This window comes from Saccopteryx bilineata, chromosome 1 (assembly GCF_036850765.1).
Source record: "Saccopteryx bilineata isolate mSacBil1 chromosome 1, mSacBil1_pri_phased_curated, whole genome shotgun sequence".
NCBI lineage: Eukaryota > Metazoa > Chordata > Mammalia > Chiroptera > Emballonuridae > Saccopteryx > Saccopteryx bilineata.
Window position 1 is genome coordinate 16,526,488 of NC_089490.1, and position 412,401 is coordinate 16,938,888.

Here is a 412,401-nt window from a genome sequence, read left to right on the forward strand (position 1 = left end):
ACTGACTTTTGCATATTAATATTACAACTAGCCATCTAAGAAAATTGTATTCTTAATAGATTTTTAAATTTAAAAAAGTTTATAATTAAATGATTAGTTTTCAATGAACTTAGTTCAAGAAAGAATTTCACATGAATTGGGTGCTGTGAGTACATTTAATAGGCAACTGGATCTTGTCAGGGGAGTTAGTGCAGCTTCACCCAAGATGGAAAGATAAATTGGAATGAGGTAGGCAAAGGCTGGGGGTGGGCTCGGAGACTGGTCGGCGTGAGGCCCTGTGTGAGGGGCTGGGGGTGGGCTCGGAGACTGGCCAGCGTGAGGCCCTGCGTGAGGCCTGGCTCAGAGAGGCAGATGTGTGGAGCTCAGGGAGAGGAACCAGAGGTGGCCACTATTTAAGAACGTCAACACTGACAGCTTTTTGCAAACAGAAAACAATTTATCCCACACTCACATCAAAAACCTCTTTTAATAAAGCGAAGCAAGAAGCAAAGGTGCGAGATGCAGGGTCATTTATCACATTTGATCAGCTATGTGGCCGTATGCTGAATTCTTGTCTTTTGTTTGCAGAATGCGGCCGAACCATTGCTGGAGTAACCAAAGGGTCCAAAATGATGAGACTGTACATAGACAGTGCAGCCCCCGAGAGCGTGAAAGGGCTGTGTCTCATTTTTGTTCGCTGTCACAGTGATGTTGCCATAAATATTAAAAACGTTCATGAGGTACGGTTACATTTTGTTTTGAAACAGACAGTTAAGCATTTCCTCAGCTTTCTTGGGATATAACAGACATACGAGATTGTATAAACTTATTGTGTATGAGTTGATTTAATGCACTTATACACTGAGAAATAATTACCACGGTCACATTAGCAGCACCTTCGTCACCTCACATAATTACCCATCTTGGTGATCATATTTAAGATCTACCTTAACAGCTTTAAAGTATATAACGCGCCCTGTTAACTATCAGCCTGCACTGTACGGTGGAGCCCCCCAAACTTACTCAGAACGAGGTCTGTACCGTTGGACCAGTGTTGTTTCCATGCAGAACTGTGGGCAGAGGGACAGTTTCATCGCCCTTTCCCTGGGCTGACGGTCTGTCTGGCCCCCTCTTCAGAGGCTGGGCAGCTGTGGACTGAGGACTTCCTTCAGGCAGGAGGCTCAGCTTTGTTTCCCTGGCAGGTGTATGGGCTGCAGGCCGCATCTGCTTCCCTCCGCGGAAAGCAAAGCGCCAGGGAAAGTGTGGACTCGAGGGACGAGCATGTACATGGTTAAAATGAGGGCAGCGTGTACATCTGTTGATTTTAGAGCCCTGACATTCACAGCCACTTCAGTTTTCCAAACAGCTTATGAAATGTATTGTCTATGCTTATTGTGTTGTAAAATCGGCGACAGTTTTCAGCCCTCCGGGGGGATCAGCGTGGAGAATGACATCTGAACGCTGCCCTTTCAGGAAGTGCTGTTCACCGTTCTGGATGCCTCGCAAGGACTCCTGATTGGGATTAGGAATATGCTGGCGCAGATATTCCTACCGGCTATTCTTGCAACAGATAATTGGGGTGCTTTAAACCAATCCAAGCAAGGAGAATCTGAAATACACATTTTCACTGAAATCATCAACAGATACCTTTCATTTTTAGATGGTAAGAATAACATTTTATGTTCAAGAAGTTTACCAAAAATGAGAAATTGACTATAAGATATGTTATTAAAAACAAGCATTTGAGCCTGACCAGGTGGTGGGACAGTGGATAGAGCGTTGGACTGGAATGCAGAGGACCCAGGTTCGAGACCCCGAGGTCGCTGGCTTGAGTACGGGACACCAGCTTGAGCGCAGAATTGCTGGCTTGAGCATGGGATCATAGACACGAGCCCATGGTCTCTGGCTTGAGCCCAAGGTCACTGGCTTGGGCAAGGGGTCACTTGCTCTGCTGGAACCCCCCCACCCCCGCTCAAGGCACATATGAGAAAGCAATCAGTGAATAACTAAGGTACTGCAACGAAGAATTGATGTTTCTCATCTCTCTCCTTTCCTGTCTGTTTTTATCTCTCTCTCTCTCTCTCTGTCACTGTTACAAGAAAAAAAATGCATTAGAGAAAAAAATTTTCATTTTAAAGAAGATGTTAAATTAATAATCTGACCAGGAGCTAAGTTATCAAATCATTAATGCCCCTCTTTTCAGGGAATCTTTGCAGGAGTAAGATAAGTTTGTGTTTTCCATTATAGATTGAGAGTTTTCTTTCTATATTATTTGTGAAAGTTTTCACCATATTTACAAATATATACCTTATTATAAACTCTCCTTGAAGCATATAATTATTTCATATTGTTTTTTTGGGTTTTTTTTGTGTGTGTGACAGAGAGAGTGAGAGACAGAGAGAAGGACAGACAAGAAGGGGGAGAGATGAGAAGCATCAGTTGTTTGTTGCGGCACCTTAGTTGTTCATTGATTACTTTCTCATATGTGCCTTGACCTGGGGGCTACAACAGAGTGAGTGACCCCTTATACAAGCCAGCGACCTTGGGCTCAAGCTAGTGAGCCTTGCTCAAGCCAGATGAGCCCACGCTCAAGCTGGCGACTTTGGGGTTTTGAACCTGGGTCCTCTGCGTCCCAGTCTGACGCTCTATCCATTGCACCATTGCCTGGTCTGGCTATTTCATATTGTTAAAGCACAATTTTATTAACAAACCATTAAGTCACAATCTAGAGATCAATTAGAATTACATTTCTATAAAGTGTTAGGTCTTTGACATGTTAGTGCTTACAGCTTATGAAACCACACAGGGACGTTTAACACATTAACACTAAACACTCTTCTGAATTCCTTTTAGGTGCTAGAATCAGTATTGAGGGAACAGTTAAGTTAAAGAAGATAGACAATGTTGATTTTTCCAAACTGCACACCTTTGAAGAGGTAACCGCCGCAGCTAGCAATTCGGAAATGGTTCGTCAGCTAGAGGACACGCTGATGATATGGTATAAACAGATTGAACAGGTGAGCTCACTCAGGTTCACGTCATCAGATGTGAGTCACGGCCGCCTCTGTGTTCTAGTCACTGCGGGTTATCCCTAAAAGGAAAGGGTAGAGGAGTCTTCCGGATTCTGTTATGGAACTCAGCCTGTTCTCGACTCCAGTGCAGAATTCATTGTTCTCTATGGACCACTTACAATCAATTTTAGGATATTTCTCACATTAAGGGAGAAACTGTAACCATATGGGTTGAGAGTGAAACAAGCAAGAACCAGGAGTGGCCAACATTTATCTCTAATTCTTTATATATTGTGTATATGCTTCAGAAGATAGAGAGAGGAAAAGAACACACGAAAAAAAACAAACAAACTAGTGTTGCAGAGCTAGGCTCTAAGTAAATACCACTTGGCTGATCCAAGGAACTGTCTGTGCTGACAAAGAGGTCCAGGCCAGGCTCATTTACATCAGTGGTACTCCAGACAGACAAACTCTCTGGCAGTAACACAAGCAGTGTTGGGAGTGGGGTGTTTGTCAGCGTTCTGAGAAGGGCCAGCTTATTTTCTAACACTACCGGAAATCATGTACCTGCCCGACACTGAAGGGGGACTGTCGGAGCCAGCTCTCAGATCTCTAGTTTGTGAGCACAGGCAGCGCACCTGGAGAAGAAGGTCTTCAGCTAAGTGAGGCCTCGGGGAGAAAAAGCTCGACCAGGCAAGACTTAGAAAAAAGCATCTCTGACACCACATCTCATAGAACTATCGGAAGGAGGAAGGTGAGATTGGAGTGGAAAATGGAGGACTTAGTGAACTGCACCAAGGCCTGGAGTGCCGGCCAGAGAATTTGCTTCCACGTGTCACTAGGTAATTGAAGTGCCCAGCTGCCCAGCAGAGAACTCCTGCAGCCACCGTTGTGCAACTGGAGGGGAGGAGGAAGGGGGAGGGGGGAGAGGGGAGGGGGGAAGGGGAGGGGGAGGGTGTCACCTCCTGTGAAAATCCAGCCCTGTGCTATGCAATGGCCAGGGAGAGCCTCTCCAGTTGTTATGTGCAATCAATACAGAGTTTCTCTCACAAAAATGAGCCAGCAAAAGAAAATGGTTTGATGTAGGAGAATTTGGTGACTTGAAATGAGGAAATGAAGTTAGGCAATTGCAGCAACTGACTTCCAAATTAAGCAGAATCGATGCAGGAAATGGGAGAGCACTCTTTAAAAAAACTACATTGAAAATCAATGTTGACCTCTTGTCATACACAAAAATTAATTCAAGATGGATTACAGACAGAAATATGAATACTAAAACTAAAAAAGGAGAACTTGAACCAACACGAACCTAAAAAACATGTTGTGTGAGAGAGGCCTGTCTAATGTGGGCCTGCACAGGCGGTGGCAGTGGATAAAGTGTCAGACTGGGATGCGGAGGACCCAGGTTCGAAACCCCCAGGTTGCCAGCTTGAGCGCAGGCTCATCAGCTTGAGCATGGGGTCACTGGCTTGAGCAAGGGGTCACTAGCTCTGCTGTAGCCCCCCAGTCAAGGTACATATGAGAAAGCATCAATGAACAACTAAGGAGCTGCAACGAAGAATTGATGCTTCTCATCTCTCTCCCTTCCTGTCTGTCTGTCCCTATCTGTCGCTCTCTCTGTTTGTATCTGTCACAAAAAAAAAGTAATGTGGAAAACAAAACAAAACCTGTCAATGAAGCAGAGCATAACATGCACTCTAGTAATCTTCTCTTACGCTAGATGCAAAACCCAGAAGCCATGAAAGAAAGAAAAAAAAAGATAGATTTGGCTACATAAAAATTTTAAAAAATTTCATAACTTCCATATGGCAGAAATTACCATAAACAAAGTTAAAAGATAAATGACCTTCTGGGAAAAAATAGCAGCATAATATGTAAAGCACTTCTATAAGTCATTAAGAAAGGGACAATTTAGAGAAAAATAGGCCAAGGATTTGAACACCATCATTCAAGGAAAGTACATGGAGATTCTTGACCTGGGAGAAGAGGGAGCTTAGGGGTGCCATGGTATTTCCCACTATTTGAAGGGATTTAACGTGAAGTCGAACTCGTTCTGTATGACCCTCGAAGGCAGAGGTCAGACGGGACAGAGTGATGGTTGTAAGGAGAGATGGGAATGGAACGGGCTGACTCCCCGGAAGTATTCCGTCGGAGGCTGGATTACCATCTGTGAATAATGTAACAGGAGTTCCACATCAAAAAGCCTGTTTGAGTTAAAATTTAAAAGGTAAGATGATTTTAAGGCCCCCCCTTTTTATTCTTTAATTCGGTTATTCAAATTATACAGACTTTCAACCATTTAAAAAAGTTTAAATTACGCCTAGTATCCTCCATTTAAGGAGCTGGGCAAATCTTGTAATAAGGTTAGGAAAGAGTTACATAAACCGTGGTTAGAATTAAAAGCATTTTGTGGATAAAAGACAGAACCTTTGTAGGTTTGAAAATTACCTATGTATTTTACTTCATTTGTATCCTTAAAAATTCCATCACAATTCAAGTTATGAAAAACCAAAAACATTTAAAAAGTACCGAGAATCCTATAACGAACACCTCAGTAACAGATTAAACAGATGTCGTTTGGCATATTTGCTTCAATTCAGATTTTTCAAATTGTCACTGAAGGCTCTACCCCTTCCTTCTCCCTCCCTCTGATTCACCACTGTCCTGATGCTACTGACTCCACTCGTTCTCTGAAAAGTTTTACACTTTTATTGCGTTTACAAATGTATTAGTTTTATACTACAGATGTAAATACATTATATACATATACACATACTATGTTTTTTTTTTTTTTTTGTATTTTTCTGAAGCTGGAAACAGGGAGAGACAGTCAGACAGACTCCCGCATGTGCCCGACCGGGATCCACCCGGCATGCCCATCAGGGGGCGATGCTCTGCCCCTCCGGGGCATCGCTCTGTTGCAACCAGAGCCACCCTAGCGCCTGGGGCAGAGGCCAAGGAGCCATCCCCAGCACCCGGGCCAACTTTGCTCCAATGGAGCCTTGGCTGTGGGAGGGGAAGAGAGAGACAGAGAGGAAGGAGAGGGAGAGGGGTGGAGAAGCAGATGGGCGCTTCTCCTGTGTGCCCTGGCCGGGAATCGAACCCGGGACTTTTGCACGCCAGGCCGACGCTCTACCACTGAGCCAACCGGCCAGGGCCACACATACTATGTTTTTGTGTTTAAAATCTTCACACCTAAAGGGTATAATACTATTAAAGATCCTTTTACAGTTGTTTTTTGTTGTTGTTGTTGTTTCTCATTGAACATCCTCTTTCATTCATGTTGGTACAAATAAATTTAATTCAGTCACTGTCTGGTATTCCTCTATGAAGAAATCAGTTTATTATATAGATGTTCAAATATCTGGGAGACATTTAAATTATGTCTAGTATCCTCTGTTTAAAGAGGTACAGAAGTATATATTCACATGTTTTCTCAGAAAGATAGCTGTTTCTACCCTTTTTTTTTTTTTGCTATTGCAAATAATAATAAAAATGCACATTTAATGATATCTCTGTTTAGGTCTCCTTTGTACACATTTGAGAATTTCCCAAAGGAACTGCTGGGAGTAGTACTGTATAGATATTTTCTTGGGTATTGCAAAGCCTTCAAAATTAGTGGTTATATTAACTGTAACATATAAAATATCCATTATAATGTTTTTTACAGAAGCATATGACAGTTCCCATGACTTCAGATCTCCCATCATACTTGCGATTTGCAGATTTTTAGTCGTTGCCGGTATACTGGGTGTGAAATGGGGTCTCGGTTTATTTTGCATTTCACTGAAGACAGCGAGATTGAGCATGGTTAATGGCTATTTAGGTTTCCTCGTCGAGCTGTCTCTTCATATCCTTGAACTACTTATATTTCAGAGTGCTTGGTGGTATCCTACTGAATTGTTGGACTTTAAGTAGTATTTTCTGGATGTTAATCTTCCTTGGTCCACATTGGGTCCTGCATTTTCGTTAGGTGCCATGCCTTTAGTCAGATGAGAGTTGCACATTTTTTTTTTTCTTTTTCTGAAGCTGGAAATGGGGAGAGACAGTCAGACAGACTCCTGCATGCGCCCTACCGGGATCCACCCGGCATGCCCACCAGGGGCGAAGCTCTGCCCACCAGGGGGCGATGCTCTGCCCCTCCGGGGCGTTGCTCTGCCATGACCAGAGCCACTCTAGTACCTGGGGTAGAGGCCAAGGAGCCATCCCCAGCGCCCGGGCCATCTTTGCTCCAATGGAGCCTTGGCTACAGGAGGGGAAGAGAGAGACAGAGAGGAAGGAGAGGGTGGGGGTGGAGAAACAAATAGGCGCCTCTCCTATGTGCCCTGGCCGGGAATCGAACCCAGGTCCCCCGCATGCCAGGCCGATGCTCTACCGCTGAGCCAACCGGCCAGGGCTGAGAGTTGCACATTTTAATGTAAATATATTTAGTACAAATGGTAGTCCAGCCTCAACTTAGCTACCTCCAGTGTCTAGGAACTTGGTGCTCTCTGTATTTTATTCAGGAAACTCATTTCTACTCCAGTGTTATGAAGATATTCTCTGACATTATTTATTTAAATGGTGAAATATACAGGAATAAATACAATACAATCAACCAATGATTGCGAAATTAACACTGGTATAAACTTTGCACAAGTTAAGAAATGGAACCTTGCCAGCATCTTACAATCCCCTTGCATTTCTCTTCCCAATTTAAATTCCGTTTTCTCCCCGCGGTGGTACTGATATTCTTGACAATTATGGCATTTGGTTCCATGCTTTTATTTTATATTTATTTTTTTTAGATTTTACTTATTGATTTTAGCCAGAGAGTAAAGGAGAAAGAGAGAGAGAGAGAGAGAGAGAGAGAGAGAGAGAGAGAGAGAGAGAGGAACATCAATCTTTTCCTGTATGTTCTCAGGCCAGAGATTAAAATGGCAACCTCTGCACTTCAGGCCAATACTCCAACCAACGGAGCTATCCGACCAGGGCAATTCCATGCTTTTACCCTCATATTCTATATTTTCTTTAAAAGTTTTAGCATTTTGTTTTTAACATTTTGGTTTTTACTCCATCTGAAATTATTTTTGTGTGCAGGTATAATGTGAGGCAAGAATCTGGTTTTATCTTTTCCATATGGTCAGCCGGTTTTGTCCCAGCACTGTTTGTTCTTTCCTAAATAATTTGTAATATAACCTCTGTAGCATGTCAGAGTTTCTGGAACCCCTTTTCTCTCACTGGTGTACTTATTTTTTTGGTACTCATATGATGCTGCTTTTGTTTCTGGAGCTTTTTAATGAATGAGCATTTGGTATGGCAAATCCCTTAGTGCAGTGGTAGTCAACCTGGTCCCTACCACTCACTAGTGGGCGTTCCAGCTTTCATGGTGGGTGGTAGCAGAGCAACCAAAGTATAAATAAAAAGATAGATTTAACTATAGTAAGTTGTTTTATAAAGATTTATTCTGCCAAATAGCAAAAATTGACATAAAGTACTTGGTAAGTAATTATTATTATATGCTTTAACTTGCTGTAACTCTGCTTTATAAATTTTATAAAGTAAAGTGACTTCCCTACTTTATAAATCACCGTTACTGTGGAACTGGTGGGTGGTTAGAAAATTTTACTACTAACAGAGATACAAAAGTGGGCGGTAGGTATAAAAAGGTTGACTACCTCTGCCTTAGTGTATTTTTCTCTAAAATTGCATTGATTATTCCTGGTTAATTGTTCTTCCAAATTAATTTTAAGACTAGTTTGGCAAGTATCATCAAAAGCTCTTTTGAGATTTTGATTGAAACTTTATTGAATGTATACATTGATTTAGAGAAAAGTGCTGTCTTTATATTATTGAATTTTTCCATCCATGAACATGGTATATCTCTCCATTTGATTAGGTCTTATTTTGTGTGCTGGAAGTAAGTTTTCTAATTTTCTTCGAAAAGATCTTGCACATCTTTTGTTAATCTCTTTCTGTCTTACCACTGTTATTTATTACAGCAAATGCTGTATTTTTATATTTACATTTTTAAGTTGTTAAATAGTTTGTAAATAAATGCTACTGATATTTATGTATACATCCAGCAACCTCACTTTTTTTGTGTGTGTGACAGAGATAGAGAGAGACAGAGAGAGAGACATATAGGGACAGACAGGAAAGAAGAGAAAATGAGAAGCATTGATTCTTTGTTGCAGCACCTTAGTTGTTCATTAATTGCTTTCTGATATGTGCCTTGACCAAGGGGCAGAGTGAGTGACCCCTTGCTCAAGCCAGTGACCTTGGACTTCAAGCTGGTTAGCTGTGCCCAAACCAGATGAACCCGTGCTCAAGCCAGCGACTTTGGGGTTTCAAACCTGGGTCCTCTGCATCTCGACATTGTCCACTGTGCCACTGCCTGGTCAGGCACAATCTCACTTTTATTAAATGTAAAAATTTGTTCTTGAATATTCTGGAAGTTTTAAAATGTGGTCAACCATATCAGCTGTGATTATTCTTTTTTTTTCATTTTCAATTTGCTGTATCTGTAATTCTTGCATCCAAATCACACCAATTCTAAGAAAAAAAGTGTAAGAATTCTATAATACATTCAAATACACAAGTGTGTTAAAGTTTAATTAACAAATTCAAGCTGTCTTCCCTCATCATATGTGAATATTAGAATCTTTTGGAATTCTTTTGTCTACTTATCTTGATTTGGGATCTTTATTACCAGGTTGAATGGAAGTGGGTGGTGATAGTGACAAAAGTTGTCTTGTCCTTGGTTTTAGTGATATTCTCTAAAATTTCACTTTTAAGTATGTTGCTGTAGATTTTTGGTAGCTGTATACTATTTATCACGTTAAAGAAGTTCTCATCTATTCTTAGTTTGCTAACAGTTGTTAGCATTATTCAGTGTTGAATGTCATTTATACTTTTAGCTTCCTTTGAGAAGATGAAAGTAATGAGATTCAAGAATGTAACATTTCAGTATCCAGTGAATTTTTCTGATTGCAGGTACTTATTGAGAGTGAGCAGATGCGAAAGGAAGCTGATGACTCGGGTCCACTCACTGAACTGGAGCACTGGAAACGCATGTCGGCTAAATTCAATTACATCATCGAACAGATTAAGGGGCCGAGTTGTAAAGCTGTCATAAATGTGCTTAATGTTGCACATTCCAAACTCTTAAAGGTACAGGGCCTTGTATTTTAAAGTCTGGTATGCCTCAGAACAACCAACTGGACAATTACCCTTTTTGAACTGCTACTTTGCATCATATATGGAAATCATTTATTTAGAAGTATTGAACTTCTAAATAAATATGAGTAAGGCTTTCTCATATGCTCCACTTCATTCCGGAAGAGGAAAGGGAAGTGCAGAAATGAAGATTTAGTCTTCAGTATTTCAGACACCAATTTGACAGTACTACTATGGGATGATTGCCATTCATTTTTAAATTGTTGTTGAAATTGTAAACCAACAGAGGCTCACTAAGGTAAAGAATTACATAGAAAGTCAAAACCAAAAATACTCTCTCATCATATGTCTCATTCCTACTATTTTATTTTATTATTTTTCCCTAGATGTCATCTTTGTTAATAATTTGGCTTGATTCCTTCCAGGTCCTTACCTTTTTCTTTACTCTTCCTTAAATATATATATGTTCTGTCTTCCTAACTTGACCCATACTTGAATACATAGAATAAAGTAAATAGCTGACCTGGAAAAGCCACTCCAAGTAGAAGCAGATCCAGTTTAAACCTACAGACAGGATGCTAATTGCAAATGGAATTAATCTTTAGTTTTAGGGTGTTTAAGGTATTTATAACTTTGTCTTAAATAATAAAATAAAAATATATCAATATCCATTAAGTATCTCCTATTTAGTACACACACACACACACACACACACATATCATGAGGGAAGACAGTTTGAATTTGTTGATTAAACTTTAACACACTTGTGTATTTGAATGTGTCAGAATTCTTACTTTTTTTCTTAGAATTGGCGTGATTTGGATGCAAGAATTACAGATACAGCAAATGAATCAAAAGATAATGTCAGATATTTGTACACTCTAGAAAAAGTATGTCAGCCTCTCTATAACTATGATCTAGTAAGTATGCTTTTAAAAGTGTAATTTGAAAAATTACTGCATTTAAAAATAATTTGTGCATGGGAAAATTTATACTGCAAGAAAGTTATTTGTTGTTTATTTTTTTTCTGTCTGTTGAATTTATTGGGGTGACACTAGTTAACAAATCATGCAGGTTTCAGGTACACATTTCTTCCAAGGTATTCTCTTAGTTAAAATGCTCTCAAAATAATTTATATTAGTTTCTGATACACATGTTCAGCATTATCCAGTCTACTTTTTTTAATTTAATTTTTTAATTTTTTATTTTTTATTTCATTTTTTTAGAGAGGAGAGGGAGAGACAGAGAGAGAGGGAGAGAGGAGAGACAGAGAGAGAGAGAGAAGGCGGGGGAGGAGCTGGAAGCATCAACTCCCATATGTGCCTTGACCAGGCAAGCCCAGGGTTTTGAACTGGCAACCTCAGCATTTCCAGGTCAACGCTTTATCCACTGCGCCACCACAGGTCAGGCTATCCAGTCTACTTTTTGAAGAGATAGTCAAATCCTCTGCATACATGGCACCACTGGCCACATGACATGGTTGACTAATCTTTTTTGGGAATAGGGTGAATGCTGGTTCCATCCTAGAACAGGGAAAGGGGAAGAGTCTATGTCCCATATCACTTAGATTTGGAGGAGAGGGATGGGTGTTCATGCCCATCCCAAGAGGTTACTGATAGCCAAGCAGTTTAATGTGAGTGGGAGGGAAGGATGGTCAAGAGTCCTGGGTAGGTGCAATTTTTAGTGCTGTGTGGAACCCCAGTGTCCATTAGGAAGCACCAGGAAAGATGATAGGAAGGCTTCTCAGAAGCAGTCTTTTAAGAGAAGAGTCACAAAGAGATGATGAACTTTATTTACCACGTGTTTTTGTTTTACAAAAACTTCCTTAAAATTCACTCTGTGTGCTTCTACCCCTAGTACCAGCACCTGGACTTCTGTTGGGAACCTTTTAAAAGCTGTTTCACATTAGGTGTATCTGTGTATATTAGCATGAATGAAACAAACAAACAAACAAACAAAAACCCCAAATTACATGGTGCTGGAGAAATATGGCTGTTGCTTGGCTCACTCTAGCTCAATGACTCAATCTTTCAGCTTTATAACATGTGCGGTTGAAATTTGCATCTTAAGAAAATTTAGAATTATAACATGTCACAAGCATTTGGGTTACTCACAAGAGTTGAAGAAGCAGATATTAAATATACATATACCTGATACCTACTTTAGAAGGACTAGCTACAAGTGGCTCTTGATGTAAAATACAATAGATGAAGTGAATATAGCAAAACGTTAACATTAGTCAAGTCTGGAGATGGGGAATCATTAGAAATTATTCTCTTCACTTTTCTATATAAAAAGTAAACTTTTCACTATAAAAAGTAAACTTGGGAAAAAAGATGCAATGCTTTTTATTGTTATCAGGACCTCTGAATTTTAAGGTATACTAATTTCAACCCCTAGGTTCAACAGACTTGCTTAAATTCCCATAATTTCCAAATCTTTTAGTTCTGGTGTTCTTTTCATCCTATGTAATTTATGAAGCTTTGTTCAATTGTTCTATAGCCATGGCTGTATATTATTATTCTTATTATTACTATTATTTTATTGTGATTGAACTTTATGCATTCTCTGATACAAGAATATTTCAAACATTTTGCTTCGAAATGATAGAAGTACAAATAGTATTGAGTCATATAATTGCTTCCCCCTCTATACTCATTAATTTTGCAGTTTTACAAATTCTTTTTTTCCCATTTTTAAAATTCTTATTAAAAGCAACCATCAATTTCTGTTTAGCTTGTCACTGTCATTTGAGCAGGAAAAATGTGGAGGACTCATATTCCATTTCTCAATAAATTTTATGAATTTTATGTAGACTGTTTTATTTATCATCCTGGTAATGCACTTTAGGTATATCTATTATTACATATTTTACATATAAAATGTCTGAGTACTGTGTATAAATAGGTGAGAACTGTGTACTCAAAGAGTTACTATGGTAAATAATGATGTTTAAAATTTAGGTGAGGCCCTGGCTGGCTGGATCAGTAGATGGAGCATCAGCCCAGCATATGGACGTCCCAGGTTTGATTTCCAGTCAGGGCACATAAGAAAAGCGATCATCTGCTTCTCTCCCTTTCCCTCTCTTGCAGCCAGTGGCTCAACTGGTTTGAGCGTCGCCTATAGTGCTGAGGATGGCTCAGTTGGTTTGAGCGTCAGCCTCAGGCACTAAAAATAGCTTGGTTGATTTGAGCATCAGCCCCAGATGAGGGTTGCCAGGTGAATCCTGGTTGAGGTGCATGTGGTAGAGTCTGTCTTTATATCTCAAGTAAAAAAAAATTCAGAAAGGCAGTTTTCCTGGTGGACCCATTTGATGCTCCCCCTGAGCCTCCTTCATTGGAGTTAGGGGTACTTCATAGGCTTGCCTTATTGAGGGTGCAAGGACTCCTTCTGGACACATTTTGTATTAGAATCTTTTTTTGAATCATAGATAACACATATACTTTGAATTCTGACATACAAGGTTAATTGTGAAATAATGTAAATTTTCATAAGCCACATGCAATTGATTTAATTGTGTCACACCCCATACCCAGGACATACAGTACATGAATTAATAGTTGATCTGCCTGGCTTTATTTATTTCATCACCACTGCTAAAATCGTTTATATATTTTATATTCTCCTAGCAATTAAAAGGCATGCTCCTTGAGGGCGGGGATGCCATTGAACTTATCTGTCTTTCCATCATGATTTGCACCAGGGTGAAAAGCAGGCCTCAAAAACCGCAGGCACACACTGTGGTTATGTTACAGCTTTGGGACCTTGAACTAGGTACTCAGCTTCCCTAACTCCCTATTTTCTCATGTGCAAAATGGAAACAATAATATTTTATTTATAGATTCTAAAACGCATTGTTGTTTTTTTCATGTTAACATCTGTACTCAGAGCACAGTCCATTGAGTTGTATGAATCCTGTGGATGCGACGCCATCTTACATTATTCATTCCCTCCACGAGGGCTGTTTGTTCTTTTGCTTTTGTACCAGTGAATTCAGACTGCAGTGAATGAAAGCCAGCTTGTGGTACAGGTTCTCAGGGGAATTTCTTTTCCCTCCCTCCACAAGGAGCGGGGTTGGGACATGTAAGTTTTGTGCCTGTCTTTTTCTCCAAGGCTCCTTTGTTTCATGTTTACTTTTACAGAGGGGTGTAACCTTTTGATGGCTTAGTTTTATGTGGGAGTGAGTTGCTCCATCTTGGGCTTTTTTTTTTTTCCTTTCTCAGCATCACCTGGAGTATGCTACAGGCTTGCAGCCAGTGATATCTCAGTGGTGATGAAATCAAGCCTACCTTAAGTGGTCATTGTCAGCATAAATTAAGAGGCTGAGCGAAGCTCTTTGCCTAGTACCCGGCACACAGTGAACATTCAGTGAACATTAGCGATTGTTTTATGTATGTTTGCACTTGTTCTGCCAGTTCAGCTTGTTCATGTACACCTCTTCCACTCTGCCATGGCCTCCTCCAGGATAGGTTCCTTATGATTGGATTTCACCCAATAGTCTCAGAACCCAGTGGCAACAAGCACGTTTGCTGAAAGGTGAATTGAGTGGAATGCGTGGAAATGAGTTGTAGTCTAATCTGACCTAAGTAAGTCACTCTACCCCTCAAGATATCAGTTTCTTCATCGTTAAAAGGGACAGCTTGAACTATTAATCCTTAAAATCCCTGTCACCTTTAAAGTTTTATTTAGTTTAATTTCATTTTTTTATTCACTGAGAGAAGGGGAGGCAGAGAGACAGACTCCCACATGCACCCTGACTGGGATCCACATGGCAGGCCCACTAGGGGGCAATGCTCTGCTCATCTGGGGCATTGGTCCATCGCTCGTCAACTGAGCTCTTCTTAGTGCCTGAGGTGGAGGCCATGGAGCCATCCTCAGCATCTGGGGCCAACTTGCTTCAATTGAGCCATGGATACAGGAGGAAGAGAAAGAGAGAGAAGCAAAAGCTAGAGGGGTAGAGAAGCAGATGAGCACCTCTCTTGTGTGTCCTGACTGGGAATCGAACCCAGGATGTCCACATGTCAGGCTGATGCTCTACCACTCAGCCAGCCGGCTAGGACTAAATTTTTATTTTTAAATAAACTTCTAAGCAACAATAATACCAAATTATCTTCACCCAGTTTCTCCTGTTAACGTTTGAATTTTCTTGGCAAATTTGTTAAAGCTGATGTCCCTTTTCTGTTCCAGGACCCAGTCTAGGATACCACATTGCATTTAGTAAAATTTGACTTTAAGGCTAAATTGTTATTTATGTATGTTCAGAGTTTTGAATACTATCGGATATTGGTTATTAAACCTATAACTGTATAATGGCATTCACTAAATATATTTTAATTTTAGGTTTCTATGGCACATGGAATACAAAATTTGATTAATGCCATCAGAATGATTCACAGTGTGTCAAGGTATTATAATACTTCAGAGAGAATGACATCATTGTTTATCAAGGTAAGTTTTCAGGGGCAGAAGTCACACATGTAACTCTGTGGAAAAGTTAACAATCGGCCCTGGCAGGTTGGCTCAATGGGAGAGCATCACCCAGCATGTTGACCGCCCAGGTTTGATCCCCGGTCAGGGCACACAGGAGTTGTTGAGTTTACTGCCTCTGTTGTCACGTTTGTTTTCTTCGATTGCTTGGTGATTCTTGGTTGTCCTGCCATCTTTGTATTTTAGACTCCTAAACTGCCTCCCTGTTCTGTTTCCGGTGAGGGAGGTGTTGGACTTATGTTGGGAGGGGAATATGAGTAGCATTTTCTCTGATAGGTGCTCCTGGCTTGCAGCAGGCTGCTGGGGACAGCCACGCCTCTCTGGGTCTGTGGTTCACGCTCACGCTTTGACCTTTCAGCCCATGTCACTTTAAATTCAGTGTGCCAAGTCCCCTCACATCCTCTCCCATCCTGAAAGTTCTCACAATTGCTCCACACTAACATTAACCTTCTCTGGAACTGGGTTCTGGTTTTCTCTAGTCTTTTTTCCCCTATGGATTTGATCCCACATGCTTTCCATATTTTAGGAATTCTCCAAAATGTCTGTGTCAACCTGCCATCTTGATCTAACTTCCAGACCATTTAAATAAATAGCTCTCTTGGCCTTTTTCACTATTTGGGGAGCGGGGAGTGAGAAGGGGTTAACTTGATATTTGGTTTGCATGTTGAAGGGTGGTGAAGAATCATACTTAGGCTGGGTCAAGAGCTAAGTAGAGGAGAAATTGACAAGTGGAAAATAGAGTTGATTTTGAAAGTTACGGCCCCAATTACCCGTAGTAGTTAAATGTGACTTTGTTTTTTTGTTTGTTTTGACTGGAATGTATATTTCTTTGTGTTTTATGTACTGTGATTAATTCATTTAATAATTTTACTGTTTACCATTTTTATGCTTGTGATTAAAATTTTTTTTTTAAAAAGTCTTTATTATTTTGGACTACTGTTTATTTTAGGTAACAAATCAAATGGTGACAGCATCTAAAGCCTATATCACTGATGGAGGACTCAACCATGTGTGGGACCAGGAAACACCAGTCGTGCTAAAGAAGATCCAGGTTTGTACGAGTACTTCTGTTTTCCTGAAGCAAAGCTTTCACCATCTGGTCCAATTCTGTTTACTTTGTGCATGCACAAAGCATGATAGTTTTTGATAAAACATTGAACAGAGTAGCATGAGAATATAAAAGAACTTCATTAAAATTACCTACTTCCATTTATACTTTGTGCTCCTTTTAGGGTGTAATTTAATGCCCATCTTCCCCATGGCTGCCTTTATCAGACACCCTTGTGTGCTACTTCTTATCCTCTGGCCCCCACCTCTCATTCCCACCCCTGTTCACTTCATTGTCTGGCCCCTCATTGGCTAGGACTGCCTGCATCCTTGGTGTATAGACATAGTGACCAATGGCATCTGATTTTGATGCTTCTTTTGAGACAGACTATTTCTAACAATTATCCATTTAGTCTGATGCTTTCGTAAGTTTTTAATACGTGGTCTATTAGATGAAGGCAATCTTATTTTGAGTTTTAGTACTAGGAGATATTTTTTAAAGTTGTGAAAAAAATTTTTTCTGCCCGTATATTTTGAGATGCTTATAAGATTTTTCTTCTCAACCTGTTAGTGTGATGGATGGAATTTCTTAGGGTTTTCTAATATGAAGCAATCTAATGTCCAAAGGATAAACTCAACTTGGTCGTGGTATAGTAATCTCTTTTTGAACACTCAAATTCAGTTCGCTACCATTCTTTTTAGGATTTTTCACAACAATATTCGTGAGGGAGCTGGCCTGTAGTTTTTCTTTCTCAGACTGTCCTTGCCCGTGTTTCAGCACTAAGGAGTCAGAATGAGTGCGGGTGGAGAGGGAAGGAAGGATTGCCCCCTTTTCTGTTCTATGGAAAGGTTTGGAGAAAATTAGAATGATCTGATTTTTAAAAGTCTGAAAGAAATGACCACACCGGTAAGGCCCCATCTGGAAATGGTTGTCGGCCGTCTCCATGTACCGGTTCCTGAGCTTGGTGGAGCCGAGGCACGAGGCTGGAGGCGGAGCCAGCAAGGGCGCCCACTGTCCTCGACCGAGGACGTGAGCCACTGTGCTCGGAGCCCTGGAACTCTGGAGGGTAAGAAGGAGTTGTCAGAGGAAGCAAAAGATGAAGAGTTGCAGTTAGGACGGATTCTATTGCTGAAAACAACTGATTCCAAACCCTGGAAGAAGAGCTAGGATCATTATGGGCTTCTTGGAGTTGGCCACACACGACACGAAGTTACACAGAGACAGACCAAAGCAGCTCGTGAAGCAGTGGTTTGAACACATCACTAAAAGTAGCTGGCGAACCCATAAAAGGAGGAGATGATGACTACCACACTCGCTGTCCCGGCCGAGCAGCCCCCTTGGTTAGAGCCTCATGCTGATACCCCCGGGGGTGTGTTCAGTCCAGGTCAGGGCACGTACAGGAATCAACCATCGAGGCATAAATTAGTGAAACGACAAAATTGCTCTCTCTCTCTCTCTCTCTCTCTCTTTCTCACTCTCTAAAATCAATAAATAGCTTAAAAACATGACTACCACACTTGCATTACTAAAGCTTATGAAATGTGCGTGCTGATCTAGTGAAAACAGAGAATTTAACAATGTAGATCTTGCTTTTGATAACTCAGTTCCTTCTAAAAGTGAGGCAAGGAACAGTTTCTTTGAAGCATTTCCCCAAGTGTTTTAATTTAAATTTTTTTATTTATTCATTTTAGAGAGGAGAGGGAGAGACAGAGAGAGAGAGAGAGAGGACAGACAGAGAGAGAGAAGGGGGGAGGAGCAGGAAGCATCAACTCCCATATGTGCCTTGACCAGGCAAGCCCAGGGTTTCAAACCAGTGACCTCAGCATTTCCAGGTCGATGCTTTATCCACTGCACCACCACAGGTCAGGCTCCCCAAGTGTTTGAAAGGAATTCCAGATAGTAAAATAAACAAACAAAGAAACAAACAAAATAAATAAATAAAAAAGAAAGTTTCTAAACTTGGTGATATGAATTTACCATTTGAAGATGTAGAGACATTTTATTTCTTCTATGTTATAATTTTTATGCTTGGAGAGAATTGTTTTATTTAAACAGAGAAGAAAAAAGCAGAACATCCTGATGAGAAGGGAGAGGTTGAAAATCTGAACAGAAAGACAAGGGCACAGAGGGAAAAAAAAAGAAGAAATTAACTGGACTGTGGTTGATCATGCACACAGCTGTGAGGCAAGGGCAGAAGGGGTCAAAGAAAAAGCCAAGGCCAGAAGAAGCAGAGGAGGAAGCAAAAGCAGAAGGAAAGGAGAGGAAACAAGAAGCTAAAGAAGAAGACAAGCAGAATTAGAAGCTGCTTGGACAGCAGCTAAGGAGAAAGGAGAGAAAGTCGAACAAGCATAATTGGCAAAGAAGGAAAAAGACATTCAGAAAAAGTAGCCATTAAAAAGGGAAGGCAGTATTAAATCCTTGGGTTGTACACGTGAAATTAACATAACGTTATATGTCAATTATATCCCGATTTAAAAAAATGGAAAGGCAGCAAGAACTTTGCAATTCATGGAAAAGCTGGTAATGAGAGGGAGCAGGTTATAATGATGACGATGTGAACAAGCTTTGTGATGACCTCAAACTAGCTGGCTTTCCAGTGCTTCCGTGAAACATGTTGCTACCCACAGAAGCAGGAGGGATGGCTGCCCTGATAAATAAATGGAGGCAGAGCAAGCAAATTAGACAAGAGAAAGAGGAAGCAAGGCTTGCAAGTGATAAGCATCTAAGAAGGCAGAGAAGGTGGACATGGCAGTAAAAACTGGTCAGGAGAGGCTCAATCTACAATTACTAATTAAAGCTGTTGAACCTCTTCCTTGCTGGAACAAATTCAAGATGGAAAATTATTACCAATTATATGAATTACATATTCTTCTTCTGGAGTCAAGAGACTTGACATAGAATAGAGTCTCCATGCCTGACCAGGTGGTGGTGCGATGGATAGAGCATTGGCCTCGGATGCTGAGGAACCAGATTTGAAACCCCAAGGTTACCGGCTTGAGCATGGGCTCATCTGGTTTGTGTGTGGGCTCATCCAGCTTGAGTGCCGGGTCGCCAGTTTGAGCATGGGATCATAGACATGACCCCATCATCGCTGGCTTGAAGCTCAAGGTTGCTGGCTTGAGCCCAAGGTCACTGGCTTGAGCAAGGGGTCACTGACTCTGCTGTAGCCCTCTGGTCAAGGCACATATGAGAAAGCCATTAGTGAACAACTAAGGTGTTGCAATGAAGAATTGATGCTTCTCATTCCTCTCCCTTCCTGTCTGTCTGTCCCTCTGTTTCTTTTGGTAAAAAGAAGAAAAAAAGAAAGAAAGAAAGAAAGAAAGAAAGAAAGAAAGAAAGAAAAGAAAGAAAGAAAAAGAAAAAGGGAGGGAGGGAGGGAGGGAGGGAGGAAGGAAGGAAGGAAGGAAGGAAGGAAGGAAGGAAGGAAGGAAGAAAAGAGTCCTTCATCCTCATCAAAAGGATGACACACTACATCAGGGGTCCCCAAACTTTTTACACAAGGGCCAGTTCACTGTCCCTCACACCGTTGGAGGGCCGGACTATAAAAAAAAACTATGAACAAATCCCTATGCACACTGCACATATCTTATTTTAAAGTAAAAAAACAAAACGGGAACAAATACAATATTTAAAATAAAGAACAAGTAAATTTAAATCAACAAACTGACCAGTATTTCAATGGGAATTATGCTCCTCTCACTGACCACCAATGAAAGAGATGCCCCTTCTAGAAGTGTGGCGAGGGCCAGATAAATGGCCTCAGGGGGCCACATGCGGCCCACGGGCTGTAGTTTGGGGACCCCTGCCCTACATAGAGTAATGTCTGCACTGACAATATCACACCTTCAGAACAGTTTGAAAGTCCATGCATAGATTTTACTCCTTGGACACAGAAAAACAGAAGCTTTTGGAACAAGCTTTGAAAACATATCTAATAAATACAGCTGAAAGATGAGGGGAAGAAATAGCAGAGGCAGTGCTTGACAGGACATAAAACACCACTACCTGAAGCGACAGTAGCAACAGTAAGCAGTAAGTTGAGGTGGGAAAAGCAAAGAGAGATGCTCAGCAGAGGGTACTTAGCCCCTGGCCAGAGAGATAGTTGGTCAGAGCATCATCTGGACGTGCAGAGGTTGCCAGCTTGATCCCTGGGTCAGGGCACCTGCAGAAACAGATTGGTTTTTCTGTCTTTCTTTCTCCCTCTCTCTCTAAAATCAATAAAATAAAGTCTAAAAACAAGAGAAAGGATTTAATGCAAACAGAGCTGCAGAATAACTTCATGATAATTGTTGTGTATGCATTTAAAAAATAAAACTGAAGAATAAAATACCTCGGAATAAATTTAATTAAAGAGGTGAAAGATCTCTATACTATGAAAACTAGAAACCATAATTGAAAGAAATTGAAGAAGACAGAAAGAAATGGAAAGTTATTTTGTACTAATGGATGGAAAGAATTAACATTGTTAAAATGTCCATATTACTTAAAGCAATCTACAAATTCAATGCAATCCCTTTTTTCACAGAAATAGAACAAAAAATTCTAAAAAGTATGGAACCACAAAAGACCCCAAATAGCCAAAGTAATTCTGAGAAAAAAATTAAAAAGCCAGTGATATCACATTCCCTGATTTCAAACTATCCTACAAAGCTTTAGTGATCAAAATGGTATGGTATTGGTAGAGAAACAGACACACAGACCAATGGGACAGAATTGAGACCCCCTAAAGAAAACCCCGTACAAATATGACAACTAACTTATGACAAAGGAGCCAAGAACCATGCTGAAGCACCACACAACCATCTTCGTGAGTGACCCACTAAAGGGGTGGTCTCAGCAGGTACCAGAGCCCTGCAGAAGCAAGTCTTGCTGATGTACCAATAGCAATCAGGGCTAACTGCAACAGGAGGGTGCACCCAGCCCACCCTGGGGTGCACCTGGAGCACCCAGCTTAGGTGACCAGGGACGCTATGCCAATGGGCCCTACTGGACACCTATGACATAAGGCCACTGTACCAGGACTGGGGGACATAGCAGCTCTACCTAACACAGAAACCAACACAGAGAGAAGCCAAAATGAGGAGACAAAGAAACATGTCCCAAATGAAAGAACAGAATAAGACAAAGAATTAGATAAAATGGTGGCAAGCGATCAACCAGATGCAGAGTTCAAAACACTGGTTATAAAGATGCCCAATGAACTTAGGGGAAAAGTAGAGGAATTCAGTGAGAATTTCAACAAAGAGTTAGGAAACATGGAAATGGAGCCAGAAAACATTAAAAAAAAAAGAACCAGACAGAAATGAAGAATATATTACAGGAAGTCAACAGTAGAGTAGACGATGCAGAGGATCAGATCACTGATATGGAAGATAAGGAAACAGAAAACACCCAGTCAGAACAGCAAGAAGAAAACAAAATCCTAAAATATGAGATTTAGTGTAAGGAGTCTTTGGGACAACTTTAAGTGTACCAACATTCTTATCATGGGGTGCCAGAAGGAGAAAAGAGAGAAAGGAATTGAAAACCTATGTGAACAAAATCATGATGGAAAACATTCCTAATCTGGTGAAGGAAATAAATGCACAAGTCCAGAAAGCACAGAGAATTCCAAACAAAATGAACCCAAAAAGGCCCACACCAAGACACATCATAATTAAAGTGCCAAAGGTTAACGACAAAAAGTGACTCTTGAAAGCAACAGAGAAAAGCAGTTAGCTACCTACAAGAGAGCTCCCATAAGACTGGCAGCTGATTTCTCAACAAAAACATTTCAGGCCAGAAGGGATTGGCATGAAATATTCAAAGTGATGAAAAGTGAGGACCTACAGCCAAGACTACTCTACCCAGCAAAGCTATCATTTAGAATCAAAGGACAGATAAAGAGCTTCCCAGACAAGAAAAAGCTAAAGGAGTTCATCACCACCAAACTAGTATTATAAGAAATATTAAAAGGCCTTCTTTAAGAAGAAGAAGAAGAAGAAAAGGCCCTAGCTGGTTGGCTCAGTGGTAGAGCATCAGCCTGGCATGTAGAAGTCCCGAGTTTAATCCCTGGCCAGGGCACACAGGAGAAGCACCCATCTGCTTCTCTACCTTACCCCTCTCCTTTCTCTCTTTCTCTTCTCCTCCAGCAGCCAAGGCTCCATGGGAGCAAAGATGGCCCTGGGTGCTGAGGATGGCTCCAGGACCTCTGCCTCAGGTGCTAGAGTGGCTCTGGTCGCAACAGAGCAACGCCCCAGATGGGCAGAGCATTGCCCCCTGGTGGGCATGCCAGGTGGATCCCAGTTGGGCCCATGCGGGAGTCTGTCTACCTGCCCCCCAACCCCCACTTCTTACTTTGGAAAAATACAAAAAAATAAAAAGAAACATTTAAGAATGTGAATAATAAAATGGCAATAAGTACATATCTATCAACAATTAGTTTAAATGCAAATAAATTGAGTGCTTCAATCAAAAGACTTACAGTGGCTGAATGGATAACAAAACAAGATCCTTACATATGCTATCTACAAGAGACTCACTTCAGATGAAGGACACACACAGACTGAAGATACAGGGATGGAAACAGGTATTTCATAAACATGGAAACAGCGAAACAAACAAACAAAAAATGCTGGGGTAGCAATACTTATACCAGACAAAATAGACCTTAAAATAAAGGCTATAACAAGAGACAAAGAAGAACCCAGCAATTCCACTTCTGGGTATTTATCCTAAGAAACCCACAGCAGTATATCAAAAAGACACATAGATCCCTATGTTCATTTCAGCATTATTTACAATAGCCATGATATGGAAGCAGCCCAAGTGTCCGTGAAAAGATGAATGGATAAAGAAAATGTGGTGTAGGTGTACAATGGAATCTGACTCAGCCATAAAAAGAACAAATTCTTGCCATCTGCGGCAACATGGGTGACCCTAGAGGGCATTGTGCTGAGTGAAATAAGTCCGGCAGAGAAAGATGAATGCTACATGATTTCACTTCCATGTGGAATCTAAAACACAAAATAAATGAACAAGCCAAACAAAAAGAAACTCATAAAGGGAATAAACTGATGGTTGCCAGATGGGGGTTGGGTGGAGGAAGTGGGTGAGAAAGGTGAAGTACGGATTGGCAGTTACGAAATAGTCATGAGGATGTCAAGTACAGCGCAGGGAATATGGTCAATAATACTGTAATACCATGTGTGTATTAGATGGGTACTAGATTTGTTGGCGTTATCACTTCATAAGTCTGATTATGGGTTTGTATACCTGGAACTAATATAATATTGTATGTCAACTGTAATTGAAAAAAAATATTTAAAAAGAAAAAAAGAATTTGATGATTTATATTATAATTTAAAATTAATATCCTCAAGGTTACTAGCCATTTACTGACTGAATTAGAAACGAGAGCTTGGTTTTTTAGATTCTAATTTAATGTCAGTTTTGTTAGATCTTATTTTCTTTCAGAAAAATTTTATGATGTAGTTTTTAGGAATTATTTTTAGGTGATTTGGAGGAAACGAGAAGAATTGTTATTCAAGGCCTTATTGTCCAACATGAAGGAATTGGTTGGTGAAGAGGAAGTTCTACTTAGTAAATCTGATTAGACGGCGTAGTCCACGAGGGTAGGGACCTTATGTGTAATCCTAGTGTCTCAAGGAGTTCCTGACACGTGGCAGGCGTTGAGAAACTTTTGCTGAATGAGTGAAAGGTGATTGGGGACCTTGCAGAGAGTAGCAGTGTCATTCTGAGGATGGAGGTAGAAGAGGGATGGGATGTCTCATCATTGGAAACAGGTATGAGACCAGCAATTTACAAATCTGAGTGTTTGTAGGAATTATCTGGAGAATTTATTGAAAGTATAGACTTCTGAGTCCCACTCAGGAATTCTGATGTAGCAGTGGTCATGATAGGCAGAAATAATGCCCCCCCCCACAAAGGTCCACCTGGCAGTCCCCGGAACTGTGCATGTATTATGTGAAATAACAAGAGGAAGTCAAGGTTGCAGATGAAATTAAGGTGCTAATCATCTGAGCTTGAGATGGGGAGATTATCCTGGATTGTCTAAATAAGCCCAATCACTTAGTATAATGCTTTCAAGGTTCATCTATGTTGTGATCATAAGGATTCTGTATATGAAGAAGAGTCTGAACTGGAAAGATGTCATTATGAATGATTTAATTGTCCACTGGTGGTTTTGAAAATGTTTGACATTTTTTTGAATTTATTATTATTATTATTTTAGGAAATGTTAGCTTGACATAACAGAGAATACCTGCTGGACCCAGTAAACATGTCCTATTTTTTTCATTTTTTTATTTCTAATAGGTCCATTAGCCTGGTTCAGCTGGTCAATAGTATGACTATAGTCAAGTATTAGGATTTCAGCAATGTGCTCATCAAAGACACATGATGCATTTATGATCTCCTTGTGCAGAAATGATGTTTGGATAAATTAGTATTGCAGAGTATTAATATTTATATACTTGTATATAAGGAATACTTATTAAAAGTCAGATGCCAACTAAATAGGTGGCTAATTAATTAATAATAGATAGAATCTAACCTCCTGGAGTTCTAATTAGCCATGAAAGTATATAATAGTGTATGTTATATTTGATAAAGAGAATAGTTAAAGGGAAATGGTGAGAATAAAGAAGTTGAAAATATGATGTAAATTTAAAAATATTATTTTTATAGGCCTTTCAATATGTAAGCAGAGAAGTTGAGTCTTTGATGTTAACAGCGATAGCCCCTACTGAGGGGCTAATGTGATCCGCTCTGTGGGAGGGTAGAAGTTTTGACTCCTGAACAAACAACACATCACTCTTTCCCTCCCTTCTTTAAAAATTTTTCCCCCCTACAGGATTGCATTTTTCTATTTAAGGAATATCAGGCATCTTTTCACAAAACAAGGAAACAGATTTTAGAATCCTCAGGGGAAAAATCTTTCGAGGTTTCAGAAATGTATATATTTGGAAAATTTGAAGCTTTCTGCAAAAGGCTGGAGAAGGTAAGCATTGTGCTGGCAGTGTCCGCCGCAGCCGTGCCTTCCTGGTTGGTTAGTGCCTTCCTGGTTGGTTAGTGCCTTCCTGGTTGGTTAGTGCCTGCCGCAGCACCGCGGAGGAAGACTGTTTCAGATCCCTCGTCTCACTGCTGATACGGCTCATTCGATAATACTGCAATTTATTATAGCTTATAGTTTATTCCTGATTACTATCTTCCGCCAGACACACAGAAACTATTTATTGCCTTTCTCCTTCAAATCTACCTCCACCTGTGGAGCTTGGACTCAAGAGCCTCTGCTCTTACCACTGCCTCAGGCTGAGAAGGAGTGGGAGGTGGAATTATTCCGCGACACCTGGCAGAACCCACGGTCGCGTCACAGCTAGGTGGAGGGCACCTGCTCTTTCTAGGCCAGGGCATAGGGGGCATGCACAGACACTGTGTGGCCGATGTCTTTGCCGGGCAGACATGGCTTGGAAACTTCTGCACCATTGATTTCACTTGCTAAGACTGGCTGGGGAGGATTGATACTTTTTTTCTGGGTATATAGGGCAGCCCATTCTGGAGGCGTCTTTGAGTCAGCCTTTGAAAAGCCTACAAAGATACAGTGTGGGTCACCCCTCCGCTCCTCTACCACCTTGCCAACTCCTTAGGTCCTGGTAGTATTTAGGATTCTGTTCATCATGTGTGGGAAGTTGCTGAGGGCGTTACATCGTGCAAGGGCGTTTCCCAGGCGTGTCCAGAAGCCTGACTTTCATTTGTAACCTGACCCCCTGACACAGCCAGGCTGGGCAAGTCTGGGTGATGGAGAGACCCACCTGGCTGCGTGGATCTTTCGTACATACTTCCGTGGGGCTGTTTTCTGTTGGTATCTTTAACAACTTTATCGAGCTATAATGTCACACACCATACAGTTCACCCATTTCAAGTGTACAAGTCAGCATTTTCTAATACACTCACAGGGTTATGCAGCCATTACTACTGCCTAATTTTAGGACATTGTCATTCCCACTGAAAGACATCCTCTAGCCATTAGCAGTCATACCCCATTCCCCCCCCCATCCAGTCCTAAGCAACCATTAATATTTCTGTTTCTATAGATTTATCTGTTCTGGACATTTCATATAAATGGAATCTTATGTGCTCTTTTGTGACTTGCATCATGTTTTCAAGGTCCATCGATGTTGTAGCATTCCTTTTTATTGCTGAATAATATTCCCTGTATGGCTAGACCACATTTTATGTATCGGTTTGTTAGTTGATGGACATTTTTAATTATTTTACTTTTAAGTGACAGGAGGTGAGATACTGAGATAGACTCCCGCATGTGCCCTGACTGGAGTCCACCTGGCAAACCCCATCTGGGGCCAATGCTTGAAATGAAGGAGCTATTTTTAGTGCCTGAGGCTGATGCTTGGACCAACTGTGTTATTAGCACCCAGGGCCGATGCCTGAACCAATTGAGCCACTGGCTGTGAGAGGGGAAGAGAGAGAGAGAGTGAGGAGATGGAGGGGAAGAAAAACAGATGATCACTTCTCTTGTGTGCCCTGACTTGGGATAGAACATGATGCGTCCACACAGAGGGCCAATGCTCTATCCACTGAGCCAATGGGCCAGGGCTCATATCTTTAGTCTTAAAGGGCTCATCATGCCCCAAGGGCTCAGCAACCTAGAACTAATGCAGCACCCCCTAGAGGCCTTACTTGTAGTGCATCCTAACAGTGTTATTGGAACTCTCCTGCACTAAGAATCCCTTAGCTAACTGGTATCCCTCCCAGGTGTAATTGGTGGATGTTGGTTTCCAGATTCTTCAAGAATGGGCTATAAGACTTATCCTTGAAGTATGGCCATGATTTTGTGTAAGCTCCTAGAAAAGGTGACTGAGTTGCCTGAGGAGTGGGGCTTCCCCTGAGGCGTGGGGCACAGCAACACCACTGCTGGGGTGCCCCCATGAACTCCTACAGAGCGGAAGAGGAGAGTCAGAAGGGCAAGCTAGGCCAGAGCCTGTGAGGGAAAGAAAAGATTAGGTGTCAGCCTGACCAAGAGACACCGTCAAAGGGCAGACAGGACTGAGAGCGGGGCTGGAGCACCAAGGCCTCGGAGCTGGGGAGGGATGTGGGAGATCTATCATGAGTACATGAAGAAGGTTCTAGTGTGTCAGCTGAGGGTGCCCAAAATGTACCCTTCCTTCTGGTGGGTGGTGACTCGAGGTGCACCGAGGGCTGGTCTGTCCCCGAGAGCCGGAATTAAACGTGCCCACAGTTCTGTGCTGCTTCCCCCTCTTCCTGCCGTCTCAGTTCCCGTGAAGGACGGCGTCGCCCGGAGCTCAGTGTTGTTTTGTGCTCACCCGGACATCACCCGGACACTGGTGGGAGAGAAGGGGAGGGGCGGGAAGCTGGGACTGCGGGGGCAAGGGGAGGTAAGGAACTGGAGCTCATAGGAGGGGCAGGGCCTTTACCCTGGAGACACTGAGCTGAGGGCATCACAGCAAGTTGAGAGCTAGACAGGATGCCAGGGCCGGTGAGCAGAGAAGGGACTGTAAATTGCTTGTCAGTACCGAGGGGTCCGAAGATGATAAAGAGAGAGCTGGTAGGAAAGCCAAGGCCAGGACAAACCGCAGGAGCATGGCCTCGTTTGATCCCGTGACTGGCTTTTAGATTTCTGTTATGTGTACAGGGTGGGTGGGGTGTACTGGCAGAGTTTGGGATCAACTGCCCTCTCCGTCTCTTGATCACCCATTATCCACCAGAGGACAGAGTACAGGATGTGCCCAGGACAGGAATTTTGTCCCCGTCTCTGGCCTTAGGGGCCCAGTGGCAAAGTGAAGAATAAGGCAGTCTTCGGGCGGAATAACAGGCTAAGCGGGTAGTTTGGTTCTTCAGTTTGTTTTTTAAAGTTTGTCCTTTTTTTTTTTTTTTAAGGTGGGTGGACAGTACGTATTACTAGGAGGCCCAGCTATTTCTCTTATTTATATAGAACATTACAGGATGCTATAAATCCCAGGTGGTCCATGCGTCCTCCAGGCTTGGACTGGCTTCTAGGGTGACAGCAACTTTGGAAGTGTATGCAAGTAGTGACACGAGTGACAGTTGTTCAGAAAAGGGTCACTTTGAATTGACATGTGACTTCTGGCTCTGTGGGAAGATCAGCGATGTCGTCTTCACGGTGCGTGGCACCTGGGGCACTCCCGAAGCTTTGCTCAGTGGCCACACAGAAGACAGGCCCGGAGAGCCTGGAGCATTGTTCTCTAAAGCAGGAGTCACAACGGGCCGGCACGGACAAGATGGAGGAACCGAGTTGCCCGTGAACGTGAGGGTGTTTTTGGTGAAGGACGTGGAGCTGGTCCCTTGAGATGGAGCCAGCCATTTCTGCAGTAAAGTCTATTTTGAGGGTTTCCTGGGTCTCCTCAGGGGTCAGAGTGGCTGCAGACAGTCTTCAGTCGTCTCAGCCTTCCCTTCACCTGCACGCAGAGGAAAGAGGATCTATGCTAGTGTTACAAGTCAGAACTGCAGGGGGGAGTGGGCCAAGGAGAGTGGGAACCTCCCAGTTACCCCTGGGAGGGGTGCCGGGCAGCTGAGGGATTCTGACTACAGGAGAGTCACACTAACACACAGTTAGAGTGCACTTCTAGTAAGGCCGCCAGGGGGTGCTGCTGTAGCTCTGGTTGCTGAGCCCCTGGGGTGTGAGGTTGTTAAGACTAAAGGTAGGGCTTCTCCAGAGGCGGGTCAGGGGAAGTAGCTAATGCAGCTGGCAGTTACTGCCCACTCTTTCTAGCATCAAAATGCTTGGGCTGCTGCAAATGGATACCCAGCCTGCCCAGCATTAGACCAGCCGCTAGAGGTCTCTACTGCTAATGGGCTTTATCCAGCGATCCAGTGCAAAGATTTTCAGAAAGTTCTCAAGAATAAAAGGATAAAACTATTCAGACATCTGCAAGGGCTTTTACTAAAAAAATAAAAAATATTTCCCCTCCTCTTGAAAGACAAAATGTTCAAATTCTGAGAAAGGTTGTAAACTCTCTGGATATGTTAGAACATCGTCTATCTTTAGTTGAAGATTAGTACTGATTAGTGACAGAGGTTTACCATCTATTTTCTCTCTTCTGGTCAGTTTTAGCTAAATGAATCTAGGGCCTGTTTCTTGGTCTGTTTTATAATCACTGATTTGTTAAAAGCTTATTCCAGGGAAGGGTGCTAATATCTCATTTTTAAAAACAAAATAACACTTCTCTTTTTAAGATTACAGAAATGATAACTATTGTGCAAACATATTCAGCCTTGAATAATTCCACCATCGAGGGAATAGATATATTGGCAATAAAATTCAAAAATATATATCAAGGGGTTAAGAAAAAACAATATGACATTCTGGATCCAAGAAAGACAGAATTTGACACAGATTTCTTAGAGTTTATGTCAAAAATCAATGCCTTAGAGGTAAGTAACTATACATACTTTTACTGGAGTAAAGCTGAAATGTAATCAATAATATTGGAATTCACATATTTACTATTTATTTTGTTACTCTTGAAAATGGATCAAAATATTTGTGAGTGTGAATAATTTTTAACTAGTCCACAAACTATTCTCCACCTTTTTAAAATGAAAAAATGGGCATATTCAGGAAAAGATGTCATTGAATAAACAGAACCCCGGAGGACTCTTATATAATAGTTAAGGTTCACTTGTAGTTTACATTAAAATTGGTACTTGATTTTTGTGTGACAAAAAGGAAACAACATCATTTTTCCAGTATAAGGGCAAATTTGTAATTTTTTTTTAAGTGAAAGGAGGGGAGATAGTGAGACAGACTCCCACATGTGCCTCGACTGGGGCTGATGCTTGAATTACCAAGCTATTTTTAGCACCGGAGACTGAGACGCTTGGACCACCCAAGCCATCCCAGGGCCAATGCTCAAACCAATAAAGCCACTAACTGTGGGAGAGAAAAAGAGAGGGTAGGGGGAGAAGGAGGGAGAGAGAACCAGATGATTGCTTCTCTTGTGTGCCCTGACCGGGAATCAAACCCAGGACATTCATATGCTGGGCCCATGCTCTATCCACTGAGCCAATTGGCCAGGGCCAAATTTGTCATTTGTCTCATTCTTTTTTTTTTTTTTTTTTTTGCTTTTTTTTGTTTTGTTTTTTTTTGGTATTTTTTCTGAAGCTGGAAACGGGGAGAGACAGTCAGACAAACTCCCGCATGCACCCGACCGGGATCCACCCGGCACACCCACCAGGGGCGATGCTCTGCCCACCAGGGGGCGATGCTCTGCCCCTCCGGGGTGTCGCTCTGCTGCGACCAGAGCCACTCTAGCGCCTGGGGCAAAGGCCAAGGAGCCATCCCCAGTGCCCGGGCCATCTTTGTTCCAATGGAGCCTCGGCTGCAGGAGGGGAAGAGAGAGACAGAGAGGAAGGGGGGGGTGGAGAAGCAAATGGGCGCTTCTCCTGTGTGCCCTGGCCGGGAATCGAACCCGGGTCCCCCGCACGCCAGGCCGACGCTCTACTGCTGAGCCAACCGGCCAGGGCCTCATTCTTTGTTTTAAGTGTGAAAAGATTTGAGGACAGATCTTTTCTCTCCTCTTGGCTCTGCAATTTGCAGCAACATTCTTCCTGCAGCACAGCAGACAACTCTGCAGAGACTCTCGTCCGCTCTGTCATAGCTTCAGGGGCACCAGAGGGAGGAGGAGTCATTAAAAAGTATGTCTGGTGAAGCCCTGGCCAGTTGGTTCAGCAGTAGAGCGTCGGCCTGGCGTGTGGGGGACCCAGGTTTAAAGATTCTTTAAAAAACAACAACTATATTACATGTACCTGGGTAAAATAAGAAGAAAGATCCTAAAATTCTAACAACACTTTTCCTTTTTGGCATAGATCTCCTTTCAGTTTTTGAAAATGAGACTCTGATATTAAGATATTTTATTTTATTTTTGAAATTTATTTATATTTTTGTGACAGAGACAGATAGGAACAGACAGACAAGAAGGCAGAGCGATGAGAAGCATCAATTCTTCATTGCAGCTCCTTAGTCTCCTTAGTTCACTGATCGCTTTCTCATATGTGCCTTAATGGGGGGCTGCAGCAGACCGAGTGACCCCTTGATCAAGCCAGCAACCTTGGGCTCAAGCTGATGAGCCCACACTCAATCCAGCAATCTTGGGGTTTTATTTATTTATTTATTTTTATTTATTTATTTTGTATTTTTCCGAAGTTGGAAACGGGGAGGCAATCAGACAGACTCCCGCATGCGCCCGACCAGGATCCACCCGGCACGCCCACCAGGGGGTGATGCTCTGCCCATCTTGGGGCATCGCTCTGCCACAATCAGAGCCATTCTAGCACCTGAGGCAGAGGCCACAGAGCCATCCTCAGCGCCCAGGCAAACCTCTCTCCATGGCTGCGGGCGGGGAAGAGAGAGACAGAGAGGAAGGAGAGGGGGAAGGGTGGAGAAGCAGATGGGTGCCTCTCCTGTGTGCCCTGACTGGGAATCGAACCCGGGACTCCTGCACGCCAGGCTGATGCTCCACCACTGAGCCAACTGGCTAGGGCCAATCTCGGGGTTTTAAACCTGGGTCCTCTGCATCCCAGTATGACATTCTGTCCACTGCGCCACTGCCTGGTCAGGCTTAAGAGATATTTTAGTTATTACTTTTAGTGTTTGGCTAGTTGGGCAGTGTGAAGTCTGCTTCTAAAATGCTATGCAAATTATGTCTTTATGGTGATGAGAACTTGTGGATTAAAAAAATTTACTGATGAAATTACTTTTATGATTGCTTCATAAAGATTATATGTTGTAAAGGCTTTACTGTGGTTTTAGATACAGAGTTTAGCTTTCAGGATATTTAGAGGCCGTATTAACTTTTAAATATTTTTTTTAAAAAGTGTCAGTGTTTCAACTTTCCTTCCTTTCCTAATGTGTGAGTAGCAGATGTGGTATAGTTTAGTAGATCATATATAGATTGTAGATTTAAGATTATAGATTATAGATTTAATTATAGATTATAATCTATAAGCAAACATAGTTTGCAAGGAATGCTTCAGTTCCATTGGTTGGGTACCAGGAGTTTGGAATTCAGTGCTTGGGAGGGTGGGATATTTTCTTCTTGTTTCTCCTTAGCGTGGTGAGGAGGTTTCTGAGAGCAGCTGTGTTGGGAAGTGACATCTGTAGACCCTGGGTGTCTGTAGTGTCATTACATTGCTCTACTAATATGCTTAGAAATTCTGAGTATCCCAAAGACATGTGCTTCGTAAGGGACACTCAACTCCTTTCATAAATTCTCTAGGTTAGTCATTTCCAATAAATAATGAGCAAATGCAAACTACTTATGTAATTACAATTTTTCTGGTAGCCATAAGAATAATAGTTAAAAGAAGCAAGTAAAATTAATTTTTAACAAAACTTTTATTGAACTTATTGAATGACATTGGTTCACAAGATGATACAGGATTCAGGTGCACAGTTCTACCCCACGTCATCTGTGTATTGCATCATGTGTTCCACCCCCAAGACAAGTCTCCCTCCATCACCGTCTGTCCCCCCCCTGCCCTTCTCCATCCTTCCTCCACTTCCGAAATTAATTTTTTTTTGTATTTTTCTGAAGGTGGAAACGGGGAGAGACAGTCAGACAGACTCCCGCATGCGCCCAACCGGGATCCACCCGGCACACCCACCAGGGGCGACGCTCTGCCCACCAGGGGCGACGCTCTGCCCACCAGGGGGCGATGCTCTGCCCCTCCGGGGCATCGCTCTGCCGCAACCAGAGCCACTCTAGCACCTGAGGCAGAGGCCACAGAGCTATCCCCAGCGCCCGGGCCATCTTTGCTCCAATGGAGTCTTAGCTGTGGGAGGGGAAGAGAGAGACAGAGAGGAAGGAGAGGGGGAGGGGTGGAGAAGCAGATGGGCGCTTCTCCTGTGTGCCCTGGCCGGGAATCGAACCCGGGACTTCTGCACGCCAGGCCGACGCTCTACCACTGAGCCAACCGGCCAGGGCCCCGAAATTAATTTTAATAAAGTATCTTATTCAACTCAACATATTCCAAATATCACCATTTTGAACATGTCACCAGTATAAGAATTATGAAGATATTTTGCTTTTTTGTGTGTGCTGAGTCTTTGAACTCTAGTGTGTGTTGCGACGACAGAAGCTACTCGGAGACCAGATGAAATGCACCAGGGGGCGCAGGGGAAGCAACATCCTGGTCAGCAGACTGAAGGACTGAAGGACTGAAGCCCCGTCCCCAGCCGTACTCAGACATTTGTTAGCAAGTACAAATAACTCAAGGAAGCAGAAAGGAGGAGTTTTCAAGGGGTGAGGTAGAGGACAAGAAACATGCTGACTCCTAATCTCTGTACTGAAAGCCTAAACATCTTTTGTTGCTACATCTCATCCTACTATTTTGCTGTTTCCAGCATGGGGTCACGGAGGCCCCTGGACTCCTGTCCGCTCAGGGCTTTCGCCTGGGGTGCCTCCCTGTCTCTAATTGTTATCCTGACTCTGCATGTTTTCACAGCATGTTCCCACAGTGTGCATTTTATACTCACAGCGCACCTCCCTTCCACGCAGCGCCACTTCCAGCTCACAGCCACCATGCTGGACAGTGCAGTTTTAGGTGCTCAGATGGTAGGTGGGTTGAAGGCTGTTTTGATTCTGTAGGGAAATCATTAGTGGTTATTAAAACTATTCTCTTTTTTAACGCCCCAAATAAATAAATATCAATATTTTATTTTAGATCCAAATACAGGCATTTATGAACAGCACTTTTGGAAAAATCTTATCTTCTCAGCTAGCTCTTCAGCTGCTTCAAAGGTATTTGTAATTCATTAGGCAGTATGATTTCTAGTTGGGATAACTTTGTATCTGAAATTACAATTTTAAATAAGATGTTCTTGAAAATCTCTTCTAGGTAAACTTTACACTCATAAATGTTACTCTGTCCATTACCATTAAATAGAATGGCAAAAATTTGAAATATGACATTTTTCCTTGCATTTTTTTTTGTAGCAGAAAGTCTTCAATAAGAAAATGAAATCTTTTACATGCTTTTCCCCCCAGCTATATAATATAGTTGAGGTTAATATCATAGGTGTTATTGGGAAGGAAACAAACGATGTTTGATTCTGCATACTGAAAGGATTTCTGAAAGTGAAGTTGAGAGCAGGAGACGCCCAAACTCCCATTTCCCCTCCCGAGTGCCCCTGCCCCTCCCCCTCTGTTCCTGACCACAGAGCCCTGGGTTCGAGGAGGAGCTGGGCAGTGTGGGGGGGTGTTCTCTTCCCCCCTCAGAGTGGGCTCATGACCATTGTTAGGGACCCTTTGGGATCCCTCTCCGGAGATCTGTAGATCTGGCCGTGGGTCCAGCCTTGCTATAGTTCCATGTCTCTTCAATGACGGGTAATACCAGGGAGACCTTCCCCTGTGGGACTGTCCTAAGAGTCTAAGCAGGTAGAGGACTGTGACGAGTGACCATACTCTGCAGGCAGAGGGCAGGTTCCGTTCTCTTGGTGATTTCTCTCTCTGTCTCTCTCTGTCTCCTTCTCACCTATAGTATGCTTGTGTTAGTTCTCTTTATTATCTGAATGCTCTGGTTCTGCCTCTTTCCTGGGCACCCCTTGGTCTGTAAGTGAAAGTGGTATTTGGCTGAAAGGATGCTGATGATGACGATGACGACTGTTTGGAATCGTGTGGGCATCAATGTTGGCAGAGGGAGAGTCAGTGCGCTCCTCTCATCTTTGTTTAGCCAGCTCCCCACTCATCTTTCCCATCTCACTTTAATGTCACTTTCTCAGGGAAGTCCTTCTTGACTCCCCAGACCTGGCTGGGTTCCCCGTCAATATGCATTTCTGGCACCCTTGTAATTTAAACCATGATTTGTGTAACTCCTGACGGATGCCTCCCTTTTTCACACGAGGACACAGGGTCCCCGAGGGCTGGCACCACACCTGTCCTGCTCAGCACTGTGTCCTCTAGGGCAGTGTTTCTCAACCAGTGTGCTGTGAGACATGGTCAGGTGTGAGTATAAATACAGTTAGAAACTATATTATTAACTATATGTATAATATGTACTGTGTTAGAGTGTCATTTTGGTAGGTGGTGTGCCCCAGGATTTTGTAAATGTAAAAAATGTGCCGCGGCTCAAAAAAGGTTGAAAATCACTGCTCTAGGGGATGTGGGAGGGCTGCTAGGAGTATCTGTCAAACGAGTAAATGAATGGGTTTTGAGGACTGCAGCAGTTCTTAGGTATGTTTCCCATTTGATGTTTAATATTCACCTTTGATGACTTTTAGATTCCAGAAGCTGAACATTCCCTGTCTTGAGTTAGAAATAAATCACACCATTGAGCGCATTCTTCAGTGTTACGTGGCTGAACTCGAAGCTATTAAGAAGGCAAGTATTGTGTTTATGAACAGAATGGTACTTGAGTACAAGGACAAAAGCATCCTGAAAGTCCCTGCCACCAGGGGGCGGTGCTGCGCTCTCGGGGAGCAGTCCCCTCCCAGCCAGGGACCCCATGCTCCCCTCCGTGTGGGAGGTGCTGCGATGTGTGTCACTGGACAGCCAGGGTCACCCCCCCCCCCCCCCCCCGCTCTGAAGACCTTTCCTGTGTGACAGCATTCACCTGAGCGTAGGAAAGCCCATTCAAGCTCACATTTTTGTTTATAGAAATATGGGCTCTGGAGACGACCATGGCAGATAATGAGCTAGCAGGGTGCTCCCTCTTTTGAACACCTCCTTATAAATTGGGATCAAAGGCAGGAAAAAATATATACATGTAATGGGAAAGAAGAGTTAAGAGAGAATCACCATATATGGTAATCATCCTCGTGAACCTCCCATTATCATCTCTGATGTGAATTTATATATTTATCGGCTACCTCTGCTGTATAAAACATGGGAATCATGGTAAAACATCATTACAAATACAGCTTTACTGTATTTTTGGTTTCTTTTGTCCTTTTCGTCGTATTGGATTTCAAACACTGATACCAGATCTTTAATTGCAGCTTTATCATTCTCAAAAGGATGACCCCCCTCTGGCTCGAAACATGCCCCCAATTGCAGGAAAAATCCTCTGGGTGAGGCAGCTCTATCGTCGGATAAGTGAGCCCATCAACTATTTCTTTGTAAGCCAGCGGTTACCTCTACACTATGGGGGTTGTGGTGGTTTTTAACGCGAGACGTACATTCTCTAAAATTTATGTCCAAGAGAGTAGTCAGAGCTAATGATTTAACTGGTGAAGAAGATTTCGTTTATAAATATGGTGGAGCGAGATACTGAGCCGATTCTTTCCTCTTTGGTCGATAAGCCTGTTCAATTACAGTTATCTCTAAGCGGGTGAATCTTAAACTTTATGACTTTTAATAATACAGGACACTTTATAAAGGCTTTTAAGAATTGTTTTCAGGAACAATAAAGCCAAGTGCTGAAGCTTACCTCTGTGTGTGCACAGGTGGGTCACTAATATGTGTTAGTGAAGGTGAAGATATGCTCAGTCAACTCCTGGATGATGAAATGAGACTTAGAGCAGGGGATAACACAGTACATTCATTCTCTGTGTTCTTAAGATTTAGATTTCTGAACCCTGGCTGGGTGGCTCAGTAGTAGAGAGCACTGGCCCAGTGTGTGAATGTCCTGGGTTTGATTATCAGTCAGGGCACACAGGAGAAGCAACCATCTGCTTCTACACCCCTCCCCATTTCTCTCTCTCTCTCTCTCTTACTCTCTCTCTCTCTCTCTTCTTCTCCTGAAGCCATGGCTTGATTGGAGTGAATTGGCCCTGGGTGCTAAGGATGGCCCCATGAGGTGCTAAAAAGAGCTCAATTGGGAGCATGGCCCCAGATGGGCAGAGCACCGCCCCGTAGTGGGCTTGCCATGTGGGCACATGTGGAAGTTCGTCTCTCTGCCTCCCCTCCTCCCACTGAATTAAAAAAAAAAAAGACTTAGATTTCTGAAAAACACGAGGATACTTTTAGGTCAGGTGGTGTTCTGAAATTGTCAGTTTGTCTTCTCTCTCTTTTTTCTTTTCTGTTGTTGTTTGTTTTTTAAAGAGATAGAGCAACAAAGTGGAGATGGTTGGCTTGGTTTTGTGTCTTATGCCTACCTTCAGAACAAAATACTACCAAAAAGTAGTCTTACAAGTGACATTATTATTTAAGCATTATTAAATATTAAGTTTTTTGTTGTGTGTGTTGGGCTACTATCGTTTGTTTTACTGTTCTCAATCTTGGCAAAAAACAACGACATTAAGACAGGAGCCAAGGATGGGTACTCGACTGCTAACTGACTCAGTGGTGGCAGAGCAGAGACCGCCCCGTTATTGACACCTGTGAATCAAAGCAGGGAACGTTCCGTCATTTGCACAAAGAACTTTGGGTGTTGTTCTTTGGCATAGGGTTACTGTTTTTGGTGCTGGAGTTTAGGAATTTGCCCTGATAACCACAGTTCAGGGGGAATCGGTTCATTGTATCTTGTCCAGAAAAGTGGGGAGGGAACAGCGAGCGGAGGCTCAGTGTCTGGGCCAGCTGCAGGGCTAGGGGCCCTTCTCTCTACATCCGGTGTTCCTTTCTCCGGTTTCCCTTCCTACAGACAATGTTTCCCTCCGTCCGTCTCCAGCCTGTGTAGCCACCTTCATCTCTGTTTCACTCTGAGGTGAAATCTGAGTGGGCAGCATAATCACTGGATGTCATTTTGAATACAAACAGCTTTGTGATTTGGGTGAAAACAAAGCAGCTGTCCTTTAAAATAAATCTTTCTTTTTCCCTTAAAAAACAGAAAAACTCCAAAATTTTGTCAAATGCAGAGGGTAAAGCTATCATTCGTCACTATAACAAAGTTTCCTACATGCTGGTGGAATTTGAGGTGGTCTACCACACGGCCTGGGTCAGAGAGATGGTGCAGCTTCAGTACGGTGGGTATGGGCCGTGGGGCGCCGCCCAGGGGTGGGAGGGGCGTGAGAGGGAGATGGTGCAGCTTCAGTACGGTGGGTGGGTATGGGCCGTGGGGCACCGCCCAGGGGTGGGAGGGGCGTGGAAGGAGCCCATGGTTCTGGGGGGGGGGGCTTACACCCTTCCTACACCATCTTAGGATGGTTAAATTTAGGTTGGGGGGTGATACAACTATTTTTTATAGTTATTAATAATATTCTGATTTTATGAGCAAAAGTTGTCATATCTTCAAGTTGATATAGATTACGACTGACTTCTCTCCGAAAAACAATATTTCAGGGTAAATATCAAGAATCTATAGATATTTCTCCATAAATTTAGGAAAATTTTCATGTTTAGTTTTGCCATGCTATAGATTCAAATCTCAGTGTCAATAGGGGAAAAGGTGTTACAACTTGCTGTCTCACTCCTTCCTTCTCTCCCTCTCTCCCTCTTTCTCACCCTTCCCTTCTCCCTCCTCCCTCCTCTCTTGTTCCCTTCCTTCCTTTCTTCCATTTTCTATAACTTAATTTAGCTTCCAATTCAAGCCCCAGCAAATTAGGAGTACTAAGGCTGTGTGTCTAAGTACCTCTGAGGGGTGCTGAGGCCTCGGGCAGAGTTAAGTGTGCGGCGGGATGGGTGATTCTAAGCAGCCAGCCATGCTGGCCCGGTCCATGTGGTGCTGCTGTGTGGGCTCTATTGTCACCCCTGCCCTGTCCCATCTGGGCTGTAAGCCGTTGTCTGCAGCCGTGGTGGCCACCTGACTGTGTCCCCTGGCAGGAATGTGTCTCCCTCCCGCCCCGGGATCTCCACTTCAGCAGAGCCCAGCTGCAGGCCCAGGAAGCAGAGATTCTGTGGGTGGGTCACCAGGAGTGACAGTGAGAGAGGCCACTCCTACTTCCGCCTCTTGGTTCCAGACCCCTATATTTTCCCTGCTGGGGACACAGCTTAGACAGAGGCCATCGATTCCCTGCACACCTACATCCTGAAGGGCAGGGCCCTGGCCCCGCAGGGTGTCTTCCCCAGCTGGCACCTCACTGAAACCCTTTTAGGCCACTGCCAGCGGGCCGGCTGTTCCTGGGATATGTGGGTGACGGGACCCTACGGATCTATGGAGCCACTCTCTCAAGGGAGGTCAGGGAAGCTTAAAGGTCACATTAGGGAAAAGGGCAAAAGAGAATTTTTAATTGAAACATGGAACATGTACCATTTAGCTTCCGAAATACCATGCACTTGCCTACTGTATGTGTGTGTGTGTGTGTGTGTGTGTCCTATTGGCTTTCTCTTTTATCTGCACATGTTCTAAAACAAGGTCAGCGGTCAACTGTTCCACAGAGCCCTTTCTTAGGTTTTGTGGCAGAAGGTAATGTCCTCCTCCCCTAGAGTCCTCCACACATTAGTTCTTTCTCAGGACACTTATTGCTTTATAGAGCTGTCTTTTGTCCCCTACACATTCCAGCAAAACTCTGTTTTATCTTTGCATCCTTTAAATAACAGTCATAGCCAACATTTATATAGCGTTGACCATATGCCAGGCTTTGTCTAAGTACTCGACATACACAACTGCCTTTACTCCTCAGGGCAACCCTGTGAGGAACCATTGTTACCCTCATCTTACGGATGAGGAAACTGAGGCACTGAGAAGCCAGTTAGGTGGCTTGCCCAAGCTTACGCCACTTGAAAGTGGCAGGGCGGGGATTTGAACCTGCCTTTCACAGAAACACCGGCTAAGGGGCGGGTGTTGCTCGGGAAGGCTTCTTGTTGTGACGGCGATGTGACAGTATCTAACTATAAAGGAACTCCGTAATAATTGGAGTTGGTTGCTCTGGGACGTTTCTCTGCTGGTGACTCACGTGGAATGAAGGTTTGTGCATTCCTGGAGGAGGACTCCCGGCTGTTATAACGATTGTTTGCGGTCTTGCTCACCATGTTGTCCTTTCAAGAAAGCTTAGTACAGCCTTAAAAAAAGAGACAGATTTTATTAAGAGAACGTTCAAAGGTTAACCTGGGCTTTACTCGCGAGGATAAATGATTTCTAGCCCCATTTAAAAGAGATTTTAAATCGATTGGGTCAAAGTTTTAGTTGAAATCCTCATGACACTAGCTAGCATCATTGAGAACCAATCATATCAAGAAAAGTTTTATGAGTAAAAAAAGCCCACCAACTTTAAAGGGATACACAGACTTTTATTTAACTAGAGGTTTGAGGCAGCCACATTCTGTGCAGTGACGTGAGGTTTGGAAGAGACGTGGGGAATTCTTGTTAGTGGTGTTTGTGAATATAAGCTGTAACTCGGGCTAGCACGTGCTTGTCATAGGGGTGTCCCTAGAATTTGTTACCACATTGCGATGCATGCTACTCAGCGCCAGCCACAGGGATGCGTAATAAAAGGCACCTCTGACAATGCCTATTTATATAAATGACGCTCATGTAGCAGTAGTTCAGAGGTAGTGTGAACAAGTCTTCCTCTACATTCTAGGAATTCACAGTGCAGTGCTGTTCAACAATATTTCTTACTGATATTGAGCCTTGTGATCAGAGGTTCGGGATGGAGATTTCATTCAGAGAAACCTCTCTAAAGCAGCCGGTTTGGGGTCAGGCACGGAACAGGGTTTGAAACCTCATGAGGCGCGTCCCGTTTTTGTGGTTGTGCACACTTTCCAGTTCCCTCCTAGGGGCTGGATCACCCACCGTCTGTGAAACGGACGGACAGACGCTGTGTTACAGCTCACTCCGCCCGCTCACAACAGCACGGCAGCTCTCAGCCCATTTCTCGCTCTCTCGAGATGGCCTTACAGACACTCGCGCTTGCTTATCTAAATTTGTCGAAGTTTTGAGCGCCGACTGTGTGCCGGCTGCCCCGCCTTAGAACCTGGGAGGATCTCCACAGCTAGTGTTCCGCTCCCACGGAGTCGGTGGCCAGCGGGGCAGAGAGGCAGCGTGGGAAACGGGGCAGAAAGCAGGAAGGCAGGCCAGCAGCCCTAACGGCGGGAACGGTTTTGTTCGTAGCTTTACAAGCCACACTCCTGGTGCGACATCCAGAGTCCGGGAAGTTGATGGTTAACTTTGACCCCAAGATCCTGGAGATTGTCCGCGAGACGAAGTGCATGATGAAGATGCAGCTGGAAGTGCCGGAGCAGGCCAGGAAACTGCTCCAGCTGGAGGGCCGGCTGAAGGCGGACAAGCTGCATTTGCAGGTAAGGGATTTTTTTTTAACATATTCTGTTACCGTGCCGATTCTTTTTATATAGTTTTTTCAGCTTTATCGAGGTATGATCTACAAAATTGTAAGATACGTATTTAAGGTGGACTGATGGTTTGATATACAGATACACTGTGAAAAGTTTTCTCCCTTTAGTTAATCAAAGCATTCATCACGGTACACACAATATGTATTGTTTTACAAATTTTTTCAGTGAGACCATTTAGGTTCTACGCTCTAAACAAATGTCACTTACACAATAGAGTGGTATCGACGACAGTCACCACATTCTACAGCAGAGCTCAGACTTTATTCTGTCTCAGCTGAGAGTTTATGCCATTCACCAGCCTCCCCCTGTCCCCTTCTCCCCCCAGTCCCTGGCAACGACTTCTCTACTCTCCGTTTTTATGAGTTTGGCTTTTTTATATTCCACGTATACTGTATTTGTATATTATACAAATACTGTCTAAGTCAGGGGTCTCAAACTCGCGGCCCGCCAAACAATTTTGTGCGGCCTGCAGACTAATCCACGAAGTTCAAAATATTTTGGATAAAATTAAGTAAGCCTAGGGGCCTACTTGTATTTTTCATTTCTCTAGCATCCTAGCTAGATATTAGCTTAGTTAACAGCAGTTGTGATGCGAACTACAGTTTCTGGACGTTTTGTGACACTGAGTAAACTGCATGTATAATTGTGCTTGTACTGATTTTTTTTTGTTTTCAACTGCAGTGAGAAAAGTGTTGCATAACAGTTGCCTTTTGTAGACCTAGTGCGGCCCGCCGAAAGGCTGTGATCTTGCTCTGCGGCCCACATGCTGAGTTGAGTTTGAGACCCCTGGTCTAAGTGATATCATACAGTATTTGTCCTTCTCTGTCTGATTTATTTCATTTAGTGTAAGGTCTCAGGGTCCATCCCTGTTGTCGCAAATGGCAGGCTGTCCTTCTTTCTCATGGTGGAATAGTATTCCATCATATGACTGTATATCCCATCTCCTTTATCCATTCATCTGCTGACAGACACTTGGGTCATTTCCATGTCTTGGCTACTGTAAATAATGCTGTGGCGAACATGGGGGTGCAGCTATGTCTTCGAGATCATTTCTACTGGATATATACCCAGAAGTGGGATTCCTGGATCATATGGTCATTCTATTTTTTAATTTTTCAGGAATCTCCGTACTCTTTTTCCACAGTGGCTGCACCGATTTATATTCCCAGCTACAGTGCGAAAGTGTTCCCTTTTCTCCACGTCCTCACCAACACTTGTTATTTATCTTTTTTTCTTTTTCGATTGCAGTTTGCATTCAGTATTATTCTGTAGTAGTTTCCATGTGTTTGGCAAATGGTTAGATCATGTCCTTTACAGAGTGGTCCCTCCGCTGCTTCAAGCAGTCGCCTGGCCCTGTGTATGTTTGTCTCCGTGTCAGTGACTGTGTTCTTTACGCTGTAATCTGTTTCTCGCTGTGATTTTGATTTGCCTTGCCCTGATTATCAGCAACGCTGAGCGCCTTTACAGGCACCTATTGGCTTTTTGTATGTCATCTTTGGAAAACTATTCCTCTGCCCCTGTTTGAATCAGATTCGTTATTCTTTTTCTTTTCTTTTCTTTTCTTTTTTTTTAACAGAGACAGAGAGAGGGATAGATAGGGACAGACAGACAGGAATGGAGAGAGATGAGAAGCATCAATCATTAGTTTTTTGTTGTGACAGCTTAGTTGTTCATTGATTGCTTTCTCATATGTGCCTTGACCGTGGGCCTTCAGCCAACTGAGTAACCCCTTGCTCGAGCCAGCAACCTTGGCTCCAAGCTGGTGAGCTTTTGCTCAAACCAGATGAGCCCGTGCTCAAGCTGGTGACCTCAGAGTTTCGAACCTGGGTCCTCCGCATCCCAGTCCGACGCTCCATCCACTGCACCACCGCCTGGTCAGGCCAGATTTGTTATTCTTATGTTTTGCCGTGGAGTGGTGTGAGTTCTTTGTATATTTTGGATATCAACCCCTTTTCAACTACGTGATTTGCAAGTATGTTTTTCATCCCATAGGTTGCCCTTCCACTTTGCTGAGGTTTCCTTTGCTACAGAGGCCTTTTCAGTGTGATGCAGTCCCACTGACTTATTATTGCCTTTGTTGCTTATGATTTTTGGTGTTAAATAAATTTTAAAAATATCATTGCTAAGGCTGATGTCAAGGAACTTACTCCCCATGTTTTCTCCTAAAAGTTTTACAGATTTAGGTCTTAAATTTAAATCTTTGCTCCATTTTGAGTTGATTTTTATGTATGGTACAAAATAGGTGTCCAGTTTCATTCTTTTGCATGTGGCTATCCAGTTCTCCCAACACTTTCTCCATTGTACCTTTCTTGACTCCTTTGTATATCCTCGCTTGTTTGTAAATTAATTGACCAACTACGTGTGGTTTTCTTTCTGGGCTCTCTACCCTGTTCCACCGGTGAGTCTTGATAGAACTAAGTACTGACGTGCAAACGCGGCAAAGACTGAGTTGGAAAGCAGGAAGTGAGAAGATGATCAGAAACCAGAGTTAGACTTCAGGGTAGTGACAGTGATGAATAACAAGTTTTAAAACATATTCTTAATATTATAATTTTATAGATTAAGTACATTATATTTTATGATATGTTTGATCCTGAGGATGCTAATAAGACACACCTTCCCTTGGCGTTCACGAAATTCACTTTTTGTCTATACAGATTTGCCTTGTTTGGACATTTGATATTGGCTTCTTTAACCCAGCGTGACGTTTTCAGAGTTCATTCATGTTTTTCCATGGATCAATACTTTTATTTCTTTTATGATCAAATAACATTCTGTTGTACAGTTTTTCATTCCCCCATTGATGGGATGTTATTTTCCCTTTTTGGCTATTATTAATAATGTTGTTATGAACATTTGTATACAAGGTTTTTAAGAAATATACTTTTTTTTTTTTTGCCTGACCCGTGGTGGCGCAGTGGATAAAGCGTTGACCTGGAAATGCTGAGGTCGCCGGTTTGAAACCCTGGGCTTGCCTGGTCAAGGGAGTTGATGCTTCCAGCTCCTCCCCCCCCTTCTCTCTCTCTGTCTCTCCTCTCTCTCTCCCTCTCCTCTCTAAAAAAAAAAAAAAAAAAAAAGAAATATACTTTTTTTGCCTGACCAGGAGGTGGCGCAGTGGATAGAGCGTTGGACTGGGATGCAGAGGTCCCAGGTTCGAGACCTCGAGGTCGCCAGCTTGAGCGTGGGCTCATCTGGTTTGAGCAAAGCTCACCAGCTTGGACCCAAGGTTGCTGGCTTGAGCAAGGGGTTACTCGGTCTGCTGTAGCCCCCCCCCCCCCCACGGTCAGGGCACATATAAGAAAGCAATCAATGAACAACTAAGGTGTCACAACAAAAAACTGATGATTGATGCTTCTAAAAGGAAAAAATATATATACGTTTTTATTCTCTAGGGCAGTGATTTTCAACCTTTTTCATCTTGTGGCACACATAAACTAATGACTAAAATTCTGTGTCACGCCAAAAATATATTTTTTGCCGATTAAAAAAAAAAGAAGTATAATTTTAATTGATTCACACTGGAAGGCTATTGTTATGCTGACTGTTGTCATTTTTTCTTTCTTTCTTTTAATTTTTGACAATCTCAGGGAAAAGGGGTCAGGTATTGCATGTTTCAACAATGCTTGCAGCACACGGATTGAAACAGCTGCTCTCAGGGGGATACCTGGGAATGAAATTGCTGGGCTTCAGTAACTAGGTAGCTCTATGTTTAGTAACTGAAAGGCTTTTTCAAAGAGGCTGTGTTATTTTGTATTCTCGCAGCAGAGTTTGAGGGTTTCAGTTTCTCCACCTGCTTGCCAACACTTGTTGCTTTTTCATTTGAACATCATTTGGATGTAAAATAGCATGTCAGCGTGGTTTTGATTTGCATTTCCCTTAGGGACAGTGATGTTGAGCGCCTTTTCATGCCTGCATTGTTCATCTGCAGATCTTTGCAGGAATGGCTATTCAAATCCTTTGCCCATATTTTAATTGAGTTATTTGCTTTTTTTTTTTTTATTACTGAGTTGTAAGTACTCTTCATATATTTTGGATACCTTATCAGATAAATGATTTAGAAATATTTTCTCCCATCCTGTAGGTTGTCTTTTCATTTTCTAGATAGTGTCCTTTGAATCATATTTTTAATTTTGGTGAAATTCAGTTTATTACTTTTCCTTTTGTCTGTTGTGTTTTTAGTGTTATAGCTAAGAAAGCTTTACCTAATCCAAGTCATAAAGATTTTTATGCATATGCTTTCTTCTAAGAGTTTAGTAAGTTTAGCATCTACCAAAATAGTATTTAATTGGTATATTTAAAAACAAACAAACAAGCAAGCAAGCAAACAAACTTCAGAAGAACATTGGCATTGTTTAAACTTTAGCTTCAGAATCAAAAGGCTTGGCTTTGGAGAACTGAGGGTCAAAGTACTCTTATAATTTGAGGTTAATATTACTTGCATTGTGTCCTTCAGGATTTGGTTACTAGTGAATGATACTGTGAAAGTAGCAGGCCTTTGGCAAGTGCAACTACAAGTAAAAAAAAAGCAGGAGAGAAATTAATAACTTTGAAACGACTAAGTAAACATTGAAACAATTTAATATATTACTTTGGGAGAGGATTAACTTGAATCCAATCTCCTGTCACTCAGTGCAATAAATTACAAAATGGTCAAAAATTGATTATATGGTTCATCTTTGAAAAATATATAAAAGAAGATAGGAAAGCTTATTAATTCTGATAGTGCAGGCAATGATTTTGATTCAAGAAAGCAAGTATGACCCTGGCTGGTTGGCTCAGCAGTAGAGTGTCAGCCCGGCGTTTGGAAGTCCCGGGTTCGATTCCCGGGCAGGGCACACAAGAGAAGTACTCATCTGCTTCTCCACCCTTCCCCCTCTCCTTTCTCTCTATCACTCTCTTCCTCTCCTGCAGCCAAGGCTCCACTGGAGCAAAGTTGGCCCAGGCACTGAGTATGGCTCCATGGCCTCTGCCTTAGGTGCTAGAATGGCTCTGGTTGCAAAGGAGTGACGCCCCAGATGGGCAGAGCATCGCCCCCTGGTGGGCGTGCCTGGTGGATCCCAGTCAGGTGCATGTGGGAGTCTGTCTCTCTGCCTCCCCATTTCTTACTTCAGAAAAATAAAAAGAAAGAAAGAAAGTGTGGCATCAGTCATACGTGTGCTTTAACAGGTCAGAGGACAAAGAACAGAAAGGTGGGGAATGTGTAATGGCAGAGGTCTTAAAAAGACAACAATCAAGTCTATTAAAAGTAGCATAAACCTAGAAAGACAATTAAATAATTAATATGAAAAAGGCACATCTAGAAAGCTTCCTTGACTCACTGTTTAAAGGGGATGCTCAGTTAACTTACAGGTGAGGGAAAAATACAGTAAATTAGTGTAAATTTAAATGAGCACATTCCTTGTTGGTAGGATTTTGAGGGGACCGGTATTATGAAAACCTCTCTGGTCTAACTCAAAAGATGACTCTTACTTTAAAATAAGTTACAGTAAAACTTGCCATTTTGACTTTTGACAGGACCTTCTGCAGTATTATGATGACTTATGTCAAGAAGTGCCGTCTGTGTTTGTCAACCTGATGACTCCTAAAATGAAAAAGGTTGGTAATGCTGAAGGTTTATGCCGATTTTGTTGTTTAAAATTAGATTACAGTTCTATAGATTATGGATTTTAGAACATCTATTCTTGCCTGGACCCTCTGTCTTTTTAGTTCACCCTTATAGCTCTATTATTCCTACAGAATGGTTTCCCTGTCTGAGTCTTGTTGCCTTTTAAAAACAACTCAATCTAAATAATTAGCACTTCCTAGGAGTCCATGAGTGCTTCCTGGGCAGCCAAAGATGATGAATAAAAAACAAAGTCACCGTTGTTAGGTATAACGGAGGAGAAATATAATTAAGGAAATATCACCTATAATCTTTCCAAGTAATAAAAGAAAGCCTTTTTAATAAATGCAGATGCTTTGATGGAAACTTACATTTTTTCCCCTTTCCTAGGTGGAGTCTGTGTTGAGACAAGGGCTCACAATATTAACATGGTCATCTTTAACACTCGAAAGCTTCTTCCAAGAGGTTGACTCAGTTTTGGATATGTTCAATCAACTTTTAAAGAAGGTAAAATAGATAAATATAAAAAAACTATGTAGGCCTGACTGTGGTGGCGCAGTGGATAAAGCATTGACCTGGAAATGCTGAGGTCGCCAGTTTGAAACCCTGGGCTTGCCTGGTCAAGGCACATATGGGAGTTGATGCTTCCAGCTCCTCCCCCCTTCTCTCTCTGTGTCTCTCTCTCCTCTCTCTCCCTCTCTGTCTCTCTGTCTCTCTCTCTCCTCTCTAAAAATGAATAAATAAAATAAAAAAAAACAAAAAAAAAACTATGTACACAAATACTCAGACTATGAGTAATAGTTTGATTACCTATGAAAGCCATTTGAAAGGTATAACTTTTAACTAAAATGATATCCATTAAGTTAAACAAAATAATGCTTTATGTTTCTTTAACTACTTTGGGCCAGTTTCATTTAGGATTGCCTGTTCTTGTCTCTGAATTACCTTGTCTTTAATATGTTAAAACCAGTGGTGGGATTCAAATAATTTAACAACTAGTTTTCTGCCCTAATAACCATTTTAAGTATAAAAAAATGATATACTGGTAGGTAGTTTACTATTTCATGCATTTAATAGTTAGATAAGAACAATGAAAGAAGTACACAAAACTAGATTATGTTATAAGAAAGAGTTTTAAAATATTAATGAACTTAAAAAACAATGAAACTGTATTTAAGACATGTCCATATTGCTTCTTGATTGGCGTCCTCACTTGCAATGTTTTTCACCTGCGGACGGAATGAACATCACTACGGGTGCTTAGAATACGCTGTTGCACAGATGAACGTTAAAAAAGAGTCAGGAATGTAAATTTGTGATCTCCACGTTGAGTGGCTGCCCAGGCACCCACCTTAGAGAGAACCTTGATGACGAGTGCCATTTTAACAAATGGTTTGCCAAACTCAACCAAAAATTAGGTATCGGTTCTGCCCAACCGGTGCAAACCAGCTGAATCCCACCCCTAGTTAGAACCATGGCTCAACTCCACAGCGTAGTTTAGAAAATGGGATAATTGTAAACTGTGAAAAGTGGCCGAAAAGAGTGCATAGATATCCATGCATCTAATACTACTTAAACAAGCCCGTCATCTAGCTGGTGACTGTTGGTTTCTGACATGTCTGCTCTCTATATTGAATAGAACACGCACACCTTTCTAGACGTGCTAGTCTGTCAGTGGTGGCAGCACGGTGTCACTGTCCAGACTCAGAGGCTTGGGAGTCGGATACCCCCTAGGTGCGATTCTCTGCCTTTCACTGGCTGTGTGTTTCTGCCCAGGTTACTCTACGTCTCTGGGCATTGGTTTCTTTAGCTGTGAAACTGGGATAGTGATGGGTGATGGGCTGGCATGGGGATTTAAAAGAGGTCATGCACATAGTACCCATTGCTGCTCAATAAAAATTTAGTTCCATGTCAAGCTTTCTTTGCAGATATACTTCTAAAATTTCCACAAAGTATGCTTGGCTCTGGACGCAAGTTTCCGGAGACAGCCCTCCTAATTGGTTTATAACTCAAATACCTTTGGGTGAAAGCAGAGTTTTCTTCCATGTTCTTTCTTGTTGGCAGATCAATGACTTGTGTGAGATGCATATTGATAAAGTTCTGAAGGAGATAGCCAGGACAGTGTTAATCTCCCTGCCGGACAGGGAGGCCACCAGAGTGGAGGATATGCTGGTGCTCAATGAGGTAGGCTTTCATGCATTACACTTTAGTCATAGAAATACTCACTCATGAATCTCAAATGTGAATTCACCGTCCGAAAGCAGAAATCTGTGTCACTGGCACTGAGAGGTCAGCGTTTTGGGGACCACCTCATCTCCAAAGACTTACAAGGCTTCATTGGCTCAAAGCACTGGCCACACCCTAGACATCACTTGACAAACGTCCTCAACCTTGGGCTGGGGCTGTGGGGGTGTTCCCTGCTCCTGTCCCTCTGCGCAGGCCCCCGGGGCAGCAGCCTCCCCTCTTGGGGTCTCAGCTACCGCACCCTTCCCCCTGAAGTCGAGCAGACATCTGGGAGCCGTCAGGACTGCTTCCCTCGCTCCCCTTTCCCGAGTTCTGTCCGTCTTAAGTCTCAGTCAGACTGTGCTTCTTACTCAGATTTTGCCTGGCTCGCCTCTTCTCTTCCATAGCTGCTGCCCTTTCTTAGGTCTGGCCCTTAAGGCTCATTTTGAGCTTAGCAATTGATGTTGTGGTCTAACTAGTCTCTCTGCCTCCCTGTCTGACCCCATCATATCTGTCCTCCACATCGCCACCAAATTCGACTGCAAAACTCCCCAGTTTAAATCCTTCAATGTCCAGTTCCTACAGGATAAAACCTAACCCCCTCAACATCACATGATATCGAAGTTATTTGAATACTTATCCTCCATTGGCTGAAAAGCACAACGACAGGAGCCGTGTCCAATCAGTTTTGAGGCTTGGCACATTATCACAGTCTCTCAGAAGCACTCCCTTATGTCTTGAACTGAACCCTTTTTTCCTTTCTTGTCTGCCTTGGCCTTCAGCTACACCCACCCTGCTGGTTTGAGTCACCTTGCAGGTGTCCTCTTTAAGACAACCAAGGTTTGGCTCCATCTCAAGGGATCCAGTTACCTGTGAAAAACAGATACCTTTGCCATTCTTTCTATGGACATGCAGTTTCTTCCCAGGACACGTCTTCTTGCCTTTAGGGGTTAGGGTCCCCAGCCAGCCTCTTGCCTCAGGACCACTTAGGCATGGGTCAGCCTGTCCATCCCCAAATTCTGGAGGGCATGGACCAGGGTATCTGAGTAGTTCTTCTGAAAATTTCTACACTTATTTCTACCAAATTTCTACCAATGATCAAGCTTCCCTTCTATAACTTCAAGGTGGGCAATGGGCTGAGGGTTGCCTTCCCTGCTACCGTTTAAAGAACTGACTTTTTCATAATGTGTGGGATCTTAAAATCATTTGTTCTCAGCACTGGGGCCGTGGCTGGAATGGAGACAACATTAAATGCCCCATTTTAACATCTTGTTCTCAGAGCATGTAAGTTTGAAGTGATTATATCTTTCCAATTTTTGGCCATGACAGATAATGCTGCTGTGAACGTGAATGGACACGTTTCCGTGAGGAGATGCTTTGATTTTTCATGGGCATATGCCTAGGAGTGGAATTGCTAGATCACATGTTAACTGCTTGTTTAACCCAGGAGTAGTCCACCTTTTTATACCTACCTCCCACTTTTGTATCTCTGTTAGTAGTAAAATTTTCTAACCGCCCACCGGTTCCACAGTCATGGTGATTGATAAAGTAGGGAAGTCACTTTACTTTATAAAATTTATAAAGCAGAGTTACAGCAAGTTAAAGCATATAATAATAATTACTTACCAAGTACTTTATGTCAGATTTTTGCCAAGTTTGGCAGAATAAATCTTTATAAAACAACTTACTATAGTTAAATCTATCTCTTTATTTATACTTTGGTTGCTCCGCTACCGTCCACCATGAAAGCTGGAACGCCCACTAGGGGGCGGTAGGGACCAGGCTGACCACCACCGGTTTAACCTTTTGAAGAGCTGTCGGACTGTTTTCCAGAGCAGTTGTGTTATTTTACATATTCAGTAGCCTTGTATGAGCATTCCAATTTCTCTACATCCTTGTCAACACTTATTATTTGTCTTTTTATTGTGGCCATCTTGGTGGATGAAGGTGTCTGTGTGTGACTGAGTCAGACGGACGTCAAAAACCTTGCATTTTCCCTCTGTCTCCTCCTTTCTTTGGCGTGGGCCTTCGCAGCTGCGCCTTTAGCCACGGACAGTTTTGATCTGATACAGTGTGCTGCCGGCAACTACCTCTAGTTATTTTCAAGTGGTGCTAACTGTAGCTCTATTAGTAATTTTCACAGTGTTGTTAAGTTACCTGGAAATTAACAGTCGTTTCTTTATTTACTAGACGTACACAAAAGAATGGGCCGACATTCTGAACCACAAAAGTAGGCACGTGGAAGAAGCTGTCAGAGAACTTATATCAATATTTGAGACTATCTATGAAGTTAAGTACAGTGTGAAGAAAGCCAAACAGACCCCAGGTAACTTCACCGGCTATAACGCGTGAGTCGCAAGAGTTAGGAATACGTTTGCAAGTGGGCAGGCTTGCGCTCAGCAGAGGCCCAAGTTCCAGAGTTCGCAGGGGAAAGCCCAGCAGGAATTCAGCCTAAACCACGGGGTCTGCAGGAACTGCTCAGGCACAGTGAGCCCTTTCTGTCGGTCAGGGAATGGTGGGAGCCCTTCTGACACCCAGGTTCCCAGGTGCCACGCATGGACCAACCCTGCAAGTAGGCCTTTCAACGGACAGCCGTCTCAGATCTGCTACGTCAACACGCACACTCTCTCCCCCTCTCTCCATCTCAGTCCCTCTCTTTGCGCAGCATTCTAAAAGGCCTGGCGACATTTTTAGCTGTCACACAACAAGGGGAGGTGCTCCTGGCATCCAATGGGCAGAGCCCAGGACCGCTGCTGAACCTGCTGGATGCTCAGGGCTGCGCCCAGCGACCAGGGACGCCAGCGGTGCTGACGATGAGAAAGTCCGAGCTTGCACCCCTGTCCCTCGTGTGTCTGCTCGCTCTCAGAACTTTCCCGCCTAGCTCGTTTCCCTCGGAAGTGGCCGGACACAGGACTCTCAGTTCATTAAGTTAGAAGGCTCAAAAATAAATACATATTTTAGAAAGATACTATGTAAAGCACTCCTTAAATGTTTATTACTTCTAGCTACTAAGACAGAGTATATTAAAAGAGAATATTTCTCAGTCGCCTAACAATTCTGTTGAGATTGGTGATTTTAATTGAATTCAAGGATGATTCCTACAGAGGCAAATTTTGAAATTTCAGATTAAGAACTATTTTTTTAGGAAGTTTTTTTTTTAAAAGTCATTTTGGCATTATATTCTATAATAAGCGAAATGTTCAACATTCAATGTTGTGTTTTTGTTTTGTCTTTTATCTGTAGAACCGAAGAAGCGTGTTGTTTTCGGCAGTGACCCAGAGGAGAGTGAGAACCAAGATTATGAGGGTAATCTTGTGCCTGACGTCGCTGTCAACGATAAAGAAGATGAGTTTAAAAAGGTGTTTATTGGGAACCCACCTCATTGCATGTCACCGAGTCGCCACTCAGAATGACAGACAGCCCCAACGGTGCTTCGTCTGGCACGTTCTGCAACCAGCCTGTGTGGATTTTAGAACTAATTTGGATTTATTAACAAAGTCCAGAAAATATAATTTTTCTATACTACACTCTGGAATCTGGCAAGATAGAGCAATTCTTACAGTTCTCCCAACTTCAACTTTTCATGTGATCTGTCCACTACATTTCTATAGCTCTGTCCCCTACTGTGATTGTCCACGTTTTCTGATGTAGGACACAGCACTGCTGGGATTGTAGCCCGGTCCAGCTTAACTCAGGGTGGAGAGCTTTCTTCTCGGTGGCGATGCTGAGTAGCGGGGCCTGAATTGCAAGCTGCCCGTCAGTTCCGCTTTCAATCCGTGATCTTCTATTCATTCCTTCTCTATCTCACACCCTTTTACACTCTTTAACACGCACACTAGTGCGTGCAGTTTTGGAAACGGACGGCACACGTTTGTTCCCCTCTTGCACAAGGATGATATCCATGGTCGACGGGGAGCACTGCCCTGCTGAGTCTAGATCCCAGCTGCAGATTTCTGGTCAGAACCACGCCCCAGGCCGCCATTTGCAGTCTGCGGGGTCCGCGGGAGACAGGGAGGTGTTCCCAGGCCAGCAGCCCTCCTCGTCCAGTTGCATTCCCTTCAACACCGATGGGGTTCCTAGAGCAAGAAGACTGGGTGCCATCAGAGCGTCGCAACCGGAGGGATCACTTGGGACTGTGTCATAGAGTCCCCTCCTATCATACATAGCCTCTGCCTCTCAGCTCCAGCTGCCACATCGCTGTCAGAACGGTCTAACAAGAGTACCGGATTATGGCACACCTGTGCTTCCGCCTGACCATTCACGGACCCTGACCCACTCCTCTTTGTTCGCCCTGCCCCTGCTGAGCCTCCCTTCTGACCCAGCTCCACCCGACTGGCCCCCCCAGCCAGAGGGGCGGGGCGAGGCGAGGCAGGGTGGAGAGTGGAGAGGAACAGTAGGGGCCGAGACTGGCCGTGGATGTGGAAGCAAGTCGTGGTGCCCAGAGCCCTGTCCGGGCTCGGTACGTGTCCTGTGCTCTGACCGTGAACTTGCCACTTCTCTGCCGGGAGAGAGGGCGTGGGGAGAGGGCACACTACAGACCCGAGACAGTGCACGTGTCCTCCCTTTGCTGTGGCAGTGGGCGTTTTAAAATACGTTTCTCTACCAAGACGAGCGTTCTGAGGATGGAGACCAAATACCTTCTTATGGCCACACCCCTAGGCATTGAGAAGTGCACCCCACTTTGATAAGTGCTTCAGTTTTGTTGAGTGAATTCCGGAGTATTGAGAAAACTGTGATTATTTCAAAGAAGCCATTTGTGGAATTTGGCTTTTCAGTAAGTTCTTATGGTTTGCGAGGGCGTTCATGAAAGCACACTTTTCATGTTGTTTTTAAAAATGAGCAAGTGACTTAGGATTAAGCTTATCTCTACGATAGGATTGAAACTGTATCGGTCATTGCTTGTCCTCTTTCACTCGGCACTTCTAATCTTGTGCTCGTGCTTTGGGAGTGTCGGTGGTTTTTATTCTTTGCACCAGATGTAACACGCTTTCTTATTACAGGAATGTAAAGAGGTCTACGCTTTCTTCTCCCATCAATTACTGGACAGTCTCCAAAAAGCTACACGGTTATCTCTGGACACGATGAAGAAAAGAATATTTGTGGCGAGGCAAGTTGAAAATATGCTTACTATGTCTGGTGATACTGTCGTAACATAATGCTAATAAGAGCACCTCTTTTCTTAATTTAAAAATGATAAAAATTAAAATACAACATTGATGAAAAGACTGTATAAAAACCTAAGCAGCGATCAAATGAACAGCCAGGTTCCTAGCAGCCAGGCCAGACGAACGCTGAACACGACCGGCCCCCTTACTGGTCCTCTCTCTGGCCCCCCCCCCCCCCCCCCCCCCCAGCTAACTGCCATCCTGAACTTGATGTTGACCATTGTCTCGGTTTTCCTCGGAGCTTACCATGTATCTGTATTCCTGATCAGTGTGTCATTTAATTTTGCTTGGTTTGGACCATGTTCAGCATTACGTGTTTGGGATTCATCAATGCTGATGTACTTCATTTTCACTTCTGTCTCGTTGGAGCATACTCACTCTGTTCTTCTGTTCTACTGGTGACGGTCAGCTGGGCTGTTTCCGGTTTGGGCTATCATGGCTAAAACCTCTGGGAGCATTCTCGTACTTGTCTCCTGCTGCAGCTGCCGAGAGTGGGGCAGCCGGGCCCTGGGGCGTGCGCGTGTCTCACTTTACCAGGCAAGGCCTCGCGAGACGGCCCACGGCGCCTCCTCTTCGCTCGCAGCTGATAATGTTCAATTAAAAAAATCTTGCCATAGGTCATTTCAAAGAGAGCTTATGGGACCCAAACCAGGAGCTCTTAACGCTGTGACCTAAGATTGACGTTCTCCATAGGATGTAATAGACATTCAGTGGTGCTATGTTTCCCTGAGGAGAACACATTTAGAAAAAAAAAAAGAAAAAAGAAAAAATCTTGCCACCACAGGAGTGTAAAATGCCATCTCACTGGAATTTCACGATAATTTTCCCGGTCATTGATGAGGTTGAATGCATTTTTATGTTTATGAGCATTTGTGCTTTCTCTTCCTTAAAATGTGTTTCCTTTCCTGTCTTGTCCTTTCTTTCCCCTCCTTCCATTTCCCTGTCCCCTCCCCCTCTCCCCATCCCTTCTTCTCTCTCTCTCTCTGCTTGTTTTTCTATTGGATTGGATTTATTGATCAGTGCTCTCACTGTGTTAGTTGTTGATGATGATTTAGCAAATATCTTCTCTCAGCTGTGACCACCTTTTCATTCTCTTTATGGTATCCTTTGCTGAGTTTAAAAATACTCAAGTTTATCAATCTGTTCCTTAAAAATATTCAAATGTATGAGTCTTTTTCTTAGTAATTTGTGATTTTTATGTCTTTTGAAAGAAATCTTTCCCTACGTCACAATGTCTTCTAAAAGTTTTATAGTTTTATCTTTTACATTTAGTGATATAATCCACATGGAATTGATTTCTTTTTATTTAGTGTGAGGTAGGAAACCAGTATATTTTTTTCCATATGGTTAATTAACCAGGCAAAAATTGTTGAAAATTAATTTTTCTTTGGAGAGGGCTATCTAAATTATATTGAATGAATATATACATTTAGAGAGAATTAGCATTCTTACAATAGTGAGTCTTCTACCCAGAATCATGAATTCATTTGTCTTCTCTAATATTTTTGAATGAAGTTCTAGAATTTCCCATGTAGAAGCCTTGTATATATATTTTTGTGAGGTTTATTCCTTGGCTGTTCATTACTGAATTTTATTTTAGTTGCACTGTTAAAATCTCCCTATGTGACTGTAAACTTGCTACATTTTCCTTCAGTTTTTTTTTTTTTTTTTTGTATTTTTCTGAAGTGAGAAGCTGGGAAGCAGAGAGACAGACTCCCGCATGCATGCAACCAGGATCCACCCAGCAAGCCCACCAAGGGGCGATGCTCTGCCCATCTGGGGCATTGCTCCATTGCAACCAGAGCCATTCTAGTGCCTGAGGTGGAGGCCATGGAGCCGTCCTCAGTGCCCGGGCCAACTTTGCTCCAGTGGAGCCTTGGCTGTGGGAGGGGAAGAGGTAGATAGAGAGGATGGAGAGGGGGAAGGGTGGAGAAGCAGATGGGTGCTTCTCCTGTGTGCCCTGACGGGGAATCGAACCTGGGACTTCCACATGCTGGGCTGTTGGCCATTTTTAAAAAATAGAGTTTAATCTGTTTGCATTTACTGTGATTTTTTTTATATAGTTACACTTAATAATTTATGACATTTTAATTTGTGTTTTCTTCTTACTATTCTTTCTTTTTGGTTCATTTAAGTTTCTCTGTTATCTTTGGGTGGGAATTTTCCCCTTTTATTTTCTTTTTGATACTTCAGTTCTTTAGAGTACACATATCTAGCTCTTGCTTATAAAAGCACTGTCTAGGGTTTTTTAGTTTTCTGGTCTTGTTTCTAGCGACAGGGTTCTTGGGATGCTTTACTCACTGACCTGTACCTACCTTATCATTGTTGCTTGTTGCTTTAAATTCTACCTTTTCTTGAACACTCAAAAATAACTTTACTGGCATATTTTATTAAAATATTCAGGCTCTTGTGTACTTCTCCTCTCGCCGGTTCCATAGTGAGGATATGAGAGGGGTGAACTCCCTTACTCCTCATTTTAAGTCTAAAAATGCCCCCTTTTTTTTTGCTCTCCTCCTTTCACGAAAAGCTTGGCTGGATAAAAAACTTTTGTTTGTCCCTCAGCACTTTGAAAGTGCCTCTCCATTTCTTTTCGGACCTATTTGTTGCTGATGAGAAGTCAGCAGTGAGTCTGGTGGAAGACCGTTTTTCCCTGGACGTTCTGCAGCTCTCTCTCCCTGTGTGGGGTGGTCTGTTTAATCCTTCAGTGTTCCTTAATCCCAGGACAGCCCCAGCAGTTTCCTCTCCAGTTGTTGCCTCTGGGACCTTCTCTTCCTATGGAACTCCTAGCGGCTGAACATTGAATGGATCGACCACGTGATTTGCTGTTCCAACCAGGACACTCTTTTCAGATACAGCGTCAGGACGGGCCTAGCCCACCACTGCCCTGGGCACACTGGACTTGCGGTCATCTCAGATGTCCGGGCCTGCCTCCCTGCCTCCAGACTGCTCTGTCACATGTTGCCTTTCTGGGCTTCCTTACGGGCGAGTAGCTCTGCCTCTCGTATAAGGTGGTTTTACCTGTTGCATCTCAAATAGTTCAGGCACTACGTTCCTGGTCCTCCAGGCATCGCATCCTTTCTGCCTTTTCAGTCTATCCGCTCTTGACTGTTTTCTGAAGGAGAGCCTTCCTGTGCATCCCTGAACGTTCTCATTATAGTTACTGTAGAGCGTGGCGCACTTCTCTACCTTGAATTTTAACTGGAGTGAGTTTCCGGTTCAGTTACCGATTTCTTTAGTTCTCTTTCTTACTGTCAGACCGAGTCATGCTTATTGGGATTTTACTGGGTTCTCTCTGAACCAGAGTTTTTCGTTTGTTTGTTTGTTTGTTTTTGAGTGTTTGTCTCTCTTTCCCTCTCTCCCCATGTACGAGTTTCACTTTTGCCTCCAGATGACCGCGGGAACCTTGAATACGGAACCAGGTCCTATCGTTTCCGAGTTACCGCCCCCTGAAGAGGCGGTGGGAGGTGGCGGGTCAGCCCGGGGGTGCATGCAGGGGCCCGCGTGGTCGCTCCCCGGGGGGCCGAGGCGTTGCTGCTGTCACCCGGGCCCGCGTGGTCGCTCCCCGGGGGGGGGGGGGCTGAGGCGTTGCTGCTGTCACCCGGGCCCGCGTGGTTGCTCCCCGGGGGGGCCGAGGCGTTGCTGCTGTCACCCGGGCCCGCGTGGTTGCTCCCCGGGGGGGCCGAGGCGTTGCTGCTGTCACCCGGGCCCGCGTGGTCGCTCCCCGGGGGGGCTGAGGCATTGCTGCTGTCACCCGGGCCCGCGTGGTTGCTCCCCGGGGGGGCCGAGGCATTGCTGCTGTCACCCGGGCCCGCGTGGTCGCTCCCCGGGGGGCTGAGGCGTCGCTGCTGTCACCCGGGCCCGCGTCTCCTGGAAAACCCGAGTCTGCAGCGTATAGCCTGGGTCGTGTTTGTCACTGGAGGCGGAGGGTTTCAGTACTGACAGCGTCTCTTGCTGTGATGGTTGACATTTATTATATATAGTTTTGTCTGGGATGGGGACAGAGGTCAGGGCAGAGGGAGACAACCACACTCATCTGTAGCTCTGCTCTGTCCTTCATGACTCGCACCCAGGTGTCTGTATGTCTGTGCTTCTGTCTGAGTACAGGTGGTACTGGTTAAAAAGGAAGAGTTTGGAAAGCTTTGACCAAAAACCTCCTGTTTAATCTTGCAGAATAGCCTGCGTAAACAGGTATATGGAGGTATCCGCTTTTTGTTGATGATCTTGTCCCAAGAATGCTTTTAGTCAACATTATTAAATGGGTATCAATCACTAAGAGAGAACAAAGTTAAAATACTAGAAAATGTATATGAGACTTAATATTTTTACTTCTAAGAACTTAAATCACTGTGTTTTCTTAGTGCTCTGAAATTTTTGGTTTCATTGTAAGTAACATTCTCTTCATACAGCTCAGTATTTTGAAAATGGTCTTTATTTTTTACAACTAAGTGTTGTAGCATAGCAAGCTATTTATGAAATTATAGGTCAAGGTTTATCAGCTCAGTGTCCACCTTCTTACAGCCTATATGGACGAAAGCGGTCAGAAGATGTTATTTCCTTCATAAAAACGGAAGTCCACCTGGCGATTCCTAATGTGGTAAGTATCACCAAACAGTCAAATTAACACAATGACATTTTGGTAATGTATTTGAGAAGTGAACTTTCATTTATGGTAACCTCTTGGTACTATGAATTTTTTTTTTTTGTATTTTTCCGAAGTTAGAAGCGGGGAGGCAGTCAGACAGACTCCCACATGCACCCAACCGTGATCCACCCAGCATGCCCACCAGGGGGCGATGTGCTGCCCATCTGGGGCATTGCTCCATTGCAGCCAGAGCCATTCTAGTGCCTGAGGCAGAGGCCATGGAGCCATCCTCAGTGCCCAGGCCAACTTTGCTCCAGTGAAGCCTTGGCTGTGGGAGGGGAAGAGAGAGACAGAAAGAAAGGAGAGGGTGGAGGGTGGAGAAGCAGATGGGCACTTTTCCTGTGTGCCCTGGCTGGGAATTGAACCTGGAACTTTCACATGCCAGGCCGACACTCTACCACTGAGCCAACCAGTCAGGGCCAGTCCTGTGTAATTTTTTACTTCACTTCAGTCTTTAACAAAAATCAAAAGATTATCATTTGTATCTATTATAAAAAACTGCCCTGCATAGCCTATGGTGTACTGAAGGTTGGTGTGTCTGTTCAGCTCCCTATCCATTAGCAAATATTCTAAAAATCTTGCCTTTTCTTACTTCAGGCATTAAATTATCTAAGACCATCTCAGAAGTACAAATTCATACCCTGTACACATGAGTGTGAGGCAATTCACTAAGAATGGCAGAATAGGAAGGAAGGAAGGGAGGAAGGGAGGGAAGGAAAGAAGGAGGGAACCCCAGGCATGGAACCCTGGGGCTTGCTCGTGGATCCTATCTCTACCACCACCACAGCTGCACATTGGCATCTTGAACCCAAAGCTACAAAGATACCCGAAGCCACACAGGATGACTGAGGTGCATTCTGCGAGGGGCCATGGGATTAGGCCAGGCGGGACAACCTAGGGTTTGCCTAACACCACTTCTGCACGGCCGGGCCTCCGGGAAGACAGCTGCCTGGCTTATTTGGCACAGCTCAGAGAACTGCGGTCAGACTCTTGGCAGTGTGGAGTCTTCAGTTATTTTACTTCGTGGACATCCAGCACATGGTCCACACTTGGCTGCATCCAGCCACCCTCACAGGGAGAGGGTGACTGGTCCTGTGTTTGTCCTTCTTGCTTACAAGAATTGGTAGAATAGGAGAATTTCAAGCAGAGAAAGTGTGCATGCAGTCCGCACCCCCCTCCCACTGCTCTGCTGAAGGCAGCCTCTTCCTGGGCCTGCTGAGGCTTTCCCCACTCCGGGTGTGGAGAGTCGGAGGGATGGGGCGGGGTGTGTGTGTGTGTGTGTGTGTGTGTGTGTGTGTGGTGAGAGTCAGAGGGATGGGGCTGGGGGGTGTGTGTAGTGAGAGTCAGAGGGACAGGCAGGGGGTGGGGGTGGTGAGAGTCAGAGGGACAGGCAGGGTGGGGCTGGGGGTGGTGAGAGTCAGAGGGACCAGCTGTACGTACCAGCAGAACCAGAAACGCGTTTCTTTTTTCCACAGGTCATGGTTCCGAGTTTGGATGACATTCAGCAAGCCGTTAACCGTATGATCCAGTTAACCCTGGAGGTCAGCAGAGGAGTGGCTCACTGGGGACAGCAGAGCCGTCACATCAAGCCCCTCATTACCAGTTCCAGCCGCACCACTACTGACCAGGCCCATCCGAGCACAGCAAAATCGTTGAAGAAGGAAGAAAGTAAGAGTGTTAGACCAGATCTCAGATCAATCGAAGCTTAGATTAATTACGATTTATAAGTGCTCTCTCTGATCTTCCTGAGTATGACAGCATGTAGATATTTTTAAAGTCATTTTTATATATTTATTAGTTAAGTTTTGTATTTAAAAAAACTAGCATTCTCCATCTTCTATCTTAAACATAACATGCAGATATTTCTTTTCAGATTTTGTCATGGGTGAGTAAGGATTTTTATCGCAGTTCTGTCATGATTTTAGATTCAAAGTGAGAAATGAAAGCAAGAGCATTGTAGTTGGTCTCACAGACTTAGTTTGCTAGAGAGGGAGGTATGAGAGGGAGGAGTGGAAAAGTAGACGGGCACTTCTCCTGTGTGCCTTGACCGGGAATCGAACCTAGGCCATCCGCATGCTCAGCTGATGCTCTGCCACTGAGAAAACCAGCCAGGGTGGATATAAGATTTATATACAGAAATAAACTTTATTTCCAAATATTAGCAATGAACAATCTGAAAATGAAATTAAAAGAATTTTATACACAGTAATATCCTAAAGCAGTGGTCCCCAACCCCTGGGCAACGAACCGGTACCGGTCCGTGGGCCATTTGGTACCAGTTCGCAGAGAAAGAATAAATAACTTACATTATTTCCATTTTATTTATATTTAAGTCTGAACAATGTTTTATTTTTAAAAAGTGACCAGATTCCCTCTGTTACATCCGTCTAAAACTCACTCTTGACGCTTATCTCGGTCACATGATACATTTATCCGTCCCACCCTAAAGGCCGGTCCGTGAAAAATTTTCTGACATTAAACTGGTCCGTGGCCCAAAAAAGGTTGGGGACCACTGTCCTAAAGAGTAAAATAAATTTAACGGAAGAAGTGTAAGGTCTATACCAGGGGTCAGGAACCTTTTTGGCTGAGAGAGCCATGAACGCCACATATTTTAAAATGTAATGCCATGAGAACCTTACAACGACCCATGTATGTTACACATCATCCAATAAAAATTTGGTGTTGTCCCGGAGGACAGCTGTGATTGGCTCCAGACACCCACAACCATGAACATGAGCGGTAGGAAATGAATGGATTGTAATACATGAGAATGTTTTACATTTTTAACGTTATTATTTCTTTTATTAAAGATTTGTCTGTGAGCCAGATGCAGCCATCAAAAGAGCCACATCTGGCTCGTGAGCCGTAGGTTCCCAGCCCCTGGTCTATACCATGGAAATCACAAGACATTGCCGAAAGATACACCATGGAGAGATCCACCATGTTCATGGATTAGAAGACTCAGTATTGTTGAGATGGCATGTCTCCCCACATTGATCTATAGGTTTAATGAAATCTCTATCAAAATCCAAGAAGGCCATTTTGTATAAATTGGCAAGTTGATCGTAAAATTTGTATAGGGAAGAGGATGGTGGGCACACAGTGCCGTATACACATCATGCATCATAGAATTGTACATGTGAAACCTAAATGATCCTTTTAACTAATGTCACCCCAATAAATTTAATTAAAAAACAAAGAACATAGAATAGCCAAAACAATTTTGAAGAAAAAGAATTAAGCTGGAGGACTTGCACTGTGTGATTTTGAAACTTGCCATAAAGCTAGAGTAATCAAACCAATGGGGTCCTGACCTATGAATAGATAAAGAGGTCACTGGGACAGAATAGAGAATCCAAGAATAAGCTCTCAGTGTCACTTGACTCTGCAAAGATACCAAGTCAGATTAATGGGGTAATGGAGACTCTTTTCATCCAATGGTGCAGTTATACGTATGCAAAAAAAAAAGAAAAAGAAAAAGAAGTTGGACTCTTACCTCATCTCATACATGAAATTAATTGAAAGTGGATTATAGAAGAACTAAAACTACAAAATGTAGAACAGAATATCAGAGAAACTTTTCGTGATTTGGGGTTACACAAAGATTTTTTTATGGATCAGTAAAAACGTGATCCATAAAAGGAAAAAAAATTGGTAATTTGAACTTCAAATGAAAAGTCTTTGCTCTGCAGCTTGCCCAGGCAGTGGCGCAGTGGATAGAGTGTTGGCCTGGGATGCTGAGGACCCAGGTTCTAAACCCCAAGGTCACACTAGCTTGAGCACGGGCTCATCCGGCTTGAGCACAGGCACACTAGATTGAGCACAGGGTTGCAGGCTTGAACATGGGATCATAGACATGACCCCATGGTCGCTGGCTTGAGCTCAAGGTCAATGGCTTGAAGCCCAAGGTTGCTGGCTTGAGCCCAAGGTCTCTGGCATATGAAAAAAAGCAATCAATGAACAATTAAGGTTCCACAATGAAAAATTCATGTTTCTCATCTCTCTCCCTTCCTGTCTGTCTGTCCCTGTCTCTCTCTTTCTCATTTTCATTCTTTTCTCTCTCACTAAAAAAAAAACACAAAAAAAATCTTTACTCTTGAAAAGACACCATTAGGAAAATTAAAAAGACAAGCTACAGATGGGGAGAACATGTTTGCAAATCATACATCTGATAAAGTACTTGTATCAGAATATAAAAAGAACTCTTACAACTGAATAACAAAATACTTCCCCCCTCCCAAATGGACAAAATATTTGACAATTCAACAGAGAAGATATACGAATGGCTAATAAACACATGAAGAGATGCTCAGATTCCTTAGTTATTAGGAAATTGCGAATTTCATAAACTATGATGAGATACCACTACATACCAGTTAGAATGGCTAAACTAATTAAAAATAAAGATAAGTGACCGTACCATTGTTGTCAATGAACTTGGAACTGTGGTGGATGGCTGATGGGAATGTGAAAAGGCACAGCCAGTTTGGAACCGATCAGGCACTTACTTAAAAAGTTAAACACGATTCATACCCTTTGGCTCAGCAATTTCACACCTAGGAATTTAAGAGAAATGAAATCGTTATGCCCATGTAAATAAAGACTTGTCTGTGAATGTGCATAGCTAGCTGCATTATTTGTAACAGCCCCAAAATTCTAGCGACGTAGACTTCCAAAGATCGGGCGAAATGTGGTATATTGACCCCGCGGACTACTTCTCTGTAACAAAAGGGATGGAATTGCCCTGGCATGTGACATTAGTTAATCAACTTAAGCCAATTTCTTGTCATTTTCTTTTGCTTTAATTTTGATTAAATGTAAGACAAAAGAGAAAATGAGTGACTGGCCCAAGAGCGCTGACGGAGACCTCAGCCTCAGCTAATTGCTGCCGGGAAGCGTGTGCGCCCTGCGCTACCAGGTTACATCATTCGAGAGAGAAGGTGAAATCTGGAATTTTGCATGAAATCCCATGATTTTTTATTATTAGCCACAGTTTTGAAAAGTAAGGCACTGTTTGGGCTAAACAACAGTATCTGTGTAGTCTCCGATGGGGAACACTTGAGGGTTTCCATCCAGGCTGTGACATGATCAGATTTTGGCAAGAGGTGTTGACAGTGGAAGTCAACACCGATCGGTTGATCTCTGCATACCAGGTGCTGAGCTGAAGATGAGCACATGTTGTCTCATTTCATTCTCACAAGGATCCCCGTGAAGATTAATACCCTGAGGTAATGTGGGTAATAAATTCAGTACCTCCCCTTTAACCACCGTGCTGTTTTGGAAGGTAGCAACTTCAACTCTTTTGACCTTACCTTGGAGGACTTAAAAAAAAAAGTTTTTGGATTTTAATTAGTGTCTTTCAGTTCTCCCCTCTGAATAACATAGTTTTTTCCACATTAAAGAACTTTAGCCCTCAAAATAGTTTAATAAGACACAATAGTTTGCTAATAACAAGTGAAGATAGCAAGAGAACAGCTCTTAATTGCTTAGGTGGAGAGTCTTTTAAAAATACAGCTTGAGAAGTCTGGAAGGATTGAAATTGATATAATTTTTAAAGCTGACTGTAGACATTATCTATATTTAGAAACATCTGTTTTCAGGGTCTTTTGAAGAAATAATTCCCGCAAGGAAGCTGAAGAATTTTTACCCAGGGGTGGCGGAGCACAAGGACATCTCCAAGCTGGTGCTCCTCCTGTCCTCGTCTGTGAACTCCCTGAGGAAGGTGGCGCACGAGGCCCTGCAGGACTTTCAGAAGTACAAGACGCTCTGGACAGAGGACCGGGACGTGAAAGTGAAGGTGGTTTCCTCTGCGCGGGGTGCAGTCTGGGTTGGAGTTGTTCATAGCTGATGCGTGTGGGAGCTCCGCAGAGAGATCAGTGATCACGGCAGGGACTCGGGAGCAGAGGTGAAGAACTCAGCAATGCCCTGCACCTAACATGACGTGTCGCATGTAATTCTCGCATTGACCCTGAGGCAACAGATGGTGATGTGGCTCCGGCAGATTGCGTTCGGTTTGCTTAAACAATTGAGGACCAGTTATGTTCCAGCTGCTCCGGAGGCCAGGGTCCGGGGTGTGGCACACTTACATAGGCCCAGACGTGGTTAGGTTGGAGACTCAAGGAAACTTGAGGACTCTGAACAGCCATGCCTGTGCCTTTGTGGAATTCCCTCACGTGGCCCCTTTCCCAGTACTGACAGTTAGCTCAGCCTCTCCTCACCCAGCCACTGGCCTCATGGCACCTACAAGTGGAGAAGTGCAATGAGCAGATGCGATTATCTAATGTAACTGTGGTAGGTGTAAGAGTTATACTATCAAGCGCTGAAGAAAACATTGATCGTTTCCATATTGCAGGAGTTTTTGGCCAACAACCCCTCTCTGACTGAAATCAGATCGGAAATTCTGCACTATGCTACTTTTGAACAGGAGATTGACGAGTTGAAGCCTGTTATTGTTGTAGGACCCCTTGAGTTGCATACAGGTATTTTTAAAACTATCTATTTTCACATGAAATGTTAACTTTATTCAGAAAGCAGTCACTAAGCTACCTTGGCACAATAATATAAATATGATATTGTATTTCTGGACCGCCAGAAACAAGTGAAGATAGCAAGAGAACAGCTCTTTTTTATAATATTATATATAAAAATACGTAACAGTTATATAACATGTTATGTATTTTTATATATAATATTATACCAAGGTGGCTGAGTACACTTAGTATACTGTGCAGTTCTCCGATTGGTACTCGAACAACTGAAAGTCCAGATGAAACTCTTGTTCGGGTTACCGTGCGGAGGGGTTGTGTACCTGAGGTAGGACCAAACAGTTTGGGGTCTCCTAAGAAGTGAATCCATTTAGTATTCGAGTATTACAGGATGATGAGACACCACTTAACATCTGAAATAAAAAGCCCAAGCTAACTTTATTTATTTATTTATTTATTTTTAAGTTTATTGATTTGGAGAGAGAGACATCGATTTTTTTTGTTCTTGTTTTGTTCCATTCACCCATGCATTCACTGGTTGATTCTTGTATGTGTCCTGACTGGGGATCGAACCTGCAATCTTGGCTCACTGGAACAATGCTCTAACCAACGGAGCAGCCTGGCCAGGGCCCAGACTGACTTTATTGCTTACTGTAGAGAGGGAGAGTTATGCTGGTCAGGCACGGTGCTCCCAGCAGAGCAGACTGCAGGCCTCATATTATGGGCCTGAATAGGTTAACATCATCTGTAGAAGGATGCTTGCTCAGGTGAAACTGTTGTTGATTGGTTGACACTCAGAAGCGGGTTTATTGAGTACATTCCTCCTGATTGGTTGACATTCAGAAGAAAGGGGTTAACGCTGGCTTGCAAAAGTATGTGAACTAAGGAGAAATGGATTATGGTTTGGTTTTAAAACTGGTTGTCATGGCTACGTGTTGTCATGGTTGCAGAAGTACAATCAGTCTTATCTTAATTTTGTAAGATTTTTATTCTCAGAAGATATTTGAGTGACCTATTTTACATCAACTATCTACCTTATGTAGATTCTCAGGTCTGTGCTCAAGGAATCAGTATAATTGGCTCTGAAATTTGACTGCCAAGGTTACTATCCTTGTCTGCTGGTGCTAGACAGTGCCTAGCTCATGAACCCCTTTATATGACACTTAGCATAATAGTTAATGTTCCACAAATATTATATACTATTATATCCATCAAGAGGGATTTGATTTGGAGAAGAATCACAAATACTCGAGGGGATTATTTAGCTAGAAACAGAAACTATATGTCAGGGGCAGTAACTGCAAGAACTTTGGTAGTGTTTTGGAAACCGTACATTACCTGTTACTTTGATGTTCTGTTTGTTTCCTCACAGGGGTTAGCCCTGTGATTCTTAACACGAAAATTAATTGTTGCACAGTGTTCTGATTGGCCAGGTACTTGCTCTTAGGGAGAGAAAACTGAAAAATGGAGTTGGTGACAATAACTCTAAAGAAAGGGGAAGGTGGGCTGAATGGGTCCCTGGGGCCCAAGGAGACGGAGTGGAGGCCCAGGAGGGGTGGACCTCACAGCCTCGGACAGCACACTGGCTGTGTGTCTCCTCTCCGGCCCTGCCCTCCTCGCTCCCCAGCCCTCTCCGGGTAACTGCTGGAGGCTGAGAGGGGAGCAGTCATGGTCCGTGCTTGGCAGGGCTGGGGAGCTTAGGGGTACCAAGAGGAGACAGGAGGGACGGGTAAGGATCGATACGGCACAGTTGACTATTTTCTGTTTTCCAGGAACAGAACCCTATTTGAGTTATGTTGAGGGGAAAATAGGTATATCCCAGAAGTCCAAGATGCAACTGGCCTTTAGATAAGGACCAGAGCCGGGGACGCTATAAGAAGCTGACAAGTCCTTTCTCTCTGACTGACTCATTTCTTCTTCCTTCTGTGCGTGACTTTTTCCTGCTTCCCTGCTGAGAGGGCTCCCCCTTAAGTCTTATTCTAAAACTCTCAAGAATGGATTCTGATTAGTACACGGAAGGTCGAGATTGACGGGAACAGTCAGCCAGGGCCAGGGTCAGGGTCAGCTTATACATCTTCTCTAAGCACGTGGACGAGGTGGGAAGTGGAATAACAGAAAAAACGGGTAGATTTGGTAGACAAAAGATACATTATACTGTACTGTCTGGGGTTGCCTAGAAGAAAATGGGGCGGTGAGTGAGAGCTGCTAATGGGATGGCCAGAAAGGGAGTGAGGCTCACATTGGACAGTGGGAGTGATTTCTGAAAATCTTCTCCATCAACTTCCATGTCCGCATGCACAGCTTAACATACTCCATGGGGAGAAGAATTCAGTCTTCAAGCTCTAGTAACCTTACAGCACATTTAATTCAGACTAACTGCTTTTCATGTGTTCCATAGCCACATGTGGCTAGTGACTGCCCCACGGTTCAGGGCCGTTACAGATGCTCAGAGGCCACACAAAATGAATCATCTCAGAATGTCAGTTGTATTCTACTTTGATCTTTTCCTGTCTTCTCCAGGGCCAATGAAACTGGCCTTATCCATTGAGGCTAAGGCATGGAAGATGCTGCTCTGCCGATACCTGAATGAAGAATACAAAAGGAAAATGTCAGACATGATAGCGTTTATTAACGAGTACTTGAAAAAGCTGTCTAGACCTATCCGCGATTTAGATGACGTCAGGTTTGCAATGGAAGCCTTGTCTTGTATCCGTGACAATGAAATTCAGATGGACATGACTTTGGGACCAATTGAAGTAAGAAATGATAGCTCTTTCATTCTTGAAATGTTATTATTATTATTTAAAAAAAAACATTAAAAAAATTGATTCTGTTAACATATTTATTTTCTGGCCCAGTCTACCTATTTCTCCATTCTGATGTTGGTATCTTTGGAGTATTTAGGCAAATACCAACACTGAACGGTGTACAAAGGAATGTGGATATGTTAGTAATACTATACTTGTCTAGACAGTGTTCATTTTTTTTTTACCGGCACCAACATTTTACTGAAGGGCAGGGTTCCATTCTCGCATAGTCCTAACGTGATAGGCAAGTTCCCCAAATGTGTTGTCTTTTCTTAGAAACCAGTTACCGGTGTCATTTATGGCCAGTGGCACAGACACCCTGGGCAGCACGGTGGCAGTGGTCCACTTGGGCTTAATAGTAAACTGGTAAGAAACTGAAATCAGCAGATGGTTTCAGGGAGGACTACTATATTCACTTTCTGTTGCTGGTTTAACAAATTACCGTAAACTAAATGGCCTAAAACAACATGAGTTGACTGTCTCCCGTTCTCGCGATGGGCAGTGTGGAATGGCTCAGAGAGGCTACCGGCAGGAGGTCAGCAGGCCGTGCTTCTTCTGGAGGCTCCGGGAAGAAGCCGTTGCTGCTTGCTCCAGCCTCTGGCGGCTGGCTGCAGTCCTGGCGCATGCCCCGTCCAGCGGTGGCCTCTCTCCTGCCCTGCTTCTGTCCTCACGGCTTCTCTGACCCCTGCTCTCCTGCGTCCACTTGCCCTGGTGTGGACCTTTGTGACTGCATCGCGCCCGCCCAGTTCCCCGGGGGAGTCTCCCAGCAGGATTACTTTCTTTCACGTAATCGCACCTGTAGAGAAGAAGCCCGTCTGGCCGTGTCAGGTGACCGGTGTCAGTGAGACTCCAGAGGGCTCCTTCTCAGGTCTAATACTGGAGACAAGTCCCCTGAGATGGGCGGTTTGCTAAAGACATAGGGATGTTTTTCTACAGGCACCTAAGTCATCTGAGGGTGGCTTCCCTTGTGCTGTCTCTGAGCTGCACCCTCTCTCCACAGGAAGCCTACGCCATTTTAAACAGATTCGAGGTTGAAGTTACCAAAGAGGAATCAGAAGCAGTGGATACCTTGAGATATTCTTTCAACAAACTGCAGAGCAAGGCGGTAAGTGCAGACTTGACACTCATTTTGTATCTATAAATTCTTATTTAACTCTTTTTTTTTTGTGACAGAGACAGAGTCAGAGAGAGGGACAGATAGGGACAGACAGACAGGAAGGGAGACAGATGAGAAGCATCAGTTCCTCGTTGCGGCACCTTAGTTGTTCATTGATTGCTTTCTCATATGTGCCTGGACTGGGGGGCTACAGCAGACTGAGTGACCCATTGCTCAAGCCAGTGACCTTGGGCTCAAGCTGGTGATCTGTGCTCAAACCAGATGGGCCCATGCTCAAGCTGGCGACCTTGGGGTCTTTTTTTTTTCTTTTCTTTTCTGAAGCTGGAAACAGGAGAGATAGTCAGACAGACTCCCGCATGTGCCCGACCGGGATCCACCCGGCACGCCCACCAGGGGCGACGCTCTGCCCACCAGGAGGCAACGCTCCGCCCCTGCAGGGCGTCGCTCTGCTGCGACCAGAGCCACTCTAGCGCCTGGGGCAGAGGCCAAGGAGCCATCCCCAGCGCCCGGGCCATCTTTGCTCCAATGGAGCCTCGGCTGCGGGAGGGGAAGAGAGAGACAGAGAGGAAGGAGGGGGTGGGGGTGGAGAAGCAAATGGGCGCTTCTCCTATGTGCCCTGGCCAGGAATCGAACCCAGGTCCCCCGCACGCCAGGCCGACACTCCACCGCTGAGCCAACCGGCCAGGGCCGACCTTGGGGTCTTGAACCTGGGTCCTCCGTGTCCCAGTTCGACGCTCTATCCACTGTGCCACTGCCTGGTCAGGCTCTTATTTAACTCTTAAGTCAGTATTTCCAAAAAAAATACATTTCACACTTTTTAAAAGCTAAATATATGTTATTTTAATAGCTTTATGAGGCCCTGGCCAGTTTTCTCAGTGGTTAGAGTGTCAGCCAGGCATATGGATGTCCCAGGTTCGATCCCCGGTCAGGGCACACAACGGAAGCGACCATCTGCTTCTCCACCCCTCTCCTTTCTCTCTCTCTTCCCCTCTCACAGCCAGTGGCTCTATTGGTTCGAGCCTCATCCCAGGCGCTGAGGATAGCTGGTTTGATTAGTGTATCTGCCCCAGATGGGGGTTGCCGGGTGGATCCCCGTCAGGGCACATGCGGGAGTCTGTCTCTCTATGTCCTCTCCTCTCACTTCAAAAAAAAAAAAAAAGCTTTATTGAGATATAATCCACATACCATAAAATTTACCATTTCAAAGTATACAACTCAGTGATTTTTTACTGTATCCAGGGAGTGGTACAAACACCATCACTTGTATATGTTCGAACATTTATATCCTCAAAGGAATGAATCCCTAACGCCATTAGCTGTTACTCTTTATTTTCTCACGACAGCCTCTGGCAGCCACCACTCTGCTTCCGGTCTCCGTGGATTTGCCCTTTCTGGATGGATGGTCTGGAGAGCCATCCTTGTGACTGACTTCTTTCCCTTACCATGTAGTGCTTTCAAGGTTTATCTGTGTTGTCTGTGTGCCAGGACTTGGTTTTCCTAATGGCTGACGATGTTGAGCATCTTTTCATGTACTTACTGGTCATTTGGATATCTTCTTTGGAGAAATGTGTATTTAAACCACTTGCTTGTTTCTAAAATTTGGCTTATGTGTTTCTTTATTTTTGAGTTGTAAGAGTTCTTAAATATTTTGGATATAAGTCTTTATTTAAAAAGATTTTATTTATTGATTTTTAGAGAGGAGAGAGAGAGAGAAGGGGGGAGGAGCGGGACGTATCAACTCGTAGTTGCTTCTCGTACGTGCCTTGGCCAGGCAAGTCTGGGGTTTTGAACTGGTGACCTTAGCATTTCAGGTCAGCACTTAATCCACTGCGCTACCACGGGCCAGGCTGGGAATAAGTCCTTTATCAGAGAATTTGCAAATGCTTTCTCTCATTCTGTGAGTTGTCTTTTCACTTTCTTGATGGTGTCTCTTGAAGTAAAAGTTTTTAATTTTGATGAAGTCCAATTTGTCTAATTTTTATATATTTTTTGCTTGTGTTTTTGGTATCATATCTAGGAAACCATTGCCTGATCCAGGGTCACAAAGTTTTACTACTATGTTTTCTTAAGAGAATTTTATAATTTTAGTTCTTACATTCAGGTGTTTAATACATTGTGAGGGAACTTGTTGTATGTGTTGTGAGTTCTGAGTCCAGCTTCATGCAGAAGCCTGTAGATACCTGGTTGTCTCAGTGCCATTTATTGAAAAGACTGTCCTTTCACCAGCGAGTTGTCGTGGCACCGTGCTGACAGTCAGTCCACCACAAGTGGAAGGGTTTTATTTCTGGACTCTCAGCTCCATTCTGCTGATCTCGATGTCTACTCCTGTGCCAGTGCTAGATTGTCTTGATTATTACAGATTTGTACTAAGATTTTTTTTAAAAATTATGGTAAAATACACATTACTTAAAATTTACCGTTCCAACCACTTTTGAGTGTATATACTAGTTCAGTAGTGGTAAGTACTATGTTTTTCCCTCCAAAAGACATACCTTTTCCCCCTCAAAAGTGGAGGGGAAAATGGCCGTGCGTCTTATGGAGCAAAAAATACGGTATTTTATTAAATATTTTAACACACCATTTGGTTCAGAATATATATTTTTTTATTTTCCTTTTTAAAACACTAGGTGTGTCTTACAGTCAGGTGCGTTTTACGGAGTGAAAAATACGGTATATTCACATTGTTGTGCAGTCAAACTCCAGAACTTTTTTATCATGTAAAACTATAACTCTATACCTATTAACCAACAACTCCCCATTCTCCCTTCCCTCGGCCCCTATCATTCTGCTTTCTCTTTCTGTGCACTTGACTGCTTCAGGTGCCTTATAAAGTGGAATCATGCAATAGTTGTCTTTTTGTGACTGGCTTATTTCAGTTAGTATAAGGTCTTCAAGGTTCATCCATGTTGTAGCATGTGTCAGAATTTCATTCCTTGTCCAGTCTGAAGAATATTCCATATATATATATATCACATTTTATTTATTCATCTTCCATCAGGAGCACTTGGGGTCCTTCCACCTTTAGGCTGTTGTGAATAATATTGCTATGAACATGGATGTATGTATCTCTTTGAGACCCTGCTTTCAGTTCTTTGGATATCTACCCAGGAATAGAATTCAGGATCATATAGCAGTTCTATTTTTAATTTTTTAAGGACTGCCATACTGTTTTCCATAGCAGCCGCCCCATTTTACATCCCTGCCAACAGGGTACAGGGCTCCCGTTTCTCCCCATCCTTGCCACACCTGCCATCTTCTGTTTCCTTGGCAGTAAGCATCCTAGTGAGGGAGGTGGTCTCTAGTTGTGGTTTTGATTTGTATTTCTCTAATGATACACGATGTTGAGCATCTATTCATATACTTATTGACCATTTGTGTATCACCTTTGGGGGAGAAATGTCTATTAAAGTTCTTTGCCTATTTTTTAATTGGGTTGTTTGTTTCTTTGTCTTTGAGTGGTAGGAGTTTTTTATACAATAAATTCTGGATGTTAACTTCTTCTCAGCTGCATGATTTGCGATTATTTTCTCCCATTCTGTAGGTTGCCTGTTTACTCTGTTGATTATGTTTTTATAGTCCTTTTTATTTCTGTAAGGTAGGTGGTGATATCCCAACTCTCATTCCTAATTTTAGTAATTTGAGTCTTTTCTCCTTTAGTCTTGGTTAGTCTAGGTAAAGGTTTATCACTTTTGTTGATATTTTCAAAGACAAAACTTGAGATTTATTGATTTTCTCTACTGTGTTTCTATTCTCTATATCATTTATTTGTACTCTTTATTATTATTTTTTCCTTCTGCTTGTATGGTTTTAGCTTTTTCTTCTTTGCCTAGTTTGTTAAGGTGAATGGTTAGTTACTGATTTGACATCTTTTTTTTTTTTTTTTTAAATTATTTTATTTTATTTATTCATTTTAGAGAGGAGAGAGAGGGAGAGAGAGAGAGAGAGAGAGAGAGAGAGAGAGAGAGAGGAGAGAGGAGAGAGAGACAGGGGGGAGGAGCAGGAAGCATCAACTCCCATATGTGCCTTGACCGGGCGAGCCCAGGGTTTCGAACCGGCGACCTCAGCATTTCCAGGTCGACGCTTTATCCACTGCGTCACCACAGGTCAGGCTTGACATCTTTTTTTTAATGTATGCATTTGTAGGTATATATTTCTCTCTAAGCATTTTTGAAGTAAGTAAATATTTACACACTACAGATTAAAAATGAACTCCAAGGGAGGGTCCAGAGCCTTTAATTATACCAAAAATGTTTATTGACTATAAACTAAACTAACTGGCTTAAAATTTCTTGTTTACGGGAAGATCTGTCACTGAGATGGAAGCAAGGCGAGTGGCGCGGATGCAGAGCTGAAATTGGGGTCGTGACTTGTGACGCCATCTCTGCCTTCAGCCAGCTGGGGGATCAGGCGCAAGTTAATAACCTTTATTGTTCGATTTCTTCATGTGATCATGTAGGAGTATTTTAGGATTTTTTTATATATATGTTTATGAGGCTCTCTTGAGGCAATAATATATATAAAATATTTTTATATATGCATGTTTATTTCAGTTTATGTTAGATACTGACCAATTGCTTGTTTTGAAAAGATGCTGGTTAGTCAGGAGAGTGACTCTTAGGAAGGAAATGGGGCCTACTCCATGGAGAAGGTGAAGTCTGACTTTCTCCTGCTCAGTGGGAAACACTCACGTGAATTGTTCTTCTGTCTCAGGAACTGTTAGCGTTAAGCCCACTGACCCATCCTTTCGTAGAGACAGACCGTTCCACATGGCAATCCTGGTGAGCCTGAGGGAGTCCAGTATATGTTCCAGCCAAGACAGGTGCTGTTCTTGAGAGTGGGCGAGAGCAGGGGCCTTGGAGCCCCGTTGCCAGATTTCGAATCTTGATGTTGCGTTGTACTGGTGCTGGGGCCTTGGGGAAATTACTTAGCTCCTCTGTGCCTCAGTTTTCTCACCTGTAAGATGGGTATACTATTAGCATTTACCCACACAGGGTTGTTGTAAGGATTACCTGCGATAGCGTGTCAAGAGCCTGGCCAATAAGGCGTGTATTAAGTGGTATTGTGATGGAAGGTTTTAGCAGACACTTTAAAGACTATTGTAAAGGGCATTTGCTATATATATATATATATATATATATATATATATATATATATATATATATATATATATATTTAACACCCAGAGTAATATCACTTTCTTTTAGGGAACAGCTTCGACCGCTGCAACTATGTGAACGTACTAGGGATCGCTAATTCCAAATCTTGGCCTGGCCCGGTCAGCACGTGACCCAGACTGGGCCTCGCGGAGTAACTGTCTCTCTGGCCACAGTAATGGCCTGAGACAGACCACCCAGGAGACTTTCCTGACTGCTGTTAGAGAAGATGTCTGTGCTTCGTGGGTCATGAACTAGAATGATTTGAATCTCCTGTTGGTACATTTAGGTTGTTTATTCCTGTGGGTTTTTTTTTTCCTTTTTATAAAAACATTGCAGTGATGTCTTTGTTCATACAAGACATCCGTGGAATAACAAACGTACTGGAAAAGAATTGTAGTTTCTGGTTAATGTGTCACTTTAACTCTCACATTGAGTGCTCTTTTTATTCCAGGTTTCTGTACAAGATGAACTAGTTCAAGTGCAGCCAGACTTTAAAAGTAATCTACTTGAGGCTGTGGAAGTTTTTCGCGAGGATGTAACGAACTTTGCGGAGGCCTATGAGACGGTAATTTAAGCATTTGCATGCTCTGTTAACGTGTTCACGGGTACGTATCTATGAAGGGACATGGTGAACCCTGAGAACTACACAGTGATTTGTACGTTGTATGTAACAGGCTATATTTACATATTCACAGCTATCAAAGAGGGAACAGCTACTCCTTCAAGCATGTTTTACAGAATAAGAAAGAAAATTTTACACTAACTAAAAGGAGCAACAACCTCCATATGGAAGGAGCCAAGGATCTAGTTTTGCCCTTTCTCAGGGCCAGAATTCTCATAGTTGAAAATGTAATACAGTTGTTGAAGTACTGTAGACGCTCTAATTAATACCAGGGTATTTACACAATTGATTTTTTTTTCATGAACTTTTAGAGAGCCAAAAGTATCACTGAAAATAAATAATAAATGTCATACTGGGTCAGTCCCACAAACTCTTCAACCTGCTGTAATGACTGATAGCGGTCGACCTCCCTGATGGTAAACTCAGACGTTGGACATATTCCCCTAAAATATTCTACTTTCTTATAGTGATCATAGCGGATCTGGATTCACAGGAGAGTTAAGCGCTCAGTGCTACTTGTGTAAAAGCTTTCTTTCTTACACATACTACATTTATATCCCTTGGCCAGATTAGTCAACATTGGACTGCCCGCTTACTCTACTGTACTGAGAACCTGGTCTATTATTTTGCTCCTACATACCGTTCATGACCGTGCGGACTCTGTGGGGTCCCTTCTGCAGCTCGTTTTCTGGCTCAGGCTAACAGAGATGGCCTACTGCTCCTTCCAAGTATTCACTCACCCACGTGCATCTATTCCCACGTGGGGTTGAGGAGTCAGCGAAGAGAGTCTCAGGACTCTTGTCAGTCATTCTAACACACGACCTCACTGGCATTACTTACTATCATAAACGAAGCGACACCCAGCGGTGGCGGTACAAACTTCGGAGAGGATGCAACTGTCACATATTTTATTACCGATGTCCAAGTCCTAGAAAATGAATAGAAGTTTGAGTGATGCAAATGTTCTGAAGTTGATTATGGTCGTGGTCACACACAACACAACTGCATTACACAAAAACCACTGAATTGTACATTTGAAATGAAGGATTGTATGCTATGTGAATTATATCTCAGTAAAACAAAAATAAGTGAAAACTTCATGTACAGGGAAAATTTAGACCATTTAAATGAAAAATAATGTTTATTTGTTTGAAAGAAAATAATCAATCCAGCAAATTAGTAAGTACATATGATTAGGAATTAAAATAGAGATCATATGATTTATTATAGGAAGGACCCATGGTTCCAAATATACCACCCCAGGAAGCGAGCAACAGGCTACAGATATTTCAGGTAAAACTACATTTTTGTTATTACACATTTGAAAATGTATTATTTTTAAACGCTATTTTAAGGAAAAAATTATGTTTTCCCTTATGATAGAAATGTTAGTGTTTGAAGTACATACAGATGTTAACTGTATTTTAATTGCCAAGTAATGTCATTGCTGCCTCCTCTTGCGCCCCTCCATGACCACTCCCACAGAATAACTCTCTGTCTAGCTAGAGCATGAGACCCGGAGTTTGAACTTCAGTGTATGCTTTCTTCTAGTTCCCAGCATCTCATTTGTATGTCAAGTGATAACAATGATAATAAAATGTATCTGAGAAGATTTTCAATGTCAGTGGTTTCTCTGTCTTCCCCCTGTATTCGTTAATTTCCTCCTTCCTATTCATCACTTTCCACTTCCCTGCTCCTTGGTCCTGTCTTGGGCCGTAGGTGTAATGCTCATTGGATCAGGCCATTTATTCTCCCCCGTTCTCTGCACTCAGAGTGCTGAGCGCATGTAGGGAAAACCACACCCTCGTTAGGATGAATGTTGGCCGGTTCGTGGATTCTGCTGGAAGCCAGATCCTCAGAGCATCGGGCAGTCCTGGGATGTGTCCCCGTCCTCGCTCCTGTTCTCTGCAGTGGCCGTACCATGTGTTCATGTTCTCTCTTGGTCCCCTATCCTCTCGGCATTCTTAGTTATTAAAATAATACTTATCGGAGGTTTACTGTGCGACTTGGTAGCTAGAGAGACGATTAAGAAGTAGATCTTACCTCTAAGCTGCTGAAACCTGTTGGGCAGACAGAGAGCTGGAGCAATGATCGCAACACTGTGTGACAAGCCCTGGTGTCCAGTCGTGAGAACTTGTGGTGTGGAAACTGACGTAAGGAGATCCCGACCCCAGTCGGAGCTGGTGGGGGCAGACAAAGAGGGCTTCTCAGAAGAGGAAGAGGAGGCATCCTCGTGGCATCCTGGAGGACTAATTAGAGTTAGCCAGGAGAAGAAGGAGGGAAAACCGGTTAGGCAGAATTGCGGCCCCCAAATGAGGAGATGAGCAGAGAGTCTCAGGGAAGTGTAAGCAGCACAGTGTGGGGTGCAGTGGGCAAAGATGGTGACGAGGGGCAGGGAGACAAGGGGGCTGCGGTCACTAACGGAAAGGCCCTGCAGGCTCTTACGAGGAGCTCTTAGCTCATCCCGAGGGTGGAGGACTCTGAGCAGGGGCTGAGATGGTCAGATCGGGATTTTTACAACAGTTGTGCTTTTAAACGATCTCTGTAGCCCTAGAGCATAGAGTGGTTCTGCGGGAGCATGGTCTGGCTGATGGCAGTTGCGGTAATACAAACAAGGAATCGTAAAAACCGGGCCGGGAAGTGGCACTTGGAATAAGGACAGCTGGATGGAGCGTGCGTTTGGTAAAACCCAGCTCGCAGCCCGGGCCGCCGGGGAAGCTCTGGGCCCCCAGCCGTGGCGGGGAGCTGAAGGTGGAGCCAGCGACAGGACAAGCGTGCGAGGCGCAGTTTTTGGATTTTTTCTCTTTTTCGGACAGATGATCTTGTCTCCAAATTTACAGAAGACATATGGGGTCTGTGATGTGCATTTCAGAGGGTGTCGCCCACTTCCTGTCCCCGGGGGCTCTTCACTCTCTCCCTCGTCTTTTCTTAGGTCGACCCTTTTTCTTCTTTACTTTCAACCTTCCCCTCTACTAAATCTTCTCAATCAGCCTCTTAAAAAAACTGTTTTTTTTTTTTTTTTGTTTGTTTGTTTTTTTTTTAAGTACAGTGACAATAATAATAAACATCTCTCTGTCCTGCACCTTCCTTGGGACCTCCTTTTTCTCTTTTGTTTCCCTGGCCCCGGCTTCTGCCTGCACGTCCACCCACGTGGCCCCCATGGGCTCCCACGAGGGGCTACAAAGTGGCTTTCCCGAAATCAGTGTCTTCCTCTTTACCAGGAATGCCCACGTTTTGCAGCAAATCTAGCCACGTGCAGGTTTTCTGTAGCGTCTACCTTAGTTTTGCCACATTCTGGTGGGTATTTCTGGATATCCCTTTACCTGTGTCAGAAGTTCCTGCATATCACATGGTAATTGGGTGTTTCACCCCAAGCAAATAAGCGGAGGAGTGGGGTCAGTCATCGTGTTCTTACTGCTTTACACGTGTGTTTCCTGGGCGCTCTGGGCTGGTTCCATGCAGCCTTTTGCTCAAAAGGGTTGATCAAGCTGGAAGGAATCTCTCCAGTTGCAGGTCCTCCTGAGAGAGGGAAGAGTAAGTACTTCAGGCTTTTCCTGTCGTCCGCAGCCGGGATTTCTCATGCAGTGTCTGACTTCCCAGGGTCTCCCTTGGGGTGAGTGTTTTTTTTTTTTTTTTTTTTTTTTTTCATTTTTCTGAAGCTGGAAACAGGGAGAGACAGTCAGACAGACTCCCGCATGCGCCCGACCGGGATCCACCCGGCACGCCCACCAGGGGCAACGCTCTGCCCACCAGGGGGCGATGCTCTGCCCATCCTGGGCGTCGCCATGTTGCGACCAGAGCCACTCTAGCGCCTGGGGCAGAGGCCACAGAGCCATCCCCAGCGCTCGGGCCATCTTTGCTCCAATGGAGCCTTGGCTGCGGGAGGGGACGAGAGAGACAGAGAGGAAAGCGCGGCGGAGGGGTGGAGAAGCAAATGGGCGCTTCTCCTGTGTGCCCTGGCCGGGAATCGAACCCGGGTCCTCCGCACGCTAGGCCGACGCTCTACCGCTGAGCCATCCGGCCAGGGCCTGGGGTGAGTGTTTTAAAGTAGAGCGTCTGTGCGCCGATAAGGAGAGTGTCTCCTCGGGGTCATTGGAGATCCGGGCACTGCAGCTGGTCCCTAGTGGGGTAAACGTGTGCAGAGCAGATGCGATCATGGGTCAGAGCCCAGGGTTCCTGCCGCCTGGCTCCAGGGGGGTAGGCCAGCCCAGCCACGCTGTGGGTGCTCACACAGTAGGGGGCACGTGCGGGCAAGGGTTTGCATGAGTTGCAGCAGGCACAAGCCTTTCACTTACACGCGATGTCCTCAGACAAGTAGTCTAGGTCCTTGTTGTCACGCTTCTCTCCCCAGACCTATATGGTGGTCACTCTTGGACTAAACCAGCTCCTCCCAAGACCCTTGCCGGCTCTATCTCCTGGCCCCCGGGAGAGGCTCTGATCCTCTCTGCTAACTAGAGTCCTCCCGTTCGGACCCGAAGTCCCAGGGAAAGGCCGTGTCTCCGGGGGAGCCGGGACTAACACCGGCCGGCTCACCTGGTGGCTGACAGCTGGGCTGAGCGAAACCCCCCGGCAGTCGAAGCAGAATGAACAGTGAAGAGCGATGATGATGATGTTGGGTGGAGATGGCGCTGAGGGTGGGGGAGGCAGGGGAGGGCCGTGGAGTGCTGGGCCGTGCTGTGTGGGGCTGAGAGATAAAACAGGGTCCCCAGAGAAGGCTTCCTTGCACAGGTGATAGGTGCATAGAGACCTGGAGAAGTGAAGACAGGCCGGGCAGACAGCTGGAGGGGCAGACTTCCGGGCAGGGGGAGGGCGAGGGTCGCGGCCCTGAGCACGAGCGAGCGAGCGTGTGTGAGGAGGCAGGGTGTCAGTGCAACTGGGGCAAGGTGAGCAAGGGGACAGCCACAGCGACAGGGACAGACGTGCAAGGAGGGGCAGACCGGGAGCCTTGCCAGCCCCTGGAAGAGCGCCGGGTTTGGTTCTGAGCGAGAAGAGTGACGTGATGGCGTTTGTGTTTTCAGCAGATTGCCCTGGGTACCGTGTTGAGCGCAGATTATTGGCTGTCCTTCCAGGGAGAAGCAGGGAGACTAATGAGGAGGCTGTTGCAGTAAGCCGGGTGACAGGTGATCGTAACTTGGACCAGAGTGGTGACATTAGAGATGATAAGTGGTTGGAGCCTGGGTATATTTTGAAGATAGACCCACTTCCTTGTCTTTGAGTTACCAAGAGTTACCAATTTGCTGGTCAGCAGCGAGGACTTGAATGTGTCAGCCTTGTACCAGGGGTGTGGTCACTTTATTGAAAAGACAGCTCAGGGTCCATCTCTTGCTGTCTTGTGTCCTCTGTTCTGCTTACTAGGCTCGGGGCTGTGAACCCAGCAGGCTGTGTGCCATGCATCCGGAGGGGTGTGTGACCTGGGGTCGGATATGCAGACCCAACTGTCCTCCAAACAGGTGCTCCTTTCTGCCCTCCGGAGGAAGCTGTGCCAAGAGCTAGATCTGGAGACAAGGCAGGACCTCACGGGGGTCCTCAGGTCCCAGGGATGGTCTTTGATTCAGTTTTATTTACTCTGATGTTGGGCATTACCGGGCACTTGGCCGGCCTGTTGATAAAGCCGATGTTCTGGTCTGCATTTGTCTGGTACTGTGTGTGGGTCCTTTTATTGCATTTGTGTCCTGACAGGGACAAGGGGTGAGTGATTGGCACCCGCCAATTCACCATAGTAACAAGATCTTAGATGTCATTTTTTGTTGTTTATTCAGTGAGAGGAGGGCAGATAGAGAGATAGACTCCCCTCATGCACCCTGACCGGGATCCACCCCACAAGCCCACTAGGGGGTGATACTCTGCCCATCTGGGGCATTGCAACCAAGCTCTTCTTAGTGCCTGAGGCAGAGGCCAGGGAGCCATCCTCAGTGCCTGGGGCCAACTCACTCCAATTGAGCCATGGTTGTAGGAGGGGAAGAAAGAGAAAGAGAGAGAGAGAGAGAGAGAGAAGGGGGAGGGGAGGAGTAGCAGATGGGTGCTTTTCCTGGGTGCCCTGAGCGGGAATCAAACCTGGAATATCCACACGCCGGGCTGAAGTTCTACCACTGAGCTAACCAGCCAGGGCTTGACATCATCATTTTAATGCACGCTAACTTTGAAGTTTTCATCTCTCCTTTTCTAACGCTCACGTAGTCCCACTATACTAACCACCAGGGAACAGAAGAAATGCAAACATGGCCATGCCCTTTAGGAATGACGAATTTATCAGCGCCCCTCCGGTGTCTTCATGCCTTCCCATTTGGGCTCCTGTGGTATATGCTAATGTGTCCCACGGAACTAGGTCCCTCCCCTGCTGAGCACTGTGAGGGCCCATGCCAGGTGTCTGCAGGGCTGGGGTGTAGCATCCTCACTGAGGTGTTACTCCGTATAAGCAGAGCACACGTATCTTGTCACAGATGGATTATTTCTCTTGGTTTTTGTGCTTTAAACACTGTTTTGTCTTTTTTTTTTAATTGAAGGTATTGGGGTGACATTGGTTAATAAAATTATACAGGTTTCATTCTAGAATACATCATCTGTATATTGTATTGTGTGTTCAGCACCCCAAGTCCCGTCTCCTTCTGTCACCATTTATCCCCCTCCACCCCCTTCTACCTCCCCCACCCCCTTCCCTCTGGTAGTCACCACACTGCTGTCCGTCTAAACACTGTGAATACTTAGCATTCTAACTGTGGGAGATTCAAATTTCTGTTCAAAGGACGTGCATTAACCTTGCCAATTTAAATTGTTAGAATTATCTCAAATTGTGTTAAAATGGAATCCTTCATTCCACAGACTCCTTGCCGCTCACAGAGGGAACAGGCTTGAGTGGCTGATGCTAACGCTTCGCGCATTTAAACTCTGAGGGAAAGGTGGCCAGTCTAAATTAGTGAGAAGGCCTGAATTCTAGATTTTTTTTAAATACAGCTTTAAACACTACATTTTAGACATATTTATGGGAACTTGAAATATAGGTATTCTGGGGATCACTTACTTTATTTAAAAAATAATTTTATAGAAAATATGTCCTTTCAGAATGCTTGAACGTTGATTTTCTTAAGTGCTTAATTTTTCCTCTGATAGCTTGGTGTCAGCATAAATTTGCCTCAGAAATCCTTGTTTCATACATAGTATTAAATGTACCTCAGTGCAGCTTTTATTCCGGTTATAATACCTTCTAGTTTAATGGGATCTGAATTAATTATGTTTTCCCACAATTTAAAAACCCTTTTCCAGGCCAATTTTGATGATCTATGGAGAAAGTTTGTTACATACTCATCTGGCGAACAACTTTTTGGATTGCCCGTGACTGACTATGAGGTTTTACACAAAGTCAGGTAAGTTTAGACATTTTATATGTTACATGCAAATAATTAAATACTGTCCGTTAGAAGAACTGTGTCATCATTAACTGTTATTAGGCAGAGATGAGCCTCCCATGGAACACTCCTAAATACTACCCCCCCCATTCTTGACTACTCCGGACCCATTGTATATGTAGCCTCCACATTCAAAAGCAATGTTCTGGAATGGGGGGAAATACAATGCAAAAATTGTGGTTATACATGGCCAAGGTTAGCCTGCACTTTATTTATTCTTTCACTATTTTTTTTTCTTTTTTCTTTCTTTTTTTTTGTGTTTTTCTGAAGCTGGAAACGGGGAGGCAGTCAGACAGACTCCCGCATGCACCCAACCGGGATCCACCCAGCACGCCCACCAGGGGGCGATGCTCTGCCCATCCAGGGCGTCGCTCTGTCACGACCAGAGCCATTCTAGTGCCTGGGGCAGAGGCCAAGGAGCCATCTCCAGCGCCTGGGCCATCTTTTGCTCCAGTGGAGCCTTGGCTGCGGGAGGGGAAGAGAGAGACAGAGAGGAAGGAGAGGGGGAGGAGTGGAGAAGCAGATGGGCGCCTCTCTTATGTGCCCTGGCCGGGAATCGAACCCGGGACTCCCGCACGCCAGGCTGACGCTCTACCACTGAGCCAACCGGCCAGGGCCCTTTCACTATTTTTGAATAGTGTCAACGATGGTGCAGAAGTACTGCCATTTTGGATAACTTCTGTTTATTTAAAGGGAAAGCCACCCTCAGTTCTCAGTCTCTTCTTACTGCATGCATGTATGCTACGTGCCCTTCCTAATTGGGCAGGATTAAAATTCATGGAGCGTGAAGGCCAGAGAACTTGATTGATTTTAAGCAGTGGTTCTAGAATTTAAACAAGTATATTTTAATAGGATTTTAAATATAATTTTCCTCAAAGGCAAAATTAAAACAGTGGTATTAGCTCATTAGGATCTCAACTTTAGGGAAGATCTTTGTGTTGACCTCTTTCAAAGTCATGGCATGAAACTGTCATGGCAAAATAGACCTGGAATTGTCCTGAGGATAAATTAATGCTTCAGCCATTTAGGGTAGATAGATAGATGGTTTGTATTCTTTTTCTAAAGTAGTCATTCCCCATGCTTAACTCCGTGACCAGTTGTGTTAGAATCGCTGAAGTCTGGTCCTTGACCCTGACTAACTAAATCAGAAGCTCTGGGACTGAGTCCTAGAAAGCTATGTTTTGTATAAACTCTCTAGGTAATACTCCATCTGAGACTCAGTGTTTTATTTGAACCCATAGTATTCTAAAAACAAATAATCATCCTTATTTTTCCATTTGGACCAATAGACTCTTTTTATTTTCATATTTTAAGTAATTTGTAAATAATTTACAGAAGTAAGAATGAACAGATGGTGAAAGGCAATTTTATTAGAAAATTTAGTAAGAACTGCACAGTGAAAACCTAAACTTTCGCTAAATGTCCTGGTTTTAAGATAAATATACATGAAATGCAGCCCGACTTTTGCATGCAGCCAGCTGCTCGCCAGCTGTCTTTGTGAACCTGGGGCGCACCGTCCTGTGGACTCTGATTCCTGATGTCAGATCCATCTCCAGTACTTCTAGCTCACCATTCCTTCCGATTGTCTTACACTTGCGTTGTTCAAACTCAGACACCCATCATTTTGTTGTGGAGAAGATCATTTTCTTTGCACTATAAATTCAAAAATCGTTACTTTGAGGTTTGAATGATCAATTCAATGAATTTTTTTCATATCTGTGTCATTTATTTTCTTTGAATACACATCTACCTTCAACATTTGTCTTCTGAAGGAATGTATCAAATAAAATGTAAACATAATAAATAATGAAACAACATTGTCACATCATTTTGGCAGAATGATACGGTCTATATACTAGTTGCAAAAAATACTGCATGGTGAAGCCCTTGCCTCTACTGAAATATATTGTTTATTCATAAGTCACTGACTTTAATAAAATTCATCTAGATTATCGTCATGTAAGCTAGTGATTTTCAACCAGTGTGCTATCAGAGACATGCTGGTTTTAAAACATGCAATGCCTGACTGTTCAGTCAGGGGCACTGACCTCTTCTTCCTGGGACTGTCAGATAAAAAGGTGGCAGGAGCCAACACAACAAACAAAGCCTTCCGATGTAAATGAATCAAAATTATACCTATTTTTTTGTCAGATGGGCAAAAAATATACTTTTTTGGTGTGCCACAGAATTTTAATAATTAGTATTTGAATGACACGAGATGAAAAGGGTTGAAAATCGCTGACCTGAAGACTCAGTCTGAGATCACACTCACACAGTTCGTTTCACTGTCATTCGGGTTTGATGCTGCTTTCTGTCTCTTTTCTGTTTAATACTTAGGAAGCACCTTCCTCTGTCAACTTTCTTCTTTGCTCTTTTAGGTTGAAAATGAGAAATTCTGAGTTCTTAATTATTTTAAATGAAGACTAAATAAATAAAAAATCAAAGATTATGAAATTGGTATCTCCAGAGTTCTTTTTACTTTTGTGCAAGATGATGCAATACTTTGGGTAACAGAAACCTGATGTGATTTTTTTTTTCATTATTGCATAATCCTTGCAGGAGATTTCATTGTTCTTCTTTCTTACAATATTAGTCATTTTTAGCACAGTTGGGAATACTCAGTAAAGACTATATTCAATAATTATTTCAATAGTGAAATAATTCCTAGGATGATAAATTAGAAAGTGTGAAACAAACAAACAGACAAAAAGTGGAAAAACAAGGTAACTAGGATTCCAGAATGTGTTTTAGATGTATAAAAGGGTTCAGTGAACCCAAATGGTGATTGGAAAATGAGTTTTAGCCCATTAAAAACACAAGCAGGATGAAGACAAGATGGCGATGGAGTAGGTAGACGTACCAACTTCCACCTCCCAAAACCAAAGTGGATTACAAACTAATTTTAAGAACCATCATCTGGAAAAACCAACTTTGGACTAAACTAAGAGGACTCTTCAACCAAGGAACACTGAAGAAACCACACTGAGACTGGTAGGAAAAGCAGAAACGTGGAGAGGGCTGCCCAGCTTCCCAGAGCGAATGGCAGCTGGGAGAGACTCGCGTGGTGGGAAGTGAGTTTAGCAGAGAAGGGAGGGTCCTGAGTCCCAGGAACAAAGCCCCAGCCTGCAACCCCAGAGCCTAGAAGAGGCATATGGACAGTATTTAGCTGGAAACAAGACAGGATACTGTTTGTGAAAAAGAGACTGATTCTCAGACCCAGGATTCTTCTTAAAGGGACCGCACAGAAAACTTCTCTCACAACCACCCACCTGGGGCTCCGGAGGATGGGGAGGGAGGAGAGGACCAGAGTAGCAGGAAGAGAGTGTAATCTAGGAGGCACAAGGAGAAACACTTTGAGGGACAGCCACCCTAACCCCTGGCACGAGTCACTCCCCAAATCTGAAGTGAATATTTCCCCTAGAAACAGCAATACCAGCAAAGGAAAGCAGGACACCAGCCAAACAAGCTCTACCGTGGTGCTCAGAGCAGAGTCGCTAAGAAGGAGGAAGCTTTTGGGACTACAGTAGTGAGTCTTAGGGTCTGAGCTGCAGCGCCCCCACCCACACGGCTGAGGGTTCGCCCAAGGGCAGTCAGTGGCAGCATGTGGAAGTGTGGTTCTGTCAGCAAGGGCAGAAGCCAGCTGGCCACCACTGAGGCCCAGATGTGAGCTCAGTCATGCCCGGTTGAGGAGGAAGGGACGTGAAAAAGTGGTCAAGCCCAGCTGCAGGCCGCCTGCAATCCAGCCTGCAAGGAGGGGAAGGGCAGGAGCCCTGGAAAGGGTGGAGACCCACCCTTGAGCAAGGGCGCAGGAGCACAGCCTTGCCCCGCCCGTGGCACTGAGGCTTGTGGCCTGACTTGGGAGCCGGCTCATCCCGTGGGGGTGGAACCAAAAGCCCAGAACAGGCAGAGTCCTGCTACTGAGCATGGGCATGCAGTCCCACCCAGCCTGTGGAGCCAAGGCTTACAGCTGTCCCACGAGCTGGCTCCTCCTGCAAGGGCAGGGCCAAAGCCCAGAATCAGGTGGAGACCCGCAGCTGAGCAAAGGTGCTCACCCCTGCCCTCAGGGCCAAGCATAACGCCACCCACGGGGGTAGGGTGAAGGCCAAGACCACCAAAGCTTGTACACCCTAGCACATGATCACAGCCACTCCCATGAAGGGGAGGCGGAAACTACAGCAACAGCCCCAGTGGGCAGGCACTGGCAATGCCCATACCTGAACGCCCTAAGCAGCAACAGCAGAAGGGGTGGCGGGCCTGCAGACAGACCACACCTAGGGAACACAGAGGCCACACCCAGTGGACTCCAGTGGCCAAAACCTTCTTTTACACAGACAAAATGAGAAGGCAGAGAAATGCAACACAAATGAATCAAGAGAAATCCCCAGAAAAGGACCTGAATGAGTCAGATATAACCAATTACCAGATGCAGAGTTTAAAATAACGATTGTTAGGATTCTCAAAGATATTAGAACAATAATAGATGGTCATTACAAACACCTAAATAAAGTGATAGCAAATATAAATAAGGACATTGAAATAATAAAAAAGAATAAGTCAGAAATGACAAATACAATATCAGAAATGAAGAACACAATGGGAGGAATTAAAAGTAGGATAGATGAAGCTGAGAATTGAATCAGTGACTTAGAGAACAAGATAAATAAAGGCACAGAAGCAGAGCATAAAAAAGAAAATAGACTCAGAAAGTCTGAGGAAACTAAGAGAGCTCTGTGACAACATGAAGAGAAATAACATCTGCATCATAGGGGTTCCTGAAGAAGAAGAGAAAGAACAAGGGATAGAGACTTTGTTCAAACATATCATAGCTGAAAACTTCCCTCAATTAAGGCAGGAAAACATCTCACAAGTTCAAGAAGCACAGAGAACTCTGTTAAAGAGAAACCCAAAGAAATATACACCAAGACACATCATAATTAAAATACCAAAACTAAGTGATAAAGAGAAAATATTAAAAGCTGCCAGAGAAAAAAAGACTATCACCTACAAAGGAGCCCCCATAAGGATGACTTCTGACTTCTCAACAGAAACACTTGAGCCCAGAAGGGAATGGCAAGAAATATTCAAAGTAATGCAGAACAAGAGCCTACAACCAAGACTACTTTATCCAGCAAGGCTATTGTTTAAAATTGAAGGAGAAATAAAAAGCTTTCCAGACAAAAAAAAAAAAAAAAAAAAAAAAAAACAACTCAAGGAATTCACTACAACCAAGCCTGCAAGAAATGCTTAAGGGGCCTGTTGTAAACAGATCAAAGGAGAAAAAGAATATAGCAAAAGAGGGAAACAGTTTTAAAGAATAAAATGGCAATAAACAATTACATATCAATAATAACCTTAAATGTAAATGGATTAAGTGATCCAATCAAAAGACATAGAGTAACTACTTGGATAAGAAAACAGGACCCATATGTATGCTGTCCACAAGAAACACACCTAAATCAAAAGATGCACATAGACTGAAGATAAAAGGATAGAAAAAAAAATATTTCATGCAAATGGAAATAAATAAAAAGCTGGGGTAGCAATACTTATATCAGACAAAATGGACTTTAAAACAAAGAGTATAGTAAGAGATAAAGAAGGTCACTACATAATGATAAAGGGAGCAATCCAACAGGAAGATATAACCATTATAAATATCTACACACCTAATATAAGAGCATCTAGATATATAAAGCAGATTTTGATGGATTTAAAGGGTGAGATCAACAGCAATACTATAATAGTAGGGGATTTCAATACCCCACTAACATCACTAGATAGATCCTCAAGAAAGAAAATTAACAAAGAAACAGCAGATTTAAAGGACATACGAGATCAACTCGATTTAATAGATATCTTCAGAACCTTTCACCCTAAAACAGCAGATTATACATTCTTTTCAAGTGCTCATGGTACATTCTCTAGGATAGAACACATATTAGGGCACAAAAGCGGTCTCAACAAATTTAAGAAGATTGAAATCATATCAAGCACTTTCTCTGATCACAATGGTGTGAAACTAGAAATCAACCACAACAGAAAAACTGAAAAATACTCAAACACATGGAAACTAAATAGCATGCTATTAAATAACAAATGGGTTAACAATGAGATCAAAGAAGAAATTAAAAAATTCCTAGAAACAAACGATAATGAGCATACATCAACTCAAAATTTATGGGACACAGCAAAAGCAGTCCTGAGAGGGAAGTTCATAACATTACAGGCATATCTCAAGAAGCTAGAAAAAGCTCAAATAAACAACTTGACCCTGCATCTAAAAGAACTAGAAAAAGAACAGCAAGTAAAGCCCAGAGGTAGTAGAAGGAAGGAAATAATAAAGATAAGAGCAGAAATAAATGACATAGAGGCTAAAGAAACAATACAGAGGATCAATAAAACCAGAAGCTGGTTCTTTGAAAAGGTAAACAAAGAACCTTTAACCAGACTCACCAAGAAAAAAAGAGGGAGGACTCAAATAAATAAAATTAGAAATGAGAGTGGAGAAATAACAACTGACACAACAGAAATACAAAATATTGTAAGAAAATATTATGAAGAACTGTACCCAAAAAAACTAGACAACCTACATGAAATGGACAAATTTCTTGAAACATATAATCTTCCAAAAATTAATCTGGAAGAATCAGAAAACCTAAACAGACCAATTACAATAAATGAGATTGAAACAGCTATCAAAAAACTCCCAAAAAAGAAAAGTTCTGGGCCTGATGGCTTCACAAGTGAATTCTACCAAATATTTAAAGAAGAACTAACTACTATCCTTCTCAAGCTATTTCAAAAAATTCAAGAGGAAGGAAGACTTCCAAGCACCTTTTATGAGGCAAACATAATTCTGATTCCAAAACCAGGCAAAGACAACACAAAGAAAGAAAACTATAGGCCAATATCCCTGATGAATATAGATGCTAAAATCCTCAACAAAATATTAGCAAACCGGATCCAACAATATATGGAAAAAATCATACACCATGTGGGATTTATTCTGGGGAGGCAAGGCTGGTACAATATTTGCAATCAATCAATGTGATTCATCACATAAACAAAAGGAAGGAGAAAAACCACATGATAATTTCAATAGATGCAGAAAAAGCATTTGATAAAATCCAGCACCCATTCATGATCAAAACTCTCAGCAAAGTGGGAATACAGGGAACATATCTCAACATGATAAAGGCCATCTATGACAAACCCACAGCCAACATCATACTCAATGAGCCAAAAATTAAAAGCAATCCCCTTAAGATCTGGAACAAGGCAGGGGTGCCCCCTTTCACCACTCTTATTCAACATAGTTCTGAAAGTCCTAGCCACAGCAATCAGACAAGAAGAAGAAATAAAAAGCATCCAAATTGCAAAAGAAGAAGTAAAACTATCATTATTTGCAGATGATATGATATTGTATATAGAAAACCCTAAAGTCTCAGTCAAAAAACTACTAGACCTGATAAATGAATTCAGCAAGGTGGCAGGAACTAACATTAATACTCAGAAATCAGAGGCATTTTTATACACTAACAATGAACTGTCAGAAAGAGAAATTAAGAAAGCAATCCCCTTTACCATTGCAACCAAAAAAATAAAGTACCTAGGAATAAATTTAACCAGGGAGATTAAAGACTTGCACTCAGAAAATTATAAAACATTGAGAAAAGAAATCAGGGAAGATACAAACAAGTGGAAGCATATACCGTGCTCATGGTTAGGAAGAATAAACATCATTAAAATGTCTATATTACCCAAAGCAATTTATAAATTCAATGCAATACCGATTAAAATACTAATGACTTACCTCAAAGATATAGAACACATATTCCAAAAATTTATATGGAACCAAAAGAGAACACGAATAGCTTCAGCAATCTTGAAAAGGAAGAATAAAGTGGGAGGTATCACACTTCCGGATATCAAGTTATACTATAAGGCCATTGTACTCAAAACAGCCTGGTACTGGCATAAGAGCAGGCATACAGATCAATGGAACAGAATTGATAACCCAGAAATAAACCCACACTTTTATGTACAACTGATATTTGACAAGGAGGTAAGAGCATACATTGGAGTAAAGACAGCCTCTTCAACAAATGGTGTTGGGAAAATTGGACAGCTACCTGCAAAAAAATGAAACTAGACCACCAACTTACACCATTCATAAAAATAAACTCAAAATGGATAAAAGACTTAAATGTAAGCCGTAAAACCATAAGCATCTTAGAAGAAAACATAGGCAGTAAGCTCTCTGACATCTCTCACAGCAATATATGTATATTTGCCGATTTATCTCCACGGGCAAGTGAAATAAAAGACAGGATAAACAAATGGGACTATATCAAACTAAAAAGCTTCTGCACAGCTAAAGACAATAAGAACAGAATAAAAAGACAAACTACACAATGGGAGAATATATTTGACAATACCTCTGATAAAGGGTTAATAACCAAAATTTATAAAGAACTTGTAAAACTCAATGCCAGGAAGACAAACAATCCAATCAAAAATGGGCAAAAGAAATGAATAGACACTTCTCCAAAGAGGACATACAGATGGCCAATAGGCATATGAAAAGATGCTCAACATCACTAATCATCAGAGAAATGCATATTAAAACCACAATGAGATATCACCTCACACCAGTCAGAATGGTGCTCATCAACAAAACAACACAGAATAAGTGCTGGCGAGGATGTGGAGAAAAGCAAACCCTCCTGCACTGCTGGTGGGAATGCAGACTGGTGCAGCCACTGTGGAAAACAGTATGGAGATTCCTCAAAAAATTAAAAATCGAACTGCCTTTTGACCCAGCTATACCACTTTTAGGAATATACCCCAAGAACACCATAGCACTGTTTGAAAAGAAGAAATGCACCCCCATGTTTATGGCAGCATTGTTCACAATAGTGAAGATATGGAAACAGCCCAAGTGTCTGTCAGTGGATTAAAAAGCTATGGTACATATATACTATGGAATACTACTCAGCCATAATAAATGATGACATCGGGTCATTTACAACAACATGGATGGACCTTGATAACATTATACTGAGCGAAATAAGTAAATCAGAAAAAACTAAGAACTATATGATTCCATACATAGGTGGGACATAAAAATGAGACTCAGAGACATGGACAAGAGTGTGGGGGTTATGGGGTGTGGGGGAGGAGAGGGATGGGTTGGGGGAGGGGAGGGGCACAAAGAAAACCAGTTAGAAGGTGATGGAAGACAATTGGACTTTGGGTGATGGGAATGCAGCATAATCAAATGTCAAAATAATCTAGATATGTTTTCTCTGAACATATGTACCCTGATTTATCAATGTCACCCCATTAAAATTAATAAAAAAGAAAAAGAAAAAAAGCACAAGCAAAAGTTAGCTTTGGTGCATTATCTTCTATATAAATAAAAATGTAAATGTTTGTTCAAAATCTTAAATCTCTGAAAGTTCTTCACCAATTGCTTTGAAATTTTGACACAACGTTGCATTCGAATTCATGCATTTTATATACCTACAAATATGCACATGATTTTATATGCCTATTATTATATAGATGTCACACCTGTGACAGGTAAAAATATGGTTTTTTTGAAAAACAGCGCCATCTGTTGGATGTAAAAGCAACACATGCTATACTAAATATTTTACGATTATATGTTGCTTGTTCTAGAGTTGGCAAACCAGACAATCTCTATTTATCTCCACAGTCATGGAACAACAAAAAATGTTATATACCTACAAGCATTGTGAAATTAAACATATTAGAAACATGTGCTTTTTCTTTTCTTTCTTTTCCATTTAACCAGAGTGAGCCACAGCAACACTTGGCCTGGTATAGCTAGTCTATAATAAATAATATCAGTTGTGAACATTAATCCTTACAGATATGGTTACTCAAGAAATAAACTCAAAAACTAAAATTGGGTCCATTGGCTCCCCTCATTGTATGCTAATGGTTGAGGAATTTCTGACAGAATCCACAAACATGAGTGATTGGTCAATTTTTGGTGTTTGACACAATCAAGACTTTTTCTTTACATGGACCTGGGATCCCTTCTTTTATTCTTGCTTTGGATATAACTTCGTTTGGGCACGTGAGGGGAAAACTTTTGATAGGAAAGTGATATTTAATGTCAGACTTAAGGGCAGACATTCTTATAAAAATTCAGATTGCATCTGAAAGAAAAAAATCAAATAAAATCTTAGCCTTGGCTTTGACGTCATGATCAAGTTTTTTGATCACATTGTTTGCAATGACTGGTATGGCAATGATAATCAAACAATTTATTAATGTCAGGCCATAGTATGATTTGGAATATTTCAGAGCTGTGCACTTGACCTAATTTATGGAGCTTTTAATAAAGTCTTTGCAAACTGACAAGGTTGTTTGTATGCATGTTGGTATCTATAAGATTTCATACACATAGTGTATGAAGTATTTGGATGAATTCTGCTTATCGAATAATGAAATTTATCTTTAATATGTATGTTATGTAATGACTTAATTATTTGGTTTCCCAGAAAGGAACTCAACTTGCTGCAGAAGCTATACGGACTGTATGACACTGTAATGGGCAACATTAGTGGTTATTATGAAATACTTTGGGGAGACGTAGACATTGAAAAAATTAATGCAGAGCTGCAGGAATTTCAAAACAGGTGAGTTTCAGTTAAATTAGGCTTACATTTTTACAGCGCTCTGGTCTTAGAATTCTCTGGGTAGTTAATAAATGAATTAATCCTCTGTTACATTGCTGTAAATGTATAACACCTTCTTCAAAGAGATATGTAGATGAAATCATCTTTTCTTTTTTTCTGGAAGATGTCGTAAACTTCCAAAGGGACTTAAAGACTGGCAAGCTTTTTTGGATCTGAAAAAAAGAATTGACGATTTCAGTGAGTCCTGTCCTCTACTCGAAATGATGACCAATAAGGCCATGAAACAGAGACACTGGGACCGCATCTCTGAGTTGACCGGAACCCCATTTGATATAGAATCTGATTCTTTTTGTCTTAGAAATATTATGGAGGCACCACTCCTTAAAAATAAGGATGACATTGAGGTACGTAAAATTATAAGATAGTTTATTAAAGAAAATCTTACTTTTCTTTTATGGAAATTACACAAAATGATACAAACAGACATTTGTACTCAAGGTCATGCTAATTGCCTCATATGATGCACCCTCAAATTTTGGAATGATTCTGAATATCTCTCGGTTTTGCAAAATAATGCTATTTAACTCAAGGAGAAAATACGATTATTTGAAATATACTAGTTTTGGAGCACCTCAATATATCCTTCTTATACCTTAACTACACTTCCATTTTTAAAAAATATGTTTATTTCTATATTGTGTTCTTGGTGAATTCCTCAAAACATTTTCCAAATTTCTTTTTCTTTCTTTTTTTTTAGGTGAGAGGAGAGGAGATAGGGAGGCAGACTTCTGCATGCGCCCTGACTGGGATCTACTGGCAACCCTATCTGGGACTATTGCTTGAGTACTGAGCTATTTTTAGCACCTGAAGCCAATGTGCTCCAACTGAGCTATCCTTGGCACCCAGGGCTATGCTCGAACCAATAGAGCCACTGGCTGTGGGAGGGAAAGAAGGAGAGAAAGGGGAGAGGAAGGGGTTAAGAAGCAGATGGTCACTTTTCCTGGGTGCCCTCACCTGGAATTGAGCCCAGGCAGTCCATTCGCCGGGCTGGCTCTCTATTCACTGAGCCACCATCCAGGGCCTTGGTTTGATTTTTCTTTCTCTGTCTGACTTATTTCACTTAGCATAACACCCTCTAGGTCCATTCATGTTGTTGCAAATGGCAAGATTTCATTCTTTTTATTACTGTGTGATATTCCATTTAAAATACATAAAACTTATCTTTTTCATTCTTTCATCTATTGATGAACACCTAGGTTACTTCCATACCATGACTATGGCAAGTAATGCTACAGCGAACATGCTCATATCTTTTCAAATTAGTGTGCTTGTTAGTTTATTGGAGAAAAAATTGCAGAAGTGGAATTGCTGGGGCGTATGATAGATCTTTGGTTTGTTGAGGAGTCGTCGTACTGTTTCCCACAGTGGCTGCTGCGAACGCCGTTCTTCCAGCAGTGCACAGGGGCCGTGAGAGCCGTTCTACTGGGCTGAGGTGGTGTCTCATTGTCTTTGTTATTCTCTTGCTTTTCGATAGCATGCTTTGTATATACCTATTAAGTCTATCTGACCTAATGTGTTGTTTAGGGCCAATGTTTCCTTATGGATTTTCTGTCTGTGTGGTGTATCCGTTGAGGAAGTGGGGTATTAAAGCCCCATACTATTATGGTTTTGCTGTCTCTTTCTTCCTTTAGGTCTGCTAATATTTGCTTTATATATGGGTGCTCCCCTCTTGGGTGCATAAATATTTACAAATGCTCTGTCTTCTATTGGTGTGACCCCCTAGTGACCTTTTTGTCTCTTATTATAGTCTGTGTTGTCTGATATAAGTATAGTTACTCCAGTTTTGTGTTTTGTCTCCCTCGCCTTATTTTAGCAACATATATATGCCAAATTTTTGTTTTCAAAGAATTTTTATCTGTTTAATAAATGTCACTGAAACACTGTTGAAAGAAACAAAAGAAAAAACTTTGGTGATCATCGAATTCTTATTAGTAGGTTTTTACACTTAAGAATAGCGCCATCCATAGGCTGTGCTTTGAAAACTTTAGTTTATAATTCCAAGGAATTCTAGGACTTGGTTATTAACTACCGGTACCCCAGACCCTCTGTGCCGTCTTCACAAGATGCATCCTTTGCTCCGTCCCACAGGCCTTGCTATTAGCCAAGCCCAATTCCCACCGTTACTGGATCCACTTCCTCTAAAGGACGTCTTCACCTTGCCATGGACTGTCCCCTCCTCCCCCGGGACCCTCCGTTGGAATCCCACTCACTCAGCGGCTTCCTCCTCGGGGAAGCCTTTCCTCCCCTCCTCACTGCAGGCGGAAGTTGTTCCTCCCTCTTCAGAATTCATAACAGTTTATACGGCTCTTGTGACACTTATCACAAACTAAATTTTATTATAGCTACTTGCGGCCTTAGATTTTTTTCCATCACTGGGATCCTAAGTATGAAAATAAATTGAGGCACAGTGGGGAAAGTAGCTTACTTTTGTTTCTGCTTGTGAGACTTTCCTATCAAGGACTCTCAGGCCAAACCATAAGACCCATCAGATAAAAATGGAATTGACTTTTCAGCAAATGAGATGTTTGTATTAGGGCCAGAACAGACAGGAATTTAGATCGCAGTGTTTATAAGTTACTTCAAAGAGTTCAGAAGACTCTCCCATATGTTCTCATCTGTTTCTCATAGCAGGCTGCTGAGACAGAACAGCTGGGATTATCTCCACTTTGGCCAAAAAATAAAAATAAAAAATCCAATTAAAATGTCATCAAGAAAAATGATGACTGAAGTTCCATTATCCCTTGTATGCAGTACAGTTAGTCAAAGTCTCAGAAGCTCCTTGTTTGAACTTGCAACACCCTGATCCTGAGCCTAGGTTTTCTTGGCCGTAAAAATGACTAAATGGCTTCTAGGCCCAGGCTCAAAGATGATACGGTTTTACAGTGCGCTTAATTTGTAACGGAGAACGTCGTGACGTGTTCTTGTGATCTCCCTGCGCAGGACATCTGCATATCTGCCATCAAGGAGAAGGATATCGAAGCCAAGCTGGCTCTGGTGATTGATAACTGGACCAACCAGAACCTGAGTTTCGCGGCGTTTAAGGGGAAAGGCGAGCTCCTGCTGAAAGGGAGCGAGTCCGGGGAAATCATCACCTTGATGGAGGACAGCCTGATGATCCTCGGCTCCTTACTGAGCAACAGGTGATGTTGTCACTCGTGGGGGTGGTTCTATTTTGGTATTGGGGGTTGATCCTCGGCTCCTTACTGAGCAACAGGTGATGTTGTCACTCGTGGGGCAGGTTGTACTTTGGTATTGGGGGTTGATCCTCGGCTCCTTACTGAGCAACAGGTAGTGTTGTCACTCGCGGGGGAGGTTGTACTTTGGTATTGGGGGTTGATCCTCGGCTCCTTACTGAGCAACAGGTAGTGTTGTCACTCGCGGAGGAGGTTGTACTTTGGTATTGGGGGTTGATCCTCGACTCCTTACTGAGCAACAGGTAGTGTTGTCACTCGCGGGGGAGGTTCTATTTTGGTATTGGGGGTTGATCCTCGGCTCCTTACTGAGCAACAGGTGAAGTTGTCACTCGCGGGGGAGGTTCTATTTTGGTATTGGGGGTTATCAAACACTGGGCGAAGCCCAGCTTTGCAGTTGCAGTAGAACGTGAGGTTCTGACCTGAAGTGCTGACTCTCGTCTGTCCCTTTGCGAACTACCTTTCCCCCACTAATCATGGCCTCCCTCTCCCTTTCACGAGACTCATCTCCCCTTCCTGTTTTTTCTGGTGGTCCCCATAATTAGTCCCCCTCAGACTAGCAGCTTATCTCCTGAACACCTCGATTTCCCCCCTCCCCAAGATGACCTCTTCATTTTATTTTTTCTCTTCCATTGCTCTGATTTGTCACCATTGCCCTTCTTGGCTAAACCCGCTCAAGTATCCACCCAATGGCCCAGGAGAGGCATGCTGGCCACTCATGAAAGGAATGGACCATGAGGGGTTGGCACTTAAAATTTGCATTTTTTAATGGTGAAACACGCCCACATCTGTGCCGGGTCCTCTGTGGCCTGAATGAGGCCACCTGTCCTTCACTGGGCTCCTGCACCAGCTCCACGGTGCCTGTGATTTCATGCTGCTGTAGGAAGTCTCAGTGGACTCAGGTTAAGTTTACTGTCAGCTCTATTCCCCTGGCTGGCTGTGTAGTGGTTATCAACTGTTCTTCACCCGAACACACCTAGGAAATACGCTACAGCCCCATCATTAACAGAGGTCAGTGTACAGGGTGCACGGGGGTTCTAACTCCCCTTCTCCAGGTTGGGGTCACTAGTTAATGAAGGTCATGCTGCATGACCTCTGGCCCCAGAGGTAGTCTTGTGTTTGGATGATGTGCATTGATCCACACAGTTCCTAGTCCAGGGAGCCGTGGAGTTAAGATCTGAAAGTGCGGCCTCTGCTTTCAGGGTATCTGAATAACCCGAGCAAAGGTGACTGTATGATATTCGGTGGTTCTGAGACTTCATGGGCTACTACTTCCCCATAGTTCACTGCAGATTTTGCCATTCTGATTTTCTGGGTGATAATCTCTTGAAGAAGAATGGCAGCTTAACCTGAACAGTGTCTATGGCCAAGGAATTCAGGATTTGAGGGCATTTAAAAACATTTTTCTTATATACTTAACTTGCATGTAACCTGATTAATATAGAACCTATTTGTACTACTAGTAAACTCATTGTTGAGGGCCCTGCTAAAGAGTTTAAAGATATCTAAGAAGTCACCACGTTCTGGAAGAATCTCCTCTTAGAGAATTTTGCAACACTAGCAGATCTAGAAAGCCTTTTCCAGGGCTCATCACAGACGGCTCTTGTAGCAGGCAGGGACTTTTGTACCTCTCGGGCTCCCTAGATGACTCGAGAAGGAAACTGTGTATCTCCGTGGGCGAGACTTGACTTTAGATATTGCCTGGACTGTGTGGTAATATCTTTTCCTGTGGATCCCTGATTTCATGGGGCTCCATGGGTGTTCCTGTTAGTCCTACAGGTTCTTCCATGCACAGTGGTGCAATGTGGGTGCTTGGCCAAAGGGCAGAAACTGGTGAAACTGGTAATGCTGGATTTTATTTCTCCCTTCATGTTGGGAACTTATATATCATCAGAGATAACTCTTTTTCCCCTCTGGGTAGGACCATTTTTGGCCCCAACTATCTAGATGCATCAACTCCCTGAAACGCCCATTCATGTGATTTGAGTGTGCATTGCTTGATTTTGAAGGTGCTTTTGGTATGTTGCTGCCTTTTAGCTATATATAGGCCAGTGGCCAGATGGACAATTTATAAGGGGTGTTGAGGAAAATGCCTCTTATTGCCTGAACAGCTTACCCACCTGCTGGGATCAATTTTTGCACAACTCCTTTATCTGTCTATGGATAACAGGACGCCCAGGGAAGTTGTGCGTTGCACTGAGGCATCACACTCTTACAGAAGAACTCCATTTTGTAGGTGAGCACCTTCAAATCATTCTGTCCTGAATCAAGGAGAGTTTTAAGACCATGGGCAGCATGCACTACTCACTAAGACATGCCACTAGACCACATCAGAACTACTTGACATCGCCACAAGCAGAAGTCAGCTTCTTAGTCCAACTGTAGGTAACTGGGTCTTTATCAGGTCGCTGTCCATCACTTCCTCCGTGGCATCACCTTTTTTTTTTTTTTTTTTTTTTGTATTTTTCTGAAGCTGGATACGGGGAGACAGTCAGACAGACTCCCGCATGTGCCCGACCGGGATCCACCCGGCACGCCCACCAGGGGGCGATGCTCTGCCCATCCGGGGCATCGCTCTGTCGTGACCAGAGCCACTCTAGCACCTGGGGCAGAGGCCAAGGAGCCATCCCCAGCGCCTGGGCCATCTTTTGCTTCAATGGAGCCTCGGCTGCGGGAGGGGAAGAGAGAGACAGAGAGGAAGGAGAGGGGGAGGGGTGGAGAAGCAGATGGGCGCCTCTCCTGTGTGCCCTGGCCAGGAATCGAACCCGGGACTTCTGCACGCCAGGCCGACGCTCTACCACTGAGCCAATCGGCCAATGCTTGTGACATCACCTTTACCTGCGTCTTCCCCGTCTGTATTACCTCATAAACCCTCCCACTAGGCCTGATGGCCATCAACTAGGCACCGTGCTGGTTTGGGGTGTTTGTCTTGGATCTCCAGCACTGTACACTCTAGGCACAGTGCCTGGAGCAAATAGCAGTCTGCGGGCAGAAAGAGCACACTTGCAAGTGGACATCAGACCTCAAGCTTGGCCCTGGCTCTGTCATAATAGTTCCATATACCAGTAACAAGTAGTGTCCTAGGTGTTCTTCTCATAGGGGGTCCCTACTTAGACTTGGTTCACCAAGGGCTTGGAGAACAGTTTGGTTCCTTGTTTCCCCTTGATTCCCAGAGGGAACCAGCACAATTCTGTTTCCAGACGTCTGTGGCATAAAACTTGGCCCATTTTCCTATTGATTGACTGACACGTGGGAACAATAAGTAAAATCACTGTACGAGTCTTATTGACAAAAAAGCAAAGCTCTCATTAGCTATAAGAAATTTATTAGGGACTGCCTTTTAGGGGAAAAAAAAGTGCATTTCCAAAGGACTGTTTCTCCTGTAGTTTATTTTGTTAGGTCATACTATTTTCTGACTTGTCATTGAAATGTAATATTTTCTCATTCTTTTTAGATACAATGCTCCATTTAAAAAAAATATACAGAATTGGGTGTATAAATTGTCCACATCCTCTGACATAATTGAAGAGTGGCTAGTGGTCCAGAACCTGTGGGTTTATCTGGAAGCTGTCTTTGTAGGGGGAGACATTGCCAAACAGCTGCCTCAGGTAAGTGTTGTTTTACAACTACTCATAGAATCTGGTGGTTGTTGTCTAGATGTCTCTGTAAAAAGTCCTCAGAAAGACCTATGGTTAGGTGTTGGTGTTATTTACATCAGGGCTGGCAAACTGTGGCTCACTTGCCTGGTTTTATAAATAAAGTTTTATTGGAACACAGTCATGTCCATTCATTTATTTTCTGTTTAAAGGCTTTAGTGTAACAACAGCAGGGTTGAGTAGTTATAACAGAGACTATATATTGTCTGCAATGCCTAAAATATTTGATACATATTTACTCTTTGGCCCTTTACAAAAATACATTTTTTAATTTTCTTTTTAATTTTTTTTTTTTTTTAGTTCAGTGAGAGAAGGGGAGGTAGAGACAGCCTCCCACATGCGCCCTGACTGGGATCCACCTGGCAAGCCCTCTAGGGGGCAATGCTCTGCCTATCTGGGAGTTCTTAGTGCCTGAGACAGAGGCCATGGAGCCATCCTCAGTGCCCAGGGCCAACTCATTCTAATTGAGCCACAGCTGCAGGAGGGGAGATGAAAAGAAGGGGGGGGGGTAGAGAGGCAGATGGGCGCTACTCCTGTGAGTCCTGACTGGAAATTGAACCGGAAACATCCACACGCTGGGCTGATGCTCTACCACTGAGCTAACAGGACAGGGCCAAAAATTGTTATTTCCAAGTGGCTTTTGATTTACATTAGCAGAAAGAAGAAATTTACATATTTTCAAACAGTGAAAAATCTCCAGGTTGTTTGAGGATGTGAGGTGCATTCAAGTATGGTACTATTAAATTACAGTAGTTCATCTCTTTCAAAATTAACCTTGTAATGTCCCCCCGGAGAGTAGAATTAAAATTAATCTGTACAAGTGCAATTAACCACTGGTTAGTCGACTAATGGCAGTTCAGAAACATACCATGGAACAAGGAAATATCACCTTAGGAGCATGTAACAAAATCGTTAAAACAGCTCTATTGGAACCTTTTAAATAAATGCTAATGACTCACTAATAGCTTTACTCTGTGAAGGTAATATTATATAAAATTAAGTCTGATCTTTTAGAATTTCCACACCTACAAACAGGATCTGTAATGATTAAAACTCAAGAATAAAAGAGTTTTGAAAATGACAGATTTCACTTTATACTCCATTTTTAAAACACAAATTATTTTTTTAAATCAGAAAGTTGCACTTAAAAATGCACTTAAAAGTTTTAAAATATGCAAGGTTATGCCAATTTCTAGAATCACATTTGCAATTGACTGCAAAGCTTATTATTATCCGTAATAAACAGAAGATTTTCATTTACAAAAATGTAAATGAAGTTTTATTTATTTTACTGTTTTCTTATTTCTTTTTTTTCCTGGGGTATTATTGAGCTATAATTATTCCAAGGATCCTGCGATCAAATTACTTTCATGCTTTTTCAGTTTCTCATCAAACTGAAACACCAGGAGTGCTGAAAGACTATAGATTTGAGCTTAAAGTTGATAGCTTTGCAAATTAATCACACAGCACTTGGAAAAAAGTATTCAGTGTAAGGAAACAAGGGGTCAATGCTGTTGTAATAAAGCATTATTTCAGTAAGCGTTTTTATGACTTGTTCAGAATTAATTTTGTTGTTCAGAATTAATTCAGATTAAAAACAAAAAAGGAATTGCTCCCTCCCTTTTTGTGTATGTGACAGAGACAGAGAGAGGGACAAACAGGGACAGACAGACAGGAAGGGGGAGAGATGAGAAGCATCAACTTATTGTTGTGGCCCCTTAGTTGTTCATTGATTGCTTTCTCATATGTGCTTTGACCAGGGGGCTACAGTAGAGCAAGTGACCTTGAGTTTAAGCCAGTGACCTTTGGGCTCTAGCCAGCAACCGTGGGGTCATGTCTATGATCTCATGCTCAAGAGAGTGACCCCACGCTTTACCTGGTGAGCCCACGCTCAAACTGGCAACCTCGGGGTTTCAAACCTGGGTCCTCCGAGTCCCAGTCTGATGCTCCACCCACTGCAACACTACCTGGTCAGGCAAGGATTGCCCCCTTTAAACTGTGTATCCTGAAAACTAAGAGAGGCTGGTTTGAAGAGCCATAGGAAATACTAGAGTGAGAGCTGGCCATATGCTGATTTTTACTGACTGCAGGTTTGTGTTTAGGAAGCAAAGCGCTTCCAGAATATTGACAAGTCCTGGATGAAGATAATGCAGCGAGCTCACGAGAACCCCAACGTGATCAGCTGCTGCGTCGGCGACGAGACCATGGGGCAGCTCCTGCCTCATTTACACGAGCAGTTGGAAGTATGTCAGAAGTCACTTACAGGGTAAGTCTCATTTACAAAGGACCTACCATTTTACATGGGCCGGGGTTTTATTCCAAACAAGGCCATCTAGTTCTGGTTTGATAGTGGTGGTAGGGACATTTTACATAAACTTACTTTTTTCTGCCAAAAGGGGCACAGTCAACGTGGGGCTGGGTGCGGCGGGGCGTTGTGTTAGAGTCCTGTGGCCGCTGGAACAAACCGCCCCAAGCTGATGGCGTGAAACCACCAAGCTGGACTTTCTCACAGTGCTGGAGGCCAGAAGTCTGAGAGGAAGGTGCCGCGGGGTCTAAAGGCTCTGAGGGAGGACCTGCCCTTCTCCTTCCGGCGTCGGGTGGCTCTGGGGTCCCCTGGCCTGTGGCTCCACGGCTCCCGTCTCTGTCTCTGCGCTCACTTTGTCTCCCTTCCTGTGTTTCTCTGGTGTGGATACTGATTGGACTTAGGGTTTATCTCATTAATCCAGGATGATTTCTTCTTGAGATCCTTAACTTCAATATATCTGCAAACCCCTTTTTCCAAATAACATCACAGGTTCCAAGGGGGCCTTCCACTCAGCCCAGTGCAGGCACGGAACAGAAACGGGCACTAAGAGATCAATAAACCAGACAGATTCATGGGATATTATGTGTTTACACACACACACACATGCACACACACGCACACACACACTTATATTATATATAATTTTGAAATTAAGTGTAATGGGGTGACATTGATCAATAGGAGTTAAGCAGTTCCTGGCTGGTTGCCTCAGTGGATAGAGTTCCTAATGTGTGGATGTCCTGGGTTCGATCCTGGTCAGGGAACACAGGAGAAGCAACCATCTGCTTCTCTCCCCCTGCCTATCCTACTTCTCTTCCTTTTCCCCTCCCTCAGCCACTGGCTCAGTTGATTCGAGCATTGGCCCTGGGTGCTGAGGATAGCTCAGTTGGTCCAAGCATTGGCCTCAGACTGAGGATAGCTCCATGACTCAAAGGTGGGCCCCAGACAGGGGTTGGGGCGCATGCGGGAGTCTGTCTCTCCATCTCCCCTCCTCACACATATAAGAAAAAAGTAAAGCCATTCATTCTCAGTTTCTAATAGGGTGGACATATATTCTGGTTTGTCTAAGTTTATGCCTCTGTCTCAGCTTAATGGTTAGTTGTCCCCTCTTTTGCTCAAACTGTGCTGGTTTGCGGATAAATTATGTGCTCACCCTGGGTTTCAGCCAGACTAGGAGGTTCACAGTGCTCTTAGGTTACAGGGGAGCTCTTGATTATGAAGAAGATGCGGGATGGGGCAGGCTGGTCTTCACTCATTTCCCCAAGGGACATCCGTGGTGTAGCACCGACCTTGGTTCTAACCGAACAGTTCAGAGGCGAATGGGAAATGACTGTGTCTTACTGACAATGTTAGTGATCATGTCTTGCCTGAAAATAAATAATTCAGAAAGCTGTAGTTTGATAACATGACTTTATTTAAAGGTACTTGGAGAAGAAGCGATTGCTATTTCCAAGGTTCTTCTTTGTGTCCGACCCGGTTCTCCTGGAAATTCTCGGACAAGCCAGTGATTCTCACACCATACAGGTATGATTTGAGTGTCTGTTACATACACCTTTCACCCCCACAGCATTCATAACGGGTAATAAAAAACGAAGTTAACATTTTAAAAGTAGGGGCAGGAAAGAAGAGTATTAAAAAGTAGGTTGATTGTAGAATGTCTTTTTTTTCTGTGTATTTGGAGGCTGGGATCATTGATTATGCCACTCACCAGCCTGATGTCCTTGGCCAGCTTCTTAATTGTCCTGCACCTCAGTTTCCTCATCTATAAAACCGGAACATCAGCGGTTCCCATGTCACAGGGGTGCCTTGAGCATCGTGCGAGATAATGCGCTGAAAGGGACCCAGCACACTGCGCGCTCACTCAGTATGACTCGCGCTCACTCAGTGTGACTCGCTGTTGTCTTTTTTTTTTCTTTACAGGGACAGAGAGAGAGAATCAGAGAGAGGGATAGACAGGGACAGACAGGAACGGAGAGAGATGAGAAGCATCAATCATCAGTTTTTCGTTGTGACACCTTAATTGTTCATTGATTGCTTTCTCATATGTGCCTTGACCACGGGCCTTCAGCAGACCGAGTAACCCCTTGCTTGAGCCAGTGACCTTGGGTCTAAGCTGGTGAGCATTTGTTATTTTGCTCAAGCCAGATGAGCCCGCGCTCAAGCTGGCAACCTCGGGGTCTCGAACCTGGGTCCTCGGTATCCCAGTCCAGTGCTCTATCCACTGCGCCACCACCTGGTCAGGCTGTTGTGAGTCTTTTACTCTGAATATTCTTAGATCAATATGGCTGGTGGTTTGGATTTGTCTTTTTTTTTTTTTTTTTAAGTCCAGACTGCTTTCCACAGGCTTTCAGCCATTTCCCAGGGCAGTCCTTCCGGGAGGAAGAGAAAACTGGGAGCCGCCACCCATCCCAGGGCCAGTTTCTGGTTTGGGAATGTGGGGCTCTGCTAATATCTCCCCTGCTGGTTTCCAGGAGGTTGTGGGGATGAGAAAAGAGAGAAGTAAAGGCTGCATCAGGGAGAAGGCAGGACTGAGCTGGGACGGACTGTGTGGTTTGTCCCCGTCTGCGGGAAGGTGGCCGTCACTGGTCTCATCTCCCCAGTCTAAGAGGGAAACTGAGGACTGGGAGGGTGCGTCAGCGGGGCTGGACTTTAAAATGTGGGCCTCCGAAGCCCTGGCCGGTTGGCTCAGTGGTAGAGCGGCGGCCTGGCGTGCAAGGGGTCCCAGGTTCGATTCCCGGTCAGGGCACACAGGAGAAGCGCCCATCTGCTTCTCCACCCCTCCCCCTCTCCTTCCTCTCTGTCTCTCTCTTCCCCTCCCGCAGCGAGGCTCCATTGGAGCAAAGATGGCCCGGGCGCTGGAGATGGCTCCTTGGTCTCTGCCCCAGGTGCTAGAATGGCTCTGGTCGCAACAGAACGATGCCCCGGAGGGGCAGAGCATCGCCCCCTGGTGGGCAGAGCGTCGCCCTCTGGTGGGCGTGCCGGGTGGATCCCAGTCGGGCGCATGCGGGAGTCTGTCTCTGACTGTCTCTCCCTGTTTCCAGCTTCGGAAAAATACAAAAAATAAATAAATAAAATAAAAATAAATAAATAAAACGTGGGCCTCCGAGTCAGTCAAGGGGTGAGGGGAGGTTCTTTTATTTTTTTTTAATCAAGTCAGTTCTTTATCTTTTACGAAGATTGAAAATATTACGGCTTTTGAAAACGCATGATGGCTTTTGCGTTTCGGCTCCTGTGTGCTTCTGCCTTGACCTGTGCTTCTTACAGCCTCATCTCCCTGCGGTCTCGGACAACATCAACGAGGTCACGTTTCACGCCAAGGACTACGACCGCATCCTGGCCGTCATATCCCGAGAAGGAGAGAAAATCATTGTAATTTCACTTGGTTCCACGTTTGTTATGAGGCTTTCTTTAAAAACCGAGATCAAGGGGAATGTGGTTCTCTGAGGACCAAAGGGAGGCAGGGAGGACTCGAGTTCTAGTTCTGCAGCCCCATGTCACACACTAGTCTGGACGACTTATTTACCTTCCACAGACTCATTTCATCGCCTGTAAAGTGAAAGTGTTAGACTGAATGGTCTCTGTAGTTCCTTCCACCTATTGTATTAGTTGGTTTTTACTCATGTTTTAAATATGTTGTCTAAAACATGCGATGATTTACTTTGCATTGAGGAACTGGGACTTACCAGGTTAAGTGTGTGACATTTGTAGAAACACCAAATTCTGATCAAGTTGTAACATATTTGTAATATATTTTCTATATAGTTGGATAGTCCTATCATGGCCAAAGGTCCTGTAGAGATTTGGCTTCTGGACTTGTTAAAAATGCAGATGTCGTCATTACATAACATAATCCGATCTGCATTCTATCAAATCAGTGACTCGGGATTTCAACTCCTGCCTTTCCTCAGCCACTTTCCCGCACAGGTGAGGACACACAGTGTTTAAATCATGGTTGTAAGGCGTGGAAATAAGGGGGAAGGGTACTCAGGAGGCAGCTGTCCTGACGGCGTGGAGGCCGTGGTAGCCTTGAGCTAGTTAGGGGGGACTGCCCACCTGCAGCTCCCAGCCACCTGCCTGTCCGCCGCCACCATTCCCAGCCCACTGCCCAGCCCCCAAAGGGGACCTGCTGCCATTCTCTCATCATTAAGGATTTACACTGAGACTAAAACCACTTATGGAAAATTTGACCTTATGTGTAAAAGCGTAGGTAGATCTAGAGACAGATCTGAGTGTGGATATAGACAAAAGGAGTGAGCATATCATTTCCTGAAACTAAATTCATCTTGCCCCCCTCGAGTCCTGTGGCTCTCAGAAGTGCACTGTAATGTGCCAAGTATCTTTAAAACCAAATAGAGAAAATTCCAATAATCTCATCACATTTTCAGCCAGGGTAAATGAAAAATGATGACTTGAGTTCTGGGTCAGAGACGGCATGAAATAGAAAGCAAGAGATAGCCAAGGAAAATGCAGGCAGTTCTTGGCCAACCCGTATTTCTTCTGTGCCTGCTTCTGCCAACCCGCACGCCACGTTCTGAATTAATGCACACGTGGTGGCGACGGCCGAAGGGATAGGAAATTGTTTATTCAGATGGCACAAGTGCAGATATGGAAACCACTATTGGAGAGAATACTTGAATATGGTGATGTTTTAATGTTGCATAAAAATCACCGTGGCAAGCTTGAATAGCATTATTATCTTCGTGATAAATGCCTTAAAAATACTTTATTTCATAAGCTGAGAAAATAGCTGCTTAGACCAAATCACCATACTCTCCCTCTCCTGGGAAGGCGTGCTCCCCTGTGCATTCTGAAGGAGGGGTTCAGTCTCGTTGAGACAGAAGAGTCAGCATGAAATGTGGAGCAGTTGAAGAGCAAGTCCAAAGCCCTTGGAAGCACCTTGAAGAGGAGATAGCAGGAAAGTTGACTAGCTTTCAGGATTTTCTTTAGTGTGCGTACATCTATAATACATACAAATCAAGAGGTGAAAATTTAAATAACTTTGGATAAAAATCTTAACATTGTAGTGGACAAATATCAGTTCATTTGTTTTTACCCCTTTCCTGGGGCAGAAATTGTGGGTAAGGTGACATTCACTCACTGGTTTCCTTAGATGCCTTCCCCGAGAGACCAAGGACAAGCTTTTCCCCTTCTCACTTCCTGTCTCTCCTTTAAATAAATGCAGAGACAGAAGAGCAGATGTAGGTAAAGATATGGATAGTAGAGAGCACGGAAGGCGAGAAAGGAGACAGACAGTGCATCTTTTTAAATGTTATAAAGAGATGTCTGGAAAACTATTTTTGGTAGTGGGAAAATACATGTCCCTTTTTTGGGGTTTAAAATGAGTAAAAACCCTGTTTGCCTTCATGTGGATGAGTGATCACCAAATTTTGTTGTAGAATGGGTTTTAAATATTCGCCTGCCTTGTCTGCTGGATTTGTAGGTTGGGCTTCTGGGAATTCAGATGCTGTGGACACATGACTCAGAAGATGCTTTAAATAATGCAAAAGATGACAGGAAGATCATGCAAATAACCAACCAGAAATTTTTGGATATTCTAAATATTCTGATTAGTCAGACAACACACGACCTAAGCAAGTTTGAAAGAGTGAAATTTGAAACTCTGATTACTATCCATGTGCATCAGAGAGATATTTTTGATGATTTGGTAAAGTATCTTTTTTTCTTAATTTAAAGTGATTCAGTGTGTACTAGTTAATAATTTAGCGATCCTAATAATGAAAAATTAACTATGATACGTATTCCCTAACTTACATGAACCTGCCATCTCCCTGGTCCTTTTTCACAAATGTCTTCGTTATAGACCATGTCTACTACATTTGGTGGGTTAAACAACCATATCTGTATATGCACACTTGTCATTCTGAAGGTCTGGAGCCAACTGATGTGATGTGAACTCTTTGTTCCATTAAACTAAACAAGAGGGACATGAGACAACTTAGGTGAGGCTGGTCATGAGTTCTGATGGACTGGTTAGGAAAGAAGTCCAGATCAAATAGAATCAAGCTTCAGAGAACTCTCAGGGATATTTGTCCCAGGGATGGCATCCAGCCGGGCATCATGGGCTTGACTTGGGCAAGGCTTTGTAGGGTGGAAGTAAGAGGAGGAGGAGTGTGTGAATGACCTCTGGAAATAGAATTTTCTGTAACCAATGGCCTTGAGGCAAGACCAAGTTCTCCCAAAGCAGTCCTTATCTTACAGGGTAGGGGCCCCAGGTGGTTTTGATATACCAACATTAGACTATCTTTGTCTTTAACTACCATTGTTCTGGTCTATTCTTCTATTCTATTCTATTCTATTCTATTCTATTCTATTCTATTCTATTCTATTCTATTCTATTCTATTCTATTCTATTCTATTCTATTCATTTGTCTTAAAGGCACCTCTTTCTTTTATTAGAGGCACATAATTCATGCAACTCTGGACCTTTTTTTTTTTTTTTAAAGAGAATATGATCCCAGGCTATCTGTCTCAAACTTATATCAAAAGTTCTGATCAGATAAGTTATATTTGAAAGACATGCAGCCAATTTTACTCCCCTAAAATCCAGATCCTCACTTCTCAAAGTATTGTATGCCAACCAGTTGTGCTGGTATCTCTGGGGAGCTTGTTAGGAAAGCAGAGCCTCCAGCCTCCTCTTCCCCCTCCCCCCACCCCCATACTGAGTTAGAATCGGCATTTCAGCAGGATTCCCAGGAGATCCACAGTGTATGGCAGTCCCAGAAACACTGCTCTAGGATTTATCTCTGGACCTAGTTGTTCATGGAACCCACTTAAACCTTATTTCTTTGTCCTTCCTCAGATTTGCTTTCACTGAATTGCAGTTACCCTTATACTTTGACTTTCATTGAAGCCCAGCTTAAGAAACTCCTATAGAACCCATTACTGTATCTGCTAAAAGCATGCTGTTGAGGCTGATGTCTATATATCTCTCACTACTCTTAAAGTTGAAGTCCCATGGAAGAAATTTCTTTTAAATTTAACTGCTGAGCAAAGCATTACTTCCCATACAGAATGGATTTTTAAGAAATCTATACACAATTAAAACCATGAAACTGTTTTCTTTTTTGTCTTAATCACTGTTGAATCCATGATGAGTTTGTATCCTTACTTAAAGAGATTCCTTGGCCAGCATATTTGCATTTGATTCTTTCATGTATAATGCTTGAAACAGCCTGTTATAGAGTAAAATAAACATTAGCTCTTCTTTCTTCATCCCTTTTCATCTTCACAGATGGTTGAAAGGAGCTAGCTGACTGCATCCCCGTGGGGGTAGGTCCCATGTTAGAGAGCAGATCTCTGGGGGTGACACTGGTCATGTTGCCCAGAAGTAGCTCTTTTAGGGTGATGAATACAAACGGTGCTTTAGGACAGAAGCCAGGATTACCTGGAGGAGAGGCAAGGTCATAAACTATGGAACAATACAGCAACAAAAAGCAATGTTGTAAAGAGGATAGACACTTGATTAGATGGAGATCTGAACATTGTACAATTACCAGAGGTTTTTTTTTTTGTGTGTGTGTGTCAGCTGAATGACTGGAAGTGGGCCCTTGGGTTTAAAAACATGAAGGGGACCGTTTGCCATTTTCCTATGTTGATTCTTCTGAATGGGTAGAGCTGGAATTTCTCCAATTTGCCAGTGGAGTCTTCAAGCACCCCAGAATGTGGTTGAGGAGGGATGTTGTTCCAATGTGTTTCCCTGGTTTCTGTCTCTTGCATCCATTGCCGTGGGAGCCTGGTACTGCTTGCCCCGTAGGGGTGCTCTAGTGACTGGGCAGGTGGAGTGGTTTGGCCATAGTGCTGGTGTAGGAAGGTGTGTGCAAATTTGAGCATCTCCCTGCGTGTTCCGTTCAGTGACTTCCCACTGCCACGAGAACAGTGCCCAGCACCTTCCCCACACCCCAGCATGCCTCGGCTCTTCTCTTCTCTCCAGAGCCCTGGGTGCCTCTCCCCTGGCGACCTTCTGCAGTGTCTCGGACATGCCAGCCTGATGTTCTTAGCCTTTGCCTAAAACCTGCGCCCTCTGCAGCCCTGTCACCCAGCCTCTGCTTTATTTCCCTGGCTGATTCCAACTGGTTAGGTGTCAGTTTGGGTGTTTCTTTTCTTTTCTTTCCTCTTTTTTTTTTCTTTTCTTTTTTGAGTACCCCTTTCAGACACCCTACACTAGGTTAGGTCTTCTTGCTTCATATTTTCATAAACCCTGAATTTCTTTTCTTACTTTATCACAATTCCTTATTTATCTGTTTGTCTCTTGTCCTTTTCTGTGAGCCCCAGGGGGCAGGAACTGTGCCTGTGTCTGCTTACCCAGCACAGTCAGGCCCAGGGAGGGGCTCCAGAAATACGTTTCAAATGAGTGAGAGTGGGTTCACGAACGAGTGCATGCAAATTGCCCATACGCTTGTGTACTATGCTGTTGCAATTCAGTCTGTAATCTCTGTGTGTTTCATGCTTTTAAGGTAAAAATGCATATCAAATCAGTAACTGATTTTGAATGGCTAAAACAGAGTAGATTCTATTTTAAAGAAGATTTGGATCAGACTATAGTGTCTATTACAGATGTCGATTTTATTTACCAAAATGAATTTCTGGGCTGCACGGATCGACTTGTTATCACTCCATTAACAGATAGGTAGGAAACTTGGTTTCTGTTACTCCATTTTGTAATTAGGTAATGTGCTTAACATTGTTTTTAAAATGGCATTTGAAATATTAACAGAAGCTCACTGCTGTCGTGTTAGGTCTGTGCTAGCTCATCAAAGTCAGTCTAACAGCGACATAACCATATAGTAGTTGTTACTTGTACATTAAATTTTAATGATGTAGAGAAATGTAAAAGAATGGAAGCGAGCTTGAATGTTGACTGTGAGTAATTTAGTAGTAAAGTTTAGATTGCAAGACTGAAAAACATCTCTAGGGCCATAAAGGAAGTCTCCAGAATTGCAAAGGAGGAAGGCCCCTTGGAGATGGGCTCATTTAGTCTCCTGATGTATCAAATGTGGAAATGGATCCCTAAAGCGAAGTTTCTTGGCCAGGTCTGAAGAATCAGTTAATGGTAGATCCCCTCACAGTTTTTCCCGCTATATGACACTGGACAAGAATTGGGTCCTTTTTATCTTTATATGTATATCCCACAACAGTTCAAGGTTGTGCATAGAAGACACTCAATAAATGCTTGTAGAGGTGACTTAAATCGGACTGTAGGACAGTTAATTCTCCCGTTACTTTACATAGGGCTGCCTCCAGGTAAAATTATAACACATTTAAATTTGGTCTTCAGCCTCCTCAGGATTCATCCAGGTTCCCTTTATAAGCCCAGTGTCACTGACACATAAATTTATCAGTTTTCCCTTCCATTAATGTTTGCATATAAAGCTTCCTGTGTCATGTGTCACGTATCACTCGTTTTTTTTGTTTTTTTGGGGTGTTTTTTTTTTGTATTTTTCTGAAGTTGGAAACAGGAAGATAGGCAGACAGACTCCCGCATGTGCCCGACCAGGATCCACCACGTGTGCCCACCAGGGGGCGATGCTTTGCCCATCTGAGGCGTTGCTCTATTGCAACCAGGGCCATTGTAGCACCTGAGGCAGAGGCATGGAGTCATCCTCAGCGCCCGGGGCCAACTTTGCTCCAATGGAGCCTTGGATGTGGGAGGGGAAGAGAGAGACAGAGAGGAAGGACAGGGGGAGGGGTGGAGAAGCAGATGGGCACTTCTCCTGTGTGCCTGGCCGGGAATTGAACCCGGGACTCCTGCACACCAGGCCGACCCTCTACCACTGAGCCAACTGGCCAGGGCTCACTCGGTATTAGCTTAGTCTTTACACTCACCTAAATGAGGGAAACATTTCATAGCAAAAACAATTTGCACAATGGCGTGTTGGAGATGGCTCGTACCAGCTTGTTGTAGAGTGTAGAAGTTTGTCCTAAGAAATATTTGCAGTCTCTTAACTGTTGTTCTGCTACTAACGAGTGCCAGGTACGGCGTGCAGCCCTGTTTGGTTGCCTGGCTCATGTGAGAGCTGCTCAGATTCTAAAATAAACAGGCCCATTGCAATCACGCTGGATTTTGCTTGCGCTTCCCTGGAGTGCGTTATCCGGGACTCACGGTGCGTTATCTGATTGACACACTTGCAGGTGCTACATCACTCTAGCACAGGCCCTGGGCATGAACATGGGAGGTGCTCCCGCGGGGCCTGCGGGCACCGGCAAAACAGAAACGACCAAAGACATGGGAAGATGTTTGGGAAAATACGTGGTCGTGTTTAACTGCTCAGATCAAATGGATTTCAGAGGGCTGGGAAGGATTTTTAAAGGCAAGTGTCAGACACTTAAATTATTTCTGCTGTTTTTTTTTTGTTTTGTTTTTTATTGTGCTTTCATGTTGTTTTCTGATATAGATCTAAAGTGAAAATCTCCCACATAACCAAAATTAGTATGAGTTGATGCATATGATATGGCCATTTTTTCTTGGTCAAAAATGGCTTGGATGTCATCCATTTCATTGGTTCAATATTATTGCTGCCATTATAGTCCACGAGTTGAATGCGTACTGAATTATGATAGTGGAATCAACTTATTACTGCCCGAAACAACGATGGAGGAAGTAAGGTGAAGATAAACCAATGACACGTGACTTCGCTTCCAGCATTAAATCCCACAGAAACGACTGACTGTTTTTAAAAGCATAGCAATGCTGGAAAACAAGAAGGAGGGCCACCAGCAGATGGGTAATTCTGAGAAAATCCTGACAGATAGGTAGGAGGTGGTTTCAGCTGGACAGAGGAAAGCAGGTTAGAGAGCACTTCTGTCTCAGAACTCGGTGCCTGGTGGCTTTCTCTTTCCTGTCTCTGTGCGTTGTCCTGGTGGTCTCACGTGGGCCCCAACTTTAGAATACTGCCTGTGTGATCACTTTATCTCTCTAGCTTGGACTTCCTGAAATTTCAGATTCGTATGTGCGACTGACATCTGTGCTTACACATCTAATAGATCCAAACTTGTTATCTCCCCTCCCAACACGACTCCCTCCCCAGTCTTCCCCGTCACACTAAATAGCCGTTTCATTCTTCCAGGTGCTCAGACAAAAAAAAACCCCTTGACTTCTCCTTTACTCCTCTCTGTCTCTCACACCCACATCCGTACTGTCAGAAAACACTATTGCCTTCCAGATATATCCCAAGTCTGACCCATCACCTCGGATCCCCACTGCCCCGTGCTGGCTCCAGCCTGTCATCACCTCTCACTCACCTGGACTAGTTCCAGTAAGCCTCCTGACAGGCCTCCCTGTGTCTACCCTTCTCCCCTCCATTCTAGTCTCAGAACAGCACCGCAGCAGGTCCTGTCCCCTGCAAGTCAGATCACGACACTCTTCTGCCGGAAGCTGCCCAGTGGTTTCACCCTGAGCCAAAGCCGGAGTCCTTACCATGGTCCCATGCTGTCTTACGCGGTCACACCCGGCCCCTCCACACTGTGTTCTTCTGAGCTTCCGAACCCCCCTCCTAGTACTCTCTGCTCACCTCACTCTCTCTGCTCTGCTGTGGCCACACTGACCTTTCGATGTTTGGCAAATGTTCAGAGCACGTTTGCTCCTCAGGCCCCTTACTCCTGCTGTACCTTAGATTCCCCGACCCCCCCCCCCTCCCAGAGTCGTTCTCACGGCTCATGTGACTGAGGGTGTCCACCGCAGACACCGTACTGGAACACTTGAAAGCGTTCTCTTTGAGGTAAGGTGTACAGCTAGAATTCCTGTGACTGCTGTTTTGTAGTCATCCCTGTACTTCAGATCCGACCCAATGCAGTCAGAAACAACAACAGAAGCACAAGGAGTGGGAGGAAAGCAATACAAAATTTCATTATTTACAAATGATGTAGTACGCTTAAAAAAATGTAACAAAATCTATAAAAGAATAGAATTTAGCAAGCTCCCTGGAATATAAAATCAACACAAAATAAATTTTATTTTGATAAAATTTTATTCCAATAACAAACAAACAGTTAGAAAATAAAAACGTCAAGAGAGATGTCATTTGGAATGTAATTTAGCAAGCGCGGTACTGGTGCAGGGATTGCTGAGTGCACCAGGGTAATGTAACAGAGGACCCAAAAAGAGGCCAAGGGCACTCGCCAGATGGCACAGGTATTACTGCAAACCAGTGAGGAAGAGACAGACTTTACAATGAGTTGTTCCGGTACAACAGTTGATTGATAGGTAACAAAGGAAATGGGATCCCTACAAATATAAAAATTGGATGCTCAAACCATATGTAAAACTGAGTTGTGGGAATTAAATATCTAAATGTGGTAGGCAAAACTGTACGGATTTTTAGAAGGTAATAGAGGAAAACATCTTTGTTTTCAGAGTAGAAAGAAAATTTTAATCTGAAAGTCACGAACCATAAAGAAAAGGTTGCTACATTGCCTACCCTAAGTTGAAAACATCTGTTCATCAGTGGATACCAAAAAGAGAGAAATTTCATGCCAGAAACTTGGAAACAGCATTAGCAACAGATATTACCTACAAAGACTTAGTATCCCAAATATACGAGTAATGCGTATGAATCAGTGAGAAAGAGATAACCCAACAGAAAACTAAGGGAAAGCCTTAAACAGCCATTCATTGCACAAACGAAGGAAACCAAATGACCCACCATCGGGCAACTGCACATCATAACGAGATTCCATTCTGTACACACCGGATTAACAAAAGTTTAAGTGGAACGTTTTTGAGCACTGGCAAGGGCAACAGAAGCAGTCACCCACCACGGTGGGAGTGTAAAGCTTGTTTGACAAAAAAGCCTACATGTGTGAGCTCAGCTCTCCCACCTCCTGGCGTCTGCTCAGATAAATGGCTCACACTCACTGGGAGCCTGTGTGCCGCTGTTCATGGCAGCATTGCTTGTAACAGCAAACAACTGGCTACAACTCGAGTGTCCTCTGTGGTGGGCGAGGCACATAAATACATAAATGGTGCACATATAATTAATATAGCATATGTGAAGGAAAGAAGATATGTATGTGACTGCTATACAGTGGTAAAATCGGTAAAATTGAGTAGGTGTTGCGCAACACACTGATGTAGAACGGTCTCACACATACGGCTTAGAGGGAGAGAAGCACGTCTCATAAAAACATATAGCATGATTAAACTTATTTATTTATTTTATTATTATTTTTATTAAGTGAGAGGAGGGGAGGCTGAGAGACAGATTCTCGCATGTGCCCCTACCAGGATACCCCCAGTGAGCTCACTAGGGGGCAATGCTCTGCTGATCTGGGGCCACTGCTCTGTTGCTTGGCAACTGGGCTATTTTTTAGCACCTGAAGCAGAGGCCAGGGAGCCGTCCTCAGTGCCCAGGGCCAACTTGATAAAATCAAGCCATGGCTGTGGGAGGAAGGGGGGGAGAGAGAGAGAGAGAGAGAGAGAGAGGGAGAGAGAAAGGGTAGAGGGATGGAGAAGCAGATGGTCACTTCACCTGTGTGCCCTGACCAGGAATTGAACCTGGAACATCCAGATAGGAGGCCTATGCTCTACCACTGAGCCAATTGGCCAGGGCCTAAATTTATTTGAAATTCAAAAATAGGTAAAAACCCTAGTTTGTATTGTTTGTTATTTATATATATATATTGTAAAAAATGAAAAGGAGAGCCTGATAATGATTGTCACAGAGTTCAGACTAGCAATCTGTCCTCTGGGAGGGAGGAAGGGGGTGCCATTGGGAAGAAGGACACTGGGCTGTCCTGCATTAAATGTCGTGAGTCCATTCATCCAGCCCTTCCTTTAAGTGCAATATGAGGAATGAACCTATGACAGACATCATGAGATTGCACACCCAGCTCTTACCTTTAATTACCTGACTGTTGGAGATATATGTACACACACAGACACATAACTACATAGTCTTTATGTTTCTCCATTTAAGAAAGGGAATAAAACATGGGCTTCAGGCTAGGGGGAAATATTTTAACGTGTATATCTGACAAAAGATTAATACCCAGCATTAAAAAAGATTCTCCTCAAGCCTTTGAAAAACACAGAATAAAACAGTAATGAGATGCCAGTCTCACTCCTGCCAGACTGGCAGGAATGGAAAGGTCTGACAACCACTGTGGGAAAGGTGCCTCAGAGAAGTTTGGCAACAGGTGGTGAATGTGAAAGCTCCGTGCCCCGAGCATGTCCACCTCTCACACGCACTTCAGGAAGATGTGAGCAAGAGTGACATGCTGTTGTGACAAATTATTAGGAACAACCCAGATCTCCACTGAGCATAGAAGGGATTTTTAAACTATTATGTTTCTGCAATGGATACTACGCAGCACAGCATTCTAAAATAGCGAATTAGGTCTTCATATACCAGCATAGATAAGTCTCTGAAAAATAATATTGAGCTAATGATTCAAATTTCAGGAGGCTATGTACAGTATTTTATAGATAGCTAGAGAGAGATAGACATATAAATGCCGGTAGATACTCACATATAAATTTTGAACTGGCAGAATATATAGTGTTTATGAATACATGCAGAAGAGCAATAGTTTATAAGCACAGAATAGGAACCACTGACATAAAATTCAGGGTAGAGATTACTCTGGTCAAGGAGGAAGTGTGGACCCAGAGGGGTGTACGTGGACTTGCACTGAAGTTCTAACATTCATTGGAATGAAAGATGAAGCCAATTGCCAAGATCTGATAGCTGGGCGCATGGGTATTCATTCTCCAAACACTTTTGAACCCTGAGTGTCATATTCTAATCAAAGAGAAGGGTTCTCTGTGGATCACTCTCCGCTTGAGGGTTGCGGATGGTTGAGAGACACAGACTAGAGTGCAAGGTAAACCTCACTATCCCAAAATTTCAGCAGAAGGCAAAAAAAGAGGGTTTTTTCTCCATATAAAAGCCGCAGCACAGCTCTCTGAAGTGGAAAGCCCGACAAAGACCAACCTCAGAGAGGCCAGCAGTGCACCAGACCTTGAGAAGGGCTCTCCTGCATCTCCGATCCCTTCCCTCCAGTCACCAGAGGCAGACATGCATCCTGCCAACAGGACTTTGGATCCGGATGAGGCGATGCACACATAGGCAGGGATAACAAAGTGTCATAAAATATTTGAAGGAATCAGGGAGGCACCCCAAACAGCAGAGACCTCCTGACCACTAAACTGATTAAGAGAGAAGCAGAAGAAAATTCCAAAATAAATAAAAATTAATAGCTTACAGAGAGTCAAGAATTTATCATTTAAAACCCGCTTAAAAATACGCTGATATGAAAAAAATAACAACTGGAAAACTTTGATAGTAAAAATGTAAAGTAAAAGACCAGTGTCACCCTAACAAACTCAATTTAAAAGAAGAAAACTCTCTTGAATTGGAATATCTAGCCAAGAGAATACATTGCAGAAGGAAATGGAAAGTTGTACAGAAAACACTTAAGGTGATAGAGATAGCTACATAAGTTCCAACACCTGTATAATGGAAATTCCCAAAGGAGACAAGAAGACTAGAGGGGAGGAGGCAATAAGAAAAGAAAGAAGAGGATTTCTTGCAGCTGAAGATAATGAAAGTTTTCATCCTCAGAGGTTAGATAAGGGCGATGCTCACAATATCCTGGTCTGTCTTTGTGCTGGGTTTTGTAAGCAATAAACGGAAGTCCCTTTGGCCAGTCTCTGTCTTACCTGGCCTCCTGACATTTCTCCCATTTTAACAAGAAAGGAACAGAGTGATTCGACTCAGACAGGGCATTTCTTATTTTGTCAGTTTCCCCCAACATTTCGGCTCCCCACTGGAGGTAGCCCTTCAGATTCAATCAGGTTTTATCACCCGTTGCCACCCCTGAGTGTGTAATGACCAGTTTATGCTTTCGTTTTCATCATCTCGGTGATGATGTACAAATAATGAAACATCTTTTATGTCACTGGAATTAAACCTATCTTTCTAAATAGCCAGATACGAAACTTCATATAAATTGTATTTCAATATATAATCATTTGTGAGCACTTTGGAGAAATGATTGCTATTAAGAATTAAAAGCTTTCAAATTAATTGTTTTTCATACCAGGTCTTGCACAGTCCGGTTCTTGGGGCTGCTTTGATGAATTTAACAGAATTGAGTTGCCCGTCTTATCAGTGGCAGCCCAACAAATTTATATTGTTTTGACAGCAAGAAAAGAGAGAAAAAAACAGTTCATTTTTTCAGATGGTGATTGTGTTGATTTAAATCCAGAATTTGGAATCTTCTTAACAATGGTGAGAACATAGGTTTTAAATGCAGTTTGATCGGTTTAATTGTTGTAGACTTAAGTAGAAGAAAGCATCTATTATTAGTGGGTAAATGACTATCCAGGGGTCAAGAACTATTCTTTCTTATCATATTTTTTTGAATAGTAAAAATAGCCAAGACAGATGATAAAATAGTAATATCTTAATAATAATATCTACTGTTAATAAGGCAATGGGATAAATGTTTTATGTATTATGTCAGGCAGGATAAATGTTTTATGTATTATAGTTACAGTCCCCAAATCTCACTGGCTTAAAATGTCTAAGATTTGTTTCTCTCTGTTGATGGGATTGGGTGGAGAGGGCAGGGTTGACTTTGTGTCTCCTTACTCCGGTACCATCACAACCTCTGCTGCTTCCTGTAGCAAAGGAAAAAGAGAAAATGAAGAATTATGCTCTGGCTCTTAGACTTTCTGTCCAGAAGTGACACAAGTCACAACCATTATTTAAAGCAATTTACATGGCCACACCGAAGTTCAAAGGGGCAGGAATGTGTAGTCCTGGTAGATATTTTACAACTGAGGTATTTGAGGCACAGAGAGATTTAAAACCTTGCTCAAGGTGCACAGCCAGTTAGAGAAAGTGTTATTGCCTAACATCAACACAGGACTACTTAACTCTATGCTTGGTTTTCTCTGAAACAGTGAAAGATGATGGAAGTGATTTACAATTTCCAAAATAATTTAGCAAAGTCCCACACCAAAGAATTGTGGCAGAGTCATTTACCATGTGATGGAGGACAGGGCTTTGAGGTACAATGGTGTATAGATGGAAGACCAAAGTCATGAATAAATAGGGGTTCTGTGGATTGGAGAAGTGAAGTCAATGTTGACCCAGTTTTACTTAATGTGTTTATATGTTTTTACACTCAGTTGAATCTCAAAGTTGCAAGATACACAAAGTACTGAGGTGTAAGTGTCCCAGTGGATAAATGATAGTAAGCAAAATAAGGAGAGTTTTCAGTAAGTTTCATGGTAAGAAGGAAAACTATCCAGGAAAATTGTTGGGGTAAATAATAATCCTGAAGTGATCAGTTATAACTTAGAAAATGGGACGAAGACATTTACTCAGTGTGATTACTATGGCATAGAATCATTTAAAAGAAGTTTAACATTCTCTCTGGATTAAGAATAATATTGGAGATATCATTTAGATACTAGATTAAGCTGTGAATAATTGAGACATGAACATTAGTGGCTTTAACACATAAGGATTTATTCTCTTAAGATTCTTTTGTGTTTCTACTCCATCATGGTTTCCAAATTCAAGGTCACCTTATGACCTAAGATGCTACAAAAGTGCCTCTGTTTTCTTGCAGTTAATTGATTGAATCAACTCCCGTCAAACAACGAGGTTATTTTATACAGTGTGTTTCTCTGTGTCCCACGGTATAGCATTTAATCACACCAGCTGCCAAGCAGGCTGGGAAATGTAGTTTGTAATCAGGATAGTGATACTTCCACCTTGCAACTGGGGTTCTGTGACTATAAGGAAGGAGAAAAGGAGTGTTGATAGGCAATCAAAAATCTCTGTATGCCCGGCATTTAGCAAGGTGTTTAGCCTATTGACAGTACCCAACACATGGTCAGGACATGAAGGTTTACTTAGTTACTTTCCTAAAACAATGGACTTTCTTTGCCTGGCTTGTCACTGAACCCTAACCTTACCCTTGAGACTTTTTGCTCGAACCTGTCCTCAACCTATAGCTACTAACTAGGACTTAGCTTCCTTGCCACCTCTACATTTGTCCTTTCCAGCATTTTTCTCATCGTTCTTGTCTTTCTTTCTCTTCACTACCATGGGTTTTTAAAATGACATTTTGTCAGCCAAAGAACTCTATAGTTTTGACTGAAGAGATGAAATAAAAATTACCTAAGTAAATGTAATCAGTATAAAATCACGAATTCTCTTCTTTCAGAAACATATTTTCAAACATAATTTTTTTTCATTTTATTTTCTATTTTCTTAACCAGTAGATAAACAGATGCTTAGTGTTTGCTCTACAAAATGGTGTATCTTCATGAGTATCATGAAAATGGAAATGTGTGAAAGGGATATGATGTTAATAAATATCAATGGACTAGTACACATTTTTGAGACAAGAGGGAGGTTTTATGAATCTAATGTTTTTTAGATCAATGCCACCTTAGAATCTGAATTAGGGATTTGAAATGTATTTGTATTCATGAAATAAAATTTATATCAACAATTAAAAATTTAAATAATTTTAACTTTTAGAACCCTGGATATGCTGGGCGCCAGGAACTACCAGAAAACTTAAAAATTCAGTTTAGAACTGTTGCTATGATGGTCCCTGATAGACAGGTATGCATTGGGATTTTAAAACCTAATATAATTAATGTTCTTTCCTTGTTTTTCACACAAGTTGTTGAATATCCCACTGTTAATTTTTTCAGATCATTATGCGAGTTAAACTTGCCAGCTGTGGTTTTCTTGAAAATGTTATCTTGGCTCAGAAGTTCTATGTTCTTTACAAACTCTGTGAGGAGCAGCTCACTAAGCAGGTACCTTCGTGTATTCATCTCCCCCCGAGCTACAGAACCTGATTTTTCACTCTGCGACTTTGCCTTGTTAAATGCTAATCAGCAAGTGCAAGGAAAATCTCACTGACTCTTTCCTAAAATGTATTTATAGTTACTTTGCCCTGTTGGTTCTGTATTTTCCAAACCTGCTTATTTTTGAATAATTACACATTCCCCAGAAGTTGCAGAGAGAAGTACTGGGAGGGCCCAGGTACTCAGCACCCTACTTCCTCCGGAGTCGACATCTTGTAAGGACAGGACAATAACATTGATACAATCCGGAGTTTACTGAGGTTTCAGCGATTGTGCATGCTCTCAGTGTGTGTGTGTGCGTAGTTCTGTGCAGTTGTACTACATGTGTACCCACCAGCACAGTCAACACACAGAGCTGCTCTGTCGCTCCCAGAAGCCTCCGGCAACCCCTTTATGGCCACGGCCACTCCTGTCCCAGATCCCTGACCCTCTGCAGCCACTAATCTTTCCTCCATCTCTTATAATTTTATTTCAAGAATGTTGTATCAATGGAGTCATATAGTGTGTAACCTGTTGGTTGTGTATTTTAAATCTGTTTGCCCAGTGGTGGGATTCAGTAATTTAACAACCGGTTCTCTGCCATAATGACTGTTTTAAAGTATAAAAAACCCCAATATACTGAAAGGTAGTTTATTATTTCGTGTATTTAATACTTAACTAAGAACAATAAAAGAGGTACACAAAAGTAGATTATGTTATAAAATTTTTTTAAATGTAATGAAAAAATAGTAAATATTACCTGACAAAGAACAATAAAACTGTTATTTAAGACATTTCCATATTGCTTCTTGATTGGCGCCCTCACTTGCAACGTTTTTCACCTACGGACGGAATGAACTGTTGCGCAGATGAATGTTAAAAAGAGTGAGGAGTGTAAATTTGTGATTTCCATGTGGGGCGGCAGCCCAGGCACCCACCTTAGAGAGAACCCTGATGACAAGTGCCATTTTAACAACCGGTTCGCCGAACTCAACAGAACATCAGGAATCGGCTTTGCCGACCCTGTGCGAACCGGCTGAATCTCACTACTGTTTGCCTCTCAGACCGCATCAGACTGTCTTACTCTCAGTAGAGATTTAGAGGGTGAGCGCCGCGCGGTACAGCTCGATTTGCCTGAGAGAATGATCATTTTTCCGGCAAAGGAAAGGTGGGGGAAGTCAGCTATGGAAACGCCGCAGCTAGATGTCTCAGAATATCTACCTTATGGTGTGTGGCGGCTCTACATCGACAGCTTTTCAGTTAAATACTCCTTTCCCCTCTTAGGTTCATTATGACTTTGGGCTGAGAAATATCCTATCTGTACTGAGGACGCTCGGATCTCAGAAGAGAGCCAGACCGGAGGACAGCGAACTAAGCACTGTCATGAGAGGACTGAGAGATATGAACCTTTCGAAACTGGTATCTTTCCCCTCTGAATTCTCTCCTCTTTTGGGAGGCCACGGTTTCTTTCCACCTGGCTGACAAGTTGGGGGTCGGCTCACATTAGGCTGCAGGCGTCAGTAACTGCAGCCACAGTGGGTGTGTGAGTCCACCACCGTGCTTCCGGAAGGGAGGGTCCCCACGGCCGGGGTGACCGAGGTGGCGGGCAGTGCAGCCTCTGGTCAGTGGTGTGCCGTAACGCAGGCCTCACCGGCGGGCTTCGGCCCCGTGCAGCCCAGCACTCTACCGGTATCCATGATGTAACTAGCACATTCTAAACCTGAAGATCAGGACTCACAGGGAACCACAAGAACCTTTTGCCCTGTCTGTACGTGCTTAGCTTATCTCAGCGATGTCTCCCCGAAACATCAGCATTATTTCTGTTTTCCAAAACCGCATCAGAAGTTTGCTGTGAAGATTATGACCGTTATGACACACTGCTTTCATTCACATTGTGGCAGGCCCACCTGTTTGGAACTAGCGAGCGGGTGGGCAGGTTCATGTGGTATTTATTCAAAGGACTCTATGCCAGTCCTGCCCACCAGAAATTTTGTGCTGGTCTGCAAAAGAGTTCACCACCCTGATGTATAAAGAGTATAGACCCAGGGATCTCAGTCGAATTCGCTTATGCTCAGGGTGATTGCTGCCGTATGGTTCCCGAAATAATTCTATTTTTTTTTACCCAACCCCGAGTGAAAAAGTATGAAAACCACTGCTTTATGCTAGATGTGTCCATGCCTGGGGAGAGCGGGGGGTGAGGAAACGGTTCTCAGGAAGCTCCCATTGTAGTTACAGAGACTGACCACGGACTTTCACTGTGTGTGGTCCGTTGCGATTGCAGAGCCTTGTCAGGGGTGTTGTCTTGCTTGTGTCTCAGCCGCCCTGTGGGACGGGGTGGCGAGTGTGCTTATCGCCGTTTACTTATGAGGGAACCGAGACGCGAAGCGTTTGGAGAACCCACCCAGAGTCATGCTCAGCTGAGAAGCTGGAACAAAAATCCACACGACTTTCTGATGCCAAATTCTCTGCTCCTTCCAGTACACCTCACTGCTCCCCTTAGACAATGGTGTTCTCGCAACTCCTAGACAAGAACTCCAGAAAGCATCAGGGGAGCCCCGGAAAACAAGGGGAAATAGAAGTGGTCAGCAGGTGTGAGTGGGGTAGCTGAGCATTAAAGACACAGCTAAGGAGGACTGGGGTCAGTTCACTCAAACCAACTGCTTATCAGAAGTCAGAATGCTGCTTGGATGGTTTCCAGCCAATGCTGGGTGAGCCAGTGTCGCAGGGCCATGGGTATTTTCTTTCTTTAAAGAAATATTGGCTCTGGCTGGTTGGCTTAGGGGATAGAGTGTTGGCCTGGCATATGATTGTCCCGGGTTCGATCCCCAGTCAGGGCACATGGGAGAAGCGACCATCTGCTTCTCTCCTCCCCTCTCTCTCTTCTCTCATAGCCAATGTCTTGATTGGTTTAAATGTCAGTCCCGGGTGCTGAGGATAGCTCAGTTGATCCAAGTGTCAGCCTCAGGCTTTAAAAATAGCTCAATTGATTTGAGCATGAGGCCCCCAGACAGGGGTTGCCAGGTGATCTTGGTTGGGGCGCATGCAGGAGTCTGTCTCACTATCTCCCTTCCTCTCACTTGAAAAAAAAAATAAAGAAATATGACTATGCTGTTTTCATGGGGTTGGGATTATTAATTGCATGATTTAAGGTTACTTCTCACTTGTCTGTGAGAAGTGGAGCATTCTTATGATAAAGTAATGAGCTCAAACCTTGGAGCAGTAGACTGCCCAGGAACTCTGTGGGCGATGCTATAGGTAACATGGATTCAGTGGGGTGTCAGGAGCGAGGACTAGAGGGAGCATGTCTGGTGAGGAGAGTCTGTAGGCACCAAGTGGTAAGTGCTGTGTGCTTCCTAGCTGGCCGGTGGACATTTGCTGACGGACTGAGTACATTTATTCTGTGTTGCTTTAGGTTGATGAAGATGAACCCCTGTTCCTCAGCTTAATCAATGACCTGTTCCCAGGATTACAGCTGGATAGTAGTACGTACGTGGAATTGCAAACTGCAGTAGCCAACCAGGTTCAGTTAGAAGGTTTGATAAACCATCCACCCTGGAACCTCAAACTTGTGCAGGTAAAGCAATTTTAATCCATAATCAGTACAGTGATAAGCGTGTGTTTAAAGATCATCATTTTAAGAGATGAACTCATGATACTAGTCGCACTTGATGTAAATGTTGAAACTAAATTTAAAACACAACAATGCAAGAAGTGTCCTCAGGGGGATGTGTTGGTCCTAGAAGGGTGACTTGGATGTACCCTGTCTGACAGTAAACAAGTAACAATTTACTGAGGCACTTAGTCCTGGCAAGAAGGTTGGGCAGTAGCTAGAATCTCCAGAATGGTTGGGAGGGGATATTATTATAAAAACCCGGGGAGATGGGATGACCCAGCTGACTGCTTGCACCAATCAGGCAGTCACCCATGGCTGGGGCACGGAGCCCAAGGAATTGGTTGTGTTACTTTGCTCCTACTTCATGTGTGGACATGCCACACACCTACACTAAAATCTGAACCTTCGCATCTCTCTCTCTCTCTCTTTTTTAATTCAGTGAGAGGAGGGAAGGCAGAGACAGACTCTTGCATGTGCCCTCACTGGGATCCACCTGGAAAGCCCACTAGGGGGTGATGCTCTGTCCATCTGGGGTGTCGCCCACTGCTCAGCAACAGAACTCTTCTTAGAGCCTGAGCCAGAGGCCATGGAACCATGGAGCTGGCATGAGGCCAACTTGCTCCAATAGAGCCATGGCTGCAGAAGGGGAAAAGAGAGAGAGGGAGAAGCAAGAGGGGGAGGGGTGGAGAAGCAGATGGACGCTTTTCCTGTGTGCCCTGACCGGGAATTGAACCCAAGACATTCACATGCCAGGCCAGTGTTCTACCACTGAGCCAACTGGCCAGGGCCTTCACATCTCTTGATGTTTTTCTGTTCATCACATTTCACCTGCTGTGACAGCCACTATCACCAGAGTTAAGAAGCCGAACTAGAGGCAGGATTAAATCTCAGCAAGCTGATGCTTTGCGGGTATTTCCAAAGGATTTTGGAATATGGAGGAGCTGAAATTGGTAGAAAGTGTTAAAGACTGTATTTCAAAATTAAACTTTGTATTTTGACTTACTGTTTTTGCCAGATTGTAAGAAGAGCAAGTGTAAGAAACAGATCCAAATCTTACAAGGAAATATTTAAAGTTTAAAAGTTAAAGCTTTTTTTATCACCCATGTTTTGGAAACCATTTATAAACTTTTTAATTTCTGGGGAAACATCATTTTATAGAGGTTGTGCATACAGAATACTGAGTATAAAATCCTAGTCATCTCAGTGAGTGGAGGACTAGAACATTGTGTTCTCTTTTGACGTAACATTGCTCTTTAAAATAACGTCATGGCCAGCGCCTCTGCTGCTCTTACACTACCGGTTAAGTAGTGGTGTGTTTCTATCTGAAACGCTATGAGACCTCAAATTCTGCCTCTGATCAGCGGTGAGACCTTTGACTTTTCATTCTTACTAACAAAACAATAGAGAGGATGTTGTAACAGACATTGTCCGTGTTTCAGTATGTCTCCTCGAATTTCTTCAGCTTCTGCATTGTTCTAATACATTCACCCACACTCCCCACTCCTGTCTGGAGAACTGGACCCACTTTGCTGGCAGGCACAGAGAGCAGGCCGTGCTGGGCCTGGGAGTTTATCACACATTACTTGGCTTGTCCCCATTCCCGTCCTGCTTCCCCCGCTCCCTCAGTTCCTCCTCAGAGCACTCCCTGTGTGAATCACTTGCACAAGAGTCCTCACCTCCAGCGATATACTTCGAGGTAACCAGGCCAGGTGTGTTAACTTGATCCTAACCGCGATGGATTGTGTTGCTGCTTCCCACCACTAGGGGGCGATATCGGAACACTGCAAGCCCAGAAGGTTGAAATCCTGCTCAATGTGTATCAGCAAAACAAAATCGCAAGGAATAAAACCATAAAATAAATTCACAAGGTTTGAGAAGCAAGAACTTGATGCTGAATTAGTTCCAAAATGTAATTCAAGTTCCACATTGTCATTACTTTATCACAGATTTTATAACGTGGTGCTAATTTGTTATCCACACCTAGTAAAACAACAACAAAAAAATCTTTTTTTAATAGTGAACTAGTTACTTTAATAAAGCTTTATTAAAAGCTTTTTTTCAGCCCTAGCCTGGTTAGCTCAGTCGGTTAAAGGCATGGTTCTGAAACGACAAGGTTGCGGGTTTGAGCGGTGGTCAGGGCACACATGGGAAGTAAGCAAAGAATGCACGACTGAGTGGAACAACAAACGAATGCTTCCCTTCCTCCTCCCCTCTCTCCCTTTCTGACTCTAAAAATCAATATAAATTAAGCCCTGGCCAGATCAGTCGGTTGGAGCATCCTCCCGGAGTGCAGAGGTTGCCAGTTCAATTTCCCGGTCAGGGCACATTCAGGAGCTCGATGTTCCTGTCTCTCTCAAAAAGACAAAAAAAAAAAAAAAAAGGAAAGCCTTTTCAATTTAAGCACGCTACGCTATGAATGTCAGGAAGAGACTTACAGGTTAGATTTTTCTGATTGATTGTTTTGTTTCATTGCTTAGTTATACGAGACATCGCTGGTACGACATGGCTTGATGACTCTGGGGCCCAGTGGTTCCGGGAAGACAGCTGTTATAACCATCCTGATGAAGGCGCTGACCCAGTGCGGCAGGCCTCACCGGGAAATGCGTATGAATCCGAAGGCGATTACCGCGCCGCAGATGTTCGGCAGGCTGGACACTGCCACCAATGACTGGACAGACGGGATTTTTTCTACCCTGTGGAGAAAAACACTGAAAGCTAAGAAAGGTACACATACGCCCTCCTTTGTGACCAAGCTTTGTTCCTGCCAGTTTATTATGAACAGTTATTTTCTTAAATTCCTGTTGTTCATTATTTGCTGGTGAAAGTGAGTCTCTGTTGTTCATTATTTACTGATGAAAAGCAATGCTCTGTTTTAATTATTCGCAGGTGAAAACATTTTCCTCATTTTAGATGGCCCTGTGGACGCCATTTGGATTGAGAACTTAAACTCTGTGTTGGACGACAATAAAACGCTCACGTTAGCTAACGGAGATCGCATCCCCATGTCCCCTAACTGTAAGCTCCTGTTTGAGGTCCACAACATTGAGAACGCCTCTCCTGCCACGGTTTCTAGGATGGGCATGGTCTACATCAGCAGCTCCGCCCTCAACTGGAGGCCAATACTGCAGGTGGGGACGGGAGACCCGCGGGAGCGGGAGCGCGCTCGGTATGCCTCTGCGCGCATCGCCTCCCTAATACTCAGGGACCGTTTCTTCGCTGCAGGCGTGGCTGAAGAAGCGCACTGCCCAGGAAGCTTCTGTGTTCCAAAGTCTGTATGATAAAATATTTGATGATATCTATACCTACATGAAGCTGAGCCTCAACCCCAAAATGCAGCTCCTGGAGTGCAACTATATTGTGCAAGTAAGATTTCTTTTGTGTCTCCGCTACTTAGATTTGAGATGGTTTTCTACTCAGCTGCAGTGTAGAGCCATCTGAACTGGGAAACGCGTGCGGCGCACAGAAATCTTTCTACCACGCGGCTGGGAAGGCTCTGAGGGGCTGGATTCCTATTAAAGAGCTCGCCGACGGCTCGGACTGCCATCTCTGAGTTCTTTTCGCTTCCGAAGGGATGGTTGTCAGCGGAAGAGGAAGGAGCTATCTTTCTCGTAGTCCAGCTTAGCGACCTTCCCAGAAAGCGTGTCCAATAACGAGAGTAGACCAGATAAATAAACAAAGCCCGCCGATCTACAGAAAAGTACAAAAGGAACTGGTGGCGATCAGGGAAACTTGAATGGCGTTCTTGGCCTTTGCAAATTTAACATGCCGCAGACAGGGAAACTTTTACACAATTCTCTAAGAAGTTTTTAGTGTTCTTTTTTTCCATACTGTTTTCACTATTAGTCTTTAGGGGGGAAACAAATCTAGGCATAGATATCCAGGGCTGTCCTGAGTCCCTGGGTGAGCTCTCATTACCTAATCACCCTAGTGCTGTACTTCTTAGTCTGTGAGAGTGGGTAGGTTAGAAATAATACATAAAGCCAAAATAAATAGTGATTACTTTAAAATGTGTAACATAAGTGGGAATCCTATCTTGAAATACTTTTGTTTTGAAGCACAGTAGATGTCTTTCTGTAGGTACGTTTCTTTCTGATACCCAGTGGGGTCGGCACACTGCTCAAAGGGGCAGCTAGGCATCGGGCAACCCTCTGTCTCAACCACTCAGCAAGACTGTTGTATTGCAAAAGCAACCAGACACAATATGTCCATGAATGTGACTGTGTTTTAGTAACACTTTATTTGCCAAACAGGTGGCCGGCCTCTGGGGCCACAGTTTGCCTGAATCCTGCAAAATGTTTTAAAAAAATAAAAGTAAAATCTTGGTCTAGAAAGTTTGGGGTAATCAAACTTTTAGAATCGAAAACTACCTTAGAAAAAACATCTAGTCTAGGCTTTGGCTTTCAGATCAGGCAACTGACGTGTTAGTTCCATGAACTGGGAGTCGAAGCCACAAGCCACACCTCCCGATTCCTGTGAGCGTCTTCTGTAGACCATGCAGCCAGTCTGAAGCAGGCTGACCTTTCTTCTGAATGCTGCTGGTTGTTGGCCAGGGACCCAGCAATATCTGGAGATATCTTTGTTGTCTCTTTCCCTCCCTCTAAATGTATCCTTTAATACAGTGGTAGTCAACCTGGTCCCTACCGCCCACTAGTGGGCATTCCAGCTTTCATGGTGGGCGATAGCGGAGCAACCAAAGTATAAATAAAAAGATTTAACTATAGTAAGTTGTTTTATAAAGATTTATTCTGCCAAACTTAGCGAAAATCCAACATAAAGTACTCGGTAAGTAATTATCATTATACGCTTTAACTTGCTGTAATGCTGCTTTATAAATTTTATAAAGTAAAGTTACTTCCCTACTTTATAAATCACCATTACTGTGGAACCAGTGGGCGGTTAGAAAATGTTACTACTAACAGAGATACAAAAGTGGGCGGTAGGTATAAAAATGTGGACTACCCCTGCTTTAATATATTTTATTTTAAACACTTAAGTATAAACATTTATTTTATTATATTTTAAATATTTTCAGTCTCTCACTCTCCTGGAAGGTTTAATCCCCTCCAAAGAAGAAGGTGGTATTTCATGTGTTGAACATCTTCATAAATTATTTGTGTTTGGCCTAATGTGGAGTTTGGGAGCCCTTCTGGAATTGGAAAGCAGAAACAAGCTTGAAGTCTTTTTACGAAGTCACGGAAGCAAATTAGACTTACCAGAAATACCTAAAGACACAAATCAAACCATGTATGAGTTTTATGTTACTGATTATGGTAAGCACAGTGACTTATTCCTGAAGTGAAATGACATTTTTTTTTTTAAATGAGAAAACGTATAACTTCCATCACTCTTCTAAACCAATTATGAATAATATAACTGCTAATACATTTTTAAATGTCATAGGGTAGTCTAATTTTGCATATTGGCCATGCTGCGAACTGGCATCAGGACTCTTGACTCCCTTTTGGAATGGCCCAAGTGAAAACTGGTGTAGATAAGCCAGCAATTCCTCTCACATGACCACCTTTCTAATGCTTGACAAGGAAAGGCTGCAGTGTGGAGAACACACGTTCTTCATGCTACAGGAACGTATCAGTCCCGCAGCTTCCCTGTTGGAAATGTCAGAATAAGTGGAGAGTGAACCAAACATGCAGGTCCTCCTGACAAGTAGCAGACCCAGTCGCCAGTGTGTGGCAGGGCCCCGCTCACCTCTCTCTGAAAGGAGGATGCCCTTGAGCTTGATGCCATTTTCCAGAGTAGCTCCCAGTTCTTCTGAGTCTCAGAGAAGAAAACCTTGTGCTTCCTACAAACTGTATTTTTCTCTGATTCTTTCTAAAATGCCAAAACAGCAAATGTATTTTTTTAATGCACAAACTCAAAAGAACAGGAAAAAGGCCCTGGCCGTTTGGCTCAGTGGTACAGCATTGGCCTGGCGTGTGAATGTCCCAGGTTCGATTCCTGGTCCGGGCACACAGAAGAACCCATCTGCTTCTCTACTCCCTCCTTCTCTCTCTCTATCTCTTTCTTCCCCTCCCGCAGCCATGGCTCAGTTGGAGCAAGTTGGCCTCAGGCTCTGAGGATGGCTTCATGGCCTCCGCCTCAGGCACTAAAATAGATCAGTTGCCGAGCAATGGAGCAAGAGGTCCAGATGGGCAGAGCATCACCTCATAGAGGGCTTGCTGTGTGGATGCGGGAGTCTGTCTCTGCCTCCTCTCCTTTCACTGAATAGAAAAAAAAAAATTGTAACAATATGAATAGCTCTGACCAAGTTAGTCAGTGATTGTAAGGAATCATTCAAGAGATGTGTAAATAAATTTTTTTCTTAGAACTAATGGAGTGTGGTAGTAATTATTATTATTTAAACAATAATACCAATCAGGGTCCTGGCAGGTTGGCTCAGTGACAGAGCGTCGGCCTGGCAAGTGGAAGTCTGGGTTTGGTTCCTGGCCAGGGCACCCATCTGCTTCTCCACCCTTCCCCCTCTCCTTTATCTCTATCTCTCATTTTCCCTCCCGCAGCCAGGGCTCCACTGGAGCAAAGTTGACCCCCGACACTGAGGATGGCTCCATGGCCTCCGCTTCAGGCGCTAGAATGGCCCTGGCTGCAATGGAGCAATGCCTCAGAGGGGCAGCACATCGCCCCCTGGTGGGCATGCTGGGTGGATCCCTGTCGGGCACATAAGGGAGTCTGACTCTCTGCCTCCCTGCTTCTCAATTCAGAAAAATACAAAACAAACAAAAAAACAAAACACTAATACCGATCACTACACTAGTACTCTAAATCAGAGTATGAGGACTCTGTACTACACTAGTGTTAGGGCCAGATTTGTTTTTCCCGTTCTTCATGACAAACGTCCTTGGTCCAGCTGTCAGTTATCCCCGCTGGTCTTTCCCATCCTTGCTGTCGGTGCGGCTTTCCTAGCAGGTGCCGAGCACAGCACTGGTCTCACCTCTAGCCGAGGCGGATTGCGTTTCAGGCCAGACCTCTCTGGATGCATGACTTAGCAACTGGAAAACTGTGTACGGAAGCAAAGCATTTAATTACCAAGTGCCACATATATTGGCTAAGCAGATATTAGATGAGAAGTTAGATAAACATGTGTAAACATGTTTTAGGAAAACGTTTTAAATGTTTTTCTGATTCTGGTGATCGTGTGTATAGCACGTGCATCTGTGTGTTCTGATGACATTTGAAGAAGGCAGTTTTATGAAAATCAATCTTTGCTTATTGTACAGGTGATTGGGAGCACTGGAATAAGAAACTTCAGCCATATTTTTATCCAACTGACAGTATTCCAGAGTATTCATCAATTTTGGTTCCAAATGTTGACAATATTAGAACGAATTTTTTGATAGACACCATTGCAAAACAACATAAAGTAAGTTTGATGTTCTTGGATGATTGCAAACCCTGTGTGAGACACATCCCTTTTCATGCACTACAGATAGGAAGAATAAATCCCAGCACCGCCGTGGGCTGCAGGCAGGGAGAGGAAATTGTTTGGGGAATGGGGCCCTGGCCCCAGGATATACTTCACCTCCATATCTTCCCAACTGCTGACTCCCAGCTCGCTAAGGAAAGGGGGTGTCTGCCAGGAAAGGGGGTGTCCACCTACAGAGTCCCTCTGCACTCCTGTGGTCACGTGACTACTATCTACCCTTACTTCCTTCCAAGCACTTTTATAATATGCATCTTACCTTTACATCTTTAATTCAACTGGATATATTTTTGTGCTGGTGTTAATTCTAAAAGGTGAGTTGTATTAATTTGTAGAATGAAACACTGGCCACTAGAGCCACAGGACAGTGAAAAGTAAACCTGTATCATACTAACACCGTTCCACGTGGTTATCCTGTGATTGCAGGCTGTTTTGCTGACAGGAGAGCAGGGAACAGCAAAAACCGTAATGATTAAGGCCTACATGAAAAAATACGATCCTGAAGTACAGCTATCCAAAAGCCTAAACTTTTCATCTGCCACGGAGCCAATGATGTTTCAGGTAAAACTCACCATTTGTTGTAGTAGACAACATATTAAATACATAGTTTAAGTGATGGGTATGGAAAGATGCGTATGTGTAGAAAACATTGATATGTATGTAGTACATACACGCACACCTATATGTATCAAGAGACATGGTGTTGCAGGGGGCATTCAGTTATTTAACCCCTTTAAGGCTGAGATTAAAGCCAAATCCAAATAGCATACTTGGATTAGTAGTCTAATGTTTATTAATAGCCTGAAATTTGGATTAATAGCTACCATTCAGGCTGACCTCGAACTTTTGAGTGTATCTCTTTTAACCTTAAATTAATGATTAACATTCTAACAACACTTTTTAAATTCACAGTATGCATTTTCATGATGATGTTTATACACGTAAAGTAGATTGCGTTCTACTCTGGGCAGTGTGCTCGCCACTTTTAGAATGTGGCTTGAGCTCTGACCCGTGAAACAAACCCTTTTCTTTCCTCCAGAGGACGATCGAGAGCTACGTGGACAAGCGAATGGGGAGCACCTACGGGCCCCCGGGAGGCAGGAAAATGACTGTATTTATTGACGACATCAACATGCCCATCATTAATGAATGGGGAGATCAGGTATGACCAGAATAGCCCCTGCAGATGATATTTATTCGGTATTTTTAGTCATATGTAAAATTGTCAACCGCTTTCATCTTACTGAGCCTAGCAACAATTCTTAGTTTTCTTTGCACAGTTAGAGTGACATTCTCCCCTTCCTGAATTCCCCCTGTGGTCTCCCACCACACGCCCTCCTGTGGCTCTGGCTGATGGATTCCAGTGCCCTGACCCGCCCCTCCCTTCCCCTCCCCTCCCCTCCCCTGCCCTCCCCTCCTTTCCTCTCCCCAGGGTGTCCCCCTGTTCTCCTGCCTCTGCCTCTGCATGCTCTCCGAGAAGACTTAGAAAACACTTGGTTTTTATAACTCTGCCGCACACCACTGTCCTTGTCGTGAGCATCTGTCAATTCCAGAGTCGTTCCCTGTGAGGGAACCTCACTGGAGCTGCTGCAGTCCTGCCTGTTCCCTGTGAGGTCCCAGCCTCCCTCCCCGGCTCTGCGTGCCGCCTGGTCAGCACCCCACCCCCCCGCCAGGGCCCTCCCCATCCTGCCCTTTATCCCCGTTCATCAAGACACTGAGACACCGTTGGGCAGTCAGGACCCCAGTCCTTGTCACCCAGAGAATCCCCAGACAGCTGTGACCTCATCTCCTGCCTCTCCACTCCTCTCTGTGTGATCCTGGACGCCACGGTTCACCCACAAAAGTCAGTATAAATTCAGCCTCTGTGGACTTTCCCGTCACCTTGTGCTCTCATGGAAACTCAGGTCACCACGTCCCCTGCAGACGGCCTGTGCCTGGAGGGGCAGGGTGTCCTTGCTTCTCACTGCCCTTCTCCCTGACCTGTCCTCTGAGCTTCTGCCCCGTGCTGCTGTCGCCTCAGACCCTCCGTGTTCACCTCTCTTTCCCCAGAGATTTCAGCCCCTGATCACTGCTGCTCTCCCAGGACTGTCCCTGTCACCGGGGCCCAGCTTCGTGGGAGTGTGAACTGTGCCGTCCCTTGGGGACTCAGGCTTCGAGGGTCCTGCGTCTGGCTTAACGCTCTGTTGTCACCATCTTGAAATTCTTCATGATTTTTTTAGTCAGAAGGCTTGCATTTTCATTTTGCTTCAGGCCCTGCAAATTATGCAGCCTGCTCTCCTGCCCCTCGGTGATGCCAATACCTACCTGCCAGATCGTGGCCCCTTAGCTCCTTGACCAGCCTCCTCCGATGACCGTGCCTTCCACCCTGTCTGGGTGGCTCGTTCATGCAGCCAGACCCTACACGTGGTCGTCGTCAGTGTGACTCCTTTGCTATCTCAGTTTCTGGCATTTCGGTCTCCAATGACCGTGTCCACTCGCTGGAGCTCACTCCCTCTGCTGCCCCGGCTACAGGTCAAGCTACTCTCCATCTTTCCTGCCATCAAGAAACGACCCCCCACTTCCTGTCATTTCCACACTTCTTCTCCCAGCTAAAACCCCGGAACCGCCATTATGACCGCTGCAGCATGCGCCCTCCGCGCGTCCGCCTCACGCACTCACAGCCCTGTCCGCCCACCTGCACCTGGGCAGCCAAACGTGGTGGAGAAAACCGCACCTGGCTTCGCTTTGGAATCGTGGTCACGGGTCTCTGCTGAGCTCTTCGTGCTGCCCAACCATCCCACTGCGTGTCTCACGTTTCATATCTTCGTCCTGTCTGTTCCTGTGCTGGGTCCGCTTAGACTCCTGCTCTGGGAGACGACTATTTCATGCTATTTTCTTTTTCCAGGGCTCCCAACACCTCCATTTCCTCGCCCTCAGCTGAGCATAGCAGTGCTGCAGCTTCTTCCTGTTTCTCTGGGGAAACAGAGTTTTTCCCTTGTGTCTATATTATCTGTATACTGTACTTAATTTCTGTGTTCCAGTGATTACCTGAGACAGTGCCTCCTGCATACACAGGCAGTCAGAATAAAGATAACCAACCGTTAACTTTCATTTTGCATGTCCAGTGACCTTTGAACACTTAAATTTCTTTATCTTTCTCCTGACTTACCATTTTCTTGTTGATTTGTGTTTTAAGTCTATGTATGTCTTTTTAAAACAACCCCATGAGGCATTATTTTTACTGTTTTAAAAATATGGTCACTCTTCATTTGCATTGCCCACACATTTAACGCTTTCTTTGCTCTTGACTTATTCTTGCATCTTGGGCCTTCCTCTGGTAGTATGTTCCTTTTGCTTTTAGAATTTCCTTTAGAGAAGGTTTTTTTTTTAATTTATAAATAAAATTTTATTTTAATGGGGTGACATCAATAAATCAGGGTACATATATTCAAAGAAAACATGTCCAGGTTATCTTGTCATTCAGTTCTGTTGCATACCCATCACCCAAAGAGAGATTGTCCTCCGTCACCTTCTGCCTAGTTTTCTTTGTGCCCCTCCCGCTCCCCCTCCCCCTCTGCCTCCTTCCCTCCCCCTGCCCCCCAGAACCACCACACTCTTGTCCATGTCTCTTAGTCTCGTTTTTATGTCCCACCAATGTATGGAATCCTGCAGTTCTTGTTTTTTTCTGATTTACTTATTTCACTCCTTATAATGTTATCAAGATCCCACCATTTTGTTGTAAGTGATCCGATGTCACCATTTCTTATGGCTGAATAGTATACCATGGTGTATATGTGCCACATATTCTTTATCTAGTCTTCTATTTTTTTTATAGTGATTAAAGCCTTTAAGCAAACTCTTGGCCAATACAGCAAGAATCCATAAAAGAGTAGTGTCCTTAACATGTTCCCCAAGTCCAAGTTGGCCCCATCACCATGCCAAATCCCTGAAAAATGCAACCCAACCCCAGTTTAGCCTGTTAAAAGTCCACATCCAGGAAAAGTCCACATGGCACTGGAATTGTTGTCCCAATTCTATACTTTGCAGCTCACATCCAAGTCCCAATGACCGCTGCCTCTAGCTGGTAATGATTCAGGTAGACTGGAAAAGCCATCTGCAGCATGTGTGGAGATGGAGCTTCTGTTCTCCTCTGTCTGGAGAGTTGAGACCAGGTTGCTTTTCCCTGGAGCTCTGTGACTGTGGCTTGGTAAAGAGAACCTTGGGATACACTAAGCTGGGTGGCAAAGGTAGATTCATAATAGAAGTTGGCAAAAGGGGGAAAGAGAGCTCTAAATTAGGAGTAGGTACCAGCCTGAAATATGAGTGGGGCATTGAGGTAGGAGGAATAAAGGAAACACTATATATTAAACAAAGCAGCAGAAAATAGGACTATCAACACCCACAACAGAGATCTTTGAGGGAAGAATAAAAAACCTAACTATTCAGGCAAGACATAGTTAAGTGGCCCTTGTGCAAATGAGATCAGTTTACCTGCTTCTTGGAAGAAATACCCTAGGCTCGTCCACAGTGTCATAGATGGGGCTGATGACCCTGGGCACCTTCAGCCTTCAGTGGCAAACCCCAGCATTCTGGGCAAGGTTAGGTCATAGGTGGCTGGAGCAGGGCTGGAAGAGACTGAACCCTCCCTTAGAGGAGCGGGGGGGAAGCCTACCTTCCAGTGTCCCTGTTTCCTCACAGCAGAGGCATGTAAGTCTGGCAGGCTTTTTAGCTCAATGACCTTCCTTTCCACTATTGAAGCAGGACCCAGATGGCATCCTATGAGACCCCTTTGGGGTGTTGGAGCCTTTGAGGGTATATCCTAAAAGCTGGTAGTTCACCTGATCTCTATTGGGCTTTTTCTGCCTCTAGGTATCTTAAAAGCTATGCTCAGAAGATCTCGCAGAAGGGTTTGAGGATCCCCATCCGTCTATATAAATCTTTTCCATATATCTAGAGCTTTTTGGAAAAAGACAAAACAGTATTATTAGCTGGATCAAATAAAGAAGGTAGTAGTTTGCAGGCGAAAAAGATTTGGCGTCTCCTGTTCATCAGCATTTAAAAGAAATTTAATTTTTTTTTTTTTTGTATTTTTTCTGAAGCTGGAAACGGGGAGAGACAGTCAGACAGACTCCTGCATGCGCCCAACTGGGATCCACCCGGCACGCCCACCAGGGGCGACGCTCTGCTCACCAGGGGGCGATGCTCTGCTCCTCTGGGGCGTCGCTCTGTTGCGACCAGAGCCACTCTAGTGCCTGGGGCAGAGACAAGGAGCCATCCCCAGCGCCCGGGCCATCTTTGCTCCAATGGAGCCTCGCTGCGGGAAGGGAAGAGAGAGACAGAGAGGAAGGAGAGAGGGAGGGGTGGAGAAGCAAATGGGCGCTTCTCCTGTGTGCCCTGGCCGGAAATCGAACCCGGGACTTCTGCACGCCAGGCCGATGCTCTACCACTGAGCCAACCGGCCAGGGCCGAATTTTTTTTTTAAGTAAAAAGCATAATATGGTAGACCCATAGGAGTTCCAGGATATGACTCCCCCCTTTTAAATTTTTTTAAATTGACCTTAAAATATTTGCTGGGTACACTTTAATAATACCTTAACTTTAAAGATTGTAAGAATGACAAAATACAGTAAATGCTTTTGCTCCATATGCAGGAGCATTGTCAGTTTAACCAGTTTAGGAAGTCCAATAATAGAGCAATGCATACAATGAGTTATAACATGCTTAGTAGCCTCTCCTATTCTGACAGAGGTTACTATAAATCCAGAATATGTATACACTGTAAAGTGGACATAGGACTGTTTGCCAAATGAAGGTATATGAGTAACATCCATTTGCCAAAGTTGTCCTGGTAGGGGTCCTTGATGGTTAACTCCAAATGAAGGGGCAGATTGTGGTATAGGACCCCTTGGACAGGATTTCCCAATCTGCTGTGCTGCTTCCCGAGAAAGTTGACACTGTTTACACAGGGCTGCAGCATTCTGGTGATGAATAGTGTGAGACTGAATTGCTCGATCTGTCATGGTTGCTCCAAATAATTTTCTTTTGGGTAGCTTGATCAACAAGGGCATTCCTAGACCCTGGCCGGTTGGCTCAGTGGTAGAGCATTGGCCTTAGAGAAGGTTTTTTAATGACCAATTCTTAGTTTTTGTTTGTCTGCAAATATTTTTATTTCATCTTGTTTATGTGAAAGACACCGCTGCAGGATATAAAAATCTAGGTGAGCATTTTTTTTCCATCATGTTGAATATACTATTTCTGTTTTCCGTTTTCCTCAGTGCTGTTGAGAAGTCGACTACCACTTACGCAGTGCACCTCTGTGGTTAATCTGCCTCTTTCCACTTGCTATTAAGACTTTCTTTTTACCGTACTTTACTGTATTTCTTATTCTTTAAAATAATGTTTCTTGGTGTGGATTTACTTGTATTTATTTGCTTGGGATTCACTGAGACTCATGAGTCTGTGGTTTGGTGTCTTTCATCAGTTCCAGAAAATTCCTAGTCCTTATCTCTTCAAATACTGCTTCTGCCTCACTATCTTTCCTCTTTTCTCAGACTCCAGATGTAAAGACTTCCTTCTCTGCCCTCTGTGTCTCTGTAGTTCTCTTCCATGCATCCCATCCTTTTCTCTCTCTAGTGCTTATGTTCTAGATCAGTGGTTTTCAACCTTTTTACACTGGGGACCCGTGAAAATAGGAGAAGTATTTCAGGGACCACTAAAACAGAAATCACCATGAGCATAAGCAGATTTGACTAAGATCATTGGGTCTATAATCTTCATACAACATCAGGATGGCTAATTCTTTTTTTATTATTAAGTGAGAGGTGGAGAGGCAGAGACAAACTCTTGCATGTACCCTGACTGGGATCGACTCGGCAAGCCCCCTATTGGGTGATGCTCTGCCTATCTGGGGCTTCTGCTCTGTTGCTCAGCAACCAAGCTATTTTGGTGCCTGAGGAGAGGCCCTGGAGCCATCCTCAGCATCCGTGACCAACTTGCTCAAACCATTTGAGCCATGGCTACAGGAGAGCAAGAGAGAGCAAGAGAGAGAGAGAGAAGAGGGAGGGGGAGGGGTGGAGAATCAAATGATTGCTTCTCCTGTGTGTCCTGACCAGGAATTGAACCTGAGACTTCCACATGCCAGTCCGATGCTCTACTGCTGAGCCAAATGGCCAAGGATCAAGGTGGTTAATTCTTCTGCACACCAGCATGAAATTTCTGGCACAGCAGTCCACGGAAAAGCAGTTGGAAAGCATTCTTCTAAGATTATTTCCCCTGTCTTCCACTTCATTAATTTTCTTCTCTACTTTGTACAACTTACTCTCACATTTTTAAAAATTGAGTTTTAATTTTGGTTACTAGTTATTTCTCTTTTTTTTTTTCAAAAATGTTGTGATTTTTAAAATAATTTTCTATTCCTTGCATATATTTTCACATTTGTTGTCTACTTCTTTAAACATGTTCAACACGGTTGTTTTGATCTCTGTGTCTGTCAATGATGGCGTGTGAAGTCAATGCGGGCCCAGTTCTGCTCTTTATGATTTTAATAGCTCCTGTGCAGGTTCAAACCGGCCTGTCTCTGGATGTATCATTGGCTGCTTGGCAGGTTGTTGCCCTTGAAAAACTATCTGTGGCTGTTTCTTGAAACCGGGGATGGATATGCCCTCCCCCAGATGGGTGTTGAGTTTTCTTCTGCCAGATCCTTAGGGGCTTACTGGAGGATCAGAGCATAGCCCAGGCCTGGAAGTGCCTGGCCTGCCGGGCTGTGTGACCCAAGGTGCACGTCCATGCAGGTGGCGTTCTGGGGGTCCGCCAGGCTGTGTGACCCCAGGTGCACGTCCATGCAGGTGGCGTTCTGGGGGCCCGCCAGGCTGTGTGACCCAGGTGCACGTCCATGCAGGTGGCGTTCTGGGGGCCCGCCAGGCTGTGTGACCCAAGGTGCACGTCCATGCAGGTGGCGTTCTGGGGGTCTGCCAGGCTGTGTGACCCCAGGTGCACATCCATGCAGGTGGTGTTCTGGGCCAGAGCCCCCTAGGGAAGGCTGCTTCCCCTTCCCCTTCCCCTTTTCTCCCCCCATTCGGCAGGGTCCCAAGGCAGACAGCCCTCTCAGCAGTTCCTGCAAGGCGAGGAGAGGGGAAGCATATTTAGATATCATCTGTACATGGAAGAGCTCCTGAATTTCAGGCCCATGTATCCAACTAGGCATATTGAGTTGGATCTCATCAAACGTAACACGTCCAGAGCCAGATTCCTGTGGCCCCCGAAACCTGCCCCTGCAGCACTGATCTCCATCTCAGAAACAGCAAGGCTGCATTCGGTTTCTCAGAGAACCATCTTGGCTCTTCCTTCAAGCTACAGCCAAGATCTGACCACTTATCAACTCCACTGCTAACCCGTGCCAACCACCACCTCTCCCCTTGACCATCACAAATGTCTCCATGTTGCTTCCCTGTTTCCCTTGCTCCTCTCAATGTGTTCTCAAGGCAGCAACCAATTAAAACATGACACACGTATCATGACACGCTCCTCTGCTCAAAATCTTGCCCGAGACTTATGGACTGTAAATGCCACTCAGCACCTCTGCATCTCGTTTACTCTGCCTGGAGTGCCCTTCCCTTAGGTGTGTGAATGGTTGCCTTTCTCACGCCCTTCAAGTCTTTGCTTATAGACCATGTGAGGGGAGGCCTCCCCTACTCCCCATATTCCATTGTACCCCTCAGCACTGCCTACTTCCTCTCTCTGCTTAATTTTTCCCAAAAGACCTATAATATACCACTTTATTTACATGCATACGCATATACGCTTTCTCTCCCCCCACGAGCATGTATGTATGCTCCATGAAGACACGAGTATGTATGTATGCTCCATGAAGACACGGGCATGTATGCATGCTCCATGAAGACACGGGCATGTATGTATGCTCCATGAAGACACGGGCATGTATGTATGCTCCATGAAGACACGGGCATGTATGCATGCTCCATGAAGACACGGGCATGTATGTATGCTCCATGAAGACACGGGCATGTATGTATGCTCCATGAAGACACGGGCATGTATGCATGCTCCATGAAGACAGCGCCAGACACACGGGAGTCCCCAGTGAGGCGTTCATGCTGGAGGTGCTTGCCCGGCGTCCGCTAGGAGATGCTGCAGGGGTCTGGGTACATGTACCCATGTGGATCTGAAGCTGGGGTTCCAGAGTTGAGGTTCTTTAGGGTGTAGGCTTGAGAAAGAGTGCTTAGGGTGCTACCCAGAGTCACGAGATGAACCTGGAAAGAACTGAGCCTCTGAAACCAAGAGAGGGAACATTTTCAATAAGGGAGGGGGGAGTTTTAGCGACATTAGAATCTGCAGAAAAGATGAGGTGAGGACACAAAAAAACAACAAGCATTCAGTAATACAATATGAAAGCTCAGGAGTAAAGCCGCCCAACACTCTGACGGAAGTCCTTTGAAGTGGTTAATTTTGAGTGTGAAAGATATCTGTAGTATAACTGGTAACTGAGTACTGTTGTAATTGTACCAACTGTCCCATAAGTCACCTATCTAAATTACTCGGAAATTGGTTTTAGCAATGTGATGAAGATCACACTGGACTCGCTCCAGACCTGTTTAACTTATGGTTCTGAGTTTGTGGGTGATTGTTTACATCAAATAACCTTATAGGTGGTCATCAACATTTATAAACATTTCATTGATAAGAGCTGAATATATGTTCTTCTCATCTGTCGTGTCTCAGAGGAGTTATGGAGGAATATGCTAATGATATGTTACAAATATGTCACTGTGTGGCCTTTCAGATCACGAACGAGATTGTGCGGCAGATGATGGAGATGGAAGGGATGTACAGCCTGGACAAGCCCGGGGACTTCACCACTATCGTTGACGTGCAGTTCATCGCGGCCATGATCCACCCTGGGGGCGGCCGGAATGACATCCCACAGCGTTTAAAACGCCAGTTCACCGTGTTTAATTGCACATTGCCTTCAAATGCTTCGATAGACAAAATTTTTGGTATGACTCTTCTTGGTATTTAATTATAATTTTTTTTGTGTGTGTGACAGAGTCAGAGAGACAGAGAGGGGGACAGATAAGGACAGACAGATAGGAAGGGAAAGAGATGAGAAGCATCAACTCTTTGTTGCAGCACCTTAGTTGTTCATTGATTGCTTCCTCATATGTGCCTTGATGGAAGGAGGGGGGGTGACAGCAGAGCAAGTGACCCCTTACTCGAGTTGAGTGACCTTGGGCTCAAGTTGGTGAGCCTTGCTCAAACCAGATGAGTCTGCACTCGAGCTGGCGACCTCAGGGTTTCAAACTTGGGTCCTCTGCATCTCAGTCTGACACTCTATCCACTGTGCCACTACCTGGTCACGGTGGTGTTTAATTTTTAAATTGCATTACATAATGGACATAAACCATGCAGAATTTTATTTAAGAGATGCAGAAATGCTCTGATTGAAGTGGGGACTAAGTATCTGAAATAGAGAGCTGATACCAGAATAGAAGGAGTAAATACTAAAAAGAATGTTGATAGCCCATTTTAAGATTTGGGAATATTCAGAAATACAGCTAGTGCTCCACTTACGACCATGATTGGTTCCGACCGGTTGTAACATGATATAGTTGTAAGTTGAGTAGGCTGTATGTACAGTACTATGAAATGATGTTATAAAAATCTTTAAGTCATATTTTATCATAATTTTCTTTGTTCATTTGATGCCATTTGTATCATCTCTACACCATTTTGTTTTTTATTTTTACATTCATCAGGTTTAAGTAAAACACTGCATTACCAGTACAACTGGTTTAATATTTGCAAAACATACAAAATTACAAAATAAAGGTGCATACAAAAAATACAAAATACAGGTGTAAAAAATACCATAAGAAACATTTTCCCAATTGCAAAACATATCAAAATATATAAACATGTACGAAACATTTTATTGGCCACTGGTGCTTGGCTGCGGATCGTTGATGTCGTCATCTGAGGCAGCAGTTGGGGTTACCGGAATTGGTTTTTTCATAAACATGTGTGATCACATTCACTTTCTTTCCTCCTTCGTACTTGTTCATTGATTGCTTTTTCATATGTGCCTTGACCAGGGGGTTATAGCAGAGCGAGTGGCCCCTTGCTCAAGCCAGTGACCTTGGGCTCAAACCAGCGACCATGGGGTCATGTCTATGATCCCACGCTCAAGCCAGTGCCCCTGTACTCAAGCTGGTGAACCCATGCTCAAGTCGGATGAGCCTGCGCTCATTTTCGTGTCGAGATCAATGACAGATCAATGCTTTCCTTCTTGGCAGGCTGAGGCGTAGACAAAGACAATTTCCTCTTGGTAGACATCTTGGGAGGGGTTTGATGAAAAATATCCAAGACACAAAACACAAATTGCTGTACTGAGTCTGGGATAACAGTTGAAATGGTGCACATGGAGATGGCAGTGCTGCCGGAAGCTGGTCTGCACTGTCGTATGCCCAGCTGGGCAACGCTTGCGCTGCCAGAAGAGAAGCAGTCGTGGCTAGCGATTGTGGTCATAAGTTGCATAGGTCGTAAGTTGATCAATATCTGTAACTTTGTTGAAGGCTGGCTTTAGAGGCACACGAAACTTTGTGTTTTGGCTTTCTTGGAATGATTGAGAGAAATTTCGGGCTGTGAGATTGTACATCGATCATAGGTTAATAATATAATTATACCATGTCAAATGTAGCACTTTGATGTGTAAATAAAAATGAAAATTTTAATGCCAAATTTAGGCTCACATAAACCGTATCAAAAATTATGTTTGTGAGGACCTACAAGGGAAAGTGACTCATGCTTATGTGGACATTATTTGACATAGCAAGTACTGGCGAGCAGGAGGAAGGGCAGGCTTTCCATAGGTGGGACTGGGGTACTTAGTGATTCTTATGGGAAAATCACTGCGATTGGACCTCTACCTCACACCAACCAGAAAATCAATGCAGATGGATTAAAGATCTAAATACGGAAACCAAAGCTCATCAAATGTTTGGAGAAAATATCTGAATGACTTCTGTGTAGGAAAGAAGTTTTTTGTGTGTGACAGAGACAGAGAGAAGGACAGATAGGACAGACAGACAGGAAGGGAGAGAGATGAGAAACATCAATTCTTCGTGTGGCACCTTAGTTGTTCATTGACTGCTTTCTCATATGTACCTTGACCAGGGGGCTACCGCAGAGTGAAGGACCCCTTGCTTGAGCCAGTGACTTTGGGCTCAGGCCAGCGATCCTGTGCTCAAGCCAGATGAGCCTGTGCTCAAGCTGGTGACCTTGGGGTTTCGAACTTGCATTCTCTGCATCCCAATCCAATGCTCTATCCACTGCCAAACCGCCTGGTCAGGCAGAAAGAACTTTTTAAATGAGACTCAGAAAGTATAAGCCATAAGGAAAAAAATGGTACATTTGACTAGGTTAGGAACTTTTTTGTTCCTCTACGAAGTAACAATATAGTAAAAAGACAAGCCGCAAAGTGGAAGAAAAAAATTTCAACCTATATAACAAAACAAAAAAGTTAGTACTGTATTCCAAATATTTAAAGAAATTTTATGAATTATTCATAGAAAAGCAAACAACTTAATACAAAAATGGCCAAAAGAACCCAACAGGTACTTTAAGAAGAGGTAATCAGCCTGACCAGTGGTGGCGCAGTGTATAAAGTGTCAACCTGGGAGGCAGAGGTCCCAGGTTCAAATCCCAAGTTTGTCAGCTTGAGTGCGGGCTCACCTGACTTGAGCGCAGGCTCACCAGCTTGAGCATAGGGTCGCTGGCTTGAGCCCAAGGTCGCTGGCTTGGACAAGGGGGTCACTGGTTCGGCTGGAGCCCCTTAGTCAAGGCACAAAGGCACATATGAGAAAGCAATCAATGAACAACTAAGGAGCTGCAACTACAAGTTGATGCTTCTCATCTCTCTTCCTTTCTCTCTCTCTTGCAAAAAAATAAAAAGGAAAGAAAAGAAAAGTAATCAGATGGCAAGTAAAGAAATATAAAGGTGGTAAACATTAATATTCAGGAAAATGTGAATTTAAAATACCAAGGAAATGTCATATTATACCCACTAGCTTCGTAAAAATGAAAAATCCTGACAAAGTCAGGCATTGGTGAGACAGTGAAGCAACTGGGACTCCAGAGGTCGTGCAGATGGTCTCCTATATATTTTCCAAAGCATTGCATAGTTTTACCTTCCATATTTAAGTCCCTAATCCATCTGTCGTTGATTTTGCATCTGTACACCCAAAGACTCACACAAGAATGTTCATAGAACAACGTTCATGATAGCAAAACCCTTGGAATAACCCAAATATTCATCGCCAGTAAAATCGGATAAACAAAGGATAGGCACACTGTGTAGTGCCACGCGGCAGTGAATACCAACAAACACAGCCACGCGCTTCAACAGGACAAAGCCCACAGGGTCGGAGCCCAGAAATCACCTGCTGAGTGAAAGCAGCAAGTCTGTTAAATTAAGTTCCAAAAATTAAGGTTAAAAACAAAGTTAAAGTGCAGAAACGTTAAGTGGCAAAGCTATAAAGAAAAGCGCGGCCCTGGCCGGTTGGCTCAGCGGTAGAGCGTCGGCCTAGCGTGCGGAGGACCCGGGTTCGATTCCCGGCCAGGGCACACAGGAGAAGCGCCCATTTGCTTCTCCACCCCTCCGCCGCGCTTTCCTCTCTGTCTCTCTCTTCCCCTCCCGCAGCCAAGGCTCCATTGGAGCAAAGATGGCCCGGGCGCTGGGGATGGCTCTGTGGCCTCTGCCCCAGGCGCTAGAGTGGCTCTGGTCGCAACATGGTGACGCCCAGGATGGGCAGATTATCGCCCCTTGGTGGGCAGAGCGTCGCCCCTGGTGGGCGTGCCGGGTGGATCCCGGTCGGGCGCATGCGGGAGTCTGTCTGACTGTCTCTCCCCATTTCCAGCTTCAGAAAAAATGAAAAAAAAAAAAAAAAAAAAGCGAGTTGCCTGACTGGTGGTGGCACAGTGGATAAAGCATCGCCCTGGAACGCTGAGGTCACCAGTTCAAAACCCTGGGCTCGCCCGGTCAAGGCACATACGAGAAGCAACTATTATGAGTTGATGCTTCCCAGTCCTCCCTCCACCTTTCTCTCTCTCTGTCTTTTCTCTAAAAATCAATAAATAAAATCTTAATGAAAGGAAGGGAGGGAGGGAAGAAGGAAGGAAGGGAGGAAGAAAAGGAGGGAGGGAGGGAGGGAGGATGGGAGGAAGGGAAAAAGGAGTTGCCGATTCTCCGCGAATTCGATTGGTGGCCACCTCTGGAGGAAGAACGGAGGGGCTGGATAGGGATGGCCAAACGGCATCTGAGTACTGGGGCCACGTTGCGTTTCTCAGTCTAAAGGTCTGTATGTTTGCTTATTTGTTAAACTATTTTATATACTGTTTGATGAGATTAATGTTGAAAGTAATAAAGGGAAATAAAGTAGAAACTGAAGTTTCTCAGTGAAGAAAAGAACTCTATAAGGCTCAGTGAAGAAAAAGAACTGCCTGACCTGTGGTGGCGCAGTGGATAAAGCGTCGACCTGAAAATGCTGAGGTCGCCGGTTCGAAACCCTGGGCTTGCCTGGTCAAGGCACATATGGGAGTTGATGCTTCCAGCTTCTCCCCCCTGTCTCTCTCTCTTCTCTCTTTCTCTCTCTCTCTCTCTCTCCCTCTCTCTCTCCTCTCTAAAATGAATAAATAAAATAAAAAAAAAATAAAAAAATAAAAAAAAAATAAAAAAAAGAAAAAGAACTACCCAGCCAAGGCTGTTTAGCCAGGACACAGCAGAGGCGTGGAGCCAGTCCTGTTTGTTGCTTTCAGATCCGTGCTTCCCATAGAACACGTGTGTCCCATAGGAAGTTGGTGTCCTAGAATTGTAGGATTTCAGGAAGCAGAGGGCCTTGCAGGCGTCTAGCACAAGCAACCCTGACTTTGGGGGATGCCTTCACGTTCCCTCAAGGCCGCCTTTCTTCTGTCTGTGCCACCAAAGCCCAGTGTCTAGCGGCCCCACCCACCTTCGTGAACCCGCTCTGAGTCTCTGAACAGACCTCGTGTGCCCATTCTTCTGAAAGCAGCACGCTCAGACTGAACACATCACTCAACATCCCGTCTCACTGGGGCGGAGAGCCTAAAACCCAGACCACGTCAAACCTGTCACTCAGCCCTTCCCGAGGGTGCTTACCGGGACTGCCACTGTGCTGGGTGTTTCCAGGGCCCAGCAGGGAACCAGCCCAGGTCAGGGTGTTGACTGACTCCGCAGGTCTGGAGATGGGACTGCGAGTTCCAATTGTATCAACGGCCAATCCTGGTGACCTTGAGCAACTTGCGTTATCTCCTGGGCCTGGTCCCCTTTTCTTTTTTAATTTTTTTTTTTTTTTTTTTTTTTTTTACAAAGACAGAGAGAGAGTCAGAGAGAGGGATAGGGACAGACAGACAGGAACGAAGAGAGATGAGAAGCATCAATCATTAGTTTTTCATTGCGCGTTGCAACACCTTAGTTGTTCATTGATTGCTTTCTCATATGTGCCTTGACCGCGGGCCTTCAGCAGACCGAGTAACCCTTTGCTGGAGCCAGCGACCTTGGGTCCAAGCTGGTGGGCTTTTTGCTCAAACCAGATAAGCCTACACTCAAGCTGGCGACCTCGGGGTCTCGAACCTGGGTCCTCTGCATCCCAGCCCGACGCTCTATCCACTGTGCCACCGCCTGGCCAGGCTGGTCCCTTTTCTGTAAGAGGAGGGGGTGGTCTCTGAGTCCATCCCCAGCTCTCCTGCGCTTCAGGGTGGGTGCTGTTTCCCAGGCTCCAGAACCAGCCGACGCAGATTCAAGTCTCAGATTCGCCCTCACATGAGCTGTGTGACCTTGGGCGAGTTCCCAGACTCATTAAAATGGGAACACTAATAATTGTATCTGCCTCTTTCTCACAGGATATTGGGAGGTGATGCGTATATACTGCTCACAAACATTAGGGGATATTTCAAAATGAATATGAAGCAATAGATAAAAAGAAGCATTTGACTTTTTTTATTGAACAAGAACATCAGAAAAGCAAATGAGCCTGATCAGGCAGTGGCGCAGTGGATAGAGCATTGGACTGGGATGTGGAGGACCCAGGTTTGAGACCCCGAGGTTGCCAGCTTGAGCGCGGGCTCATCTGGCTTGAGCAAAAAGCTCACCAGCTTGGACCCAAGGTTGCTGGCTCCAGCAAGGGGTCACTCGGTCTGCTGAAGGCCCGCGGACAAGGCACATAGGAGAAAGCAATCAATGAACAACTAAGGTGTCGCAACAAAAAACTGATGATTGATGCTTCTCATCTCTCTCTGTTCCTGTCTGTCTGTCCCTATCTCTCTCTGACTCTCTGTCTCTATTAAAAAAAAAAAAAAAAAAGCAAACGACAAGTCAAAGAAAGTTGTCTGGTTATGCAAATGAGATGCAAAACCAACTTTTATTTCATTGGTAAAAATGCACCATACAGAAGGCTGAAAGTACTGGAGTATCTGACGGTCCCTGATCCCCTAATTTTTGTGAGCAGTGAATGCTTATCCCAGGATAATGAGCTTTGCAGCCCCCTGCTGACTTCCGGTCTCAGCTGAGAAATTCTTAACACCACATAGCCAGTCTTGTAATGACTTATTCACAGGGATAAGCACTCACCTTCTAATCTTTTAGCAAGCTGGTACCTTTAATCTTGCTTTGTTTTTTTTCCAGGCGTGATTGGCCGTGGATACTTTGATCCCTGTAGAAAGTTCAAACCTGAAATATGTGAGATGATTTCCAATTTAGTTACAGCGGGCCGAATGCTGTGGCAATGGACTAAGGTACCGTCATCTGTTATCAGTAATAAAAAAAAATGTCATCTATTATTCAGCCTAGCTCTCACCTCGTGGCTCAGGAAATTATCATCACATTCTATGTGGTAATGCTCTTTTGGAAAAGACAAATGAGGTGCTCAGATAGATTTATGACACCGTTTCCTTCCAGGCAGCAAATACCCCGAGTGAACGATGCTTCCCATATGCATGAGGTATCACCATAAACCAGGTCCGACGGCCAAGATGAAGTAGGATTTCGCTGAAATGAAAACACTGCGTTTCCACTTGTTACTCTGATTTGTAACCCTTTGTGTGTCTGCTGCCCCACTGCCCCCAACCAAACTGTGTCATGTACGAATGTTGACGGACTGAGCGAATACTTGGCTTTCCAGACGTCCTTAGCTAACCGAAACTTAAAAGTCTCACTTGTGCGTTTCTCAGGGGTGGAGCGTGAGTTTTAGAGAATGGATGGGAATGTACTAGGCTAGGTTTTCATGCGCAAGTCACTGCCCTAAGTAAAGCTCAGCGGACTGGAGTCGTCACCAGGTGGCTTTAAGGCAGACTCGTGAAAAAGCAATTAAAGTGTCAGTCTGAGATAAAAAGTTGATATATTTGCCAAAAAGTGGCAGTGAAAGGCATAAGGATTCGCTGTCATCGTTCACTCTGCATGCATCAGACCAATTACACACATCTGTGTGAGAGCTTGCACCCCGGGACACCTGGAGCACGCAAGCTTTCGGATCTCTGGGGGAGGGGCTAGAGGCAGAATTATCAGAAGAGGAAACAGGTGTGTCTTGTGAAATGCTCTTCCACGCGGCATCCCGCAGCAATTGGTTCCTTACCAGTGGTGGGATTCAAAGAATTTAACCACCGGTTCTCTGCCCCAGTGAGGTTTAAGTGATATACCGAAAGGTAGATATTATTTCACGTGTTTCGTACTTAAATAAGAACAATAAAAGAGGTACGCAAAACTAGATTATAAGAAAGCATTTAAAAATATTAATGAAGACATATTAAATAATACCTGACAAAAAATACAATGAAACTGTTATTTGAGATATTTCCATATTGCTTCTTGATTGGCGTCCTCACTTGTAATTTTTTTCACCAATGGACGGAATGAACATCACTATGGATGCTTAGAATATGCTGTTGTGCAGATGAACGTTAAAAAAGAATCAGGAATGGCCCTGGCCGGTTGGCTCAGTGGTAGAGCATCGGCCTGGCGTGCAGGAGTCCTGGGTTCGATTCCCGGCCAGGGCACACAGGAGAAGCGCCCATCTGCTTCTCTACCCCACCCCCTCTCCTTCCTCTCTGTCTCTCTCTTCCCCTCCCGCAGCCGAGGCTCCATTGGAGCAGAGTTGGCCCGGGCACTGAGGATGGCTCCATGGCCTCTGCCTCAGGCGCTAGAGTGGCTCTGGTTGCAACAGAGCAACGCCCCAGATGGGCAGAGCATCGCCCCCTTGTGGGCGTGCCGGGTGGATCCTGGTCGGTTGCATGCGGGAGTCTGTCGGACTGCCTCCCCGTTTCCAGCTTCAGAAAAAAAAAAAGAATCAGGGATGCTGTGTGGCCAGCAGTTGTTGCCATCATGGCCAGGCACACACAGGCTCTTGTTGGATTCGGGCAGATGGGTAAAGAAACAATGGAGCTGAACAACGGTGGGTCATTCCTTTATTCAAGTCTCTCCCTGGCTGGCGAGCAAACACACAGGGAAAAACACTTCCCTCTTCATTCAGTCAGAGCTTCCAAAGTCACTGACATATTCTCCAGTTCCACAAGCAGGAGAATCTTCTCTGGTTCCTCCTGGATTCAGAGGCCCCCACCAGTCTCAGCAGAGCTCGCAAAAGCCCCTCACCTCTGTCCCCCATCTCCTTCTTCAGACTTTCTGCACAAACTCTGCAAACACACTACGCTCTCTCTGCCTCTCCTCCAACAAACATTAGCAAGACAATGGCCCTTCCCAAGCAGGAAGGTAATTGGCAGTTTCGAAGATCACATACTTGGCACTGCCCAGCACCGTTTTTTAACACTAAAAGTGAGCAAACTCAAAAAAAATACAAATTTTACAAACTCATTTGCCCAACAAATGCCAGTTTGTGTCTTCCATACTGGGCAGCTGCCCAGGTGCCCACCTTAGAGAGAACCCTGATGACAACTGCTGTTTTAACAACTGGTTCGCTGAACTCAACAAAAAATTAGGCATCGGTTCTGCTGAACCCGTGCGGCTGAATCCCACCACGGCTCCTTACAAAGGACGGCTCCCTGTCCGCACGGGCTCCTTGCACCTGCTGCTCTGCCTCTCTTAAACTCCAGAACGGATGGCAAGGTCTGAGTGTCTGAGAATTTTCTGTCGTAAGACCCATCTGTTGTCCAGTGGGGCTGTTGTTCAATTGAATGTGCCTTTGGACATACTTTTCTGAGCAGCTTTGGTCTTCCTGGTGTCTCTTGTGACGGGGACGTTCACAGGATCCGCCTCCTCCCTTCTCTCTACCGCTTTAACCCACTGAGCGTGTGCTTTCGTCTCAGCGCTCGCCTTGCGCCGTTGTCACTCGGGACCTCGGTCTTGCCCAGGCCATCTAGTGGCCGATGTCCTCTCCCTCTTACTTGACTTTTAGCAGCACTGGACAGAAGCAATCCCTCTCCCACTTCCCTCTCTCGGCGTCAGAGGGGACCCGCCCTCTTGGTTACCTGGTCTGAGCCCGTCTTCTCCGCCCCCTCTAAGTATTGGGGTGCCCCCCCATCTGGAGGCCGGGACTAGTTTCTGCCTCCGCGTTTACGCAGGAAGTTCATGCAGCCGCAAGGCTGGAAGCAGCATCTCTGCACTGATGACTTGAAAAGCGTTTCCTGCAGCCCCAGGCTCTCTGCTTGGCTCCAGAAGTCAACTTAAGTAGACATCACCATGTTGGTATTTAATAACCATCTCAAAGTTAATATGTCCAAACAGAACTCTTAGTTGTCCTGAAATATGGCTCCTCCTCAGATTCATGCATTTTAGTTAACAGCAACAACCATTATCCGGCTTCTCGGGATGAAAAGCTGGGTGCCCTCCTTGACTTGACTTGATCTCTCTCGCCCCCTGTATCCTGTCCGTCAGCAAATCTCAGTGACGCGGGTTCTACAGTACAGCCCAGAGCTGAGAGCTCAGGGCCGCCCCCTGTGGGCCGGATAGGGGCTGCCGCGCAGCGACTTCCCAACCAGCCTCCTGGCGTTTTTGTTTTTGTTTTCCGCCCTCTTCGAGCCTGTTCTTTATACAGTCCTGAGCTTCCCAACCTGTAAGAATTCGTATGAGTTTATTTGAGCCAAACTGTCGACACTTGCTGGGAAGCAAAGTCTCAACAGATTGAGAAAATGCTCCGGAAAATGGCAGTTTTACCACTTATTTTATACATTAGAAAAAGGAAGCCGTAAGGGGTGGGGGTATGTGATATTGATAAGGGAAGTGGGAGAAAGCAAAGTGGGAAATCTCTGGGATGGGTAAAAAGTAAAAATGTGCCTATCGAAACGCCTTTACAGAGGCAGGAACAGACAGTTAATTAACATGGTAATAGCAGCGAGGGGGCTTGTGGGTTCCTGCTCGGTGGGACGCTTACCCTGAGGGGGCAGGAAAAGATGAACCTTACATTTCAAAGGCATGTTATCAGGTACATTGTTGTAGATGAACAAGGACAGCAGACAGGTTCCATTAAGGTCAGCACTGACCTTTGTTAGCGAAAAATACCTCCCTAGGAATATGACTCCCCACCACGGGCTGCTTTTAGTTAGGAAGTTTTAGTTTCAGACCATCCTCTGTGGTTACATTAGGTCTCTGAGTTTGTGAGACCACCCACCATGCTGGCCTTCCTGGAGTTTGTCAGGTTCAGCACGAGGCCCCTTCTTTGTCCACGAAATGCTTTTTAAAAAAGTAACGCAGAGATCATTCCTCCTCTTTAAAACTACTGGCAGACTACCAGTCGTATTTACAAGGAAACCCAGCCCCTTGCTCTGGGCTGTGCATGCCGGCCTGAGCTGCCCCTGCTCACCGCTGGGGGGGCGCTCGGACAGAGTCACTGAAAAATAAGCAACTCTTCCTCCCCCTCCTCAAAGATATAAACAGCCTCCTTTATATATTTTTTTCTTCCATTCACCTTGTATGTCTCTTCACCTTTGCATTAGTTTAGGAAGCTTGAAAGCAGAAGCAGGCGAGAAAGAAGTTAACAAAAATGAAAGGGAAATACTAGAGGAGAAGGAAAGAAGCAGGTTAGTAAGTGAGAAGGAGAGGGAAGGGACTTTACTTAATTCTCCTTCAAGATGGCTTCCATCGTATCTTCCACAGCAAAGAAGGCGGAGCGATATTCACGCAGCGTAGGCCCAGTAGTCACGGCCGTGGGGGCCAGGCAGCTGCAGGTTCTCATTGAATTCCGACAAACATAAACTGCGGAGCCCGAAACTGGTGGGCCATTCCTTTATGCTAGGCTCACACCCAGCCGGCGAGAAACACACAGAGGGAAAACACTTCCCTTCCCATTCAGGGCTCCCAAAGCCACTGACACATTCGGGTTTTCCTAGAATCAAAGGCCCCACCAGTCTTAGTCACCTCTGGTTCCCCATCCGCCAAAATGGCTTCTCACTCTTTGCACAAACTGGTTTCTCCTTCAGCACCCTGCCATCTTGGCTTCCTCTTCCTCTTCCTTTTCCTTCTTCCTCTTTATTAAAAACTACCTGGGCCCACAAAGACCCCTCCTCCAGCACTCATTAGCATAACAGTGGCCCTTCCCAACCAGGAAGGTGATTAGCAGTTTCACCCACAGCGCCATTTTTAACCAACGTGAGCAAACCCAAAGGACACAAATTTTACAAACTTACTTGCCCAACACGTAGCCTTATCCCTTTATGTTTACGTGTTTGCGTGTGATTTACACCTTGGAGAGCAGGATGAACATCACAGCCTGGCATGAAACTGAGCAAAGGGGACTCACATGTCTCTTCGTTCTCCCTGCCTTGAACCTGCTGTTGGAACTTCCCCTGTGAATTAGCCTGTCAGAATCACTCTCCAGACTCCACAGGGTACTATTTCAGTAAAGAGAGGACATAGTCCATGAATTGGTAACTAAAGAAAGCATTTGCTTTCCTGAATTAACCATGCAGAGAGTCTGCTGTGTATCTCTGAAATTATCGTTTCGGTTTCGAAAATGACGCTTAATGATAACAATTACATGGCCGGCAGTGCTTCCCGCACCCACAGCATCTCAAGTCTGTCCCTAACTGGCCACTATGACAGCTTCGCCTGTTTAGATTTTACACGTTGGCAGAAATAATAAGTAAATTAGTATTCAAAGAAACAAAACTGAAACACTGACTAATACTTCACAGCTGTGTGTCAGACTTGCCTGTCAACTTATTGTAGGTGTACAGATATATCATATAAAAGCATGTCGACTGAGCTTGGATCCCTCAGTGACATTTAGCTTTCAGTATACAAATGTGGTTGTGGAAAAACGAGCACAATAAGGGCCCTGGTCAGAGCCATCTATGGAGCATAGATATTGACTTCAGAAGTGAAGTGATGTCTGGCTCACATTCAGTTTTTTGGTGTGATCTATTTCTGTATAACACAAATAAGGTTAATAACAATTAGGAATGTTTATTTCTACAATTCACATAGTTTTAAAGAATGTGACTTATTTCTAAATAAGGTTAATAACAATGAGGAACATTTATTCCTACCATTCCCATAGTTTTTAAAAAGTCAGGGGAGGTGACTTGTTCAAAGCCAGCTAACGGCAGCGGAACCGGGGCTGGACTGTGCCTCGGGCACTGTGATGAAAATATATACACTTAGCTTTGATTTCATACCCAGCCTATTTCACCTAAGATAGGATTTGTGACATAAAATAGTTCTAACAGCAGTTCTATGTTCAGGTTATCTGAAATAGTATCACTTTTTTTCCCCCCTTCATCTCTAGGTGAAGATGCTACCAACTCCTTCTAAATTTCATTACATTTTCAATCTCCGAGATCTCTCCAGGATTTGGCAAGGAATGTTGACCATAAAAGCCGATGAGTGTGATTCCATTTCTGTACTCCTGTCACTTTTCAAACACGAGTGCAACAGGGTAATTGCCGACAGGTGAGTACAGTACAGCGCCTGAGAGGGGTAATGTGCTACATCAGAAGTTTATGCAGTGGGTTACTTCCTGCGTTAGCTGCTCGCATCAGCAGAGTGAGGAGTAGTGTCTTAATTCAGATTAAGTCCTGTGTTATCTACTCACACTGGTAGAGTAAGGAGTGGTGTTCATTCTCTCCGGGGCTTGCAAAGCATTGATGTCATTTCCCACCTGCTCGTCACCTTTAGAAAATTGCTCTGCCAAAGTCAACAGGACTTCTTTTTAAATCACCACATTACCAGAGAGTTGATGGCATTCAGAGGCAAATTTTAGGGATGTGTATTTTCTAAAAGGTTTGAGCCCTGTGTGGGTTTTGCCTGGTGAAGCCCGGTATACAAACTCAGTCATCATTCTGAGCCTGTTCCCTCCTCGGTGAAGTGTGGGTGGTAATGCCGGCCTCAGAGACTTGTAAAGGCCCGCCGCAATGTCTCACACACAGGGGGCGTTTGTCAAATGGTTGTCCCCACTTCCTCTGGTCTCCCTGACACTGTAAGTCTGGAAAGGTCCTTCGTGCACTGTGTGCCTGCAAACCCAGAAAGAGGGCGCGCACCCGAGACTGACCTTCACTTCTGCACGCTTACTGCAACTTTTAGGGACCTTTGACCTCACTCACTTGACTCAACTGTATTGTTACAAAAAACAAATGTTCACGATGCTTGTTAAAATGAAAAGACATGGCCCTGGTAAGTTGGCTCAGTGGATAGAGCCTTGGCCCGGGGTATGATTGTCCCGGGTTTGATTTCTGATCAGAGCATACAAGACAAGTGACTATATACTTCTCTCCCCCCTTCTCTCTCTCTTCCCCTCCTCCAGCCAGTGGCTTGATTGGTTCGAGCCCTGGTCACTGAGGATAGTTTGATTGATTTGAGCATGGGCCCCAGACAGGGATTACTGGATGGATCCTGGTTGGGGCACATGCGGGAGTCTGTCTCACTATCTCCCCTCCTCTCACCTGAAACATTTAAAAAGATAAGACACACAGTTTCTATTCAGGACTCTATGTCATGATAGTTATAGGGACCGCGGCAGCGGGGTTTTGCAGAAGGGGACAGAGATTGGGCTCAAGTTCCAACTCAATAAGGAAAGAAGCCTGGGAATTGATAGCCAAGGAACAGGATAGAGCAGGTTGGCGGATGGACAGTCAGCAGGAGGCAGCAGCGGGGACACAGGGGGACTCTGGCTAAACTGACGCTCCTAGGGCTCTTGTGGGCCAGGTGCCAGCTGTTACCCCAGGGGGGTGAAGGAGAATGGGGAATTTGGCCACATATGCAGGTTGATCAGATATTGGGGGTGGAGGAGTCTGGCTAAACGTACTTGACAAGATTTGTGCTAAAGTTGGGGAGTGCAAAGAAGGGCCTGGAAGTCCAAAGGTCGAGGGAAGAGGACTCGGAGGAGCCTGAGTTTGGTCAAGGAGAGACTCTTGGTCAGTGTTTTCTATAAGTAACACTGTCCATATGTCAGACGGGTTAGGTCCTTCCTGTCGGAAGTCCGGGCGTAGGGTTTTCCTGTTTGGATGTGACGCTGGTGCAGGACGGGGCCCAGAGCAGGTCGGGAGAGGTCGACACCATGCCCAGTCAGGCCCAGAGCAGGCGGGGAGAGGTCGACACCATGCTCAGTCAGGCCCAGAGCAGGCGGGGAGAGGTCGACACCATGCCCAGTCAGGCCGAGAGCAGGCGGGGAGAGGTCGACACCATGCCCAGTCAGGCCCAGAGCGGGCGGGGAGAGGTCGACACCATGCTCAGTCAGGCCCAGAGCAGGCGGGGAGAGGTCGACACCATGCCCAGTCAGGCCCAGAGCGGGCGGGGAGAGGTCGACACCATGCTCAGTCAGGCCCAGAGCAGGCGGGGAGAGGTCGACACCATGCTCAGTCAGGCCCAGAGCAGGCGGGGAGAGGTCGACACCATGCCCAGTCAGGCCCAGAGCGGGCGGGGAGAGGTCGACACCATGCTCAGTCAGGCCCAGAGCAGGCGGGGAGAGGTCGACACCATGCCCAGTCAGGCCCAGAGCAGGCGGGGAGAGGTCGACACCATGCTCAGTCAGGCCCAGAGCGGGCGGGGAGAGGTCGACACCATGCTCAGTCAGGAGAGATGCCTCCATAGTTACCTTTCTTTTTGTTTTCACACCTGGGTTTTTCTTCCAGGTTTATAACTCCTGAAGACGAGCATTGGTTCAATGTACATGTAGGTCACGCAGTGGAAGAGAGCGTCAGCCCGGATGTGCTGTCCTATATTCTTCCTGAGCCGTACTTTGTCGATTTTCTCCGTGAGTTGCCTGAACCCACGGGGGACGAACCGGAAGACTCTGTGTTTGAAGTACCCAAGGTCTACGAGCTGGTACTGATTTTACTTCTAATGAGGGTTTTTTTTGGAGAGGGGGAATCACTCCCCTCACTGGACAGTCCTTCCTGTAGCAGAGCCTCCGCACCGGGTTGCTGTCACTTCTCCATCAGTTGTGAGTGTGATTCGGGTCGTCCTCGTTTCATCATCAATTCATATTTTTCAGTGAAGTTTAGCAGCAATCCCAGCAAAGTCGGGTATGAGACAGATATGCCTGGCCCGGCCTGTGGTGGCGCAGTGGATAAAGCGTTGACCTGGAAATGCTGAGGTCGCCAGTTCAAAACCCTGGGCTTCCCCAGTTGAGGCACCTATGAGAGTTGATGCTTCCTGCTCCTTCCCCCTTCCCCCTTCTCTCTCTCTCCTGCTTCCTTTCTCTAAAATAAACAATTTTAAAGAAATGACAAATATGCCTAATATTATCCTTGTTGTTTAATATTGCTTTGAAAGTTTTAGGCACTGCAAAAAAAAAAAAAAAAAAAAATGACAAAAAGAAAACAGATGTAATTACCAGCTGTGAGAAGACAAAAATAACATTTTATTCGCAGATGAGATGATTACCTTTTCATAAATCCAAGAGAATTTAGAATCTCTTTTAAGTAGCAAGAGTTCAGTAAGATGACCAAGTATGATATAAATATAAAATTCAATAACTATCCCCTATACCAGAGGTTAGTGAAGTATATAGCCAGTGGGCCAGATACAGCCCAATGCCTATATTTTGTTAGATTTGTGAGCTAAAAATGGGTTTTTACATTTTTAAGTGGGTAGAAAAAAATCAAAACATAATAAAACTGTTGTAACTGAAAATTATTTGGAATTGAAATTGCCAACAATCACAAGATAGAAAGTGTAAAAGTGTTTTTATTCACCTGAAATATGTAAAATATGTAGGAGTAAAGATGATAATAACTTCACTTGATTGCATGGCAACACATCATTCTTCCTAAATGAATGCATAGGTTTAGTGAAGTTTGAAACAAGATTTCACCAGGACTTTTTAAACGGTGTTACATGACAGAGTAATTCTGAAGTAGATCAAGAAGTAAATGGGAAGAAGGAATTTGCAGAGGAAATACATGAATATTTATTTCAGAACCATTTGAGGCCCTGGCCAGCGGCTCCGTGGACAGAGCATTGGCCTGATTTATGGACGTCCTGGATTTGATTCTCAGTCAGGGCACACAGGAGAGGCAACCAACTGCTTCTCACCCTCTTCCTCTCCCCCTTCTTTTCCTCCTTCCTTCTCTCAGCCAGTGGCTTGATTGATTTGAGCAAAGCCCCAGGCACTGAGGATAGCTCTGTTGGAGTGCATCAGCCTCAGGCACTAAAAATAGTTTAGTACTCAAGCATCCAGCCCAGATAGGGTTGCCAGGTGGATCCTGGTCAGAGAACATGTGGGAGTCTGCCTCACTATCTCCCCTCCTTTCACCAAAAAAGCCACACACAAAATAACAAAAACAATTTGACTCTATAAACAATGTTAAACTTCTGTATAGTTTTTTAAAATTCATGAACAATATTGAAAAGCAAATAAAAACTGAGATAAATGCTTACTATATTCCAGATTTCATTAGTGGGGATAAGAGAAGGTACTGGAGTTCCTGAAGGGAAAAGTCAGGAGTAATTGCATCTTGGAAAGTTAGGTTTCAGGCCTCTGAAAATGGAAATAACTAAAAGTCAACGAATTGGTCATAAATGATTGGAAATGCATTAGGTTTTTTTTTTTTTTAATGTGGAATTACTTTTGAATGTCTCTACAATTGCTACTTTGATAAATTTTAGATCTCACATATTATTTTTCTCTTTCCCCACCATAGGTACCATCCTTTGACTTTCTGTGTGAAAAACTCCAGCTTTACCAGAGGCAGTTCAATGAAATCATTAGAGGAACGTCTCTTGATCTGGTGTTTTTTAAAGATGCAATGACTCATCTTATCAAGGTACTAAATGTTAACTATTTACTGGCATAAATCGATCATGTGAAAGCTTAGTAATTTTCACAGATAAACTTCTTGAGAGAAGTCGGGTTAGTTCACTGTCTCAGACAACAAAGGCTTACTCACAGACCTCTTGTTTGAATTCACCTACATGAGTGCAGATGCTTTTCTTTTTTTTTTTTTCTTTTTGGTATTTTTTCGAAGCTGGAAACGGGGAGAGATAGTCAGACAGACTCCCGCATGCACCCGACCGGGATCCACCCAGCACGCCCACCAGGGGCGATGCTCTGCCCACCAGGAGGCGATGCTCTGCCCCTCCGGGGCGTCGCTCTGCCGTGACCAGAGCCACTCTAGCTCCTGGGGCAGAGGCCAAGGAGCCATCCCCAGCGCCCGGGCCATCTTTGCTCCAATGGAGCCTTGGCTGTGGGAGGGGAAGAGAGAGACAGAGAGGAAGGAGGGGGTGGGGGTGGAGAAGCAAATGGACGCTTCTCCTGTGTGCCCTGGCTGGGAATCGAACCCGGGTCCCCCTGCACGCCAGGCCGACGCTCTACCGCTAAGCCAACCGGCCAGGGCCGCAAATGCTTTTCAAGGGCAAATTGAGATAGGTTTTGTGCTCAGAGAGTTTGGCACTCTGAGTTGGTTTTACCCTCCTGGAAAGTAAACTGGAGAGCCCTGGGAAGAAATATCCCCTCCTTAAATCATATTTTGATATCATAGGAAATTCTGTTACCCACGGAAGAAAGGTCAGTGCTTCTTAAAATATCAGTCTGATGATTGGCTTTCAGAGTAGAGGCAAACTGCTGGGGAAAAGGTAAAGCAGGTGGACAGGACTCCCGCTCCCGAGAAGTAGAATCCAGTCAGCGGCAGCGCCTGAAAAAAGTCTGCTTCGGTCCAGGCCTGGGAGGCTGCAAACAGGAGTTGTTCACTGGATACTTTGTAGACTGAAGCGGAGTTTCTGCAGGCGTCAGAGAGAGTGGAGAGGGGGGTTGGCTAGAGAGGAGGCATTGAACTCTGCGTTGCTGATACTGGGTGGGCCGACAGTGGCCGTGCAGGGGTGAGTTCACAAAACACAGAGTCGATTCTTGTGTTATTTTTATTAATTACTGCACTGTTTTCCATAACGAACAGTTGGACAGTTGTCTTCTGCAAAGCTGGTGAATTCTTAGCTGTCCTGTGGTTGCTTCACATTTAGCCATTCAGCAAATAATTATCAAAGACTCACTGTGGCTGGGTCAGGGGGCCTGGGACCATGTTCTAGGCACAAAACCTGATAAGAGATGAACATATTTAAAAGTATAATTTTATAATTCATGTATATCACGACGGCATCACTGATATGCCATCTATAAAACTTGCACTTGAAAAAATCTTCTTAGTGGTGATACTAGACTTGGTGATCCATCTAGACTTTCTTCCTCATTAGTGACATTAATGTTAAAGATGGCTTTTTAGCATGTCTTCAACTGGCCTGCATAAAATTTGAACCACAATTCGAGCCCAATGCACACCAAAGAGATCAACCAGAGAAAAGCCACCCAAGACTGTACAGGCTGTTCTCTAGTTATTTTTCCAAAAATGCCTTTCTGCCCCTGTTGCAGGTAGGACCTCAGTACTTTCCGAGAGTTTCGCTGGGGGAGATATGCTAGAGGTAGTTAGCACTCGTGGAAGAGCTGGGTGTCCACATAAGTCCGCGTGTCAGACTGAAGAATGACACGCCCACAGTTCTACACTTCTTCCCGCAGGCTGACAGGGGCAGCAGGCCGCAGGCCGCTGAATTGAAAAATCTCACACACACACACACACACACACACACACTAGTTTTGAAATAAGACAGGAAGGATAATTTGATCTGTTTTTTATTACAAAAATATAACTGGGCAGGGCAATCATTTGAATCAAATAAATCAACGTGAACTTTAATTTGTAAGATTCTGAGATGTGTCATTAAAGGAAAATGCTTAATGCAGTCTGAAAGCACATGGTCAAGTCTAGGACCCATTTCCTGCAAGAAAATATAAAAACAGTTGAATTCTATTTTCAAGTAAATATTTTATTCCAAAACAGATTTCACGAATAATCCGCACATCGTGTGGAAACGCACTGCTGGTGGGCGTCGGTGGTTCAGGAAAACAAAGTCTGTCCAGACTGGCCTCTTTCATAGCTGGGTATCAGATATTCCAGATAACGTTAACCAGGTAAGATAAAACAAAACACGACAATATGTTTTTCTGTAGTTAATTTACCTGGGGTGAAATGTTTACATTTAAAAAAAAATACAACAGTTTGGTTTATTTCTTTTTAAAATAAACTATTTAAGTGTAACCTATATTAGGAAACGTACACAAGTCATGGGTGTCACAAAGTAAGCACACCTATGTAGCTGCCCGCAGATGAAGAAATAAAACATTACTAGCACCCCAGAAGTGCCCCTCGGAGCCTGTCCTGCTCACTTTCATTCCAAGGGTAACCATAGTTTGACTTTTTTTTTTTTTTTTAGGTGAGAAGAGTTCAGATAGTGAGGCAGACTCCGCATGCACACCTGACTGGGATCCACCTGGCAACCCTATCAAGGACCGATGCTTGAGTACCAAGCTATTTTTAATACCTGAGGCTGGTGTGCTCCAGTGGAGCTATCTTCAGCACCAGGGGACAACGTTAGAACCATTGAGCCACTGGCTGATGGAGGAGAAGAGGGAGAGAAGAGGGAGAGGGGGAAGAAGCAGATGGTCGCTCCTCCTGTGTGCCCTGACCAGGAATCAAACCTGGCATGTGCATATGCTGGGCCGATGCTCTATCCACTGAGCCACTGGCTAAAAAGAGCTCGGTTATAAGCATGGGCCCAGATGGGCAGATCATCGGCCCCAGACGGGGGTCTCTGATGCCCACAGCACCCTTTACAAATAAGCATTAGCTTCACTTTGCAGATGAGGAAACAGAGCTGAGAAGTGTGAAGGAGCTTTGCTAAAGCTGCTTCTGGTCCAATGCCCACAGTCTCCCCTGCCCCGGTGGCCTACGGGAAGCTCCCTGTTACTTGCAGTCAACCTTCTTTCCAGCGAGGGTTTCTTTGTAGTCTTTGCCATCAACTTACTCGTCAAGATTTATACACAGCACTTGAGAAAATGTCCCATTAGCTCTGGTAGCACTCATATTTAATAGGATACAGGAAGTAGAAAAACAGAGACCAAGATCTTTTCAATATCTCTACCCACATAATTATGGCATTTCTATTATTTATACCACATTGCATAATGCATCTTTTCCTATAGGCTTTCTCTGTATCTAGCCACATCGTGACATGCACAGATTTACCACGGTATGTAATTTATCAGTAATTTTATTCATAAAATATCTTGACTTTTTTTTTTTTTATCAGTTCAAACTCATTCAAATCTCAGATTAGTTTTTGATGTTATACAGGTTTATACCCTGGGGCAAAATCTGTTGCTGAGGACTGTCAGATTGCTGGGCATAAAAGTTATTTCCCTGTTCCCAGTCATTCTTCCTGAGTCACTTCTGGTAAACCGAGTCCTCATTTCTCAAGTTAAACAAAATGCGTGTTTCAGACAGTAGCAGACAGCTGTTCCACTCTGGCCTCTGTGTTTCCAGCAGGCTTTATTATCTAGTATGTGTCAGAGCGGTTGTGGACTGTGCTCTCATCGTCATGGATTTTATTGTATGTTGAGATAAATTATGACTATATAAATATTAATTAAAAAAAATTTTTTTTTACCATTTCTATTTTTAGGTCTTATAATGTGAGTAATCTAATAGACGACTTAAAGTTTCTGTACAAAGTTGCCGGGGCTGAAGGGAAGGGAATCACCTTTATCTTTACCGACAATGAAATAAAAGATGAGGCGTTCCTAGAATATCTTAACAACCTGCTGTCTTCAGGGGAGGTAGGTCTCAGAAATAAAGCCAGGGAAAAGCACCTAGTTTTAAAATGTAAATTATATTTGAATGGAAAAAGCAGCAACCTTTTTTTAAAAATTTAATTTAATTTAATTTTATTATTATTATTATTTTTAAAGCAGCAACCTTTTAGCAAGTGAGGCCATTCATCGCATATGTTCTAGTTTAGAAATTATCAACATAACAAGGTTTGGTTAAGTTTTTGAAGTTCCTGAGAAATGAAGGCTGCCTTCCTCTAGGTTATTTGTCCACTCTGTTCCACTTTAAATACGATTGCTTATTTGTCTCTTCATTCTTCAGTTTGACCCTAAAATTTATTTTAGGAGGAGCAAAGTACCCTTTTATCTCTCTCTCTTTCTTTCTCTCTCTCTCTCTCCACCTCCCTGACAGATAGAAATATAGAAGGGTTGACAGAGCTCCGTTGGCTGTAAGTAGATGTCAGTGTCACCAGTAGACGTCACTTCTGACACCGCTTGTATCAGCACTGCCATGAGCACTGACACACATGGCACTACGTTAGAAAGACTCAGGGGCCCTGGCCAGATAGCTCGGGGGGTTAGAGCATCGTCCCGAAGCACAGAGGTTGCCGGTTCCATCACCAGTCAGGGCGCACACAGGAACACGTGCTCCTGTCTCTCTCCTGCTCTCTCCCTTCCTCTCTCTAAAATCAATAAAATAAACATGAAAAGAAAAGGATTTAGGGGACTCGGCATATACTTGTACTCACAGCTAACATTTATTAAAGCAACACAATAAAGAGTCACAGCCAGGTCGGCAAAGGAAAGGAGACATGTGGAGGAGTATTGAAGAACCCGTGTGCAGGCTTTCTGCATTCTCACCCGGGGACTGTCAGAGCGTGCCCCCTCCAGCAGTGAAGCATGGGACACACGCTCTGTGTTTCTGTTTGGGGTGGCAAGCTGTCTGAGGCTCAGAATCCAGCGTTTTAACTGGCCCTGGCCATGTGGTCACTCCCTTCCTCGCTACAACTGCCCAAATTCCAGACTCCCAAAACGAATGTGGATGTTCACCATCTACCCCGGGTTTGTATAACTAGTCTGGGCACGGCGACACAACTTTATCAATTAGCAATGGAGGAAACCTCCCGAAAGCCGCGTTCCCAGATGCCCGCCTGGCAGGCACACCTGCTTAGAATCGGCTGCTGGCTTAGCTCTGCCCTGCACCCTGGTCAGGGTGCTCAGCGGTGTATGCGCTGGTCAGCTGCCCGGGAGTCAGAATTGAGACTGACTCAGAGAGCGGAGGGCATGACTGGACATTTGAAAGAAATGACTGCAGTGGTGGAGAGAGTGCATCTCAGTGACAGCTCTGAGGGCCAAGGGGAACAACACAGTGTGCTCCTGCCTACACGGCTCCATCTGCTCCATAAATAGTTGCCCTCTTGGTCACCTGTGGCACACCTGCAGTTTATCTGTGCGGGTGCAGAAAGAAAACACGGACAGAGAGGACACGTAGTGGGGGAGAGAGGGCCGGACCCTGGCAGGGAACTGGCTGTGGGTGGGGACCCCATTAAAATACAGACCGGCGACTGTCCTGTCTGTTCCGCAAAGATCTCCAACCTGTTCGCGCGGGATGAGATCGACGAGATCACCCAGGGCCTGATCGCGGCGATGAAGAAGGAGCTGCCTCGCCACCCGCCCACCTTTGACAACCTGTACGAGTACTTCATCTCCCGGGCCCGGAGGAACCTGCACGTCGTCCTCTGCTTCTCCCCGGTGAGCTCGGCGCCCGCTGTCTCTGTCTGGGCGGCGTGACTTATTTTGATGTAGTCGGGTAGTTTGTTTACCTTCTCTGATGAGACGTCCGGCTCAGAAGGTAATAGTTGTTCCCATTGGAACGAAGTGAACACTTGCCCATCACCAGTCTCCCCGGTCCAAACTCACATATCAAAGTGTAATCATTGAGAATATAAATATATATATATATATTTTTTGTATTTTTCTGAAGCTGGAAACGGGGAGAGACAGTCAGACAGACTCCCGCATGCGCCTGACCGGGATCCACCCGGCACGCCCACCAGCGGGCGACGCTCTGCCCACCAGGGGGCGATGCTCTGCCCCTCCCGGGCATCGCTCTGTTGCGACCAGAGCCACTCTAGCGCCTGGGGCAGAGGCCAAGGAGCCATCCCCAGCGCCCGGGCCATCTTTGCTCCAATGGAGCCTCGGCTGCGGGAGGGGAAGAGAGAGACAGAGAGGAAGGAGAGGGGGAGGGGTGGAGAAGCAGATGGGCGCTTCTCCTGTGTGCCCTGGCTGGGAATCGAACCCGGGACTTCTGCACGCCAGGCCGACGCTCTACCACTGAGCTAACTGGCCAGGGCAGAGAATATAAATCTAGTTAGAAGTTATTGCATGGACTACAGCTTTCATCACCTGAAGACACAGATTATTGGAATTCTAAGGGATTTGGTGGGAATCGTGTCCAGCCCCACCTCTGATGTAGACCTGCCATCTGCAATGTCCCGGACGTAGGTCTGAGTATCTGTAGCTCACTGTACCGTTCATTCAGTAGCCAGTTGACATGTATGGCTACTTAAATTTTTATTAATTTAAGTAAAAATAAAAATCCAGCTTTTCATCCCACTGGCCCTGATTCAAGTGCCCAATAGCCGCATGTGTGGTGGCCACCACGCTGAAAAGCACATACAGAAAGTTCTGTTGGCCGGCGCTGCTCTGGGGGAGGGGGTCTCACTCACTCACAAGGCACCTGCCTAATGGGTAGATGATCTAGCAGCCAGATCGGTGGAATTCTGTCTCTGTCTTCTCCCCTGGGGCCCTGTGTCTGTCCTGTGGGATGAACCGGCCCCTCGCCCACACACAGCACATCATATGTGCCGAAGGTTTGTACAGATCCCCGAACTGGTCCCTTTTTATTTTTATTTTTTATTTATTTATTTATTTTTTTCATTTTTCTGAAGCTGGAAACAGGGAGAGACAGTCAGACAGACTCCCGCATGCGCCCGACCGGGATCCACCCAGCACGCCCACCAGGGGCGAAGCTCTGCCCACCAGGGGGCGATGCTCTGCCCATCCTGGGCGTCGCCATGTTGCGACCAGAGCTACTCTAGCGCCTGGGGCAGAGGCCACAGAGCCATCCCCAGCGCCCGGGCCATCTTTGCTCCAATGGAGCCTTGGCTGCGGGAGGGGAAGAGAGAGACAGAGAGGGAAAGCTCGGCGGAGGGGTGGAGAAGCAAATGGGCGCCCCTCCTGTGTGCCCTAGCCGGGAATTGAACCCGGGTCCTCCGCACGCCAGGCCGACGCTCTACCGCTGAGCCAACCGGCCAGGGCCACTGGTCCCTTTTTAGATCAGACACCTCCTGCTAGTCACACCTGTTCTAGTGTCCAGGTCTAGAAGAGTTCTAGTTCATCAGTTTCCTCTGAAGAGGTAGCTCCTAGAATGGACTCCAAGAATGCAGGTGTCCCTGTGGAGCAGAGAAGAATGTGGAAATGTTACCATGCTGTCAGCTGGACATTTTATTTATCAGCGCAGCCCCAAGATTTGTTTAAAAAATTGTGACGTCACACACTATATGGCTCAGCGTGCATAAGCCTCTCTCTAGCCGGTTTTTTATCATGTTTGTCTTTCGAATGCTTTCTGACTTTTCTGTCAACAGGTTGGTGAGAAGTTCCGTGCCCGGTCTTTGAAATTTCCCGGCTTGATATCAGGTTGCACCATGGACTGGTTCAGTCGCTGGCCCAGGGAGGCGCTGGTCGCGGTGGCCTCCTACTTCCTGTCCGGCTATAACATCGTCTGCTCGAGTGACACCAAAAGACAGGTTGTGGAGACCATGGGCCTCTTCCATGACATGGTCTCGGAGAGCTGTGAGAACTATTTCCAAAGGTAGGTGATGTTGCAGAAGCGCGAAGGCTACGGAACCACCAAGTTCGCTTCGAAGGGGGAGCGAGCGGGACGTGGGTGAAGGACGCGTCACACTGAGCACCGGGGCCCCACGGCACTTACACGTATTCTGGCTTTGATTTTCTAGTGGTCATGGCTTGAAAAGGTGGCAAAGAACGAAATTCAGAAACGAGCGCGCGTCCACGTTCACGCTCCTCTCTCCCTCCGGGCCTCAAAGTAACACACGCCTAACGGATCACGTTATTTTGTTTACTTAATTATTTTCCCTGAAAAATGACTTAACTCTTCGTTATAAACCATTTAAAATTAGTTTCTTATTCCAGTGCATCATTTAGTGTGATTAAAGCAGCACCCTGTTTTAAAGCTTCATTGCTGCCTTCTGTTAAGGGAACATTTGGGTTTTGTATCTGCATCACTTGATCTGATCAAATGAAAACAGGTTTCATCCTGTTTTACACCAAACAATTAAAAAACAAAATTTTAATTGGATCGTGGGAGAGTCTACTCACTAAAAGCAGCAATGATGTGTGTACAGGGACGCTGGTGTGAACAGTTTAAAAAATACACACTCGCCACCCAGACGTGATGGTCACTGTGTACGACTGACAGATGTGAGCGCAGTCGGGCCAGTGTGGGTTCCGGAACCGTGGGCTTCTCCCTGCGGGCTCATGGGCGGGCTGCAGGTGCTCACTGCACCTCCCCGAGGGACCGTGCCTCCGTCTCTGCACAGAGAAGCCGGGTGACGCTCTCACTGATCTGCCGGGGTCCCTGTCTCACAGAAGCTGGTGAAGGACCTCTGCCGACACCACCCCCCTTGAGTAGTTCGAGATGCTCTCCCGGATTCTGTCACTGAATGCGTGTGTATTAAGTTTTACCACTAGGAAGATTTTCTTCCTACCCTTTTTGAACTCTTCTTCCTGCCACCACTATTGGTAGAGGGAAATTCTTATCTTCATACAGCTACAAAAACCCGTGTCTATTTTGGAAAATTTGATATATTTTTTGAATTTTTCATATCCTCTCAGGTTGTATATAAGCCGCCAAATCCTTACAGTACTTTTAATGTTAAAATCTTCTGAATTCCAAAGATGCAAAATGAATATAAAAGGTAGAATGATTTTCTGGTATGTGTGGGACTCTTCTTTGACTTGAATTCCTCCCGTATAAAGTTATTTTTAAAAACTTATTTCTATTGTTATATACGATATGAAAGCCCACGGTGGGTTGGCAGTCGGATCCGGTGTGGCTGCTGTGGTTGCCAGGACTGCAGGAGTCGGGAGCGGCCCCACCGGCCGGTCCCTCGCGGTGGGGAGCCGTGCACGGTGGGTTGGCAGTCGGATCCGGTGTGGCTGCTGTGGTTGCCAGGACTGCAGGAGTCGGGAGCGGCCCCAGCGGCTGGTCCCTCGCGGTGGGGAGCCGTGCACGGTGGGTTGGCAGTCGGATCCGGTATGGCTGCTCTGGTTGCCAGGACTGCAGGAGTCGGGAGCGGCCCCACCGGCCGGTCCCTCGCGGTGGGGAGCCGTGCACGGTGGGTTGGAAGTTAGATCCGGTGTGGCTGCTGTGGTTGCCAGGACCCCAGGAGTCGGGAGCGGCCCCAGCGGCTGGTCCCTCGCGGTGGGGAGCCGTGCACGGTGGGTTGGCAGTTGGATCCGGTATGGCTGCTTTGGTTGCCAGGACCCCAGGAGTTGGGAGCTGCCCCACCGGCCGGTCCCTCGCGGTGGGGAGCCAGGCGGCAAGTGTCAGTGGAATGAAAGCCGGCGGCGGCACAAGCTCACTTCAACCAGTTATCCCTATTATTTGTGCAGAACTTTAAGTTTATAAAGTATATTTACATATGCTATTTATATATTTTTTATTTTTACAAAATTCTGGCAGGTTTAGAGCAGTGACTTTTTTTTTAAAATTCAGTGAGAGGAGGGAGGCAGAGAGTCAGACTCTCCCATGTGTCCGACCGGGATCCACCCAGCAAGCCCACCAGGGGGGCAGTGCTCTGCCCATTTGGGGCGTTGCTCTGTTGCTTAGCAACTGAGCTCTTCTTAGCACTTGAGACGGAGGCCATGGACCCATCCTCAGCACCTGGGGCCAACTCGCTCCAATCAAGCCATGGCTGCAGGAGGGGAAGAGAGAGAGTAGTGAGACGGGGAGGGGTGGAAAAGCAGATGGGCACTTCTCCTGTGTGCCCTGACCGGGATTAGAACCTAGGACATCCATGCGCCGGGCTGATGCTTCACCACTGAGCCAACCAGCCAGGGCTTCAGCAGTGATTCTTTTCTCAGTTTTTTAAACAAGGAAACAGAAGCCCAGAGTGGGGTAAGAGTGGAGTCAGGGACCAGAAAAAGGTCGAGATACCAGTTTAGTGTTCTCACTGCTTTACCTCAGAGTGCCTGCCCTCCTGCTAGAGACTCACTCTCGGGAACCCCAAGTGCACAGCAGGGACAGCGTCTGTTCTGACGTGTTATGGAGATATACCAGGACCGCGGACGTGAAGCTTGCTTTTGTGTTCCCCTTTCAGGTACCGCCGAAGAGCACACGTGACTCCCAAATCATATCTCTCCTTTATAAATGGTTATAAAAACATTTATACCGAAAAGCTGAAATATATTCATGAACAAGCAGAACGCATGAATATTGGTAAGCAGAATGGAATTTTTAAGAGCTTCTTTGACAGGGATCCCAATAGTTTGTTTGATGGGTATTGTTGTGTTTAAAAAATGAAGTACTGACTTTGTTGTTAGTAATGGATTATTTTGAGGGAATGTTCTTACGGGTCTTTTGACCTGTCAGGAAACTCTGGCCAGAAGAAAACTAATCAGAGGTGGCCTGTGTTCTTTCTAGAACCATTTCTTTCAGCTGTTCCAACTCAGGTCCCCTGGGCTGGGTAGCAAGTCACCAAAATCACTTATAGACAGGAAACAGCAGCTCTTGGGAACCGACCACAATTTCAATTATTGGTCTCATTACAATTTCCCTCAATTTGTATAAACTTGGTGGCATTCATGCTTCTCAAATTTCTAACAAAGGAAAAGGCAAATCAGAAACGAAAATAAAGAGAGGTTGCCTGAGTGATGGTTTTCTGAGTGTCCAGTATATACAAGTAGAAATTGGAAGAGATTATATATTCAGAAAGGGCTTGGCCCAAACATTCCAAAGTACCTTAGTGTTGCTATCTTTTCCCTTCTCCTGCACAACACTCGGTCCCAGCGCACAATCGAGCTCCAGGGCCAGTGAAGAGATCGTGACATTGGAAATGGGGACAGGAATGCCCCTGGTTCTCGGGCTCACTTCCTGCAGCCCAGGGTCAGCGGTGTGCTGGGGTCACTTGTACTGGCTCATGGCAGCTGGCTGTTAAGTTCAGGAATTTTATGAGCTGGTTGCTAAACACAGCCTTTATTTAAAAATTAAATTACATAAACTTACAGTTAAATAAATTATATTAAAAAATAAAGGCAATACTTATCCAAAACTTACCATTTCTTAATTATTTTTGCACTATTTTGCTACTATTAATGTTCTTGAGGTTATTTCCGCTCGACCTGTTCGGTAGAAATATTATATAACAGTGTGCTGCTGAGAATCTCTTGGTAGCTTGAAATCAGCCGCGGTGGGCGTATTTACACCATGGAAAGTGCAAACACAGACACGAGTGCCGCCTTCCCCTTCCCCCTCGAGAGCCGGGAGGCTAAGCATTCAGTTGGAGCGTGAGCAAGTCAGGAAGTTATTTTGCTCTCCGGTATTGGAAACCACCGAGCTGGTCGCACAGGTTTGAGCAGTTACTTTTGTTTTTATAGCGAAGAGACCAACACAAATGTTAATAAACTATCACATTTGCCATCTTAGCCGCAATATGATTGATTCAAAGGCCAAAAAATGACAGTTACAAAGTGTCTGCAAAGCTGAGGGGAACATATATTTTGTTAAGTTTCTTGACTGCTGTTTGTTGAGAAAGTTTGAAGGTTAATGTTACCGGGTGTGGCACCGGCCCTTTCCTCTAAATGTAGTAGCCAGATGATATGCCTCAGTGGAGCCGTTTTCTCTCCCATCCCTGCCAAAACTCAGAAATATAGTTAGTGTTTGTAAAGCTTGTGTCCACGATCAGTTGCCTTGTGCTTGCTGGAGTACATATATGGTGCCTGGTAAGGAGTAAATGGTAAATGTTGGGTAAAGGTCTGGTGAAGGGAGGCGCATAAGCTCAGCGAGAGTGTGTGCGCATGCGCTTGTCCAGGTCTCGATAAGCTCATGGAGGCGAGCGAGTCCGTCGCGAAGCTCTCCCAGGACCTCGCGGTGAAGGAGAAGGAGCTGGCGGTGGCTTCCGTAAAAGCGGACGAGGTGAGTTTGCATTTATTCTCTCTCGACTGGTGAGGAGCATTTCTCCGTATTAAAAAAAGAAAAATCATTTAGAAACGTACAGGGTATATAAACTTAGGAGTTTATTTCTGGTAAGATGATGTTCCCAAAGACCATTAGATATTTTTGTTTAGGTGATAGCAAGACATAACTAAACTATTATACCCTCTGTCGGACCCGAGCCTATGCTTTCTTCTCTGGCTCTGTCTCTCTTGTCCTCTCTCGTCTGTTTATGACATTTCTGCTTGTCTGTAAGTTTTCTTCACTAAGCTCCCCGCATGCTCTAGGTTTCTGGACGACCCATGTCTCATCTGAGGCTTGTGTCGGGCAGGGAATGATTTGGTGGAGTGACAACCACAAAACAAAGATACTCCTCCCGAGATGGTGGTGTATGTATGTGTGCTCTCCCTTGAGCCACGGCCCCACCAGACTCACGCTGCTTTTGGCTCCTGCTCCCTGAGGGTCAGTTAGAAATAAATATGTAAGTCTTGACCCTTAGCCAGTTGCTGAAACGAGAGTTAGGAGAGGCACTTTGCAAAGTTCGGGCATGGGGGAGGCACTTAACAAAATAGGAGCTATTTTTATTGCTATTTACGTGAGGCTTAATGCAGTTTCTGACCTTATTCCATTACACTTACTTGAATTGTTTTAATATTCTAGAAATTACATAGAGTAGAAATACCATGTTCTTGAAAGCTTAAAAATATTTCTTTGTGTATTCTAAGCCTGAGAAAAGCTTAGGAAATACCAGACTGCAAGGAACTGCACAAAGGAGTTAATCTAATGCTCCTTAAAATACAGATGACTTAGATGGGGAATATATAATATATAACTAGTATTATATAATAGATCATTACTGTATAATACATAATTGCTATATATCATTATGTAATATATACAATAACATAGAGATGACTTGGATGGGGAATAGATACATTATGTAATTATATACTACATATGTAATGTATACTATACATGTAATTATATACTATATATAATGTAATATAATATTACATAATATAGCATATTATTATGTTGAATGAATATACTCTCACTACTCAAATCTGTAAATTGTGCTCCAGGGTTTCTATTTGCTCTCATTAACCAGGTACTAGCAGAAGTCACAGTAAGTGCTCAGGCTTCGGCCAAAGTGAAAAATGAAGTGCAGGAGGTAAAAGACAAAGCCCAAAAAATTGTGGATGAAATTGATAGTGAGAAAGTGAAGGCCGAGTCCAAACTGGAGGCAGCCAGGCCCGCCCTGGAAGAGGCGGAAGCGGCCCTGAACGTGAGTGGCGCACCTGCCCCTCCCGACCCTGGTCCCGCGGGCGCCACGGTTCAGTACAGCTGAACAGCTGTGGGGGGTTTTGTGATCACAGAACTGAGCTGAATTCTTAATGTGACTTATAATCTTTTGATCTGGGAACAAATCATTTCATTGATTAAGCTTTCAAAGTTCTAATTTTTTTTAAGGCTTCACTTCCCAGAACTTGCTCTTTCCATTCTATCCGTCAGCTTGCCACAAGAACTGAGAGGAATACCAGTGCTTTATGGTGTGACCCGTAGCACAGAGGTCCAGATGACACAGAAAGCCTTCTCGGGGCCTCCAGCATCCTGTTAGGATGATGCCATGAGCCCTCGTGAGATCCCCACGCGGTTCCGGTTGCCCTTAGGATAAGTCCGGAGCTGGGCGTCCACAGCTCTGAGGGCACGGGTCTGGAGGCAGGGTCACTCTGCACCTGCCTCTCACGACCACCACTTCTTAAGTAAATTGACTTCACTTCCGAGGGTCTCCATGGAGACTGTAGTTCCCCATTGATGTCTGAAGGACCGATGGAAACTGGAAAAGTAACGAGTACAGTTTGCTGGGCCCGTGGAAAGTACTCAGTGGGTAGGAGTGCCGCTGCTGTGGCCACGGTGGCTTCCCCCACTCCCTCAGCTCCTGGCATTCTGTCCCCGCACACCGCGGATCCAGCCACACAGAAAACCCTCTAGGCTTCTGGAAGAACCGCATCTGTTTAAGGAGCCTCTCCCCTGTCAGGAAAGTTTTTCCTAGCCCTGACTGCCTGATCAGTCATTCTTGAAGACCAGGCTCAGGCCTCACACCTCCACAGAGTCTCTGCCTCTCCTTTCTTTTCCTGTCACCCGATGCCCCTCTCATGACAGATAACCCTAGTTTAGCGTGATTGTGCTTTCTCTCTCTTCCTTGGACATTACGAGGACAGGGCTGTTTTTGGTTTATATGCGAGAATGCCTGTAGTCATTATATGAATGAGTAGAATGATGATAATCATTTAATAAAATTGTGACAATGACCAGGACACACACATTCTTCATCCTCACTCCCTTAATGAGCCCATGATAACAAAGAAGAGAGAAGAGAGGTTACTGAATCAGACACGTTTTAGAAGATTGTTGCAACTTATGGGATGTCCCCGTCCTTCTTGGCTTGAATGTCTAGTAACGGCCCATTCCAAACCCAGCTCCCATATAGAAACTTCCAAAAGATATTCTTACAAGTCCCATGTGGTGATAACTTCTCTGGTCTCTTTGCATTCCTCCCCTTCCGTAGATAGGACAGCCCTCCAAATGAAGGCGGGGGAGGGGGGCTTCTGCTGCGCAGGGCCTGGCTCCTCTTGTATTACCGATGCACAATAGAGACTGTGCTTTGAAGACGCTGGTTAGCTACTGTTCCTCACCAATGAGGCTGCTGCTAACACAGGTCTGGGGTGGTGGGCAATGTATGGTGCTGATATTCTAAAGAATTAGTTGAGGGCAAGAGAGGGAAAAAAAAAGAATGAAAACAAACAAAAATCCTTGAATCACAATGAGCTATGAAGGAAAAATCTCGGAATGCAAACCTTTGAGGCGATAATGTCGGGGTTTGGGGGAGAAAACACATTTTAAAGTTTTCTACTTTAGTTATTTTCAAGTATTAGATTTCTGTAGGACTCTGAATGCTACTCAACAACAACAAAAATACTGATTCCTAACCCCCAATACAGACTATCAAACCGAATGATATCGCCACCGTCAGGAAACTTGCCAAGCCCCCGCATCTCATTATGAGAATCATGGACTGCGTTCTGCTGCTATTTCAGAAGAAAATCGACCCTGTTACGATGGATCCAGAAAAACCTTGCTGCAAGCCGTCCTGGGCAGAGTCATTAAAAGTAAGTAAACTCTCTTTTGCCGGCCCTGGGAAGTGTGTCAGCTGCCCTCAGCCTGGGACACTCAGTATAGACCGCACAAGCCGGTAGATAACCACGGACCGTTGTGTATTGCATAGTTTATCTTCATCTGCATCTCCCAAAATGTAAGCAGGGAAAAGATTCTTAGGCGGAATGCTTGCTTTTTATGAAATCCTTTAGAACCAGCGGCCAGTGTTGGCACAGTCCTGGTGTCCACCCAACCCAGTCTCCAAAATGGGGCCTGTGTGGCTGGTGGCCTGGAGCTGCACTCGGTTGACAGTGCTTGGTAGCTTTTATTTCTGCTCTCTCACCGTGGAGAGGAGAAGACAGCTTGCAGTTTAGAGGTTTACGCTGACTCCTGCCATCGCCTCGATTTGTCCGGTTAGAGCAAATCAACAGCTCCTCCTTCAAGGAGACTCCGTTGAGAAGCCCACGCGAACCCAGACAGGAGGTGTGCCTCCTCCGCGGCACTGACGGGCTGTGGGACTGTTTTGCAGCTGATGAGCGCGACGGGGTTCCTGTGGAGCCTTCAGCAGTTCCCCAAGGACACGATCAACGAGGAGACCATCGAGCTGCTGCAGCCCTACTTCAACATGGACGATTACACGTTTGAGAGTGCCAGGAAAGTCTGTGGGAACGTGGCTGGCCTGCTGTCCTGGACGCTGGCTATGGCCACATTTTATGGCGTCAACAAAGAAGTGCTGCCCCTGAAGGTAAAGCTGCCCCCTCCCCTCCGTGAGTCAGCGTTTGGTAAAATCAAACATTAGTGTCACTGCCTCCATGTCCCTGTTACCAAAATGTTTCTTTTTCTCTGTGCGCCCTCTCTCTCGGTTTCTAACTCTCTGTTCGTATCTGTCATGTGTTTTGGGCATCTCAGACAAGAATGACACCAGCTTGTTAACCTGACCAGGGAATGAATTTATTAGGAATAATCACCCGCGGTCATTAAAAAAGAAAAGAGAAGAAAAACAGCAAAACACTTGCCATTTCTTTCAAGTTTGGAGATGAGATTTGGAGACTGAACGTGGTGGTTATATTCCAAACAAAATTTATAGACGTCAGTCACCACACCTAGAACTGTTTCAAATTGCAAGTGCAGAAAAAGAAACTACGCATCTAAGAAACAATAACACAAAATTGGAAAGGCTGATTAAAAAAAGAGAATTCAGGATGTCACAGACTTCCCGCCATCCTAAATACTAGAAAACAGTGAAGAAACAGCTGCAGAGTATTGAGAGGGACGTCCCGGTGGTCCAAGAAGTCAGTATGTGGCCAGCCTGACCCTGGTGAATGAGGGAACAAAGAGACATTCTCAAGGATGCAAGCTAGGTATTGAGGAGTAAACACAACACAATACACACACACACACACACACACACACACACACCTGACCCTGGTGAATGAGGGAACAAAGAGACATTCTCAAGGATGTAAGCTAGGTATTGATGGGTAAACACAACACACACACACACACACACACACACACACACACACACCTGACCCTGGTGAATGAGGGAACAAAGAGACATTCTCAAGGATGTAAGCTAGGTATTGATGGGTAAACACAACACACACACACACACACACACACACACACACACACCTGACCCTGGTGAATGAGGGAACAAAGAGACATTCTCAAGGATGCAAGCTAGGTATTGAGGAGTAAACACAACACAACACATACACACACACACACACACACACACACACACACCTGACCCTGGTGAATGAGGGAACAAAGAGACATTCTCAAGGATGCAAGCTAGGTATTGAGGAGTAAACACAACACAACACATACACACACACACACACACACACACACACACACACCCCTGTACTGGGCCAGACTCTCCTCCCTGTCTGCTAGAACAGAGGGGCGTCCTCAGGAGTGCATAGGAGTCATAAAGTATACACCCAGGCAAACTCAAACCCCGCTGCCCACACCCAGCTCCATAAAAACTAAAAGGCAGGGCTTACTGGTTTTCATTATAAGCTTTAACATGATTGCCTCTTTCAGCTCTGTGCTTCGAGACAAACAGAAAATAAAAATACCTGATCTGTGGTGGCTGAGTGGATTAGGTGTTGGCCTGGAACACTGAGGTCACCGGTTCGAGGCCCCAGGCTTGCCTGGTCAAGGCACATATGAGAAGCAACTATGAGTTGATGCTTCTTGCTCCTCCCTTCTCTCTCTCTCTCAAATCAATAAATAAAATCTTAAGAAAGAAAAAAAGAAATAAAAGTTTTCTCAAAGAGAAATGGTGAGAATATATAGCAGATACACCCAAACAAAAAATACCAAGAGAGAAGCGTTACTATAAGTTCTACCGGAAAGTTCTGTCCGTTTCTATCACAACAAGTTTCGACACATAAGCACGTTTATTTGGCGCATATGTGCCTCTCTATTTTTATCACTTAATGTATACATACTGACGTAGCAAATTAACTAAAACAAAGTTGATTCACATTAGTCTTATGTGTGAAGCCATAGTGTACCCATGGCTACTGATAAAGTTCATTTACACCACTGTATTTTTACGAATTTCAACAAGGAGGAAATGCTACAGAAGCATGTAGAAATTTATTGAAAGTGTTTGGTGAAGGTACAGTTTCTGATAGGACATGCAGAAGATGGTTCAAAAAATTCAAAACAGGTGATTTTGACCTTTCTGATAAGCCACATTCTGGGTGACCATCTTTGATTGATGACGATGTTGTTAAGACCATGTTGGAGCAAGATCCTTTTCTGACAACATCGGAGATCGCAGAAAGGCTTAATTCGGCTCAGCAAACCATTTTGGACCATATTCAGAAGATAGGATTGGTGTGGAAACATATTATTTAATAAAGTTTATTGACGGTAAGAAAAATTTGTATTTTGTTTTATTCCAAAAACGGACAGAACTTTCCGGTAGGCCTTATTTAATGTTAGAATTCAAGAAAAAACAAAGGCCTTACTAAAAGAGCTGTTACTTTTTATTGATAAAAATTTTGATTACTCACAATGAAGCCTATGATGAGAATTAATTGTAATAATGTCTTACACAATAAATAAAATAGATTTAAGTTACATAAAGCAAACTGTATTAATAGTTTAAGTGGAGTTAATAAAAATGGTACTATAATGTGAGATTGTTGCAGACAGTATCAGTCTACCACAGATCTGGTGGGCATGGGCCTGGCTCTATGGGTGTGTGACCCGTGTACACAGGGTCCTGTGCTAAGGACCTTAATGCTCTACTCTCACCCTCGTAAGGTTCTTAATACTATTTGAGCAAGGGACCCGCATTTCCATTTTGCACTGGGTCCTGCAAATTACGTAGCCAGTCCTGAGTAGGCATAAATTAAAAAATCTATAGAGATTTTACACTTTGTTATTCTTTTTTTTTTTTTTTTGTATTTTTCTGAAGTGAGAATTGGGGAGACAAAGAGATTCCTGCATGCGACCAACCGGGATATACCAGGCATGCCCACTAGGGGGCAATGCTCTGCCTGTCTGGGTTGTTGCTCCAGTTGCAACTGGAGTCATTCTAGCACCTGAGGCAGAGGCCATGGAGCCATCCTCAGCGCCTGGGCCAACTTTGCTCCAATGGAGCCTTGGCTGCGGGAGGAGAAGAGAGAGACAGAGAGAAAGGAGAGGGGGAAGGATGGAGAAGCATTTGGGTGCGTCTCCTGTGTGCCCTGGCCGGGAATCAAACCTGGGACTTCCACACGCCAGGCCGATGCTCTGCCACTGAGTCAACCTGCCAGGGCCTACACTACATTATTCTTAAGTTTGAATCACTACACTGAGCTTTTTTTTTTTTTATAAATTTTTATTAATGTTAATGGGATGACATTAATAATTCAGGGTACATATATTCAAAGAAAACATGTCTAGGTTATCTTGTCATTAAATTATGTTGCATACCCCTCGCCCAGAGTCAGATTGTCCTCCGTCACCCTCTATCTAGTTTTCTCTGTGCCCCTCCCCCTCCCCCTAACTCTCTCTCTCCCTCCCTCCTGTGTCCTCCCTCCCCCCACCCCTGGTAACCACCACACTCTTGTCCATGTCTCTTAGTCTCGTTTTTATGTTCCACCAATGTATGGAATCATGTAGTTCTTGTTTTTTTCTGATTTACTTATTTCACTCCATATAATGTTATCAAGATCCCACCATTTTGCTGTAAATGATCTAATGTCATCATTTCTTATGGCTGAGTAGTATTCCATAGTGTATATGTGCCACATCTTCTTTATCCAATCTTCTTTTGAAGGGCTTTTTGGTTGTTTCCATGTCTTGGCCACTGTGAACAGTGCTGCTATGAACATGGGGCTACATGTGTCTTTACGTATCAATGATTCTGAGGTTTTGGGGTATATACCCAGTAGAGGGATTGCTGGGTCATAAGGTAGTTCTATTTGCAGTTTTTTGAGGAACCACCATACTTTCCTCCATACTGGTTGTACTACTTTACATTCCCACCAACAGTGTATGAGGGTTCCTTTTTCTCCACAGCCTCTCCAACATTTGTTATTACCCGTCTTGTTGATAATAGCTAATCTAACAGGGGTGAGGTGGTATCTCATTGTAGTTTTGATTTGCATTTCTCTAATAACTAATGAAGCTGAGCATCTTTTCATATATCTGTTGGCCATTTGTATTTCTTCCTGGGAGAAGTGTCTGTTCATGTCCTCTTCCCATTTTTTTATTGGATTGTTTGTTTGTTTGTTGTTGAGTTTTATGAGTTCTTTGTAAATTTTGGATATTAGGCCCTTATCTGAGCTGTTGTTTGAAAATATCAGTTCCCATTTAGTTGGCTGTCTGTTTATTTTGATATCGGTTTCTCTTGCTGAGCAAAAACTTTTTATTCTGATGTAGTCCCATTCATTTATCTTTGCCTTCACTTCTCTTGCCATTGGAGTCAAGTTCATAAAATGTTCTTTAAAACCCAGATCCATGAGTTTAGTACCTATGTCTTCTTCTATGTACTTTATTGTTTCAGATCTTATATTTAGGTCTTTGATCCATTTTGAATTAATTTTAGTACACGGGGACAGGCTGTAGTCGAGTTTCATTCTTTTGCATGTGGCTTTCCAGTTTTCCCAACACCATTTGTTGAAGAGGCTTTCTTTTCTCCATTTTGTGTTGTTGGCCCCTTTATCAAAGATTATTTGACCATATATATGTGGTTTTATTTCTGGGCTTTCTATTCTGTTCCATTGGTCTGAGTGTCTATTTTTCTGCCAATACCATGCAGTTTTGATTATTGTGGCTCTATAATACAGTTTAAAGTCAGGTATTGTAATGCCCCCAGCTTCATTCTTTTTCCTTAGGATTGCTTTGGCTATTTGGGGTTTTTTATAGTTCCATATAAATCTTATGATTTTTTGTTCCATTTCTTTAAAAAATGTCATAGGAATTTTGATGGGAATTGCATTAAATTTATATATTACTTTGGGTAATATGGCCATTTTAATTATATTTATTCTTCCTATCCAAGAACAAGGAATATTTTTCCATCTCATTGTGTCTTTTTCTATTTCTCTTAGCAATGCCTTGTAGTTTTCTTTATATAGGTCCTTTACATTCTTTGTTATGTTTATTCCTAGGTATTTTATTTTTTTTGTTGCAATCGAGAAGGGGATTATTTTTTTGAGTTCGTTTTCTAATATTTCATTGTTGGCATATAGAAAGGCTATGGACTTTTGTATGTTAACTTTGTATCCTGCGACCTTACTGTATTGGTTTATTGTTTCTAGTAATCTTTTTGTGGAGTCCTTCGGGTTTTCGATGTATAGGATCATATCATCAGCAAAAAGTGATATCTTTACTTCTTCTTTTCCGATATGGATGCCTTTTATTTCTTTGTCTTGTCTGATTGCTCTGGCCAGAACTTCTAGCACCACGTTAAATAAGAGTGGAGAGAGTGGACAACCCTGTCGTGTTCCTGATTTAAGGTGGAAAGTCCTCAGTTTTACGCCATTTAATATGATGTTGGCTGATGGTTTATCATATATGGCCTTTATCATGTTGAGATATTTTCCTTCTATACCCATTTTGTTGAGAGTCTTAAACATAAAATTGTGTTGTATTTTATCGAAAGCCTTTTCTGCATCTATTGATAAGATCATGTGGTTTTTGTTCTTTGTTTTGTTGATATGGTGTATTACGTTAACCGTTTTACGTATGTTGAACCATCCTTGAGATTCTGGGATGAATCCCACTTGATCATGATGTATTATTTTTTTAATATGTTGTTGTATTCGATTTGCCAGTATTTTGTTTAGTATTTTAGCATCTGTATTCATTAGAGATATTGGTCTGTAGTTTTCTTTTTTTGTGCCATCCTTGCCTGGTTTTGGTATGAGGGTTATGTTGGCCTCATAAAATGTGTTTGGAAGTATTGCTTCTTCTTCAATTTTTTGGAAGACTTTGAGTAGAATAGGAACCAAGTCTTCTTTGAATGTTTGATAGAATTCACTAGTATAATCATCTGGGCCTGGACTTTTATTTTTGGGGAGGTTTTTAATAGTTTTTTCTATTTCCTCCCTGCTGATTGGTCTGTTTAGGCTTTCTGCTTCTTCATGACTCAGTTTAGGCAGGTTGTATTGTTCTAGGAATTTATCCATTTCTTCTAGATTGTTGTATTTGGAGGCATATAGTTTTTCATAGTATTCTACAATAATTCTTTGTATATCTATGATGTCTGTGGTGATCTCTCCTCTTTCATTTTGGATTTTATTTATTTGAGTCCTGTGTCTTATTTCCTTGGTGAGTCTTGCCAAGGGTTTGTCGATTTTGTTGATCTTTTCAAAGAACCAGCTCCTTGTTTTATTGATTTTTTCTATAGTTTTTCTGTTCTCTATTTCGTTTATTTCTGCTCTGATTTTTATTATCTCCTTTCTTCGGCTGGTTTTGGGTTGTCTTTGTTCTTCTTTTTCTAGTTCCTTAAGGTGTGAAGTTAAGTGGTTTACTTTGGCTCTCTCTTGTTTGTACACTGAGCTTTTAAACATATGAACAAAAAATATAAAATCGTTTCTATTGCCCAAGAAACATTTACAAAAATTGATTGTGTTCAATGCTAAAGGAAGACCTCGATTTAATTCCCAGAAGCAAAAGTTGCTGAGGTCTCATTCTTTGAGGATAAGCAATAGAATTAGAAAGTTTACATTTAAAAAGTTAGTCACTTCTGTCTGACCAGGTGGTGGCGCAGTGGATAGAGCGCCAGACTGGGATGTGGAGGACCCAGGTTCGAGACCCTGAGGTTGTGAGCTTGAGTGCGGGTTCATCTGGTTTGAGCAAAGCTCACCAGCTTGGACCCAAGGTTGCTGGCTTGAGCAAGGGGTTACTTGGTCTGCTGTAGCCCCACGGTCAAGACACATATGAGAAAGCAATCAATGAACAACTAAGAAACCGCAACGAAGAGTTGATGCTTCTCATCTCTCTACCTTCCTGTCTGTCTGTCTCTATCTGTCCCTCTCTCTGATTCTCTCTGTCTCTGCCAAAAAAAGAAAAAAGAAAAAAGTCACTTCTATTTAGAAAATGATGACAAAAAAAACTAGTTACCAAAGCTTTTGTGGTGTGGTAAAATGGTACATTCTTTGCCCTAAAGTGAGTCAAAGAAACAAAACCCAGTACATACTCCCTTATAAACCCACATACATACAAACTTTGCAGAAAGCAGAATGGCACTAATAAAAATAACATTACAAGTTACAAAAGAGAATAGAATTAATGAGTAAGTCTGACAGCTGGTACTTTGCAAAAACAAAATATAAGAGACATGTCTTAGAAAATCTAATCAAAAGGAAAACGCAAAAGAACATATGAGAATAGAAAGATAAATCCTTATAATCACAGATGTGTAGATTTAAATAGTTAAAAGCAAATTTTACATAGTTATATGCCAATACATTAGAAAATCTAAATGAAATGAAAATTTCCTGGGGAAAATGGCTAAGTTCAAATAAATGAAATATTGAGAAAGAAAATGAGAAAGTTATCAAAAAAACTGCGCCAGAAGGCTTTGGGCCTATCTTACTTTGCTGATCCATTAGTTTATATTTACAAGAGAATATAATTACCATTATTAAAAACTTAGGAAAAGGTGAAAAACTACTGTTACAGTAATTTCACTCCAAAAAATCGGTACCGAGGAAACCATCCAATATGTTTACACACCCCACAGTACCCATCACGGCATTATATATAATAATTAAAGAGGAAAAAAAGAAATGTCTAAACCTGCAGAAAAGGTTAAGTAAATGATGATCCATCCAAATTGCAGGATATTATGCTGCCCCATAACTAATATTCCTAAGAAGGTTTTTAGGATGAAGGAAATGATTATACTACATTAAGTGGGAAAAAAACAACAAGATGCCAGTTACCGACTTCTTAACACAATCCTCGCAGACTGTTACTGGGTAAAATCATGGGAAGTTTTTGTTCTCCTTCCTATACATTGCTGCATTTTTTCATGTGAACATTAATACTTAAAAGAAAAGGAACTTGAAGGAAGTATCTTCACGACCCTCTGCTTCCCCAGCTGAACACACTTGGAGGTGAGTGACCTCCAAAACCGTCAGGGAAAAATGACGCGATACACTGTTGTTTACTAGGTCAAGTCCCAGATGTTCGCAGCACACGGATGCAGCGCGGCCCTAACCACCTCCTCTTCCGTCCTAGGCGAACCTGGCCAAACAAGAGGGCCGCTTGGCAGTGGCCAACACCGAGCTGGGGAAGGCCCAGGAGCTGCTGGATGAGAAGCAGGCCGAGTTGGATAAAGTGCAAGCAAAATTCGACGCCGCCATGAACGAGAAGATGGTGAGCTTAAATGCCCCAAACCACTGAAACAATGTGCCGGAACATTCTGTTGGTACCCCTTGTATTTAGAAGTGAAGTAACTGTTCACAACAAAAATGACTTGACCCGAATGCTCCTCCTCACTAGCAGTGTCTACTTACTTTGGATCTTTGACACTCAAATGTCTATTTTAAAATGATCATTTTCTGTAAGAGGAGGCTGTGATGTCACACCCAGAGAGGACTGACTTTGAAGTCAGACAACTGGGATCAGCTCGGGCACTTAATCAACTGCGCGGTTCAGGGCAGTTGGCCCGGTGTTATCCGTCAGTGGGGATATTAATACAGCCTCTGAGATGTGTTATAAGCAGCGGTGGTCTGGTTCATGCTCAACAGTTGGCTTGTGAGGGGCAGGGGCTGGGGAGGAAGAAAGCCTTGTTGGCAGGGTTTGCTGACTTCTGTGGTCTAGGGACTCCCGTCACTGCCAAGTCTAAGCAGCCAGCATGACGACACTGAGCCCAGATTTGGACAAATGTGCGGCAGCACGCTGTAATACACGATTTCCGCCATGCTGAAACAGTGGCCTTAGATAACCTCTCTCAGATTATGCTAAAACATAATAAATAGTTTGGAAGTAGTGGGGTTAGGTTACTCATTACCTCTTCTTTTCATATAATTTTTTAAAGTTATATTTTATTAAGTGAGGGGTTGGGGGAGGCAGAGAGACAGACTCTGTGCCAGGACAGGATCCACTTGGCAGGATCCACTAGGTGGGATGCTCTTCCCATCTGGGGCCGTCGCTCTGTTGCTTGGCAACCGAGCCATTCTAGCGCCTGAAGAGAGCTGTGGTGCCGTCCTCAGCGCCCAGGGCCAACTTGCTTGAATAAGCCATGGCTGCAGGAGGGTGTCAGAAAGAGAGAGAGAGAGAGAGAGAGAGAGAGAGAGAGAGAGAGAGAGAAGGGGGAGGGTGGAGAAGCAGATGGGCGCTTCTCCTGTGTGCCCTGACCAGAAATCGAACCCAGGACTTCCACACACCAGGCCAACGCTCTGCTGCTGAGCCAACTGGCCAGGGCCCTTTTAATATAATTTGTTTAATTACAAGTTTATATGACGTAATTTTTAATAATGTCTTTTAACACCAACACACACACACACATTACCTAAAAATTGAACAGCTGGCTCTTGTGAGCAGATACAAGCCGCCTGCAGCTCATGACAATTGTGTGGAATTTTTCTGGCAAAGAAATCTTGGTAGACTGCAAAGAACTCAGAATCACTATTAAATCTAAGACTTAAAATGGTGTGATTTATTGATTTCATTCTATTTTGATACATATTTAATAGAAATATATATATTTTTAATTTACGTGATTTGGATTCTATCTTACAAAATTGCTTTGCTTGAAATTTTGTCATGTAAAATAACTATATACTGAATACATTACCAGAATTTAATCTGTAAAGTTTCACTCACACTGTGTTTTAGATAATATTTATTTTGCACATTAAGAAAGTCCTCCATGTATTTTCATGTGTGAATCTACTGGATATTTAATTAAGCAATTTAAAAACATTCTCCCTCTATGAGTGTAGGATTTGCTTAATGATGCTGACACTTGCCGGAAAAAGATGCAGGCAGCTTCCACTCTCATCGATGGACTGAGTGGAGAAAAAATCCGGTGGACTCAGCAAAGTAAAGAGTTCAAAGCTCAGATTAAGAGGTATTCATTTTGGTCTTCGTTATACCCGCTGTCCCTGGGCGCCGTCGCAAACGCCACCTCAGTGTGGCATTAGAGAATGTAAGATTCACGTCCCTGTGAAGAGCTTTGGCCCCTCACTTCCACCCAGCCGCCTCGGAAACCCGCACCTAAGAAGCTGCTTATGGCTTTCAGTTACGTGCTCTGAGTAGATGGAGGGGGAAGAAAACTGGTGACACACTTTTAACCTCCGTTTTGGTTCAGCAAGGTGGAGCTTTGAGTACCAGCTCCTGATAGGGTTTGGATTTTCCGGAACAAGCTCTCTAGGCTTGCTCTGTTTGTCTACTCTTCCCCATTTGTGTGCTCAGAAAACTCAGAGAGGGGCCTGAGAAAGGAAACATTGTTTCACCAAGACTGATTTTGAACGGGACCAGCCATAGCGCGGGAAGAAGGCTCTTGTCCTGCGGGCTTCAGGAAGGAGCCCCTCTTGCTCCCTGACCTTCCTCAGATACGGCCACTGCTACTCCGTTTTGCATGGTCTCCCCATGTCTGGCTGCCAAGTGCAGGGAGCAAGAAAGGATTTCACCTAGTGACCAAACAAAGCAGCACTGTGGCCTTTCAGACTAACGGGAGAGCTGAACCCGGGCTGGCGACTCACTTTGTGGTGTTCCCTTAACAGGCTCGTCGGTGATATTCTGCTGTGCACCGGGTTCCTCTCCTACCTGGGCCCTTTCAATCAGATATTTAGGAACTATCTTCTCAAAGATCAGTGGGAGATGGAGCTGAGAGCTCGGAAAATTCCTTTCACGGAAAACCTGAATCTCATCTCGATGTTGGTGGATCCTCCAACAGTAAGCGTTCCTCTCCTTGCAGTAGCCTTTGAATTTCAGTCTCATTTTATTTCTTATTGAGAAATCAAGGCACACCAACTCTGTTTCTTTTTTCATGTAATTGAAAAGACGGTTTTGAAAATGCTCAAGAGTTCCAAAAAGGAATTTTCTTTATTGTATGAAAGTTGCTTTGCATTTTAAGAGATCCTGCTTTCAAATGAATACCACTGGCTCTGCCATGAACTAACAGATGGTTTGCAAGTTAGACTTGCCGAAAGGCGCCCTTCTGATATAACCCTTCAGTGTTTACACCGGTTTTATTAACACCACACGCTCAAACATTTCAGGCAAATGTAGACATCAGCTAGGCCGCAAGTGAAAGGCAGAAACCGCGGGGCCGAACAGAAAACACTAGGCTAGTGTATTCCAAAAGGGAAAATGTAAAATGCCTGGGTGCAGGAGGGCTGAGACCAGCAGGGCGTGTCAGCCCCAAGGGAGAGGTGGATAGGGGTTATATGGATTTGTCCAAGGACCTTGGACAAAGTCAGCTGCAAGATGACTTCTTCTGTTTGTGGTTGGGAGTGATGCCACAGTTCCTCAAAACTATCTGTACCCTGATCCAATCGTCCTTATCAGCATCCAGCTCCGGGGGAGGTCTGAGCGGGGGGGGGGGGGGGGGGGGGGGGTTACTGAGTAGGCAAGTCCTTCCTCCTCCTTCAGGCCCGCATTGTCCTTAAGAAAGATGGTGGTTGAGCGAAATAAGTAAATCAGAAAAAACTAAGAACTATATGATTCCATACATAGGTGGGACATAAAAATGAGACTCAGAGACATGGACAAGTGTGTGGTGGTTACGGGGTGAGGGGGAGGAGAGGGAGGGGGTTGGGGGAGGGGTTTTCTTAACAAAGAAAACCAGTTAGAAGGTGACAGAAGACAGTTGGACTTTGGGTGATGAGAATGCAGCATAAGCAAATGTCAAAATAACCTAGAGATGTTTTCTCTGAGCATATGTACTCTGATTTGTCAATGTCACCCCATTAAAATTAATTTTAAAAAAATTAAAAAAAAAAGAAAGATGGTGGCTGAGTAGCCATTTTATCTATCAGTAAGTTGTGTTATTAACCTTCTTTTGGTCATGAGCAATCCTTTATCAACATCCAAGAGTACCCGTTCTGTGTCATGGGTCAGAGAGGACATACCACAGGTACGTCCTCGCTGGGAACGGAGCCTCTGTCAGTTCTCAGTGTAGCCTGCGGAGTGGCCGTGGTACTAAACACTCCCCGGGCAGTTTGCAGTCGTGAGCTGTGTTTCCGGTCCATGGACGTGCTCCCCGGCTGCCTCCAGGATGCCATGCCGTTACTTTCTTGTTATCTCTATTTAAAAGCTAAAAATTAATCTTCTCCAATTCAGACAACATTGAACTGGTCCCGAGAGGGACTAGATAATGTGTTGAAGATAAAATGGGTCGCTGGTGAGGCTGAGTGGGCCAGGTCATCTTTAGCCATTCTGGCTTTTGAACGTGCTGTGATAATTTAACAGAGGTGGAGGCCAGTTGGTTCATCGGATCTCGGGTGATTTTACTGACCATGTGGAGGCAGGCTGGCACTTCCCTCTTCATTTGGAAAGCAAATATATATCTATTTTTTAATGTCATAATTAGCCCCTGCTAATATGACATCTCACCTCCTCCAACTCCTCTGCCTCCAGCTAAGCAACCCCCAAACTCCAGGAAAGCAGAATCATGAGGCGGGAAGGGGTTTTTTCAAAGGCTCGCCCCAGGCTCTTCTCTGACATCTCATCACCTGTATCATTACCCTGCTGACTCCAGTGAGTCTGGATCCCACTCACAAAGCAGTGTCCCGGTATCTTAAGCCCCTAGGACAGGGGTTGGGAACCTTTTTGGCTGAGAGAGCCACGAACACCACATATTTTAAAATGTAATCCCATGAGAGCCATACAATATGTTTAACACTAAATACAAGTAAATGTGTGCATTTTATGTAAGACCAACACTTTTAAAGTACAATAAGTCTCTGAATTCTGTTTAATAACGTTGTTATGCTGTTGCTAACCAATGATGAATAAGTACTTCTTACCATTAATGCGACTTCTGGTGCTGCATGGTTTTGCTGATGGCTTTGTAGTCTGGTTGATACGTGGTGAGCTTAAGCTTCATGCAGGCGTTGAGACTTCCATCCATAAAATGTGATTGTAGGTTGGTCTTAACGTTCTTTAGATGTGAGAAAGACTGCTCACATGCATACGTAGAGCCAAACATTGTCAGTACAGCAATACTCACACGCTGCAGTGTGTGATATGTGACGGGAAGCGTGTTCCAAGTCTTGACAATCAGCTGGTCTGAGGAAGTTTTTTCATTTCTCCCCACTTGTGTTTGCTCTCCAACTCTGCTTGCTGTTGTGCAAGTCTTTCCAGATCTTCATTCAGTGACTTGAACTTATTCACTCACATGTCTGAGGCCTTCAGGTCAGCAGCTTGTAGCTCAACATCTCTGACGGAGACACCAGGGATGTAGCTCAGGTTGGCGTTGTCCACTGCACACTCATGTGGATGGGTGATGAACTTAAAAAGATGAGTGCGCTCACGAAATTCTCCAAAGCGTGCTTTGAATGACTGCAGATTAGATGTGAAGCCCGCTAGCTGCTGGAGATCAAGATGTTGAGCAGGGTCATTTGCTGTGCATGCATCTTTAAATTCTCCCAGTTTTTCAAAGTATCGTAAACGACCTGTTTCGATGTCAGTGATGAAGAGTTCCAGCTTGTTTTCAAATGCAAACACTGCTTGTTGAAGGGATAAGACTGTATTTCCAATGCCTTGCATTTTCACATTGAGCTGGTTCAGATGTTCAGTCATGTCCACGAGACAGTAGAACTTCAGGAGCCACTCAGTGTTAGATGCTTGACGTTTTCATTTCAAGAAAAGTCTGGATTTCACTCGGACAAGCCACAAAACGACTGAGCGCCTTCCCTCTTGACAACCAACGCACATTGCTGTGCAGATGCTGACCAGGATAATTATTCCCAACTTCATCCAGCAGTGTTTTAAACTGGCGATCATTTAAAGCTCGGGCAACAATAAAGTTGACCACCCGAATGACCAGCGACATCACCTCACCAAGCTGCTCCGCACACATCTGAGCAAAAAGCGCCTCCTGATGTAGGATGCAGTGAAAACTTAGGATGGGTCTCTTTTCAAGTTCATGAAGAAGTGCTACGAATCCTCTGTTTTTCCCCACCATGCAGAGAGCACCATCAGTACACACTGAAATAAGTTTATCCATTGGTAGATTTTTTTTCTTTAGTGAACTCAGTGAAAGACTTGAATAAATCCTCCCCTCTTATTGTCTCTTTCATAGGCAAAACAGCAAGACTTTCCTCACATAGTATGTCACCAACAGCATACCTTGCAATCACGCCAAACTAGGATAAATGGCTTACGTCTGTTGACTCATCCAAAGCTAGAGAAAAGAATGGTGCTGCATTTATGTCCTTCACTTGTGTTGCCTCAATGTGATTTGCCATCATGATGGTACGATCGTGAACAGTTCTTGCTGACAGAGGCATGTCTTTTATTCGTTTGATTATCTTGTCTTTATCTGAAAAGTCGTCAAAAAGTCCATTGGCAACATCAAGCATGAATGTTTTGGCATACTCCCCATCTGTGAATGGCTTTCTGTTTCTCACAATTGCTAAAGCACCAGCAAAGCTAGCCGAATTCCAGTCACCTTGTTGGGTCCAAACACGGAGTTGCTGCTGACTAGCTTGCACTCTGCACAGTAGCTCTTGACATGCTTTCTTCCTGCTGTCCCCCGCTGGATATTTCTATGCAAATGTAGTATGGCGTGTGTTGAAGTGCCACTTTATATTTGACTGTTTCATCGATGCAATTTTATCATTGCATATTAGACACACTGCAAAACCCGCTCTCTCCACAAAGGCGAATTCCTCTGTCCATTCCTGCTGAAAAGTACGATACTCCTCATCTTTTTTTCTTTTAGCCATCTTCTTCGTCAAAAGGATTTTTGCAATTAGCTAGCTGACTACTTGATTAAAAGGAGGGAAGTTTACTTCCTGACCTCACAATGAGGTCCAATAAAAATTTGTTGTTGTCCCAGAGGACAGCTGTGATTGGCTTCAGCCACCCGCAACCATGAACATGAGCGGTAGGAAATGAATGGATTATAATACATGAGAATGTTTTATATTTTTGTTATTATTTTTTTATTAAAGATTTGTCTGCAAGCCAGATGCAGCCATCAAAAGAGCCACATCTGGCTCGTGAGCCATAGGTTCCCAACCCCTGCCCTTAGGATCTCTGAATGTTCAGCAGCCACGCTTCATGCAATCAGTTTAATAATATTTCCTCATGAGCGTGAAAATACAGTATGCAGTACTCAGCCTAGTCTTGTGTTATTAGACAAAGGATTAACTAGAATGATACATCTTTTTATTAAATTTAATATCACTTGGTTTATATTTATAAGTTTGGGCTTTTTTCTAACTACCTGTTGCATACCCTCAGTGGGAAAACATATGGGCAGATTAAAATTTTTTTTATATCATGGCTCTTTTAATTACTAACAAAAGCATCCTGTTCTCCTTTGCATGGCCACATCCATTTCCTGTTCCTCAGATTGGCGAATGGGGACTGCAGGGATTACCAGGCGACGACCTCTCAATTCAGAATGGCATTATTGTGACAAAGGCCACCAGATACCCACTCCTCATAGATCCACAAACTCAAGGCAAAACTTGGATTAAATCAAAGGAAAAAGAAAATGACCTGCAGGTATGTACCATTTGGTGCAGGGGAAAGTAAACTTAAAATCATAAAATTGTCTCCAAATCTCCATTGAATCTGCCAGGCATAAAGTTGTCATCTCTGTAATTGTTTGCTAACTTATACCCTTGAGGTTTGTAGCAGGGACTGGGCAGAGGCTCTGATATTTTCTTTCTTTTGTGGTCTCTCTTGATCTCACTCTCCCTGCACTTCCCTGGCTCTGTTGCTTTGACCCATGTTGGATGTGGCCTTTATTCCGGGCCCTGGGTCCGGGCTTACAGGAAAGCAGCAAAAGAAGAACCTGCAAGATGGAGGCCACTCATACCAGCCTAGCTCAGATGCTTGGTACTACATAGCCTACTAGAGCCCAGTCTAATAAACTGTAAATTCTATGGCAGGGGCGGAGAAAGGACACGACTCCCTGGGGATCTCGGTTCCCATTGCTATTTCAACTCAACCACCAATGTATGGACTCGTCATTGTTTCCCAGACACTGTGCTAAGCCTTCTGCATCCATATTTTGTCTTGTCCTATTTCTACTACTGAGAGTGTCTTTGTCCACCCAACTGCCCACTCCACCTACATCCCAGATAAGAATCTTAAATACTCTTCAAAGCCCACCATCCCTGCTACCACCATCCCCCTGGGATGCTCCTGCCTTGTTAATACTCCAGGGCAGGATGGATGCATCGGTGCATCGCATTGGTCTGTGTTTACTTAGACGACCGAAGGGAGGAGTCCTGGTTTGGGTCAGAGTGCAGGCAGTGGAGGGGAGGAGCTGGGGAAGTGGGGGGAACGGAACGTGGCTTCTGAGGTGCTGTGCTCACAGGAGTGCACCCCGCTCCTGGCACAGCCGACTGGATCCAGCCCAACTGTGACTTGTCCCTCCTCTGGTCCTCCCGCCTGCCCTGGATGTTACCTCCCTGCTCTTCTTCTTGCTTGCCCTGACCTAGCTCTGTGTCTCCATTTCAGCATTAAACTCATCGTCAGTCTTCAGGAGTGCCCCTCCTGCGGTATTTCAGACCTGGGAACCCTCCTGAGGAAGTCACAGACATATGCTAGAGACACTTCTTCTTTTTTCTTTTTAATGAGAGGGGGGAGGCAGAGACAGACTCCTGCATGCTCCCTGACTGGGATCCACCCAGCAAGCCCACTAGAGGGCAATGTTCTGCCCATCTGGGGCTCTTGCTCCATTGCAACTGAAGCCATTTTTTAGTGCCGAAGGCAGAGGCCATGGAGCCATCTTCAGCATCTGGGGCTAACTTGCTCCAATTGAGCCATGGCTGCAGCAGGAGGAGAGAGAGAGAGAGAGAGAGAGAGAGAGAGGGAGAGAGGGAGGGAAGTGAGAGGGGAGAGGTGGAGAAGCAGATGGGTGCTTCTCCTGTGTGCCTTGACCGGGAATCAAACCCGGGACTTCCACATGCCGAGCTGACACTCAACCATTGAGCCAACTGGCCAGGGCCGAGAGACACTTCTGTATTCTATAACCTGTCTGCCGCTGGAATATAGGCAGACTAAAGTAGGCTCTCCTTACCCAGAAGACGGGATTTTTATAAATAAATGGATCAGACACATAAATGCAAATAAAATGAGACAAAATTACGTAGTAGCTCTCGACTTGAGAAGGAAAACAAAATGAAAAATGAAGCACTTTATAAATGCTTTGTGTCCAGGGCTACACCCGACCTTGCCATCTTCAGTATCCTCTCCAGGACCTGCCACTTGGATGTCTGGTGTTCCCTGGGTTTCCCTATAAAGAATTCACTCATCACCTTGTAAAGACCCAGCACCTGGGTATCTGTGCAGATGACCCAGGCTCTGGCAGTGGCTGCTTCATAGTGTTTCTGCACAAGGAATGTCAAGTGAACTAAACCTGAACTTATGACTCTAAGATATGATTTCAAATTCATAAAAGATACTGAAGATGGTAAAAAAAAATCTTAGATAGTTTGAAAATTATTATTTCTTAACTTGGTATATTAGGGTTCCCCAGAAAAACAGAAATGTAGGATATCTATATATGGACATACAGAAAGAGCTTTAATGTGAGAGATTAGCTCCTAGGATTATGGAGGCTGAGAATCCCATAAACTGGAGGGAAAGCTGGTGGTGTAGTTGTCGTTGAAACCCCAAAGGCCTGAGAACCATGGGAGCTGATGGTGCAAGTCCCAGCCTGGGTTTAAAGGGCCCGAGAATCAGGAGTTGATGCTCAAGGTCAGAAGATGGATGTCCCAACTCAATCAGGAGAGTACATTTCCCCTTCCTCCACCTTGTCCTCAACGGATCAGATGATGCCCACCCAAACTGCTGAGGGGAAACTTCTTTACTCAGTCTACCGATCCACTCGGTCTATCATCCCTTCTGGGAAAGCCCTCCCGGACGCACCCTGAAATAATGTTTGCCAGCTAGCTGGGCACCCCTAGTCCAGTCGAGCGGACACACAGAATTAACCATCACACCTGGGAAGGAAGGCACAGAAGCAGAATTTACTCCTTGGGAAATAGAGCAGGACAATCCCATTTATTCTTATTGAGACCTTGTTTCATCTTGTTTAATAAGCCAGTTAAAGCTCCTTGTTTAGATTCATTTACCTTATCAACTCATAGTAAGGCCTTCACAGCATTTGTATATAAAAAAAAAATCTCTTCATCTGGGGGAAAAGATTCATCTGCAGGATTTGTTGTTTTTAGTTATTTCCTTTTTAATCAAAACAGGACAAAGGTAGACTTATTTAATTTTTCAGTTCCTCCTCTTTTTTTCACAGCAAGTGAGAGGTAACAGTCTTTAATTCCAGTCTCCTCATCACTTGCTGACCCAGTGGGACCTCCTGCGTGTCAGGATGAGGACTCACAGTGGCTCTAAGGCAGTGGTGAATGCTGAGGACAGACTGTAAGGAGAGGGAGAGCTGGGGGCTGGACCTTTGGGAATCCTCCCACTTAGGCTGGGGGAAAAAAATCACAGGGGAAGTAAAAGTTCAAAGACAACTGGCTCATGCAAAGATCAACCGGCCCAGTGTGACTATTCTAACTAATGACAAATGTTGATGTACAAGTGGGGGAGTCTGCCAGGCATTCACAATCCTCATCACAATTTTTTTTTCTTATGCTTTATGAGAATATTCTTTATATTTTAACAAGAATGTAAAAAGTGGCCCTGGCTGGTTGGCTCAGCAGTAGAGCATCGACCTGGTGTGTGGAAGTCTCGTGTTCAATTCCCAGTCAGGGCACACAGGAGAAGCGACCATCTGCTTTTTAATCCCTCCGCCTTCTCTCTCCTCTCTCTTCCCCTCCTGCAGCCATGGCTCAGTTTGAGCAAGTTGACCCCGAGTGCAGAGGATGACTCCATGGCCTCATCTCAGGCACTAAAATAGCTTGGTTGCCAAGCAACAGAGCTGTGGTCTTAAATGGGCAGAGCATCACCTGTAGGGGGCTTGCCGGGTGGACCCTGGTTGGGGCGCATGAGGGAGACTGTCTCTGCCTCCCCACGTCTCACTTAAAAAAAAAAATGTAAAAGTAAGTGCATAGTCTGTTGATTGGTTTTATGGCTAGTATCTATCACACTCCTCCACCGTGCCACTGTTAGAGACAGACTACATGGAGGGACCCTTGGCTTGACTCAATATATTATTTCGACAACCTTAAGCTTATTTTTTTAAATCGCCTATTTGTCTCACAGGAGTCCTGAGATGTCAAATAAATATCACAAATGTGCGAGTTACTCTGCTCTCTCTGGTTGACAGTACCTGTGGACGTGTAAAAGGGTTGTCCTTGATTACTGCTCTTCCGGCAGCAGGAGCTTGACTCTGCACCTGACGAATGCCCCTCTATTCCCCTCCGATCACAGAGCCCTTCACACATCCAGGGCTTTCCCAGGTCATGACTCAGCAAGTTTTGAAAATTAACATTTGTTACTTTTATTTTTATAAACAAGTCTTTCTATACGGCCCTCAAACTTTTTAGTCAGCTCTTGGTTTCCACTGAGGAAAAGGCACGTTCTTTGTGCCGTGTATGTAGTGTCCCAGCAGAGCCCAAGCTCTACATGGATCAGGCGTCCCTGATTCGACTTCCCCATGCAGTGGGACACTCCTGCTTATCAGCAGGGCTGGCGGCCTCTTTCAGACGACTCTTGAGGCTGCTGTGATGGTTCTACTTATCAGTGCCAACACTAACTGCCACCGGAGGAAAGACACGACCGACACACAAGTTAGTTGCAAGAATCACAAATTCTTTTGGCGTGCCTGGGTACAGCTTAAGGCAGGGGCCTCAAACTCGCGGCCCGCGGGCCGCATGCGGCCCACCGAACAATTTTGTGCGGCCCGCAGACTAATCCATGAAGTTCAAAATATTTTGGATAAAATTAAGTAAGCCTAGGGGCCTACTTGTATTTGCCAAATGGCTGTGATCTTGCTCTGTGGCCCACATGCTGAGTTGAGTTTGAGACCCCTGGCTTAAGGGGACCCCGTCGGCGTGCTCCTCTCGGCTGTCTTTGGTCAGATCTCAGAGCAGCGTGGAGACAGTCCATGTTCACATTGAAGTCTGGGTGACTACCTCAGCAGGGGGCCCCTCAGCTTTAGTATCTTTTCTGGCCAACACCTTCTAACAGGTGTCAATCTACAGGACTATCACCTCAAACCACTTTTTTGGGAGTTCCTCAGAAGGGAACCCTTTTTATGTTAATCTACTGAAATGTCACATCAAGCCACTTTTAAGATGTTCCTAGGGAAGCTTCTTGTTTATGTTAACTTACAGAATTAGACATCCAGCCATTTCTTATCTATATGTACCTTCTCACACACACTAACTGGGCCCTGCTTGAAAGTCAGAGTCTGTTTATCACATCTGCACACACTTTTAATTCCTACCCAGACTGGATAACTTTATTTAATTTCTTTAATTACTTCTAATATTATATCTTAATTACTTTTATATATCTTCCATATTTTCATATTTCTATATATTTAATTACTATAATGTTATATTACTACAACATGTAGTAACGAATTCTTTATTTTTAGGCGACGTCTCTGAACCATAAATATTTCCGCACACACTTGGAGGACAGCCTTTCCTTGGGCCGACCCCTCCTCATTGAGGACATTCGTGAAGAGCTGGATCCAGTCCTGGACAATGTACTAGAAAAGAATTTCATTAAATCCGGCACCGCTTTCAAGGTGAGCTTTGCAAAAACAACAACAACAAAGAAAGGAAGAAAAGAACAATGGTGACATCTATTTATCTCTTTGAGCATAGCAGTAAAGGCAATTTCTTTCAGGTTATTTGGTACAGTGGAAAAAATACTTTCCAAACTCATGTTCAGTGTTTCCTTTAAAAATATATAGTATACTGAAAAAAATACAGAGCGAGGGGGCAATTAGGAAGAGTGGCCATTTTGCTGAAACTAAATAATATATATATTAAGGAAAGACATTGTCTGGTCATAATAATAAGGTCTTACACACAAAATATATATTTTAGCAACTCCAAGAAAATTGGTTTTGCAAGGCTTTTATATCTATCTAGACAATAAAACCTGTATTTTCTCACTGGAGCAAATGACATTTTAATAAAGTCTATGAACATTGATTTGTTCATTTCACTCTTTATTAACTTTCAGTCTGAACTCACGGACTTTGCTAGAAGCGATGGAATTGTATTTCTCATCATCAGTTATAATTGTTTTCAGAATAAGCATTTCTTTTTTAATTGGTGTCATTCTGTACTCTTAGGCTCCTTTGATTTTGTTAGTTTTTGATGAATGACAGCATTTTTAATTGAGTTGTTTTGTTTTAGACAACTTAATTTTATGAATATCAGTGAATAAGAAAAGCATGCAATGTTTTTTTCATTAAACAAACAGATTTTAGAAAAAAATTTCTTCATAATGTGAACTCTTTTACAGGCTCTGTTTACCATGCCATAAATGGTTGTGGAATCACCACCCCTGAAAGTCTTTTAAAAAACCCCACATTCCTACCAGCAATGTGAAAGCACGCTGCTTGGGAATGTGGCAGTCCCTCTAGGATGTGGTTGTCAATCACATCCAGGATTAAGATTAATTAAAAATTTAAGCCCCCATTGACATCAATGGATAGATTTTCCAGACAAAAAAATCAACAAGAAAATGGCAGCTTTAAATGACACACTAGATTGGCTAGATTTAATTGCTATCTTCAGAGCATTTCAACCCAAAGTAGCAGAATACACATTCTTTTCAAATACACATGGGACATTTTCTAGGATAGACCACATTTTACGACACAAAACAAATCTCAAATAAATTTAAGAAGACTGAAATCATATCAAACATCTTCTCTGAAATTAGAAATCAATCACAAGAAGAAAAAAAAAAACTAAAAGCACACAAAGACATAGAGACAAAATAACATGTTACTAAACAATGAATGGGTGAACAATGAGGTCAAGGAAGAAATTAAAAGATAACTTGGACCAAATGAAGAGGACAACACAACAGTCTGAAACATTTGAGACAGTGGGAGAGCAGTCCTGTGTGGGAAATTCACAGCATCCTAAGCCTGCCTCAAGAAGCAAGAGAGACCACAAATAAAGAAGCTAACTTCACACTTAAAGGAAATCGAAAAAGAACAAGAAATAGCCCAAAGTGAGTAGAGGAAAGGATGCAATAAAGATCAGAGCAGAACTAAATGAAATAAAGTCTACAATATCAATACACAGGCTCAGTGAAACCAAGAAATGGTTCTTTGAAAAGATAAACAGGATTGACAGACCTTTATCCAGACTCATCAAGAAAAAGAAAGAGAGAATACTGAAATAAATAAAACCAAGAATGAAAGAGGAGAAGTAAAAACTGACAGCAAAGAAATACGAAGGATTTTAAGAAAATATTATGAACAACTATATACCCACAAATTGAACAATTTGGAAGGAATGGATAAATTCCTAGACACATAACAATCTTCCAAAACTGACTCAGGAAGAATTAGAGAATCTGAATAGACAGATTAGAGCTAGTAAAACTGAGGCAGTTATAAAAAAAAAAAACTCCCAGCAATCAAAAGTCCTGGACCAGGTGGCTTCACCAGTGAATTTTACCAAGCATTCAAAAAAAACCCAACACCTATTCTTCCTAGAAAACTCCAAAAAATGCGAGAAGAGAAGCCACCCAAGCTCATTTTACTAGGCCAGCATTATCCTTATCCCAAAACCAAATAAAGATACTACAAAGAAAGAAATTTAGGTTAATATTCCTGATGAACATAGGTGCTAAAATCCTCAACAAAATATTAGCAAGCTGGATCCAGCAATACATTAAAAAGTTCATACACCATGGCCAATGGCATTTCTGGGATGCAAGGTTGGTACAACATCCCCAAATCAATAAACATTGTACACTACATAAACAAAATGAAGAATAAAAACCACATGATCATATTACTAGATGCAAAAAAACAAACAAACAAAAAAAAACATTTGATAAAATCCAGCACCCATTTATGTTAAAAACTCTCAGCAAAGTGGGAATAGAGGGAACATACCTCAGTGTAATAAAGGCCAGTATGTGACAGATCCACAGCGAACGTCATACTCAATGAGCAAAACTAAAAATGTTTCCCTTAAGATTGGGAACAAGACAGGGATGTTCACTATCACCACTCTCATTCTTATTCAACATAGCACTGGAAGTCTTAACCACAGCAATCAGACAAGAAGAATAAATAAAAAGCATTCAAGTTGGAAAAGAAGAAATAAAACTGTCATTATTTGCAGATGACATGATACTATATAGAGAGAATCCTAAAGATTACACCAAAAAACTATTAGCACTGATCAATGAATTTAGTGAAGTAGCAGGATATAAAATAAATATCCAGAAATCAGTTTTATTTCTAATCACTAATAATAAAATTTCAGAAAGAGACACTAAGAAAACAATCTCATTCACAATTGCTTCAAAAAAATACCCAGGAATAAACTTTTAACCAAGGATGTAGAATAGCTGTACTTGGAAAATTACAAGACACTGAAGAAAGAAATTGAAAAAGACACAAATATGTGGAAGCATATACTCTGTTCATGGACAGGAAGAATTAACATCATTAAAGTACCCACATTACCCAGAGCAGTCTGTAGATTCAACACAATTCCTATCAAGATACCGATGATGTATTTCACATAACTAGAACAAATACTCCAAAAATTTATATGGAACCAAAAAAGACCCTAAATAGCCACAACAATCTTGAAAAAGAAAAATAAAGTTGGAGGAATCATGCTACCTGATATCAAACTATATTACAAAGCCATAGTAATCAAAACAGCATGGTACTGGCATAAAAACAGACGTATAGATTAATGGAACAGAATAGAGAGCCCAGAAGTAAACTAGCACTTTTATGGTCAATTAACATTTGACAAAGGAGGCAAGAAAATGCAATGGGGTGAACATAGTCTATTCAATAAATGGTGTTGGGAAAATTGGACAGATAAATGCAACAAAAACAAAAAAAATTGAATTAGACCACTTTCTTCCACCATACATAAGAATAAGCTCAAAATGGATTAAAGACTTAAATGTTAGACTCAAAACTATACAAATTCTAGAAGAAAACATAGTTGACAAAATCTCAAACATTTCTCATATCAGTATTTTTTTCTGATATATCACCTCAAACAGGAAAGGAAAAGAAAAAATAAACAAATGGGACTACATCAAACTAAAAAGTTTTTTGCACAGCAAAGGAAACTATCAACAAAATGAAAAGACAACCCACTGAATAGGAGAACATATTCACTGATGCATTGGATAAGGGCTTAATATGCAAAATTCACAAGGAACTTATAAAACTCAACATCAAAAGAATTAAACAATTCAATTAAGAAATGGGAAAAGGACCTGAATAGACACTTCTCCAAAGAAGACATACAGATGGTCAATAGACATGTGAAAAGATGTTCAATGTCACTAATCATCAAAGAAATCCAAACTAAAACCACAATGAGATAGCATCCCACACCTGTCAGAATGACAAGCATCAATAAATCCACAAACAAGTGTTGGCAAGGATGTGGAGAAAGGGGAACCCTCATGTCCTGTGGTGGGAATGCAGATTGGTGCAGCCACCATGGAAGGCAGTATGGAGTTACCTCAAAAAATTAAAAATGGAGCTGTCTTATGACCCAGCAATTCCTCTTCTGGGTATCTATCTGAAGAAACCCAAAACACCAGTTTGAAAGAATATATGCACCCTTGTGTTCATGGTCATTGCAGCGTTATTTACAATAGCCAGGATCTGGAAGCAGCCCTAGTACCCACTGGCAGACGAGTGGATATAAAAACCGTGGTACATTTACATAACGGGATACTATGCAGCTGTAAAAAGGAAGGCAGTCTTACTTTCTGCAACAGCATGGAAGAGTCTGGAGAGTATTATACTAAGTGAAATAAGCCAGGCAGAGAAATACCAGTGATTTTACATATATGTGGAATCGAACGAACAAAATAAACCAACAGACAACATAGAAACAGACTCAGATACAGAGAACAGACTGACAGCTGTCAGAAGGGATGGGGGCTAGGGACTGGGTGAAAGAAATGAAAGGATTAAGCAAAAAAAAAAAAAAGAAAGAAAGAAAGAAAAACTCATCAGCACAGACAAGGGCATGGTGATTACGGGAGGGGAAGGCGGATGAATGGTGATGGAAGGAGACTCGACTTGGGGCCGTGAGCGTGCAGTGCAGGGTACAGATGATAATATGAAACGGCACACCTAAAACATACACAATTTTATTCACCAGTGTTACCCCAATAAATTCAATAAAAAATGAATCAATATTGAAAAAAATATTTAAGTCATTTCAAAATATTACCATTTCCACCTGTTTTCTTTTTTTTCAAGAAGATAAATTTATTTGAGAAATTGGAAGTAGGAAGGTGACGAACATATTCTGGATATGTCAGTGAGATATATGTCTGGATGGGTTGTCAGCGAGACAAATAGACAGCAGTACAGGTGTGGGCAAAAGGAGGTCTACGGTTTGTATGGACACGCACACAGTAATCAGTAACTAATAATACAAGAATAATCTCTGTTTCGCATACTCACAACTATAAGCCGACTTTTGCCCCACCCTTTATGTAACTCACCCAAAATTTGGACTTTGCGGTGGTTCTAATCTTAGAAGCATTGTTAGATTATTTGGGGAGGTGAGTAGCTGGGTGTGTGCATAGCCACCACCTGATTTTTAGATCGCAAGAACCTGATGTTTTGCCGTAGACCGCAGATTGTAGTGTTTAAGGTAAACATCATCTTTACGGGAAAATATGTGGGCATTTTTTCCTTTGAAAGTTTCATTGACCCTTTTTGTTATCAGATGTGCTTCAGTTATGATTGCGGAATGGAAAAAGAAATGCTACTTTCTACATATAAACCTGACAGATCTCTATAGCAGGAAACAATGCTCTTCTAGTGGGGAAAACAGTCAAGTCCTGGACTGACTGTTCCCTTAGTCCAGGGTCCCCAAACTATGGCCCGCGGGCCGCATGCGGCCCCCTGAGGCCATTTATCCGGCCCCTGCTGCACTTCTGGAAGGGGCACCTCTTTCATTGGTGGTCAGTGACAGGAGCATAGTTCCCATTGAAATACTGGTCAGTTTGTTGATTTAAATTTACTTGTTCTTTATTTTAAATATTGTATTTGTTCCCGTTTTGTTTTTTTACTTTAAGATATGTGCAGTGTGCATAGGGATTTGTTCATAGTTTTTTTTATAGTACGGCCCTCCGACAGTCTGAGGGACAGTGAACTGGCCCCCTGTGTAAAAAGTTTGGGGACCCCTGCCTTAATCACCATTTGTTTGGATACGTTTTTCGTTTCATTTGCTTGGTGTCATGGCTAAAAACCTCTTCCCTCAGGACCATAGATCTAAATTATTCTAAAGGAATAGGTTTTATTCTTCAAGACCAGCAAGTAAAATTTTATCACGTTTCTTTGCAATTCCTTCAGGTTTTACAGCGGTGAGCCATTGGTAAATTATCTCCTAATTGAACCCATATTCTTTGTCCTGTCCATTAAGTTTTTTTAAACTTGACATTTGCATTGATGTAGGTGAAAGTTGGTGATAAAGAATGTGATATCATGGATACATTTAAACTTTATATTACGACCAAGTTACCAAACCCTGCCTTTACCCCTGAGATCAACGCTAAGACGTCAGTCATTGATTTCACCGTTACCATGAAAGGACTTGAGAATCAGTTACTAAGGAGAGTAATTCTAACAGAGAAACAGGTAATAAATCTTTCAAGGTAGAAAACTTTGACTTAAATGTTTCAAATTGTGTTGGGAACTTATTAAATATATGCATAAGAAAAAAGTAAGTGATATTTACTTTTGTTAACACACATACACACAGACACATATATTGATATTTCCACTTCCCGCATCTGTCTTTAAATCACTGGGTTTGATGGCTTTCATCTCTATAGTCCTATGGATGCATGGTCTTGGTGATACCCTCAAAATCAATAAAATAATGATCCTGGAGGAAAAATAATGCTCTTAATGAGTATTATTACCACTGTAGTAGTTGCAACTACTCCAACCTAATAATCTAATAATATATGGGGGCTCCAGCCAAGCCAGTGACCCCTTGTTCAAGCCAGCAACCTTGGGCTCAAGATAGCAACCTTGAGCTTCAAGCCGGTGACCTTTGGGTCATGTCTGTAATCACGCCGCACCCAAGCTGGTGACCTTAGGGTTTCAAAACTGAGTCCTGAGAGTCCCAGGTCGATGCCCTATCCACAGCGCCACCATCTGATCACGCAAGACTGGATGGTTCTAAGAGACTGATACAACATTAAACTAATTGTTAGGGTAAATCTCAGAGAATATTAAACGTTATGCATAAAATATAATTTCATATATTTGCACATACAGAAATATTTGCATAAAATCCAAGAAAGTTTAAATTTGCTTAAATATAATTAATTTTAGCATTAAGGATTCAGAGAAAAGGCAAGGTTAGAAATAGTAAGACCAGGCCCTGTCCTGTTGGCTCAGTGGATAGAGCATTGGCCTGATGTATAGAAGTCCTGGGTTTGATTCCTGATGAGGGCACACCAGAGAAGTGCCCATCTGCTTCTCTCCTCTTCTTTCTCCCCCTTCTCTCCTCCTCCCCCTTTCACAGCCAGTGGCTTGATTGATTTGAGCATTGCCCTGGGTGCTGCGGATAGCTCTGTTGGTTTGAGCGACAGCCTCAGGTGCTAAAAAGAGCTGGGATTCGAGCATGGGCCCCAGATGGGAGTTGCCAGGTGGATCCAGTCAGGGTGTATGCAGGAGTCTGTCTTTTTATATCCCCTTACCTCAGTTAAAAAAAAAACAACGTAAAAAAAAAAGAAAAGAAAAAGAAATAGTAAGACCAGAGATGTATGAAATGGGAGGGTGAGAAAAAGAATGTCAGAAGGCTGGACAAGGGAGGGAGGACAGGCAAGAGATCTGAGTACATACATGGTCATACATGGCCACAAACGCAGAGGAAAGGCATTTGAAATCGGACTGAGAAAGGACCCTGACACCACAAAGACACGAGACCCCAGAGCGCCCCACACCCGTTCTCTCAGCCTCAGCTTCCTCTTCGAGAGGTGTGCTAAGATGTTCACACCAGCCTTGCTGGAATCAGTGATGCACACTTCATCTGCAGGGGGCCACCCTGACTGTAATGTTTGACCCTCCCAATAATACTGCTCTTACACCCCCATTTTATACATGAACAAAAGGGGACCTGAGAGAACAGGGTGTTAACCTAGAAGAGCATGTGCACTTGCCACCCTGCCAAACCTCCTCGCCAGATGAACTGTGCAGGTCGTGCTGTAAAGCTCACAGGCGTCCACTGTACCATGATGCTTGTTTTCCCGTGTCATACAGAAAAGGAAGCTAACAGTTGTTCATTTCGTCCACGTGATCCTGTACTGCCACCCAGGGGTGACTTTTTTTTTATTTTTATTTTTATTTTTTTTGTATTTTTCTGAAGCTGGAAACGGGGAGAGACAGTCAGACAGACTCCCGCATGCGCCCGACCGGGATCCACCCGGCACGCCACCAGGGGCGACGCTCTGCCCACCAGGGGGGGATGCTCTGCTCCTCCGGGGGGTCGCTCTGCCGCGACCAGAGCCACTCTAGCGCCTGGGGCAGAGGCCAAGGAGCCATCCCCAGCGCCCGGGCCATCCTTGCTCCAATGGAGCCTTGGCTGCGGGAGGGGAAGAGAGAGACAGAGAGGAAGGAGGGGGTGGGGGTGGAGAAGCAAATGGGCGCTTCTCCTATGTGCCCTGGCCGGGAATCGAACCCGGGTCCCCCGTATGCCAGGCCGACGCTCTACTGCTGAGCCAGCCGGCCAGGGCCCAGGGGTGACTATTTTAATGAAAACAATTTGTTAGCTATTTGCTTGCAAACAGCTGTGGTCTTCATGGCCCCCTCATCAAATGCAGCGGACCTGGCAGTGCCGTGGTAATACATGCACTGGTCTTAGAGTTGGAGAACAGGGGTCTGAGGCCTGTCTCTGCTAGTACCTAGCTGTGCATATTATATCGTGATGTTCTTTGGATTTAATATTTCTGGGTTTCTCCTGATGTAGAATGAAGTTGATAAACTAAATTCAGTGCACTTCAATTTAACAAATTATTTATTTATTTATTTATTTATTTATTTATTTATTTATTTATTTATTGTATTTTTCTTAAGTGGGAAGAGGGGAGGCAGTCAGACAGACTCCTGCATGCACCCGACCTGGATCCACCCATCAAGCCCACTGGGGGGCGATGCTCTGCCCATCTGGGGTTGTTGCTCCGCTGCAACTGGAGCCATTTTAGTGCCTGAGGCGAGGCCATGGTGCCATCCTCAGCAGCCAGGGCGAACTTGCTTCAATGGAGCCTCGGCTGCGGGAGGAGAAGAGGGAGATAGAGAGGAAGGAGAGGGGGAGGGGTGGAGAAGCAGATGGTCGCTTCTCCTGTGTGCCCTGGCCGGAATCGAACCCAAAACATCCACACACTGGGCTGACGCTCTACCATTGAGCCAACTGGCCAGGGCAACAAATATTTATTGGGTTGAGTCCATTCTCTGCCAAGCCTTGAGGTAAGTGCTGTCAAGAATACAGGAATCAATAGGGCAAGTTACTGCCCTTTAGTTGTATGGAATCTATTGGAGGGACCCAGCTGCACACAGATTGTGATGTGAGTCATTGTAGGTCGACAGGTGGATACTGCGCTATGGCTTTGATTGACACATTGGTTCAGGAATACTTTCTGAAAGTGGTGGAGTTTATGAAGCAGTTACTCAAGAAACTTTCTCAACTAAGTAGTTTAAAAACACCTTTTAACACAATTTAAGTACAAGCTGTGATTCTATATAAGTTTAGAAAAAAGTGCTGTAAAGAATGCTATTGAAGCCTTGGCTGGTTAGCTTACTGGAACAGCATCTGCTTGGCATGTGGAAGTCCCAGGTTTGATTCCTGGTCAAGGCACACAGGAGAAGTGACCATCTGCTTCTCCACCCCTCCCTCTCCCCCTTTCTCTCTCGCTCTCTCTCTCTTCCTCTGCCACAGCCATGGCTCAAATGGTTCGAGGAAGTTGGCCCTAGGCACTCAGGATGGCTGCATGGCCTCACCTCAGGTGCTAAAATAGCTCAGTTGCCAAGCAACAGAGAAACGGTCCCAGATGGGATTGCCAGGTGGATCCCAGTTAGGGTGCGTGTGGGAGTCTGTCACTCTGCCTCCCTGCCTCTCACTTAATAAAAATAAACAAGAAATTAAAAATAAATTTAAAAAAGAATGCTATTGAGACTTTTTCAGTTTACTCTATAATTAGCAAAAGTATTATTTCCATGTTAAATTTCCGGAGTTTGAAAATTGCACTGTGGCTGTGTAAGAGAATGACTTGTTCTTAGGAGATATGCTGAAGTGTTTAAGCATAAAGGATCGTGACACCAGCAAATGGATCAGCAGTAACGATAAACATTAGAGGGAAAGAGTGACAAAGCAAAATGCTCTTTGGTGAATCTAGGTGACAGGTTTATGAGAGTTCATTGTATCAGTCTTGCAACTTTTCTGAAAGTTTGAAATTTTCAAAATAAAATTAAAAAAATACATCTATTTATGTAAGGTAAAAAATACCTCCCATGCCTCCAATTTAGCTCTACTGGTAGAAGGAGCTGCAAAATAATGGAAAGTGGATATGTATTGGCAACCGGCGGTGCCAAGCGAGGTGCCTGGAGCTCCTATGGGCAGGTCGCAAGAGAAGAGAGCTCACATTTGGCTCGGGTTGCCTAGTGGCTTCTTGATATTAATTAATGTCTCTTTGTTTCACTGCTTCTGACTGCGAATAAAGTTAGCATTTCTCCCAGAGGCAATGTGGGAACAGGGCTAACAGCATGGGACACCCTAATTTAAATAAACTGAGAGCCGGAAAGACAGCTGGGCATAATTGGGCAAAATTATTTTAGCAGGGTTATCTCATGCATGCCAGTGTAAGAGCTATGAAAACTTAATGTGACTGGGCATCATTTTTTAAAGCTGTCCAGAGGAACAAAAATACAGAAAGATCGGTTTGACTAATGATAGTAATTTCTTGTCATTCGAAAGGCACTTTGGGTTAAACTTTTAAAAATTGATAATAAACACCCGTCAATTGGATGTACTGTAATTAGCTGGTAACACTTCGGTGTTGTTTTGTGTGTCTTAATAACAGGAGCTAGAGTCTGAGAGGGTTAAACTTTTGGAGGATGTGACTTTTAACAAACGGAAGATGAAAGAACTCGAAGATAACCTCCTCTTCAAATTAAGTGCCACAAAAGGTATTGTGTTATTCAGAAGTAATCAAATAATGGATTCGGAATTAAGGATGGCCTCTTTTTCAATGGCCTCATGATTACATATGTTAGGAAATAGTTGAGTTATCACTGCAGAAGCAAGTGAGGCAATTTCCATGCAGCCATTAAAGAGAGGCAGCAGAGAATCTGATGTTTGAATTAGCAAACAAAGTCTGAACATTTGAGAATAACACGGTTTTCCTGATCTAACTGCACTCTCCTGAGAAAAATTAGGGCTCTCAATAGAGCTAGGTAACTCGTAATAGGCTAATTTGCTTGCCCAAAGGAAACTAATGTGCTCGATCTATTTTTTATTTTTTAGATTGACCGTTCCATTTGACGTTGAAATACAGTCACCGCAGTGGGTTATCAGGGGTGTCATCTGTGTTGGAGGCGCGGGAGCACCCAGAGCCCTGCTTCCTCTTGCTTTGACGGGACCTCCCACTTAGAAGCGGGGTCACAGTCTTCCTCTGGGCAGTCAGGTGGTCGAACCACACTCTGATCTGGACATAGACTGTCTCTGAATATGTAAACATATTTTATCCTAAGGAAATAAAATCAGCAAACACTACGGTGTTCTGTAGTAGGCAAATAATTGTACTGTAAATTCTACCATTAGTCTGATCATGAATACCACCCAGCATCACTCTAATCCTTGGATTCAAAAACAAGCACTTAACCTCCCAGAAGAACATTATGCATTACTCTCACTGCCTTTAAGGTGACCTCAAGGAAGAGTCCTTCCTTCCTGCCTTCAGTGCTCTGCTCGGGCCAGTGAGGCTGTTTCTTGGTCCGGCCAGTTCTCCCACCACTTGGACACCTCTGGGATTACCTGCAAAGAGAGCTGAGGGCTCCTCCCCTGATGCAGCCAGGAGTGTGCTGGATCAAGGTCTCTTTCCTGTGAGGCCGGTCGCAGTTCGGGCTTCTGGGGGAGACATGGCGGGTCTGTGGTCAGAGTGATGTCCCGCTTCCCCGAGTTCTTGGGAGGCCAGAACACCGCTTTGCAGACACCATGATAGCTCAGCGTGTCCCGAGTGTCTTTCCATATCTTAAAGTTGAATTTACTGTCATTGACATGTTATTTCTATTAAAAACAATAATGAAGGGTGAAACTAAAAATAAAACTGAGATTTTTCTCCTGGTGAGCTGCTTCCACCAGAGGAAGGCCTGTTGGTCCAGAGCAGGGGTCGGGAGTGTACTGTTTGCCTGTGAGCTGGTGTGGGACGTCCGGGGCAGCCCCACCGTGGCACGGGGAGGGGACCCGTCAGGGTGATGATGGAGATGGAAGCCACGTCACATAAGGAGCAGCCGGAACCCTTGGGGCTGGACGGAGACGTGGTGTTTGTCTCCAGACATATGGAGGTCAGGCGTGTGGGCTGCCCCGGGAATGCAGGGTCCTAGTCAGAGTGAGGGACGCCCCCTCGGCAGGAAACGTTAGAAGAATTTAGGCATCGGACGGCAGTTGGACTAGAAGTCTGCTGGTGTCTTAAGATCTGCCCTCCTACCCTGTGGGCTTTGAAGAAGCGGAGTTGAAAGTCAACGGGGTGATTTCTGAACCGAGGCGCCTTGCGTCCCAGCTCCGCCGTCCTGGGTCCTCCATGTCTGTCGCCTTCCTGTCTGGTTTTTAGGTTCCTTGGTAGACGATGAGTCTCTCATCGGTGTGCTCCGAACCACCAAGCTGACAGCGGCGGAAGTGAGTGAGAAGCTGCACGTGGCCGCGGAAACGGAGATCAAGATCAACCTGGCTCAGGAGGAGTTCCGGCCCGCGGCCACCCGCGGGAGCATCCTCTACTTCCTCATCACGGAGATGAGCATGGTCAACATCATGTACCAGACCTCCCTGGCCCAGTTCCTGAAGCTGTTTGACCAGTCCATGGCCAGGTGCGTCCGCTCCCTTTCCCCCAGGGCAGTCACTTAAAATTTCTGTTCGTATTCCTGCTCTCTTAGAAAAAAAAAAAAGCGCCTTTATATTTTTTTTGATTTTTAAAAATGCATTGCAGATCTGAGAAGTCTCCACTCCCTCAAAAGAGAATTACAAATATCATCGAGTATCTCACGTACGAAGTTTTTGCATACTCTGTCCGAGGCCTGTACGAAAACCACAAATTCCTCTTTGCGCTGCTCATGACCTTGAAGATTGATCTGCAGAGGGGAACTGTGAAGCACCGGGAGTTTCAGGCGCTCATTAAAGGTAAGTGAAGGGTTTGGACGACAGATGTGACGTTCAAACGACTTGCATTGCTTTTGGGGTGCTCTTTGGTACGTGGTAGGCTCGGTTTCATAGCAGAGTGGGGCAGTTATGTTCTAAGGATAGAGAAGCTATCTGTACACCCATCTCCTTTCTTCTTCTTCTTCTTCTTTTTTTTTTTTGTATTTTTCCGAAGTTAGAAGCAGGGAGACAGTCAGACTCCTGCTTGCACCCAACTGGGCTCCACCCGGCATGCCCACAAGGGGGTGATGCTCTGCCCATCTGGGGCATTGCTCCATTGCAACCGGAGCCATTCTAGTGCCTGAGGCAGAGGCCATGGAGCTGTCCTCAGTGCCCAGGCCAACTTTGCTCCAATGGAGTCTTGGCTGCAGGAGGGGAAGAGAGAGACAGAGAGGAAGGAGAGGGGGCGGGGTCGAGAAGCAGATGGGCGCTTCCCCTGTGTGCCCTGGCTGAGAATTGAACCCTGGACTTCCACATGCTGGGCCAACACTCTACCGCTGAGCCAACCAGCCAGGGCCTGCCTGTCTTATTTCTAATTTCCATTTGTGGTGCTTTGGTTACTCAAGATCACTTAACTCAGGTCTGTGTTAACATTAGGATTTTTTTTTTTAGTTATGTAATTAAATGAAGTTTGAGCATCATTCCCAGGACTAGGAGACCCGGATGGCAGAGGGAGGAACGGTGATGCTGGCCACTAGCTTTCTGTTGTGATGGAGCAGTCCCCTCAGCAAGGGCGGCGATGACTCTTAAGACTGTGAAAAAAGGCACACTTGTATTTCTTATTTGAAGTTACTCTCATTCATTGCTTATCTCCATGTGGAAAGTGTAATTAAGAGGAAAGTATTTTCATTCCGTTTAGTAAAACAAGTGTCTGCTGAACACATGCTGTACGAACCCGTCCTACTGGTGTTTGGGGGTACAGAGATGAACCAGGCATTGCTTTAAAAGGAATAACCGTCTCATATTGGATATAAAAATAATTTTAAAAATAACCACAAAAATGAGGCCGAGTAACCCAGGTGTCAGCAGAGAGCTAAGAACAGAATGTTAGGTCTAAAAAAGGAAGGAGAGCTTACATGTGGTTGGTGAGATCAGTAAACGCTCCTTAGAAAATAGACTTTTGCAGGTTTAGCCATGAATTTTCCAGATTGATTCATGGGGGAAAAATGTGCCAATCTTTTCTTTATAATTTTTTTTTGCCCTTTGTGTATTGTTTAATAAATCATTTTCTAGCTCCCCCACCAGTAAAGAAAGTGGCATTTGAAATGGACCCTGAAGGATAGGCAGGGACAGGGCACAAGGAAAGAAATGAGCAGAGTATGTAACCTGGTGAGCCTTGCTTCCTGGGGGGCGGGGGGGGGGCGGGGTCCTGATCTCGCGAGAACAAGGCGCTGTGTAAGGTGGTGACATGGCGCTTCGGGAGCCCTTTGCCGTCTGTGAGGACAGGACGGGTACCCCGGCAGACGTGGATAGGGTTAGGGAAGGAGGGCCGGGAGTGTGTTCACACCCTCCCCGCTGCAGGTGAGGCCTTCCCCGCCCGGAGTAAAGACAGTGGGAACGGACAGGAAGACGCGGAGGGGAGGGACCGTAGCTCTAAGATGGACCGGGCGTCAGAGACAAGAGAGGGGGTCAGAAATGCAGAGATTTCCTGTCTGGTGGGCTGACAGAGAAGCCGGTTTGGGGGTGTCGGAGCAGGGCTGAAGAATGTGATTTGGGCGCCTAGTTTCAGTCAGCACAGGCTGGGTTTTGCAGTCATAAAAACAGTCCCCAAATTAGAGTGGCTTAACACAGCAGAGGCATACTTCTCCGCTCTCGCTCTCACTCACTCTCTCTCTCTCTCCAACATGCTTGTCACGGTCACCTGGGAATCCAGACTGCTATGTGATTACTATGGCAGAGGGCTGGGGTGTGACAAATTGTGTGCTAGGGGTGTGACAAATTGTGTGCTGGCGCTTAAAAGTTACCCCCTAAGCGACACGTGCCGCTTACGCTCATATTTCATTAGCCAAAGCAAGACATGTGGCCACATGTAACTTGAAAGAGAGCAGGGAAATGTGACTCTCCCGTGTGCTCGGAAGAGGAGAAACTAGTTCCTGCACAGACGTGCTGAATTTGAGACACCCAGCAGGCAGCAGAGAGGGCAGGGCAGGCCGTGTGCAGAAAGGCCGACACTGGCAAAGACACAGAAGTAGGAACCGAGGTCCTGGGGTAGAGAGAGATCACCCAGGAAGAATTGTGGAGTGTTTCCCAGTTCATGCCACCAGGAGAAAGGCCACGAGGCACTTGTCCTTGTCATCCCTGTCACAACAAGCGGGCGGAAACCCATAACCAAGGGCTCTGTCGTTCTTCTTACTTTAGGTCGTTGCTCCCTCTGATCCCCGTGAGATTGCTGTTTAAGAAACAGTCATAAACAGTTTTGCATAATCATTGAAACTTCCTTGGCTTTTTTTTTGTTTTGTATTTTTCTGAAGCTGGAAACGGGGAGGCAGTCAGACAGACTCCCACATGCACCTGACCGGGATCCACCCGGCATGCCCACCAGGGGCGACGCTCTGCCCATCTGGGGTGTCGCTCTGTTGCGACCAGAGTCACTCTAGCGCCTGAGGCAGAGGCCATAGAGCCATCCTCAGTGCCCGGGCCATCTTTGCTCCAATAGAGCCTCGGCTGCGGGAGCGGAAGAGAGAGACAGAGAGGAAGGAGAGGGGGAGGGGTGGAGAAGCAGATGGGTGCTTCTCCTGTGTGCCCTGGCCGGGAATCGAACCCAGGACTCCTGCACGCCAGGCCGATGCTCTACCACTGAGCCAACTGGCCAGGGCCCAAACTTTTTTGACTTTTTATTTCTTGTCATTCAAAGGAAATTGGAACATGTCATCTGGTTCACATTATTTTTCTCAGATCTACTACACCGGGAGGGGTCAGTGTCGAGCTGTTTGTAGGAGTAAGACAGTGCAGTACAGTAAGGCGCGTCAGGACTAGGAACCAGCCACGAGCTGGGACACGAGCCGGGCTCTGGCGCTGACTGGCAGCGGTGTGGTCTCCCAGAGCGATCGCGGGTACCTCCGTGTGCAAGGGCTGCGGGGCCCTGGGGGAGATGCTGTGTACCCCCCGGGCGAGGCAGGGCAGGCTCTGCAGAGGAGGGTCCAGATGGACGGGTGCTCTCTGTGACATTTTAACAAGGTGAGTCTAAGTTTGCTATGTAGAAAGCTACTTGACTCACTTCAGTCACCTTGGAGCTCTCCCTTGGACTTGGGGCCACATCCTCAGTGTTGGGGGCACGGGCCATGGGGAATGGGGACATTGAACGTGAGAATCTAGGCGGCAGGGAGCAAAACGGGCCTCACAGCCTAGGAAAGCCTCCGCTCTGTGGGGTGTAAGTGGGACGGGAAGAGCACGTGTGGATCTTCCCTTACAGGGAAGCTGGCTTTGCTTCCTGGATTTCATCAGCTAGAGTGACCCTGGGAAGGAGACAGCTGTGATATAGGAAAGGGTGGGAAACCTGGCACCTGGTCCACAGAGGGCCGTGGCACGGACAGAGGAGACAGAGGAAGAGGGAGGTCAGATGCAGAGACCTTTGTCCCTTCCCTGTCTCCTGAGGCTCAGCCTCGGGTGGTAGGGGAAGGTGCTTGGGGAACACCGGGTGGGAGCTCCTCTGCCTTCTGCCCAGAGCGACATGCAGCTCAGAAGCTGCTTTGCTGCCTTGGTGGCGGGAGCAGCGGGACAGATGGACCCCAGGCCTGGTAGGCGTGTGGACAGGGCAGTGTTGCGGGGGCTGGCACATGCCAGGGGTCTGGGGTATAAACCAGGAAGCTGCAGAGCAGGGAACTTGAACCGGAGACGAAGGACCAGTCTCTGTGGATAACAGCCCAACGTGCCTGTCGGTCAGACCGGCTTCACTCAGACGATATGTACACTGAGTACTGGGTACAGGATCCCAGCCTGCGACCAAGGCACGTAGAGACTAGAGGGCGGCATGCCAATCTGAGGGGGCATCCTCCCTGTCGAGACACAACACTGTCCCCCTTCCCACCCAGCAAGCCCAGCCAAACTCGGGCTCTGACCTGAAAGAGACTGGGTTCTCTGGGACAAACTGTGTAAACCAGCGCAGACTGAGAAACAGCACAGTGGGGAGGAATCTGGGAAGAGACTTAGATTTGACTCAAAAAAAATAAAGAAGGCTGTACATCTGGGTTGTGGTGAGAACATATCTGCTGCGGCCCCATTTCATCTAACCGAGAGTCAGGGAGAGCCAGGTTGTACGGGGCTAGGAGAGCCAGTGAGAGGAGCTGGGATTTAATTCAGTGGCAATAGAGAGCCATCGAATGCCTGTGAGCAGGGAGGTAGCACGAACAGAGCAGTGCTTTAGGAAGATTAATTCAGGATTGTATGATAGGTTGATTGACAGAACTATACAGTCAGCTCAGCAGTAAAAGAGGTGGTTTTCTTTGTTTTTTATTATTATTATTTTTTAATAACCCAAAGCTGGTTTATCATACAGGTTGTGTTAGTTTTGAACTGGCTTCCATTTGATGAAATTATTTTTTTCAAAGATGATACAACTTTATTTTTAATGGTTTTTATCAAGTTAACCGATATGATCCATAGGTCATTTATACTTTTTGTCATTTGGACCTCAGTGCTTACAGAGGAAAGAAGAAAGACTCATTTATCACAGCAGAGATGTTTGATTTCCCAAGAGCAGCTGTCCCTTTGTTATCAATTCCTACTTGTTTTCTGCAAAATTTGGAAAGCGCCTTTGACTTTCTGTTTCAACTGAGAATGTCAGAATGCTTTGAAAAATGAAATAGATACCGGGGCACTCCTGCGTCATAGAGTAATTGATGGAACTGTTTTCCCTGTCTAGTTATTTTAGAAAGATATCATCAACCTGTATGGTTTTGTGAACCAATGTCACCCCGACAAATTTAATAAAAAGAAAAGAAAGAAAGAAAGATATCCTCTTTCTTTTGTCATGAACCACGGACAAAAGACACCATTGGGGGCGTGCTCTTATTTTCCATGTTGAATTGGACTTGAGTTCCAAAACAGAGAGAGAGTGTTAATGTCAAACCACAGCTAATGATTACACAGCTTTTATGGTGGACCAAGACTGTCCTAGGCTTTCTACATACAACAATTTATTTAGGCCCTGGCCAGTAGTTCATTTGGTTAGAGTGTTGTCCTGACACGCCAAGGTTGTGGGTTTGAGCCCCGGTCAGGTCACATACAAGAATCAGACAATGAATGCATAAATAAGTGGAACAAAAAAATTGATGTTTCTCTTTTTCTTTCTCCCTCTCTCTTGCTCTCTCTCCCTCTCTCCTTTCTTCTCTCTCTAAAATCTATCAATAAAAAATTAATCTGTTTAATTTTTATAGCAACCAATCCGGTAGATTTTATTATTACACTCATATGACAGAAGAAGAAACAGAGACATTGAGTTCTTTATCCAAGTTTACACAGCTAGTGAGTGTCAGAGAGAGCCAGGATATTTTGGGCAGGAGGGTGGGCTATGATTGTTCTGGGTTAGATTAGGGGCGCAGCATGTTTGGAAACACTGATGCAGCCTGAATGCCCTCTCCCTCCTGAGGTCTGTGAGGCTTGTGGCCACATGGAAACATGGTTTGGAAACACTCAAGAAGGGCAGGGAAGACTGTCTCTGTGTCAGAGAAGCGGAAACCCCGAAGCCTGCAGGAGACGCCAGGGGCTGTGTCTGCAGCAGACTCGGGTTGGCAGCAGCGCTGGGTGTGGTGCTGAGTGGCCCCCACCCCACCCCGGGGGCACAGGGCAGGTGGTGAGGACCGCTGACAGGGCTAAAGGTGTGTGGCACTCAGGAGCCCTGACCCCGCAGGTGCAACAAAGGGACCACGAGTACTTCAGCTCGTTCTCGGCCTCCGGAAGGTGCTGGAGTGGGGAGCAGAGCCCTGTAATCCCCTCCACCCCAATTTTCTGTCCAAGGGTTGGTATATGAAGTGGAGGGCTTGCATGAGCTCTTCAGGCGGATGATGGGATTTAAAAGTTCCGGAATCACTCTTTGCATAATCTGAACTAAACAACAGAGCTGAAATTATTATGATAAAACGTTACTAAAGACGTGCAATAGAAGAATTTTGAAGTTGTGAATGTCGTCACGTGTCTGGGTGGAAGATTGTCACATTGGGTGTGCTCCTTTGACTTGTGATTTGCTTCAAAATGCGATCCAATGCTATAATTCCCGTTCTGAGAGAACAGGAGCCTTGCTGGTTTTCTCTGCTTTATTCCCGCCCGGTGCCTGGATATGCCAGATACACAGAGAAAGCTCGCTAAACGTTTGTTGAATAAATGAATGAATAAGTGATTTGAACATTAGTTACCCCCTGAAAACCCAACAGCTGTCTTATATCAATCTATTTATTTACCCATCTTTTTGACCTGATAACAAATAGCACTGAATATCAAACTTCTGGAGGTGTGATGACTAAGAAGTGGTTTTTTTAAAAAAAATCACACATGAAAAGATCAGCCTATTCACTGATATCCAAATTGTCCATTTCAGATTGTTAAAGAGCAATAAAAAAGCAAACAGACACATCCACCCAAGAGCAATTCTTTGCAGAGAAAAATGACAAGGAATTACCATCAGTATTTTCTAAGATGCTATAAATCAGTAACTAACACAGTAAGACTTAAAGGAAATGTACCAGAAAAAAAGAACACATTTTCTGTAATGTGACCATTTTTCAATCCCCCCCCCCTAGTATGCTTATCTCGTTTTTATGGCTTGGACAATACATTTCTAAAAACGAGGCCCCGCTGACCCGATTCCCGCTGACGCCCTCCCCAGGGGGAGCCGCCCTGGACCTGAAAGCCTGCCCTCCCAAACCCTTCCGCTGGATCCTCGACATGACCTGGCTGAACCTCGTGGAGCTGAACAAACTTCCGCAGTTCGCAGAGATTATGAACCAAGTAAGGAAGGGCCGGGCGAGGGGGGGAGGGGGCGAGAGTGCAGGTCTGTACTCCCAGACACACTGGGGCCGTTTGACCGGGGGCCCCTGGTGACAGGTCTCTCGTTCAAAGGAGTCGACACCGGAGCGCAGCTTCCAGGCCCTGCGGCTCTGCGGCTCTCCGGGGGCTTTGGGACAGAGGGCCGCAAGGAACGTCGGCGTCGGTGCGGGCCGCTGCCTGCGACTCCTGCGCGGTCAGCCCGGGGCCTTTTATGAGCCTGCGGGAACTGCGGGTCGGGATCAGGACCCCTGGGCGGACTTTTTGATTGTAGGCTGTGAGTGTTCTTATGTTTTCTGTTTCTGAGTAAATAACTTTTGCAAATTCGAATTTGAGGCAAATTGAGCCCTTGAGGTTTCCTTTTTTTTTTTTTTCTTTTTTTTTCGTTTTTCTTTTCATTTTTCTGAAGCTGGAAACAGGGAGAGACAGACAGACTTCCGCATGAGCCCGACCGGGATCCACCCGGCACGCCCACCATGGGGCGACACTCTGCCCACCAGGGGGCGATGCTCTGCCCATCCTGGGCGTCGCCATGTTGCGACCAGAGCCACTCTAGCGCCTGAGGCAGAGGCCACAGAGCCATCCCCAGCGCCTGGGCCATCTTTGCTCCAATGGAGCCTTGGCCGCGGGAGGGGAAGAGAGAGACAGAGAGGAAAGCGTGGCGGAGGGGTGGAGAAGCAAATGGGCGCTTCTCCTGTGTGCCCTGGCCGGGAATCGAACCCGGGTCCTCCGCACACTTTGAGGTTTCCTTTTAAAAAGCAATCATGTGATGGTGAAAATCTGTAACGGTGAAGTATAATGTTGAAAATGATGGAACAAGTCCTGGTTTACTTATGGTGCTCCTTATTTAAAAGTGTAAGTTTGATACTCTGAATTAGTTGTTGAGTCAACCCTCAATGGAAAATTATCATGCAAGTCAGAAGAGAGATAGTTGTTTGTTACTGGGGTCTGTTGGTCACAACTGCTTGTCACTGATGCGGGGGGGGGGGGTGCTGCACTATCCCTGTGTCAGCGCTGACGGTCATCTTTCTTGTGGTTGCTGGTGGGGGACAGACGAGGTGGTGGGTAGACTACAGGTCGGCAGGTGCCTTCTGCTGCCATCATGTAACTCCTTCCCCTCCCCCTGCCCCCACCACCCTGCTCTTGTAAATGACGTGTGTTCATTTAGTGGTGTTTCTAGGACTCTATACAGATAGATACTTTACACATTCAGCCTCGGTTGGGCCACACTCCATTGGATTAAGTCCCTGGATTCCACCTGGGGTGGACTGTAGCTTTGTTTTCTACTACAGCCAGAGATGATGACCCTCACGTTCAAACAATTTCTTTGACCAAAAGAGTGGTCCTTGTCTACTAGGGGACAGGATAAGGGGGACCTTCAAGCACCACTGGAAAAGCCACTGGAAACTCAGGCCCTCTGCTGGTGACTTACATCGATACCGGACTGTGCGTTACCGCTCGCCACTGTCAGTTACATCTAAGTGTCCATGGTGTGGAATCTGGTCGCTGCTGCTGCAAACTGTTGTCTGGACTGGGTTCCAGGCAGCACAGTCACCCTGCAAGGGAGGTGATGGCAGTCCTGCTTTGTGTAAGAGAGAACCGAGATTCAAAGGGGGTGAGTGCTTGCCCGAGGCCACATGGACAGGGAAGTGTAGAGCAGTAATTTGGCCTCATGCTCTTTCTCTGACAACTTGAGTTATTTCTCTCCAGCTCCTTTCACACCAGACATGCTGGGAGGGATGGGGCCAGACATGCCGGGAGGCGCCATTCTCGGGAAAGGGGCAGAACTTCACTGGGAGCCCGCCATCAGGCAGCCCTGTCTGTGGGGAGGAAGGGAGGAAGTACAAGGTGGTCAGTCTCCCAGCTGAGCGGATGTCTGCAATTGAATCAAAACTAGCCTCCAACAGCAGCTACCCTGCCCTGGCATCCCAGGACGAATGGTTTAGCACTTGGAAGTGGTGTTTGCTAGCACAGAGGGCAGGAAAGGAGTGGGGAATAGAGGTGGGCAGCCAGGGGCTGGAAGTTATCCCACTGCCCATCACAGATGCAGCTCACCCTGGAGGCTGTCCTGTGGTAGAATCAAAATTAGCAGATGGGCCCTGGCCGGTTGGCTCAGTGGTAGAGCGTCGGCCTGGCGTGCAGGGGACCCGGGTCCGATTCCTGGCCAGGGCACATAGGAGAAGCACCCATTTGCTTCTCCACACCCCCCCTCCTTCCTCTCTGTCTCTCTCTTCCCCTCCTGCAGCCAAGGCTCCATTGGAGCAGAGATGGCCCGGGCGCTGGGGATGGCTCCTTGGCCTCTGCCCCAGGTGCTAGAGTGGCTCTGGTCACGGCAGAGGGGCAGAGCATCGCCCCCTGGTGGGCGTGCCGGGTGGATCCCGGTCGAGTGCATGCGAGAGTCTGTCTGTCTCTCCCCATTTCCAGCTTCAGAAAAATACAAAAAAACAAACAAAAAAACAAACAAAAAACAAAAACAAAAACAAAATTAGCAGATGAAAGGCCAGTAGGCTGGGAATCAACACCCACTTTCTTCCTGTGCCTCCTGCTCTCTGGCTGCTAGTGTGGAGGAGGCCTGCAGGGGGCGCCGTGGATAACAGCACGCAAGTACCACTGCACTACTGTGGGGCTACAGCAGCACCCAGGCCTGCCAAGCCCTGTGCCAGGAAGATTTCTTTGAACCAGGAGTGAGGTGACACTTGTGAAACAGTTCAGAAATCTTCTCCCATCTTTTAGTGTCCCGGGACAAAGTTGGAGTGACTGAGTTATTGTTGGTAATTTGCACTCTTTCTCTGTATCCTATATGATGACTTGTTTGTGGGATGTGGACTTTGAGCAGCTGTTGAACCTCTCTGTGCCTCAGTCAAGAGTGGGGATAACAGGAGGAAAAGGACAGTGCTTGGGTCTGGCTTGTCGTCTCTGCTTTATGGTCATGTGCTATTTGCTGTTGGCGCTTACCTTGGCTTTTCGCACACGCTTACAGACACGGTCTCAGTACCAGGCTGGTCGTTGCTGGGGAGCAGTGTCGGGCTCGCCGATCTGTAGCGTTGTGAGTGGCCTTTCCAGCTCCTGGGCTTCACAGAGCCCCTCACAGCGCCTCTGAGGACCTGCGCTCCTCCCCTGCCTCAGGAAGAACGGGTGTTTGAGACCAGCTCTTGGAAAGATGTCTTCCATTCTTGGGCTTAAGGCCTCAAGGCAGGGGACCACTAGGAAAATGAAAGTTTTGGTGCTGCCTTCCATCAGTATTTTAAGTAGAAGGTCAACGTTGAGAGGTTAGCTTATCAGAACGGTCTCTGTCAGTGATTCTCAATCCAGGGCGACTTTGTGCCACTCCCTCACCCCTGCTTTTATTGAGCATTTGACAATGAAGTTTTTTTGTTTGTTTGTTTGCTTGTTTTTCTTTTTCTTTTTCTGAAGCTGGAAACGGGGAGAGACAGTCAGACAGACTCCCGCATGCGCCCAACCGGGATCCACCCGGCACGCCCACCAGGGGGCGATGCTCTGCCCACCAGGGGGCAATGCTCTGCCCCTCCGGGGTGTCACTCTGCTGCGACCAGAGCCACTCTAGCGCCTGGGGCAGAGGCCAAGGAGCCATCCCCAGCGCCCGGGCCATCTTTGCTCCAATGGAGCCTTGGCTGCGGGAGGGTAAGAGAGAGACAGAGAGGAAGGAGGGGATGGGGGTGGAGAAGCAAATGGGTGCTTCTCCTATGTGCCCTGGCCAGGAATCGAACCCAGGTCCCCTGCACGCCAGGCTGGTGCTCTACCACTGAGCCAATTGGCCAGGGCCATGCTTAGTTTTTTTTGTTTTGTTTTGTTTTTTAATTTATTCATTTTTTAGAGAGGAGAGAGAGAAAGGGAGAGAGAGAGAGAGGAGAGAGAGAGACAGAGAGAGAAGGGGGGAGGAGCAGGAAGCATCAACTCCCATATGTGCCTTGACCAGGCAAGCCCAGGGTTTCGAACTGGCGACCTCGACAATGAAGTTTTTGATTGACACAAGTTGGGGGAAGGGTATTATTGGCATCTAGTGGGCAGAGGCCAGGGATGCTGCAAAATACCCCACAGTGCACAGAACAGCCCCCCAAAACAAAAAGTGATCTGGCCCAAATGCCAGGCATGCTGAGGTTGACAAACCTGGTCTACGGTTTTCTCCTGCCCAATCATTTAGGGTAATTGATACATGGTCCTAACTTCAGTGACTAATGTAGAAAAGCAAAGGGGGAAACTGGAAGGGAATAGTAATACTCATGTTATTGGAGTCACTGATGTCTTGAAAAAAAAAAAAGAATTGTGTGGTTGTATTTTAAAAAGTGACAGGCCCAGAAAGAATGACCCTCTAAGGTTCTGCAGCATCCTCTCCAGTATATTTCAGCTCGCTGATCGGCTCGTCTGTTTCAGATCTCTCGCAATGAGAAGGGCTGGAAAAGCTGGTTTGATAAAGACGCTCCAGAGGAAGAAATTATCCCCGACGGGTATAACGATTCTCTGGACACCTGCCACAAGCTTCTACTCATCAGGTGAGAACAGGGCCGCGTCGTGTTGTCACGTTACAGCACTCAGCTCAGTGGGTGTACTGCGCTGTGTCCCAGGGGTTATTGTAAGAAATGTGCCTGCTTCCTAGCTGCGGGTTTGGAGGGCAGGGCTTTGGTCCCTTGACAAACAGATAAGATGGGGACGGTGGAAATGGGGATGGTGTGTTTTGACAATGTATTAATGATTGTGCTTTTAGCAAAAAAAAACAAAACAAAACTAAGCAAAACATGAAAAATATGCTTGTATTATTCAATCTATTCTTTATTTATTGTTGAATTTACTTCTTGAAAAAATAGAACTTGGCTGTTACAGGGCAATTAGCTTATAAGCTGAAATTCATTTTCATCTGAGGGGAAAAAATTATAACTATTGCCCTAGTGAAATGTATAATGCAGGCCTGACTATTAACATAGGAGCAAAAGTTTGAAATTGATGTTAAGGACAAACACTCTTTTTTTCTTTTCTTTCTCATTTTTCACATTTTCTCACTATCAAGTAGCTCAAAGAAGGGTTCTATATTAGACAAGTGTGTGAGAGAGAGAGAAAGAGAAAGAGAGAGATCAGATTGGTGGGCAAGCAAGGAGGACGGAGTTAGGGGCAGACGAGACCACCAAAAGATTAACAGAAAGGTGTTGGATAATTTTGGAGTAGATTTTTGTCTTTCCCAGTGTTAGATGCCAACCTGAGCTTGCATTTCTTACAGGAAGTTGTTTTCTGGGTAGTCACTCATGGCGAGTGCTCACAGCAGTCAGCAGTGGCGACCTCATGGTCTACAGAGGCGGAAGGAGCTCCTTGTTTTTGTTGGAATAGATGTGTCGATGCTTTGCCCATTGTTTTAAACCCGAATCTTCATCAAATGAAGAGTATAATTCACAGAATTGGTCTGTGATTTAAAAGATCCAATATCAAATGAAATTATTTAATGCGTCGTTGTGTTTAGAACCCACTGCAATGTAGGAGATCCAGAAGGTATTAAACCCGTGCTGATCAATTTTTAACACCCCAGTTCTCCCCCTGAAGACTGCTGAGCTTCCTGGTGTGCAGTGGGCCGCCCCTACCGTGCACAGAGCGGACAGGGGACACCTTTCCTTGCTGCACTGCTGAGGGGCCTGATGTGCAGTAGGCACTTGATAAATACCTGTCAGTGAATAACCAATTAATGTTTCAGAGTAGTTGCTGTTTCTTCTGAAAATGAGACACTTGGGTCAGCTGACTTCTAAGTCTCCTTCCCAGCCGACAACAGACCGTGGTTTTTTTTGGTTTTTTTTTTTTCTGAAGCTGGAAACAGGGAGAGACAGTCAGACAGACTCCCGCATGTGCCTGACCGGGATCCACCCGGTACGCCCACCAGGGGCCACGCTCTGCCCACCAGGGGGCGATGCTCTGCACCTCCGGGGCGTCGCTCTGCCGCGACCAGAGCCACTCTAGCGCCTGGGGCAGAGGCCAAGGAGCCATCCCCAGCACCCGGGCCATCTTTGCTCCAATGGAGTCTCGGCTGCGGGAGGGGAAGAGAGAGACAGAGAGGAAGGAGGGGATGGGGGTGGAGAAGCAAATGGGTGCTTCTCCTGTGTGCCCTGGCCGGGAATCGAACCCGGGTCCCCCGCCCGCCAGGCCGATGCTCTACTGCTGAGCCAACCGGCCAGGGCCCAGACCGTGGTTTTAAGGGCTCTGCTCTGTCTGCTTGCTGACCAGCGCCTAGCACCAAGACCGCCTGATTAAATTTGCACTCATCCAGGGGTGGACCACCTTGCAGTCCCGCTTACTCAGATCTGCATAACAGAGACTGCTTTTTGTCCTTTGCTAATTAAATATGTTCTTTACATGCTTAGAATGAGATAGGATACAAAACGAACAGGCTAAATGTTTCCCTCTAACTCATATTCATTTTCAGGTCTTGGTGCCCAGACCGTACTGTTTTTCAAGCAAGAAAGTATATTGCAGATTCTCTGGAGGAGAAGTACACAGAACCAGTTATCTTAAACCTGGAGAAAACCTGGGAAGAAAGTGACACGCGAACCCCTCTGATATGTTTCCTCTCCATGGGGTCGGATCCCACAATTCAAATTGACGCATTGGCCAAGAAACTGAAGCTGGGTATGATCAGCAGTCTGTGAAATTTGGTGAAACTTTCACACTTTAGCCACAAGTTTTATCTTTCATACCTTTATCACTGATTAGAAATATATCCATAAAACTGAGTCAGAAAAAATATTAAACTCCTTCCTCTTTGCTCTCTTTTCAGAACTTCTAGGGTGAGGTTGAGAGAGAGAGAGCTTTGTGCAGAGGGGAACAAACTCACCTGCCATATATATATATACACACACACACACACACACACACACACACACACACATATATACACACCACGGCAAATATATATATATATATATATATATATATATATATATTTATTTATTTATTTATTTATATAAACTTGTAAGCAGGTGACCATACTACATGAATAGTAGACTAGCAAGAATGAACATACAAGAGCAAATTTTATTGCCATGTCTATATAAAATTACAACAAAGTACTTTGCCACAAATTTTAAGAAACTATAGCCATTGGGATACATAGTAATTGGGGATTCATTTAGTTCCAGCAGTGCGATAGACTCCGGGAGTACAGAGAGGAACGCCACACAGCTGCTGGGAAAGACAGACATGTAGATACTTAATTAAAGACCATGTGAGGACTGTTGTAACAGTTACGTAGACAGGTCTGATTACAAGATCCAGAGCTGCTCGGGCTGCACAGGGTACAGGGATCCCGTGGATGACACTTTGAGTAGGAGCTAAAAAAAGAGATAAAATTTTGTTAGGTGGGATGGTGAGAAATAGAGGGAGAGTTTTTCCAGGAGGAGGAGACAAGAAAAGGAGCTGTAAATACCTAAGTTGTGAGAGCAGAACTAAAGGCCAGGGACCTGCATAATGCAGAGCCGTCCTGACTGGACAGAGCCATCCTCTCACAGGAGGGCTGTCTGTCTGCTCTTGAGCCTCTGGAAATCTGAATGTGGTTGGAGTTACCATTTGGGATCTTCCGGGTTCAGATGTCTTTATAAAGATTATAAAAGTGATTGATTATGAATCACTAATCCTACCCTATGAAATAAAGTTCACATTGAATGTATTATATAGATACTATAAACATGATACATAATCAATTCAGTCATCCCCATCTGTCCCTCTGCACTAAGAAGTTACTGTAAACCGTTAGCTCAGGTAGCATGGGCTATGTTCATGCCCACCTTTCTCATCTTGACTTTGCTCTGTTCCTTGTCACCACACCTTGTCTATGTTTTATATGGATCCATGTTTAAATGGCTCTTTTGGCAGTTGCTCATGGTTAAGTCTCATTAGCCATCTTTGAAATGGGCTGTTTTGCTCTGGTATTTTCTGCAGCGTGCTAGTCATTTGTACTTGTCTAAGAGTGGTGCCTCTCTCACAGCCTTGTAGCTTGCAGATCTTTCTCAGATCTATTCCTCTGTGAATTTTTGTCCAGCTGCTCCTATGCTCTGCTTTTCTCTGCAAAGAGACTTCTTTATTTCTATCTTGCCACAACCAATCTCCATGTGACAAAACTCATGGCCTCTGGTGGCTCACAGGCTTCCATGTGTTGTAAGTTCAGCACTCCCAGGGAAACTCCCCTTACACTCTTTGTGCCAAGATAAAATAGCCAGGAAAGAAATTCATTGGCTTTGCTTTGGTCATGTGCTCCTTTCTGGGCCAATGAGCTGTTGCTGTGAAGATGGGCTCACAGCAGGAACCACATACATGGAGCTAGAGTAGGGGGTGTTTCTTGGGAGGGGATACTGTTTCTAGAAGAAGAGCATATTTCACTAGAGTTATCATTTCAAATATTAATAATGCTGCTGTCTAGGAGGAAGGTTTAAAAATAGAATTAATAAATTCAGAATCTTTGGGAGAAATTTTAGCTATGACAGTAAATATTTCAGGCCAGACTGGTGCTATCACCTTTTGTGTCATTACATGTTACCATGCTACTTTGCTCGGCAATTTGGTGATTTCCATTTCTTGCTACTACTTTGTTTTTCCAACAATTGTTCAAGATTCTTTTGGCTACTTGATTAGGAGACTAAACTGAAGTAGATTTGGTTTTGACACTGAAGGTCTGGGGACAAGGCCAGAGAGCCAGGTGGTGACAGATCTGATTCAGGACTCACGGGGAAACCCCACTTCAGTGGTCTCTCTTTTTCATTCTCTCTCACTGCCTTCATTGGATGAATTAACCAGTTACCTGACAGTGACTTGAGGGATGGGACCAAGTCAATTTTGAGGAAAAGAAGAGAAGGAACACTCATTATGGATACTGTTGGGTGTCTGTCAAGCTCTGCAGTGAGAGACTCGGAGCAGTGAAATTCTGCACCAAAGCACTGGGTGTCTGTGCAAGGGCAGACGAGGCACAGGCTTAGCATGGAGCTCTCCTGGGAGCCTGGGTGAGGGAGAGGGGGTCCCATGGGAAGGGCATATCTAAAAATAGAAAATTTGAAAATAGGAGGGGGGATAAATGGTGTGGAAGGAGACTTGCCTTGGGGTGGGGAATGCAGGGTGTCGTGTACAGATGATGTGTTATGGAATGGTACACCTGACACCTATGTAATTTTTTAAATGAGAGGAGAGGAGATAGAGAGACAGACTCCCTCATGCTCCCCAACCGGGGTCCCCACCCGGAAACCCCTCTCTGGGGCTGATGCTCAAATCAACAGAGCTATCCTCAGCATCTGAAGCCAATGCTCGGACCTATGGAGCCACCGGCTGCAAGATGAGAAGAAGGGTGGGGAGGAGGAGGGAGAGAGAAGCAGATGGTCACTTCTCCTGTGGGTTCTGACTGGGGATTGAACCTGGGACTTCCACATGCCGGGCTGATACTCTATCCACTGAACCAACTGGCCATGGCGGCAACCTATGTAATTTTATAAGTTGATGTCACCCCAATAAATTCCATTAAAAAAGTAAGTTGGAGACATCAAAAAAGAGAAAAATAGAACCCAAATACAAATAAAAGAGAACAAATGAAATACAGACTCACAAATATACAAAAGAATGAATGAGAAAATGAGTAAACAACATATACAAATAAAAAATTAAGAGGATGATATGTAATTATGGTAATAAACTTTTAATAACATTGACACGTTTGTAGAAAAATACAAATTTTCTCAGAAGAGGTCGAAAAGTCTAAATAGACTAATAATCAAGAAGAGAAGAGTTAGAAGTTTGCAATGGTCTCCTCAGCAAAGGCTCTGGCTTTGTACGATGTTTTTGCTAGTCATTTAAAATGCCCGTGTGCTGTATTTCATTCCAGCACACAGGAAAATAGGGTCCATTTCCTCCTCAAGGGAATAGCTTTATCCTGATACCAGAAACAGACCAAGATAATAACTGGGAAAGGAAAGAAAACCACAAATTGACCAATGTATCAATATAAATACAAGGATCTTAACTAATACGCGAGCAAGAGAAATTCGGTGTAACATTACAAAAAAAAAGAACATGCAAAAAATAAATAATGTGTCTTGACCAAGTGGGAATGAATAGTTGAAATAAGAAAGATATGATAATAATAATAAAAAAAATCTCACCACAACAGTAAGTGGAAGATTTTCCCTTAAGCAATTGTATTATTACCTTGATAGATGCTTAAAAACATTTTGTAAAAATTTAATATTTGTATTTGGCTGTTAAACTGTATAACCAGAAGATGAACATGAACTTCAAACATCAAACTGATTGATGAATGACTCGAGACACGCACATTCAAGTCAAGAAGAAGATAAAGATGTCAGCTGCCACCACTGTTATTTAGCATTGTTATGGAAGATATAGCTAATGTATTGTAAGGATAATAAAGAAAAGATATGACTACTGGAAAATAGGTACTCTCAGACAGTGTCATCGTCTAACTAAAAACAAGTGAATCAACTGGAAACTATTAGACTTAACAAGATACTTCAATAAGGTGGCTGGTCACAAAACAAATCCATTAAAAAAATCAATGGAGCATCTTGTAAAATAAAATGTAAAAATCCCATTCACTATTGCAATAAAAGTAAAACTGTGAAATAATTTTTAAAATACCCATTAGAAGAAAACTATAAAACTTTCTTAGAGGCATTAAAGTAGAATAAAATAATGGAAAGTTAAACCACATACCCATAGAAAGAGTCAATATTGTAAAGATGTCAATAGTCTCTAAATTAATCTATAAATTGAATGCAAGTCTAATTGAAATTCCAACAGTATTTTTTTTTCTCTAATGAGATAGGAGAGGGATCTTAGATCATTTAAAAACAATAAATAAACGAGAATAGCCAAGAAAGCTTGAAAAGGAAAAAGAATAATGGGGAATAAATACCATCAGATTTTTGAAACTCTATCAAATTGAGATAATTTAATCAGTGTAAAGAGGACTCTGAGTAGATAAACAGATCAACGGAGCAAAATTAAAGGCCCCAAATTAGACTCTAGAATAGGTAATGGCCTAGCCTATGATAAGATTCACATTTCAAATCAGTGGAGGAAAATGAATTAAATAAACAATGTTGGGGTAGCAGGTTACCTTTAGGTAAAAGTAACAATTTTTACCTCACATTAAACCCCAAAGTAAGTTCCACATTGATTAAGGTTTTAAATGGTTTAAGTTAAGCTATAAAAGAATAAAAATGCCCTGGCTGGTTTGCTCAGTGGTAGAGCATTGGCCAGACATGTGAATGTCCCAGGTTTGATTTCCTGGTCAGGGCACACAGGAGAAGTGCTCATTTTCTTCTCTACCTTTCCCCTACCACTTCTCTCTCACTCTCTTTCTCTCCCCCCTTCCAACTCCTGCAGCCATGGCTCGATTAGAGTGAGTTGGCCCCGGCACTGAGGATGGCTCCTTAGGCACTAAAAAAATGGCTCCAGTTGCAGCAGAGCAAGGGCCCCAGATGGGCAGAGCATTGCCCCCCTAGTGGGCATGCCGAGTGGGTCCCAGTCGGGGCACATGTGGGAGTCTGTCTCTGCCTCCTGTCCCCTCACTAAATAAAAATAAAATAAAAAGTAAAAAAAAAAAAAAGGATAAAAAGAATCTATGAGTAGCGATATAATACTGCGATGTGTAGGATTTCCTTGATCATAGTACCTGAGTTTAAAACTACAGGGACAAGGAAGATTATTTGGATAAAGTTTAAAACTTCTGTATATAGGAAGCTACGTCAGAAGCTCTGTCGGTTAAAGTATGTATATTAATACAAGCGAGGGCGAGTGCAGGTTAGGATCGCAGCATTCCCGTTTCAGCTGGGGACCCCGCAGTCCTCTTTACAGATGCCACCAATCCTCTTTGAAAGTGTACGCTTTGTCCCAAGCAGTCTACGCGTAAGAATGTCTCCTAAGAACACACCGAGAGATACACGTCAAGATTTATATGCAAGAATGTTTAATCCAGTGCTGTTTATAATACTGGAACATTGGAAATGTCTTAAATACACAAAAGGGTCGTGGCTGAGCTATCAGCATAATGGAACACCCTGTCGCCATTAAAACTTCTCTCTGATGATATTTAGTGACAGTAAAATGCTCACAACCTGCTGTCAGGTGTCTGACCTGTGGTGGCGCAGTGGATAAAGCATCAACCTGGAACACTGAGGTTGTCAGTTCGAAACCCTGGGCTTGCCTGGTCAAGGCACATATGGGAGTTGATGCTTCCTGCTCCTCCCCCCTTTTCTCTCTCTCTAAAAATGAATAAATAAAATATTTAAAAAATAAAAAAAAACCTGTTAGGAAGTGGAGTGCGTTATTTCATATGTATATATGTGATATGTAATGTGTATAAATATAATATACATATATATAATACATATATACAGTTTTCAATATGGATCAGTGTACAATTTCTTATTCAATGCTAGGAACAAGATATGTTTCAGAAATTAGAATTTTCAAGCTTTGAGACAGGTAGTATTCCATATATTATTATAATACACATTACAGATAAGAGTATTAGTATTCATAAAGATAGTGATGAATAAGACTATAAATAGCCTCATGTCCATTCAGGGCAGCTTATGCCACTAAAATAATTTTATAGCAGAACTTCCAGTGTTTAGAGCGTTTTGAATTTTGAAACGAGGGTGAGGGATTACGCATTGTGTATATTAAAAAAGATGAGAATGAAGGTCTCTAGGGAGGGATAGTGGTGATTTTATTTTTCTCTTTATGCTCGCCTATATTTTCCAAGGCTCTTATTATGAACATATATTGCTTAATTAGAAAAAAAAATTTTTTTTTTAAAAGAGGCAAAGTGAAAGATTCACAACCTATTTTAGGAAAGAAATGGAAAGGCAGTTTAAAACTTACTAAAGTCTCTCAAATACAAACAACCAGAAAACAAAGAATAAAACCAAACCCCAGACCACGAGGAGTGATTCTGCTACGTCACCTGCAGCAGCACTCCCAAGACCCTCTGCAGCCATCCTCGCCGGAGAGTCCCCCAGGAAGTCAAGTTTGTTGATGTTTTCAAAGAAGATCATTTTGGTCTGTTGATTCTCCGTTGCTTTTCTAGTGAGCGCCAGGGTAGGAGGAGGGGGTAGGTGGGAAGAGACTGTAATGGATACCGGGTTTTTCTGGCAGGGGGGGTGCTGATGAAAATGTTCTGAGGTTAGATAACAGTGATGGTTCTATGACTTTATAAATGTACTAAAAACACAATTCAAATTGTATACTTTACTATGATGCGTGAATGATATGTCCACTTGAAGAGTTTAAGAAAAGAGTTGTGGAGCATCTACTGAGTGCCGGACACTGTCGAAGTGCTGGGAAGGACACCGTGATCTAAGGCCCTTCTCTCGTGGAGCTGACGTTCTAGCGTGGGGCAGAGCAGACAACAACTGATAAGCAAGCGAGGCTGTAATACACTGGGGAAAGGATACCATCTGCTAAGAATGAAGCAGGATAAGGGGCAGAGAGATGGAGGGGCGGGGTGTTGCTTTAGACCGGATGGTCTAGGAGGCCTCGTAGAGAGGGTGAGAAAGGCTGAGAGGTAGGGAGGGGGGAGTCTGTGCCCCTGACCAGGAAGCACATTCCAGGCAGCGGGAACAGCCAGAGCGTCTGTGAGGGGGCCAGTACAGCAGGGGAAGAATGAGTGAATGAGGGGAGAGTGCCGAGGTAAGAAAAGGTGTGTGTGTCTGTGTGTGTGTAGAGTGTGGCCGCAGTGGGGACCGATTGTGTAGGGTCTTAGATGCTGTAGTCATGAACTCTGGATTGGTTTTGGATTTCATTGAGAATGAAATGGGAGCCATCAGGCGGTTCTGAGCAGAGAGGGTGGACAGAAGCTGATTGGGGCTTGACGGAATTCCTCTGTCTGCAGTGGGGAGATAAGCTAGCAGAGGATGAGAGTGGGAGTGGGGCGCCCAGTTAGGAGGCTGTGCAGAACTCCAGGCAGTCAGGGATGGTCACTTGGACCAGGGGATGAAGAGTGGAGATGTCGAGAAGTGGTCAGATGCTGCCTCTGAGTCTCCTCTCGACCCCTTACCTGGATTGTTATAAGAAACTCAGGCCACCTGAACAAACACCAGTTCTTTTTAGAAGGTGTATTTCAGAAGAGTTGGAAGGAGAGGAGACAGGCTGTGACTCACACTCACGTGCTAATACTCTGCCCATATCGGCCTTCCCCCACTGAGCCACTGAGCATCTGAGCATCTGTGTGTGTGTTCAGTATCGCTTCGTACCCTCCAGAGCCTCTTCCCACTCAAGTCCCGCCTCCCTTCTCCTTTTACAGGTCGTGTGGGTTCTTCTGGGGTGTCCCTGGCAGCAGAGACACCCTGGGGTCTTTGGGGCGGGGATTCAGCTTTGTTCAGTAACCCTTGGCCTATTACATTTCCTGATTCTCCAAGAGAGCTTGTCAATCCTTCCTCCTGCGCCCTGAGTCCACAGACAGTCCCTACATCAGGGGTCCCCAAACTACAGCCCGTGGGCCACATGCGGTCCCCTGAGGCCATTTATCCGGCCCCTGCCGCACTTCTGGAAGGGGCACCTCTTTCATTGGTGGTCAGTGAGAGGAGCATAGTTCCCATTTAAATACTGGTCAGTTTGTTGATTTAAATTTACTTGTTCTTTATTTTAAATATTGTATTTGTTCCCGTTTTGTTTTGTTTTTTTTACTTTAAAATAAGATATGTGCAGTGTGCATAGGGATTTGTTCATAGTTTTTTTTATAGTCTGACCCTCCAATGGTCTGAGGGACAGTGAACTGGCCCCCTGTGTAAAAAGTTTGGGGACCCCTGCCCTACATGGTACCCTGCAAACCCTATGGAATCTCTGGCTATAGACCACACGGTGCCATTTAAACGGTGGAAACTTCTTCTCGGGTTCCCTTCCCATCCCACGAATCCTCCAGCGCCTCGTAGCCTCTCCGGGCAGTCCCCAGACCAGCCTCGCTGTCGGCCCAAGCACAGCAGCCCATTCTCCTGAGGACCCGGACTCCTCCTGCAGAGCGGGCCAGAAGCACAGGCCACCTCCCGGGGTCTCTGCCGACCCCCTGTCCAAGTGCCCAGGTCATGCTCCTCAGACTCAAGAAAATCCGGGTCCACAAAGGCGTGCCTAAAAGTCAACTTCCAGTTTGAGTTTCACTCGCACGATTCATACACTTCTTCAGTTTCGTGAATCCAGATGGCAGGACATGACTGTGGCTCTCGGCCTGGGACAGGACGTTTCCCTGTGAGCCCCCGTAGTGTGTTCTCTCCAAACTCTAAGCACACTCCCGCCTCCCAGTGAACCCCCCTTTGTCTTCACGCTCACTTCCAAGGTGGCGATTTAATCCGAGGGGCAGTTCCCCCTGAATGCAGCCCTCACAGGGCGGAGCTACCTCAAGTTCCATCTCAGAAAGCAAACAGACGTGCAAACAATAAAAGAACAGAGAATTCTGCAGGCCTTCATCCTAGAAGAATGAAAAACCAATTAAATCTTTGCTGAGGCGGCTGCAAAACACCAAAGGAGGTTTTCTAATACAGCAACTTTAAAAGCCCTCTTTCCCTCCAAGTGTCTATGGTAATGTGTGCCTCTCGCACCATCGGCCCTTCTTCTCGTTTCTTCCCAAGACCCCCCACACACACTGAAAGTCCCCGCCTGTGCCTGTTGTCTCTCTCTCCTTTCCTGGCGGCTCCTCCAGTTTCTGCTCCACTCATTTCTCCCATCCACACGACCTGAGGCCACACCTGTCAGAGTAACAGCCGTTCTTCTTAGCGCGAGGGAGACAGGGACCATTCTGAAATTAATTTCTTGTCCCGATCCGGTTATAAAATCTGCATTTTAACACAGCGAACCTTCTTCGTTGCAGAGTGCAGAACGATCTCCATGGGGCAGGGCCAGGAAGTGCACGCTCGGAAGCTGATCCAGATGTCCATGCAGCAGGTGCGCGCGGGGGACAAGCACCTCTAGGGCCACCTTCTCCCCATTGTTCCCCGGGGCCACCGGGGCTGCCTAGGACCACTGGGAAGTGTTCTGCCTGTGGGGCTCAGTCATTCTTTCCCCTTTTGTTCATGTGTGTATCTCGTCAACCTTTGATTCCCTGTGAATTTTTTATTTTTATTTATTTATTCATTTTAAAGGAGAGAGAGAGAGAGAGAGAAAGGGGGGAGGAGCAGGAAGCATCAACTCCCATATGTGCCTTGACCAGGCAAACCCAGGGTTTTGAACTGGCGATCTCAGCATTCCAGGACAACCTGATTCCCTGTGAATTTTAAACCTCAAGCTAGTTTGCTTCTGACATCCCCACAAAAAGCTGGTTTCATTTTCTACGGAATACGCTCCATTTAGTTTCCACTATTTTGTGTCTGTGTGTGTGTGTGTGTGTGTGTGTATGACAATTTGGCATGTACACTTTCTCCATCCTAAGGATGTAGCTCTTTAGCAGTCTCAGAATTTCATGATCAATATTAACAGATCGTGTTCAGGAAGTGACAGATGGAGACTGTTATGTTTCAATTTTTGGTTAAAATTAGACTTTCATTGTTCATTAGTGGGTAGTTTCAGGCAAATAAGAAATATTTGAGGGTGTTATGTTTAAATATTGATAATGTTTTTTTATTGAAAATTACAAACTGGCTAGAATGTTGAGAAATGTTTTTCTGTCACAACCAACAATAAGCACACAGGACATTAATTTTTTAGAAGTGCTTGGCGGATAGCATTTCAGCTACAGTAAGACATTGCAGCATTCATGAAAATAAAATCAGATCTTGGTTTAATAGTTAAGCTTTTTTATCTCATACTGTTCGTAGCTACCTTGGTGCAGCTCTTCCCTGGGAATTAGGAACTGGACACTGTGGATGGGCTGGGACTCTGCATGGGTCATCAAATTTCCCCCCTACTCACTGCTTCTCAAATGCCCTAAGCTTTCATTTTCAATCACTTAATCAAGTTCAGGAATATATTGTATTTAATTTATATATATGTATATATATATATATGGTCTATCAGAAAGTTCTGTCCGTTTCTATCACAACAAGTTTCAACATGTAAGCACATGTTTATTTGGCGCATGTGTGCCTCTCTATTTTTATCACTTAATGTATACATACTGACATAGCAAATTAACTAAAACAAAGTTGATTCACGTTAGTCTTATATGTGAAGCGATAGTGTACCCATGGCTACTGATAAAGTTCATTTACGCCACTGTAATTTTTACGAATTTCAACAAGGAAGAAATGCTACAGAAGCATGTAGAAATTTATTGAAAGTGTTTGGTGAAGGTACAGTTTCTGATAGGACATACAGAAGATGGTTTGAAAAATTCGAAACAGGTGATTTTGACCTTTCTGATAAGCCACGTTCTGGGCGACCATCTTTGATCGATGACGATGTTGTTAAGACCATGTTGGAGCAAGATTCTTTTCTGACAACATCGGAGATCGCAGAAAGGCTTAATTCAGGCTCAGCAAACCATTTCGGACCATATTCGGAAGATAGGATTGGTATGGAAATATATTATTTAATAAAGTTTATTGATGGTAAGAAAAATTTGTATTTTGTTTTATTCCAAAAACGGACAGAACTTTCCGGTAGACCATATATATATCTCAAAGCAGTTGTAGATAATTATTTTTACTCAGATCAAATGATTCACTCTATCGAGTGACTTCACAGTTGAGCTTTGGGCCTTAAATAAGTTCTGTAGTTTCCACAGGGAGAAACCTTTTAGAGACCTCACTCACTAACATTAACCTCATTTGGAATACCAGCCTTTGTAACTTCTGTGTCCTCTTTCTCAAGGTGGGCTAAGTGCTGATAAGAATGGCATATTGGGAAAAAGTCATGACCAGGTGTGGCCACATTGCCACTTTGAGGGACACCGGGTTTAGGACAGAGCTGACCCTGCAGGGTGCAGAGCAGGGACCCAGAGGAACTGGGTCCATGACGACACACACTAACTGTGAAGTCCCCTCCCCCGACCCCAGGCTTCCAGACCCACACGGCCTCTCTGCTGCTTAATCCAGGCCTGCGCCGTGTTTTCTCTTCACATTAGCAAGCGCAGCACACGGACCTTACCGTATAGTTCTATCTATATTGTGCTGCGTGTTTTGTAGCTGTGTTTAAATCTGACCTTGTGATATAAGGACAGCGGAATGTTGTCTGGTTAATGAATTACCTTCTCACAAAGCAGTGACGGTTAGGTGGCTTCATTGTTAAAGATGGTTTTATCAAGTGTTTAGATAGTGCTTACTAAGTTTTGTGCTTTCAGGAACTATGGGAAGAGTGATGACAAAGAATGAGGTTTAGTATTTATGGTAGCAAACATTGTCTCCAGCTTTCCTGAGGGAATGCGTACCTCTCTTTGTAACTATGGTTCGGGTAAGTCAGTTCTGATTTACTGTAGCAAGTGGAACATTTAAGTTACAAATCTCAAAATCCCCAATTCCACCATTAGATGGCGCACACAGCCTGACTCTGGGTTTTCTTTTCTGTTCCCTTCTGAACCAGGGGTGGCAGAACAGCATCATTTTGAGCCCACTCGCTTCCGAGTAGACAACTTGATCAGTAGCAGAAGAAATGGTTGCGTTGACGTATAATAACTATTAATAATATAGGCTCAACACAGAGTCTTCACATGCCCTAAGCAAAGGTTCAAAAAGAATTTGTCTTGTCCGTACATTTCTGTTTTGATTAAGGTCATAGTAAAAAAAGAAAAAAAAGTTATAAGAATTTAACATGAGATCATTTTGGATTACAGGGTGGCTGGGTATTACTGCAAAACTGTCACCTTGGCCTAGAATTCATGGAAGAATTGCTGGAGACAATCACTACCACCGAAGCCAGCAACGATTCCTTCCGAGTGTGGATCACCACCGAGCCCCACGATCGATTTCCCATTACACTGCTTCAGGTGATCGTTTTTATAAGTGTCCTTTCCTTGAGAGTTACACCAATAAAGACAGCATCACTGGCATCATCAAAGGGTGGAATCACAGCGGGCCCGTTTGGTTTAGTCGAGTTGTCGATGCTGCAAAATCTTACCCTGTGACCACCCAGATGATACAGCGAGTGTTTCCACAGGAGAGTTCTAAGACTGGGTGCCACGGCCACATTGGAGGTGCCGTCAGCATATCATTGTGTGATGTGTATTATTGCAATTTCTGTCTGATCCTTTACAATCATTTACAGGAACAAAATGACTCTTTTGCTTCTTACGACAGACTTCTCTCAAATTCACGAACGAGCCGCCCCAGGGTGTACGCGCAGGTTTGAAAAGAACGTTTGCCGGAATTAACCAGGACCTCCTGGACATCAGTAATTTACCCATGTGGAAGCCGATGCTGTACACGGTGGCCTTTCTACACTCTACTGTGCAGGTAACTTCGGGGCGCAGTGTGCACATTTCGGGGGTGCTCGTGGCGTTATGTGGCCTTACCGGAGAGTCCGTCCCTGAGGGCGCTCTGCACTGTCTGTTCCCTACCCTTTTTTTTCCTTCCTGGCACTTTTTTCCGCCTGCCAAGTGTATATTTGTTTGTGTACCTACTGTCTCCTGCCAGCCTTCCCACACCCCCGGCCGTTGGACCGTAACCCTCGGTCCTTGTGTAGCTGCTGCAGCTCCCGTCACAGCAGCGGCTGGGGCATCACCAGAGCTCAGTGGATATTTGTGGGGTGGACGAATGGGTTATTTCGGTGGGGGCTCGCTTTCCAGAGTGCCTGCGGTGGCCGGAATGGCAGGTGCACCATCGCCTGTAATACCAACAACCACGTTTCAGGGCGGGACCACCACCATTTTAAACATGAGGGGATTGAGATTCAAAGGGGTTAAGGTCACTTTGTAGGCGGTGGATCTGGGCGTCCAGCCCCGCCTCGGCTGCCTCCGAAGCCGGTTCTGACCCTGCTCCATACAAGTGAGGGCGGGGCTGGGGCTGGGGGGAGGAGTCGCCATGGTTACCTGTCTTCTCTAGGTCCTTGGCTATTTGCATTTACCATATGCTTAAAAAGTCATTTAATAATTTTAGGGCTACCCAGCAACCTTTCTACCATGCCGTCATTACTTTGTTCTCCATTTGAATTTTGTGTTTGCTCTGCATTTGAAAGCTGTCTAATGTGAATATACTTGACTTCCTCCCTGATTTCTCAGAGAGGTGAAGAGGCTTCTTTGACACCTTGCTGTGTCCCCCCTTCCCCGAGGCTCGAACCCGGAGCCATGCCTCTGCCTGTGCACAGAGCACCCTTTCCACCACCCCGCCCAAACGAGGAGGGGATTGGGTGCCCACCCCAGAACGCTCTGGGCCCATTTACCCTCCGGTCCATTGTCTCTACCATTTCTCCATACTGCCCAACAGAGAGGGCTGGTGTTTATCTGTCACTCCCCGCCCCAGACCTGAGAGAGTTAAAATCAGGTAGACCTTTCTGTGGGTGACTATTTTCAGCAAGACCCATTGTGGCCTTTGGATTGTAAATCACACAGAAGCCTGTTTCCTGCATTCTTATCTGGAGATTGTCCGCCTGGCTAGACCTTATCACACTCTAATGCAACTATTGCTTTAACTCTGCATTCCATTTCCAATTCACAAATCGTACATTTTTATGATTTTGTTCCTTGTGGTGAGGATTCAACTCTCCCATCGTGCCTATCACAGAGAGATGACTGGGATATTTTCCATATGGTCAGTGTGGCAACCTGTGTTGTTAGTGGCCGTTGTCCAAGTGTAACCAGAAGAACAGGACTGGGGTCCCGTCACGGGCTGAAGTGTGCTCGCACTTAAACAGGACTTGTATTCGGGTTAAAACAGAAAAAAAAATCTCTATTGAATTGGAATCCATGGGAGTCCGAAAGACCAGAGTCACAGGCTTTATTGAAAGGAAGAAAGGAACCCTGCCGGGCACTCCTCCAGGAGAAGAGCGCCCATTACAGACTAGGGGCGAGTTATATAGTGTTTGGGAGAGCCTGAGGGGATACTGAGGCAAAAGTCCTGGTATGTCCAGAATGCTCCTCCTTGGGGGGCTTCGAGCATGTGGGTGTTGAGTTAATAGTCCTGGTATGTCCGGAATGCTCCTCCTTGGGGGGCTTCGAGCATGTGGGTGTTGAATCAAAAGTCCTGGTATGTCCGGAGCCCCTCCTTGGGGCGGCTTGTCAGCTTCTTGGAATTCCTCTGTCTCAGGGGCGATAGTCGAGTAAGGGTGAGGTCTGACAGATAAGCGGAACATCAAGAGGGCAGTTTGGAATTCACGTATCTATCACATTGCTAGGGCCATGAAGCTAACAGTGGCATGTCTATGTATTTTTAAAAAAAGTTGAATATCTCTTAAAATTTAATCAGGTGGCCTAGACTCTAGTACTTGCGGTAAAACCCATTAGCCTGTGTGAGTGAAGCCGGTCAAGGTGGCCCCACCGGAGCCCGTGTGAGTGAAGCCGGTCAAGGTGGCCCCACCGGAGCCTGTGTGAGTGAAGCCGGTCAAGGTGGCCCCCACCGGAGCCTGTGTGAGTGAAGCCGGTCAAGGTGGCCCCCACCGGAGCCTGTGTGAGTGAAGCCGGTCAAGGTGGCCCCACCGGAGCCCGTGTGAGTGAAGCCGGTCAAGGTGGCCCCACCGGAGCCCGTGTGAGTGAAGCCGGTCAAGGTGGCCCCACCGGAGCCCGTGTGAGTGAAGCCGGTCAAGGTGGGCCCCACCGGAGCCCGTGTGAGTGAAGCCGGTCAAGGTGGCCCCACCGGAGCCTGTGTGAGTGAAGCCGGTCAAGGTGGCCCCACCAGAGCCTGTGTGAGTGAAGCCGGTCAAGGTGGCCCCACCAGAGCCTGTGTGAGTGAAGCCGGTCAAGGTGGCCCCACCGGAGCCTGTGTGAGTGAAGCCGGTCACGGTGGCCCACCAGAGCCTGTGTGAGTGAAGCCGGTCACGGTGGCCCACCAGAGCCTGTGTGAGTGAAGCCGGTCAAGGTGGCCCCACCAGAGCCTGTGTGAGTGAAGCCGGTCACGGTGGCCCACCAGAGCCTGTGTGAGTGAAGCCGGTCAAGGTGGCCCCACCGGAGCCCGTGTGAGTGAAGCCGGTCAAGGTGGCCCACCAGAGCCTGTGTGAGTGAAGCCGGTCAAGGTGGCCCCACCGGAGCCCGTGTGAGTGAAGCCGGTCAAGGTGGCCCCACCGGAGCCCATGTGAGTGAAGCCGGTCAAGGTGGCCCCACCGGAGCCTGTGTGAGTGAAGCCGGTCAAGGTGGCCCCACCGGAGCCTGTGTGAGTGAAGCCGGTCAAGGTGGCCCCACCGGAGCCCGTGTGAGTGAAGCCGGTCAAGGTGGCCCCACCGGAGCCCGTGTGAGTGAAGCCGGTCAAGGTGGGCCCCACCGGAGCCTGTGTGAGTGAAGCCGGTCAAGGTGGCCCCACCGGAGCCTGTGTGAGTGAAGCCGGTCAAGGTGGGCCCCACCGGAGCCCGTGTGAGTGAAGCCGGTCAAGGTGGCCCCACCGGAGCCCGTGTGAGTGAAGCCGGTCAAGGTGGCCCCACCGGAGCCCGTGTGAGTGAAGCCGGTCAAGGTGGCCCCACCGGAGCCCGTGTGAGTGAAGCCGGTCAAGGTGGCCCCACCGGAGCCTGTGTGAGTGAAGCCGGTCAAGGTGGCCCCACCGGAGCCTGTGTGAGTGAAGCCGGTCAAGGTGGCCCCACCGGAGCCTGTGTGAGTGAAGCCGGTCAAGGTGGCCCCACCGGAGCCCGTGTGAGTGAAGCCGGTCAAGGTGGCCCCACTGGAGCCTGTGTGAGTGAAGCCCCCACCGGAGCCTGTGTGAGTGAAGCCGGTCAAGGTGGCCCCACTGGAGCCTGTGTGAGTGAAGCCGGTCAAGGTGGGCCCCACCAGAGCCTGTGTTTCCCCATCTGTGTCTTTTGCAGCAGAAAGGTGATCTTTCAAGCTTTTCCTCATTTGTAAAATTCTGTTATCTAGTCCTATGATATCTATCCAGGGAGTGTAGACAATTCAAGCATATTTTCCTCTGTTCTTTTTTTAATTTCAAAAACATTTCCTGTGCTATTACGTTGATACATTCATTTACTTGATTAGGATAGAGCTAGCTTGCTGGAAAAGTCCAGAGCTCCGTAGGGGTTTGGGGCCCTGGGAAGCAGCATGGCATCACCAGGAGCTCGTGAGCGATGCCCCCGGGCCCACCCCGACCTGCTGGACCAGAGTACCCCGTGGTGAGATGCCCAGGCGATTCCTGTGAACCGTGGAATCTGAGGTGCGGCTGATGTGGGGACGTCTGTTCTGGATCGGATAGATAGTGACTTACTTTTTTCTAATGTTGGACACAATAGCCACAACCTGATTTGTTAGTGATTGATTCCTTCAAATTAACCCAGATAGCCCTTGCTTTATGGAAACATGATGTATCCTTGTAGAGATTGAAAGAGGAACAGGAAATTGGCTTGCGTCACATAGTCTGAGGCTTCCGAGCCGGGGAGAGGTTCATGCGGAAAGCAGAAGGCAGAACCTCGGGGGAAGCCCATCTTGCCTGCAAAGTGATTTCTCTTACTGAGTCTTTTTTTTTTTTTTTTTTTGTACAGAGACGAGGTTGGGGGGGGAAGATAGACAGGGACAGACAGACAGGAACGGAGAGATGAGAAGCATCAATCATTAGTTTTTCGTTGCACATTGCGATACCTTAGTTGTTCATTGATTGCTTTCTCATATGTGCCTTGACCGTGGGCCTTCAGCAGACTGAGTAACCCCTTGCTCTAGCCAGCAACCTTGGGTCCAAGCTGGTGAGCTTTGCTCAAACCAGATGAGCCTGCGCTCAAGCTGGTGACCTCGAGATCTCAAATCTGGGTCCTCTGCATCCCAGTCTGACACTCTATCCACTGCGCCACCCCGGTCAGGCTCTCTTACTGAATCTTGGTTGGCATCGTGCCATCTCCGCAGGCCAGCTCTGGGGTGTCGTGTGTTAGGGGGACCCTGTTCCTGCTTCAGAGGCCACACTGAGCACCCTCCCCTCCCATAAGAAGGGGAGGTCGATTTGGCTGGCTGACTCTCTTGGGTAAGGAGTGATGGAGGGCACGGTTTGTTCTGTCGCTGAGGTGGGAGCAGACTTACCCGTAGGAGAGGGCCGCGGGTGCCTCCGCGGTGGCGCGCACACAGACGGAGTTCCTTCCACACTAAGCGCTGCTCCTCCGTACTCCCCGTTCCCTCCCTTCTCCTCCAGGAACCCACTACTGCCCACGCAGGCCAGGAAGTTACTGCAACAGCGGCGCTCACTGCCAGGGCAGGCGGCGCACAAGCAGCGCGGTCTCTGCCTTTGTGGCCAGGCCTGCTGCCCACCCACGGGAGCCTTTCCTTCCCCACGCCCCGCGCACATGTCCGCAGCTCATGTGGCCGCTACCCGCCCCCTCCCCCCGTGAGAACATTTCCACGCCCTCCTGAAGAGGACTCTGGAGCAAGCTTCCCTCTGGCCTCAGTATCACCGCTCTGTGGTGTCCCAGAAGCTCCCCCATAACTCCCACCACTTGCTGGGGTTCAGAGCAAGTCCACGTTTGCTTCAGGGTTTGAGGTTGACACAGATCGTCTTCCAAAGCCTCGGTCTTTGAAACTCAACAATCACATTTGTAGTCCCCTTGCAGCGCCTCCTGCAGGAGGTCCGAATAACGCTCTCTGGCTTTTCCCCATCACTAGGGTGACCCACTTTTTTACAGTGAAAAGGAGGACAAAAATAAATGAAAGAAAACAATATTGTATATAAAAGAAACATTTTATTCATTGCAACAATAATACCCTATAATAGGATAAATGCATAACAAAAACATTTGTAATATTTTATATTGTAATTATGCTTACATGCCTATTAATTTTTAATAATAGTTAAGAAAAAAGTACTCATTGAGATACAGATACATTACATTACATGCAACGGATCGACTCTGCATCGATCAAATACAGACATTCACAGATTAGCCTTCCAATATCAAAAAGGAGGACAGGTAGGAGGCCACTTTTGAGGGAGGACGGAATTTACAAAAGAAGGACTGTCCTCCCTAAAGGAGGACGATTGGTCACCTTAGCATCACACCACCTTCCTTGCACAAGCGCACTGGGCCTCGGGAGCGTCTCAAGCAGCGGTTCTCAGCCATTGCCTGGGCCCCAGAGACCCGGGGAGGCGGCGGGTGGGTGCGCAGTCCTTCCAAACGTTCCAGAGCGAGCCTAGTGTGCAGTGGGAACTGGGAGGGACTGCTCACGGCCACAGCCTGGGCCCCAGAGACCCGGGGAGGCGGCGGGTGGGTGCTCAGTCCTTCCAGACGTTCCAGAGTGAGCCTGGTGTGCAGCAGGAACTGGGAGGGACTGCTCACGGCCACAGCCTGGGCCCCAGAGACCCGGGGAGGCGGCGGGTGGGTGACAGTCCTTCCAGACGTTCCAGAGCGAGCCTGGTGTGCAGCGGGAACTGGGAGGGACTGCTCACGGCCACAGCCTGGGCCCCAGAGACCCGGGGAGGCGGCGGGTGGGTGACAGTCCTTCCAGATGTTCCAGAGCGAGCCTGGTGTGCAGCGGAAACTGGGAGGGACTGCTCACGGCCACAGCCTGGGCCCCAGAGACCCGGGGAGGCGGCGGGTGGGTGACAGTCCTTCCAGACGTCCCAGAGCGAGCCTAGTGTGCAGCGGGAACTGGGAGGGACTGCTCACGGCCACAGCCTGGGCCCCAGAGACCCGGGAGGCGGCGGGTGGGTGCTCAGTCCTTCCAAAGGTTCCAGAGTGAGCCTGGTGTGCAGCGGGAACTGGGAGGGACTGCTCACGGCCACAGCCTGGGCCCCAGAGGCCCGGGGAGGCGGCGGGTGGGTGACAGTCCTTCCAGACGTTCCAGAGCGAGCCTGGTGTGCAGCGGGAACTGGGAGGGACTGCTCACGGCCACAGCCTGGGCCCCAGAGACCCGGGGAGGCGGCGGGTGGGTGACAGTCCTTCCAGATGTTCCAGAGCGAGCCTGGTGTGCAGCGGAAACTGGGAGGGACTGCTCACGGCCACAGCCTGGGCCCCAGAGACCCGGGGAGGCGGCGGGTGGGTGACAGTCCTTCCAGACGTCCCAGAGCGAGCCTAGTGTGCAGCGGGAACTGGGAGGGACTGCTCACGGCCACAGCCTGGGCCCCAGAGACCCGGGAGGCGGCGGGTGGGTGCTCAGTCCTTCCAAAGGTTCCAGAGTGAGCCTGGTGTGCAGCGGGAACTGGGAGGGACTGCTCACGGCCACAGCCTGGGCCCCAGAGACCCGGGGAGGCGGCGGGTGGGTGCTCAGTCCTTCCAGACGTTCCAGAGTGAGCCTGGTGTGCAGCAGGAACTGGGAGGGACTGCTCACGGCCACTGCCCTCGGGGCAGGAGTCCAGTCACTCTGAGGTCCTTCCCCTGGTGTGGAGTTTTCCTCCCATCACCTTGACTTGCACACATTCAGGACCCTGGGGATTTTTTCTACTCGGGACTCTATCTGAGACCATTGGGGACTTTCTGATGGCTCACATACAACTCTCTGAGGGTTTTTGCCGAAGTCATTGATTAGGAGCTCTCAGGGCCTGAACTGGCAGTTGCAAACTTGGAAATTTTATCTATGATTTAACAATTCAGTAAAATGGCCGTAGCAGCAGGGCCCCGGGGTTCCGCTGTTAGCAGTTCCTCATGCGGACCAGTGTTTCCTCCGCCTGCAGTTTTTCCTTCTCAGGTTGGAGCCTTGACAAACACCCCCTTCAAGTTTAATAGTCTATGTACAGTTCTCACTTTGGGGAGCGTTATAAAGCTCTTAGTTTACATGTCCTCACCTCACTGCAATAACATGATACAGATTTTCATTATTTTATTATTATGATGATTATTATTTTTTGAGAGAGGCAGGGAGAGACAGGAACATGGAGCTGCTCCTATATGTGCCCTGACTGGAGAATCAAACCAGTAACCTCTGTGCTCCAGGACTACAGTTCAGTAGACCAACCAGGGCTTAATTATGTTTCTTTTTTTGTCAGAGGAGACAGGAAGAGAGAGAGAAGGGGTGGGGCATCCACTTGTTGCTCCACTCAGTTGTGCACTCATTGGCTGTTTCCTGTGTGTGCCCCGCTGGGGTTGGGGGAGGGTCCAACCCAGAGATGCTTGTTTGAAGGTGGAGGGAAGGCATTCTGCACTGGGAGGGGGGAAAACGGGTCGCGGTGGAGTCTAACATAAAATTGGAACTAATTTTGACATCATCAAAACAATGACTCTGGGGAGCAGCTGTTCTTTAGTGTTCTAAGGAGAGTTCCAAGTTTTCCATAATTCTCTGGTGAATCTGTGTGTTGCATAAAAAGAGGGGGCTGTGTTGGTTAAATTTAGTGAGTAGACAGTCTTCCTCCATTCGTCACTCTCCAGCTTGGTAATGGATAATAACTCCCCTCTGTTGCGTCAGGTTTGGGCTCATTACCCTGACCTGCAGGTCTGTCTGCATTCCAGTCCTGGGCCGCCACCTGGGCACATCGTTCCAGCCGCTCACCAGAGGTGGCCCTCTGCTGCCGGGCACGCGTACCGCGGCCTCCTAGATGAGTCCGCGAGCTGGGCGGCCAGCCCTCGCCCTCGCCCGGCCCACGGTGCTTCTGCCGCCTTCCAGGGAGACCAGCGTCTGTTTCCTTCTTCACTTCCGTTCTTCCCAGAACGTCTTCCTCGGGCTTATCGTCTGTTACATTTTGACAGTTAATTATACCCACTATCACATTGCCCTTTCTTCTTTTTTTCTAAGTCTTATTTTCTCAACGAGGTTAAAACTTCTTGAAAAGACATGGATTTTAATATTTTCCTATTGTGTCCCACAGGACTCATTCCACAGTTCAATAAAAACTAATTGAAGTAATCCAATATTCCAGATTCTAGCAAAGCCTCTTGCTTTTGAGTTTCCAGATGAGTGGTTGTGTCCCGCTGGTTTTGAGTCTATCCTGTTAGCATTCCAAGGTGATACTTCAGAGTTGTTTTTTTTTTACTGTCACTTGGAGAGATCAGTGAGTACAAAACAAAACAAAAAAAGCAAGAAAGTGAAATAAATTTATTTGTGAAAGAAAAGACATCCATCAAGATTCTTTTTTCTCCCTAAGATGAGTTAAACAGTCTACGATGTTAGTCAACCAACCGAAAAAGTAAATGCTTTAAATGAAAATTGATAGCAAGTGACAGAGTGAAGCAAATCTCAGCATTTGGGGCAATTTTTGAAGATCACGTTTTAAGGAGCAACTGATTGTAATTGGTCGGCGCTAATGAGGGTTTCCACAGAGCCAACTGATGCTGCCTCACTAATTGGAAGGAAAGAATTTTTCTTCATTCAGTCTTCTAATTGAACAGTATATTTAAAAAATGAAGTCAAACATAGGTGAAGCTATTTTAGATTTGATTCTCTTTTTTTTAATGAGAGAACATTTGCATTTCACCCATAAGTGGTTAGCATTCTTCTCTTTGAAGACCTCAAGATAAGAAGAAATTCCAGGAACTCAAGGGTTAGCTGAATGCATTTTCACATTAAGATTCCACAGACCCTCTGAACCCACCTTTGCTTCTAGAATAACCTGGAAGAAGCTCAGGTCAATGTTTCTGGGATCTACTCAAGAAATTCAAAACCCTATGTCAGCCTTGGAATTGATACCACCCTCTCCCCCAGACGGTGAGAGGAAAAGTACCTTTCATTCTGATAATGATCAGCTCGTGTTCAGTGGACAGCCATAATCCTTACCCCAAGATCAGGTACAAAAAGGAAGACAGAAGCGGGAGACATCGTTCGCCCTCAAGTCTCAAAATCTGGGCATAGGACCAGATATTCAGGATGAGACAGCTAGAAACAGTCATCAAGGCAACATGGCAGTGGAGACCATGAGGCAGAGAGCCATCAAGAGAAACAGACAGTGCCTGACCTGTGGTGGCACAGTGAATAAAGCGTCAACATGGAAATGCTGAGGTCGCCGGTTCGAAGCCCTGGGCTTGCCTGGTCAAGGCACATATGGGAGTTGATGCTTCTAGCTCCTCCCCCCTTCTCTCTCTCTGTCTCTCCTCTCTCTCTCTCTCTCTCTCTGTCTCTCCCTCTCCTCTCTAAAATGAATAAATAAATAAATAATTAAAATAAAAAAAAAGAGAGAGAGAAACAGACAGCATTAAGAGCCAGCGCTCCCCTTCCTGCACCTGGGACAGCAGCCCGTGTCTCTCCTCCCATCCAGGCCGCACCTCTGCTCCTCGCCCTCCGTGTGTTCACGGTGGAAGGTGACGCTACACAGTTCCTGAGCTGATACGTCTCCCGAGTTAAGTCCAGAGTAGGGTCGACACCAATAGCAGTTCTGAACCCCGAGTCCAAGTTCCTGGGAGAAGGAATCTGGTCGGCTCCCTTTGCACCGCCCTTCCACCTTTGATGGAATTAGCTAAGGGACAGGGGTGGTCATACCTTACAAACGTCTGATGCCTGACAACCCGACCTAAAGCAGAAATGGAAGAAATGGAAGTAGATGGTTTGAAAGTTGTGTGTTTGCCTTCGGTGTTATCTCTGAGAGCTGGCTATCTGCACCCAAATTAATTTTCATGGTTTGCTTAGCATTTTTAAAGCATATCCCGAAAATCAGTAATTAAAATCTTTGTGCTTTTTTAAAAATTTTATTTTATTGTATGTGACAGAGACAGAGAAAGTCAGAGAGAGGGGATAAGGACAGACAGACAGGAAGGGAGAGAGATGAGAAGCATCAATTCTTTGTTGCAGCACCTTAGTTGTTCATTGATTGTTTTCTCATATGTGCCTTGACCGGGAGGCTCCAGCAGACCGAGTGACCCCTTGCTCAAGCTAGAGACCTTGGGCTTAAGCTGGAGAGCCTTGATCAAACCAGATGAGCCCGCGCTCAAGCCGGCGACCTCGGAGTCTCAAATCTGGGTCCTCAACATCATAGTCCAACGTTCTATCCACTTTGCTACCGCCTGATCAGGCAGAACCTTTGTGCTTTCTGAATTTCTTCTCTGACCTGTCCATGAACTTGTCCAAACTATATAAAATTCAATTAGATTCTTATAAATGGTGGTGTTTTTTTCAGATTCAAAAGCATGAAGCAGCTGTAGAAAGGATTGGCCTAGTTTGTAAAAAGAACATGTTTGTGTGTGTATGTGCGCGTGCGTGTGTTGGGCTGAGGAAGGCAGAAGAGACAAAGAATAGAGTACATTTAGAAGTAGAGAAGTATAATTATATCTTCCCGGAGTTACATAAAGAGTCTACTCTCCACATGGGTCCGCTCCTCAGGTGGCCAGGGCAGAGGCCCAGGAGCTAATCAGTGGACGGTCCTTAGACAGACTGATTGTGTGCTGGGGCCAGGGAAGCTGATGGTAACATTCGAGCTCATCTGTGTGGCTGGCTAGGTGATTAGGGCCTGGAACTATCTGTTCTACCATAACGTACCTTCAAAACGGTCTCCCGAACATCAGGGCAATTGAATCACTTCGTCTGAGACCAGTTTGATTATTATGTGCAATTTGGCAATTGGAAACAGCCAGTGTTTCCCAGGGCAGGACAAACGCAGGCAAAGGGAAAATTTTAAGACAGAAAGACGTGTCATGTTTTACGATAAAAATATTTATAGTTTTCAATTGAAATTGCAAAATTACAAAGTGAAACCAGCAGGGTTCTAAATGCTCTCAAGTGCTAAAGTTATTTAATTTGAAAAACAAAAATTCAAAGCCTTACATTTAACATGTGAAACTTCCAAGAGTCCAATTTAGAATAAATGAATTAATTCAACAGACATTTAATGAGCACCTACTGCGTTTGTGTTTTGAGTCGGCAACGGAGACCAAGACTTCTCCCTAATCCCCAGAGCTCCAATTCAGCAAACAGTTGGAGACCTGTTCCTGTAAACCGTCTTGGCTACAGAGCCAAGGAATAGTGTATTGAATGGTTAATATATCCAAAATTATTCTATTACGTATGCTGTTCTGTGATGTCAATTTTGTTTGATATCATGCCTTAATTTTACTTACTTTATATTTTAATATAATAATAATAAGAAGAAGGAGTCACCTGCATACAATTGTAAAATCTCACTATTTTTCTTTGATGTTTTTAAGGAGCGCCGCAAATTTGGTCCCTTAGGGTGGAATATTCCCTATGAATTCAATTCTGCTGACTTCACGGCCAGTGTTCAGTTTATTCAGAACCACCTCGATGAATGCGATATTAAAAAAGTAAGTGAATTTGTTTCTTTTTTCTCTTTTTATTTTTATTTTTTATTTTTCCGAAGTGAGAAGGGAGGAAGGCAGATAGACTCCCGCATGCACTCGACCGAGATCCACCCGGCATGCCCACCAGGGGGTGATGCTCTGCCCATCTGGGGTGCTGCTCGGCTGCAACCAGAGCCATTCTAGCGCCTGAGGCAGAGGCCATGGATCCATCCTCAGTGCCCGGGCCAACTTTGCTCCAGTGGAGCCTTGGCTGCGGGAGGGGAAGAGAGAGACAGAGAGGAAGGAGAGGGGGAGGGGTGGAGAAGCAGATGGCGCTTCTCCTGTGTGCCCTGGCTGGGAATCGAACCTGGGACACCCACACACCGGCCGTTGCTCTACCTCTGAGCCAACCTGTGAGGGCCTCTTTTTATTGCTGTTCTTAATCAAGGTTCTAGAGCCATTTTCCATCTGATGTGCAGTGACCGTGCTGAGGTCCCCCTCCCTGAGAGGTGAGCGCTCACCCCATTGGCTGTTTGGCGGTCCAGACCTTCCCACTCAGCCCTCTGCCCGAGGAGTGCGTTCGGCCTCTGTGTCTCTCACTTGTCCCCCCATCTCCTCTCTCCCCCCTACACGCACACGTGCACTCCGCCTTCCTCATATCACACCCAGGTGCCAAAGTGCACTTCAGGAGAATGCACACTTGAAACTAACTCTTCTCCCTTCCACTCACTCACGCTGCCTCAGAAGTGCAGATGTCGCCTCCCAGCCCACGGGGAACCTCTTCTTCACCTAAAGTCACATCTTAACAGACGTTTAAGTGGACGCCTATAAACAGCAACAATTTCAGATAATGGTCACTGGTCGCTGTAGAGCACCTCGCAGTTCTCAGCACATCAGTGTGGCTCCCCCTTTACTGATGAGGTGATGGACAAAAGAGAATAAGGGCCTTCCTCAAGGCCACAGAACTAAGAGTGCGACCTGGTGGTCCTTTCACAGGTGTTATAATGGGCTGGGAGCTGCCTGACCAGGTGGTGGTACAGCGGATAGAGCATCAAACTGGGACGTGGAGGATCCAGGTACAAAACCCTGAGGTTGCCAGCTTGAACACGGGTTTATCTGGTTTGAGCAAAGCTCACCAGCTTAAGCCCAAGGTCACTGGCTCGAGCAAGGGGTCACTCGCTCTGCTGTAGCCCCACGGTCAAGACACATATGAGAAAGCAATCAATGAACAACTAAGGTGCCACAATGAAGAATTGATGTTTCTCATCTCTCTTCTTTCCTGTCTGTCTGTCCCTATCTATGCCTCTCTCTGACTCTCTGTCTCTGTCACAAAAAATAAAAAACAAAATACAAAATAAAGGGCCAGGGGCTGTTTCTTCTCTGACCTGGTGCAAGTGTCTGAGCCTCTCAGAGCCTGTTTCCTCGTCTGTGAAATGGCCTTGGCTTCTGTGAAGAAGAGACGGGCTAGGACTTGTGACAGCGCCGTGTGTGCGCACAGTGGGGCTCGCTAACACCAGTCTCCCGCTCTCTCCTCCCAGTAGATCTTGAAGCAAACTGTGGAGACTTGGTGTCAGTGGGGACGGCGAGCCAGGATGAGCTTTTGTCTGGGCAGGTGGGAAATCTAGGATCAAATCATCATATTTCTTGAACTTACAAAGGGATAATATATAAATTGACTATGACATTTTCGATGAAAATTTATATTACATGGGCTCCTATTTTGTGATTCTTTATCATCTTGATATATACGCATAACAGTTCTCTTGAAACAGTTGCTTTGAAATGCCACAACACTGAAAAAGAAAAGTTTTAACCAAGAGAAGATCAAGAAAAATCAACCCTCCTGACCTCTCCTCCTACCTCAATTGTATCAAAGTGATTTTTAAATAAAAACATAATGTCTGAAATGTATTGCTAGTATAAAATTGCTATGGAAGTTAATAAATACTTTAGTTGCAGCTCCCAGAATGAGACACAAAAGGATTTCATTGTAGAAAAACCTCGTGCATGAGTAACTTTCTAGCGGTTCTCATACTGATTCAGAAGATGCGTTGCTAAGAAGGCACGTTAGTGGGTGACTGCCCGGTTTTTCTTTTCTTCACTCAATGCCACATGCGTCCCCCCCCTACCGACGTGGCATTGCAGGTGATCACATCCACAGGTGAAAACTGGGATGTTTTCCTCTATTTTTAAATAATCAGTGAACAACACATTCACGGATGTTGAGTGTTGTTGGTTTTTCTTCAGTGAACAGGCCGCAGCCGCTCCAGTCAGGCAATTCAAAGGAGCCGTTAATGGAACATAATGAGAATTCCAGTGCGATTGAGCTGGTGCTTCCCCTTCCAGACCTCTCCTCTGAGAAAGCCCTGAAATGTTTAGCAGTATCTGCTTGGGTCGACCGAGAGTAATTCTTTTGTCTGTCTCACACCAGGGCGTGTCCTGGAGCACGGTTCGGTACATGATTGGCGAAGTACAGTACGGAGGCCGAGTGACAGACGACTTTGATAAACGTCTACTTAATTGCTTCGCTAGAGTAAGTCAGTTGTGGGGCGGGGCACGGGGAGAAGGTACGGAGACACATTTTACTGCCTTATCCTTTTAAATAAAAAAAATTTTTTTTTTGTAATAGGTAAGCTAAACTTAGAGGGAAAAGTAAGTATAGAGCCAAACTGTTGCAAAGAATCGGCCAACGAAACAAAATGAAAACCAAAACCCCAGACCACAGCCGCTGGCAACCCGCTGTGGTCCATGTATCTTCTCCTGCGTGGACGGCGGGCAGCTCAGCTCGCTGCTGCTCGCACCCGGGGCCGGCCCTCCCTCCTCCGGGAGACGGTGGACGTCATTTCTCTGCTTCCTTCCCTGAAATCACGCAAAGCGATGTCAAGCCCCAAAATAAGCGATTGGAAGATGAACCATAATTTGAGTTTTCTCATCTTTTTCCATTAGGAAAGACAATTGGAAATTGATGGAGTGTTTGTTGTTTTCTCTGTGCCCAGTAAAGCCCACATCTATCACACTGGTAAACGTTGCCCAGAGAGCATTACTCCTTAGCAATTATGGCTTTGGCACCAAGGCGGAGGGTTTAAATAACCCACCCGACTCAGACTCCTTTTAAAGTCTGCGCACGTTAAAGACGCAATCTACATTACCTAAGTGGGAGGAAATCAGAGGTGTATTTTATGGTTACTTGAATTCTATATATTAGAGTCTATATTGGTAATTCAGTGTTTCAATGATTTTTCCCCCCCTAAACAAAATCAAAAGCTCAACAAAATAAAAAAGCACAAGTTCTGGGGGTATTTTGGTAAACTGGGGTTGACCAGAAAACTGATTTTTTCTTCAAGCCTTGCTTTTACAAGTTTTCCTTAAGGCCGCATGTGGAGAAAGGGTCTGTGCAGTCAGGAGCCCGGCTCTGGGAGGTTAGACTGTGGAGAGAGGGTCTGTGCAGTCAGGAGCCCGGCTCTGGGAGGTTAGACTGTGGAGAAAGGGTCTGTGCAGTCAGGAGCCCGGCCCTGGGAGGTTAGACTGTGGAGAGAGGGTCTGTGCAGTCAGGAGTCCGGCCCTGGGAGGTTAGACTGTGGAGAAAGGGTCTGCGCAGTCAGGAGCCCGGCTCTGGGAGGTTAGACTGTGGAGAAAGGGTCTGCGCAGTCAGGAGCCCGGCCCTGGGCAGTTAGACTGTGGAGAGAGGGTCTGTGCAGTCAGGAGCCCGGCTCTGGGAGGTTAGACTGTGGAGAGAGGGTCTGTGCAGTCAGGAGCCCGGCTCTGGGAGGTTAGACTGTGGAGAGAGGGTCTGTGCAGTCAGGAGCCCGGCTCTGGGAGGTTAGACTGTGGAGAAAGGGTCTGTGCAGTCAGGAGCCCGGCTCTGGGAGGTTAGACTGTGGAGAGAGGGTCTGTGCAGTCAGGAGCCCGGCCCTGGGAGGTTAGACTGTGGAGAAAGGGTCTGTGCAGTCAGGAGCCCGGCTCTGGGAGGTTAGACTGTGGAGAGAGGGTCTGTGCAGTCAGGAGCCCGGCTCTGGGAGGTTAGACTGTGGAGAAAAGGTCTGTGCAGTCAGGAGCCCGGCTCTGGGAGGTTAGACTGTGGAGAGAGGGTCTGTGCAGTCAGGAGCCCGGCTCTGGGAGGTTAGACTGTGGAGAGAGGGTCTGTGCAGTCAGGAGCCCGGCCCTGGGCGGTTAGACTGTGGAGAGAGGGTCTGTGCAGTCAGGAGCCCGGCCCTGGGAGGTTAAACTGGCACAGACCTCCTGGAAGGCAGCTGGGCACACAATGTACTGAAATTATGTGTCCCGGGTAGGCATATCCCAGAGTTTTTCCAGAAAGAGTCCACAAATGGATGTGAATGCAGATGTTATGGTGGTATGTGTGGGGGAAGTTGCTGGCAACCTAGGAGCCCGTCATGGGGGAACGGATGAGTTCGATGTCGTGGGCGCCTGTTGTGGGATCCGGGGCAGCGCTCAGAAGAAATGGCCCGTGCAACCTCGTGCACAGATCTTTAGAAATTTACTGTTGAGTGCGGAGCTTAATGAAATCAAATGAGATCTATGCAGCAATACATGCTTATTTCACAAGGATAAACACATATTCAAGGACATATGTCAAGTTCATTCACACAGATGGTCTCAGAGGCAGGGAGACTGGGCGTGAATATCAGGGCTGGATGGGGGAAGTTTTAAGATAAAGGGGCCGAGACTTGTGAGAATAACAAGATAAAGAAATATGATAAACTCACCTTGTATCTGAGGTTCAAAGGAGAAATTTAAAAAAAAAGATATCTCAATCTCAGCCTCAGTCTTACCTTCTAACCAGCAGACCTAACCCCTTTGTTACCGCCTCACCCTGACCACATTATCTAGTATTGCCCGAGTGAGAATCAGTTTAATTGCATTTCAGTGCCTTCAAACTGGATCCTTCATTCCTATGACTTTCAACTTGGGGCTAACCTTTGAACCCCTGTTTGTCTTCCTTACTTTCAGCATATTATGGTGTGTCTCTCCTAAACTCAGTGATGGTAGAACCTTACTTCTTGCCTTTGGAGTATGACTGTTTATCTCTGTGAGGTACCTTCTAGAATTCCCAAAAGTTATTTCATGTAGACTTCATGCTCTGTATCTGACTGTACTTCCAAAATGTCCTCCAGTTTGGGTGAAAGCCAGCTATTTATGTGCCTATAAATAAAGTAATAGAGAACAGGAAGAAACTTCAATGTGCTTTTGTGGAGACATGTCACCTGACAACACAAAACTTACTGTGGCCATTTGTTGCGTACGTGCCAAAGACCCGTGGCCTTCACCTCCGGGTCATCCACATCACTAAAAACGTGACCTTTCTGATGAATGACCATGACCAAAGCACTGTTCTCTTTAATAACTTCCAGCTGTTCCCCGTTGCTTAAATTAACACCGGTCAGACCCTGACACCCATGGCCATCCGTAATATGGCCTCACTTTCCCCTTTCCTGTCCTCTCTCACCCCCGCACTATGTTTCCTAGAGACTTCTTCGCGTACTTGACCTACCTTCCATCTTGCATTAGTTATCCTGTGTCTTTGTCTGTGTGCTCTCCCCATCGCAAGTCCCACTGTCAAAATCCTGTCCTTCGAGGTTCACTGCCCAAATCGTCTCCTAGATAAAGCCTTGCCTGACACCGCTCTGGCTGTTCTTTCTTCCTGCTTTACGCCTCTTCAGTACTCTGCTTCTTTTAACTTCCTCTGCACTTTGTATAATGGTTCTTATGTAATAGGCTTGGCCCCGTACTGGGTCACAGCTCCTGGAAGGAAAGGACTGTGTGTGTCTCCTCTTTGCATTCTGTTCCCTTTCTGAGCTCAGAGCCTTGTGCACAGAAGTTGAATAGGATAGAAGTGCAGCGAGTAATGCAAAAAAGAGAACGTGTACAGAGGGTGTTTCATAAGCAGAGCAATCACTGGACCAAAAAGTGCTGGAAGAAGGATATGGTGGAAAGATACCGGCGAAGGTGTGGTTAGCCAGAATAAGACACGGTCCCCACCTCTTTCCACGTCCAGTCCCCCGAGTGATTCAGACGTCCTGCCTGCGTTTCTGCTTCTCCTGTCTTCTCATTATTTCCCTTCCGATGGGGAAAATTGCTCTGTTAGATAGCAAAGTCAGTGCCTCAAATCTGGCTCATAGACATTCAGCATGATTTTTTTTCCTCCTCAGAATAGGTCTATTCACACCAAGTATATATTTGTTCTCTCGCTGTTACATTACAGCTAATCAGTTCATATGGAATGAGAAAAGGATGTCCTTAGGGCTGACAATAAGACAGTTGGATACATTTGCTTCTTGTAGCCAAGGACAGAACTTAATTAACAGAGGGTGCTCTCTAGCCCAGGGTGGGAAGGGTGAGGTTTGGGAGAAGTTTCCCTGGCCCAGTGCCGGCTCAGTGCTGCTGTGAGCCACAGTGAGCACAGACCTAGCCCCCTGGCACGAGCCCCGCTTGGGGGAGCAGGGCAGCATTGAAGATGCCAGATACTGTTCTGTGCGTGTGTGGTTGTTGCCATTCCTCTTCAAAAGAAGGCCCGAGGGCTGTCCAGTTACTAGATCAGAGAGTGGACTTGCGAGGCTGCCTCTGCCATCTCCAGTGTTAGCAAATAACCTTCCAGGCTGTTGCAGGGAGGCTGGGGCTTCCTTGTTTTTGTGTGCGGCCTCTCTCTGTGCTCACTGTTCTATCAGTGGTTGAGATTAGGTGCTTCAACCTCAATATTAAAAGCTATTAAAAAGGCAATAAGGTAACCCTCTCTCTTTTACAGTAGCAGTTTTCATTTAGGTGCTTATCGATTTCATTTTTATTTTCTCTCCCATATAGGTGTGGTTCAGTGAGAAGATGTTTGAACCGTCGTTCTGTTTTTATACTGGATATAAAATCCCCGTGTGCAAAACCCTGGACCAGTACTTCGAGTACATCCAGTCGCTGCCCTCCCTGGACAACCCCGAGGTCTTTGGGCTTCACCCAAACGCCGATATCACGTACGTTCCTGGCATTTTCTAAACTTGGAGTCGTTTCTAACCCAGCCTGGCAAAGACTGTGCATTTCATTTTCTCTCTTAATCTCTCTCCTTTCCCACTTTTTACTTTATTGTGAAAAATAGTGTCACTTTCTGTCTCCCAATTACGGCTCTGCCACATCTTGGCTGCTCTCCCCTCACTAAATCCTGATGCGCTGGAGCTTATGACAACGTTAAGGCTTTAATTTACGCATTGATGACTCCTCTGTCGTGTCATAAAACCAGAAGGTGTTATTGGTGCTGATGCTCTCCGCTGATGGGACAGGAGTCTCCTAGCTCCTCGCCTCTTACCTTAAAAAAAAAGTCATTACATATAGTGGTGGTACGCGGAATCTAATCTGGCCCAGGGTAGAGGGGGGAGGATGCAGAAATGCGTTTCTGCTTGGGCTTCTGTGTCCTGTCCCTCTGCTTCCTGGCTCCCCTGCACCCTTCTGTGGCTCACTGCAGGTGAGTGGTGTGGCGCATTCAGGCATATGGGCGCAGGCCCAAGTGTGCAAGGCGGTGCGCACAGGAGCACGGTGGGGGCCCGGGTGGGCAGGGTGGTGCGCGCAGGAGCACAGTGCAGGCCCGGGTGGCCAGGGCGGTGTGCGCAGGCGCAGGAGCATGGTGCAGGCCCCGGTGGCCAGGGCGGTGCGCGCAGGAACACGGTGCAGGCTCAGGTGGGCAGGGTGGTGCGCGCAGGAGCACGGTGCAGGCCCGGGTGGCCAGGGCGGTGTGCGCAGGCGCAGGAGCATGGTGCAGGCCCGGGTGGCCAGGGCGGTGCGCGCAGGAGCACGGTGCGGGCCCGGGTGTGCAGGGCGGTGCGCGCAGGAACACGGTGCCGGCCAGGGTGGCCAGGGCGGTGCGCACAGGAGCATGGTGCAGGCCCGGGTGTGCAGGGCGGTGCGCGCAGGAGCACGGTGCAGGCGCGAGTGGCCAGGGCGGTGCATGCAGGAGCACGGTGCAGGCCCGAGTGGCCAGGGCGGTGCGCGCAGGAACACGGTGCAGGCGCGAAGCCTGGGAGAAGGTTGGTACCCAGCTCCACTTCAGGCCCTGCTGCACTCATGGGGCAGGAGCACGAGTAAAGGGACAGGACATGTATGCAGTTCCCAAGCCTCTTTTAGGACCCTGCGTTTGGATGAGGTCCCATCCCTCATCTCCCTGGAAGTTCTCACCTGACTAACAGGCCCACTGGCTCCACAGGAGGACCCCGGCTCAGAATCTCCTCTGGGTGGTCGTTGCCTCTGGCCCACGGATGAAGAACAAGATCTGTGTCTAGGAGAGTGGTTTCAGGAAACAGAAAGAAACCAAGACTCCTCCGGCAGATCAGCTGTAATGGCTGAGGCGTAGTGCGGTGCGCCTCCCTCCAGCCGCTGGCCTGCAGCCGTGGAGGATGCCTCGCCGCTCTGCCCTTGCCAGGCAGCCCCAGAGGCCCCGTGTGCTCCCACCCCTGAACATGCACCTCGTCCCTTCTCGAGGCTTGGCCTCCTGGCCTCTTTGTCGGCCACTCGTGTTGATTCTAACTTCCACGTTTCCTCTTGTCTCTCTCCGTGTTCTTTTCATCTTCAAAGATGCGAGTGGGACTCCAAAGACGCGGGAATGTGTAACACCCCTGCAGGCCCTGTGGGAGAACCCGAGGGCTCTTCGGTGGCCCCTCTAGCTGCTACATTTGAAGAGTTAAAGCTGTCAGGAAGTTAGCTGGAGACAAGGAAAAAGTGAAGAGATAAAAATTCCTCAGGGACTCGTTTGTGAATCAACTCAAACATTATCTGAAAGAAAACAGAGAAATAGTTTTGCTTTAGCCGAAACTTTAAAAATGTGAGACCACATCACTCCTCCACCTAGAAACCTCGGAAGGCTCCCGTTTTACTCCAAGTCAATGTGAAAGGCTAACGGTGACCTACAGGTGCCCTACAAGGCCCGATAATTCCATCACCCCACCCCTCGCCGGTGGCCGCCAGCTCCAGCCCCCGCTGGCTTCCTGTCACTCGGGCCAGGTGGCTCTCACCACAGGATACTTGCACTTCCTGGCAAGCCCTTCCGCCCAGATGTCAGCTGTGGCTCACCTTTTCACCTCTTCTGAGCTTTGCTTAAATGTTAAGGAAGCCTTCCCTGGCTGCCCTAGTTAAAAACCGCAAACCACTCCCCAGCCCCACCTCAGACTCCATCCTCCTTGTCTGCTTTTACTCTATAGCTTTTACCATCAACAGACATACTCTGTATTTACTGATTTGTTTGCTAGCGCCTGGCTGTCATCGTTTAATGTAAGCTCCATTATGTTGAAACTGTTGTCTGTTTTTACCTCTGCTCCTCCAGTGATAACCTGATGCTCAGTGGGAATATTTGTTGAATCCAAACGCCATACTGAATTCTTCCAGGTTGTGGAGAGTCTAATGAATGGGGTAGTCTATAGGGAGATCTCATGAGTTCATGCGAGTGGGCAGAAAATGGCCAATGGGTTTTAATGCACTTGTACACTAGCAGTGGACGTGGTACCCATATGAGGGCTCTGAACTTTGATTCCATCCTTGGCAAGAGCCCGAGGCATCACGAGAGCCGGTTCCTATAGATCTGATCCTGACCTGTGCCACGCGATCCTACCTAGGAGGGCATACAGCAAGGCTGACACGTCTCAGCCTGACTTACGGGGGTGGCGTGCCTACGCCTGCATTACCCTGGGCAGTTTCACCAGCTCTCAAGAGAGGTAAACCCAAGCTCGAAAGAGCCCAAAGCAAGGCGACTAAACTATAATTCACATGGGAAGCAATGGAGAGACAAAGTATTTTCCCCTAACTTTTATTTTGAGTTACTGCAAACCCTCGAAAAGTTGCAAGTACCCAGTAAACACTTATATATCCTTTACCAAGATTCACTGATTTTTAACATTTTGTTCCATTTGCCTTTTTCCCTCTATACTTAAACCTCTGTGTATTTATAGATCTACAGCTGGATCCATATATAAGCACATTTATTTCTGTGTGCGTGTGCGTGTGTACGCACATGCTTGCTTGTAGCCCCTGTCGGGGCAGACCTAGGAAATAAGTGATTTTCAAAACATCATAAACTAGTACTAATAATTCTTTTTATTTTATTTAAAAAAAATTTTTTTGTATTTTTCTTAATCTGGAAACGGGGAGAGACAGTCAGACAGACTCCTGCATGCGCCCGACCGGGATCCACCCGGCACGCCCACCAGGGGGTGACGCTCTGCCCCTCCGGGGCGTCGCTCTGTTGCGACCAGAGCCACTCTAGCGCCTGGGGCAGAGGCCAAGGAGCCATCCCCAGCGCCCGGGCCATCTTTGCTCCAGTGGAGCCTCGGCTGCGGGAGGGGAAGAGAGAGAGAGAGAGGAAGGAGAGGGGGAGGGGTGGAGAAGCAGATGGGCACTTCTCCTGTGTGCCCTGGCCGGGAATCGAACCCGGGGCTTCTGCACGCCAGGCTGACGCTCTACCACTGAGCAAACCGGCCAGGGCCAGTACTAATAATTCTAATTGCAGTGGTACACCACAGGGCTGTTCCTTATCTTCCCTTGTCCCATACTGACATCTCCTTTCTCCCATGGTGAGAATCCAATTCCCAGCAACTTCAACATATTTACTCGCTGGCTCTGAGTAAGCCCACCAGTGCCCCCACCACCACCACCAAATGTCCTACGTGCAGGTCAGGATTTCCTTGTTGTTCTCTTTGCCCTTAGAATAGATCCCACTGAGGGTGCACAGAGCACTATGTTCAAAAGTCACTCAGTTTTTAATTTTTGTGGGGGTTTTTTTTTGGGGGGTGGTTATGCTATCCATCGATATATAGCTACTTTCGTTTGTTTCTGTTTGTATCATATTTTAGTTTTTTCCCCCATCTTTTTTTATTTATTTATTATTATTTTTTTTTTGCATTTTTCTGAAGCTGGAAACAGGGAGAGACAGTCAGACAGACTCCCGCATGCGCCCGACCGGGATCCACCCGGCACGCCCACCAGGGGGCGACGCTCTGCCCACCAGGGGGCGATGCTCTGCCCATCCTGGGCGTCGCCATGTTGCGACCCTCCTGGGTGTCGCCATGTTGCGACCAGAGCCATTCTAGCGCCTGGGGCAGAGGCCACAGAGCCATCCCCAGCGCCCGGGCCATCTTTGCTCCAATGGAGCCTTGGCTGCGGGAGGGGAAGAGAGAGACAGAGAGGAAGGTGCGGCGGAGGGGTGGAGAAGCAAATGGGCGCTTCTCCTATGTGCCCTGGCCAGGAATCGAACCCGGGTCCTCCGCACGCTAGGCCGACGCTCTACCGCTGAGCCAACCGGCCAGGGCCCCCCCATCTTTTTGATCGTTTTAATTATGTGAAGCATGAACATGACTGAAAGTCACAACTAGTTACTAAGGTCTTCGAGACGTCTCATTCCCAACCCACTTCCTCCTCTCTTTGTGGGCAACCAGATGCATCAGTTTCTGTTTTATCTTCCTTGTGTTTCTTTTTTGCTTCGACATACATACAGATGTACACATATATTCTGTTTTTAATTAGTGTGACACAGGTTAACACATTTATACAGGTGGCAGGTGCCCAATTCTGCAATACATCTCTGTGCACCGTGCTATGTGTTCCCCACTCCCCAAGTCACGTTCTCGCCCGTCACCATTTACCCCCATACCCTCCTCCACCTGGTGCACGTCTCCTGATTACTCTTTCTGTCTTTCACAATGTTGCCGTACTATATATGTGTGTGTGTGTGTGTATATATATATATATACACACACACACACACACAGACACCATATAGATGTTATTTTGTGTCTTGCCTTTTCGCTTAACAGTGTATCTTAGAACCAGTCCGTACCAGCTTGTAGATGCCGTCCTCACTGCGTTCCCACGGCACGCTCCCCCACGGTTCACAATCACCATAGTTCCCGCATCCGTTCTCTGTGGGTGGCCATTTCCAGCTGTTTCCAGTACTCCGCTATCCCAAATGCAGTTCCTCAGTCAGTAACCTCATGCGTATGGTTTCTCAGTTGCAGCAGGCGTGTCCTCAGGGTCAGCTGGCGTGTGTTTTCAGATTGCTAGATGGAAGGTTAGTGAATGTTGCCAGTCCCTGTACACCGGCTGTGCTAGTGCTGTCACCGGCCCCGTGAGCCTGCCTCTTCCTTCCGTCTCGTCAGCAGAGTATTGGTGAAGTTTGGAATTTTCGTGAATATGCCCGGTGAGAAGTGGTTCCTCAGCACAGTTTTATGTTCTCTCATCTTGGCGAAATTGAGCACATTTTCCTGCGTTTAACGGCTGCTTAGGCTCACAGGCCACCCTGGAGACCCTGGGTGTGATGCTGCAGGCTGTCATTAGGAACGGGGACAGGGTGCAGAGCGAAGAGAGAAGCTGCAGGACGAGTCCCGAAAGGGGACTGAGGAGATGAAGTGAACACAGAGCAAGGGCTGGAGACCCTCTGCAGTTTCCCCTCACCGGCCGCTGCCACCTGCTGGGCGTGGCGGGCGGGGCAGCCCTTCCGTGTCTGTGGGCAGGTTTCTCTTCACTGCATCGGCCTCTTCTGTCTTTCTCCCAAACGAGACCGTGCAGACCTGGCAAGCTCTCATCACACGGAGTGAGGTCAAATAAAACGGCCCGGACCTCTGCCTCAAATGGCTTTTCTCCGACTTTCTGTCGGAGATGACGAGCTGGCCTGTGAGACCCGTGGCCCTCCCCTCTGATTTCTCCTCGTTCTCAGCATCCCACTCGGTCTGTCGCAGGGTCTTCTCCACCCGCCCTGCTCTCCTCTTCCCGGAGACCCCGGCCCCTTCCTGCTCCCTGCTAAGGCAGTCGGCTCTGCTCCACAGCTCTGTGTTCAGTTATTTCCTCGGCCTCTGGGAGAGTTTTGTCCTAGGTCTGATCCTTCTCTCTTCTGGGCTCTGAAATACCTGGTGACCAGAAGCCGGGCCTCACTCCTCCTGGGGAGTGCCTTCCTGCAGGGCTGTGCCCCAGCCCCTCGCTGTTCCCTCACCAGCCACCAGGAGGCAGTAAGCAATAACGGACGCAGCTTCCCGGCTGAAACCTAACCCTGTCTTCTTCTCCCGTATACACCACCTTCCCACTCCACCACGGGTAACTCTCCACATTCTGTGTGGACCAGAAAAAGTCACCAAAGCTTCCTCTGTCGTTTCTGGTCTGGGAGATGGGGTGAGGGCGGGGTTGGGAACAGGAGTGTGTTTGAGGAGCAGTTAGAGTCCTGTCTGGGGCGTACTGAGTTAGGACAGCCTGTGAGATGCACCTGGGTGCCCAGGGGTCAGGTTGGACTGCGTTTGTGCAGAAGCAACAGTTGAAGACAGGAGAGCGGATGGACTTTCTGAGACACTGGCTAAGCCTATGTGACTGTCACAGCTAGAGGGACCCTTATTAATTTGTCTGACTCCCCATGCCGTGCAGAAGCACTCCTGCTTCCTGATAGACTCAGGGGCTGTAACTGGACCCTGGTGGAGAGCCTGTCCTGCTTATCAGTCTGCACACTGACAAATTAGAGAGCAGAGGGAGGTTGGGGCAGGGGGTCCACACGTCTCTCCCCTCCGTCCTTGCTTAAGAATGCAAATCCTCGAAGTAGAGGAGGAAAATCAAGCTGAATCCATGCTGTAAAATAAGTACAATATCTGCCGAGAGCTTAGATACCTTGGTGACAGGAACCAGAAAAATGCATCGTGTAATCATTAGGCATAGTTTAAATGGTTTTATTATCAAGATTTATAAGGTACCAAGGACACTGCAGATTCAACTATCTCAGTGTCAAAAACAGTTATGTGTTTTCACTTGTTTTCTCATTAACAGTGATATCTATTTTTCTACCTTCTAAAATTCATCAAATGTCTTATTACAGCTTTTCTATTCATTTCTATGCATTTTGAATTTAATTGTATTTCTTTTTGCATTAGCTGACACTGCTGAGTTTCAGATGTAAAAAAAGTTGTGCTAATGCACATGATTCATGTACAAAGGTGTGTGTGTGTGTGTAAATCTAGGCTGATTTGGATATGATAACGCACTAATATCTTGTTAGATGGTTAATCACTTATTTTCGAGACAGTTCTCTTTTCCACTTGTTTTGCATTTATGTGATCTTTGACCATACAACAGAGGTGACCTAGATGACTCCCCAAAACCACACCGAGCTACAAGACCATTACACCATTATGAGCTTCCTCTCACGTGTACTTCAGGAGAAATTTCTTCTAGAAGTGACTCGGGAGCAAAGCGAATGGAGCACTGCTGTTCTCTCTCTTCACCGCAGAGCATGTATCTGTGGGGGCTGTTCTCCTGAAGGCCCCTGGGTTTTCGAGGCGTGTAGAGATATTTGCGGTCCTCCATTAGGGCTAGTTAAGTAGACCTCTGCCTTTTCTATCTTTGCACGAGTAGAGTCATACCGAGAAGAAGAACTGGGGTAGGAGTCATGCACCCCTGGCGTTCGGTGCCGGGTGTGTGCGGCGGGGGGCGGAGGGGGGTGACCTGGGCGGCTTGTCCAGCCTCATGCAAAGCGGGCCAGCTTTCCAGGGACCCTCCCCCACAGCTGCGCCTTGAGGACTGTTTCCAAATCACCTCAAAAAATTAATCAAATGACCCGCTGTGAAAGTGGTTTCTGAGGGGTGATCCAGTGGCAGCAGCCTCTTCACGGGCCCCTCCTGGGAGTGCTGGCGAACGTGGCCGTGCGGCGAGGGCGGGGCGGCTGTGTCCCCGTGTCCGCAGCGGCCGGCGTGTGCTGCTGGCTCCCAGCCCCGGGTGCAGAGCCTTCCCGACAGGAGTCAAGCTGGGGGTGAGCCGCCAGGGCGCCCGAGAATCCCAGGTTCGGGGTTGTCCCCCGTTTTTGTATGTGGTTGGAACAGGTAGGAAAAATAAACTATGATTTCCTTAGTGGGAATGGAAATTTACTGTGGTTTTCGTCTCTTTGACCTTTAAAGACCTGATATATATTTATATATAAATAATCTGTGTATGTGGAAGGGTGCCAGGAAACAGGGAAATAGTGGTGATAATATACTTTTACCACAAGAAGAAACAAATAATTAATTTTTCATGCCCTTTAAATATTGGAGAATTGCTCTCCTTTATAGTTGAGGTTTAATTAAATTCAAGCCAGTTGGCCTCAGTTCAGCAAACAAATATTTATTGAGAACTTACTCTTTAGCCAACTTGGGGATTAGTAAGACACAGCCCTTGCCCTTGGAGCTCATCAGTTTTTAGAGAAAATAAATGAATAGCAAATAGTTATGTAAGACAATACAGTTATCTCTTAAATCAGCGCGTGCGCGCGCGCGCGCGCACGCACACACACACACACGTTGTTAGGAGAACAAAGGCAGAGGGGCTATAAATTTCAACTTAGGGCTGAAAGTAAGCTGGTGAGTGAGAGAGGCCACATCTGAGCGGTACCTTCACAGAGAGCAGGGTTCTCAGGCCGGGGAAGGGCTGGGCTGGGCAAGGAGGACGGAGACAAGGAGAGGGGAGGGTGACGGGCAGGAAGGGTGTGCACGCAAGTCACATCTGCAAGCTGTGTGCCTGGAATACCTACCATTAAAAAATAAGACACACAGCCTGACCTGTGGTGGCGCAGTGGATCAAGCATCGACCTGGAATGCTGAGGTCACCGGTTCAAAACCCTGGGCTTGCCTGGTCAAGGCACATATGGGAGTTGATGTTTCCTGCTCCTCCCTCCCTTCTCTTTCTCTGTGTCTCACTTCTCTGAAATGAATAAATAAAAATAATTAAAAAAAATAAGACACACAGAGGCAGACTTAATGGCGGGGGCACCGGGCATGCGCCCTGGGCCCTGACTTTTGAAGCACCCTGCAAAACCCCAACTTCACACTTTTTTTTCTAATGACACTAAGTTTGGTTTCATACGTGCAATTTTATGTGAATTGTCAGTCCAGCCATGACAAATCTGTTACGGGGTCCTCGAACGGGAAAAGGTATGGAATTAAATAAATGATAGACAGAGAATTAAAGATATATACATAAAGATGGGCTCGGGAGGACCACACGGCGAGCAGTCTCTACTGCTCCTAAGCCGATGCAATGGAGGCCCCCAGAAGCGCATCTGTCTTTATTCAGGGAAAAAACATGGTCCATTAGCAATTCAGTTGTTTCCAAGACAACTCAAAGACAACCCTCACCATACCATTTAGATCTAACTTTACACCAATAAGAAACTAGCTTCCAGCCTCTTCCGGAGAACATGGGTGGGATAAGCAATAATCAGGTATAGCTCTTTGTTAACTGGGCAGGTGAGATGGGTAGTTAGGCCCAGCACCTGTCCCCTGGATATAAAAACACCCTGTTTATATTTCGATCCCCAACAATGAATAGTACATAATATTTTTTATTTATTTACAAACATGGTTGGGAGGCCTGAAGATGGCAGCAGAGTAGGCAGATGCACAGACTCCCAGCTCACACCACCGAACTGGATTATAAACTAATTTATGAACAATCAGCGTGAAAAACCAAATCTGGACTACAAGAACAGCTCTCAAAAACGAAGGAGCAAAGAAGAAGCCACAACAAACCTGGTAGGGAGCTCCTGAATCTCCCCTGCTTACAGGAATGGGGGGGGGTGAGGCTGAGAGCCCAGAAGGGATCTCACTCCAGGGAAAAGAGCAGAAAATACTGCTCACAGCCATTTGCCTGGTGACCAGGGAATGAGGGGTGTTGAAAGGGCCAGCTTGTTTTCTAAAAAGAAAGGGGGAGAGAGAGAGATGGATGGTGAGGGGCAGAGGAAAGCAGAGGATGACCTGAAAAGCTGACTCATTCAGTGCTGGAATTGGCCATTGCTGGGGGAAGGGCTGATCCTTCCACAAAAGAGAATACAAAGTGCTTCCAGGTCACAGAGATACAGACATCTCTCCAGTTCCAATCAGCACAACAAGGCACAGCTGAAAACAAGAAGTGGGGAGGAGGGGCAGTAACTCAGGTCTCCATGGAGATCTGAGATACACCTCCCCCTACTGAAGCTGAGAAAGCAACCCGCCCCCAGAGAGATTAACTGGCAGAGCTCAGGTTACACCCACTGCATTCCTGGATACAGTTTCAAATGAGCCCCCTGCTGAGATCAGCAAACAAGACAATCACCTGTTAAGAAAACAAACAAATCAAGACTTCAAAGCGGCCCAAATCTGAAAGTGGATTACAAATAATAGCTGATGCCAACCTAAGAAGACCTAGAAATAACACAATTGGAAACTGGAGGCAGATAACACCAGCCTAGACTCAACCAGCTCTACAAAGAAAACACCCAAATACATAGATATGAAAAGACAGAGAAGTGCAATCCAAATGAAACCACAAGAGAAACATCCAGGAAATGAACTGAGTGATATGGAAATAACCAAACTTCCAGATGCAGAGTTCAAAATAATGATTGTAAGGATGCTTAGGGATCTTAGAACAACAATGGATGGTCATTATGAACACCTAAATAAAGAAATAGCAAGTATAAAAATGGATATTGAAATATTAAAAAAGAATCAGTCAGAGATGACAAATACATTATCAGAAATGAAGACCACAATGGAAGGAATTAAAAACAGGATGGATAGAGCTGAGGATCGAATCAGCGAGTTGGAGGACAACTGGAATGAAGGCATGAAAGCAGAGAAGAAAAAAGAAAAGAGACTCAAAAAGTTTGAGGAAATTCTTAGAGAGCTTTGTGACAACATAAAGAGAAATAACGTCTGCATTATAGGGGTTCCTGAAGAAGAAGAGAAAGAACAAGGGATAGAGACTTTGTTCAATCATATCATAGCTGAAAACTTCCCTAAATTAATGCAGGAGAAACTCTCACAAGTTCAAGAAGCACAGAGAACTCCACTAAAAAGAAACCCAAAGAAACCTACACCAAGACACATCATAATTAAAATACCAAAGCTAAGTGATAAAGAGAAAATATTTTTAAAAAAATTTTTTTATTTATTCATTTTAGAGAGAGAGAGAGAGAGAGAGGAGAGACAGAGAGAGAGAAGGGGGGAGGAGCTGGAAGCATCAACTCCCATATGTGCCTTGACCAGGCAAGCCCAGGGTTTCGAACCGGCAACCTCAGCATTTCCAGGTCGACGCTTTATCCACTGCGCCACCACAGGTCAGGCCAAGAGAAAATATTAAAAGCTGTGAGAGAAAAAAAGGCTGTCACCTACAAAGGAGCCCTCATAAGGGTGACATCAGACTTCTCAACAGAAACACTTGAGGCCAAAAGGAATGGCAAGAAATATTGAAAGTAATGCAGAACAAGAACCTACAACCAAGACTACTTTATCCAGCAAGGCTATCATTTAAAATTGAAGGAGAAGTAAAAAGCTTCCCAGACAAAAAAAAAAAAAAACTCAAGGAATTCATTACAACCAAACATGCAGGAAATGTTAAGGGGCGTGGTGTAAACAGATCAAAGTGGGAAAAGAATATAGCAAAAGAGGAATACAGCTTTAAAATGGCAATAAACAACTACATATCAATAATAACCTTAAATGTAAATGGATTAAATGATCCAATCAAAAGACAGGGTAGCTGCATGGATAAGAAAACAGGACCCGTACATATGCTGTCTACAAGCGACACACCTTAAAACAAAAGATGCTCATAGACTGAAGGTGAAAGGATGGAAAAAAACATTTCATGCAAATGGAAATGAAAAAAAAGCTGAGGTAGCAATACTTATATCAGACAAAATGAACTTTAAAACAAAGACTATAGTAAGAGATAAAGAAGGTCACTACATGATGATAAAGGGAGTAATCCAACAGGAAGATATAACTATTATAAACATCTACGCACCTAATATAGGAGCACCTAAATATATAAAGCAGACTTTGATGGATATAAAGGGCAAGATCAACAGCAATACCATAATAGTAGGGGATTTTAATACCCCACTAACATCACTAGATAGATCCTCAAGAAAGAAAATTAACAAAGAAAAGCAGACTTAAAGGACACACTAGATTAACTCAATTTAATAGACATCTTCAGAACCTTTCACCCTAAAGCAGCAAAATATACATTCTTTTCAAGTGCTCATGGTACATTCTCTAGGATAGACCACATGTTAGGGCACAAAAGCGGTCTCAACAAATTTAAGAAGATTGAAATCGTATCAAGCACTTTCTCTGATCACAGTGGCATGAAACTAGACATCAACCACAACAGAAAAGCTCAAAAATTCTCAAACACATGGAAACTAAATAGCAGGTTGTTAAATAACGAATGGATTAAGAATGAGATCAAAGAAATTAAAAAATTCCTAGAAACGAATGATAATGAGCATACAACAACTCAAAATTTATGGGACACAGAGAAAGCAGTACTGAGAGGGAAATTCATAGCACTACAGGCACACTTTAAGAAACTAGGAAAAGCTCAAATAAACAACTTGACCCTGCATCTAAAAGAACTAGAAAAAGAACAGCAAGTAAAGCCCAGAGGTAGTAGAAGGAAGGAAATAATAAAGATCAGAGCAGAAATAAATGACATAGAGGCTAAAGAAACAATATAGAGGATCAATGAAACTAGGAGCTGGTTCTGTGAAAAGGTAAACAAGATTGATGAACCTTTAACTAGACTCAGCAAGAAAAAAAGAGGACTCAAATAAATAAAATTAGAAATGAGAGTGGAGAAATAACAACTAACACAACAGAAATACAAAATATTGTAAGAAAACACTATATGCCAAAAAACTAGCCAACCTAGATGAAATGGACAAATTCCTTGAAACATACAATCTTCCAAAAATTAATCTGAAAGAATCAGAAAACCTAAACAGACCGATTACAACAAATGAGATAGAAACAGTTATCAAAGAACTCCCAAAAAATAAAAGTCCTGGGCCAGATGGCTTCACAAATGAATTCTACTAAATATTCAAAGAAGAACTAACTCCTATCCTTCTCAAGCTATTTCAAAAAATTCAAGAGAAAGGAAGACTTCCAAGCTCCTTTTATGAGGCGAGCATAATTCTGTTTCCAAAACCAGGCAAAGACAACACAAAGAAAGAAAACTATAGGCCAATATCCCTGATGAATATAGATGCTAAAATCCTCAACAAAATATTAGCAAACTGGATCCAACAATATATGGAAAAAATCATACACCATGATCAAGTGGGATTTATTCTGGGGAGGCAAGGCTGGTACAATATTTGCAAATCAATCAATGTGATTCATCACATAAACAAAAGGAAGGAGAAAAACCACATGATAATTTCAATAGATGCAGAAAAAGCATTTGCTAAAATCCAGCACCCATTCATGATCAAAACTCTCAACAAAGTGGGAATACAGGGAACATACCTCAACATGATAAAAGCCATCTATGACAAACCCACAGCCAACATCATACTCAATGGGCAAAAATTAAAAGCAATCCCCTTAAGATCAGGAACAAGGCAGGGGTGCCTCTTTTCACCACTCTTATTCAACATAGTCCTGGAAGTCCTAGCCACAGCAATCAGACAAGAAAAAGAAATAAAAGGCATTCAAGTTGGGAAAGAAGTGAAGCTATCATTATTTGCAGATGATATGATATTGTATATAGAAAACCCTAAAGTCTCAGTCAAAAAACTACTGGACCTGATAAATGAATTCAGCAAAGTGGCAGGATATAAAATTAATACTCAGAAATCAGAGGCATTTTTATATACCAACAACGAACAATCAGAAAGAGAAATTAAGGAAACAATTCCCTTCACTATTACAACCAAAAAAATTAAGTACCGAAGAGTACATTTAACCAAGGAGACTAAAGACTTGTACTCAGAAAATTATAAAACATTGATAAAAGAAGTCAAGGAAGATACAAACGAGTGGAAGCATAAGCAGTGCTCATGGTTAGGAAGAATAAACATCATTAAAATGTCTATATTAGGCCCTGGCCGGTTGGCTCAGTGGTAGAGTGTCGGCCTGGCGTGCAGAAGTCCTGGGTTCAATTCCCGGCCAGGGCATACAGGAGAAGTGCCCATCTGCCTCTCCACCCCTCCCCCTCTCCTTCCTCTCTGTCTCTCTCTTCCCCTCCCGCAGCAAGGCTCCATTGGAGCAAAGATGGCCTGGGCGCTGGGGATGGCTCCTTGGCCTCTGCCCCAGGCGCTAGAGTGGCTCTGGTCGCAACAGAGCGACACCCCGGAGGGGCAGAGCATCGCCCCCTGGTGGGCAGAGCATTGCCCCCTGGTGGGCGTGCCGGGTGGATCCCGGTCGGGCATATGCAGGAGTCTGTCCGACTGTCTCTCCCCGTTTCCAGCTTCAGAAAAATACAAAAAAAATGTCTATATTACCCAAAGCAATTTATAAATTCAGTGCAATGCCAATTAAAATACCAATGATATACTTTAAAGATATAGATCACATATTCCAAAAATTTATATGGAACCAAAAGAGAACACAAATAGCCTCAGTAATCTTAAAAAAAGAAGAATAAAGAGGAAGGTATCACACTTCCTGATATCAAGCTATACTACAAGGCCATTGTACTCAAAACAGCCTGGTGCTGGCATAAGAACAGGCACATAGATCAATGGAACAGAACGGAGAACCCAGAAATAAACCCACAGCTCTATGGACAACTGATATTTGACAAAGGAGATAAGAGCATACAATGGAGTAAAGACAGCCTCTTCAACAAATGGTGTTGGGAAAATTGGACAGCTACCTGTAAAAAAATGAAACTAGACCACCAACTTACACCATTCACAAAAATAAACTCAAAATAGGTAAAAGACTTAAATGTAAGCCGTGAAACCATAAGTATCTTGGAAGAAAACATAAGCAGTAAGCTCTCTGACATCTCTCGCAGCAATATCAGCAATATAGTTGCTGATTTGTCTCCACAGGCAAGTGAAATAAAAGACAGGATAAATAAATGGGACTTTATCAAACTAAAAGCTTTTGCACAGCCAAAGACAATAACAGAATAAAAAGACAAACTACACAATGGGAGAACATATTTGACAGTACATCTGATAAGGGGTTAATAACCAAAATTTATAAAGAACTTGTAAATCTCAACACCAGAAAGACAAACAATCCAATCAAAAAATGGGCAAAAGAAATGAATAGACACTTCTCCAAAGAGGACATACAGATGGCCAATAGGCATATGAAAAAATGCTCAACATCCCTAATCATTAGAGAAATGCAAATTAAAACCACAATGATATATCACCTCACACCAGTCAGAATGGCGCTCATCAACAAAACAACACATGATAGGTGCTGGCGAGGATGTGGAGAAAAGGGAACCCTCCTGCACTGCTGGTGGGAATGCAGACTGGTGCAGCCTCTTTGGAAAACAGTATGGAGATTCCTCAAAAAATTGAAAATCAAACTGCCTTTTGACCCAGCTATCCCACTTTTAGGAATATACCCCAAGAACACCATAGAAGGGTTCCAGAAGGAGAAATGCACCCCCCATGTTTATAGCAGCATTGTCCACAATAGCGAAGATCTGGAAACAGCCCAAGTGTCCGTCAGAGGACGAGTGGATTAAAAAGCTTTGGTACATATATACTATGGAATACTACTCAGCCATAAGAAATGATGAGATTGGATCATTTACAATAACATGGATGGACCTTGATAACATACAGAGTGAAATAAGTAAACCAGAAAAAACTAAGAACTATATGAACCCATAAATAGATGGGACATAAAAATGAGACTTAGAGACATGGACAAGAATGTGATGGTAATGGGGGTGTGGGGGCTGGGGGGCGGGGAGGGGGTGAGGAAGGAGAGAGAGGGAGTGGGGGGAGGGGAGGGGCACAAAGAAAACCAGATAGAAGGTGAGGGAAGACAATTTGACTTTGGGTGAGGGGTATGCAGCATAATCAAATGTCAAAATAATCTGGAGATGTTTTCTCGGAACATATGTACCCTGATTTATCAATGTCACTGCATTAAAATTAATAAAAATAAGATATAAATAAATAATAAGACACTTGGCCTGACCTGTGGTGGTGCAGTGGATAAAAGCGTCGACTTGGAACTCTGAGGTCGCTGGTTCAAAACCCTGCACTTGTCTGGTCAAGGCACATATGGGAGTTGATGATTCCTGCTTCTCTCCTTTCCCCTTCTCTCTCTCTCTCTCTCAGTCTCTCACTTTCTAAAATGAATTTAAAAAATAAAAGAACTGTTTAAAAAAAGCACAAGACACTTGAGCACAGTGGTGGGGGGCAGACAAGGGCACATACAGGAAGGGCTTTCCAAGGAGGGGCGCGGAGACGTAGAAGTGTGTGGTGCGTTCGGGGAGCCGAGTCCAGTGTGCCCAGAGCTGGGTGAGGCGAGACTGCAGAGAACAGCAGCCTGCCGCTGATGCTGGTGCGCGTGCAGAGACTGGCTTTGAAGAGGTGGGGTGTCATGTGAGAGGCTGGGACTGTTCTACAGGCAGTAAGGAGGAGGAGGCTGACATTCCTCGATGGATGCTAGACATGATTAGGAAATAGGACAGGACACCAGGAGGTGCCGGGAGGGACATCAAGGAGGAGGCCGGCTCTGAGGTCCGTGGGTTGGGCCGCCCAGTGGAGACACTGGTGTCGTTCAAGGACCCGGGACCAGGAACGGTTCAGGTGGAGGAAAAGGAGGAAATAACACAAGCTAGGTCTGGGAGTCGTTGGATTTGACAAACAGAGCTCTAGAGGTCAGTGGATATTTGGATACACGGAGCTCATGATCAGGTCAGAGACTTGCCGTTATGCAGACTTGCCTGGTGTTTCATGGCTCTCCGTGAAGGTCAGCGGTGGTGTCACCTGCCCCTTCGCTGACATAGTGTTCACCCACATAATCGTCTTCACTGGATGCTAGAATGTAATGCCAGAGGGAGATCATGGAGTGGTGTGAATCACATACACATTGACATTTCTCAGCACATTTCTGTTGTGTAATCACGTGGATCCTTGACTGTTGATAACTTCATATTGTTGTCATGTCAGCTATTTTCTTTTAAGTGAGAGGAGGAGAGATAGTGAGACAGACTCCAGCATACATCCCGACCAGGATCTACCCTGCCCCTGTCTGGGGCCAATGCTGAATTCTGAGCTGTCCTCAGTGCCCGGGGCTGAAGCTGGAACCAGTCAAGCCACTGGCTGTGGAAGGGGGACGGAAGGGGGAGAGGGAGGGGGAGAGAAGCGGATGGTCATTTCTCATGTGTGCCCTGACTGGCCGACACCCTGTCCACTGAGCAAACTGGCCAGAACCACTACTTTTATAAGACACCAGCTATTATTATACACAGGGTGGGGAAAAGTAGATTTACAGTTGCTCATATGGAAAATAATATGATAATTAATAAATAATAATACAAGAAGAAACTGTGTTTCGTGTATTACAACTGTAAACCTCCTTTTGGCCCACCCTGTATTATATCAAAGGGGGAAGCTGTGGGTCTGCACAGGACAATGTGATTTGTATTTTTTCTTTACTTATATGATCTTTAAAAAGTGGAATAACACCATACTACAAAAATCAGTAATGAAGAAAACAGTAGTGGATTGCAAAGGCCTTTGCTATTTTACACGAAGGTTTTGTTCTCTATTCATATGTTCAATTGTGTTTCAACTTTTTAAATGTCTTTTGAGATATTTAAAAACCCCAACTTCTAAGTAAAAGTTGCTCACCAAAAAGTTATAAATAGCCCCGGCCAGTGTCTCAGTGGTTAGAGTGTCAGTCTGACATATGAACTTCCTGGGTTAGACTCCCAGTCAGGGCACACAAGAGAAGTGAGCATCTATTTCTCTCCCCTTCCTTCTTCCCCTCCTCTCCCTTTTCCCCTCCTGCAACCAGTGGCTTGATTGGTTTGAGTGTGACCCCAGGCCTTGAGGCTAGCTCAGTTGGAGCACTCAGCCTCAGGTGCTAAAAATAGCTCAGTACTAGAGCATTGGTCCAAGATGGGGTTGCCATGTGGATCCTGGTCAGGGTGCATGTGAGAGTCTGCCTCACTATCTCCCCTCTTCTCACCTAAATAAATAAATAAAATGTATAAAATTATACAAAACAGTTTTAACTTATTAAAAATCAGTTTTTAGGTTATTGATCTTTACTGTAAAATTTTTAACTTTAAAAGTAATTGGAGTTAATTCTCCAACTCGGGTTGAGGTTATGAACATTTACTGGGTCTGACGCAGGACCCCCGTAATCACTGTGCATTATTTGACTGCAATCCCAGCACGTCAAGCATGGTGGCAGTTGTGTTAGCTTAGCTGGGACTTTGGAAAAGATGCAGTTGTTAGGGAACACAGGTTTGGGTCCAGATGCGTATTCTACCCGATAATCAAGTAAAAATACCGAAGACAGAAGCATCCCCTCCACTCTTAATCTGGTTTCCTAAATAAATGAAAGGTCAGCTGAATAATTCAGAATTCCCCAGTTTGCACAAAACGCGGCTTTTTCATTAGCAAAGAAGCCTGGATGACGTTAACAGGAGCTCCTTAGTGTTCTGCCTGTTAGTAAGGCCATTCCCAGAAAAGGTTGTTTAATTCACACCTCGGGATAAAGAGAGAGAGGGTGTGACTGCTCATTCCATACACTGTGAGAAAGGACAGGAGGGGGCCCTTCTGGCAGGGCATAAAAATTAGCAGGGATTTGTAAGGTGCATTTCATGCCACCTAAAACATTGGCCACTAATTCCTCTCTGCGGATGTTCTAAAGAGCAGTTAAGGGTGAGGATGCTAGGCATTTGCTTCTCGGCGTTTTCTCTTTATTTTTCAAAATGCAAATGGTTTCAGTCCTCTTTATTAGAAAAATCATACTTCCTTATTGAGAAAAAGAACCAGTACAGAAAATAGAACACAATCACTGAAGTAGAAGCTCAGCGTACACAAAGCCCACTGTTAAAATGCTGTGGGTTTCCTCGGCGCCTGTTCCCACGGCATTCTCAACAACTGACCCTCCTGTAACTGGGTCTTTTTGTACCATGCGGCCTTAGTCGGTAATCTCAATTCAATAATCTTACCTTATCAATGAACATGGAGCCACATCACCGTTTTTACTGCTGTCTAGATTTCTGTAGTGCCTCACCAGGAGTTACTACCAATGCTGTGATAAACAGTCTTGGACATACATCTTTGTACATTTGTCTGATCGTTGTTGTTGTTTTTTTTTTTTTAAATAAAACCTATTGAATAAGTACAAGAGCATTTGTAACGTGTGTATGAAATAGAAAGAATAAATAAATAATGTTGCTTTTTGCCCCACTATTTCTGTTTTCTTTTTCCTCCATTTTGACTTTTCACTGAATAGGAGTTTTTTTTTCTTATTCTACTCTTCCCTCTCCTCTAGTTTATAAGATAGATGCTTTGTTTCTATTTTTTTCTTTTCTTTTATTTTTTTCTACTGGTTATGCCTAGACATTTTAACATGCATTTTAAATCAAGCCTAAAATCAATCTTTTCACCCTCCTTCCAATCGAAACCTCTTCGCTAACTTTAACTACAGTCATTTCTGTCTTGACATTTCAGTATTTTAGTTTTATCTTTTTTCTTTTTACTAACCCCAATTAAGCATACAATTATTCTTTTACCCCACAGTGTTTATTTAGATTTGCCCATGCGTTGACCTCTCCTTTTTTTAATGTTTGTTACTCTTTTCTCTCAGGGTTATTTTGTCTTGGTTTCGGGCGTACAGCTTAGTGGTCGGACAGCCACGTCCTTTACACAGTGTTCCAGCGTGAAATACACGCTCAGCATCTCCAGTGCCCCGCCTCGGACCACACGCAGTTCTCGCAGTAGTATTGACCACATTCCTTGTGCTTCACTTACCTCCCGTGACTGCCAATTTGCACTTCTCAGTCCCTCCACCTCTCCCACCCAGTCTGACCCGTTCTTTTCTACACCTCATGCCTCCGTCAGAGTTCTTCTCCTTTCTGAAGTAGAGTCTTCGAGTTTTCTTCAGTGAAGGCCTGTTAGCGGTAAACTCCTCTGTGCTTCTCTGAAAGCGTCTTCCTTTGCCCTCCTTTGACTGGAAAAACAGCTTCATGGAAGTATAATTTCCCCACCTTCAGTTCACTCATTTCAAATAGATAGTTCTTTGGCTTTTAGGGACTTGGCGGGGTTGTGCAACCATCACCACAATATAATTTTAGCACATTTCCATCACCCCAAAAGAATCCTTGTGCCCATTTGTAATCAGTTCCCACTCCCACCCCTAGCCTCAGGCTGCCAGGGGAATCTACTTTCTGTTTCTACAGATTTGCCTTTCCCTACAAATGGAATCACATACTGTGTACGGAGTCTTTCATTCAGCGTAATGTGTTTGAAGCTCATCCATGTTGTAGCATGGATCTGGACTTCATTGCTTTTTATTGCTAAATAGTATTCCAATATATGACTAGACCACGTTTTCTTTCTTTTTAACCATGTTTTATTTTTCAATTATGTAGTTGACATGCAAAATTGTATTAGTTTCAGGTGTACAACCCCGTGATTAGATATTATATAACTTACTAAGTGAGCATCCTATTAAGTCTCATACCCATCTGACACCACACATAGTTATTTAGTTATTAGAATATTATTGCCCTGGCCATTTGGCTCAATGATAGAGCATTGGCCTGGTGAGTGGATGTCCCGGGTTTGATTTCTGGTCAGGGCACACAGGAGAAAAGACCATCTGCTTCTCCACTCCCTCCCCTCTTTTCTCTCTCTCTCTCTCTCTCTCTCTCTCTCTCTCTTTCTTCTCCTCCTACAGCCATGGCTCACTTGGTTTGAGCAAGTTGGGCTTGGGTGCTGAGGACAGCTCCAGTGGCCTCCACCTCAGGCACTAAAAAAATGGCTTGGTTGCTGAGCAAAGGAGCAACCGCAGAGCATTGCCCCCTAGTGGGCTTGCAAGGGTGGAATCCACTGGGGCCACATGCAAGGTCTGTTTCTCTGCCTCCTCTCCTCTCACTAAAATATATTTTTTAAAAAAGAAAAGAATATTATTGACTATATTCCCTGCACTGTGCTTTGCATCCCATGTCTATTCTATATCAACCAATCTGTACTTTCTAATCCCATCACATTTCTCACCTGTTCTCCCACTCTGCTCCCATTTGGCAACTGTCAAAATGTTCTGTGAGTCTATGAGTCTGTTTCTATTCTGCTTATTTATTTATTTATTTGGTTTTTTAGATTTAATTGTTGATATGTATTTATTACCTCATTATTTTTTGTATAGTTTGTCTTTTTTTTCCCCCTTCTTCTTCTGAAAGAGAACACTTTAACATTCAATGTAATACTAGTTTGGTGATGATGAACTCGACCTTCTTCTTGTCTGGAAAACTGTCCTTTGATTCTGAATGATAGCTTTGCCGGGTACAGTAGTCTTGCTTGTAGGTCCTTGATTTGAATATTTCATGCCACTCCCTTCTGGCCTGCAAAGTTTTTGTTGAGAAATCAGCTGACAGTCTTATGGGAGCTTCCTTGTAGGTGATTGACTGCTTTTGTCTTACTGCTTTTAAGAAATCTCTTTGTCTTTAACCTTTGGCATTTTAATTATGATGTGTCTTGGTGTGCACCCTTTTGGGTACATTTTTGCTTACCTATACCTCCATCTTGACCAGAAGTAGACCACATTTTGTTTATTCATTCACCAATTGATGGGCATTTGAGTAGTTTTCCATTTTAGCTATGATAAATAATGCTGCTATAAGCATTCGTGTCCAAGTCTTTTTGTAGACATGTCTTTTTTATTACTCTTGATAGATAACTAGGAATATAACTATTGGGTCATATGATTAATCTGTTCTTAACATTTTAGGAACCTACCAAATTGTTTTCCAAAGTGTGCACACTGCTTCACAGTGCCCTCCAGCAATGTATAAGGGTTTGTTTCTCTGCATCTTTGTCAACACTTGTTATCGTCTGAGTTTTTTTTATTATAACCATTCTGTAGGTGTGGAGTAGTAGCTCATAGAAGTTTTAATTTGCATTTTACTAATAAATAATGAGGTTAAGTATCTTTTTATGTGATATTGGCCATCATTATAGCATCTTTGGTAAGTCTATTCAGATTTTTTTTTCCTTACCCTCATTCTTGAAAGATAGTTTTGATTGGAATACAACTCTACATTTGTAGTTATTTTATCCCAGTAGGTGGAATACATCGTTCTATTTTCTCCTGCTTCTTCTTGCTGCTACTGAGGAATTGGCTGTCATTTCTTTCTAGATAACCTGTTTTTCTTTCTGACTGCTTTTAAGATAGTTTCTTTATTCTTTGTGTTTACAGTTTTATTGTGATGTGTCTACATACGGGGTTCTGTTCATTTCTTTGTTTATTCTAGGATGCATTGAGTGTCCTCAGTTTGCAGACTCAAATCTTTCATCAATTCTCAGTGACCGTTTCATCACTATTTCTTTTCCATTCTCCTTCCTCTGTCTTTCCAGAACTTCTCTGGTGTGTATGTTAGAGCTTATCAGTTTAGCCTACATGCCTCTGAACCTCTCTTTCATACTTCCTATTTATTTTCCCCTCTGAAACATTCTAGATAATGTCTTCAGACCTGTTTTCCAATTTTATCATTCTTTCTTTGGCTCTATTTAATCTTCTGTTTAGTCCCTTGTTATCTGTTACGATGGCAGGCAGAATAATGGACCCCCAAAGGCATCCATATCCTAATCCCCAGGCCCTACAAACATATGACCTTATATGGTAAAAAGGGTTTTGTAGATGTTATTAGGCTTATGGATCCTGAAATGAGGATGTTACCCTAGATCCCCAGATGGGTCCAGTTTAATCACATGAGCTCTTAAAAGTGGAAGAGGGAGGCAGAAGGGTAGGTCAGAGAGAGGAAATGGAAGGAGGAGGAAAGACTCGAAGCAAGAGAGGCTCCTGGGCTGACTTTGCTGAAGCAGCCATGAGCCAAAGAATGCAGATGCCTCTGGAAGCTTGGAAAACCCCTCGCCCGACAGCCAACCAGGCATTGGGGACCTCAGACCTACACCTGTCAGAAAGTGAATTCTGCCAACAAGTCAAGAGAGCAAGGAAACAGGTCTTTCCCTAAAGCCCATAGGAACCCAGTCTTCTTGGTACCCTGGTTTTAGCCCAATGAGCCTGTGTCAGACGTATTAGCTATAGGATCGTAAAGTAGTCCATGTGTACTGGTTTAAGCCATCAATTTTGTGGTAATTTGTTGCAGCATCAATAAAGAACTAATACACATTTAAATTTTTATTTTACTTTTTAATGCCCAGAAGTTCTCTTTGGCTCTTTTTTCAAATACGCTGTCCATATTTACAGTTTTCCATTTCATACCTATATTTGCCATTGCCTTTAAAAATTTTTCAGTATAGTGAAAATGTTTCTAGACCATGCATCTGAAAATTTATTCTCTGAGATCTTTGCGGGCTTGGTCTTGCTTTTTATTGTTGCTGCGGACTCTCGCTCACGGCGCCCTGTTCCTTTGTGAGTTTTCTAACCTTTGCCTGTGAGCTCGTGTCTATCAGGAATTAACTGTTGAATTCCTTGAGGTTGGAGTGAAGGCATCGTGTCCCAGGGAAGATCTGTGTGCTTCTGCCGCGTACCACCTGGGTACTTCCTGCCACCTCCCTAAAAGAAACTTCTGGCTTGAGGTTTTTCAAATCACGCAGGTGATATGAATAAATGTTCATTAATGTCACAAACCCGGGGAATTAGAAGTTCTCAGGAAAGACTTTCTTCCCCACGCAATGCCAAGAAGGGGGATAGATCAGTCGACCTCCTGTCCCCTTCGGACCTGTGGGTTTTGTCTAGTTGCCCCACGCACTGAGTGCACAGCCCTGGGAGGTCCCAGGTCCGTGCAGGGGTTTCCTGTTAGACTCTCCCCCGGGGTACAGGGCTCCCCTCCTCCCCCAGCCTGCTGTCCAGCACTACAGGCACTCGCCGACACCACACACCTCCTTCCCGGGTGTATCTCCCTGTGTTCCAGCTTTCACTCTGGATTTTTGTTTGACCCTGAGGATGTCTTAGTTTCTTGCTCATTCAGTAATGTTTTTAAAGAGGTGTTTTTCATATCCAGCACTTCTAGTTATTTTTTCAGAAAGGGGAAGTCTGATTCTTTGGGGTGAATTCTTGGATGTAGAATTGCTAGACTGAGGCTTGCCCTTGAAAATCTGGATACATGTAGCCATATCACAAAGGCCTATCTTATGTCCAAGGAAATAAATCACTGTATGCACTATGTCGTACACCTGAAAATAATATAATCTTTTATGTCGGTGGCACTTGAAAGATAAAATTATTTAAACAAATAACTAATCTCAAGTCCTTTTAGACTTGCCTCTAACACCCATGAAAGAAGATGCGTGGTTTACATCTGGACAGGAGACAAAATTCACAAACAAGACAAAACAGTAATCCCAAACAATCTAATTATGCAGTGTTAACAGGTGGTAAATTAGGAGTTCAGAAAAGAGAAACATTTCAATCTGGTCATGCCACGCCCCTGCCTTGGGAAGTCTTCAGTGGTGGCCTGTTGCCTTTAGGGCGGTGACCAGATGCTTAGAGTAGCCCCGCGACCTGCGTGGGGGGCCCCTGCCTCCTCCCCGTCCTCCTCTGTCCTCCCAGTCCCTGCTCCGTCCTCCCTGCTCTGCTCTGCTGTTTCTCAAGTGCACTGACTTCCTTCTCTCCTCCGGCCTTACCTCCAACCTAAATATCCTTTCTTACCTCCCACCCTCCCCGGTGCTGGGATTCAAATAATTTAACAACCGGATCGCTGTCCTAATGACCATTTTAAGTAAAAAACAAAACAAAACAAAACAACAACACGATATACCAAAAGGTAGTTTATTATTTTGTGCATTTAATACTTAAGAACAATAAAAGAGGTATACAGAACTAGATTATAAGAAAGTTTTAAAATATTATTGAAAAAATATTAAATATTATCTGACAAAACACAGTAAAACTGTTTATTGAAGACATTTCCAAACTGCTTCTTGATTGGCGTCCTCACTTGCAGTTTTTTCACCTATGGACGGAATGAACATCAGAATATGTTGTTGCGCAGATGAACATTAAAAAAGGGTGAGGAATGTCAATTTGTGATTTCCACGTTGAGTGGCTGCCCAGGCGCCCACCTTAGAGAGAACCCTGATGACAAGTGCCATTTTAACAACCGGTTCACCAGACTCAACAAAAAATTAGGTGTTGGTTCTGCCGAACCGATACGAACCAGCTGAATCCCACCACTGACCTGGCCCACCCCCTCACCCTTCAGGTCTCGGCACGCACGTGACGTTTTGGGAGAGACCTTCCTCGATCTCCTAATGTAAAGCACACTCTCACGTCCACTCACATTCACACACACCACAGGTACCTCAGGACTGCTGGCTGACCCAGCAGCTCTGGGACAGAACTCAAGTTCCCGCATCTCAGAGCGCCTGGTCGACCCAAAGAGAGCCAGAGAGCGAGAGTGAGAGAGAAAGAGGCAGGCTGTGCTCTCCTAAAGCACCTGTTGTTTTTCTCCACAAAATCTCTTCCAGTGGTGTTGACTGATGTCCCCCTCCATCACCAGAGGAAGGGACCGCGCAGAGACCAGCCTGCCACCCGATTCCATCCAGCAGCTAGCTCGGTGCCTGGCGCATAGTGACTCTTCACTGCCTACCTGGATCAGAAAGCTGGTGGCTGCCGTTAGACAGGTGGGGTGGGTGGAGGCCAGCAGGTCACCTTGGCGATCGTAACGCCAGTGGGATGGTGAGGAGACAAAACAGAAAAGACCAAAGAAATTTCTAATCATTTGTAATTCATGGAGGCAATGTGAGTGGTGCTCTTGGATCTGACAAATTGTCATATGATAGTAGCTTCTTATGACCAGTTTATGAGCCAGAGAGGAGGAGAGAAGGGGAGTCCACGGTCCGGCACGAGGTACTTAGGTTTGCTGCAAGCACAACTGGGTGGCACTGCCCTGGGCGCTCGGACCCATCTGTGGTCTCTTTCCCTGGAGAGGGAGGGGTTCTCACCTCTGTGATGTCCTTGATGGCCCATTAGGAGACAGTAAAATGGACCTCTAGTTTGTTTTAGTTTTTTTCATTTCTATAGGTTGATGGTAAATTCCGCCACTCCCTTTTTTGGGGGGGAGGAGTCTGGATTTAAGTGATTCTTCATTTTATTTTAGCTTGGGTCATCAGCTCTGAAGGTCCATTTCCCTGCTGCATTCTGAACGGTTTCCTCTGGTTATCAGGTACCAGAGTAACACTGCTTCTGACGTTCTTGAAACAATTACCAACATTCAACCCAAAGAGAGTGGAGGAGGCGTGGGGGAGACCCGGGAAGCCATTGTTTACCGATTGTCTGAGGATATGCTGAACAAACTGCCTCCTGATTACATTCCTCATGAGGTAAGCCGCCGCCCCCCCCCCCGCCCCGGGCCCTCCATCCCGGTGGACACGGCTGTCTTTGGGGTCCACGGAGCTGAGCTCAGCCCTGGGACTGTCGTTTCCGCGTCCCCTCCCCTCTCTGCTCATTGCATCTTTGTTTTCGGCTCTTCCCTTCCTTACATTTCTCAAGCATCTTGCAGCTTATGACCTGCACTTTTTCTGACACCTTTGTCGATTTCCTTTCCACCCCACTTTCTCTTTGGATCACCTTCTCCCACCTGGATCCCACTGCCTCTGCACTCCGGGTGCCTCAGCCCTGGGGCTGGAAGCTCCCTCTGCCCCTCCTGCTCCGTCCAGCCTTTATATCTGCCCTGGGGTTTGTCCGCTGCCTCCATGCTTTCATCTCCCAGTCCGCTTAGCCAGCTCGTTAGCAAAACAGGCCACGCAGATGTTTGGATGGTTGGTAATAGTTTCCTTCCTGAACCTCCCAGGTGTTTGCTTGTTAATCTAATCCAGTTTTCCTTTTTTTTTTTTTTTTGTATTTTTCTGAAATGAGAAGCAGGGAGGCAGAGAGACAGACTCCTGCATGTGCCCAACAGGGATCCACCCGGCATGCCCACTAGGGGGCGATGCTCTGCCCATCTGGGGCGTTGCTCCGTTGCGGCCCCAGTCATTCTAGCACCTGAGGCGGAGGCCATGGAGCCATCCTCAGCGCCCGGGCCAACTTTGCTCCAGTGGAGCCTTGGCTGCAGGAGGGGAAAAGAGAGAAAGAGAGAAAGGAGAGGGGGGAGGGTAGAGAAATAGATGGGCGCCTCTTCTGTGTGCCCTGGCTGGGAATCGAACCTGGGACCTCCACACTCTGGGCTGGCGCTCTACCGCTGAGCTAGCCGGCCAGGGCTTCCTCCATTTATAATCTTAAAACCCCCTTTACAAAATGATTGAGGACCTCAAATAGCCTTTTTCAAATGTGGGTGAGTAGCTCTGTACTCAAGCATGGCCCCAGATGGAGTTACCGGGTGGATCTGGTCGGGGCGCATGCAGGACGCTGCCTCACTATCTCTCCTCCTCTCACCTAAAATGTGGTGATAACGTGAATTTTGTAAATTGAAATATAACTATACTTTTGACTTCCATAGTAAAAACGGAGCCGCATTACTACCTGGTCCCAGAAGCAGTGGAAGTCCTGTGTGAAACTACAGCAAATCTTTTATTATATTAATGAACAGATGATTTTAGGCTGGAGTAATAATCATACTCAAAATCAGTACTAAAATCAGATTTTCTAGCATCTTAAGTTTTTCCTAAGCGTGACTCTATTGCGGGTGAAGTTTAAAACCGAAGCAGGGCAAAACCAGCTCTTTGGGGCTCCTGGCCTCCTAGAAGTTACTCGAGCTACTGATACGACATTGTCGCCAATACCTGGGCCTCATTTCCCACATGTGTGGGCCACAAAAGCATTGCCCTAATTTCCCTTTTTCCTTAACTGTGAATCTCCACAGAATGGCTGTGATCTGAAAGGCTCCAGCGCCCAGGGCAGGAGCCTGCAGAAACCCACGTGCCAGAACCAGAAACTTAGGAGAATAGGAGAAGGCTGCTGTGGCGGTGGGTCAGGGGCCCCCGCCGGCACGCCGGGCCGGGGTGTCGGCATGCCGCGCCCAGCCTGCCCAGGTGGTGCTGTCCAGGCCGCCCGAGTTTACATCCCCGCTGCCCCGCGCGATGGCTGCCGGAGGGCAGAGGTGCCCGCTGCCGAGTGGGAGCTCCCGGGCTCTGCCCGAAGGCCTGTTCCACACAGTGAGGACATGGTCCGGGTGACTCCGAAGCTGCTCGTCCCTCTCTGCCGGTCCGTGACTCAGAGAGGGGCCCTGGCGTCTCCGGCCGAGAAGCCGCGGTTTGCCGGCTCCGGTGACTCTTGCGGATGGGAGCATCGCTCGGTTCTCTCCTACGCCGTGTGTTTATCTGACCCCTCCGCTCCAGCCAGCAGAAAGCTCACATCTCTCTATGAGTTCCTGCCAGTGTTTGCAGTCAATCTGTTCTTGGGCAGATGTCACTAATTAAAATGTGTGTGTATCTATTGACTCATTTTCCAATAATTGTTGTCCTTGATTGTCCCCATACCAGAGGCTTTTAGATTGATCTCTTCAACATGGTCGATAAATGGTAGACCAAAAAGAACAAATGACAGGTGCTTAATGACCCCCCCCTCAACGTCAAATATCATATTTTCGTTGGTTAAATGAGGAAAGCCTCCAAGCTTAGTCACCCTGGCCAAGGCGCCAACGACCACAGGCAACGGCAGCGAGTCACACTCATTCGTAACGGGCTCTGAGAAGATTTCGGCCATATCTACTTTCTCTGACATTTCTCATAATCATTCTGTAAAAATAAGAAAAAAAGCATTATGAAAAAGAAACGTATTCCAACTATACTTTTATAAAGATTAAATTGCAAAAGAGCATTTAACTGACACTTCAGTCCTTCATCATTTGAAAAGGGGAGAAAGGTACAATTCTATTTCAGCTTTTTAAAGTACATTTCCAATTACCAACTAAGTACAATCAGTAGAAAATACAAATCATTGCAGTCGAGCAGTAATTTTCCAAGTCCAGGAAATGGGGGATTTAATAACAGGTCTAGTTCTGCAGGAGATATGTCAGCATTCACGTGGGCTGGAGGGCTACGTCCAGGGGACGGAAGGGACAGAGAAAGGGGAGGTCACTGGGAGAGCAGGGACCCGTGACTCTGAAACCCCTCCCTCATTGCAGTGCCCACTTTGTTTCAGGTGAAAGCGCGTTTGATAAAGATGGGACACCTGAATTCGATGAACATATTCCTGAGACAGGAAATTGACAGGATGCAAAAGGTCATCTCAATTCTTCGCAGTAGCCTGAATGACCTCAAACTGGCCATCGAAGGAACGATCATTATGAGTGAGGTGAGCCGCTGTCATCTCCACAGTTGTTTCCTTGTCTTGTGGGCTTTTCTTCTCAGATTTGAATGCTGCCCTGGCCGGTTGGCTCAGTGGTAGAGTGTCAGCCCAGCATGTGGATGTCCCAGGTTCGATTCCCAGTCAGAGCACACAAGACAGGTGCCCATCTACTTCTCCACCCCTCCCCATCTCGCTTTTCTCTCTCTCTCTCTCTCTCTCCCTCTCTCCCTCTCTCTCTCTCTCTCTCTCCCTCCCTCTTCTGCAGCCATGGCTCCATTGGAGCAAGTTGGCCCTGGGTGCTGAGGATGGCTCCATGGCCTCCACCTCAGGCACTAAGAAGAACTTGGTTGCTGAGCAATGGCACAATGGGCAGAGCATCGCCTCCTAGTGGGCTTGCCGGGTGGATCCTGGTCAGGGAGCATATGAGACTCTGTCTCTGCCTCCCCTCCTCTAACTGAATTAAAAAAAAAAAGATCTGAATGCCACCTTTTTCAGAACCTGAGGGATGCCCTGGACAACATGTATGATGCTCGCATACCTCACATCTGGAAAAGAGCGTCCTGGGACTCGTCCACGCTGGGCTTCTGGTTCACCGAGCTTCTGGAAAGAAATGCGCAGTTTTCGACGTGGATATTTGAAGGGAGGCCCAACGTGTTCTGGATGACCGGTTTCTTTAATCCCCAAGGTATGTGCTCATGGGAGAGTGGGCCGGCCGCATCCCAGGCCAGTGCTCTATCCACTGCGCCACCGCCCGGTCAGGCTCTATCTGGCTTCAAGCTGAAGCTCGGTTCCTCCGCTCAGGGTGTCCTGTGTAGGAAAACCCGGGGCCTGTTGGCACTCCCTACCCTTTACACAGAAGCACGCACACGCACAGCTCAGCTACAACTGCTTTCTCCTGTGGCGTGGAGGAGTGGAGTCAACCTTCCCCGCATACCCACCACTTCTCCGCCTCCTCCTCCTTGTTTTGACATGGGGGACAGCTTATTTCCATTCTGTGTTGCTGGGCCGAGTCTGGAAATCAGGAAGACCCCGGCCTGTCCCTGCGCGCCCCCCGGCAGTGTGCACGCAGACAAAGCCCCTCGATTCGGAAGCCTTTCAGCCGCTATTTGACATCAGTCACTGATTTCTCAACTTGAATGTATCTCCTGGATTTATATTTTCTGAACCCGTCCCCTTTGATGAAATAATTTCTTTCTTCAGTTCAAAACATTGAAGTACAATTTTTTTAATTAAAAAAGCACACTGTGTTTGAGTCAAACACAGTACAGTTTGCAAAAAGGCCATAGTTGCACCACAACTATGTATGGTCAAATCACCTAGAGTCTAGGTCCTAGACTCTGAAACATTTGAAAACGTTCTGTTTGTAGGTGGCCATTTACCGGGCGTCCTCATAACGTAGTGCGCGCCTGACACCGGCTGCTGTGTGTCCCCCCCGGCCTCTGCTGATCGCCCCTCAGACCCGTGCCCTGAGGTCCACGCTGCTGCAAGGACAGGGGTCAGGCCTCGCCGACCCCGCTCCGTGGCCGAGCTCGTGCTGTTTGCAGTGCTGCTCGGTCACACGGCCTAGCACTTTGTGTCACGTTGGAAGAGGCTGACTCAGCCACCACGGAGCTAACCTGGTGTTTCCCTCCCCTTCACAATCACCGCTGCAGCAAGTGATGAGCTCGGCGTGTGTGTGGCGATTTGGTTTGGTTATTGAAATGGGCAAGCTCTCTGCACCCGGGACCCTATACTGTTTGTTCAATGGCGCAGTTCTGGGCACCGCATGGGTTTGGCTCCCAAGGGATTACTCAGGCCCAGGAGACGTGGGAACTCCCCGGGGTTTCCCAGCGCACACCAGCACACGTATTCACACACTGGTTAAGGTTGTGCTTCGGCTCTGGCCGGTCGGCTCAGCGGAAGAGCGTTTGCCCGGCGTGTGGAAGTCCTGGGTTCGATTCCTGGCCAGGGCACACAGGAGAAGTGCCCATCTGCTTCTCCACCCTTCCCCTTCTCTTTTCTATCTCTCTCTTCCCCTCCTGCAGTCAAGGTTCCATTGGAACGAAGTTGGCCTGGGCGCTGAGGGTGGCTCCATGGCCTCTGCCTCAGGTGCTAGAATGGCTCTGGTTGCAACAGAACGACGCCCCAGATGGGCAGAGCATCGCCCTCTGGTGGGCATGCCTGGTGGATGTCGGTCGGGCGTATGTGGGAGTCTGTCTGCCTCCCCGCTTCTCACTTCAGAAAAATACAAAAAAATAAAATAAAAAAGGAAAAATTGTGCTTCTTGGGGTTTTCAGAGGCTGTCTTTGGTCTCTTTCCCACAGGTGTGGACTTTCAGAGCGTTATGTACTGGTGTGTGCGTGCATGCGTGCGTCTGTGTCGTATGTGGGGTTGTGTTTAAACTCAAAGACTGTGAGTTGTAAAGCGTGTGACCTCAGCCAGGGTCTTGACCGCCTCTCGGAACCTCGTAATGAGGGCCACGCTGCCCCCTCTGGTGGTGTGAGCCGCAGGCGCTCCTGGTGAGCAGAGGCCAGCACCCAGCACGCTCCAGCTCTCCCACCTCTGCCTCCAGCTGACCACGCGGAGTCATTATTTTCAAATGTCTGCCCAGCCCGGAACCTGGCGCCCTGGGAGGCTAGCCGCACCAGTTCCTCTGGTCTTCCCCTCGGTGTCTCGGCAGGCCACTCTGTCCGCTGTGGCAGATCGCAGGCACGGCATATTCTTCACTATCAGTGCGTCGTGATTTTCAGTGAGACGATTTCGCTGAAGCAGGTAGACGGGTCATTTCTGCCTGTTTTCCCATTGCTGTCTCCAGCCTCTTGCCCGTGTGTGTGTTTCTGGGGAGGCGCCATCAGCGAGCGGCAGGTTCTGAGTGCCTGTTCTGAGGATGGTTAGAACAGCCTGGGGTTGGTCGGTGGGAAAGGGCACCAGAGGTGGACAGAGCTTTAGAATCGAAGGGACCAGGGCATTTATTCTAACCCAGCGATAGTCTCAGGATGCCCCATAGCTCCTTTTGCCACACCAGAGCTGTCCCTATCATCTAAGACATTCCAAGTGAATGGACCTAAATCTGAGGGACAGCACTCGGCTGCCTGTCCCCAAATCGCAGAATGGTAGGAGAGTGGACATCTTAGACACGCCTCCAGTGGCAGTAGCAGCTGTCTTCCTTGCTGTTCGGCGTGTGGCAGAGCCTGGTGCACTGGCTTTTGTCACGCCACATCCTTTATCATTCCAGCCTCTGTCCGCAGTGCCTCCCTCCCAACCCCCGCGCCCTATAAGCTGGCCAGCCTCCATCACCAGGCCGAGTGCCCTGCCTGCCAGCCCCATGCCCCTCGGCTGTCTAGGATGCCGACTCCGGAAACACTTTCTGTGTCAGCTTCCGTCCAATGCCTTCCTTGTTCCTCCTCCCAGCTCTAAGAGGGCTACTTCTCGTCTTTCTGTGGGTTCTTCTCAGGCAAGTCCTGCCCTTGGCAATGAAGAATGGCCCCTTCATTGACCTCAGCCATTCTCATTAATGTAACTATTCATTTCTACATATGACTGAGTCGTCCAGAGTCCCGGTGTGAGATTCCGACCCTTCACTTCCAAGTCCCCACGTGGGGCAGTCCATCCTCCTGTGGCCTTCACCAGCATGACCATCTGGTCATCTTCCTCCCAAATCAGGATTCATTTCCATTTGCTTGGGTAGCACTGTTGTCCAGATCACCTGAACTTTTGTGAATGGTCCCCTCACATCTGACCAGTTTGGAAAAAGGAACCTAGGAGGGCATAGTGTCACGAAGACAGGAGGGGAGGGGAAAAGGTAGTGACAGGTGCCTCCAGAGGTCAGGGGAGACAGGGCCAAAGTGGGCAGAGGGCTTCACCAACAAGGAGACCATTGGCAGGAGACATCTCTGCGGAGTGGGTGAGAAGGGAGAGGGGTCAGACTGGAGGGTGCGTGTGTGAGAGACCAGGAAATGGAGGGACGGAGGTGGGTGTGCACAACACGGATAATGCCAAATGGGATGCCAAGGAGACCCAGGTGATGGCATACGTCTGGCTGGGAAGAAGAGAAGCAAATTGGAGGATTAGTTATAAGAAGAAAGGGTTTCCTTTCTTCTTTTAATGATCAGAGAAACTTGAGCTTATTGGAACACTGGTGAGAAGGGAAGGAGCTCAGAGAGGGGAGAAGCACAGAGAGGGAGAGGGAGAGGGGAGGGAGCAGGGCAGAGGTGCCCCCGTGGGTGAAGAGTCAGGAGGAGGACGGCTCCCCCGGGGCAGTGACGCACTCCGGGCAGGGGGAGGGGCCCCCACCCGTGACAACAGAGTGATAAGGGGGGGATGGCGCAAATGCAGGAGACTTTGTAGGTTTAATACATTGCTCACAAAAATTAGGGGATCAGGGACCATGCAGATACTCCAGTACTTTCAGTCTTTTGTACAGTGCATTCTCACCAATGAAGTAAAAGTTGGTTTGGCATCTCATTTGCATAATAAAACACCTTTCTTTGACTTGTCATTTGCTTTTCTGGTGTTCTTGTTTAATAAAAAAAATCAGGCCCCGGCCGGTTGGCTCAGTGGTAGAGCATCAGCCTGGCATGCAGAAGTCCCAGGTTCGATTCCCAGCCAGGGCACACAGGAAAAGTGCCCATCTGCTTCTCCACCCCTCCCCCTCTCCTTCCTCTCTGTCTCTCTCTTCCCCTCCCACAGCCAAGGCTCCATTGGAGCAAAGATGGCCTGGGCACTGGGGATGGCTCCTTGGCCTCTGCCCCAGGCGCTAGAGTGACTCTGGTCGCAACAGAGCGATGCCCTGGAGGGGCAGAGCATCGCCCCCTGGTGGGCAGAGCGTCGCCCCTGGTGGGCGTGCCGGGTGGATCCCGGTCGGGCACATGCGGGAGTCTGTCTGACTGTCTCTCCCCGTTTCCAGCTTCAGAAAAATACAAAAAAAAAAATCAAACACTTCTTCTTTTTTTTATCTCTTCATATTCATTTTGAAATATCCCCTAATTTTTGTGAGCAGTATAGCAAGACGGTAAGGGAGTTCCCGTCCCATGTTTTCTGTTTCATTTTGAGGAGGGAGAAGCAGCGGCCTCGGTCTCGGGAGCAGGAGGCACTGGGGGCAGGACCGGAGGACAGAGGCGGCCGTTTGAGGAAGAGGCTGATGAGCGAGATGGGAGGGCTGCTGGGCGCTTTGGGGACACCGAGGTGGTGACAGTGAACCGTGGTGCTCGCGGTGTTGGTCTCAGGATTCACTGGTCAGCAGCCTGGTGTAGGAAGGAGTAAGAGGGGGCATTTGGAGTCCTTGAGATTGGGGGTTTGCTGGGCAAGTGACGATAAGGAAGCGTCTACCAGTGGTAGTCGGCCTGGTCCCTCCCGCCCACTAGGGGGCGCTCCAGCTTTCATGGTGGGCGGTAGTGGAGCAACCAAAGTATAAATAAAAAGATAGATTTAACTATAGTAAGTTGTTTTATAAAGATTTATTCTGTCAAACAGCGAAAATCCGACATAAAGTGCTTGGTAAGTAATTATTATTATATGCTTTAACTTGCTGTAACTCTGCTTTATAAATTTTATAATGTAAAGTTACTTCTCTACTTTATAAATCACCATTACTGTGGAACCGGTGGGCAGTTAGAAAATGTTACTACTAACAGGGATACAAAAGTGGGCGGTAGGTATAAAAAGGTTGCCTACCGCTGGTCTACACTGAACAGGAAAGGAGGTGAGGAAAGGGAGGGGGAGGGGAGGGTCTTCAGAAACGATGAAGTCAAAGAGCTCTGAGCTCGAGATGCTGCGTGGGATACCGGAGAGACCCAGGTGGTGGCAGGACGTGCGGTGACCCGGGCCGAGGGCCTTTGGCAGGGACAGTGAACGCAGGGGCTTGTGGCCAGAGGGGGGCGGTGGTCAAAGCAGTGAGACCGCATTCAGGAGGGGGCAGCCGCTGGGAAGGACAGTGTCTTCAGTCTTGAGCCAGGTTTTAAGGTCAAGGAGATGAAGAGATGTTCAGCGACGAGGCGGAATATACTAAAGAGTTTGTTCGCCTTGGAACCACTCCAGGGAGAGCGGTGGGGAGGCTCAGGGGGGCGGGCAGGCATGCGAGGCCGGGTCAAGGGAGAGGATTTTGCACAGAGCCGCCCACAGAGACGGCAGGGCAGCGCGACGGCTTGCGTGCGGCGTGCGAGGCGCAGTGGGCTGATCCCGCCCGGCCCGGAGAGGTAGTCCCGGCTCTCCGGCTTGTACTCGGTTGTACCCGGCGCCCACCGTGTCCTGGATCAGTGACGTTTCAGAGAGCATGTGCGTCCTAGGGGACTCAGGAAATAGTGGTCAGTACTACGGAGAGCCTTACCGTTTTGCTTGTATCAAGAGGCATTTCTCTTCCCACTGGTCAAGTTGGGTTTTGAAACACGTGTGGGTCTTCAGAGCGTGGCCCTCAGCCCTGCCTGCACAGGAGAATACCTGGGAGCTTTAAATACTTTCTTGTGCTCAGGGGGCGTGAACTGGGGACATCACAACATCTGGGGAGGAGCCTCTAGAGTCCGTACAGTTAATTTTCTTAAAAGCCCCCTTGGTCATTTGAATGTGTGCGGCACCTCGGCCTTAGGCTTTTGCTACCTGGTGATGTGGTCCCGCGGCAGTGGCAGTGGCAGTGGCCCCAGCACCAGCCAGGGGCTTGGTAGAGATGCAGAATCTCGGGCCACACCCTCGACCTACCTACTGAATCAGAACCTGCCTCGTACACGAGCTCCTTCTCCGGTGACAGCTGTGAGCAGTGAAGCTTGAGGAGCCCTGCCTTGAAACATGCTGTGCCTGGGTCCCACCGCCGGAGAGTCTGAGCTTATTTTATTTTATTTTATTTTATTTTGTAATTTTCTGAAGCTGAAAATGGGGAAGCAGTCAGACAGACTCCCGCATGTGCCCGACCAGGATCCACCCGGCACGCCCACCAGGGGGCGATGCTCTGCCCATCTGGGGCGTCGCTCTGCAGTGACCAGAGCCACTCTAGCGCCTGGGGCAGAGGCCACAGAGCCATCCCCAGCGCCCGGGCCATCTTTGCTCCAATGGAGCCTCGCTGCGGGAGGGGAAGAGAGAGACAGAGAGGAAGGAGAGGGGGAGGGGTGGAGAAGCAGATGAGCACTTCTCCTGTGTGCCCTGGCCGGGAATCGAACCTGGGACTTCCGCACGCCAGGCCGACGCTCTACCACTGAGCCAACCGGCAAGGGCCAAGTCTGAGCTTATTGACCTGGGCCGGGGCCTGGGAATCGGGGCTTTTAGAGGCTGCCCAGGTATTTTTAGTGTTTCACCAAGTCCGAGATCCCTGTCTGAAAGCACCTAGCAAAGCATCAGAAACGGTGCCCAGTGCATTTTTATTCGACTGGGTGGATCAACGCCATCTTTGTTTAATGATTTCTGACCTTTTATTTAACTTAGCAATGAACTCCATTTGCTTCTCATTTGAGGGAAAAACTGCCTGTCATAAACCTGTGGCAGGAACATTATTTCTCCTCATTTTCTTTTTCTTTTCTTTTTTTTTATTCAGTGAGTGGAGGGGAGGCAGAGACAGATCCTGCATGCACCCCTCCCAGCAAGTCCCCTAGGGGGCAATGTCCTGCCCATCTGGGGTGTTGCTCTGTTGGTCAGCAACTGAGCTCTTCTTAGTGCCTGAGGTGGAGGCCTTGGAGCCATCCTCAGCACTCAGGGCCAACTTGCTTAATCTGAGCCATGGCTGCAGAAGGGGGGGGGGGAGAGAGAGAGAGAGAGAGAGAGAATCGAGATGGGGAGGGGTGGAGAAGCAGATAGTCACTTCTCCTGTGTGTCCTAACCAGGAATCAAACCCGGGACATCTACATGCTGGGCCGATGCTCTACCACTGAGCAAACTGGCCCGGGCTTGTCTCCTCATTTTCAAAGATGCCACTGGGAGGCTTAGTAACTGATAAGACAGGAAATACCGCACAGCCTAAGGCACTACATAAGGACTGGTTCATTTATTAAAGGGGAAAAAAAGGTGTTGCCTAAAGAACTGTCATTACTGAAGCCTTTGTCGCAGGCGTTACAAAGGAGAGAATCTTGCTCACTTCTCACCTGGCACCCTATGGCATTGTCCTCAGTGCCATATGGAGTGAGGTTCAATTTGCAATTTAATTGGAATTTAAAATGTCATAGGGAAATGCAGTTGTTAAATTTGTGCAGATGGGTAGCTTAAGACTGGGACTCGTGTCCTGTGCGTTGTGACCTTGTAGAGTCACAGATCAACAATGAATTTTAAAATGTCACCAAATAGGGTCAATTGAATTCCAAATACGCTGCTTGGATGCAAGTGTCTAATACGCGTGGTTAATGTTGGAAGATGAAAGTGACATTTTCATGAAGTGACATAGAAGGGAAAATTGGTTTTTTTTTTATTGGACATATGTACCACTGACTGCCACACACACAAAATGTATATTATTAATAAAATATGAGATGTCTAGTACTTAAAATGGAAATTCACATAATGACGTGCTGATCAAATCACCTCAAGTGACTCAACACAGAGAGCAAGGAAGTGGCTGCCAGGCTAACCTTGGAGTGGACTGTTTATGTCACAACATCACCCTTTCGTGCTAGGCATTCTTGGTTTCACGGAACTGTGGCTTTAGAAGAGTCACTTATAAAAAGTCTTTTAATCAGCTACCCTGGCCGATTGACCGACTTTTTTTCTGGATTAATGCAAGCACTTTTCTGTAGCCCCAAATCCTGATTTAGTGAGCCCTCTGATAAACCTTACGAGGTGCAGATATGACCAAATCATTTGCCTGCTTTCAGTATTCAGTGACTTCTCACCATCTACAAAGTCAAGTCTAAACTCGGACCCTGAAACATCCCACCTCTGCCTTTGTTTCAGCCTCATCCACCAGCATTGCCTCTCCCTTAGCCTAGAGCAGGGGTAGTCAACCCTGGTCCCTACCGCCCCCTAGTGGTAGTCAACCTGGTCCCTACCGCCCCCTAGTGGTAGTCAACCTGGTCCCTACTGCCCACTAGTGGGCGCTCCAGCTTTCATGGTGGGTGGTAGTGGAGCAACCAAAGTATAAATAAGAAGATAGATTTAACTATAGTAAGTTGTTTTATAAAGATTTATTCTGCCAAACTTAGCAAAAATCCGACATAAAGTACTTGGTAAGTAATTATTATTATATGCTTTAACTTGCTGTAACTCTGCTTTATAAATTTTATAAAGCAAAGTGACTTCCCTACTTTATAAATCACCGTTACTGTGGAACCGGTGGGCGGTTAGAAAATGTTACTACTAACAGAGATACAAAAGTGGGCGGTAGGTATGAAAAGGTTTACTACCCCTGGCCTAGAGCCTTCGCACGTGCTGTTCCTCCAGCTGGAATTGTCCTCCCTGGAGAACCCCTGTGTTATCTTTCAAGCATCACCTTCAGTTTCACCTTCTCAGTTCTTGCGTGGTCCTGTTTGTTCAGCTCTCTGCTCCTACGACATTGTATTCTGTGTCCTGCCTCCCTCCACATTCCCTCTACACTGAGCTCCTTGAATGCTGGGTCTATGGACAGCCTCATCCTCTTTAGAGCCATCCCACCTGGAGCAGTGCCTGGTACACGGAAGCCACTCCCAAGAGATGTCACGAATGAATGAATGAATGAATGAGTGAATGAATGAATGAATGAGTGAATGAATGAGTGAGTGAATGAATGAATGAGTGAGTGAATGAATGAATGAGTGAGTGAATGAATGAGTGAGTGAATGAATGAATGAGTGCTTCCCCAAAGGTCTCATTTAATCACCAGGGAAGAACTTGGCAACAAAGAAAACTTGACCTCTCAAAGCCAGGCTGGGGCCTGTTCTTTCTTTCCAACTCCAAGGGGTATTAGCTCTGTGCCTGTAATCATGCCCTGCAGTTTGGCATGATACTCGATATTAACACGAAGGCCTAAATGTGACGTAAATCCTCCCAAGGTTTTTGAAGTCCATTCTGAAGTTTAGTTTCTAACATCAAATGCTACTCTCCAAGAAAGCCTTCTCTTACTGAAGTGAATAGCATGGTTTGCAAATACTGCCTTTAAAGAAAGGCCACCATATGCGGAACCATGTATTATTTTAAGTAACCGCATTATGCATATTAAAACATGCAGTTTTCCTTTCCAGTGTGATTACTTTGTTTGATCAAATTGAAATTTGGGTTTTCTATTTTGGCATTATGACCAAATGAAATTGTTCCATTATAGCAGATAGAAGCTTGGTAATGGCTTGATTCAAGTTTTAATTGAAATGCTGTTCTCAGAATGTTTCAGCATTCTAGTGCTGTTCCTAGACATTGTGTCTTCCGACAGAGCTTGTGAGCTAGGACTGGGTGACATGACAGCCCTTACAGGACTTGGTGGCTGGCGTCCCAGGGGAACTCCGAGCGAAGGCTCCTGTCTGAGGCAGGGGGGTGCCGTTTCCCTGCTGCAAGCTGGCGAGGAGCGTCCCGCCCCTTGCAGGTCCCCATGGAAACAAACACGGAAAGAAATGTACCTCGGGGTTTGATCTCAACTCCTCTTGGATGGGCATGCCTTTGGAGATTGATAAGTAAATAACAATTAGCACTGCTAATTGTTTATTTTTTAATTTTTTAAAGACTTTATTCATTTTAGAGAGGAGAGAGAAGGGGAGAGGAGCAGGAAGCATCAACTCCCATATGTGCCTTGACCAGGCAAGCCTGGGGTTTCGAATGGGCAACCTCAGCCTTCCAGATGGATGCTTGACCCACTGGGTCAAGCACTCCCTTTGTTTCTAAAGCGGGCTACACCCAACCATCAACATTTTTTCTTCCTTTTCTTTTTAAGGTTTCCTGACAGCCATGAGGCAAGAAGTGACCCGTGCCCACAAAGGCTGGGCCCTGGACTCCGTGACCATCCACAACGAGGTTCTGCGGCAGACCAGGGAGGAGATCGCGTCGCCCCCCGCGGTAGGCGCTCCCCAGGCCGTGGTGGGGTCATGCAGAGGCCGGGCCGTGGTGGGGACAGTGCAGAGGCCGGGCCGTGGTGAGGACAGTGCAGAGGCCGGGGCTGAGAGGGGGAGTTCTGAGGCAGACCAGGGAGGAGATCGCGTCGCCCCCCGCGGTAGGCGCTCCCCAGGCCGTGGTGGGGCCAGTGCAGAGGCCGGGCCGTGGTGGGGACAGTGCAGAGGCCGGGCAGTGGTGGGGACAGTGCAGAGGCCGGGCAGTGGTGGGGCCAGTGCAGAGGCCGGGCAGTGGTGGGGACAGTGCAGAGGCCGGGCAGTGGTGGGGACAGTGCAGAGGCCGGGCAGTGGTGGGGACAGTGCAGAGGCCGGGCCGTGGTGGGGACAGTGCAGAGGCCGGGCAGTGGTGGGGACATGCAGAGGCCGGGCCGTGGTGGGGCCAGTGCAGAGGCCGGGGCTGAGAGGGAAGTTCTGCCTGAAGCTGACCTACGCGGCCTCCGTCCGGCCCACCAGCGTGCCCGCTAGGGCTTACTTACTTGGCTGCCACCGGAAGGCCTCAGTGTCACAGCCCCCTCCGTTTGCTGGCGTGGGAATTAATGACAGGCTCGGGGAACTCCCCAGACTGCATTTCTTTACAATTACGAGTCACCCCTGTGCTTGCCAAGCGGGATTTTCCACATGTCCCCAGCTGCTGCTGCGGCCGCTCAGGAATGACAGGGTCAAGGGCACTCGTAGAAACTGGCAGGACCAGCGGTCCTGAGTGCTGGAGCAGTGCCAGCAGCGCCCCCCACCACACGCACACACACACATACACACACACACATGCACACACACATGCACACACACATGCACATACACATGCATGCACATGCACATGCATGCACACGCACACACGTGCGCGCGCACACAGACACACACGCACACACACATGCACACACGCGCGCGCACACACACATGCACACACGCGCGCGCACACACACTCATATAAACGCATGCGCGCGCGCGCACGGCGCCAAACCCCGGGGTGCAATGGGGGGAGGGGCTCGCGATAAGCAGACACCCCTGGGAGCCCCTGTTTGGACACTTACCTGCTCTCTGAACTTGGGCCAGTTTGTTTTTTGAGCCTCAACTTCTTCAACTGAAAAATGAGAAAACGACAGGGACCCATCAGCCCCGTTGAAGGTGGTTGTGAGACCTGAACGGGCTCAGACTTGGTGCCAGACCCCACACACTCAGTGAGTCTTAGTCCGCTTGCCCCTTTCCCTGACTTCTGTCCCCTCACCTGTCAAGTGAGGGGATGGACCACATGGTTCCCGAGTCCTGGCCCTTTCTGCCAGCTTGTCACAAAGGTCACCTTTCCTCCGCTTCCCAAAAGCACGGTCCCTGTTCTTTCCGAGACCTCACCGGAAGCACTTTCAACCTTACTTCCAGCGCCGTGCAGGCTGCTTCTATCACAGGTCTCAGAATTCTTCCAGCTTCTCCCCGTGACACACTGCCACGGTCACTTCCTGAATCTTAGGTATCCTGTTTCCAGGCACCAAGCTCTGTATTCGTCTCCAAGGCTGTTGTAGCAAAGTACCACAAACCCGCGGCTTAAAACAAGAGAGACATATGCTCTCGCAGTTCAGGGCCCAGAAGTCCGAAATGAAGGTGTTGGCAGGGTTGGTTTCTTCTGAAGGCTCCGAGGGAGGGTCTGTCCCATGCCTCTCTCAGCTTCTGGGGGATCGCCACCAATCTGTGGCGTTCCTGAACTTGTGGTGGCTGTGTCACGCAGATCCCTGCCTCTGTTGTCACATGGCCTTCTCCCTGTGTGTCCTGGGCGTCCTCTGCTTGGAAGAACGCTGGCCACACAGGCATTTGCCTCTCCCAGTCCTGTGTGACCATAACTGATGGCGTCTGCAAATGTTCTTCCAAATAGTCACATTCTAAGGTCCTAGGAGGACGTGAATTTTGGGGTGATACTCTGCAATCCACTGCACCTTCTAACTATGACTTTGTCAAGTTCTGAGACTGACAGAGGGCTTGAGAGGTGACAGTTTACTGCGGGCTGGTAGCTAACTGGTTGTCCTGCTCATGTGGTAACTGCCATCCAGTGACTCGTGATGTTCCGATTTTCTGGCGTTGCCCGTGGTTTTACTGTCAAACCATGTACCTCAGTTTTTTATCCCCCAAAATATGACCCTCATCCTATTAGAAAACACTTTGCAACTAATCTCACTCAATTTTATGACATATAATCTATACGGACTTCCCCATGCCCAGTCCTCCCTGGAAATGGGAAAATGGTCACGTCGTCCACACAAATCTGCTTTATGAGCCGACGTGATTACTGGCATCTCCCCCACGATTCCCTGTAGCCTCTCTCGTCTTGCTGAATCCACGTTCCAGGGCTCCCCTCTGCCCGCAGGGTGAAGGTCAGACTCTCCAGCTGGGCGTCTGGACTCTTCCCCGCTCGCACGCCAGCTTACTGTCTCACCACCGAGCCCTCTGCTGGGTGAACGCGGGGCCTCCCCCCACCTGTCCCCTGCCTGGGACGCCCACCCTCTCCGCTCCATCTTTCCAAAAGCAGCCCGCCCCTCAAGGACATACCCCCCCAGAGGCCCCTGAGCACGGGACCTGGGCGCGTGCACCCGGCAGCCCCTTGCAGGTGTGTGCTGGGGTTAAATTCATGGCTTACAACTATTTTTTTTTTCTATGTGTGGGTCTTGTCTCCTAATGTCCTGTGTCAAAGAGAGACACAAGATGACGGCCAGCCAGGGTTGAACCAGCTGTGTCCTCCCCGCCTGTTACAGCCAATCTCGACCCACCACCCTGGCCTGGGAGGTCGGAGGGGTGGGTGGGCGTGGGTGTGGGGCTCGGACTCCCCTGCTCTCCAGGCCTGGTGGCACAAACCTCACTTCCTCCTGTGACTGAGACGGAGTTAGAGCCGCAGGCTGGCTTGGCCGGCCCTGGGGGTGATCCCATGTGGCCCCCAGCTCCAAACGCCGTTCTGTGCTCCGACCCTACACCAACTCACACCAGGCCTCTGGGAGACCTCTGGGTCCCGGCAGAGCCACTGTGGCCCCGGGAAAGCCACTCCCACGCTCAAACAGCTGACACCAGGCACGCGGCCCTGGGGGCGATCCCACGTGGCCCCCAGCTCCAAACCCTGTTCTGTGCTCTGCCCCTACACCAACTCACACCAGGCCTCTGGGAGACCCCTGGGTCCCGGCAGAGCCACTGTGGCCCCGGGAAAGCCACCCCCACGCTCAAACAGCTGACACCGGGAATGCAGCCCCGGGGCTCGTAGCCTCCAGACGGGCTGCAGGGAACCCTGGCTCCCGGTGCCGCTCCAGCCCTGTGCCCAGTGCTGTTTCCTTCTTCCGGGAGCCTCTTGAGACCACTGTGTGTTTTCTTTCCAAACTGCCAACCTTCATTCCAGTAGTGGATGCCCATCTCACGGCACCTAATTATTAAAAAAATAACCCTATTGCCTTCCGCTTGACTCTCCCAGGAAGGTGTGTACATTTACGGGCTCTACTTGGACGGCGCGGCCTGGGACCGCCGGAACGGGAAGCTCACGGAGTCCACCCCCAAGGTGCTCTTCACGCCGCTGCCCGTGCTGCACATCTTCGCCATCAACTCCACGGCGCCCAAGGACCCCAAGCTGTACGTGTGCCCCGTCTACAAGAAGCCCCGGCGCACGGACCTGACCCTCATCACTGTGGTGTACCTGCGGACGGTCCTGTCCCCGGACCACTGGATCCTGAGAGGGGTGGCCCTTCTGTGTGACATCAAGTGAGCTCGTTGCCACACGTGGAGGGCGCCGTGGCGTGGTGTCGCTGGCTCAGAAACCTGCGTGTTTTTCTCCCTGGCCGTGGCCACATTACCTTTCTGAATTAAAGAGTTGATATTCTACAGTCTCATCTGGGTGGTTTTTCTCCACGTCAGTTTTCAAACACACAGTTCTAAAATAATGCTTTTTATTTTAGGCAACTGTATTTCATTATAATTATTCTTTAGAGGAAGTCCTATCTCCAGGTTAGAACACTTCAGGAGGTTTGAATTTTAAAAAGAAAATCTGAAAATTATTCATTTGTTGTATCTTTATAGGAGTCTAGTGGATAGAAACTTTTCTTTCTAATAACTTCCACTCTCCCTTTAGTAAACACTGTCCACGTCTGTGTTTCTCCTGCTGGGTTCTTCTCTGCCCGCTGGAGTTCGGTCTCCTGTCCGCGCTTATGAAACGGAAGCTGGACGGGTCCAGCCAGTGCCCCCCGGGTTTACAGCTGTGTGGCATCGTCAGGGTTCTGAGGCCCAGGGAACTCCGAGCCCCAGCCCACGCCCCCTCTGCGGACGCCATGGAGCCCACATCTCTAGGCAGCACACGGGGAAAGGAAAACAAACTCCACCGAGTGAAATGAAATTTCACGCTTAATCCCTCAAAGAGCAAAGTCTTTACAGAGAGAAGCTGTTCTCACAGGGTAGCGAGTCTGACACTCCGTTTGAACCTTCATTTCCTGCTGAAGGAATTCGTCAGTTCAGCGAAAACAGATGGGGTTCCCGATTGAATTCTCGGGCAGCTTCAAGAAAGCGAGGCCGTGTCTCCACTGGTGTTCCCATCCCGAATCCACGTGCCGCCCCCAGCTAACGGCACAGGCTTCCTTGCTTCTGTCTGTTCCAAAGGAGGGCGGCACCCTGTCATCCTCCTGTCCCCCTACCCAAAGCTGCTGATGACAGAGCGACAGCCCAGGTGAGGTGTCCCGGAAAGACCCAGGAGGTCATTCCCAGCCCTGTTTGGTGTCCTTTCAAGTGGGAGGAAATACGCTATGAAATGCAAATTGAGGCAGTGGCTCTGGTGTGCTCCTGACACCGAGTCAGTGACATTGAACCAATGCCATTGGTTCCCGGTCAGGGCCATGGAACTTTCCCGGCCCCGGTGTTCTGGTATTGCCCTTGGCCGACAGGCACACGGAAGGCTGGGATGGCACGCTCTGCACAGACCGCCCCCCTGCACTGAGCTGGAATGCGGCCCCACCTGCTGGGCTGGGCAGGGCCCAGAGCACGTGAGACGCATGAAACAAAGCAGAATGCAGGTCCCCGAATAAAGCACCCGCTTTCGTCCCGTGCCCGTCCAGCTCCTACGGTGGCCGGAGGCACACCGCCAGATCTGCACCCCTGGACGGCACGGTAGGTCTTTCAGAGAATAGCAATTATGTTCAATGGTCCTTAATAACTTGAATATCTTACGGAAAATTGGGGAAGAGATGGAAAATATGCGTCCCTAGCGAGGAGGGGGCAGATCAGGCCGTTTAAAGTCACAGACCATTTCCCAGGAGCGTTCCCACTGTGGCTGATTATTTTGCTCTGTGTCAACACAGAGGAGAGAGGTTGCGCACAGGCCGCCCGGTGTGGGGGGGGGCAGCGGCCCTGAGGGGGTGCCACCAAGTGGTCTTCTTTGTGGCGGGCCCGTCTCAGCCGGCCGGCCCTCGTTCTGCAGAAATGGCTGCAGTCCAGTTCAGCTTTCTCCCTCCAGGCCCATTACCTGGCTCTCTTAGACCTTTCGAGCCATTGAACCTGCATAAACACATAACCATTTTCCCGGCAAAATTGTTGCCTCGCGCTAATTACATAATTTGCCGCACTTGAGTGAGGGAGACCTGGTGCGCATAAAAGAGCAAAGCACGGGGCAGGAGATGCTGAAGCCAAAGGAAGCGGGGAGAGAGTCCGAGCCGTGTTTTCCCCTCCTAGGACTCAACCCGCACAGCCTCACGTTGGGCTCTGCGGAACGGACGACGAGACTTCGAATGTTATATTGGTATGAACTTGGCGTAAAACATGAGCCCCAAAGCAGTGTTCTGAAGATCTGGCTCCTGAAAGGATCGGCCTCGCGGGTGATGTGACGTGAGCAAGCTGGCCATCCTCTTCTGTCCCGGGCCCGAGATGACGAGGGACTCCCCTGTCACGCGAGCCCACGCGAGCCGCGGCTGGGGGACAGAGGGAGCTGCCGGGGCCCGGGATGAGCTCAGAGAAAGGTAGCGTTCCGGCCGGACCTCGGTCTCTCCGTAGGCGCTCCCGTGTTGGCACTACGGCAGCAGCTGGCTAAGGAAGGGCGCAGCGTGAGGAAGAGAATGGTGTGAAGACAGGAAACCGCACGGAGCATCCAAAGACAGAGGCCGGACCGCGTGGCCTCTTCTCAGGAGCTCGCAGTGAGCTTCCTTTGCCTCTAACGGACGTCCAGCCCAGACACGAGCTGGCCTAACACAGAGCTGCTACCCGGGGCCCACCGTCGGCAACTGGCCCGTTGGCTTCGGTCTGGTGGGGCCATTTGATGTTTCCTGAACATCCTCACCTTGTCCCCTTATCAAGAAAGACCGTCCCAGCTAGAACAACTGGCCCTTCCACACACAGCTGGGACGACCACCGTGGGAAGCAGGTGCACCGTTTCCTCAGGGTGAACATACAGGGACTGTATGACCTGTAGGCTTTCACTCCTAGACACTCCCCAAGAGAAATAAGAGCAGGTGTCCGTACAGAGACTTCCATGGGAACGTGCTTAGAAACTGGAGCACAGCCGATAATTGGAAGCAACCCAGATATCCGCCCGCCAACAGGTGAATGGATGAACTGCTGGCACACCCATTCTGCAGTCTCCTACTCGGCCATACAGGGAACCCACCGGTGCACACCGCAGCGCGGCTGAGCCTCAGAACAACGACGCTCGAGTGAGAGAAGTCAGACGACAGGAGAGTGCGCGTGGACGGTTCCATTTACACATAAAACTCAAGTGAACGCACACTGATCTCTGACAGGGAGCAAACCAGGGGCTGTCTGGCGGAGGAGGGGCAGGGGAGGTGTGAACGATTGCGAAGGGGCCGGAGGAAACTTGGAGGGGTGACAGCTGTGTTCATTCCCTCCGTGTGGTGACGGTCTCCCAGGTGTCAAATGTTCCAGATTGTACACTTTCAATGCGTGCATCTTCATGTCACCCCAGTGAAGCTGCAGAGGCCTCCCCCATAGCCCCCAGTTCTCATTTCGCCTCTGCAAGGACTTCCATGAGCCCTCACGACGCCCCCAGCGAAGATGTATGGCTCCTCCTGCATTTTGGTTGCATCTGAATTGAACAACGTCAGCCCTCAGCACTGATAATACATGTCTGTCTCCTCGCTCCGCAGCAGGCTTCTCAAAAGCAGAGCCGGGCTCTCGGGCACCCCAACCAGTGCCGACTGGGGGAGGGAGTGGATGAACACGTGACCCAGTCTGACCGGCGAATGCAGGCACGTGGCGGGGAAGGAGGGACCGTCAGGTGGGGGCCGTGTTGGGAGGGTCTAGAACTCCGTGGGCGGCAGCGGGGAACCACGGGGGTGGGGGGGGTTGTGGGCCGCTACAGGAGCGGAGGTGAGTAGGTCAGTGAGGAGGCTCCTGCTCTCTCCAGAACAGGGCGAAATGAGGATGGAACTAGAGAGACGACAGTTGGAATGGAAGCAGAGCCAGTCATCGGAGAGGGAAGCAGAGCCAGTCATCGGAGAGGTAGTGTGGAGGTGAAATTCGGAAAGTCAGCAATCAAGTCGGTGAGCTCAATCGTGGTGGTGGTGGTGGGGGTGTTGAAAGGTGTAGCAGTGTCCAGCCTGGAAAATCTACTCGGAAATTTCTTCTTCTGTCATGACAATTTGGGAAAAGAGCTATTTTCCTGGCCAAGTGCTTATCAGTAGCTGCCGGAGTCTCTGAAGAAAGGCCCAAAGGTCTGTGCATTCGCTGTTGCTCCAGATGAAGGCCGTGACTTAAATCACTTCGCGTTACCATGTGCCGGGCACTGGTCTAAGCAGCTGACATGAATTAACCTGTCTAATCCTTATACCAAACCTGGAATGTCCGGTATTATCATTTCCACTTCACAGATGAGGAAACCGAGGCACAAGACCCAAAATAACTTGCCCAGGGCGTCCCAACGAGTAAGTGACGGAGCTGGGATTTGAACCCCGGCTGAGTGATTCCAGTCCATGCTCTGAGGAACTCAGCAAGGCAGCACTAGATGTCTTTTTCAAAGCCAGAGTCTGTCACATAAACCTCGAAAATTCAAAACTGTGTATCGAGAAAAGTACCTCCCTGTTTCTCTGCCTTGTCATTTAAACAGCTGTGGCTATGTGAGTGGTAAGGATAAGGTGTGTAGAAGAGCGACTGCCAGGCAAACACCAGCATCTGTACGTGTGCGAACACACGCATCGTTACAGGTCAGGCATTCTGACAGGAATTAGTAGGTTCATTTAACGCACTTTTTTCTGGGCTTTCTTGAACATTCTAGACCAGCAGGTGCACTGTTAACTAGAAGGAGCTGGAGAATTAGCTCTGGATGCCAAGTGAGGAGACCAGGGGTCCAGTCTTAGGATGCAAGTTCCCAGTTATAAGTAGCTTCCTTGTCCACGGGCAATAAACAAACAAACAAGCAAACAAATAAATAAATGGAACTAAGATGTCACTTTGTCATGTTAAAGAACACAATTCAACAAAGAATAAAAGATAGCAAAAGTGTAAAACGATAATTCACTAACCGAAATGGAAAACAATGAGCAAGCTATGAGATCCTCTCCATTTAGAAAGCCAAGAAGCCACTCACAGTTATGGTAACTCCATGACTGACTCTCAGGCATTGAATAGAATCTTGAGAAAGCGGTCCTGGTTTAGATATGGAAAGATGGCACATGACAAGATTCTAGTGTTAGGACATGCGGTCCTACCTCAGAGACACACGGCTCTGGTTCCAGACCTCCACAGTGAAGCGAAGTGAGCCAACATAAATTTTTGGTTTCCCTGTGCATATAAAAGCTATGTTTATACCATAATCTAAGTGTGCAATAACATCATGTCTAAAAAATTTACATACCTTAATTTAAAAAATGCTTTATTGCTAAAAAAAAAAATGCTCACCATCATCTGAGCCTTCAGTGAGTTGTAATCTTTTCGCTGGTGCAGGGTCTTAACTTCAATTTGTCAAACACTCAATATCTTCAAAGCACACTAAAGCAAAGCGCAATAAAACAAGGTCTGCCTGCGTAGCATAAATCCAAAGATGTGCCTAATATTGAATGGGTAACGATTTCACCAGCCGTTATCCAGGGTTGTATAGATACTGGCTTATGAACCTCCTCTATATTCGATAAAAAATTGTCTACTCATTGGAAACACGGAAAATTTTGCCCCTCCCCCTGTGTTAGGTCTGGCTCTCTGGGAACCGACTCCGGGCTGGAGATGTGTGTGCAGGGCTCTTGGGACATCACCTGGGCGGGAGGGGAGGGGGCACGAGATCCCACATGGGACGGGGGCTGAGGGGCCAGGCAGCTGTCCGCTCATCGCAGTGGACACTCCTGGCAGCGGCGGGAGGAGAGCCCAGGACCTGCGGGGAGACCTGGGCAGCACGTCCATATGCCCCCCTCCTCCCTCCCTTCCAGAGAGAGAGAGAGAGAGAGAGAGAGAGAGAGAGAGAGAGAAAGGGAAAGAGATGAGATGCCTCAAGTCGTAGTTGCATCACTTTAGTTGTTCAGTGATTGCTTTCTCATATGTGCCTTGACCGAGGGGCTCCAGCTGAGTCAGTGACCCCTTGCTCAAGCCAGCGACCTTTGGGCTCAAGCCAGCGACCACGGGGTCATGTCTATGCTCCCACACTCAAGCCAGGGACCCAGTACTGAAGCTGATGAGCCTGCACTCAAGCAGGATGAGCCCGCGCACAAGCCAGTGACCTTGGGGTTTGAACCTGGGTCCTCAGTGTTCCAGGTCAAAGCTCTATCCACTGCTCCACCGCTGCCTTACTTCCTCCACTTGTTCCCTGGTGTCCTCTCATCCTCTTTCTCTGCCTCCTTTGATTTGAAAACAAACCATGAACACATTTTCCCTTGCTTTTGCTTTATGTTCTCCTCGGAGGATCTTAACAGGTTCAGCCAGAGTATGTGTGACATCTGCATGTCCCTGGAATGAGGAGAGTTTTCTGGAGCACCTGACGTGGCGGGAGTCCTGAGGGAGATGTGCCTCCTGTGTGGCTGGGGAAGAAGAGGGGGGTTCCCGCCTGAGGGACTCCCAGCCTGACTGGAGTAACAGGGCAGATTTTTGAAAAGACCCTCAAACAGAAAGACAACTGAAACCTAAAAGCGCCGGAGCGTGATTGCTATTCTTCTCAGAGCCGTAAACTCCCTAAGAATTTCAGGAGAGTAGTGTACTTCACCTTAGGGGGAGAACAATGTCTTTTGTAGCTTGAGCACGTGGAAGAAAATTAGTCAACTCCATCCCTTCTCTCTTCCAGCATCTGGCTTTGACTGCAGAAAGGAAGCATAATCTTTGAGCACTCAGCTCTTGACTGACACGCGACCCTCTGAGATGAACGTAGTAAGTACTTTGGAGTAATGCTCAAGAAATGAAAACGTTCTTTGCCTAACACCCGTTCCTTAGAAGCTGTTGGTTTAGCAGCTTGCTCTAACCTGTCCCGTTCTCCCCAGAAGGAGCCAGGGAGGGAGGGAGGGAGGGAGGGAGAGAGAAGGAGGAGGAAGGGAGGGAGGGGCCCACAGTCTCTTCCATTCTCAGGGCTCCTCTAAAATCACCTTCCTTGGGGATGTGGCAGGGTGACAGTAGCTTCTTCACAAAGTTTGAACTGAACAGGCGCCCTTGGGGAGCAGCCGTATTCTTGTCGGCCTCACCCGTGTGCTGGGCGGGCAGCACCCTGCCTTGCTTCTCGTCCTCGCTCGGGCTGTAGCCAGGTCCTGAGACCCCCGCCTCTGCATTTCTGGGCAAAGCCCTCATTTGACCCGGTGTGGGTCTTCGATGCTTGAGCTTCTAACGTCCTGGTTCCCTCACGGCTTCTTCAAGATGGTGTTGCAGATGTGGGGGTTCTTCTGCAGCCTCCCGCCGGAGCAGATCCATGGGTATTTCTGTCCCTGGAACCCCAGCCCCCTCAGACATGTGGCCAGGGATTGCAAGCTGTGTCTGAGGAGATAGGGACACCCATCTGTCATTTGTGGTCCCCTGTGTAGTCCTTCTTGATTATGCAAACCCTTCCTCTTCTGTCGTCCCCCCAGAGGACATGGAGTGTCCATCACGATAAGGAATGAGAGGTTGCCAGACAATAGCAAAGACCTCTCTCGTCCCCCTCCCCCCCCGGAGCCAAGAACCAACTGCCTGGCATTTAGCTGGGCCACGTCAGAAGCTTTGTCTTTAATGTGTCATCTCCTCTCCTGGGAAAAGTAGTCACTTTCAGTTTTTTTCCATGTTTGTGGAATTTATTTTTTTCTTTTTTGAGAATAGACTTGCTCTCTCTGCCTGGTCTGCTTTCTCCGGAAGCCCAGACGGGTCCTCGGCTGCCTCCAGCCGGCTGTGCTGTGCTCTAAGTGGGTCCCAGGGGCCACATTCCCCTCAGGTCCCAGCCCTGGCTGTGGAGCCCTGGGCTGTGGGACAGGTGGCCCAGGGGATGAGCAAGGGGTCCTGCCCTTGTCTCTCGTGCCCACCTGCCCACTGAGCCCTTTCGGGGGAAGTTCCCCTGGGAGGAAGGTCGTGCTCACGTGACTCACCCTGAGAGCCACACCAGGGGTGGCAGATGGTCACTTGGTCACTGGGGATGGGCCATCCCTTCACCCCATCCCAGAGGGAACCCCTCTCAGGGCCAGTCTGGGATGTTTTTCCATTCTCTCCCGCCCATCCTGGAGGAGGGCACGGGTTGGAAGGGGCCAGGGTGTCGATGGTCCTTTGTCCTGACATCCCTTTCACAGCTGGAGCCAGAGGCAAGATGGGGCCAGCCTTCTGTACCACGTGTCCCTCTGGACGTGAGTGAGCAAGTCCCCTCTTTTGGGGAAAAGGCTGCCCCCTCTCACAGCCGTCTGGATTAGAGCTGTCTTCACCCCCAGCATCTTTGTGGGAAATCCCAACTCGACTGAGAGCGCTCAGACACCTGCCACATCCCGCGGTGAGACGAGAAGGATCTCGGGCCACTCCTCACTCCTGTCTGTCTAGGGGAGTGTGTGCATGAGTCTCTACGTCAATTTATGTATTAATTTGTCACTTGGCGCATATTATTTAGCACCGCCATAAAAAACAAATAAGCCAATCCTATGAGAAATTGATTTCCCTTCCACATCTGTTCAGGGAAGCATAAATCTCAAGTTTTGTTATTTTAAAAGCCTCCAATGCAAATATAATCTAAAATTGCTAGGCTTTGAAGTTGGACTCTTCTGTCAAAAGATGTTTATAGACCTGCTCCCTGGAGCTTGACCACACATCTTCTGCCTCCAGGCCCCAATCCCATTGATTACCTCTTGAAGTCCTTTCCAACTGATCGCGACACAGGAGGATGCTGCCAGTGCCTTCCGCGCAGGGCTCCCCGCTAACCCTCAGGCCTGAGGCGACAGGAACCCTGCCTCCTCGCGTGCTGGTTCCCAAGGCACCGTCTCCATACACCGTGTAAGTCAGCGAGAGATCGCCGCGTTCAAGGTGACGTGGGTTAGGGGCGCAGAGGAGAGAGAGTTGGCTTTTCCTTGGAGGAAGTAGAATTTAGGCTGAGCCATGAAGGATGGGTGGCGTTTGACGGAAGGAAAGAGGGAAGAAGAGCATTCTAGGAGGGAGGCGCGGACGGAGCAGAGGCCAGACAGGGACCACGGCAGCCCCAGGCCCAGGTTAAACCACAACAGCGCATTCGGGCCGGCTGCACGCGGCAGGTGATGGGAAGAGCTGGGAGGAAAGCCTGACACCCTGGCGGCGCTGGGGGACGGGGTCAAGAGCGATGTGCGGTCCCTTGAATCTACACCTTTCGTGGATAGCAAAGCTTGCGCGCACGTGTCATCTCACCTGACTTTCACAACACACAGGTGAGCAGGCCACGCAGAGACGCTTACACAGGTGAGGAAACCAGGACTCGGGAAGGTGAGCCGGTCTGCCTTAGGGGACAAAGGAGCATAGCGGGAGCACCAGGAGCAGAGCCCAGGGCTTCCGGGCCGACCAGGGCCTTTCCCCTAACTCAGGTGGGAACAGGCAGCCTGTAGGAGAATTTGCTCCTTATTGGACCGTAGGTTTGTGGAGGTTTTTTGGTTTCTTTCATTTGTTTGGTTTTTACTTCTTTTACAAGTGAGAGGAGGGGAGATAGAGAGACAGACTCCTGTATGCACCTGGACCAGGGTCTACCCTGCAACCCCATCTGGGGCCGTGCTCACAACTGAGTTATTTTTCGTGCCTGAGGTGGAGGCTCCTCGGAGCCATCCTCAGTGCCTGGTCTGATGCGCTTGAACCAAGTGAGCCATGGCTGTGGGAGGGGAAAAGAGAGAGAGAGAGAAGGGGGAGGGGGAGGGGTGAAGAAGCAGGTGATCGCTTTAACTGTGTGCCCTGACCAGGAATTGAACCCGGGACATCCACACGCTGGGCCGAGGTTCTACCACGGAGCCAACCAGCTGGGGCCAGGAGGTTTTGTTTCTTGGTTTGTTTTAGATTTAATCCACTGAGCTATCTTGTGTAAAGAGGCCACCCCTGGATGCCCTGGTGGGTCGGTGAGTTCCTGATAGGGAGATTTGGGGAGCAGTCTCTTTCCAGCGGTCAGGGCTGTGGGTCTCGGACATAACATTGAGGTGGCCTTGGCAGAGCTGGCAGAGCTGGTGACGACCTGCTGTTGGCAGCAGCCTTGGGGGCTCAGGGGCCAGCGCCGTGCCAGGGCTCAGGGTGATCAGCACAAAGCCGCAGGTCAGCGTGCGGGCCTTGTCTCCTGGTGGTCCACTGCGCAGGGGGCTGGACGGCGTGGCCAGGAGGAAGACCGTGCCGACGGCAGTGCTATCTTCTCAGGCCTTCCTTTCACACCCGCACCGGCATGACCGCTGTGGTCCCTGGTGGCTGCACTTGCCTTGAACCTGGCCTGCTGGCTGGCCTAGGTCTGCTTTTGCACCAGCATGATCTTGAGACCCTCACTTTGGAGGGGCGTTCCCAGAGAAAAAGCCAGTGATCTCAACCTCCTTGATGCGCAGAGAAAAGAGACCGACTACCGGGGATTTAATCATCTGCGTCCTGGCCCCGGGCAGCCAGGCGTGATAGTGAGCACCGCTCCTTGTCCTCAGTTTGCCGCCATGAGTGGCAGGGTCTCAGCCCTGGTGTGGAGCACCACTGAGCGCTCAGCCCTGTGATGCTGCCGCAGCCTCGCCGGCCTCTCCTTCCAGGACGCCTGGGACTCCAGCCCCTGCTCCCGGGACGCCTGGCACCCCGGCCCCTGCTCCCGGGACGCCTGGCACCCCGGCCCCTGCTCCCGGGACGCCTGGCACCCCGGCCCCTGCTCCCGGGACGCCTGGCACCCCGGCCCCTGCTCCCGGGACGCCTGGCACCGCGGCCCCTGCTCCCGGGACGCCTGGGACCCAGGCCCCTGCTCCCGGGACGCCTGGCACCCCGGCCCCTGCTCCCGGGACGCCTGGCACCCCGGCCCCTGCTCCCGGGACGCCTGGCACCCCGGCCCCTGCTCCCGGGACGCCTGGCACCGCGGCCCCTGCTCCCGGGACGCCTGGCACCGTGGCCCCTGCTCCCGGATGCCTGGCACTCCGGCCCCTGCTCCCGGGACGCCTGGCACTCCGGCCCCTGCTCCCGGGACGCCTGGCACCGTGGCCCCTGCTCCCGGATGCCTGGCACTCCGGCCCCTGCTCCTGGGACGCCTGGGACCCAGGCCCCTGCTCCCGGGACGCCTGGCACCCCGGCCCCTGCTCCCGGGATGCCTGGCACCGTGGCCCCTGCTCCCGGATGCCTGGCACTCCGGCCCCTGCTCCTGGGACGCCTGGCACTCCGGCCCCTGCTCCCGGGATGCCTGGCACTCCGGCCCCTGCTCCTGGGACGCCTGGCATTCCAGCCCCTGCTCCCGGGATGGGACGCCTGGCACTCCAGCTCCTCCCACAGCATCCGAGTCATCAGCTTTTGTCTTGGGGAAATGTTTGTTCATTTTCTTGTGGCAAAGCCGCCATGCTGGGAATGAATCCCGGGGACCCACCCCCTGCGAGCCCCCCCTCCTGGAGAGCACCTGGGTGGCAGGGTGCTGGCCTTCTGAGCCCATTAGGTGCTGAGTAGTTTCATCAGCTTTGTTTGCCATCCTGTTTGGCAAATGAGCCAGAAACCGGAGCATGGCTGAGTGCATTAGGCACGAGGGCTATCAGAACAGGGCAGGAAGTGACTCTTGAGCCGGCCTTGTGAGGCCAAAGAATGAAATCGGTCGGGTCCTCGGAAAATGTCACCTGCCGGGCAGAGTTGCAGGCCCACTCGAGGCCAGGTCTAGAGGTCAGAACACAGCAGAGGGCGGCTCCTAGCTTCCCCTAAGGCCGTCCTCGAATTCTGGGGGTGTTACCATGTCACCAGTCAGACAGGACTGGGAGAAATGACCGGGGGTGGAGTGGAAACCTCTGGGCTGTGACCCTGGGGACGTGAGGGGGCATCTGCAGGCTCAGTCCTGGATGGCAGCAGTCACTTCAGTCCTGCTCCCGGGTGTGACACTGCAGTCCTTGGCGGCCAGAGGTGACCACGGAGCCCACGCTCAGACAAACAAGGCATGACAGCGTGGGTTACAGGGAGGAGGCGGCCCGGACGCTTCCCAATTTTCTGTTTTGAGTTTGTCTCCTGTTAGCTAGGAATTGAGTGAGTTATCACAGTCCCGTGCTGTGGAAGTGAAGGAGGTGATTTTGTCCAGCCTCAGTGTGTCAGTGACTGGAGGCCCAGGAGGCTCCCAGACCAGGGTCGGGCTGTTGCCGGGGGTCCTGCCTGTCCTGCATGCTGATTCTGGTGGCTCCCTGTCCCAGGGGACTCTGAGGGGGCTTGGCAGTGACCTTGAGGCAACCCTGGAGGTGGTCCAGGCTCCTGAAAGCCATAGTAGCTTCCCCACCCGTCCTCTCCGGGGAGAAGGCTGGACTCCGCAGAGCGTTGCCCCCACCCCCCCACCCCCGCTGGCCTGCGAGGCCGTGCCCGGCTGGGGTGCGCGGAGGACAGCCGCGGAGTTTCTAAGAAGGAGGCTGCTTGCCGGGGGGGCAGGTTAGCACGTCAGACAGCTCCTCTCAGTGTTGACTCGGGTTGACGGTCTGGGTTCCCATGTGGGTCCCAGCGGGTGTCTCAGGCACCGAGGAGGGCTGCGAGTTCCCGGTGAGATGGCCAGTGTGGTGCTTCCTCTCCTCTGAGGTTTCTAAAGTGTGAGGTGTGGCACGTTCTTTCCCCGCAGAGCTTCAATTCTGTGCGGGGACAACGTGGGCTCTGTGAGAGCCACTCCCTTCCCGGCCCCCGCCTTCTCTCCAGAGACAGAGGTTGCCAGGTGGGAGCAGCCCGAGTGAAGCAGAGAGAGGAGCCGGACGGATAAGAATGAACAGTCTGGGCCCTGGCCAGGAGCTCAGGTGGTGAGAGCGTCAGCCCAGTAATGTGCTCCAAAGTTGTGGGTTTGATCCCCGGTCAGGGCTCATACAGGAATCAACCAATGAATGCATAAATAAGCGGAACAGCAGATCAAATCATTGTTTCACTCTCCTGCTCCTTACAGATCAATCAATCAGTCAATAGAATGAACGGTCTGTCCTCAGGCCCAGGGGCTACAGCCACACAGACCCAGAGTCCCCTTCCCAAAGCTGCCATCCACCCACAGAGGTGAGGGGGCTAGGGAAGAGGGTGGGCCCGGAAAAGGGGTCCCATTCACCTAAAGGCAGCAACAAAGAGGAGGCCTTCGGAAGCCCTCTGCTCAGATAGACTAGCCCTGTTCTCAGACAGGCACAGGGCGCAGGCCAGTTGTGTTTGTCAGGGAAAGCTAACTGCAGTGACAAGCAGCTCCCAAATCTCAGCGACCCCACACGCTACAACCCAACACAGGTTAGCAGGAAACTGCTGTGTGTGTGCAGTCCTTCGGGAGCCCAGGCTCCCTCTGTCTTGTGGTTCCATGGTCCCCCGGGACCTAGGAGGTGTCTGCCGGGTCGTTCAGTGGCACCCGGCTCTGGGTAGGGCTCGGTAAGTGGTAGCTATTGCTTTTGTTTATGGCTGTTGTTGGTTTAGGAAACGATATTCTGTCTTCAAATTTCTTCCTTTGGGCCCTGGCCAGTTGGCTCTGCGGTAGAGCGTTGGCCCAGCGTGTGGAAGTCCCAGGTTCAATTCCCGGCCAGGATACACAGGAGAAGTGCCCATCTGCTTCTCTACCTTTCCCCCTCACCTTTATCTCTGTTGCTCTCTTTCTCTCCCACGGCCAAGGCTCTACTGGAGCAAAGTTGGCCCCGGTGCTGAGGATGGCTCCATGGCCTCTGCCTCAGGCACTAGAATGATTCCAGTTGCAACAGAGCAATGCCCCAGATGGGCAGAGCATCGCCCCCTGGTGGGCATGCCAGGTGGATCTCAGTCTTGAGCATGTGGAAGTCTGTCTGCCTCCCCACTTCTAACTTCAGAAAAAAAATTTTTTTTTCTCTTAGGGAGCTTCCTACCTCTGTGCTAAGAGCTTTGTCTTGTCCAATTGTAACAAAATATCATAGACTCGGTAGCTTACAAAAAAACAAACATATATCTCTTATAGTTTCAGGGGTGAGAAGTCCAAGATCATAGCATGAGTAGACTTGGTGTCTGGTGAGAACCCACTTCCTGTTCATCCATGGCCGTTTCCCCTCTGTCCTGACGTGGTGGAAGGGGCGAGGGAGACTCCAGGGTCACCCCTATGGGGACACCAATCCCATTCACAAGGGCTCAGCTCTCGGGACCTAATTACCTCCGCAAAGCCCCACCGGCTATTCCCATTGCATTGGGGGTTAGGGTTTAACATGAATGGGGGCCACACTCAGCCCATAGCAGGGCCTGAGCTGGGGGGCACTGTTAGCAGTGTGGGGAGAGGACAGGCCTGGACTCCCCAGGGCATAATCTGTTCTCTCTCCCAAAAATCCAGGGTGGCACAGGCCGCGAGGAGAGGCGGCCTCAGAACTGACTCAGAGCTTTGGACCCCCAGGTGTTAGAAGGAGAGGTTGAGTAATCTGCCACCCAAATGTCTCTGGGCACAGGGGACCGGCCCCCATCCCTGGATACTCCATATGCCCGCCATCTTCAGCTGGGATCTTCCAGAACGAGACCCTGAGACGAGGGTTTAAGACAAGTAATGTATTTTTGTTTGGGAGGGGTCCCCTGGAAGCGCCGGTCCCCGACTGTTGGAAGGGAGACAAGCCAGAGAAGGAATGCACAGTGGGTGCATTCCTGAGCAGGTTCCTGCTGCCGCCGCTGACTGGGGCTCCTCCCACCGGGACGACTGGGAGACTGGTCCCCTCCTGAGTTGTCTGCTCAGCTGGTGAGTGAGGAACTGGGTCTTTCTCCACCCACTCCCATCTGTTCACGCTTGACAGCCGCTCTAGAGCTGCCCTGCACTGGCTGAACACAAAACCCCTCTCACTCAGAGAGACCCCTACAGAGAAGAAGTGCTCTCTAAGTGCTGAGGGCAGGACTTCTAAGCATCTGCTCCTCAGGATTGCAATTGTGATCTGTATGGAGCCAGCCATCACCTGTTTGCTGTCTCCCTCCTGCATTAGAGTGGACCCTCGCTGAGGATGGACTTTGTGATAGTGGCCACTTTACCACAGGTGTGGGGATGGGCATGACGGTGGGGGGGGGGAGTCCAGTGTCTGGCACATGGCAGGTGTTCAGTGGATACTTACTGAATAAATGTAATTTGGAGGTTGATGAGTTCATGGTAGGGGCTCAGTCCTGTCTGAATACTTTCTCTAGCCCCTTATCTTCCTCAGTTCTCTCCTCCTCTCCCCAGCCGCCACCCTGGTACAGCAGAGCCTGCAAGATGTTTTTCAATAGCCAGTTTATCATCTATCTATCTATCTATCTATCTATCCACCCACCCACCCATCCATCTATCTAGATATGTATACACTTGACCCTTAAAACAACACAGATTTAAACTGCGCAGGCCCACTTACACATGGGTTTTTTTTTTCCATGAACACACAGTTGGCCCTCCCAGTTCCTGAGTTTCCCATTTGAGGATTCAACTAACAGCAGATGGAAAATGCTAAGAAGGCACTGACTTTATGTCCCCTGATGCCCATGAGGAGTGGGGTGGGAAAGGAGAAATTACCTCCCCCATCCCAAATAACTGTAATGTCACTGTTGGGAAGGGCGATGGTACTCGGTCACTCAGCGCCCAGCCCTTGACCTGCCAGGAGGCATGTCTGGAACATTCCAAAGGGAAAGAGGTTGTGTTGGAGTAGCTTTTCCTCAGGGAGAGAACAGAACTCGTTACAGCCCAGAAGGAGGTTGGCTCTGTCTTAGAGGAGGAGAGAGGGGGGGAGAGGAGGCGGAGAGGGAGAGGAGAGGAGGGGAGGAGAGGAGGGGAGGAGAGGGAAGGACTGGGGGAGAGGTGGAGAAAGGACAGAGATGGGAGACAGCTAGAGGGATCCCGCCCTCCGGCCAGCTGAGCAGCCACTACCTGGGAGTCATCCATCCCTCCTCTTCCTAGAAGTCAGTCTATCAGTCACCTTCTGTGTGTCATTCAGGATTAGTTTGCTCCACCCTTTGTTACAGAAAACCCCAGACTACAACGGCAGTAATCAAGGGCTCTGTCCTGCAAAACGAGGCTGGAGTTGCAGTCCAGGGACGGAGCCTGGCTGCCTGCCTGGTCATCCGGGTCGGGCTCCTCTAGCCTCCACCAGTCTCCCGGTAGAAGGCTCCCGCCCGATGGTGCATGGTGGCTGCCCCAGCTCCAGCCCCAGTGGTGACATCCGCAGTCCTGCCGGCAGGGAGGAAAGGAAATTGCCGCCTCCCCTAAGGACACACCTGGAAGATGCAGCTGTCAGCCCCACCCACTGGTCAGACCTTAGACACAGGGGCAGTCTTGCCTTCCAAGGAGGCTGGGAAAAGTGCATATTATTCCAAGCGGTAACTGGCAAGGTTAAGTGTTAGGGCTTTTATTACTCTGGAAGAAGGCAAATACAGTTGACCCTTGAACAATGCGGGGTTAGGGGCGCTGACCCCCTATCAGTTGAAAATCCGTGTGTAAATAACCTTTGACCCCCCCACTACAGTCGTCCTTTGATATTTGTGTGCCTTGGATTTGCTCCAAGACCCCCACAGATACCCAAAACCCTGGACGCCAAAGTCTCTTATATAAATAGAGTGAACAGAGGCACCACGTCCCCACCCTCTGATCCACTCTGTGTTTGGGGTGGGGGTGGACACAAAGGCAAGTAAAAAACTGGGAAACCAAGATGCAGGCGTCACAGGGAACTGCCACGGCACAGTTTTCACCCGGGCACAGAGGTTCTAAGGACCTGGAAATTCAGAGCAGGGCCGCGGGGCCGCAGGCGTGGGGGAAACCTCTGGACCCTCCCACCTGGAGGGCTCCATCCATCCATTCATCGGCCCCCCTGTCTCCCCAACCCTGGCTGCCCCGGGGCTGCCTCCGGGACCGAGGTCGGGAATAGGGAGAGGGCTTGGGAAGGACGTAACCCCACTGAGTGGATCTGGCTTCCTAGTCACTCGCAGCTCTTGGGGTTACAGTTTTCGGGAGAGGTCTGACGGGCGGGGTGACCTTGGACGAGTCCCATGCGCTCCTCCAGCCTCCGTTTCCTTTGGGGTGCCCCAAATAGGTGCGGGATGGTTTGGCTTTCCTTAGCCGGGGACACCTAGGAGGAGGTTGGGGTGCGCGGGTGGCGGTGGGGGCACGGGGCCCGGGACGGCCGAGCGGCGCGGCGGGGCTGCGGGCGCCGCGGCTGCGGGCCAGATGGAGCGGAAGGCCGGGACCCCGCAGGCCCCTCCCGCGGGCGGGGCGGCCCCGCGCCGGCTCCTCCCCCGCGCCCGCCGCCCGCCCGGGATCAGTCGCCGCGCGCGGTTCCGCAGGTGGCAGCGATGGCCCAGTCCTGAGCGCCCCGCCATGGCCGGCGCCCCCGGGCCGCTCCGCCTGGCGCTGCTGCTGCTCGGGGCGGTGGGCAGCGCCGGCCCCCGCCCCCAGGTGAGGCCGCGGGGCCGGGGAGGGGCGGCGGGACTTGGGAGAAACTCCGCGGCCGCGGGCGGAGGGCACGAAGCCGCCCGGGGAGTCGGGACTGCGGAGTTGGCGCCCCGGGCGGGGTGGCGGGGGTGGCCTGGCCGGCGCGCGACCCTCGCATCCCCGGCGCGGCGACGGCTTCCTGGCCCCCCGGCCCCCTCTGCGCGGCTCCGGCTGCCCCGCGGCCGCCGGCTCCGACTTCTGCGCCGCGTCCCCCAGACACTTTCCAACTCCTTCTCGGAAAGCAGGGCCAGCCGCCTGCCCCAGCCCGGCTCGCCCTCCCGGCTCCTCCTGTCCCACTGCGCCCCGACCCCCGACCCGGACCCCTGCCCCGCCCGCAGTGCCGGCCCCCAACCAGCCCGCCGGCTGGCCAGAGACCCCGAGAAGGTTCCGGGAGCGCGGGAGGGCCAGGGTGTGGGCACCCAGCTCCGGTACCCCCTCCCAGCCCCCCAGCGGCGCCTTTGACTCATAGCCCCAGGGACCCTGCGGTGGCAGCTTGTTGTCCTTCCTGGTGACCTCCCAGATGGAACTTGTCACCCCCCCCACAGCAAACAGGCTGGAGGCTCCTGCTCTGCTGGAAGAAGCCTGCGCCCCCTCCCACGCTAGCTTGAGCCCCCTCTAGTACCCTGTTGACAGCACGCACTAGAGCACTCGCTGAGACACACGGACACCTTGGCCCCAGGCCACTGGAGAACGAGCCTCAGGGAGGACCTCTGAAGCCCCTCCCCTGGGCCTTCACTGTCCTCCCGGCCTCTCCGGTCCCCCAGGCCCTGGGGCTGGGGGCTGTGGCCAGCCGGCTTTTAGCAGGGGAGCTGTCCCAAGGTGCTGAGGTGCTTGTACAGAAAGGAGGCACAGGCTTGGGCGGCTTTGCCTGCCTCCGGGGGAACTGTCCCTTTTCATCCCCTCCCACGCTTACTCCCAGACCCGAGGACCCCAGAGCTGTGGGGAGTGGACCTGTGCGGCCTTGACAGCTGTCCCAGCACAGGGGGGAGGCAGGACGAGGGGCCATTGCCCTGGTGGTGCCCTACTTCACCCCTTAATAACCCAAATGGGAACAGATGTGCCTCCCAGCTAAGATGCCGGCCCATTTTCAGCCCCCCAATTCCTTTCCAGATTCCTTCCTTCTCCCTGTCCCCCAGCCCAGCTGCTGCCTCTGGCCACAGCGCCCCTTCCCCCCACAGCACCTTGCCCCAACCCCTCCGCCGGGCCCTGGCTTCCCTGGCGCCCCGTGGGATCTTTCAGGAGCCAGGACTGCAGACCCATTTCCTGAGCCTCTCTCACTTCTCCCTCCCCTCCCGGCTGGAATGAGGGGTCCCATCCTGCTCCAGGCCAAGTTCACAGGCCGGTTTGGATAGGGACGAGGAGAGGTTCTGGAAGCTGCCTGTCTTCTCCCCAAAGCTCCTTCCTTGACCCCGAGGAGATACGCCCCTTGAACCGCCCTTTCTTCTGACTCCTCACTCCTCAGGGCTGGGCCAAGGGCAATGCCAAGTATCCTGGTGGCAAAACCAGGCTGCGGGGCTGAGAGGGGCCGGAGGAGCCAGGGTGCGAGCAGAGAGGGTGGAGGCGGGCTCTTGCTGGGGGGCCCGGAGCATCCCTGGCTGCCATGGAGATCTGAGGGACAGGGACTTTGAGATTAGACTGCAGTGACTGATACAACCTCATGCCCGCATGTAAGACCCTAAGATATGGTAATAATTTTGCAGTCTATCTTCTGTTCATGAGGTTGGCAAGACTATAGTTACTTCCTCCATGCCACTGATGGGGGAACAAAGACTCAGATAAGAAGGGTTCAGGATCAGAGAGGAGTAGGGACGCAGGCCTGGGCTCGTGCCTAATGCCTGTCCACCCAGGTAGGACCGAGGGAAGGTCACAGAGCGGACTCTCCGCGTCAGGTCCGGCCAGGCTGGGAGCATCTTCCCTGCAGACAGGGGGGGGCCGGACTGAGCTCTGAAGAAGGGAACCTAGGTCTCTCCATTGCTGCGGGAAGGACCACCCCCAGCCCTATTCCTGTCCCCAGGAAGCTGTTCTACTGGGGACAGGCAGGCCTTTGCCACCCCAAATTAGAACCAGACAAACCGGGGTTCACAGATTGAGTGAGCTATTAGCTGGTGATCTTGGGTAGGACACCTGACTGTCCCAAACCCCAGTTTCCTCCTCTGTAAGTTGGGGTCACAAGCTCCACTGCACAGGGTTATGGAGAGGACCGAGACGCTGGCACCCTGAGATAGCGGCTCCGGTCACTTGGCAGAACTGACCCGTTTGTCCTCTGGGATCTGGAAGCCTTCTCCGGGGTGGCAGAATGGGGCTGGCCGAGGGGCTGGGGGTGGGGGCGGCCCTGCACTCCAGTGCCCGGCAGAGGGGCCCAGGCCACACAGCGGTCAGCGTGGACAGTGTTCTGAGCTGGGCTCACTCCTGGACACGGACCCAGGTGGACGCCTGGCAGGAGCAACCAGGAAATCACATCCTGCCCTCTAATGCCGTAACTGCCACCTGCCTCTGAGCAGATTCGTGTGTGTGTGTGTGTGTGTGTGTGTGTGTGTGTGTTAGAGAGATACAGAGATATAGAAACACAGAAATAGAAACAGGTAGAAACAGAAAGGGACAGACGGGGGAAGGGGGTGGTGAGGGCTGTATTTGTTTCTCTGTGTATTTGTATGACTGTGTGGCAGTCTGCTTGTGTGTGAGTCACTGTGTGTGAAACATCTCTGCGTGTAATTGTGCCTGACAGCGTAGATATGTCTGTGACCCATGTGTGATATTGCGACTCTGGGGAGGTGTGTGTGACATCTTCGTGTGTGACTGGGTGTCTGCCAGCGTGAGCCCGGGTGTGTGTGAGGGACGGAGTGCTTGTCACAGAATGTGTGGCTGTTCTCCGTCTGTGTGTAGGCAGCAGTGTGAGGTGAGTATACGTCAGTGAAGGTGTGCGTGTTAGGGGGCAGTGTCTCAGCATGGGGGTGTTCCTGACTCTGTGTGTGTGTGTGTGTGTGTGTATGTGTGTGTGTGAGAGACCGGGTCGTGTCTCAGTGAGTCAGCCTGTGCTCGACGGCGTGGCTGATGCTGTGTGTGACAGTGTACGCGTGTGAGGTTGTGCGTGTGAGAACGTGTGTGCAGTTTTCCTTTCCCAGCCCTTTCGCTCACGTGTCCAAAGCCCTTAAGACATAAAAAAAGGGGGACTGTCTAAGAATCAGGGGTCAGACAGCTGCACCCTTCAGGTCTGAGGGGCCAGAGCGGAAGGAGCCTGGGTCCTGGGAGGAGCCTCTGGGGGGGGCGGTTGTGTTCCGAGTTCTCTTTCTTGTCCTGGGGGGGCCTCTGGGGAGGGCAGTTGTGTTCTGAACCCTCTTTCTTGTCCTGGGGGGGCCTCTCCCGTTTCCTCCCCTCCGTGACCCAGAGAGGCGAGGTCTGTCTCCTTCCCTCCCATTAGAACGGTCCCCGGAAAGGAGAGAATTTGATGCACTTATTCACAATGAGGAATAGAACCAGGAGGAATTCTTCAGGTTAGCTGCCAGTGTTTGGAGAGCGGGCCTTCCCAGGGCGTGGGGCGCCCAGCACCCCAGGAGCGCCCGCTCCGCCTACAGCCTCCCTCTCTGCCCCTCGTCCTCCACACGCTCACTGCCCACTGCTGCGGGGCTCGCCCACTCACAGAGACTTTCGCCTGCTCTAGTATGACATGCTATTTTATGGGTGAGGGAACCGAGGCCCCCCCAAATTAAATGTGTCCCTTCAGTCCCAGCTGAGATTTATACCAGAGGTGGAGAGGGCAGAGGTCTGATACCTGAGCCTCCTGCTCAGTGCTCACACACCACTCAGTGCTCAGTGCTCACACACCACTCAGTGCTCACACACCACTCAGTGCTCAGTGCTCAGTGCTCACACACCACTCAGTGCTCAGTGCTCAGTGCTCACACACCACTCAGTGCTCAGTGCTCAGTGCTCACACACCACTCAGTGCTCAGTGCTCAGTGCTCAGTGCTCACACACCACTCAGTGCTCAGTGCTCACACACCACTCAGTGCTCAGTGCTCACACACCACTCAGTGCTCAGTGCTCACACACCACTCAGTGCTCAGTGCTCAATGCTCACACACCACTCAGTGCTCAGTGCTCAATGCTCACACACCACTCAGTGCTCAGTGCTCACACACCACTCAGTGCTCAGTGCTCACACACCAATCAGTGCTCACACACCACTCAGTGCTCAGTGCTCACACACCACTCAGTGCTCAGTGCTCACACACCAATCAGTGCTCACACACCACTCAGTGCTCAATGCTCACACACCACTCAGTGCTCAGTGCTCAGTGCTCACACACCACTCAGTGCTCAGTGCTCACACACCACTCCCTCCTGCCGTCCTCCTTCTTATCTCTTGCTTCCTTCCCAAACTCCTGAGCCTGAGAGGTACCCCTCCTGTCGTCACCTCCATCCCCATGAAGCCTGGCAAGTCCCAAGTTAAAAAAGAAACTGCCAGCCTGCCCTCACCCGGGCCCTGCAGGGCCCCTCACCGCTGCCCTGTACTGTTCTCTGGGCCAGCTCTGCTGCCCCGTGAGGGGGCCAAGCCACCTGCCACCGTGTCCTCTCCGCCACCCAGCGCCCCCAGAGCCACCTGAACAGGCTTGGAGCAGGGACTCTTACCACAGGAGGAAAAAAGGGGACCCCCGTGGAGCCGGTGGACAGGGCCCTGCCCTCCTCACTGCTCCTGGCCCTTGGCCATAGGGTCCCGAGCACCCCACTTGGCTATGGTGGCCGCTGGAAGTTGTCGCAAATTAAGCAGATAACTGGTTCTTGGTGTGAAAATATGTTTGTTTCCTCCTTTGGGGAGTTTGTTGATCCTAAAAGTGATGGAGGGTGGGGCCCAGACCCCCCAGGAAGTCAGGCTGTTTGCTCCACTCTTCACTCGAATAAACCACGGAGTGCGTGAGACCGGCTGCCCCCTGCTGCGCGATTTCCTGGGCCAGGGGCCGTCCTCAGCATTAACGCACCTACTCCTCGCAGCAAGCCTGGCTGGCCGGGACGGTGATTATTCCCGTTTTGCACATGTGTAAACTGAGGCTAGAGGTTGAAACTCTTGCACAAGGTCGCAGATTTAATTTAGGGGGGATTGAATTCTTGATTCAGTGTCAGTCCCAGGTCTGAGGAGCCCAAAGCCAGAGCCGTTCACCCTCCAGTGTGGACTGAGTCCAGCTGAGCACCTGTGCCCAGCTGCCCTGGGTGGCCGCCAGCCCTGTCCTAGACTAGAGCCTCACCTCTGTCCCCAGTCCTGCCTGTGTTTCTCTCCATGGCCCAGAAAAGCCTCCTGATCATCTTGGCCCAAGGCTTTCCTCTGCTTCCCGGAGCATCAACACCTCTGCCTTTGTCCCCTTTGACCCTGTTCTTCTGCTGGAACGCCCACCCTCCGCACTTCCTGCCCAGTCTGTCCCCCACGGCCCCTCGGTGCCGCCCCAGCTCACAGTCCCCGGGGTTCTGAGTCTGTGCCGAGCCGGCCCCAGCCGCTCCCCCTCCCTGAGCACTTCTCCCCACTGCCTCCTCTGTTCCGTCCTGCAGAGCAGTGGCCCCACCCCGCCCACAGTGAAGGACACAGCCTCACCTGGTGATTCTCTCAGGCTAGAGCTCTGTCTCATCTCTGTGTTCCCCATTTCCGCCCCCCCCCCCCCACACACACTGCCTCCCAGAGCCTAGCACAGCATGACTTCCAAACCACCAGGCAGGGGAGGCCTAAGGCCCAGGTCAGTTGTGCTGGGGGAGGGGCAGGCAGAGGGGAGACCAGCAGTACTTGGAGACCCTAAGCTGGTGCAGGAAGATGACGGCCCCTGTCCTTATTTGCCTGTGTGTGTGTGTCCTCATAGCAATTTGTTTCTTTTAATATATAATATGTTTAATTGTAATTGACATATGATATAATACTAGTTTCAGGTGTACAACATAGTGATTCAACATTTGTATGTCTTATGACATGCTCACCGTGATAGTCTAGGGACTGTCTGTCACTGCACATGGTTGTTACGATGTTATTGATGATGTTCCTTGTGCTGTACGTTACATCCCTGTGACTTAGTCCTCTTATAACTGGAGCCCCAGTTTGCAAAGGGACATGGCCACGTCCTTGGGGAGCCACAGTCTGAGGGGGACACGGCCCTGTCCTCGGGAGCCCTGGTCTGAGGGGGACACGGCTCTGTCCTCGGGGAACCCCTATCTGAAGACAGGGCAGGTGACAGCTGTCTTGAAGCTCGCAGAGGTGTTGGATGCCAGGCCGGCCTTCACGGTGCTGACCTTAGCCTTAACTCCACCCCCGTCCTGAGACCTCTGGTTTCCACAGGCTCCCTTGTCCCTGCTCCGTGGCCCAGGCATACCTTCTGCCCCAGTTCCCAGCAGTGACCTTGCTTCCTGCCTGCTTTCCTTGGAGAAAGAGCGAGCGATCAGGGGAATCTCCCCAGCTTCCCCGCCCCCCCCCCCAGCGGCTGCTGTGTTCAGGGCTGGGGGAGAAGGAAAGGGATTGGGGGGGGTGATCCCAGGCCAGCCCCGGGGAAGACTATAGCTACTGTCATGCCACTGCCTTTGCTGTCGTTGAGTTTGATTCCTTGCTCATTTCATTTATTTATTTAACAAATTACACTTGAACTTTGCCCTCAGGAGAGCTCCATCCTTCCGGTGGCCCATGTGGCCTCCGCACACTTATTCCAAGAATGTGGCCAGGGCTCAGGAAGCTCAGATAACCTGTGTCTTTTCTGGGCGGTGCCTCAGAAACCAGGACTCATCTTATAAACGGGGGCAGGAGTTCTCAGAAGCCAGACCCGGCCAGTGCTCAGGGCGCCAAGGTCAAGGACGCAGCTTCCTAAAGCAGAATGTTTTTATGTCAGCACGTGTGTGTTTCTGTGATTTCAAGAAATGAAATTTTGTTTTAAGTTATGTATAGGTCCTAGATTTTATACAAGGGGCTTCTTGGTCATTTTGAATTTGCACCTTCTACGTGAGGAGCATTTAAAATCTTAAGCCTCTTCAGGAAAAAAAAAAAAAATACAAGAAGAGACACAGTGCCGAGATGTATCTAAAGGAAGTACACGAAAGTGTTGGGAGGGGCCGTTCTCAGGTTGGGGGGTTTGTTTGGGCCTCCGTACTAAAAAGTCAGTTGTGTTACCTTATTTGAAAATTGAGGGTCATGTTCCCCTTTACAGAAGAAGGACCCCTCCTATTACAGGCTGGGTCTCCATGTTCTGGAACTTTCCTGACCGTTCACCACTTCAGGACTCTGTCTCCAGCTGACCGAAGCTGAGCTGAATATCTGATCTGTGCTGTGTTACATGGGGACCCTAGGGGTCATCTCCCCCCACCCCCATTGCTTTGTGCAGAAGCTACCCAATTACCAGGCTCTGTGGCTTTGAACCCCACCACACGCGGCGCCACGTCCAGGCACAATGAGTGATCTGCGGACTCCAGGGCCTACCTTTGCTCTGCTCCGGGTGCTGTGTGACCTTGACTGAGTCTTGCGCCCACTCTGGGCCTGCAGTTCCCCTTCTGGAACGGTGGAAAGTGTGGGAATGTTGTGAGCAGGCTGACTGGGCACTGAGGGAGGAGCCTGTGGCCATCACGAAGCCCGGGGTTCCCAGGAACTTTCTCCCGAGTGAGGTCAGAGGAGACAGACACACACAACGCTCCCCGCCCTCCCTCCCTCTCACCTCCCGCAGCGTCAGGTCCAGGCACGTTTGCTGGGCACTGACTGCTGCACACCAGCCCGTGCACCTGGACCCGGGCAGGGTAAAGATGCAGAACCGCACCAAAGCGCACCGGTTCCCTCCCCTTCTCAGAGACGCCCACGCCTGGTGGCTTCCGGGGCTCTAAGGGACATCAAGAAACCAACTGTGCTGGGGGCGGGCATTAGAAGAGAGGTTGGCTGGAACCCAAGGGCCCTCATCTCTACCCCCCCCCCCCCAGGGTGCCACTGTGTCCCTCTCGGAGACGGTGCAGAAATGGCGAGAATATCGGCGGCAGTGCCAGCGCTTCCTGACCGAGGCTCCGCCCCCAGCCACAGGTGAGCGCCAGCTCTCTGCCTGGAGGCTGCGAAGGCCCCCGCACCTTGGTTGGGCATCTTCTGCCTCTCTAGGATGCCATGTCTGTCCTGGGGTGCTATCTTGTTGCTGTCTATTCCCCCTTGCCCCTGGCTTGGGCCCCTCAGGAGCAAAGGACCTGACCTTTCTATTCTGTTCTCAGCTTTTCTCAGCCTATGTCCAACCAACATATAGATAGAAATAGATTTTTTGGAGGTTGGGGTTGGGGTGGGGGTAGGGTTTTTAAAGAGCACAGAATAGGAGACAGATAGGCCTGGGCTCAAATCCTGGTCCTGCAATCCCAAACAGTGAGTTTAGGAAGGTTCTAACAGCCATGTGAGCTGCCGTTTTCCCGTGTTTAGTGCAAGATTGTTTATTGAGCACATACTATGCTCGAGTTATCTATGCAACATACACAGTCTGTCCCCACAAAGCCCTGTGGAACCAGGATTACCCTCATTTTACAGATGAGGGAACAGAGACGTTAAGTAACTTGCTCAAAGTCCCACGGCTGGTACGTGGCCCAGTCTGCTCGCCTGGCACCTGCTGGGTGGGTAAAGTGATTGGCATACAGGAAGCGCTCAGCAGAGGTTACAGTAGCGCAGGTCCCTGCCCCGCCAGCACTGTGGTGGGGAAGCGCCTCCAGGCGGGGACCCAGGACTGTCGCCGCCCCCTCCTCTGCACCCAGGCCTGTTCTGCAACCGGACCTTTGATGACTATGCCTGCTGGCCAGACGGGCCGCCCGGCTCCTTCGTGAACGTCAGCTGCCCCTGGTACCTGCCCTGGGCCAACAGCGGTGAGTCCCCTCACCATCGCGCGGAAGACCCTTCCCATGTTCAGGAGGCTGGGGGTGGCGGTGGAGCTGGGGTGGGGTGCACACAGCTTCCTTTCCACTGGGACACAGCCTTCGGCACCCCAGAAGGTCTTCAGGCCTCCGTATGGGTGGTTTTGCCTGTCTTTCCTTGGTGGGGGGCAGTGAGGGGGTATCGGGTGGAGCCTGAGGCTGAGGCGTGTGCTGGCAGGAGGGGTGGGAGAAGTGTGGGGTCTGGCTCCAGAGAGCAATGGGAGCCACTCATCCCGGGGTCAGGAGAGGAGCCGGGGGGGGGGGGGAGTGGGTCCCGGGGTGTCGGGCGGGGCACCCCCGGGGTGTCAGGCGGGGCACCCCCGAGCTGCCATTGCCCTGCTGTGTGCGAGTGTCTGTGCGTGCGGTGGATATTTGCAGGTGCCCCTGCCTGGTAGGGGCAGCGAGCCACCTCCTGACTCTCCGGGGCTTCACTGGTCAGATGAGCCCAATGGGAGTGGTGGCCAGGGCGTTGGTGGGGCTGTCTCTCAGGCCCCCCCAGCTCACTCTGCCTGCAAGGGACACCCGGCTCTGGGAAAGGTGTGACCTGGCGAGTGAGAGTCACTGGGGCACAGAGACCTGCGAAGGCTGCTGGGGGAGCTCTGACCGTGGGCGGGATCATCAGTGCGCTCCCCGCCTCCGCCCCGTCTGTCGTCTGTCTCAGGCATCAGGGAAGCTAGCAGGAGCCTCAGGGAGCTCAGGATCAATAAGGGGGGAGAAGACACTCCCTTCTAATAATCATTAGAATAATAGCGGGTATTTATTGAGTGCTTACTACGTGACCAGTATTACCTAAAAGCAGGCTGTTCAGTTATCCTTTACAACTGCCCCATGGTTATGCTTCTTGTACAGATGAGGAGACCGAGGCCCCAGGAAGTTTAGGCCACTTGCTTCACATGATGTGGTAAGTGGCAAAGCCAGGGTTTGAACCCAGCCTGTGATCTTAACCACTATGCCTTGAAGGGACCTGAGACCAAGTAAAAACCAGCCCAGAAGCAAGTGTGAGAATGAGGTTGTACTATGGGAAGCCAGTGGTCTTCCTGGAGGAGGTGGCCCTTCAGTGGAGCATCGGGGCCTGGCAGGAGTTTCACCTCAGAACTCGGGTCTGAGGTCATATGAAGCCCTGGCAGGAGTCCTAATGAGGCTCTCTCCTTCTCCACCCTTCCAGGACACCCACCTGCCCCTCAGGTGCGCAGGCAGAGCCTGGAGCAGGAGGCAGGGAGGCCCCTGGCTAAGGCACAGAGTGGCCCTTCGCACGGCACTTCTGTGGCCTGTTGGAGGCCCTCACATACCTGTAACACATTTAAGCCTCACAGCAACCCTCTGAGCCCAGTCCTCTAATTATGTTCCCATTTTATAGTGGGGGAAACTGAGTCACAGAGATGCTAAATGACTTTTCCAAGCTCGCATGGCTTGTAAATAGCAGACCTAGGACTCAGTCAGGAGCGAGGCTTAGAGTCAGCGTGTTACATTGCTACACCAGGCTCCCGTGAGTGTGCACACGTGTGTGTGTGTGTGTGTGTGTGCGCGCGCACGCATGTGTGTTCCCGGGCATGGAGATGGGCGAGTGGCCTGGGCCTCCACTGGTGGCGGGCCCAGCTTGCAGGGGGGCGATGAGCTGCCTGCCCTGCTTCCAGGGACAGGAAAGCTGTCTTACTGTCCAGCGGTCCCGCTCGCCGAGGTTCTGAGGGGGATTCTCAGGCCCCTCTGTGCCCTGGCTGGCTCACCTGGGACATGGGAGAGATCGTAGGTTGGGGAAGATTGTAGGTTCATGAAAAACGGTTCCTGTTAATTTTTTTTCACCCCCATACTTCCCTCCCCCTCCCCCGAGATGCCTGCACTTGGCCGGCCTCCCAGAGGTTCAGCCGGCCGCTTGTCCAGACCGGGCTGCGCCTCTAGACCCCCCGGAGCCGGACTCCGGACAGGGCCCATCACTCAGCACTGCGCCTCCCCCAGCTCCGCCTGCCACTCTGGGCTCCATCCATCACCTCTAATTTTATTTGAGCAGGAAATAGGTCCTGGTGGTGCCCGTTTATGAGCGAACAGTTTTATTGCTTTCTACACGAAGATAACGGCCCGGTGCAGGCCCCTGCCAGCCTCCGCCCGCCACCCCGACCCCCCCCCCCCCCGCCTCCCTGACTCACCAAGCTAATTCATGTCCTTTTTTACACTCAGAATCACCGACCGGGTCGCCCCCTCCCCGCTTCCTGGGCTAGGGATCCGCAGACACACCCACCCCGGGCTCATGGCAGCCAAACCGCTCTCTCTAGCCTGGCCTGGCCTGGCCTGGCCGTGACCCTGGGCAGAGGCTGGCACCCTCACCCCCACCCACCCAGGGCGTGTGGGAGCGGGAAGGGGGCCGCTCTGGGGCTTTCCCGAGCTGATCAAGGGAGTGGTCTGTGAGTACGGGTCGGGGGTGGTCAGAAGGAAGGGGTGTGTCTTAGGCAGGCCCTGGGAATTCGGAGAGCGTGTAACGATGGGGTTGCTTACAGAGGCTGGGCAGGGCTAAGGGACCAATAAGGTATCTAAGACACCGCGGACGACAAGTGTGGGATGCTGAGCATCCCCAGGTCTGAGGAGGGCAGGAAGGGGGCTCTGCGGCTGCGAGGACAGCAGGACGTCACAGCGGGCATGGGAGCCAGGGAGCAACCCCAGCCCCTCCCTCTCCTTCCACCCCCTCTGCCTCCTGCCAGTGCCCCCCATCGGGCAAACCCAGCAGCGGTCAGAGAGCCCAGGTGATGACGTCCACAGGGGTCCGCCTGCCGGGGTGCAGAGGAGGGGAGAGGACTGCGTGACTAGAGAAAGAATTCGATTCAAATCAATTACCAGACATCCAGGCTAGGCCTGTGTCGGGAGCTGGGAATGCCGGTGAGAGCATAGGGGTGTGTGAGTGTGTGTGTTGGGCAGAAGGGGTGACCCCCTCACCCTGGGGCTGGAGCTCAGGGGCCCAGGAAGGTGCTGAAGGAGCTCAGAGCCACCTCTTTGGCCTGGGGTGTGGCTTCCAGAGAGAGGTGACACGGGGCCAGGCCTGAAAGAACAGGCAGGCGGCGGAGGAGGCGGAAGGAAGGCCGTCCAGGGTGAGGGGACATCCAGGCACCACCTTGGGGGTGGGAGTCAGACCTCGGGGCTACACAGTGTCCCGGGGCAGCCAGCTCGGGAACTCTGACCCCTCTGGTTCAGAATTTGGGGACCCTGGATCTTGCAGAGAGACAGGAGCAGATCAGTCAAGGGAGGAAGGTTTGTTCAAAGGGGACGCTTGCTGTCAGCAAGATTGTCTCTGCCGACCAGAAGGCTGCCCCGAGGGTCCCCAGCGGCCTCCGTGCAGCCACAAGCAGCTGATCTGCTTGTCACAAATCATTGTGCTCTCATTAGCTGCACCCCCTCCCGAACTCTACCTGTTTGTTAGCTGAGTTCTAATTATATGAGAGTCATAAAATGCTTTTAAAATAGCCTATCACTCACAATTCTAGGAAACTGTGACAGCTGCCTCCCTCCCTCGAGTGACGTGGAACGTGGGAGCTCTCGGGGCAGGCCAGGGTTGCCAAAGGGAGACAGAGGTCTGAGCTGGGTTTCAGAGGGGTTCTGGCTGTGCCGGCGTCCTGAGCCCCAGCCGCGGCCTCCGTGAAGAGGTGTCCTTTGGAGAAACTGAGGCGGGGGCAGTGGCGGGGCCTCCAGGGTGACAGTGTCCTGAAGGCCTCCTAGGCCCCAGGCACTTCCATGCCTTCTATCTCTTAACCCTCATTACGGGAGTCATTGCGTTTCCCCAGGGAGATCTGCTCAAGGTCCCGTATCCGGTCAAAAGCAGAAGCAGGATTTGAACTCGAGTCTGTTGCAGTTCGCAAGCTGAGCTCCTGCTCGTGGGGCGTGATGCAATGCACCACCCCGCACCCCTACCCCAAGCTGATGCCCTCGGCTCTGTTGGAGCCCTGCCTTCGGCCGGCCGGCATTCCACCACTTTGGGGAGGGCCTGTGACACCCTCTCTGGATCTCCGCTTCCCGCTCTGTATGACGGGCCGCCTCTCGCCCTGGCTGGCCTGGCCGCTGTTGTTGCCAGGGTACGGGAGCTAATAGATTCATGGGCAGCTCTCCGCAGCCCCGAGTGCCCGCGTCCACGTGGAAGGGTGGCTGTTAGCTTGATTACAGACGCCGCTGCAGTTTCCGGGAGGGGAAGTGTTTAATTGGGGGTTTTATTTCCAGCACCAGGGTCTGACTTAATGAAATATCCCTAGGCCTCCTGGCATGCGGCCGGGCGGCCTCCTGCTGTTGACAAGGCTGGAGCCAAGCCCCTGGCTGATTTACCAGCAGCTCCTGGGCCAGATAAAGCCGGGCTGATAAGCAGGGCTGTGCCTGGATCCACTCCACCCCCAGCCGAGATGGGCGTCTGGGGATCACGGCCCAGCCAGGAGCCAGCCCTGGCTTTTAATATTCGCTGCTGATGGAGGATGATTGACAGGCGCACTCAGATAGACTCTCTCAGGGACGCACTGCTCCCCGACACCCCGCCAGTAACCCACACTTCTGTGCACACACCACCTCCCCGGGCTCCCCGGGAGTGGCGTGGCCTGCCAGGGGTCTGCACCAGCAAGAGGACCTGCTGGGCAGACACTGAATGTTGGCCGACCCAAGCGTAGGAAGGGCAGAGGAGAAGGGCCCGTGGCCACCGTTGGCTATTAGCAGTGAGGGTGGCTGCTAACTTTGGCCTTTTGGAGGCAAAGAGCCGGAGCTAGGTCTTCTGCCCTTCTAACTCTGCCGCGTCCCGGATGGCCGGCCGTGGGCAGGTCGCTTGGCCTCTTGGAGACTCCGTTTCCCCACCTGTAAAATGGGATGGACTGTGCTTACCTCATCAAGTGCTCGTGAAGCTCAAAGGTGTCAGGCGTCCAGCAGGCGTTCAGAACAGATCCCGGGAGTGTGCGGCCGGCAGAGAGGGTGCGGGACGGGGCATGATGGGTGGGCGCCAGCCACTGTGGGGTGCCAGGCCCCGAGCCTGCTGTGGTATCGTCAGGGTCACAGCAGCACGGCCTGAGTCCTGGGTGAGCGGGTTGCATGGTCTGTGCCCAGGCCTGTGTCCTCTCCCTCCCCCGGGTCTCTCTGCCTCCCTCCTTTCTCACCCACACGGGCTGCCAGAGAAGGCCCTGACCATTGGTCTCATTCCCCATGGGGCCGTCTCAGATCCCTGTCACTGCTCTGGGGGTTGTCTACCACTGGTGTGGCCAGAAAATGACTTGACTCCTGGTGAAGAATTCCAGACATCCACCCAGCCGATAAGAGATGCATTCGGGGCGGCCTGAGACCAGCCCTCTAGTTGCCAAATCAGACCACGCGCCTCTTCTTCCCGGCTTCTGTCCTTCCCCTGGTTTTGCTCATAAACCCGTTAGCGGGGTGTTGGGGCGTGGCTCTTCCCACCGCCGGAGTCCCCCCATTAGACGTTCAGGTTTTCCTTCTCTTCCAGGGGAAGTCTCTTAGAAGGCAGGGCCTTCTCGAAGGAGTGATACTGCACACAAACGCAGCTCTCTCCTGACCGGGGGCCTGCCTCTGGGTGTGCATCGGCCTTAGGAAGGACCCGGGTCTGCCTGGCAGGCCCTGCAGGAGCCCTGACAGGGAGGGAAGGGGGCCGTCACCAGAGCCTGCAGTCAGGGTCTCCCGCAGTGACCACAGTGGGGCCCGGGCCAGAGCCGACGGGGAGCGGGGACGGAGGGTTTATGAACTGGAATAGAGCCCCGTCCTCTGTGGCCACGAGCCTCCTGGGCCCCGCTGGGTAGGCACCAGGGCTGGGGATGCTCCATAGATGCTCTCACTGTCACCGCTCCACCTGGGACTCTGCCTGGCCACCTGGGACCCTGCCTGGCCACTGCCGCCCTGAGCCTCGGTGGCTTCTGCATTCTCTCTCCTTCTACCGCTCCTTGGAAACCGGTCTTTAAAACCGTTCAGTCCATTAGAATTTTACAATCTCTTAAAACTTGTCCTGGTTCCAGCTTCCTCCTTGGTCCCCTCTGGTCCCGCCCCCTCCCTGCCCCCAGACTGAGCACCCCCCGCTCCTGGCCCCAGGGTCCCACTCCTTCTCACGCAGGGAGATGGAAACCGCCTGTCTCCTCCCCTGAGCTCATAGCAAACCTGGGGCACCAGGCCTGGCGAGGGGACAGGGCGGCGTGGCCTGGGGACTGGGTCCGTGGCCAGAGCCCAGACAGGACAGGAGTGGACGGAGCTCGGCTGGCCTGTGTTTGGTCTCTCTTGGTTTGCATTTGTGCCCTTTCTTCCTGTATATATTTTTTTTCTGTGAGTCTTGACTCGCTAAAGCCAGGAGTGGGCTTTCTTCCCCCCCCACTCTGGGAGCTCCCTGCGACTTGGAGCCACTTGAAGGGAGGAGCTGGGTCTTCTGCTCTTTGCGTAGCAGGTGTCCGAGGCTGTCTCTGCCGCTCACTGTGAACTCCTGAATCCAGTGGTCTTGGAGAATAGGACTGTCTCCTCCAACAGATTAGGACTTCTTAAGGACAGGGCTGTGTCCCCCCTCAGACTGGGGCTCCCCGAGGATGGGGCTGTGTCCCCCTCAGACTGGGGCTCCCCGAGGATGGGGCTGTGTCCCCCTCAGACTGGGGCTCCCCGAGGACGGGGCCGTGTCCCCCTCAGACTGGGGCTCCCCGAGGACAGGACCGTGTCCCCCTCAGACTGGGGCTCCCTGAGGACAGGGCCGTGTCCCCCCTCTGACTGGGGCTCCGGAAGATGGGGCTGTGTCCCCCTCAGACTGGGGCTCCCCGAGGACAGGGCCGTGTCCCCCCTCAGACTGGGCTCCCCGAGGACGGAGCCGTGTCCCCCCTCTGACTGGGGCTCCCGGAAGACGGGGCTGTGTCCCCCTCAGACTGGGGCTCCCTGAGGACAGGGCCGTGTCCCCCTCAGACTGGGCTCCCCGAGGACGGGGCCGTGTCCCCCCTCTGACTGGGGCTCCGGAAGATGGGGCTGTGTCCCCCTCAGACTGGGGCTCCCCGAGGACGGGGCCATGTCCCCCTCAGACTGGGCTCCCCGAGGACGGGGCCGTGTCCCCCCTCTGACTGGGGCTCTGGAAGATGGGGCTGTGTCCCCCTCAGACTGGGGCTCCCCGAGGACAGGGCCGTGTCCCCCCTCAGACTGGGGCTCCCTGAGGACGGGGCCATGTCCCCCTCAGACTGGGCTCCCCGAGGACGGAGCCGTGTCCCCCCTCAGACTGGGGCTCCCTGAGGACGGGGCCCTGTCCCCCCTCAGACTGGGGCTCCCCGAGGACGGGGCCATGTTCCCCTCAGACTGGGGCTCCCAGAAGATGGGGCTGTGTCCCCCTCAGACTGGGGCTCCCTGAGGACAGGGCTGTGTCCCCCTCAGACTGGGGCTCCCTGAGGACAGGGCCGTGTCCCCCTCAGACTGGGGCTCCCTGAGGACAGGGCCGTGTCCCCCCTCAGACTGGGGCTCCCCGAGGACAGGGCTGTGTCCCTTCCTTCCTCCTAGGAGCTTCCTGCCCACTTCTTCCTCAGGACCTGCTCTCCCCGGGGAGTGTGGGAGTGTGGTGGGCACTGAGTCCTGAGAATCAGAAGTCACAGCCGGTGGCTGTGGGCTGTCAGGGCCACTGGTGGTGCACAGTGGCCCTTGTCAGCAGTGTGATGTGAGGTTGGAGACAGGGGCATGGAGTTGGGCTTGGTTGTCTCCTCTCAGTGACATGGCTTCGTCAGATGGCTGGCAGCATGGCCCAGCAGAATGGTTGAGGGCAGGTGGTGGCCCAACCTTTTGCGACCGCCTTTCCTGTCCCTGGGCTTAATGGGCGTATGGCAGGGAGGAAGGCCCAAGTGTGTGTGTGTGGGTGTGTGCATTTGTGTAAGAGGTGTTACTAAATCCCAGAGGTTGGGCCTGGGGGCGGGGTGGTGGCCTCCAGGGCGGACAGGAATAAGAGGCACCTTCCCCCCCCCCAGTGCTGCAGGGTCACGTGTACCGGTTCTGCACCGCTGACGGCCTGTGGCTGCACAAGGAGAACTCCAGCCTGCCCTGGAGGGACCTGTCGGAGTGCGAGGAGTCCAAGCGCGGGGAGAGGGTGCGCTGGGGACGGGGTTCCGGCCAGGGAGGGGCCCTGGGCCCTGGGTGGGTCGGGCTGCAGCCATCTGTCCACCCCGCTGTCCTGGGGGCTTTGCACACCACGCACTCTGGGCAGAGGGGCTGTGTGCTCGCCGCTGGCTTTGGAGCAGGATCCCAGAAATCTGGGGACCGTCTCCCTGCGTTATTCTCTTTCTCAGTTCTGGGGTCCCAAGTGGGGTCCCACCTCCTCTGCCCTGTCCCGTGGGAAAGAAGGACGTGGGAGAGGAGGACCAGGTGTGCCTCACGTACATTGTGTCCCCGTGTGCACCCAGAGCTCCCCGGAGGACCAGCTCCTGTCCCTTTACATCATCTACACGGTGGGCTACGCACTCTCCTTCTCCGCGCTGGTCATCGCCTCCGCCATCCTCCTTGGCTTCAGGTACAGGGACCCCGGGCCCCGAGGGGCTGCCTCATCTTAACTCCCCGCTCTGCCCCCAGCTCGGAGAGGAGGCGCCAGGGCAGCAGGCAGCGGGTTCTTCTGTGCAGAGGTCTGCAGAGAGCCCGCCCCGCAGAGACTGTGAGGCTGGAAACGCAGGACCCAGGGCTACCTATGCACTTAGTCTGATCTCTACTACGCAAAAGACGTGCATGTGTGCGTGTGTGATGCTGCCGACAGGGAAAAGCAAACTCCACCGCGCGCACACAAAGCACCCCCGCCCCCAGACCTTAACAGAGGGTGGTGGAGTTTGGGGAGGTCCTCTCCAGCGAGCATGTGTAATTCCATCATCAGGGGCTCAGCATGGCGTTAGATAGGACCTCAGGGATCTAGAGGTTCTGTGCTCGTCGGAGCTTGTCAGGCCCCGTGGAGAGGTCCTCCTAGCTGAACCATTCCTTCCAGAGTGCCAGGTTCTTCCCACTCCCGCTGCACCTGGTGGGGCTGGCCCGGGCGCTGGCTTCAAGGGCAAGAGGACTCTGAGCGCAGGGGGCTCAGGGCACCCATCCGCAGGAACGGGAGGGGTGGCGTTCCTCCTGTGTCGCCCTGCTACCTGGCAGAGTCAAGGTGGGGCACACAGACAGGGCGGGGCGCACAGTCAGTCCTGGGCACACAGTCAGTGCTTAATACATGCATTCACTCAAGGAATGCATTTTATTATGAAGTATTTCAGTGATTTGAAAATGCTGTCTAGCCTGAAAGCCACAGTTATGCTTCCCGGGTAACGCTCACTCCCTGCCTCGCACCCCCACTCCCTGCTGAGGGAACCCCTCAGGGGCCTGCTTATAACTCCCACACATCTCTCTATACTTCTACCGCATTTGTAAGTCTCTGTAAAATACATATGGCCTGAGTTTTGCTTCCTCTTAACAACACGTTGTACATATATTCTTCTGCAATGTTATTTTTGGGGCATCAATATATTTGTGAGATTCATTCACGCTGAAATAGGTAGTTCCTCATTTTATTTATTTATTTGTTGGTTTGTTTATTTTTTGACAGAGACAGAGGGAGAGTCAGAGAGAGGGACAGATAGGGACAGACAGGCAGGAAGGGAGATGAGAAGCATTAATTCTTCTTCGTTGCGGCTCCTTAGTGACTGCTTTATCATATGTGCCTTGACCGGGGGGTGGGGGTGGGGGGCTGCAGCAGACCGAATGACCCCTTGCTCAAGCCAGCAACCTTGGGCTTCAAGCCAGCGACCTTTGGGCTGAATCTAGCAACCATGGGGTCATATCTATGATCCCATGCTCAAGCCAGAGACTCCGTGCTCAAGCTGGTGAGCCCTCTCTCAAGCCCGTGACCTCAGGGTTTCAAACCTGGGTCTTCTGCATCCCAGTCTGATGCTCTATCCACTATGTCGCTGCCTGGCCAGGCTCTTCATTCATGTTAATCGTCACTCTGCACTCCTTGGGATGATATGGCATGCTTTATTAACCTCTTACTCGTTCAGTGGGCATTTGACGTCTTTCTGTCCTGAACTGTAAACCTTGACCATTCTGCAGTGGACATTCCTCCCTGTGACCCCATGCACATTCTCCAGGGGCACACACCTCCGAGAACGGCCCAATCTGAGTACCACGTGCTTTTGCAAATTTACAAGAAGCCGCTACGTTGCTCTCCAAAGTGATCATACCCACTCGCCCTCCCACCAGTGACAAATGCGTTTCCTTCCCTTCATAGCCTCACCAGCTTCAGTATTTTAAGATCTGATTACTGCTGATCTAAAGTGTGTGAAATATCTCATTATGATTTTAATGTGCATATCTCTGATTCCTAGAAATATAAAATTATTTTTTAAAATATTTTCTCCTGTGACTTGCTTGCTCCTAGAACGGCTTACTTGTCAGTGGCTGATGTGGCTTGTTCATCTTTCTCTCAGGCGCTCACTCACTGTATATTCTGGGTATTGACCCAGGAAATACCCTCTCTTACTCTCTGGGTTCTTTTTTGCAATCACAGTGACTTTTATGTAAGACGACCTTCCTTTTAATGGAACGAAACATTTCAATTCATCTGGGGTGTTTTTTTTTTTTGATAAGCAAAATTTGACAAATGTTATTAATTGATAAAAAATAATTTTGTCAGTTGATTTAAAAAAAAATTTTTTTTTCCCCCAATGACCGAATTTTGTGATGGTCTGTTTGAGAAAATCTTTCCTGATGATCCTGGGTCATACGTTTTGCTCATCCCTCCCGGTTCTTGATGCACCTGGAATTTATTTTTGTCGATAATGAGATAAAGGTTTAGCTTTATTTTCCCATGTGTACATGTAGTTGTCTCAGGACCGTTCACTGCGAGCCATCCGTTCCCCTCGGGCTGCTGAGCCTCCGCCGCCCGCCAGCGAGCGTCATCGACGGCTGGGCCGGTTTCTGTCACCTGTGTTCTTGCTTGTTGGTCTACTTGTCTGTCCTTCTGCCAGTACTTGGGTGCCTCAGCTACTATAGTCATTAAAAATCTTGGTTCTCTTAGAGCAGGGGCCCCTACTTTGTGATTCTTATTGCAGGGGGGGGCCCTATTTGTGATTCTTATAGCAAGGGGACCCTACTTTGTGATTCTTTTTTTTTTTTTTTAATTTTTTTTAAATTTTATTTATTCATTTTAGAGGGGGGGGGAAGAGAAGGGGAAGGGGAGGAGCAGAAAGCATCACAGGTCAGGCTATACATGTGGTTTGTTTTTTTTTTAATTCATTTTAGAGAGGAAGGGGGGGGGGGGAGAGAGAGAGAGAGAGAAGGGGGAGGAGCAGGAAGCATCAACTCCCATATGTGCCTTGACCAGGCAAGCCAGGGTTTTGAACAGGCAACCTCAGTGTTTCCAGGTTGACGCTTTATCCACTGCGCCACCACAGGTCAGGCTACTTTGTGATTCTTTAGGACTATCTGGACTAATCTTGGCCCTCGGCTCTTTTTTATAAGTTTCTAAATTTCAATTTTTTTAAATTACTGTTAGAATTTTTATTATAACTACATTGAGTTTATCAATTAATGTAAGGAGAATTCAACTTCAAGACACGAAGTCTTTCGATCTATGAATGTGATATATCTTTTATTGACTTAAATCTTCTTTAATGATTTCAAGCAAGTTTTATAGTATTCTCGTAGAGATCGCCACCTTATGTTAGACTTATTTCTAGGTAGCCAATTAAAAATATTGTAAATGAATTTCTTTTGTGTGTGTGTGTGTCAGAGAGAGAGACACACAGAGAGGAAGGGAGAGGATGAGAAGCATCAAGTCTTGGTTGTGGTACACTAGTTGTTCATTGATTGTTTCTTGTATGTGCCCTGACCGGGGGCTCCAGCTGAGCCAGTGACACCTTGCTCAAGCCAGCAACCTTGGGCTTAAGCCAGTGACCTTTGGGCTCAAGTCAGTGACCATGGGATCATGTTGATGATTCCAATCTCAAGGTGGTGACCTTGTGTTCAAGCTGGATGAGTCCATGCTCAAGTTGGCGACCTCGGGGTTTTGAACCTGAGACCTCAGTGTCCCAGGTTGACACTCTATCCGCTGCACCACCATTGGTCAGGCTGTAAATGAATTTTTAAATTTATTTTTGAATTGTTTATTGCTGATGTATATAAACATACATATCAGCATCCTTGCCGAACTCTCTTATTAGTTCTAATAATTTCTGTGTCAGTTGTCTTAGATTTTCGATGAAAATGATCTGTCATTTATAAATAATAAGAACTTTGTTTCTTTATTTCCAATTCTTACACACTTTTCCCTTGCCTTATTCCAGTGGCTAGGATCTGTCATGCAGCGTTGAACAGATATGATGGTAGCTTTTTAAGTCTAGAAGATCCTTAGTTTTTTTCTTGTTTTAAAGGTAACGCTTCTAACATTTCTTAGTTAAGAATGATGTTTGCCCCTGGTCTGGGTAGATAGCCCCCTTATCAGGTTAAGAAATGCCCATTGTATTTCCAGTTTGCTGTGTGTTCTGACAGGAAAGGGTATTGAAATGGTATCCAGGACTTTTTGAACTTTTACCGGGTGCTCTGTAAGACGTGGGCCCTGTGATCAAGACGCAGAGCACAGCCCCCACTGGGGAAAGTGGTCCTCACACAGTCATCACTTGGGCCACCTATGACTTAATGGAGAAGATTCCACAGACAGAAGGAGCGAGTGGGGGTGGGGGTGGGGGTGGCAGTGACCGTACAGCAGAGCCCTTCATGGAGAGGCAGGGCTTGAGTTACACGAAAGGATTTTCAAGGTGACGGCAAAGAGGGGCGTTCTCAGAGGAAGGCAGACAGGAGCCCCGGCCCGGGGCTGAACACGCGCCTGTGGTGTGTGCTGGCCGGAGACCCGGAGGCGGGGGAGCGGCCCTGTGGGCCACCGAGCCAGCGCGGGGCCCTGCTCTCTCTCCCAGACACCTGCTCTCTCTCCCAGACACCTGCACTGCACCCGGAACCACATCCACCTCAACCTGTTTGCGTCCTTCATCCTCCGGGCGCTGTCCGTCTTTGTCAAGGACGCCGCCCTCAAGTGGATGTACAGCACGGCCGCCCAGCAGCACCAGTGGGACGGGCTCCTCTCCTACCAGGTGTGTGAGCACCCGGGACGGGCCTGGGGGGGGGGGCTGGGCGGCCGGGCAGCCGGGAATGCTGGTTTCCCCCACCTTGCCCAGGCCTGGCACAGAGACAGGCAATAGCTGCCTATGCCTGGTCCTCAGGGAGTCCCCAGTCCGATGGGGGAGGCGGTCTGTCCTGGGGAGTCCCCGGTCTGATGGGGGAGGCGGTCTGTCCTGGGGAGTCCCCGGTCTGATGGGGGAGGCGGTCTGTCCTGGGGAGTCTCCGGTCTGATGGGGGAGGCGGTCTGTCCTGGGGAGTCCCCGGTCTGATGGGGAGGCAGTCTGTCCTGGGGAGTCCCCGGTCTAATGGGAGAGGCAGTCTATCCTGGGGAGTCCCCGGTCTGATGGGGAGGCAGTCTGTCCTGGGGAGTCCCCGGTCTGATGGGGGAGGCGGTCTGTCCTGGGGAGTCCCCGGTCTGATGGGGGAGGCAGCCACCCTGGGGACCCCTGGGAAGGAGACACGGCCCCTGCCCTGAGGGAATTTCCAGTCTGACACAGGGCAGTGGCTTTTTGTTTTTTTTTTTGAAGTTGGAAACGGGGAGGCAGTCAGAGAGACTCCCGCATGCGCCTGACCAGGGTCCACCCAGCATGCCCACCAGGGGGCGATGCTCTGCTCATCTGGGGTGCTGCTCTGTTGCAACCAGAGCTGTTCTAGCGCCTGAGGCAGAGGCCATAGAGCCATCCTCAGTGCCCGGGCCAACTTTGCTCCAATGGAGCCTTGGCTGCGGGAGGGGAAGAGAGAGACAGAGAGAAAGGAGGGGGGAGGAAGGGAGAAGCAGATGGGCGCCTCTCCTGTGTGCCCTGGCCGGGAATCGAACCCGGGACTCCTGCAGGCCAGGCCGATGTTGTACCATTGAGCCAAATGGCCAGGGCAGGGCAGTGGTCTTTGGAGAAAGACCTGGGACTTGAATCCCAGCTCCGTCACTTACCAGCTGCATAGCTTGGGGCAACTCACTTCTCTGAGCCTCAGCTTTCTTACATGAATGGCGATAATATTAGTTTCTTTCACCCAGAATAGCAAGCATTCAATGAGCTGAAGCAGGTCAAGAGGTCTGGCCAGAAGGTGTTAGCTCTCTTGTCCTACATTCACCCCGGTGGCGGGTGGGCGGGCAGGCGGGCAGCAGGGCTGGAGGGCAGGAGAGGCAGGAGGCAGAGCTCTTGGCCCCCGGGACCTGTCTCTGCCCCTAGGACTCTCTGGGCTGCCGCCTGGTGTTCCTGCTCATGCAGTACTGTGTGGCGGCCAATTACTACTGGCTCCTGGTGGAGGGCGTGTACCTGTACACGCTGCTGGCCCTGCCGGTCTTCTCGGAGCAGCGCATCTTCCGGCTCTACCTGAGCATCGGCTGGGGTAAGGCCCGCCGCCGTTCATCCACCCACCCCCACCTGTGGCACGGCGGGGGGCGGGGGGAGGTTGACCCCTCTTGGAACTGCTGCCTCAGGCTACCCCCACGAAGCCAACCTGGTACTCAGAACACACTGCTGGGCCAAGGGGCAGGGCTCCCTGGGTAACTCCCTCCTGGGCAGAGGACTGAACTGCCCATGGGGCCGTCAAGGCTCTGCAGGGGCTACGGTGACCCTCCCGCCTTTCTGTGACCCTCCCCCTTTCATGGAAGCAGAGGCCTCCACTCTGTCTGGCTAGACTCACCGCATACATGGTGGGCAGTCCTGCACTCTCCTCCAATACCCCTGCTCCCGAGACCCTCTGGGGATGGCGCCCTGCACCCAGTCAGTCCTGGGCAGCCCAGGCCCAGCGGCGAACGGAGATCCTGGGTCTCAGGGTGGGGACTCACCGGGATGGGGGCTGAGGGCTGTGAGTGACTCTGTCCCAGGATGAAAAGGAGGAGCTCACAAGAGAGCAGGGTGGGTTGGCGGAAGCCCACTGAGGGTAGGTGGCCAGCGGGCATGCCTGCCTCCGCAGTGCGGGCCCGGGGCCGATGGGCCGGCGGCCTGGCCTCTGCACTCAGCTGCCTGCTCCCGCCCTTCCTCCCTCCTCTCCCAGGGCCCGGCCCTCCCTGGTGAGCCTTCCCGCTCCCCGAGGCCTCTTCATCTCGCTAGACCAGTCAGACAGGCAGTGGCCGCGGAGGGCCCTCCGCTGACCGCTGACCGGGGCGCGGGGCGGGAGTCGGCTGGGTCATTGAGGAGGAGTGCTCTGGGAAGGCGGTCCTCAGGGTGGGGGACAGTGGCTGTCCATTCTGGGAAATAGCATCAGTACTGGTAGCACCTGTCACCATGGCGACCTGAGGACAGGAACAATCAGAGGGACCTTGTGACGTGTGCAGAGGAGTGGGGGTGGTTGGTGGAGGATTGTGGGGACACACAGTGCCCTGAGGTCTGAGTGGGAAGTGAGGGAGGGGAGCCCCTCATTTCCCACCACCTCACTCCCCCGGCTCGGGGCTCAGGATCTGTAGTGGACACAAAGGCGAGACCTGCAGGGCCCTCCCTCCCCAGTCAGAGCATCCTTCCTGGAGGAACTGAGGTGGGGAGATGCAGAGAGTGACGAGGGACACAGACAGCAGGACAGAGAAAGTCACAGAGAGCCAGGTGCTCTGTTGCAATGCCAGGAGTCCCCGCCCACCTCGACAGGCTGGGGAAACACCAGGTAGCTTCCAGAGTGAGCGGAGGAATTAAAGTCAGGGCTCCCACACAGTTGGGGGAGTTCTCAAAGGGCATGTCAGTTGCTGCCACAGTCCGTGGGCGGCTGGTGTCCCCATGAGCCCCCACGAGGAGGCTGGCCAGGAGGATTTGATAGATAAGGGCCTCCTTACTTCCTGGAGCTGGTTCTGTGTGTGGGACTGAATTCCAGCTTCTTTCTCCAGCCTGTCGTGTTGATGTTCTCAATGAGAGAGAGACGCAGCCTGCAAGGAGTGTGTGATGTTTACATGCAGCAGAGCTGTGCCTGTGTTTTTGAAAAAAAAAAAAAACAAAAAACTTTGTTAAGGAGAAGCTGATGAATGAAGGTTCCCTGGGCCTGGTTACACAGAGGGGCTGCCCAGTCTTGGACTGGGCTTTCTGAGGGAGAGGACGGCCTGTGGCCGGGGATGCCCAAGAAGGAGGCTTCCGGACGTGTGTGTGGCCAGGAAGCTGGCAGGTCCTTGCCCGGAGAGCTTTCATTCATTCACTTATTCCATTCTCACCAAGCACCTTCCACGTGGCAGGCTGCGCACTGTGGGCCGGGGCCGGGCACCTGTCCCTTGTCCGGGCTCGTGAAGGCTGTTTCTAAAGCAGGGGTCCCCAAACTACGGCCCGCGGGCCGCATGCGGCCCCCTGAGGCCATTTATCCGGCCCCCGCCGCACTTCTGGAAGGGGCACCTCTTTCATTGGTGGTCAGTGAGAGGAGCATAGTTCCCATTGAAATACTGGTCAGTTTGTTGATTTAAATTTACTTGTTCTTTATTTTAAATATTGTATTTGTTCCCGTTTTGTTTTTTTACTTTAAAATAAGATATGTGCAGTGTGCATAGGGATTTGTTCATAGTTTTTTTTATAGTCCAGCCCTCCAACGGTCTGAGGGACAGTGAACTGGCCCCCTGTGTAAAAAGTTTGGGGACCCCTGTTCTAAAGCATCATGGGTGCTGGCAGGTCTGCTGTATTCAAATAACTGGCCGGGAGAGAGCTATCTGAGGGAACCGTGAGCGGCTCTGCGCCCTCCGCCTCTGTCCGCGCCGTCCGGCGTGCTAGCTGCGGGCACATGAGCGGCTCAGGAGCTGCTGTTGAGTGGACATCATGTGTCGCACATCTGGGTGAAGGTGGCAGGAAGAGGTATGAAGGGCGTTCTGCCCTGGCAACATGCTCCTGTGGGAGACCGCCCCCCACGCCACACCTGCGTATACACGGACCACCCAGCACACTCACAGCTGTGTCCACGCACCTTACTATGCACGCTGTTCCCTGTCTCAGGCACCCACGTCTCCCGCTTCCAGACGGGCACTCACAGAGACAGGCACGGAGGGAGCGCGTGTAGAAAGCCATTGAGGGTGGCCTGTACAGGCGTGGGGTGGCAGCCCTGCGTCCCAGTCCCACCTGTACCCTCCTCCTGAGCGCCCAATCCGTCTGCCTCTGTCACGTGAGGATGGACGGGAGGATTTTAAGCCAGCAAACCTGTCCTGAGCTCTCAGGGTGCGCTGAGCACTGAGGCTCTGAAGGTGAACGGGGCTCTAACCGGAAACCAGTTGTGTTAGTTGCCTATCGCTGCAGAGAGATGATCCCACAACTTAGCTGCTTAAAGCAATTCTTACCTCGCAGTGTCTGTGGTCAGAAATCTGGGTTCAACTTAGTGGGCCTCCGGCTCAGGGTCCGTAACAGAGATGCATCCGAGCTGTCATCTCACGGCTTAACTGGGGTTGGGGAACCCACTTCCAAGCTCGCTCATGAGGCCGAGGACAGGAAGCTTAGGACCTGGCTGGCGGTTAAGGGGCAGCCTCCGTTCCTTGCCTCGGGGCCTCTCTGTAGGCTATTTCAGTGGCCACTGGTGTCCCCAGAGCAAGTGAACCCACTGAGAGAGAGCCCAAGACAAGCCTTTTCTAATGTTTTAAGACAGTGTTTTATAACCTAATCTCAGAAGTGACATTTCTGCTGTGCAACACTGGTCCCACCCACCAACCCTGGTCCTACGTAGGCGGGCTGTGCCCGGATGTGAATACCAGGAGGTGGGGGCCTTTGGGGGTCACCCCGGAGCTGCTACCACTCCGGCCAAGCCTCAGCCGAGTAGAAAGTGCTGTTGCTACTGCAGTTGGTGTTGAGTGTGGGCCACTGCGCTGGTCAGTGTGAGCTAGCCGGGCGGCCGGCATCCATGACAGCCTGGTGTTTCTGCCCCAGGCTCTTTCGGGCCACCTGCAGGTGCGCGTGGACAGGGCACAGGCGACGGGCAGGGCTTCGCTGGCTGAGACAGCACGTGGGCTGCGGCAGTGGGGGAGGGGCGCGGAGAGCTGACCTGTTCCCGCCTCACCCGGCGTCTTCTCCGGCTCCGCGGCCCTGTCCCTCTGCTGCCTGGGTGTCTGTGGTTTCACGTCTCAGCCAGAACCCTGGGGCAAACCCTGAGAGCGTGCCTGGCCCGCGGGAGGGCCCACAGTGAGGACTGGAGCACGGCCATGATGTGATGGGGACCGCTCTCTAAGGAAGAGTCCGGGGGGGGGGGTGCGAAGGGGTTCCTGCCGCCTCTGTTCTTCCTGCACCCCGACCAGCCTCATTCCATACCTTCTAGAAAGTGTGGCTTGGGGGCCAGGCAAGGAGAAGGGCTGGAGGTGGGGCAGGCCGGGGAAGGAGAGGCTTCTGGGCGTGCACGGCCGTGGCTCTAGCCTGCCAGCCCTTGTCCTCTCCCTCTCTTTCCCTTTCTGCTCTTAGGTGTGCCCCTGCTGTTTGTCGTCCCCTGGGGCATTGTCAAGTACCTCTACGAGGACGAGGGGTGAGTGTCCTGACATCCCTGTGCTCGAAGCCCCATGATGTCCCTTGGCCCCCGGGGCACGCGGCTGTGACCTGCTGGGAGGATAAACTGAGGACCAGAGCTTAACTGACGATCTCAGTTCGCTACTCCCGCATCCACCTCCTGGGGTTGTGTGACAGGTGGTGCCGGGCCTGTGGGGTGGGGTGGCGCCCCCTGCAGGTTCCTCTGGTGCTGGGCCTGTGGGGCGGGGCGGCGCCCCCTGCAGGTTCCTCTGGTGCTGGGCCTGTGGGGAGGGGCGGCGCCCCCTGCAGGTTCCTCTGGTGCTGGGCCTGTGGGGAGGGCTGGCGCCCCCTGCAGGTTCCTCTGGTGCTGGGCCTGTGGGGAGGGGCGGCGCCCCCTGCAGGTTCCTCTGGTGCTGGGCCTGTGGGGAGGGCTGGCGCCCCCTGCAGGTTCCTCTGGTGCTGGGCCTGTGGGGAGGGGCGGCGCCCCCTGCAGGTTCCTCTGGAATACCAGTGCAATGTTAGTTATTTTGTGTATGGTGCTAGGTACACAAATGGCTTTGTCCGCAGGTTCATGCAGGGCGGTGCGTGACTCCCTGTGTGTGACTGTGTATTTAGGACTGTGTGTGGTGGGGGGCTGGGAGGGCTTTGTGTGGGGCTGGGGGACTGGTTGTCGGGTTGTCAGCTCTGGGTGGCAGTGTTTGTATGGCTCTGGGTGCGCCCACGCGTGTTTTGGGGCCCCCGTGGTGCTCTGAGCGGGGGGCTGCGTCCACCTGGGCGCCTGTGCGTCTCTCCCCTCTCCAGCTGCTGGACCAGGAACTCGAACATGAATTACTGGCTCATTATCCGGCTGCCCATTCTCTTTGCCATCGGGGTGAGTGGCAATGTGGGGGTGGCCCCAGGGTGTGCTGGGGGCGGACGGGGGCGGGAGGAGTGAGCCTCACGAGGAGGCCTCCAGCCGCCCTCCTGCCTGCCCGGCAGGTGAACTTCCTCATCTTTGTGCGAGTCATCTGCATTGTGGTGTCCAAACTGAAGGCCAACCTGATGTGCAAGACGGACATCAAGTGCAGGTGACGTCACCGAGCTGTTCTTCACCCACAGCCCTCCTTCCTGACATGGGGATCCTGCCGTGCTGGGCTCGGAAGCCCACACACCTTCCCCCCCACCCCAGGCCTGGCCACAGACCCCTGGCCTTGCCCGCACCCCTGTCCCGGGGCTGCTTCCGGGAGGGAGGGCCTCGACCTCTACCCCCCCCTCCAAGCAGCCTGTCCCAGGGTACGTGGGGTGGGAGGGTGTCTGCGACCCAGATGCCAGGCCTTGGTGGGGATCAAGGGCACAGAAAGGGGAGGAGAGACGGTGGGAGAGGCCCCGAATCACACCTCCACTGCACCCCCAGACTTGCCAAGTCCACGCTGACGCTCATCCCCCTGCTGGGGACCCACGAGGTCATCTTTGCTTTCGTGATGGACGAACACGCCCGGGGGACGCTGCGCTTCATCAAGCTTCTCACGGAGCTGTCCTTCACCTCCTTCCAGGTGACCCCACGGCCAGGGCCCCCCCCCCTGTGACGTCCCAGGGTGTGGTGGGGGCAGAGACCAGCGCCTGCCAGACGGGCAGCGCGAGGCCTGGGGGAAGGCGGTCCTTGCCCCAGTGTCGCGTGGCTGGAGCAGGGCCTGGGCTGGAGTGCCCAGGTGTCCCAGGGCCCAGCCTTCGGTATGAGCACGTTGGACAAGGAGCCTTCCCGGATGGGGCTGTGGGCACCCCGCCTGGCATTGCAGCTGCTTGGGTGGCACACACGAGGGGGGTGTTCCCTGCCGACTGCTCTACACACGTTGTGCGTTTAATCCTCAAGGTGTTAGATCTGCACAGTCACGTGGTTTCCGAGGCCAGGAGTCGGCCCTCTCCACTAGCATTGGGCGGTGCTGCGGGGGCATGAACGTCAGAGGGGGTGTGAGACATGAGAAACGGGCCCCGGCCCCTCGGGATGGCCACCAGCATGTGGGGCCCATGTGCGTGCTTGCACACACATACACGCACGCATGCACACCCAGTGACGGCAGTTCTGGGGCGTGTGTCTCCCGAGTGAACAGGTGGGCCGTGCAAGGGAAGAGGCCCACAGTCCCCGGCCTTTCTGGGCTCAGGCGTCCTCGGGGGGTGGGGGAGTTGAGGAGTTACCTTCTGTTCCCTGGGAGGGAAAGGAGGAGCCCACCACCCCGCCTCTGGGGCTGCCCGATCAGAGCAGGGGCGTGGGGGGCTGGAACCCCAAGGAGCCCAAGACGGGGGTCTGTCTGCAGGGCGCCTTGCTCCGCCTCCTCTCTGCTGACGGGACTCCTTTGTTTCCAGGGGCTGATGGTGGCCATTCTGTACTGCTTTGTCAACAACGAGGTGAGGCCTGGGGAGGGACGTGGGCGCTCCGCTCGGCTGCTGCGGGGGCCGTTCTGGAGTTTTACGGTGGGGACTCCTGCCGAGACCAGCTCAGCAGTGGGCGGGCACGAGAGGAAGGCACTGCAGGACTTAAGAAAAAACACACACAAGACGCAGAATACAGAAAAGACGGTTACAGGGAACTCCTAGCCCCTAGACCTGAGAACCCAGATCTCTGCAGTCTCATCGTATTTATTGGTCTCTTTGCTCATCAAAGCAAACTAGCAGAGCCTGGGCCAAATTAGGCTACGATGGATTCAGGTGCAGAGAAAGATGACCAACCGATGCCCCCCAGGCGTGCAGGAAAATGGCTATGGGGACCAGCTGCTTCCCAGAAACAATCACAGCAGTGCTTGCCAGGGCAGCGTTCTGCCCCTGCAGGACTTGGCGTTCCGAAGGCCACACCAAAGGCTTGTCTCAAGGCTGCAGTTTAATCTCTCAGCCACTTTCCTACAGACTCCCTCAGTCATTTTCGCTCAAACCCCCTACTCACCATGTTGAGACTCTAGAGTTGAGGAAGCGTCTTGTCCGTGTATTCTGTTTCCTGTGCGTGAGGCTCTCTCTCTCTCTCTCTCTCTCTCTCTCTCTCACACACACACACACACACACACACTTACTTGTGGGCATACCATAACCATAGCCCTCTAGAGGGGTCCGGCATGAGCGGGTGGTGGTGGCTGTCACAGGTCACTTTAAGAGACATGTCCAAGTCACAGACTTCAGGCTTTAATGATTACTATCCCATTTCCTTGTCACAGCCTCTTCCCCCCCAAAAATTCTCTGCTAAAATTCTGGTTTCTAGATTCCCTTTTTTACCCTGGCTGAAGATCAGACGGGGTAAGAAGCATGCCAGGCTTGGCCCGACCGGGCAGCAGGGCCAGGAGGGAAGTGAGTTCGGCCTGAAAGAGGAGAGCCACCTGTTCTCTGGGTGGGCGGGCCAGAGCCCTGGCCCTCCGTGGGGGAGGCAGGAGTCCCTCTGGAGGCTCTGGGGGCTGGGGGCAAGGCAGCGATCCTTGCTGACCCCACACGCTCTCCGGCAGACCCTGCAGGACCACAGCCTCCCTCTGTGACAGCCCGCCCCTGGGGAGGAGGGCTGTCCATGTGTCCGTGCCTGTGGGTGGCTGGGGGAAGTCCTCCAAGGTGTCCAGCTTTGTGCTGGGGCAGGCGCGCCCCAAGCCATCAAAGTGGATATCACAAAGGCCACAGCCCACCCCCCGGTTCTTTCCAGAGGAGAAAAAGTAATAGTCCTACAGACCACACAGGGCCACCAGGGGAAGTTTCTACCAGAGGAACAGCCCCCAGGAGGGAAGAGAGTGTAAGATTCCCTGACAGTTTTGGGGGAAACTGAGGACTCTGATAGCTCCATTCAGGCCAACATTTGCATCAGAGGGGCTGGAGCTCGTGACCCGGGGACACTATTCGTTGGAGACCCAGCACTCTGTGTGGCTTCTATGTCATTGACTCCAGGATCCTGAAGCTTAAAACTCTGCCTTCCTACTTTTGCTATGGGTGTGAGGGACAAGGGGGAGTGGTGGGCGGGGCGCCCGGTGCTTCAGGGACCCGTGCGATGGCTCGAAGAAGCAGTGGGATATAGCAGGAAGGATGCCGGGTGTGGGCTTTGGCGTCAGATCTCTGATCCAGGCCCATCACTGAATGAGCTGTGTGACTTTGGGCAAGTTACCCGCCCACTCTGAACCTCAGTTTCCTCATTCTATGAAATGGAGACAAAATGCAGCATGTAGACTTCAGACCTCTAAAGGAGAGGGAAACATCTTCTGAGCACTGGTGCTCAAGCGTTTTATTAAATCTAATCCTGTGTAGCAGGCATTGTCCCCATTTTACAGATGAGAAAATTAAGGCCCAGCAAAGTGAAACGAGTAGCCCCAATTCACTGGCTAAAGGTGGTAGAGCTAGCAGGCTGTGTGGTGGGTGGTACTAATAGGTCAGGGCCGCTGGGGGGCAGCACCGGGCGCAGGGTGACCCATGAATGGGTCTCCAAGGGCGGGGGCGGCCAGACTCAGTGTGAGGTGGGCCAGGGGAGGAGGGGAGGCGGGTGTAGAGGGCACTCAGAACAGTGGCGTCCCCTTCAGGAATGGTTCTCAGCCAGGGGGCTGGTGTGCCACCTGGCCCTCAGCTCTGCTGCTTTATTTTCTGGGGGTCAGGGGCTGGGTGGCGGGTCTCTGTGTGTGGGAAGGGGGCCGAGGGGGGGGCAGAGGCCTGTGGAGGGAAGGGGGCCCCTGCTGCCACTTTCTCACCTTCCTGGCCCCAGCCCCTGCTTCCCACTGATCCCTCCCCTTTCCCCAAAGCCGAGCTGTCAGCACAGGCTCAGCCCTCCCCCGCCCTCCCCCACCCTCCCCCGCCCTCCCCCCTCCCCCACCCGCCGCACTTGTACACGCGCGTGCAACGGCTTCCCCTCCGATGGAGTCTCACCAGGCTCCCTCGCTTCCCTGAGTCCACTCCTCAGAGCCCAGTCACCAGGTCGCCTCCCTCGCCCACCTGCCCAGGCCGCCCAGCTGTCCACAGAAGGAGGGATGGGTGCCTGTCATGGCTCCGCCCTTGGCCAAGAACTTGGCCCTGAATGACCAGAGCCCCAGCTGGCCTCCCCGCTCAGCTCCCCCAGGCTTGTGCGGTGGGGGTCGGGGAGACTCTGCTTGGGGGGCCCAGAGAGCCCACTTGGCTGACATGCACCTTTAAATCCTCCTGGAGATGCCTTGTGTGCTGGCTCCTCCGAGCATGGGGACAGACCCGTCACTGTCACAGGGCCACAGAAACACGCACGGCTCCTGGGCTGAGGCCTTTGTCCACAGAGCTGTTCTCCAGACCCAGGGTTGCCATGGCAATGCCAAGTACTCGTGACCCCAAGAGAAAAGATGGCCCGGACATGGCTGCCAAGGCCTGCACCCTCTGCCGAGGGGCGAGGTGGGGTCCCGGGGGACGGGGGGGGGGGGGGTGGACTTGCGGCCACTCGTGTCCTCTCACTGTGTCCACTCTTGACTGTGGACAAGAGGGCTGGTCCAGTTCCGGCACTGCCTGGCCCTGTCGCCCAGGCAGTCACTTCGACTCTCTTCCCCAATTGCACATGGAGGGGACGAGCTTTAGCAGTTCATCCCAAACGGCCGAGCCTGGCGTGGGGCCTGAGCAGAGGGGCTGAGGGTGAACTTAGGGGGTGACCAGCGCTGGCACGGCGACCCGGTCCTTGCCCCAGTGCAATGACCCAGCCACGAGGACCCCGGCGTCCGATTAGTTCCCCCATTCAGCTCACTTAGAAGACACTTACCGAGCACCTTCTGTCTGCGGGCGGGCGCTGTGTCAGGCAGGGTGGGTGAGATGAGGACGTGATGCTGGCCCTCCCGGTGCTCCCGGCTGAGTTCAGGGGGGGCCAGCCTGTCAGGGGGGCGGGAGGCCGGTGGTTAGGAGACTGCTGTGGAGTCAGCCCAGATCGAGGTTCAAGTCCTGGCTGAGACCCGGAGAAATACTGAAATACTCCGCACCTCACTTCCCTCCCCTCTGAGTGGGGATCCTAGCCGGGGCTGCGGAGAAACGTCACTGAGATAACGCATGGAGACGCTGGGCGGGCGGCCGGCGCCCATAGCACGGTGCTTTGTAACGACAGGAACTGCCGCTGAGGTTCAGGAAGTGCGAGGGAGATGGGGACAGAGGGGACACGGGGGTCAGCACTCTGAGAGGTCCCAGGCCTGTCTGCCTTCCTGCCGGTATCCAAGGGAACCTCTTTAGCCCCCGAGGTGGCTTCCCATGGGCGTGCCTCAGTTTACCATCTCTCTCCCCCTTTAAAGGCTGTCAGACGCAGAGGCCGCCATTGTCCTCAGATGTCCCCACCCTGGCCGTCAGCACAAGCACCGCACACGCTTAGCTGGGCAGGGAGCTGGCGCGTTGCAGGGGGAGGCTGCACGTGGTATCCACGCGACCTCCCTCCCACGCCCACGCTGGGCTCCGCGCCAGGCTCCATGCCATGGCCTGGGGTACTGGGCCCGTCCTGGGAGACGGGCGCCCGGTGCCGCACTCAGTGTGGGGAATGTCCTTTTAGGGGCTGGCACGCGGCCACACCAGACGTCTTGGTGGGCTTCACTCAATGGGTGGCAGCCCTTGAGCGGGAGGGGTCAGCAGCAGGAGGGTGGCCGGGTGTTGGTGCAGGGACAGGGGGGGCACTGTCAGTGAGCTGCCTGCCGACAGCTGCTGGCCGCTGGCTGTCCTGGTGGCCGGGGCCAGAAAGGGAAGAGTCAGGTCCTGGACACTCCGGTGTGGGAAGGCCTGGGGGCAGGGTTGGGGGACATCAGAGAAGTTTGGGGAAGCAAACTTATGGGAATGTCGCTAGAAGAGCCCTCCAGACACCCTGGGCTGGACGTGCAGGTGCCAGCAGCCCCCTTGGGGGGACCTGAAACACCGTGGCATTACCACAGCCCTTAAGTGACCTGGGGTTCAGCAGTGTTGGTTGAATCTGATCTCTTCGCCCGACAACATGGTCTCCAAGCATCAGCCCTCTTGAGAAGGCTTTTCCTGGTGGGAGGCCTGAGCCCAGCACAGCCGGGAGTTCAGGTGACAGAGCTCACCTGGGCCGCCCACTGTGGATTGGGACTAGTCCCTGGATGGGTTTAGTTTAAATACAGGGTGAGAAGCCCCTTGTCCCCAGCCTCCTCATCCCTGCTGCCACCCAGCCTCAGCCTCATTTCATCTCTTCCTCCTTCCTCCTGCGAAGCCCCTGGGGAGTTTAGCAGAGTCTGGTGTGGGCACCGAGAGGCAGGGGACAACGTCCCTCTTCGCCATCATCCGCGCGGAAACTGTAGTGCGTGCTCTGCAGTCGGACTCTTCTTTTCCTTTTCCGCTCTCTCCCCTCGTCTCCGTCTCCCTGCCTCTCTCTCTCCCCTGTCCTCCTCCCGTTCAGCAACGCTGCGATGGATTGTAAAGAGTGCTTAGCTGAGTCACAGAGTTTAGAGATGGGGGAGACCGGTTAAACCATCAAGCCCAACGCTGTGATGGATTGTAAAGGGTGCTTAGCTGAGTCACGGAGTTTAGAGATGGCGGAGACCGGTTAAACCGTCGAGCCCATCTCTCTCCCGAGGAGAGGCGGAAAATCGGAGACGACAATAAATGATTTTATCGGGATATTAATTTAGGCGCCCGAAGGCCTTGACTCGTGTCTCTTAATGTAATGTAGCGGATTTTTTCCCTTCCCTACTAATGCAATCACGGGGCTGTTCTGTGGGCAGTCTGTGTGCATGATGCCTGTTGTTTCCCCTCCTCTTCCCACGGAAGGTCCAGATGGAGTTTCGGAAGAGCTGGGAGCGCTGGCGGCTGGCGCGCCTGCACATGCAGAGGGACAGCAGCATGAAGCCCCTCCAGTGTCCCAGCAGCAGCCTGAGCAGCGGGGCCGTGGTGGGCAGCAGCGTGTACGCGGCCACCTGCCAGGCCTCCTGCAGCTAAGCCTCCGGCGTCACCCTCCCGCCCGCACTGCGCACGCGGTCTCCCGGCTGCAGGCGGGCCGGGGGGCCAGCCGGGCGGGGCAGACCCTCCCGGGAGGGCCGGACACATGCACGCAGACAGCCCTGCCTCCCCTCCCCCCGACCCATCAGACAGGCAAATGGGCAGTGCCTCCCGGGGCCCGGACTCGTTTCCTCTGCGGAGAAGCAGCCTGCTAATCTGATCACTGTGGCGGGAAGAGAGGAAAAGCTATTGCTGCTGAAATGAGGATTTCTTCCCGTTAAGCCACAGGCCCCTGGGGTTCCCCCAGACAGAGCAGCAAATCAGCCCCAGACTCACACCCAAGGTCAATGGCTTATTAGTGGGATGGTGGCCTGTCAGAGGAGGTGATTCTGAAGGAGGCGGGCGTCACCGCAGCCAGACGCTGAGCTTGGATCCGGGGAGCTGACCCCGCTTGCCTCGGGCTGGGGTCACCACCCCCCTCGGCCTCCTCATTCGGGGGCGTGGCTCACGTGTCCGGGTCTCTCGTTTCCCTCAACCTGTCCCCTCATCTCGTCACCCAGCTTCTCTCTGGGGAGGGTTGTGTGGGCCACGGCCAGCAGCTATTTCTAGAAATGGCTGTGCATGATGTTGAGAAGGTGCCCGAGGGTTTTCTTCGCTGCTGCCCGCTTCTCCCTGGGCCTCCTGGGAGTTGCTCTGGTGCCTGCCCCGGCCATGCCCGGGGGACCAGGCAGGCTCACTGCCGAGAAGTCCCGGCCCTGGCTGTGAGCTCCAAGTCTCATTCTAGAGATGCTCAAGGACCCTCCGGGGCTCTCTGAGGGACATCAGCGATGCCCACACTGAGGGCTCCGACTGCCCGCCGCTGTCCGGGACCCAGAGGGCCGGGGCAGAGTGCCTGCACCGCACCACGGACGTACTTTTTATATCCCACCGGATTCTGTATCTTGCATGGGAGTCTGGGTGCCTCCTCTCACTTTAGGAAATGTGGCCAAGAAGAGACTCTTGTGGGACAACTGCCAAACCCCACTGTTACCATGGAGACAGGCTTCCCCTGCTCTGCGTTTCTTCCCTCCGCAGTCTCCCCGCTTGAGAGCTCTCTAGACTTCGTGCCTTTTCCTCCGCGGCTGTGAATAGTCTGTATGTGCCAACGTGCCATTCTGAGCCCCCGCCTGGTGAAAACAAGAACTGAATCCTTGTGGTGGTGGTGATGTTGTGAGGGGTGGGGTGGGGTGGAGCCGTTGGCAGGACTCCTGCATGCCTAGAGCTAATTAACGTTCGCCCTGCCTCCCATCTCATCCCATTCATCGTGACCAGCAGACACCTGTCAGTCCTGCCCCAGCCGGGATGAGAGCGCAGACACACGGCAGCACTGTAGACTCCCAGGAAAGGGGGGGATCTACCAGCCAACCCGGGGAAGCTGGTGAGGAGGTGCACGGATGCCACAGAAGTTTCCAGAGAAGGAGAGAACTTTGGGAGTCCCAGCCTCCTGGGAGTGCGGAGGCAGAGGCTTCAGATGAATTCCTTGATGAGTCTATCTCTCCCTCCTTCTCCTTTTTAAGTGGTGGGGGACCCTCCCCCCAAACCTGGCACCAGGCACATCCTCTGGTGCCCCTCGGAGAGATGTGTGATGTGCGGGGAGAACCATAATGGGACATAAAACACATCAAGCAGGAAGTTTCTTCCACTCCAGCTTCAGTGAAATGCTGTGTCTGTGTTAATAGGGAAGTTGGCCCTCAGGCCACAGGAGAGAACTGGGCAGATCTCGCCTCCTCCACGGCCAGGGAGCAGGGATGTTCCTGCTGCCCCGGAATCAGGGCGGACGTCCCGACTGGCGCCACTCGGGGCGTTCTCTGTGGAGTGGGGTGGGGGAGACGAGCGCTGGTGGGTTGATGTGGGGTGCAGCGCGGGCACAAGCGTTCTGAATTTGGAGAGATGAAGCTCTGAGACTTAATACACTGCACAGCAACACCTGAAGAGATACAGTGATTGTACCTGTGAGAAGTAAATTGTTGAGGGGAGGAGTTGTGGGGAGACCATCTTTCGTTAAGGAGGCACCTGGGAAGCTCGGGTTGTTTGGCTTAAACTGCAAGTAGGATTCTTTTCCCAGCGGGTACTGGTGGTTGCTGATTTCAGAAGGCTCATCAAACCCCTAAGCCCCAAGCCTTTTAGCACGGAGGGATTTTTTTTCCTTCTTGGATAAGTACCAGATACTAAACTGTAGGAAATATTTTCTTAGCTCCAAGACCCACACTATTTGTATTCATCTGAACTGCAGTGAACTCCTTCCAAAGCTATTTCCCAAACTCTCCTAAGTGAAAAACAGCTCTGACAGCTCTGGGGACGGTCCGATGCCATCTGCTCCGAAGCCCCGCCCGCTGGTTACACACCTGAGGCCCCAGGTTTGGAGCTCGCTGAGGACGCCAGTCTGCCTCTGCCCTGGGGTGTGATGGCTGAGTGGCAGGCTGTGGGCGGCGTGAGCAGGGCAGCCCTCCGGGTCTGAGTTCAGCACTCTGGCTAGCTCCCTTGAACTTCTTAGGGGCTTAAATCCTATCAACTTGTCCTTGCCGTTTCAATCTTCCATGAAGCTAAATCACAGACCTGAAACAAGCCACGCGTGGCAAAGTCTCTTTCCCTTTAAAAGGGACTTTACCGATTGTGGGCATGATTTTCGATGGACTCAATGCAATTCTTGCCGAAGACCACACCAGTGGAGTTCTCGGAGATCCCTCTGAGCAAGGAAAGATCTTGGAGAGATCCCTCCGGCCCTGATCTACAAAAGTGAGGAAGGAGGCTTGCCCAGGAGACCCGGCCAAAGTCACCTGGACCCACGCCAACTCCTGCCGCTCGAATCAGCGGGGCCCCTGGGATGGAGAGGTGCAAAGTATAAATAGCCACACGAGGTGCTGTAAGTAAAATTCAGCGGTGTCACCTGGCCTTTCTGTTCAAGAGCAAACCACAGGAAATGTTTGGTGACAGCACCATCTCCTCGATGATTTATTCTACTGGGAGGAGGGGCCGAGTGTGCTTTACTATCTGTACTCCAGCACTTCATTCATCCTCGTTTTAGAATTAAGACATGAAATGCCTAAGAGCATGCGTGTGCACAGAGAGAGCCTGCAAGCCGCTTCACGTAGCAAACCCAGAGCTCCGCGAACAGCTTGGCTTCCTGTTTTCCTGAGGCACCTGTGCTTGTTCCACGCCCAGATTGGACTGGAAGAATCTGAGGGGAGGTCCTGAGCCTCCCTTTTGTTCCTGTAGCGCCCCCCTGAGGTCGGAGAAGACTCGCAGACTGGGCAGCGTCAGCTGAGAGCAAAGATGGCGAACAAGAGTCGGCCCCGTCCCTGCCTGCAAGGGCTTGGTCACCGGCTCAGTGTGGGCCGCGTCTCAGCAGCTTCCGTCCCCGTCCCCTCCTGGCTCATTCTTCCACAAGGAAAGAACACTCGTGTGTGTGTGTGTCTGTGTGTGTGTCTTTTGTCCTGGGCATAGCAGCATCAAGTGAGGTGATGATGAATCCAGAATCTTCCCACCCACTGTGAAGGTCGTGGGACCACACTGCCCGGCGAGGAGTGGGAGCCGGAGCGGTAGATGTGTCCTCTCCATGCGCAGACAGGGCTCCCATTACTGCTAATGCCTGCTACGTGCTCCGGGGAGGCGAGAGCCGTTCCGAAGGTTTATTTTCCCTCCACTGAATTGATTCTAATCTGCAGCGCTGACCCTGCTTTTGGCTCCTATGAGGCAAACTCTATGAAAACCCTCCAAATATGTCAGCTTACCCTGCTAAGATGACTAGGTGACATTCTAAATATTCAGCAGAAACCAAATCAGTATCACCCCCCACCCACCCAGCAAGTTTTCTTGGGAAACAAAATGCCCCAGTATGAGAAACTTTTACAAAAACAGCACTGTATCGCTACAGTGTAACCTGCTGGGCTCGCCCAGCTCCCCAGCCCCGCCAGGAGGCCCGATGTCAGGAGTGCCCGTGAGGAGGCCGATGTCAGGAGCGTTGTGAAGCAGTATAATTTGAAACTCTTTCCTTAATGCGGCAGTGTGTCCACAGTATCTGTAATTACTTCTGCTCTGTCAATGGATACAGATTGGCAGGAAGCAGATAAGAAGAATTGTTTTCCCATTTACTCCCCCAAGTCTCTTGGGCTTGGCCTAGATCCGAGTCTGTCAGAGGGGACCGTTTTCTCCCCCACTCCCCACGTTTGGCCACGTTAGCCTGTTTCCAGGGCCTCGTCCATCAGTCACTCATTTTCCTCGGATGCATCCAGCCTCCTCTCCACCCTCCTCCTCACTCCCTATCCCCACAGCGAGCTTCCCCACACACCCCCCTGCTAGCCAGGCTGCGAATGCCCTTCTCTCAGCTGTGACCAATTTAGGGGCGCAGCTGAGAGGGTGGTGCTGCCAGGGCTGACAGTGACGCGCGGCGCACCGCACACGGGCGCAGCGAGGAGCGTCGCCTCCGCTGGCGTGGATCTTAACTTACACTGGGGTCCTGCCGTCTTTCTGAAGGGGCCTGTCAAATCTCTCCGTAATTAGGCAACCCGGACAATCTAGCAGGACTAATTATCACTGATGTCAGAGCAATCCCGGGGAAGACAAACAAGTCAGAGTGTTTGGATGTGGGGAGATGAGAGCTCCCCGCCAAGTCTGGAGCAGAGCACAAGCTGGCTTCTTTGCCCGGGAGCCAGTGGAGCAGTCAGGATGGGGCCCGAGTGGTCCCAGACAGACAGGACTGGGTCTTGCCAAACGGCTCCCACTCTTCTTCCAAACCTGCAGTTCTTCTAAGCTCCTCCCACACAAAACAATCACAGCCTCCAAGCAGCTAAACCTCAACATCCCCTTGGTTTGGAGGGGGCTGTATGGAGAAATGCACGGAGAGGGAAGAGCCAAAGCTTGCTGGAGGGACAAAGCTAAATTTCTGTCTTCAGTGCTTTTCGGGAGGTTGTTTGCTCCTCATGAATGTTTAAACAAGATAATTTTCATGCCGTTTTCTTAGTGTAGAAATTCATGTGAAATATGACCTGCATCTCTAGGTAGCAAATGTGCAGGGCATATATAATTCCTTGTACAAATATGAATGGGGCTCAGGCTCTTTCTTCATTTGCCTTGTACGTCAAATAAAAGCCTGTCGTTACTTTTGCTTCCTGCTTGCTCTCGGGCGGGGAGGTATTCTGCAGGGCCAGCCTCGGTGACTCACGGTGCAGTGGGAAAACACAAAAGCTGCCTTTTCTGGCCCCAGCCAGAGACCTCTTGCTCATTACTCCCCTCGTGATTGCATCTCCAGAGCACTTACCAGGGGCTCGTTTACCCATTGCAGACTTCTCACAGGGACTGCAGTGTCACTTAATGAGAGAAGTTGGGTGGTCGAGTGGCTTAGACAAAGAAGGACAGCCAAATGGATGTGTTTTAATTCCACTCATTCATTTGATGTTCCTGTCTAAGTGAACTAGTCCATTAAATCCATGGTTTTTAAAAATAATAATAATAATAAATATATAAATGCTGTGAAAGCACCAGCCATGTTTGCAAAGCAGCCGCAGGATATGAATGGAGGGGGTCTGCTGGTGAGAGAGTCGCCTTCAGGAAAACATACATTCCCCACTTGAAATCTTTGCTCTCTGGATTTGCAATTCACTCTTATAGAAGAGCAGGTTCCCCCTAATTCCACCACCATTTCCAGTCACCTGTTAGACCAGGGGTCGGGAACCTTTTTGGCTGAGAGAGCCATGAATGCCACATATTTTAAAATGTAATTCCGTGAGAGCCATACAACGACCCATGTACGTTATGCATTATCCAGTAAAAATTTGGTGCTGTCCCAGAGGACAGCTGTGATTGGCTCCAGCAACCCGCAACCATGAACATGAGCGGTAGGAAATGAATGGATTGTAATACGTGAGAACGTTTTATATTTTTAACATTATTTTTTTTATTAAAGATTTGTCTGCGAGCCAGATGCAGCCATCAAAAGAGCCACATCTGGCCCGTGAGCCATAGGTTCCTGACCCCTGTGTTAGACGATCAATGTATTTATCTGAAGGTCTCCTTAAACACACCTTTCTTAAGCTATGGTAATTGTCCCTCATACACAGAAAAAGTCTTACTCTGAGAGGAGTCAACTACAAATATAGCCAACTCCTGATTTCTGCAGACAGAAGGGCTGCATTTTGGCAGATCTGCACCAACCTTGCTTTTGACGTCACTCCCTCCCCTGTTGATATTGTCACCTTTTGGCTTCTTGACTTGGACCCTCAGCAGGAACAAGCTGGATGGAGCCCGGAGCTGTTTCTACCATCCCCACCCCCATCCCCATTCCCAGGAAAACACCTGCGCAACCCAACACAGTTGACCCTTGTAAAACATAGGTTTGGACTGTGTGGGTCCACGTACACTTGGATTCTTAAAAACATAGAGTCAGTCCTCTCTATCCCTGGATTTCTAGTCCATCTGTGAAGTCAACCAACCATGAATCCAAAACAGTGTTTTCGATCCTAGTTGGGAATCCACAGGTGCGGAGGTCCAATTGTATGTGTTGTTCTACACCATTTTATATCAGGGACTTGAGCGTTCACGGGTTCTGATAGCCGCACCAGTGCTGGAACCAATTTTCTGCAGACACAGAGGGATGACTATAATTAAGGTGTTGGGGAGTCAAAAATTATACATGGGGCCCTGGCTGGTTGGCTCAGTAGTAGAGTGTCCGCCTGGCGTGCAGAAGTCCCGGGTTCGATGCCCGGCCAGGGCACACAGGAGAAGCGCCCATCTGCTTCTCCACCCTTCCCCCTCTCCTTCCTCTCTGTCTCTCTCTTCCCCTCCCACAGCCAAGGCTCCACTGGAGCAAAGATGGCCGGGGCGCTGGGGATGGCTCCTCAGCCTCTGCCCCAGGCGACAGAGCGACGCCCTGGAGGGGCAGAGCATCGCCCCCTGGTGGGCAGAGCGTCGCCCCCTGGTGGGCGTGCCAGGTGGATCCCGGTCGGGCGCATGCGGGAGTCTGACTGTCTCTCCCCGTTTCCGGCTTCAGAAAAATACAGAAAATAAATAAATAAATAAATAAACAAACAAATAAATAAAAATTATACATGGGTTTTGACAGGGTTGGGGGTGTCAATCCTCCTAAGTCCCACGTTGTTCAAGGCTCAACTATAATAACCACCACATCTGTAGGACCCTGTGAGTCAGGTAGAAGCAACCTCGGGAAAAGAGGGTGCACTCTGGTTTAATAAGCGCTTAACTGGAAACAGGAAAGGGCGAGAGGAGCTGTCCTGCTCTGCGGAGGCCCAGCCAAGGGGTGACAAGTATTCTTGGTCTCCAGACTCACCCGTGCTCATGTGCAATACGAAGCAGCATTTGCGTGTTGATGCCCCCCCCACACACACTCGGCAGGAGCAAGCGGAAACTCAGAGCTGTTGACCCCATCCCCACGCCCCTGGGGACAACTGAGTCCCCCCCTAGGATTTGTGAAGAGTCTCACTCACTCACATGCCACCTGTGTCGGCATCCCCAAGGGGGGGGGTCACCTCCCTCCCCAAATCTTCTCTCACTATTCTCTCAAAAGCCAATGCCAGAAGCACGTGCAGATCACTGTCTTTCACTCTCTCCTTTTACATCTGTCCTTTTCACTCTCTCCTCCCTCCTTCCCTCCCCCTCCCCATGATAAAGAGAAAGACCAAGAGTCACGGGGTCTCCTTTATCAGAAATCGTGGCGGGGAGAACCAAGCAGTACAAACCGGAATGGATCACAGATGTAGCCAGACAGCTGGAGAAGATGAGAAACTAGACCCGGTACTGGGACGAAGACGCCTTAGCAGTTAAGTGTCCCCAAAGGTGGGGTGAGTAGGTGTATATTGATGATGAAGAGGCCAGAACGGGAGACGAGTAAATAAAGGAAAACAGCAGACTGTGAAAAAGAGCCACGTGATAAGAGAGGAGAGACACGCAGAGGTGGAAAGAAGAATGAGAATCACGAGGGGCCAGCCAGAGGGAGGTAAGGGGGGCGGAGCCTGCGACCAGTCAGCGCCATTGGCTCTTTCTTCCATCAATCTGAGCGATTTCCCTGCAGAGTCCCCTAATCCCAAAATGCGATATTCTTCTCTTTGGTACAAAGGGTCATTTTTAACTAACCAAATGATTTTAGGAAGAGAAAAAGACTCACAGCCTAGAGTAAATCCAACAATTAACACCCCCTGACACACACACACACACACTAATAGCAGGGCACCGGTGTGAGAATGAATTGCTATGGCTCCTCCTCATGCAGGACCAGCCGACCTCAGGATTGATCTGTTTTACAGCCTCTAGGAACAAAATCAATAGCTGTGAATTACAAACCCTGAGCATCCCTTGCTGGGAGATGGATTGCTCGGGGCTGGAGTAGGTGGGTAACACCTGGAGGCATTGTCAAGCAATTTTTTTTTCTTTTTTAGCTTTCCATATCCCCAGGGGAAAAGAGTCAGGATTAGAAATATACGGCTCATAAAAATTAGGGGATATTTCAAAATGAATATGAAGCGATAAAAAAAAAAAGCATTTGATTTTTTTTTTTAATTACACAAGAACATCAGAAAAGCAAATGACAAGTCAAAGGAAGTTGTTCGATGCTGCAAATGAGATGCAAAACCAACTTTTATTTCCTTGGTGGAAATGCTCTATACAAAAAAAGGCTGAGAGTGCTGGGGTATCACAGTCCCTGATCCCCTAATTTCTGTGAGCAGTGTAGTAAATACTGTTTACAGGATACTAAGGTGGATTAGAAACACAGTTCAGGGCTTGGGAATATAATGACACAACTCTTAATAGCTCCATCGTAAGGCCACGGTTACATTACTTATTAAATCCGTGTTTCAACAACCCATAGCCATTTATGTACATTTTTTGGCTTAAGGAGACCGCTATTTTACCACCATATGTTTTGCCTTCTAGAAAGCTTCAAAACCTTCAAAATTCCTAGGAAAGTGAATGTATGGAGCCCCGTGGGGACCGACCAATTAGATGTCACTTGACAAGGAAAAGCACCCTCAAGCTCTTAACATCGTTCAAATCCTGCTACCGGCCTTGGCTTTATTTGCTGGTCTCCAGGTTCTCAGTCTTCTAACCCGTGTGACAGCCATGTGCACATCCACTAGGTGCCCCTCCTAGACCCAGGCCCCAGAGGCCCAGGCAAGTGGGGAGACTCACACAACGTAAGGGTAACCTGGCGAAATGAACATTCACAAATCATAATGGTTGGCTACAAATTACTTTGATACAAACCTCATCTTTTAAAGTTTGACCCCAAACACAGTGAGAACCACTGCTGTATTTTCCAGCTCTACTTTCATCCAAGCACAATTCCACAGACACAGAATGGATTCGGAGTCCTTGCCCCTCAAAGGGTTCCAAGGACCCACAGCATCAGCACCGCCTGGGGGCTTGATTGAGGCGAGGACTGTTAGGCCCCACCCCAGACTTCCTGAGTTTTAAGCAGATCCTCGGGAGAGATGCAAATATCACTAAAGTTTGAGACCACTCTCCTGATGAGAATTGGCCTCTTTTCTGAGAGTTAGGAATATAGTTTTAAATTTCAGAGGCTAGCCTGGTTTGTACTCTTCACGCGAGTGAACACTGGATAGAACTTAAATGTTTAATAATAGGGAGTTGGCTAAGTAAATAATGGTACATCGATCAACATAGAAATATTATGTGGCTATCAAAATCAATATTGTAGAAGAATCACATGAGAATATATTCAGTTTATCATTAAGTTAAAAAAATCAATCATAGGTATGACTAAGATGAAAACAAACAGAAATTATGATTAAAAAACAGAATGCGCACGCTATAAACCTTACCGACAGAGTGATGACAGAATAAACAAGGAAAGGAAGAGGAACAGGAAGTATAGAGCAGTGTCGGCCGGGTGACTTCCTGACCTTTCAGAGTCACAAGTAAAAGTATATAATTTAAGGCTATTAAATCAAGTAACAGGTTGTAATTAAATGTAAAAATGTAAAATCGATAAGTCAATCAGTCAATAGAATTGAGTATCGAGGAATAGAGAGAAGCAGGGAGAAGGGGAAATACAAACTTATCACATTCATTTTTTTTTCACAAGTTATTCACTGTCTAAAATAATAAAGGATAAAATAATTTAAAGTTTAACAAATAACTTTGGAACAGAACGTTGTTTTCCAAATTATCGAAAGAAGCACAAACACACAATCTGTAATGAAGACCTAAAAATACGCTTTTATAGCTTCCAAAATCTGAGAAAAATACTTCATCCTTATAAAAATATAAATAAGGATAATAACAAACAAATCTATTGGCATATTAAAATAGTAGGACCTTACAATCAAGAATTTTATTGCAGGGATTAAAGGATCCTCCAGTCTGAGTGAATCGATAACATAGTTAATTACATTAAATTGACCAAAGAGAATCAGTATCTACTACACTAAGTCAGTATCTACTACACTAAAAGAGATTCTGTGGAATTGAACATCCATTCTTAAGTAAGAAAAATCACGTAAATAGGAACAAATACACAGTGGTGGAAAATGATTTGACTCTGGGTGACAGGCCCATGACATCAACAGTTCACATGCTATCAGATGTTCACCTGTAACCTGTGTACTCCTATTGATCAATGTTACCTTGTTAGAGTTCATTTTCTAATGTAAAATTTAAAAATAAAAAAACCTTTTAATAGCATAAATACAGACAATAACTTAAGCTATCTGTCTAGCCATCCAGTTAGCCCAAAGCCAGCATTGTGTTTTAGTGGAAAGATACTGAGGCATGCTCACTGCAGTCAGGAACGAGACAAAAATAGCATTGACTACTACTCTTTTGATTTGACATTTTCCTGAATATCCTAGTCAATATAATTAAATAAAGAGAAAAAAAACCCCAAGAAATATAAATATTGGAAAAAGAGGAGCTAAATATATAAAAAGAAAAGATCCCAGAGAATAGAAAATCTCAGAGAATCAACTTGAAAACCATTATAATCAGTAAGAGACTTCATTAACAGGCAAGAGCTAGTACAACATTCACATACTACAAGCAATAGTTCTAATATGTATATATACTAGTGGGAAGAAACAGCAGAGCTTCTCAGAATGCCTTGCTCCATCCTAAGGACGCTACTCTCCATCAGGATTACCACCTTCTGCCAGGCAGTTTCCTGTGCCTGCAATGCTATCTCCTTGCCCCTGCCTTCTTCCCTAGGGGATGATGTTCCTTTGCCCTCAGAACAATGTCACCGCCTCCAGGAAGCCCTCTCTGACCCCATAAGTAAGTATCTGACATCCTTTTTCTATACTGTGGTTCTTGTTTAGACATCACGTTCTCCTAGTGCTGACCACACTTTACTACAACTATCTGATTATTGGCTGCCTCCCCCATTTGACTGTGGACTCCATGAGGAAAGGGCCCTGGACTGCGTGCTCTCTGTAAGCTCAGCTCCAGGCCTGGCTAAGGTTAGGTCAAAGCCCACAGTAGATGCTATGTTAGGTTTCTGATTCTCTTTATAAGAAATCATGGCCCAGGATGGAACACTGAAAAAACAAAAAAAGTTCTATTTTGCTCTAGAGAATATTAGTGGAACAATTGGCAAAATTTGAATAAAGTAGATTAGGTGATAGAATTGTGTATATATGTATGGCAAAAACAAAACAAACAAAAACAGTGAGAAATCATGAACCAAACCCCAAGACACAGATAAACAGAGGAAGATGGACAGATAGGGAGCGATCCGATAGATTCACCTAAGTTGGAAAAGCAGGTGCTGGCTGGTAGGGTTGTCAAGCCTCATTTGGTCAGGTTTATGGGTTGTGAAATGCAACATCCATTAATGTAAGCAATTCATTGACGAAAGAATGAATTCCGAAGAAAAAATTATTCAGTGAAATGCTGTCCAAAACTGTGAAATTGATGAATGCCTAAGCATATTTGTTCTGGAAACAAACGGTTACAGGTTTTATTTGGTTTCTTTTCTAAAACGTTTGCAATTTTTGTTGTGTTGACTTTTAGGATGTTCTGATTTAGTTTTTAATTATCGTGATCATTAATATTATTGGTTTTCTCCAAATTAAAACCTTCCACTTTAACATAAAAAGTGGAATGCCTAAATATACTTCACAAACCAATAATTTTGCCATCATGTCAATATCTGTCAATAAATATCTTAAGAGATGGCTGAATAAAAATATGTAAATATTTCCACCAATGAAAAAAATAAATCAGATGCTCCATAAATGAATGGATAAATGGACAGATGGGTGGATGGATGGACGGGCAGATGAATGACAGAGAAGTTGCTCTCCACACGCGAGCCCAGGTGATCTTTTAACCATGAAAATTGGATCATGGCACTCTCTTACATAAAAACCTCAAGTGCGTGGAAATAAATCCCCCCAAAACTAAAAAAGATAAAAGAACACAAAATGCAGAATAGTGTGCAGAGTATGCTGTCACTTGTGGGCTTGAGAAAGGACAAGCGGGATATCATTGTCTATCCTGTGTACCTCTTGAATTCTGAAATAGAGTCATGTAAGTACAAAATTAAAACTTCATTCTGCTCTCTAGTTCCAAAACATGCTCAAATGAGCATGTGCTTCTGTTTTGTAATAATTGTGTATAAAGAAGGCTTCGGGCACACAGCACTTTAATCACCACACGGTCTTTGAAGTCTGTTCCTGGCCATTTTGAAGCCGGGTATGTATTTCTTTTGTTTGTCACTTTGATGTTCTGAACAAACAGTTTGAAAAGTGGCAAATTTTGTTTTCCCCTTTCAAAACACACACTTAGCCTGAGCTGTGGTGGCGCGGGGGATCAAGCGTAGACCTGGAACACTGAGGTCGCCAGTTTGCAACCTGGGCTTGCCCGGTCAAGGCACACATCAGAAGCAACTACCATGAGTTGATGCTTCCTGCTACCCCCATCTCTTTCACTCCTCCCTCTCTGTAACATCAATAAAGTCTGTTTTTTTTTCAAGTGAGAGAAGGCTAGAGAGAGAGACTCCCACATGTGCCCCAGTGGGATCCACCAGCAAACCCATCAGGGACTGATGCTCAAATCAACCGAGCTATCCTCAGCACCTGGGGCCAATGCTCAGCCCAATCGAGCCACTGGCTGTGGGAGGAGAAGAGAGAGAGAAGGGGGGACAGAAGCAAATGGTCACCTCTCCTATATGCCCTGACTTGGGATCAAACCCAGGATGTCCACACGCCAAATCAAGGCTCTATCCACTGAGCCACGAGCTGGGGCCAATGAAGTCTTTAAAAATAAATAAATAAATAAAATACACATTTTAACATTTACGATTTGTATCAGTGGCTTTTAACCTTTACTAAGCTAGAGACTCTCCTAGGGAGGTTGCTAAAATGCAGATTCTCAGAGGCCCTACCCCCAGACATTGAGTCAGTGGGTCTAAGTGGGACCCTTGAGTCTGCGGTTTAGCATTTACACAGGAGATTCCAGTGCAAGTGGTCCTAGACCACACTGTACAAACACTCATCCAAGCCGGTAAGAGAACAGCTTTTTCATACAAACATGACAGCATGGCGTAGCGTGGAATTTAGACTTGAAAGCGATCTCTTCTTCTGATGACTCCTAAACACACATCTGCATTAGGTTGTATGCCTTACGGTGTGATTCTTGGTGTTCTCACCTTGCCTTCTCTCTTAGTTTTTGGAGGGTGCAAGTCAAGTCTTCATCTAACCCAGCGTTCCCATGCTGTGAAATAAAAGTCCATGTGACAGAAAGCAAAGCACACCATTCAAATGTACTCTCTCGGCTCAGGGATCGAGTTTCTCTGCCCGCTGTGTAAGTTCCTAGTCCTTTATTCCAACATAAAGCTCAGATGTGAACAAGCACCGCGCTCTGCCCCTTCGACTGCAACACTGCCTGCTAAGTCTAGAGAGGGGCTGCTGTTTGACTTAAAAACGTGTATAACCGACCTGTGGTGGCGCAGTGGATAAGGCGTCGACCTGGAAATGCTGAGGTCGCCGGTTCGAAACCCTGGGCTTGCCTGGTCAAGGCACATATGGGAGTTGATGCTTCCAGCTCCTCCCCCCTTCTCTCTCTCTCTCCCTCTCTCTCTCTCTCTCTCTCTCCTCTCCTCTCTCTCTCCCTCTCTCTCTCTCTCTCTTTCCCTTTCTCTCTCCTCTCTAAAATAATGAATAAAAAAAAATTTTTTTAAACCCCACAACATTAAAAAAAAAAAAGTGTATAAATCACTCTGGTAGCTCTCTGTGCCTTTCCCAGGACCTCTGCTGAGCTCTTTCCTCTGTGAATCTCAGAGTGAAAAGATGGCCTGAACCAGTGGCGGAGGTGGTGCAGATAAACATCCCGGTGGGTTTTCAACATTACAAAAATGATCTAGTGTGACGGGAAGACCCACGACGTACAGCAGCAGCTCTATGCCACCCCCTGCTGGCCAGATGCTCCATGGCAGCCCAGGCCCGCCCACATCCCGGCGCTGACAGTGGACTCAGACTGCAGAAGCTCACCTATGTCCCCAGAAGCCACAAGCCCAAAGCAACGGGGGGCACATTTGATGGCATTTTGGGGTCCCTTCTAGCCTGACAAGTAGAGGCTCACTTAAGAGTCCCCCTGAACAGGCAAGATAAGACAGTGGGAACAATAGCAAAAGCCAACTGACTTGTAGGTTTCGGGCAGAAAGGACTTCACCCGTGCACACAGCTATCCTGGGAACGCAGCTCTGGGAGTCAGGACTGCTGACGGCCGAAGCCTTTTAACGGAAGCTGCTTGCTAGGCTAATAGTCAGGTCCTGAGTGGAGATTCTAAGATCAATAGGTCTTTTTGTTTGTTTGTTTGTTTGTTTTTGTTTTTTTACAGAGAGAGAGTCAGAGAGAGGGATAGATGGGGACAGACAGACAGGAACGGAGAGATGAGAAGCATCAATCATTAGTTTTTCGTTGCGTGTTGCGATATATTAGTTGTTCATTGATTGCTTTCTCATATGTGCCTTGACTGTGGGCCTTCAGCAGACCGAGTAACCCCTTGCTCAAGCCAGCGATCTTGGGTCCAAGCTGGTGAGCTTTAGCTCAAACCAGATGAGCCTGCACTCAAGCTGGCGACCTCAGGGTCTCAAACTTGGGTCCTCTGCATCCCAGTCCAATGCTCTATCCACTGCGCCACTGCCTGGTCAGGCTCAATAGGTCTTTCTAAATTTTGAAAATCAGGACTGCACCTAAAGCTTAGTGGTCTGATCAGAAGAGTAAATACATCCAGTCCTTTCCTCTCTCCCCTGCCAAGCATTAATTGGCTCACACTCCGCTTTCCCTGGAAGTTAATGCTGCTGTTATGCGACCTTTGGTGAGCAAGGAGAGCTGGCACATGGCTCCCAGAAACGCTCACGAAAGGGGAGCTTCCAGTGGCAAAGGAGGCTCCAGCTCATTATAACACAGCTACGTTGTCAAAGGATGGTAGTGAGGTACACTCCAAATTTGATTCGCTTCTATATTTAAGAGCAGTCTCTGTCTTGTGTGTGTGTGTGGTGGTGGTGGTGGTGCGGGTTACTAATTGGATGCAATGTTCCTTATTTGGAACCACAGGCACTTTGTTTTAGGGAAAATTTTGAATTATGCATTTTTCAAATGCAAATGAATTCTTTCCTAGAACAATGTTTAATTGAGTAAAGATATATCTTCATTGTATTTGGCTTTTTATAAGATGCAAAATCCCAAGTAAAATATCAGGGAGATGAAGGCAGCCTTAAGAAAACAAATCTGAAGACCAAGTCTTGTGCCTTCCATACAACCAAACCGGGAACGCTGAATAGGGAGTCATGTCTCCCATCCTCGCTGTTGAGTCACTTAAGACAGAAGTCACAGAAGAAAAGACTTCTTTGTGAGCTAAAGGGACCTTCTGCTCAACTGGGTGACTCAGAGGGACAAACTGCCAACCAGGACTGGGCTGGAGAAAGGAGCAATGCAGGGCCACATTCCCAACCAGGCTGAAACACACAGGGGTCGCTGGCCGAGTATGATGAGTGAGAAATCCCCGCCGCCCTCCTGTAGATAAGACGTGTCTTGCTCTAGTGCGGGTAACACTTGCTCTGTTCTGTCCACCACCCCACTGCCACTAGACCGGATGCTCGGAGAGCTGGGCACATGTCTGCCCTCCTCATTGTCAGGTCTCAAGCAGCCTGCAGAGTGCTGGCATTCAATGAATAAAAGCAACTCAACATTGAGCTAAGATTTTGCTCTAATAAGTAAACCAGGCAAGAAAGATAAAAAGAAAGAGAATTACCATTAGTCCTCCATTACTTAATAACATCTCATAAATATCAAAGTTACTCTCATAGTGCAACTGAATGCTGAAGTGGGAAGCCTGCAGAGGAATCATTAATTTCTCAAAAAAAATCTTAAGTTTGGAAAACTATTGCTTTAAAACTAGATTCCTCTTACTCATCAGTGTGATCCATAAAAAAAGAAAAGAAAAAAGTTTAAGGGAGCGTTTTGCCCAACTTGGATGAACCCAAACTCGAACTTTGTCCTGGACACAGAGGCACGAGGCAAGCAGGCCTGACAGCCATTATTTGGATAATTCCTCACCAAAGACCCACAGGTGATGTAAGTGATACAGGAAGGCACCCAAGTGACCAACCAGCCGGGGGGGTCCATCCCCAGGGCTCCCTCCGCACACACTCAATTGTTTCTGGCTTCCTCACTGAGGACTACTCACCAAACCTGCAGACCCCCCCCTCCCCAGTGTCACCCTGCACTTTGACTCCTCCATCTGCCTTCCCCGAGTCAGGGCGGAGTCGGAGGAGAGCAGAGCATGGAGACCGGCCATGGGATAGGTTTCTGAGACGTAGCTGTTTTAAAAATACTTTTATTTTTCAATACCATTAATGACCTAAAAAGCAAAACAAGACAGGAAGAAAAAACCAAACAAAATAAAACAAAACCCCAAAAAACAAAACTTGCAACTTAAACTTTTCAGGGAAAAGGAAGCTGTAACTACGACAGGATTTTAAGAGAACATTGACTTTTAATGTACAGACCCGACCATTACAACAGACAGCTGGGTAAACAGTTATCTCCCCAGTGCCTTTCTAGCGTTCCAAAATCTTCTCTCTCAAAATGAGACAAACAGGTCTCCGCTACAGTGTGTAATTTTTATTTATTTTTTGACAGAGAGAGAGTCAGACAGGAAGGGAGGGAGATGAGAAGCAATTCTTTGTTGCAGCACCTAAGTTGGGTCCTCCGCATCCCAGTCCGATGCCCTATCCAGTGCGGCACCTCAGGCTACAGTGTGTAATTTTTATAGATTGCCTGGGACCCACAGTGAGTGTCTTTCAGGGAGTTTCACCAAAACCAAAGAGAAGTTCAAGGACAAAAGCGCAGCAGAGTTCGGGGAAGCAGGTGGACCTGCGTGGTCCCAGGGCTATCCCGCACGCTGTCCTTAGTCCAGGGCCTGCGGACAAAGCCGAGTGCCGGAGCTCCGGCCAAGGCTCTGAGGGTCGCGGTGGCGGAGGTAGCTGACGAGGGCCGGGCGGACCCTACCTCCCCGCCAGGGGTCTGAGCTGGAGCTCGCGCTCCAACTGCTCTGCCGTCAGGGAGCCCTGGATGGCCTCGCAGCCAGGGTTGAACACGGAGTAGGCGCTCTTCTCTCCCTCCTTCTTCTCCCCGGGGCCTCGCATCCCGACATACATCCAGTAGAACAAGGACAGGACAAAATAAGCCAGGCCAAACTCCAGCTCCACAAACAGTCCCAGCAGCACCAACCAGAGAAGAACCTTCAGGAACGTGAGGCTGGTCAGGAAGGGCTGGTCCTGCGGTGGGGGCGGGGGAGTGGCTGTCCTCCGTGGGGGCTGTGGCGTGCGCGTGGGCTCAGGGGCTTCCTAGGACACAAACAGCGAAGGTGAGAAGGAAGGGTGAGGGGCTGGGAGGATGGAAAGGATGGAAGCCAATCTGGGGAGGCAGCGGGCATGCTCGGGAAGGCCTCCGGGCTCATTGACCTCTCCTGGCCCTGCTCTCGGAAAAGATCATCGGTGAAGAGCTCACGCGTCTTGCTCCCACTGAGTCAGAGCTGATCAGCACTTGGTGAGATGACCCGATAAAAACCCTACAGCATTCCACAGGTTCCTGTTCCTGGGAGACATTTCTTCAGATCAGTCTTGTGCTAACAAGAGCTCATTTGTGGCCCACACAGAGGCTCCCCAGTAATTGACAATGCAATAGCCACGTGTATGCTTCACACACAGAATCCATGTTTGTTGATTTGATTAGATGAGCTAAAATTCTGAGTGACAGGATTCTAAAATGAGGACTACAACAGGAACAGGAAACAAAACCCCCTTCTGCATATTAAAAAATACAAATTGCTGTTGTAGCCACAATCTTCCCATCCCGTGACCACCCTGCACATCGCCTCACCCGCGCAACAGCTCCTAAGGGGACCCTCTGCCTCCTGTCTCCTTCCTCCCCGCCATCCTGTGTACTTACAGTTGCTAAATGACTCTCCTAAAACAACCATCAACCTCCTGTTTGCAAGCCCTCAACAAATTTTTATTGCCTACAGGTTAAAATTTAAGCTCCTTGGGCTGGAATCCAAAGCCTTCCACTTACTCAACAGCTAGAAATGCCAGGGCACAGGCCCTGTGCTGGGCGCTAGTGGAGCACGCTGGTATCTCGGGAGCTGTCGGGAGCTCGCTCTCTAATATTTCTCAACATTTTGGGGTATGACCTACAATGAAAAATCCGTTACACTGCAACCCAGCATGCATGTCTACACATATCTATATCTATATCTGTCTATCTATAGATTCTATCTTTGCAGTTTTATCTTTGAATCTATGGGTAGAGAGATATAGATAGATAAGAGATAGATATAGATATGTAACAGGAAAAAAGTTTCACAAATCAACAAATACTTTCACTACCTATGAAGCTGTCATTTTCTATTTTTTAAAATTTATTTTTTAAAGAGGACTAGATTTGTCTAAATTGATTTCACCACTCGCTAAAGGGTCATGACTACCATTTGAAAAAAGATGGTCTAAAAATTTTCCTGTACAACACAATCTTTTGTGTGTGTGTGTATGTGTGTTTCCAAAGTGAGAAGCAGGGAGGCAGAGAGACTGACTCCCACATGCGCCAGACCCGGATCCACCCAGCATGCCCACCAGGGGGCAATGCTCTGCTCATCTGGAGTGTTGCTCCTTTGTGGCCGGAGCCATTCTAGCACCTGAGGCAGAGGCCAGGGAGCCATCCTCAGCATCCAGGTCCAACTTTGCTCCAGTGGAGCTTTGGCTACGTGAGCGAGAGAGAAAAAGAGAAAGGAGAAGGGGAAGGGTGGAGAAGCAGATGGAAGCTTCTCCTGTGTGCCCTGGCCAGGTATCGAAACAACACAATCTTAAGTGCACCCTCTATGCCATCCCAGTGGTCTTACTACTCAAAGACACTGCCTGCCGGTGGCCTGGAGAGCTGTTTCCTCCCTGTTCCTCAGCTACTCGCCTTCCTTCCAGGCAAGCCCCGCTGGTGACCTGGGTGTGCCCTGACCTCTGCGGCCATCACGGAGGGCGCCCCCTGCCTCCCCAACTGACTGGCTTTCTCATTGGGTTCCTAACTATTCAGCAGTGAAGTGTCTTTTATTTTTTTAGTAACTTAAACTAACAACATAGAAACAGACTCACAGAGAACAGACTGACAGCTGTCAGAGAAGAGGGGGGTAGGAGGGGTTGGGGAGAAGGTGAAGGGGTTAAGCCAGTGATTCTCAACCTATGGGTCACGACCCCGGCGGGTATTTCCGATGGCTTTAGGGACCCCTGTGTTTTGGTCGATCGACCCCCGCCAGGGTCGCGAGGAGGAAGGTGGGTGGGGAGGCAGAAGAGGGAAAAGGGGGTAGATGGTGATGGAAGGAGACTTGGCTTGGGGTGGTGAACACACAATACAACATACAGATGACTATTAAAAAATAGTCTCAGCCCTGGCCAGTTGGCTCAGTGGTAGAGTGTCAGCCTGGCGTGCAGGAGTTTCAGGTTCGATTCCCGGCCAGGGCACACAGGAGAAGCGTCCATCTGCTTCTCCACCCCTCCCCCTCTCCTTCCTCTCTGTCTCTCTCTTCCCCTCCTGCAGCCAAGGCTCCATTGGAGCAAAGTTGGCCTGGGCGCTGAGGATGGCTCTGTGGCCTCTGCCTCAGGTGCTAGAATGGCTCTGGTTGCAACAGAGCGACGCCCCAGATGGGCAGAGCATCGCCCCCTGGTGGGCATGCCGGGTGGATCCCGGTCGGGCGCATGTGGGAGTCTGTCTGCCTCTCCTTTTCTAACTTCAGAAAAAAAAAAAAAAAACTCTCTCAAAAAATAGACATGAGGCCCTGGCCAGTTGGCTCAGTGGTAGAGCATCGGCCTGGCGTGTGGAAGTCCTGGGTTCGATTCCCGGCCAGGGCACACAGGAGAGGCACCCATCTGCTTCTCCACCCCTCCCCCTCTCCTTCCTCTCTGTCTCTCTCTTCCCCTCCCGCAGCCGAGGCTCCATTGGAGCAAAAGATGGCCCGGGCGCTGGGGATGGCTCCTTGGCCTCTGCCCCAGGCGCTAGAGTGGCTCTGGTTGCGACAGAGCGACGCCCAGATGGGCAGAGCATTGCCCCCTGGTGGGCGTGCCGGGTGGATCCCGGTTGGGCGCATGCGGGAGTCTGTCTGACTGCCTCCCCGTTTCCAGCTTCAGAAAAATACAAAAAAAAAAAAAAAAAGACATGAGGCAAAATAATATTTACTGAAGTGTCTGTCTTTTAATATAGGTCACATGTGTCCCTAGATTGTTACCACTGAGCCACAGACTGCTACTGACTACCTTTCTGTGTCTCCAGAGCCAAACAAAGCGCCCACACACAGGTCGTCAATGCACAGCAGGGCCTTTAGTTCAATTATATCTCCTCCCATCCGTCACTTAATTTTAAAAGGGACTACTACGTATTATTTGGTCTCAATAAAAAAACAGTTCATCTGATTTGTGTCGATCAGAAATTCTATTTTGATAAGATCTTCTTTTGTAGCACCAACACTGTAATTATTATCGTTTCAGTTATATTGGAAAGGCCTCTAACATACCATCATTACGAGGGGGGGGCAACCCCCACCCCGACACACATTTATTAACCAGGTATAAGTCCCTTTCAGATCTGACCAGGACACACAACAGGAAAAGCACTGCAGGTCCTGGCGGGGCTGACATACTGGGTCCACATTTACGGCGTCTCTGGCTGCCAGGAGGAACAGACTGCAAGAGCAGAAGTAGGGAAGTGGTTAGTGGTCATGCAAGAGGCCCAGCAGGAGGACCAGGCAGAGATTAGTGTGGTGACCCAGGTGTCAGAGAGGAATGATGCATGGATACAGAATACATTTTGAATGTGTGTGACCTAAAATTCACAGTAAACAGAATTTTATTATTGAGGGAGTATAAAAATAATGCTTATGGCCCTGGCTGGTTGGCTCAGCGGTAGAGCGTCGGCCTGGCGTGCGGGGGACCCGGGTTCGATTCCCGGCCAGGGCACATAGGAGAAGCGCCCATTTGCTTCTCCACCCCGCCCCCCTCCTTCCTCTCTGTCTCTCTCTTCGCCCTGGTGGGCAGAGCACCGCCCCTGGTGGGCGTGCCGGGTGGATCCAGGTCGGGCGCATGCGGGAGTCTGTCTGACTGCCTCCCCGTTTCCAGCTTCAGAAAAATACAAAATAATAATAATAATAATAATAATGCTTATGGCCACCATTTATCTACTGAGGGCCTTCAGGATGCCTGACCTCCTGTAACCCAGACAGGCATTACCGTTCCCAATTCTCCAATCAGGAATTACCGAGATGTTACGAACTCCCCTTGAGTCACAAAAGCTAGTGATAGGCAGACATGAGGCTGGTCTCCCTCCAAAGCCCTTGTTACCTATGTAGGAGCCTTTCCTGGAGATGGGAGGAGGGGGCTCAGAGCCCTAGAAGGGGGTGGGAGGGTTCAGAGAACTGCCACGGGGACAAGGAGAGGAGGGCACAGCACTGCTCAGCCCAGTGCACCTTCTGCTGGGGGCGGTGGGGCGTGTCAGAGGTCGCCACAGCACACACAGGCGCAGGTTAGGGAACGGCCTCTCCCCTCCCACCACATGGCCTCTGCACTTGTATTTCCCTTGAAAGGAATGTCCCTGTCCCCTCACATCACCTGGCTGGTCCCTCTTCTACAAACCTCAGCCCTTGCGCCCACATTTCTGCAGAGTGGCTTCTTCTCATGAAACATCGCCTCCTCTGTGAGGCCCTCCCTGCCCACCCAGTTGACAGCAGCACTCAGCACCCCTCACCCCAAGTCACTCTCGCAGTGTCTGGTCCTTTCCCCCTCCCGCAGTCATCACTCTGTGCTGTCGTTCACTGTCTGCCGTTCCAGACTCAAACGCCGGTCCTGTGAGAGCAGCGCGTTGTCCATCACAGTGTCCTCAGACTGAGGATGGGGGCTGGAACACCGTGGGCACATGGCAGGATTCTGCTGAATGGACGAGGGGAAGGAGGAAACTGAAAGGTGACTCCTGGATTTGAGGGGCTGATGCCAAGACTGTGCTTAGCAAGGCGACTCCACAGGAAAAGAGCATTTGAACAGTGGGCCAGCCTGAGCCCAGGGCGGGAGGTGAGGCGTTGCAGGACAGCACCGGGCAGTGGCCCTGGGCACTAGGTGGCGCCCTAGAGGCTGGTGTTGGAGACGCCCGTGGCGAGAAACAGGGGATTTAAAAAATTCAATCATTTTTGTCCTAACGTGGTGGAAGTTTGTCACCGAAGGAAATATTGTACTTTGAGGGCTGCATCTCCCCAAGCTAAATTCAGAGGAGGAAGTGGGGGAGGAGGATGTGGAAGCTCCCTTATCAATGCCTACTGGAAAGAAGCAATGACAAATAGAAGACTTAAGAAATCTCTGACATGCCATGGTGTGCCACCAAAGTTATTAGACAGAGATGGATTAAAAATTAGAAGGAAAAAAAAAACAATTTAATGAGCGTTGTCACACCAGAGCAAACCTGGTAATGATAACTGAGTCAATGAAAATGAGTTTAGGACAGAAACAATTTGATTAATAAGAACCAATTAGAGGTCCTGCATTTCCTCTCATCCTTTCGTCGAGCCATCAGCTCTTGGGTTTTTAAACAACGGGCACCTTCTCCAAGTTCAGCTTCTCTGGGTTCAGCTCAGTGATCTCATATTCCTTTAATAATGAGACATGCTGTCAAAAATTCATTGTATAGGTTAGACATTGTTTTTTAATTTCAGGGAGAAAAAAAGGGTAGAGAAAGTGGATTCTAAAATCTTCAGCCATCATTGTGCTCAGTGAGTTCTAATCAATGATATAGTTACCCTGAGACAGCGCACGCCAGGACATGGACTGCTGGAACCTACAGCAGTCTCTTATGCAAGGCGTCTGGAATGCATAATGATTGAATTTTTTAAATCCCCTGTTTTTAAATACTGCCTGTCATGGAGAACAGTATCAACACTGAGTAACAATTCATGATTTAAAAAAAGTCCCTGAAACCTGATGCTGTACAATAATAAATAAACTTAATTAAAATAATTAGGGGAGTAAGGTACCCTTCTGCTCCCAGAATAATTTTCAAAAGGAACTTGTGGCTCTTACTACACTCTGAGGCATGAAGACCATGTCACAGACTGTCTCAAAGCACTGATTTCCCCTTGACGTTTAAGTCCTGTATTCCCACTTGGATGCTCCAATGTCATACGCCAGTCACCTTACCACTTTACCCATGAATAAGAACCTAATGCAGATACAGAGATGTAAATTAAGTTCATCTGCAAAATATGAGCTCACCAAAAGAATTAAAAGGTGAGAAAGCCCTCGTACTAACCTAAATATTGTTTTCACCTACGACATTCATTACTGAACTTGAATGAGCTTCTCCAGTTCAATAGCAACGCCCAGAAAAACACATGCCACCTGCGGCGGTTACAGCTACCGCGCTTTTGCAGGTTTCTCTTACAACGCCATTTCTACAGCACAGGCTACGTGGGTTACTGGCTGCATGTGGTTCAAGTGCGAAATCAACTGAAGCCCTAATTACTGCCACTTTTTATCAGTATCCAATTAGACCTTTTAACCTCCATTAGCAGAGGGCTGTGGCTCAACACGGTTGCGGAGAGGTTTTCCAAAGCCACAGGGTGTCACAATCGGAACTCAACTCGCTGTGAATAATTCAGAGGGAGAGGCTGGAATCAGACGCTGCGTGGGAAAGATACTGTCAAAGCCATTCATCAGTGTTGACACGTGTGGCAGCAGACGCGAGGCCCAGCCCAGGAACAGGTGGGAGGTGCCGGAAGCCCCGCCCCCAGCCTGCAAAGGCCCCACGGAGACCCAGAGGAGGCGTGGCCCGCGAGCTGAAGCGTGTGGGCGGGGCCTGCCCCCGACCGGGGCGGGGCCTGAGGGCCACCACGTGAAGCGGGGGCGGGGACTCGACCGGAGTTTGCTGAGATGCCACGACAGCAGCCCGGAAACCTGGTCCCCGGGGTGAGGCCTCCCTCCTCTCACCTGAGCGGGGCTGGGCTGGGCCCCGGCACTCGCGGGCCTCGCTTTCCACACCAGGAACCGTGTTAGCCAGCTTGGGGCTGACTTGGGAGCCGCAGTTACTTCCGCTTTCTCTCCCGAGCTTTGTGCGCTCTGACTCGCTGTGCTGGGTTCGGCCGCCAGCCCAGCCCGTTTCCGGGCCGCCCGGAACTCGGCTAACCGCTCTTCCATGGCGCGCGCCCCGCTCCCCGTGAGCGCGCGCCAGTCCGCCGCCCGCGGGAACCTGCGCTCCGCTCAGCCGGCTCCAGGCCGCAGTGCGCCTGCGTACTGGCGGCTCTCTTACGCGTGCGCGCTGGGCCCCTGGGTTCCAGCGTGCGCCGGGTTTGTGACGTTAACTGGCTGTCCGTAATGATAGTCCCCTTCAAACGCGCGTGGATGTGGCATCCACCTGCCTCCTCAATCACGATAGTTAAGAATCTAGAGCTTAAAGACTGCTCCGTTGTTCCTCCCTCTTGTCCCGGGCTCCTCTGGGGGAAGCGCTCCTGTGCTCCATCACGCTTTAGTGATCAGCTTCCCAACGGAGCATCCTTGAGCGGTTGCACATTCATCCTGGGGACCCCAATTGAGAAGTGGTCCCAGGGCATTGAAGAGGAGCCATGGCCTCTGGAAACGAAGACGGGATACAGCCTCCCCTTTTCCTTTTAACAAGTATGCCATGCTCAGCCCCTGGAGAGTGGCTTTCTCGCTGCTTACCTGGCAGGCAGGCCTTGCAGACCTTTCCTTGCTCTGGCCAGAGCGGAAACTACCTGATGATGCTTCTACATAGGCCAGAAACTTAAAAACTTTTATTGGGGGTGGAGCTTAACATATGCGAGACTTAAGTGTACGGGTCAGTAAGTTTGTACTTAATGTAAACACCTTTGTAACTGCTACCCAGGTAAAGAACATTTCTGGTACCCGGAGGACTCCCTCGTGCCCTTTCCCATCACTACTCATCCAGAAGGTCACAATTCAGGTCGGGGACTGTTAGATTTCTCATGTATAAGACGCACCTTACTTTTGGGGCCTGAAATTTGAAAAAAAACAATATATTACATAAAATTATTGAACTCAAGTTTTATTCATCATAAAATTTTTACAACTCCTCATCACTGTCAAAACTCCCCTTTATTAGCTTGTCCTCATCTGTGTCTGATGACGAATCACTGTCTTCATATATTGCCTCGTCCTCTGTTCCATCTATGGCATTTGAAATGCCAAAACCACTGTATAAACACACCCAGTTTTTAGACCCCAAATTAAACAAAAATGGTGCGTTTTATAAATGGGGAGATACGGTATATTTTAAAGCTCTAAACATTAAGTTTGGTGTCTACTCAAATAATTGAAATGCAAATATTTGTTGGATCTTGCTGAGTTTGAGTCAAGAAACTAGATAGACTAGAATGGAATCTTTTTGTTGCTTAAACAATATCTACCAAGAGCCTGCTGTGTTCCAGGTATTGTACATGGCACTAGAGATGCTGGAGTGAATGATATCAGACCCTATTTTCTTAGTGCTTACATTCTAAATGGAAAGACAGACAACCAAATGCATATTACTACATATTTATATTTAATGTAATGTTGGGTGCTGATGAGCACTATGAAGAAGAGTACAGGAAGAGGAATGGTGGGGCTGTGTGGAGCTAATGACCGGGGAAGACTTCTCTGAGGAGTTGCTGTTTGAGCAGAGCTCCAAATGAACTGAGTGGTGCATGTGGATATCTGAAGAAGAGTGTTTTAGAGAAAACACCAAGTGCAGAGGTCCTGTGATCTCAAGTAGTACGCTTGACCTCACCGAGCGTCAGAGAGGCCAGTATAACTGGAGGAGACGGACGGAGGGAAAGAATGGTGGGAAAGATGCACAGGTATCCAAGGGCCAGATCATGTGAGACCTTAGAGGCCATGACAGAAACTGTGCATTGCATTCTGAGAGTGATAGTAAGTGATTGGGGGACTCTGAGCAGGAGATGGCATGACAGGACATTTTTGAAGGGTTACACTGGCTGCTGGAGGTGGGACCATGGAAGAGTTTAAAAGTAGGAGGGAAAGCAGCTAGGAGCAGATACAGTACTATCAGAGAGACTATGGCTTTGGGGGCTAGTAGTGAGAATCGGTCAATTCTGAATATATTTTGAAGATCCGAGCCAGCATGGTGTGCAGATGGGTTGAATATGGAGTGTGAGGAAAAGGAATCAAGGATGATGGATTTCTGCCACTTCCACTACCCTCCTTCACCATGAATGATGCTGGGGCCCTCTGCTGAAATAGGGGAAGATTAGGAAGAGAGGATTATGGAATAAACATGGATAGTTTTATTTTGGACATGCCAAGAGTTTGAGATGCCTGTTGGACCTCCAATGAAGGCAATTGGAGAGTAAAAACTAGAATTCAGGAAAAAAAAAAAAAAGTAGTGATGGACGGAAAGCCAGGGGAGATGTGCCAGGTTCTATCCCGGCAGCATCCAGGACACAACACGGCCGATGGCTCTGTCCTGCAGCCGCTGTGGAGCACCCAGCCTGGGGGTAGTCGGGGCAGAGCCCTCCTAAAGGCTGGGCCAGCTCACCCCTGGGGGCAGAGGAAGCGGGCACAGACAGGCACTAGATCTGCTGCTCTCGAAGGACTAGAGATTTTTTCATTGATGTGTCTCGCATTTGAGAATCACACTGAGATTTCAGAGCTGTATGTATGGCTTACTTGTGGTAGGCATTTAGACTTAAGGCATGCACTTTGTGGGCTACTGTAGTCACGGTCCCTAGCAGGAAGCATGGCACCTTCAAAAGGGTTACACATGATAAATGAATTCAGCAAGGTGGCAGGATATAAAACTAATACTCAGAAATCAGAGGCATTTTTATACACCAACAATGAACAGTCAGAAAGAGAAATTAAGGAAACAATCCCCTTCACTATTACAACCAAAAAAATTAAGTACCTAGGAGTACATTTAACCAAGGAGATTAAAGACTTGTACTCAGAAAATTATAAAACATTGATAAAAGAAATCAAGGAAGATACAAACAAGTGGAAGCATATACCATACTCATGGTTAGGAAGAATAAACATCATTAAAATGTCTATATTACCCAAAGTAATTTATAAATTCAATGCAATACCAATGACATACTTTAAAGATATAGATTACATATTCCAAAAATTTATATGGAACCAAAAGAGAACACGAATAGCCTCAGCAATCTTAAAAAAGAAGAATAAAGGGGAAGGTATCACACTTCCTGATATCAAGCTATACTACAAGGCCATTGTACTCAAAACAGCCTGGTACTGGCATAAGAACAGGCACATAGATCAATGGAACAGAACAGAGAACCCAGAAATAAACCCACAGCTCTATGGACAACTGATATTTGACAAAGGAGGTAAGGGCATACAATGGAGTAAAGACAGCCTCTTCAACAAATGGTGTTGGGAAAATTGGACAGCTACCTGCAAAAAAATGAAACTAGACCACCAACTTACACCATTCACAAAAATAAGCTCAAAATGGATAAAAGACTTAAATGTAAGGCCTGAAACCATAAGCATCTTAGAAGAAAACATAGGCAGTAAGCACTCCAACATCTCTCGCAGTGATATATTTGCTGATTTATCTCCACGGGCAAGTGAAATAAAAGACAGGATAAACAAATGGGACTATATCAAACTAAAAAGCTTTTGCACAACCAAAGACAATAAGAACAGAATAAAAAGACAAACTACACAATGGGAGAACATATTTGACAATACGTCTGATAAGGGGTTAATAACCAAAATTTATAAAGAACTTGTAAATCTCAACACCAGGAAGACAAACAATCCAATCAAAAAATGGGCAAAAGAAATGAATAGACACTTCTCCAAAGAGGATATACAGATGGCCAATAGGCATATGAAAAAATGCTCAACATCCCTAATCATTAGAGAAATGCAAATTAAAACCACAATGATATATCACCTCACACCAGTCAGAATGGCGCTCATCAACAAAACAACACAGAATAAGTGCTGGCGAGGATGTGGAGAAAAGGGAACCCTCCTACAATGCTGGTGGGAATGCAGACTGGTGCAGCCTCTGTGGAAAACAGTATGGAGATTCCTCAAAAAATTGAAAATCGAACTGCCTTTTGACCCAGCTATCTCACTTTTAGGAATATACCCCAAGGACACCATAGAATGGTTCCAGAAGGAGAAATGCACCCCCATATTTATAGCAGCATTGTTCACAATAGCGAAGATCTGGAAACAGCCCAAGTGTCCGTCAGAGGACGAGTGGATTAAAAAGCTTTGGTACATATATACTCTGGAATACTACTCAGCCATAAGAAATGATGACATCGGATCATTTACAATAACATGGATGGACCTTGATAACATTAGACGGAGTGAAATAAGTAAATCAGAAAAAACTAAGAACTATATGAACCCATGCATAGATGGGACATAAAAATGAGACTCAGAGACATGAACAAGAATATGATGGTAACAGGGAGTGGGGTGGATGGGTGGGGAAGGGGCGAGGAAAGAGAGGGAGGGGGTGGGGGAAGGGTAGGGGCATAAAGAAAACCAGATAGAAGGTGATGGAGGACAATTTGACTTTGGATGAGGGGTATGCAGCATAATCAAATGTCAAAATAATCTGGAGATGTTTTCTCGGAACATATGTACCCTGATTTATCAATGTCACTGCATAAAAATAAGATTTAAAAAAAAGGGTTACGCAAGGAGAGTTTTCTGGCAAAGTTAGTTAGAAAGGCGGGGGAGGATTAAGGAAACCAAAAGGACGATGGTTCACAGGACGTGTTACCATCCTCTAGGCCTCAAGCAGCAAGAGGACGGAGTGGTCATCAGGACCCAACAAGGCCTGTAGCTATAGGAGAAGCTGGAGTCGAGGGGGCAGAGGTGATGCAGGCAGGGGCTTGAGGTGAGTTTGTCCCGCTAAGTGCAACCCCTGCACCCTCTGCACTGCCGTGAGGTGAGCTTGCAACAGCTAGCCGGCTGGTCCCAGAGTAACGGGAGTCACGTGGATGTAGCCACCCAGCCGACACGCAGGCCTGCGCTTTACAGCTGAGCTGCCCAGCGGAGCCCAGCCTAATGTAGCTGGCCTCAGCTTACCCCAAGATGCATGAAAAGCAAATGCTCATTTTATAACACAGGAGTTGTGCTACACAGAAAAGGGTAGCCAAGACATACCCACTACTCGAGAAAAAGAATGTTTCTTTGTGTGCCTGTGATCCGTTCCTGACTCCTCCCCGCCTCTTCAATCTAGTAATACACTGAGTTACATGAATAGGTTTTTTGGTTAAACCACCCCTGCATTCTTGGAATAAAACTTCATAAAATACAAAATTCAAAGCTGGATTCTGCTTGGTAATTTTTAAAGGACCTTTACATCTCTGTTCGTTAACGAGGTTTTTCCAATAGTTTTCTTACTTTCATGTGCTGCACTTGAAAGGCTTTGCTTAGGGTCGTACTGGCTTTAGGAAATGAGTTGAAGTGCACCTCCATCTTTTCCCCCCACTTTCTAGAACAGTTTGAATGGAATAGGAAATAACTGTACCTTGAATGTTGATAGGACTTAGTAGTAAAACCTTCTAGGCCTGGTGTTTTCTTAGATCAGATAAGTAACTGTAAGCTACAGTTCAGTGGATCCATAGCTGCTCAACACAGCCTTTCCCCTGAGGTGCTGAGACGGAGACCAACATCGGTCTGTGGCCCGGACGAAAGTGTCAGTGGCAATTTACCATATTTTCAGGTGATGAAAATTTGAGAGAATATCTCCAATTATGCCTTGAGGGTTAAAAAAACAAATGTGATTAAATTTATGATGATTAAACAGTTGTGGAGGTGCTTAGAGGGAGCTTTAGCTCCTAAATTTGCAATATATATTTTTATATCTTCATTTTTGTTTCTTAATTATTGGCTTAAGAGCTATTTGTTTCTGTAGGGCTTGGAACTTTTCCCTGACCACATGCCGGAGTGGAGGGGCCATAAGTGGTGGATGCTCCATTGTTATAGTGAGAAAAAACCCTACCCCCACCCCATGGTTCCCTGCAGGGACCACACGCCAAGTTCTGAGCACTGTGCTTTATACAACTCATAGAACGTCTGAGGGCAGTGACCTGGATAATGGTGTATCTAGACATTTGGGGCTAGATAATTTGTGGGGGTTGTCCCGTGTCTGGTAGGATTCTTAGCAGCCTCCCTGGCCACACCCCATGGTTGCTATTAGCACTCCCTGCTAGTATGTTACAACAAAAATGTCTCCTGGGCACAGATTTTGCCCCAGTTGTGAATGACTAGACTAGAGACCATATTGTAGTAAGAGTGGTGAAGGCGGTGGATTATTTGGGCCAGAGAAGAAAAGTTACAGTGAAAACATACCAGTTAGTTTTAGAAGGTCTATGAAATGGGTTACTATTGAATGGAGGCGAGAATCATTCTGTGGGGCTCCAAAACAGAACTGAAGCCAACAGTTGGAAAGTACAAGGTGACAAATGTAGAACCTATAACGATACTCAGAAACAATTATTTTTCAAACTCAAAATCCCGAATGGCATGGGCTGCCTTTCAGAGCGGTGAGCTCCCTGACGCTCGCAGTGCTGGAGCAGAGGCCGACTGAGCGCTGGTCAGTCGGAATGTGCTGGACGGGATTTCAGAACTGAAGAGGGATTTCGTTAATCTATGACTGCCAGATCCCTTCCAGCCGGAGAGCTTTGTTCCAGTCCCAATAGAGCACGCCGGGAGGAGAGAACGGAAGACCAGGCCGGTGTTGGTGCCACTGCCCCTAACCCAGTGGTTCTCAAAGTGTGCGCCAGGGCGCACTGGTGCACCCTAGAAGATTTCCAGGTGCGCCCTATGGTATTCCAGAGAAATATGTGCCTGTTGGAGACCAAAAAACCAACAGGGGTTTTGGAGTTTAGATTTTTGGGGGACAGAGGTGTGGGGAATTGGCTATAAGCTGACAGTCTGCCCAACCCCCCACCTCACTTGCCTGATTACTTTGCAAAAGGATGTTAAGCTATGGTGCTGAATTGTTTACACTACCCCCCATATTACCCGAAAAGACTGGAGGCAAGTTTCTTCTATCCTTTGTTTGGTGTAAAGTTAAGATGATATGTATGGTGGGGGTTTTCTGCACTCAACACAATTAAGAGTAAAAAGAGAGGAATTCTTCAATGTATTGATGAGGAAATGAGAGTTTGCCTTTTAAATATATGCCCAAACATTGAAGAAATAGCTAGGACACATCAGGCTCATGTTTCTCATACACACAAAAATGAAAAACCTTAACACATTCGTGCCGGGACCTGCCGAATTTACTAAATCTTACTAAGAATGCATATATATATATATATATATATATATATATAAAGATAACTTTCTTGTCATTTTTTAATTTTTTAACCCCTCTTTTTTACGAATTCTAAAAAGCATAACAAAAAATGCAACATAAAAGTGTTTTTAATGTCAGAATAAATTTAATATTGTCATATTTATTTTGTTTAATTACCATAAAAGCATGCATGGACTTTATATTTTTTTCTTTAATATTTGACTTAATTATTATAACATTTCTCAGAAATTTTTTTAATACATTTTTATTAATTTTAATGGGGTGACATCAATAAATCAGGGTACATATGTTCAAAGAAAACATGTCCAAGTTATCTTGTTGCATACCCATCACCCAAAGTCAGATTGTCCTCAGTCACCTTCTATCTAGTTTTCTGTGCCCCTCCCCCCCTTCCCTGGTACCCACCACATTCTTGTCCTTGTCTCTTTTTTTTTTTTTATAAATAAATTTTTATTTTAATGGGGTGACATCAATAAATCAGGGTACATACATTCAAAGAAAACATTTCCAGGTTATCTTGTCATTTAGTTCTGTTGCATACCCATCACCCGAAGAGAGATCGTCCTCCGCCACCCTCCATCCAGTTCTCTCTGTACCCCTCCCCCTCCCCCTCTCCCTCCTTCCCTCCCCCCACCCCCCATAACCACCACACTCCTGTCCATGCCTCTTAGTTTCGCTTTTGTGTCCCACCAATGTATGGAATCCTGCAGTTCCTGTTTTTTTCTGATTCGCTTATTTCACCCCGCACAATGCTACCAAGACTCCACCATTCCGCTATAAGTGATCCGATGTCATCATTTCTCCTAGCTGAATAATATACTATGGTGTATATGTGCCCCATCTTCTTCATCCAGTCCTCTATTTTTTTTACAGTGATTAAAGGCCTTTAAGCAAACTCTTGGCCAATACAGCAAGAATCCATGAATGAGTAGTGTCCTTAACATGTTCCCCAAGTCCAAGTTGGCCCCATCACCATGCCAAATCCCTGAAAAATGCAACCCAACCACAGTTCAGTCTGTTAGGAGCTGTCACAGGGAGCAGGAGTCCAGGAAAAGTCCACATCCAGGAAAAGTCCGCATGGCACTGGAATTGTTGTCACCATTCTATACTTTGCAGCTCATGTCCAAGTCCCAATGACCGCTGCTGCTTCTAGCTGGTAATGATTCAGGTAGACTGGAAAAAGCCATTTGCAGCATGTGTGGATATGGAGCTTCTGTTCTCCTCTGCCTGGAGAGTTGAGACCAGGTTGCTTTTCCCTGGAGCTCTGTGACTGTGGCCTGGTAAAGAGAACCTTGGGATACACTAAGCTGGGTGGCAAAGGTAAATTCATAATACAAGTTGGCAAAAGGAGGAAAGAGAGCTCTAAATTAAGAGTAGGTCCCAGCCTGAAATATGAGTGGGGCATTGAGGTAGGAGGGATAAAGGAAACACTATATATTAAGCAAAGCAGCAGAAAATAGGACTATCAACACCCACATCAGAGATCTTTGAGGGAAGAATAAAAAACCTGACTATTTCTCAGAAATTTGTATATAGTGCGCCTACGATTATTTGTAGAATTTTAAATGCGCCCTGACTTCAGAAAGTTTGAGAACCACTGCCAGAGCCCCTCAGATCTCGCTGTTGCTGCACGTGCTGATGGCCTGTTTCTCCAAGCCCCCGGGGGCTTCCTGGCTGCAGGAGTGTGCTCAACCAGTGCGCGAGGCAGACGAGCAGAGCTGGGGGATTACTCCCCGTACCCCGCAGGAAGCTTTTAACCAATATTGGCCAGGAGTGGTGGCTACTCTCCCTTCTCGTGGGGGATGACGTTGAGAGGTGTTCCACAGAGCCTCCCAGGGTCACCAGGAATGAGCCTGCAGCGTGCCTGCTCATAACATATTTTATCACCCTTCTTGCCTTTCCTGTCCTGCTTCCCTGTGCCACTGTTAGCACCTCCTGGGATCTCTTCCCCATTTAACCCCTCTCATTCAAGTTATGTCAGAATCCGCTTCCATGGCTGACCAGGAGGTGGCGCAGTGGATAGAGTGTGGGCCAGCGATGCTGAGAACCTAGGTTCAAAACCCTGAGGCGGCTGGCTTGAGAGGGGGCTCATCTGGCTTGAACACGGGCTCACCAGCTTGAGCGCAGAGTCGCCAGCTTGAATATGGGATCACAGACATCACCCCATGGTCTTGGCTTGAGCCCAAGGTCGCTGGCTTGAGCAAGGGGTCACTGGCTCGTCTGGAGCCTTCCCCCCACCCCCTCAGTCCAGGTACACATGAGAAAGCAATCAATGAACAACTAAGGTGCCGCAACAAAGAATTGATGCTTCTCACCTCTCTCCCTTTCTGTCTGTACCCTCCCCCCTAAAAAAAAAAAAAAAAAGTATCTTCTTCCAAGATAATTGAAGATAAGACCTACGTAAGACCTAAGTGAGGCCTGTGGACTCATGGGTAGAAAGGGAAGTAAACTAGAGGGCTGGTTGGAACCTCAGGTTCATGAACCCCTTGTCTTGAAGTTTGAGGCTAGCAAAACGGGGCTTTAGACAGTCCAAGGAGAATGCTATCTGGAGATGGGAATGGAGAAGTGAAGGGAAGAGGGAGGAAGGGAAGGGGAGGGCTACAGTGCTCCAACCGAAGCAGCCTGCTCAGGGTAGCTGGGAAGGCGATTTGGCCCACACTTTATGCGGCTTGTGTGGAGGACAGAATCCAAATGACTGATCCAGTCATTCTGCGACTCTGTTCTCCAAGGACTTGAGAGACCATTCAGTCAGCAAATGTTGGTCAAACACCTGCTATGTGCCGGCCTGTGCCAGGCTTTGAGGATGCAGAGATGAATAAAATACCGTCCCAGCCCCGAGGAGTTTAAGGTCTAGTGGGGGATGGCGGACTCCAGACAGTTACACGGGGAGATCTGAGGGAGCAGAGGAGGGGCACTGACTCCCGGCCAGGAGTGTAAACATGGGGAAACTGAGGCTGAGAAGGAAAGCTGGCGAGGTGATGGAATTGCTGAGCCCTGCTGTAGACAATACATGTTGCTGGTGGTGGTTCATTTCTTTATATTACTATCTTAACATTTGCATCAGAAGGTGTCACTGCGTGACCCCTTGCCCCCATCTGCTTTTGGCTTGATGTGCCCACAACTGACAGTGACTGCTGGTTTGCCCCCCACCCCTCCTGTAATCATAGAGATCTTGTATTGCAGAAGACCTCAGCAGTCTCTGCTGGTTTTCCCACTCCCGCCTACTCCCATCGTCTGCTTTCCTCGTTACCCTCTTTCACATCACCTGCACCCCCTTTTGCTTCCAAGACCTCAGGTTGTGTCAGTCTCCTGCCCGTATGACTTGCCGCACCTGGTTCTATTTTGAGTTCTGCTGTGCTTAGCTCAGAGACAGGCCTCCTGTGTCTTGCAGGAGAGACGCTTAGAATTACAGCAAAGATAATCTATATGTAAATCCCATCCCCAAACTCGCCTTAAAGTGATCTGAAAGTATTTAGAGGAGCTCTCTTTGCAAATTGAGAATGCTCATAAAGAGAGCAATAGGCGTTGTGTGTTTCAGATGAGCTTCTCCTCCACAGGTGTACACAGGGATAAAGTCGGAAGGAATGCAAGCTCTTTCCCTGGAAAGCCCTTTGAGGAAATGGGCTGTTGCACTAAAATACTTGCACATATACCCAGAGTGGAGTATTTTCTGATTTTTGACAAAGTTGGCTACTCAGCCTCTTCCTTGCAAACTCCTGATTCTGCCCTCGCATTTCTCTCGAACCACTGACCTTCTAGAGTCTTGCCTAAACACTGGGGTTGGGGCCCAAAGAGACCCGTCTTCTGTCCTAACAGCACTGGCTGTGGCTTAGGCTCGTAGGCACAGCTGACCCCTTCTGCATGACTTAGCAACAGGATCAGTGCCCGAGCCCTAACTCTGCCTGGTTGCTGTCTGTCAGCTGTCTGTCATTTCAGTGCTCTGCACACTGGGGAGCATTACTGCTTCTGCAGTGAGGTGGGAGGGGGGCAGTCCCTCACTCTGCCTGGTTGCTGTCAGTCATTTCAGTGCTCTGCACACTGGGGAGCGTCACTGCTTCTGCAGTGAGATGGAAGGGGGCAGTCCCTCACTCTGCCTGGTTGCTGTCAGTCATTTCAGTGCTCTGCACACCGGGGAGCATTACTGCTTCTGCAGTGAGGTGGGAGGGGGCAGTCCCTCACTCTGCCTGGTTGCTGTCAGTCATTTCAGTGCTCTGCACACTGGGAGCGTTACTGCTTCTGCAGTGAGGTGGAAGGGGGCAGTCCCTCACTCTGCCTGGTTACTGTCAGTCATTTCAGTGCTCTGCACACTGGGAGCGTCACTGCTTCTGCAGTGAGGTGGGAGGGGGCAGTCCCTCACTCTGCCTGGTTGCTGTCAGTCATTTCAGTGCTCTGCACACCGGGGAGCATTACTGCTTCTGCAGTGAGATGGAAGGGGGGCAGTCCCTCACTCTGCCTGGTTACTGTCAGTCATTTCAGTGCTCTGCACACTGGGGAGCGTCACTGCTTCTGCAGTGAGATGGAAGGGGGCAGTCCCTCACTCTGCCTGGTTGCTGTCAGTCATTTCAGTGCTCTGCACACTGGGAGCATTACTGCTTCTGCAGTGAGGTGGGAGGGGGCAGTCCCTCACTCTGCCTGGTTACTGTCAGTCATTTCAGTGCTCTGCACACCGGGGAGCATTACTGCTTCTGCAGTGAGATGGAAGGGGGCAGTCCCTCACTCTGCCTGGTTGCTGTCAGTCATTTCAGTGCTCTGCACACTGGGAGCGTCACTGCTTCTGCAGTGAGGTGGGAGGGGGCAGTCCCTCACTCTGCCTGGTTACTGTCTGTCATTTCAGTGCTCTGCACACCGGGGAGCATTACTGCTTCTGCAGTGAGGTGGGAGGGGGCAGTCCCTCACTCTGCCTGGTTGCTGTCAGTCATTTCAGTGCTCTGCACACCGGGGAGCGTCACTGCTTCTGCAGTGAGATGGAAGGGGGCAGTCCCTCACTCTGCCTGGTTACTGTCAGTCATTTCAGTGCTCTGCACACCGGGGAGCATCACTGCTTCTGCAGTGAGGCGGAAGGGGGGCAGTCCCTGCCTAACACTTGGCCTCTTTCCAACTTGTGTGTTACATTTTTAGCTTTCTATTCTACGGGAAGGTTTTCTATCTGAATTCTTTCCTTTAAAGAAATTATGTTGGGGTGGGGGAAGATCCAAGATGTTGGCAGACAGGGTAAATGTTACACTCACCTCTTCCCAGAACTACATAAACAGAATTACTACTAAACTGGAATTGCAACTAAAATATAGAATAATCAACCTGAATGACCAACTGAAGAATAGCTGAATAGAAATCTTATAACCCAGGATTCACAGAAGCAGCCACATCGAGGCTGGAAGAAAAGGTGGAGGTGCAAAAAAGGGCTGGCCCTGCTCCTCTGGGCTGCAGCTGAGATCCAGGGGATATTTCAGCTGCAGGGGTTCTCCCTGAGGAGAGCACCCCACCCCAGAGCACCAGAGTCGGGAAGAGGCACCCAGCTAGCATCTGGCTGTGAAAATCAGTGGGGATCATCTCTGCCAGAGAGAGCTCGGAGTCTGTCTGTAACCAACACACCAACACACAAAATCTCGTTTGCTGCTTCTCACCCTGGGGTCCAGTGGAGGGAGGGTAGAGCTGACTGGAGTCACCTGTAGAGAGATTGGAGTTTGTGGCTCTGGGGAGAGAGCTGAGGGGACAGCCATGGGGACCCTGGTGCTGAGTCAACTGCACTGAAGACACCATCTTTCTTGGGGGACATTCCCTTCCTTATGGTATCAGCCTGGGGTAATGCAATGAGCCCCACCCTCTGGACTTCCTGTCATGTAACCTGCAGAGCTCATACCCTGCTGAAGAGTCAGCTGCTGAGGCCTGGGTGTAGAGGCCTGAGCAGACTGGGGGGGGGAGTGTCAGTGGACTGAGTGGTATGGCTTTGGGGCAGAGTCCATTCCCCCTGCTTTCCTGTGAACCTGACTGGTGCCTCCCCATCGTGGGGGATCCTCTAACCCCACTCACTTGACTCCTGGCCACCCCACCCTGCCTAGGTCCAGGACAGCCTGAGTTGTGTGGCTCTGGAGTGTGAGCCACTCCTTCTGCCTGTCCCCAAACCTGACTGGCTCCTCCCCCCCGCAGGAGATTGGCTAGCCCCGCCTCTGAACTGCCAGTGGCCCTGCCCTCCTGAGCTTGGACTCTTGGCTGAATCTTGGGCAGACTGAGTTGTGTGGCTCTGGAGTGTGAGCCACGCCTTCTGCCTGTCCCCAAACCTGACCGGCTCCCCCCCACACACAGGAGATTGGCTAGCCCCGCCTCTGAACTGCCAGTGGCCCTGCCCTCCTGAGCTTGGACTCTTGGCTGAATCTTGGGCAGACTGAGTTGTGTGGCTCTGGAGTGTGAGCCACGCCTCCTGCCTGTCCCCAAACCTGACTGGCTCCTCCCCCCCACAGGAGATTGGCTAGCCCCGCCTCTGAACTGCCAGTGGCCCTGCCCTCCTGAGCTTGGACTCTTGGCTGAATCTTGGGCAGACTGAGTTGTGTGGCTCTAGAATGGTAGCCTTTTCCCCTTGCACACCTGACTGGCCCAGAGCCCCTCCTTCACAAGTCTTGCTCTATTCGGGCCTGATCAGCTCCACTGGCCTCATCCTGATGACTCCTTGAGATCTCACCTCACCACAAAGATCTGTGGGCACCCTATGGATGGCAGCTAGACTTGGCATAACCTGGGACATAACCTCAGACCCAGCACTGGCCCTGAGCTTGAACCTGTATCAATCTGGTGAACACTACTCGCCCCTACCTGGTAACTCACTGAGAACCTACCTCATGCAACTCGGGTACAGCAGGTCTCCTCCAATGCCTGGGCCCGGCAGGCAGCCAGAAGGTAGAGGCAGGCAGTGGTGGGGCTCGGGGAGCCTTCAGACGTTTGCTAACCTGCCCCTGGGCCTGGTGCTGGTAGAAGCCGGCCATGCGGTACACCCTGGTCCTTCCCAGGCCCACCCGCACTCAGCACAGGCAGTTACAAATTACAGATAGCTTCGTGGCTCCAAACAGGCTGCCCAGGGCCAGTCACAGACAGCGTCTGACATTGGCCTGCCCCAGAGTCCCTCCCAAGAGGCCCCAGAACTGACACACCCAGTGGCCAGCTTCGGACATCAGAGCAGGATCTAATTATAATTAGCTTCACAAGCATCGTATCCACGGGGAGATCTTGGCAGGCACCAAAACCGGCTAAGGCAAATTCCACCTCATGTGGTCAGCACCTGCCCAGCAGGTCTCACGCTGTGGTTGGGGCCAATCCTCACAGTCAATCAGCCGGAGAGTTGGCCCCAAACGTGAACGGACAAATAGCAATTAAGACTCAATTACAATAGGAGGGCCCGTATAACCCACACAAGGGACATTCCTGGAGCAGCTAGCTCAGGTGATCCAGGAGACTGTGCCCCTCGACACCGGCTACCACCCACAGGACACCTACTATGTAAGGCCACCCTACCAACATTAGGAGTCATAGCAGATCTACCTAACGCACGGAAACAAACACAGAGAGGCAGCCAAAATGGGGAGAAAGAACAGGAGAAATCATCAGGGAAAAAAGAGCTAAATGAAATGGAGGCAAGCAGTTTGCCAGATTTAGAGTTCAGAAAAGATGGTTCTAAGGATGCTCGAGGAACTTAGTGAGAACTTCAACAAAGAGATAGCAAGCGGCCCTGGCCGGTTGGCTCAGTGGTAGAGCGTCGGCCTGGCGTGCGGGGCACCCGGGTTCGATTCCCGGCCAGGGCACATAGGAGAAGCGCCCATTTGTTTCTCCACCCCCCCCCCCTCCTTCCTCTCTGTCTCTCTCTTCCCCTCCCACAGCCAAGGCTCCATTGGAGCAAAGATGGCCCGGGCGCTGGGGATGGCTCCTTGGCCTCTGCCCCAGGTGCTAGAGTGGCTCTGATTGCGGCAGAGCGACGCCCCGGAGGGGCAGAGCGTCGCCCCCTGGTGGGCAGAGCCTCGCCCCCTGGTGGGTGTGCTGGGTGGATCCTGGTCGGGCACATGCGGGAGTCTGTCTGTCTCTCCCCGTTTCCAGCTTCAGAAAAATACAAAAAAAAAAAAAAAAAAAAAAAAAAAAAAGAGATAGCAAGCATAGGGAAAAAAGGACATAGAACCTACAGAAAAAAGAAACAGTCAGAAATGAAGAATAGACAGGAGGGAATAAACAGTAGGCTGGATGAAGCTGAGGATAGAATCAGAGATTTAGAAAACAAGGTAGCAGAAAACATCCAATCAGAGCAGCAAAAAGGAAAGTGGATTTAAATGAATGAGAATAGTTTAAGGCAGTGGTCCTCAACCCCCGGGCCGCGGACCGGTACCAGTCTGTGGGCCATTTGGTACCGGTCCACAGAGAAAAAATAAATAACTTACATTATTTCAGTTTTATTTATATTTAAGACTGAACGATGTTTTATTTTTAAAAAATGATCAGATTCCCTCTGTTACATCCGTCTAAGACTCACTCTTGATGCTTGTCTCGGTCATGTGATATATTTATCCGTCTCACCCTAAAGGCCGGTCCATGAAAATATTTTCTGACATTAAACCGGTCCGTGGCCCAAAAAAGGTTGGGGACCATTGGTTTAAGAGATTTGGGAACAACACGAAGCCTAACAACATCTGCATCACTGATGGTGGCACAGTGGGTAGAGCATCTACCTGGGATGCTGAGGACCCAGGTTCAAAACCCCAAGGTCACTGGGTTGAGCATGAGCTCATCCAGCTTGAGCACAGGCTCACCAGCTTGGGTGTGGCTGCCAGCTTGACCATGGGATCATAGACATGGCCCATGGCCACTGGCTTGAGCCCAAGGGCCACTGGCTTGAAGCCCAAGGTCGCTGGCTTGAGCAAGGGGTCATTGGCTTGGCTAGAGCCCTCTGGTCAAGGCACATATGAGAAGCAGTCAATGAAAAACTAAAAGGATGCAACTACAAATTGATGCTTCTCATTTCTCTCCCTTTCTCTCTCAAATCAATAAATTAAATTAAAACATTAAAGCCACAATGAGATAACACTTTACACCTGTCAGAATGGCTATCATCAATAAGTTAACAAACAAGTGTGGCAAGGACACGGAGAGAAGGGAACCCTCCTGCACTGCTGGTGGGAAGGCAGACTGGTGCACCCACTGTGGAAAACAGTATGGAGATTCCTCAAAACATTAGAAATGGAACTGCCTATGATCCAGCAATTCCATTTCTGGGGTATATCTGGGGAAACCAAAAACACTGGCTCAGAAGAATATATGCACCCTGTGTTCATTGCAGCATTATTTACAATAGCCAAGATTTGGAAGCAGCCCCAGTGCTCATCAGTAGGTGAGTAAATAAAAAGCTGTGGTACATTTACACAATGGATTACTAATCAGCCATTAAAAAGAAGGAAATGTTACCCTTTGCAACAGCATGGATGGATCTAGAGAATATTATGCTAAGGGAAACGAGCATGTCAGAGAAAGACAAATACCATGTGATTTCACTTATATGTAGAGTCTAATGAATAAAATAAACAAATAAAATAGAAACAGACTTACAGACACAAGAAATAGACTGACAGCTGTTAGACGGGAAGGAGTCGGGGGCTGAATGAAGAAGTTAAGCAAAACAAACAGAAAGCACCTCCTGGACACAGAAATAGCATAGTGATTACTGGGGGAAAGGGGAGGTAGGAGAAGGTGAAAGGGGATGAATGGTGATGGAAGGAGACTGGACCTTGGATGATGGACACACAACACAACATACAGGTGATGTGTTCTAGAATTGTACGCCTAAAGCCTATATAATTTTATTTACAAATGCCACCCCAAAAAAGTCAATAGAAAATTTAAAAAATGTTTAACCTTGAAGACTGGTTGAATAATTCACAATCAACAACAAATACTTGCTGGGTTTTAATAAGAGTTGCCTTTGTGGAGTGAGTAATGTGTGCTAGGCATTGCGCTACACCCTGAAATGTCCTGTGTGGTTTAATTTTCTCAACAACCACTTAAGGCCTGACCAGGCAGTGGCGCAGTGGATAGAGCATTGGACTGGGATGTGGAGGACCCAGGTTCGAGACCCCAAGGTCGCCAGCTTGAGCGCGGGCTCATCTGGTTTGAGCAAAAAGCTCACCAGCTTGGACCCAAGGTCGCTGGCTTGAGCAAGGGGTTATTCAGTCTGCTGTAGCCCCACGGTCAAGGCACATATGAGAAAGCAATCAATGAACAACTAAGGTGTCACAATGAAAAATTAATGATTGATGCTTCTCGTCTCTCTCTTGTTCCTGTCTGTCTGTCCCTATCTCTGACTCTCTTGTCTCTGTAAAAAAACAAACAAACAAAAAACAACAAAAATCAACCACTTAGGAAGGCACTCAGTCACAGATGAAGTAATTTCATGTCACACAGCAAACAGCTAGCAGGGCCAGAATGTGAACGTGAGTCTGACCCAAGAACCAGCAATCCATTCATTCTGCCTCCTCCTCTGCGCAGACTGCTTTCAAGGCTTTCTGAATACAAACAGGTGTAAGTTGTGCTCTTTGGCCTCTAAAAACCGTACAAACTCACAGGGAAGAGGAAACAAGTATGTGAAATGCTAACTAATGCCAGACACTATCTAACAAGTGTCCTATCAGTAGAATCAACAGACAGACAGGTGGGGATTTACCAGCTAAAAGCAAAGATCAGTGAGGACCGGGCGGTCTAACAGGCCCCGTGGAGGAGCACGGCATTTGATTGGCTGTGAAAGAGGGAAGAGCCTTAGGGAAGCTGAGAGGAGGAAACCAACCCGACACAGAGGACTTGGAGACATGGGTTCAAGTCCCAGCTCTGACATTATCTAGGCAACTACCATAAAGTCCCTCAGCCCCTTTACTGCCCCATTTTCTTTACTATAAAGAGAAAGGCCCCGGGAGATGATATGGAAGAAAGCAGAAGTTTGGGCCCCATAGAGGCTTAAGCGAGGCGGGGAGAGGGGTGCTAGCGATTGGAGGTGGCAAGGATGTCGACCTAGTGCTATCTCTATACTTAAAGGGTGGTTCTGTGAGTCACCACTAATGCTAATCTGTGATTGTCTGTGATAGATCTATAAGAATTAAAAAACAATGCCCCCCCACCAGTTTCTAATTTTTATTTTGCCTTTATTTTATTACTTTTTCACTTCTCTCTGTTTCTTCTTCTGTAAATGGCAATTATGCTTCATAGGAATGTATCAGAATGAGGTGGGTAATATGGAGTGTCCAGCAGCAGCTGGCTCATCGGAGACCCTCAATCAACGTGAACAGCTAAGACAGAAAGAAACCAGCCAGCACAGTCCGAACTTAGTGAGCGGCCACGCACTTGGAAAGAAACGAGGAAAAGATCTTTCTAACTCAGAGAAATTGGAATGCATGTGCGAGATTGGTACTTTGGTAGGTTGTTAGACTAAAGAAGATACTATTTATCTCAGATGGTTGAATTGAAATTGTTTGCATAGCAAAAAACTGACATATGGCTTCTGATCCCGCCTTCTCCCTGACTCCCATCACACTCCAGAGCTTGTCTGAACCAAAATAAACCTCTTCCTCCCGTCCCCTTAATAGGCTTGGGTTAAATTTACTTAACCAGTGACCTCACTTGAAGTTGCTTTGAGGTTGTATTGATAGGCCTCCAGCCGAGCCAGCCTCCCACAGTCTGTTTATAGGACACTGGGGATTCCTGTCTGCTTCCTAAGATGTCCAGCTGTTAGGGACATGGACTGAGCTCCTCTCTGAATCTGTGATCTCCATCCGGAAGCTAATAGTAGGGAGAAAACCATATAGCACTTTACCTTTGGCTGCCAGTCTCCTCTCTTATTAGGAGCTACTAAAGACATTGAGAGATTCCATGGTCAAGGAGTCTCTGAGTAGAGTTTTCATCATGTCACCACACCCTCTTCCTTTCCCATACAAAACCCACTCCCACACCCCAGCCTCATCCCTTCCCACTGCCTGTTCGAACCGGACTCTAGGTCTGCTAAACCAGTTTCCCAAATGTCCCATCTTTCCTGCCTTTGTGACTTTGCCTATACTTTCTCTTTTATCTGGGACATCGTTTCCTTCCTTCCTCACTTCTCTAAGTGCCACTCATCTTCATACTTGACTTACATACTTGGTTCCCTGAGACGTGCTCTCCCAGCACCAAGTACATCCTCTATAGCCACCTTGTCACCTGTACTACTGTTGTTGGTCACTCGTTAAGAGACAGTTTAAGATTTTTAAGTAAATACCAAAAATAATAGTGGCTTGAACAATATAGAAGTTGATGTTTTCCTTCTAGACATCACTAGAGAGTGCCATTGGGCAGTGACCCAGGCCCTTTCTATCGTGTTGCTCTGCCATCTGTAGGACGTTGGCAAGCATAATACTGGTTGGCTCGCAGCTACACCAGAATTCCAGCCTGCCTGAACTCCAAGGCCAGCCTCTCAACCACCAGGGCATATTGTCTCTGTAAGTGAAGCCGAACTCCTTGCAGAGGAAGGTGTAAAAAATGTTAGAAAAGTGCAAGACGCACTGAAGAACACTTTGAGCACCTGGTGGGACGTGTTGGGAGAAAGTTAGGTCTTACTCTACAGGAGTTGAATGTCAAAAAAGGATAATGACCATCACTTTTAGACAGTGTCATTTCTCAGGAACATACTCTAAAATCTCTAACTTTGAAATGGGAATCGGATCTCATATATCTTTCTTACATTATTTTGGGGAGACCTGGGCCAGATCTTTACAAAGGGGTGTAGAGAAGCTAATACTCAAATGAATCACTTCTAAAACAGGAGCCCATGGGCCTGAGCCATCCACCTTCTGAGCTGTTTCCAGATCTGACTGATTATCAGAAATAGAAAAACAGAATCCTGAGCCCCTCCATGGCCCTTGAATCTCCATAGTAGGGCTCGGGAATGTATATGTTTTTGTAAAAATCTCCCAGTGATTCTGACAGAGAGCTGGGTGTGGGCACCGTCACACTTAGGAAACCTATATCACAACCCTGTATTTGCTTTAACTGCAGATTCATGACCTGGACTCCTTTTTCTTTCGTGATTGAAGCATTTTTCTCTGTTTAGACCCATGGCAGGGTGATTCTCATTTGGTGTTCTCTCTGAACTCTAAGCCCCAGGTTATTGAAATGTGCAAGAAGTTTTGAACCTTCTCCACGCTTGCTCAGTACTTTAGAAACTTAAGTACAGAGTAGAGCAATTCAAAGTTTGAATTGCTTGTTTAACCACAAGCCCAACCATTTAACATCTTGTTAAGAGTTTTGAAAAATCATTAGACCTCAAAACTTCAAATGCACCCCCAATAAAGATTTTTTTTCTTATATTTGAACACCCATATCCCATGATTCCTCTCTCACTAATCCTCTGGACCAAACTTTCTGCCATTAGAAAATTGTCCTGGTAAAGCCTAAGCCCTAGGGAGAAAGTAGAATATTATTTAGTGCCTTCATGAGCCATGTGCTTTGTATACATCATTTCATGTAAATCCCTCTGACAAGCTGGGATAATAGCAGTATTCGTCCCAATTTATAGGTGAAGAATTCAAGGCTCAGAAAATGAGCAGAATGGGCCTTCAGATCTAAACTGACTTAAGTCCACATTCTGAGCTGCTAAGCTATAATACTTCCACCCACAGTGTGCATGTGTTCGTGTGTAGGGGTGGGTGGTCTGGAAGACGGTGCAGAGGAGAGAAAGAGGACAAGGAATAGAGGTGGTGAGACGGCATTTCCTTGTCGGGATGGGCTGTCCATTACCGTTTCCCACACCTGCCCCCCTTTCCCATTCTCTGGCCCGTAGCAGCCAATCCAGGCACAGCTCTTGATGCTCCAAGGCAAACTTCAGCCAAGAGAGTTGAGCTCCTTCTGCAGAAACTAGCTTCTCCTCCGCACCAGAGCTCAGTGGACTCACAAATATCACTTTTGGCTAATCACAAAGGCACCAGACACTTATGATCTACAATAAATGCTTAACACATTCAGCCGATTCCCTTGGAAACAATTCACCAAATTTATTGGAAGACACTTTTAGTTAGGATGCCACACAGATTTTATCCCCCTACATTTCTTCCTCTGCTGACTTGCTGTGTATTGGGCCGGAATCACTTGGCTTTTCTAAGTCAGCTGAGCTGAATGGGAGAAGTCCAGGCATGTGATTACTGCCGGGGGAATGGCAGGTTTGGCTCACGAGAGGGATAGTCAGGGCGCTCTTTGAGATCAGGGGCATGCTAAATCTGAGGCACTTGAACCCTTGGAGATTGAGTTCGTCTTCCTCAATGCTATTGTTTGCTGATGGGAGGGAAATTATACTGGATCCTCTTAGTCTGTAGCAATTAGAGCAAATTCTCTTGGGGCAGGCTGGGCTCTTCAGAGCTTTAATTGGTCCTAATGCAGAGTGGCTGAAAATTAATTCACTCTTCCACAGGCTAATCTCTCATTTCCTGGAGAAGATTGAATTGTTTAGAAATGAGCCTTTGAGAGAACTCTTTCTTCTCATTCAGCCCTAGATTTATAACATATATTTCCAGAAAGAAAGAGAGCAATGCAAGGGTGGGGTGGGAGGAGGCTGCCTATACCCATTCTGTGACTTCAAAATTTTTCTCTAGTCTTGCTCCCCAAATGTGATTGGTAAACCCAAGATAATGGGCATTAACAAAACCAGTCTATACCACTCGGAGTCCTGGGTGATGGCTAAAAGTAATGTCAGCCAAGTGCAGCCGCGTGGAAAAGGTATCACGGTATGCATTTTTGCCTTGTTCTTACAACCAACTGGCTCAACTTCCACATCTGTAAAATGAGCCATTTGAACTCATTGCTCTCTGAAGACTCTTAAATTGATTAAATAAGATTAACCTATCTCATTATTCTTTTTTTATTATTTATTTATTTATTTTTTCTGAAGCTGGAAACGGGGAGAGACAGTCAGAAAGACTCCCGCATGTGTCCGACCGGGATCCACCTGGCATGCCCACCAGGGGCAACACTCTGCCCACCAGGGGGCGATGCTCTGCCCCTGCAGGGCATCACTCTGTCACGACCAGAGCCACTCTAGCACCTGGGGCAGAGGCCAAGGAGCCATCCCCAGCGCCCGGGCCATCTTTGCTCCAATGGAGCCTTGGCTGCGGGAGGGGAAGGGAGACAGAGAGGAAGGAAGGGGAGGGGTGGAGAAGCAAATGGACGCTTCTCTTGTGTGCCCTGGCCAGGAATCCAACCCGGGTCCCCTGCATGCCAGGCCGACGCTCTACCGCTGAGCCAACCGGCCAGGGCCAATCTCATTATTCTTAAACAGAGTTTCCCAATCACAGCACAAATAATATATACTTTGGGACAGATAATTCTTTGCTGTGAGGACTGTCCTGTGCATAGTAGGATGTTGAAAAACATCCATGGTTTCTACTTAACCATATGCCAGTAACATCCTCCCCCCAGCCCTAGTTAACAACAACAAAAATTATTTCTAGGCACTGCCAAATGTCTTCTGAGGGAATAAATTGTCCCTAGTTGAGAACCACATTTAATAGCTCTCCACTGTCTACAAAAAAATACACTCATTTGTTAAATATTTAACATTATTATTTGTTGAGTACTTACCTAGACCAAAGATAACTGAGAATCAATCCCTACCCACAAAAAAATCCATAGTCTAGTTAGAAGAACAAATAAACAAAAAAAAACTATAATCTTGTTCAATATCGATAAATCAAAAGAAATGCAGAAGGCCTGACCTGTGGTGGTGCAGTGCATAAAGTTGTCAACCTGGAACACTGAGGTCACTGGTTTGAATTCCCAAGCTCGCCTGGTCAAAGCACATAAAGAAGCAACTACTATGAGCTGATGTTTCCCATTCCTCCCCTCCCCCTTTCTCTCTCTCTCTCTTTCTCTCTCCTCTCTCTAAAAATCAATACATAAAATCTTTTTTTTTTAATGCAGAAGGAACGGGAAAAAGCTTTTGAGGAGGTATGTAGAGGCAGCTCAGAAAGGTTTTGTGTTTTTTTTGGAGAAATTAATGATTAAATGAAACATCAAAGAATGAATAGAAATTAGCCAGGCATTCCAGCTGAGGAGTAGCCAGCGTGAGAAAAGGCATTGTGGTGAGAACAGTGACCTCCTCCCTCAAAGCTCTTTGAGCTGGGGAGTGGTTAGGATGACTCCCTCAAGGACAAAGGGACCTCCCACCCCAGTTATGCACGGTCTTTTCAAACAGTCCATTCTGGGGCAACTAACTTGGAACCTTGAAGAACTCCCAGCTATTGGTGGGCCCAATCCCCAATAGAATCGTACTCTAGAGCTCTCCAGGGTACTGAAATCACAATCATCTAAACTGGCTTCTAGCAGCACCTCTCTATTTAGGGACTGGCCAAGAAGCCTGCTCCTTCCTGACCCTGGCTCCTGGCCATGGAGTAAAAGGAGAATTGGTTGTCAACCTAAATGATTCAAATTAGGAGACAGTTAAATGAATGATAAGTTATTATTATTAGAAATTGTGGTGTGTCCCTATGAATATTACACAGTGTTTGGGTGGCCTTATATATTTTTAAAATATGGATTTGGAATTTTATATAACTTTTAAGATAACTATAACAACATGTATTTCCTTACTCAGATAAATATCTTTTAAATAAAATAATAAAAAGCTTTGGAATCAAAGAACTGGAGTGCGAACCCTAACTCTGCCACTTAATAACTGTCTGACCTTGCATCAGTTAATTTAACCTTCATTGGCCATTATTTACTGCAAAATAAAATTTTTCAATAATTTCCCAGTGCCTACCTTGCAGGCTTCTTGTGGATATCAAATAAGCGCATGCACATGTATCTACTACCTGTGCTCCTTAAATAAGAGAGACACTCAGCAAATGCTTGTTTATTATTTCCAACCCCATCACACCTGAACGCTCAGTTTTCCACTAGAACAAGGCCACGCTGGGTGTGTAACAAGGTAACAACAGGTTTTGTAGGCAGGGGCTGACAGTGACCTGTCCACCTCCCATTCTTGAGGACTTCATTAAAGAGAGCTCTGAAACAGGACTACCTCTGAATGTGTTTATGTTAATTCCACACTTGTATTCCATTATATTAACACAGAGACTCTTACCCTCATGGCCAGATATGGGAAGATCATTCTTTGGCTGAATGTAGGGCTTCTACTTTTCAGGCTTCTGAAAAGTAAATGCCTATACTTGGTGTTCTCCCAACAAACGGCTGAACTAGATTTTACTACTTTGAATTGAATCTCAAAGTTGTCAGGGCCCGTACCCTGCTCAGAACTTCCAACTAATTCTTTTCCCATTCCCATGCATTATCCTGAGTGTACAGCCAAGTTTTCCATTTAAGAGAAGGCTATATTATGGCAGACATAGGTAAAAATTATTATTTTGAAGGAAACAAAAACTCTGCAGGAAAAAAAAATTTCCAAATAAAATTGATAACTAATATACCTTGAAAAATAAAAGAAGAACTTTCATGAAATAATAACACAATGTTATTTTTTAAAAAATCCAAAGAACATTAACAAGCTCTTGAAAATGAGCTACCTTCTAGGAGAAGTGGAAAACTCTAACAGGGTAGGAAGATACTATTGAGGGAATTTCATTTGACTCCCATCCCACCCCCAAAAGAGCATACATACATAGAAAGAAACTAGGAGGAAGCAGAATAAAATTAAGAGAGAGTCATTATAAATGTCTCACATTAGAATACTGGTAGTTCTAAACAGAGACAACAGAGAAAATGGAGAAGAGTAAGGAATTCTCAGAAATAATGCGAGACATTTCTCAGAGCAGATCAAAAGGACCCACCAAGTACCCAGTGAAAGAAAGAGACTCACAAGGCCATATGTCATTGTGAAATTTCAGATCAGTGGGTACAAAGAAAAAAACCTACAAGCTATCAAAGGGGGATATATATTTTCCAAGAATCTGGAATCAGAATGGCTTTAGATTTCTCAACAGTAATATGCAAAAGAAGAAGACAGTGGAGAAATGCCCTCAAAATCCTGTTGGGAAAGTTAACTTCCACCTGGAGTTCTATACCCAGCACAACTACACTGCTCAGAAAAATTAGGGGCTATTTCAAAATGAATTTGAAGCTATAAAATACCTCCTAATTTTTGTGAGCAGTATATAAATCAAGTACTATAGAATAAAAACATTATGGTCTTAACAAATTTCTCTCCCTGTGCACTTTTCCTCTGGGAATTACTGGAGTATATGTTTTACAAAAAAAAAAGAGAGATAGTAAGCCAAGACAGAGAAAGTCACTGAATGCAGGAAACATGAGCTGCAACACTGGAGAGGGATGAAAGAAAAATGCCCGAGAGGACAGAAACCGGCAGTCTCAGACTGACAGGTATTCAGAACAACCAGTCCGGACGAGAACACAGCACCTCAAAGGATAGGTCTGTTAGGAGCTGTCGTCACCGAGATCCCCACTGCTCTTGACTGATACTTCGGGAGGAGGGGTGGGGGCAACCTGAAGACAGACTTCCTGGGTGAGGTTGCTGAGAGGATCTGTTCCTGATTTGCCTTCATGATTTCTGATGAGGTAGCTGCTTTCCCTGCTTTAATGGGTCAGCTGAGGTTGTTCGTGTCACCCCACAAACCTGCTCTGCTTTGCTCTACTTCAGAAGCTGAAGGTAGGCTTTGACGAGGCAGAAAATCCAGGCCGGTCCATGCTCTGGTCCCTATTTTCTTTCTTTTTTTTTTTTTAAATTTATTCATTTTTAGAGAGGAGAGACAGAAAGAGACAGAGAGGGAGAGAGAGGAGAGAGAGACAGAGAGAGAGAAGGGGGGAGGAGCTGGAAGCATCAACTCCCATCTGTGCCTTGACCAGGCAAGCCCAGGGTTTCGAACCGGCAACCTCAGCATTTCCAGGTCAACGCTTTATCCACTGCGCCACCACAGGTTAGGCTGGTCCCTATTTTCTCTGGATCCCCAAAGCATGGCCTCCACTCCAGCCCTACCAGATGCCCAACGTTGGTGAGCCTTGTGCTTCCCGACTTACGACCTTGTTTCCCTACTTCCAGAAGGGGCCCTCGTAAACTCCTGGGGAAACTGAAACCAGACCGACCCAGAGACTCTGTTCAACTCATCTCTCTCCTGGACACTTTCCTCAAACAGCAGCGACATTGCCCCTGTCACTCCCGGCTGGATCTGGGCTTCTACTCAATGCACGTCGTTTGCTAATGCAAACCTGGTGGCAAACTGTAAAGAAAATCAAGAACAGGATTAGCACCAAGGTCAAGGGCAAGGTTACCTGTGGGATGAAGGGTGGAAGTTTTATTTACAGAGGTGCATTTAGAGGACTTCTCAGGTCCTGGTTAATATTCTATCTCTTAATTTTCATAAGTACAGAGGTGTTACATGCACTGTCTTTTCAACTCTCTCTCTCTATATTTAAAGCATGGAATATACACTTCACCGTAAATTGACATCACCGAGCAAAGCCGCCCAGTGAAGTGATGAAATCATAGGTTCATATACATCGTCCGGGCCTAAAACAGAGGGGACGCGGAAACGACCACGAGGTGCTCCCTCTCTGGGAGCCCTAATCAAGAGGCAGCAGGAAGAGCCATCGTGTGCTCAACCGGCCGCTCACTGCTGACGTTTCCCGGGCCAGTTTAGTAATGCGCTGTACAGCACTTAGAATCCCGCTGGAGCGACCTGGCTGCAGAGGCAGACGGCGCTGCACAGGGAAGCAGTTCGGAACCACTCCCTGAGCCCTCAGCAAGGGCACAGGTGGCTGTGCGCCCCCCTCAGCCCTCCTGATCCGGCCTCTGCCCTGTCCGCCTCGCTCCACGCCCTGGGGCTGGCTTCTGTGGGCCAGGCGTCTTTCTTCTTTCTTGGCTGTTATTCGGGTCCCTTCGATGGGAGGCAAGGAGATTAAAGGGCAGGAAGGAGAGAAAGGTCAAGGGGATGTCTCACCCCCCTCGTTCCCTCCCTGACTCACCAGGCCTTACTGTCCCTTAACCGCCCCCCCCCCACTCCTATAAATAGTCCGTATTAAATTTTCTTCCATTAAACTTTTTTGAGTGTCTCTATAGTTTCCTGCTGGGCTCCTGATTGATACTGTATTCTCATATTTAGGTGTTCCTGCCCACGGTTACATTTTCACGTGAATATAGATTTCTGGGGACCAACAGCCCTTCAGACCTCAAATAAGTAGCTCTGGAATGGAGTGGAGCTCCGGGCAGTGTTCCAGAGACGTTCTCGTGTCAGCATGAGAACCAGTCAGACCGAGCAGCAGGTGGCTTTCACAAGCAGCCTTGTCCAAGGGAAGACACTCATTTAACAACATCCCCCTCCCTCGGGGCGCTCTGCAGCCCCCGCTTCTTGTGGGAAGGTTGCACATCGGTTTATCATTCAGCGCATTAGCCGCAGGGTCTTTGTTCCTCTCCGATTCTGCCCCCGGGGAAACGGAAGCCCTCCATCCAGGCAGGATGCGCAGCTCTGGGCAGCATCCTTGCTTGCTTTCAAAGAGCCCTTTTTTCTTTTCCCCCTTCGCAGAGAGTGAGTCAGACCCTACGGACTTCTAGCATCTCTCAGCATCATCTTCCTGGTGCCCCCTCCTCTCTGAAGATCAAAGCTCACCTCAGGGGAACTTCCAGAGAGAAGAAATAGCCAGCGGAACCCCCAGGGCCGGGCAGGAAAAGCAAGTAAACAAGTGACTGACGCAAAGGCAGCCCGTGCTGGGGGCCGGGGCGAGCGGGGGAAGCTGAGGAAGCGGTCCCGGATGGGGACGGGGCCCCAGAGGACCCGGCAGCAACTCATTGTTCCTCAGGGTTCCCAGGGAATTAGGCGGCCTCCAACAAAACAAGCGTGCGAGGACCAGGACGTCAGGCTCTCAGTGTTGATAAACACAGAAAGCAGGGAAGTGACCAGCTGGAGGGCGGGGGTGGACTCGGGTGGCCTGTGATATGCTCCTTCTCCCGGGCCCCTCAGGGACTTAAGAGAAAGAAGGAGAAGGTCAGACAAGGGGTGGGTGTTGGGTGTTGTTATGCACGTGGGACACAGAGGTGAGCAGAGCTGGGTTCAAATCCTGGGGCCTCTGTTTCCCCGGCTCCATGGCTTGGCCCTATTGTTTCATTTCTCTGGGCCTTGGTTTCATTATCTGTGAAATGAGAATGGTCAGGTTTCCTTGTGGGCTTAGTGAGATGAGGTACCTCCAGGTGTCTGACATACAGAGTTGTCTTTAAAAATGTGGACCGTTGTCATCATGAAGGTGTTGTTATGAGCGGCAAGGAGAAGGCGGTGTGCTAATAATGCGCAACAGCGCCGCCTTGTCAGACACCCGCGTTTCTGTCCAAGGTTCCGGCCCGAGCCGCTGTGTGAACTTGAGCAAGTTGCTCCCCGTCTCTGGTGCCGAGTCTTGCCTCCCCGGGAATGAGGGCGCTAAATGAGGTCTCCCGGGTGTGCTCGGTGCCAAGATGCTGGGTTCTAAAGAACCGGATCTAAGGTGACTAGGAAATTCTCTGACTGAAAACTGAACAAACACACAAGCGGCCGCGTGGGGTGTGTGTCTGTATCGCACTGGTCTCCTTGGGAACTTGACTCTTAGGATAATGGTCCTGCCATTTCTCAAAACATTTTCGGATTCATTGTTTTAAAATTATCTGCAGAGACAGTTCTTGGAGCCAAATTAGAAAAGCATCTCATTGCTTTATGGCTGTGTGTTTCTTCCTTCTTTTCATCGCTTGACAAAAAACAAAATAAACAAACAAACAAACAACCCCCCCACACACACACACACAAAAACCCCCATAAAAACCCTCTCATTCCCTTAAGGCAAATTAGGTTCCAGTCCCCATCCTGCCATTAACTAGTAAAGGATTGTCATCTTTTCTCTTTGGCCCTGGTTTCCTCCCCTGGAAAATGGGGTAAGAATAGGCACCTTGTAGAGTGGTCATTGACGAGTTAAGGACTGGGACAGCAGGTGTTTGGCTTAGGGTAGGCAGTAAGATACACTAGTACAGTCATATACGCATTCCTTCCCCATCCTGTGTACCGGCTTGCACACTATATCCACTAAGTCGACTCACAGCCCGCTCAACTCTCAGGATCTACGTCGGAAAACCCTAAGCCTTTCCCCTCTTGTGTCTGTCTTCTTTCCTTGCACATAGAACACGTCATTTACAACAGGGCTGCCCACCTCCAGGTCTGCCCACCACTTCTGGTCACCAAGTGTGGGGTTTCTCCCCAACTAAGCAATTCTCTGCGATACCAGCTGCGTGTCCTAACATTTAACTTAATTCTGATGCTCTTGACCTGGACATCGCGTCCTATCCCACAATTTAAAAGCTCAGTCCCACGAGTCTCTCCCCCACTTCAGATACCAATCTGATAATAGGTCCCCGGGCTACCCACCATTTCTGTTCAACTGCTATGAAGCTGAGGTTCCCGTGGCCCCATCTGAAGTTCCATTCATTTTCTAGAACAGCTCACAGAACCCAGGGAAACACTGACTTACACTCACCAGTTCACTAAAGAATATGATGAAGGAGACAGGTAGACAGCACAGGGCGAGGTCTGGGGGGGGGGGCGGGCAAAGGATCCTCTGTCCTGGGGGACTTGAGCGCGTCACCCTCCCGGTATGCAGGCGTTCTACCTGACGGCTCTCCAGACCCATTCTATGGGGATTTCACAGAGAGTTCCTTATGTAAGCATGGCCGATGAATAACTCCGTTCATCTCTCTTATCCCGTCTCTGGAGAAGAGGAAAGGTGTGGGGGGAGCTGAAGCATCCAAGCTACTAATCAAGGCCTGGTCTTTCTGTGACCAGCCCCCCTGGGGCCACCCAGGAGCCCACTAGTCACCTCTTGAGAATAAAAGATGCTACCAGGGCTCTTACCACTGAGGAATTTCCAAGGGTTTTAGGAACTCTGTGTCAAGGACTGGAGATGAAGACCAAATATATATATTTCTGATTATAAATTATAATATCACAGGCTCCAAATGATTCTCTTCCATTTCCAAAAAAAATCAAATATACATTCAGAGGTAAAGATTTGCTGCCATAAAGAATATTCAAAGGGCTGTGCTCGTATTCTAAAGATTTCTCTTTAGACTATACACAAGTGGTTTTCAACTTTTTTTGCACTTGGGGAGCGGTGAAAATAGGAGAATTATTTTGGGGACCGCTAAGGCAGAAATCACCCTGAGCATAAGTGAATTCAACTAAGCTCATGGGGTCTATAATCTTCATACAGCATCAGGGTGGTTAAACTCTTTCACAGATGAGCACGAAATTTCTGGCAGACTGGTCCATGGACTGCCAACTGAAAAACACTGCTGTACACGACATATATGCATGTGTGCATGTGTGTGTGGATGTGTGTGTGTGTGTGTGTGTGTGTGTAGATTTGGTATTTAGTGAAATCTAGGCCCTGTGAGATGAGCTCATAGACCTGAAGCCGACACTGTGATGCTGAACCACTGCTGGACAGCAGACAGCTGGGCCCAGGATGACACCCAGACGCAAGGAGACATCGAGGGCAAGGCCACACAGAGGAGCCAACCAGGCCTGGCCCCCGTCTGTCCATCACATCATTCTTTGAAGTCTGAGTTTATTCACGAAGGACATGGGAAAGATAAACAGTGTCATGAAGTCGTTCTGAGGATCGTAAGTTCTTGTTTTTATGAACAAGCAAAGAAGAGGCACCAGGGGAGGGGACGTTGGTTATATGGAAGGTCCGGTGTGGATATGCTTGCACTAGGTCCCGCGTGGCAGGAAGGTGGGAGGAGAAGGCAGACAGGCTCTCTAACGCTGTCCCAGCTCTGGGAGGAAGACCGCTCTCCGGCGCTGTGCCGTCCCCCGCCCTTCCTGTTTGGAAGCATGCTGTCTTTCTGTTTGTTTGTTTGTTTTGCTCCCTTCATGCCCTCTTCTTCAGCACTGGCCTCTGTGGTCCATTCAGCCCCGAAGCTGCCAAACAAGTTTCAAACATGTTGATGAAATGCTTCACCTGAGGCTGCCAGATCGGTTTATCAGCCCTGGCCCTGGATCAGTCCTCACAGTGAGCAATGACATTCACAGCTTCGACAAGAAACCTTTTTCTTGCTGACTCCTCTCTCTCTCTCTCTCTCTCTCTCTCTCTCTCTCTCTCTCTCTCAAATGAAGCTGTCATTGTAGTCTTTCAGAGGTAGGCTCTACAGTCAAGGCGTGCCAGACCTCCCATGGGAAAACACGGTAAATGTCAGAAACCTGATCGTTCCGTGCAAAGTGCACACAATTAGCTGCTTGGAGATTGTCAAACGAGAGCCGTGTCTCTTCCTGTCCTGCAGCTGGGCTGGCTGGCTTCAGGTCCTGCGACTCGCCCGGTCACAGCGTCCTGCGCCCTGAAGGGGCCCTCCCCTGGCCTTTATAGTCTGCGTTTAAAACTGACATTGCACAGTATAGAGAAGGGAAATTTGTGCTAACAATTCAAAAACTTTAATTTTTCTTTCTTTAGAAAAATTTAGAATAGCCAATAAACAAAACACCCCCACCAACGAGGAACTGCAGAAGAAAGGAAAAACTCTCTATTTTCTCATTGAACAACACTTTATTTTTTCCTGCTTTTGGAACAAGGAGTCCTGCATTTTCATCCTGCATCAAGCCCTGCAAATTAAGTAACCAGCTCTGTCTGTAGCAGTACAAAGAACAGCAGATGTTCTCATCACGAGGATAAAAAATAAAAATAAACACCAATTACCAGCCCCTTGGCATCACCTAACGATGACTACTTTAGTGGAGATTTCTTTCCCCGATTCGCGGTTTATTCACTGCGTGTACACATTTATTCTTGCCTACACTAAAACGTTATCTACTGCGGGACACGCAAATTTCTCTCCATTTCAGTTGCTGGGTATTTTCTACCGGGAATTGGATGTTGAATAGTTTTTTTTAGGTAATCTTTCTATCTATGGCTGCTGTATGAAAAAAAAAATTCTTCTTTCTCCCTGGCTATCTCTCAGTGGTTCTCTCTCTCCATCTGACAGCATGTTAAAGGCTCTGAGAAGTCCAGCAGAAACAAACAGACACAACATTCAACCCATTTTAATTAATTTGATTAATCTAGAATTTTCGAACGTGTTATTTTCCAAACTGGTTTTGATCCCTTACCTTGGTATCACACCTCTGATCATGCTTGGAGTCAACAGTATATAGCACAGTATTTATGAACCTCGCTCTGAGTTCAGATGTGATCCGGGCTCCCACCAGGGTCCTGGAGGACGTCTCTGAAACTCTCTAGAACTCAGTGTTCTCATAAGTAAATGGGATTAGTAATCATAGCTCGTAAAATTATGAGGATTAAATAAGATCGTATAGAAAATGTATACAGTAGGCACTTGATCGAGGTAAAAGCTATTTTTATTAAAAATCTTAAGGAAATCTTTCCCCTTCCATATGCCGTTCCTGCCCTTGGCCGTCATGGCCAGTCTGTCCTCATGTGTCTTCCTGTTTTATTAACCCTCAACTCTGGGCTCCTTACAAAGTCAGCGTTCCCCAGCCCACCGCTGTGTCTGTGGTTCTCACCCAGCACACCAGGGATTGCTGCATAAATTTCTCTTCCTTATCATCCTCCTGAAACTGGGCTGCAGTGGGGAGTAGGGCATAGGAGGGGAAGAGGCCAGTGGTGCCACCCCGTGAGGAAGGGTTTGTGGTCTCTGTCCTTATTTGGGGGAAAAGAAATCTGAAGGAGATGATCCTTTAAATGCTTATAGCCATAAATATTACAATGCAATAAACTTCGCCTGCTGAGAGACTGACATGAACGACATCATGCTAATGGAAGATTCCAGTTTGTGAAACAGTCTGTTCCACACTGAGCTCTTGATCTGAAACAAGAGCACCAGTGTGACGAGTGGAATGCCCTGCGTTGGCATCCCCTGAAGCAGCTCCTGTTTCTTGCATCACCACAACAGCTCTAATCATGGGAGAGGGGTTGTTGAGGAAGTCCCAGGATGCCTCTTGGACCCGGTGGGTAGCATGCCAGGCATCCAACAGACCCTCCAGAACACAGAGAGGGATGCATCATCAAGCCACCTGTAGTAAAGTCTTCTGTAGCAGTCAGGATTCAGGATAGGAAACAGAAATCACTCTAGATATTCCAGGCCCAAAACAATTAGACTTAATGTAAGCAATTAGGTGCTTACAGGAGGAAAAAAAATCAGGAGCCACTTGGAAGGCTGTTGGTCCAAGTTCGTACCCCCCCCCCCCAGCTGTAAGCCAGAGGTCAGGAAACTGCTGTTGCTACCATTGCTGTCCCCGTGATGTGAACCCAAGAAGCTGGAACCTGGCCTCTGAGGGCAGCAAGCACTTCTGATCAACCTTGCTTACTATCTCCTTCCGAATCTGGCCTAAATTTACCTCAGCCTACACTTTCTAGCTGCAAGGGAGTCTAGCAAAGTAGATTTGGAAACTTCTAGCCCTTACTACCGAGGGTGGGAGAACATAGAAGTGGACTGGGTTCCAGGAGCCCATAGCTGGCATAGCTTCTAAATAAAAACAAGAGCAGCTTTCACTTGGCAAATTCTTATGATTTGCCAGATGGTATGTGAAGTGGTTTACATAGGTGTCTGACTTGATTTTCACAACAATCCTAGGAGGAAGATATAACAATAACCTCATTTTAAAGATAAGAAAACTGAGGATCAGTGAGATTGAATAAATCACTCAAGCTCTGTGATGGTTAATTTTATGTATCAACTCGGCTGGGTTTTGGTGCCCAGTGGTTTGGTCAAGCACCAGTCTAGATGCTGCTGTGAAGGGATTTTTTTTAGATGTGATTAAATCAGTGGTCTTTGTGTAAAGCTTAGTACTGTCCATAATATGGCTGGGCCTCATCCAATCAGTTGGAGACCTAAGAGAAAATATTGAAGTCTGTTTTCCCACCCACACAAGAAGAAGAAGTAATTCTGCCTCCACCTTGCCTTCAGACTCAAGACTGCAACATCAAATCTTGCCATAATTTTCAGCCTGCTGACCTGCCCTGAAGATTTTGAACTTGCCAAACCCCACAATCACATAAGCCAATTCCTTAAAGTCTCTCTTCAGATAGATAGATAGATAGATAGATAGATAGATAGATAGATAGATAGAAGATAAGTATAGATAGTTAAAGAAGAAAGATGTATTGTAGTTAGGTAGATAAAGAGATAGATAGTACCTCTACACCTATCTATCTAGCTATCTACCTACCTATCTATCTTCTATCTATATCTATCTATCTATCTATCTATCTATCTATCTATCTATCTATCTCTATTATCTACCTATCTATTATCTATCTATCTATCTATCTATCTATCTATCTATCTCCATCCTATTGGTTCTGTTTCTCTTGAGAACCTGATGAATGCAAAGACCAAGTAGTAGATGTTATAGCTGAGTTTCAAACTCGGGTTTGTCCAACACAAAGCCCACACTTTTGGGAGACAGCCTCACGTTCAGACAGCCTCATATTCTTTGACATTCATCAGCTCCACATGTGCTTTGGAAGCTTCAGACTCAGTGGAGGAAAGAGGTCCATGAATCCTGGGACAGCCCAAGTGGAGAGGGAGCAATGATCCACCTCAGAATGCAGACCCAAGTTACGAGGGGGATTGCTGTATCTGTCTCACAGTCATTCTTCAAACATTTCTTGACCACCTACTAGGGATCAGAGACTACGTCAGGCTTAGTGGAGACGCAAAAAATATACTCAAAACAATCACAGCTACAGCTTAGTCTGTGACTTCCAGTTTGAAGACGATAGCCTCAAGTTGATATTTTCCTGTTCTTCTTGAAATCACCTAAAAGAAACAAGAACAACAACAACAACAACAAACAAACAGAAATTTAAGCTCTATTTTTGTTAAAACTATAGAATGTCAAAACTCTAAACAGATGGAAAGAGTGTCCAAAGATGTAGAAATCGATCAGGAGCAAGGGAGGAAGAGGAGAGGAAGTGGGGATGCGGATCTCAGAGTTTGCAAAGTAGACAAGGGGCACTCCTTAAGTTTTAAAACCTAAATCGTTTACTTATAAGAGTAAAATTGGGTGCCCAGACCAGGAACCAGAGGTTCCCTAGATCTGGCTTGGTCTTAAGGAAGGAAAGGGAAGGAGTAAGAATCACACAGTCACACCATGTTTGCAAGAAACTACCCGTGTGAGAGTGGGGAGAGCGAGGCTTTACTTTAGTACCAGGCCTGGGTTATACGGGAAATTCCCGCTGGTTGGGAACCTAACTTCCTGGGTGAGCTCCTGCGAGTATCAGATAGAGGAAAAACATCCCTCACTCAAAGTTTATTCACCAAAAGTCTATGCAACAATGACTTCTACTTCTGAACAAGTAGAGTAACGGGCTAGATTGACCCTGTTCCTGAAAAGAAAATAATAAGACAAACAAACCAAAAAACTAAAAAGCAGAGAAAATTAATGAAGCAATGATGTTCAAAATACTGGATGTCACCAGTGAGGTTCAGTGATCCCTGAGAGATGGAAATAAATGGGGCGAGTCCTACAACGGCCCCAGGCGACTGCTTAGCGAGTGAGTGTCCGGTCACAGCACCGAGGAAGGAGAGCTCAGTCAGAGTCTGGTGATCGCTCAGTGCAGTGGAAGGAGCAGGAGACCTGGAGGGTCTGGGACCAGACGTCAGGGAATGATATAAAGAGAGCAGAGGCGCGGGGTGCGAGACAGGGGGAGGGAGGAGGGGGAGAGAGAGGGGGAGAGAGCAGAGGCGTGAGGTGAGAGACAGGGGGAGAGAGAGGGGGAGAGAGGGGGAGAGAGAAGGGGAGAGAGAGGGGGAGAGACAGGGGGAGAGAGAGGGGGAGAGAGAGGGGGAGAGACAGGGGGAGAGAGAGGGGGAGAGAGAGGGGGAGAGACAGGGGGAGAGACAGGGGGAGAGAGAGGGGGAGAGAGAGGGGGAGAGACAGGGGGAGAGAGAGGGGGAGAGAGAGGGGGGGAGACAGGGGGAGAGACAGGGGGAGAGAGAGGGGGAGAGAGAGGGGGAGAGACAGGGGGAGAGACAGGGGGAGAGAGAGGGGGAGAGACAGGGGGAGAGAGAGGGGGAGAGAGAGGGGGAGAGACAGGGGGGAGAGACAGGGGGAGAGAGAGGGGGAGAGAGCAGAGGCGTGGGGTGAGAGAGAGGGGGAGAGAGAGGGGGAGAGAGAGCGGGAGAGACAGGGGGAGAGAGCAGAGGCGTGGGGTGAGAGAGAGGGGGAGAGAGAGGGGGAGAGACAGGGGGAGAGACAGGGGGAGAGACAGGGGGAGAGACAGGGGGAGAGAGAGGGGGAGAGAGCAGAGGCGTGGGGTGAGAGAGAGGGGGAGAGAGAGGGGGAGAGAGAGGGGAGAGAGAGGGGGAGACAGGGGGAGAGACAGGTGGAGAGACAGGGGGAGAGAGCAGAGGCATGGGGTGAGAGACAGGGGGAGAGAGAGGGGGAGAGAGAGGGGGAGAGAGAGGGGGAGAGAAAGGGGGAGAGAGCAGAGGCGTGGGGTGAGAGACAGGGGGAGAGAGAGGGGGAGAGAGGGGGAGAGAGGGGGGAGAGAGAGGGGGAGGGAGAGGGGGAGAGAGCAGAGGCGTGGGGTGAGAGACAGGGGGAGAGAGAGGGGGAGAGAGAGGGGAGAGACAGGGGGAGAGACAGGGGGAGAGAGAGGGGGAGAGAGAGGGGGAGAGATAGGGGGAGAGACAGGGGGAT

General features: G+C 47.3%; 3 protein-coding genes, 1 long non-coding RNA gene, 1 other non-coding gene and 1 pseudogene across 5 annotated transcripts; 5 read left to right on the top strand and 1 right to left on the bottom strand.

The window, feature by feature from the left end:
- The first annotated feature begins 593 nt into the window (after positions 1 to 593).
- On the top strand, positions 594 to 298,535 carry DNAH8 (dynein axonemal heavy chain 8). Its single transcript, XM_066252925.1, has 89 exons — positions 594 to 719; positions 1,453 to 1,642; positions 2,833 to 2,996; positions 9,966 to 10,142; positions 10,955 to 11,068; positions 15,489 to 15,596; positions 16,585 to 16,686; positions 25,538 to 25,684; positions 29,917 to 30,114; positions 34,405 to 34,481; positions 35,960 to 36,059; positions 36,677 to 36,796; positions 38,446 to 38,581; positions 41,608 to 41,795; positions 47,364 to 47,444; positions 47,842 to 47,958; positions 49,516 to 49,635; positions 51,865 to 52,000; positions 52,918 to 53,033; positions 54,675 to 54,781; positions 59,358 to 59,433; positions 60,957 to 61,149; positions 65,082 to 65,278; positions 65,834 to 65,960; positions 68,487 to 68,722; positions 69,774 to 69,878; positions 75,498 to 75,611; positions 76,899 to 76,961; positions 82,929 to 83,029; positions 93,607 to 93,744; positions 93,908 to 94,148; positions 96,745 to 96,944; positions 100,450 to 100,603; positions 102,754 to 102,917; positions 104,378 to 104,480; positions 106,221 to 106,325; positions 106,719 to 106,880; positions 108,397 to 108,621; positions 111,431 to 111,603; positions 113,106 to 113,284; positions 119,016 to 119,203; positions 121,475 to 121,561; positions 121,654 to 121,761; positions 123,076 to 123,210; positions 125,204 to 125,365; positions 127,882 to 128,128; positions 128,291 to 128,532; positions 128,627 to 128,767; positions 130,437 to 130,674; positions 132,637 to 132,779; positions 133,266 to 133,400; positions 133,879 to 134,001; positions 142,618 to 142,831; positions 149,533 to 149,642; positions 155,579 to 155,742; positions 157,920 to 158,112; positions 159,933 to 160,055; positions 162,117 to 162,247; positions 163,798 to 163,951; positions 165,530 to 165,694; positions 167,590 to 167,816; positions 170,347 to 170,465; positions 172,057 to 172,160; positions 173,287 to 173,463; positions 175,181 to 175,348; positions 175,864 to 176,079; positions 184,038 to 184,175; positions 185,747 to 185,874; positions 186,530 to 186,701; positions 191,331 to 191,486; positions 196,492 to 196,647; positions 202,558 to 202,740; positions 207,189 to 207,294; positions 208,938 to 209,190; positions 209,310 to 209,500; positions 216,339 to 216,460; positions 220,889 to 221,007; positions 222,915 to 223,117; positions 232,353 to 232,426; positions 235,248 to 235,400; positions 235,711 to 235,866; positions 247,520 to 247,636; positions 250,044 to 250,145; positions 254,429 to 254,589; positions 280,721 to 280,877; positions 283,636 to 283,788; positions 284,278 to 284,467; positions 294,566 to 294,687; positions 298,174 to 298,535. Exons 1-89 carry the CDS (start codon positions 609 to 611, stop codon positions 298,459 to 298,461), a joined length of 13,479 nt encoding a protein of 4,492 aa, XP_066109022.1. The 5' UTR covers positions 594 to 608; the 3' UTR covers positions 298,462 to 298,535.
- Positions 17,608 to 19,158, top strand: LOC136320968 (dnaJ homolog subfamily C member 2 pseudogene; annotated as a pseudogene).
- Positions 55,455 to 55,581, top strand: LOC136321206 (small nucleolar RNA SNORA25). The gene has a single exon (XR_010728485.1). It is a non-coding gene; the product is annotated as a small nucleolar RNA SNORA25 (small nucleolar RNA).
- A 3,579-nt stretch (positions 298,536 to 302,114) lies between the features above and the next one.
- LOC136319798 (uncharacterized) lies at positions 302,115 to 307,079 on the top strand. Its single transcript, XR_010728222.1, has 3 exons — positions 302,115 to 302,230; positions 304,951 to 305,033; positions 306,927 to 307,079. It is a non-coding gene; the product is annotated as an uncharacterized lncRNA (long non-coding RNA).
- Positions 307,080 to 315,469: 8,390 nt separating this feature from the next.
- On the top strand, positions 315,470 to 355,983 carry GLP1R (glucagon like peptide 1 receptor). Its single transcript, XM_066240631.1, has 13 exons — positions 315,470 to 315,597; positions 323,557 to 323,653; positions 324,358 to 324,465; positions 332,439 to 332,557; positions 332,871 to 332,977; positions 337,418 to 337,571; positions 338,787 to 338,946; positions 342,939 to 342,999; positions 343,782 to 343,851; positions 343,959 to 344,047; positions 344,374 to 344,512; positions 345,321 to 345,362; positions 350,673 to 355,983. Exons 1-13 carry the CDS (start codon positions 315,520 to 315,522, stop codon positions 350,838 to 350,840), a joined length of 1,392 nt encoding a protein of 463 aa, XP_066096728.1. The 5' UTR covers positions 315,470 to 315,519; the 3' UTR covers positions 350,841 to 355,983.
- Positions 355,984 to 367,705: 11,722 nt separating this feature from the next.
- Positions 367,706 to 375,767, bottom strand: SAYSD1 (SAYSVFN motif domain containing 1). The gene is made up of 2 exons (XM_066252926.1): positions 375,355 to 375,767; positions 367,706 to 368,697 (listed from the first exon to the last, which is right to left on the bottom strand). The coding sequence occupies exons 1-2, from the start codon at positions 375,559 to 375,561 to the stop codon at positions 368,356 to 368,358; spliced, it is 549 nt and encodes a 182-aa protein (XP_066109023.1). The 5' UTR covers positions 375,562 to 375,767; the 3' UTR covers positions 367,706 to 368,355.
- Between the last annotated feature and the right edge of the window lie 36,634 nt (positions 375,768 to 412,401).

Excerpts from the sequence above, each read along its gene's own strand:
- GLP1R (XM_066240631.1), top strand. The coding sequence starts at position 315,520 with ATGGCCGGCGCCCCCGGGCCGCTCCGCCTGGCGCTGCTGCTGCTCGGG. Across the intron at positions 315,598-323,556 it reads GCGCCGGCCCCCGCCCCCAG|GGTGCCACTGTGTCCCTCTC; the intron begins GTGAGGCCGCGG and ends CCCCCCCCCCAG. Across the intron at positions 343,852-343,958 it reads CCATTCTCTTTGCCATCGGG|GTGAACTTCCTCATCTTTGT; the intron begins GTGAGTGGCAAT and ends CCTGCCCGGCAG.
- SAYSD1 (XM_066252926.1), bottom strand. The coding sequence starts at position 375,561 with ATGGAAGAGCGGTTAGCCGAGTTCCGGGCGGCCCGGAAACGGGCTGGG. Across the intron at positions 368,698-375,354 it reads CCCAGCCCAGCCCCGCTCAG|GAAGCCCCTGAGCCCACGCG; the intron begins GTGAGAGGAGGG and ends TTTGTGTCCTAG.
- DNAH8 (XM_066252925.1), top strand. The coding sequence starts at position 609 with ATGATGAGACTGTACATAGACAGTGCAGCCCCCGAGAGCGTGAAAGGG. Across the intron at positions 106,326-106,718 it reads GAGAAGGAGAGAAAATCATT|TTGGATAGTCCTATCATGGC; the intron begins GTAATTTCACTT and ends TTTTCTATATAG. Across the intron at positions 162,248-163,797 it reads TTCCAGATAACGTTAACCAG|GTCTTATAATGTGAGTAATC; the intron begins GTAAGATAAAAC and ends TTCTATTTTTAG.